Source organism: Ornithodoros turicata, chromosome 2, assembly GCF_037126465.1.
Source record: "Ornithodoros turicata isolate Travis chromosome 2, ASM3712646v1, whole genome shotgun sequence".
Lineage (NCBI taxonomy): Eukaryota > Metazoa > Arthropoda > Arachnida > Ixodida > Argasidae > Ornithodoros > Ornithodoros turicata.
The window spans coordinates 61,863,724-62,382,083 of NC_088202.1; the positions used below are offsets into that span (position 1 = coordinate 61,863,724).

The 518,360-nt window shown below is 46.1% G+C and overlaps 2 protein-coding genes and 2 long non-coding RNA genes across 7 annotated transcripts; 2 read left to right on the top strand and 2 right to left on the bottom strand.

The window, feature by feature from the left end:
• The first annotated feature begins 37,388 nt into the window (after positions 1-37,388).
• On the top strand, positions 37,389-120,879 carry LOC135383609 (glutamyl aminopeptidase-like). Of its 2 annotated transcripts, XM_064613001.1 has the most exons (22): positions 37,389-37,487; positions 39,296-39,617; positions 42,765-43,050; positions 63,772-63,927; positions 65,965-66,064; positions 68,665-68,785; positions 71,190-71,323; positions 71,404-71,517; positions 73,032-73,154; positions 73,451-73,516; positions 73,582-73,647; positions 76,819-76,958; positions 77,127-77,224; positions 79,881-80,011; positions 82,146-82,204; positions 82,714-82,867; positions 89,023-89,087; positions 89,882-90,013; positions 92,521-92,691; positions 112,043-112,180; positions 118,727-118,796; positions 120,650-120,879. In XM_064613001.1, exons 1-22 carry the CDS (start codon positions 37,452-37,454, stop codon positions 120,788-120,790), a joined length of 2,823 nt encoding a protein of 940 aa, XP_064469071.1. In that variant the 5' UTR covers positions 37,389-37,451; the 3' UTR covers positions 120,791-120,879. The 2 variants fall into 2 exon arrangements, with proteins under 2 accessions (XP_064469071.1, XP_064469072.1); XM_064613002.1 differs by lacking the exons at positions 112,043-112,180; positions 118,727-118,796; positions 120,650-120,879 and adding an exon at positions 93,027-93,110.
• Positions 120,880-127,747: 6,868 nt separating this feature from the next.
• Positions 127,748-129,000, bottom strand: LOC135383610 (uncharacterized). The gene is made up of 4 exons (XR_010419966.1): positions 128,730-129,000; positions 128,552-128,597; positions 128,093-128,249; positions 127,748-127,967 (listed from the first exon to the last, which is right to left on the bottom strand). It is a non-coding gene; the product is annotated as an uncharacterized LOC135383610 (long non-coding RNA).
• A 40,364-nt stretch (positions 129,001-169,364) lies between these two features.
• On the top strand, positions 169,365-460,168 carry LOC135385487 (complement C3-like). Of its 3 annotated transcripts, XM_064614823.1 has the most exons (39): positions 169,377-169,395; positions 169,457-169,520; positions 171,488-171,645; positions 173,031-173,234; positions 173,389-173,459; positions 203,807-203,932; positions 206,522-206,564; positions 214,178-214,265; positions 214,951-215,056; positions 215,321-215,563; positions 235,710-235,868; positions 235,927-236,055; positions 238,556-238,624; positions 241,134-241,322; positions 257,757-257,891; positions 259,911-260,031; positions 265,441-265,494; positions 268,809-268,887; positions 272,940-273,168; positions 279,087-279,293; positions 285,030-285,129; positions 302,703-302,801; positions 314,088-314,276; positions 315,792-315,867; positions 320,868-321,027; positions 322,188-322,265; positions 323,417-323,588; positions 334,754-334,923; positions 339,667-339,825; positions 344,841-344,945; positions 346,053-346,113; positions 346,893-346,944; positions 353,602-353,689; positions 356,484-356,658; positions 359,626-359,718; positions 377,886-377,969; positions 438,865-438,948; positions 449,438-449,573; positions 459,872-460,168. In XM_064614823.1, coding segments are annotated over exons 1-39 (4,719 nt in total). In that variant the 5' UTR covers positions 169,377-169,394; the 3' UTR covers positions 460,035-460,168. The 3 variants fall into 3 exon arrangements, with proteins under 3 accessions (XP_064470894.1, XP_064470893.1, XP_064470895.1); XM_064614824.1 differs by having other exon boundaries at positions 169,365-169,520; XM_064614825.1 differs by lacking the exon at positions 377,886-377,969.
• On the bottom strand, positions 329,586-330,250 carry LOC135383611 (uncharacterized). The gene is made up of 2 exons (XR_010419967.1): positions 329,999-330,250; positions 329,586-329,717 (listed from the first exon to the last, which is right to left on the bottom strand). It is a non-coding gene; the product is annotated as an uncharacterized LOC135383611 (long non-coding RNA).
• Positions 460,169-518,360: the final 58,192 nt, after the last annotated feature.

Sequence of the window (518,360 nt, forward strand, 5' to 3'; positions counted from 1 at the left end):
AGAAGAGACCTTCAGATATGGTTCATGTCCAACCGGAGCTTGCACAATCCTGCTTGTGCTCTGTCAATACCATTCAACGAGGGACTTGAGCTAGAGTAAGGGATTTAAATGAGAGTATGAGGTGTCTAGGTACTTATTTGACACGCGCTCAGTGCCTTATGACATCAAACGTGTAGCGTCGAAGGCACTGAACGCTGCAACGATTCCTGCGAACCATGTACTTTTATATGTTACCTATTTTCGTGTTTGGGCCGCGGAGCAAATATGGCTGTAAGCGCTGAACAGACGTCTAATTACAACGGAGACGACAAGAGGAAGGAGCGGGGGTAGGGGGATAGAACGCGTACTGGGCTGACTTCGGGGGGAACTCTGCCGAGATTCGTCTGAAAGTCTGCCGGAAAATCCATGGAAAACGTCAGACAGAGCCGCCGTCGATAAGATTCGAACCCACCACCTCAAAGTCTTCATCACGAGCATGGCTATCAACAACGAGCGGACGCCTTTACCCGACGTTTTGTTGTTGTTATTATTTAGGCGTACCTGCAACACACATATACTGGGCGACAAGACTGGCGTGGGCAGAAGTACAACTCGCAATCATATAGACATTGAACTTAAGTGCCTTTTAGCAATAACGGCATTTCATATCAACATCAATCCCTTTGCACAAGCCGTAAGACTATCAGCATTGACAACATGCGCTGGCAAGCGGGTCAGTAATAGTTCATAGAAGAACGTGCAAAGGCTGAATTTAATGCAATCACTTTGGGGGGAGGATTTTCTGCATTGTAACTTGTTCCTTTTTATACGTGGTCTTCAAAGTGTGCCCCCCACACCCTGTGGTCGGCCATCAAGAGATAGACGCACTCAACCGCCGTCACGTGCCCGGAGGAGGCCAATCAGAAATCTGCCCCTGTTGGAAATTCCTACTTGTCTCCATATGGTATTATGACACCAGATCCTACATGATGAAGGAACCTACATACAAATAGGATCCAGCTTAATTGTGGGACGTTCAGGCAAATGCGATCCTACATATGAACAGGATCCTATTTGATTGTTGATCTACATTGAGACCTACATGCAAGTGGGTTCCTACATACACACAGTGGGGATCCTGTATACTTTGCGCACCCTATTGTGCTGTGTATATTCGGAAATAACAAGTCATGCAGCATCTATCCTTTTTTTATTGATATCGTTCACAATCCCTCTGACATGTTTCTTGAACAATCACACTCCTGTCTGTATGATAACCCTAAGATATATTTCTTGGAGGCACCTGAAACAATAGAGCGAGTTAGGAAGGTAGTTTTAGCAAGGATAATACATTATGTGTCACATAAAATGTGCCAAAACTTGTGCACCACAGGTTAACCAGACTTCCCGCATGTGATTTTACTTGGGTCCAAAGACAATTGTCTTTCTTTGTTACCAGCCATATATAACTCAATAAGATCAATTAGGTATAACAACTGGGGCTACAGCAAAGGTGTCAGTAAGGCATTACCTGATACGCATACCTGATACGCATTAAATATGCTGCTTGCAGTTCTGCAGCATTGTTTCTCCTTCACGTTCAAGTGAAAAGGCAAAAAGAACGCTCCCAGTCTTACTCACACACAACCATTATTTCGGGGCCATGTCCTCACACTAAATGGTCACGAGCGTGCATGTGAAAACTATAGCGGCACATAGGGAAACCGACTTTGCATTTGCACCGACCTTCTATTTCCAATAATTAAACGAGACCTACACTCTTAACTCGGTACCCTTTATTGTAACTTATAGCAATGTGTAACCTTTATATAGACGTAGATTTCTAAATATCATAGAGGTTACACGTCCGATACCTCTATTTAGGGGTTAAACACGACTTGTAACGTGACACTGGAGGAGCAATAGAGGTTACTTAAGAGTTCAACGGAAATCCAATCGTAACTTATAAATGTACCCTTTATAGGAACGTTGTAACTTCTAAACGAATTCCGCGTTTGAATTTCCTTCGCTTGTTTTTATTGTTTCTTTGCAAGGTAACCTGTATAAAAGGTACTGCTCAAAAGTCACTGCGTTCTCGTTCAAGCCGCACATTCAATCATTCAGTACGAGAGTGTCGGATCAGTGTGCGTTACGTTATAGTGTCTCTGCGCCTGTACGAACTGCGGATCGTGTTCAGAATTGTGAAGAATGCACAAGGGTCAAATGACGGAACTTTATCAGGCTATTTCTTCGGTATGTTCACTACAAAGTTTACGTGGTTACGTTTTTGCTGGACAGTCTAGGAACACTAATCACAGCACAATCTGACTCTCTAACACGGTTCAACACAGTGTGTACGTGTGTGTCTTACGTCCGTTATTTGCTTAGTCCTGTCATCCTTGTGTTTTACTTGGTGTGCTTCTGATTAACCATAGCCGCGTCGCTGATGTGTCATTCTGACATATCAGGAAGGAATAGAAATGTTTTCGGCGTACTGGAGAGGAAGTTGCAACAACGTGGGACTGCAAAGAGTATACCTCGAAATTGAATGTCGTTCATCACAGCTGAAGTGTTGGTACTGTGACGTCCTCGTGCTCTTGCCTCAGCTGTAGTTCCAGGTTTGCCAATTAAATAATACATATGCTCAAGTTGCAATTATTTATTTATTTCATGTGCTGTGCATGTGAATCTGTACATGTAGTGATCACTCACTTTTCGCCAGTGGGTGCCCTTAGATGAATTACATATATTATTGCTATATGTTCCGAATGACAGTATGCGTTCTGCACTGATGAGAGCTCATTTTGAGCACCATTTGTTCTGTAGCGTCTGTGAAGAGGCGAGCGTCTTAGAGACAGCCATGCCTGGCGAAACTAACTTTTACGTCGGTGTGGCGGTTAGGAGACAGTAACCTCTATTTATAGGTGATCTGTGTAACGTTTATAGAGGGTATTGCCCATAGGTTACAAGGTAACTTCTGAAATAGAGGGTAAAAATTTTGAAATTTTTACCCTGTACTAGAAGGTACCAGGTGTAGAGTGTAGTTACTACATCAGCTTCGGATGTAGAACATGTTGCCATCCCTTATAACTGGACAAATATGATTTCTCCAAGAATAAAAGAATCAGCCGATGGACACCCTATATGCACCGCACCTACTAGAAATTAACCAGTGGATGCTGAAAATATACTGGTATTTGTGTTTTATGTAATGTATGGCCCACATTTTCTTTTTGACCAGCTATGCCAGTGTGAGAGCTCCTACGCCAGGCTAGCTAATTCCTCGTCTTTGTCCTCCGTACGGTCGCATACATGTTACATTACAAGGAAGCTAGCTGGTGACACATAACATGAACACAATCACATAGCAGAGTGAATAACAACCACCTTTATTGACTTAGTTTGCTTGGTCGATGGCGACCGAAGGCGGCATATTTCTTTCCTCACATTTTTTTCGTTATTTTGCTCCAGCTAAAAGAAGACATACACCGAGAAGCAGGGCATAATAAAAACCCCCATAAGCATCACTTTGCCTCTTTGGCTTTGGCAAGCATGGATTTGCCTTCACAAGCATGACTTCGACATAAATGCCTTGTGCCGTGATAAAGGGTACTATGACTGTGTTTGCAGAACTATTTAAAAAGTTGGCACCTATCGGGTTAGATTGCTCCCCTTATTGCGTGCAGATATTCTGATGCCTGCAAAGCTGTAAACTGTTCTTCCGGGTGAAAGAAAGCTTGAATACAGCATACGTTGTGGCTCACTGCCAAATACATACGGTTCCAGAAGAAACTGCTGGACATAAAGCACAGTGAGGCATGCTCCACCCAGCCCACAAGGAGGTACTATTACTTTGAGCCACCTTCTGTTAGTGCAGCAAACATACCTATTTCCACTGAAAGAAAGACTGTGGCCTTTTTTTTTTTTTTTTTGATGGGAGAAGGGCACGCGAGATCATAATAAATGGCTTCCAAAAGGTCGCATTCTGACATGATCTGAGCCAATATCGTGAGCTGATGCAATGAGATCTCCAGAAAACACATGCCAGCAGATTCTGAACATGCTATAGGAGAGGGTCTGTCCTTGAAATGATGAGATTTGTTCACTTTCCAGATGACTTCAGATGTTATGTGAAAACAATTATAAATGTTGACAAAGCTGTTATGAAGCAGCGACTGCAACTAATCTATAGAACTGGGCAGAACAGTAGAATGCAAAATTTGTTCAAAGTGTGCTACAGCGTCATACAGATGGGATATGAATGAGCTGACAAAACATTTTTCTTGCGTAAGGACAAATACACCTGTAGGTTCTCAAAATGGAAAAGCAGAGTGTCGATTTCCGCAGGAGACAGCCACAAAGGCATCTTTCTTCTTCTTTTTTTTTTTTGCTTCCTAGACGACCTCAACTGACGAACAAGCTGCAGCACATTATGGTGCAAATTTGTTTTTTAAAGAAAACTAAACCTGTAGATTTTCAATATGTTATGGGAGAGGACTGGTTATACAGATAAGGGAAGATTTCTATTAGACGACCTATATGTGAATATACTATCTGGAAAAAAAAAAGTAATTTTTTGCACGTGCTTGATATTCTCAAAAGCTTGGTTAAACAATGAATATATTGGTATTTTTATGTGACGCTAGCCCCCTTGCAGCAGTTTACCAGCACAAATAACCTGGGGCTCCTTCAAGAATGCTAATTTGCAGGAAATTTGTCCCAACCTTGACTCAAAATGTACTCCGTTCTTGAGTTCTCACCACGTCACCAGATTTATTTTCGTTCTACATGCCCTTTGGGATGGCAGACCCGTGCTTCCCCTCTAACACCAGACAAGGAAAGCGCACAAATGATGTATATGTAAATGTCAGAAGGAAGCTCGTAGGGGACAACTTTTTCATATTTCGGCACAGCTTAAGCTTAATGTTCAAGAACACAAAATGATGATTTACATTTACAACTGCACACAATTCTTTTTAGTGATATTTAAGAGAGTCAAGCTACCACCTCTGGCTGGTTTTGGCTGGACTAGCCCAGATTGGCAGTTACACAAGCACATGTATGTCAACATTGAAAAGATGAAGGAAAAAAGGTATTTTAAAATGCCTCACTCAATTTACTACTTTTCATAGCTTATAGCTTGACAGGTGGTCGTTATTCTAGAATGGTTTTATTGCCCAAATCCATGAGAATGACTGTCATCACATTAACAAGTTTCAATTGTGTACCAAGTAATGACGAACAGGTGCTTACTTTTTCTGCAATCGGGATGTGAATTACATCGTTGTGTTGCAGGCTTCAGTGAAAAATCACTTAGTGACGTCACTTCTGAGTGAGTACGTCACTGCTAGTGACGTAACATGTGATGCCAGTGTCTTTCACCCCATCCCATGTTATTCCATGAGGAGTTAGCATCAGAATCAATGAGCTTGCATGATGCACTTATGAAAGGTTATTTCATGTGTGCCGGCCGATAAACATACTGCAGTGCAAATTTAAAAGTTTGTGGCTGTGGACCACGGTCATATTCAGTATGCCACGTGAACTAGGGGAGCATTTTCTGGCATAAACATTAGATGAGTGAAGACCCCAAAAATTGTAAGCACGTTTACGTGCATTTGACAACCTGCATTTTTATTACTGAGAGGCTCTCTTCGTAGCAAGGGGGAAAGTGTGCTGGCAATGTGGCACATGTTCATAAAATGTAGAACCAGAGACACAGAAAAAAATTGACAGCATATCATGTTCTCAATCATGCCATTGTGTCCGTGTTTCTGTCTCCTGTTCTACATTTGTTAATCGTTTTGTGTAGTTGCTGGATTTTAGCCCAACAGCGGGGGTCAGCAATTAGATAACATCCAGAACATGCAAGGCATACATTTCCTCATTCTCCGCATTCCTCATTCAAATAACGTTGAAGAAATAACCATGCGAAGAAACAATACAACAGTGAAGCTAGCTTCAGTACACTACAATATGTCACACGTAACAATATATAGCAGCCGCCGGCTCTAAAGCGAAACGCACCGCCTCGAAAATATTGTCGCCACCGGCGTGCGAGCTCGGAAGATCTCTGATTGACTGCGCAATATATGTATAAATATTTGGATGTTCATTGGTCTAAAAAATGGCGTCAGTTTCCTTCGCGCTGATTGGGCGAGAGTAATTTGACTGAGGAGCGAGCATCCGAACGCGCGAACCGCTCAACGGAAGCAGTCGAACGGAGGAGCAGTGTTGCCAAGTTGGAGGATTTCCCTCCAAATCTGGAGGGTTTGTGCCGGAGCCTAGCGGGAAGAATTTTGATTTGGAGGGAGGAGGGAAATCTGGAGGTTTCGGTTGCACTTCGGAGGGATTTCAGAGGAATTTCAACTCTCGTCATGTACCCATAAAACTTTTGCTAATACGACCCAAAACAGGATCAACGAATGTCAGATGACAAACTGCAGAAGTTTCAGAACGCCTGATGTTTTAGAAAGTAGCGTGTTGCACACCTTATGCGGCTTACCCGGGGTTTCTTCGTGCTTCGTGTGCTGGCGTCTGCTCCGGCCAAGCGTCCGCTCCTCTCCGTGACGGCGGACGCGTGTTGGGTTTTGCATACTCTGTGAAGCTCTTTGGATTTTTCGCGAGTCTGTTTGCTTCTGGGGCACAATATCCCTCCTCACAATAATGGGGAAGCCTTCCAATCCAGAGAAGAAGTCACCATATACCGACAGAAGTTCTCGAAGGAGTACGCGTGACTTAAACTTGACGAATTCAAGGACTGGCTTGAAGAGGTATCCCAAAGCATAGCATTGCAAAGCAGTGCATTCTACCAGACTTCTAGACTCGATCGTCACTCTTTACTTTTATTTTCTCACTACTCTCACCTCAACTCGAGTCGTGGCGTTGCTCGGTAAAGGACATGCCTGCGTATACAAAACCTGTTATATATGTTCCTTGCAAGTTAATATATCAGTATATCATCAATATCTAATTGTTTCACTGAAAATACACGATATTTTTAGAAACGGAGGTTTTTGTCCAGATTCTAGAGGGTTTTGGGGTTGACTTGGAGGGAGCGCCGAAAAAATGTTGGCAACACTGCGGAGGAGAAAGAAAAACGACAGAGGAGACATCGCGTCTGTCCGGCCACGCGTGTTCTCTCGGACAGCAACCGTTGTGCACGCAGACGCTAGGGGGTAGTTTGAGGGTTTTGAATGCTTTAGATTTAGATTGTGACGAACTGATAATGTGAGAACGGAATGGCACATCCACCTCATCATCACAACAGCGGGAAGACGAGCATGACATGGAATCCCTGCACCTCCATAGGACGCAGAAATCGTCAGGCAGGAAGTCTGCACTCTTTCCGACGTTCTGCAGGTGAACGGTAAGACAAGTTTGATTACTTTTTTGTGGCTGAAGGAAGTAATGCAGGTTTATCACGTTAAGTGTATTACGTACAACATTTACGAGTCACTGTGTACGTTAGGGCCTTTCATTGTGCAGTGCATTGCAGTAACTTGTACGTTTCTGATATGCCGTTAATCAAATTATGTGTGGTTATGCAGCTGCCCCTCATGCGCGTCGCAGCCGTTCATTCACTGTGATCTACGAACATTCGTGACAAACGCCTTGGTGTTCAAATACGAAATCAAGATCGATTGCCTATCATAGCAGTGATTTTCGTGCAGAGTTACGGATCATCAATATATTTTTTGTTTTGTTTTAGTTCTCCCGCAGCCATCGGCAACAACGACGCACATAGCTCAGCATTGGCTTTTGAACTGCCCTTCGACGTCGAAGCACCGAAAGCTCCGGTGAAGCCTGTTACACGACGTAAAAAGATATGTACTGTAGCTTTTTCGAGGCAGTTCCCGAGGACAAATAAAGTTGATTTGTCATACACCACCGCTTTTTGATTGTCTGCTTTGGGACAGCATGATCGTTGCTCTACAGCAAGACAGCAAGCGCCGGAGACAAACGGACGAGGCCGGTGGGGTAGGGGGGACGAGAGGAGAGACGAAAAACCCGAGGAGAGAAGGGGAAGGAGGTTGGGAAGGGAGATCGGTCTGCGCATGCGCACTGGGCCCCAGCTTTTTTCCTGAGCTGCACCTCGGAGACGCTGTGAGTGGCTCCTGGGGATCACGTGGTTTGGGCGCCCGCTATTTTCACTGGACCATTGCGTAAACGGCAGCTTCCGGCGGATGTATATAGTATGCACCAAGGTAGAAATTTGGGGTAGTTGGTACATAGCCACGAGTAAAATCTTGCAGCCAAAGAGAGGACGAAGACACAACGGTAGAAACACACAACAGCGGAACTGCAGACTCTCAACTAAAGGATTTATTGACAATACGTCATTTAAAAGGCGCAAGAAAGTAGGACACAGATAGTGATAAAGGTGAGGATAAACATGTTCCAACAAAAGTTAGTCTCCTGCAAGATAATCAATCTCGACAGGTAAGAGGGACAAATAAGTTTGACTAACACACTTATCTCCCAGTGAGGAGATTAGGGAGGCCTCCACAATCTCTCGAACATTCTTTTCTTTGAAGCGAGCACAAATGGTTGTAGCTTCGAACAGTGGTTTACATTTGCAAGTGCGACAGTGCACCGCAAGGTGCCCAGAAGGGGTGGAGGCATCAACCTTGCATCTGTGTTCTAGAAGCCGATTTCTAGAAGCCGATTTCTAGAAGCAAGCGACGCAGATTGGGTTGGTCGTCCTCTCTGCACCTGTTAAGCTTAGGTCTTTGTGCAGAAAAATCAATAACCCCTCTAAGGCTGGCTGTAAAATCAAACATAGACAGAACTTGGTCCCATGTATGCAGCATGTTGTATACAAAATTCCCCTCACATGCGGGAGAGCATACGTTGGCCAAAGTGGCCGATGTGTTAATACTCGGCTTCTAGAACACAGATGCAAGGTTGATGCCTCCACCCCTTCTGGGCACCTTGTGGTGCACTGTCGCACTTGCAAATGTAAACCACTGTTCGAAGCTACAACCATTTGTGCTCGCTTCAAAGAAAAGAATGTTCGAGAGATTGTGGAGGCCTCCCTAATCTCCTCACTGGGAGATAAGTGTGTTAGTCAAACTTCTTTGTCCCTCTTACCAGTCGAGATTGATTATCTTGCAGGAGACTAACTTTTGTTGGAACATGTTTATCCTCACCTTTATCACTATCTGTGTCCTACTTTCTTGCGCCTTTTAAATGACGTATTGTCAATAAATCCTTTAGTTGAGAGTCTGCAGTTCCGCTGTTGTGTGTTTCTACCGTTGTGTCTTCGTCCTCTCTTTGGCTGCAAGATTTTACTCATGTATATAGTATGCCTCAGTGTTTCCCAAACCATGTGTCTGGACCCCCATTGAGGCCGCGACAGCCCAAGCGGGGCCCAAGAGAAAGCAGATGAAGTGAGCGCAATATGCCAGAAAACCAAGAAAACTATCTCGCTACAACTGCATTATTGAAGTTCTTTTACAAAAATGCAAGTTAAGTCGGGAAACAAGCTAACTCGCAGCAATGCTTTCAATCAAGTGCGTCGCAGTTGGTCGCAGTATTCCTCACTGTACGATGACGAGACCCCGGACCTGCATCAGACGTTACTTGCGCGCACTAGTATAACATTCATATTACTGTATATGTATCAGGGCATAGTACAAGCTTCCTAAACAATAACACGCACAAGCACAGACTGTGATCTCAGTTGTCTCGCGACGTAAACTCCCAATTATTAACACACATGCACAGACGAGGAAAGATATCGGCTGTCGCACACACAGCCATCCCGAAAGCTATGTCCATCTTCGTTGATGCACCCACGAATCCACAGGAAGACTGCCGAAGCTCTCCCACTCGTATTAAGTACATGTACCTTGAACTGCAAACAGTTTGGTGCACACTCCACAAAACGAGAGCACCTGATTGCTGATTTCATTTGCGCGGCCATGCAAGTCGAGAAGGACAGTTCAACGTTCAACAGAGGGACAATTTTAGCTGAGTTCGAAGGCGGCGCTAGTATTCGGTGCAACAATTTCCACAGTGAACCGACCTCGATCAGCTCAGATAGCTCAACACTTTTTTCATTTTTTCTTTTTATTATTATTTTTGCTTCATTTCCAATTCTAATTCCAATTCCGGCTCAACGGCTCAACCGCTCAGCGCACTGACACTAGTGCAACGTAGAGTCAATAAATAGCTGGTATAAAAACAGCGGTTCAGTTTCACAGCGTGTAGCAAAGGAACGGAGAACTCGCGCTTCGCTAAGGAGAAGAGTACTTGAAGTATAATCGTGTTTTATGATTCGTTTTTTCTCTCTCTACGTTCCAGAAACATACGGTTTCTGAGCCAAGACAATATAGTTGCGAGCGCAGTTGACATACAGAAGTATATACAGATCCCGTACCGTGAAAACCACCACCCCAAACGTGGTTGCCACGGTTTCGGTTTTGGCCCAGTTGCACGTCAAAATTAAGAGATGGATATTTTAATACACGTGTGTGTTTCAAAACTTTTAAACGTGGTGTGGATTTTAGCTAGGACAGTCTCCCATATCGGTATCTGGCTTTTATTCAAGACGTCCTAACTATATAGTTAATGAATTTCATTAATTAGTCATCCTTATTAGTCATTATAGTCTTTCTTGGAAAAGATATGCGCCTGACTCAACTGTGAACTCAACTGTGAAAATGACGTGCTCTTGTGGGTTTTTTATAAAAATTTGGCCAAGCTGAAACGCGCACACACACACAAAATAGACGGGAACGTGCCACAAAGGCATACTTCGTGGTCGTAGCCCTTTTTAATGCAGAATTTTTAAAATAAAACAACTAGGACTACCTGTACACTAGTTTCGCATTTACGGTATGCGAGTGGAGGAAAACCTTATCTGCAAGGTATTTTGACATTCTAATTTCCATAATTCACTAAGATGTAATTTTTTTTATGAAGCTGTTTTTCTTTCTTTCGAGAAACAAGAAGAGCAGAATTGCTGACAATCTTCCTTCATGTTCATTTTAGATATGAGATGAATCCTTCATATCTGCATGCTTCAAATTATTACCCGCACGGGCGACATTTGTTTGTATTGCACCGTTTCAGGTTTTCCATTACGGAGATACTTCGCTCGCACTATCGTACTTCCCTTATCCGTAAGGGAGTCGGAAGTCCTTCACGGCAAGGAGGAGCGAGCCCTAACCTAACCTAACCCAACCTAACCTAACCTAACCTGAAGGAGAGCACTGTGGGACATGGAGCTAGAGATTGAGAAGTGCGGCATATATAAAAATAGGATCCCCTAGCAATGACTCGTCCAAGTGATCTGATGATGGTGGACGTTATAATGCAGATGGGGAAGGCCATCTCGCGTTATGATTACCTTCAGGCGAAAAAACTCGCACTAGAGCAGCAGAAACTGAAATGCTTGCTGGTGGTTTCACTAAAGGCGGTAAGAGAAATTTATAGAAGTGAGCGTGCGATGGCGTGTTTCCTCATTTTTTTAAAATTCATATTATCATCAAAAGTACATTGATTTCTTCGGTAAATGGTGTTTATTGCTGCACTATACGCTCTGTCGATTTTTGTAGTCATGGTTGAGGCAAAAACAGCCAGATAGGCTTCACGAGTCATCAAACGTACCAGCAAACTCCTCGCTGCAGGATAAGAGGTTCCACTGAAGGCCTCCCTGCATTGACCAAAAACAAGGCAGTGTCCTTTGCTGGAGAGCAAATCTGCGTTTTCTAGTGCCATATACAAGGCAGTTCCACGGCATGTCACTGCTCTCCGTGTAGTAGGTAGCAGATACAGTATCACGTAAATAGTACCCATTCTGGTGAATTTCGTGGTTTACTCGTCATCTACGTACTACTTTTAAACTGGTGTTCATTTTCATTCTGCGGTAAGAGAGCTGAAATGAAATCTGTCTCGGATGAGACTTGCGGACGAAAGATGGGGTCGTGTGGTCCTCAGAGCGAAAGTTCGGGGGGGGGGGGGGGGGGGGCAGAGCCACCGTGAAAACTTGAGGAGCTGTGGACTGTCCCCCTGCCCCCACATTCCGATTGATGCCGAAACTAAACAGGAGCAGCTTTCCAAGCTAGGGCTCGAGGAACGAACCAACAACAGTAAAAAACGATAAAGAAAAAAAAGAAAGAAAAGAGAGCAAGGAAGCAGCAAAAAAGGTATATTCGCTGGAACCGCAACGGGACGAAAGCCATTGCAAACACGTTTTTCTTGTGCCGGCCATCGTCATTTAGCAGCCTTTCTGAACCCTGATGTGGACTACAGGCCCAAATAATGACAAATGAGCAAGCAAGCATCCTCGCAGCTCACTTTTTGGTGTTTTACGACGTTCGAAGTGCAAATTGTTGCGCCCACCACTAGCGCCACATTCGAGTTCACCTAAAATTGCTCCTCTGTTGAGCTGTCCTTGTCGGCTCGTATGGCTGCACCCATGAAATTGGCTGTTGTCGTTTTCTGGAGTGTACACCAAACTGTTTACAGTTCAAGGTACAGGTACTTAATCCCAGTGGGAAAGCCTCGGTGGTCTTCCTGTGGACTCGTGGGTGCATCAACGAAGATGGGCATAGCTTTCGGGATGGCTGTGTGTGCGACAGCTGATATCTTTCCTTGTCTGTGCATGTGTGCGCCCTGACACATACAATAATATAAGTCTTATACTACTGTGCGCAAGTGACGTATGCTGTAGGTTCGGGGGTCTCGTCAGGATACAGTGAGGAATAATGCGAGGGACCTGGGGGGAGGCGGGAAGCACGTTAGCTCGGTTCCCGAGTGTTTGTGCGCTGAACTGAACTTCTATCTTTTTGTAAAACAACTTCAATATATTGCAATTGTAGCGAGATAGTTTCCTTGGTTTTGTCGCATATTGTGTTCACTTCATATGCTTTCTTTTTTCACCAATTGGTGTAACCCCCGCTTTGACTATTGCGGCCTCCGTAAGGTTGATGTGTCCGTTTTAGAAACACTGAGGTATACTAATCAGGGTGTCGAACCGAACCCGAACCCGAACCGAAAACCGTACCCGAACCGTTATTTTTGCCGGAACCGAACCCGAACCCGAACCGAAATTTTCATGACACTGCTGAACCCGAACCGGAGCAGAACCGTAAAAAATAATAGCGGTAACCGGTTCGCAACAAAACGGTTCGGACATAAAAGAAGTCAGCATAAGAGTTCCTCTCTATCCCCGAACGAAGGCACATTGGTATCATCATCACGCGCCTATATCATGGATTTCAGAGATTTTCACCTAGCAGTCAGACGACGACGTATAGTAGGAATACTTTCAGTGTCTTCTTAACACGTTGAAGCGCAGTTGTCCTTGTGAGCGCCGCGGCTAGCGCCCCAGACAAGCGGTGATGCGGCGTCTACTCTTCAGAGACGAGGTGCCATCACTCTTAGAAATGAGCTTCACCGCATAGCACGCTCCTAGCCAACCACCATCTCGAATGATATCGTTATCTGCCCTGATTTGTTGAAAACGGGAGGCGTACGCCTTTTTTGTGACAATTATGAACAGCATAAGTGTCACAAAAAGGCGTACGCCTCCCGTTTTCAACAAATCAGGGCAGATAACGATATCATTCGAGATGGTGGTTGGCTAGGAGCGTGCTATGCGGTGAAGTTCATTTTTAAGAGTGCACGCGGACGAATGAAACAGGAATGGAGTAGGCCAGTTATGTAGCTCTACAGGACGAATATGTGATCAAATAAGCGCCCAAGATTTCCCTTTACACGTGAGCAGTACAAATTAAACAAGTCAGAAACATGAGAAGTGGAGAAGGAGCGTACGCAGAACGGTGCCTGTTTGATTGGTCGTGGTTTGAAAAGTAAATGTGGTTCTTCTTATTGGTAGTGCAGTTGTGTCGTGACACATTGCCTTTGTGTTGTGGATAAACTAGTACACTGCTGTGAGCTCGGACAGAGTAAGGCTGGCGGCTTATTTTCGACATGCTTCAGTACGGTTTCAGATCGATTCACGCTGCAAAGGCAGTGTGCCGGCAAGTACTGTCGTCTATATGTTACGCTGTCCATCTTATTAGGCTTCCTTTAAGTGTATCTTGCTGGCACTGTGCGTGTGAAAAAAGAGATTTTGGGAACAGAAAGTAGCAGGACTACACCGCTTCAACAGCGTGGACTCTATTTGGAATAAGTGTTCATCCATTTCTCATTGCTCTCGCTAAAGGGCTACCTCACCTGTAGAGAGTTATTAGCCACGCATTTCCTGATAAATGCAGTTTTATGGAACGTATAAAACGGAAGCGTTGAACCGGTTCGCGAACCGGTTCGGGGCTGCGAACCGGTTTGCGAACCGGTTCGGTTTTTGGCGTGGCCGAACCGGAACTGAACCGGAACGAAATCAAAACGATGCGAACCCGAACCCGAACCGAACCCGTATTTGTTGCGGTTCGACACCCTGATACTAATATTGTTACATGTGACACATTGTAGTGTTCTGCAGCCAAAGTAGTATACGGTGGTGTCCAGTACGTTCCTAGCAACGGCCCCCCAGGCCCCTAGCAACGGCCAACCGTATCTGGGCCGACTTTTTTCGCGACTTTTTCCCGTGCGCGACAGGCGGCGCCCGGGTGGAGGGCTGCTCGCGCGCTTACCGGTGGGCGGCGCATGGCCGGAGGGCTGCGTGTGCGCTTATCGTAGCGTATTTTTCAGCCTGGGCCGACTTCTTTAGCCATTTTTCCACACAGTCCCAATTGTCGAGTCCACTGTGTCATATGTTCTACGTTTGTTAATTTTTTTTCGTGTGTAGTTTATGGATTTTAACTCCAAGAGCAGTTGCTGTAGAGGATGCTGAGAACATTCGAATCATACATTTTCTCATTCTCACATTATGCTGTAAGCAGTGTGAAATACAACTCAAAAGGAATTTAATGAGAGACAACTTGTCACCAAGTTTAGACTGGGAACATCGCAAAGAAAAAATAATTCTAAACCATAATGGATTCCTATCCTATTCAATGGTACAGTATCAGATAAAGAAGTAACCGTGCAAGTTATCAGTTAAACAGTGAAGTTGGCTAGTAGTATACGGTGGTGTCCAGTACGTTCCTAGCAACAGGACCCTAGCAACGGCCAAGCGAGTCTCCGCCGACTTTTTTCGCGACTTTTTCCCGTGCGCGACAGGCGGCGCTCGGGTGGAGGGCTGCTCGCGCGCTTACCGGTGGGCGGTGCGCGTGCCCTTATCGTAGCGTATTTTTCAGCCTGGGCTGACTTTTCCGCCATTGTTTCACCTGGGCCGACTTCCCTCACAATTTTTTTCCCCGCTACAACAGATGTGCAGTAGGCGGTTTACATGCAAGTATAGACATGCAAAGGATAGCCAAAACTACCGCACCTATGCCCCTGGGCCCTGCGCGTATTTTTCCCCGCGCGTGGCAGGCGGCGCTCGGGTGGAGGGCTGCGTGCTCGCTTACCCGCTCACATTTTTCAGCCTGGGCCGACTTCTTTCATCATTTTTCAATCTGTCAACTTCACTAGCAATTTTTTCCCACTACAACAGGTGTGCAGTGGGCAGTTTACATGCGAAGGATAGTCATACACAAAAGTACAAGTGAAAATATATTTATTAACGTCATTAGTATCAGAAATTATGTTATGACTCTGTATGAAAAAGAAAAACACAGCCAAAAACCTGATGCAGAAGAAACACAATACACGTAACAACTATTATACTTATTACAGGCATTATGCAATAGCATTGAAGGGGTATCACACATCATACACAATATTTTTTATTAATGGTAATCACACGTTTTCAATTAAGCAGAAAGGATAGCACATTTAATCAAAGAAGATATTTTTAATCAATATGATTACAATCAAAATTACAAGTTTTATTTATAAAAGGTTTCACATTATTATATGTGAGCACCATAGTCGAGTTTTAATTACAAAGTTCTGATAGATGTATATAACTTCAAGAACAATAGCTGGGCCGACTTCTCTAGCAAATTTTTTATTATTTTTTTGCAGCGCGCGGTGGGTGGCGCACAGGTGAGGGGCTGTCCGTGTGCTTACCAGTGGGCTGAAGAGCTGAGCGTACACTTATGGTTGTGCACCATAGGCTGACTTCTTTGGCTATTTTTCAGCCTGGGCCGACTTCGTTCGCATTTTTTTTTTCATGCGGCGATCAAGTAGGGGCATGCACACTGACAACACCGGCACACATCTTTGGCGATTTTTCACCCTGGGCCGACTTTGTTCGCAATTTTTTTTTCAGGTGGTGTGTGTATCAAAATTAAAAGTTTTATTATAAAAAGTCTAACATTATTATACGTGAGTGGTGTTTTAATTACAAAGTTCTGACAGATGTACGTAACTTCATGCACAACAGCTAATATTCCATTATGGCACATTTAATCAAAGAAGATATTTTTAATCAATATGATTACAATCAAAATTAAAAATTTTATTATAAAAATTCTAACATTATTACAACAATTATTATCATTATTATGACAACCATAGTGGAGCTTTAATTACAAGTGCCAATAGATGTAGTTAATTGTGGACAGCAGAGAACCTGGAAGACCATGGGACACGAGTGACACGAACACAAGAGGAAATAAAATCTATAACACCAGATTTAACCAAAGAAGATATTCTTAATCAAAACAACAGAGGAGGAGAATAATATATCATTTTATCTATCATAAAATCATCCTCGTGACTTCCCCATACAATTTTCATTCTAAGAGACACTACAAACCTCAGACACTCAGACACTAGAAAATATCAATACACCCGATTAAATTCTTTGTCATCGTGAAAGAGCTCTTGAAATCATTGCGTATTAAAGTGAGCCAGCTAAAGCTGTGAAATTACACTTTCTACAACTCAGTTCGTAAATTGCGGCAGTAGTTCAAATTTTAATTAAACACTTACTGATGTGTGATAGTCACCACTGCTCCGGAATGTGATCTGATAAATTTGATCAATTAATGTAGAAACAAATATCTTGTATACAATATGTGACTATATAGACAGCTTTTTAATCTAGATATTAAAAAATTGTAAGAAAGAGCGTACAGTTTTGACTTTGAAAGTTTAAACAAGAACCTTTGGTGTTGGAGTTTGCGTTTTGTTACATTATGAGCTAAAATCTTCTAAAATTAAAATATGCCCTTCCCATTTGTAGTGCCTCATATGCCGTGACATAATAAATAGACTCATAGTTTTTTCAGTATGGCTAATGAAAAACTAGAGTACATTCCGTGAATTGAAGCTACGTTTATGTGTGGTGCTTTGGTTAAGTTTGCAAAAGGAATATTTACTTATTATAATTACATATCTTATGCATAGCGCTCATCTTCATTGGTCAAACATTTCTGATGACAGTTGTGTGATTCGATTCTCCCAAAATCTTATTTGAATTGTGTGTCGCATGTTATGATGATTAGAATTGTAGACTCCGCCTGTGCGTCATTTGATAATAGATTCCTTTCAATATAGTATTGTCAACTGTCCAATCGTCTGAGAAAATATCTACACTGTGCAATTTAATTCGTAAAATAAGCTTTCGCAAAATATTAGTGATCCTCTTTTGTAAACAAAGATTGATGTAACATGCCTCTAAATTTCTATTTGCGATTCTTCTACAGCATTTAATTTTTTAAATGTCCATGCATTTTTATTTATTAAAAGTTTATTACGTTATCGCATTTAGAATGTTCCACTTGTCGTGAGAATTATGAAAGCCAATTTACAAAAAAAGATGCGATGAGCGAGAAAAACTTAGAAGAACCCTCAGTTCCCAGCTTGGGTTGTTGAAGTTAGTTTATGACTTTGACCATGACCATTGTGGGATCCCCCTTCTCCCTGCGGGGCGTAACCTTGGCAAAAGTGCATGGGAGCTCAGCTTCCCTCTCTCACTTTTTTTTGTGGTCTCTGAATGAAAAAGATGTGTTCCTGTGATGTATCGCCCTGCTGGTCAGAAAGTGTTTCCATCAATTAATTACTGCTTTGAGTTTGCTTCAGATGATCGCTCGATTGATATTAATAAAAATATTCTACTAGTATTTTTAATTTCTACTAGTAAAGTATTTTTAAGTTGTGTGCGTTGATTTTCACTGTAGCACACTTTTACATTAATTTGCATTTCAGATGAGTTGTTTGCGGCTTCTGCGTGTAGAAATTACTATTGCAAAGTTATCATAAAAGGATGTAATTAAATTTTGATTCTCGTTTTCGAATTAGTATTGTTTCTATCATTGAATAAATTTGTCTTTCTCTTTTTGCTCCAGATATTCACTCGATTGATATTTTGTGAGTTGAGAATAATGTATGCATAATAGTTGTGTCAGATCTGAAATACATTAAAATGCATCGTTTCTCGTTTTGGTTGAGTATTGTTTGCGTCAATAATATGTCTCATTTGCTTAGATAATGTTTCTCTAAAACCAGTTTGCACTGACATAAAAGTCTATTCTTAGATTTTTGCATGCTATTGTTTGCTAATAGAGTTCTTATTGTGTTCTTGAGAATCGAATAATTCCAATGACTATTTGCGATCAATAAAACAAAAAATTCGTCTCTGTACACCGGTCCAAAGAATTGTTATTGAAGTTGACACAGATTGATAAATGATGAAAGAAGTTGGCCCAAGCTGAAAATCGTTAGCGGGTAAGCGTGCATGCAGCCGTCCGGCCACGCTCCGCCCACCGCAGCAGCCCTCCACCCGAGCGCTGCCTGCCGCGCGCGGGGAAAAATACGCGCAGGGCCCAGGGGCATAGGTGCCGTAGTTTTGGCTATCCTTTGCACGTCTATACTTGCATGTAAACCGCCTACTGCACATCTGTTGTAGCAGGGAAAAAAATGTGAGGGAAAAATTGGCCAGGTGGAAAAATGGCAAAAGAAGTCGGCCCAGGCTGAAAAATACGCTACCATAAGCGCACGCGCAGCCCTCCGGCCACGCGCCACCCACCGGTAAGCGCGCGAGCAGCCCTCCATCCGAGCGCCGCCTGTCGCGCACGGGAAAAAGTCGCGAAAAAAGTCGGCGCAGACGCGCTTGGCCGATCGTAGGGGCCTGGGGGGCCGTTGCTACGAACGTACTGGACACCACCGTATACTACTAGCCCACTTCACTGTTTGACTGATAATTTGCACGGTTACTTCTTTAATATTATTTGAATAACTTTTATCTGATACTGTACCATTGAATAGGATAGGAATCCTTTATGGTTTAGAATTATTTTTCCTTTGCGATGTTCCCACACTAAGCTTGGTGACAAGTTGTCTCTCATTAAATTCCTTTTGAGTTGTACTTCACACTGCTTACAGCATAATGTGAGAATGAGAAAATGTATGCTTCGCATGTTCTCAGCATCCTCTACAGCAACTGCTCTTGGACTTAAAATCCAGAAACTACACACGAAAAAAAATTAACAAACGTAGAACAGACGACACAATGGACTCGACAATTGGTACTGTGTTATGCTGTAAATTTGTGTGTGTGTGTGTGTCTCTGGTTCTGCATTTTTGTGAACATGTGCCATGTCGCCGGCACCCTTGCCCTCTTGTCACACAAACAGCCTCAGATATAAAAGTGCAGACAAAAAAGTAGAGAACTCCAACTTAACATAACAAGAGAGAACACAGAGGGGGACACAGGAAGCTTCTAGAGTCTTGGCACATACGCGGTGACCCCTCGGTTTGTAACAAAAACCGTGGCCCCTCCCCGAACCATACTCCCATCTCCTTAAAGGAGCTCGGAAAGCACTTTAATCACTACCATTTTTTTAAACCAAGCGGTTCGTATGCTTATTAAAACGCACCATGCGAAGTAATTCTATCAACAGGTGCAGAAATATTGCAGAATTTGATTTTGAAAATCGCGACCGTGCACAACGGTGGCAATGCCCGGAACGAGCCTTCGAGCCGCTCGCGTCATTTTAACGTCGAAAAGGTCGAGCCGCTGATTGGTTTCGAGGAACGTCGTCTGCTATTTTTCACTAGGAACCCCGCCGCAACGGTGGAAGCAGTTTCTTTACTTTTTCTTTGGTTTATCAGATACAGTAAATGAAAACTGGTCTACAGAAACTGTCCAAGGTTAGGCCGTGAGATTGTGGAGGTCATCCTCATCGAACTCCCCCAGGAAAGTCAACCAAAAATCGGTCAACCTCTCCCCGATCGACCTTGTTTTCCCTAAAGCGACCTTCCGGAGTAGGTGGAATGTGAAAATAAACTTCAGGTGCCAGTTGAACGCTCTTCTGTCCATGTCTGTGTTTTGTATGCTGTTCGTTATCGTGGTGACTGTTTGTTGTTGTGTTCTTGGCGGCAATGATCATAGTGCCCGTCACCTCGACTAGCAACTTTGCTAGCCATTCAGTTAATTCCTTATTCAGCTGGAGGAGTGTTCTTGCCGATACGTTGTCAGATACAATCGAGTGAAATTTATCGCAATATGCCGTCGCCCGCACGTCGTGGCATCAGGCGTTGAACATTCATTGCCTGAGTTACACACCAACATAATCAAGCAGTGTCATAAGACCACCACAACTTATGGTCAACGTACCAATCATTGAGCTAATCGAGAATTGGCCGATGCAGACTACAAATGTAGACGACGCAGACACACAAGTTTGAGTTCATCCGTGCTTGACGCCTTTTCTTTTGTCACCATATAGTACGCTTGGCCGTTGCTAGGGGCCTGTTACTAGGAACGTACTGGACACCACCGTGTACTACTAGCCAACTTCACTGTTTAACTGATAATTTGCACGGTTACTTCTTTAATATTATTTGAATAACTTTAATCTGATACTGTACCATTGAATAGGATAGGATAGAATAGTATGTTTTGTCACCGCCGACATATCAGCGTGCACTGAAACAACAAGTGACTTGCGTAAATTTTAGCTGACTATAAAATGCACGTGTCGCGCGCGGGAAACTGCCAACGGCAAACTGTGACTAACCCGGCCATAATATTGCATGCACCCAACTAACTAACCAATATGCCGCCCTGCCAAGCCAAATGGCTGCTAAAATGTGTCTTTGGTTCGCTAAGACGATTTGGACACATATCAAAAACCCCCGAGATGGGGTGGTTAAGTAGTGATGTTATGTCCTTAATCGCGGCATATCATCTTACAAAGCAGCATTTCCCTGGTTTTTCCTTGTTTCCAGAACATGAATTTTGAGAACCGGGATTTCACATCCAGGAATATCGAGGTCATCCCTTATTCATCGCTTGACAGGGAGAAAGCAGGGGGAAAGAAAACGGAAAGATAGAAAAGAAAACCAGTCAGCACTGGCACGGATAGAAGCGCGGTCGCCGCTTTATACTTTTATTACGTCACCAATGACGTTTTTTTCATTGTCCTCCTGGTTTGACCCGCAGGAGCGAGTCGAGTGGGAATGCACGCGTCGATGTTCAAGTGTCTTTTTTTCTCCGAAAAATATCGCGTACAGAAAAAAAATTTCGTGTTAACCATCAAGTTAAGTTACCTGCTTCGACAACGCATTCGGAACGGAAAATTTTTGAGATGGCTTTCAGAGCTCCTTAAAATGGCGACCGATTGTGCAATCTCTCATTCAGTTTGGCACTGATGATGTCCGTCGCATGACGGACGAAACGTCTGAGTAAACCTTGTTATTTTCTTACGTTAAGTAGGAGTTCTCTGCTTTTTTTGTCTAGTTATGTCGTCTCCCGGCTTTTGGAGTATTTTCGCATAAAGATGCAGGTTGTGAGAGGCACATAAACACTGCTTACATTGCTAACCTGTCTATCACAAGACATGTGAAAGGATTGCCAAATTAAAACTCAATAATACAAAAATGATTCTGAAATACATAATTCCAAAATAAGGGAGAGTAAACATTGGAACAACAGGTAAATGTAAAGCACTGAAGTGTTGGCATTCTTCTGATGTGCAGACGATACGTATTTGGAGTATTGTATTTAAAATACTGTATTTTAAATACAATTTGCGGTATTTTGGTACTCTACTCAATACTTTTTGTTTTTTGTATTTGTACTCTATCTAAAATACATTTTATGGTATTTTCTACTCAATACTCTAATTACATATTTTAGATCTCCCTCTCAAACTTACTGTGTCTCGTCTTTCCATTACCTTGCGTGTTCAGTGGAAATTTCCTGTGTCCCTCGGACTTGACCCGGACATTGGCCCTTCTTGGAAGTCTCCATTTAGCGATCTTGCCCCGTATGTACTAATCCTTTGCGGATGAAGGTTCTATTATGTGTGCCCTAATGTGGTAACGCCGAATTCTGACCTCGCCGAGCAGGGACCTGCTAGAAGTTCGATTTGTTCTGGGTCACATATACTTAGTGGAGTTATATGATATCTCTTTGTCACCTTTTTGGGACTTCTGTTTAGATGACTCCTATCATACAGGGACAGCTTGCATAGTACGCGGGTTTTAGGTTATTCATGTCACATAGCGGCGACTCGCCGCATTGACCAGTGACTGGTGACGTTTTGAGTTCAAGGATAAATAGTATCTTAATTGTATTTCAAATACTTTTTGAAGTATTTCGTACTCCATCTTAATTACTTAAATTTTCATGTATTTATACTCTATCTTAATTACATTCTAACGTCGGTATTTATTATCTTATCTTAAATACATTTTTGAGTATCTTGTACATGTCTGCTGATGTGTATGAAATACTGCTCTGTTTAACCCATGACATATATGTTGTCAGACATTAACTTCTTGCATTCAACATCAAGGTGCTATACCTATTCCATCTAAGCGACTCGTCTTTACACGAACACGTGGCACACCATTTTGGCACAAAGATTTGGTGGAGATTTGATATCTCTGCTTGTTAGATATATCAAGCAAATACTGTGCCAAAATTGTGTTACCTACATGACATGCTGCATTTGCTGAGGTATATTACGGGAGAAATACTCCTGAAGCGATTAATGAAAGTGCATACGAGCACATACGCTTTGCAAACAAGTTGTTCCAAAGTATAATTATGTTCGTGTTGAATTGGCAAAGCATTTGTCATCTCATAAAAAAGTGATGAAAGAAACTAGTGAGAAATGCAAAGCCGCAAGCACTGTTGCATGGCCGTGTTCACAACGGGCAACGACGCGTTTCACTTTCCGTACCGCGGACCGACTATGCTCAATGAGTGGTTTGCAGTGTTTATGATTGATGTAGGCCATGGCAACTACCGATGAACTTTGCAGATTCTGCAATGATATCTTTTGTGAACAAGACAATCCTCAATATATTCCCATGTAATTTTGATCCTACAATTAATTGAGTTGATGGTTTCAGGTATTTAGGTGTGCAGCTCTCTTCTGATATTTCGTGGAAATCACACATTAGTTACGCATACTCTAAGCGTCTTAAATATTGTCCTCTTGAAGTGGACACGAAAACTACCTTTCGCAGAGAGTACACTGCTGGCATACAAAACCCTTGTACAAAGTGCTTTAGAAACGGTTTGGAAACAGTACAAATTACATCATCCTGTTCATCATAAAAACAAATGACATCATACTGTTAACAGAGACACCAATTTGGTACAGTTGAGCTACGCTCAAAGCTAAGGGGGACGAGTTTCCGTCTAAAAGGCACGGTCTTGAGAGGATTGCGGTGGTCTCTGAAAGAGCACGCGACTTTCGGTCCTACTTTTCTTTCAAGAGGAGGCAGGAGGCACCATCTTGGCGAGAAGTGTTTTGTGGCATCCAGTAACCAATCTCTGGGTCAACATTGCTCAGTATAGACGGGAGGAAAATGTCAGTTGTTCATTGACAGAAAGACTATTTATACAATCCATTGATGTGTTGGTGAACGAGATCTGCTGTCTACATGACCAGTAACAGTCCTTTGCTATCTTTCACTGTGATTTAATTAAACACCTCCCTCATGCGACGGTGTTCCCGGCACAGTTTTACCTTGCTCAACCACTTTTCGCGGTTCTTATCAAACCTAACATTAGCGGTTCTTCGCAGGCTGTGGCCGAGGAAAGAAAGAGACGTTTACATGATGTTTACGCGATTACCGTCGTGACAAATGGTTGACACAGCAGTTTTGCGGTACGTTTTATATGTTGCTCATCCTGGACATTTTTCACTGCCCCATTTCCTGTCCAAAACAGCTGCGACTGCATCAATGTCACTTCACCCATGAATTGCTTCATGAGTTGCACGCGCGTGTTAGCACACGAAGTCGTTACACGTCTGAAAAATACTTGGCGAAATCGGCAGAAGAAACATGTGCTTTATTAGAGCTTGCAGTGATTATCCTTTTTATGCAGCACATTCCGCAACACCATACGGCTCCATCATTACTCCATTTTCTCAAATAGCCTCGTCCGCAATGGTAGCCGAACGGCCGAAACGCTGAAGCGTTGGTTTCCCAGTATTCATACGCGTAGTTATTTACACATATCACTTAATTAAATTAGTGAATAATTGAGAGATACATGATGAATACGACACAGAATTGCATAAAGACTCGTTCTTCTGGAGTGTGACCCTCTTAAACACAGATTTTCTCATGTGAAACCATGCTCAACACTGGACTGCATAGACCCAATGTGATTTATTTTGACAGCGTGAATTTCAAAGGGTTGGAATTTCTAGGGTGGATTTTTTAGCATGGATTTCAAAAGTTTTCTTATGAAGAGTGGGTAACAGGGTACACCCAGCGTCTCCGAGCGGCGTCACACAGACTCGCTGGCGCCAGCGCCAGAGCCCTCCAGCTCCAGAGCCCATATCTGGAGAACGGAAAGTCGCGCGCTTACGGAATTGAAGCGGTTGAAAAGAGCAAGTCGACAGCTTCAAAACTACGTCAAACACGACTCTGTAGCTGCAATGGAAACGGTTTGCTGAAAAAAACTGCCGTCAGTACCACGTATTGGGTGGAGTGTGAACACGGAAACCGCTAGCTCGAGAACCACAAGACTGTAGTAAATTTTGCCACGTTCACCGAGTTGTGGCGAGCACACTCCAGAAAGATGAACACTGTCCGACGCGGGCTTCCATAAAAAAAAAAAAAAAACGGCCCCAAAGATTAGAAGAACGCGTCTCTGCCCTCAACCCCCGAACCGCTAAAGACCGGCCCATGGTTTCATTTGACCGATCGTAGAGCGATTCAAGTCCTACTAGGACGGAAATTCTGGCGTCAACCTGACTAACGGGGCGGAAGTTCCGGAGCTCCGAATGAATCGGATGTGCAGACGGAGGCCTCGAATTCCCAAGTATCTCGACTACCTTTAGGATTTCTTACCAGCCGTGAGCGTGCACGTGAAGGGGAAGGAATGGGGAATCTGTCACAACAAACCGCATCCTGATAGGACCGTTTTAGTCCTAGATCTTAGACCGAGAACCCTGTCGACACCGCGATGTCGCTCCATGGGGTTCAACCGCCACCTCGATCGGTTGTGCACTGCTCAGTCGAAATCTGTGCTTAAATAGCATTCAAAGGAATGCTCGCATCATTGTATGCTTGATGTTTCGTCGACTAGTAATGGACATACTCTATGCATGTTCCATAAATGAATGCAACCAGTCCATTCAGTTGTTTTCAACCTAAAAATATATATTCATTTGCAGTGGTTCTAATAGAATTCGCACTTGATAACCTGCCGTATGAGTGCGCGTTGGCAAAAATGATTGAATATGACTAGTTCGTCCTGGGCCCCAGTTTTGAAGCAAATATATATGTAATAAAATAATGTTTGTTGCTGTGTTAATACATCACCTACATATCTCAAAATAATTCACCACCTCCTCCCCACATGAAACCAAACAGGACGTATATGATCTCCCATAGCTCCTTTTTGATGCCTTGTAGGATCCCACACGTCCCCTACGTAGCCGGATATAGGCAATGTAGTATCCTACAACTCTCCTACATTGCCGAATATGGGACAACTAGGACACCGCAACTCTCCTACATAGCCCAATATGAGACATGTAGGATCCTATCACTCACATATATATGAATGAATGTAGGACCATGTAGGATCATACAACATTCCCACATGAAACAAAATGGGACATAAAGGATCCTACATCAATTTGTATACGATAAATAGGATCCCATACAAGCCTATTTGGCTTTTTTCAACAGGAGCCAGGAGCTGCGTTTTGTTGGCGCGCTAGTTAGTTAATTAGAAGGGCCGTTCAGGGTTGATCGAGTCTCTGCTCGAGATAAACCAGTGCGTAAATGTAATTGAATAGAACTTTTCGGAGGACGAAGCGCACTTGCATCTCCTGCTGTAGTGCACGTGCAGCAGGGCATAGACGCGACGTAGACGAGCCATAAACTTCCACACTAGCCCTTTAAAGTGCACCCTGCCGGTAGTTGGGTCGCTGACATCATACCACCAAGTGATCAGTCAGCTCAGGACGCATCGCAGTGTTACCAGCGCGACATAGACGGAATTGCCAAAAATGTGCACCCCAGCCCTTTAAAGTGCACCATGCCGGCATTTGTGTCGCTGACACCATATCACTAAGTAATCAGTCAGCTCACGATGATTCGCTGTGTTCCCTGCGCGACAGAGACGAAATTGCCAAAAATGTGCACACCAGCCCTAAGTGCACCCTGCCGGTAGTTGGGTCGCTGACATCATACCACCAAGTGATCAGTCAGCTCAGGACGCATCGCAGTGTTACCAGCGCGACATAGACGGAATTGCCAAAAATGTGCACACTAGCCCTTTAAAGTGCACCATGCCGGCATTTGGGTCGCTGACACCATATCACCAAGTAATCAGTCAGCTCAGGACGCTTCGCTGTGTTCTCTGCACGGCATAGACGAAATTGCCAAAAATGTGCACACCAGCCCTTTAAAGTGCACCCTGCCGGTAGTTGGGTGTCTGGCACCATATCACCAAGTAATCAGTTAGCTCAGCACGCTTGGCAGTGTTCCCAGAGCGACATAGAGGAAACTGCTATAAACGTGCACACCAGCCCTTTAAAGTGACAGTCCGGTCGAAAACATAGACTGTCTGGGAAACACCGCCTTATGATTTCCAATACTCCTCACAACAACTGTGCAAAATATTTCAGAAGAAATCGTATCGCACGATTTATAATCGACATTTTTCTATGCCGCAGTTGGTCCCGAGTAAAGCCGCAGCGAGCTCTCGCGTGATGTGCATAACAGCAATGCCGCACGTGACTTGCGCATGCCTGTTTGCGCGATAGTTGATTGTTGCGTGCTAGCATTTGTCCATTATGATGTTTTTATTCTCACGCGTATTAGCCGCGACTTATGCGCGATTTTTTTTTCGCGGACGCTCTGCGGCTTATCCGCGGGTGTGGCCTATTGATGGCTATTTTTCCCTGGTATTTTACCCATACCCCGGATTAGACGAAAGGGCCGATAGTGCCTGATGTTTTTCGGAGCAGGACCGCCCTGCCAGTGCACGAACAATACCGAACAGGGGCGGGTCCACATTCGAGTGGACTGACCTTCCGAATACATTCTCCCACGCAGCTTTAACAAAAGGGGTGACAGTGATTAATGTCTCCTGGAACACCACTAACTCGTCAATCCACGAAAAACACGCAAAAACAAACAATCCGATCTTAGTAGAATACTAGAACTGACCTCCTTTGTTATACATTATGCCGACACCGGAATGTGGACCACAGGGTTTATGGCCTTCCCTACGGTCTCCTTTGTCGGCAGACCCACAGGAAGGGCTCAATACAACTGACATCTGGATAAAACGTGGTCAGCTAAGCGTCAGTTCTCATTTGACCAGAGCAGCAGCATTCATGGACACGGGCACGGCAGTTAGAGGTGAGGCATGGCTCCGACGCGGAGGCACAGCTACGACAGCGGCTTCAAACTAAAAGTCGTCGACGTCGCGGACCAGTACCAGAGCAGGGCAGCTGGCAGGGAGTACGGCGTCGACGAGTGTTGAGCGTCTATATTGATTTTGTTTGTGCATCACTGGTTTAGCGCACAAAGCAGTCGCGTCGTATTACCCACGGCTTATCTGCGAGTGCGGCTTATGTGCAAAAACATTTTCAAAATGTATCTAAAAACTAGTCCTGCGGCTTATCTGCGGTGCGGCTAATACGCGTGAAAATACGGTAATCAGTTAGCTCAGGACGCTTCGCAGTGTTCCCAGAGCGACATAGACGAAACTGCTGTAATCGTGCACACCAGCCCTTTAAGGTGCATCCTGCCGGTAGTTGGGTCGCTGGCACCATATCATCAAGTACTCAGTCAGCTCATGACGCTTCGCAGTGTTCCCACCGCGACATAAATGAAATTGCCAAAAATGTGCACGCCAGCCCTTTAAAGTGCACCCTGCCAGAAGAACAGTCTCTGTTCGAAATATCGGCGGCTTCTGTCCTGAGGCAACTCCCTTCCTACATCCTCTACCGGTTCGCTGGATTTCTACCCATCTACTGCCAGTAGTTAGGTTGCTGACACCATATTACGAAGTCAGTCAGCTCAGGACGCTTCGCTGTGTTCCCAGAGCGACATAGACGAAATTGCCAGGAACGTACACACCACCCATTTAAACTGCACCATGCCTATATGCCGATACACATAGCACATACCGCCGAATCCTCAATCAGCCCTGATGGATCCCTTAGATTCGGGGGACTCTTCCAGTAGCTTTCGCAATGCATTGGGCACGTGCTCGCTGCGTGTGCAGGAAGCGCTGCCAAAGCTACTGAAAAGGGCCCCTGGAAGCACAGGGATCCCTCAGGATTCGGCAGGATCAGGATTCCCTCAGGATACCTGATTGAGGATTCGGCGGATAGCCTCTGTTGCGAAAAGCGAACAAGTCAAAAAAGGAGGACGACGACGACGGTGTGGACAGTAGCTTCTTTCTCTTTTCTTTTTTTTAGTTCATGTGCTACGTGTTCTTTTCTATAACGTTTTGGTTATGTCGGCAGGCATGTAAGTTTGTTGCTATAAAGTGTTTGTAGTTTTTAACTAAATAAGGCGTCCCTTCTTTCTTCGGACACGTACCTCTGCAGTCACTAATCGGAAGTGGTTGATCCACTGATCACTACCACATCAGCCTCGTTCCAAGCGGTTTTCGGTTCTGTTCCGAATTCAGTCCACGAGGCAAACTGCTCGGAAATAGCCACCACCTTTTATGCTACGAGACGGTGTATATCTTCCTGTTCTGATCTGGTACTCCTGCAATCTGAAGATCACTTCTAGAAACGCATTGTCTCTCGCTGTTACCACGTATTCGAGGAAACGTGTCGGTGTCGAACCGGTCGTGGCGGCGCGCCAGATACATGGGTGAGTCTGAATTTGCGGGTCTGCCAGCCAGTTCTATCTGCACCGGCCGAGCCTGACGCCACGAACATCTGCCCGCTATGACATTCCATCACCGCAGGCCAGGCCTCCTGTGCAGGCAGACAATCTCCTGTACATTTGGTGACCAGATTAGAACGAGGAAGAACAGGCCACATGACGCCGTCGAGGCCGTTCCACAGCTCCGGCATTTTCTTTCCGTTTCATCCTGTGCGATCTCTTCCTCATTCCTTAAGACCACCGGCAAGATCAGAAAGCCCTGGAAACATTCCTCCACCGCGACGTCCATCGTTCTCTGACGTTCTTCATCTGCTGGTCGCAACAGAGCAACGAGCTCGCCCACCGGTAGTCGCGGCTGCCGACGCAACGGCACCACGAGCCAGCGTCTCGGCAGTTGCACCTGGCGAACACCTCCACCACACAAGCACAGCGAACACCGCAGCACTCATCACCAAGCATGGGCCACATCGCGATCTTTACTGCACCCCCTCCCTTGAGCCGGCAAACACCGCCAACCTCCTCAACACTCCTCACTGCACCCTAGCGCTCCCTGCCAACCTCATCCCTGTCCCCATGAACAACGTCATAGGCAACGTAACAAACGTCGTGAGAACGAACTTCCCTGTGTCACCAACACCCCTAAGCGCTTTTGCACAGATGACTGACTGTTCAGGCGTGTGGCAGCCTATCTGCTTCTGCCACAGACGACGAAGAAGCAGACGTGACGTGCCTCCGCTGCAGCGCGCACCGGCAGCGTCCTAGGTATCCGCCTTGTCTGAGCAGGCGGACTTCACTCCCTCTTCCTTAGAACATCATACCACCACCAGCATCACCACCAGCGTCCTAGGGTGAGGCCATGAAATCTGTCCGCTGGGACATGCCATCATCGCCAGTCAGAACTCATGTAGACGGACACCTCCTCATCTACATGCGCATGTGTTTCGGCCTTAGCGCTGTGTTTAAATGAGATGGCTCCGTTGCAATGTATTGCAACGATTACACTGCACAGCTTTTAATGCGTCAGCATTAGGTGTGTCAAAATAGAAAAAGCTGTATGTATATCTGTGTGGTGTGTATGAGATGGTGAAGCCTCACCTAAGCAGGGGTTTAAGTGGACAGGTAAAGAGGATATGAAAGTTGCTGAAGATAATCAAGAGTAAATGGTAAGGGCAAAGTTAATTCGAGGTAATTAGAGCAAGAAAGTTGAGTTTAAAGGCAATAAATGTAAGATATATGTCACTAAGAGAAAGATTAAATGATACTAAAACATTACCGATGGTAACCGCACGTACGTAAAGGTAGTTAACCTCAAAGCGAAATCGAGAGTAATTAATGCAAGTAAACGTAATTAAGGAGAATTAAACTAAATTCAAGACTAACTTAGGTAACGTACGGTTAGCTTTGACAATGAAAGGGTAATGGAAAGAGTTAATTAATGGACTTATATAACAATTGGAAGTGTGGAACCGGAATTCAAGTATAGATCACAGGTGGACAACCGACAATGAGATTCCAACCCATTGCATTCAGTTGAAGTATGCAAGTGGACGTTATGAGGCTTGTGTTGTGTTTGTCCTTCTGTACGTTTAATTACCTCATCCACTACATCGTGACGGCAATGTTTTGGGTTTCTGTTTCCTTCAGGTCTCAGTTGTCGCTGCGCCACAAAACTCCCAATCATCATCATCATCAACCTTCAGGTCTCAGAATTGTTTTTATATTCGTTGAGAATAATGGCTCCTTCACCAATGAAATGAGCGAATTCCTCTCCACAGGATATTTGCAGCAGGTTTAAAACGTCATGGTTTGAAGTCAACTGATTTCGACATGTGTAATCTGCCCTTCCTCGTTTGGTAAACCGCTTCCCTTTTATTCTAGTTCTTATTGAGGTGTCCGCTATTTTGAATCTATTGGAACGCGTTGGTGAACCTTAGGCTATGCTAGTACAGCTGGGACACACTGTGACCTTTCATTTCTCAGTGGCACCTGGCATTTGCAGCGACACCCCATAGCAGCAAACAGGAGCGGACGCATACTAGATAGGACAGCCGGGCACTCGTTTCCTATTCCATCTTTTTCTGATAGCTGGCAGGGGTCCCTCTGATGTCCAAATATGCGAAACCGTGTTCCGTGAACTTTTCTCCCAATCTGTACAGTAAATAGTATCCACAGAGGTAAGTGTTGAATCGCTCTCCTTCAGCCGTAGCTTGTTCACTATAACCTTTACCTAGGAAACAACGAATTAGATACATTCGATCATAGATTGAGAAGTCAGCCGTCAAAAAGAACTCGTTACAAGTTAAGTTACCGTGTGAAAAATGTAACTAAGCTAATAACGAAGTTCTTCACCCTGAAATGTAACTTGCAGTTACTGAGTTACTTAAAAAAGAACGAGTTACTTCCATGTTACTTCGGACACAAAACAGCATTACGCTGGTGCAGCGCGCGTGAGCAGTTGAGTTAAACCTAGAATTGCTTGCGGAGGAGTGCAACACGCTTAGATCGTTTTCGTTTATGTCCAACAATAGATCTCTCCCTGTTTGTAAACAAATGAAGTCATAGTGTTCGACAGCACCACAAATTTGGTAGAATTGGACTACGCTCGAAGCTGGAGATGAACAAGTCTGCGCCCGAAAGCCACGGTCTTGAGCGGATTACGATACGCTAACGGATTACGAAAAGACCGGTCGCGGATAAAGGGCGGACAAGAGGTGCATATTTTGCTGCTGTTGTTAATTGTCTGCCAACCTTATCCGCCACACCACCGAAACACCGAAAACAAACCACCGAAAAAAACCACCGAAAACAAGCTTCCCGCACGTACTCACTGAAAGAAAAGTGGACGCATTTCTTTGTTTTGTTTGTTGAGTGCCTCGCGAAACAGTGGGGCGGATAGAATCGTGGCGGTTACCAATGTTCCCAAGTTCGCAGCTGTCATTGCTGCAGGTTGCATCACCTCGTGCAACGGTCAGCGTCTTGGTAGTGGTTGGTTAGGCGGACACAGCTTATTTTCGAAGCAGTTTGTCGGTTTGTCTCCTTAGCTGTGATACATTGTGACATCGCTGGCGTTGTAGAAGGCCGCTGTCTAGACTGATGGGCAGTATCAACGCATCGTTGACATCGTAGAACTTCCGCAAGAAACAACAACTTTGTCAGTACAACTTTGTCAGCCGAGCCTCCGTGAACAGTTGCTATCCGACGATCAGCCACGAAAATGCCGGTAAGCAACAGGCTGCGCATTGTGTACATTTTTGAGCACGTTTACGAAATATTGTCCATACTTGCAGCACAACCACCTCTCGTAGTTGCCTCAGACGAAGAAAATGATGTTCAGCGCGTCTATACCGGTAATTCGCCTTTTCGTAATTGCGTTTCTACGTCATGTTGCACTTGCGTTTAATTTTCCTCCGTGTGAAACTCTTCTTTCTTTCAGACTGGTGACTGGTGACACTCCGTCCTCCGACTACACTGGGGGGAACACTGTGATCTCAATATTTCGAGTAAGGACATTTCGAATTATTCGTAGCAGCGGGTGTTCGTTTACTGAGATAGCTTAAAGGTAAGCACTTATCAACGCGTGTCTATGCCGCACTATTTAATTCTCAATAATAAATTGGAATGAGAGGCACATGAACACGATAAAAACACGACACTTGAATATAGAAGAGTATGAGCATGTGAATGTGTGTCACAAATTATTCTGTTAATTGTAGAAATGCTTAAATGTCTCCACTAATCTTTTTTCTTTTGTTTTACAAACCTGGGTGCAGCGAGACTCCTATGCAGAGTATACATGCGTCTTATTGGGACCGCGATTAATGTGGATTCACCTGCGAACTTGCATTGTAATGTAGGACAAACAGTTCTGTCTTGGCTTCATATTTTGGCGACTTCACGGGCGCCTACTTAATCCCTTACCATCCTAAGTGTGTATAGCAGCGTCAATAACTGCACTGCTATATTAGTCCTGTTGATTATAATCTACTGACAGATATCATATTCACTGCATCCTACCAAAGTGAGAATGGACAGACATCATACTCAGATTACTTTTATCATAGTGACCCTGGTCTCTCAAGCTCAATTGAAGAAGTCCTTACGTGTTGAGGTACCTCATCCAGTACAGTGCCCTTCAAGGTCATCAGACATTGGTGATCCTGGTACAGTACTGTTACCTGCTCTAAAACTGATTTGTTGTATTAGCAAGGGAAACAGCATGTTGAGGCACGAAATTTTTCAGCTTAACTTCTGTTGCTGTTGTATCTAATGTGCCATTTGGGCAATGCACTTTGATTGAAGCATAAAAAAAGAATAATGTTCTTCTGCATTGCACATGTTTTCAACAAGATCACCTGCAACAGCCACGCTCGAATTGCTCTAATATCGTTCTTTTTGTGAAAATCCAGTAGCGTCAGAAAACAACTGTCTTGTCAGAAATACACCCGCAGTCCTGATAGATGCCGAAGTAGTGGTGCTGTAGTAGTGGTGCTGTCTTTGTGTGTTGTGTACCAATAAAGATTGAATTCGCTTTCCACACAGGTGTGTGAAGTGTGGTAATTGGAAACATAGCATATAGTTGAAGTAGTGCATCCCGCTTGAAGAGAATAATACGCGCAACGCATAACAGTGCACGCGCATAGGAGCCACGGCGCATAGAGCACGCGACGTATAACATGGAGGCGCGTAGAAGCCGTGGCGATTAACCCCTGTGGCGGATATATCCGGCCTCAGAGTAAGCGCTATAAATTTGCAAAAACATAGCGCTTATCTATCCGCCACCGGGTTTAGAGTGTATGGTCCCTTAAAGGGACGCGTCCCTCGGTCCTGCTTTTCTTTCAATGGGAGGCAGCGAACAAGTGCCCGTTCGGTCTATCCGAACGCTTTGCATCTTGCTCCCTGTGGGCGCACAATGGTTCAGCTTCATTTCAATGGCAGCGGTTCTTATTTCCTGAATAAAATACTATCACTGAATGAATATCACGTTTTATAGCAAAAAATGCCATGAAGGAACCGGAGAGAAAGCAAGAAAATATGTGGACGTGACCGAAAAGCGAGTTAAAAAAGTAACTTGGAACTTAGCTTACTTTGGCAAGGTTACCTGAAAAAGGAACGAGTTCTCCGAAAGTTAATACGGAGCAAAAGTACCGAGTTAAGTTACAAGTTACCAAAAAAAGGAACTTAGTTACAGTAACGAGTTACCTCGAAATCTGCCTTCGATTGTTGGATTGTCCTCCCCAGTTATTCACCAATGACACGCGTGTGAAAGTTGCGAAGTTGTGAAGGCTGTGAAGGCTTGCAGTTTATTTATTTATTTATACACATACCCTCGAAGCCCAGAGGGCACCACAAAGCAGTTAGTGACCTATTTCGTGGTACAATTCTTATTTCACAGATGGCGCTGCATCACGACATTATGAGAAAATTTAAAAACACACCGTCTGTCTCTCTCACCGTATATATGACTTTTGAATATCAGCTTCTCGCAACATCGAATTGCTAGTTTTGGCAGCATCCCATGGGAAGTGTTCCTTTGACGGAGTAGATGGGGGAACGTTGGAGAGGGTCGTAGCAAAACCTAGCCTACAGCTGCCTTTTAACAACCAAATCTTGACGCCTCATGATCTGTACACGTGCGCAAAAGAATATTTGGGAAACGTGACAGCAGTATGAGTGGTCAAAAATGAAAATGAAAGGGAAGCTACTCACAGTGCCTGGCGCAGCAACATACCATTCTTTTCTGCGGTCTCCTGATGAAGATGACGTCATTCTCACAATAACAATGTTCCTTTCACGAAAGTTACTGTTCTTGCTGAAGCGAATGTAGCATAATGTACATAATTCGTTCTTGGCGATTGACATAACACATTAACATAAAAAAATAAGCCTTGCAGCGGCGATATTTCCTCTCACACAGAATGTAATACATAAAACGCATGTATTTAGCGCACCTAGTGCACGAAATAGCAGATAGCTCAATGACAAACAAAATAAAAAGGGAGCAGCTTAACAAACCAGGATGAGGAAATAACTCTCGTCCAAGTTTGTCGAGTTCAAACTATCGTGTCTTAAAACTGGGGTAAATATAGAATTTTCCTGTGCAGAACAATTCTCTCCTTTGCATTGGTCAAGCGCCATTATTGTCAATGACGGCAAAAGAAACTGGGACCTGAACAAAGTAGAAACCCATAATAGAATGCAAGCTCTGCAAGGTCGAGACCTACAGACAATATAACTTCAAAGTCATACGGAGGCAAAGGCCAAAGGGGGAATAAGGAAAGCAGCCGTCATGCGAACTTGGGGGCCCTTGCAGTTTCGACATGCATTAAGAGGTCAAAAAAGGTCAACAGAAATATGACCTTCTTAATGCTGACTTAGTTCGCTTAGAGAATAGTTTCAGCATTTATTTTGCGATAATCTCAGTTCTACCTTTGTTTTTCGACACGAGCAGGAGCAAGGTGCGGTCGCACTCGGTGACCGCGCTGCGAAGCCTGCCTCGCAAACACGCCGAAAAAAAAAAAGACACAAGATTGTTTAATTTAACCACAAGCACTTTCCTACTTTTTTCTCCACGCATAAATCAGGTGTTCTTCTGCAGTTCTGTGTGAAGCATATCTTTCTAGCTTGTTATACCCGTTGAAAATATTCTCACTCAAAATATGCAATTTTCAAGGATCTTCATGACTTTACGATTTTTACTACACCTAAATCGATGAGAAATTAGTTCAGAATTTTTTAGTAGAGGGTAGTCCTGGTGCACTTTACACCTGCAACGAGTTGTGTCGTTAGGGGTGTAGTTTCTATAATAAATGTCAAAATTTGACAAACCTTGAAGTGTATCCCAGGGTTCCCCAAATCCCAAATTTTGCGACAGACCATTGAAACTCGGCCAGTAGGTGGTGTTGTCGTACTAGAAAATACGTTTAAAACACGAGCTTCTTCGGTACAGTAGAACGCTTACGACACGCTTCCAAACGGGTTATGGCTTTTGCTCGCCGCGCAAACTTCGGAGCCCTCTATCGTCAGAATGTGGCGGTGTTTGAGGCTAATACTTCGGATTTGGTATATGTCTACCACCAGAATGAACTGTGCATTTTTTTTCGTGATAATGATCTCTTGACCACTTGGCGTGGAATGCACCACCTCTGAAATCGGCACGCGCGTGTTGGTGCTCTCGCCTCGTGTCACGTGGAACTTTTGGGGTTTCGTGGGGCCAGGGAAGAAAAAAGTCGTATGCTGTAGGAACCGTTTGCGATGAGCATTTCTCGACACGCTCTGCAACTTTCCAATTCACACCTCGGCCTTAAGACTAACCATTCAAAAGTTAGATAATAAATTGCACATAATTAATTAATTGTTCACAATGAAAACACGGGACTTCGTGGGATATTCTACAGTTTTGATTAGCCTGTGACGCAGCGTGTGTTTTTTAGACCTCGGTGCGCGTTAGCCTGGACACCCTATATATGTTATTGTGTAAAGGAAAGAAGTGCAAAGCTACGAATGTACGAAAAGAAAGGGAGTAGATTTACTCCCTTTACTATACGAATGAATGAAGGACAGGCAAGAAAGCTAGCCCAGAAGTATTTATGGTGTCTACATACGTCACGGTTCACTTGAAGGATAAGTCCTGTCTCCTCCTAGCGGTTTGGTCTAAAAATGTCTATAGGTCTCAGCTTACAGATACAAGAGGCATATTAGCGTTGTGTTAGTAAGGTTTCTGGACGCATACAGGACGGATACTTGACGTTTAGGTGCTTTAGACACATATTACACATCCCTCTCCTCCGAATTTAGAAGTCATGTCGACCTTGGATTACACAGCCCACCATGCGCTATATACGGGACCCAGAACACGAACAAGAACTTTAGTTTGATAATGATGATTGGGGAGGTCCATCAGTGAAGCGTGGAGCGAGAATACAATAGTTGATATGAAACCCAACACGCATTCCAGATGGAAGCTAATGATGGCAAGCGAATGTGTCACGTGTAGCTTTGAGAATTGCTTGAGTATAAAAACATACTGAATACCGAGTTCACTGCGTTTTAACGACGCCCTGCGAGGAGTAACTCGGGAGACTGAAGAGATTGAATCGAGTTACTTTAAGTATGTTTGGGGTAAACGACGACAACAGCGTTTCAGTGTTTCTCGTGAGCAGGCTATAGAGAAAGACGAAGAAACTTCTGTAAGTCTCTCAGGTGCCGGGCAGCGCTGGTGTCGTAACATGGGTGATAAGCGAACGACAAGCTCGAAAAGTACCGTAAGTATGCACCAATGGGCAGCTTTTCCTTGGATATAGCGGTGTAGTCCACACGAGAAACACGAAGAGTATTCCATGTTCCGCTTGTAAGTACAGGGTGTGTGCAGAAAAACATGACCCGCATTTTTACATGTAACTCGTCCTCTACTTAGCCGAGGAACTTCCGGTGGCTTACGACGGCGTATTTATGCGTGCGAAAGCTACAAAAAACCCTGGAACCCATACTCAGTGTAAAAAAATAAACAGAGCGCGAAAAACATGGGCTTCCATGCATTAGAATAGGGCGGTCATGACAGTGCATGGTAGTGCATTTCGGTCTCATGAGAGTTATGTGCAGGCACCGCTAGGGGTACTGCCGATGAGCATCCATGTGGGACATCGTTTCGATTTATGCACCGATAGCTCTCCTAGCGGTACTTGAACACAACTCTCTACGTGCACCGTGTTGCCCTTTCACATACACCCTGTTGTCCACCATGTTGCCCTATTCTGATGCACGGAAGCCGACGTTTTCGTTGTTCCGTTTATTTTTTAAGCTGGGTATGGCTTCCACAATTTTTCTACAGATTTCGCACGCATAAATGCGCCATCGTGCGCCATCGTGCGCCACCGGAAGTTCGTTAGTTAGGTAGGCAACAAGCTATGTGCCTAAATGCGGGTCACGTTTTTCTGCACACACCCTGTAGAAATTGTAAGTCAGTAGAAATCACAAAGGGCGGCCATATTCGCTTTGATCCATTTCGTCGAAGAGTGCCGCAGAACAGGTAGTTCAGCATAGTTCCATTCCGCAGACACTTTTGAGGGTCAATGTGCGTAGCGGTTCAAAGTATATTAATGCCAGAACGGTGAAGGTTCCATCAAAAACGGTCTTATGTCATCAGAGGAGTCTTTTGATGTAGTTCCGTATCGGGACCAGTGCCTTTTTTTTAAAGAAAAAAGAAAAACAACAATCAAACGCTTTTACGTAAAAGAGGAACTAATTAGTAATCAAATTAAACAGGAATGACCCTCGTATATTGCGTGAAACGTATAAAAATTAAATTTTATTTATTTTTTAAGGCGTTTTTTTGAAGGCGATCCGCCATCTTTACTGAGGATCTTCTGATCTAACCCGAGGCACAGTCTCGACGCCTGCACCGCCTAGTGCGTGCCTGAGGAGATGGGGGGACGGACTAACCTCACTAAAGTGAGGTGATTTAGCCCAATTCAACAACCCTACCTTTTGCAAGATGGCAAGTTTCGAATCCGTTACGCTCGGCATTCCCGTGTTTCTGCTGCGCTAGAAGTGCATCACATGGGGTTGTTGAAATACATAGAAAAAAACTTCTAGTCTACAGAATTTTATAATTCTTCCATTTTTAGATTCAGTATATGACCTTCTTCCACATATTTACCTTCCTAACGCTTTCACTGATCTTTAAAAGCGAGTGGTCCCGATATGGAACTACACCCGCGTCTTTTCTCAACCGTAGATTTTGGCTTTCGCGATCGCATCATAAAACTACAATGATTGCATGCAATCACCATGCATGAACAGCGCGTACAAAGGTGACATTCTGGTATGAATTTCCGAGCACCTCCATAACCTAGCATCTGGTGAACAGAAATCGCACAAGCGAGGAAACACGACGAGCCACGCTCAGTAGTTCCCATCTTATGCTTTTATTGATCCACTTGAACGGTGTGGTGTTCATTTTCGTATGCGCACGCACAAAAAGATCGTAAGCTGTATCGCAATCCAGTACTGATGATACGTCATTGTTAGTTATCACAAACAGAGCCTAATGAATCTATGTCCTATACTGCAGAAGCTTTCGAAAACATCAGCTGGTCCCACGACGACGAGGAGGAGCACAATACGGCGCCGCAGGTCACTTTCAATCGGGTACAAGATGCTCCTCATCCTGGGTACTGCATTAGCAGGCTGCACATTGGGCGTGTGGTCGGCCTTGGCATTCACGCCATCGCAGGAGCCCCCCAACCCGAATGTAGCCCCAATTCCGCTCTTGGAGGATCTGCCGGTAGACGAGGCGGTTATGCCACCCGTTGGGAATTCCACTTATGCGCCTCTGTACCTACCTTTCGACCTCACCCCTCTCTACTACAGTCTCGAAATTCGCGTCCCATTTGGTGAGTTGGTTGATTATATATTAGCTAACTATAGGGCTGAAAGTAATTTTTTTTCTCTCGCAACTATTTCCACGTCTCTTTTCGCGTGTCCAACCTCAAAAGCGAGTATCAGTTCACGCGAATATGTCTGGTCAATGACACGTACCTCATTTTATGATTAACACGAAGATGAGCACTGCTATTTGTATGTAGTGTGCTGGCTCCAATGCGGTATCCAAAATTGGTTGCACACCACATAAGCAGCAACGTGTAACTTAATTTAGCTTGAGAATCATGTTCGCGGACAATCCAATACACCAAAAATTATTCACACTTTCCATGGCTTCCAGTCCATTCCTTGTAGCATCAAGACTTCATGAGAGCTAGCAGCTGTAGAATGAATTAAATACTTTCGTGATCCACGTCAAATGTAGGGGCTATAGAGGGCCTAACACCGACGTGGGTCTCTTTTGTGAATTGGAGATCCGAAATGACATTTGAAGGAATTCTTTCCCAAAATATTTCCCGAGAGAAAACAAATACCGTAGGAATATCTGGAGAGGTGTTTGGAAGCATGCTCGAATAAGTGAAACAATGACAACGGATATGGAGAAGCCGTATAGGAGGATAATTACCACCTTAAGGGGACTATAAAGTGAAATGCAACCTCCATCTTTTTCTCTGCCATCAGGTAGAACTTGGCTTTGTGATAGCACACAGAAGCCGTCACGTTTCAATCCTCCACATTTTTCCTGCTAACGAATTTAAAGGACTGATAATTTCGCGATCGCAGCGTCTAGAGACGCAGCATTGTTTTGCACTTTCCTCGTGGAAACTGGACGCTGAAAAGCTAGAACACGTGCATTCTGCCAACTGGTCCACCGAGACGTCATGCTTTTAATGTGTTAGAACATGCAGCGTCGTTTGTGTAGGTACCGCGACTCTTCGGGGATTGCTGTGTGTGGTTGTTGGTACTGGACATTTCGACACTAATCAGCCGAGCCGTTTTCGACTCGAATTCAAACGTTTCTGCTACTTCACTATTTGTACGTGTTTTGTGTTTCTGACTAATAAGTGTGTGTTGCATATCACATTCATTTTCTGTGGAGCCAAACTGATGTGCTGCACTTCCCTCGTGTGGTATTTCGAATTTCATTCTTCATTTGGTATGTTACCTGTGCTACAGAACTCAATGGAAGGAGTATGTTTATTGCAGCAAAGGAGGAGTATTTGTTTCCTCCTTCTGAAAGTGGTAAAAAGCACTCCCTCTGAGGAGTCCGCTGCGGGACAAGCGATTTACTCCCTTCAGAATCCATATACGCTTTTTCGGCTAACAGCTAGGTTTGATATGTTAGCAAAGGCCGTAGCCTTCTGCAGATCTAAAAATGGTCTCAACCATAGTCTTGTGAATTTTCTATCACCAGGTATAGTAGTGACAAAACCAGTGGAGAAAGATGGAACAATACAGATGTGTAATGACATGGATCTGGTTTAAAAGCCCAAGTTACATTTGATATCAGTGCGTACCAGAGTTGAGTCATACAGGGGCAACGGTCAGTGTGAAGGCCAATAAGTATTCATGTCTTATGAGTAATACACATTTTTGAGTATTATAATACTAATAGTTTTTTCAAACTCTCATCATAATACGCAATGCTAACGCAAACAATATTACAGCAATACTATTATAATACTTTGTATTACAATAGTATTGCTGTATACAGGGTGCTTGCTGCGACGTGTCCCTGAATTATATGAAGAAATCTATACATTGTACAAGGATGCATCTTGCTGCATTGGTCTTTGCGGCACTTTTGCCACTGTTGAAGACTGATTTTGTCAAATTTCAACTGCAATAAATGGAATTTCTAAAATTGATCTCGCTAATTCGCCAAGTCATCCTCAGTTTTTTCCAATGGAAATGGAAAACGCATGTTCGATTTACCCTGAAGCATCACTGAAGGCGTCCAGCACCACAGCGCGAACACATGAAAAAAATATGCAAAAAGCGCCGTTTTGGGACTCGCAAGTCGCCGGGCGCGCGCTAACATGCACGTTCAAGGCAAGAAGAGATATGCGTCGAACGACAGGAAGCGTCAGGGGGAAATGAAGGGGTGACTTCATCAGAGGCAGCAAATTTTGTGCGGCGAGAGAATGTCAAGGGGGCGGACCAACGACGGCCCGCATAGCGCTGAAATACTCGCGCCCGTCGACTTGCGAGTCCCAAAACGGCGCTTTTTGCATGTGTTCCCGCTGTGGTGCTGGACGCCTTCAGTGATGTTTCGAGGTAAATCGAACATGCGCTTTCTATTTCCGTTGAAAAAACGTGAGGTTGACTTGGCAAATTAGCGAGATGAATTTTAAAAATTCAATTTAGCGCAGGTGAAATTTGACAAAATCAGCTATCCCTGGTGGCAAAAGTGCCGCAAAGACCAATGCGGCAAGCGGCACCCTTGTACAATGTCTAGATCATTTTATATAATTCAGGGACACGTTACAGCAAACACCCTGTATAATAACAATGCTGTACAATATAATATATAACGTACAATATAATACAATGCTGTATAATACTTTGTAATACAACACGTGCTCCCCCCTTGCTCCACCGATGATATCGAGGTGAAATCCCCTATACCGAATACGTAGCTGGCGCTTCAGTCATTTCATGTAACGTTCTGGCGTTCTGCAGTTTGGTGTAGGGATGAATTAATTATATTGTAGCCATTAGTTAAACCGACTAAGAAAACAACATTAAACAAGTGAATTACACTAAATTGATTGTACAATTAGACAAGATCGTCGCTGTCATCCCCATCGTCATAGTCTTTGGACGATTCGCTCTCCGCGTGGGTCACAATTAAATCAGTTACTGACTTGCTGAGACTGCCCTACCTACGTCTCACTTCATTTAAATTAAGTGTACTAGTGTATTTGACTGCAGTAAATTAAGCCACCAAAGTAAATTCTACAATCGAAACCTCCTAGATTTTCTTTATGATTCCGTTGTTCCTTTAGAGCAAACTCTTGCGTCATGCATTTATGAGCTGCAACTCTGCGTCTGTCAATCCATTTACTTCACGTACCGTGAGGCCCGCTTTGCGTTACTCAGGGTGTGGGTGATAAACGAAAAAGCTCCTCTAAAGTATATCTCATTTTTTATTACAGAAAAAGCAAGCCATGTAGGCTTCGTAAGCATCGAGGTTCGTTGCAACGTTAAGACACGCCGGATAATACTGAACTTACAAGGCTACTTCACGATCACAAACTTCAGCCTCGCGGACGGACCTAATGTGACGAGCGTCTCTAATGATGAGCCATACATCATAGCCACTTTGGACGCTCCACTAGAAGTCGCCGCAACGTATCAGATACTGGTCGAGTTTACTGTACGGTATCCCTCCAGCACTAAAGGCTTTTATATTGACAATTACAACGGGGCAACAAGCTTGTCGTAAGTTCCTTCACATATTTGAAGTATACTGCACAAGGAATTATGGCATATGATATTGGAATAATAATAATTGGAAGTCGATTTACAAGGAGGGTGTGTCGGCCAACACTTCTGTGCATATATATGCTGCACGTGTCGCGATCCCATGAAAAACGACGTCAGGAATTCCTGTTATTTCTGTCAGGCTGTTATGTAGGACGTTGATGTACTTATGTCATGTTAGACCTTGATGTCCTGATGAGACTAGGCGATGATGTTCGGATGTCACGCCAGATATCGCCAAATTTTCTTTTTTCTTCTAACAAATCCCCCTTCCCCCAAGTCAGACCGTGATGTCCTATATGTCGCGCTAGAACGTGCCCTGGCATGCTGACCTACATGCAAATGACGCAGCTGTTCGCGTGGGCATACCAAATCATCTAGGCAACAGAGGCGTGTTTTGTACAACATATTTAATGTTACAAACTCATGCTTTTACAATATAGTTCTTTCAATAAACCCCAATACTAGCTCCTTGCACCGCAATAATACGCACCTGCTAGGGACGTGTCTCGAAGACGTTGCTGTGACACGTGCTTTTTTGAGCAATTGTGTTGCTTAAGGAGACTAATATGCAAAAATGTGTCTAGCACCCGCAAGTGAATAAGAGAAGTAATTAAAGAGACTGAAACATTCAAATAATTTAATTTCCACACAAGCTTTCGGACGGAAGTGTAATACAGTCAGACAGCAAATTACATTATTAAATAATTATCCTAAAGCGAGCTGCATTTGGAATGCTCAAGGCCTTTTCTAACAATCATGCTAGTCGACAACGACTTTACACGAATGCAGCCTCCCGTCCACTCAGATCTCATCGGAATGCTAAGTAATACCGCACGCAATGAGCGCCGCTATAAGGGGCCGACATTGTGATGTCCGTAATACGGTAAGACTCACGATAAAAAAAAAACTTCGATCCAGTGATTTATCCAACCCCCCCCCCCCCCCCCCCCCCACCTACACCGATTTTTCTGATGTCACACCAGAGTGGTCCAAAGGCAACAGAGGGCACATTAGGCCACCAGTGTTTCGAACACATCAGAAGAAACACGATAAATTTTTATGTCGCGTCTCCGAACTTCATGCACATCATGCAATTCTTGTGTTACATCAGACTGTCAGGTTGTCTTTCTTTCACCGGGAGGGGGGGGACTTGAAGCAATGTTTACTTTGCCGACATTCGTACCGTCCTCAGGACGGGATAGAACACGCGATCTCGAGCTCATCAAAACGGCATAGTACCACTGTGCTGCATAGGCCGCCAGTTCAAGTGATGTTAAAATTATTTTCGGGGGTTCGATAAAAAGTAATGGACTTACATGTGAAAAAATCATGGTGGTATGGCAAATGTATTGCTACGGAAGGGCAACTGTTTTTAGTACTACCAGCCAAGTTTCATCCAAATGTGAGGTGCTGCCTAATGACGGCGGCCGTGAACGTCAGTCCAAACGCGCACACCACGGCGAAGCGAGTCGCCCCATGATCCATTACCTGTTTTTGAAGGAATTAAGAAACAGCGAGATCAGTGACGAGGTGTAGGGAACATTGCAGGATTCCGCTGCACATTATGCAACAGCGAAGAGGTGAGTGCCTCAGTTGAAACGGGGACGGCAGGTCACCACAGATGAACCACGTTCCGTTCGCCGGAGAAGCACGACGACGGAAGACAATGTGACACGCGCGCGGGGTCTCATCATGAATCATTGTTTCAGTAGATTACGGTGGTTAAGAAAAGAAGTGCACGGGCCCAAGTTTTGCGTTTTTGATGCGGGCCTGGGCCGTGCTCGGGTTTCAGCCACCGAGCCTGGCCCGGGCCGGGTATGGGCTTGACAACGCCGGCCATGGTCGAGCATGTACGCGAACATATTTCACGAGCCTGGACAGCTGAATTTTCATGACACCTTTTTTTCACTTGTTATGGGATATCATGGTATTCTTATCTGAGAACTATCACTTTTTTATATGTGATCATGCTTATTTTGTGTAATGGGTCTGGATTTCCGGGCACGGGCCAGAAAATTAGGCGCGTGCAGTGCTCTAATACGACATACCACGCGGAGTGCGAGCAAGGGCCGACCTGAGGCGAATGTTACATGCCAAGTTTGAGTGCCTCTCAGCCGTCGTAGCGTCAGCTTAGAGCGCTTCCAATCCCACGGCTTCACCAACGCAGTTGTCCGCACTACGATCCTGTTCGCCTAGCCGACGACGCCCAGTTTACTCTGACAGACGAAACAGCCTTGTGGTTCGTGCTTTAACTATGGGCGATTTGACTCCAGGACCCGGTGATGCAACCGTCCCTGCAGGTGGCCGGTCAACCACGCCGGGGAACGCTAACAGCTTCGGCAACCTCCCGGCCTACATCGGCGAGCCCTGTCACCACCACCACCACCAGCACATCAAGCTCGTACTTTCCTTGTCGGCGACATATAATCTTGGACACGTTTCCTTGTAGACACTGGCGTTGCAGTAGTTATCCTACCAGTCTGTTCCGTTGACCGATGCCGCTTCGCGTTAGGGCAACCTCCATGGAGCGAATGTGCGGCAGAAGAACGGCAAACTTCGCCCGCCGTTGGAGCCCTGCGCAAGGCGTCAAAAGTGCTAACGTTCCCTAGCGATATGGCGATCTGGCCATGCCAGATATTTTTGTCCAGCGTCTGCCGGTTTCGGAAGCGTCTACAGCGGATGAACGCGGGAGTAGTCAATCACAGTGCATTATCTGCTGCGATTTTGCGCCGCCTTCGTCTCGCTGCGTTGTCTGCTCCCATGAGCGGCGTGTCCGCTTGTAGCAGTATTGAACATGCCTTTCAGTACATTGCCGGACACCGTTTGTTAAGGACGACGAGGTATGGGTCTCGCGCCTTCTATTATCATGCACGGAATCCCGGTGCTCAAAGTCTTTTTCTTTCCCGAATCTTGATACAATATAGCTCTGGCTTCTTCATGTACTCAGACACTGTTTTTTACACAGTCGTTGGATGTAGGTGTAAAATTTCTGTCATGAAGTGCACTTTTTTTCCTCCGGCTGAATTCACTAAGCTCGCACTTTGTACTCTAGCAACAGTTACATCGGAATAAGACTCTTCACCAGCGTGCGCTGGCAGAACGTGCACTGCAGTCTACCGGGCAACAAAATTAGAAAAAATTCGCTGCAAGGAGGTCGGCCTTTATTCCATCTTACGGCCATGAATAACAGCGGCATAGCATTCATTCGGCAACAGTTTTCCACTCTCTACCTCGGGCTGCACCGAAGTCTTGAGTGGCTATCCATGGCAGCCGGTGTCGGGCACACTGTGGTAGGCGCAGATTTCCGACGCCTGAATGTATTTATTGCAGACGTAGCGCGCAAGCGCCTGGTTGACACGTCGACGCATCTCGTCCAGGCATTTTCCGTCGACTCCGCAAGTACACTTACAGGCACCACGATCAACGCCCTACTGTCACCGTACTCAGCTATCTCCCTACTCTTCCCCAGCCGCCAGATTCGACGCGACCGCGTGCTCAGGATGATGTGCATCACATCGAGACTAGCGACTTGATGAACAAATCAGGAGGGCGCAAGGCGGCTGGTAGAACGGTGAGAGCGGCAACATTTCCTCGAGTTTAAGGAAGGACAAAACACAGAAAGAGCACGGAACGGAGAGGACGACATGGGACTCAAACCAGCAATGAGAGTTTTATTCTGAAGGTACAAAAATGAAAAGTAAGAAGTAGGTCCTCTAGGAGGAGAGGGGGGTGACAGAGGCTAAGTCGGCTTAAAGGGACCATGAAATTCACGACCCCCCCCCCCCTATATATGTGTATGTTTCTTTTTTTTTTTTCTGGAAACTGTTCTTCCCGCCGAGAAACTAATATTCCAGAAATTTTGCCGGCCGAAATCGCTCCACTCTGAGAAGCGCGCGCTTCAAGTTCCTCTTTCGCATTCCTCCTCTCCCTCGCGCATTCACTTGTGGAGCGAGCAACTGTGCGGGCCGTGCTGCTGGCCCCCGTTGCTGCTCGCACCGGTGTGGCGCAATGCCAAGCAACGCCGTTGTGAGGCTGTGAGCGCAGTGGCTCCTGCCAGTCGCATATACGTATATTTACGTTTTAACATCTGACAACAAAGCAACTGCGTTGTGAACTGTGAGTGTGATAAAAGATGAAAGTCACTGAAAAGGTTAGCCACCTGTAGGAGTCGAACCCACATCTTCTGGATTGCCGGTCCAGGGCTCTACCAATTGAGCTAAACTAACACGCCTTCTCAGCGACTTCCAGTGTGCGTCATCTATGTATGTATTTCTCTCTTCTATGTTGCTCCAGCCTCAGAACATCAGGTCTCTCATGTGACTCTGATGTTTGGAAGCTGACCCGTTTGTTGCTCGATTTGTTTGTACGAATTATCAATCTAAAAGACTGAGTGGTATAATGCTTTGTTTTACCTTGTTTCAACTCGTGTACTTCGTAACCATTAATATTATTATTCAAAGCAGCTTCGCGCTTTCAAGCGATTTTATAGTAGTATGGTAGTTATTTTTGTTATTGGAAAACAAAGCACAGAGTAGTAGTAGGAACAAAATCTCCTGACGACATGGTGCGTCAAGCGTAGGTTTCTTTATTTTAGAGGTGAACTGCACAGCACTTGCTGGAGTTGTTCTGGCATGTTACCCCGGTGAAACACTTTAGCTGACATACACTTGGGCCGGCCTGGTTTGCGAGAAGAATAACACAGTATGCAACTAAACTTCCGGTGAATGCAAATGGATGTAATCCACCTGAGTAATGATTATAAGATAAGGAACAAAAGTCTGCACCTCTTAAAGCAACCTAGCTTATTCAGGTGTCAACAAGAAAATGTATTCCTCAATATCGTATTTGTGCACATAATCAAGTAAACTGAAATCAAACTAAAAAAAAAAGAAGAAAAAAGAAACCTGATAACCATATACAGAACCCGAATGGTATAGGCAAGACAATGCTGCAAAGAGGAATCTGGAAGGAGGCTGCACAACATTTGTCTGCTCTGAATAGTGGGTTGCAGTGGTCATGCTGTCTCACCTCTAGGGTTTCAGGCTCCGCTGAGGAAGTTACCTGTAAACATGAAAGCAAATGAGTGAAGAGAAACGAACGGATACATATGTTCAATATATTACATAAATGTTCTGTTCTGTCTATTTTCATAAACACTGCACCACCTGAGTTTAGTGACTAGATTCTATTCATCTATTCTGTCTTTTTTTTTTTTTACTCTCTCTCTCTCTCTCTCCCTCGTCTCCCTCGTCTCTGTAAGCGGCCGTAAGGTTCCAAGACACCCAGGTGAGAATTAACCCATTTTCGCATTTGGACCACACAGACTCAGACATCTCTGTTAGCTCCAATAACGAAAAGTACTCACACTTTCGCGCTGTTTAGGTGGATGTTCTTTCCCCGGTGTGGACAGGTATTGTGATGGCACTACACCTTGATTCAAACGACACTGAGCTCAGTATCCAATACGTTGAAGAGATTCAGCGTCCCCTTGGTAATCGCAGTCATGGAGATGTTCGCTACAAACACGAGCAGTCGATGGCACCGCACCGTCTTTCCATTCCGGCGGTCCGATTGCTTCTGTTCAAGAAAAGACTAAGAGACCAGTTCGACACTTACTCATAACTTTCATCTCGTCAGAATAGCAATGGAATCCCCAGAACCAACAACCAATCGTAGAGTTCCACGCGTTATAAAGCACACACAATTTCCTTTCATTGTTCTCGTCTTCTAGGAATGCGATTAAAACAACAGACGAAATGAATCCGCAACATCCTCCCCCGGGAAATTAGAATTCTCATTTATACACGCAACGTAAATGATGAAAAGTTGCATATACACTGACCAAGATAATGAGATACGCATGCGGAAAGATCAAAGACCTCATAGCGCACTCAACACAACTCTAGTGGGTACAATAGTTGTACGGGCCTGCATAACACTGTCCCATCAGGAAGTCCTACTGCACAGGCACGTACCTGATTGTCTCTTCCCACAAACACATCCGTTATTCGTCCAGTTTTCCACATATGGCGTGCAAATCTCTCATTGTGGAAGTCCCAAACTTGTAGCGGTGCTAGGAGTGCTTGCTGTAGCGGTGGCCTTGACCTGATGCGCTGATCTCAGCTGCAGAAGATACTCTGTTCTCCAGCGCCTCCAAAAGGCGGTTAGCATTTGTTGCTGAAGTTTCCACCTAATCTCTACACCAATCCTTGGTTCGTGGAAGTTGACGTCCAGAGACGGAAGAGACGTCATCCTCCTTGCCACTAAGAAGTGTGCTGGCGTAAGCGGTGCTGCCTCACTTGGTCGTGAGCTCCTCGGAGTTGAACCTACTCTTGCCCAGGGTTTTCTTCGGGACATTTTTTTTTCACGCTTCTGACCAATCGCTCCCAGAAACCACCCCACCAGGCAGCACGCTCAACGATGTATTTCCAGCTAATTCCTTGGCCGGAGAGGTGGTCCTGGAAGCTTGGCCTTTTTAATGCCTTTCATATTTCTTTTCCTGCTCGTTTGAAGGTTGGAGCGTCGTGTGCGTAGATCACTGACGGCAACCCTCGTCGAGCCGTAAAACGCTTGAAGGCCAAGAGGAAGCACGTCGTTGTCATTCTTCATACCGACTCTAGATGTATGGCTCGAGTGACGGCGCGAGTGAACAGTGCGATATAAGCCTTCTGGTCGTTTCCTTCTGAAGACTTCACGAACAGTGGCCCTGCAAAGTCTATGCCGACTACCTCGAAAGATCCGCTTTCGTTCACTCGTTCGGCAGGAAGAGGGGCCACAGGTGCAGCTGCTGGTTTCGCTCTGTAGCGAGCACACAAAGTGCAACGAAACAATCTTTTTTGACAGTTGTCGGCATCTTGGAACCCAATAGCTCTCTCGAACTTCCGTTATCGTGTCTTGTACGCCGCTATGTAGCAGCCGACGATGAGCGGCCTCCACAACGAGTTCGGCAAGCTTATGCCCATGAGGTAAAAGTACTGGCTGCTTCACCTGCGTGGGCATTGTTGAATACTGCAGACGACCAGAGACCCGTACTGTGGCATCTTCGTCGAGCACAGGTCGAAAGTTCGCGATCTGTGACTTCTGACTCAGTGTACCGTTATGTCTCAGTTCTTGTATCTCTCAGCGGTACTCAGAGTTATGAGCCTCTTGGATCCAATACATTTCTGCACGTTGAATTTCTTCGGCGCTCAGGAGTCCGCGGACTTTCTTCAGCCGACAGTTTGTCTACGAAGCGACAAACCCACGTCGCGATCCGCAGTACGAAATGTAATCTGCTGTAGTTTGCAAGGGTAAAGAGCGCGGTAGACGTAGCCCGAGCGTCCACGAGTAGTACGGTTTTCGCTCTCTCTGACTCCACTAGCTCGTCCTGAGCCTGCGTCGACGGAGTGTGGTTCGGCCACGATTATGCTGTCATTGGCAGTCATGTAGGACCTCTGAACCATTTTTCATCGTTCAGCAGCTTCTTCATTGTATCTCCTCTGGTCAGAAGGTCCGCGGGATTTTGCTCTTCCGGGCAATGTCGCCATGTTGACGGGTCTGTCGTCGCTTGGATTTCCATGACTCGATTTCGAGCGAACGGTTTCCATCGAAGTGCTGAGCCCCTAATCCAGTACAATACGATACTGGGGTCTGCCCAGAAGTACTACTTCCGTGGTCACGACGGGAGAGAGATAGATACGAACTTCGCCAATCGGCATCCAATGAGTGCTCCTATCAGCTCCAAGCGAGGCAGGGTGAGAGGCAGTGGTGCCACACAGGACTTCGCCATCATAAGTGTCACGGTAATTTCGCCATTTTCGTTTTCCGTGCGAGCGTAAACCGCGGCTCCGTACGCAGATGGACCTGCGTCACTGAAAACATGCACTTGGACATCATCCAAGCAATCCTTGATTCCTCTGGTTACGTAGCGAGGTACCTCCAGTCTCTGCATTTGCGGCAACTCCTCGCACCAGCTGATCCACTCCATCGTCATTGCCGGTGGCAAGTCGTCGTCCCATTCAATACCGAGTTGCCATATGTGTTCAAAGAGTATTTTTGCGCGTGTCGTGAATGGAGAGACAAGGCCCAATGGGTCGAAGACTGAGGCAGAGACTTGCAGTACGATTCGTTTCGTAGTCGTCTTCGAGGCTAGACCGTGAAATTGGCTCGTTTCCGCAAGCTTCAACCGGTCGGTCTGACGATCCCACAATAGTCCCAAAAGTCTCGTCTCTGTACTTGCAGAGTTCTGTCCTGTGCACTCTTGTTCTTGGAACAGCTGATCAGGAACTGGAAAATTCGACGCCCACTTCCTCAGATCCATTGCAGCCAACTTCATAATAGCCTTGGATCCTACGTGGATTCGCCTTGCTTCATCTACGTTTGGTGCCTCTGTTAGCAAGTCATCTACATAGAACGATTTTGCTATCTTCTTGGCCGTTTCTTCCAGATGTCCTTCCACGTGACTCAAATGATACAAAATTGTTGCTGACAGGAGGAAAGGATTTGAAGCCGTACCGAAAGTCGCGCGAGTCATTTTCCACACTTCTAACGCTGGCAAAGGCCCTTCTGCTTTAAACCAAAGAATACGTAGTGCATCACGGTCCTCTTCCTTCACGATGGTTCGTAGAAATGCTTTGTCTGCTACGAGAGCGATCATCTCCGTACGAAAGCGCAGTAGCAGTCTTAGCAATTCATTGTTAAGTTTCTGTCCTTTTTCTAGATAGCCGTTTAGCGAGTGACTCCCTGGAGCGTGGGATGAAGCGTCGGACACGATCCGTAGCTTGGTGGTCGCGGAACTCTCCCGGAACACTCCTTGATGAGGCATGTAATATACATGTTCCGAGAACGTAGGTTTGACTTCGTGGACAACTTCGGCATGTCCTTCATTTAGATACGATCCCATGGCTCCGTCGCAGTCCAACAGCCGGTTGTTGTTGGAGCGCAACTTCTTCACCAGGCTCTCAAGCCTGCGTTCGCCACCCTTCGATTATCCCCGAGATCAGTGCTACTCGTTTTCCACGGTAGACTGACTTTGTAGCGGTCGTCCTCCTTTTCTACCGTATTCTCGAAGTACCGCATGGCGGCATCGTCTTCCAGTCTGTAATCATTGGTGTCATCTGTGATCCCCAAGCCTTCTAGCTCCCAGAGCTTCCTTACGTCCGAGTGCGTTCCGTCCGTGACGACTTCGACGTGTAGTGCACAGGTCAAGGCTTTCGTGTCTTGGGCGAGTGAAGACTTAAAGAGGGCTGGTCCTTGGAACGTCCAGCCGAGCTGCGTGTTAATTGCAACGAAGCCGTTATCTGCCGCAGGACGTTTAACGTCGGTCTTCATTAGCTTCCACATTTGGTCTGCTGCAATCAGAAGCGCGGTACCGGGTTCCGACTTCACGCCTGGGAAGAAGAGTTCGTCAGCGATGTGTCCGCCTTCTGTCTTCACAGCTGCTACGAAAGCGTCGTCTGGAGGAGCCACCAAGATGTCGTTCCAGATGAAGGGGATCTCGACTGCTTCGATGCAGTGCTCCCTCTGGTCGTATTGACTTCGCAGTCGTACTGGAACCACTCTGCGGAGAGTAGCACGGGCTACTTCTGAGGCCTCACCGAACGTGTTAAGCCTCACTTCTAGCTCTTCGAGCACTTGTAGATTCATTCGCTTCGAGACATCTTGCCGGATGAACCTCTTCTGGCTCGCGCCGTCGAATAACCCACGTACGTAGGCGGACCAGTTGTCTGGGATAAGCCATGCTCTGAAGGTTTGCAGCAGGACGACGGCATTGCCGGTACTGGACGTATACATGCTGGTGGTGTCCACTGCCTTTGTTTTGGTTGCTGCAGCTGAACGCCACTCAGGGTCACGGAGAGAAATGGCGTGCAGCCTTTGCACAACCGAACAAGCAATCTTCCGCTTGCTGTCTTTAGCGCGATGGCCCTTGACAGTACAATTGAAGCAACGACCTTCAGAAGCGAGTATCTTCTTCTTTTGCTCCAGATCTACGAACACCATGCAGTTAACCAGTTTCATACCCTTCTGCATTAGAGAAGATGCAGCTTTTCTCCGTTTTCGCTGCCGTGTGCAGCACAGCAGCTGCTGGTTGAGTTCTTCTGGATTGATGGCTCTTGGGCTGCGTTGGACTGGGTTCATCTTTCCTTGGGCTGGCATTAAGACTTCTTTCCCTGCTTTGCTTTCCCTGCTAACTTGCTCTCCACTTCAAGACTGAGGAAATCCGGTATCTTCTCCAGGTCAGAAGATGGGTCTGGTGAAGTGGTGTCCGTGTTATCAGATCCTCTACTTCGTGGACCCTCGCGCGTGTGCCCGGATCCGTGGGTGGACCGACGATAGTAGTCCACTGTAATCTCGTTGGGCAGAGTCTTTAGTAGGATGTCTGCCAGCAAGGTGGAATACGTCGTCGGTGAAACTCCAAGCGCTTTAAGTCCTCGTATATGCGTTTGCATGTGGTCATACAAGCGTCTAAGTCCACGAACATCGTTCGACGAAGATACTCCAGGGAGCAACCGTAGCTTTCCTAGATGCTCTTGCTCGATTTTCTTGCGATCTTCGAAGCGACGGGTCAATATGTCTATCGCATCCTCATAACATCCCTCCGTTGATTGTAACCCAGCAATTGCTGCTGCAGACAGCAGAGTTCTCAAGTAGTGGAACTTTTCGCAGCGGAAGAGGTCACTGTTATCGTGGATAGCCACTCGAAACTGTTCCCAAAATGGTTGCCTTTGAGCAAGATCCCCGGAAAGTCTGCAGCTGCAGACCTTCGATAGTCGTATCTTGCTGGACCTCTCACCGTTCGTTCTTGTGCCCGCTGAAAGTGTGGACGTTACCATGGGGCTTCGAGTGGACGCTCTCATGTCCTCAGTCTTCGCCTTCAACGCCGCCGTTGTTCGAATAACATGGTCTTCGTATTCTAGTACGGTGGCATACTCTTGACCAGAGTTGCGGAGTTGCCACTCCAGAGTTGGAATGATTCCGGAATCATTCCAGATTTCTAAAAGCCTGGAATGGAGTTGGAATGGAACGGCGGAAACTGTCGTAGGGATGGAATGGGAATGGAATTAGGCATTTTTTGGCAGGAATGGAATTAGGATGGAGTAGTCTGGCTGCCCAGGTGGTAGTTTTGGTTTCAACCCGGTTGTTTCTGTCTCCTTGTGCCCTGAAATAACCTTGTCTTTGTGCTTTATCCGTGCTGGGTAATGTCAGTCTCCTCTAGCACTGCTAGCCTACCCAGCACGGTTACCGGTCCTTTTTCTTTTATTGATGGAATTAAAGGAATGGAATAGGGTTGCCAAGCCATTCCGCAACCCTGCTCTTGACCCACCTGCTCGTCCGAAACAAGGGGCTCGATCTCCTTGTCTACTAGGCTAAGCTCCCTACCGCTTGCAACCAGTCTATCCAGTAACGAGTTGTATGTGTGACGAGGCGTCCACATCCGGAAACGCCGCTGTCGCTTCATTGTAGTCTGAGTGCGGCGCGCGCTCCTCTTCGCTTTGAGACGTTCCATCGCTGCAGCCTGATGACGGTATCTTGACGTGGGAACTATACAGGTCAACTGGTATTTCTCTCGATCCTGTAAGCTGTCGTTGCAGAGCAGACGTCCCGGGTTTCCGCACCAGTAATATTGTTCAAGAAAAGACGAGAGACCAGTCCGACACTTACTCATAACTTTTATCTCGTCAGGGTAGCAATGGAATCCCCAGAACAAACAACCAGTCGTAGAGTTCCACGCGTTATAAAGCACACACACTTTCCCTTCATTGTTCTCGTCTTCTACGAATGCGATAAAAAAAAGACGAAGAAATCAATCCGCAACAGCTTCGTGCCATCAAAAGCTGTCCGTCTCGTTACTGGGAAGCATATGACATTGGATGCCCCGCGAATATGGATGTGAATTAGGGCAACCAACTATCCAACATTGTCTCTGCATGTCGGCGAAAACCACAGGATGCGACAGCGATAGACTGCGACCATCGCGCCGAAACTGCCGTCATGGAGATTTCCACTCCCAATAAACGCATACGCGGTACACTACGGCGCATGCTCCTGGCGGGACCACGACACGTCACGATGCCGTGGTTCCGTCAAGTTGCTCGCTGTGTCTCCGCACAGCAGCACGGCGCGCCGCCAGCTGTACTCTCTTTGCCACTCCGTTTAAATTCGCTCCCAAGAATACTCCTCGCATGACGAAGGTAAAATCCTGGTTGTAGACTAAAAAAAAAATGTTTTCTTTCTGACGAAAACGAGCCAAAAAATCGTTTCATAGTCCCTTTAAGGAGGTCACTGAGGCCCGCCATTAGGGCAATTGAGGGCTGACTTATCGCTGAGGGGTTTGCAGCTATGGCAAAAGATTCTAAAAGAATGCGAGGGAAAACTTGCCTGCAATGGAGTAAAGAGGTGGAAGAGGTGGTGGTTACAAAGGAGGGAGAACAGTCTGGACAGGAGGAAATGTGTTTTGCCATTTCGGTGGTTGGGGATGAATTGGTCACGTTCTTTTCACGTTCGCGGATGCACGTGTTCAAACAACAGCCCGTTTGTCCTATATATGTGGCACCGCACGGGATATCGTAAGCCACAGCTTTTAGAGTCAACGTATTTGTGTGTGTGTTTCACACTGCAATCGTTATTCGTCGAGGGTCTTACAAACCCCGTTAATTTTGGGAGTTTCTGGTTTACAGAATAGACGACCTTGAGGTTTTGGGCGAAGAGAAGCTGCCCTAAGTACTGGGAAAACCCCTGAAAAAGGCGTATAACCATGGGCGTTCCCAGGAATTTTTTCCAAGCGAGAGCAGGCGCTTATAGGGGGATGAGTGCAAACCCGCACCCACTACCGCATCTTTTTCTGGAAGTGGACGTTGTGCACTGTGTGGGTGTTCAGAGGTTCCTATTATGATATCTGATTGTAATCATTACGACCTATGACTAAAAAGTGCACTATTTTCACAACCGACATTGCAGTTCCAGGGGGGTCCACGCCCCCCCCCCCTGCCCCCCTGTCGGTACGCTGATGGGTATAACAACTGGGCGCCGGCGTATGTGTTGGGCATGGCTTATGGATTTTGCAAAGGCAATGTGATGGAAGCGATGTTGTATTGAGTGTTGGGAGTAGCCAGCTTCTAATAAACGTTGGACATGTCTTTTTACGGCTGACCTAACATTATGTGAACCAGCCTTTTCTAATACCGTTTTGCCATCGCTTGTTTGAGTCCCGTGTCGTCCACTCCGTTCCGTGTTCCTTCAGTGTTTTGTCCTTCCTCAGACTCAAGGAAATGCGCTGCTCTCACCCGGGGCTTCCTGGTTTCTCTCGGGCATGTCGCCTTACTCCAGAAAAACGTAAGATAGCGCGAGCCGAGTTCGACCACATTCTCTCCATTCGTGTTGCACAGCCAACTTCACCAATTGCTTCAAGTACAAAAACGCAGCTCAACTGCGTACTCACGTGTGAGCACCCCTTCCATAGAACTGGGGACGAAGAGACATTGCCTTTGAATGATGATATGCAAAGTTCGAGCAAAGATGTTCACCGAAAATTGATGTAGTCACTAGATAAAGTGTATTTACGTGTAACGACCAACCAGATGTGAGCACGAAGTTATGCTGCGTGTTGCTTGTTTCTTGTCCCTGTTCTTTTTTACTGCGTTCTTGCATTCGAACTGGTCCAGTTTATGGTACCCTAGCCAGCGTTATTGTCGGAAAGTGGTCGTGTGCGTGGACGACCACTTGCTGGACTCACTAGAGTACGTTGTCGAAGAACACCGGGGACTGGCGCTCTTGTGGCGACTATAACCTTAAACCGATGAACTTATACAGCCGCCTTAAAGCTTCTCATTGTACCTGATCCTTCCCCTTTACCACGGTTACAAGACGCGGCACCGCCCTCTACAGCAAGATAGACCTCATGAAAGTTTGTCGCCACATTTATCCAGACCCCAATCTACACCCCCAAACACCCCCTAAAAATGTTGCAACACGTTCCTATAACTTTTTACCTGTGCATTCCCTCGAAAAAAAAAAAAGGGGGGGGGGGGGGCTTGCGATTTCAGTTGTAATAACATGGCGGTACTGATACGTTAAGCTGTTGTGACCCCCCCCCCCCCCCAATAACTTTTGGAGACACCCCTCTGTGCTTCGGCAACTACAAGCAAAAAAAAAAAAAAAGGTAAATGCAACTGCAATTATGCTACATGCTATTACATGTAGCCGCGCTTGTTCCAACGTCGGTGTAGGGGTTAGTAACTCACTGGTGAGAGAAGATTTGCATGAATAGCTCATCAAACGAGTGAGGAGAAACCGGAATTCTTTTCACAATGGCCCATGTGTAGACCCTGTGGGTGGCGACTGAAATCGAAACGAATATCGGTTCGCTTACGGTTATGGTTCAGTGTCAGAACCCTGAAATCGATTTCGGTTACGGTTACAGGGTGGGCCGGTTTAACAGCCAGTTTCCGTGAATTGTTTTTGCTGAAACTGTTGCGGGGAATCAACGGGAAGGGGGACTGACTCACAATGGAATCCTGTGGTTGGGCAGCGACAAAACGGTTCGCGAACCGTTCGGGTAAAACGATTCACTGAAACGCAATAATACTTGCGGTTACCGGTAAACAAGCAGTTAAACCGGTATTTTTTAGGTTTTCTTGAGTATGTGTCTCCAAACTGCGTGGATGTCGCAAAATGACCTAAAAAGTGCAAACGGGTAAAAATGAACATATATATATATATTTTGCGAAAATATATATATATATATATATATTTTTTTTTTTTTTTTTAAAGATGGTGCAGTGCCAGGTATAAAAAAGAGAACTCTTTGTTCGACGCACTTTTGCCGTTTGTGACATTACCAATAAAATAATTTGTTGCAGTCTCCATTATCTTCTGCACATTCATTTCGCACATGTTTAACAAGCTCCAAGGCAAGAAAAACTGCGTGCGTTCAGCGGTAAAGCAAATAAGTGTGGAGAGAAACAACGTGCAACCCTTCGTATCTCAAATGATCACAATAATATAGTTCATAACTCATAAGGGACGTGCAAAATACATGTCATACGATTATGCGTCCAAGCCTGTTGATGGCATGTCCTCTACAGAAATTCTGAATGAAAAATACATGACGAAGAGATCTGCTTTAACAGAAGCACGTATCACACCACTAATCAGAATTGTAAAGTGATGCAAATATCGCATCCACAGCTTCGCGCTCACGCTTGAACCGATTCATATGAGCGGGTAACCGATATCACATTTTTAATTCGTTAGCATTAGGAGTGTCAAAATGGAAAGAGCTGTATGTATGTATACAGGATTTTCCATTTAAGATTGACCCCACCTTTAAAAAATAATGAATCATCGCAGAAGAATGAAACCAAGTGCATAGTGTTACCAGTGACCTGGAGCATTTAATAGTATTTTTTGTCGCGCAATTAACTGATTAATTAATTAATTTAATTTTCTAACTTTTTAATTAGGAGGATCACACCGGAGATGTCAACTGTGAAGTTGTGGGCGTTGACATGAGAAAGCGAATGCAGTATGTTGCAACTCTCTAGCTCATACGAGTCTTTTTTTCCCGGGCCAGCAGAAAGGGCCCGGAGTTCCGAAACAACGACGGAATCAGTTTCCGTCGCGCGAAAAGAGCGCTTGATTGCAGCGCTTTCTCACGGCCGCTTGACGAACAAGCATTGATGCCGTCCGTTCCGCTGATGCTGTTATCTGTCACGGGTGCGGGGACACCAGCAAGGTCACTGCGGCGCTTTACCTCTTGATTCTTTGTTTTTTAGGCGTGAAACGACACACTTGGGTGCTGCCGTGTATTAATACACGGGAAGCGGAAGATAACTGCTCACGGCTTACCTTGAACCACGAGCGCGAGATTATTAAATCAATGATAAAGGAAAGCTGTGGGCTATGAAATTTATGAAGCCGCTCTTTTACGCCTTTTCATTTGCACCCACTCTCTGAGTTGTAGCACAAGTTATGTCTTTTCCAACGAAGAGACAGTAGGTACGATGCTTGTCCTAGATGTTGCACAGGGCAAACAAGAAAGGAAGGAAGCAAGCGAGCATGTAAATAATAACAGTAATAATTGGGGGGTTTATGACTATAGGGGAGACAACGGTGATCATGACCGACGCCACGGTAGTCTGCCTGTGAATTAATTTTGCCCACTTGGAGTTCTCTAACGTGGGTGGAATCTTACACACGGAAGATCGTATGTAAGTCACACCAGGAGACGGCATGCCTAAACAATCCGTGCCTTCAAACAAATTGCTTGCGTCTCCGCCCGCGTTCAGAGCACGCGACCTTGGGAATGGAAGCAGGAAACGCTATTAACCAAGCCATCGTCTTTTTTTTTTTCAAACTGGCAACGAAGTTTGTTCAAGCAAACAAAGAATTAAACGAGTAGATAAAAATAGTGTGCCTTCTTTTTCATTCAACTTATTTTACAGAACATTGCACAGGTATTTTAACATGACCGAAACAATACTATGTACATTCAGAGCAGGTGTTCGAAAAGATGGCCTTCCTCAGCCACACAAAACATGCATCTCTTAATTGTCCGTTGCCCTCCGCAACGTGGCCGCGGGGATTCCACGGCACACTTCCGTGATCCTCGCCTTAAGGGCGTCAGGTGTTGTTGTCTCCTGGTCGTACACGTGATCTTTCAGATATCCCCACAGAAAGAAATCTAACGGTGTCAGGTCTGGAGACCTCGCAGGCCACGACACAGGCCCGTACCTTCCTATCCATCGGCTAGGAAATGCCCTGTCGAGATAGGCACGAGCTTGGCTAGAGTTGTGGGCGGGTGCGCCATCGTGCTGAAACCGCAGCTTGCCAAGCCGTGCCAGTGGAAGGTTGGCGCAGAACTCTTCCACGGTGCCTAATAGAATCTCATTGAGGTACGTCACCGCGGTCAGTGTCCCATCAAGGAAGACGGGGCCAATGAGAGCTCCGTCGCAGATACCGCACCACACGTTGGGCGACCACTTATACTGGTGGCGCGTCCTTCCAAGCCAGTGCGGATTAGTAGCGCTCCAGTAATGCGCGTTATGCAAGTTCACCTGTGCCTCACGAGAGAAATTTGCCTCGTCAGTCCATATGACATTTCTTAGAAATTGGGGGTTCTCATCGACGATCTGCAAAAGCCAGTTGACGTAGTTCAACCAGCTTTCAAAGTCCTTTTGTTCCAACCTTTGGTGAAGTTGTATGTGGTATGGATGGAGGCCTGCTTCTTTTACCACTCTAAACACCGCAGACAACGGGACGTCTGTCTGCCTGCTCGCCTCGCCGAGGCTAGCTTCAGGGTAGACCTCAAGAAATGCCAAGATGTTGATGCGAACATCGTCTGACAGTTCCGCTGGCCTACATCGCTCCTTGATGAACCTGCCATATTGCTTCAGCGCCTCGTATTGACGGACAATAGTCGATGGGTGTGGTCTTGTGCCAGGGTGCCACCTCTGAAATATCTTGACTGCCTTTTTCTTTTTGCCCCCTGCAGCACCTAGGGCAATGACCATGTCCGCTTTCTGTTCGTTGGAGTATGGCATTGTTTGTCCCTCAGAGCGTTCAACAAAGAATGTCGGCACAGTGATAGCCCACAGCTTTTCTTTCTTTCTTATTGATTTAATAATCACGCGCTCGTGGTTCAAGGTAAGCCGTGAGCAGATATCTTCCGCTTCCCGTGTTTTGTGTCGTTTCACGCCTAAAAACCAAAGAGTCAAGAGATAAAGCGCCGCAGTGACCTTGCTGGTGTCCCCGCACCCGTGACAGATAACAGCATCGGCGGAACGGACGGCATCAATGCTTGTTCGTCAAGCGGCAGTGAGAAAGCGCTGCAACGAAGCGCTCTTTTCGTGCGACGGAAACTGATTCCGTCGTAGTTTCGCAACTCCGGGCCCTTTCTGCTGGCCCGGAAAAAAAAGACTCGTATAAGCTAGAGAGTTCCAACACACTGCATTCGCTTTCTCATGTCAACGCCCACAACTTCACAGTTGACATCTCCGGTGTGATCCTCCTAATTAAAAAGTTAGAAAATTAAATTAATTAATTAATCAGTTAATTGCGCGACAAAAATACTATTAAATGCTCCAGGTCACTGGTAACACTATGCACTTGGTTTCATTCTTCTGCGATGATTATTATTATATCATTATTTTTTAAAGGTGGGGTCAATCTTAAATGGAACACCCTGTATATATATGCATGCATGCATTTGTGTGTTCGCGTGTGGGGGAGGCAAATCATTTGAAATTGAAGTAGTCGAAGGTAATTAAGAGTAAGAGGAAAGAGTAATTGAAGGTAATTAAAGGCAATTCAAGCAAGAAAGTTGAGTTTAAAGGTGGTGAATGTAAGATGTATGTAATTAAGAGAAACATTAGAAGAAATTAAAGAATACCGAAGCTAACCGCAGGTTATACAGGAGGCACTTAAATGTAATTAAAAGTAATTAACGTCAGCTAAAGGGGAATTGAGAATAATTCAAGCAAGTAACTGTCATTGAAGGTAATTAAGGGAATTCAAGATTACCCATGTACCCTGCGGTTACCTAAATTAATTAAAGGGTAATTAGAGTGTAACTGAAAGTAATTGAGGCTAATTTAAGGTTAATTAAATGGACATACATATAGTAATTGGAAGTGTCACACTGAACAACCAGAAGTCAGATTAGACCGGAAGCGGAGAACCGGAAGTCGAGTTGAGCCAGAAATGCATACCGAATGTCAAGTATGGACGGGGTGTGGACAACCGGAAGTCGGGTTTAGACTGGAAGTGAACAACCGAAAGTTGGGTTTAAACCGGAAGTGAATACCTGGAAGTCAAATACGGACTGGAAAAGACTGGTTACGGACTGGTTAATGCTAACGCATTTGTCTCACATTTACCGCTTGTAGAGGAGGTGGTCTTCCTCTACATGAGTCCTGACCGGCGATGATGGAATGTCCCAGCGGGCAGATGTGCGTGGCCTCACGCTAGGACGGTGCCGGTAGAACTGCCGTGCCAGAGCCGTAGCGCGTGGCAGCAGAGGCACGTCTTCGTCATCACACACGGGCCGCCACATCACTCCCCCCTCAGACGCGGAGCGATGTAGAGCTAGCGGTTGGGGTCCGCGTCGGTACATGAAGAGGAGGAAGACGGGCGACACGTGGAACAGGGACGGCTGGTCTTGCGTCTTGTGCTGAGTGGGCAGAAGTGGCGGGATGAACAGTGCGGACAAGAGCTGGCCGGGAGGGTTCCAGGGGCGGGCCGAAGTGGAGAGCAGAGTAGGCAGGTAGGCAGGACGTAACGCAGGATGGGGCGACAGAACCGCGACCGGTTCGTGAGCGGTGAGCTCGTACTGTCGCCAAGGAGAGTGCCGGGGAGGACCATCGCGAAGCACGGGAAGACCGGGAGTAGAACTCGGTGGCCTCCGTGCGAGTCCCCGGTGGAACGTTGGTCCCGGTGCCTCTTGAGCGCCATTGGATGGGCTGCCAGCACTCTGTATCGAAGCCTGGTGGGAAGGCAAGGCGGGCAGGGTTCTTGGGAATGGCATGACGATGGGGATGGGGTCATGCAGCCGCCAGCGGCGTACCGCGACCGGTATGGGAGCGTGATGCTCGTGAAGGTGCCGCTGGTGAAAGCCCGAGGAGTGCCATCGCGAAGCATATGGCGACGTGACGCATAGTGAGAGACCATGGCTATGTGAGCTGAGTAGATGAGCGAGCTGGGTAGAACCATGGTGTTGCGCGGCCGGGCGTTGCGGTGAGTGGAGCCGCGGTGAATTGACGTCGTCGCCTAGCTGTTCCTCGGTAGAACGATGCACCGTACCTTCGGAGGTGGCTTCTGGAGTGATTCGCTGGTCGTTGGAAAATTTGGGATGGGGAGGGGCCGAATTACGCCGAACAAGGTGTTCTTTGTTCGGGTCACCAAATGTAGAGGAGGTGGTCTTCCTATACATGAGTCCTGACCGGCGATGATGGAATGTCCCAGCGGGCAGATGTGCGTGGCCTCACGCTAGGACGGTGCCGGTAGAACTGCCGTGCCAGAGCCGTAGCGCGTGGCAGCAGAGGCACGTCTTCGTCGCCGTCACACGCTAAATCGCCAGTGAATTTTTCGGGTCAAGTTACGGTTTCGGTTAATTGCCGATGGTGAATTACGGTCACGTTTCGCTTACGGTTCTTGAGAAAAAAAAAGGAGTTCCAAGCTGTTTTCGACTTTCGGTTCCGTACCGGTTTCAGTCCCTGCCCGTGGCGCCGGCTCGCTGGCCACACGATTGGCGTCTAACGATCTGGTGACCTTTCAAGACTTGTAGGAGACAGAGGCGACAAAGGACAATGAAGAGCCACGAAATAAATGCCACGAGGGACGGTGTTGTAGTTAGGCCTGATTATGTGATTAAGTGTAGGCTCTAGCTGGTGGGCTCCCCTGAAAGGGAGTTATTTTCTGGTAAAATTTCTGCTATTTCCTCATCGTTTACAAAGTGGAATACCTGCCCACGGGTCCCCGTAAGCCACAGACGGCATGATTGAAGACCAGCTTTTAAAAGCGTGTACTTAACGGGAAGCGACGTGCGTAAGCAATTTCTACTCTACAGCACTGTTGTTGCGTTCTGGGCGAGCCTCGAACTGTCTGCCGTTGAATAAGAAAACATGTGTTGCTAACTACAGTGCTGGGTTGTTGATTGTGAAAACGAACAAAAAGAAAAAAGAATTTGCTTTTCTGTCGTAGTGGAGTCTACACCACGTCGTTGAAGCCAAATGGAGCTCGTATGGTATTCCCCTGCTTTGACGGGATCCGCTTCAAGACGCCGTTCAATATCTCCATTGTGCGACCGAACTCGGTCGCGTCTATATCAAACAGCCAGTTATTAAAAACAGTGAAAAGGTAAGTCGCTACCTACTTATGCAGTATAAAAATCGTAATAATGATTTTTTCAAAATGTTCAGTTATAAAGGGTCGTTCAAGGTTGACCGAGGCTTTTGCTCGGGAAAAACCATTGGGTAAATGCAACTGAAAAAACAAAGACAAAAAAAAAAAAACTTCCTGAACCTGCTGTCAATTCTTCTCGGGTCAGCGGCACGTGCAGCAGGGCAGCTATTATAGTGGCGAGCGGTGTGTCTCTAGCTGTGGAACAGTGAAGCATAATCAACTTCGTTGTGAAGCAGAACGTCAAACCAACTGATATTTTGCAAAGATTACAGGCGCAGGCAGTATGGGGAACAAACGAAGTAACGGGGAAGAGTGTACGAAGAGATTGGCGAAGGGCGGGATATACAGAGTAAATAATTTTTTAAACAACCTTTACTCGCCTTAGCCTTTATTCCCTCAAAACAGACTATCCCGCAGACTGAAGCAAAACGTGCAGGAAGAGGATTACTAAAGGTGTAATATCAACATACACCACATTTTATCCAATGTCAATCATTAACGGGGTAAAGTGAGGTGTCGAAAAAGGTGTTCACGTGCAATTCACCTTTTTACACCACATTCGAACTGGGAATGCGGTGTTAAAATTGATGTTTTAATTGATGGCAGAAAAATTAGGCTGGTTTCACAGCTCCGCTCAGCAAGTTTGCACATTACAGACGATACCCTGAGTTAAAAAAACACAGTATTTGACCAGGAAGGACGTTAGGAATCTAGCTGGTATCTGACTCGTTGCAGGCATACGTGTTAATTACAAAAACGCATTTCCGTCACCGTTACAAACGTGTTCCGCTCCACTCCACTTAACAAACGTGGGTAACAAATTGTATTTCAGTATATGATCCATCCGATACGCTAATATATAGGCTTCATCTGCACTGACGCTGGTCCCACAGTGTTACCAAGCTAACGAGGCGTGCCTGTGACGCATTCCGCTCCGGTTTAGGTTGTAGGACGGAACCACGGCTAGAACTGCCGTGTTGAGGGTAGTGCTTGCCATGGGAGCAAATGTGTCTCGGCATGCTGCCGCTGGAGCTTGTGTTACACTAGCTGTGAAAGGGAGTATTTGCCAGAGAACAACTCCATCCTAAAAGGTGTTTTCAATAGAATACTTCCCTTCTAAGGGTGTCTTTGTTTTTAAACGCCCATTATAAGAGTGTTGTATGACGAATACACCTAAAAAAGGGGTACTTTAGAAAACGCCATTCACTCGGGTGTAAGGGCAACACCAAAAAGGTGTGCGTAATGGGACAAGCAATTTGCACAAAAAAGTGTAAAAAGATTTACTGTGTGGTGGCGAATGAACCAGTGGAAATTCAGTGAAATTCTAGTCAGTGAAATAACGTACTGCCGTGTACTCCGCCACTTGGAGGAATATTTAACGACGAAGTTTCGTTTTGTCATTTTGGTTGAAGTCAGGTCTAACAGGCCGCGCAGTGAAATGTCACTGAGCCGTTCATTAACTCCAGAAGACTCCTTATGTGCTAGTCAGAATTCATCCATGTGCTAACCAGAAAGCCAAAACAACTACTCACTTGTAAAAACCCCGAATTGTTAAATAAAACATATACATGTTAAAAATAGTGCACGTGCCGAATAGATCGCCTCCCCAAGCACAGACATGTGCGAGAAGCTGGTTTCTGTTCAACCCTCGTTTGGACGACAGTTCTCCAAGGCATAAGTGCGCAGTAATGTGTGCTTCTAAGGGGAAGTGGAATACATGCGACGTGACTCGCGCTCAGCATCTTCGTAGTCACTTTTCGAAACAAACCCTCAAAACACAACCTTCGAACAACAACAACACTGTATATTTGCTGCGCATGTCATGCACTGTTGAATTTGGGGAAATATTACAGGGTAACCCGTCGTGTATCACTGAGTAACGTAGCAGGTTATTCGTCAGGCTGTGTCTTCGCGGCACGTTTAGTTTTCGCGCATATCTGTCGGAATAAAAGGCGTGGTTGCCCATTGACCACCTCTTTTCATTTTTTGCAGGGAAAATCTGATTGCTGATATGTATGCAGACACGCCTAGTATGCTGGTGTCCAATTTAGCCTGGTTTATATCACCGTATAAAAATAAAACAAAAGGAAAGGTAAGCATGCGCCGGACTGTCTGACTATGTCAGGAATGTGGTACATTGGTATACCTTCTGCATGCAAGGTTACGTAGCTCTTCAAACGTATTAACTGTAGAGAAAAAAATGGGTGCACAGCCGTTTATTATATGGTGAGTTTGGCCATAGATATTTTGCAGACAGCGTGTTTTGTGGTTTTTGGCGCTGCCCAAACAGCCTGAATACGAGCTAAATTCGTTCGGAATCCCGTTTTCGTCCATGTCATCGACATGAGCCTTATTTGTCGCGCCTAATGTAAGTGACATGAATCGCGGTTCACGTCCCATAGCCTCCTGTGATATAGTTGTCGCAAACTGAAATAATCGAAGGGCGAGGGGCTCTCGAAGAATGAAATGAGTACGTTTCTTCCTCCTTCCCTTCTTATGCACCGTAAACAAGGCTGCCAGTCATGTGGCGTTGGCAACACGCTGGGGACGGGACAACACTAGAGCACGGTGAGGAAGGTCGTTCAGCCGTGACGTCATGTGACACGCTACCGGTTATGCTCCTCCTAATTCTCCTAAGCCCTTTAAATGACCTTGGCGAAGTTCATCTTGGGAGAGGCACCCAGTGTTGGGAGGATATAGCGCGCACTGTACAGCGTGTGTGCACGATTACAGTTTTGCCTCCTAACGCGGACTCTTCTCTTCGAGCACAGCACATCACTCCCTGGAAGTTGCAGCAGGTGAGACGAAGACAACAGGGTGGTTAGGACGAGCAAAGTGGTCACACGGACGACTGCAAACTCTCAACTCGTGGTTTATTGATAGGAACAGTTTTTATAGACGCCAGGTTTTACACCGACTGGCAACCGGGAAGAACACATCATGCCACAACAGGAGAGATGATAGGTGCAAGATAGCCGCGTGCGTTATCTGGAGAGAGGAGGGCCTTCTGCCCTTGTCGGTTCCATTGTGTGTATGTTTTTTTTCCTCATACATCACGTGATAAGGAACCTATGGAAACATCAGTTTCTATGAATAATCCACCAGTTGAGAATTTGCAGCAGTCGTCCGTGTCACTACTTGGCCCGTCCTAGCCACCTTGTTATCTTCTCACCTTCTACCTCACTCTACCCAGCTTGTTTAATAATAATCAGTTAATCAGTTGTTAATAATCAGTTGAAGAAAGGGTTTCGATTCTGCTCTACCTACAACGCTCCACCGTCAACCGAGCCCCAGCCTACCTTTAGGAAGGGCCGGAAACTCCTGTTCTGTGCAAACTGCACCCCACTGGGCAGGTGCAGTGCAGGCGGGTATAGAAACAAGGACATTCGTCATGCATCAGTCGGTGCAAAAAAACTGGAATGCAATTTTAGTTCCACGAGAATCGTATTAAAGGGGCCATGAACTCTACAAAGCTAGCCCGCCGACTGTGTCGGCTCCAAACGGCGATTCGAACGGCGCGAACTCGAATTCGAAAGCCGCGAACTCATTCACCGTTTTTACGGCTTTTGCGACCCTCTCGTCCACACTATCCTCGGAATGTCGGGAATGCCGGCACAGCCGTCCTCCACTTCAAAAATTGATCCGTTTCATTCTTCTAAATGTACTCGAGTTCCTCACGTGTAATACGTATAATGTCGTTATGATGAATCGATAACTATTGCAGAACACTATTTATTGCGTTTTATACAGCAACCTGAATAGCGATGCCCGCTGCGAGCAACAGACGTCTCAACATAGTCGACACTTCCTCGTCTTCTCTCAGCAGCTGCTGTGATGCGGTCTTCATATTTACGTTTCCGCTCCTCTTGCGTTTGCTTTCGCACGACATAGCGCTACCTTAGACCCTTGATTATAATTTCGTAGACCAGGCAACGCGTCCGCCATGTTTGTTGTTCACTCCGCTGCCCTCCCCAGTGTTCTCGCTCGTGGAGCGCGCTCATTGGTCTTGACTCGTGACTTTCCCGGCGCTCCCGTCAAAAGTAGAAGCAATCTCTACTCTCGCGTCGCGTTGTTCGGCGCCATCTCGGCTTGCCCGGTTCTCGCGGATTGTTGTATGGACGTGACAAGTTGTCCGGCATTCTTGTCGTTCGTGGCTTTCGCGGCGATCTGATAGGGCTGTATCTTCACCACATATAGCATGCTGCTAGCCAACCATCATCCCCAATGACAACGTTGATGACATTTGTTGATAACGGGAGGCAGAGCCTATTATGTATCCATCCATTATGTACTGCATTATGACTACAAAATAGGCTCCACGTGATGACGTCATCGTGTAGGTATCTCCGAGACAAAGCAAATGTACTGTTTTTTTTTCTTTTTTTTTCTCAACGCTCGTTCTAGGCAGGTATGATTAATCGAAAACTTGTGTCAGTTGTGCAGTTGTGTTCAGGAAAATCTCGTTATGTTGGAAACGAACTATAGTCTTTCCGTGATCCAAAGCACATCAGCTACTGATTTGTTCTTAAGGAATCAGAGGTAGTTCGGAAACTCAGTAAGGGAATGCCAAAGTCAAGAGGGGGACAGTTAGCGCAGCCTGAGGAAGCAACGGCTACAAAGAACATCATGGCTGCAGGATAATTGCAACATTAGTTTGAGATAATTCTTTATTTTATTGTTCTTTCACCTTAGGTAACGATTTGGTTCCCGCCGCATCAAGAGAAAGCAACAGGTCGCCTATTGGACATAGCAGTTCATGGTGTACACTTCTTCAGCAACTTGTTCGGCACAACAGCTGGAGTGGCCAAACTTGGTATGAGCACGTTGCATGATATTCATTTTCATCACATTCTGTAAAGAGGACTTACCAAGCTGTGCGTATTTCACTGCGTGGAACTGCGCGTGCGATGGGGAAGCGTAAAAGTTCACGCACAGGATGGGTTTTCCGTACATGGAGCAGCGAGTCAAGAGTATCCTGAACAGCGCATGCAACGGGATGTCTTCGGTTTTCCTGGCTGTGGGGCATACGCAGCTCTAATGTGCTGGGGTAAGACCAAACGCATAAATGTAGCGTATGCGCCGCAGCCAAGTGAACCGGACACCTCCCGCATTTCCGTTCCTCAATGTCGCCGTTGCATCATGGAGAGCAAAACGTGCATGCCGCATTAGAAAATGATGTTAAACCTATGTGTGTGGCTCACTCGTACGTGTTGTTATCATAGTCGTCTTGCAACAAAAAATCATCTAATTACTACCAAATTAACTCGACTACTAATGCTTTCGCAACGCAACACCCTATACGTTCCGCTTTTAACGAGTACACAGTACTAAGATATACCGTCTTAGTTATAGCATCAGATTTAAGACATCCAAAATGTCGCTCGAACGGGACACATGGTTGTTGAAGAATATGAAAACTCCATTGTCACGGAAAGACGCTCTGGAAAGCAGTAGAGGAGCAAGCTCAGGAGGTCTCTTGCGTCGCGATTTTTGTCAAATTGCACACATCGTTTTCAGAACGCTAAAATTCAAAATAACTGGCAACACTGAGTCGACGTGGTCAACAACTGCTCTCTGCTCCTCAAGTACGTACTGCGGCAAAACTACATTGCATGGAGGCAACACTGTGTCTCAAAGGAAACACTTTGGCCACGTGTTGGCTACATAGCCGGTCAGCTAGGCACATAGATCACTGTTGCTTGACGAATTGAAGATTATTTGCCGCCAGATGTCGGCCCGGGTCGTTTTACCTCACTTTTGCTTATTAAAAATATTAAGGGTTCTCTTCCACATTTGTAACTAGTTGCGCTGGGTTTACAACCAATGAGCAACTAACCTACGCGCTCGACTGCTGCCTTTCTACTCATATTATCTGTATTTGCATGTTGTGTTATTGTATTTATGTGTATTCTGTCTCTTTACAGTGCATTGTATTGTATTTGTGTGCGCCAACATTAGGGTCGTCACGACCGTTCTTGGACACCAATAAAACATTATTATTGTTATTATTATATTTAACGACTGGCTACATCAACAATAACAAATGGGATGCGCACTGACTGGTGCACTCCTTCAAAACCGACTGGCGTCTTTTGCACAGCTTGATTAGAGAGTTTTAGTACATCGTACGCTATCGCCTTTGCGTGCGTAAGGGATAGGGTTGGTGGTTCTGCGCACGCCCATAACAGAAGGAGAGGTTCGCGCAGTGCGCAGAACCACTAACGCTATCCTTTACGCACGCAAAGGCGATAGCGTACGATGTACTAAAACTCTCTATTGTCTCCGATCTACGTCACCGTATGATGTTGACGACAGTGACGTATCCAGGGTGTGCGGGGCGATCGCCCTCCAAAAAAACAGCAGGTTATACATTAGTTTCCCCTCTCCCCTCCCGAGTTACGGGCTTCGACATAGGGTCCGCCACCACCCCCAAAGCGTGGTTCTGGATACGCCCCTGGTTCACGACGTGTGTGTACGCGTTCCCAGTGCATGTTCCTCATGCTTTTCCTTAGGAATGTGAGGCATTGTGCGGGTTTCTATAAACGTTCGCGGTTTTATCTAAATGGATCACCAAACAGCCCAATCGTTTTACGCTCTTTAACATTCTGTGAAACATATCGCCTGGCGGCATTTAGTTGACAACGTTGGGAACATTGGCGCTGGCAGTAGGGCTCTCTTGTTACTTTTCGGCAAGCTGATTCCAGAAACTGATTTTCATTGATATTGATAGATCGATTGACTGATTGCCTTGTCATGTATCTCAAATTGGCACCTGTGTGCCCAAAAAGGTATTCCGTGTTTCTGCACTGTATTCAAAATATGGATATTAGGACAAATCCGGGGTGTCGCAAGGGGTTACAGACTTCAGCTCGGAATGTGTGATGTCGCCCCCTCCGCTTCCACATATAGACATCGGACAACGTGTCCGGTGCATTCTCCGTTATAAGTGATAATGCGTTTTTCGCAATATTTATAGTGACTCGAACACATTTTTGAGAACCGCAGGTAACATTGTTTCCAAGTTATGAAAAGTTCTTACAAATTTCTTGGTTTACGTAAATGTACTCGTCCCGTTCACTGTCACTCTAAGAAGAAAGGCATTCCAAATCTAACTGTCATATATGTGTCATTGCCTAATTAGCCGAATGCCGCAAGGCGAAGCAGCTCAGCATATTTTCAGTGATTGATTACTTTATTGACGAACGCTCCTTTTGCAGACATAGCTTCGTCAGTTCGGCGGCCCTCAGCCGTGGAGAGCACGCGGGGACTCATTGTGTTTAGGGAGCATGCCCTTTACGGTGTCGATGACGAAATTACGGTGCCACTTTTACTGAGCGCCATTGCTCAACAGGTATACGAGTGTCACGTTGTCTAATAAAGGAAAGTCGGCGCGCTTATCTTTCTGTACAACTTACTCTTGTTCTGGAATAGTGGTTGGGAAGCCTGATCACTACAAAGACATGGACGGATTCCTGGGTTGTAGTGTCCTTGCCTCGCTACCTCGGTGTTCTTGCAGCTGAAGAGATTTTGCCTAATCAAAATTATGTGAGTACTGCCAGTCGTGAAACTAGAAATACACCACGTTTGTATGAGCTACTGTAGGATAAACCGGAAGTTTTGTTCTGTCGTCACTCAGTGTGACGTAAAGTTACTGCAGGTTGACCAATAAAGAAGGAAAGTTTATGAGAACGAAGTCTGTTCGATGTCGCAACCAGGGCTCGAAACCGTGATTTTTTGGGGTTCGGTTCAAGTTCCGGTTCAAGGTTATCGGTTCGGTTCGGGTTCAGCGCAACCAAAATAACCAATATTACTTGAACCAATATTAATCGATTCGAACCGGTTTACGTGTATTACGCTAATCAATGTACCACATGTGAGAGGTAACATCAGGTTCCTGCGATCGCTTGCTCCTCCTTCCTTCCTCTCACACACTCGCCTCTACACTTCATAGCTACAAAGAACCATGCATTTCACAGCAGATCATCCTTTATACTGTACCGAAAAGTGCTGGGAAATGGCGTACAGCATACCATGGAACTCCAGTTCAAAAAGCTATCACCAATTTCTAAAGAAAAAGAGAGGTCGCGTCTCTTGGTTAGGCGGTTAGCACATCTTATTTTTACACCTCGAGTCACAAAAATGTACAGGGATGTCGTGAACCTTTTCGAGGTGAGGCTGTAGTAGGTGCATGGACTCACCACTTCTTGGTTTATCAATTTGTTATATCCGCTCTATGAATTCGGCAAGATTCCGAACGATACAGGGAGGTGGTGGGCGGCAGTCGAGTGGGAAGGTATAGACATTTTTAGGGTCTGCCGAACCGGTTACCGCATCATATTTTTTTGGTTCAGTTCCGGTTCGTTCAAGGGGAGAGAAAAAAATGTTTACGCTTCGGTTCGGGTTTAGTTCATAAAAAAGTTTTTTTAAGTTTTCGGTTACGGTTCAGTTCCGGTTTCGACCCCTGCTCGCAACTGCCCGTAGACATAAAATCGTGTCAGTCACTCACTTCACCCGGAATTGTGACACCGTTTCTTTTCATCTTCTCACACCTTTTTCGTATGTAGATCGTCACCAGCATGATATTGATTGTACTTAATATCTAATTCACATACCTCGTGTCTACTGCTGGTTGCGACGCACTTGTTTTCACAAACATATTAATTGAAAGGTGCAGCATCCTATCTTCTGTGTTCTTGTGTGTTACTCAATTATCCTGTATCACATCACCGTTATCAGAAACACACCATACCCCGTTTCCGAAACTAGGTTGCTGTCATTTAAAAATTATCTGTACACAATGCATGTAAAATGCCTCTTGATATATCACGGTGAGTCAAACTGAAAACAGCAAAGGAATTTATACGAACCGTATATTACATGTGGTTGAAATGACTTACTTAAGAACTTACGAAAAAGGTAGCTCACGTGGACGGCGACAAGCATCGCAGAATTCAACGCCATCCATTTGGTGTGCTGTGTTTCAATCAAATCCCGCGTAGTGAGGGAGCGCAAATCTACTGTGACAGGCGATTAATCAACCTCTATTGATGCCTTCGTAGCTTTCAAGTTTCCTCGATGCGGCTGTAGTATCGAATAGCAAATACGACGGGCCTCGCGACCTGGATATGCCGATTAAATCGCCTACAACACTGTTTGAACGAGCGAATCAACCTACTGCCCAGGTAAGTAGTCCATAGTTCTGCCAATATATGGTGAATGTATTCGTATGTTCTGCCTTGATGAACCAATTACAGAATTGCATAACTATATTTGCACCAGCTCTAGTTCATGTTCATATGCTTGCACCAGCTCTAGTTCATGTTCATATGCTTGCACCAGTTCAGGTCTTGCCCAAATCAATGCAAATACTTCACAAAGCAAGACGTTTCGATTATCACACTCGGCTACGCAAAGAGGCGTTTAAAAAAAACGATACTCCTATTTCTTTTGTGAATCACGAGAATCGTATTTCTTTCAGAGTGTTTACCATGCTCGAACGTTACACATGCTACTAGGAGACAGCGATTTCAAGAATGGGATACGGGTAGGGGAAACTTTTTAAAGTGGGGCTTTCTGTATATTCATACTAATTCCCATTTCACACTCCAGATGTTCATTGGCAACTTCAGCGGCAGCAGTGCGAATGTTACTGATTTTCTGGGTGTCATGGATAAGGTACATGTGCAGAGAGCATATTACGTACATTTTGTTTCGCCACGTCTCGTATTTTGTGCACCTGGTACCTATACCTATACTAAGATCCGCGCGCGCGTGCGTGTGTGTGCGTGCGTGCGTGCGTGCGTGTCTGTGTGCGTATGTGCGCGTGCGCGCGCGGGCTAAAATCCTTATTAACGTATTAATTAGATGTTTTCTGCAAGATGTTTTCTGGTAGGTGAGAGATAGCAGAACTGGAGTTAGTCATTATTCAAATAAATTGTCCTTGTTGAAATTGCAAAATTCATGTATGCAAATGTGCCGAGACGAGAACTACGCACTAACCGAACGCAGAAAGAGCGACAGGCATTCCACGTAAGAGGGCCACGTGCTTTGGAGAGACGGAACTCATTGGAGTCGGCGCTAGACTGTGGGCGAGATAGAGAACTCTTCGGTCCAGATAAGGCGAAGGTTCGTCGATTCTGCGCTCGAGAAGCGCATAGTTCTGCTCCGGATCATCTCCATAGTAAAATTTGGCAATTTATGTCGCGAGGTATGTTCCATTCTCATGGACGATGGATTTGAATGACTGGCTCCAGTTCTGCTATGCCGCATTTACGAGCAAACATCTGCTCAATAGCTCAATCAATGCTGGCTGACTACTCCTAGACCCGCGTGAATACTGGTTTGAAAACCCAAGCGAATACGAAGCCGATAGCCGATTTGGATATTCGAATACGAAACGACTAACTGTAGAACCGAAGCGAATACAAAGCGAATAGCTGGAAAAGGAAACGGTATGTACGTATAAGCGCAGTGGAAATATGGTGCACAGGCACAGGGAACGTTAGCAGAAAACAGGTCTATTTTAATTTGCAGGGCCACATCTGTTTTAATTGCTATTAATAAGCGCCAAATCTCTGCCAGTACGCATCCAGAAGGTGATGTATTCGAGGACGAAACAGAGTGCTGCGCCACGCCCTTTTGACTTCTGATACTGATAGGACAAGTCTACTAGTGCACCTAAACAGTGTCTCTGGCGGTTTCGCTGTAGCTTAATTCATTGTTCTTACGTCGGATGTTCTTACGTTCTTACTCAACTATTTGAATATGGAAGAGGAATTCCACTCGATTCGCAATCCAAATTCCGAAATTCGTGTTCGGTTCGGAATTCGAATGGAACATATAAATATTCGCCTTGATGTTTGAAATATTCGAATATTCACTCGTCAGGTAGTCGCATACGCCGTGCTACAGGATATCCGTTTGGCCACATAACCCGCCTGCCACAATGGCATCAGTGCCGCAGTCGCAGCTTGTTTCATAAAAAATATGTAACGAATAGAAAATACCCTGTATATACACCTTTGTGTACTTATACTAATATACTTTTGGCGACACGGAGGTGAGCTAACATAAGATGGGGAATGCCATCACTTTCTTGCACGGGGGGATTAACTGTGTCCATATATGACATTGAAACAACACTAGCGGGTTGGCAGCGCGTACGTTACATCCAGGAACGTTGGCATTTCGTCTACGGGTCCACTACGTAAATATCACATATAAATTGGTGTTCACCTTAGTGCTTAGAAGATATACGACGGGCGTTCAAGTCAAACCGGGACTTTCTGTCTCCTGAGTGTACAAATGGTTTGCGCTACTTCTTTTTTGTCATTTTCACACGCAACAAGCCTCCGCATTCATCACGTGGTGGTCCAAAGTTTGTGCAAAACAGAAGGCACGTGCTGGACAAGATGGCCGACAACGAGGTGAGCGCGCACATCGAACAGCGAATTGTCACGAAGTTTCTCGCACATCGAACAGCGAATTGTCACGAAGTTTCTCGTAAATGAAGGCGTAAAGTCATCTGAAATTCACGGAAGACTTGAGGCTCAGTATGGCCACGATACACTTAGCCGCAGCAAAAGCGTTTGCGTGGTGCAAACGGTTCCGAGACGGCCGTACATCATTGCAGGACGACCCCGCCCGGGGCGGCTCAGAGCCCATGCAGTGTCAGAGTTCCTGAGAACGTCCAACTTGTGGAGCGCCTGATCCTCAAGGACCGACGGATATCATGTCTCGATATCAATAGTGCATATAGTGCGATCAATAGTGCATATTACTGCCAGGTTCTCAGGGATGTGCATAAGGCGCTCCTCCTCCTACAGGACAATGCACGCCCGCATACAGCGCATACCGCAGACACGCAGCTTACAGGAACTTGGCAGGGAGTTGCTGCCACATTCCCCTTACAGTCCAGACCTCGCCCCCAGCGATTTCCATCTCTTCGGGCCACTGAAGGCGTTCCTTGGGGGCCGCCACTTCAGCTGCGACGATGAGGTCAAGAATGCAATCCGATCATGGCTGCTACGCGCTAGTAAGGATTTCTACGCTACTGGCATCCAAGCCTTCGTGAAACGCAGGGACAAGAGGATTAGTGCAGCTGGAGATTACGTTGAAAAATAAAACAAATTTCTCGCCTGTAAGTTCATTTTACGTTTGCGAAAAATGAAAAGTCCCGGTTTGACTTGAACGCCCCTCGTATTATAGCATCCATGACTAGTCGCCTCGGATTGCTCTATAGAGCTGTCTTACGAGACACTCCGTGTTGGGCTAGTGGGAAGGGAAGGCTCAGATTACACTAATCTCGTTCTTTTTGAGCGCTTGCCTATCACTCGGTGTGCGCCGTTCCGCTCTGACCCGCACTGTCGGAGCGGTTGCAAGATTCCGCCGGGTCATGTGTTCGTAGCGTTCGCGCTTAGAGAAGCTCTATAACACTAATGTCAGTCATTCAGCGCGTTAGTAGAGCTCTGCGTGGCCCGCGTGGCAGCCCACACTTTTCTCGGGTCTCGATATACAGCTTTTGTGGGTATTGAGGGGGCCGTGCGTAAATGCCCTGTTTGGGTTGCGGGTTTGACGCGGTTTGGGCATTATCCAATATGTTGAATTGGAAATATCTAATGAGTCGCCTAACATAAGTAGTGAACAGTAGATTCCGTGTTCTAAATGATAACCGAAATCTGAAACTTGCAGTAGCCGTCCCCATTTGTGAGCTGGGGCAGCACACGTCTCCCGATCCCTGTAATATCATGTTACCCTAGGCATGAGAAAATTGCCGCGACGCGGTTTAATAGATTTGTTCCGCTGTAGTTTATGCGTCAGTGTAATCCCCATTTTATTTGAACGCAGGCACAGACGATACCAATAGTGCAAATCAAATTGCAGTTCGAGGTGCTGGTGAAATCACATGACATTCCGAACATTTCCGTTCGACGCTTTTATAACGGAACTGTCCTGGTCACTAAAACAACATACCTCTCCAGCAAACCGTGAGTAACGAGCCACAGGCAGATGCGAATTTCACGTCATGCACAGATGCGCGTTTTTAGTGAAGTAATTCGAAAAATATAGACTAATTCCGTGACCGAGTTGATGCTAATCAATGCAGCACGTAGATATATGTGTTTCGGGCCTAACGAACCAGATGTTTCTTCCAGATACACAGCACCATTCCCTATAGTGATCCGTGGCAATCCCGTGGACCTGCTACGGCCTGAAAAGCCGATGTCTGTCGTCTGGGTCTATGACAGAGCAGGTTTGTGCTGGTGGAACGGGGTCTACATCCTGTTGTATTGTTCTAGAGCGCTGAACTAGTTTTTAATGGAAATCGCGAGCGGTGTGTTTTCTTCTCGATGCGACACCCTAGCGGGTTGCTCAAGACACCTCGTTCACGGTTGTGTGTGTGTGTGTGTGTGGGGGGGGGGAGACCACTTCGCGAGCACATTCAAACGATACTAAAACCACCGCAGTATGTCGCAACCAGCGCACTCGTCAACCCTGGATGAGTGAACTCGCCAGACTCCGCCCTCGCTGCTTCAATCTGGCAGATTCTGATTTATCCTCCACTCCCCAGCCTTCTGTGTCAGCCTCTTATGTGCCCCGCAAACGCATTGTAATCAGGAACGTAGACCGTCATGGACATTGAAACGTTGTAAGGAGGCCTATCCGTTAGCACTAATCTTCTGAGTAAAGTCCAGCACGAGACAGAGTTGTCCAGCGTGGCATCCTAGAACGCATAATGTAAAACCCCGGAATAGGGAACACGAAAGGACAGACACAAACACTCGGGGTCTCGGGGTTTTACACAAGTCTCGGGGTTTTACATAATGCATCATCTTCACCAGCTCGCTTGCTTCCTAGCCATTTTTTCATTATCCTAGAACGCTTTGGCGCCTTGGAAGAGTGACGTGTTCTATCCGAAGGCGCACTGAGTAAACACTGACAGAAGAGAGAACAGGCTTATGGCGCTTGTGTACGTCTTGGTGCTCGTCTTTCCTGTGGAAACGTTCAATCTTTCGGATTCAATATGACGTACGAAGAAGCCAAAACTTCTACGCTGTTGAAGTTCAACACATTTTTGCACGCAAACACGGCTTCACCTAGCACGGGATAATAGACGTCACAGACGACATACGTAACTGCAAGATGACTATTTCGACATACTGTTGGTCGCTAAGGGTTTATTACAGGTGTAAAGTGTTTATGTAACGCACACAGATTCAGATAGGTAACGTTAAACTTACAACATCTACTAAAGCGGTCAATGTACTACACAACATATAACAAGCGTCTCATATAACAGCGTAATTATTCGTGAGTATCTGTAAATATATCGACATTTTCAGCATTAGTAATATGGGGGCTGAGGCTCCACCACTCAACCCCATTCTAGGGAAAGAGGAGTATTTGAAGGTTGGCTCATTCCATGCCAAACGTCCCAGAGGTGACGCTCGATCCTTGTCCTCCGCTAGAGTGCACGATGAAATTGCAAACATATGCTCAACGTGCAGCTGCGGAGCTTCGACTGTTTTTCATTTGTATACAGGCTGGTCCACCAACCATGATAGAAATTCGTAGCAAAAAACGTAGGTTCCGGAGAGACAGGCGGTCAAGGGATTTTTTTCTGGCAATAACTTTTGCCACATATTTCTAAAATTTTTATCTTATGTTACATTGGTAAGATTTTTAAGAAAGGAGTTTACACCGACAGTCAACACGAGGGGAGAAAGGGTTACAAGCCGTCGGGTGCCCTCATTTTTGATAAGATAGCTCTGATTCCCGCACTCACCGCGCGTGTTTGTTCCATGGGTAAGGCTTGTAGCCCCTTCCCCGCTCGTGTGGTGTGTCAGTGTAACCTCCTTTCTTCGCAGCTTTGCACTCAAACTACGAGCCGTTAAAAAAGAGGCGGAGCCAAGGGCTCATTTCCACGGATTTTCGGCGAATTTATTTCGGCAATTGCCATTGCATTTCGAGTGGGATTATGTGCCATACTGAGTAAAATGACCACGACGAATCCATTTCCGCAAAGAAAACGTTAGGTTGCCTTGGGAAATTTCGGAGTTCAATTCAAGAAATTAACTCTCCATCAATTGAAATGAAATAAAAAGTTACCAATATGTGGCAAAAGATATTGACAGAAAAAATCCCTCGACTGCATGTCTCTCCGCACTCTACAAACAGAGCTTCACCGCATAGCACGCTGTGCGTCAACCATTGCCACGAATGATAGCGTTATCGCTTCTGATTCAAAGAAAGAGAGGGGTATACGCCTTTTTGTGGCAATTTCATATATCTAAATTGCCACAAAAAGGCGTACGCCCCCCTCCATTCGATTCATTCGTGGCAATGGTTGGCGCACAGCCTGCTATGCGATGAAGTTCTGTTTTTAGAGTGCAGGGCCTACGGTTTTTACTATTAATTTCTATCGTGGTTGGTGGACACCCTCTATGTGTTTATATGTCCCAAACGTCGCCGCACCAGCACTGGACAGCTGCTTCGGCTTTATTGGGCCATCATCAGCAATGCGTAGGTGGGAGGCGTTTGAGCGAGTGGCGTCGGAAGGTCACGTGGAGCGTGATGTCCTCCCGTCAGCGTGAGAGAGTCCCCTCTGAAAACCCAGTGCAAAGCCAGTGAAGTATTAAGGGAAGAAAAGTAGCAGAAGCTCTTTGGCTGCACGTTGAAGATGTGCTTATATGTCCCAAACGTCGCCGCACCAGCACTGGACAGCTGTTTCGACCTTATTGGGATATCATCAGCAATGCCTAGGTGGGCGATGGTAGCGCGTAGGTAGGTGGTCATATATATGTGTGTTTATAAACGAAATGAATATAAAATGCCTGTATAGCAGGCTCTTCTAGATCTTTCTTAGATCCGTGTGCATTTATATCAATAAACGGCTGCACCTTTTACAGCTACATTCCCGGACACTGCTGATAGTCAGACACGGGTGATCGTGAACCAAGGCGTCATGGGTATGGACGTCCTCAACTACGACGCGATGAACTGGCATTTGATCGCAAGTGCACTCTCTACTGACGGAACCGTGAGCCAGAGATTATTGTTTATTTTGTGTCCATATACGTATGTACGTGTCATCATGCCCATTACGCGATACAATCCGCAATGCTATCGGGAACAGCTCGGTCGTGTGTATGAATATGTGTCAAAAATAACGTTCAAAAGAAACTATTGCAAAGAAACATGCGAGGACTGATCACATAATGAACGTTAGGAACATGTAACAATGACATAACACATGACACAACAGTATCGACATCGCAACGGGAAGAACATCTCACACACGAATAAGTGATGTCTTCCATTACAAAACGTTTTTTGTAGCGTAGTTTAAGAGAGCAGGAGGTGGCGATTTTTTTCTGTTTGATGCGGCGTGTTCTGTTACAAATAAAATGAGATCCTGCGAAAGAACAACGAGCAGAGGTGACTTGTAGCGTGCACCCCTTGACTGATCGTGTAAGAGCGCAGGGGAAGCAACAGGTTCTTCGTGTCGTGAGTAATCCCCTTGGGAGAGCCGTTCACGTGACTCGTGATCTTGACCATCGCGGCGAAAGCGGGTGTACGCGTATGAGCTGAGAAGAAAGAAATGCACGGGCGAGCTGATGACGTCATGCAAGGAGATTCGGCTCTCCGTCCGAGGCTGCCTTCTTCGATCGTTTTCGGAAACTTCATTTCGTACACAGTACGCGTTTTACACTTTTTTTAGTAGACGGCTTGTTCCATGGCTCACACCTTTTTGGTGTTGCCTTTATACTCGAATGCAGGGTGTTTTCTGAAACACCTTTTAGCTAGGCGTATTCCTAATAAAACACTCCGGCAATGGGCGTTTAAAAACCAAAACACCCTTAAAAGGAGAGTATTCTATTGAAAACACCCTTTTATGATGGTGTTGTTTTCTGGCCAATATTCCCTCTCAAATATCTAGTGTAATGCAAGCTTCAGCAGCAGAATGCAGAAACATACAGTTAGACGTTCTTGCTTCTATGGCAAGCGCACCACCCTGAACACGGGAGACTTACCAGCCGTGGTTCCATTGTACAACTTAAACCGGAACACAGTGCATCACAGGCACGCCTGAATAGCTTGGTGACACTGTGGGACCACTGTGAGTGCCCCAGTTTGAAGAGACGCGCAACCTCGGTAGCCTATATTGGCATATCGGATGGATCATATACAGAAATTCAATTCATTGGGGTATGTTCTTGAAGTGTAGTAGGGCGGAAAATGTTTGCAACGGTGACGGGAATGTGTTTTTGCATTGTGCTTTGTGTGTTTGTTTGTGTTTTGCGTACGCTTGGAAAGGGTCAAAGATTCCACTAATTAATAATAAGTCTAAGATAAGACTAATTCCTAACATCCTTCCTTGTCAAATACGGTATACATAACTCAGGTTATCGTCTATAATGTGATTACTTGCTGGGCGGAACGGTGAAACCAGCATAACTTATCTCTCACGAATTAAAACACAATTTTTAACACCATATTCCCAGTTCAAATGGGATGCAAAAAAGTTGTATTGGACGTAAACGCCTGTTTCAACACCCGACTTTACACCCTTAATGATGGACATTGGATAAAATGTGGTGTATATCGATATCACACCTTTCGTAATGCTCTTCTTGCACCCTTTGCTTCAGTCTGTTTTTCAGTTTCAGTTTCAGTCTGAAAAGGGTGTTTTTATAAGAATACACCTATTTTGAACGAATAAAGGCCTAAAATGATTTACTGTGAACAGTACACCTAGTGGTAGTGATGACGAACTTAATTGATGAAACAGGGTTCGCAGCCATATTAGATATCATGCCACTCCTCCCAACAAGGCTACAAAATATTAATATATGCCAAAGTATGCTGAGAAGAGAGAGAATAAGTTACTCCTGAGACTGTAGTTGCTTGTTGTTAACCGGTTTAATGGCGTGGAAATGAAAGCACGTGGGATCTCCCGTCGGCTTCTGTCTGTCGCTATAAACGACGGTCGTGCTTCTATTAATGAGGCTCCAAACTGTGTGCGCGAGTGGGAAAGTTTTAAGGGAAGTTATTACGAATGTTGGAATTATGGAAAGACGTAACGGTTTTCGAAGATTTCTAAGTGACCCTCACAAATGACTTCTATTGATTCAGAAGCGTATATTCGTAAAGAAAATCACTTGGTTTTACAGAAAGTAACAGACGTGCATACCTGGGGAAAGCTTATTCGAGATGTGTTTCTTGCGTACAGGTGAGTGCGTATGCATATTACGTGTATATGGAGATACATAAAGTGTCGGAAGGTTTAACTTACTAAGCTTACAAACTCAAACTAAACTTGAACTTACCCGAACTAAACTTACTGAAACACGGTGTTGTCTGCTTCAATAAATAATTGTGACAATGCATGAGGACTGTACGACCGAGTTTCTTTTTCTTATTCGATTATTTGTTATGTCTCTTAAAGCATAGGAGATACCCAGAGCTTCTGGTACGCACCCAGGTTAAGCGTCTTTCCTTCATGTCCCAGTCCCTCCCCATTGAAATATGACGATGATTGCGTGGCCTTTCATTTTCCCTCTTGTTCCTACTGTAGTTCTCCTACAGATAGCGATTAAAGTTGCGCAGTGCAAGCCACAAGATGCACCGTTTTACGAATCGGGATATCAAGCATCGGGATTACTTGTGTTATTTGGAATATTATTTCGAGTCATCCGCTATCACTTCATATAACTTAAAAAATCTAAATTTGAATTTCAGAAATAAGGCAGTGTCTATTGATCGCGTGATTGCAATGATCGCATCGCTTCATGCGGCAACGGATCTAAGCATGTGGAAGTTTGCCCTGGACGTATTTGTTTCCATAGATGAACTTGTACAGCGCATGGATGACCCCACGATTAGTGCGTATAAGGTACGTACCAACAACGCTTGAGATGACGTTGAAGATGATTCGCATTATCGCCGTGTTTACATATAGAGGGTGTTTCACACAAAATTAGCCAAGGTTCTTAAAAAATTGTTCAAGAAAGGAGGCAATGTAAAGCCAAAATGTGAAATTGTCAATCAGAACTTTATTTTCGTGCGATTGGACGACGCTCGAGAGCGCGGTCCTGTGTCGTTTTTTGCAAACCCGAGTTAATCTTTGGAGCAAGGAAGGAAAAGGATCCGTTAGAGGTACAACGTTGCAGTCAATTGGTGTCGTGTCGTCGCATCGCCCGCTACAACTTTCTCATTGCCATTTTCACTCTAACCCTTAGAGTAAAAAAAAAAAAAACTGACTGATTAATTTCACTTAAGTACATGTAGTTAATTACAAAACAAAATGTTTGAATATCCTCACACCACCTGTAACAGTATGCAGTGCGTTTTTTACGTGAGCGACGAACCATTGTTCTCATGGCTCATTGGCTCATTTGTGTGAAACACCCAGTATACACATACATACATACACACACACACACACACACACACATATATATATATATATATATATATATATATACAGAGGCAGGCAAAGGCATATACTAAGGCAGGGTGTTTCATTTTATCTGCAACAAATTTTCACAAAAAGGGGAGTTGCCTTAGGGCGGTTTTACTTTGGGCATTGGATTACTCGACGGGGCTGCTACTAGGAAACCCAATTTTTTGCTCAATTAAGGAACTAATTAACAGATATATTTTCACCTACTTTTTAATTATTGACTTGAGGGAGCACATTGCGATTGCAATATTAAAGCCTGGTCACCACATGATCCGCTCGAATCACTAACGAAGCACTAAAGTAATCTGAGCGCGTGCTATAGACCTGTGTATTTCACCTCGGTCGTCCGCTGGAAACAGAAAGTCATCGCCGAAAGAGCGGCGGTGACGTCGATATCTCCGCCCTTACTTACCGTCACAGAAAAACGGAATGCTTCAGGACCTTTGTTGTTGTTTTTTTCTTCTTTTTTGCTTGGAAAGTACTTTGCGTATCACCACTACATATCAGCGCTTATCGTACCGGGGAAGGGCAAGAGCTCTGTCCGGCAGAATGAAATGAGTGATATTGCAAGCGACCGCGAACACAAGAAAGAACGAAAGTCCTGAAGGAAAAAGAAACAACAACAAATATCATGAAACATACCGCGATAAGGGTTTGCCAACACCGCCTATGACGTTTTGCTGTGCCGTTAAGTGAGGGCGGAGCTATCGACATCGACGTCGCTGTTTTTGTGGTCACTTTGTTTCCAGCGGATGGCCCAGGTGAAATACTTGGGTCTATAGCACGCGCTGAGATTACTTTAGTGCTTCATCAGTGGTTCGAGAGGATCATGTGGTGATCAGGCTTTAATATTGCAATTGCAAAATGCTCCCTAAAGTCAATAATCAAAAAGTTGATTGAAATATTTCTGTTAATTAGTCCCTCAACTGAGGAAAAAATTGGATTCCTAGTAGCAGCCCCGTCCAGTAATCGAATGCCAAAAGTAAAACCGCCCTAAGGAAACTCCCCTTTTAATGAAAATTTGTTGCAGATAAAAGGAAACACCCCGTATATATATCCCAGAAAACGTGTCATTGAATTTTAGTAAAAAAACAACGCCACATAGATCATGCGGTCAAGGGGATTTGTTCTTACTAGGATTTTGCCACCTCCTCATGTGCATGTCCTATAACCTAAGTTTAATTATGTAAATGTTTGCGAACTGAACTCGGAAATTTGCCAAGTAGATGTCACTTTTTTACCCCGCCAATGTGAAGAGCGTGCCGAATTAATGACAATGACAGGAATATTGAGGAGCTATCGTATTGGGAAAAAATAGCCGAAAATCATGCTCTACGGAGCTCGCAAAGGATAGCGCGCGAGCATTTTTCAGCGCAATCACTGTCAGTCCGACGAAAGGGGGTTGAAACCCAGCCCACACCAGCATGGTAGAAAGAGATAACACAGACATAGCTTATCACGTCCGGCTCCGGCTGGGACCATACCTTCCCTCTCCCAATTTCAGGAACTGTCACTTTTTCAACTATCACTCAGTGGGATCGGTTTCCAACCTCCTTTCGTAGGACTCACAGCGATTGCGCTCAAAAAGTCCTCCCGCTTTATACTCAAGTGCCTCGAGAAGCATGATGTTCGGCTATTTTTCCCGACAGGATAGATCCTGAATATCACTGCAAATTATAATGAATTTGAGTAAATTCGTCACGCTCTTCATGTTGGTGGGGTAAAAAAGTGATATTTACTCGGCAAATGTCCGAGTTCACTTCGCAAAAATTTACATAATTAAACGTAGGTTACATGACATCCACATCAGGAGGTGGCAAACACCTACACTCTTAAAAATGAACTTTAGCACATAGCGCGCTCCTAGCCAACCATCATCTCGAATGACAACGTTCTCGCCCCCGATTTGTTGAAAACGAGTGGCGGAGCCTATTTTGTGTCCATTATGCATAGATTGGGAAGTTAGACGTCAAAAAGAACTCGTTACAAGTTAAGTTACCGTGTGCAAGATGTAACTAAGTTAATAACGAAGTTCTTCAGCCCGAAATATAACTCGCAGTTACTGAGTTACTTAAAAAAAACGAGTTACTTCCAAGTTACTTCGGACACAAAATAGCATTACGCAGGTGCACCGCGAGTGAACAGTTGAGTTAGACCTTGAGTTGCCTGCAGAGGAGTGCAACACGCTTAGATCGTTTTCGTTTATGTCCAACAATAGACGTCTCCCTGTTCGTAAACAAATGATGTCATAGTGTTCGACAGCGCCAAAATTTGGTAGAATTGAACTACGCTCGAAGCTAGAGGTGAATAAGCTCGCGCCCGAAAGCCGCGGTCTTGAGGGGTTTACCATATGGTCCTTTAAAGGGATGCGACCCTCGGTCCTACTTTTCTTTCAATGGGTGGCAGCGACCAAGTGCCCGTTCGTGGAACTCAGCCCTCTCCCTCCGATTTGTTTCATTTCAGCTTCATTTCAAAGGCAGCGGTTCTTACTTCCTGAATAAAATACTGTAATTGATTGAATATCACGTTTTATGGTAAAAAATGCCATGGAGGAACCGGAGAGAAAGCAAGAAAACATGTGCATGTGAGTGAAAAGCGAGTTAAAAGTAACTTGGAAGTTACTTTGGCAAAGTTACCTCAAAAAGGAACGAGTTCCTCTGAAAGTTACCACGGCGCAAAAGTACTGAGTTAAGTTACAAGTTACCAAAAAAAGGACCTTAGTTACAGTAATGAGTTACTTGTAACGGGTTACCTCGAACTGTGCCATTATGTACGGCACAAAATAGGCTCCGCCTCTCGTTTTCAACAAATCTGGGGCGAGAACGTTGTCATTCGGGTTGATGGTTGGCTAGGAGTGTGCTATGTGGTGAAGTTCATTTTAAGAGTGTAGTAAGAACAAATGCCGTTGACTACATGATTCTTCAATGCGGCGTAGTTTTTTTTAATTAGAATTCAATGACACGTTTTCTGGGACACCCTGTATATACAGGGTGTTTCACCTAAAGCGACAAGAAAATTCTAGGTGTCGACATAGTCGCCGGAGGATTGTGGGGCGCTCGACACCTTTCTTGAAACGTTTGCCGCTATTTAGGAAGGCTTTATTTAGGGAACTTTATTTTCCAATCGAACTTTGAAAATTTCTAAGCCAACTTCACTTTTTTACAGAAATCTGAAGTTATCCACGAACTGCAGACCCAACAAAAACTATGTACGGATAGCAAGAAATATAGTAAAAAAAAGTAGCAAAAGTGCTGCTTTAGCCCCACCTGCTTGATTGTCACAAAAACCCGCGCGCGAAAGGTGCGGTGATAGGAGGAAGTGTCGCCGCCCTTGTTTTGCCGATTTTAGCGCTTTACCTTGGTTCCGGGGAAAGCACTTTTATCGGAAGTAGCTTCGCGGAACCCTTTTCTTTTTGGTTTCGTTTTCTCTTTTGTGATTGGCAAATGTGAATGACAGAGGGACCTATCTCGTGAGTTATTTGTGATAAGGCAGTCGTCGCCTGCATCAAGGTTAAAGTAAGGGAATGAAAGGTAAAACAAGAGACGGGAATGCTTCCTCCTATCGCCGCACCTTTTGCGCGCGCTTTTTTGCGGCAGTCAAACATGTGGGGCTAAAGCAGCACTTTTACTAATTTTTTTTCCCGGCTATTTCTCTTGCTGTGCTTAGTGACGTACTGTGCATAGCACGTAAAACGTTATTTTGACGTTGGGTCTGCGGTTAGCCGTGGAGGACTTCATATTTCTGTAAAAAAAGAGAGGTTGGCTTGGCAATTTTCAAAGTTCGATTGATTAAAAAAATCCCGCAATTTCCCGCAATTAAAAATTGTTCAAAGCCTTCCTAAATGCAGGCAAAACTATCCAGAAGGTGCCACAATCCTCCTACGAGTACGTCGCCAGTTAGAATTTTTTCACAGTTTTCACAGTGTATATATATATATATATATATATATAATAGGAAAAAAATAGCTCCGGCTATTTTTTTCCTATCATACTTCACTGGCTTTGCACTGGGCTTTCAGTGAGTGAGTTATCTCACCCTGACGGGAGGAATCACGTGTTACGTGACCTTCTGACGCCATTCACTCAAACGTTGCCTGCCTGCGTACTGCTGATGAGGCCCAAGAAGGCCGAAACAGCTGTCCAGTACTGGCATGGCGATGTTTGAGTTACAGACACATATATATATAATTCAAAAGGCTTAGAGGGGCGGTTGCCTACGAGAATGAAAGAAGCAGGAAAAATCAGAAGACCACAAAGAGCTTACAGGAAAACACAAAGGGGAGTTTATTAACACATATAGGGATAGGGGTCGACGTTTCGGCAGTCAGCGCTGCCTTCGACGGGACTGGGGTGTGGTGACGAGAACATGCTTTATATATGGGAGAGGGTTATGTACAAGGGAAAGGGTGCAGGGCATGCGCTTTTGTCATGAGTAACATAGGCTTGGAAATGACATGTGAAAGGTGAATGACAGGAACGGTGCAGCAGGATCTTGACCCGTGAGCCTGGAAAGAGACAAAAGAGCGTATGTATTGTGGAAGGACTGAGGATGTAGGTGACGAATAGCTGAAAGGATGCCTGGGTCTTCGGTATCCTTCCTGGGCGTCCTTTCAACTATTCGCACCTACATTCTTAGCCCTTCCACAATACATACGCTGTTTTGTCTCTTTTCAGGCTCAGGGGTCAAGATCCTGCTGCACAGTTCCTGTCATTCACCTTTCACATGTCATTTCCCAACCTATGTTACTCATGACAAAAGTGCATGCGCTGCACTCTTTCCCTTGCACATAACTATATGTGTCACGTAACACTGACCAGAATATTCCTAAAGAAGCTATGAGAGCAGCATAGACGTTTTTGCAGTTCAGTTCTACGGCCAGGCGGACATCCTCTCGAAGAAAGCGTGCAGCTACAAGATGACTAATTACCTAAAATGCATTAGTTAGCTTGTTAATTACGGGATTTCGGGTAAAAGCCAGATGGCAGGTTGAGAAAATATCCTAGTTGTAAGCCATTTCAGGTTTAACAAATCCTGAAACCCGCACGTGCGTCCATTACCGAATTTTGCAATGCAAATGAGCGGAAACCGAAACCGCGGCGACCAAGAACGCGGGGACTCCAGCGCTCATTTCACGTCAGAGGGCCACGTGGTTTGGAGCGGTGGAGATAATTGGAGCAGGTGCGGCTCAAGCGGCCAAATAAATCGCTTTCCGGCCCATGTAAGCTTCCGTCGGCGAGGGTGATGCGCTCCTCAGGCGAACTTTTTCGGTTTCGGGTCATTTCCGTATATAAAATTCGTGGATAGATATTTGAACGCACGTGCATGTTTCCGGATTTTTAAACGTAGAATGGCATTTAACGAGTATATTCTCTCAATCTGCTATCTCGCTTTAGCCCGAAATTCCATATTGAAAAATATAATTAATAAATATCAGGTAATTAATCATCTGGTAGTTACATACTCTCTTCCAGGGGATGTGCACCTGGCCGTAGAACTCAACTGCAATTACATCATCTACGCTACTCTCATAGCTGCAGGATGCACCCTGTATAGATACATATATACTCCCCCTTTTTTTTTTTCAGAGCAAGCTTATGTTCCGCGTGGACGAACCATCGTTGCAAGGTTTACCTTTTGACAAGGAACAAAAGTAAGCGTCCTGAGATTAGTATGAAAGAACACTATTGCATTTGGCTCAGTCAGGATCAGTCGAAGTGGCACTATGTACGCTACGTATTCGAAATAAGTCCCGTCATTGCCGCGAGTGAACGTTACGTGCTTCCACGAATTCTCGAAAGAATGCGCAGAACTTCATTGTTTCGCATACTCCGAGTGAAACCACGACAAGCTCTCGCGTCTGTCTCTGATCAACAGGGCATGCACCCAACATGAGACACAAATCGCGATGACATAAATTATATAGGATTCTGAAGAGACGAGGTTTATTCTGTTGTGGCACTAGCTTTCGACGTACATTCTGTGACGCCCTATTTGGCTGAGGGCTGCATTAGACCTTAGCCTCTGTTTCTATTGCTGTGTCCTTCAATGTTCTGCCAGACGTGTACAACTCCTGAAAGCACATAGCGAGTTCTGAGGTTTGTCCGACACAGTGGCATCACCAGAGGGGGAGTGGTTCCCACCGGGTGACGCGACGGAAGGGGATGACGCGACGTACAAACAGCACCGCTTCCTCTCTTTCAGTGCAGCGCCATGGTGGAAAAAGCGAAGTGATGGGCCCTTTGCGAGCATGGTTTTTTTTTTTTTTTTTTCTGCGTGGTATAATATTGTTATTTATCGTGTACCGTGGGGTTGGGGGTCAAACCAAGAAGGTCTCATGAAGCGCGTGCTGCATACCCTGGTGAAGCCATTGACCCGACTGCGTGCTGCGAAAATGCTGCTACGCGACGGTCGCAATTAAGGCCATCTTATACCCATCTTACACAGAGGGGTCTCAGTGTTGGCAAGGAACCTTATGGATTTTCTGTGTGTATTCGGAACTGAAAAATGCCGTGACCTGGCTACACAGAAGTGGACAACCATGCCAGACAAGGTCAAAAACTTCACCACCTTCCAGGAGTAAGTTTATAAGCAAAATGTTTTAATCACTCTTCTATTGTCGGTTGCTGTCCTGCTCCATGTGTTCCTCTGTTTCTCTACGTATGGGTGTTTATAGGGCCAGTTCTACGTCTCCAGGTCTCACACTCTCACAGAGAAGCTTATCAGCGTCTCTCAAACGGGCTCCGATGCCAATTTTCGGGACGTGCTTGTTTCGAGTAGTGTATGGAAATCTCAACAGGCCAAATCCCAACTCATTAACAAAATTTTAGGAACGGAGACGGTCAACAACGGTTTTCGCATTTCTGGAACAATATGCGCCAAACTTTGTCGTATTGCTAGCCATGCCATGGACGCTGCAAGGTTCTACGTTGTTTCCGCTGACGCGCTACTCGTTCCGTGACTCCCTGCTTCCGAACCTCACTGAAGCTGTGTAGCGCAGCGGAAGTGTGGGGGGAATCATATACATAGTGTATGGGGCCGGTTGGTACATACCCCTTGGCCTCGTTCCTTTCTTTTGTCGCCTGGTCAAAGGATCGCATATCACGCACATGCGAAAGCATTGGTCCTCTTGGCCGACATATTCCCCCTGTTCGTTTTTCTACTCTTTTAGCTGTAGAATTTTAGGTCAGCCGTAGCTTACCTCAACCTAGCGTACTTAGCTTAGGTCAACCACAAGGCTTCGGGCATACACTCTTAAAAATGAACTTCTCCGCATAGCATGCTCCTAGCCAACTATCATCTCGAATGATATCGTTACCTGCCCTGATTTGTTGAAAACAGGAGGTGTACGCCTTTTTTGTGACACTTATGCTGTTCATAATTGTCACAAAAATGGCGTACGCCTCCCGTTTTCAACAAATCAGGGTAGATAACGATATCATTAGAGATGATGGTTGGCTAGGAGCGTGCCATGCGGTGAAGTTCATTTTTAAGAGTGTTAGCCATTCTTTCGCAGGGCATTCTTTACTACCGGGATAGGAGGCACACGGACAGCACAAGTAAAAACACCTTTGAAAAAGTTCAAAGCGGTTTCGGGACCCATATGGAACCCGTCATCAGAAAGCCTGACAATCAGCTCGTTCGTTAGTTGCTTCGCGGCGCTAACACGGAATCAAACAATCAACCGTTTGTTAGTTATGAAAGAGAGGTTCATAGCAGTCCGTAGGTAGCCCAGAGCAATTGTTGATACGTTATTTTGTCGTCTTGAAGACCAACGGTTCGAGGTGCTTCGAAACCCCTCCAACGCCCCTCTTGGTCAACATTATGTCCCGTTCTTCACACGTGTTCACATAGTTTGGTTTGTTGTTCCCTATCTTTTACCCCATGTCCCGTTTGTACTACGTTCGTTCTGATGGAAGCCAAGCCTGACACGCGACCAGATAGATCACACCTGGCTGATCATTTAAAACTTTTTTTTTCGTTCTGTTGACCTGGTACTCGTGTCAACCTTGCACTAAGTTTAAACGCTGTTTTTATGTTTCGTTTCGCTACAACTAGTCAGGTGGCTTCAGAAAACACTTTTACATGCGGTAGGCTAGCATATATGTGTCTACCTTTATTGGTGTCCACATTTTGCTAGAGACCTTTGCCTCCCTGTTGACTTGGTGTAATATCTAGGTAATGTAATCTCTGCAATATATATCTCTTTCCTTTATCACGTTTAGCACTCTTCACTTTGCTTGGAGGCTAGAAGGTATGTTTTCGCTGGGCAAAAATCTCCATCCCATACAACGTCGGTGGATAGACGTAAAAATTAGATGTTCTAATGCTCTCTGATAAGTGCTATTAGGGAAGGGAAATGATTTAAAGAGCACGAAGGAAGAAAGGGAGGTTATACGAAGACAGAACATAAAAATTCAGAAGTGAAAGAACATGGGAATCAAATAGCCTGTTGAGGTTAATGTTGTATGCTTGCGAATGCCCTCCTAGTGCTATCGTACATAACTACTTCGTTTCAGAAGACAACTAAAGAAACCCACAAAACTAAAAAAAAAAAAAAAAAACCTAATTCATCGCTAGCTATTTTGGTTACCACGAGGTCCATATGTATTTGCTACCTCTTCGTGCAGCCCTTTTGCTGGGTTACCAGGCTGTTTACGGCAGCGTATAAAGTGTGATTATAGCATAGCGTGTATACATCTTTATATTGATTTAAACGAGTTCTCTCAATGATTTCGGTGTGGTTATTTTAATTTTTTGTAACTTTTCGTAGGATTTTAAGTAACCAATTCTTCAGTTATGAGTATGACGGATAATTGGCTTGGTTGCCTTTGCGCTACAAAAACTCGAATCATTTTCAGGTATGCAGTTCGTCCATGAATCCACACTGTTCATGAAAACCGATATTTTCTCGTTTCATACATAAATATGCACAGTGTGGTGCCGCTTCCGTGCCCAATTGACTCGTGGTTAAAATACCAGTTCTATGTTTGAACTTGCACGAATAAAAAAATTGTTGCATTTAGCAGTACTATTTGCATGTTTTGCTAACTGAAATCACTACTTCATTCCTTGAACTCCCTCAGATGGATGGCGGACCAAAGTTCCGTGACTCCAGTCGTGATGTTGTGCATGGCAGTGCGACACGGCAACGCCTTCCAAACAGTAATGTCCTGGTTACCTGATGCTGAGGAGTATGATGCGGGCAATATCGAAAAAACGCTCGTTTGCTCCAACGACCAAACGAAATTGAAGGCGTAAGTACCATTTTGCACTAGTCAGGTGCACAGGTGCAGCAAACAGGTACACAACTAGGTGCACTTTTATTTTTCGTTTACAGTAGTTTCACCACACGTATAAGCCGCACCGCAGATAAGCCGCAGGACCCGTTTTTAGGAGTGTTTTGAAAATTTTCTGGGAAGGGGGATCTATTTATTTCCACAGGAAAGGTCAGCCAGAAAGGACGGCTTGGTATTCCTTAATAAATGATTCGTTAGAGCGTGGTCCTGCGGTAGTTAAAAGTAAGGCGATGAGGGGTCAGATGTCCCACAGGCTGCTGTCACAGGCTGCTGAAGAGACCGGTATCACGTAGGTAGTACAGAAGCGCCGCGGTTACACCACTGCTGCGTGTGCCAAGAAGTGTTGCGAGGGAGATGGAGTACCCGAGGCTGGCCAGGCGAAACTTGAGGTTGTCGCGGAAGGACGTGGAACGGCGGCATTCGAGCAGAAGGTGACTAATATCTGCCTCAACGTTGCAGGTAGAACATAAGGGTGTTGCTTGCTGGCCGAATTTGAACAGCAGTGAGGGAGTGCGGGCGACGTTGTGGCGGAGCCGATGCATGACAGATTCTTCCCTCCTTAAGACGCGGCCGCAGATAGTGTAGTCCATCGTTGGGTCAATGGACCTCAAGAATGGGATCCATGTAGGCAGCATCGGCTCCATGGCAATCTTGTTGCTTGGGAAACGGTTTTTGGCTGGACGCTACAAGGACCGTCCGGAGTGCACGCCGGAGACCACACCGCCATCTTCCACGTCATGGTCTCCAACCGTTCTAACGATATGTCTACGGTGCTGCAGTCCTTCTGGAATTTAGAGCACCTTGGAATAACGACAGACAACGAACAGCCACCCGACAATGACCCTGTATTACAGAAATTTGACGACTCTGTTAAGCTCGTCGATGGGCGATATCAAGTTGGGCTGCCGTGGAAGGATGACCTTATTCCCCAACTTGGAACCAATCAAACGAGTGCTGCGCTAGGCTTACGAAATGCAACTCGTACTCTATTAAGAGACCAGGAAGTTATGAACCAGTATGACCAAGTCATCCGTCAGTATTTTGACAACAATCATGCAGAACGTGTCAACCCGGACAAAGCTGTGAAGGGACCAGTTTACCATTTGCCGCATCATGCCATGATAAGGCCTGAGAGAGAGACCACAGAGGTCCGTATTGTGTTCGATGCCTCTTCAAGTTCGCCAGGATTTCTGTCATTGAATGATGTGCTCCACTCCGGACCCAAACTGAACTCCGACATTCTGTCGTTGTTGCTGAGGTTCCGCATACGGCGCGTTGCCCTGGTTGTGGACATCGAGAAGGCCTTTCTCAAAATATCTCTTTACGGCCCCGACACAGATGCACTACGTTTTCTATGGTACAGCTCAACACCTCCTGCAGGAAAACCCTTGCCCCGAGTTGAGACCTCGCGGATGACCAGGGTGCCTTTCGGAGCGAGATCAAGTCCCTTTCTTCTCTCGGCGACTGTTCATCATCATTTACACAAGTCTGAGGAAGATTACCCGCAAACAGCCGCTCTCCTCTTGCGTAGTTTCTACGTGAACGACATAGTTATTAGCGTCGACATAGCGGCAGATGCAGAAATGCTATACGAGGAGACTTGCCAGATTTTCTGTAATGCGGGAATGAAGGTAAAGAAATGGGTCACGAATGATGACACCTTACTCCGACGGATGTTCCAAGCATAGAAATCATAAGGAGAGGCTAGAAGCAAAGGTGGCGCTGGCTCTGCGTCAAGACGAGGGATGCGCCATATTGTGGCGGCCAGTGTTGCCATGTTCCAGTGCTGTCTGCGCGCTGTCCTTGGCAGCTCGGTTTCAATAGTGAATATTGTTACTGTAATCAATTTACGAAGAAACACATGTACAGTAAGCATAAAATAAACATAAAGTAAGTAATACTGCCCCCTTCCCGTGCTGTAATCACATGTTCTAGAAAAAAAGGCGGCCTTGAGTGCAAGGGGAAGCTAGGACAGTTTCAGTTCCGGAGTTGTCGACAGCCGGCCGCGGTTATCGGCTAAAGCTAATTACGCGGAGTGCGACTTTGACGCTCGCTGCATCACAAGAAACAATGCGGCTGAAACAACTGACCAGAAATCGTTGACTAGAACGTTAGAATATGTGGAATTAGGGGAAACTCCGACGGGGTAATGAAACGATTGGAAGACTGGTTTGACCCTGGTGATGGTAATTCTGGCGGACCCTCCTTTGTGGGACTGCCGCCCCAGCCGAAAAATATTCGTCTCTCCCGGAAGAGTCTCGTAAGCACACAAACAAACATACCGCCTCAGGTGCATTCTGTCGTCGCTAAAGACATGGGGCCCTGACACCATAGAAATCATAAGGATAATTTCTCATGATTTCTATGCCTGATGCTCTTACGTTCAACTTTCGGGTGCGACGACTTGTTTCTTTTCTTTTGACACAATGGTACACAGTTAATACACATAAAGCAAATCAGTAAATTAAGGATATAGGGAGTGGTAGGCTAAGATAAGGAAGGTGGGCTCACTAATTTTGTGACTCATCTAATCAGTCAACAATACAATTGCACATTGAAAGAACAACATATGAAAAGGGTCGTGTCATTGGAATAGCGAACACAGCAGAAATATTACATAATGGGAATTGGAATGGTTTACGGGCTCGGCGTCCCCGGGGAAGAGGTGGCACCTCACAGCACAAGCTCGCCGAGAATTCTTTGGGGCTCTGACTTTCTTTCTTTTTAATGTATTAGCCTGCTTCCTGGAAATGTGGATTACAGTTTTGAAGCCAGTGCAAGGAAGCTTCCCAGGCCGCAGGTTCGTGGTGAATATTTGTCTTTAGTGTACACCGGCAATACCCACTATCCCCACTGTTGTTGTCATGTCAGCATTTCTTCATTTGTAAAAGGTGTTTGGTGTTGGCTGGTGAACTTGCGAATCTTGCTACACTGTATCTGGAGTTTTGTTTCCCGAACTGTGTTTGTGCTTCGGGTACAAGTCATGCCCATGTCATGTGCGCTCCCACAAGTCATTCTGCCATATCTGAAGTATCTTTCCACAAGTGGGTGTCATTATTCACTGACATTCCCTAACACCTTTATTGGAGACATAGAAATAATCAAATCATTATTTCTATTCATAGGCGATGGGAATTGTTGAGGTGCCATAGGTCGTACTTCTGTCAATATTACAGGTTTCCCCACCATGACCCCATACTTTTGAGACAGTGGTTTCAAAGTGTACCTGAGCAGTCTTTTCACCCTTCTCAGACCCAAAGGATATGTTCCAAACACTTCGACCCCTCATGCTTTTACTTTAGCCACAACAAGAAATGGCTGAAGCCAGGTGCGATCCCCACTATTTTCTCCTGGAAACAGGACAGCAGCACGGTAGTATATTAATTTCATTTTGTGATGCAGAGAGTTGAATACACACTTTCGGGGTATTGGCAGCGTTTGCAACTGGTCGGAGGTCCATGATGTTCATTCTACACTTGTCCATGAAATATGCAGGAATGACACTCGAACAAGATGTGGCACATTAAAATTTATTTCATATGCAAAAAGTGGGATGGTCTTTGAATAACAGGACAGATGAAAGCAATCTTGGAGCAAGAATGAGGTCGTGTACACACACGATGCCTGTCAAGAAAATAATTACTTAAATTTGTTTCCTTACTTACTCACATAATTACATCTTGTCACCTCTGGCAGGACTAGGCAGTAATAATCAAGATTTTTATTATAGTACAAGTAAGTAACAGTTCTACAGCTTTTTCCGGCGTTATTAATCCTCTTGTCGTACATTTTAATCCTTATGCCATGGCATTTAATCCTTTTGCCATCGAAATTAATCCTCCTTTCATTATTTTTAATCCTCATTTCACATAATTTAATCCAAGTGACTATGTGTAGGCTACATGACCTTTTTTGTGTCTATTTTGGGACAATTCCTATGTGTACGCATATTGCACATGGTTTTCACTAATATTGTGGGTTTCTGCACCATAATGGGATACTGCGGGACTGTCAATCTGGATTACGGTGTTGTGGGACTATAACCATGTCTACGAGAATTACCCATCGTTTTCATTAAAAACGTGGATTTGTGCATTGTACTGGGATACTCTGGGACTGTGTATATGGATTACGATATTGTGGGACTATTTCCATGAGTACGGATATTACCCATGCTTTTCATTAGATATTCGGGTTTCTGCACTGTAATGGGAAAATGTGAGACTGTCGATCGTCATTACAACCCCAAGAACACTCGCGATCCTCAGGACTTCCTCAAAGTGTCATCACGTCCTCGTCCGTGATGGGATGTCCGGAGGAGATCCGGAGAGTGTCATCATGGGATCTTCCAGTGATAGTCATTTGCGTACATCCTGCGGCCGCCAGCCGTAGGACATATGTAGGAGAAGTAAATTAGTTTAATAATGCGATGTGCATTTCTATGCCTGCGCCCATTAATTAGTGTTTCGGTTTGTTTGTCATAACCAAATTGAACCAAATCAGCAGTGATCATGTATAAACTACAAAATATTATAAAGAGAGAATAGTCGAATAGAAAGAGAAAATACAAAAATACAGGGATACAAATACAAATTGAATGATTTCAACGGTTCCTCCATGCACTGGGTTCAATGCGCGATAAAATATAGCTTGCTAGACCTTTCATTGTGACCTCGTTGCCATGAACATCCGTGCAAGGTCCCTGACGGGATGCTGCACGGAGCATTTCTGTGGAAGATACAGAAAAGTGATGGCATATTACAGCGCGTGCTTGACTTTCGGTGGATGTTTTAAATCCACTTAGTAGGAAACACGGACGCTACCTTGGTTGTATCCTTATACTCCAAGGAATTCGTCACTGGTCTGTTAGTTATACATGAAATTGAATTAAACTTAAGTTCCTCACCCTTGGTTTTCACTGCGATGCTAGGAGGACTCTTGCATATGCGGAAGTTCGCAAGATAAGCAATATAAAGTATATGATTAATCTGCGAAAGGAAATGCCGCTGTTGGATATTCCTTTCAAAGTCGGCTGCCTTAGTCTTACACTTAGTGGCCTTTTGACTTAGTGGCCACTTAATGACATTTTATATTTTTTGCTTTTATATAAAAAGCAAAAAATATAAAGGTCATGCCACTCACTGTTCGTCATCAAAAAACAATCAAAAATGAGAGACGGAAAACTACAGGCTGGTGGCCGAGGTTGAAAACCGCAAAAGAGAGAGTCCGTTTCCACTGTAAACGTCTGCACACTTCTAAAAGTGAGAAATGAAAGCAGATTTACTGGAGAATTTTACATGATCCTATAGTGCTCCTGAGAGTATCCCAGTCTTGTCCCCAGATGTTGTCCTTAGGACCATCTCTGGAGTCTCATTCTAACACTTTTCTAACAAATTGAGGATCATGTGGGGATATTCCCAGGATGTCACTGCTGTCCCGCAATGACATCCTCAGGATAAGTGAGGGATGTCAGCGTGTTCTTGGGGAATATCCTGGGACTATAAGCAAGTCTACGGTTATTCCCAGTGCTTTCCATTAGAAACGCGTTTTTGCACTGTAATGGGATATTCTTTGACTGTCAATCTTAATTACGATATTGTGGGACAATTTCCATGTCTATGGGTATTACCCATGCTTTTCATTCAAATGCAGGTTCCTGGAGTATAACGGGACACTGTGGGAATGTCTCTCTGGTTTAGGATATTGTGGAACTATTCGCATATGTGTGGTTATTACCCACGCTTTTCGGTAAATATGTGGGTTTCTGCACTGTCGTGGGATACTGTGGGACTATTCCATTGTGTGCGGGTAATACCCATGCTTTTTGTTAAATATGTGGCATTTTGCACTGTGATGGGATACTATGGGACTATTCCCATGTGTGCGGGTATTACCCATGCTTTTTGTTAAATATGTGGGATTCTGCACTGTATTGGGATACTGTGGGACCATTCCCATGTGTGCGGGTATTACCCATGATTTCTGTTAAATATGTGGGATTCTGCTCTGTGATGGGATACTGTGGGACTATTCCCATGTGTGCTTGTATTACCCATGCTTTTTGTTAAATATGTGGGATTCTGCACTGTAATGGGATACTGTGGGACTATTCCCATGTGTGCGGGTATTGCCCATGCTTTTTGTTAAATATGTGGGATTCTGCACTGTAATGGGATACTGTGGGACAATTTTCATGTGTGCGGGTATTACCCATGCTTTCTGTTAAATATGTGGGATTCTGCACTGTAATGGGACACTGGGACTATTCTCATGTGTGTGGGTATTACCCATGCTTTTTATTAAATATGTGGGATTCTGCACTGTGATTGGATACTGTGGGACTATTTCCATGTGTGTGGGTATTACCCATGCTATTTGTTAAATATGTGGGATTCTGCACTGCAATGGGGCACTGTGGGACTATTCCGATGTGTGCGGGTATTACCCATGCTTTTTGTTAAATATGTGGGATTCTGCACTGTAATGGGATACTGTGGGACTATTCCCATGTGTGCGGGTGTTACCCATGCTTTTTGTTAAATACGTGGGATTCTGCACTGTAATGGTATACTGTGGGACTATTCCCATGTATGCGTGTATTACCCATGCTTTTTGTTAAATATGTCGGATTCTGCATTCTAATGGGATATTGTGGGACTATTCCCATGTGCGTGGGTGTTACCCATGCTTTTCATCAAATATGTGCGTTTCTACACCGTAATGGGATACTGTGGGACTGGCAATATTGATTACGATATCCTGGGACTATAAGCATGTCTATGGGTATTCCCCTTGCTTTTAATTAAAAACGCAGGTTTTTCACTTACGGGATACTGTGGGACTGTCAATCTAGGTAGCGGTATTGTGGGACTATTCCCATGTCTACGAATTAAAAATGTGGGTTTCTGCACTGTAATGTGATAATCTGGGACTGTCAATCCTGATTACGATACTGTGGGGCTATTCCCACGTCTACGGGTGTTCCCCGTGCTTTTAATTACAAACGCGGGTTTTGGCGCTGTGATAGGACTCTGTGGGTTTGTCAATTTGGATCACAATATTGTGGGACTATTTCCATGTCTACGGGTATCACTCACGCTTTTAACTCAAAATGAGGGTTTCTGCACTGTAATGGGATACTATGGGACTGTCTATCTGGATCACAGTATCCCATTACAGTGCAGAAATTCGCATAATTAATGAAAAGCATGGGTAATACCCTCACACATGGGAGTAATCTCACAATATCCTAAACCAGACAGACAGTCCCACAGTATCTCTTTATACTGCAGAAACCCGCATTTTGAATGAAAAGCATGGGTAATACCCATAGACGCTGAAACAGTCCAACGAAATCATATTCCAGATTGACAGACCCACAGTAAACAGTGCATTACAGTGCCAATAACCACGTTTTTAATTGAAAGCAGGTAGAATACCCATAGAGATGCATATAGTCCCAGCATATCGTAATGAAGATCGACAGCCCCACAGTATCCCATTAAGGTGCAGAAACCCGCATATCTAATAAAAAGCATGGGTAATACCCGCACACATGTGAATAGTCCCACAATATCGTAAGCAAGGTTGACGGTCCCACTAACCTATTACGGTACAGAAACCCGTATTTTTAATCAAACCCATGGGTAAAATACATAGACATGGGAATAGTCCCACGATACCGCAATCTAGGTTGACCGTCCCACAGTATCTCATTATGGTGAGGAAACCCACATTATTAATGAAAAGCATGTGCAATACCCGTAGAGACGGGAGTTGTTTCAAAATACGGTGATCAATATTGACAGCCCCGCAGTATCCCATTAGTGCAAAAACTCGCGTTCTTAATGAAAAGCAGGGGAATACCCATAGACACACTTACAGTCCCAGGATATCGTAATCAAGATTGCCAGTCCCACAGTATCCCATTACTGTGCAGAATCCCACATATTTAACGAAAAGCATGGGTAATACCCGCACACATGGAAACAGTCTCAGTGTCCCATTGCAGTGCAGAATCCCACATATTTAACAAAAAGCATTGGTAATACCCGCACACATGGGAATAGTTCCACAGTATCCAATTACAGTGCAGAATCCCACATATTTGACAAAAAGCATGGGTAATACCCGCACACATGGGAAGAGTCCCACAGTATCCCATCACAGTGCAGAATCCCACATATTTAACAAAAAGCATGGGTAACCCGCACACATGGGAATAGTCCCACAGTATCCCTTCACAGTGCAGAATCCCACATATTTAACAAAAAGCATGGGTAAAACCCGCACACATGGGAATAGTCCCACAGTATCCCATTGCAGTGCAGAATCCCACATATTTAACAAAAAGCATGTGTAATACCCAGACACATGGGAATAGTCCCACATTATCCCATTACAGTGCAGAATCCCACATATTTCACAAAAAGCATGGGTAATACCCGCACACATGGGAATAGTCCCACAGTATCCCATCACAGTGCAGAATCCCACATATTTCACAAAAAGCATGGGTAATACCCGCACACATGGGAATAGTCCCACAGTATCCCATCACAGGGCAGAATCCCACATAATTAACAAAAAGCATGGGTAATACCCGGTACTTGGGAATAGTCCCACAGTATCCCATGACAGTGCAGAAACCCACATATTTAACAAAAAGCATGGGTAATACCCGGTACTTGGGAATAGTCCCACAGTATCCCGTGACAGTGCAGAGTCTCACATATTTAACGAAAAGCTTGGGTAATACCCACACACATGGGAATAGTCCCACAGTATCCAATGACAGTGCAGAAACCCACATATTTAACGAAAAGCCTGGGTAATACCCGCACACATGGGAATAGTTCCACAATATCCTAAACCAGAGAGACATTCCCACACTGTCCCGTTATACTCTAGGAACCTGCATTTGAATGAAAAGCATGGGTAATACCCATAGTCATGGAAATTGTCCCACAATATCGTAATTAATATTGACGGTCAAACAGTATCCCATTACAGTGCAAAAAACGCGTTTCGAATGGAAAGCACTGGGAATAACCGTAGACTTGCTTATAGTCCCAGGATATTGTAATGACGATCGACAGTCTCACATTTTCCCATTACAGTGCAGAAACCCGCATATCTAATGAAAAGCATGCGTAATATCCGTACACATGGAAATAGTCCCACAATATCGTAATCCATATACACAGTCCCAGAGTATCCCATTACAATGCACAAATCCACGTTTTTAATGAAAACGATGGGTAATACTCGTAGACATGGTTGTAGTCCCACAACACCGTAATCCAGATTGACAGTCCCGCAGTATCCCATTATGGTGCAGAAACCCACAATATTAGTGAAAAGCATGTGCAACATGCGTACACATGGGAATTGTCCCAAAATACACAAAAAAAGTCATATAGCCCGCACATAGTCACTTGGACAAAATTGCATGAGAAACGGATTAAATTATGTAAAATGAGGATTAAAAATAATGAAAGGAGGATTAATTCCGATGGCAAAAGGATTAAATGTCATGGCATAAGGATTAAAATGTACGATAAGAGGATTAATAACGCCGGAAAAAGCTGTAGAAAAGTACTAATGTGACATGGTAGAAGTGCAAGGGTGCACTCCGGTTTTTATCGTCGTTTTACTAATGTCAGAGATATGCAATAGCTATGACTGAGGTGTAACTAACGTGCAAGTTCAAAATCAATGCCTCAATTTCGAACATTATACAGTGAATGCTCTTTCAGTCAAACGTCACATTAGCTGAAACTTATGGTCAACTCAAACACACCATGGTGTACAGGGGTATTCACTCTGTTGTAGAGTGCAGTCCACTAGTCGAATTACTGCTTTGCTCAAACAAGAAGTGCTGGGGACTGGCTGTTGCAGTTACTAAATGTTTACTGTAGCGCACAGTAAAGTGCACCTAAGAAACAGGTATTACAATGAATAAGCAAATACTGAAAACTGTTTAGTTTTACTGTGGTACAAAGTTTTACTATTAATGCTTGGCTCCACACTCTGGCGATACCTTCTTCTGAAGGTAATGAAGCGCTTTCACCTGTTTGCGAGGCACGGTGCCACATTCATGTCATTCCAGAGCAGATGACTGCAGTGTTTATGGTCAACTCAAACACACCATGGTGCACAGGGGTATTCACTATGTTGTAGAGTGCAGTCCACTAGTCGAATTACTGCTTTGCTCAAACAAGAAGTGCTGGGGACTGGCTGTTGCAGTTACTAAATGTTTACTGTAGCGCACAGTAAAGTGCACCTAAGAAACAGGTATTACAATGAATAAGCAAATACTGAAAACTGTTTAGTTTTACTGTGGTACAAAGTTTTACTATTAATGCTTGGCTCCACACTCTGGCGATACCTTCTTCTGAAGGTAATGAAGCGCTTTCACCTGTTTGCGAGGCACGGTGCCACATTCATGTCATTCCAGAGCAGATGACTGCAGTGTCCACAGCCTGTGAAATTAGGATTTAAAAAATGAGAGAGCGCAAGCAACAGATTTAAAAACACAGTCTCTACATGCATATACGTGCGGTGAAATTCCTTCAAGTCAATATGAATTGAGCAGAAGTCTGTTTTGGTTAATCACATTGTCATGAACAATGTAGCATAACTCTACCATAAAGTCCACTACATAGATCAAGAACATCTATTGGACCACTACAGCTCTGAGCCCGAACATGCCATCTCACTGGTAAAAGTGATCATGAAGAGGTTCCTGCTGTTGAGGCTGCACGAATTGTCCCGCAAGATAACAGAAATCCCAGAAGGCCTACATCATGAGCAAGCTGACAAAACAAGTGCTCTTCATGAACCAGTAAGGCGGAGGTCACGACAAGACCAATAAACGAGTTCAACCAGTCATGTTCGTTACATGTGCAAATTCTCCTTTAATATTTAGGCGCCAAGCGTCCTACGTTTACTCAAAATTTATGCTACAACTATGGCAGCGCCTATCACCTTTAAGGCCTCCCATTTTCCTGTGTCTGTGTGTCTGCTTAGAGAAGAACGCCGAGCTCAATGGAGGTCACATATCAATCCAGATCACCGTTCATGCATTTTTCAATATGACAGAGTAGCTTACAATATCTAAACTTCTTGCACAGACCAAGTTATATCGGTAACACGCACTGAAAATTTGAGTATTGACGTTCCATCCCCGTAAGAAATTACGCAGCGTACACGCTTACAGACATTATTTGTCATGCTAGCACAACCTGCGGTTGAAACAGGTATACGAGACCTGGCATGAAAGGCTAGAATGACGTTGCAGCGTACAATATTTGGAGAGGCACATTCGAGAGGCAGAAAAACGAATACGTACCTGCACCAGCTGCCATTTTTGTTTTTGTTTTTTGTGGATTGGCTTGGTTATCTGGCGCTCATGCACTTCCGGTCGGCTTCGGCTACTACAATATGGCGAAGCCCGCGCTTTGCAGTTGAGGAGGAAAGTCCCTCCGTTCAACTCCTTTGCTCTCTCCCATTTTCCTCCTCAAGCCTTTGCTTCTAGTCTCTCCTTATGATTTCTATGGTTCCAAGACTCCAGTGCCTCAATCGAGTCAGTTACGGGTCAGACAAAGAAGGTGTTAGGGATAATATGGCACCTGCAACAGGACCAACTGCGGTGTTCTCTTGCATCAGCAGTGAGCTCCTCCTTGGAAAACGAAGGCACTAAGAGACACGTCCTACAGTCCGTTTCGAAGATATACGACCCACTCGGCTTGATATCACGGCCCTTTACGATTACGTGGAAAATCCTCTTTCAAAGGATTTGGTTGGCGGGCTTGGAGTGGAATGATCCTTTGCCGGAAGACTTGAAAGTCACTTGGGACCATTGGAGTACGGAGGTACAGGAGTTGACAGAGCTGGCCGTTCCTCAGTTCATAAAGGGTCTGTCGTCTAGTGCAGCTACTATGGTTCATCTCTTGGCCGATGCCAGTCCGGTCGCATACGGCGCGCTAGCCTATATCGAGAAACTTTCTGGCAGATAAGCCGCACTAGCATATAAGCCGCGGGCAATACGACGCGACTGTGCGACAAGGGAGACCATACAGAGGGCCATAAACCCTGTGGTCCATACTCCGGAGTCGGCATGGTGCACAAGAAGGAGTTCAGTTCTAGTGTTCTACCAAGTTGAGATTGTGCGCTTGTTGCGTGTTTTTCATGGATAGCTGGGTCAGTGGTCTTTCAGAAGACACCAGGAAGGTCAATCTAATGGCATGTGGACGCGCTCCTGTTACGTACTGTTCGTGCATCGGCAGGGCGGTGCTGTCCTTGAGACAGTGTTCGTTCTTTCAATAAAACCGGTGTATGCGGAAAATACCAAGGAAAAATAGTGATCAGATAAGCCGCAGAACGCGCGTTAAAAAATCGCGCATAAGCCGCGGCTAATACGCGTGAAATTACGGTATATTTTACTGTGGTGGGCAAGGGGGAAGAACGCTTCGGCTGATAGGTTGATAGGTGCCCACCAGCATGCTTTGCGCGGCGGCATTACGTAGTCGGCCACGTAGGGGCGCAGGTCGTCTATAATGCAGCCGAAAAAAACATACAAACAGAACCCCAGCAGCACAATATACTACGAGTTTCGGTGCAGATGGTTGCATGGCAGCTACCAACTGGAGCGGTTCCTTTAAAGGGGCTTCCACTACCCATCCACCCGCATGCACTCGCATTTGCAATATATGGTGCCGTTTATGAGAGTTCAGCGCACAATGATTTTACCATGATTATCCGTAGGTGTATTAACGCAACGATAGCGATTTCCATATAATTCTGCTTGGCTCCACCCCGCGATAGCTTGCCAGCGGCAAGACGCTAATACATCATCTTTTTGAGGGATCAGGAAGTTGGATATATTCTAAACACCGTCACAGTTGAAAACCGCAAGGTAGCAACCGTGCCAAAAGCGTACAATGTTTCGTTTCAGCGCTGTATTCTGGGCTTGGACTTCCGACTGTGCCGCTTCCATAGTAACTCGTGCCTTCGGTCCAAGTCCCCGTTCACCCCGGGTAACACAACTTCTCATAAATGGGCTCCCTCATTGGCGAGGAGCGCGAAACGTCTCTGAGCTACAGTGCCTAATGCGGCGTTGCAATACGTGGGAATTTCCTTAGCATAGCCGAGCGACACCGGGAAGGCAGTGCAGATTCACGCGGATTTGCCTGTTTCAATAGCACTGTATCAAGGTAAACATGCACGTTATGGCTTATGATTTGTTACGTATCCGGCAGAGATTGGGCGAAACCCTTAAGGCACACGCGGCATCTAAACCTCACCGACGCCTAGCAATGATCTGAAATACGGCAGTTGACAAAAAGTCAGGGACTGCACGTGGTAAGAGTCGAACCCACAGACATAACATGGACACAAAGCCACAGGGCACCCGTCCGTCACTGTGTCCGTGTTGTACGAGGGGTGTTCAAGTCAAACCGGGACTTTCTGTCTCCTGAGTGCACAAATGGCTCGCGCTACTCCTTTTTCGTCATTCTCACACGCGACAGGCCTCCGCGTTCACCACGTGGTGGTCCAAAGTTTGTGCAAAACAGGAGACACGTGCTGGACAAGATGGCCGACAAAGAGGAGAGCGCGCACATCGAACAGCGAATTGTCATGAAGTTTATCGTGAATAAAGGCGTAAAGTCATCTGAAATTCACAGAAAACTTCAGGCTCATTATGTCCACGATACACGTAGCCACAGCAAAGCGTTTGAGTGGTGCAAACGGTTCCGAGACGACCGTACATCAGTGCAGGACGATCCCGACTGGGGCAGCTCAGAGCCCAGTGTCAGAGTTCCCGAGAACATCCAGCTTGTGGAGCGCCTGATCCTCAAGGACCGACTCGATAAGATGTCTCGAACTAGCTCGAAAGACGGACCTTTCTGTGGGAACATTGAACACTATTATTCATGAACACCTCCAGTTTCGGAAAGTTAGTGCCCGTTGGGTCCCAAAGCAGCTCTCCGTGTTCGACCGGCAAAGAAGACTGGAAATCTCCCAAGAGCTAAGGTACCGTTTCGACACTGAAGGACAGCCGTTCCTTGATCGAATCATCACGTGCGATGAAAAGTGGGTGAACCATTTCACTCCTGAGTCGAAACGCGCACCAAACAGTGGAAGCATCCGGGCTTGCCAGCTCCCAAGATGTTCCGAAGCACCCCGTCTGCGGATAAGGCCATGGCCACGGTTTTCTAGGACAAGGCTTGGGTTGTTAATGTTGATTTTCTGCCCATTGGTACCACCATCAATAATGCATATTACTGCAAGGTTCACAGGGATATGCATAAGGCGGTGAATCAAAAGCGGCCGGGCGTAATCACCAAAGGCAATCTCCTCCTACAGGACAATGCTCGACCGCATACCGCGCATCTCACGACACGCACCTCACAGGAACTTGGTTGGGTGTTGCTGCCACATCCCCCTTACAGTCCAGACCTCGCCCCCAGCGATTTCCATCTCTTCAGGCCACTGAAGGCGTTCCTTGGGGGCCGCCACTAGCTGCGACGACGAGGTCAAGTATGTTGTCCGATCATGGCTGCTACGCGCCGGTAAAGATTTCTACGCTGCTGGCACCCAAGCCCTCGTGAAACGCTGGGACAAGTGCATTAGTGCATCTGGAGATTACGTTGGAAAATAAAACTAATTTCTCGCCTGTAAGTTCATTTTACGTTTGCGAAACATGAAAAGTCCCGGTTTGACTTGACTACCCCTCGTATATCACTCTCTACTCCTTTTGATAGTGTCTCAACTACCACAAGTTGCTACTATCCTTTCCCATTCTCTCTCACATTTTCTTCCTTGCGCACTCGCATTCGCACACAGACGCACAGACCGATGCAGGCGGCTTTTGTTTATAGTTCGCTGTTCCAGAGCTGAAGGGCTGAGGTACAGGGTGTTCAAAATTAAGCTTTCACGAGCGCTACGCAAACGCAGCGATGACAGGAAGCCGGATGATACCTTTACGCTACTTGTATAATAAACAGGTGCTGCTAATTATGTACCACCTGTTTCTTACTCAAGGAACAGAAAAAATAGCATCAGTTTTCTTTTGTTCGCCTATTTATAAAGTGCTAGTGAAAGCTTAATTTTGAACACCCTGTATATGTGGAGATTGGGAGCTTCGTACTTTTGTTAGGCATTACAACTGAAAAAATGTTAAACCTATAGCACACCGCCTTTACACAACGGAACAGGTTTACTTAGACGATTCGTCCTCCGTGCAGAAGACACCGTCAGTGAGGAACAGAAGCAGGAAGGAGGAACAACCAGGAGCTATTTAAGTGAGTCCGTGTATACGAGGGTCGTTCAAGTCAAACCGGCACTTTTCATTTTTCGCAAAAGTAAAATGAACTTACAGGCGAGAAATTAGTTTTATTTTTCAACGTAATCTCCGTGCACTTGTCCCAGAGTTTCACAAGGGCTTGGATGCCAGCAGCGTTGAAATCCTTACCGGTGCGTAGCAGCCATGACCGGACCGCATTCTTGACCCCGTCGTCGCAGCTGAAGTGGCGGGCCCCAAGGAACTCCTTCAGTGGCCCAAAGAGATGGAAATCGCTGGGGGCTAGGTCTGGACTGTAAGGGGGATGTGGCAGCAACTGCCAGCCAAGTTCCCGTAAGGGGCGTGTCGTGAGATACGCGGTATACTGCGCGCATTGTCCATTGTCCTGTAGGAGGAGGATTCCTTTGGTGATGAGGCCCTTTTGCTTCAGCGCCTTATGCACACCCCTGAGGACCTTGCAGTAATATGCACTATTGGTGGTGGTACCACTGGGCAGAAAATTAAGATGAACAACGCCAGCCTTGTCCCAGAAAACCGTGGAAAAACGTTGGATGTTCTCAGGAACTCTGACACTGGGCTCTGAGCCTCCGTCTCTGAGCCGGGATCGTCCTGCACTGATGTACGGCCGTCTCGGAACCGTTTGCACCACTGAAACGCTTTGCTGCGGCTAAGTGTATCGTGGCCATACTGAGCCTGAACTCTTCTGTGAATTTCAGATGACTTTACGGCTTCATTCACGAGAAACGTCATGACAATTCTCTGTTCGATGTGCGCGCTCACCTCGTTGTCGGCCATCTTGTCCAGCAGGTGTCTTCCGTTTTGCACAAACTTTGGAGCACCACGTGGTGAACGCGGAGGCCTGTCGCGTGTGAAAATGACGAAAAAGAAGTAGCGCGAGCCATTTGTACACTCAGGAGACAGAAAGTCCCGGTTTGACTTGAACATCCCTCGTAGTTCTTGAAGGGAGCCGCAGTTGGTGTTGTAGACCGCCGAGAGACTGCGTATGTACCAGGATTTCTGGTACTTACGTGGGCTCCACCGTTGACACCTTGCCTATTTAACGTTGTGACAGACATCTAACCGCTTGTTCGCGTAAGCAGCGTTCAAACGCACACGCACTTTCTTGCAGGCATGGTTTACATGCGAGAATACTTAGTCACGCCTATCCTGACGTGGACAACGGGGCCGAGCGGGTATGTCTACCCCCCCCCCCCCCGCAGAGAGCTGCGGCCTCTAAAAGAGGAAACGGGGAACAGCGATGCGACGTCGGAATAAATCAGGCTGATGAGTATCAACGTGTACGCTCTCTTGAGCGCTTCAACTAGTCATGTCTCTGTGTCGACCCTGAAAAACTTTGCGCCAAATTCGTGCAAGGGCGACAACATTTCGGGAGGACGAAGACCCTATCAAGCACCTCTGGCTACGTCCCTGGTGTACACTCGCTAGGCACACTTTTGCTGCAAGACACGAGGTGTCTAAGTGTACAGCTATGTCTTGAACTATGCCAACTATAATGCATTCATAGATGGGTAGAAATCCAGCGAACCGGTAGAGATGTGGGAAGGGAGTTGCCTCAGGACAGAAGCCGCCGATATTTCGAACAGAGACTGTTCTTGTTCTGGGCACCGTCCTCATCATTGGCATGGTATTTAAAGGGTTAGGTGTGACGTGTTTAAAGGTTCATGCGAATTGTGGGTCAATAGCCCGGAGGGAAGAAAGGGTCCGTACGGGCTTCTACGGCCGGAGTGAATGGCCGCTTTGTTAGAGCGTAGAGGGCATTATGTGAACGTAGTGATCTAGGCTCCAGGCCGGTTACCAGAGGTGGGCAAAACACCTCACGGTCTTTGCCCTCACCTCGATTTTCCTGGACGGAGCTTTGTCCTCACCTCACCTCACCTCAACTACTTTTCGGAGAGGTTCCCTCACCTCATTTCACCTAAAAAAAAAAAAAAATTCGGAGAATTTTTCTCGCCTGCCCTCACCTCAAATAATTTTTCAGAAAATTTTTCTCGCCTCACCTCACCTCAAAACATTATCAGAAAATTTTCCTCACCTCACCTCAGCCTTTCCTGAAAAAATATTTCCTCACCTCACTTCACCTCAAAACCTTTTCAGAGAATTTCCCTCACCTCACCTCAGCATTGCATAAAAAAATTTTCCCTCACCTCACCTCAAATTCCGTGAGGTGAGGGGTTCAAGGCGCCCTCACCTCACTTGCAGTTAGGAGGGTGCCCCTCCCTGCTCAAGGTCGACGCTTCTCACTTTTTTAAATGACGAAAGTACGCAGCGTAAAGCAAGTATCGACTATCGAGGCTAAAGCATCAGGTCCCGACTCTCTGCTTCAGCGGTAGATTGTGACTGTAGGTGTTTGTGGCGCAAGCGCAACAGAGGCCAGAAAGCGCCACGACTGCGGTGAGTACCGATGATAGCTAAAATTATTTACGGATCATGTCCTACGCATTATATCATGGCCGCTCGCCATCAGCTAGTGGGATGGCAGGTGCATTGCTAATTGTCTCGTTCGCCGCCTTCGCATGGCATCCGATAGGTTGAGCGCTACAGTGGTGGTCGAATCGAAGCGCAGCTTTGTGAATCATAATCGTATGAGTGTCACACGTCATCAGTGGACCCAATGTCGTGTCCATATTGCCCCCTACTTTTGATAGTGAAGTGCAACGACTCGCGTCGTTCGGTTTACAACAGTCACTGAAAAAACAAATAAAGTAAAGAAGACAGCCCTAACAACTACCTTTTGCCAACTTGCCTCATATCACCTAAAAACTTTCGTGACAAATTTTCCCTTTTCTTCTCTCGACACACGAAAAAAAGTCCACCTCACATGAAAAAGGAATCCTCACCTCATAAAATTTTAACAATTTCTCTCACCTCACCTCACCTCAAAAATTTTTTCAGAAAATGTATCTCATCCCACCTCACCTCAACCTTTCTGGAGAAAAAATTTCCTCACCTCACCTCACCTCAAAATTATTTCAGAAAATTTTCCTCGCCTCACCTCACCTCAGTCTTTCCCAAAGAAAATTTCCCTCACCTCACCTCACATCAGCGTCTTCTCGGAAGATTTTTCCTCATCTCACCTCAGCCATTGCTCCAAAAGTTGCTCCTCACCTCACCTCACCTCAAATTCCGTGAGGTGAGGGTGAGGGAGCCCTCACCCTCACAAGCCCTCGCGAGGGTGCCCACCTCTGCCGGTTACAGAAAAATTGGAGGTTCACGAACACGTGGACGGAACGGGAAAAGAGGCAAGAATTGGCAACCATAGCAAAAGATAAGGAGGTTAGTGGTTGCATGGGGAAAACTCCAGAACGAGCAAAGTTTTTTTTATATATATATTTGTAATACAAAGTTGTGGCATGCAATAAAGACAGCAGAAAGCAGTGGCCATGCAGAACATAACAGATGATAATGGAGGTGGAAGGGAAAAGCATATTTTATTTGTGAAGTGTTTCTAGGGTGCCTTGTGATTACTGCCCGTTACTGTTACTCCTGTTGAAAGACTTACTCTGTGCGGAAGAAGGATGTCTGTTCTCGTCCAACTAAGCCACCACATTGGACCTGCGGTGTTAGGCTGCAGGGTTCAATGAGTCTTTGCCGTTGAAGTGACGGTTATAGCCCTGCAATTCATGTAGTACCACGCGAAGTTCATACCTTTTTTAGAGGGATTCATATCCTTGGGAGTACCGTGCGTTGTGATACCCTTGTGTCGCTTACTCTTGTGCTGATCGACTAGCTTCCGGTCTGTATACAGATGTCTGAGTCCGGTACTCTGTAGTCTGAGTCCGAGTCCGGTACTTGCATACGTGGCAGTGTAGTGCTGCTGCATTGGAGGACACTGGCAACTGACATAGAAGATACGCTAGGTACCTTTGGACGAACACAGAGCATAACATTTACCTGTCCCTCACTAATCGCCCTTCTTTTCAACCTATGAAAGAAAATGTACACAACTGCACCGTTTGGTGATGAAACCTTCTAATTTTTCAGCTTCATCCATAAACACCACATTGTTAATCTAAATTGGAGGCTTTTCGACGTCCCACTAGTGTCATCAGCGCGAGCTTTTGGCAGAGCTATCTTGGAACTATTCGGAGAACGGCGAGACGATCCCAACGACAAATCCAGGTAAAGTGCTGTCGATTACTTACTAGCCGAGCACAGTTTGCATCTAGGTCTTCGACTGATCACGAATATCAAACAAAGAAGTTTACGCATCTTCACAAGGACGAGAGCGGAACAGAAAGCCAGATCTATGTATACGCACAATGCTGCAATGTATATAAAGGAATCGCATCATATTGTTTTATATTATATCATATCATATCAAATGTCGACAGTTCTTTTAAACGTTTCATAGTACATTACAATCTTTGTGTTAGATTACCCACTATATAAACTAGTTTTTGTTATCTTTTCTGTAATCTGTCAACCACGTCTTAAACAACAACAACTTTATAACAAGGTGATGACTGGGAAGCGTCATCGCCAGGGGTGATGCTCTACCCCATTGCTGGTGGTGATGCAGGGGATGAAATAATGAGCCCCTTCACAATAAGAATCGCAGTCCTATGGTACCCAGAAAAGTGAAAACAGCTTTGTGTGCAGAGCGTTGATGGACTGGATGTGGCCAGGGACCAAGCAATTTTGTGAGAGAGAGGGGCCGAGAATCTAGCTCTTTAAGGGATCCGGAGAGTATGGTTCGGGAAGGTTGGTAGTGTGTGCAATGGAGAAGAATGTGCTCTAGATCTTCTACAGCACCACAGTGACTGTAGTGGGGAGAGTCAACTTCAACTTGCCTCAAGCGGTAACTCCACTATGCTGTAAAAGCCACATCGAGGCGCATTCCATGACCTAATGCGGCATCTTGACTAGATGCCGCATCAAGGCATGCGGAAAGCGAGCGCTGGATCAACTCTGCTCAGCATGGCTTGGGGAGAATGACAGCGGTCTGCCAAAATTGCGGGTAGCCAAAAGAGTCTCGAGGCGTCGAAGTACGGACCGACGATCTCCTCTTAGCAGCGCAATACGCGTCCGTCTCCGCGACGAGAGAGCTGCGTCTGCGGCGCTATGGGCCTGTTCATTCCCTTTGACACCACAATGAACTGGACCGCATTGGAGAACCAGCCTGTTCCCTGCTTCGTAGACGACCACGACTTATATATAATCGAGGGGTGTTCAAGTCAAGGACTTTTTATTTTTCGCAAAAGCTGCCTCGGGACCGAATGGGCACTAACTTTCCGAAACTGGAGGTGTTCATGAATGATAGTGTTCAACGTTCCCACAGAAAAGTCCGTCTTTCGAGCCAGTTCAAGACATGTTATTCGTTAGTCGGTCGTTAAGGATCAGGCGCTCCACAAGTTGGATGTTTTCAGGAATTTTGACACTGGGCTCTGAGCCGCCACGGCCGGGATGGCCGCCTCGGAACCGTTTGCACCACTCAAACGCTTTGCTGCGGCTAAGTGTATCGTGACCATACTGAGCCTGAAGTCTTAATTCTGTGAATTTCGGATGAGTTTACGCCGTCATTCGCGAGAAACTGCGTGACAATTGGCTGTTCGATGTGCGCGCTCACCTCGTTGTCGGCCATCTTGCGCGAGTCTTACCTCATTTACAAATTCCAATCAATCATTAACGAAGATCCCGGTGTACTTCCAACAGTAAGGAATCCGGTCGCCTAGATGGGATATACTTTCCTTTTTATCTCCCCTTTTTTTCTTTAAGCTATAGGGCCTCAGTACAGCTCACCATTAGCTGGCTCCCCAAGAAAAATGACATACCACCCGGACTTGACTTTGCGGAATGTTCCAGAGTGTGACTCACGGAAAACGGCCACGTTGCGTACTTGCACCGATTGTGACGTCACTTACCGAACCTATTTAAGCAATGTGCCACCCCTGTACCTCTTTTGTCCTGACGAAGATAGTGCTAGTGTCGAAACGTCGACCGTTTTTTAAACGTTTCACAGCATAGTATAATCCTTGTGTTAGATTACCCATGAAGTAAACTACTTTCTGTTAACTTTCCCGTAATCTGTCGTCCACGTCTTATTATTTTACTTTTATTCAACTTCGCAGCCCTCTGATATATCAACCTCTTTAACTTGGAAATAGGTGACAAGGGCCTATATACAAGGGAAAGGGGCAAATGAGAGGGGAACAGTGCACGGGGAGCGGCGTTGGTGATGTTGCAGGAGCATTGTTGCTAATGGTCCATTGAGCATTTGCAGGGGCGTTGGCTGTCTTCCAGGAGAGTTCTCCTTAGTCGTCTTATAAACCTGAAATGATAAAAAAAGAGACGACAGAAAGAACGAAAGAGGGTCGGGCTAACCCTTACAAAAATGGCTGTTGCTTTTTTGTTTCCATTCTACAGAACTTAGTCAACAGAGAGCACAGACATTCAGTAGAGTTTCTATTAGCCTTGTGTTTACCTCACATATTGATTTTATGTTGACTTATGGAACTTGGAAGTCTTGTTGACAATTATTCACAGGAAAGTAACAGGTATTTCAGTAGACTCCCCATATACTTTACACAAATTTCGTGTTACCTTCATGTGTAAGTCTTGTTATATATGTGATCTCAATTTCTCTGTTGTCTAATTGTTGTGACTCAGCTGCCAATGAGTCGGCGTTACCCACGAAGCTACTTTCGTTCTTTTTTAAAAAAGGCTTAGCGACCGTTAAGTGAGGCGCTCGAAGATACATGATTTACTGAAGCCCGATTAACACCATCCCGCGATGTGAAGAGTTTTTGTGGACTTTCTGTGACTCGAGCGAAGTTGAATTTACCCGTTGTATTGTTCACTGAATCGCAACATGCATAAAATACCCGAAATGAAGAACCGCAAAACTATATATAGGCATCTATTTTATTCCGAAAATGCATACCTTGAAAGTGGTATCCAGTGTCGACACAATCATACAAAACATCCCGCGCACACAGTAGTGAAGTATTCCACGCGTACACATGCTTTATGCCACACTGTCGCGTCGCACAATACAGTCAATGACTGGTTGCGGTCTAAGTTCTTCTGGCGACCCACGATAACGGTGGACTTCAAAATTCACTGAATTTCGGCGAAAGCGACGTCTCTCAAGCGCTGGAGAGAAATGTGTCTGAATAAGGCGTTCAATCGCAAATTAGTAATGTTCAAACGCAAGTGAGTAAAACCGAGTAAAATAGTCATACCAACAACAAATTTGGTTCACCCAGCTTACAGTTCAACAAAGTAAAACCTACAAAAGCGAGAGCAAAATTAGCACAATCAACACCGGCCACGAACTGATACTTGTACACTTACCTGACGGGACGCAAGACTGCAGCCGCTGCTCGAAACGAACAAAAACCTACAGCACAACAGTCATCGTAGAAATATAAGTGAAGCTTGATGACACACTTCTATCACACAGCTTACCCTTTACGATGCAAAATCATATCCTCCTGTGTTCTGTAATTGACGAGCGAACGCTGAGAGCCTGACACAGTTGAAATATGTTCAACCGTTCCAACGACATTCCGATGATGCTAATGGCGATGACTCCTTCGTGATGATGCGAGGGCGAGGCACGGAAGCGCAGAATCAAAATTTGCAGCAAACCTGTCGCATGCGCATGATCCTCATGTGGTCGCACGTGGTCGTCTTCTCAAAGCCATGGAAAATGTATTTAGTGTTTTAATATGTAGATAAAAGGTGGCAAAGTGGCGTTCAAGCTACTACATTTAATTATAAGTTGAGATCCAAATACCGCTTTGTTTAGAGAGCCAATAGCACGGACGTCTCCACCTCCCAGGAGTGCTGTACACCCCACATCCTTTTTTGCAACACACCCAGAAATTGCTGATATTACCCATACAGCTTGTCTCTCAATGAATAGAGCCACAAGTATGCCTCTATATACTTTTACCCCCCCCCCCCCCCAATGGGACGCCCGGTACCCTATTGAGGTCGACCTCTCAGGACATTACTGTCCGATAATGCAGTAATTAATAATACGGAATTCATCTATGTTTAAAAAAAAACGTCTGAAATAAGTACTTGCTACATAGGAGCATAGAAAGTCCACAAACTGTCAACTATATACCTTGTCCACAGAAGGTACACATAAGGTAGTTCAATATATTGTCAAAATGATGTCAATAGCAATTCCTATTGACTTGATCAACAAGAAGTCAAAGTCAACACACTGTCAAGGCAGGAAACAAGAAGTCCACAAGAAGTTTGCAGAAAGGAAAAATCGATTTCCAAGGCTGCGAACTGTAGACAATACGCCGGGGTTTTGGTTTATCGTGGACTGGAATTCGTGGATTAGGAATGATTCATGCTGTTGCCTGCTACGGTCTGAGGGGAAACCAGATTGTAAGATGTACATGCAGATGTCCTTGAATGAGTGGCCGGTTTGACTGAAATGACGCGACACAGGGAGATTTTTTTTTTTTTTTGTAAAATCGGATCTGTGATTATTAAAATGAATTCGGAATGATGATGTAGTTTGGCCAACATATTGTGCTTTGCATGCGTTGCATTCCAATAGATATACTACGTTGGATGAGTTGCTGTCAGAAGTAATTTTGATTTTTACTTGGAAGTTGCTGTTTGTGCTTCGTACCCTGTCTGCAGTCTGCATTACAATACAAATTTGGCATATTCGTCCGTTGCATGGGTGGCAGCCTTCGGTTGTAGGCTTCGGCTTATTGACTTTTGCGTTGACGAAGTGGTCTTGAAGATTCTTTGCACGACGATATGCTATGCGAGGCGGTTCTGGGAATATTTCTCCAAAGCGCTCCGACTGTGTTAAAATTGGGTGATGACGTATGTTTTTTAAGGTTAGGGATCGCGCCATTGAAGGTGACTAAGATTAATCCGCTTGGGGCGTTCGGGGCGTGTTGAGGTTTTTAGAAGTTCACTGCGATTAGTACGGCGGGCTCTACATATCGCGTCCTTCACGAGATCCTGGGGGAAGTTTCGGCTGACCAGCGTGTTTTGAAGATCGTTAAGGTTTGCGTCCAGCTCGTCATCTTAGGAACAAATGCGCCGGTAGCGGAGGGCCTGACTGTACGGGATGGCCAATTTAGTATGTCGGGGATGGCAGCTGTGAAATGATAGGTACTGTTGGGAGTCAGCCGGTTTTCGGTACAGATTTGTTACGAGGGTGCCATTGGATATGTTCATATGGACATCTATAAAATCTATGCTCTCTCTAGAATAAGCGTGAGTGAATTTTATAGTGGGGTGCACGTTACCGAAGTTTTCAATAAACTACAAAAGCGAGTCTTCAGAATGTGGCCACAGCATGAATATGTCGGCCAAAAAACGCTTAAAAATTAGGGGTTTAAGTTGACAGGTGCCAAGGAACCATCCTTCTAGATCACCCATCAAGATATTTGCGTAATTTGGGGCCATCTTCGTGCCCATAGCTGTGCCGTTAATTTGAATGTAATGCCTGTTGTCTAATTCAAAATTATTACATGTGAATGTTAGAGAAATTAGTGTTTCTACGACAGCAGAGTCGTACTGTTTTTCGGATAATTTTTCATATGCTACGACAGTGGCATGGATGCCGTCATCGTGAGGAGTATTGGTGTACAATGAGGTAAGATCGAGTGTTATAAGTAGGGAACCGGTTGGGACTTCGATATCCGAAATTATTTGCAGGAAATTGTTCGTATCCTTTATGTATGACGGGAATTTTGGGGGGATGTCTTTGAGGACTTATGAATTTTAGGGAGCATGTAAAATCGGCCTGGTTTGAGGTCGTGTGGCAGGAGGTGCACATTCATCATTTCAGGTTTATCAGACGACCAAGGAGAACTCTCCTGGAAGACAGCCAACGTCCCTGCAACTGCTCAATGGACCATTAGCAACAATGCTCCTGCAACATCACCAACGACGCTCCACGTGCACTGTTCCCCTCTCATTTTCCCCCTTTCCCTTGTATATAAGCCCTTGTCACCTATTTCCAAGTTTAGTCCTGTTGAAGGCAGCGCTGACTGCCGAAACGTCGACCCCTAACTGTAAATCTATTTCTAGTAACCCCTTAATTATTAATGTAATAAAAGTAGCAAGTGTTTTTAACCCTTATATATATGTTTATGTCAAACGTCGCCATGCCAGTACTGGACAGCTCTTTCGGCCTGATTGGGTCATGGTCAGCAGTACGCAGGCAGGCAACGTTTGAGCGGATGGCGTCAGAAGGTCACGTAGCACGTGATTCCTCCCGTCAGGGTGTGCTAACACACCACCAAAAGCCCAGTGCAAAGCCAGTCAAGTGTATAAGGGAAAAATAGAGAGAATAGAGAGAAGAGAAAAATAAAGCTCCGGCTAATTTTTCCCTACGAAGGTACGGGATGTAAGGAAAAAGGAGGATAATTTGTTTACATTTAAGACACTTGGAACGCTAAAAGGGTTGTCTACGTTACGGCGGAAGCTCCGCCTTCGTCAGGACAAAAATATATACGTGATACAGAACTTGTAAAGGCTTGCGTATTGACATCATCGGGAAAGGGAAAAATCCCGCCCGCGTTGTCAATGGGTCACGTTCGACAATATAGACCGTATGCAAAACCTAGCGCCATCTCGTAGCACTCCCGGGAACCTACCGACATTCCGCCATGTATGAGGCGTCCCGAAACTCCGCCTTCGTATTCATAACATATATTTAATCTTGTTTTCCAGTCACATGTACACGAGGCGGCTCATGGCCCTGGCGTCCACCTACGTGAACAACGAGAATGATGCCAAAGAGGTAGTTGTAAATTTTATCCTACGTCACATTGACATAACTTATCCTGTGAGCTGTATGGACGTGCCAGGCGCCCATATTGTTTACACAAAGTAAAATATGATACTAAATAAAATGTCTAGTAAACTGGCACCATGCTAGGTAGTGCAAGAAAACCGTATGATTAATACACTCCTGCATATAGTACATTAAGCTTTGATGACAGGGTATCCGTACAGTTAAACCCCGTACAAGATTTGAGTTCGTCTCAAAGTATTTATTAGTACACTCCAACACACTGTCCACCTTGTCCACCATGTTGTACATATAGCCGGAAACAGATGCAGTCCATATACGCACAAAACGATTTCATGTAATGTGCAAAGTAGTAGGTGGAAAGGCACGCTCAACATATAACAAAGGGTAATGTAACATAGGTTCCGTTTTTACCGCGTTATCGCAAATGTTTGGTGGTGGACCTGTTCAGTCGTTGTACAATGGTGATAACAATGTGTTCCAAGCGTTAATTGCACTTTTTTTCCGCAAAATATCATCGTCACGTACTCTATGCTGGAATAATTTCAATAAATATATAATTATCTCACAATTCGTATTTATCATCCATCAAAAACTAATCAGTAACTAATTCGCGTACCTCAGACGTACTTGAAGACGCAGGAAACGTCACGGTGGCCTGTCCGTCGTTCAAATTATTAAATAAGTGACTTTCGCGTGGAGCGATAACCCCTCTGACTTATTTATAACTGAAAAACGTTCTCCTGATTTTGGCGTACGATATATCTACGCTGTGAAAGCCACTTTTGTAGAAAAGTCGTTTTGCTTCGCCAGAATGGTTCGTCCCAAGCAGCAAAGTTTGTTGAAAAGGGGTCTTTTAGCGGCACAGGATGAACGCAAGTGCCAACTAGAAGTGAGGGAGTAGGAAGTCACTGAAAAGGTTAGTCAGCTGCAGGATTCGAACCCACAGTGACCTCGAACCTTTGCAGTGATTTCCAACTCTGTCTTTATTCAGTAATGTTAGACACTTGAGGCTTTGTGACTTCGGTGTTCAGACACCAACGGGGACCGAGAAGTATACCGCCTGTTGCAAAGCCCACTTTGAATGCCTACCACAGTATTGCCTGAAAAACAACAGCGTTTTGGGCTTTGTGAGCAAAATCGAGGAAATCAATCGCCCAGCAAGTTGAGCTCCAAGAAACGACTCAGTTAACGTATCGAGGGGATAACGCAAGGCGTCAGGAACCTGGGATCCGCGGGCCATTCGTGGCCCAGTTGCACTGCAGTTGCGACCTAGCGCAGACCAAACGTGCGAGAAAATCCCGGTGCTTAGCTGACTTGCAGAAGGTGCAGTACGCTGGTAGAATTTCTCAAGAAGTAGCTATCTCCATCTGGTGTCTTTCCCGCTCTAAATAAAATTAACCAAATATGTTTGTCGTATTCTCTTACCATAACTTTATGGACGCAAGAGGCCACCGAAAATGCAAGCTTTCAGTACAGTTACACTTTATAAACAGTAGTAGTTAGAAATGTATGTTCGGGTGTTATTCAGCAGCGATTAATAATTTCGGTAGGTTAGTGTAGACTTATTTCAGAATTGGTTCAGATATCTTCTGCAGCCCTTGGAAAAAGGCGACAAAATGGGGAAGGGTGAATTGTGGCCTTTGGGACTGTACAGTTTCCCGACCCTTGGGATAGCGAAATAAGCAAAGTTAGTCAGGGTATATAAAAGGTTGGATCTCTGATCAGGTCCTCTAACGTCACCTATCACTTCCTGTAGGAACACAAATGAGACCCACGCTATTGCTATCGCCAGTACGGACTCCGTAGTCTAACCTGTGTCTACCGCTTTGTCTTCGCAGTTCGCTGCCCATGCCGCTACAAAGGATATGAGCGGTCGTATTGCGATTTTGCTAACCGGCATCGAGGACCGTTTGCGGGAAATAGCGAGAGACCAAACAGATGTACTGGGCTGGGTGAACAATATTCTTCCTAATCCCTGACGTCATTGGCAACTTGTTCAGCGGCTCCGTCCTGCTACTGTGCAAAGAGGGGAAATAAACTGTGCAGGGTCTGACGCTCCTGCTCAATCATATAATGTTTTCTATTTCGTAGGAATCTTCTAGATAATGTGCAAATTATGAAGTTGTTTGCCACCACTGTCTCGCCGACCTATGGTGTGAATGAGTATAGTGTGGAGTGGATGTTGTTGGAAGTATAGCAGAGGCCGTTACGAAAAAATCAGTATCGACACACATTCCAAAACGTAAAGCACGCTTCACCTTTTCATGGTCCCTTAGAAGCCATGTATTGAAAGCAGAGTTGTACACGTTACTCGAAAAAGGTAATTGATTACAATTACTGTTCCTACTGCGCGAAAAGTAATTCTTTACTGTTACGAATTGCTTCATCAAAAATGTAATACGTTACCGATTAAAAAATGTAACGCGTTACTTTTAAATTGTGGGCCATACCAAAGCCAACAGGCCTGCAGTGAATGCAACCATGCAGCTCTTGTTCCAAATTCTAATATGAGACACCAACCTACTTGATAAGTGAAAATCACAAATACATTTGAAAGCAACATACAAAACGCAAACACGGGCTTATTACAGATTTATGTACCCATTTAAAACAACATTGAAACATCTGCGTCGAAACATCCGCTTCGTTTTATTACTATTTTTATGTTCAGCCCACACAATTTATCAATACGGTCACCTATTATACTGTTGCTCCAGTAGGTCGCAGTATAAGGGATTATCATATCACTGTGGTGTGCATAGAACACGTGTGTACTAGAGACGGGCGTCATAGTGAGCTCTGCGTCATTGCTTCAGTCGAACTCGTGGTGGAACAGAAGAACAGATTGGCTTGCTGAAAAGGGTTGACAGAGGGTTAAAAAAGTAATCGATTACTCAGTAATTGATTACCGAAAATTGTAATCAGATTACTTGGAAAATTACTTGCTCACAAAATTAATCGATTACGTTAAAAAAATTACTAAAAAAGTAATTGATTACTAGTAACACAATTACTAGTAACGCGTTACGTACAACTCTGATTGAAAGAGCACAGAAAGCCATCCAAAGTATTTTCTTTTTCTGACGCATTATGAAAGGATGAGACTTGTCTTGACAAGCAACACAAAAAAGGTGTCTGCAACACTTCTCTTAGGAAAAAAAAAAATAGAAGAAGAAAGCAAACGTCGGCCAACATCAAACATCTCGGCAGGGGCGAGTTGTTCACATCTCTCCCGTGTTGTATTTCGTCTTGGTCGTCATGACAACGGAGCGGTCACGTGGCATTCATCGTCTCACGCGCCCAAAGTTGGGTTCACAACTTTACGACAGTCTCGTCGCAACCATATGGTCGTGGCGAAAGAGAGCCGAAACAATTTTCGTCTTTCGGCTCCCGTATGGTCACTACGAGCAAACATGGCAGATCTCCGTGCTCTCTTTGCTGCCGTAGGAATAAGCGAGCACGTAGTATCCAGCAGTGAATCGCGTGGACTTCGCGAAGCGTTCAGCGGTGCAGTGGAGTCTGTTTTTTGGGAAAACGTGTCACAAGGTTCCGAACTTCATGAAAGTGATGTGTTCGTTCGGTTCGTGTAAGAGCTCTATGAGCCAGCTCTGTGAGGCACCCTGTAGAAAGAAAGGTGTGATAATGAAATAATTATTTTCAGTATACCTTATGTGTATGACAAACTTGATTTCCCATACTAAGAATGAGAACACATGCGACTACAAGACGCATTCTAAACACGTCATTAAATCTTAGTTGATGCCCCGATGTTGTAGCCCCCAGTCTTTGGCTCGGCATAGCGCTATATGGCTGTCAGTGGTTCATTCCTGCATTGTGTTAAATGAAGTGAACAGGTGCATAATAATGTTTTCGCGTTGTATTCTAATAATTGTATTCCATATATGTGCATGCTTCGTTCACTTCTGCAAGCATGAAGAAGCAAATGCAGAAATAAGAACACGTGTGTGCGTCAAGTTCGAACATCCGAGCATACGGGGCGCTCTGGAATAAAAGGTTAACATGGAGTTTCAGAGACATGTGTTATCAACTAACTGGCTTGTGTAGTGAACGGTGAGAAAACACGCGGGTCTCAGTTACAAGGGAGCCGCTGTCCTCTGAGGCTCTGAAAAGCGCCCGAACTTCCACAGACGAGCAGACGACAAGAGGGGAGACGATGTGAACAGTAATTATGAAACTCGCAACAGTCTCTGTAGCTGATAATATCCACTATTGTGTATTTAACTGTAAACACAAACTAATACACCCGATAAAAAATGTTTTCCTACATTTCTGAAAAAAATATGCGCGTGCTCCATGCGTCTGGAGTATGACCTCAAGGTGCGGGGAGAAGAAAAACCACCACGCGTTAAAAACTCGTTGTTCACCCCATCCGCCTTCGTCTCACGGTAGAGGCGGAGACCACGACGACTGAAGTTGACACGAAAGACGACACGGCAATTATGTGAACAAGCAACACCATCTCGATAGCTAAAGGCATCTCCATGCACGCCGTGACGTCACGCAAGTTGTGCCACTGCCGCTTCCCTCTGGTATTTGGACGGTGGCCAGAACGTGCCTAGAGGGGTGCGGCGATGCCGTTTTTGTCGGCGGCGGCAGCGTGAATCGGCGGGCCTGGTGCATCATCCGTGGCGGCAGCGTTCAGTCCAGATCGCCGCCGTGCTCACTACCGCCGCACTTTTCGAATGACACTGCGAAATGCCTATGCGCGTCACGATGGTATAGTTACTTTCCTCGGTAGTTGTGAAACTACCCATTAGTGGTAGAGTGCTTAGAAAGCAGCGAGCTAGTCGGTGTCATCATACACCCAGAAAAAAGAAAACTAAAATTCTGGAAACGGGAAAGAAGCGCTCGAACAAGATCTCTTGCTTGTGATTTCAACGTGAACAATACAGTGAACTACCACTTTTTGCTTCAGCTATGCAAATTACGGATACGCTATGCAAGCACGACAGTTTGAAGTTGAATGTAGAGGAAGACGAGGAGGACGGAAGCGGCACGAGCCCATAAATGAGTGGTCACGTCATATGTGTCGCCGTATTTCTGTCTCGACCGACTAAAGCCATAGCAGCATTTCAGCCTCCGATATCTGATTGCCGAGAAAGCAGCCCCAACGGAGCTGGATGCCTAGGTCATGGGTTTGATAAGTGATGGGGGCTTCGACGACGAATGGAGCAAGAATGGCAGGTGGAAGCGGCAATTTCGAAAGCGAGAAGCGCACTCCGTCTGGTCTACTTGCCTACCTTGCCCACAGGGACATTCGCTGGAGTTTCGACTGTGTCGGCCAGCAGAACAGTTCATCTCGCTACACCCGGTCAGCGCGAAAGTCAAGTCTCGATCAGCCAGCCTCCTGCTGTGCCACAACTCAGAAAGGCGCGATGTCACGCCATCCGCACCCGTCGGACCTCAGGGCCAAAGTCGAGGCATCCCTCGAGGAACTGTGGCGACAGCTGCGTACGAACAGTACGAATAATAAAGCCCAGCTTTAAGATGGGGAGAATGTCGTCGAATGTCAGCAACAGAATAAACGCTCAACAGCAATCTGCGGAGGATCTTTGCAGCGCTTTCGAAGCCACGCCTTTGACCACACTCGTGCACACGAGTCAGCAGACAGCTGCATCTGTCTCGTTTATCACACTCAGCGACCCAGTTCGTGGCAGCAGCCACAGATGGTTCGCCGACGACAACTGTAGAGCACACCAGACAGTGTGCCGTCCCGCGAGGATGTTTTGGATGTGTTAGGATCTTCACGTCAGACGACGACGCGGACGATTGAAAAATTGCAGATCTTTGAGAACCCAATCCGAGAGGACACCTGCCTTGATCTGCCACGTCCCCGCCTGACGTCAGCAGGACACTGTACGGATATGATCGCGGCCAACGTAGTTTCGGCCCGGAAATACGTTGAATATACAGGAAGGCGAGGAGAACGGAAGGGGCACGAGCCCATGTAAATAGCACGTGATTAAACGCTAGCTATCAAAACGGCAGCGGACTCAGCGTTCATGTCATATCTTTCGTAGTTCAACCCTTCTCGAACATTTGATGTAGCTGCTGAACATAATTTAATAATTGGGGGTTTACGTCGCGAGACAACTGAGATCATGAGCGACGCCACAGTGGTCGGTCTGTGGATTGCTTTTGGTCACTTGAGGGTGCGATGAAAGCTCATCACACGGCACCCCGTATTTAACGTCCCTCGCGGAAGACTGCGTGTCTAAGCAACTTGTAGCCTGCCACCAAGTTGCTGGCGTCCTCGGCCGGGTTCGAACCCGCGATCTCGGGATCAGAAGAGCTGCTGAACATTTCGCAGCAAACGAGCGTAGCATAAAAGGCAATTATACAGGATGTCTTAGAAATCATGCAAAATATTCAATAGAAAAACACTGGGGGAAAATATGCGATCAATGATACAATAGACCTCTGTTTACAAACAAATGACGTCAGATGACACAACAGCGCCGGCAACTTGGTAGACTGGAACTACTATACGTGAGGATAGAGAGGTAGCAAGCGAGCTGGTGGTATAGATCCATAATTTGAAGACCCGAGACCAGGGGACAAAAAAACGACAACACAGACAAGGAGGAGACCTCCTTGTCTGTGTTGTCGTTTTTTTGTCCCTAGTCTCGGGTTTTTAAGTTATGGTACTATACGTATCAGCATATACGCAACCTATTCACTTGGGACTTTCGCTGCCATTGCCAGAGATCACAGAGGAATATCATGGTACTGAACTTTCGGAGTCGATCGAAATGAATGCAACAGTGCCTTTAACGAACCTAAGAGAGTTTAGCATGGACTCAGGAATCAGGAACAAGGTCTATAAACTGGTGAATGAAGCATATGTAAGTTAAGATATTCTTCTCGGCTAAGACTGACAAGCCCGGGGTACCATTTAGGACCATCGTCTCCAAACGCGGCTCCTGGCAAAGGGCCCTCGTTGATTTTTGAAAAATGGGCCTGGACTCTTTCTCAGCAGGACTGTCCCTCAGGGTAAAAAGTTCGAGCAACCTCGCGCCCATATACTTGAAGCGGTGCACGAGAGATGTGTAAGGGTCTTCTCACTAGATGTCGAAGAAATATACTATGGTCTCGAACCGAACGTACTCCTAAGGTCGGTAGGGGATGCCGTGTGGGAGCGTGGTTGCACCTGTTACCGGATTCATGCGTGTCTCTCGCTCAACAACTTCGTGAGGCAACAAGTTTTTATTTTACAGGGTGTCCTTTTTTAGGCGAGACAGATTTTTCATTAAAAAAAAACTGCAAGGGCTATAGACATGCTGTTTTCGCTTCTATCATCTCCGGGCCGGGGGACGTTCTTGGCCATATGTTGCTCGACCGTCAAATGACTAATTACCTAAAAATCGTTAATCAAATTTTTAATTATAAAAGCTACGAAGCAGTCCCAATGAGAACATCTGTTCCTTTCAGTGACCTGATATCGTAGCCGTTTTCAGAAAAAAATCCGTTCGGTAGATCGTCCGCAAAAAATTCGTGAAGGAACACCATTTTATCTTTATTTTGTTCATTGTGCATCTTCGGACACCCGTCCTTCCTTTGCCCCCAATGTGAGAGGATGAAAGAGCATACCGTCGCCTCGTGCGTCCTGGAAAAAGATTAACAGGAAATGCAACACAAGATAAGGGCAGTTCTGATAGCGCCGCCCGATACATGTGCGCTTGTTTTGTTTCCGCAAGTTAAAGCTAATCTTCGACGCATGAGGCTCCTTCACCATCTCACATTGGGGGTGAAGGAAAGACGCGTCTTCGAATATGCGCTATGAAAATAAAGAAAAAACCGGTGTTCCTTCACGAATTTGTTGCGGACGATCTACAGAACAAATTTTTGTTCTGAGAACGGCTACGATATCAGGTCACCGAAAGGAACAGATGTTCTCATTGGGACTACTTCGTAGCTTTTATAATTAAAAATTTGATTAACGATTTTTAGGTAATTAGTCATTTGACGGTCGAGCAACATATGGCCAAGAACGTCCGCCGGCCCGGAGATGATAGAAGTGAAAACAGCATGTCTATAGCCCTTATAGTTTTTTTATTAAAAATCTTATCGCCCAAAAAAAAGACACCCTGTATATTCTGGGATTCTTAATTCTAATGGGATGGAAAGTAATTGTTCCGAGGCTGGAACGTACTAAGTGACAAAGACAACAGAATCCTCAAGTTCCCTCAAGGATTGTGTTGTGTTTGTTCCTCTGTTTGTTCCAGCCTCAGAACAGTTACTTTCCATTCCAATCCTTTCTCCCGGCTGGTACGGCGGACGGGCTGACGCCCCAAGGTTGTGGAAACACAGGTTTCCATAACTTACCAGCCGGGAGAACACAGCAACCACAATGTGAGAAAACAAGAAACAAGTTTATTTACCCAGGTCGGTAGACAAGCCTCCCGCAATCCACAGCAACAGCATTCCCGCTACAACAATACAATGCGTACAGCTCCCGCCAATGACCAAGACCACACACCCACTACCCGCAGCTTTCGTCCTTTTCTATCTTTCTGTATCAGATACGCCCCTATTTTCCATAACGTAACTTCCATCGGTAAGCGATATTACTACAATGCCCCCCCCCCCCCCCCAGTCTTCATGTCCCACTTAGAAGTTGTAGGACTACAACCCAGTAAACAATATATGTCTCAGAAACGTCCACACGATATCCCACTTGGGATTTTGGGATATCCCAGGGACTAGGCTGAATAGCCCGTTGACGTCTCTGGGACAGACAGAGGACCCGTATTTCTTCCACATTTGCTGATCCAGGGAAGGTTCCAGGAATGTCTGTCAGGGATATTTGAACATATAGAGGACATATACAGGACGTATTATTATTGTTGTATTTTGTAGCTTTTTTTGCAATTTTTAGTTATTCTACGGAAAATACTACTCTGCAACAGAGAACATCGTACCAACGAACTCTTGTTTATTGAACACAAACCAAGTACAGTGATGTTACATGCACTGTAAGAAACGCTCTTTCTAATAGTACAAAATATGATATTACAACATAAATAGGCTAATTATTAACAATATAGGGTGACACGGATAAGATGCCTAATAAGACAATAATGGTCATAATAATAATAATCACGTGATTGCTACGCCACTTCGCAAACGTCATCCCTGAAAGATAATCAATAACATAGTTAATTCCATCTATTGGCATAGCAGCTCAAACACTGCCATAAATAGGCGTAAAGAACAGACACTCTGCAAAAAGTGGGAACAAATGCAAGACAGTGACTTACCGCAGTTTCTCTTGCAGTATAGATGGTTACATGCGGAAGCAGCCTAATCACTGGCAGACCCAAGCGACGTCTTCCGGTTTATGCCTGGCTCTTCAGTGTTGTAGAGACACCAGTAACTTTACACATGTGTGAGACTATCCATGGTTGTGTGTGGATACTGTAAAACAGTCATGTTTTATTAATCTAGAGTCACATCGCGTCCATGTGACATTTAAGAAAGATAAGCGGTCATGCAAAAAACAAGGAACTTTGAAAAACAGTGCAGTCGAACGTGAAAACGTAACAGCTATCCTTTATATGAAAGACAACTGTAGCTGAGCCAAGCTTATCTACTAGCAGGCTGCGCATAGTTAATAGAATTTGCTTCACCACTGCTTTCATCATTCCCAATCAAATCCTGAATCAAAGAGATGTGAAGAATTGGACTTGCACTTTGTAGCTGTACACACACAATCTCACACAGTTCCGCCGTTCGCATGAGTTCGTCAGTGATACGCACCAGACTCTGCAGGTAAAGCAAATTACAGCCTGTTTACTCAGATACAAAGCTGTCATTGCTCCACACATCTACAACATGTGATTGTTGAAAAAGAAAACGCACAAATGTTAAGTGAGGCAAAAGGAAGAACGAACTCACCTTAACTGCAAAGCCGGAGAACAAAGGAACGCTAGCTCTCGCACACCACGGCAATCGTTGTTATGCACGACGTAGTTGTTCGACGTACTGGCCAGTACTGCCTCGATGCTCCCGAGATTCCAGTACAAAATACGCATGATGCTGAGGTTCCAAAGACCCTTCCGTGTAACATGTCATATCCTACCGAACCGCTACGACGACGCGCCTCGCCTGTTTGAAACGGCGGTTGGGGAATGTCGATGGCGATGAGGCAGACGTCGTTACGCTTCGGCTCGCGCTTGTTGGGAACATCATTCTTGTCATATCCCTCAACATACGTGACCGATCATTATAATTCCCGTGGAAAAGGTAAAATATGTTCTTTTTTCTCTCTCTCTCTTTTGTTTATTGACTATGGTGCGATACGTGATGAGTCGTTACAAATATGATTAGAAAAGGTATGGATATGAGGGTATAAAATCAATATTATTATTATGAGGAAAGAGTGAGAAATTGCCAGGTCTGAGCATGCTGGAAATGGCTGTTATCGACACAATAAATCCTTGTAAGGTAAAGAAATGTCATTGTTGTGATATTCGTAGTATATCCACAGAATATTCACTGGGGGATATTTGTGACGTCTCATGGTGGATATACAGCGGACGTTGTGAGGATACGCGTGACATCTGTGACGTGTGAGACCAATTTGGGAGGTCTGTGGGATATTGATGGTTTGCTGGGAAGGTTCTTCTTTGTGTACAAAAATGTGTATGCCTTCAACTATTGTCAGATCGGAGGCAATTCTAAAGAAAAATTCGGCATTGCTTATCGATATTGATATTTTGTTACACCGCGAGAATTCCGACGTACTGTACAAGGTTCAGTACCAGGGTGTCGAACCGAAACGTTTTTCGTTCCGGTTCTATCATAAACGATCCGGTACCGGTTCTGCTCCGGAGCAAAAAAATAACGGTTCATACCAGTTTTAACCGGTTCCGCTGGTGGACATATTCATTCCCAGAAAAAAAAAAAGTCAATGCTGCAAAATGTAAACCCGTTTATATGCATACATGGTATTTAATATTAATAGGCAGCTGCGAAATTGGTAGCTCCTGGCTCCTGTAGGTGACTGTCTGTTCAAATAGGCATTCTCCTTTCTTGAAGCGCATGGTACAGACGGACTTGTTTGTTGTGATGTCATACGTAAAGTACTTTCTTGCTGGATTGGTGCGACCGCGTCCCATCCGAATGCCTGTTGCCGCTTCCTCGCCAGCAAGCCCTTGCGCACGAGTACGACGAAAATCGAGGAACACCTTCACTCACAAACGCGCTCGACGGCTCCAGTTTCGTTTCTTCGTGTCCTGTCCACAAAAGAGGCGCCACTTCGCACGCGCTTGCCTCGCGGATACGTGCATGTATTCACCTTCGCTGCTCTGAAACAAGAGACACGTTGCGAGAGATTACCGATAGAGAAGCCGTTCCGCAGCCCCCTTGGGTCGCACATTGGTAGAGAGTCACAACCGGTCACATGTACGAGGGGCATTCAAGTCAAACCGGGACTGAGTGTACAAATGGCTCGCGCTACTTCTTTTTCATCATTTTCGCACGCGACAGGCCTCCGCGTTCACCGCGTAGTGGTCCAAAGTTTGTGCAAAACAGAAGACACGTGCTAGACAAGATAGCCGACAACGAGGTGAGCGCGCACATCGAACAGCGAATTGTCATTATGTTTCTCGTGAATGAAGGCGTAAAGTCATCTGAAATTCACAGAAGACTTCAGGCTCAGTATGGCCACGATACACTTAGCCGCAGCAAAGCGTTTGAGTGGTGCAAACGGTTCCGAGACGGCCGTACATCAGTGCAGGACGATCCCGGCCGGGGCGGCTCAGAGTCCAGTGTCAGAGTTCCTGAGAACATTCAAGTTGTGGAGCGCCTGATCCTCAAAGACCGACGGATAACATGTCTCGAACTGGCACGAAAGACGGACCTTTCTGTGGGAACGTTGAACACTATCATTCATGAACACCTCCAGTTTCGGAAAGCCGGGCCTCATCACCAAAGGAGTCCTCCTCCTACAGGACAATGCACGCCTCATACCGCGCATCTCACGACACGCACCTTACAGGAACTTGGCTGGGAGTTGCTGCTACGTCCTCCTTACAATCCAGGCCTCGGCCCCAGCGATTTCCATCCCTTCGGGCCACTGAAGGCGTTCCTTGGGGGCCGCCACTTCAGCTGCGACGAGGTCAAGAACGCGGTCCGATCATGGCTGCTACGCGTCGTTAAGGATTTCTACGCTGCTGGCATGCAAGCTCTCGTGAAACGCTGGGACAAGTGCATTAGTGCAGCTGGAGATTACGTTGAAAAATAAAACACATTTCTCACCTGTAAGTTCATTTTACTTTTGCGAAAAATGAAAAGTCCCGGTTTGACTTGAACGCCCCTCGTACATCTAAGTCTATGTGAGCGAACGATAAAACGTTACAAAGGGAGCCTAAGGGTCATAGCCTACCGACATACATTGCACCGTAACCGTAACCCTCGTAAGGCATCCATGACATGACGTCAGAACACACGACGACAGTTTCATTCGCCTACTCGTAGTCCAAACCGGCGAAGTTTTTGCTTGGACCGAAAACCGTTAAACAAATTTTGGGTTTCCCTCCTGAGCGAAAAAAACGTATACGGTTTCGATTCCGTTCCGGTTCGCACCAAAATAGCGTTTTTTTTTTTCGGTTTTCGGTTCCGGTTTTCGATTCGCTCCGACACCCTGTTCAGTACCATGGTTTTGTGACTTTTACGTTCAATCGCCGTGTCCATATTTTTTGTATTGTGTAGAGTACTCCACTCACTTTGGGCATTGAGCTGTTAGTGGGCACTCTGTAATAAATAAATAACCAAATAACCGAAAAGCCTCATCAGAACTGCTCCTAATGCTGAAAACACCAGGTTGGTAAAATTACATTGCCAGTATAGGATCAATGGCAGTACAGGATTGGCATCCTAACCTCCGTCATCAGAACCGCAGTTCTTAAATCCTGCCGCCACTCTTCCTTCCAGTCCCTTAAGTTTCAGTAGGACAGGCTGCACCATGCCTCCTTCCCTGCACACACAATAAACGGAGGCATAAAAAGGATTTACGTGACATTCAGCAGGAGAGATGAGAGCAGGAGAGAATGAGCCTTCTAGAAAGCTAACTGTAATTCCCTATCAGCTCTGTTTCTCACATAAGATTAGAAAAAGTGGCGCCCAACACAGCGTTGAGGTCGTGTTCAAGAGGGTGAACTGTTCCTCAGGTGGATGCAAGAAGCAGCACCTGAAAAAGATTGCAGAGCTTGCGCAGTATACGAGCACAGTATACTGGCTATGAAACCGCAGAAGTTCTTGATCAATACACAGGGGACATTGCGTCGGGGTGCTGAGCCTGTCCTCATTCTCTTGTGTCTTTTAGACTGTGATGTATTGTACGCGCCTTCCAAGAGCTTTCATGAAATTTTCCATGTCAACAAGGAGTGATAAGATGTCTTGCTCAAAATCTGAAATTCTGTGAAACAAGACATGCCAAAAACGCTGCTTGATGCCTGTGTAATAGGGCACTTACTCTTCCCTATAAAATGTCGGTGTCGCGCAGGAAGGTTGTTTCTGAAGAAGCTACAGGCGCTGATGAACACTGGCAGTGATCACAAACGTACGGGAATGCACTTGTTCGAGACAGTGATCCTGTGTTCTAGACAGGTCATGGCGAACAGTCAGGTCTACAAAAGAAAAGTTGTCTTTCACTACATTAAGGACCTAGAATGTAAGACATATGAACCTAACATTACATCAAAGTAACGAGTACGATTTCGAGATACGATTCCGAGCTTATGATTTCCAGTGCGGTGCTCAGGTGCTGCAACACAGCTGTTAGACAAGGGAGTGTAGCAGAATGTCAGCGCTGTGCTGCCCAAAGAACAACGTTGTGCAAGGTTAAGTGCTATGAACTAGGACGGGATAGCAACACGAACTAACAATTCAGTGGAAAGTCCCATGGTAGTGAATTCAGTATGGAGTATTCGTGGTTCTGCTTTCGTATATTACTTTCGTGTTAGCGCAGCGAAGCAACTGGTTCTGCTTTCGTGCAGCTCGAAGAACGAAGTCCTAAAAAAAAGTTTTAGCGCAAAGCGAAATCTATTCATGACTGACGATCACTCTACAGACCAGGTGCACCAAGAGGGTTCTAAGTAAGGCCTAAATCTTGTTTCCATTCACTGCGCTGGGCCAGGGAGGACGACCCCGAACGGGTGCCCATGGCCTGCGATGAAATTCAACTGACAGTTAAATGGCGGAACTTGAATGTATGCCAAACGCAACGAAGTTATATACGGACACAAGGAACACGATACATACCAAGCGAGCAAGCAACCTTATCAGTTAGGTACGCTCGAACACAAGTGGTCCGGGCATCTGCATCCCTTCCACGAAGAGAATTCTGCTTTTCACGAGTACCTATAAACTCGAAATCTCGAAATCGAACACCACTTTATAATGGCAAAATAGAGATACCTACATCGTCGGTCCTTCGCGTGCTTGTCTCCGAGAACACGGAAACTCCATTCTTCACCCCCGCTTACAACAGAACAACAGACAGTGGCGCCCAGCGCGCGCGCTACCTCTAACCCAACTGCACCTGCGCGATGTTGGTATCACGTCCAAGTTGCATCCCTTCGGCGGCACGGGGTCACTCATACTCATCCTATACCAGAACTTTACACCCTGCGCACGGAACCGCCACCTAATGGCAAATCGCCTAGTTACCGGCAGTGATGGGCAGTATTTAAATACATTATATTTAAAATAGTATTTAAAATATAAATACATGTATTTAAAATACGTATTTAAATACAGGTAAGAAAAATGTATTTATATTTATATTTAAATACCGTTTTAGGCGTATTTATATTTAAAATACACTTAAATACACATATCTCACCCTCCCGTGTTTGTTGGCTTCTCTAGAGATCCACATTGTTAGCCTACAGCGATGAAGGGTATCTTTGTGAGAGGCCACAGGTCACTCATCCCGTGTGTTCGGGGATTTCCGTCCTTCCAGAAAACAGTACAATGTGCGAATGAGGGTATCGCCACCCCGGCTGCTTCAGTCTTGGAAGCGGGGAGAGAAATGAGAACACCAATTTGGGAAAAATGTGATTCGTGACCCCCTTGCGACACTTGACAAAGCCTGGTAGCTAAAGGGAAGCCTGGTGTCTTTAGCTGGTTTTGAGTCGTCGTCGGTTTTTGTCCCGTGTCCGTCCTGTCTAGTCTCCCCCCTCGCTACTCCTGAGACTCAAGGAGACGTTTCCGTTCAATGGAAAGTCGGTCCACGCAAGATGCTGAAATCATCACTCTGCATGACGGAAAAATAAAGAAATATGTGGGCATTGTGTGCAGCGGACATGCATCCACGGGTAGCTCTATTTATACACTATTTAAAAGAATAATCTGCATGAACGGCTCAAAGTATTTACGGAAGTAGATACAGTATTTAAATAGCGTCTAAATGCATTTATATTTTGTATTTAACTACTTTCATCATAAAGTATTTATAGGCAGTATTTAAATACATGAAAACATGTAGTATTCTGTATTTATATTTAAATACCCGAAAAGTGTATTTATGCCCGTCCCTGGTTACCGGGAACGGAACGCGCGGAACCGTGTATTGATGTGCGTTTCTGTGTACTGGCCAGTGTTGCCGAAGCAGATAGCAGAAAACTCTTTAGAGAGGCCTCAAAAAGTCGCCAGATGTCGCTAGGTGAATTTGTAGTGTCGCTAGAAAAAGTCGCGAGACATAAAATTGCCGTGAACCTACTTTTAACAGCAAGCTTTTCTCTTACAATCCGTCAACATCGGTTTCTTGACATCATTTCCGAAGTTTCTGCTTGGAAGAATAGCATATACGCAGGCGAGCAGAAATTCATCGTAAGAAAGCTTGAATATGAGCGGAAAAATCAGAACGAAACTCAAAATTTCAGTTCTGTGTGTCGTCTCTGTTTCTTCCGCTCAAACTCAAGCTTTCTTACGACGGATTCTCAGCTTCCGACATGAAGTGCGGCTTCTGCGTGCGCTAGAGCACTGCACGGGCATAATTTTCAGGCCCGTGCCCGGCCCGGCCGCTACGGCCCACACCCAGCCCGGGCCCGACGTCCTCCATAAATTTACAACACGGCCCGAGCCCGACTCCGCCGGCCCGCGCCCAGCACGAACCCGACTGTTTCCATGCTCAGGCCCGGTCCTAGCCCGCCTCCGCTCTATTGCACATGAACCGGTGTTAGTTCCCCCTTTTCGAACTTTTCACACAAACGAAATATGTCAGAACACCTAACTTAACTGACCCTCGTGCCGAACTCTCAGCGCGCACGCAACGCCAATCGTTCCCAAATGTGTGTGAGTGCACGTGTGAAATCCAGACCCATTACACGAAATAAGCATGATCACATATAAAAAAGTGATAGTTCACAAATGAGTATACCATGATATCCCATACCCAATGGGTAAAAAAAGCGACATGAAAATTTAGCTGTCCAGTCTCGTGAAATATGTGCGCCTCCATGCCCGACTATGGCAGGCGTTGTCAAGCCCGTACCCGACACGGGCACGGTGGCGGGTACCCAAGACCGGCACAGGCCCGCATAGAATACGCAAAGCCCGGCCCGGCCCGCGGGCCGGGCTGGGTTCGGGCTTTCGGGTAAGCCGGTGCCCGTGCAGTGCGCTAGCGTGCGTTCCTTTTTGTTTACACGTGGCATCTATGCCTTTATAAGCGACAGGCGCCACGCATGACTTGGGGGGGCATCTGATGGGGCACCTGCACGGAACAACTGAGACCTAGGAGATGCGCACAGCCAGAAGTCCGGAAAATATAGTATTTTAAAATACTATCACGATAAATGGCAGTTTTCCAGCGATTTTGAAAGCTACCAGATGCCGCGTGTTGTTTGAGCCCAAGTCGCTAGACTAGTCGCTAGGCGCTAGACACGTATATTTGGTCGCTGACCTGCTCTGAAAGTCGCTAAATCTGGCGACAAAGTCGATAAAACGGCGATACTGGTACTGGCCTGCGGACGGGAGTAGGTCGGGAGAGAATTCTGTTTCTCCTCACTCTCTCGTTTCTCCTCTCTCAAGCTATTGGGGAGCAGTCCGGAAAATGTTGTCAAGATCCGCCACTTCTGAGCCAGTCCCATTTCCCAGACAAAAATGTTCTTCCTTTTGAGTACTCCGTCAATGGACGACCACTTAAGCAAGTCCGTAAACAATAAATACCTATGTCTTACATTTAGCAAACACTTGACGTTGGACCAACATATAAACGATGTTACCAGCAGGACCAGTAGAAAGCTTTGTATGTTGAGGGGAAATCTTTGCGGTGCCGATCAGCACGTGAAGCTAATTGCCTATGAAACCTTAGTACGTTCGGTAATTGGCTATGGGTCTCTCGTTTGGTTTCCGGAAGTTAGAACGAGAATAAAAGCTTGAAATGATTCAAAGACGAGCTATTCGCTTCGTGTACGACACATTTGCCCGTTTTGACTCACCAACTCAAATGCTCCAGTCGGCAGGGCTTCTGAATCTTCAATCCATTGATGAACCGAATAAGTTGCACCAGACGAATATTGCTGGCGACACCCTCCCTTCTTTTGTCTCATGTATTACTGAGCTTTATCGTGACTGATGATCGTGTTTCCTTTTTCATATATACGAGTACAGGTTCATGTTTGTTAGCACAGCGTTTTCCTTCTTACAATTTTTTGTTGTTGTACTCTGCTATGTTTATAGTGCGCACTGTTCTTATTCTTGCATTTGTATGTCCTTCATCCCACGGCGAGGCAATCGCCAGAAGCATTACAAATAAATAAATAAATAAAATAAACTTTGGACCCCCAGATTCCCCCGGTCCGCTGTGTGTCCGGTTTGCATCAGGGAAGCAAGGTCACTGTGCGTAAGCTCACCGTCGGCCAAGCTGTGCAAGAGGGAAGTTGAGTTCTGGGGTCAAGGTCTAAGTCAAAACGCCTCGTCTCCTCCCCCACCTCTATGAGTCATCACGCATAAAATACACCTCCGTTACTAGAGAGCGCTTGTCTGTGTCGTTCGTTCCCGTCTTCTTTCCGCATCTTGTATACGTTTGATCTAAGCCAACTTTCTCGCATCAGTGCTCACTGCTCAGTGGTTAGTGTGCTGGCCATGTCCCGTCGAGACTGGGAGGTACCCGGGTTCGAATCCCGGTGCCGGTTGTGCTGTATGAGGTTTTTCCTGGGTTTCCCTCAGACGCTTTCAGGTGTATGTCGGTACAGTTCCCTTAGAAGTCTGCCCAGGACGCACACTCCCCAAGGGCGTCAGTCGATGTTGCCCACCTATGTGAGGCCGACAACGGTGAGCCTTTTCACCAGCGCCACCGCCACCATCAGTGCTCTCTCGGTAGAAACCCCTAACTCCAGTGAGACTGTGTACTTTGGTGCAGTATGCCAGCAGCACTAAGAAGGACGTCTATTCTTCTTGAAGGCGTTGGCTCTGGCGAAAGTGTGCGCAAACATGTATTTCATTCTCTTTGCTCGATATTCGAGGGTGGATACACATTCTTTTCTTCCTTCAGCAGCTTGCTCCGTCCGGAAGCAACTATTGCTCAAAACCTCTAAGGCACAAAATTGCAATATTTAACACAAAAATGTGGTATTGATTGAAAGAGATGCTGACTGAAAGAGAGAGTTGTCCGTGACATACCTTTGCCCCGTAACCTCGCAAGGGAAACAACAACGTCGGTAAAATGCCTGGCCTGCGTGTGCGTCCGACCTGAAAGTCATTGGGGAGTGCGTGCAAAAAAAAAGTTGGGCCAAGCTTAGGGACTGACATTTGTTTGGTGTCTTATAACTGCCAACCTTAGGTCAATGTAGCAGACCGACCTAAAAGACATGGGGTCAACACAGGGCCAGTTTAAAAACAAAGTCTGGGCAGTAGCCGGCCCTTCTATAGTCGGTCAGACGGCGGCCCGCCATTTAACAGCAACGATGGACTAACTTGGACCAGTTGTAACAAGGAGCACGGCCCATGGTTATGTGGTACTCTGATCCTATAGTATTGCGGTACCTTGCAGCTTTTGATGGCATGCTATCGCATTCCTTCAATGTCAACAGAGGCATACAATCGCTAAGAAGAAGAAGGAAAACAACAACAAAAAATTTATTGTGAGATGATGAATGGGGAGTTTCATCGCCAGGGGCGATACTCTATCCCATTGCTGCTGGTGGTGATGCGGGGAATGAAATAATGAGTCCCTTCACAATAAGGAGCGAAGTCCTACGGCATCCAGAAAGGTGAAGAGAGCTCGGAGGGCAGAGCGTTGGCGGGAAAAACAAGAAGGAAACGCTTTGGCTGTCATAAAACTGAGTCACAATTGCTAATCAGCTTAACTAGATTCACAAGTAAGGCAGGTTAGACGACATTTGTGTAGGTAGATGGGGCACGCACCAGAGTGTAGGACTGCAGGCAATTTCTAACACCTGGGGTTCTTTACCGTGTAACCGAAGCCACACACACAGGGTGCTACTGTCCCCAACCTGGGCCGAACCGGCGATCGTGAGCTTTGCAAACCAGCACACTACCGACTGAGCTACCGAGAGCAATCGGAAGGTAACCTTCATCTCGTCTAGACATAATTTGGCAAGCGGAATTCGGAGAGCTACAAAGACCTTTCCTTTATTTCATTTTTGTTTCCAGTAGCGGCTGCATTGTTTTCGAGTTTGTCCGCAGTGCAGGGCCGACATTGGTCCGCCTCTATTATGTCAATCTCTCAAGAGCACGCCCCCAACACGTCGTACAACGTTCTCGACCAACATCGTTTGCCAACCATCACTGTGAGCGATATGAGACCAACTTTTGTCCAAGGTGCAGTGGCCCACTAGTCTTTTGCCGACCAAAAACCGACTGTATGGTGCTCGGCTGTCGGCAATTTCCCCTTGGGTTTCCATATCGTCGCCTCCAGCATATACAGGGTGTTTCATTTAACTCGAACCCCACCTTAAAAAAAATAACGGCTCATTGCATCACAACGAAACCAACTGCATAGTATTACTAGTAGCCTAAAGTGTTTCAGAGTATTTTTGTACCGCAATTAATTAATTAATCAGTGGAAATTAATTTTATAACTTTCTAGTTACGAGGATTACAACGAATATGTCAATTGTGAAGTTGTACCCGCTGCCATGAGAAAACGAATCCAGTGTCTTGCAACACTCTAGCTCTAACGACTCGTTTTTTCTGGGGTCTGCAGAAATGTGCCCGGAGTTCCGAAACTTGGATGGAGCATGTTTCCGTCACGCCAAAAGAGCGCTCGATTCCAGCGCCCTCCCACGTCCACTTGACAAAAAAGGAGATATGCCATCCATTCCACCTACTACGCTCTTACTTATCATCCTAGTATGGCGCCGTATCTGCTGGACAATCAGAGGGCGCAGTGACGATGACAACGCGGCGCTTTCTCTTTTTATTGTTTGTTTGATTCCCTCCTGTTTTTTCTTCTTTCGCCGTGATGCAACTGAATGTACGGGACAAGGAAGGTTATCTTTGAACCGAAGCACCTTGATTCTTTGTTCACTTTCGTCTCCGTACACGCACTCCTTGTTGGGTGCTCTGCGGGTCAAATAATGCCCTATTCCAACGAAGAAACAGCTTACATGGTGCTTGCCCTAGGTGCTGTACAGAGCAATAAGAAAAAGGCAGTGAAGATTTTTCAGATGTGGCATCCCGGGAGGAGACCAAGTCCTACGACGATTGTTCGTCAGTACGAGACGCTAAAAGAATTTGGCAAGTTTTCCCGAAAGCGTCGTAGGTCATCGACACCTTCAGACGACGCTCGAACCAACATCCTGGCGTTCTTTGAGGCACACCCTCTAGCCAGCATCCGTGAGGCCAGCAGTCAGAGTGGCGTTCCGTTGTCGACGGTGTGGAGGGTAGCAAAAGAGGCCTGCCTCCATCCTTACCACGTTCAACTGCATCAACAGTTGCAGCAAGGAGTCTTCGAAAACCGCAGATAGTCCCTCAACGTCTGGTGCGGCATTTGCGACGGGACCGTCATTGGACCCGTCTTCCTTGATGGGACATTGACCGCGGACAGATACCTAAACGAGATTCTTCAGGATCCCCTAGAAGAGTTTTACGCCAACCTCCCACTCGCGCGATATGGCCAGCTGTGGTTTCAGCACGATGGCGCTCCCGCACACAGCTCCAGCCCAGCTCGTGCCTATCTCGACCACGCATTTCCTAACCAGTGGGTGGGAAGGTTCGGATCAGTGCCATGGCCTGCCAGGTCCCCGGACCTTACGCCTCTGGATTTCTTCTTATGGGGATATGTGAAGGACCGCGTGTACGTCGAGAACACGACAACACCTGATGCCCTCAAGGCGAAGATCACTCAAGTTTGCCGTGAAATCCCCGATGACATGTTGCGGAGGGAGACCGAGGACACAATCAGGAGATGCCGATTTTATGTGATGACGCACGGCGACCTCTTCGAGCACCTGCTCTGAATATCCATAATATTGTTTCTGTTATGTTGGAATACATGTGCGAAATTCAGACTCACGTTTTTCTATCTTAAAGGGGCCGTAAACAGGTAAAAAAGGTGCACATTTTTTTGTGTTATATTATTGGAACTTAGTCAGTGAAAACTCCTTGCAATTACTAACGCTCAAAAACAAAAGGCGCTTGCATAGGGATGAAATATTCACTGCACTCTTTCGCATTTTAGCTCCGCCCTGCGCTCTAACTTTACGTCATTTTGACGTAGCGCTTTCCCCACCAATTACGATTGAGTGTTCCACGTATGATTTTATTTCAAATGCGGAATGGGACTAGATGAACGTGAGTCCTCTTCTATTCAAAATCTAAACAGTTACAGCCTCAAACTGGGAAAGAAATGCGTTTAATTTAGGTATCATACGCGCACTACGTTTTCTGGGCAGTAGCACGCAGCCCACCACGAGCTACGGCACTACTACAGTTCCGGAATCTTAGGTAGGTGCGCGATGGAACATCTTCGTCATCTTCGAATGGTTCCGACAACTGAGCTGTCGTACTTTGGTTTGATCCACGCGGCATCGCGTCACCAGCTCGCGTGGTACAGTGGATAGCGTGCTGGCCGTGTCACGTCGTGACTGGGGGGAACCCGGGTTCGAATCGCGTCATGTGATAATAGCCCAGCTGTTGACGTTTGCGCCAGCCGGAGATGTTGAAGATGTCATGACGTTGAATTTCGGAACCACGGAGCGCAAAACGTCGTTTCACACAAACAAACTGAGCGCTCCGACTCACAGCTGATAACGAAGTATGTTTATTGGCTGGTAATTTGAAACGTCATGTGCGCAGCTGGGCCGCCCGATTGGACGGCAAAACGCTACGTAGCCATGTGACGTATGCGATGTGGAGAGAGGCTCGCTGGTTACTCATCTTTGAAAGCAGTTATACTGGTCAATGAGCCGGCACGAGCCGAACGAAGTGTATATTTGGGTATTATGAGCTGCGTTCTTTCATGGGGTATCATTATTTCAGAAATGTTTGGTGGCCTGTTTACGACCCCTTTAAAATAAGTGACACCAAAAAGAGGCAGTTACTTTTATCTTGCTCTTTTCTGTTTTCCCTGTGCGGCACTTAGGGGAAGCATCATACCCGCTGGCTCTTCGCTGGAATAAAGCATTGCTTGTGCCACAAACCATTTTACAGAGAGTGGCTGTAAATGAGTAAATACGTTAAAAAAGCGGCTGAACAAATTTAACCCGCGACATCTCTTCCTTGTGTTTTCTGGTGTGCTTGTTTTTTTTTGTTTGTTTTTTGTAACACACGCTACTGGATCAAGGTGCTTCCGTTGAAAGATAACCTTCCCTGTCGCATACTTTGAGTTGCTTCACGGCGAAAGAATGTAAAATGAGGAGGAAATCAAAGGAACAATAAAAAGACAAAGCGCCGCTTGTCATGGTCAACGTGCCTCCTGAGAGTCGAGCAGATACGGCACCATGCATGGGTGATAAGTGTGTAGGTGGAATGGATCGCATATCTCCTTGTTCGTGAAGTGGACATGAGAGGGCTCTGCGATGGAGCGCTCCTTTGACGCGATGGAAAGATGCTCCGTCCAAGTTTCGGTAGTTCGGGCCCATTTCTGCAGATTCGGGGAAAAAACGAGTTGTTAGATCTAGAATGTTGCAAGGCACTGGATTCGTTTTCTCATGGCAGCACCGACAACTTCACAATTGACACCTTCGTTGTAATCGTCGTAACTAGAAAGTTATAAAATTAATTTCCACTAATTAATTAATTGCGGTACAAAAATACTCTGAAACACTTTAGGCTACTAGGTAATACTATGCAGTTGGTTCCGTTGTGATGCAATGAGCCGTTATTTTTTTAAGGTTCGGTTCGGTTTAAATGAAACACCCTATATAAGAGCATGTCCACATTGGGAACGAAAGTTTCTGCCACAATCTCTACGCGTGTTAGCACCAGTTTGACCATTTGACACCGGCCATGGTGGTTCAGTCAGGAGCGTGCTCGCCTTCTGATCCTGAGATCGCGGGTTCGAACTAGGCCGAGGAGGGACGCAATCAACTTGGTGGCTGGGGACAAGTTGCTTAGACACGCCGTCTTCCGCGAGGGATGTTAAATATGGGGTGCCGTGTGGTGAGCTTTCATCGCACGTTAAAGAACCATCAGGTGGACAAAAGCAATCCACAGACCAACCGCTGTGGCGTCGCTCATGATCTCAGTTGTCTCGCGATGTAAGCCCTCAATTATTATTATTATTCTTAGACCATTTCACGTGAGGTTGATTGGATTGTGCCCCGATCATTGTTAAGAGGAGATGGATCTTCTGTCTCTTCTGTTGGATCACTTGCGTCGTCAGCTGCCGTTCTAATGCTGTTTACAACTTTTACGAGATCGTATTCGCTCTGCATGCGTTGCAAAATGCCTTGAGGCATGAAGAAGTCGAAAGACACACCTTTACTTTAGAACCAAAGAGAGCTTCATATGTTATCCACTTCATCCCAGAATGGAAAGCGCTGTTCTTCATAAGTTGGATAAAGCGTAACCCTCCTGTGGGTAGTCTATTTATATTGCACACAGGTTGGTAACACATTTTCAATGTCCTCATTGGCTCTCCCGACTCGGCCCTAGCTTTGCTAAGGCAGTGCCTTACTGCGTACGATCATCAGTAAGGGCCAGTGTCTAATAAGTAATAACCACGTTAATGTCAAATTATATATCATTATCTGATTGCAAAATGAATGAAGCACCGACCAACGCGAATATGTCACCGCTTCTGCAGACTCGATAGGGCTGAGAACTACAAACTTAGTGAAATTATCTTGATAGACCGCGATCAATCTGTATTCTCCATGAGGCTGCTATTCGAAGTCAATCAAATCCATCCGACAACGTGAATGGAATTAAGAAGAAGCGTTAGCTTCACCGCTACACCTTTTCTGGAACTGATGCGTTTTGTTTCGTTTCTTCTTTTGTTGCAGCCCACATGACTGGACGTAAATTTCGACATGACGGGTAACATTCTTGTACTTTGCTGGACGTCCGCGACGTAAAGCTTCGTAGCACGGATCCCTTCTTGTGTCACTGGACAAATTAAGTTGTTGGTATTCCCAACAAGCATAACATCATCCTCGCTCAACAGCCAATAATCCCGATATTAATCCTTTGTAGTCATCTTGGCCTTTGTTACATGTTCCACCAGCGTTTTGTACCTGTCTTGGATTATAAAATCACAGTTTCTAGCATCCTTCTTCCGAAGTCGGCATTGTTCATCATAAAATAGACTTTCTGTCGTTATAGTGCGGTCCTGTCCTAGTTCCGATGCGTGAGCAGCACCCATTTGCGACATTTTGAAAGATAATAAGGTAGAGAGTAAAAACACGGGTGAACTGATTGAGAGGAGGTCAGTGTTGTACATAACGCCGTTACAAGGACCGCCGTTACATGCAATCGATACTTTTTGCGATGTCGGAGTAATGATAGCGATACTTTTTTTTAAATCGGTATCGGAAAACTATTTCCGTTACAAAGTTATGGTAACGGGATATCGGTATCGTTACCGACACCGATACATTTTTAGTGCCCCATCCTTTCTTCACCGACCACATTTCTTACTATTATTCATTGTCACTGGTCCACCTGGCGCTCGACCTGTAGACACGCCTACAGAATGCGAATTATACCAAACACATGTTCACTTTTAACCACGCTGCGCTCAACAGAACAGTTGAGGTCAACGAACAAAGGCATGGGCGTGCCGAGAGGAGAGCAAGGAGCGGGGGGGGGGGGGGGGGGGGAGGGTGGTGCATGCAACTCCAAGGTGGCTTGTCAAAATAGTGCACCCTTTAGTCATATGTCGTAATGATTATTCTCAGATGTCATAATAGGAACCTCTGGACACCCACATGGTGTACAATGTGTGCCTCTGGAAATAAATTGGTAGGGGGTGGAGGGTTTCAGGCTTGCCCCGCTTGCAAGCGAAAATGAAGCCTGCATGGGCTTGGAAACGTTACAACTTCTACTTTCTAAGTTGCTGTTTTTTATTGTGTTGTGCTACCGGTTCGGGAAGTTCAAATAAAATGACAAACCACGGTACTTGGAATATCTTCTGTTCATAAAGGTCAAGCAAAGTGTCCTAGCTACATAATGCTGCAAAACTACTTTACTGCAAATTTTACTGAAAAACTGTCTTCTCCCAACTTGCTATTATACAAATGGAGTGTTCACATAAGCGAGATTTCTGTGTTGCATCATCTTCGTACTCCTACGAAAGGGCCAGGCAAAATATTGCGTTACTTTTTTTTTTAGTAACGGTGGCGGTACGCCGTTACTTCAATACTTTTTACTCCAGCAACGAGTATCGATATCGCGATACAATATTTCGGTAACGGGTACAACACTGGAGGAGGTAGGCAAGTTGGGTCTGCAAACATGCGAGAAAATAATTACTTTTACTTTCCCTGCCTCAACTAATCCAGCCACAGTCCAGGTCCAGTCACACAAGGATTCCACGGCTGGATCGGGGAGGTGGTCTCTTCTGGCACAACCATGAAAAGATATATCTAGAAAACAATTGTGGTGCCGTCAGGGCTTCATGTTTCGGCAGCATAGCATGAAACGAGCGAATGCTTTGGCCAACAGGAATATACTTGTATTTTCTCAACCTCGCCAAGTATAACAGGAATGTGCCTACGATAGATGTACGTGCAGCTGGCAGTGGTGTACATAGCAGCGCTACTGCTACAGCGCTATTTGCTACTGTTTTCAGTAGCGGAGTAGCGATCGCGCAACATTTTACGTTGCTAACGGAAAAGGTATTTTCGCTACAAATACGAGTCGCAACGGACTCCTCCTCTGCTACCAGTCATATTGTGACTTTTCATAATATGGGAGCCGTGGAGCACAGAGCAGAAAATTGAGGTAACGATGAAGCAGAATTTCTTCTTGCCATTCCTTTTAGTTACTTGTTAGTCAGGAAGACGGACGTGACCATCTTCCTCAATTTCAATAACTTTTGTAAATGATAAAAATATAAAAACACTGAAACTACTTTTATTAATGTACAAGGATTGTTGCAGTAGTCTGCGTTTCGTCAGGTAGACAAGTGATAAAGAGCTGACACCTCTATATAACATACGAAGTGGCCACGTGAAAACAGATAGGCGGGGAGAACAAAACAGAAAAAAGAAAAGTTTCTACATTCTTGGATTGCTAGCTTCTATAAGCAAAGCACAACTGAATAGTTACGAATATAATTCTGTGCATTTTCTAACTTTTTAAATCACGTTTGCGAAACACACACAGGTATGCATAACATACTGCATAATATTGGCTACGCAGCTAGTTTCCGTCATCCAATGAGTTGCAAGACCAGTGTGAGCGTCTCGATAGCACATTTAAAACTGTGTTTTGTAGCTTTATTGTTCGGAGCAGATAAACAAAGCGTGCTGTCTTTTGGAACAGGAATACGAAAATATATCGGAAACACAATTAAATATCACTTTTGTCATTAATTGCACTCCCAACATACCGCCGACTTTGCTTTAAAGGTGCAGTCTAGAGGCACACAACTCTGTTTTTGGTCGGTGTGGAATGTTAGGCGCCCGAAAACAGTTTTCCCACAATTAGTGCAACCGTAGCGCATTTGGGACGCCTGCAATAGCCCCCGAATCTCCCGTGCGCGAAACACCCTCCTTCGCCTTCACGATAGACACGTGATGAGCGCCGCAACGCGCGTCACTATGTGACGTGAGTGGTAGGGACGCTCCTCATTGGACCTTGGATCACATGATCGAGGTGAGCAAAACCGCGCAGGCCGGGGCGCATCTGCTACCTCTTCGGATACGCCAGGCCTTCTCCGGCTGCCTAATGTCCGAAACGGAGGATTTGAAGCACAGGGGTGACACAAACCCGCCATTGTTGTAACTACCCTCAAGCGGGTGCTTTTGGCAAAACTGCCATCTTGTCCTGGTCGCACATCATAGAAAACGTCATTTTGAGGTCATGTGACTTTGTTTACATGCCGTTTTGCCGCTTACCGACGTACTTCCGTCGTCATAACGCCATGAGATGGACGTATTTTGCCACCGTAAACTATGCGGTGCTTCTTTCGCAACATGGTAGCATGGTAGCGCAGATATGCCGATTTTGAAGTGCCGCAGAACTGAGCGATTCTCGCGCTGTGTGTTCATTAGCGAACACTTAATATGTGTGCGAAATATCTTGGTCCAACTGTTCGTAGTTTTTTAGAAAACATTTTTTAGTCCCCACGCCCGCGCGTCAGACCGTCGGCAAACCCTGCGCACGGGCGCACCGACGTCACTGCTCTCGGTTTACCTGTCTTTGGCTTGGCATGGAATCTCGGCTTGGCCGCTCGGCTTCGTTCGTTGTCCTCTGTGCATCGTACCGTGATCGTACATAAGCGAACAGCTGTTATGTTATTGCTAGCCAGAAAGAAAGCGCGTGGATTTTTTTTTTTTTTTTGCACAGCGTCGTTTGGAAAGTGCACTTCCTTGTTCTGACCTTGCCTTTTATGGGCTGGGGTGGCGTGACACGGTGAAGTTGTCGAGAGTGCTACGCTGTCAGAACAATTCATCGGAGCATTCAAGTGTTGCCTATTATAAGCTGCCAAAAGACCAAGCAGTGCGAAGCTCTTGGCTGACAGCGATGCCTGCTAAGTTCCACTCCAAGGATTTCGTCCACGAATGTTATCATAGGTTACGCGCGACTCCAGAGGCAATTTGGAATCTCGGCACGAAATCGTCTGATGAAAATCTGAGGTGCCCGACACACAAATTTTGAACGTGCCACGGAGGATCAAGGCAAAAAACGAGAGCAAAAAGGGAAGTCGAGGTACAGATATAAAAATAGCAAGCTTCATGAATCGATTGTACAGCTGTCCTACTGCGCTTACTCTGGTATAACCACGATTAACAACACAATAGTATTGATAATCTAACTTGTGAATTACCACAGGTGGACGCTGAAGGCGGAAATGAAGCAGGATTTGGCTTGTATCAGGTGCATGAAGAAATTGCTGACACGTTAGTTGCAGTCTAGCTGCCACCGACAGGTATGACAATGTGATGTTATAATTTGAGTATTCACCTATGTTCCGCTTTTCATAGGCGCTCTCATGCAGATATCTTGACACCACTCTTAAATCTGCCCTCAACGTTACAACCCGTGCTTTCAGGGTGGAAAACAAGGGTCACCATTCCGATTAGCTGCTATCTCCTAGTTCAAGCACCTTTGTTGTCTGGACACTGGTTCCTGTGGATGGGGTGATACAAGCTTCAATGTCTGATATAGAAGGTATGTTACATTAGTTCAGTTAATTTGTCTTTTGTACATTTTTGTTACTGTCAGCTGGATTACAGCTGACACGCAGAAGCTGATGTCGTCTCTGATAATGTTTTAGAATTTTCACTGTCATCAACGTCCATTGAGGAAGGTGCTTTTACTGTCTGTGAATGTTTGATTGAAGAATAGCCAAGAATTCATGTTAAAATTGTCTACTGTTATTAATTCACTGTCTCTGTTCTGAAAGCTAGGAAAAATGGGAACTATTTATCTGTCACAACTTCACAATGAATGGCGGTTCTGGACTGGCATGTAAGCTAAAATACCTGGATTCGACAATACTCGTGTTGCACTTGGTGCATTACTGTGGGCAATGCCACATTTTTTTACATTTTTAGTGGGTCCACTGCACAAATACTGTGTGCATACTGCATGCATGGTGTTCGATAGGCAAAAATACCTGAGCAGTGCTGTGTAGTCTTTTTATCCAAAGTCCATAATCTTACTGCAAAGTCACAGTACATAGAACAGCAATGTGCAGGTATCCTGCGATATAAATTCACAACAGAAAGAAGACTGTTGAGAGCATCTAAATTTTAATGAGACGAGACTTTCGTGCACAAGGCTGCTCTTGTTTATGTCTAACGTGAAGTTACAAAATCCCAGAATATATAAAACATGTTGTAAGGTAGAGAGCGACGGTTGGTACAGAAATAAAAATAAATATACAAACATATATTATAAAATAAAAATGGGGTACAACTCCATCAGTTTCAAGCCGGCAAGGGATGAGTTGACGGGACACTGTAGCACTGTTTCCCTGAATGTCTCGCCCGTAAACGCCTTTTGTGCCAAATACTTATCTGGCCGCCGTGGTCATATGCGTGTATTGTGCTACACAACTCATCCCTTGTCTGTTTGAAACTGATGGCGTCATACCCTATTTTATTTTATTATACTATGTTTGTATTTTTATTCGTATACTGTAAACGTATTTTTATTCGCGATGTATTTTTGTCGCGGTGTATTTGGCGAATCGCGCGTTCAGTCATTTGAGAGGTTATTCGCGAGTATTTAATTTCGCGATTCCAGGGCCTGTTTCCTTTCGTGGGATAAACGTCAAGCAGTGTTCACGAGTACAATTTTTCGCGACTTTTCAGCGGTCGCGAAATTCGCGAAAATTAATACATCGCGAATAAAAATACGTTTACAGTATTTGTGCCAAACCTCGCTCTACTTGCTCTCCACCTTACAACATGTCTTATATATTCTGGAATTTTGTAACTTGATGTTAGACCTGAAGAAGTACAGCCTTCTGTGCGAAAGTCTTCTTTCTGTTGTGCACAATCATTATAAAGTAAACATGAGTGTCCATTTCTTCTCATTAAATCCTTTTTCTTTTTTTTTTCTGCAGTGGTGAGCAACCGTCAGGACACATGCAAGGAAGGGATATCTTTGGGATGACAAACCCTCATCACCTTAAGAGGATACAGTGGTTGTTGAATGTTTCATGTTCTCAAGCACATGGAAACTTCAACAAATATCTCATAAAAAATCCAGTCAGTGCTAGCACCAGGAATTGATTGTGGACCGTCCTGCTACCAGTCAGGAATGTTTTGTTGACTTTGTCCCAAGGCGGAGCTCGCCACAGCTCATTTGCCTATCTGTTAATGTTGCGATGTGTGTTCTGTTTTTCTCTTTCTGTGTTCCAGACTCAGAACAGTTACTTTGGATCAGGTCAGGTACGTTTCATATAGACATGGCAAACAGAAAGTGGTGTTTCTCAACACAACTTAGCAGTGGCCGTCATGCATTACTGCTGCAGCCATTATGCGTGAATGGAAAGCTGCACATTATGTTCACTCTAGGTTTACCTTGTACTATGTAATCTTGTTCAAGTTCTGTCACACGAGCGTGTAATGCTATCATATAGTTCAGTACTTCCTTTAAGTGGGAGGAATGGCAGCACATGAATGCAGGAAGGAAACTGTCATGTTGTGGCAAGTGTTTATGTATTGTACATTTTACTACTAATTTTATTTCTTAGCTTTCGCAGGCGTATTGTGTCAAGCCACGTTATATTAATTTGGAACATGCTCGTTTTAGTAGCTAGAGCAGCTCTTACACAGTGTGAACATAGCTCGTGTGTGTTTGTCCTTTCCACCGCTGCCCTTGGTTTTCCTCCCTGAGTCTACACATGTCCGGTATAGGTTTCAGGACCGGTAGTTCCAGCCAAGTGAGAATTGCTTTTCAGGGGATCATCATGCTGGCAGATGAAATATATGGTTTAAATTATTTGCAGATCAGGAATTGCGTAGCTTCACACAAATACTACTACTACGACATAAGAGTGGTTTCAAATCTTGCTTTCTTGTGTTCCTGACATTATTGCACTAGATGTAGTATCCACTATTATCCTTTATATGGGTGTATGTACAGTGCAATCGACAGATGCTATTTACAAATCCGTGTTTCCTACTATGTTGAAATGGGGTAGTTTGTATCTGAGAGCCATAGTGAAACACAGTCAGCCAAGGACAGACTTTTGATGCCCTCGAGAAACTTGGCAACACATTGCAGGGACTCTGGATGCTACCTAAATTTCCAGAACACAGAGATCAAGGCTGCGTTTAAACAACAAGTGGTTAGAGAAATCCAAGACAGTTGCATGTGTAAGCAGTCCGCGGTTGGATTTGCCTCTGTCCGAGATAACGTTATCTCAAAGGGGACGCACGGGCACACTCAGAATCATACTAGGGCTGCCTGTGTAGAATGAGGAGAGGGGGAATTAAGATATATAACCCCTTTTTCAAGTCTGTTATTCTGCTGGTTAAATTGTCATTTGTTTAGCAACATATATGTGTATATTCCAGAGTCTGCTAACAAATATATCAGCTGAGAGCTAGCAGTCGCATTGTAGCTGTCTCATCCGATCCTTGTTTGCTTGTGTTTCACTATGGCCGTGTTTGCTATTGCAAAAAAAGAAAAGAGCATAGAAAAACACGAAAACAGCAACCTGGAAAGCTCCCTGTCCTAGTGCTCACATGGAGGCAATGCAATGAGGTAACATGTTCCATTCACATGTTCATTCAACATGTTCCACTGTCCATAGTAGTACACATCACAATGCGAACCGATTATTCAGATTTTTGTTGAACTCCTTTGTCTTTTGGCACTTTGATTGCAGAGCCTATTATTGGAGCCTTATGTGATTCCCTCCTGAGATATTGCCACGAATCATCATCGCGAAACTTCCAGGGCAGGCACGAAACGGTACATCTCATCCCGGCGCATGCTGAAGAAGAAGCAAGAAGCTTCCAGACACATCGCCTGCTCTCTGGCAAACGCACGTGCTGTTTCTAGACTCTCCGGCGCGACGCTTAAATGCTTGTGCGCTCCAAGCTGGAGCATTCATTCTTTGGACTCACTTGTGTTCAGAGAGCTATCACTCTTGTGTTTTGCTACCAAGTAGTCTAATAAACCGTTCGCTGTTTATTCGACGACTCGCCGACCCATTTCGCTTCGTGACATTTCTGGTGGAGGTGCGGGGCATTCCTTGTCCAACGGCCTGGAAGACCAACTGCGACAAAGCAGAAGACAGCTTGGTCTGCCTGCAGAATTGCGTCCATTAGAACCCCCTAAACGCAAGAAGAAGATGACTGCGGAGACCAGTACCCAAGTGGCGCAAACTGTTGCCACGCCCATAGCCCCTGCACGGTCGCCGAAGACATTCAGCGGGGAGTATTACGACGACGTGGACGATTGGGTCGACCACTATGAGCGGATCGCCAAGTTCAACAACTGGAGTGACGACCAGAAGCTCGTCAACGTCTATTTCTCCCTGGAAGGCACCGCGAAGACATGGTTCGAGAACCGGGAGACTTCGCTCACGTCCTGGGACGTCTTCAAAAGCAAACTCCGCGAGGCGTTCGCTTTTCAACAACGAGCTGAACGCGCTGAACATCTGCTCCAGAGAAGGATCCAGCTGCCAAACGAAAGCGTTACGGGCTTCGTCGAAGATGTGTTGCGGCTCTTCCGGCGAGCTGACCCCAAAGCATCCGAGGAGAAGAAGATTCAGCGACTCGCGAGGGGCGAGGGGCGTAAAAGAAGAAATTTTTCGCGCCCTGTCCCGGGATCCACCCGCCACGACCGACGCTTTTCTGGACGAAGCCGTCCGCATTGAGAGGACCCTGCTCTCTCGCGCTACCGTCAACGAACGACACCAGGGCTACGAGGCTTTCTCCACGACCGCTGGCCTCGACGTCGGATCGCTCAGACAGCTGATTCGGGAGGTGGTACGCGAAGAATTACGAGCTCTCCTCTGTCCTGAGAAGGCTCAAGACCCTTTGTCTTCGATCGGCGCGGTCATCAAGGACGAGGTTCAGCAGGCAATCCAGACATCGTCAACCGCCAACCCCGACGCCGAAGTACCGAGACCAACCTACGCCGCCGCTGTGAGACAGGTGCCACCTACTCGTCCGTCGTACTACGGAAACCGTTGGACGCCTCCTCGGCCTGTCCAACCTACTCCGAGCGTCCCGCCACACTCTCAGCCGTTTCGCAAAACGGACGTTTGGCGGACACCCGACTTCAGACCGCTCTGCTACCACTGCGGAGAGGCCAACCACGTCTATCGCCGATGTCCCTACCGACGACTTGGCCTTCCCGGTTTTTCACCCGACGCCCCCCGCCCCCAGCGCGGTAGTCGCCCTGCCGCAATTGAAGACTATCTACGGCAGCAGAATGCTTCTGCTGGCTCGCGACGCGACCTGTCCCCGAGCGTCCCCCACCGCAGCAGGTCGCCAGGAAGAGCACGTTCACCATCACCGGCAAGACGACCTGTGTGGCGCAGCCCTAACTGGGAAAACTGAAGACTGCAGCTCCGGGAGGTGAAGCTGTGGACCGACGACAAGTTACAATTCCTCCAACTCGACGAACAGCAACGCAGCACCAACACGACGCTCGAAAAATTACCAATAACCTGAAAATACTCATCGACGGCCATGAGATGATTGCGTTAATCGATACCGGAGCCGACGACTCTGTTATAAGTGGTAGGTTGGCTAAGAAGCTTCGCAAGGTGCAAACGAAGTGGGATGAGCCTAACATCGGCACTGCTGGTGGACACGTCGTAAAACCGACTGGCCGATGCACGGCAGTCGTACAAGTGCGTGACATCCAGTACGTCGTCAGCTTTGCCGTCTTGTCGAACTGCCCACGGGATGTAATATTCGGAATGGACTTTCTAGTCGAAAACGAAGCAATCATCGACATCACAAATGGAGTTATCTCTTTTAAAACGCCGGAAACAGCAGACGACAAGTGGTGGTCACGAATAACCCCGGAGAAACGCGCAAACACGGACGTAACCGCCGTGACGACTGAGCACGTGAACCTGCCTCCCTTGTCGTCAGTCCTTGTGAGCGCTACGTGCGAGAGAGCACCGACTGGCTGTTTGTTGGCTGAAGGCAGCACACAACTTCTCCTCTAACGAGGAATTGGGATAGCAAGAGGAATTGTGCCCGTAAGAAACGGAATATTCGAACTCCTGGTCACAAATTTTCGCCCGGAGCCACAACACCTGGCGAACGTTACGAAGATAGCCGTCATTGTAGACCAATACTCCACCACGGATGTTTGCCTGATGGACACTGCTCGCATCGCGGTCACCACGGAACACGAGGCCGAACATTTCGACGTAAACCCTCAACTCAATACAACTCAAAAGCAAACCCTTCTCCAGATGCTCAACGATTTCAGTGACTGCTTCGCTGCATCGTCGAAAGTAAGACAAACGCCCATTGCGAAGCACCGCATCATCGTCGACGAAAGGGCCCGTCCAATTCACCGCATGCCGTACCGGGTCTCCTGCAAAGAGCGAGAAACGATCCGAACGCAAGTAGAAGAGATGCTAAGAGATGACATTATCCAGCCGTCGACCAGTCCATGGGCATCGCCGGTGGTACTAATGAAGAAGAAGGACGGAACATTCAGGTTCTGCGTCGACTACCGGAAACTCAATGAGATAACGAAGAAGGACGTCTACCCGTTACCGCGCATCGACGACACGCTCGATCGCCTTCAAAACGCAAAATTTTTCTCTTCCATGGACCTCAAGACGGGGTACTGGCAAATTGAAGTCGACGAACGGGACCGTGAGAAGACTGCCTTCGTCACTCCGGATGGACTTTACGAATTCAAGGTTATGACTTTCGGCCTTTGGACAGCACCAGCGACGTTCCAGCGTGTTATGGATACAGTTCTCGCCGGGTTGAAGTGGCAAACCTGCCTGGTGTACCTCGACGATGTTGTCGTCTTCGCAAGAACATTCGAAGAACATGTTGAACGGCTAAAGCAAGTCCTCGGGGCTATCAGAACTGCAGGGCTGACGTTGAAGCCTCAGAAGTGTCGATTCGGCTACGAGGAACTCAAATTTCTCGGTCATTTCGTGAGCAGCGACGGCGTACGCCCCGACCCCGAGAAGACGGCGGCCATCGCAAATTACCGTGTTCCTTCTAACGTGAAAGACGTTCGAAGCTTTCTTGGCCTTTGCGCCTACTACCGACGGTTCATTCCGAACTTTTCAAGAATTGCGTCACCCCTGAATGCCCTCACGAAGGACGGATCCACGTTTATCTGGAGTGAAGCTTAGCAACAGGCGTTTGATGAATTGAAGACGCGTCTACATACCGCACCCGTGCTTGCCCACTTCGATCCAAACGCCGAAACAGAAATACACACCGACGCAAGCAACGATGGTTTAGGAGCCGTGCTCGTTCAACTTCACGACGGCGTCGAACGTGTCATCGCTTACGCAAGCAGAACGCTAACCAAGGCAGAGAAGAACTATTCGACGACCGAAACAGAGTGCCTTGCACTCATATGAGCCATCACAAAGTTGCGCCCCTACCTGTACGGACGGCCGTTCAAGGTGGTAACAGACCACCATTCTCTGTGCTGGCTGGCTGGTTTAAGGGACCCCTCAGGACGCCTAGCGAGATGGAGTCTCCGATTACAGGAGTATGACCTAACCGTCACTTACAAGTCAGGAAGAAAACACAACGACGCCGACTGCCTGTCCCGAGCACCACTCGAGCGACAGGACAACAGCCTCGAGGACGACGACGCCTTCCTCGGTCTAATGAGCGCAACTACCATGTCTACCAAGCAGTATAACGACCCCGAATTGAAGACACTCGTCGACTATCTGCAGGGCCGCGCCGACAATGTTCCTCCCATCTTCAAAAGATCACTCCCAAGTTTTTCCCTACGTAATGGTGTCCTCTACAAAGAAAACCACGCACCACAAGGCGCTACGTGGCTTCTCGTTGTGCCTGGGGACATGCGCATCGAGATTCTTGAATCCTGCCACGACGAACCGTCATCAGGTCATTTGGGATACAGCCGGACACTGGCCCGTATAAGGGAAAAGTACTACTGGCCAAAACTGGCCAAGACCGTGCACCACTACGTAAGGACGTGCCGGGAATGCCAACGACGAAAAACGCCGCCGGTACGACCTTCTGGGTACCTTCAGCCAATCGCACCGCCGTCGGCGCCGTTGGAGCAGATTGGGATGGATCTACTCGGACCCTTCCCACGTTCGTCTTCCGGAAATCGTCGGATAATCGTCGCCACCGACTACCTGACACGCTATGCTGAGACTAAGGCACTTCCACAGGGCACAGCAACAGAAGTGGCGAAGTTCTTCATCGAGAACATCGTACTACGGCACGGAGCTCCGACCGCCTTAATCACCGATAAGGGAACAGCATTTACAAGCAGGCTAACACAAGAAATTATTCGACTTAGCCACACCGCTCACCGGAGGACAACGGCGTACCATCCGCAGACGAACGGGCTCACCGAACGCCTAAACAAAACCCTTGCCGACATGATTTCGATGTACGTCGACGTCGAGCACAAGACATGGGACGAAATACTGCCTTACGTCACGTTCGCCTATAACAGGGCTGTCCAGGAAACAACGGGATTCACACCGTTCCGCCTTGCACACGGCCATGACGCATCGACTATGCTGGACGCGATGGTGCCCCACGAACCCAGTGATGTGGAAAACGACGCTCTGGACTTCACACAGCGAGCAGAAGAAGCCCGCCAGCTGGCCAGACTACGGATTGGTCAACAACAACGCGTCGATGAAAGAAGATACAATTTGCGCCGACGAGACGTACGCTTCAGTCCAGGCGACTTGGTATGGGTTTGGACTCCGATTCGACGACGAGGCCTGAGCGAGAAGCTACTGAAGCGGTACTTCGGTCCCTACAAAGTACTTCGACGCATTGGAGACCTGGATTACGAAGTGGTACCTGAGGGCAGCGTTCCCTCTAGACGACCCCCGAGGACTGAAATAGTTCACGTCGTTCGACTCAAGCCGTACTACAGCAGGTAGCGCTGAAGACTGGCTGGAAGGAAACAACATGGAAAAAAAAAAAAGAGAAGAAACGGCATCGAGACGATGCCCCGTCTACGGAGGGGGCAATGCCACGAATCATCATCGCGAAACTTCCAGGGCAGGCACGAAACGGTACATATAATCCCGGCGCATGCTGAAGAAGAAGCAAGAAGCTTCCAGACACATCGCCTGCTCTCTGGCAAACGCACGTGCTGTTTCTAGACTTTTCGGCGCGACGCTTAAATGCTTGTGCGCTCCAAGCTGGAGCATTCATTCTTTGGACTCACTTGTGTTCAGAGAGCTATCACTCTTGTGTTTTGCTACCAAGTAGTCTAATAAACCGTTCGCTGTTTATTCGACGACTCGACGACCCATTTCGCTTCGTGACAATATTTTAAGAATGCTGATGCTGTGCAGTGTGTTAATTTGTACTGTGTTGAGGTACAAAAAGAGAATTCATACCTGCATTTGAATACATAGGAATAATTTGTAAGTACTTTCATTGTTGACATTTATATTTGCACCAGGGCCCAACATTGTTGATTGTTGGAAAATGTAAATAAAAAGATTTATTTGCTTGCCAAACAATGCACAAATGTCGTCTTTTCTAGTGAGATATTTACTGTTCACCAGACATAAATGTGGAAAAGTTAAAGGGGCTCAATGATGGTAGAGTTTAGCATTGTTTTTTGCCACTTCACATGTATTCACTGTTATTCATGTCCACATGTAGGACTAGGAAGGTACAGCATGCGCATAAAAAATAATTTCGTATGCATCCACACATATGGTTTAGAAGATTAGATAGATGATAGATGTCCACGCATATATAATTGTGATTCATGTGCAGTGGGTATGCTAACTCATAACTTCCATAAACGCAAGTTACATGGGCCCTGTAAGACTGCCCTTTGAGAATGGTTTAGTAACGTGTCTGTAACTGTAACGGTAACAGCCAGTCGAGAATGCTGCACACAGGGTTGCAGCTTACATATTGCTTATGATTCCCTACGTGATAAATATTAAATACAACTGACTTGTGCAATAATTCCCGAGTACGGAATTAATTCCGAGGCTGGCCAGTGATGTCACGCAGGACGGCAAGTCACATAAATTACCCCTAACACTTTCACACCCCAGTTACTGAGTTGTGAGTTGAAACAGCGCTCTACAGAGGGATAAGGTGCACCCACTCATTTGACCCACTGATTTGATGCCCTAACTCTTCAGACCCAATTTCTAAAAACACCATTTCTCAGTGGCAATATGGGCTCTGGTATTTCTTTTGCGACGCCATAGTGTGCAACCACATGGCTTCATGAGCTTTCGTGTGAATGTTTTTGTGCTACGGTGCTCATTACAAACAATATCCAGATGTTTGACATGAAATGCAGTAGTTTGTAGCGTGCTACACGACGCAGCATGACATGGGAGTGTGTGATTCAAAGAAAGCTTCTGGAAAGTGCACAGAATCCCACAAAAACTTTAACATGTGATTTGTATTTCGTTTTACGTCGCTCGTCGTTCCATAACATAGTCGACAGTGTTGCACATTGGTAAATCGTACGTAACACTTGTCCCATAGCAGTGTGCGGTTTCTCAAATACACAGCACGATTTTTTCCTGCAAAACTAAAACTCTGTCGGCATTTTCTTGCTAAAACGGCCGTTGAAACGTCAGTCAATTTCCTAAGATAATTGATCCTACAATGGGTAAGTGATGTAAAGGGCCGGGCTAACGCAGGCGCGACTTGATACAAATTGTACGTGCTCACAAAACACAAACGACGAATTCCAGTCACAACATCGCACAGAGCTTGGTTCACGAATGAGCTCGCAGCTGCTGCACTGTTTACTTATCGCGGAACCCGGCTGTCCGCCATCTTCAAGCACAGATATGTGAAGCCACGAAAAGCCGCAGCTGGAATCCACTGACAAGTACGAAGGCGCGTAAACGTCACAATGGCCGTTCGGGTGCATCTACGTCATAAAAATGGCTGCGCCCATGTGTGTTTCGGAATGAATTATCTATTTTTTTGACATGGTACTGTGCCGAACTCGGAGAATGAAGGTGCATTTTGGGGAGAGCTGGATGTGGGCTTTCAGAATATCACAATCGTTTCGACTATTTGGGATATCGGCATAGCTGACCTTTAAGTACATCGCATCGGCTCACTCAGTCTTAACGCGCGGTCGACATCACATCTTTGGAAGTCGTCAACGGTACGATGCTTTATGTGCAAAATTGCGCGTTTTATCACAAGATTATCGGATAAGAATAATTACCGTGATCGAAAGACATCCAAAACGTTGCACAGCAACAACACCGCATTGTTTACAAACGGTTTGGCCGCCGATCATGGTTGCCGCCATCTTTAAGGTCACGTGTGCCTTGACGTTTGCTGTGACGTGCGAACAGGACCTGTCCAGGATGCATTGCGTTCGCCCAGCACGCTTTTGTCTACGGAGCAATACACTGGATGCCACCCCTGTGATTTGAGGGCTGTCAACGACTCGACCTCGATTTTTTGGAACCGCTGACACTACGGGAAGAACGAGTTGGTGCATCACGAATCTAACCGTGTGTTGTACAGCGATACTCCAGTGCTTCCCGACAGTGTGCTGCGTGTCTGACCGTTTTCACTGCACAGTTGGTACAGTGGCTAACGGACGGAGCCACAATAGCGCGCGCCGTCATTGCTTGCTTTCTGCTACTGTGAGTTTTGACATAGCACAGAAGCCACGAATATTGCTCTTGTGACCGCAATGTTATTTTGTTTTTCAGAAAACGTAATATAAATCATATAGCGAATAGAAGTAAACAAGAAACAGCTCGCAATATTCGTAGCAGACGGTTTTCCCTACCAACGAATGAGGGGGCTCTCTACCAGAAACGTCACACTAGAGTGGGTGTGGTCTGCAGTCGGAGCGCTCCGACCTGTCACTGCAGCAGCGATTCTGCAAATTACTTGCGCCGCGGTGAAACAGCTTTGGACAGAAATATTTTGCGGGAATGCTTTTCACACACGGCTTTGCAAGATGACAGCAGTTTTTGGCCATGTTAGATACCACTTTAATGCTCCTTTAAGGTGTTGTGCCCAGGTGAAGCCTCTCTGGCGAGATAGAATTACCCAGATTACATAGGTTGACGAACGCGGTCTAGTTATTTTCTCACGTTACATACGTTACACTGTAGGTAGATGAGCTACACAAAATGAATAAAAAATATTATCCGGGAGGCGTATTTCCAAACCCGCTCCTGTACAACAGATCGGCCGCCGCCGCCTCCAGTTAGCGCGCCGGCGGCGGCAGAAAACCCTGAACATGGCGGCTGCTGTGCTATGTTGCTATGTTTGTGGTCGGAGCGTGTAGACGGCTGGACGGTGTCTTTGGATGACGATAAGGAACGTACAAGTTTTCCGAACATTGATGTGCCTTGCTTTTGAGAACGTGAGACCATGGATAGTCAACGTTTTCAGTGAAAGTGACGATGTGCTGCTGCTTCGTGTCTCTAGTTTGCGATGGCATGAATGCCCATTGTCGTTCAAATTATTGTGAGAAACAAAGCGCGAAGACTGAAAAACCAAATATCGGCTAAAGCTTTGTTGTGTGTCACCTTCGATGGAGTGTATCAATATGAAAAATAACACTTTCCAATCCCGCCGTAACGTTATTTACTGCGATTCTTTATAGCAACCACTCTCTCTGAAGCTGTTTACGAGGAACATTGGAATTAAGCCATTAAAGAAATAAACCGTCGTCGAATTATGACATGGTCATGGCGCATCTTCAAAAATGGCAAGACTGTATGTACTGAAGTCTGTACATAGTACATGCACAAAAGATAACACTTCTGTGTGTATGGACACCTGTGCGTCCTAACTTTTCGGGTTCGGGGGGATGTGTGATTCGGGTTGTATTTTCCAACTTCTAATTCGCTGTGAGATGGAGTCCTGTTAATACATTCAGATGATGTCCTTTTCTTTCTGCTTAGACTTCTTTGCTGATACTTCATGGTCTCTTTCATGTTGACATAAAAATCATGTCCACTAGTTATAAGTAGAGACACTGCACTATCTTTACGTAACTAATAGTTTTGACAACCGTACAGTGTACTATAACAAAGAATCTAATGAGCTTTTCTCCTGATCAGTGTTTTTATTCAGTACTTCTGACTACAAGCAGGTAATTGTGGCAACGAACAGGAGAAATAGCATGCATAATATATACGAACATTGGTATGTTCAAATACAGCAAGTGTACCAAATAGCAACAAAATAAAACAGAATGAAAGTATACAGCAAAGACAAAAACCATTGAAAGAGGTAACATTTCCTCAAGTTTGAGGAACACACCATACGAAGAGGACAACACATACTATAGGTACATATCATGATGACATTATGAAGCATGCTGCATTACTCACCTCACAGTGAGGAATGCCATTCACACTTTTTGTTGTTTCAAGAGATATGTTCATTGTTGTTGTTTTTTTATCAATTCATTATTGTGTAGTTAGGTAAGACATTACTTGATTTTCTGTCTTAGCACAAGCCCCCACTGCACATTCTACAAGGAATATTCAAAGCTAAATTTAATGGCCATCTGTGATGTTAACTACAGTCTGTCAATTAGATTTTCGCCTTGTATCTCATGTGTCAGATCAATTGTCATGATCATGTGTCAATTTCAGATCTGCCTGTATACCTTCGCAGCGTGATTTCCACTGCACACTCCACAGTCAGCCCTTTGTCACTCGCCATGTGAACCTGCATGCTCCTTTGCATGCATTTCACGTAAATTAATTCTGCTGAGCTTCCCTCTTGATTTTCCTTCTGATATCCCACTCTCAATAGCAATGAATTCATCAAACACTGAGGAGTGCCTGCGTTTAGTGCATTACGTCAGGTTGTACTTTGTCTCGCTGGTTGTTTTGGTCAAATTATCAGCATCCCTTCTGCTGTCAGTTCTGAATCATGTAGGAAATACAATACAAGACTGGGATTTGCTGGGATTTTCTTCTTGTGGGAATGTTGGGGCTCAAAAGGAGCTTGGAACTTACCCCAAGTTACTTTGACAAAATAGCCTAAAAAGGAACAAGTTCTTCAAGAAGTTACCGGAACTCAAAATCAACGAATTAGGTTTAGAAGTATACAGGGGGACCCGCAATGTAGTCAGCTTCTGGTCAGCTCTCTGAATAAAGAAAGGTAGCTTTACAGTAATGAGTTACACCCAACACTGATCCTTGTTATTATTATTAGAGCATGACTCAATGTGCACTAAACACTGCCAAAATAAGCATGCAACTATGCAATGCAAATCTTCGAAATATGCAGTAAAAATCCTTAATATGTGCACTGTTTTGCATTGTTTGTGGTACAAAAGTAATGCACCAAAATCATATTTTTTTGTAAAGAAAAGTGGGTAAAATACCCACTTTTCTTTACAAAAAATAGTTAGGGATAATAAGGTAAAATAAAGCCGCATTCATTCTGCAGAACACAGCAACGGATACTTGCACCACAGGTATAAATCATGGAGCTAAGACGTTTGTGATTGATAAACTAGCATAAAGCAGTTACGCAAAAGTCCAGTACATAAACGCAGTCTAGGTACTGGACGAAACCCCTGACGAAACAAGCTTGAGTATGAGCAAAACGAACATACGTGTATATTCGTGTAAATCCCTGCTCAGGTTATTATCCAGGAAAGAAGTGATACAGTGGGCAAACAAACCTCTAGGTCTACATGTTTACTGGTCAAGGCCGTAGGGGGAGGGGGCGTATCTTTATTAAGAAAATAGATACGAAAAGTTAGCCAGGCAAAGAGCCGGCTTGATATTCCAAAAAAGAAAAAAACTGAAAAGAAAAAGAAGGAAAAGGTAAAAAAGAATAAAGGAAAGAGACACGAGAACAACGGCACATGCAGTTCACGAGTCCTGAGATTCTGAGAAAAACCGAGGAGAGCGGCAGTGACAGTCCACTTGTTGGGGTGCAAGACATGGCCAAGGAGAGCAGCCAACGAAAAGTTGTTACAGCCAATCTGGAGTGATGGCAACGAAGGGTGTTCCTATGGTGAAAGCGTTGCAGACAATGTAGTCATAGCCAATGTGTATGTGGTAGTTTAGGACCGGAACTGCGGAGCACATATGGCGCACCGACAGCGAATATGTAGACGGCGTAGGGGTTAAATAAAAAAAAAAATGAAAAATCCAGTACCGGTGTTCACACTCACTTGACCTCATCTTGGTCATACTCAAACCATCATGTCGCTACTTCCTTACATCACGTACATGTATGCATGTAAATTGAGGTTTAAGTGCCACAGGATGCTGTGTTTGCAATTCCAAGAGCACTGCAGTCCTGTAAAAAAACAGCATGCGCTACCGTGCTATGAAAAAAATGCATAACTTATTCATGTCAGATAAGTAATGTGTCATCTTTGTCTTCGTCACTTCACCATGTTTCCTAACGTTTGCCAGCTTCCACAATCTAAAGTGCTGACAGACTGATATTGCAATGTTGCACAGCTGTGTCTTTTCCATAAAATCACTATATGTTGCAGAGTGAATTACTTGCTTGGTCTACATGCATATCATAGTAACTGAAATAAAGTCGTTGTGTTAGTAACTGAACATTTGTTTTGGTACTGAAACCTTATTGCACACACCCTCCAACGCTTGAACAGCCTTCTCCCTATCTTGCCACTACAGTATCGTTTTATTATCTCAGTCTGATGGGCAGAACACGGCACATTAATGATGGTAGTATCGCATGACTAGGGATACGGCTTTGGTTTTATCCGATAATCTCTGAAAACACCACCAGTAATTTTTAAAATGAAATTTTGTACAAAATATTGAGACTATTCTGATCCACAATGCCAAACTTCCCATGCCAAAAGTCATGTATTGGCTTGTTGTAAAGGGCTACAAAGGGACCGTGATGAGCATTATGGCTTTCAGCCCTTTCAATTGTCCTGCCAGGGAGAGTAGGCCATTGTTGCACGAGCAAGCGTGAATATGAAAGGATGTCCAGTGTCCGATGCTAATATTAGGCATTTACCAAGTTGAGATAATCAAACAGAAGTACAGGTCCCAGATTACCAACACTGACTTCTAACTTGTATATTACATACCTCACTCCAGTACAACTGGGTATTTTACATATTGTGCTGCCAACGCGCAATGTCAATGTACAAACAAAAAAGTTGCACGCTGCATTATAAGTGTGGTGCACACGCTCATTTTGTTTTTTGATACTTGCTTCTGATTTATATGAACTTCAACAATTGTGACCATTTGCCCCGCTTCCTGGAACCTCTGAACAAGTGGATTTTCTAATGTCAGCCACTGCCATGTAACCAAACCATTGTGTTTTGTGTATCAGGGCACTAAAGGTAATCTGCAGGCTGTACGAAACGTATCCGTACACACTTAACTGTTGTGTTTGCGTCACCACGGTACACGACTTGCAGAATGGCAACGCCTACCAAAGGAATGCCATTATTTCTCTTACTGCTACACAGTCCATCGAAGGTGTCTAAACACAACAAAGCTTTAACCTAAATTCGGTTTTTCACTGTTCGCGCTATGTTTCTCAAAATAATTTGAACGACAATGGGCATTCATGCCATCGCAAACCGGAGGCACGAAGCAGCAGCACGTCGTTACTTTCACTGAAAACTTTGACTATCCGTGGTCCCACGTTCTCAAAAGCAAGGCACATAAATGTCCGAAGGACTTGTACATTGATTAATGCCATCCAAAGACACCTAAACACGTCTATCATTTACTTCTCACTCATTAGCTGTCCAGTAACACGCTCCTAACCACCGAACACAAATATAGCGGCCGCCATGACATTTTCTGCCGCCGCCGGAATACGCAGTGTACCGCCGCCGGCGCGCTAACTGGAGGCGGCGGCGGCAGCGATCCGTTGTACAGGAGCGGGTTTGGAAATACGCATCCGGGAGCTGGTATACGCCAACATGCTTATTAATGCTCTTTACACATTTGCTTGGTGGTGCTACACAAGCGATTAGCCTTAAAGCAAGTGACTGCGGACAGCGTCTGACGTGCTCAGGGAACAGCTACATGATATTTTTTTCTCTCTCTAAAGGTTTTATTACGGAGGTGATCTCACACAGGTATGCTCTTACTGAGGAACTCCCGGAAAAAGCGTAGATTTTCTCATAGGCAAACGCATTGTAAGGGAAGCCGTCGTGTAGCTAGATGAAGGAAGCAGGGGTTAGGCAACAACATTAAATCCCAATTCCTGTGAGACCTAAGCATTAGTGCAGTGTTCCAACAGCCGCAGCCGGGCGGGAGCAAAGATTAGAGAGTTCTAGTACAGCCGATAGCGTACGATGTACTAAAACTTACTGATATGCCATTCATTTGATGTGCTTCCCCCAAGGTAGCCGCTTATTGATGACTCGATGTGTGGTCGCTTATCATGGCAGTTGCGGCACTTGATCACACTGATCAATCCGTCGACAGGAAGAGATTGAGGTTGGGATCTGCGGATGTCTCGGACAAAATACTATCGCTGCATAAGAATCGTCTTGTGCTTTAAAACTTCTAACGGGTAAATTATTAAATGCACACATGCGCTATGTGCATTAAATTATATCTTAAATGCTCATCATCTCAAGGTCAAGATCAATGTGAAATGATATATATTGGTTGTATGTAACGATATACTTTATACGGCATGTCATCTATGTGAGGGAACTTAAATACTGCGCCGTCTTCACCAGAGCCGTAGAGAGTGGCGGGGAGGGGGGGGGGGGGGCGAGAGGGGCAGCCGCCCTGGGCGCCTTCACCAGAGAGGTCGCCGAACGGCGGGCCCAGGCATGTTGGTTGGACAGGATAAAGTGGGAACGAAGAAAACTTGAATTTACGATCTCGGCAGTGCAAATAAGCGTTTTAATTTCTTTATTTACAGCACTTGACGGCAGTGGGTGAGGGGGGTGAGCTTCAGATTTACTGTGCCCTGGGCGCAAACTTGCTTCGCTTCGGCTCTGGTCTTTCGACACATTCGACAACGAGATGCCTACACTCTAAATATTTTCACACCTTTAAAGGTGTAAAATTGGTGTATTCTCATGTATTACACCTATTTTACACCCTAGAACCTTGGCTTGAAAATTTTCGAGGGTGTAACTGTGGTGAATTACACCCTTTTATGAGACATTGTCAGGAGGGTGTGATGAGGGTGCAACAGAGGGTGTATTTGGAGGTGGGACTGGCTCCATTACACAGGCTAAATGTATTCCTGTTCCTGTGCAGTGTTGTGCTTGTGGTACTCAGAACTTAAGCTTGTGATACAAGTTGTGATATAAAGACCAAATGCACAGTTACTCAACATTTGGTACACTGTCATCTAACCCCTCAAGGTTAGATGACTGGAAAATATAAAATTACTACTATGTGATAAAGCTGTGTTAAGTGATACGTTTGAATACCTTCATGTCTACGTAATGTAGGATATGTATGCTGCATGGCATAATGTCAACCTAATAAAAGCATAACTATTCAGTTCCTATGATTGTGTCTGATATGTATGATGCCCGCATATACCCACATCAATCACCTATAACATGTGTGTGCTGTGCAACATGTGTCTGCGATGTCCTATTTTTGCTTCACACAGGGTACAGCTGAGTAGTATACCTGGAAAGTATTACAAGTTCAGTGTGAGAAAAGTATATTCTTGACTTTTTGAAGAATATTTTGCATGGCTGTGATCGAAGAGTGATGCCAAGATAGCCACAATGACACTCCAACGTACCAAGCATGTGCCTTCTGTAAAAACTAGAAACACTATATTTTTGCAGTGAAGCTGTAATAATTTCCAGCTGCCTCTTCTATGGTTTGCAGGTTACATTACACCCTTCCATACAATTACACCCTTGATTTCTTGATGGTGTTCCGTTACACCTTAAAAGGTGTGCGCCATGCACATGTTCTTTTACACCCTTTAAGGTGTAAAATTATTTAGAGTGTACGGTAACGGACAAGTAGCGCCATAGTCTTTACGTTAGTTTTATCTGGTAGCAGAAGGGTATCTCGTTACTTTTTCAAATTTGGAGGACACTAGTATTGCGTTACTTTCCTGTGGAGTAGCGGGGAGCAGTATTTCGTTACTTAATATTAGTAGCTGGTACAACACTGGTAGTTGGTGCAGCATGTCGGATACAGGATATCATTCCCCTGCAATTAAAAAAATAGAACACTCAGACACATCTCCGATCTGAGAGTACAGCCGCTTTAGCATACCGTAGGACTGTGCGAATAGTAAGCTTAGAACCGAAGCGAATACGAAGCGCATTATCTAACTGAACCGACCGCATTTGCACCATATATGCGGATGCATAGCGTGCTCACGTCACAGTTGCATACGGTTCTTCACATAGAGCATCTTACATAATGGTATGCAGCTACACCAAAAGTTTAGAATTCAAATCGGGTGTGTTGGTATAGGTCTATATTCCAAAATGGCGAAGAGCAGGAACTTCTTTTTCTCGGAGGTGTACGACCCGGTTCTTTACGCTACGCCTTTCTCCCTCAGCCCTCCTTGTGTTTTTGTTCCTCCTCTTCTGTACCTCATGCAATAAACGCCAGTTGCTAGTTTGAGCTTGTTCATGTCGTTTGCTGTTTTTCGTGCTCTCCTCTTATTTGGAATATGAACACTCACTCTGTTTTAGATCATCTGTTGTGGCCTTTTTAAGATTACGAATGCAGTTTCGCACCTATTCGAACATATTTAGTTTGGAAGAGACAACGCTTGAATGTGAAATACGAGTATAGTATTCAATATTCGAATCAAAATTCGGAAATATGAAATTTCTCGCTTCGGTACACGAAAAATCCGGATTTTCGCGGAGCCCATATTTGCTTGCTCCATAAGTGATGAGGCAATACAGATTATAACCGGAAACTACTTTGCGGGTTCCACATCCTGAGCCTGCAATGACAGAGACTGAGAACAAGTTCAACCTCGGCTAATCGTGCCTATATGACCTATATAGGACGAGAACTTGTCCGCACAGCACACTTCTGGCTGACGATCAACCCGAATAACATAACTTTTGGAACACTGGAGGCGTATAGTCCTTTCCATTTACAGTCACCTCGTGCTTTTCCATACCACCTCTAAAAAAAGAAGCAGCAATATCCACTATAGTTGTGCATGCAGAAGTAGTGTCCCATACAGATCCCTTCGAGGCACGGGAAGGATCATACCATAAACACGCAATATCCTGTATTGGTCCTACTAACATCAATATCAGTAATAGGATGGACAAAACGCAGCAACCTGGATATCCGCTGGACCTCCGTGGGACAACTGTCTTACTCCCACGGGCATTCCGTTTTCCGTAGGGATCTCGTGCTGATGTTCGTAGGGGTTTTGTTCCATATGGGTTGCGGCCACTGCACGTTGAAGAGCTGTGACATTCCAGCCCAAATCACCCAAAGGTCGTGCTCGACCTCCCTCAATTTTGGTCCCAAAAATTATCATGGACTCCTTACTACAAATAAAGACAGTTTCCCTAGTTTTACTGGACTATGTTGAACCGCTGTCAATTTAGGCGTGGACAAAGTTCGTCAGAATTGCGAAAACCATGCTGCGAAAAAAGTGACCTAGTGCAGGGTTTTGCATCTAGGTTGACGTTAGTGACATAGAATGAAAGAGCGTGGCTCTAACATTCTGACAATATCAAGTTCTTCCGCCGTGGTCAATTTTCGGCCTCTGAGACGGAGTTGCTTTTTGGCGGTATTTCTTACAAGTTTGCGCCTAATTGCTAAGGGTGTGTTGTGTTTTGCACAAGCTGGTTGTGTTTTGCACAAGCTGGAAGGGCCAAAAAAGTTCAGCATATTCTGGACCTTCCATACTTCAAAATCACATGTTTTGACGACCGAGCACGGAATACTTTTTGGCACATTTAATCCGAAATGTCCTACTTTTGGCGAAGTTGGCCGTTTTGAACGCGATTTTCGAAAATGAAGCGGTCGGCCGAGGAAAATTCAAATGGGTGGAAATGACAGATCAACATCTATACTAACACATATAAAAAGATTAAGAATGTACTTTTCGATAAGCTCGAGAAAAAATTTGTCCCATGTCCCACATGGTTACGCGAGTGCCGCACGAGACCGCGCCCAGTAAGGCGCGCGAACTGATCGCGTGCCCAGGTTTCACAAGCAGCATTCTACGGCAGGATATGAGCATGCACTCTTTTTCCCCAGCCCTTTTGCTAGTAAACTGTGTAGGTTTTGTTGTTATTAGTGCATTAGTAAGTATTGTTAGTAGGTGTTTGTCAGAGCCGCGGCGTTTTAAAGTGGTAGTCATGAGAAACGACAACGGTGCTTTCACATTCACAAGGAATAATATGAGCAAAGCATGCTATCCTTTCGAATGTGCGTTGCTCATGATTAATAGCAACACAGGTAACGTTGTGAGCGGATGGCTTTTGCTGCATTGTACCAAAGCTTAAAGCATGGTATACTATCGTGGCAGCACTTACTCTGAGTTGGCAAACCGCACTTTCGTCGTAATTTCCGACTCTTTATGCCAAGACAACGCTTCAGTTAACTGGTTCCAGTCCGAACTGATGCATAGGATACGAGCTGATCATCTTGCCGTCAAAAAGGTTCACTACTTTGCAGACGGCGCAGCGTCTCACTATAAAAACAAAGGCTTCGTAAACTTTTGCTGTCATTAATCCGACTTCGGCATACAGGCATCTTGGCACTTCTACGCCGCATTCCACGGTAAAGGCCCTTGTGACAGAGTCGGAGGAACTGTGAAGAGGCTCGCCGCTAGAGCAAGTATGCAGACGCCACTTCACGGTCAGATTTTAAATCCGATCTCTACAAGTGGGCTGATGAAAGTCTCGAGAACATTACGGTGATTTGGGTGCCTAAAGCAGACGTAACAGAAAAGCACGCCACGCTGAGAGACCGCTATGAAGCTGACAAACCTGCGCCCAGTACGAGAAAGTATCATTGCTTCGAATCTGTAGGACGATCAGAAATTGCAGTGAAAACTACATCATTTTCCGTTGTGGAAAAAGTGTTCAAGGTGTTCAGAGGATAGGGCTTGACGCACAAATAATGTACGTCCTTGACTTCAAACTGTTACAATCGCGAAAATAAAATATGCTGACTGCCTGAATTGCAAAATAAACTGTTTTTATTATTCCAGCCTGCTTGGGCGAGCATCAGCAGCCATGCTGTTCGCCGTTGTTTTACCCTATTGCACGAAAGCGAGAACCGCATGATACGCGTGAAGCGAAAATGAATCTAGAGAGTGATCGTGTTGCAGAGATTAGACGGCCTATCTGGCTGGCTGTTTCGTTTCATAACGACAAAGCTTCATGAGAAGTTCCGTCTCGCTCTGAAGTATGATGTTACGTGACGGGTGTGTAATACATTAGTTGTGAACTGTTCCCTACACTTCCAGTGCACACCATGACGTTCCTCTCGGTTGTTGGAGCTCTGCTGTACGTCGCCGTAACCTTGACCAAGTAAGCTGCTTTTTCCGATGCAAGTTTCTGAGGTTATCCATTCAATAAATCCGACGTGTTGATTACTTATTGGTAGAATTATCAGCTGGTAAAATGGGAAAAAGTCATCGTGAGTCTTCGTCTTTCAAGAGGGTGCGGTATGTCTTTAATGTATCGTTCTACTTTTAGGAATACTAATTTCCATTGTCCTGCGCCTCTGCCTTTCGTGCATTCCGAGGTGCAGGAACTCATAGACAAAAGTCCAGGCGACAAAAAAAAAAAAAAAAGAGGAAAAAGAACTAAACTGAAAACGGTTACATGTCCCATTAGTATTAATATTCTATTATGCTGCTGGTTACACAATGCATTTTTGTGATGACTGGAAATATACGTCATGAGTCACTGTTGTTGCTACATAGTTTCGTCCTATGCTCTTCGATGTTCTTCGCATGACTAATTTTCTAATTATTTTCTTAACAATTCGCACCAATACCGTGTGAACTAACTTGCTTTGATAGTTTTCCACGCACCGTCAGGTGCACCAAGATCTCATCCTGTTTTTTATCCTGGTTCAACTAGCAAAGCGTCTCATCAGTCGTGCGATCGTTGTGTTTAAACGGCACTATTTGAACCCCAATGTGGACATCTTCGAGTCCTTCATTAATTCTCTGCAATTGTTTTACTTCATTTCATTTTGTCTAGTTGTGTGTTACCGTAAAATGTACATCCATGTTCTTTTTGTATACTTCAATGGCGCACCAATACTAAACCCACTATGGTTGTTTCCGGGCACCCAAGAAAGAAATACACTGTTGTTATTACTATTATTTCTTAAAGAGTCATTTCCACACCTGAAGAATATACCGAGAAAATAAGTTTCAAGGGTTACAGCTTAAAAACTGCAGTACGTGTCGCGCTTATGTGAACATCATTGTAATGTTATGACGTTGTGCAGGCTGAAAGTAGTGCACGTCACACTTCCCTATTTGGTACATTCGCGTTCCTGACACACTCGAAACTATATTTAAAGTACAAGCGCATAAATGAACACCGCAACTCTTTTCTCCTTCCCCCCTGCATTGGACATTATAATACACGCGTAGGTGAAACTACTGGGATTAAAATGCAAACAGAACTTGTTCTCTGGTGGAACTCCGTGTTTGAATTGGCGTAATGCAAACAAAATTAGTTCACACAGCGATACGGTTTAGAAGAAATATGCAAAGCAAACAGAGCCAACTTTTGCGGCAACCAATGGAATCCTCAGAAAGCTGAGATTGGCGGCATCCAATCAGACAGCAGGAGAAGCGCTTGCTTTCATATCGTGTACATGTGGATTTCGAACGGGACCGGTCGTAGTGCGGCATGACGCGCATTGCTGCATTTTTCAATACTAATTTATTGAATTCGCACATCGGTAATCACATTTGACAGTGACAACAATATTATATTCGCGTCCTTCCGACTGCGACACCAGTCCGCTTCGTGGTCGCACTATGTCCTTCACCGGAACTGCTCTATGGCGTGGCTTGCGCAGCATGAACTGAAAACGCCGGTGCACATGCTAAAGCGACGTCCTCTGGCTAGTGCCGAGGCAAGAAAGAGTATGGTATAATTCTGACTGTAGCTTCATACAGGAATCAAAGTCTTCAATTACAAGAAGTGTGAAATTAACATAGCATGTAACGTAATTTGAAGTGCACCTGTGCGGGTATTTTAGTGCCCCTCTAACAGTTTTCTCTGAGCTCCTACCTCAGAACTTCTAATAGTCGTTTGTGGCAGAGTGACAGGACAAGTATTCATTTCGAAGCGCGGTACGGCGCGGTATGCTCCGTGGTACAAATAAGTTTCTCGATAATTTAGTCATCACATATTATGTCGGGCACACCACATATTCCACCACAGCAGTGAACCATATCCACGTACAACATGTGTGCTGAGGAAAAAAATAAACGAAGCGTTGCTAAACGTTTTCATTTTACGTGCAGCGGTTGCTTCGTGTTGGCCCCAAACAGAATCCGTCTGGACTCGAACGAGACCTTGGCGATTTTCGTGGAGGGACAAGAGCAGAATGTCGTCGTCACAGTGATGGTTTATCCTCTGCAGAAGAATAATTTTTTTACCTGGAGAGGAAACGTCACAAGCGGTACGTTCACGAGAGATGCGTGAAAGCAACTCATTGTCTCATCCTGGACAGGTGTGATCAGAGAATGTCTTTGAAACGAGACTTCATTCCAAAATACGTGTTGGGATGATTATTCTTCTACATTAATAGGGTAAGGTGGGGCAAAATGAGAAAGAAATTTGCAATTGAATATGAAATTTTTATTTTCAGTGTTAAAAAAAAAAACTAGCCATAGGAACATTCTCAGGAGTCTAGAGCTTCGGACCCGTAAATGCAGAACGGATTTAGCTGGTCTAAAATAAGCACAGAACAATAAATTCAAAAACGCAGATTGTCTCATCTTGCCCCAACCCTCGCGACAAGACGAGGCATCGCGTGGGGCAAGATAAGACACGCCGTGGTAATGAACTATACAAATTAGTTTTTGCAATCCAAGCAGAAAAGTAAAGCCCGTGAGCCTCTACACAACCCCCTTGAGCCCACCGTCCAAATGATGTGCAATAAAACCACACAGAACCCTGTACTATTCTGCTTTGCCGTTCTTTGCAAACACGGCTTCGCCAGTTTGATGTGTCGCTGTCGCTGGCTTTTGAGTGCGCTTCTACTTTGCTGGAAATATCCTAGGAAACAGGAAAATTTGCTGGAAAATCCTAGGCGATATGCAAACAAGAAATATCTGAGGAACAAGTATAAAGCCACGTAATAGTTGACATATCAGTTTCTAAATTACATTAAATTTAAACTTGATTAAAATGTCGCGTCTCGCCCCGTGCATATCATCTAATGAATTATCGGACTGCAGAAAATCGCGCCTTTTTTGCGTGTCTTTACATTCCAGGCAGAAGTAACCGATTTTTTTCCCTTCAACGCAAACACCAAATCGGACAATTCTCACGCGCAATAAAGCAGACGTGCAGAGCCACATTTGGGTAAAGTTCCAAGCACATAGAGCAGCGCGTGTCTGAGAGAGGCGGCGTCGCGTCTTGCCCCGAGTCTCATCTTGCCCCACCTTACCCTGCGTAGTCCATCATGAATTGTATATCCTTTTTTTCTTCGGACTTGAATTGGAGGTGTCGCATTAATCGATTATTACTTTTTTTTTATTGTAGCGAGGGGCTGGTGCTCATGGGGGGTTGGCACCGGTTGTTAGGGTGATGTTTAATGGCGGTCGTACGTCACATCGATGTAGCACATCCTAGCACTACGTGAAACAGCAATGGACGCCAAGGAGTTATTCCCGCTGTAAGGTGACAGAGAGAAAATTCGGTTATCGGCTATTAAATTATCCGTTTCGCTACATTCTGGAATATTTTGCTATCCGTAATGTCCATCGTTCAGGACAGCCTTATGTTATCATCTGTACAGTAGGATTTGAAAGAAAACAATTATCCCTTTTTTCAACGCAGGCACGCCACAGGTGATCGATTTCGTTGTGAAAGAAGAATACTTTCCTGATTTAGAGCAGGGCTCCGACTCACCCGCGGAAGTTCTTGTGAAAGCGCAATGTGGCACCCTACCAACGGTCGGAGCACATCTGGTGGTCACGCAAGAATCAGCCAACAACATTTTTATACAAACCGACAAGCCCGTCTACCGTCCTGGGGAGCAGGGTAAGCACCAAGGCTCAGCGAGTACGTTGACGCCCATGTACCGTTTGCCATGGTTTTATGATAGCGAACAGCGTATAAATATAATGTCCGGGTACAGTAATGCATTCGCGGTGTGCCCAAAAGTGAGAGAATTAATGTGCCATATTGCTCGCAGTAAACGTGCTGATAATATCCTTGGATGGACGACTGAGGCCGCTTCACAAGCCCTTTCTAGTGGCGATAACGGTATGTGCGTTAAGTTGTGATTGTTTATTTGCGTGGTGCTGCTAACCTGTACACGTTGCCCGCCCTGTTTTTTGTTAAAGAACCCTCAGATGGGCAAAATTAATCGACAGAGCGCCCACTGTGGTATCGCTACTGGCCACAGTTGTCTCTCGATTTAAAGCCACGAATTACCTATGTATTAGTGAAGGTGATTGATTAAACGGCATACATGCAGGCAAGCTAGTGGACAAACTCCATGATAAATAAGCCTGACCACTGGATGCTTCAGCGCGCTTCTTTACCGAACTTCAGTGTTCGCCCAGTCCTCAGGCTTGTTTACTACGGTATTGTTTACTATGAATATTATGCAAATATGTGCATGTTTTTTTTTTCTGAGGGCAGTATATGCATGCAGGCCTAGCCTGGAGTACAGAACAAATATTTATGAAGTGGAGAACATAGTCTAACTTTTACTGGATAAGAGTGCACAATCCTGGATTTTTTTAATGCATCATATTTCTCAGTACAAAGCATATCTTCCCAATTTTCAACTGTACAATTCCTAAATGCCCCTTTTTCATTGATATTTGATGCATAAACACCTAAACAAACACAGAAGGCAACACAGGGAGCAACGCTGTACTTTTGGTCACTGTAAGTCATGGCGAACGTAACCACTCTGACCTTGTACAAAATGGTGCCGTCCTTCGTGGGAGCTCAACGGTTTTGTAAACAAAGGCATTTTGAGTATTTATCACTGTTTCTGATAAACGCTCGTCGTCTGAAAGATATGTATTTTGAGTGTTGCGAAACCGAATTACTTAAGAAGGTTAGCGTGAATTCATGCAGTGAGCTCCGTAATGGGCAAATGGAGCGGTAGGCCTTGCGCGTGCCGATGACTGCGATGACCACAACCGTTACGTTGTTTCAGTGACGTTTGCGTGCAGTACATTCGTTGTTCTGCTTTGTGATGCCAACAGCAACGAAAAAAAAACAAAAAACAAAAACGTCAATGTATTGGTGGATCCCATGGAAGGGCATTGGCATTAAAACTTCAAAGCCCCTTTGGAACTCCCGTTCACAACGCTGCACATCCCGTCAACGGTACTTCACAAACGTAACACAACCCTTCACACGACCATACACAACGCTAATGCAAGACAGCATCCGCAGCCAAACGAGCCTTTCGGGCTTCCTCCGACTCAGATTGGCGGCACGACCTACTCTATATTAGATACCTGGACAAATGGCAACCGTCTATGGGAGAGCCGGGTCATGGGTTAGTTACGCTACTGGCCGCTGCAAGCGCCACATAGCATTATTTGGGAGAGGAAATGATATGTGCACTACTATCACCATTGCCACCGTCGTTCATCTGCTACACACAGGGCTAGGCCGTTGCTAAGCATGCGCTACCCTCTTCCGTACTTCTTCGTCGTTGCCAAAACAGCGGCGGTGGTGGGGCTGGTGAAAAGCTCGCCGTTGTCGGCCTCACAGAGGTTGACAACGTCACGACTGACGCCCTGGGGAAATGCGCGTCCTCTGCCGACTTCTACGGGAACTGTGCCGACATATGTCTGAAAGTGTCTGAGGAAAACACAGGACAAACCCCAGACAGCGCAGCCGGCACCGGGATTGGAACACGGGTACCTCCCAGTAAAAACAGCTAATCGTACATTGCCATGGTTTCGACAAATCACGTGGTAGCGAACATTGCTAACTAACACCAACTCCCATAGCGAAGCGGCGATTGCCATAACTACTACCCCGGTGCTGGGACCATGGAGGAAGGAAACACAGGAGCGGCCCTTCCAACTTTTTGCAATTGGAACGGGCGTGCCAGCCTTCGCATTGCATTCTGGTATGCTCCTGTCTACCATGTGACCGCTCACGTAACCCCAAGAGCATGCGCATGCCGGCTCCCAAAGCAGACGACGGGTTGTCGTGATTGTCTTGCAGTTCAGATATCTGCATTGTGATGAACGCCGCGCGTGCAGTTTTATTTGCGTTTGTTCCGAGGTTTGCTCTTGCTTTACTATTCTATTACAAGACCAGTCACGGTCTGCAGGACTAGAAACATCATTCGTGGCAGCGACGTTTGTGTGACGACGTGGTCAAGTTTTGTGTGTTTGTTGCTGAAGTGGTAAAGCGTGCCAGTAATCAAACTTGTCCAACAATGGAGGAAATCAAATGAACCTGCACCTGTAACACCGCCTCAGCTTGCAAACGAACGATTCAAGAGGACTTTCTCCCAGACAGGGGTACGAAACAACCGATCAAGCACGTACTTACGAATGAAACGTATTCCAGTGACAGAGCTGCTTTCTGTTGAACGAGAGCCACAACCGTGGTAAGAACACGTTAACAATACGTTGTTTTCGCAATGGTGCTCACACTTTAAGAGTAAATGATTTTGGAAGAGCATAGCAGGACGGAAAGCAACGCGAGCAACAAAGTGTTGCTAAACCGAAACTTTACAGAGGATCACGTGGTGGACAGGAAGTAATGACGGTTTTGACACCAGCGACCGCCAGAGGGGTCCCACGGAAATTTGTTCGAAATGGCCGCTCCTGTGTTTCCTTCCTCCATCACTGGGAGCTCTGCAGGATGTACAGGTCTCTAGTATAGTAGTAGGTCGTGCCGTCACGCAGCCAGGCCTCCTGAGCTATAGCCTTGGCGAGCCAAACGCGCGCAGTTGCGAGGAGGGTTGTAAGAGGAGAAGAGCAGATGGGGTAGTCTCAGCGCCCGCCGCTCTCAACAGATATCGATGACATTTCATTTCATTTCATTTTATTTATTTCTTCACAGAAGTGAAGGCGAGGCTGAGGCAAAAAAAGTCTCTAAGGGACTTGACAGAGGCCTCAGTCACCCGCCATCAGCAAAGACAATGCATATATACAGCTGAAAGCACAATATGTGGCACTGATAATACTTGATAATACAAACATGATAAGTATAATGATTTGTAACATACACTCTCGTTACTTAATCAACTACAACTAAAAAGTTTAATGAGTAAAGCAAGAAAACATAAAACGCACATACATAACAAACGAACGCACCCATAAAAAGCGCACGTGATTTGCTCCCTCCTCCTCTCTCCACACGCTTTCTCTTTCCCCGCTGTTGTAAGTTCCGCGAGTTCCGCGACTTCGCAGGTCGTGAACTTTAACCGCATTTCGACGCGTAAACAGAAATGTGGGAAACACCGCACGCCTCAGAAGCAATCTTGACTGCTCGTAATCATAATGTCGTGTCTTGCTCGGACCACAGCCAGTTCCAGAACACTTTATTGATCACGATGGCACTCGTGCCTCTACACATGCGCCATAGTGGCGACACCACACATGACACCAGTTAGGACATTGGGATGTGCACAAATTGAAAAAAAAAAAAAATAATAATAATAAATGCTTACTAGGAAAAACTTAAAACACCTCCAAAAATAGGGCGAGCCGAATTTACTGACATTGATATATATCGAAGAAAAAAAATATCGAAGAAACAGTATACCAAATTACTGTCAGCGCCCTGTGTTTGCTCTCCTCCCAACCATATTGCACGGCGACGGCGTTTAGTTTATTGCGGCCTTGCGAGGTTTGTGTACGCAAAAAAGTTCATTTCCTGCCGAAATTGAACAAAGCTTCACCTGACAGCTATGCCAGGTATCTACTGTAATGTTCGGGGATACACCAAGTGTGCTCTTTCGACAAGGGACGTTGTGTACCACAAGATTCCAACGGAAAACGCACGGAAACGAAAGTTGTTGCAAGCGCATGGTCAAGACATTCGTGAGCCACGCCGTATTTTCTCAACCCATTTCTCTGACGGGTTGTACGGAATGGTAGCAGCGGACGGTCGAAAAGTTCTCAAACGGACGACAGTCCCGGCACCAGTGTTTCAACATGTGACGTCTGACGATGCGAACACCAGTGCAGACAAGGTATGTATTTACCGATACACAGGAATGATACATATATACAGGGTGTCCCAGCTAAGTGTATACAGATTTTTTAAAAATATATATAACACATTTTCCAAGACGAAATCAATTGCAATATAGCATATGCTAAAGGGCACTCCCTAGGAGGGAATTAGCAGAATCCAAAGGCAATGTCTTAATTAACTTTCATTAATTAACTTGTTAATTATAAAAACTACAAAGTTGTCCCAATGAGAACATCTGTTCCTTTCGGTCACCTGATATCGTAGCCGTTTTCAGAACAAAAATCTGTTCCATAGATCGCCCGCAAAAAATTGGTGAAGGAACGCCATTTTTTCTTTATTTTGTTCATTGCGCATTTTCACAGTCGCGTATTTCCTTCATCCCCAACGTGAGAGGGGAAAGGAGCACAGTGCCGCCTCATGCGTCGATGATGTGCTTTAACTTGCGGAAACAAAACAAAAACAAATGTACCGGGTGACTCTATCGGAACTGGCCTTATCCTGGGTTGCATGTTCTGTTTCCTTTTAATCTTTTTCCAGGACGCGAGAGGCAATAGTGTGCTCTTTCTTCCTCTCACATTGGGGAGGAAGGAAAGACGCGTCTTCTAAGAAGCGCAATGAACAAAATAAAGAAAAAAATGTCGCTCCTTCACGAATTTTTTGTGGGCGATCTATCGAACTTGATTTTTGTTCTGGAAACGGCTACGATATCAGGTGACCGAAAGGAACAGATGTTCTCATTGGGACAACTTTGTAGCGTTTATAATTAACAAGTTAATTAATGAAAGTTAATTAAGACATTGCCTTTGGACTTTGCTAATGCCCACCTAGAGAGTGCCCTTCAGCATATGCTATATTGCAATTGATTTCATCTTGGAAAAAGTGTTATATATATATTTTTTAAATCTGTATACACTTAGCTGGGACACCCTGTATGTGGTTCACTTGAAATTCAACTCGATTTTTGTGATGCCTACGCTGCGTAATGTACCAAACGCAATATCCCCATTCCCCTGGGAAGCCCTGAGCTCTCGCAGGAGAATATAAGTGTCAAATAAATTATGCGCTATAGATACTGACCGCATTCTTCATTCATATCAGCGACACAGGCTTCCGTCTTGACTGACAAGAATGTGAAACTCAGAAGTAAAAGCGTGTCAACGCATGATTTACCGTCAACATCTCTCAACCTTTACCCAGTGATGAATTCAACACCTATTGTCCATACACACTCATGCTCACAGGTGGGTCAAGCTCTTGTTTTGTTTAACTTCTGCATGCCTTGCAGGTGCATGATATATGCAGCACTGGTGAAACCAGCTGTTGAGTCATTCCGGAAATCTGAAGACAACAGTTTTGAATGGCCTGCTGATACATGTTTGCAGATACCAAAACTCTTCTACTTTGCAGTGTTGTGCCCTCTGCTTCACCAGACCAGAAGAAGTACATCAAATGTGCATCATATTCAGAACTTCCGGTGCATCTCACAAAGCGGCCGCAGATGTTCGCATCACGCGTCCCACCACAAAAGCCGAGTACCCAAGTGAACACAGTTTATCTTGGAAACTTCGACCGCAAGTGAACAAGATAGGTGCAGGGAACATCCTGCTGCCCTGCACAATCTTTTTCAATGGGACCAGTGCAGCCAAGGTGTGAATTCATAGCGCGTTATGTTTTCACAGATTCAAATGACACCTTGTAGTATTTGCTGTTGACCAGGTTCCGTGATTACTCGAGCTGATTAATATTAAAGTCACCTCAACAAACCTCACCTACAACACCTACCACACAGGTCGCAGGCTCCCTTTACCGACACAGGTAGGATTATCAGAACCCACGATCATGAGAGACTGAAACATCCAAATAATCTTAGTGAAACACAAGCTTTCCAATAGAGTCTGTCCTTCATCAGGTATTTATACTGATGTACATTAGGGAAAGGAACAAAGAAGGTAGTGAGGAGGAAATCCAACTTCTTGTTAGAAAGTATTGAGGAAAAATAATACAAAACAAGGCACACAGGCTTTGTGTAGTTGAATTTTCTGTTATAATAATTCTATCTGCAACAATGACATAAAAGGTACACGTGGTAAAAGGTAAAAAGAACAAGCTTGTACAATTGCAATATGCAAGTGCCATGCTCGGGAACGCTTAGTGGCAATGTAGCCCACAAGAGGATCTTGTAAGAGAGGGTTAAGAAAAAGCTTGAACCTGCGGTCAAGTTCTGTGCACGTGCTGAGCTAAACCCGTGGATGCAGCGTACTTGTAACCACCTTTACAGGTGTAGTTCCAATTCTGAGGGAAATGCAGAGCTTCTTCGTAGCAAGTGGAGAAGTTTGAGTTTACGTATACAAATAAACTGTCATTCAGGAAACAATGTTTACAAGCTTCGAGATAATGTGTCTAGGTTTGACCTGGCACGCTTTCAACAGCCATGACAGCCATGAGGGACCATGTTTCGATATAAAGAGCAGAGGGAAGACACTTAGCCATGACCATATCTTATCTTTGCAGAGTATGTAGATCACCTCCTGAGTGAAACACCAACAACTTGCAAAGGTATGAGCTACAGTGTAATAGTAGAGGTCTGCAAAAGGCCTGAGCCCGCACCAATGACTGCAATTGGACTGGTAAGAGGGAAAACATGGGAAATTTATAATAAGAAATTGAGAAAGTGTTGCAAAGACGGATGTGCACAGACACAGAAAAGGTCTAAAATTTTTGTCAACGATAGGGATGCCTCTGAAGAGAAGCCTCTGTTGATGCCATTGGCATGACCCAAAAGGCCTTCTTATTCTGATAAAGTCATGAACGCGATATGTTTTATTTATGTATGTATTTATTTATTTCTATTTTTCTGGTGCCCATGAACGGCCGAGGGCCTCCCTAATGGTGCACTATAAAAACAGTCAATACAAAGAAATGAGTTAAAACACAATAATTACATAGAATAAAACAAAAGAAATACAAAGACAAAGACAAAATCATGTAGATGGCGAGGCGACAACTGGCCTAGCTTTGGCCCCATCATGAAGGAGGGATCGAAGTTGGCGTACGACGCCAAATAGGTCACCACTGATCAAATCAAAAACCCCGGAATGGGTGTTATATACAACCTGAAGTCTCAAAGAAGGCGATTTCTCGTAACTATTACCACATACATAAAACGTTTTGTGGGTTGTAGTGTTGCAATGTGGAACATAGAAATCGAGCCTTGATACGATTGCAGCTGAATCGATATGTATCTATATCGATATATAAATCGATTATAGGCAGGGTGATAGCCTATGTTCTCTTAGAGCTTATGGACTGGAACGTGTTTGTAGCAAACACCTGTGCACTGAACAGAATATAAAAAAAGAGCATAGATACACTGCGTTACTGGTTTGTGCGAAGTAGCACATGCAAATTGATAAGAACACAGTATGGGGTATGGGGTCCTTCATTCACAGTATGGGGTCCTTCATTGTTGCTTGTTTACTGCTATCACTTGTATGCTCATTCATAAACACAGTGATCAATAAAGCAACATCACAAGCTTTGATGTCTGCAGAATGTATTTTACTGTGTAATGGCTGTCTGGTTATTCCGGAAGGGTATATGGCATACCTCTATTGTTCAAGAAAGCGATACCGTTGTGATCAAGCAGTGTTCACGACCAAACCGTCCAGTGTACTGCTGTCAAGATGGGAGGCATTCAATGCTGCCTACAAGAACCTGAAAGAAAAGTGAGAGCTTCATCTCAGTGAAAGCGAATAAACATGCTTATGGTCAGACAGCCTGCATCACACGTCAAAAAGGCGAAAACCTTTGTGTGCTTCAGAAGGAAAATTTTCCCTTATGGCATGTACAGCACATGCTTCGAGGACTTTTCTGCAGTGCTTTCAGCTTTCCTAATGGTCCCCAGAGCCACCTGGTAAACTGTTTGTTGGTAACGTACCGAAACTTCCTGCATATACAATGGACAGCGTAAAATTATGATATGTAGCTTTACTAATAACAAACCGAAGGCACACATGGATGAACTCACTTGTTCACTTTGCTGTTCCTCTTAACGGCGTACTCGTCGCTTTCTCTCACGTAGCAGTAGGATACATGGAGCAACTCAGTCTTCAGCCACAGTACTTTAAAGTACAGATTTCTTGAAATGCAACTGCTGCGCTGCTTCAGTAACGTCTCATTTCGCGGCAACAAAGGCATTCTTCTGCCCTCGGCATCGGCACGCATCTGCCACAATGACACCTGAACCGAAAGAGCAATACCATATTTCCGCTGCGAGGTTCTCAACATTTGTTTCCCACGGCGGCTAGGTGACTGCAATGACGGTAATTCATCCTCCGTCAACGATTCTACGGATGATGTCGTTTCATACTTGCATCTACCGCGTGCACTCGTACGAACAAACATTTTGCGGGCGTGACTGCTGGACTATAGCAAGCTCGAGGGCATTCAAGTTTGGAAAAATCAACATCACACGACGTGGACCTCAAAACAACATTACGCCTTCGCCACAGACCGGGAGGCGGATTAGAAAGGCGAGACTAGCCGTAGCCGACACGAGCCAACCCAGTGTTGTGTCTGAGGGAGTACTGAGCTTTGCGCTCGAATGCAATCTTTGAAATTCGATTACTCAAAAAAAAAAAAGGATTCAAAAATAAATATTCCGTAAATGAGATGTACTCTTCCTAGGCTTTCATAAAATCATAAGAAACCCTGGGTTGAAATTCACTTTACAGTTCCTTTAATGCACTAAAATGAATGACATTTACTTCACCTTGAAACCAACCATCATCTCGAATGACATCGTTCTCTCCCCTGATTTGTTGAAAACAGGTGGCGTACGCCTTTTCTCTTACAACTGTGCTCTGTATTATTGTCACTAAAAAGGCGTACGCCTCCTGTTTTCAAAGAACACTGCCGAAAGCAATGATCCAATGGATGAACGCCAGAGTGGCCGCCGTTGTATTTATCTTGCGGGTAAGATGCCTACCTTGAGGTACCAGAGAACGTACGCGCGGGTCCTTGACTCGTACAGAGTGACGAGCATTTCAGACGGTTTCACTTTGGGGCAACCCCGATGAATATCGGTGAAGAGCACTGCATATAACTACCGCTTCTTTTTGATGGCGGTGACAGCCTCAGAAGGTAGGTTGGCATATGTTGCCCATTGAAGGAACATTTAATGTGCACAGGGGCAGCTTAAAAGCACAATTCACAGGGTGAAGCAAAATGAGAGCACGCCAAGAAACACACTCACCTGTCGGAACCAATCATAAAAAAAAGAGAAGAGGCGATAGTCCTGAAGTTTTGGTGCCGTTACAGCACCATTTAGCTCCCAAATAACGGCCAGGCATGGTTTGAGACACCGCTTCGAGTTCGAGAAATGACAAACTTCGCAAAACGAAAACCGCGAGAGACGCGCGGACGAGACGCTCGGAGCAACCGCTTCAAATTTCCGTTACAATGCATTCTCAAAGGTAGCGTAATTCTAATAAACCGCTGTTGTGGGTCGCAATTCTTACAAACCGCTGTTCTGTGTTGACTGGAGCGCAATTGCCCCCATTCATTAATTGCGTCGGCCAGTGTCGGAACCCTCCGCAGAGGGTAAGCTCGATCAGTACGTGTCGCTGCCGTCAGAAAACGACGCTATCGCCCTCTATGGAGGTTAGAGCCCATAGAGTCTATAGTTTGAGATCACACAACACTGGGAACACTGGGCACACGACCAATGAGAGTGCAACGTGGTAGAAATTATACACAGCGGTCGGCCAATCAGGAGCCTTAACCTTTGGCTGAGCTTTCGGCCGCGGTTCTGGCTACCATGGACTTCTACTGGATTTCACGCCTGCTGTTGTAACTAAGCTTCTGTGTGCTTCACTGTGAATACAACGTCCACTGCGTTATTGACACACTGTAACCAGGTTGGAACTTGAAGCAAAACGAACACACCGTTCATTTCTTAATACCGAGGCAGTCTCATTGGTGCGTACCATTTTATGATGAGCATCTTCTTTCGCTGCTTGCAGAGCGGAAAGCGCTCGTGTGGCATGTAATCCTGTCCTTGTTGTCAGCCCTCGAAACCGACGGCGCCCGAACGTGTTCTTCACTCTCCAATTGCTCCAACTCACGAAGCATTCCAGTTTCGCAGTTGATAGACTGTTCGTGGGATAATAGTCGTGTCCAGAAACAGTACAACACGCGTAGAATCACACTGAAGCAAGAATAAACCCGCGAACAGATTTCTACAAACTGTTCTACAATCTGAACTTCTGCAAACAATACGGAAACACGGAACACAAGAGGACGCCGTGCCGGCCGAGGCGTGCTATATCGAAACTATGCTGAAACGGCCGCCGGGACGCTGCACGCACATGCGCGCGTACAAAATGCGATTTCATTTTATGCATTGTCGACCAATCAGAGCGCGCACACAGTCTCGGCCAATGAGCTTGCAGCGTTGTAGATGGGCCCGGTGGTACATATCCTACAACCGTATCCTCGGGTACCTGAGGAGGACTGGTAGCGCGTTCTCCATGCGCCCTCCTTCCCTCTCCACGTCCCTCTGATGCGCGCCGCGCCGTGGCTACGAACAGACCACACTGCAATTCCTGCGTGCCGAGGACTCTAGTGCTAGCGCATCAATAACATGTGGTTCGGGTGATCCTACGCAAAAAGTACAAAGTCAAAATATATTTATTAATGCCAATCAAGTTGAGATATATTTATTAAAGTCAATAGTGCTGGGAATTGTGATGCCAATCAGGTGAAGGAGAAAAACCCAACCGAAAAGCCTTCACCAACTGTAACAGGGCGGTGCTCGGGTGGAGGGCTGATGTGGTGGGCGGAGCGTGACCGGAGGGCTGCGTGTGCTCTTACCACTCACCCTGGGCTGACTTCTTTCACCATTTTCCTAGTTGGGCCGACTTCCTTCCCATGACAGGTGGGCGGAGCGTGACCGGAGGGCTGCGTGCGTGCTTACCATTCACCCTGGGCTGACTTCTTTCACAATTTTCCTACTTAGGCGTCGCGTGGCCGGAGGGCTGCGTGTGCATTCACCATTCAGCCTGGGCCGCCGACTTTCGTCATTTTTTCAGCCTGAGTCGACTTGAATCGTAATTTTTCCAGCTACAACAGGTGTGCAGTTTACATGCAAAGGATAGCCATACACAAAAGTACAAGTGAAAATATATTTATTAAAGTCATTAGGAATTATGTTATGACTCCGCGTGAATGGGAAAAACTTAGCCAAAAATCTGAAATAGAAGGAACACAATACACGTAACAATACTTATTACAGATATGATACATTAGCATTGAATAGGTATCACATATCAAACACAATATTTTTATTAGTGGAAGTTTTCAATGAATCAGAATTGATAGCGCATTTAATCAAAGAAGATATTCTTAATCAATACGATTACAATCAAAATTACAAATTGTATTATAAAACTTCTAATATTCCGATACGTGAGAACCATCAGTGCAATAGCGGGAAGTTCTGATAGTTGTATGCAGTTAAATGTGAGCAGCAGAGACTCTGGAGGACTATGGGACACGAACACAAGAGGAAATAAAATCTATACCACTACATTGGTTAATCAAAACAACACAGTAATCTATCATTCAGAAAATGAAAAAATCAAACTCATCAGGAAATAGACACGTTAAAAATGAACTTCACCACATAGCACGCTCCTAGCCAACAATCAGAACAAAGAACGACACGAACACAAGAGGAAATAAAATCTATACCAATACAAAGAAGATATTCCACTTCACCACATAGCACACTCCTAGCCAACAAACAGAACAAAGAACGACACGAACACAAGAGGAAATAAAATCTATACCAATACAAAGAAGATATTCCACTTCACCACATATCACGCTCCAAGCCAACAAACAGAACAAAGAACGACACGAACACAAGAGGAAATAAAATCTATACCAATACAAAGAAGATATTCCACTTCACCACATAGCACGCTTCTAGCCAACAACCAGATCTAATGATATCTACCCTGATTTGTAGAAGACGGGTGCCGATAGATGTATGGAAGACCATGGAATACGAACGACAAGAACACAAGAGGAAATAAAATCTACACCACTACAAAGAAGTTATTCTTAATCAAAACAACATAGTAATCTATCATTCAGAAAATCAAACCCATCAGAAAATTAATATTCCTATACGTGAGAACCATCAATGCAATAGCGTGAATATCTGTCATAACATTTCAAGCGCAATAGGGAATCTCAGTTTCATATTACTCAACTTTTAATTTCTTATTAAGTGAATAGCATAGATGTAAGGTAATAACGTGAAACAACACAATCAACAGCAACAATTAATAGAGAGCCAAAACCTGCGCACCATCCAACACATAGAGAAATAATAGCTAATCAATCTATCAAAGGCGAAATAGCACAGGCTTAACAATATAGCATAGACTTAACGCTGAAGAACAGAGGAACACGCGGCGACACGTAAACATCAACAGAGGAAAATAATCTATCATTGAACCATCATAAAATCGATCAATATACAATTTTCATTCTAACAAACACTACGAACCTTGATGGAGGTATCCAAGACATAGGAAATATGCACGGTTTTCCCTCTTTTCCTCAAAGCCGGGGGACTTTATGTCTCTATCTATGTGGCCATAGCACAGCGCATACTTTATCACTCAAAGGGTTAGGGGCTATATTGTTAGGGGCTATATAAAGGGTTAGGGGTCAGATAAGAGAGTTCAAAGGCGATATATTTTATTGTGCAGCACAAATAGATGTCGATATCACTCGCTGGGGTCACTATCTTTTCGCATCCTTTCTCTGAAATGGAAATCTTTCGTGGTTGACAAGTCGGCTAAGTTTGTAGAGATGCGATATTGTTATTGAAGATGTAGAGAAAGTCCAAATTATTAATTGGTAGCAACGATACTCAATCAAAAACGAGAAACAAATTTAATTATGTCAATTTTTGTAATATCTTGCAACAGAAATTTCTAATGAACCACACAGAAATATCAAATGTGAAATGCAACTCAGAGTTATGAGGCATACCCATCTTAGAGGTACTTAATTATGTCAATCGAGTGAACAATTGAAACAAATACAAGACAATAATTATCTCGAGCGGTAAGTTCACAACTCATAGAATATCAGTCGAGTGAATACTTGAAACAAAATCAAAACAATAATTCTCACGACAGGTGGAGATTATAGCATTCTAAATCAGATAATAAAATTTTAATCAATAAAATAAACATAGATATGCTTTTAATTAAGTGTAGACGTGCACTTGAAAACAGAAGAGACAATTGCTATACTTTGAAAAGATGGACAGATTTTGTACTCGATACCATAAGTCCTGGGAAGATGTGATAAAAAACTTCTTCGAAAAGGAGGAGCCGCGAAACGATTTCATTATCGCTGCATTTCAATACGTCCTAGACATGGTCGTATTCGGAGATATGGTACAAACTACAGAACTGAAGGTGCAAGAATTTATATGCCGAATCTACAATACTTATAAAAATATCTGCACATCAACGTCGGAAGGGCCATTGGGATTGATGGCGGAGTTTTTGAGATTTGCTAACGAAGAATTGAAATACACTAGACCAGATGTAATTGTAATCATTGCAATGGGCATTGCGTACATCAAGAAAGCAGTCGGATCAAATTATCATATACAAGCGGTCTATATCGCACGATTCATTACGGATTTATTGAAATTACACATATCTGAGATGGAAAGTACATAAAATCTTATCACGTGATATATTCCACTACCACGGCAACGCAATTATTTTCTTCTACCAGTCTCTGCAACGATGTCGAATCACCTGTTGAAACTCAACAAACATATCAATTGCGGTGGACCACCGGACGATTTTCATCTAATACTCTCTTGTACGCCATTCAAGAACCTTCATACAAAGAAAGGAAGCATCAATAAGAGACTGTGCAAGTTCATGGCGACAAAGTGCAAGTTGTTGAAGCAATACAAACACGGCGACAACATAGCGCCTGCATTAATCAACGCTGGATTCAAGCGCCCAATAATCAGAATAAACTATTTAATGTCTTCGGAATTCATCAATGAAGACAACAAACGAAAACTTCAGAGTTTGAAATAGAATTGTAATTTATCGAAATAAACAAGTGTATAAGTGAAACAATAAATGTAATCTTTGTCATCATTAAAATGAATTCTTCGCATCACAATGAAAAACACTTTACATTTAGCATGGCTAGACTGAGAACAATGATCGCTAAGGAAACGAATATTCCACAATTTGTGTAAGAATTCTCATATGGAATGAGACCTGACCACCAAATAGGTTTTACTCGACTACACTCTGTACAAATTCAACACCCGATGGATAGAATTGCTGGAGAAGGATCGGTCATTGAAATTTAGAGACATGATACATCGGTCTATGATTACAAAAAGGATCACTAATCTCATGTGAAAACTTATCGTATTTCATGAATTAAATTCCACAGTGCATGTATATTTTTCAATCAGTTGCACTATCCCAGACTTCGTAAAAGAAGAAAAGGCCTCTTTGACAAGCAACCTGATTGGAGTGCGGAACAAATAAATAAATATTTTTGTCAACACAGTTGTCCATTGTTTAAGTAGGAAAAAGGAGCCGTCCAAGGCTTGCAGTGGGGGCCAAGATATGGCAAAACGGGAAATAAGGCAAGATAACTGATTGCGGCGGGTCGTTCGCGACAACTTTTACAACCGCATTGGGGTTCACTGCCTGGGAGATAATACGAAGCCTCCGCGAAAAGCGAATCTATTATCAGATGCCACAATGCAAACGAAAGATTTTACGAGCATGACGTACAGGCCAAGTCTACGTTTCTAATCACGTAGTCTTCGTAACACACGGCACACAAACGTATATGAAATAATTTCCAAATGGCAATCAGATTTTGGGAGAAGCGGATCACACAACAGCCATCAGAAGTGTTTAACCAATGTACAATAAAGATGAGCGTTATGCATAAACACAATGGAAGATATGTTATATTAATTATAATAACCAGATCAGCGCAGGTCACACATAAAATTAGATCCAATTCACAAAATATACTCGAGATTTCCCGTAACCATAGAGAAAACCTATCACATTATTTTAGTGTCATGGCATCTGGGCACTACAAATGGAAAGGCCATACTTTAATTTTATAAGTCTTTAGCTCATAACGTTGTAACACGCAAATTCCACACTAAAGATAATTTTCTTCTTTAAATTTTCAAAATCAAAACTGCACGCTATTTCTTGCATTTTTCTAAAGATATAGATTAAAAAGTTGTGCATATACTCACACATACTATACAAGATATTTGATTGTGGTTTAATTGCTAAAATTTATCGGTTCACATTCAGGAGAAGTGGTGACTACCACACATCAGTAAGAGTTTAATTATAATTTGATCAGGTATTGCGATTTATGATCAGTGTTTTAGAATGTGTAATTTCACAATACGCAAGCTTTAGGTCGCTCACTTTGACGAGCACTCTTTCATAATGTCAGAGAAGTTATTCGAATGGTTTGATATTTTCTGTACACACTATAACATAATGCGAATTCTTTATGTCGTGGATATTAAAAGTTACGAATATTTTTCGAACGAAAATTTACTTAAGACTCGAAGAAAGGGTCACCCGCGTCGTCGTATTTCAATTCTTCGTTAGCAAATCTCAAAAACTCCGCCATCAATCCCAATGGCCCTTCCGACGTTGATGTGCAGATATTTTTATAAGTATTGTAGATTCGGCATATAAATTCTTGCACCTTCAGTTCTGTAGTTTGTACCATATCTCCGAATACGACCATGTCTAGGACGTATTGAAATGCAGCGATAATGAAATCGTTTCGCGGCCCCTCCTTTTCGAAGCAGTTTTTTATCACATCTTCCCATGACTTATGGTATCGAGTACAAAATATGTCCATCTTTTCAAAGTAGAGCAATTGTCTCTTCTGTTTTCAAGTGCACGTCTACACTTAATTAAAAGCATATCTATGTTTATTTTATTGATTAAAATTTTATTATCTGATTTAGAATGCTATAATCCTTACCTGTCGTGAGAATTATTGTTTTGATTTTGTTTCAAGTATTCATTCGACTGACATTCTATGAGTTGTGAACTTACCGCTCGAGATAATTATTGTCTTGTATTTGTTTCAATTGTTCACTCGATTGACATAAGTAAGTACCTCTAAGATGGGAATGCCTCATAACTCTGAGTTGCATTTCACATTTGATATTTCTGTGTGGTTCATTAGAAATTTCTGTTGCAAGATATTACAAAAATTGACATAATTAAATTTGTTTCTCGTTTTTGATTGAGTATCGTTGCTACCAATTAATAATTTGGACTTTCTCTACATCTTCAATAACAATATCGCATCTCTACAAACTTAGCCGACTTGTCAACCACGAAAGATTTCCATTTCAGAGAAAGGATGCGAAAAGATAGTGACCCCAGCGAGTGATATCGACATCTATTTGCGCTGCACAATAAAATACATCGCCTTTGAACTCTCTTATCTGACCTCTAGACCTAGAGCGCCCCGTTTGCTGGACGAAGCAATATAGCCTCTAACCCTTTGAGTGATAAAGTATGCGCTGTGCTATGGTCACATAGATAGAGACATAAAGTCCCCCGGCTTTGAGGAAAAGAGTGAAAACCGTGCATATTTCCTATGTCTTAGATACCTCCATCAATGTTCGTAGTGTTTGTTAGAATGAAAATTGTATATTGATCGATTTTATGATGGTTCAATGATAGATTATTTTCCTCTGTTGATGTTTACGTGTCGCCGCGTGTTCCTCTGTTCTTCAGCGTTAAGTCTATGCTATATTGTTAAGCCTGTGCTATTTCGCCTTTGATAGATTGATTAGCTATTATTTCTCTATGTGTTGGATGGTGCGCAGGTTTTGGCTCTCTATTAATTGTAGCTGTTGATTGTGTTGTTTCTCGTTATTTCCTTACGTCTATGCTATTCACTTAATAAGAAATTAAAAGTTGAGTAATATGAAACTGAGATTCCCTATTGCGCTTGAAATGTTATGACAGATATTCACGCTATTGCATTGATGGTTCTCACGTATAGGAATATTAATTTTCTGATGGGTTTGATTTTCTGAATGATAGATTACTATGTTGTTTTGATTAAGAATAACTTCTTTGTAGTGGTGTAGATTTTATTTCCTCTTGTGTTCTTGTCGTTCGTATTCCATGGTCTTCCATACATCTATCGGCACCCGTCTTCTACAAATCAGGGTAGATATAATTAGATCTGGTTGTTGGCTAGAAGCGTGCTATGTGGTGAAGTGGAATATCTTCTTTGTATTGGTATAGATTTTATTTCCTCTTGTGTTCGTGTCGTTCTTTGTTCTGTTTGTTGGCTTGGAGCGTGATATGTGGTGAAGTGGAATATCTTCTTTGTATTGGTATAGATTTTATTTCCTCTTGTGTTCGTGTCGTTCTTTGTTCTGTTTGTTGGCTAGGAGTGTGCTATGTGGTGAAGTGGATTATCTTCTTTCTAGTGGTATAGATTTTATTTCCTCTTGTGTTCGTGTCCCATAGTCCTCCAGAGTCTCTGCTGTTCACATTTAACTGCATACAACTATCAGAACTTCCCGCTATTGCACTGATTGTTCTCACGTATAGGAATATTAGACGTTTTATAATACAATTTGTAATTTTGATTGTAATCGTATTGATTAAGAATATCTTCTTTGATTAAATGCGCTATCAATTCTGATTCATTGAAAACTTCCACTAATAAAAATATTGTGTTTGATATGTGATACCTATTCAATGCTAATGTATCATATCTGTAATAAGTATTGTTACGTGTATTGTGTTCCTTCTATTTCAGATTTTTGGCTAAGTTTTTCCCATTCACGCGGAGTCATAACATAATTCCTAATGACTTTAATAAATATATTTTCACTTGTACTTTTGTGTATGGCTATCCTTTGCATGTAAACTGCACACCTGTTGTAGCTGGAAAAATTACGATTCAAGTCGACTCAGGCTGAAAAAATGACGAAAGTCGGCGGCCCAGGCTGAATGGTGAATGCACACGCAGCCCTCCGGCCACGCGACGCCTAAGTAGGAAAATTGTGAAAGAAGTCAGCCCAGGGTGAATGGTAAGCACGCACGCAGCCCTCCGGTCACGCTCCGCCCACCTGTCATGGGAAGGAAGTCGGCCCAACTAGGAAAATGGTGAAAGAAGTCAGCCCAGGGTGAGTGGTAAGAGCACACGCAGCCCTCCGGTCACGCTCCGCCCACCACATCAGCCCTCCACCCGAGCACCGCCCTGTTACAGTTGGTGAAGGCTTTTCGGTTGGGTTTTTCTCCTTCACCTGACTGGCATCACAATTCCCAGCACTATTGACTTTAATAAATATATCTCAACTTGATTGGCATTAATAAATATATTTTGACTTTGTACTTTTTGTGTATGACCCTTCTTTGCATGTCTCTGCATGTAAACCGTTCACCTGTTGTATCGGAAAAATATGTGAAGTCGGCCAAAGAAGTCTGCCCAGGCTGAAAAATATGCTACGATGAGCGCACGCGCAGCCCTCCCCCACCGATAATCACGTGGACAACCCTCCGCACACGCGCCGCGCAGGGAAAAATACGCGCAGGGCTCTGGGCAGGGGGTGCCGTAGTTTGGACACCGGCTTGTTTCTGACAAGTCGTATACTACTCTACTTCTCTGAGTTGAACTGTACAGTATGAGATGACCAGCAAACAAAATGGATTATGTTTTCATGAAACAAGTCAGTATGTGGGCATTAAAAACTGAAATAGATATACATAACTCGGAAGACACCGCATTCCCTACGCTCACTTTGCTCGGGAGACCTCCATTCGTCCGCCATCTTGGAAGTTGGGGGCGCCACCTGTAGTTAATTGGAATCGAGAATAGCGTCTTGGTTGCTCTGTAACGGGTCACCATGACAACCTTGCCTTGACAGCAATGCCGTAACTGGCCATTTCAGGCCAGTGCAAAAAGTTGGAACTACATAAAACAGCCCTGTGAACCTGTAAACCATGTACCTAGCCCACTTATCATTATTATTATTAGTGCGGGTGCGCGCTCGTGCGTTCATGTGCACTTGAAGAGGCACTTACCTGTACATACATGCATGAACAGCAAAGCCTACAGTGCGAAATGGAAAGCGAAGTGGACGTTTCTCTTGAACTTGCAAGTAAATTATATGTCAGAGGTGTGGTTCATTATCGCGTATTGCATTAGGGGCATATTTTCATTGCTTATTGAGCATAAGTGCATGCATATTTCGGCGGCTTTTACAGCACGTTTTCCTAGCCCTAGATATCAGTGAAGGCCATGATTATGTACCCAAAAGAGTCCCTTGTGCCAGTGTTTATTTTATATTTTTGACAAAATATGCTGGCTAGTGACACAACCTTTGTACGAATGAAGAGCAATAGAAGAATCGCATTGCTTGAGGCGCGAGATATGAAGTCTCCTTTGCAAAATATCTGCGGCAGCGAGGAAGATGGAGAATTTGAAGGGGTACGTGACGTCACGTATGCCTCATGTCGTGATTTCGTGCACAGTTTAGTTTATAAGTTCCCACTGAGGTGGTTCCATAACATGTGTTCATGGAAGAAGACATGGAGTGTTTCAACTGCTCAGATTAGCCAATTTCACCGTTATTTTACCACAGGACGTTTTGTGTATTGTATTGTACGTATTGTTTGTATTATTTGAACAAAGCAGGACTAGGCAAGCTAACTGGTCTGCTCGTGAAAAAAGCACCACTTGAGTTCACGGAAGCATACTAAGACCGGCAAACTGTCTAACCTGTCAAGTTTGTTTGTGTTTCCCCCCGTGTTTTGCTAATCTCATTCTTGGACTCATCAAGGTCTCAAGATTCGTTCCTGTACATAACGTCGACGACTGTATACCGGGTATAAAAGTGTGATGTGTCTATAAATTGCCAATGCAGTAGATATTGTACACACAATAGGGTTCCAGATATGAGACGCAACATGAATTGATTAGCTCTAATTATGTTTGTGCCCTGGTGCGACTACACTTAACATGACAGGGATTTTAAAACTCTTTCCCTCGCACACCCACCCAGGGTTTCATTTTAAAGGAGCTTGGAAGGCACTTTGAACATGTATTCTTTTGCCTCGTAATTTCAACATACTACCTTTAGGAATTGTCGTCCAGAATATTTCGTGCAGCAGTGCAAATTTCCTGAAAAAAATAATAATAAAAAGGGGGGTTATCAGAATTCGCGCCCATGGCAATCTTTGGTTACCATGGTGCTGATGTAGAAACACAGCTTCCGCCTGCAAAAGCGTTCAGTTTGTATTCTAGCCACTGCACTCTTTTTTTTTTTTTTTTTGTGCGTGTTTCTGAACCTTTGGCCCAGCGCAATTGCGGCACGTTTCGTCGCACGCCCCTTCCTGGCATTATCGACCTCACGCCGTTTACGTTCCTCATCTTCCGCCATCGTGTCTGCATCTCCCACAGCAATAGCAGCACACCTGTGACGCACCGCCTACGCTGACACTGTGGCATCCATGTTGCATGATAAGGTATACAGTATCACGTGATACGCGCTGTGCAGACATTCAGCGATCAGTAGCATGGCTGATTATGTGAAAATGTCCGCTCGTTATTGGTAGCCAAGGTCGTGCGAAAGATTAGGAGGTGGTGTGTTTGAATCCTACCACGGGCTGTGCTATCTAAGATTTTCTCTGGGTTGTCCGGCAGACCTTCCAGACGATGTCGGCACAGTTCCCCCTCTAGTCAACCCAGAACGCACAACAACCCACTGCTCCCCGCTCCTCCCTCCTGCCCTCTCTCCCTCTGTCTACTTCCATACGCCGCGCATAGCCGCAGTTGTTTTGTGGCGCCAAAACGTAATCAAGGCAGTGTTTCAAAGCCTCTCGATTCCTTCTTGGGATAATCGAGAGATAATTTTCTTCGGGGGATAAGGAATACCTCTCTTTTCGCTACATCGCTTCTGCGCGAAATCCCCTAATTAAAGAGGATAATTAATGAATTTTAGGTAATTAATGACCTTGTAGTTACATACTTTCTTCGAGGGAATGTTCACCTAGCCATATATAACTCAAAGAAAAAAATGCAAGAAATAAATAAAAGGGAGGAATGGAGTGGACTTTCATTGCTGCAATATATCATGGAGCCAAGCTTGTACAAGATATTAAAAATGTATTCACGTCAAGGTACTAAATACTGCCTTTTAAAAGTATTTGTAAGATACCAAGTTACTCCCAAAAGCACTTAAGGTAAAGTAACTTGAGTAGAGTATTTTTGTTATCTACAATTCTGTCTGAAGCTCTGACATGTTTTGTGAGATAGCACAAAGGCATTCCATTCCAGTCTCCTTGGGTACATCATACAGATACGTTATGTATAGATGAATGTACTTGGAAGTGTCATTGATAGTCATAAAACTATACTTGAGGTAGTTTGCATTCACAGCAGAGTACATACTCGTTTGCTGCTTGCTGCTTGTCTGTATATGCCCTGACCCACTTGAAACATCCAAAGAAAAGTCACTCAGCTTATCTTCCGTTTTGAGACATGGTGGAAGGCTGCTAAAATTTTGGCTGCAGGATTTTTTTACACGCCATTGTTGTACAACCCAACATGATGCGCTTGTCGTATAATGCAATGATACACTGGTGCACAATGTATAAAGTTTTTGGGCGCGACAGACTGACCATCGTGATACACGCCCTGAAAGTCACACAAATCTTTCCATACTCACGCTGAAATTTTGTTGAAGACCCCATTTCCGAAAACAGCGTCATGTACTAATAGATGCAGAGTATTGGGGAAAATCAGTCAAATACCTAAGCCAATTCTTGACATGAAATTATGCATGCTGAAGGACATCTCCTTATTTACCTCATAACATGTAATCGCGTCGTTTGACAAGCAAAAGTCGGGGTGTACTATGTATTTGTCGCGAACATCGTACTAGACGTAGTGTAATGTGAGATCCTGTTTAGACAGAAAGTCACATCCTGTAGGAACACTCTGTCTCTTTTATACCTTCGTCGTAGAGGCAATGGTACGATTTCAGAACAGGGTTTATACACTATGTCACTGCTCTCCCCCTTTCCCGGCTTTTCGCGATGCAACAAGCTTTCTATTTCACAGTTGATATATAATATATAATATATAGGCCAGCAGAATGAATCAGCTGGCCTAGAGCGACGCTCGTCCATTGCTTGCTATTGAATGCTGGCATTCAACAAACCAGTTATATAAAGAACTTTTATTGACAATAAAAAAAGCCCGAGATGTACACATACAGGCTGTACCGGCCAAAACAATGAGTGGGTTCCCCAAACACACTTCCTTCGGTTCTTATATAGAGTCTCATTTCTTGAAAATAGCGAGCAACAAGCAGTAGTTATGATGTGACTGTGAACAGCAGGCACATTATTGCCGAAGTTCTTTCCACTTGTACGTACACCAGTTAAGGGGTTCAGAAGAGGATGAATAGAAAAGCAAACGAAACGACGGGTGGCGACGAAACGACGGGGGTAACAAGTGAAGATAATGTCGCATGCTTAGATGTAATTTATATCGCATCAAATACAATGCGGTTTAGTACATATGATCGCGATATTTGATTAGGGAATCGTCTGTAAAGCACTGCGCGGTCCTACGTTTGTCACGCGGTCAGTGTCCGAAGCGACGAGGGTTTACCTGACCCCAGATTAAACTGTCGAAAACTGTTTATCCGCATACTTGGTGCGCTTCCCTATTTATCCCGGTCACTTACCGGCCTATTAAAACGCGAAAGAATACGCACTGCACTTGCACTTGCACTGCGCACGAGTCCTACGCTGTGCTCTAACCTGTGAATCACTTAGAGGAACTGTTTCTTAGAGAACATAGAGAAAACGTTTCTGAAAACTGTGTGAAGTTAGAAAATATAACACCCAGCAATTTGTTGCTGCTGATTTCTCTATTGAAACCGTGCTGTCTCGGGTCATACTGTGAGGTCCTGTAGTGGCCCTTCTCTTGCCTTCGATACACAATCCTGGCATACTTGTGTCTGGACGCGGTCCTTATGCGATAGCCGATTTCGAAGGCGAGAAAACAAGCACAGTTAAATTGCAAGGAATAGCCATTGCACATCGTCTAACCAAGTCTACGCGTACTTTACAATCAGTGATTTATGGAGGCCCCCTTACTAAAACCCTCAATTGTTTGGCGTCAGGTTGTGGATTCGATTCCGGCTGAGGAGGCTATCAGCTTTTCAGCGGGGTACAAGTTGTACAAGTTGCTTATAGATTGTGCACGCGCAGCGAGCGAACGCCCAACGCATTGCCAATGCTACTGGAAGGGTTCCCCAAAGCGCAAAGATCCCTCAAGTCTGAGTTGTGTTTCAAGTCGACCACTGTTGCATCGCTTATGATCATTGTTGTAAGCAACAAATTATCAATTACGAGAGATGAGAAGAATGAGAGATAACCTTAGCAAGCAACGACCTTGCACTGAGCTCGTGATGCCCTTGATAAACCATCCATCGACACTGTTCCGTTTCTCGGCCGGCGCGGTGCGAACCTCTGCATTTCACGGAAAGGGCATGTTATACGAAACAGAAGAGTACCTCGGATCCCCACAAAAATCATTCCGCAAGGCGCGCAGCGAGCTTCAGCGCATCCATGTAAACAATCGCACGTGGTCGGGTGCCACGGCCGCAACCAAGCGTTCCCATGCTTTGGATAGGCCGGTAAGCACACCAGTCATTCAAGCTCACCATATGGGTGGCTTTCAAGTAGAGAAGTGGCGCTACGCATGTTGGGTCTTGGAACTTCCGGTCAGAAATTTTAGTTTCGCGCAATTGGAGCAGTGTAAAAGTTTATACACTCTGGCTTAAATGATAACCAAGATGAGTTCGCCTAGGAAGGCCCACCCCACCTCACCCCACCTCAAAACAAGTAAGTTAATTTAACAGATACTTTGCACGCGCTTTTGTTATGGCACAGTTTAGATTTCGTGACACTTGGTGCGTGTAAGAGTCTACCAAAGTCCGGGTAGGAACATGTTTATTCTGTCATGGCTAGGCCACGACTGCACGGTCAGCTGTTCTATCAGCTGGGGCACAGCTGCTGCTCATGGCGCGTGCTCTTTGTCGATGCGTCATCCACTACATTCCTCCCTTCAAGACGGAACGTAGCGGGACGGCTGTCTCCGGTCTCTTTTGGGATAGCGTGCCGGTGGTGGTCTGGGAGGATCGCCGTGCTCTTGTGTAGGTGGGGCGGGTGCCAATGACGTCTCTGACTCCGGCCAGGGAAGGGTCTGTGACGGTTCGGAGCTATCGGCTGTCAGGCGAGTCTTCAAGTGGTCGGCATGAACTCTGCGTTGCCGGCCACCAGCGAATTGGATCTCGTAGATGACCGTGCCCACTTTACCGGTTATGGATCCCTTAACCCAGTGTCGCCTGTCCATCGGATCAGCAGCCCAAACTGGTTGACCAACCTCAAAAAGTCTGTCCTTCGCACTCCGGTCGTAATTCCGTTTCTGCCTGGTCGCAGCATGTAGGCGGTGCGTGTCTAAGGCGGGTCGCAAGAGGTCAATAGCCGTTCTGATTTGTCTTCCCATGAGGAGCATAGATGGAGATTTGCCTGTCGTTGCATGTGGTGTGACGCGGTACTGCGTCAGGAACTTTTGAATTCCGTCCTTGGTTGTTCCTCCCCTCCGCAAGGCGGACTTAAATGTACGGACGAAGTTTTCTGCTTGTCCGTTTGACTTTGGGTGGTAAGGCGGTGTGAGAACGTGTTGAATGCCATGCTGTGTTACAAAATCCTTGAAGGTCTGGCTGGTGAATTGGGGTCCATTGTCTGTAACCAGCTGCTCAGGAAACCCTTGGCGGACGAAAATGTCTTGTAGCGATGTCGCGGTGGCGGAGGCAGAAGTTGTCGGCATGTACGCCACCTCAGGCCATTTGCTGTAGGCGTCGATAGTAATGAGGAAATGCTGATGTTTGAATTCAGCGAAGTCACAATGAACGCGAACCCATGGTCTAGCTGGAGGCTCCCATTGGTGGAGGGGAACAGGCCGCTTTTGTTCACTGAACTCTGCACCTTCTTCACAACTACGGCATAAGGTCTCAATGTCCTTGTCTATCTTCGGCCACCACACGTAAGACCGGGCAAGCATCTTCATCTTCGTCTGGCCGGTGTGACCGGAATGCAAGACATCTAGGACCTTAGACCTGAACTTCTTCGGAACCACCGTTCGCATCCCCCAGACGATACAGTCGCTAAGCCCTGGGCCCGATAAAATCACCTATGCCGCCCTACGAAACCTTGACGGGCGGTCACTCCAAGCTCTCCTTCATGTCTATAATACGTCTTGGCAACAAGGATCTTTACCACATACATGGAAGGAGGCCTTGGTTGTTCCCATCCTGAAACCAGGCAAGCCCCCAAATGCCCTATCCTCCTTTCGCCCGGTGAGCCTGACAAGCTGTGTGGGGAAACTGATGGAGAGAATGGTTTTGCATCGCCTCAACTGGTGGCTCGAAAAACGACGTGCGTTCCCTCACGAAATGGCTGGATTTCGTCGCCACCGAAGCTCCATGGATCCAGTTCTCGACCTAGTCTCTACAGTTCAACATGCTCAAGCCCATCGACGGATCGTCCGATCGGTCTTCCTCGACATCAAGCGCGCCTATGATACCGTCTCGCACATTTGTGTGCTGCATGCCTTGCGCTCGTTCGGAGTATCCGGTCGGCTCTTCATCTGGCTCCAAGACTTCCTTACGGACCGAACTGTCACTGTCCGTACGTCCCAAGGCCAAAGCCCTCAGCATCCTGTTCCCCAAGGAGTCCCCCAAGGAAGCATTCTCAGCCCGACACTCTTTAACGTGGTGATGGCCGGCGTACAATCAGTAATTCCTCGCAAAGTGTCGTTCTCCGTGTATGCAGATGACGTCGCCCTTTGGACAGTAGGAAAATCACGCCCGGCTCTCCAGCGCCGCCTGCAGCTCGCTTTAAACAATATCCATACGTACCTGACGCACCTCGGGATGGACCTTTCACCCGAAAAGTGTGTCGAGCTCCCTTTCACGCGTAAAGCTATGGCCAATTTCCCACTTTGGCTTGGTTTAAAGAAGCTAGAACCAGTACGCTTTCACCGCTTCCTTGGCGTGGTAATCGACTCGGACTTGCGCTGGGCTCGGCACATTAAACACCTTGAAACTAAAGTGCAGCGATGGCTCCCCGCAATCCAACATCTTTCTGGCCCAGGATGGGGCTGTGATCAGCGTTCCCTGCTCGCGGTTCACGCGGCATTGGTGAGGGCAACTGTGCTTTACAGCCTTCCTATTCTGCACAGGATATCAACAACTTCATTAAATACGCTTCGGTCCCTGTTTGCTCGAAGCCTTCGTCGATGCCTCGGAGTTCCAAGAATGGCTGAAACACGACAAGTACTGGCTGAAGCTGGTGAGCTCCCGATTGAAGTTCTCCGTGAACGGGAAACGGCTCGGCACTACCTCCGTTTGCGTGCTCACATTCCCCGCCACCCGCTACTCAGGAAAATTCGATACCGCCCTGGAAGCGACTTCTATCGAGTAGCGCAGAGGACACGCCAGACTCTCACTGGCTTCATAACTAAGGACACTATACCGCCGGAAGCCCCCTGGTCGCTACCGGTACCGCCCACTTTTGTACGCCTCCCAAACCTTCTGGAAAGAAGAGATCAGGTCCCCCCTCAAGTACTCCGAGCCCATTTTCATGCTCTGGTAGACGAGAAGTTTTCTACCTTTACGGCAGCATATACTGATGGCGCATCCCGAAACAACAAGTCCGCCTCAGCCTTCGTCATTCCATCCGAAGGCGTCGTGCACGGAAGACGCCTTTCACATCCAACCTCCTCCACAGCTGCGGAACTCTATGCCATCCTTTTCTTTCTACAACACATCGCTGATTTTCCACCCCGGGAATGGGCAGTCTTTACAGACTCCAAATCTGCACTTCAAGCAATTGAAACTTCCGGCATACGAGGCCCATCCGCACCCCTAGTCACAGACGTGTTAATGGCTTACCACACTATCTACGCCGCAGGCCACAGGCTAGTTCTCCAGTGGGTTCCAGCCCATTGTGGTGTCGTGGGGAACGAGCAGGCCGACAGCGCCGCAGAAGCAGCACTCTCGTCTCGGAACCGGACCCGTATTGTTCTGCTCAGAGGAGACCGCCGTTCAATTCTGCGACGTCCAGTGACACCCCTGGCTTCCCGCCAACGGACAACCCACATTCTTCCCCCCTCTATGTTGAACAGAGTTGATCCCACGCTCGCTTTCCGCATGCCACGAAGCACATCTCGTCAGGATGCTGCATTAATCCACCGCATGCGCCTCGATGTGGCCTTTACAGCTCAGTGGCGTTACCGCTTGAGACAAATTGATTCTCCCACCTGCTGCCACTGTGGTGCTCTTGAGGATCTGGAGCACATTCTTCTTCATTGCCCTCACTACCAACCTTCCCGAACCACACTCTCCGAGTCTCTTCGTCAGCTGGACTCTCGCCCTTTCTCCCTACCGAAATTGCTTGGTCCCTGGCCCAATCCAGCCCAGCAACGCTCTGCGCTCAAAGCTCTTCTGCCATTTCTGGACACCATCGGACTTCGATCGTTCTTGTAAAGGGGCTCGTTATTTTATTCCCCCCATTCCACCAAGCACTGGGGTAGAGTATCGCCTGTTGCGATGAAACTCCCCACTCTCCAAGGCCGAAAATAAAGTTGTTGTTGTTGTTGTCGCTAAGCACTGCGAGCTCAGTTTGTCGGGCAGCAAACGGTTCAGCATCCGGAGGTACATGAGAAGGCCATCCTTCCAGAATGTACCGGTATAGGCGTGAAAAGAGAGGATCCCTAGCTGTTTCCTTGGCAATGTCATCAGCAGAGATAGGGAAACTGATATCGGCAAGATGAGACGGCGGAACATCAACGTGGTTGACTTCCTCCTGGATCAACTTGTCGAATTGCGGATCCGGCCCTACTGCTAGGCGTGAGAAGCCGTCAGCATTTCCAATGTCTGTCGTTGGCTTGTAGATAATGTCGTATGAATAACTCATTAGGATGAGGGCCCACCTCTGTAAACGATTGGCGGCCGTTACCGGTATACCCTTGTACGGACCAAAGATGGTTGTCAAAGGCTTGTGGTCCGTGTACAGAGTGAACCTTCGTCCCCACAAGTACTCATGGAACTTCTTGACGCCGAAGATGATGGCAAGCGCTTCTCGCTCAATTTGAGCGTACTTTTTCTCGGCAGAGGTGAGCGTTTTGGAAGCGCGGGCGATGGGACGCTCCTTGCCATCAATCCTATGAAAGATGACTGCCCCCAGTCCTTCGGATGATGCGTCAGTAGCAAGAAACAGTGGTTTTGCTGGATCGTAGTGCGCTAAGGACTCGGGCGCTGATAATTTGAGCTTCACCGTCTCAAAAGCTTCGACGCATTCGGAAGACCAGTACTAGCGAGACTCTTTACGGAGCAACTCGTGAAATGGTGAGCAGGTGTCTGCCAATCCAGGTATGTACCGGTTATAGTGCTGAATCATGCCCAATAGCGCTCGTAGTTCCGAAACATTACGTGGTTCGGGCATATTCAGTATAGCTGAAATCTTCTTGGGCGATGGTCGGAAGCCTTCCTTTGAAACGATTTGGCCCAGGTACTCGACTTCTTGCTTGAAGAAGGCGCATTTTTCTTTCTTTAAAGTGAAACCAAAATCACTGAGACGCTGGAAAACCTTCGCTAGGTTGGAAAAGATGGTGCTCTAACGTAGTTCCAGTGACGATGATGTCATCCAAGTAACATGCTACATAGTCCAGTCCAGCAGTAACTTGCTCCATCGTTCTCTGGAATATGGCAGGTGCGGAAGCTATGCCAAAAGGCATTCGATGAAATTGAAAAAGTCCTTTGTGAGTGTTGACGAGTAATACCTTCTTTGCATCGTCGTCTAGCTCCATCTGAAGGTATGCTTCTGATAGGTCGAGCTCCGAGAAGATGACCCCTCCATTCAGCTTAGCAAACAACTCTTCTGGACGCGGAAAAGGGTACTGTGCAATGTCTAGCTGCGGATTTACCGTCACGCTGAAATCACCGCATACGCGAACTGCGCCGTTTGGCTTGGGGACAACGACGATGGGCGTAGCCCAAGCGGACGTTTCAATCGGGGATAGCACTCCATTAGCCAGGGCTGCTCTGAATCGGATGCAGTAAAATTTCCACTCATCCTTCTCGGAATCGAAGACTCCCGGCCTCTCAAAACGAAGAGCAGCAGCACCAGTGAAATGGCCCTCCACCTGGTCTCCTGTAGCTCCACCGGTAGCCATGCTCCAAGGTCGTCGACTGAAGATTGTTGCTCGCTCGTCGCCAAATTGTAAGAGTCTACCAAAGTCCGGGTAGGAACATGTTTATTCTGTCATGGCTAGGCCACGACTGCACGGTCAGCTGTTCTATCAGCTGGGGCACAGCTGATGCTCATGGCGCGTGCTCTTTGTCGATGCGTCATCCACTACAGTGCGTGTTCCTGTTCCATTTGGTGCGTGCATTGAAATTGCGATCTCTTCCTGTGCGAAATGTTCCGTTACAACGCGGTCAATTTCACGTGACAGGTCACAGAGGTAACAAGCAACATTTCAGATATGGTACAGCAAAATGTATATGAAGTACTTTACATATCAGTCTTCTACGCTCTGAGGGTCATATGAATGCCTCGTCGTATCCTTTTAGTTCGTGATCCAGTTGAGACTTTGTTTGTGATGAGCTTAATTTAATTCTTTTCACATTAAGATTTCGTAATGTTATCACAGCCACGCAAAATTCAACAGGATAAGTATACAGCACGGAATTTGGTGACAAGTGATGCACCTTTTAGTTAAATTAAACTTTCTTTTACGCTGATGACAGTTTTCCAAAGCTGCAGGATCCCAGGGAGCGCGATAGATTTTATGTCCATTTTCCGGCAGCATTAGTGCAGTCAAGCGCAGAACATCCGCCCATTTTTATATCAAACCACACTGACGCTATGTGACGGGAAGCGTAAATCCACATGACATTGCATCTTCCCTTATGTCATTTGGACATGAAGTTGCAAACCGCCCATTGGGTGACTTAACTGAAGCGCCGACTGCATGGCAGTCGATGTTAGGATCATTTCGGAACTGCGAGATTTCAGACTCCTGCTCACCAGGATTTTCGCTGCTGTCATACATTTTGTGCTAATAATATATCACTGGGCTTCTAATCCCAATTTCTACTCCTCCTGACACATTCTTGTTCGAACCCTTCCACTCTCCTTTAATTTATACCTCAGGTAAGCTGTTTGTACTTGCAGAATCCTCACGGGCACACGGTTGAAGAGAAGGAACTGCGTGCGGAGGAGTTAAACCGCCCGGTCATCGATCTTCCACGGACTGCTATCCTTGGGACTTGGTCTGTTGTTGTAAGAAGCCGACGTCTGGTGAGTGCTCCAGCGAACCTTGATACGAGTCCACAGGGAAAAAGAGGGACGATGCTCAACACGGTAGCCAGCATGGATGAGGGACATTGACACTTGTCCAAATGATTGTACTTGACAGTGGGAAAGATAAAGCTTGGTTTAACTCAGACATCCTAATGTACAATACCTACTTTCTGTGGATTCTTTCTATATAGAGATGTAAGTGATGCTATATACTTTGTGGTGTTGACGTAATGGACAGTGAGCGATTGAACGGTAATCGGGATTTGCCAGTAGGTCGTAGTTGGATGAGTAGCATTTCTCAAAGATAAGTCAACAGTGGTGTCTGTGTGTGAAAACTCCGGACTCCCAACAACAAATATAAACCATAATCTATTCTGACTGTTGCATAGAGGGAAATACCGCGAAATCCTGATAATGAACGCAGAAACAAATAACCTATCTTTTCGGTTCGTGCACGTTGTCCTGAACATCCGGACACCAATAATCTTCTGAATGCGGCTTAAAGCAATATGGCGTTGGGAGCATCGTACGAATATCAGCCGGATATGTGGTAGCCCCCCTTGATAGTCTCCAATCAATGTTCCAAGCGTCATTGGCCTATTGTCGATGGACATGAAAGAAAAAGCAGTCTACAGCATTTCGCGTTTCCCGTTACTGTGTTGTGTATGCCCGTATGAAAAAGAGTGTTACTTACATACCCTCAAAGCTGGTGTACCGAAAACTTGTTGCGGGGCTACTTCATCTTGCAGTTTAACCTTTACTGTCAAAACCGTACGTCTAAAGTGCGTTTCTGTCTTGTTGAAATTAAATGCCGGAGTAGTTGTAATGAGTAGTTTGATGAGCATTATTCTTACCTTTGTTGAAACTTCACTTGAGAAAGGGATAATAATTAGTGGGTATACCACAAATTACTTCTTTTATTTTTGCAAGTTTATCACAGCATGACAGCGCGGTTGCTTCAGCCGGTACGCAAGAGATAGCTGAGTTGTCCAATCGCCCGCACGACGTCTGCAAGGCGGCATCGACAAAGGGACGCTGAGAGATGACAGTTAGCACAATCAACACACTTAGACTAAACAAGGCGTGATCGGTAAACGCGGTGACATAACCATTATGAGGTCTCCCAATCACAGTCATTTTTCAGCAGCTGTATAACTACCGCACTCAATGCTCTCTCGGCAGCAGAGCCAGCCGGTAATGCCACAGGACCTTAGAGTTCAAAATCGTCTGCGCGACTGGTAAGACTTGACGACATCGCGACTCTGCATGTCTATATTGCAAGTAAGGATTAGAGGCGTGAACCCACGGTTTGCAGCCCCCGATAGAGGAGCAGACGACATATCGCATTCTTATTTCTCTCTCCATTCTTATTCGTAGCCGTAAGCACGTGACTTCTCGTGCGCTGCCTCACTGGCAGCGACGTCGCAGTGATCTCAGAGCCGCATGAGTTTCGGTATTCGCGGGGCCCGTTTTCTCCGCTTCTATTACTCTTTTCGCTGTAAAACTTTCAATTCAGGTTCACATTGGTGCAAAGAACCGTCTTTTCCGTTTACCTGGGATCACGTGAGATGACCTGTCTCAACCCCTTTAACTGAGGGAGGTGTTCGCATCTCGCGCTTCAGTAGCGCTTTTCCGTAGCGCAGTTTCGTAAAACTGCTAAGTTATTCCATATCAAAGACAAATATTGTGCGAGTTATTTCATCTGTTGACAACGCAAGCTTATTAAGAACTTGTGCTTCCTAACAATATTGTCACAATCATAGACAAATGTTGCTGTAATTCAACGGCAATCGCGTCGGGGTGCAATTTTTTGCTAGGCATGAACGACTTGTGGGTACAACGACAACAACATTATGATGACGGCATGGGATCTCATGTATGGGTATGTTTCACCGCACGGGCTGCTGTATCCCACCCCATTACATGTGTGGATCATTACGCTCGAGTTAGATGGCAATGAAATGAACTAGACCACGCACGCGTACACGAGGCAGGTGAGACATGCACATAAAGCACGCCTTTGCCATCGAGACACTTTCCGGTTAAATATGAAATTGATGCAAACGCGCCCGAACCAATTTAGAATGCGCTATTCTAGCTCAGTTGCTAGCAACAAATAGACACTACATATTATTATAAATACAGATAGTGGTAGTTGTCGGCTAGAGTGAGTGAACATCATAATTACAGAAGTGTAAACGTAGCAGAACAGGTACACCACTACGTGTGACTGCACGAGAATGCGTCAAGCCGGTGGTCCTCAGGAACTCAAAAGCAAGATCGTAATAATGCCACCAATCTACGAAAGTTACGAGAGAGGTGTAGTGTCGCAGCCATAGGCTGAATAGGGTCGTAGTGATGCCGGTCGACTGAGCCCGACGCATATGACTCTTTGATTTGTGTAGGTCGCAGTCTATACACGAATGTGCCTAAGTGCATGCCTCACAGCCATGTGTCGAGCGTCGGCTTGTGTCTGTGTATTATCTGAATATATTACATAGACCCTCTCAGCACTGTTATTATAGACAATGTCTTAGCAACTCACCCTAATCTTCTCAAACCATGGATGCGTTCATTCAATTGCAGACCCGCGTACTGGCCACAAAATCCTTCAAGGTTGACAAATACGGTAAGTAACAGCGATTTTTGCTCTTCTTGGTAGCAATCTCGAGCAGTTAGCGCTCATAAATACTCATCGTAGTTGTGGTACTGCAGCGTGACATGTGACCAAATTATGATAATAACGACTACAGCCAAAGGGATTGGAAACCATTACCAAACTTTTGAAGAAATAACGATATAAATATTGATTTTTTCCTACCAAACACCCACCCAGATACACTGGATGACGATGAGGTGGTTTGTGTACTAAACATGCACATCAAATCGTCATGTTTTCGCGATCCCGGGAAGCTATACGCCTCTCCAGCTTGCTGTTCGCCACCTAGCGGACCCCAGCAGAAGCACTCAATGAATGATAGTAACAGCAGATGACAGGTATATTTCACGCTGACCCGAAACTGCCGCAACTTCCCTTCGTGCACGATGGAGTTTCCGGGCTTACAGAACTCAAACAGCACAGAACTCAACAGCACTGCTCAATTCTGCAGTGCAAAACTACTGTGGAGAAGAATATGCAATGTTGAGAGGGGGAAGAGGAAAGATATACAATCGGCAGCAGCGGCGTGAAAGAAAACAACGAAGACAGCAGGGAACCACGTGCAAGTTATGTTATTTCTACAAGTTTTGAAGCGTGTCTCGTGAAAGAAGGCATGTAGCAGGGTGATTTATTAATCGGCATTCATTATTTTCTCCGCCATCTTGAGGACGATGTGAGCGCCTCTATAGGTAGTTGGAGAGGCGAACTGCACTGCGAAGGTCGCGCTCGGGGCGATAAACTCTGTCGCCCTCAATTGTTCACCTACACGCTCGTTTTTGGAGTGACGTTTTCCCAACAATAACAAGTTTATTTCAAGATGATCAATGGATAATTTTATCGCCAGGGACGACAGTCTACTCCATTGCTGGTGGTGATGTGGGGGAAGAAATTTATGAGTCCCTTCACAAAAAGGAGCGATGTCCAGCGTTGTCCAAAAAGGTCAAAAGAGCTCTGAGGGCAGAGTGTTGGCGGGCTGGATTTCGCCATGGGCCACACAGATAGAGAGGGGACGAGATTCCAGCTGGTTAACCGAACGGAGAGTGCGGTTGGGGAAGGTTGGTGGTGTGGGCAATGAAGAAGAATGTGCCCTTCGACGGCACCGCAGTGAGAGCATCTGGGAGAGTCAACTTACCCTAAGCAGTAACACCACTGAGCTGTAAAAGCCACATAGATTCGCACTGGGTGGATCAGTGTAGCGTCTGGACGAGAGGTGTTTCCTGGCATGCGGAAAGCGAGCGTTGGATCGACTCTTCTCAGCATAGATAGGGGAGAAAATACTCCAAAAGCCGGGTGATGAAGACATACTGTAAAACCTTTACTGCTCCGACTTGCACAACAATTAAAACAACACAACAGTAGACGTTTCGCCGCCTATCCTACTGTCCTATTGTACTGAGGATGCTGCCTGGATAGGCGGCGAAACGTCTACTGTTGTGTTGTTTTAATTGTTGTGCAAGTCGGAGCAGTAAAGGTTTTACAGTATATAGATAGGGGAGAATCGCAGTTGTCCAATGGCGGGAAGCCAGGGGTGTCACAAGACGTCGAAGAATGGAACAGCGGTCTCCTCTCAGCAGCGCAATACTGGTCCGTCTCCGAGACCGGAGAGCGGCCTTTGCGCCGCTGTCGTCCTGTTCATTCCCCATGACACCACAATGGGCTGGAGCCCACTGCAGAACTAGCCTGTGCCCTGCTTGTATAACGTTTTACCGTTGAGAAAGGAAGTGCATATTTTTCCGTTTCCATGACACATGACACGAAAGAGCACACTGTCCCTCTTACGTCCTGGAAAAAGATTAAAAGAAAACAGAAAATGCAACCCAAGATAAGGGCAGTTCCAATAGAGTCACCCGATACATTTGTTTTTGTTTTGTTTCCGCAAATTAAAGCTCATCTTCGACGCATGAGGCGGCACTGTGATCCTTCATCCTCTCACATTGAGGGTGAAGGAAAGACGCGTCTCCAAAGATGCGCAATGAACACAATAAAGAAAAGAATAGTGTTCCTTCACGAATTTTTTTTGCGGACGATCTACTGAACGAATTTTTGTTCTGAAAACGGCTCCGGTATCAGGTGACCGAAGGGACCAGAAGTTCTCATTGGGACAACTTCGTAGCTTTTATAATTAAACAGTTACTTATTGAAAGTTAATTAAGACATTGCCTTAGGAATTTGCTAACGACCTCCTAATGAGTGCCCTTCAGCATATGCTATATTGCAATTGATTTCATCCCGGAAAAAGTGATATCTATATTTTTAAGAAATATGTTCGCATTTAGCTGGGATACCCTGTATATGTATGTACTAACACTTAAACATATTGAACTCTTGTAATATCTCCCAGAGTAAGCTCAAAATGTGGCATATGGTCTTCAGTCGAAAAGTCATAACGCAGGAGACCATGCATTGCTCTAAAGTGTTTCACCTGAACCATTACCCAAAATGTATGACGTGGCAGTACAGAGCTATCACATAGAATGACCCACCGTGGTGCCATGTACGGAATCTATGCACACTTTTGTAGGTGCCCAAATGCCTTACCAGCTGTTCTTGCACATCTGTCATGAGAGTTAGGAAGAAATCCTCATCTTGCAACATGTCAGTATTTCCTCATTGAAAAACAGTAGGATCATCCTTCTTGCCTTTGTGTGTGAGGGAAAGCACTGAACTGCTTGTTTGGGCTCTGACAGAACTGACCAGCAGGGCAACATTGCTTTGATTGTCGTTGTGTTTCCTCTCACCGTAACACATAATATTATATCCCTCATGGTGGTGTACAGGTACTGCCTTGTAGTGAGGTGAACTGGTTTCCCTAACATAAACAAATAGTTTCTTGAAGGTAAAAAGAAAAAAAGACATTCCAGTACAACAGAGTGTTTTAGAAGGCCCTGAACGGGCCGCCTCTATTGCATCGTCCTCTGTTTTTGTATAAGTAGAGTGTCGCACATCCCAAACTCATATGCATAATAGGTAGCTTGGAAGACAAATGAGTCCTTGCCTGTTTGGGACGTTGCATGGCAGGTATCCCCACGCCTGAGGAACTTTGTGATTTTATGGACATTTTGCTTCGATGTGTCCTGTCTGTAAAAGCACCTGATCAGTTACAAATAAAACAACGCTTTAAACCTGACATCTTTCAATCTTTTTGCCCCTCTGCCTTTAGTAAAATGACTCTTGGCTGCCTTCTGCATTTCGTCTCTCGATGCCTGAAAATCAGAAATCAGTAAAAATAAGCAATGTCCCCAGTTTTAATGAAATTCTCAAGCGTTTCGTAATTTTGTTGCTGCAGTTAAGAATACAACATGATAATTCCGAGTAAAAACACATGTGCAAAATAACAGGAATCATTAAGCATAACTTAAGCACAACTAAAACAACATAATTGTCGGAACCACCATGTTTCTTACTCATTGACCGACTTTGGTGTTAAGATAGAACAGGTGATAATTAGACAGTCCGATTACACAGATAGTCCGAACACGCCAACCGAATTAGTCGAACTCGGCACTATGGGTGTACATTACGCACCAGTGTGCCGGTTTATGCCCCTGAATCATTTGCCACAACAGCTGCAAAATAAGTGCGTTGAAAGCGGAATGTGTACGTGTGTATTAGTGTACAGAGCATGAGACGTAGTTACCAGCTTCAGAATTGCACTCGTGTGTCTTAATTCACTTAGAAGTTATGTACATTCACCTTGCTGGTGCCTGGGTGCAGCTGAGAAAAAGTGGACTGGCACTTGTTGAATCTATAGTAGCAGAACGGCACATGGATCATTTTTGTACAGACGCCCTCAACTTTTGTACCGAGCATGAAACTCGCAGGGGGAGGAACTTGAGCGGAATATTTGGCAAACCTGCTTCTCCACTACCACAAATCTCATCGTCAAGCCACTCACGCCATGCTCAAGCAAAGAAACCGCTGTCTGCTAGCGCATGCGCACGCGAAGCGAGCAGACGGCAAGGCGGCGGCAAAGAAGGACATGTGACGTCACAGCTGGCACATGCGCAGCGCAACTGATTTTTCTCTCCGGAAGAACATGTGTAATGATCTATCCCCGCCGTCGCCGTCGCCGTCGCCGACACCGGCGCCATGCCGATGCACGTTGATTCATGTCGCCGCCGGCGGCCAAGAATGTGCCCAACCTCCTGCCGAAAAAAAAAACAAAACCGCATTAGTACAGCTTTCAGACCTAGACTGACGCTTCGTAACATACTTTCACGTCCCAAGACTCTGTGCCCCCAATGCAACAATCAGGCGTTGTCTACAAGATACAATGCAAAGAATGTGACGTCACTTAGGTTGCAGAAACAGGAAGAAAGAAAGCAACCAGACTACAAGCACATCACGCAGATCTCTAAGCCACCGTATCCAAACCGATGCACAGAACTCGTGGAACACGTGTTGAAACCTGGCCATTCTTTGGACTTCTATAACGCGAAGACCTTAGCCCATGAACACAGATGGGGAGGGGGGAGAGGAGGTTCCTAGAATCTGGGCATATCCATGGCGATCAGAACGCTTGTAACAACCACAAATGACCTTTGCCCGGTTGCTACAGAGGCTTAAAGGGGCACTAAAATGCAAAAAACAAGTTCACTTCAAATTACGCTAAACGCTATGTTAATTTCGTACTTGTTATCATAATTTTAAACTTTTATTACGTTACGAAGCTACAATCGAAATTATACAGGACTCTATTTTGCTTCGGCGCTAAGCAGTGAACGTCGTTTCAGCTCGTGCATCGGCGTTTTTAGTCCATGATGCGCGTGCACGCGCGTGCCACACCATGGAGCAGTCCCGGTGAAAAACATAGTGCGCGTTGCGAAGCGAACTGGCGTCGTTGTCCGAAGGATATGAAGAGAAATGTTGCCAGTGGAACATTCGCGAGAACAGTTGTGGGCTACAACTAGTGAATCGATATTGAAAAATGCAGCAGTGCGCATCATGCCTGCATACACGGAACACAACGATCGGACCCACTCCAAATCCACGCGCCCACGGTAGCTATGCGCGCGCTCCTCCTGCTGTCTCATTGGGTGCCGCCAATCTTTGCCTCCTGGGGATACCATTCGTTGCCGTCACGGAGGAGAAGTAAGGAGACCAAACTCTGCCGAGCCGCCGTTGAAAAGTGTGGCCCGATTTCTCGAGTCTATAATTGTGGCCGCGGCGCGGCGCTCGCGCTCCGTCAGGTACTTGCTCCTCTGAAATGACGTGCTTGTAATGCGCTGTGCCAGACTTACTAGTGTGTCCAGTGCAAGCAGGAAAAAATATTTTGATAGAGAAACACGATTGTCGTGTATCAAGCAACGATCTCTCTTTGCATTTTTCGCCTGGAGTCGTTGTTGGTGCAAAGCGGGAGGCTTTCATTTTACAATGTGGGGAAGCCGCCGTCAAGGGGGATCCGCGTATGCTCGAAGTCTTGAATGTGTAAATAAGCGTAGTGCTCTCGCAGTTAAGAAGATGTTAAGAATCGCGGAGGTACGTTTTGTTTTATTTGAGATGAAAAGACACCCGGAGGAGCACAAAGCTTGTTGTTTGACATCGTACAGGATGGTAGTATAAGTTGCATGACTGGCAAGGCACGACTGCGAGATCTACATTGTTGATGGTGTGCACTGATTATTACTACTTCCCACGAACATCTCGCAGCGTGAGGAAATGATGTAATTGAGCACATTTGGATTCCAGCTGTTGCACGACAGCGTCGTCGCGCGTTTCTACCACCCGCTTCGCGTGCACAACGTTTTGGGAAACGGGAACTTTTTGTCGTAATTGTGAAGCATCCGCTAGGGTACAGAGGATAGAGTTACATTTCACATGACACCACACATGAATGTAATGCCAAGGTGCCAGAACGCACTTTCTGTCACAGGTTTGCAAACGCGCGGTAGAGGACTCAGTACACTCAGTACTTCAGTTTAAGGAAGAGATCCCGAAGACGATTTTCATCTTGGTGTTCGGTTGGGGTGTGAAGCCCATATCTACTGGATTTGGGTCTTTTTCAGCTTGGGTAAAATACTTGGTGTAGCGTTTTGAGCAGCATGCTTGTGTTGAAGTAAATTGGAACTCCTAGGCATGGAACCTAACATCAAAAGTCAGTGTTATTCAAGATGTCAGTGTTGGATAACACACATTACAGACTACATACCGAGTTTCTTTTCTCTTCCCAAAACCGTAGCGTAGCGTGTCACTAAAACGTCGCCATACACGAAGTTCTCTTAATTGCTTCACACGTACGCAGATAAAACTTTCCCAGTCCCAGCTTATGTGGCGACACCACATAGAAATTCTACATATTCCGAAAAGATCGCGTCCGGAAACTTTACAGATCTTCAAACACATCATTCCCTCCACGCCCTTTAAATGTGGCTTTTCAGCACAACCTTTGCTTCCTTTGGAGTAGGTCCCACCTATGACACGAAAACGAAGCAACAGAAATCGCAAAACAAGATTGGAGCTCACCAGAAAACATTAACTCATTATTGGAGAAATCGTTGTTAATTTTTATTACACAAACACTCGTTTTTAACGCTTCTTAGTAGAGTATTCGAGGACAAACAGCGCATTGCCTTGCAGGAGATTTCGCGGAGGGAACGCGAGCGCCGTGCCGCGGTCAACAATAGACTCGAGGAATTGGGACGTCACTCTCCAGCCGAGTTCGGTCTCCTTACTTCTCCTACGTGGTTGCCGCCAAAGGTGGCTCCCTTTTCATTTCATTTTTGTTCTAAAAGGTAGCGTTGTGTGAACTGATTTTGCTTGCATTATGCTAATTGAAGCACGGGCTTTCATTTGAGAGCAAGTTGTTTTTGCATTTTAGTGCCCCTTTAAAAGGGTTTCCACTTTAGAGTATCTGTTCCTTTCTCGTGTGTATCCGAGCTGATGAGGACGCCCGTATAGGCGTCGAAACGTCCTTGTATTTTGGTTGTATTTTGTTATGTAAGCAAGTGTAATATATTTGTTGTGAAAAAAGAAAAAGAAAAAAAAACAGCATCGACGCACACCTCTAGTCCTCGACCATCTTGTTGCTCCTAACGGCTACCTAGTCGTAACGTAAGAGTAACAACAGGGACTGGTCTACCCAAAAGGGGAAAAAAGTGGAGGGTGACACTAGGATGCTTGACGTTTCGAGCGGACGCTGTTCATCGGCTGTACGTCAGCCTTCACGTAGCCGACTTCTTTTGTTTTAGACACAGTGTTATGCGCATGCAAGGAGTTTTACCGCCATACTTGACGTGCATCGTGCAGTTGGAGGGAAATTCGACACAGTGTTGCCCGTAATTACCAATCTTGATTTTCTAAAAAAAAAAAAAACTATGAGCGCAATTGTGACGAAAATTGTGACGTAAGAGAACTGAAGACTCAGGCTCTCGAATAGCTAAATTTTCTGAGATTCCCGCTCTACTGCTTTACAGCACCTATTAGGTATGGTGGCGGTATACTGTGAGAAAAATATTACACTTCAGCATATCAGTGCGCGTTATGGAAACGCGATATAATATTATGAACAGCAAAAGCGTATACCAGCGAAAACATATCCATTTGCTTCTACATCGACATTCGTGATACTCTTGTGCATTTTTCAGTACTTCCTCTGTTTACCGTGAAGACAGAAGGAAAGTGTTCTTACATATTGGACAACACGGCTTCCTTACAATACACTGTCAGCGCTAAGTAAGTACTACCGGCATACATAGATGCACATAATGAATACCAATGTGGCATTGAAGTGAAAAAATTGTTGTCCCAGAGATAAAAGGGAGAGGAGATAAAGAAATGTTGTCATTAAAACGAGCACAACTCAGCATTCGTTGAGGTTTAGAGGTCTTTACTCTACAGGCTTCGTATGTTAGTGGGGTTGAGGTTGAAGTTCCAATGTTAAACGGACTGAAACTGACTGAAGTGAAAACTAATTGTAATGTCAGACAATGCGTGACAACAACAGCAACAATTTTACTCGGGTGCAAAGACGTGACGTAATGGGTGAACTGTTGACCTCCACGCCTCCGTCTCGTCTTGGATTGTTCGAGAGTCTAGACAACACAACATCATTTCATGATGGCAGGACTGAAATGCCTCTAGGAAAAGGTCGGGGTATACCCGGAACGGAATATGTTAATGCAGCAACATTGTAGATTTCCCAACATCTTAATTGTTTAGCTGTTCTCCCCTTTTTACCTCTGCCACATGTCTACAAATCAAGTCGTTCGTACTTGTGTTTCTTCTGTTAGTAGAACAGCTCACAGGCTTGTTTTTTGTTGTAGTTGTTGCTGTTCTTGTTTTGCCGTTATTCACGTGAGGCTTAACATGGGTGTACCGATATTTCGCATAGTTTAACTTAGTGGGACTGATCTTCTAGATTTGCTGACGGAAGAAATGTTGATGGAAAATTCTCCTTTCGGTTTGGCACTAAGGGCGACGGAGACAAGACTCGATGGATTACGGCAGATTCTTCCCCAACAGCGGTAAGGTTACAATGCGTTACCGAAATCAAATCGTGCAATAACAACGCAATCAATGAGCCTTCTTTGCATGGTGTGGTAGTTTCCTACAGTTGTAGTGCGCCTAGGGTTCGGTGGGACAGTGTAAAAAGCGGGACACTTCTAAACATATCAGTCCTTCCAGGGCGCAAGAGGATCTATTGCGGCACAGTGATTGCTTGTTTGACTATGGTTGCAGTGTTTATTACGCATTTTTATCTCCTTTTCCCGCCTATTTTGTCTTTGCAGCTGAATGAATCAGGGATTATAATTACTCAAGAACAGCTAAAGAATAACCACACAGCTGATGAATGGCAAGCACTATTTAGGGACCGAAAGAAGTTGGTCTTTGAAGCCACGGTCACTGACGGAGCCACTGGAGTCAACGGCAAACACTCCCACGACGGATGCATCTTTACGAAGAGTCCATTCGTTATATCGTTTGGAAAGAGCGTACGGACGTACAAGCCCAGGATGAAAGTCTACGTTTTGGTATGATGCTTTCTTAAGCAATGTCCTAATGCCATTCTGACTAGTAGAAATGATATCTTTGTGGGCGCTCTCCGTTTTAGAGAGGGTTCGTTAGGTCGTTAATCCACTGAGTTAAATGGGGCACAGCACATGAGATGCACTAAAACGAAATTGCTTGTCAAATGAAATAAAAAGATTACAATTAATCATGCTATGTTCCCACTGTGAGATAATTGTTGAAGGAAAATAGCTCACTAATATTTCCTCCTTTGCTACTTTTCACCCCTTTATTTCTTCAGTTGTCTTCCCTTTCCTTATAGTCAATATCTCAATGTTTGTACTAATTGCGAATTAAACTAGTGCATCAGGAGCGAGCTCCCGAATCCGATACAGAGTAACAGAATACGGCTTGGAGGAACTGAATTCGAATCCATCAGCGGAAACGCTACCACGTTCCGGCATAGATCCTCGCGGAATTCGAGGCTCGCTGCTGCTCGACCTCGCAATATCCGGGGGTGACACCACTGGTTCATTGCAGTTCCAGCAGGGTTCGAGTTTTCTGGGCACAGCAAGAAAGAGTGCTCCTTTGTGGAGCACTTTGATGTAGAACGACCACGAAAACATGCCATCTCCCACTTGGTGCAGAGGTCGCGCTTCAGGTCGCCATGTCGAGTTCAACATAAGCTTGCACAATACAAAACTTATTATAAAAATATCACTGATGTAGCATGTTTCAAATGTACATAATTTTGGAAGTGCTACTGGAACGTGCCATGGTGGCGTGGTGCCATGGAACGTGGAACGTGTGATATACCGTAGCGCAAACAAGGCATAGTAATAATGAGAGAATGATTTCTGCCGTGCCTTGAGGTATTTCGATCAGGCTTGATGCGCTAGATGTTCTGGAATAACTATATCAGAAGTTGAATGGAGCTAGAACCTCCATTTCAATGCAATTTGCCCGCAAAGCACGTAGGAACCTCAGACAGATCAATTCCTCTTGTATTTCGGGGAAAATTTATGCGACGTAAAGGATTTCGGTCGAAGCACTAACCGGTTTCGAGCTATGTCGCCCAAGTGTATGTCACACAAAGTCGCCCAAGTGGGAGAAGCTAGCCCACCTCAGTTGAAGCCTTCATCGCGTTATGACGTTTTCAATTTCTTTTTTCAATTTTTTTTCAGTTTCTTTTGTGAATTTCCATAAGAAAATTTGCGGTCTCGTTGCTGTTGCAACGAGGAGTAAAGCAGTAGCAATAGTTGAACTGCTAACAAAATGCGGGAATAATTTTAAAATGCGGTTTGCAGACATGGGTCAAATGTAGAAGCAGAAGTGCAATGAGTTATGATATGCCACTAGAGAGGATAACGCGCTGTGGGGTTTGGCGGAGAGAATTATGATCCACTGACCCGAATTACAGGAAAACTTTTTATTCAAGCTTATCTTGTTTGTTTCGTGGTTGTGTACACGGATTTAGCATATCCAGTAATGGCTTATGAGCGTTGAAATACGTCATAAGATGCGTGCACATCAGCGCGTTCAGTCCTCTTGTAAAAACAATCGGTACGTTTCAGAGCCAAAGTCAAAGTCGATGGCCTTGCCGCTGCCGCTGGCAGGCACCTCAACTGAATGGTGCATAGATCATAGTTTTGTTTTACCGTGTATTTCAAGAGCCATTGATTTTAATTATCTGGAGCATTCACATGAGACCTGTCGGGACGACGACAGGCCAAGTGGATTTACTGCAACGCGTAAACAATGGCCGCCAACATGGGAAGTCTGAGAACGACAGTTTGTTCATGTCGACAGGCCCATCCCACAACGAAGTAAGATGCGGCTCTCCCGCATTGACAGTCTCGCTTGCAAGATGTAATCTAACGCAGTATTCCATTGCCGGCAACAGCCTCGTGATAACCTCACCTAGCAAACACGCCCGCTTTACTAGGCACTCCCCGTCACGCAGTAGCGCAGTCGCATGGTCTGAAACCTCTGCACGCAGAGATGTATACGGCAGAGGGGGAAGCAACATTGAATACCCTGCCATAAAAGATCCTGCGTCCACTATTCCCGTGGCGCCATCCGTGCCGCCATCATTTTCAGGAAGGATTTTGAGGTGTAGCCGTCACTGCACCAATATCAACGTGTTATCGTGATCGAAATATTTACAATGTTTCTTTACCGTTTGGTTTCAGAGGTGGGTAAACTGTACACGTATTTGCCAAAACTTGTTCGAAATTATTCCCGTTTGTTATAGGGAAATTTATTAACGACGACATGCGCGAAAAACTTGATGACAGGCACAGTAGCTGCAATAGGTACAAGCTCGATCTATCTACAGTCAGTACTAGCATTAGTCGCAATATGTAGAGTCATTCCAGCAAGTACGAGTATTTACATATGAAAGGTAGAATGGGAACGGATGATACGAATTAAATTCATGGGGCCAAACCAGCGATGCTCACAGTCCCACGTGTCACGGTAAAGGAAGGATGATCTCGCCACCTGCGTGAGAACTCATCCTCTCCAATAGCGAAAAGCTCTCGTTGGAGTTCGTTCGTCAGAAGAACACGCACATTCATCGCCAATAGAAAAAGGAAGGTGCTGCGTTGGCGCCGAGCTATAGCTCTGCAAGGAGCCGTCCATAGCACTACCGCCCCGCATGGTGCTAGCAGAACACTCAGACAGTGTGCGCGCCTTGATGAAACTCCCCGGGGCAACAGATAATTGTTGAATATCTGACCCAATGCCACAACGTACGTGCAACGTGGTTGTCAAAGGGAACATGCCGATTAGACTCGAGCTTGTGCAGGGTGGCCCAGCTACCTGTGCATGTAAGCACACTTATCGGTTGAAGGGATGCCCCACGAACCAAGGCGATCACGTGTAGGCTAGCCCAAGAAAACGACCATAGAACTTCACGGAGTGTTCCTGGTAGCCAGACAGTTGTCGTCCAAAAGAAGGCCGACGTTTGGTCAATCCGCCTTCGGTAGCTGTCGCTCGTTGCGCTCTGCAGCAGGGTGTCGGAGCGAATGGAAAACCGGAACCGAAAACCGAAAAAAAAACCCCGCTATTTTGGTGCGAACCGGAACGAAATCGAAACCGTATACGTTTTTTTCGCTCAGGAGGGAAACCGAAAAATGTGTTTAACGGTTTTCGGTCCAAGCAAAAACTTCGCCGGTTTGGACTACGAATATAGGCGAATGAAACTGTCGTCGTGTGTTCTGAAGTCATGTCATGGATACCTTACGAGGGTTACGGTTACGGTGCAATGTATGTCGGTAGACTATGACCCTTAGGCTCCCTTTGTAACGTTTTATCGTTCGCGCACATAGACTTAGATGTACGAGGGGCGTTCAAGTCAAACCGGGACTTTTGATTTTTCGCAAAAGTAAAATTAACTTACAGGCGAGAAATTACTTTTATTTTCCAACGTAATCTCCAGCTGCACTAATGCACTTGTCCCAGCGTTTAACGAGGACTTGCATGCCAGCAGCGTAGAAATCCTTGCCGACGCGTAGCAGCCATGATCGGACCGCGTTCTCGACCTCGTCGCAGCTGAAGTGGCGGCCCCCAAGGAACGCCTTCAGTGGCCCGAAGGGATGGAAATCGCTGGGGCCGAGGTCTGGATTGTAAGGGGAACGTGGCAGCAACTCCCAGCCAAGTTCCTGTAAGGTGCGTGTCGTAAGATGCGCGGTATGCGGCCGTGCATTGTCCTGTAGGAGGAGGACTCCTTTGGTGATGAGGCCCGGCTTTCCGAAACTGGAGGTGTTCATGAATGATGGTGTTCAACGTTCCCACAGAAAGGTCCGTCTTTCGAGCCAGTTCGAGACATGTTATCCGTCGGTCCTTGAGGATCAGGCGCTCCACAAGTTGGATGTTCTCAGGAACTCTGACACTGGGCTCTGAGCCGCCCCGGCCGGGATCGTCCTGCACTGATGTACGGCCGTCTCGGAACCGTTTGCACCACTCAAACGCTTTGCTGCGGCTAAGTGTATCGTGGCCATACTGAGCCTGAAGTCTTCTGTGAATTTCAGATGGCTTTACGCCTTCATTCACGAGAAACATCATGACAATTCGCTGTTCGATGTGCGCGCTCACCTCGTTGTCGGCCATCTTGTCTAGCACGTGTCTTCTGTTTTGCACAAACTTTGGACCACTACGCGGTGAATGCGGAGGCCTGTCGCGTGTGAAAATGATGAAAAAGAAGTAGCGCGAGCTATTTGTACACTCAGGAGACAGAAAGTCCCGGTTTGACTTGAATGCCCCTCGTACGTGTGACCGGCTGTGACTCTCTACCAATGTGCAACGCAAGGGGGCTGCGAAACGGCTTCTCTATCGGTAATCTCTCGCAACGTGTCCCTTGTTTCAGAGCAGCGAAGTTGGATACATGCACGTATCCGCGAGGCAAGCGCGTGCGAAGTGGCGCCTCTTTTGTGGACAGGACACGAAGAAAAGAAACTGGAGCCGTCGAGCGCGTTTGTGAGTGAAGGTGTTCCTCGATTTGTGTCGTACTCGTGCGGAAGGGCTTGCTGGCGAGGAAGCCGCAACAGGCATTCGGATGGGACGCGATCGCACCAATCCAGCAAGAAAGTACTTTACGTATGACATCACAACAAACAAGTCCGTCTGTATCATGCGCTTCAAGAAAGGAGAATGCCTATTTGAACAGACAGTCACCTACAGGAGCCAGGAGCAACTAATTTCGCAGCTGCCAATTAATATTAAATACCATGTATGCATATAAACGGGTTTACATTTTGCAGCATTGATTTTTTTTTCTGGGAATGAATATGTCCACCAGCGGAACCGGTTAAAACCAGTATGAACCGTTATTTTTTTTACTCCGGAGCAGAACCGGTACGGGATCGTTTATGATAGAACCGGAAAGAAAAACGTTTCGGTTCGACACCCTGCTTTGCAGTATGACTTTTACCATCAGAGAACACGAATACGATGCGAGGGTGGAAGGTGGAACAAGAGCTGTCAATCACCGATGATACGCGTGAACAGCCGCATGGAAGCACCGGGGCGTTGCTGGCGACTGAAGTATGGAAGCTGTAGCAGAACGGCACGCATGGGGATCTATCAAATATTGTGATAGAACTTTCGCTGGTGTGTCTGCCTCGGAAAGGAGGGTATGCAACATGGCGCTGAGGGCTGTCAGAACTCCCTTTTGTTGTGTGCAAAGACATTTTCAGGAGACAGCTTAGTATACTAGAAAAAATCAGGAGATTGTGCCACTGTAAGGTCTTTCTTCTCGCAGTAGTTGAATTGAAATAATATATGTAGGCGTAACAAGCACCCGGATTTTAAATCTCATCTACAACTGTACAAATTCCCCTTGATAGCTGTATGCGAACATGGCATGGATGCTGCACACCACGTTAATGGATATAAAATCTATCGATCTTATCAATTCTCTGAGAGCCGAACATTGCTATACGTTAGTAATGACCTCGTTGCTGCACCAATAGGGTCAGTTTGTGATCGTTCTTATGATTGTCACCTGCAAGATCCGCCTTGGGCACATGCTGTTATGTTAACAGTCGTCAGTCTCTATCAACGTCCCGCGGTACAGGTACCGTGCACTGACCTCGAACGCTTATGATGTCGACACCCGAGGTAGTGACCACTTTTCATTATATATTTCGCACGACAGACTGCCTCTCGGGGCCACTACTGGGCTGATTTCTTTAACGAACTGGGGACTCCTTCGTGCCGGGCTCCGAACATCTGTGCACATCGGTATGACCCCAGAGGCTTTGGTGCAAACCATTCGTTGCGCCATTCAGGACGTGGTGGTCATGTCTAAAGGTGTCACACCTTTTCACGCCTTTTGGGTAACAGGTCACGTCAGTCATTCTCCAACAATTAACTACTCTGGGGCATCACGTCGTCGAGCAGAAAGAACGGCTCGTCGAACAGGGCAACTTCCTGACAGTGTAGCATACCGCCGGATGAAACCTAAAGTAACACGAGAACATAAGAAAGAAGATCGGAAGCGTTGGCGTAAGTTTTGTCAACACCTTTCACCGTTTCACCCGGCCACAAATATCTAGAGGACAATTCGATCTCTGAAAGATGCGCCCCCACAAAAGAATGTTCTCGCGGAATTGGCTATCGTTAAGGATGTAGACGAAAACACGCTAGCGACAGACTTCTCCGTCGTACTAACGACAACTGCGGCTGCCTCGACGACTGCGGTACACAGCAGTTTTGTCCAGAGCTTGACGGCCGAAATTCGCCAATACCGACCCGTCAACCAGAGGTTATGGACCACGACTTCACTCTGATCGAGCTAAAGACAGCGTTGAAACTCATGAATGTGGGCTCGTCCCCGGGATGAGAACTTTGCCGCACTGCCAAACCTTGACGGGAGGTTACTCAAAGCACTCCTTCATGTTTATAATACATCCCTACCATCTACCTGGAAGGAGGCATTGCTTGTTCCCATCCCGAAACCAGGCGAACCCCCAAATGCCCTGTCCTCTTTGCCCTGTGAGCCTGAAAAGCTGTGTGGGAAAACTGACGAAGTTTTGGATCGTCTCAACTGGTGGCCCGAAAAGCAAGTTGCGTTCCGTCACGAAATGGCAGGCTTTCGTCGCCACGGAAGCTCCATCGATTCAGTTCACAACCTTGTTACTACAGTTCAACATGCTCGTGCACATCGGGGCATCGCTGCACCAGGTTTCCTAGACATCAAGCGCGCCTATGGTACCGTCTCGCACATTTGTGTGCTGCACGCCTTGCGCTTTTTTTGCGTATTGGTCGGCTCTTCAACTTGCTCCAAAATTTCCTTACGGACCGAACTGTCACTGTCCGCACATTCCATGGCCAAGGCCCTAAGCATCCTGTTTACCAAGGCGTCCCGGAATGATGCGCTTCCTTTACTGTGGTAACGGCGGACCTCAAAACGATAATTCCTCGCAAAGTAGCATTCTCTGTGTATGCCGATAGCGTTGCAACTAACGCCCGGCCATTGAAACAACAACAACAACTTTATTACAAGATGATGAATCAGGAGTTTCATCGCCGGGGGCGATACTTTACCGCAATACTGGTGATGATGCGGGGAATGAAATAATGAGCCCCTTCACAATAAGGATCGAAATCCTATGGTATCCAGAAAGGTTAAGAGAGCTTTGAGGGCAGAGCGTCGGCGGGCTGGATGTGGCCAAGCAATTTTGTTAGAGAGAGGGGCCGGGAGCCTAACTCGTTAAAGGATCCGGATGGTACGGTTCATGGAGGTTGGTAGTGTGGGCAATGGAGAAGAATGTGCTCTAGATCGTCCACAGCAGCGCAGTGACTGCAGTGGGGAGAGTCAACTTGCCTCAAGCCGTAACGCCACTGCGCTGTGAAAGCCATATCGAGGCGCATTCGATGAACTAATGTGGCATCTTGACGAGAGGTATGTCGAGGCATGCGTGAAGCGAGCGCTGGATCAACTCTGCTCAGCATGGCTGGGGGGAGAATGTCGGCAGTCCAAAGGGTTGCCAGAGGAGTCATGAGGCGCCGAAGTACGGACCAACAATCTCCTCTCAGCAGCGCAATACGCGTCCTTCTCCGAGACGAGAGAGCTGCTTCTGCGGCGCTGTCGGCCTGTTCATTCCTTCCACACCGCAATGGGCTTGACCCCACTGGAGACCTAGCCTGTGCGCTACTTCGTAGACAAGGTTGTAAGGCGTTAACACATCCATAACCAACGGCGCGGATGATCCTGGTAATCCAGAATTTTTAATTGCTTGCAGCGCACATGTTGAGTCAGTGAATACGACCCATTCCTGTGGGGCAAAGTGAACGATGTGCTGCAGAAAGAAAAGTATGGCATAGAGTTCCGCATATGTGGATGAGACTTGATGCGAAAGGCGACGTCCTTCCACTACGCCTTCGGATAGGATGACGAATGCAGAGGCGGACTTGCCCCTTCGAGATGCGACATCGGTGTATGCTGTGGTAGAGGTAGAAAACTTAAAAGCATAAACCTGGGGTGGGAGGACATGAGGGGGAACCTGATCTCTTCGGTCCTGAAGGTCCGGAAGACGTACGAAGGTGGGTGGCACAGGCAGAGACCAGGGGGCGTCCGGCGGTGTGACGTCCTTAGTTGTGAAGCCAGTGAGAGCCTCGCGTGTCCTCTGCGCTACGCGATGGAAATCACTTTCAGGACGGTATCAAATTTTCGTGAGGAGTGCGTGACGGGGAATATGCGCACGCAAACGTAGGAAATGTCGTGGCGTTTCATGCTCACGGAGAACCTCCACCGTAAGTTCAGCAGCTTCAGGTGGGACTTGCCGTGCTTCAGCAGTTCTTGGAACTCCAAAGCAGCGACGAAAGCGTCGGGCAAACACGGTCCGAAGGGTATTTAACGACGCTGTAGAGATCCTGTGCAAGATTGGAACGCTGTAAAGCACAGTCGCCCTCACCAAAGCCGCGTGAACGGTTAGAAGGGAGCGCCGATCACAGCCCCATCCTAAGGCAGAAAGATGTTGAATTGCAGGAAGCCATCGCTGCACTTTGGTTTCAAGGTGTTTAACGTGGCGAGCCCAGCGCAGGTTCGAGCTCAGGACCACACCAAGGAAGCGAAGGGAACGTACAGGCTGGAGCTTCTTTGCACCAACCCAAAGAGGGGAATTTCTCATAGCCTTGTGAGTGAAAGGGAGCTCGACGCATTTTTCGGGCGAAAGGTCTATTCCAAGTCACATGCATTACCCGTCTCCCACTCCTCAGGAAAATTCGATACCACCCTGAAAATGATTTCTATCGAGTAGCGCAGAGGACACGACAGGCTCTCACTGGCTTCATTGCTAACGACGTCACACCGCCGGACGCCCTCTGGTCTCTGCCTGTGCCACACACGTTCGTACCTTTCCGGACCTCCTGGAACGAAGAAATCAGGTTCCCCCTGCTGTCCTTCGAGCCCATTTTTATGCTCTGGTAGACGCGAAGTTTTCTACATCTGCCGCAGTATACACCGATGGGGCATCTCGAAAGGTCAAGTCCGCCTCGGCATTCGTCATCCCATCCGAAGGCGTAGTGGAAGAACGTCGCCTCTCGCATCAAACCTCATCCACAGCTACGGAACTCTATGCCATACTTTTCTTTATGCAAGACATCGTTGATTTTACTCCGCGGGGATGGGTCGTGTTCGGCCCTGCAAGCAATTGAAAATTCGGGCATCCGAGGCTCATCCGCACCTTTGGTGATGGGTGTGTTAATGACTTACAACCTTGTCTGAAGCACGGCGCAGGCTGGGTCTCCAGTGGGATCCAGCCTATTGCGGTGTCGAAGGGAATGAACAGGAGACAGCGCTGCACAAGCAGATCTCTCGTCTCTGAGACGGACGCGTATTGCGCTGATGAGAGAAGATCGTCGTTCCGTACTTTGACGGCTCGTGAATCCCCTGGCTTTGCGCCAATGAACCGCTGACATTATTCCCCCACCTATGCTGAGCAGAGTTGATCCAGGGTTCACTTTCCGCATGCCTCGACAAGATGCCGCAGTAGTTCATCGAATACGCCTCGATGTGGCTTTTACACCGCAGTGGCGTTACCGCTTGAGACAAGTTCCCTCTCCCCCATGCTTAGTTTCCTTACCTTTCCTTTCTTTTTTCTCAATAAACATATTCCCCCCTCCCCCATGCTGTCACTGCGGTGCTGTAGAAGATCTAGAGCACATTCTTCTCCATTGCCCACACTATACGAACCTTCCCGAACCGTATTCTCCGAATCCCTTAACGATCTGGGCTCTTATTGTGAGGTGATGAACGGGGAGTTTCATCGCTAGGGGCGATACTCTACCCCATTGCTGGGGATGACGTGGGGAACGAAATAATGAGCAGAACAACAACAACTTTATTTTCGACCTTGGAGAGTGGGGAGTTTCATCGCCACAGGCGATACTCTACCCCATTGCTGGATGGAATGGGGGGAATAAAATAACGAGCCCCTTCACAATAACGATCGAAGTCCGATGGTATCCAGAAATGTCAGAAGAGCTTTGAGCGCAGAGCGTTGCTGGGCTGGATTGGGCCAGGGACCAAGCAATTTCGATAGGGACAAAGGGCGAGAGTCCAGCTGACGAAGAGACTCGGAGAGTGTGGTTCGGGAAGGTTCGTAGTGAGGGCAATGAAGAAGAATGTGCTCCAGATCCTCAAGAGCACCACAGTGGCAGCAGGTGGGAGAGCCAACTTGTCTCAAGCGGTAACGCCACTGAGCTGTAAAGGCCACATCGAGGCGCATTCGGTGGATTAATGCAGCATCTTGACGAGAGGTGTTTCGTGGCATGCGGAAAGCGAGCGTGGGATCAACTCTGTTCAACATAGAGGGGGGAAGAATGTCGGTTGTCCGTTGGCGGGAAGCCAGGGGTGTCACTAGGCGTCGCAGAATGGAACGGTGGTCTCCTCTCAGCAGAACAATACGGGTCCGTTTCCGATACGAGAGTGCTGCTTCTGCGGCGCTGTCGGCCTGCTCGTTCCCCATGACACCACAATGGGCTGGAACCCACTGGAGAACTAGCCTGTGGCCTGTGGCGTAGATAGTGTGGTAAGCCATTAGCACGTCTGTGACTAGGGGTGCGGATGGGCCTCGTATGCCGGAATTTTCAATTGCTTGAAGGGCAGATTTGGAGTCTGTAAAGACTGCCCATTCCCGGGGTATAATGAGCAGAATCACAATAAGGATCGAAGTCCTATGGTATCCAGAAAGGTCAAGAGAGCTTTGAGGGCAGAGCGTGGGTGGGCTGGATGCGGCCAAGCAATTTTGTGAGACCCCTCTCTCTCACAAAATTGCTTGGCCGCAAAGGCCCTCATTATTATTGATTAAATTCAGACCTTATTGATTAAATTCATTACGCCTCTCAATAACTCCATGTGACGGCCTCAACCGAGAGCCTCTGAGCTGTTTGTCCTCTTCCTGTAGGTCGAGGCGAATATCTTCGGCGCATATGAGAAACTAGAAGATGACAAAAATAGCATAGTATTTATAAAAGACATATCCACTCCAGGCGCCCACAAAATTCCCCGGACGAATTGTGGTTGGTTCGTTTGGGAGTCAGTCGCATCTTCCCTCGCTAAAAAGTCTATGTTTACCAGCACACTGCGCAAATAACGCAAGGAATTATATCACATTGCGATTGTGTATTTCATATTATTAACCGCAATAAGCTACAGGCTTGCCCAATAGAAAGTTCGAGGTTCTCGATGACGATAAAACAATGAATACGACTTTCGGAAGCTTAACTACCCAATCAGAACACAATATTGGACCCATATTGCCTGGGCATTGGCGATATGGGTCCAGTCTGGGGCAGGTTTCGCCAGTATATACCCCATATTGGCTCAAACTTGGCAATATGGGCCCCATACTGCCAAGTTTCAACCAATATGGGGAAAATGTCCGCAATATGGGCCACATATTGCCCGCGTACACCCCATATTGACTGATAATGCAGAAAATGGGACGTACCTGTGTTGGTACGCCCAAGCAGCACGGCAAGTTTGAACGTTGAAGCGTGTGAAATGCCGAACTCAATACGTCGTTTCATGCAACAACTTCCCGCATATGATACACATTGTTCGAAACAGTCAACGTATCTGGCAATCCCACTGTAATATGCACTCCAACTCAACAACTCAACTTTCCACTTGATGCAAACAGCCGCCATCTTGCTTCGCGATGCCAATCGACGACTGAGAGCGTGGTGGTTTGAGCGAAATCACGCGTACAACAACTTCGGGCGAATTTGGGCGTCCGGAATTCGGACGACGTCTTATTCGGGCTAAAGTGTCGCTGCTTTCTCTAATGAGAACGATAGTGGCAGGTCGAGTAAAAAACACTATATTTGATAGGAAGGGATATCTATTCCGTATTGCTAGGTGCCTTGAAGCTACTCCAGAGAGTGTGAGCTGCTCAGGCGTATCTCCGTGACGTGTCAGTTTCGATTCGGAAAGTTACCACGAAAATGATCACGTTCGCCGCAAAAGTAACAACGGGGTTGAGTTCCAAACATTCCGAAAGTATCCGGTCGACAGTCGTGCCGGTGCTGCCGCGGTGCATGACGTGCATCACTGACTTGACACTGAGGTGGCTCTGCTAGGGCAGACCTCACTCGGTTTGTTTGCATATATGTAGAGGGGTCCAAAGTATGACTTACCGGTCCGGCGGACGAACCGCTGTGTGTGCCGACAATGCTGCTTGGGTTTAGTTCCGCGTCTAGTGACTGTCTCGGCCCATTTAATGCGCAGCTAGGCTCCTGTGTTTGCTAGAGCTCCGGCCTAGGCAGTTAACGGTACTGTAATTCCATAAACAAATGTGCATGAATAACACGGAGTTCCTTAGCAAGATCATCGAGGCAAGAAAAACTTCGAACTCGCAAATAATGCTTAAAACGAGGGCGGCACTAGCGAATAGGGAGCGCCACGTTCTCGCTCTCTTTCGCGAGCGGTCCAGCTCTGCGGTCCAGCTCTTGAATTGTCCGGATAGGCTCTAAAAGGCTCTCCTCCGCGTGTTGCGTTAGGGACACAAGTTCTTCACTCACACGCATTACGTAAATTCCTCCTGAGGCAGCCGGCGCGGGAGGATGTCGTTAGCAGCTCAAACGGCTGTTTGTTAAGCATCTAGGTCCGCAAGAAAGTCTTCGACGGACATGCATCGCTGCAGCACGAAAATGTCGGTACCACAATGAAAAAAATGGCTAGGAAGCAAGCGAGCTGGTTAAGATGGTGCACAATGTAAAAACCCCGAGACTAGGGAACACGAAGGGACAGACACAACACGAAGTTGCAAACGCACACGGTGTTGAGACTTCGGGTTTTGTCTCTCCCTTCGTGTTCCCTAGTCTTGGGGTTTTTACATTATGTCGGTACCGTCAGGTTCAGGCGTGGCGGGGTTTCCGAGGAGGGCTGGGAGGCGGACGTGCTACTAGCAAGCTGCTGCGACAATAAAACGCAGAGAGCAGCCATCTCTCGAAGCAGGCCTCCACTACTGGCTGGTCGTCCTCCTCGTAGACAAGCTCGAGGTGCTTTTTGGGCGGCACGGTCACCGAGCGCACGCACCAGAACTACGAACAAATCCAGAAAACGACAGCGAGCAAGCGACAGCGAGCGGGGGCACAAGTGACAACTGCAGCCAACGAGACAGCGCTGCACTTGCTGTCCGTGCCCTAGGGCGTGCGGCAAGACGCGTCGGGCCCACGCCTGGACGCCAAAGTGTGGGAATCTGCACCCTAACCCCAATGGGGTTTCCTTCCAACCCGTCCTGCAGCACCCCCCCCCCCCCGAGAACATTGACGCAACACAGATGTAGTAATATAACGCTTTATTGCTTACATTGAGAAAGACCAATGAATCCGGAGTAGAGCACTGCAAGGGCCCGGGCTTTGCGTTTATTATGCGGGCCCGGGCCGGGTACGGGCTTGACAACGCCGGCCATGGTCATTTTTCCCCAATTGGGTATGGAATATTATGATATTCTCATCTGAGAACTATCCCTTTTTTCTAGATTATCATGCTTATTTCGTGTAATGGGTATGGATGTATGGATTTCACACGTGTACTCACACACATTTGGGGACGACTGGTCTGGCGGGCTTGCTGAGAGTCCGGCACGAGAGTCAGTTAGGTCAGGTGTTGGGACATATTTTGTTCTCGTGAGAGTCCCATAAGAGGGTCAGTTAGGATAGGTGTTCTGACGTATTTCGCCGGCGTGAGAGTTCGAGAACACTGGTGCATGCGCAATAGAGCGGAGATGAGCTCCTCCTGAACCGCAAGGTACTAATTCGTGGCTTTACGTCGCGAGACAACCATGATCACGATTGACGCCACGTTGCTCGGTCTGTGGATTAATTTTGCTGAGTTGGGGTTCTTTACTGTGTGCTGGAATTTAGCTGATGTGTGTACATGGCATGTTTCGCATATATGTTTGGCTAATGTTTAGATAGGTTTAGCTGTTATAATTCGTGGCTTTACGTCGCGAGACAACCACGATCACGATTGACGCGACATTGCTCGGTCTGTGGATTAATTTTGCTCAGCTGGGGTTCTTTACCTTGTGCTGAAATTTAGCTGATCTGTTTAGCTGATAGCTTTAGCTATGTTTAGCTGATATGTTTACATAGCATGTTTAGCTCATACGTTTGGCTAATGTTGAGGTAGGTTTAGCTGATATAATTCGTGGCTTTCCGTCGCGAAACAGCCATGATCACGATTGACGCCACATTGCAAGGTGTGTGCATTAATGTTGCTCAGCTGGGGTTCATTCCTGTGTGCTGAAATTTAGCTGAGATGTTTAGCTGATATCTTTAGCTATGTTTAACTGATGTGTCTACATGGCATGTTTAGCATATATGTTTGGCTAATGTTTAGATAGGTTTAGCTGATATAATTCGTGGCTTTACGTCGCGAGACAACCATGATCACGATTGATGCGACATTGCTCGGTCTGTGGATTAATTTTGCTCAGCTGGGGTTCTTTGCCTTGTGCTGAAATTTAGCTGATCTGTTTAGCTGATACCTTTAGCTATGTTTAGCTGATGGTTTACATAGCATGTTTAGCTCATACGTTTGGCTAATGTTGAGGTAGGTTTAGCTGATATAATTCGTGGCTTTCCGTCGCGAAACAGCCATGATCACGATTGACGCCACATTGCAAGGTGTGTGCATTAATGTTGCTCAGCTGGGGTTCATTCCTGTGTGCTGAAATTTAGCTGAGATGTTTAGCTGATATCTTTAGCTATGTTTAACTGATGTGTCTACATGGCATGTTTAGCATATATATTTGGCTAATGTTTAGATAGGTTTAGCTGATATAATTCGTGGCTTTACGTCGCGAGACAACCATGATCACGATTGACGCGACATTGCTCGGTCTGTGGATTAATTTTGCTCAGCTGGGGTTCTTTACCTTGTGCTGAAATTTAGCTGATCTGTTTAGCTGATACCTTTAGCTATGTTTAGCTGATATGTTTACATAGCATGTTTAGCTCATACGTTTGGCTAATGTTGAGGTAGGTTTAGCTGATATAATTCGTGGCTTTCCGTCGCGAAACAGCCATGATCACGATTGACGCCACATGGCGAGGTGTGTGCATTAATGTTGCTCAGCTGGGGTTCATTCCTGTGTGCTGAAATTTAGCTGAGATGTTTAGCTGATACTTTAGCTATGTTTAACTGATGTGTCTACATGGCATGTTTAGCATATATGTTTGGCTAATGTTTAGATAGGTTTAGCTGATATAATTCGTGGCTTTACGTCGCGAGACAACCATGATCACGATTGACGCGACATTGCTCGGTCTGTGGATTAATTTTGCTCAGCTGGGGTTCTTTACCGTGTGCTGAAATTTAGCTGATATCTTAGCATTCACGCTTAGCTTATATGTTTGGCTAATATTTAAGCAGGTTTAGCTGGTATATTTCGTGGCTTTACGTCGGGAGACAACCATCGTCACGATTGACGCCACAGTGTTCGGTCTGTGGACTAATTTTGCTTAGCTGGGGTTCTTTAATGTGTGCTAAACTTTAGCTGATATCTGTAGCTATGTTTATCTGATATGGTTACATGGCATATTTAGATTATATGTTTGGCTAATGTTTAGATAGGTTTAGCTGTTATTATTCGTGGCTTTACGTCGCGAGACAACCATGATCACGATTGACTCCACATTGCTCGGTCTGTGAATTAATTTTTCCCAGCTGAGGTTCTTTACCGTGTGCTAAACTTTAGCTGGTATCTGTAGCTATGTTTATCTGATATGGTTACATGGCATATTTAGATTATATGTTTGGCTAATGTTTAGATAGGTTTAGCTGTTATAATTCGTGGCTTTACGTCGCGAGACAACCATGATCACGATTGACTCCACATTGCTCGGTCTGTGAATTAATTTTGCCCAGCTGAGGTTCTTTACCGTGTGCTAAACTTTAGCTGATATCTGTAGCTATGTTTATCTGATATGGTTACATGGCATATTTAGATTATATGTTTGGCTAATGTTTAGATAGGTCTAGCTGTTATAATTCGTGGCTTTACGTCGCGAGACAACCATGATCACGATTGACGCGACATTGCTCGGTCTGTAGATTAATTTTGCTCAGCTGGGGTTCTTTACCTTGTGCTGAAATTAGCTGACATGCTAACATTCATGCTTAGCTTATATGTTTGGCTAATGTTTAGGCAGGTTTAGCTGATATATTTCGTGGCTTTACGTCGGGAGACAACCATGATCACGATTGACGCCACAGTTCTCGGTCTGTGGATTAATTTTACTCATCTGGGGTGTTTTATTGTGTGCTGAAATTTAACTGATTTGTTTACATGGCATATTTAGCTGATATGTTTGGCTAATGTTTAGGTGGGTTTAGCTGATATAATTCGTGGCTTTGCTGCGAGCGACAACCATGATCATGATTGACGCCACATTGCTCGGTCTGTGGATTAGTTCTGCCCAGCTGAGGTTCTTTACCGTGTGCTAAAATTTAGCTGATATTCTAGCTATGATTAGCTGATTTGTTTACATGGCATGCTTAGCTTATATGTTTGGCTAATGTTTAGGTGGGTTTAGCTGATATAATTCGTGAATTTACGTCGCGAGACAACCATGATCACGATTGACACCACAGTGCTCGGTCTGTGGATTAATTTTGCTCAGCTGCAGTTCTTTATGTGTGCTGAAATTTAGCTGATATGTTAACATTCATGCTTAGCTTATATGTTTGGCTAATGTTTAGTTGGGTTTAGCTGATCTAATTCGTGCCTTTACGTCGCTAGACAACCATGATCACGATTGACGCCACATTGCTCGGTCTGTGGATTAATTTTGCTCAGCTGGGGTTCTTTGTGTGTGCTGAAATTTAGCTGATCTGTTTAGCTGATACCTTTGGTTATGTTTAGCTGATATGTTTACATAGCATGTTTAGCTTATATGTTTGACTAATGTTTAGGTAGGTTTAGCTGATATAATTCGTGGCTTTACGTCGCGAAACAGCCATGATCACGATTGATGCCACATTGCAAGGTATTTGGATTAATTTTGCTCAGCTGGGGTTCATTCCTGTGTGCTGAAATTTAGCTGATATGTTTAGCTATGTTTAGCTGACGTGTCTACATGACATGTTTAGCATATATGTTTGGCTAATGTTTAGATAGGTTTAGCTGTTATAATTCGTGGCTTTACGTCGCGAGACAACCATGATCACGATTGACGCGACATTGCTCGGTCTGTGGATTAATTTTGCTCAGCTGGGGTTCTTTACCGTGTGCTGAAATTTAGCTGATATCTTAACATTCAAGCTTAGCTTATATGTTTGGCTAATGTTTACGTGTGTTTAGCTGATATAATTCGTGGCTTTACTTCAAGAGACAACCATGATCAAGATTGACGTCACATTGCTCGGTCTGTGAATTAATTTTGCCCAGCTGAGGTTCTTTATCGTGTGCTCAAAATTTAGCTGATATCTTTAGCTATGATTAGCTGATATGTTAACGTGGCGTGCTTAGCTTATATGTTTGGATAATGTTTAGGTACGTTTAGCTGATATAATTTGTGGCTTTACGCAGCGAGACAACCATGATCACGATTGACGCCACAGTGCTCGGTCTGTGGATTAATTTGACGCACCTGGGTTCTTTAATGTGTGCTGAAATTTAGCTGATATGTTTACATGACATGTTTAGCTTATATGTTTGGCTAATGTTTAGGTAAGTTTAGCTGATATAATTTGTGGCTTTACGTCGCGAGACAACTATGATCACGATTGACGCCACAGTGCTCGGTCTGTGGATAAATTTGCTCAGCTGGTGTTCTTTACTGTGTGCTGAAATTTAACTGATATGCTTAGCTGATACCATTAGCTATGGTTAGCTGATATGTTCATATAGCATGTTTGTTTGGCTAATGTTTAGGTAGGTTGAGCTGATATAAATCGTGGCTTTACATCGGGAGACAACCATGATCACGATTGACGCCACAGTGCTCGGTCTGTGGATTAATTTTACTCAGCTGGGGTTCTTTAATGTGTGCTGGAATTTAGCTGATATGTTTACGTGGCATGTTTAGCTTATATGTTTGGCTAATGTTTAGGAAGGTTTAGCTGATATAATTCGTGGCTTTATATCGAGAGACAACCATGATCACTATTGACGCCACATTGCTCATTCTGTGGATTAATTTTGCCCAGCTGAGGTTCTTTACCCTGTGCTAAACTTTAGCTGATATCTGTAGCTATGTTTAGGTTATATGTTTACATGGCATGTTTAGCCTATATGTTTGGCTAATGTTTAGGTAGGTTTAGGTGATATAATTCGTGGCGTGACGTCGCGAGACAACCATAATCATGATTGACGCCGCATTGCTCGGTCTCTGCATTAATTTTGCTCAGCTGGGGTTCTTTACTGTGTGCTCAAATTTAGCTGATATGTTTTTCCGATATCTTTAGATATTGTTATCTTATATGTTTACATGGCATGTTTAGCCTATATGTTTGGCTAATGTTTAGGTAGGTTTAGGTGATATGATTCGTGGCCTTACGTCGCGAGACAACCATGATGACGATTGACGCCACATTGCAAGGTCTGTGGATTAATTTCGCTCAGCTGGGGTTCTTTACTGTGTGCTGAAATTTAGCTGATATATTTAGCTGATACCTTTAGCTGTGTTCAGCTGATATGTTCACACACCATGTTTAGCTTATATGTTTGGCTAATGTTTAGGGAGGTTCTGCTGATATAATTCGTCGCTTTACATCGGGAGACAACCATGATAACGATTGACGCCACAGTGCTCAGTCTGTGGATTAATTTTGCTCAGCTGCGGTTCTTTACTGTGTGCTGAAATTTAGCTGATATGTTTAGCTGATGTGTTAACATTCATGCTTAGCTTATATGTTTGGCTAATGTTTAGGGAGGTTCAGCTGATATAATTCGTCGCTTTACATCGGGAGACAACCATGATCACGATTGACGTCACAGTGCTCGGTCTGTGGATTAATTTTGCTCAGCTGGGGTTCTTTACTGTGTGCTGGAATTTAGCTGATCTGTTTAGCTGATACCTTTAGCTATGTTTAGCTGTTATGTTTACATAGCATGTTTAGCTTATACGTTTGGCTAATGTTTAGGGAGGTTTAGCTGATATAATTGGTGGCTTTACGTCGTGAGGCAACCATGATCGCGATGACGCCGCATTACTCGGTCTGTGGATTAAATTTGCTCAGGTGGGGTTCTTGACTGTGTGCTGAAATTTAGCTTATATGTTTAGCTGATAACTTTAGCTATGTTTACCTGATATATTTACATGGCATGTTTAGCTTACATGTTTGGGTAATGTTTAGGTGGGTTTAGTATTATGATTTGCCTTTACTCAGAAGAGATTTGGTTGTAATTTACTAAAAACTTATTTTGTTAGAATTTCTTTTGCACGAGGTACGTAACATGTCGATTCGCAATCTTCAAGAGGCAGCCACGGCGCGAAAAAAAATGCGTCAAAGATAAACCGGGAGAACATTGGCCGCATGAGAATAATCAACCACGATTTATTTCAAAGAAATCAGGGATGCTCGAGCGCAATTTCCGAGACGTTTGGCATAGAATGGCCCTTATCCTAATAATTAGACTCCCTTTACATGCAGCTCTGTCGCACACGTACGTGATATGCCAGTGCTGATCTTCGTATAAAGCTACACTAACTTTGTTTCAGCACCTTCTCTACTGGCGTTTTTGGGCTTGGGGGTGCACCTTCCAAACCATTCGGAGATAGTCAGTTTGAAATAGACATAGCTTCCATTCGAATATAGAATTCAATATTCGATTCGGAATTTGAATTGAATATAAAATTATTCGCTTTGATGTTCGAAAAATTCGAATATTCGCACTGCCCTATACATAATCGGATTCACCCCATTCTGATACGCATGGCGGCAAAACAAGCGCAACGGACCAGAAAGAGGAGGTGCAAGCGTGAGGACGGTGAAGTTTACCAGAATGGCAGGAATTCCGGCGTGGCTATGCCAGTGTACAGACTTCGTGGTCAATTCATTCCGTAGAAAAGACACGTTGATTGCAGCGCCGCGCACTGTGCTGCGGCACACGGCAGATGTCATTTCATTGATGAGACAAACCTGTACGATCTGTATGGGGTCAGCGCGTCATCATCGCACAGCGACATTTCTCACTGTATTTTCAGGTCGAGGTATCGTTCCCAGACGGCAAACCAGCTCCGAACATCAGGCTACAGGCCACGGCTAAGAATGCAGCACTTGATAACAACACAGCTCACACGGATAAAGGAGGACAGGCAACATTTCAGCTACACAGTGACTCGAGGAGCACCATCACCGTCACGGTATTTATAAACTCTCTAGAAAGAAGGTTTCATAAAGAGATATGTTGCCTTCCTATAGGTATCAACGGCAGCGGAACATTTATCGGAAGAACAACAAGCCAAGGAAAGTATCGAGATAAAACCATACCAGGTGTCATCGATCGGTTACTTAGCCATCGAACGACGGGATCCAAGAAATATCCCCAAAGTAAGGCAGAGTCAGATGTGTACAAGTACGTATTTAAAATAGAAGTACGTAGGAGCTTTTCTCTTTGAGCCATATCAGAATCTCTCTTACATCTTCAGAGTCTTCTCCGGCACGCACTAGATCGATAATAGTAAAGTATCAGGGCGGTAACTGGTCTCGCGAACAAACAAACTTCTTCAGCGCGCCGCCTCACCGCCGGTATTGTATTAGTCAATGAAGAAATGGCTAAGAAGCAAGCGAGCTGGTGAAGATGATGCATAATGTAAAAACCCCGAGACTATAGGGAACACGAAGGGACAGACACAAACACGAAGTCTCAAAGACTTCGTGTTTGTGTCTGTTCCTTCGTGTTCCCTAGTCTCGGGTTTTTTTGCATTATGCATTGTATTAGTGTTATACAGGGTGTTTCACCTAAGGTGATAAAAAATTCTAACTGGTCACGTACTCGCCGGAGGATTGTCGGACTTTCGGCAATTACCTTCTGGAAACGTTTGCCACAATTGAGGAAGGCTTTGCAAAATTTTTAATTGCGGGGAATTTATTTTTTCAATTGAACTTTGAAAATTGCCAAGCAGACCTCACTTTTTTTACAGAAATATGAAGTCCTCCACGTATAACCGCAGACCCAACCAAAAGTATGCACAGTATCGCAACAGACATAGTCTAAAAATTAGTAAAAACTCGGATTTAGCCCCGCCTGCTCAGTTGTCGCACAGAAAAGCGCAAGGTATTTGCGGGGAGAGGAGGAAGTGTTCCCGCCTCTTGTTTTAGCTTTCTTTTCCCGGGCTTGACCTTGATGCTGGCGGCAACCGACTTACCAGAAAGAAAACAAAAGCAGTCTTATCACAAAGAAGCAAGGACAAATGAAGACGGGGACACGCTCTTGTCTAGATGCAGATTTCGCGCGCGCTTCTCTGCGAAAAGCAAGCAGGCGGGGCTAAAGCGTAATTTTTACTAATTTTTTAGACTCTTTCCGTTGCGATACTGTGGATAGTTTTGGTTGGGTCTGTGGTTATCCGTGGGGGACTTCATATTTCTGTTAATAAAAAGTGAGTTTCCCTTGGCAATTTTCAAAGTTCAATTGAAAGAAATAAATTTGCCACAATTAAAAATTGTCTAAAGCCATCCTCAATTGTAGCACAGTTTCCAGAAGGTAATTGCCGAAAGTTCGACAATCCTCCGGCGAGTACGTAGCCAGTTAGAATTTTTTACCACCCTAGGTGAAACACCCTGTATAAAAGGTTTGTAGTGTATATAACCTCGTATTTGCTCTATTTGTTAAGGCGGAAGGGGCGGATAGTATTGCACATGCAGGATCTCTCACTTTTTCACCGCTTTTAATATCTCTCATTATCGTAGTAGAGAATTTACTTGTCCGAAAATTATCGAGTCAACGGTATTTACCTTCCGTGTTGAACTCTTACATTTGAATGTAACGTTACCTCTTCTTCTCTTTTCTTATTTTTCTGAGAACAGAAATCACATGTCCCCATATACCCCGTTTCGGACTACAATGGCGATACGTAGAAAAAAACACCCACACACACACACACAAACAAAAAACTGCAAAACCTTCGTTTCGAGATGCGTAAATTCACAGCAGCTGTGTGTTCTTTGTTCTGCAAGAAGTGACAAATGAAAGTGACGGATCTGCCCACAAGTTTGCTTTTCCGCATTTCTGTTGGCAACGGCAGCAAGGTTACCCGCCAGTTATCTGAAAAAACTGCGAGAAGGAAAGAAATAGGCTGGCCACCGTCTTTGTCTTTTCTTCTCTTGGCTTCTTCTATTGGCTTCACGGAGAACTGACGGCGGCCGACAAGCGCCGGCTTTAGCTTCTTTTTTTTTCTGGAATTACCATTGTAGCATAAAATGGAACTTATAATGGAAAAAAGGTAAGTGAGACATGCGCTTTCTATTTCTGGCATGAAACAAAAAGAAAACAGTACGTTAATTTGTCAAATTTCGGTGTTTAACCCGGAAAATTCACTTTGTTGCGACAAAACCTACTCACAGTGGTCGCAAGCCGTAGGCAAAGTTCGCTGAAGACAAATACGGCTGACGTCATAATTCTCGGGGAAGTACATTTTTAATACAGTTATTTAGATCTTCTGACATTTGGATGAAACACCCTGCATGTATGAGAAATTATTAGCTGTTCAATATTACGAAACACTTCGGATCAACAAACTAATAATTGGTGGCTTTATGTCGCGAGACAACTATGACCATGAGCGAGACCACAGGGTGGGTCTGTGGATTAATTTTGCCCTCCTGAGGGTTGTTTTAACGTGCGCTGAAATCTCAACACAGGGCGCTCTCTTATCAACAGATCACAGGGGGCACTAGGAACATTATCATCTTCCTCCACCAGTAGTGTAGTTTCCGGATTTTATCCGATCCGATTCTAATGCCCTCCGCACTCTGCCACAATTAGAACAAAGGAAAGAAGTCGTCCATCAAGTTCTTCTTGCTTACGATTGTTTGCCTCTATTTCATGCAGGTTACCGAGACATATAAGGCTGTTCTCGCCTTGCAGCCTACGAACTGGAATCCGCCGATATATTATGTGGTAAGCAACATTGACGGCGTTTCTACGTGAATCAGTCGCGCATATGCGGTCTTAAAAATGTGGGATCCACAATCAGGGGAAGAGCTCATGAGACACTATCATTATGTACGGCACGTTGGCCGATTGTACTAAATACAAGGTGCCTCTTCATGCGCCACATGTTACAAAAATTGTAAGAGTAGCACAGATGGCGTTTTGCAGTTGAGTTAGACCAGGCGGACATCCTTCCCAGGAGAGTATATAACTAGTAAATGCATAATTGTCCAAAATAATTAAATCTAATTAGGGGCCTTCCGGCAAAAGTGTGATAGCAAAATTGAAAACTGTCCTCATTGAAAGCTCCATCGTCGAATTTTGCAATGCAAATTGGCCGAAACCGGAAAACCGCGCCTGAGGACAGCATAACCTTCGCTGTCGAAGGCTCATCTGGGCCGCAAAGGGGTTGACCTGATTAGGAGATCAGCACCTACCCCAATCATCCCCATCGCTCCAAAGCCGACGTGGCCCTCTGACGTGGAATGAGCGCTGTCTCCCCGCACTCCTGATTCATGCGGTATTCCACTTCAAGTAGTATAACTTACCTGAAACAAACAAACCGGAAACAAACCTGTGTACCTTCAGTCCTTGTCTTCGCGTCTCAAAATATTGTAGTATGCTATCCCACCAACTAGGCCAACTTTCTCCGCTTGTTCGTTCGAAGACATATGCTGTGGGGCTAGTCGGGGGGCTGAACACTATCGTAATAGCCAGTCAGAGAGGTTCTATGATGTTGGCCCAGCACGATGTCCATTGCATAACAGGCGGAACGATATCGCCAAGAAAAACGGTATGCCAACACGAACAGTGAACAATAGATTCAATTGGATTAAAAAACAATATGGAGATTGTGGCTCTACAAATGTGATGCCGGCTCCTAGCCCAAGCTCACTTGTTCCGCAGAAGAGTTGAAGGGGATATGAAAGTTTATTAATCGAATATGTTATATTATTATTATATATGAATATTATATTGATATACAGTGTGTCCCAGCTAACTGCGAGCTGATTTTGTAAATATATATATAAATAAATAAATTGCAATATAGCATATGCTGAAGGGCACTCCGTAGGAGGGCACAAGCGAACTCCTAAGGCAATGTTATAATTAGCTTTCAATAATTACTTTTCAATTACAAAAGCTACAAGGTTTTCCCAATGAGAACATCTGGTCCCTTCGGTCACCTGACACCATTGCCGTTTTCAGAACAAAAATCCGTTCGATAGATCGTCCGCAAAAAATAGTGAAGGAACGCCATTTTTTTCTTTTATTTTGTTCATTACGCATCTTCAGAGACGCGTCTTTCCTTCACCCCCAATGTGAGAGGGCATACTATAGCATACTATCGCCTCTGGCGTCCTAGAAAAAGTTTAAAAGGAAACGGAAAATGCAACCCAAGATAAGGGCAGTTCCGATAGCGTTTTGTTTCCGCAAGTTAAAGCTCATCTTCGACGCTTGAGGCGGCACTGTGGTCTTTCGCCCTCTCACATTGGGGGTGAAAGGTAGACGCGTCTCTGAAGATGTGGAATGAACAAAATAAAGAAGAAAATGGTGTTCCTTCACGATTTTTTTGCAGGCGGTCAGTCGAACGGATATTCGTTCTGACAACGGCAACGGTATCAGTTGACCGAAGTGACCAGATGTTCTCATTGGGACGACCCTGTAGCTTTTATAATTAAAAAGTTAATGATTGAAAGTTTATTTGGCCATTGCCATTTGCTGGTGCCTTCTTAAGGGGTACCCGTCAGCATATGCTATATTGCAATTGATTTGATATCGAAAAAAAGTTATATATATATTTAAAAAAATCTGTTCGCAATAGCTGGGACACACTGTATATATCTATAATTAATATATTATTAATATTATTATTATTAATAAGTGAAAAAGGAAACGTCAGCCAGACAAAGGTCGCCTTGCTATTAAAAAATAAAAAATAACGAAAAGAAGCGGAGTGGTCAATGACGAATACCAGCGGTTGTTGGGAATGATGATGTCATAGCAGCATGAAGCCTGTACAAGTCAAAAACGACTATGAGATACGTAAGGTAATTCATGTGTGCGCAAAAGCATCAAAAACGCCCCAGGGGGGAACGTTCTTGTTTACATAGAGCGGTAACTCGTACCAATTTATTCGTCGTTTTGCGTAAAAAAAAGTTCCGTTTAGCCACATACTGACATTAGTCTGGCCCCATTTGTCCCGTGGGTATTCCGCGGCTAATCGGGACAACTCATTTTGTGTTATTTGGCCTTCCACAAGCTGTTTTGTGTTCCTTTTACACGGCGTTCTCCAGGTAATATAATAGGAGGTTACGACGGTTCACACAGCATGTCTCTCATAGAGCTGCACCCACCACGGGTGAGAGCAAGCAGTAAAGCGCTTAAAACGATCCATTTAGCTCTGCTTTCCCTAAATCGCAAACATTTAGACTATTTAGACTTTTCCCTTCAATTGTGTTTCTTTGGCTCCTAGGCGACTGCTAAAGGACGCGTCGTTAATGCTGGGATGGTGACCCACTCATCAAACACAACTGAGCACAGCTTTCAAATCGTGATAAAGGAAGAAATGGTGCCAAGCTTCCGTGTCGTTGTTTTCTCAAAACTGGCAGATGACACGATTGTCACAGATAGCGTCTACATGAAAGCGGAGTCCCACTGTGGGGTAAGTAATGCATGTACACATGCGTCAAATTGACGTTCCTGTACTTTTTGTATAACAGAAAGAGTCAACCGGCTGATGCACTTGCACAAAGGTGGCACTCTGTTGTAGTATCACCATCGACTAAAATCTAAATGTTATCATATATTTTATTTCATGTAAATAATTAACCTCGCTTAGAGGGACGGTCTTGTACAGGCGAGGCGATTCCGAAACTTAGCCAAAACTATGTTCACGAGTACTGTACATATACAGCCGTTAAAGGTTCATTCAGAATAACAAAGTCGTTTTCGATAAATTCGTCGAAACGTGCCGTAATAGCAGACGACGAAATCTGCTCTCCACTCTCATGCAACGTTACGCATAACGTCGGCCTGCGGGTAAGTCGCTGCTGTCGTGATGGTTGCAACCTGGGGAAGGACCTTGGGTTAAGTCATCCCCATAAGCTCCCTTTGCTTTCGAAATGGGGACGCTTAGACGTATACCTCCCCGATCGGAGAGTGTAGCCCGTGCATTGACTGTGGGGTTTCCGAGAACGTGGCGCGTAATTGGATACGTGGAAGCTAAGTCACGTGTTTTCTTTCTGCGAGTATTTAATGCGGTTTCTAAATAAATACGCACTCCTTCTCCATGTATGTCGTCAGCTACACTTCATTTAGGAACACGATCATTGTGCAACGGGGAGTGTAATGGAAGCCCGTGTAATATATTTTTGATGCGAGCTGTAAAGAGACCGCGCACGACTTCAGATTTGTGATTGCGGGTGAGGTTGTTTTGCGACTTTTAAATTGTCTCTGAGGATTGACATCGTTATTCTAAACCAGCATGTGGGCCACTTCTGAGAATCTGAGATCTTCTTTTAGCCTGAGAACTGAAAAAAAAATGCACGAGAGTTGCCGCGGTCTCCAGACACTTCTGAAAGTCGTCTGCTCACGCCGGTGCGCTAGCAGGAGCAAAAGCAGACGATTTCTGCATCCTATCGCGGACTTTCCCGCAGGACGACGTAGCCATTCTTATCGTTGCCAACACAGATCGCGGCAAGCTCTGCAATCTTTATCTATTTAATTCGATTATTTAACAACCGCGATGTGCTTTGTCGGGTAAATTCGCAGTATTCCATTTTCAACAAAGGGCACTCGAATGCTACACTTTATGAGGCGTACGAGACAACCCCTTTAAAGACGAAGTACGCAAAACATAAATGCCGTTACTGTCGCGCCCACGAATTAACGAGAGAAGCTACAAAACTCCATAGTTTCGGATTTGTCCCAGCGTAGGTGACGTCATGGAGAGTTGTCGTATTCGAATGTTGCAAGACGCATTGCAGAGTGCGACATCATAGTTGTCAAGGCCAGTAATTAAGTTGTGATAGCTCTGCTTCGCATAGAGACGGAATATATAGTGTGAGACACGATAATTACAATGGCATACGTTTGGTAAGATTCTGAAAACACGAGGTTTAGTCAGCAGTGGTACTTAAAAGATGGGTTTACTCCGCCCATCACGAAACTGAGATATTCTGTTTGAATGGCAAAGCTATTTCCATTTTCCAGCCTTCCTTTAAGATTGAGACTGCTAGAGGATGGTCGTTTCAAGGGGGTGATCATGTCAAAATACAATTCCTCAATATTAGACGTAATTGGGCCAATGGTTGCACAAATAAAGTTGTCCTCAGTGGTGCGTGCATTTTATACATTTGTACTTTTCTTATCTTGATATTCCGTGTCGTGGAGTTAATAATAATACTCGTCATTCAACAACATTTGTGGTACAACTTATTTATCTAGTAAATATATATATAATTATTGTGAATAATTATAATACTTCAACTAAGAATAACAACAATAAATTATCGTGTAATGATAATGAAAAATGATAACATAATGTATAATGATGACATGAATACGCATTGGTTCCAATTCGAAGGGGTTATGTGAAGATCACTAATCCCGAGTGTATTGAGCCGTTTTAGAAAGTTAGAACATTTCGTGGACCCGCCTTTGAGTGAGACCGAGAGTAAGTGACAACGCAATTTGTAAACTGTTCATTTACAATGCTAGTCGCCCTAACCAGCTCTGACTCAGAGCGCGCTCTGGAGTCACCAGGAGAACTTGGTTCCGGTGATTGTTCCGTGGTCCCCGGGTACCTGGGAAGGTGATTCTGAAGCTGGTTCTCTTTGATGTCACATTGCAGTCGCCGCGAGCGTCTTCGGATTTAGAAGGGGGAAGGCTGGTGTCCGGGTACACGGGGATGCATCTCACAAGTTTAGGTGCGGTTGCTCGTGTACAGGTTCTTACGATGCGAGCCGTACAAACCAAGGTTTCATCCTCAACCGCGTCGCGAAATTATGACGCTGACTCTGTCGCTGCTTCCTTTCTCCCTATGGCTCTCGGCCCCATACCTTTTTGTAGGTTCTGCTAACAGCAGTCGACCTTGGTGCCAACGGGTTCTCCCTTCCTTCATAATTGTCGACACTGACTCATGTCCTCGTTGAGCGACCTGTCACAACGCCGGCTGGACGGCTGCCGTTCAAATCTTGTATTACTGTCTGATGCCGGTGGCTCTGGCTAACCACGTTTGTTATAAGTAGGAAAGTCGCGTCTCCGCGTCTCCATTCATTCCCTGAAGACAGACAACCTTGCTCGTCGACCGTCGTTGATCTTACCCGTGGACGAAACAATACCGGATCCGTGCCCCTCAAGTGAGCCAGAGCACACACATAAGCCATAATCTGGCAGTTGACGACAAGACGATCATAACCCTTAACCACTATGCACAATGTGCCTGGAACATCACCGTTAGGAGAAAATGGAACAGTTTAAAGAAGTTCGTCGGATAACCCTCGAAGGAGCTTCGGCGCGTTTGTGCATGCGCAACGCCCAAATACGCACTTTTCGGTTTCGTAACATTTTTTCGTAAAATTTTAAGGCCGACCCGCATGATGCGTATTTTAGCGAAGAATGCGCAAAATGCTACCCGGCCACACAGCGTGCCCCAGTACGCGTGTCAAACCGCATATCAGACGCATATCCTGGAGCTGCGTTCACAACGGGTTTTGCGTATGTGCTCCCACTACCTACCGTGTACTCACACGAGTGACATCCTGACGGAAGATTCTAGTGGAAGTAAAAGCGAAAACACTGCTCACAGAGTAGCAGTTCCATCCCATGTTGTGTTGAGCACTCGCACGATGCAAAATACCGGGAGTGGCGTACTGCCACACGCAGCAGACGACACCGTCAGCGTCTTTTCCTGTCGTCTGCTACAGAATATCTTGTGGCTGTCTAGCAGGATATTCCCCAGGGTCAACCCTATTGAAAAAACAATATCAGGTCTGATGTGATTTGGACACTGTCTTGATGCTTATGTTATCATCAACGCTCCTGTGATGCTAATGTTAATATCAGAGCTGTCCTGGCTGATGTTAACATCAGACCTTCCTTGATGCTGATGTTGACATGAGGGCTGCATTGATGCTGCTTATGGCAGTCTTGAAAATGCTGCTGACTATATCTTTTCTAAATGATCTGCAAAGTAAGCCCCTTATGTCTGCGGGCGATGAGTACCCGCAAGAACCCCCCCCCCCCCCAAAAAAAAAAAGATACCAGCAACAAATGACTTCATTCACCACTTACACGTACATACCCTTGAAAGCATATTGATTAAGCATCAACACACCTGCTGTTATGAACAAAATGTTGAACTCATGGGGGGCACAAAATTCGCAATGATCGAACGATGAACAACAACGACAAAAAGCAGAAAAAAAAAGCACGCCAACGCACGCCTACGCACGGTCCAACTTGTCAGCCTTCCGCAAAGAAACGTTGATGTGACATCAAGAAGCATCAGAATTCTTTTATGTCCATTTTCAATAGGGAATTTGCATTGTCAACACCACGTGCATATAGGGAAAGCCTGCTTACTCCTGAACGTGACGTAACACGTATGAGGCAACCAATTAGGATCGTGTTCTCATGGGCCGCAGCTGATCACGTACGTCCTTTGAGCGATCGCAGCTATGGAGACGAGCCACCGTCAGCCGCATGCGCAGCCACTGCCGTCTGCGAATAATGAACTTCCCTGCGTACTAAATGGGAAAACAAAATAAAGCACAAAATGGTCCCACATTTTTCTCAAGACTGATTTATGAAAATCTGGAAGACGCATTGCACTTTTAGTCTACATGTTCGAATTTGCGAAGTTAGCTTTAATCTTTTGCGAGTTCTTGAATTCTCAGAACAGGCGCATCGCGGTAACAGACTTAGATGTACGAGGGGCGTTCAAGTCAAACCGGGACTTTTCATTTTTCGCAAAAGTAAAATGAACTTACAGGCGAGAAATTAGTTTTATTTTTCAACGTAATCTACAGCTGCACTAATGCACTTGTCCCAGTGTTTCAAGAGGGCTTGGATGCCAGCAGCGTAGAAATCCTTACCGGCGCGTAGCAGCCGTGATCGGACCGCATTCTTGACCTCGTCGTCACAGCTGATGTAGCGGCCCTCAAGGAACGCCTTCAGTGTCGAAGCGATGGAAATCGCTGGGGGCGAGGTCTGGACTGTAAGGGGGATGTGGCAGCAACTCCCAGCCAAGTTCCTGTAAGGTGCGTGTCGTGAGATGCGCGGTATGCGGGCGTGCATTGTCCTGTAGAAGGACGACTCCTTTGGTGATGCGGCCCGGCCGTGTTTGCTTCAGCGTCTTATGCACATCCCTGAGAACCTGGCAGTAATATGCACTAGAGTACTGGCAGTAATATGCATTGATGGTGGTACCACTGGACAGAAAATCGACATGAACAACGCCAGCCTTGTCCCAGAAAACCGTGGCCATCATCTTACCCGCAGACGGGGTGCTTCGAAACTTCTTAGGAGCGGGCGAGCCCGGATGCTTCCACTGTTTTGATGCGCGTTTAAACTCGGGGGTGAAATTGTGCACCCACGTTTCATCGCACGTGATGATCCGATCAAAGAACGGCTGTCCTTCAGTGTCGAAACGGTACCTTAGCTCTTTGGAGATTTCCAGCCTTCTGTGCCAGTCAAACACGCGGGAGAGCTGCCTCGGGACCCAACGGGCACTTACTTTCCGAAACTGGAGGTGTTCATGAATGATAGCATTCAATGTTCCCACAGAAAGGTCCGTCTTTCGAGCCAGTTAGAGACAGGTTATCCGTCGGCCCTTGACGATCAGGCGCTCCACAGGTTGGATGTTGTCAGGAACTCTGACACCGGGCTCTGAGCCGCCCCGGCCGGGATCGTCCTGCACTGATGAACGGCCGTCTCGGAACAGTTTGCACCACTCAAACGCTTTGCTACGGCTAAGTGTATCGTGGCCATAGTGAGCCTGAAGTCTTCTGTTAATTTCAGATCACTTTACGCCTTCATTCACGAGAAACTTCATGACAATTCGCTGTTCGATGTGCGCGCTCACCTCGTTGTCGGCCATCTTGTCCAGCACGTGTCTTCTGTTTTGCACAAACTTTGGACCACCACGTGGTGAACGTGGAGGCCTGTCGTGTGTGAAAATAACGAAAAAAAAGTAAGGCGAGCCATTTGTACACTCAGAAGACAGAAAGTCCCGGTTTGACTTGAACACCCCTAGTATGTCCACGTAGCGGAGGAAGGAGAGGCATTATGCAGATCTTCCGTATCTAGGTTGCGTTGGCTGTGTACTTGAAGACCACGACCTTCTAGATTATAACGACCATGTCACAATCGGCAACCCCTATGAGGAGCCAGTCCCTAGGATTCGCTAGCGGCGCTACTCATTGGCCCGCGAGATCTACAATGGAAATTTGACTTCTGAACGCGCAGAAGCGGGCGTACGATTACCGTAGCTGAAGACAGCAACCGCTCCTATGAAAACTCCTAGAATGATGATGACAATCAACTTTAGAAAGAAGCATCTCCCGTGGGACATTCACATCTTGTACAAAAATACTAAGGTAAGCAGAAGTACAAAGTATAGCAGAAATTGAGGAAGCTATAACCGGGCCGATGAGTAGCGCCACCGCTAGTTTCCAAATGTGGCGCTGGGAAGGGATGCTTATGACATGGTCGTTATAATCTAGTAGGTCGTGGTGAAGACACGACGACGTTGAGCGCTTGCGTTCACGTGGCAGCAGAAAGCTATGACGCCTTTCGCATCTTGCGCTGTAGTATTCTAAGGGATGTGGCTCGTGTGAACACATGGTAACCAAAACAATCCACCGCTGCCGCTACGTCTTCCCACAGGAAAGCATTGAAATGTACATTTTTGTCATGCTTTTGTTGTCATTTTGTTGTTTTGTTGAAATTATTTTCTCGTTTTCCTGCGTCCTCTGGAGCCTTTTCGTGAAGGTGGGACGAAGTCGCCATCTTGCCATGTACTTCAGCCTATTCGCAGCGTAAAACACTGTAGGCGGCAATTAGGTGACCCATTGTTATCTGACGTTGGCTCGTAGTGAATTATAGTTAGAGATGTCGGGAACCGGCTGCGGTTCGAGTTCGAACTGGAGTTTTTGAAGAAGTTCGTCGAACAGTTCGAAACGGTTCGACACATCTGCGCATGTGCGGCGAGCGTGACCTCTAGTATCGCATGCACGTATTCCACCCTGTAGACACTAGGAGGCAGAACGATAAAGGAAAAAAAGTGCGATTAAAGTAGGGTAGTTGTCTGTCACTTTGTCATCTGCCATTTCATCTTTCATCTGTGTGCGCGTTTAGTGCGCGGTTACGATTGAAGAGCCTACCCACCGACAACTTTTCTCAGTTATCTTACCTCATGTCTTTATAATTTATGCAGTGAGAATGTCGACTACAAAAGAAAAATTTGGCATCAGCGCACAATTCGCGATAGGCTGTCCGCAGAGACGTACATGCGTAAACATAACCCGAATTGTGATGGGATGAGCTAAGATGGACAGAAGGGCACGGCAAGTTCGCGTGAAGTTCTGGCACTCCTCCCGTTCCAACTCTCAAATGTCGTAGTCGGTGCTCCGCTGGGTATTTTCTAGACAATAAAAGCGGCACTCACGTTTTATGCGAGCAGGCTGGGCAAAATTAGCTTCGTGCTTGCACTTCCCGCGTGAGTCAGTCGAGTTTTGACTTTGTGAATGGAACGTTTACCCAAACAAAACATACACCAGAGACTGTAGACCAACTACGTTCTAGCAGTGTGTGAGGTTGATTGCAGTGAACTGGTCCGAGTACACTTTCATATTCACCCATGTTTGCCACTGATGGCATGAACCATCTTACTGGTTCCCCGAGGTACAGACTCATTTCTGTCGGGTTTAAATTTATTTACCACGAAACTCAGGCATGGTAGTAATACAGGTAAAGTAAAGGGAGCCTAGGATTAGTGCTATCATATGGTATATGCGTTACTTGACTAGAAAATACAGCTGGAAACGCAGCAACTGCGACATAATGTTGCGGCAGAATTAGTTCCGCAGGAACAACGGGCTACACAAATTCACACACTATGCACAAACTTTGCAGGCTATCCCTGTAAACAAGTTGCTCCATGTTAGTCTCTCCACTGATACAATTTTGACGAAACACGAACAGTCTTTTTGGACAAATTAAAAAACATATACAAAAATATCACGGTGAAGTTGTGTAACTGGAAATTGGACAAGCCTGTTAAACTGTGGGGGATTCTAGTTCTTTAACTGGATGCCTTTAACACATCGTTCTCGCAGAAGTGACTGTCTTTTTAGCTACCACACAGATATTACAAATATATCGTACGAAACATGTGACAGCAATGTTTGCTTTAACAAATACTGCACTTTTTTTTTTCACCAACAGCAACACTTTTTTTTTCCTTTACCACCCAAACAAATGTTCTTTCATTTGCATTCAGTCATCACTAGGGCCCGGATTTTTAGGCACGAAAAAACCTTGTTTTAGGCGCCTATAAAAGGCGGATTGAGGCACTAAAAATTGCATTATAGGCACTATAAATTGTCGATTACTTTGTCCGTCTGTGGCACTGAAAGTGCAAAAATAAAACGAATAAATCGGTTCTGCCTGAAAGAACAATACTCTAAACAGGAGTTGACTCTTTCTCTAATCTTGTTGCTGCACGATACACAAAACGTATTCATCCTACAATGGTCACAAGGCTTCTAGCCATTGCCACCGTATCACGACATGTTTCAGACGGAATTGTCGCGGCCAGCATACAGGCGACATATGAGATGGGGTTTGAGCATCGAAAGTTTTAGTCTAACGCGCAAGTTTGTTAGTCCTCGAATTGTTTAAGCCCCGCCTTCTAGATTTCGTTTTCTGCATTGCCACAAGGGTCGCAACAGCTAGCAAATATGGGGGATCAAGTCTCCTCACACTGGATCAGGCGTCATTTTCGCTCGCGCGACTTGCTGCCACTCATTGCACAAAAGGAGGGCAGCATTTCCAGGTTGCCAAACTGTAGGGACTGTACCTACCTTTGCACGTCACATCCCCTCCCCGGCATTTTACAGTGTGTCAAATTTGTTGTAAAAAAAGGAAACACAAGGAAAATAAAAAGCCGAAAACGCGCGAAACGCGCCTATATTTTATAATAGCGACCCATGCAACAATACCATTCCAGAAGGAAGAGAAAGAAGGAGTAACAACAAGAACGGATATATTCTGATGATGAAGTGGGGAGGTTTTCCATTCTAGGAATGGAACGCTACCCCATAGCTAGGGGGTCTAATATGAGTGGTGACAATGATGAGTGATGACGATGATGAGCGATGACGATGAGAAATGACGGGAGAGGCGTAAGCGACTGTACTGAGTAACCGATTTTCAATTCCCAGCTTGCATTCCAGTACCCTTAAGATACTGGCTTCTTTGAAGCGATATTGATGGTTTGAAAATGGCGTGCGAGGTGACCTATGCTAATTTTGCCTGCGCAACGGAGTATCGCCACTTCTCAAGGGCCGTTTTAGGCATTTTTGATGATTAATCGGATTTTTAGGCACCTACACCAAAGTAGGCACTGACGCCGGAATAGGCATTTATAGGCACTATCAGAACGATGGAGGAAGTTTTCCAGTACCCAATTCGTGCACCTGCATTGATAAGGCACTATTAGAACCACACGATAAAAATAGGCATTTGCCTAGGAATCCGGGCTCTCAACACGTTCCAAAAAGGGTACTCCATCAAGAGTGGTACCGTCTTTGTCCATGATACCATCTTCTGGTGGCACATTAAAGTCCTTGGGGATGAGGCTTCTGTTCATCCTTATAAATGAGAGCATGTTGACATTCCTGGGTGTGAGCCTACTTCTCCTTCCAGTAACGATTGCTCCAGCTGCACTGAATGCCCGTTCAGAATAGACACTGGCAGGAGGGCAAGCCAGGTATAATCACTGCAACTACTGAAAATGATGGCCAACACTGCCGTCTCTTTGCCCAGTATTTCAGAGGATCCCCTTGAAGATCAAAGTTGATGTCAGTGTCCCAAGCGTAGGAATCCAGCTCTGCTTTTACAACTGCTCCACCTTTCTTTTGTACGTGAACACGAGGCTGACCTCCACTTCCTGGTGTTAGACCCATATTGGCGGAGTGTGCAAGCCACAAGCTGGATGACTCCGAGGCAGGTTTCTCAGACGCTCCTGGACGGACACATGTAGAAGCTGGACTCCCAGAAGCAGTGCTCCTCTGATTCTTTCGGTTATATTCCTGGACCAGCCGATGGTAAACTTCATTTAGCACTTTGTCTTGCGTTGTATTTGTTTCAGGAAAGTAGTTCTCAAATGTATACCTGAAACGGGGATCCAAAAAACACCGTACACCAGTGGCGTACGCCAATTCTCCTCTCACTGTGACGAGATGCCGGTTTGTGCGAAGTTCGCTTAGAAGCCCTACCGCCGAACTGTGCGTGGCTGTACCCTCCTCTGCAGTGCCTAGAATGCTGACAATCATCTTGTCGATGAAAGCGAGTTGCGGGAGAACTTGGCTCAATGTAGGAGCGTCTGCAGACAGCAGTTTTGTTCCTTCTTCAAATGGTTGCAGAACCTTAACCGTTGAGTTCAGGAATGCCCACTGTTGTGGAGTGAGGTAGTACTTCATTGAGTCCTCAAAATACTCTGTTACAGCTCGTCTCTGCTCGCACATGCGCGCTGCCATGTAGTAGGTACTATTCCAACGGGTTGGAACATCCTGTGTCAGTTGATGAAGTGGCAGTTTCTGTTGGCGCTGAATTTCCTTCAGTTTCGCCTGGGCAGAAACAGAGTGTCGAAAGTGGCCACACATGGCTGGAGCAGTTTTCAGAGTTTTTTCAGCGTGTTCACCTAACTTGGAGAATGCTCCCTTCAGAACCAGGTTGAGGCAATGTGCAATGCACATGAAATGGTACATATACACATGGTACACGCTTTATGCTTTGCTCCCTGAGGGCTCTGACCACATTTTGCGCATTGTCTGTTGCCACCCTGCCTACGTGCAAACCAAGTGGAGGAAGCCAGTTTTCAATGACGTTTTGCAACTGTGTTCCTATATTGTCTGCTGTGTGAACCTGGCCAAACCCAGACATAGCTAGGACTGCTTCACACCTCTCAAGTCCAGTGCGGTCTTTGTGTACCACCCAATGTTCTGAAATACACATGTAATCGTTCACCTGGCAGCTGGACCAGATGTCAGTGGTGAGATGAACCTCTACACCTACACACTTCTTGAGAAGTCCTCTCAGCACTTCTTTGATGGTGTGCTCAGGTGCAGGGATGGCACATGACGCAAAATAGTTCCTTCCAGGTACTCCACTTGGGCACACAGAATGCCATGAGGTTCACGAATGCGGGTTCCTCTACTACTGAAAATGGTTTCACGCCCATTGCAATGAACTCAGCAAGCCGCTTGTTGTGAGCAAGCGTCATGGGGTGGTCTGACTGCCACATTTTCTTCCTTTCGAGGGACTCTGGAAGTGTCAACTGTTGTGAACTTGAAGATGCCTCTTTGACCTGTGCCTTTCCTGGACTCGAATGTGGTGTTGATGTGGCAGGTGCCTTTCTTGAGAGGAGGTTAGGATGATGTCGTCTTACATGACTGTGCAAAGCTGTTGTTCCTGGCCTTGTTCACCCTCCTTTTTTTTGCGACGCGCAGTGTCTTTCCGCAATGCACACAGATTCCTACAAGTGGGTCGTTTGCACTTTTTTGAAGTGATCCCGTGCAGTAGACCCCCTGGTCCATTCTTTCCTTGGTGGGGCCTGACTCTCACCATCATCGATAAGTTCCTCAACCAAGCTTACATATGTTTCTCCTATCGAAGAATCCTCATGGTAAGCCTCATCTGGTAAGCAAAACAAGAACCATATTCGTGACTAAGTGAGTAACACAATCAAACACACGAGACGCGCTAATAACGGTACTCAAGAGAAAGCCAGCATACAAATTATGCAGCTGATGTAGGTTTCTTTAACAGTTATGCACCAAAAACATGTGAATGCCCCTATCCACTTTCAAATTTGCATGGAATGCAGTATGGCAGGTAAAGACCATGCTGGAAGGTTGTTCTGATGCAGACAATCGACTACACAGGGATCCTCGTGTCAATGATCTGAGAAGATACGGCAGTAGTTAAGAAAGGCGGACAGGGACAAGGAATGACCTGATAACCCCAGTAATAGGGATGCCGCTGAATTGTTCCCCATTAATGTCTCGCCTTTTTTTACCACTGCCGTATTGCAGTTCAGGTAAAGAAGACCCAGAAGCAGGTGTCTGATAAAGGCTAAGCGGGAAGACATGATGATGGCGCGATCAGATAATTTCACAGAGCTGTAGCACAAACAAGAATGCATTGTGCTTACCTGGAATTAGTGAAACTCACTGCTCTGTACCGGACATAAAATAGATATGGTCAGCCACAGCATCTGGACTGGTGACGAAAGAGTCTCTAGAACAACTTTCCACACTTCCTATGGTGACACTTGAGTCCTCCCTGTAAAGTGATGTACAGAGATATCAGACTGTGGCTGTATGCTCAAAAGACCCTGGTGTAGGACAGCAAGTCCAACCACGTCATCTCGCTATTTTATTTGATTTCGACAGGGAGTGACTACGCGAAGGGACAGATGTCAAACCCATGAGGCCCGAACCCGAGCATTGTCGCGCAAGCTGGCCACGGTCGAGGATCATACAATAGCTTGATTTGCACCACCTTATGGTGGTGGGCAGCGTGACACAAGTAATGAGACTATTTCACGAGTGATTTATCTGCCTCGGTAAAAAGGAACAAGATGGTGTGGTGAGTTTCGTTTCCCTGCGCAGGAGGGCTGCGTGTGCATTAAAATGGTTGTACAAGACAGTGTCAAATAGATGTGCAGTTCCTAATTTACACTATCTCATTGGACAACGCGAATGATTAGCTTTTGTTCCTGACAACCTGTATCTCGAGTCTTACCAGTAAAAGTACGCAAGGCGTCCGCACGCGTTTTCCCCTTGCCTTCATGGGCCTCTCTATTATCACTTGTTGCGGATCAAAGGTGATACGCACAAGAATATGATGTCGTCAATGTCATCAGAAGAATTCATGTCGAAGTCGTGGACCATGCTTGTTGTGGACCATGGATGCTTGTTGTTGTCTGTTTGTATTGTATGCTCCAGTCTCAGAACAGTTACTTGCAAGGTTGTTTACAGGTATCGAAGTTCATTCATGTCAGAAGTCTCCGGTTCTGTGCAGTTGCTGCTACCGTAATCCGGGGACGAGGCTCCCCTCAAGCTTCCCTAAGCTTTTTGCCTCGCCTCCGTCCATCTTGTGTATGGAAAAATAAAATGAAATGAAATGAAAGGTGCTTTGTGCTACACATGAAAAGGATGAAATGTAAAAATATACAACGAAAACATATGCGCCTTCTGGTCTTCTCTTTTTCGTTCTTCATATAACAAGTAAAAACCAAGCACCCATTTTGAACGAATATGTTAATTTCCCTTCACCGTTGATTGCTTCTCTTTTTGTTCCCGTTAATTGTCATTTTGATTACTTCACTAGGTATTTAATTAACTGGAGCACCTTGCTATCGTCATGAGTGCCACATTCCATTCCATTTTATGTGTCCAAACACCAAGCCAGACAGTATGCTGTACTGATAACCGGAAGGCACAGTGTAAACAATCAAATCACGGACGATGAACATAGAAATTATTCAAAAATAAGCCACTGCACTTCTTATAGCACAACATGTCTCCAAATTTTATGGTGCTGATTTGGACAGCTGAAGGACATAAAAATAGTACAGTAGTTATGTCTTCTCAACGTGCAAAGCCTGGCGACGAGTCCCTCCCTCAAATGCCGTATATCCGACAAGAGATTGACTATTGACAAGGGCGATATTATTTGTTGTTTTTGCGTTACGAGTTGAGTACTTGATGGGAAATGACTGGATAAAAGCACTTGGAGCACAGTACCAGGTACATACTTTGAAAAGTGTTTAAAGTAATGTACAACTAAATAGAACTGTATTTAAAGCATCATTTCAGTGTTTGGTGTTTTAAGTACAGCCCAACATGAAACATTTGTGACACCAAAAGAGCATTCACATATTTCCGCTCCATCTGAAATACTGATGCGTACACAGCATATGCAAGCTGGAATGCTGTCAGCACAAGTGTCTGAATGGCTGCTCTCGTGGAATTCTGGAGACCTGCAATATATAAATAACGGAAGTCATGGACAAGTATATCAATAATTCAGCGATATAACCGATATGGCTGATATAGGTTGGACTACTATACACATAGAATTGTGAAGCAGAACATTAATGTAGAAGTTTGGAGAGCCGTAGTACCAGTTTGATGTTTGCGCTTGTTCCACTTCCAAGCGTTTTCGTGCTGTATAGTTTGGACAACACGTAAAACGAAAGCCAGATTACTTTATCGGAACCTGGCCATACAGCAGATATCTGATACAATACCAAATTTCGGTTTCTGTGTTGTAGCTGTCATACCGGACAGACGATAAGCTACGCCACGGTAACTTTCATTGGCGGTTCAGGGCGCTGTTTGTTAAAACCGCTATAAAAGGCCCCGTAGGCAAACGTCTGCGTTTGCTTTCCGGTTTCCGGTGAAAATAAACTGGACATGCCATGCGAACGCGTCGTAGTAGTCAAGTGTGGAAACTGGACGCCCGTGAACTAGCTCACTGCTGCGTGAAATATAAAATCTGCTCTGACACACTGAATCATGCGCTACGAGCAGCTGCGACGTTCGTTTGCGCTATGCGTAACGACTCAACTTTCACGCAAGGAATACGCATCATGCGACCCAGCCTTTTGAGAAGTTGAAATGACCTAGGGCAACAGTTCAGCGCTCCCATATCGTCACTTCGTTCACGTTTCACTTCCAACAAAGTACCCAGCTCGAGACAAACTTCAAGCTTTGACCTGCAGAAAAAACAAGCTCTGCAGAAAAAAAAGAGTACACATTTCTAAGCTTATGCTATAATACCACGAAAAAAAAGGACGTATCAGCATTATTAAAACGATTTTTCCGAGCATTATGAGAACGAATAATAGTGTACAGTTTGCAGGGTGTTCACTTTTGTCCGTTACAAATTTTGTATTACAGAAAAACTCTGAAAGCAAGCTACGCAGAGGCCATTTTTGCAGGTGGGTTCTACGGCCAGGCAGACAACTGATCGGAGAGGTGTCTAATTACTGGGCGAATAATTAACTAAAATTCATTAATTAAGTTTTTAGTCTGATGTTTTCGGGAAAATGTGAGATATCAGAATTGGAGCCAGTGATTATATAAATACAGTCTTTTTTTTAAATATGCTGAAACGAGCACGTGCCTTGAAGTATAAATCGCTAAATTTTGCTATGCAAATGAGCCGAAACCACGCTCTTCTTGAGCCCAGAAGGAGCGACGGGCGTTCGCGTCGGTGCACCACGTGTTTTGTAGCGCCCGGAGCTGATGTGGCGCTCATTGGAGTAAGCGCTGATCTGAGGGCCAGACAGACCGTTTTCCGGCGTACTCAGATAAGACGGAGGTAATGTCGTTTTATGTGCTGCAAAAGTGCGTACACAGGTTTAGTTTAGTTTAGTTTAGTTTAGTGCGTACATAGTTATATTTCAAGGTAGTGCTCGTTTCAGTGTATTAATACGTTAGCATTAGGAGTGTCAAAATGGAAAAAGCTATACTGTTGGGGACACGGTTATCTAAAATCGCGTGTCTTCGCCGACCCATATTACCTCTGTTGTGCTTGAAAGTGTTGTGCTAATATTGTATTTGAAGGTAGACCATGTGCTGTATGTGTTTAATACGCGAAATAAATAGCCTTGCAGCACTTGGAGATTTGAGATGAGATTAACCACGGAATGCTGATTTTAGACAACCGTGTCCCTTACAGTACGTGTGTGTGCGTGTCTGTCCGTGTATGATATGGTGAAGCCTCACCGAGGCAGTGGTATAAGTGGGCATGTAAAGGTGATACAAGAGGGTAAATGTAAATGGAGGTAAATGATTTGAACTTGAAGTAGCCGAAGGTAATTACGAGTAAGTGATAAGAGTAACTGAAGGTAATTAGAGGTAATTAAAGGTAATTAAAGGCAATTAAAGCAAGAAAGTTGAGTTTAAAGATAATGAATGTAAGATATATGTAATTAAGAGAAATATTAAATGTAATTAAAGATTACGAAGGTAACCGCAGGTGACTAAATGTAGTTAAAGGTAATTAATGTCAATTAACGGGGAATTGGGAGTAATTTAATAGTAAAATATTTTTTAATAATAATGAAATGCTAGATTACCTCATGTAGTCTGCGATTACCTTCGGTACTTAAAGGGAAATAACAGGGTAATTGAAAGTAATTCAGGCTAATTAAAGGGTAATAAAATGGACTTACCTATAGTAATTGAAAGTGTCGAACCGGAAGTCAGGTTAAACCGGAAGAGGAGAACCCGAAGTCGAGTTGGACCGGAAGTGGATACTGGAAGTCAAGTATACACGGGAACTGGACAACCCGAAGTCACAACCGGAAGTTGGGTTCAGACCGAAAGTGGATACCCGGAAGTCAAGTATGGACCGGAGGCGCTTAATGCTAACACATTTCCCTCGCATTTACCACTAGATCGGCGCTGGTATTTTTTTTAAATGCGTTGGATTCAAATAATGACCGGCTCCAATTCTGCTGTCTCGCACTTTCCTGAAAACATGTAATTAAAAAGTTAAATAACGAATTTTCGGTAATTAGCCGTCCAGTAGTTGCATGCGCTTTCCCATAGGATGTTCGCCTGGACACATAGCCCACCCGCAAAAACGGCATGTGTGTAACTTTCGTAGCTTTTCGTAAACAATCGGCAACGAATAAAAATGGACATCCTGTACACTGCAGTGCGTAGAATACTACTAGAGTATTAACAGTATTGTGTAGCATTGAGAGGTATCATGATAAGGAGCGCCCCCACGAGTACATGTTTTCATAACTTCTACCATTTTTTAAATAGCTGTCTCGCGTTTTCTTCAGGACTGGTTAAAGTACTCTCTCGATAGCAACGCAGTGGGGTTTACATTTGGAGGACCTGAAGGAGCGGTCGTCACACTGGTAGGCGTCGACAGCATGCTATTACATCACGGTAACCACCTTATGACAAATGAAATGGTAAGTGTCCGTTACCTACACGGAACAGTTAAAGGAATAATTCGCTCCCTAGGCATAAATTCGATGGCTTTTGTTTCTACGAGTAGTGTGGTCCCAAATTTAACGAATATGCCTGCTTTGCTTTCCTCCTAATTGAGCGGCATAATTTATAACAGGCGTTATAAAACATTGGAATATATACAGAGTTTTAAATTTGCAATTCCCGCGCGAAGAGATATATACGCGACGTCAGTGTGATACCATTGTTACGACGCCGGGCGTTTCATTTCAGTTGACCTCAAGTGTGGGAATGATTTCCTTCGGTCGTTTCCGCTGTAAGGCGCGCATGTGGCAAGGGAACTGTCACATGTGACCATACTGGCGGAGCGTCACGGAAACGTCTGGCTTTCAGGAGACATGCGTGGAGGCAGACGCTCCCGCTCGACAATATTTATTTCTTTTTGAAGTTACCAATCACGATACGAAAAGTGAATGCTGCCGGTTCTATGGGACTGTCACGCCGTTTCTGAGAGTCTGCTATGAGAGAGACAGTCCTGCTACTACACTTCGTCAAATGTTGAATTCCAATGGCAAATTTGAAGAGTCAGCCGACTCCACGGTTGAGCACCCCGCTCCGGCCAAAGGCACACGATCTGTATCTGCGATTGGCGCGCCCGTTAGAGGGAGCGAGAGTGGTGGGGACGCTCGCGCACGACCGGACACAGCTATGACCGGATAATAAAGCTACAGAAAGCCAAAAAGCTACAGAAAGCAGTAACGGGGGTTGTGTTCTTTATTCAACTCGCGCGACCCGTGAGTCGGAGTCGTGACGTATGAGAGTCATTGTACGTCATCGACCTGCATCGAGACGAACTCTAAATCGAAACTCTACATCGAAACTCTCGGGAGTCGCTGGGAGGCGACTCCCGAGAGTTTTAGAATGGGAGTCACTGTGATGACGTCACAAGAGCAGCGCCGTTGAATTTTCGACCACCAAGGGCCGACTCTGTCAACTCTCGAGTTGCTGGAGTGCAATAAACGAACACAACCCAAGTCTATGCGCTAGCATGCGAGGCAAACTAAGAGCAGGCACGGGAGCAATACCTGCAGCGAGAGCTTCCGCCATGTCAGCAAAAACGAAGGGAGGGAAGCGACAGGAACCGGAACCACAAATCACGTGCCACGTTACGCGGGAGTTCTGGTCAAATCTGACGATTTCGGTGGATGAGGCTGCGTTGCTATATGCAGCGTCCTTGGCTCAAGGCTGTCCGAGAACTGCCGTTGGAAGACACGGGCTCTGCTCCCCCCCCCCCAACCTGCCAACAGAATAGAATTGCTCCTCACAGAGCAGACAAACTTGCTCCGGAAGTGCCCCCAATCCGCCACTAGAATTCAACCTGATTCCTGATCCTCTATTGCCGAGCGGACTGTCTGCCGGTAGGAATTCAACAAACGTGTACATGGCGTATTTTACCATTACCAGGCTCGGAACACAAGGGAATGGATAGCGAGTTGTTGTTCATGGGCTCGAACCAGATTTCGCAAAAAGGCCCCTCCCTCTTTCTTTTATATAAAAAAAACGTAAGCAGAAATTGGTCGACGCGTATGGAATTTTCGTTATATTGAGCCTCTCTTTCTCTACTTCATCAGACGACTGCGCCGGCGAGTTAAGGTTACCACAGCTTTATCTTCAGCGTCGTGAAATAATGAGTTCGAGCCCGCACAGCAATGTAGTTGGCAGTTTAACCGTTCACGGTTAAACTACCAAAGGTACGACACGGTACGACAGTTACCATACGTGGTCTCCTGTAGCTTTCAGGAACAACTCTCTTAAACACAAGTATGCGGCTTACTTTCAAACTACCAACCAACTGACTGACCTACGCAGGCAGGTGTCTCACAGCCAGCGTAAGACATGCGGAACATTTCCCTGGAAAAAGTGAACAATTCGAATTTCGTGATCCAACACATTCCACTGGGGCTTCACGTGAATTTTCCGAGGTGCACTGCTAACAGTGTCCTGTTCTTTCATGCTTGTAGCTTTCCACTGCTTTGGACACAAAAGACCTGGGTTGTGGCGTAGGAGGAGGAACTGATGCGGACGAAGATTTTCTCAAATCAGGGGTCTTTCTGCTCAGCGAAAAGACTACAGTCAGACATGGTAAGTGTCTGATGTTTACGCGCTGTATCTCTAAATGAAAAGGTCGCTGCTTTCCATTTCTCAACTTCATTGTGGTGAGATGAAATTTTTCATCTTTTAGGCATATTTGATCGCACTCAAGATCTTGACATCGATATGTCAAGATAAAGGATAACGCAGACAAAATAGTACAGAGGTTGGCAATACTGCCGATACACGTTTACTACGTTACTTCCGCTTCTATATCCTCGACTTCCGTGGAAACTGTGCGGACGTTCCTCTGGAAAGTCTGCCGGTAAACCCAGGGAAAACCTGAGACAGCGCAGCCGGTGCAGGAATTCGAATCCACCTGAACTCCCGCCCTCGGCGTGGAAAGCGATCGTCCTGAGCACTATGACATAGATGATGCTGCTTCAGTTAGTCGGTACCGAGATGATCGGACTGAACACTCACACCGACGCCAGCAACTGAATCACGATGCACGTTGCGGAAAAAATCCCGGCTGGCTTGATACTTTCGCTCGGTGTCGCCGCATTTGTTCGACTCTGATATGCATGAGCGTTATCTGTAAGAGAGCTGCATACAACACTTACTATTACACACAATAAGGACACAGAACGCCTCATAGGGCTGCTTCATGTGTGACGATGTGGAGGGGGGATGATGAAGGATGAAGAGGCCGGACTAATAATATCATACTATAGTTATTAACTGCTACGGCAGTCCGTCCGAATGCAGAGCCGAATCGCGAAGTCTTTCTTGCGCGGCCGAGGAGGTTACAACAGAGGCGCCGCCGTATAGGAGCGGTGGGTGGCGGGACTACATAAGTTCACACGTGTGGCCGATCAGAAACACCGTGGTCCACACTTGGACCTGGCAGTCGCTCACTTTCTATTGTGCAAAAGTCAGCAACAACAATGTCAACGGCGTAGCCAGAAAAAATGTATTTCGGTACAGGTTCTATGAGTACTAGAGAGGAGGATAGGAGACTAGGCTCCCATCATTTCCCTCACCCAAAATGCACTACCAGAGGTACCATTGCGGCGGAAGTTGAGCACCCAGAACCAGCCCCCTCTGGCTACGCCAGGGTACAGTTATGCGGCACAAGCCTTTCCCACCTTCGACCAACCCCTTCAGTGACGTTCACGTCAATATCGTGGGGCTCTTCCCTGAATCACGGCGACTCCGCATGTGTAGTACACCTCCTAACATGTGTCGATCCCTACACACGGAAGTCCTAGCAGATTTCACTGCAGATTCCATCACAAGAGCTTTCTTTGCTACTTGGGCTCACTTCAGCATATTGTCGATCGTCGTCACAGGCCAGGGCTGCCGGTAACAACCAAATCCGTCTAATTAGTAGGGATGTGCCAACTGAATCCGCGAATCCACGAATCCTCCAGTCCTAGGCAGGGATCCGAGTTGCGCGAATCCGAATCCCAGTGCCCAAAACGGCGAACCGAATCTTTCGAATCCACCAACCACTTTTGTTTGTTTCTTTTCCAAATTTGCGCCTCCGAAGTCCGCCGAAAGCCTCATTGGCCGACGAATGGTTCCATGTTTGTTTGTTCACATTGCTCTGGACTGAAAGAGTTCAGGCAGGAACTGTTACATTACAGGTTCGAAAGTAACCTGGTTTCGCTTTTGATTGTTGCTCAGTTTTATGGAAATAATTCAGATTTGAGAATCTATGCATTTATTGTAGTCGATGAACAACAAGCTAAATAAGATACGTTGAAGAAGAACTAGAGGGTGTTTTTTTTTATACAGATTTTCATATAAAACTATGAAGACTATACTGCTCCGTGGAGTCCGTGGCCAGATGTCTTGTAATGAACATGAGCCAGTTTAATGGAAGGCATGGCTGAGGGGTGGTGTGTGCATGGGGAAAGCAGGTGGGGGTGGGAATAGGCACTGCTCGTGTCTATCCATTAGAAAAGCCCCCTCTCAAAGGTCAGGACAGAAGAAAGTTTAAAACGCAATGCAACTAAAGCAGAGGAGAAAGCGAAACCTGTGCGTGGCCATAAAGGGGACTAACTTTCTGTTCCTTCTGACATACTTTTCTTTCCCTGTCGGCTTTCTTGTGGACTACATGCAGGCTGTGTGGTCTGGCTTTGTTCGGTGAACAGCATGCATGTGGTTCACTCACAAGGGCCCCGAAATGTTTTACTTGGGTAACTACATTTCTGAGGTAGGCTGTATGCTTCAAGCTCTACAGCCTACCTGGGAAATATCACGCTTGACGCGGTCAGTTCAAGCATGGAGGTACTGGAAGGCTTCAGAATGGCGAAATTTGCTGTTATTTTACTCTGCTGTTGTTCCCAGGGGCATATTGCCAACCAAGCACTTCCGGAACTGGCTGCGGTTTGTGCGCATCATACACATTCTTCTTGGTAAATCTGTGCCGCTAGGTATGTTAGCCGAAGTAAAGGAGGAGCTTGTACGGTTCCTCAAAGAGTATCAGGCGCTGTATGGGAAACGACACATTACCTACAATGCACACCTGTTGATTCATCTTGTAAGCCAAAGTTAAGGAGGAGCTTGTACGGTTCCTCAAAGAGTATCAGACGCTGTATGGGAAACGACAGATTACCTACAATGCACACCTGTTGATTCACCTTGTAGACAGTGTGCGTGAGTGGGGTCCTCTGTGGAGTTACTCTTCATTTCCTTTTGAGAACATGAACGGTGTACTTCTAAAACTCCTGAATGGCGCGCGATATGTGGATAACCGGATAGTTCAGAAGTAAGAGTTCGAAGAGCTTATGAAATACTACCTTGTTGCAAACTTCCACGATCTGCGTATTGAACATTCATGCATATCCCTTCAAGAGGAATTTTATTTTTCTTACTTCTTTAGGCAGTGTTGCTATATGCTGGCTTTTGTTTTTGCACTATGTGTGTTTGTATGATAAGGTTGTGCTTCAGAAAACTTTGCAAAATAATACCGTGTATCTTTTATAATTATTGCTTGTGTATGCATTATCCCTCTTTTTGGTGTTGCTTCTTCATGAATACACGATTTCTGGAAATTCCAGTGCTCCTTGCGCACGTGTTGCATGCTGGAAACTTACTGTCATTGGCGAAGGGAGAATGGTAATTTGATCATACTTGGAGCTCTAGGCACTGCGTAGAAGTACAAAAGGACAGGACCGAGGCAGCAGACTACACACGTACACTGTAGTCTGTTCTCCTCGTCCTGTCCTTTTGTACTTTTACACAGTGCCTAGACCTCTATGTATGAACCTAACTCATAACCACCACCAAGCGCTATTCGGTCATTTGGGTTCTGGTTTCGCTGACCTTGACATGTCGTGGACACTGGGCCGAGAGAGGAGAAATCGAAGCAGCTTGGATAGCTCCCCCTCATTCCCGATAACACAAGTTCCCACTGTTCAAGGTGACGCTAAGCATTCTGGGATTTTTTTCAGTCGTCTATTGCTCGTTTACCAGCTTCGAATGTATCCTCTATGAGAAATTTGTACTTTTATATGACAACTTCACTTACTGAACTTCATTCTTGTTCTGTTAATACCCCACATTGAGTCACTGAAATGTACAGCAAGGTACTCACAGTACAAGGCCTAGTTTATCTCTGTCCTGTTATCACCGACAATATTAGCAAGTACAAATATTCCTTTGCATGCACACGTACGTCATATCTTCAAGCGTCAAGTACTAGTTGTCTAACTGCTTACAGAGTATGTATGCGTATTATGTACAGCAAAGAGCGTATGAAATGAGCAATGTTTGGCATTCATTTTAGGATGTTTCTTGTGGGCTTTTTGCAGTGATGCTATATCTGAAAACAATTCAATTTAGAGTTCTGGTGTGGAAAAACTCAATTTGAAAGTTATAAATATAAGACTTCGTTCTTTTGTATTGAATGACTTTCTACTGAATACATGCCACTAACACATCTTGAGAACAAGCGCGCACACATAGCTGCACATATGGTTGCTGACCATTATAAATTATGAACAGTGTTGCACCCGATTTGAATATTTGAAACGAACAGCATTTTAATTATTCTCCTAATTCATCATTATAATTTAGCAAATGGGTACTAAAGATAAAAACCACAATATTAGAGTGCAAACAATGTTACGTGAAGTGAGTGCGTGTTTGCGTAAGTGAGTGTTTCAGCCATTGGGGAGGGGGGCGCACTAAAATTTTGCGATATGATCAATGTTAGGAAAAAGTCGACATATTCTTAGACAGCCTATGCGCTGCACACAATACATGGTACGTAAATAAAAAGTCAGTAAGTTGCCTATAGACAGTCTATATGCCACACACAATACAGAGTAGATAAATAGAAAGTCAATAGGCTGCCTATAGACAGTCTATGAGCAGTACTCAATAGCCAGTATGTAAATAAGAAGTCCATGTGATGTCTTTAGAATTTCTATCGGTAATTTTCCATAGGCAGTAAATATCAATAAGAAAGCAATAGAGTACATAGAAAGTGCATAGAATGTTAAAAGAAAGTCAGTATTTAGTTTCATAAGGGTTTGGAACAAACGTAGGTACGATGCGGAAAGACGACAGAACGCTACACACTCAACCGCTTTGTATGCTTTGTGAGCTGCACGTTGTGAGCTAACGCACACATATCCGTCTTCCGTCTATACCCGGTGTGTGCCCCATATGATCGCAGCCACGTTCTTCACCGTGCAAATGCAACCTGCCAGCTTTTAATAGTTTTGGGATTTTCTAAGACGCGGGGAGACATTGCATCCCGAGCTGTGTTGTCCAACCACTTGTAACTCTCGTTCCTTTACACACAATTCGCATGGTGACAAAAAATGTGACCTAAACTGAACAAATTTCGGTATTGGATTCCGCAAAGCAATCATCATAAAGAGGGGAAAAAAAGAAAGCCGCATCCCATGGCGCTTCTCTATCTCTAGCGCTATCCATGGTGCTGCAATCCAGAAGAGCTACATTTCATCCACCCATCCACAGTGCATGCGCAGACGCGCGGATCCTTTTCTCTCTGCAGGCCCAGCCGACATTACAACGTGAGACTGTGGCGCACTCTGTAGGGTGCGGGCGGAAGCACTTTACTGGGTGCCTCAGACACTCTTCCGCAGACTCCAGAGTCTCTGGACCTACCATTTTAGACATTCACTTTAGAGCTAGCGCTGTAATGGATAATGTACGTAGCGCATCCCTGTGGACTCCGTCCTGCACAGACGGAGCGATAATCAAGGCACCGTTGCGGGCAAAAGCAGAGCGTGTGTGGAAGGTACGTGAGGACAAAAGATCAGTGTACAGGGAATGGTGCGTACAGGGAACCTAGAACAGCCTGGAGGGGAGTAAGTAGGCAAATGGAACATTCACTCTTTTGCGTATCATTATTGACCCAATAGTACGAATAATACATGTAAGAAAACCTTTCTCTATTCCGCCTCCTTTTCCTTTCAGATATATTGTGCCAACACAGGCAGAGAACGAAGCGGGAAGCTACTTGGTATGATGGTAAGTATGTGAAAGCAAAACATCATTCTTAAAAAAAAAAAAAAAACACCCTTCCTCAGCACTTTCGCGAGTAGGGCAATCTTTATTCTCACCTGTGAAAAAAGAAGATCACATATTGCAGGAGCACAGGCACTAGGTGAATACAGTGGAGCATAAATTGTGCCACGACAAGTTGGAACTAGCCTTCAGAGCAGAGGTAATGTCACTTTGAGAAGGCATTGTCTCAGAAGCTGGTCTCTGGTCCAAAACTCGTCGGGAACGTCTCCGATGCGACGCAACGCGAAACATCCTGGGACGGATTCTTGCGAAATGGGTCGTTGCAGCATCTCCCTAAGACAGGTTGAAGAAAGACAAAACCGCTTGGATATATCTGCTCCAATCGGCGGGGTGTGGTGCGGAGGTGGAGACGAACGAACAAAAGATGACGTGCCTCTCTCGTAGATGTGTTGTGTACGAAGAGAAGAATGGCGGGCAGTGTGCGTTCAGAATACAAAGAGTGGCTGGTTCACTCATGTTGCGTGGTGAAAAACAAATGAAACGATCGGTAACTAAAGTGTAATTGAATGTAGCTCTGACACCGCTGTACTAGGAACACTGAGTTCCAGAGTGACATCTCGTAGGGATGTCGACATCCATGCGTATGCGAATGCTGTATGCGACAAGTCGTTACGCGAAAGCGCGCGGTAAGTCGTACAACGTGCTATGCATTTTGTCGTACAACCTAACGAGCCGCTGGCCTCTGTAGCTCAATTGGCAACGCGTTGGCTTCCTGCCTGAGCTGGAGATCACAAGTTCTATTCTGATGACGGTAGCAATGTGGGGGAGGTAAACGATCCTTCCAGAACCGTGTCTTGGGGAGTTCCGGCGCAAGTTGAAAAGCTTGACGGGGCACGTCAAAGAAACCCCATGTGATAGAAATGTAGGTTTGTTCGCAGTCCATTATTGTGGCGCGAGCAGCATATCGTTACAGAAGTATGCTGGCACACCTTACGCGTAAATCCACTCCAATTGCATATGCCACACCCACAAATGGATTCACTTTCTCCGTTTAACGCGCACATCGTGTGGCGTCAACGCATTTCAAGAAGGCATTATAGACCACTTCGTGCTGCTCTTAAAGAGATTGAAATATTTTACCTCAAGTTACGCCAGGTAAATATAAGGATAAAAGCAAAAAAAAAAAAAACTGCGTCGTTGTGAACTGCTAGCAATCCAAGTTTTACACCTACGGATTTATAGGTGCGTAGAAAATCGGCATCGCCAACAACAAAACCCATCAAGCTCTTGCATCACTGCGTGCGTGGTCTCCAGCAGGGCGCAGCACAGGGGAGGTCACACACTCACGGGAACCAATAGAAATTATCGGAACTCTCGCTGCTGTGACGTCAGAGCTTAACTTGGACAGGTGTCCAAAGATATGTGTCTTGCCGAATCAGACACATAGAAAAAATCCACGACGACATTGCACCGTGCAGTACCACGGTGCATAATGTAATCAACGACACACACTAAAGTGCCACAAACGCTGTCACAAGAGGATTGGATGCTAGGGCACCAGCATGGGTGGGAGTTGCGCAATGACATGATCAACGTCCCACAAGCAGGAGTAACGTGTACAGGCTCAGTAAATTTACTGTCTCCTATAATAACTCAACAGCTTGGGGACTTGCGAAGAACATGGTTTCCCCAAAAACAAAGAGGGAAACACACACGTCTTTTGATACATAAAATGCTCTGTGCTTCTTTCAAAACGAAGTTAGATAAAAGCGCCAGTCATTGCCATTCTACCGATGAATAAGACAATGCAGGTATGCATTTAACGGTCTTTCTTTTCCTCAAGTGCAGTCTGCTTGATCGCTGCCCTCTACTGCGCTTCTATCTTTACCGCCTCTCTCTAGCACCCTGTGCATATCTTCTTCCCTGAGGACACGCGCCTTCTGTCTCTTTGCTTGATTGCGCATACGATCTCCAGTTTACGCTCCAAATGCTGTGCCTCGGTCTTCTTCACTCGTTTGGCACCAGGTACACCGGCCCAACCTGCTTCTTACGGGGAGGTGACATATTGGGTACTGAACGCGAGGCGGTGGCGTGGCTGGTGTTGTTCGGGCGATACGTGAGCACGAAGCGATAAACCTCGATAGTGCTGGCGCCATTCGCCGCGCCCATAGGAATGTACCTGTAGCACTGAACACTGAGGTGACCCTTAATTCTCTTTTTTCTTTTTGGTTTTTCGGTGCAGAGCGTTCTCCAACGAATAAACTGAGGTCCTGCGAAAGAACGATGAGCCTAGGTGACCTACACAGCGAGAGCGAGGGCTCTGTTCCGCACACCATCGAAAATTCTTGTCCTCGTAAAATGAGGGCATCACACAACTAGAGGACATCTGACGTATGCTACTTCCCTCGCGTCACCAGTGACATACAGCGGCACAGCTCGAGCATGTATAAGCGGGGAGTGAGAATTTATGTTAGAAGTAGCAGAACAAGTCAGGTGACGACGAGTTCAATTTCTCACCTTTTGTTTCGTTACAAACAAACAAACCAACGTCACGTGTGAATAGGTTCACCGTCTGCGCCTACTTTCTCCGACTGTATTTTTTTTTTTTTTTTTTGTAAATATCGAGATTCTGTCGAGATACTGTCGATTTTAGATATGGAACTTAATGCGGTATTGCAGTACACGTGTATTTCGTAAGGAACTATTGCTTTATACTTCAACTGTCGATATTATTTCGAAGCAATACTCAGTATTGTGTATATTGTATGGCACGTTTTGAGCCGTATCATTTTTTTTTTACATGGCACAAATAAATAAATAAATTCGATGGCAGAGCTATAACGTACCACGGGGCGAAAATATTTTGCATGGTGACTCCTGGTAGACAGCTTGAATGATGAGGCAGGATTTCGAGCGACGTTAAATGTCACCTAATTCGTCCTTTAAGCTCACAACACAGAGTGTGCCACACGCCAGCGTAAGCATGCGTGAGTTGTGTTGTGCCATAGCTTGCGTAATTTTGCGCATGCACCCACGAATCTCTGTATTGTTATTATTATAACTACTTTGCACATAATTTTATGCTACGCGTTTTCGCTATGACCTTGCGTGCGAATGGTACGCCGTTGAGAGTGGATGCGAGACGTAGAATGCATACCTGCATTGCAAATCTTAACCGCCGTGCGCTGACTGGGTCACAGCTGGCACACACGTCTATTGCATCCACCAGACAGCAATATTTTAATTCGTGTTTAAAAATGAAATCGCCTACACGCCTGAGCTGTGAATATGTTCACAATATGTATGTTTTTACGCAGAAGAGGACGACGACATGAGCTATATTGGCCTGAGGAGAGATATCAGAGAGATGTTTATATTCGGTACCACTACAATTCGGTAAGTATTCAGGATTTAAAAAAAATATATAGTCCATTTATTATGCCATTACTAGTAGTCCATCTTTGTAGTGAATATTATAAAAGGATGCTACACAAAAATGGTGTCATAGACAGGACATATAATGTAGTTACCAGAAAACGGAACCGTTGAAGAACTTAAAAGTAACTCCTGAGAAGATAATTTCGTACAAAGTACAGCTTCTTGAAGAAGGAGTGAAATGACAGTTTATATTCCACGAAACTCTGCAAGGCAGTCTATAGGAAGCGATCGTGAGGAATATTTTCGCTTAGCGTTGCCTTATTACTGCTCAATCACAAGAAAGCCCTGAAGAACTTGTGACAAGAGCTGTGACCTCGTGGGCGTCCGCCGATTTGCTTCCGTGGCGTAAACAGCACAGTACGACGTCGGAGCAGCGTAGAGAGCAGCCATGAGAGATCCACGTGATTGTCGCTCCAATGGTGTCCTCGCGTCAACCTCATGAAGTCGTGACGTCAGTTTCACCTATTCTTTCGCCGTCTGCTGGCGTCGGTGGTTACTAGCACGTCTGCATGTCCAAGATCGTGCGCGATATCCCTCAGCACTGATTATTGTTCTTGTGCAAGAACGCTTGTTGTTGCTCGTACAACCCGCCGCGACCAAGAAAGGACAAACAAAACTTTCACTGCTGTTATACAACTTCATTGCTAATTACGGCGCACTTTTACTAAGGGTAATGACCAGGCATTTTTCGCATAGGTCCCAACGCTACATTTTTGCATACATTGGAATAACCTCTCTACTTAAAACAATGCTTTGGAAAATTGCCGCGGAATCTAACGTGTACGCTCTGGAGAGTACAATATTGATTTACACTTTCAAGTCACCTTGCGCCTGCGGTCGGCAGTTCGATCGAGGATTACGGTCACCTTCAGCCAATACAGTAGGTATCACGCCGGTCACCGCATGGGTCACAAACGGGTTCAGTACAGGACGTGGAACGGTTTCTCCAAAGACGCTATGACTGCACACCTGGACAAGACAGAGAGCGATTGGCAATGGGCAATGCTGGATGCTTATGTGGACGCTTCTCAGCTCTGGATGCTTCTCAGCGCTTGATGCCTGGCTTCTTTCGAAAGAAGATGCAACAACGACAGAGATTTGTAACGGGTTGGTTGTAGAAAGAGGAGAGCATGGAGCGTGACTGAACGCAATCAGCGAATTTGTAGGGCACCGAAAAAGCAGTCGATTCGTAAATAGGGAAGTCGATCAGTTTCGTGAAGAACGTAACTGTGGCAGCGACAACGAACTTCGCCCGGGTGGAGCAGGGCATCCTGGAGGACCAATGAGTCACGTTTCCATCAACGGCGATGGGTAGGGAACTCGACGAACGCCTAACGTCCAATTGCTCATGGAGACCTGAGGTGTCCAGCGATGTCTTGTGGTGCCATGGCGATGCCACTGCTTCCAGGCATTTTTGAATCGTGATAAGTAACGCAAAACGTGATACAATTTCGCGATTTCAATTAAGAAGGAGTGCATCGCGAGGGACACATCTATCGTTCGCCTAGTGACCCGTACTGGTAGAAACAAAGAAAGAGAGAGTAGTAAGAAAACTGTACATCAATATGGTGCGCACTCGGAAAAGATGCAGACAAAATAAAGCCCGCAGGCCCCTACACGACCCCCTTGAGCCCACCGCCCAGGTGCTGTGGAATAAAACCACACAGAACCCAGTACTGTTTTGCTCCACCGTCCTTTGCAAACAAGTCACCGCCAGTCTGATGTATCGGTGTATCTGATGTATCTGATGTATCGGTGTGTGGCGGCCCGCGGACGACAATGAAGGCGTGCCTCTGCTGCCGCGCGCCACTGTGTCTGCCAGCCGGTACTCTGCCGCCGTCCTAGCGCGCGTGGCCATGAGCATCTGCCCGCTGGGACATTCCATCATCGCTTGCCAGGACACGTGTAGGGGGACACCACCTCCTCTACCTTCGGTGGCCCGAACGTCACTCGAACCCCCCACACCTCGGCAAAAACAAAAACCAACTCCAACTCAAAACAGAAACCAACTGAAATATGTCCAGAGAGTGCACTTCATGCTTTACCGGTGATCGAACACTCACTTCGAACCGCTGGCAAATCACAAGCGTGTCCGTGCCATCTTATGTACATACCAGAAACTCCTGATTTACTCGCGAGACCGGCTCTCACGGGTGCAGAGCAGCGGGGCCCCACAGCAACCAAAAATTCGTATCCCCCACCAGAGGAGGATCTCTGGTGCTCGGCAGCGCCGCTGCTCTTGCGCAATGCTATGGGACCGCTCGTGTGGCGCTGCCCGACTGCTCCGCTGCTTTTGCTCTGCGGCTGCTGCTGCCCAAATTGAGGTTATGTGACCCCGGCATAACGTCAAGCATAGATGGTCTGGAAAGCAAAGATTTCAAAGTTACCCGTCAAAAAGAACTCGTTACAAGTCAAATTACCGTGTGCAAAATGTAACTAAGTTAATAACGCAGTTCTTCAGCCTGAAATGTAACTCGCAGTTACTGATTTACTTAAGAAAAAGAACGCGTTACTTCCAAGTTACTTCGGACACAAGATAGCATTACGCAGGTACAGCGCGCGTGAGCAGTTGAGTTAGACCTTGAGTTGCCTGCGGAGGAGTGCAACACGCTTAGATCGTTTTCGTTTGTGTCCAACAATAGACCTCTCCCTGTTTGTAAACAAATGACGTCATAGTGTTCGACAGCGCCAAAATTTGGTAGAATTGAACTACGCTCGAAGCTAGAGGTGAACAAGGTCGCGCCCGAAAGCCACGGTCTTGAGGGGATTACGATATGGTCCCCTAAAAGGGACGTAACCCTCGGTCCACACGTTTCTTTCAATTGGAGGCAGCGAACAAGTGCCCGTTCGTGGAACCCAGCCGTCTCCTTCCGATTGGTTTCGGTTTCAGTCTGTCTACTAATGTCATGATGACGTTTCTTTGGTAGAGGTCTATTCGAACGCTTTGCATCTTACTCCCTGTGGGCGCACAATGGTCGAGCTTCATTTCAATGGCAGCGGTTCTTACTTCCTGAATAAAATACTGTCATTGATTGAATATCACGTTTTATGTCAAAAAATGTCATGAAGGAACCGGAGAGAAACCAAGAAAATGTGGGGACGTGAGTGAAAAGCGAGTTAAAGGTAACTTGGAACTTAACTTAAGTTACTTTGGCAAAGTTACCTGAAAAAGGAACGAGTTCCTCTGAAAGTTACCACAGCGCAAAAGTACCGAGTTAAGTTACAAGTTACCAAAAAAAGGAACTTAGTTACAGTAACGAGTTACTTGTAACGAGTTACCTCGAACTCTGCTGGAAAGAACGCTTTCTTCTTGTGACATAGAAAGTTGCCGAAGTTATGCAATGCGAGGCAATGAAGCAAGTCTTGTAAGGCTTAAAGTGTTTGTTGACAGTTCAGAAGGGCTGTGTGGGAGTTCATAGAATAACAGCATAGAGCGTGCGAAGAAATGGCAACGTAGCGTATACATAGAACTGCGCATACCTCCTCGTAATACCGTGATATCGAAACACATGAAACGATATTAAAGATACAGAAACTGGAACCGGTATCGAAAATAGCAAGTAAATGAAAACGAAATTCTACTACAGAAACGGAAATCACTACCGAAAGATCCGAAAGATACCGAAAAATCACTACCACTGGGGGTGTGCCCTCGTCAAGCAGCAGTCTTGTTGCTTTTAGGCCATCCCTTGTACATAGCCAGTGCAAGTTACATTCCCATCTCTTGAATAAATTCAATTCAATAAATTCAAATTCAAATCGTCTTGAAGCGGAAACGAAAACAGAAAGAAAAAGTCGAGTTTTTACGTACCCGAAACAGAATAGAAAAGGATAGTGTACCTGGTAACTTACGTTGCACTTATATAATATCGAAAGTGATCCTGCAAGTAGCTACTTTCGGAGAATACACCAATTACGAGTTTCGTGTAATTTATTACTTTACAGGTCAGATCATTAATGAGCAATGAGGAATGGCTGTACATCTGTAACATGCTATATGTCTTCTGCAGGGGAGGACAAGGTACATATACAGCATCTTTCCCGGATGCTGTAACCACGTGGACGGTCGGCGCGATCAGGGTTTCTCCAGAGGGTGGTATTTGCGTTGCTGGACCGCTACAGGTTAAAACTGCGATGGGCAACATACTACTTGACATCAGAGTGCCTTACTCAGTGATGAAGAACGAGCACATTCAGCTCCCCGTTACAGTGTACAACAAAGGCAAAACAGAAGCTAATGTAAGTAATACGGTTTCGGGAACAAGGGACAAGGCAGGGAGAGGCAAATGTGACGTGAATGGAAGACGAAACGTTTTGATATGTCAGTACACTCTTCTGTGAACTGCTTCTCTTCGGGAACTGCCATGGCCGTATGCGAGGAGGGATGGGTTCTGAGCTGAACAACAGTATACGTGCAGACCTGAGCCCGTTTGCACTAAGCTATTGAGGCCGTGTTACACCCGTGTTCGACCTCAAGCTTGTGCTCATGCTCTGAGCCGGTTGCATAATGTAAATTTGAAAGCAAATTTCAGATCGCTTCTGAGCACGTTCGCGAGTACAGTTTTCCGATTATGAGTCAGGTATCTATTACACGCAAATGCGTTCTTTACTTCAGTACTGCACTGAGTAAGAGGCACACGATGTGATCTATCGTTCTGAAATCAGATCATCGTTCTGAAAATCAGCTGTACGTGCGTTCCGCAGATGAAACCATGCTGGAAGATATTGTACTGTATACATTTACGACACATTGATATTTGGCCTCACCCCGTGTAGCTTAACGCGACTGACATTGAAAGGCGAAACAGAACGACGTTTCCGGCTTATAATGATGATGATGAATCGTTTTTTTTTTTGCGCACTAACAACTAAGGTCATAGTGCGCCAGGACACCGACGGAGTTCTGACTAATGAAACGTATGTGTGAACACTGGTCAAACTGGGTCAAACAGGGTCAAACACGGTGTCTAATATAAGCAAGGAATGAACGTACCAAATAGTGTAAAACAACAAAAGGTTTACGATTCCAATGTGTCTTAAGAAGACGCAAAATGTAGCCATGAGGATGCCAAAAAGTAGCCAAAAGTAGCCATGCGTAATAGATAGTAGCTACCGCAGTAGCCGTCATGCCACAAACGTAAGCATTTTATTTTAGAAGGACTTCATAATACAGGAACCAGCAGAAGTGAAACGTATAAAAAATAATACTGCAGAATGCGCACGCATTCATGAATTCTACCTGACTAGCTCTTGAACCATCTACTTGACGTGCACGGATTAGTGTCGTTGACAGACAAGGGAGAGAATATGTAAAAGCCCTCAGTGTTTATTTCTGAATCCTTTATCACCAAGCTAGCAGATCAACTTTCCATGTCATGCATGTCTCAGGTGTAATGGAGGGACGAAGGTGTAAAGGGGGGTGGGTGATGCCAGAGAATCGAACTTGGTTCACAAAATTGAGCAAGAGCATCAGTATTCATTCCATTTCTCAGGTTCGTTCTTGTGATAGTTTTATTTTAGGGCTCGAACTCCATTTCACCGGCTCTATAAAAATACTCCTGTTCGGCTACCAAGAATTTGGTTTCTCACGATTTTTTTGCCGCCTTTATACAGGGCGGTCCACCAACCATGATGGAAATTGATAGTCAATAACGTAGGCCACGGAGAGACATGCGGTCAAGGGATTTTCTTCTGCCAATAACTTTTGCCACATAACATAACATTTTTATTTCATTTCAATTGACGGAAAGTTAATTTTTTTAATTGAACTCCGAAATTTGACAAGGCAACCTAACATTTTCTTTGCGGATATGGGTTCCCCGTGGTCATTTTACTCAGTAAAGCACATAATCCCACTCGTTATGCAATGGCAATTGCCGAAATAAACTCGTCGAAAATCCGTGGAAATGAGCCCTTGGCTCCGCCTCTTTTTTGACGGCTCGTAGTTTGAGCGCAAAGCTGCGAAGAAAGGAGGTTACACTGACACGCCACACAAGGGGGGAAAGGGTTACACGCTTTACCCACGGAACAAACACGCACGGTGAGTGCGGGAATCAGAGCTGTCTTATCGAAAATGAGGTCACCCGACGGCTTGTAACCCTTTCCCCCCTCGTGTGGCGTCAATGTAACCTCCTTTGTTCGCAGCTTTGCGCTCAAACTACGAGCCGTCAAAAAAGAGGCGGAGCCCAGGGCTCATTTCCACGGATTTTCGGCGAATTTACTTTGGCAATTGCCATTGCATTACGAGTGGGTTTATGTGCTATACTGAAAAAAATGACCACGGGGAAGCCATTTCCGCAAAGAAAACGTTAGGTTGCCTTGGGAAATTTCGGAGTTCAGTTCAAGAAATTAACTTTCCGTCAATTGAAATGAAATAAAAATGTTACCAATATGTGGAAAAAGTTATTGGCAGAAAAAAATCCCTTGACCGCATGTCTTCTTGGGCCTACATTTTTTACTATGAATTTCTATGATGGTTGCTGGACCACCCTGTATGTAGCCAAAAAGTAACCAAGTAGCCAGCCAGAATATTTAGTAGCTGCAAGGACAAGAAAGTAGGCATTTTGCCGGAAAGTAGCCAGAGTTGGCAACCCTGCATTGGTTGTAAGAGCAGCTCGCATTGACATCTGAGCTGGACGGAGCACCTAGAATATGGTGTACTCGTACAGTATTGAGCAGTGTACGTGCCGTGCCACTGCCTAGAGTGGAGCACTTTGGTGATGACTGCGACGGAGGGCGCTGCACGCCGCAGGGGTGCTGTGCAGACAGGTCCGCGACTTGCCCGCCATTTGCGACGCTTCAGTTGTTTGGCAAAATGTTGGCGAGTGCTTCCTATAGTCGTGTTCAACTTAAGAAGGAAAAGAAATTACATTAAGAAATTAAGTTACACACGATTATACGTGGGGTGTTCAAGTCAAACCGGAACTTTCTGTCTCCTGAGTGAACAAATGGCTCGCGCTACTTCTTTTTCGTCGTTTTCACACGCGACAGGCCTTCGCGTTCACCACATGGTGGTCCAAACTTTGTGCAAAGCAGAAGACACGTGCTGGACAAGATGGCCGACAACGAGGTGAGCGCGCACATCGAACAGCGAATTGTCATGAAGTTTCTCGTGAATGAAGGCGTAAAGTCATCTTAAATTCATAGAAGACTTCAGGCTCAGTATGGCCACGGTACACTTAGCCGCAGCAAAGCGTTTGAGTGGTGCAAACGGTTCCTAGACGGCCGTACATCAGTGCAGGACGATCCCGGCCGGGGCGGCTCAGAGCCCAGTGTCAGAGTTCCTGAGAACATCCAAGTTTTCCACGGTTTTCTGGGACAAGGCTGGCGTTGTTCATGTTGATTTTCTGCCCAGTGGTACCACCATCAATAGTGCATATTACTGCCAGATTCTCAGGGATGTGCATAAGGCGCTGAAGCAAAAGCGGCCGGGCCTTATCACCCAAGGAGTCCTCCTCCTACAGGACAATGCACGCCCGCATACTGCGCATCTCACGCGACGCACCTTACAGGAACTTGGCTGGGAGTTGCTGCCACATCCCCCTTACAGTCCAGACCTCGCCTCCAGCGATTTCCATCTCTTCGGGCCACTGAAGGCGTTCCTTGGGGGCCTCCACTTCAGCTGCGACTACGAGGTCAAGAATAAGGTCCGATCATGGCTGCTACGCGCCGTTATGGATTTCTACGCTGCTGCCATCCAAGCCCTCGTGAAACGCTGGGAGAAGTGCATTAGTGGAGATTACGTTGGAAAATAAAAGTAATTTCTCGCCTGTAAGTTCATTTTACTTTTGCAAAAAATGAAAAGTCCCGGTTTGACTTGAACGCCCCTCGTAGTTCGGTCCCACGAGCTTGCTTGCCGTGCCTTCCAACGAATGTTTTGCACGATGGATACAGAGCCTTTGACACAGCACGCGATACAGCATAAGACGCGTGGCGAAGATGATTCCAGGGGCTATGTAAACAGACCTGGAACGCCATTGTAGCTGTAATCTCTTCCAATAAATTAATTTTCAGTATTTTCGAAGACTTTTGCGAATGTCACCATATCCCGCTAACATTGATTAATCTCAGCACACGAATCCGTAGGTAATCACTATGCCTTTATACACTATGCCCATGCACTTGCTACACACGTAGTTTCGCACACTCTCATGTTCTATATATTGTATCTCATGTCTATATATATATATATATATATATATATATATATATATATCATGTGTATACACAACTTCTCAAAGTTGTGTATATAAATCTGTCTGTAGAAAGTGTATAGAAATACACAATGTCTATACATGGATCATTTATTGCGAGTGAGAAAGGGAGACGCGCGATTGGGGGGGGGGGCACTGCGTAGGCTCGATTTTCTATGGACCTAGTGAATATCTGAAACCAAAACAAGTAAGCAACACAGACGTTATGTTGATAGTGAATTTATACTAAAAGCTACTCCTCACTTCACCGTTGTTTGTATGTGTAGCTGAATTAATCTTAAACACGTCGCCCTTCGATTTGACTCAGAGGCGAGCAGGACTGTCGGATTCGCGGGAGCTCTCAAAACAAACACTATATAGCATCTGTTCTTACTTAGGGAGAAAGCGTCACTTCCTTTCTAGGTGCGCTTTTTCAACTTCGGAGCCCTGGTATCCTTTTTTGTTTGTTTGTTTATTTGTTTTTCTATTTTAAACCCATTGTCCGTTAGGCGAAGTCCGGGAAACCAACAAAGAAACGGGGCGGGAGAAAATGAAATGTGTGGTGGAAGAGGATGATAAAAAAAAAGAAAAGAAAAAATGTATGTCAGAAGGAAAAATTCTGATTTGTACTGAAAACCTGTGGTTTAAGCGAAAATCTGTGGGACGCATGCAGTCCGACGCTAAGCAGTGGCCTACGACGAGCACCAACGGGAAGCAGACGACACAGCAATATACATACTGCGCAAGCACAAAGTCATTCTCGCTCGGTCGAGTATGGAATATTATTTTCTCCTCGCTTTACCCCCGACTGATCGATTTCCGGTTCGGTGACGCACTTCCGCATAGCTCGGGGTCTGCTCCGAGCGAATAAACATAAACGCCCTCAGTCGCTCGGCAGTCAGGCTGATAATGCCGATCAATTTGATCTTAACAGCTGGATATTTTTAAGTTCTCATTACAATCCCTCTGTAACATTTAAGCCCATGTCCTAACACTCGCATGGAAATTCGACTGAAGACCCAACCTTCTTGAGAGCACAAGTTTATCAAAAACGTTATTAAATTATAGTCACAGATACACGTTTTATAAAGTAGTTGGTTGCAGTAACTAGTTACGCAAAAAGTAATTACTTATAGTACCTCAGTTACTAATTAGTTACTTTACAGATCTGGTGGTGACTCTCCTTCTGTTCCCCATGATCAAGTGCTCGTGTTCATACAGGCACGCGTCATCAAATCGGTTGTCGTCGTGACGTCATTCCTGACGTGTAGGACAATTCGTAGTGACAGGCGAGAGGATTTCACGTCTGAACAGATTGAAATGGTGCCTGTTTTCTACTGTTTTTATGCTTTCAATGTGAAGACGTGTGCACGGTCCTTGTAGTTCAATTCCAAAATAAAATTCCCATGTGATCAGAGTGGTTTTGTGAACGCCAAAATCACCATACTATTTTTCTTCCTATTTCTCTCTCTGACGGGCCATGTGGAATATTTGCAGTGCAACTAACGAATGACTTCGGAAGTTATAATACCAGGTGTACTCCGTCCGAGGAGCAATTGTCACAGAAGTGAACGCGATGTTGATGTTGACCTTGGCGGAAAAAAAAATAATAATAATACGGAGAGATTCAATTCGTCACGCACCGAATTCGGCTACTCCCATGTCACCGTATATGTATGTATACATATGTAAACCAACCAATGATGACAGCATCGCTCGCAGTGCAATATTGATTGTGCCTATTCAGAGAAAATTCGTGCCTTATTGGGCATCTTTTAGTGCCTTGTTAGGCGCCTAAAACGCGTTTTTAGTGCCTTAAAATCCACACTCTACTAATAAGACAAGCCCTTCGCCTCCGGCAGGCGATTTTGCTTTTCACTTGTGAAAATAATAGCGGTTGTTATATTCAAAAATATGAGGTGGCGTAATGCAAAGTGCAATGCTTTTTGTTTTTGTTTGTTTTAGGTGACAGTTTTTCTGCACAAAACTCCTGGAATCTGCACTAGAACAAGTGGAGGAAGTCGCTCGGACAAGATGAACCTGACAGTCCCTTCTGGCAGAGGAATAACAGTTATTTTTCCAATGGCAGCCATCGAGACCGGTCAGGCAACGATCCATGCCACAGCCACATCGCAAGGAATGGACTCATTGATGCTCCCCTTACGTGTAGAGGTAATCGCAAAGAAGTAGAGCTGCTTCTTGCCGACGTTGACTGTAAAATAAAAACGGTAAAGTCGACGATGTAAAGCTAACGACGATAACGTCATCTCCCATACGCGATGTGATCGAGTGCGCATCCTCTGACGTGCTTATCCGCAGGAGCGACTCTAACGGGCGGACTTTGTCGGCGGAGACACGAACGCGGACAGGGCAACGTCAGCGCAAGTTGAGTTCAATATGACCGTTCGAGCCTTACCTCAAGACTTCTGGCGTGTGCGCTGCGTTTAGGGAATACTATGTTTGGTCGCCACAGAATATTCCTCATTAACGCGTTAGCATTATAGTCCTCGCTACGCAAGAATCGCGGCGTGATCTATCTGTCGCCACAGCGCGGCGTGCATGCGCGGAGAGTGGAGGGGGAGGAGAGGGCGCGTGGACTGCGACGCGCGACGCCGCCAAGCCCCGCACAGCTCCCAATAGAACTCATAGTTGAGATAATTCAAGCAACACTGGGCATGCAACCAATGAAAATGAACGACGATGCCTACCATTCGGACAATCAGGAGTCTCAGCGTTTGGCTCGCTTTTAGGCCGATCCTAGCTACAATCAGCGTTTACTGGTTTCCATATCTGACGCTCGTTATGGGGTGCGTAGGTATAGTTCATTCTAAAGTCAATGCATCGAAGAAGGTACCGCTATCGATTTTCTGTCTTTTAGTTTTATTTCTGTAGATAAACGAGACCCCCCCCCCCCCCCCCGCCAGTCAACCACGTTTTGGCCGTCGCAGCATCAGTATCCTTGCGTCGGTCCGGCGATGGCAGCACTTTCCGAGTTTCAGTGAGTTTAGTGCTTATCCTAGACGGTTTAGAGTACCCTGACCTTGCAAAATACCAGAATCACAAGACGCACGAAGCGGCCATGCTGCGGCCATGGTTCGTCCGCGGTCGCGGCGACAAAAAGAAAGAGATTGCAATACATTATTCGTTGCAGTGACTTTAGCGCACACAATTGATGTTATATCTGTTGCACTCGCGTCTCCGCCGATAAAGTCGCTCGAGTGGACACCCGGTCGGAGTGCTACCCAACCATGAGGCTGTCGGTTGCCAACTATTCATACAATTTGACATTGGGAAGTTGCTAATTTTACGTCGTTTTTGCACACAGACACTTGAAATTACATGTTTACATCCAACAAATTTTATGGGTAAAATGAGTAGATGGTTGAGTTTCCCATGATCGTGCCGAGCACTCACCAAATACTTGTAGTTGCTGCAGAGATTTGCTCCACGTAGCTACCAACCTCACTTATGTGGTCGAGACCTATAGTGAAACCTCACTTCGGTGGACTCACTTTCGACAGACAACGCAATAGTCGTGCTACCGTCGTTTAGATACCATGTTGTGCTATATAATGCATTACATTCCTCGTAGAGATAGTGAAAGAAACGTTCCATTGTTTTCTTTTTTTTCCACAGTCAGCTAAGATGCTGCCCGGTATCCTTACACTTCTCCTGATCACCATTTTGAATTTGTTACCTCCAGTAATTTATGTTTGGATTCGATAGACGACAGTTACACGGCTCCGTATAACTGCAGATATATACCTTTTTAGACAAAGCATCTGAAAAGGGACAGTATTTATCTATCGACTGGGAGTCGTCATATGAAATGCGTTAGCTGTGATGCCTGAAATAATACATAATCTCTCCTTAAATTTTTGCACCAGTAGCCCATGTAGCCATGTGACATTCATGCAGGTGTATACAGGGTGTCCTAGCTAAATGCGAACATATTTTTTAAAAATACATATTTCACTTTTTTCGAGATGAAATCAATTGCAATATAGCCTATGCTGAACGGCACTCCTTAGGATGGGACTAGCAAACTCTTAAGGCAATGTTTCAATTAACTTTTTAATTACGTAGCAGCGTTAGAATAACGTTAGCTATGCTAGGGGAAGTCTAGGGGACGAGTACGGAACAATAGAGCTACCTTGTTAGACGTGTAACAGACATTCCCAAACTTTACAACTTCAAGTCTTTCAGACGTATACTAGCGCACCTTGTGCTGCCTGGGACAAGTCGTTACGCGAAACTGTGCGACCCGTCGCGTGACGTGTCTTGCATTTTGTTGTACTGAGGTGTGCTTCTTCCTGTGATATATGCCTTATCAAGAGACATTCCAGGATTGCTTTGAGTATTTCTATAACGTAAGAAACAACGTAGGGTTGCAACCTGCGGCAATGGTCATTCACAGCGCAAAAACTGAAAATTACCGATTGTGATGAATGAGTATGGTAGGGACGATTGTCTTCCGTTAATATGATGACGTCTTGATCATTATGAAATTATTTCTATCATGATTAGTCAAGAACATTTCGTTTTCGTTGAACAGCAGGACTTTTCTCATTGGTCTAGCAAGGGGCGAATGAATAATGACCTAATAAAGTACAGCCTCAATCTCTTATATTTTAAGTTCAGTGTTCTTGATTCGCTACCCTGTCCAGGAGTTTGGTCACTGCGAGGAGCCTAACATGCGTGACGTAGTATGCATCACCCCACCCTCGCTTTCTCCGGCCACTTTTAGGCAGTGGCTGGCGGCAGGAAATGGTAACCGAATCTTTTTCCGCCTCCGTTACTGGCCCACATTTTTTTTAGTTTCAATTTCTGTTACCGCCGTTCTTGTTTTCGTTTCGATTTCAGTTTCGGCACCGACACACTCGCTTGTTGTTTTGTTGTTTTCAATCTCTTTTTTTTTTCTCTCTCTTTTTGTAGTAAGCTAGGAGACCGTGAGTTAATACATCGCGTTTTCTTTCTGAAATCTATTTTGAGGACTTCAGGGATGCTTGCACACAACAGACATTTTTCTTCCCACAAAAAATACATACTCGTATATGTGCTCTCTCTGAACAGCTTATATAAACTGGTTTTCACGAATGTTACTCACGCTTGCAACATGGAAGTCATTAGAAGAACTACGATTCTTCTATTTACAATACACTATTTACTTATGTGCTCCGGCTTGATCATTTATTTTAGTTTTAGTTCCACAGTTACTTTCAGGTCGCTTCATTCAGCTTGATGTCATACATTTATCTAAATAATACGACAAATGATTCAAAAAACGCGGCCCTCCAGCACCTGAGTTATTACCGTAAATTATTGTCGTTTCCTTGTCTGTTTCAGGTATTCTGAGTCTGCGATATCCGTTTGTTTCTTTTACTATTAGCTGCAATATTTCCGGTATAATACAGTTTACGTTTCTGTTGCCGTTTCCGTTACCTTTTCCTGACTGGCGAAGCCTTGGACCGCCGCTCGTGTTTGTGCCTTTACTCACACGTTCAACTTAACGGCACGAGACAGCTGAACGAGTCGTTCAGGCTAACAAAACGAGCAACTTTATCGATGCTTTGCTGTGGTCACAATCTGTGCTCCTCGTGAAGCTTCTTCTTCGTGGTTATTTTGCACGTTGCGAGCGCTCACGTGTTGTGATGTCACCGCCCTGAGCGAAGAACAGGCTGGTAGCGAGGCTGCATCTTCTCCGACCAATAGGACTGTTTCATTTGTTCCGATAGCCCGCATTCTCGTGCTCTCATACATGCTCATTGCGTTCCAATATTCGTTCCCAGGCTCGTTCATCATCTTCTTTTTCTTCCCGTCTCAATATATGGCTTACTAGTCGTGTGAAAATAATGGACAAATATGTACATCACAGTAAGGATAATCGTCGAGCAATACGCAAAACATTGTAAATCATTTTCCTACCCTGACGATGGTGTCGGGTGAGAATGGTCCTATGTATGATACGAGAACTAGTGTGTGCTGAGTTCTAGGGCACGTGGGAGTCGGAGACCAGAAAGGAAAGACGTAGTGGTATCAGAAGTATATCAAAAGAAGAAAGAGGAGGAGTCTGCCCGTTCTCCTCAACGTGTACACTTACTTCATTAGCGTTATGTATTTTTTCCCCTTCAAGCATGGAAGTACAACGCGCAGCCTTACTGTCAGGTTTCATAAACAGTGCGAACAGCATTTCTTCCCGGACGGAACAACTTTACAAAATCTATCTGGTCCAGTTGAAAGGCATCCTGACGCCTAAAATAAAGTAAATACGCAGTGCCAAGTTTTTTCTAGTGAGCTTGAACAGAACGTTAGTGAACTGTTTTAATTCCATGTTAGCACCGCGAAGCAAGAGAATGTTATGGAACTATTCAAGATAATCGACCTCAGAAAGTCCACAGAATCCTCTGCTCTTCACGTTCATTACTACATCAACACTATGTCCGCAATGTACTATTAAAGAGAACAATTCGAACACTACTATATGCATCCATTTCGCCTTTGTTGTTCATCACAACACCCGTAGCTATCAAGACGATGTGAAGTACACGGTCGCAAGTCCTCACAAACGGTGCGAAGAGCCTTTCTGGGCGGACGGAAGAACTTTACAAAATCTGTCCCGTCCAGTTGAAAGGCATCCTGACGCCATCACGTCCATGGGGCACAGTTAGCCGCTTGTGTAATCGCCCAAGCGAAGAATCACTCCGTCATCTTTCTTGGGCAGCTTCAACGTCAGCGAGCCGTTACGAATAACGAAACGAAGAAACTTATCGACGCCCTGCTGTGGCACAATCTCTGCTCCTCGTTTAGCTTCTTCGTTGAGGCTATCGTACTCGTAATAAGCCGTTACGTGTTATGATGTCACCGCCCTGAACGAACTACAGCTGCCAACGAGGCTGCAATCTTGTTGAGCAATGAGGTTGTTTAATTTTGTTTGGATAGCTCGCATGGTTTGTCTATGGTTTGTCCATGGCTTGTCGTTGTCACTTCTGCGTCTTCTTTCTCGTCTTTATCTACAGCTTCTCGAGAATATCTCACAGCCCTCATGTAACCACTGTCGTAAATACGATGAAAGGGGAGCATGTCATTTTGTACACAGTCGTGGAGCAATACATGTTCGTTTCTGCAGAAATTCCGTTTCTGCAAATCTCCAAATGAAGATGTTTCACATTCTAACGAGTGGGTAGACCCACTCGTTAGGCAAACGATCTCATTCGATCGTAACTCGACCAAGAGATTACGCCCCTGTCACTTTAACGAACAGAGCGCGTCATACACCACGTGCTCGAGCTCCCGAGTGCCTCGCGCCTCGTTAGATCATGAGCCATGTAGGCGATGAAGCCGGTGAGCACGTGAACACATTCGTTAGGCAGACGACACCATCGGTCGTTACGCGAGCAAGAGATTGCGCCTTTGTCCCGTTAACGAAAAACGCGCGTCACGTGAAACCTGTCATGTGTTCGTGTTAACGAGAGCTCCGCCCCTCGTTGGCTCGCGAACGATGGAAGTGATTAAGCTCCCAGGTTGTTATCTGGTGGGGGCGCTAACATCCAGCATGATCGAGCTCATCGATACGCCATGTGGACCTTCACGAGTTCGTAGCTGGGCCAGATCAGATTATTGTGATCGTGAGTTTCGGAGGCCCGAAACTTACCCGGTCTGTCACGTGCTGTTCAAATTAGACATCTGCAGAAGTGATCTGTCTGAAGTCAGTAGTTAGGGGCTTTTGTAGGCTCCATGGAAACATGAGATTAGCCTACATATGCCGTATTATTGACGCCGTACCCCTGAACTATGGTATTTCTTTGTCCCGCGATTGGGCGGCGTCCCCGCGGGAAAGCGAATAACTGACGTAACTTAACTCAACGCAAACCTGCAAGCTAATGAAAGCAAAATTTTCGCTTATTTCAGCTCCCAGGGTTGCCGCAAACAAAAAGCAAAAGAGTGGTTATTGACCCGAGAAACCAAAGACGAAGGAAACACTTGGCTATTTCCACCCAACTGTACACTGGTATGTATAGGCCACATGGTCTTAATAACTTGGATAGCTTTGTAGCGGGTTCATGTTCCAGATCACTGTCATCGTCAGTATATGCACCCATCCAGACGAAGCTTTCTGCAAGTTCAACTCATTTGTCTTGTGCGTAGCAATGTGACTTTAGTAACCTATTCAAGTTATTCCATCTTAAATGCTCTTGGGAGTAACGTGTATCTTACAGTTGCTTTTAAAGGCCAGTATTTGGTATTTTAATGTAAATACTGCCACGTATCGTCTTTGGGGCGACCACACCCAACAACAACAACAGGCAACGAGGTGTCGAACGACGGGCTGGGGCCCGCGACACGTCGCGCAATATGGCAGGCGATCCTCCTAGAAGCATCTGCCCCTTCGCTCACATCAATCTCAAGGACGAGCCGACGACCTTGGAGAGGCTTCTGTATTTCCTCCTCTCCACCGACGCGCGCTTTTTACAATGTTCGCCGCTGTGCATAAAAGCTTGTGAGCTCCCAGTCGAAGCATTATTCTTTATCTTAGTTCTGTTTAAGAGCTATTCCTCTGGTATTAATCAGCTAAGCCGCTTAATAAAGCGTTCGCCGATTATTCGCCATGTCGCTCATCTGTTGTCATCCGTGACATATCTGGTTGAGGTGCGGGGCAATCCCTGCTCAACGGCCTGGAAGAACAACAACAACAACTTTATTTTCGGCCTTGGAGAGTGGGGAGTTTCATCGCAACAGGCGATACTCTACCCCAGTGCTTGGTGGAATGGGGGGAATAAAATAACGTGCCCCTTTACAATAACGATCGAAGTCCGATGGTGTCCAGAAATGTCAGAAGACCTTTGAGCGCAGAGCGTTGCTGGGCTGGATTGGGCCAGGGACCAAGCAATTTCGGTAGGGAGAAAGGGCGAGAGTCCAGCTGACGAAGAGACTCAGAGAGTGTGGTTCGGAAAGGTTCGTAGTGAGGGCAATGAAGAAGAATGTGCTCCAGATCCTCAAGAGCATCACAGTGGCAGCAGGTGGGAGAATCAATTTGTCTCAAGCGGTAACGCCACTGAGCTGTAAAGGCCACATCGAGGCGCATGCGGTGGATTAATGCAGCATCCTGACGAGATGTGTTTCGTGGCATGCGGAAAGCGAGCGTGGGATCAACTCTGTTCAACATAGAGGGGGGAAGAATGTCGGTTGTCCGTTGGCGGGAAGCCAGGGGTGTCACTAGACTTCGCAGAATTGAACGGCGGTCTCCTCTGAGCAGAACAATACGGGTCCGGTTCCGAGACGAGAGTGCTGCTTCTGCGGCGCTGTCGGCCTGCTCGTTCCCCACGACACCACAATGGGCTGGAACCCACTGGAGAACTAGCCTGTGGCCTGCGGCGTAGATAGTGTGGTAAGCCATTAACACGTCTGTGACTAGGGGTGCGGATGGGCCTGGTATGCCGGAAGTTTCAATTGCTTGAAGTGCAGATTTGGAGTCTGTAAAGACTGCCCATTCCCGGGGTGGAAAATCAGCGATGTGTTGCAGAAAGAAAAGGATGGCATAGAGTTCCGCAGCTGTGGAGGAGGTTGGATGTGAAAGGCGTCTTCCGTGCACGACGCCTTCGGATGGAATGACGAAGGCTGAGGCGGACTTGTTGTTTCGGGATGCGCCATCAGTATATGCAGCCGTAAACGTAGAAAACTTCTCGTCTACCAGAGCATGAAAATGGGCTCGGAGGACTTGAGGGGGGACCTGATCTCTTCTTTGCAGAAGGTTTGGGAGGCGTACAAAGGTGGGCGGTACCGGTAGAGACCAGGGGGCTTCCGGAGGTATAGTGTCCTTAGTTATGAAGCCAGTGAGAGTCTGGCGTGTCCTCTGCGCTACTCGATAGAAGTCGCTTCCAGGGCGGTATCGAATTTTCCTGAGTAGCGGGTGGCGGGGAATGTGAGCACGCAAACGGAGGTAGTGCCGAGCCGTTTCCCGTTCACGGAGAACTTCAATCGGGAGCTCACCGGCTTCAGCCAGTACTTGTCGTGTTTCGGCCATTCTTGGAACTCCGAGGCATCGACGAAGGCTTCGAGCAAACAGGGACCGAAGCGTATTTAATGAAGTTGTTGATATCCTGTGCAGAATAGGAAGGCTGTAAAGCACAGTTGCCCTCACCAGTGCCGCGTGAACCGCGAGCAGGGAACGCTGATCACAGCCCCATCCTGGGCCAGAAAGATGTTGGATTGCGGGGAGCCATCGCTGCACTTTAGTTTCAAGGTGTTTAATGTGCCGAGCCCAGCGCAAGTCCGAGTCGATTACCACGCCAAGGAAGCGGTGAAAGCGTACTGGTTCTAGCTTCTTTAAACCAAGCCAAAGTGGGAAATTGGCCATAGCTTTACGCGTGAAAGGGAGCTCGACACACTTTTCGGGTGAAAGGTCCATCCCGAGGTGCGTCAGGTACGTATGGATATTGTTTAAAGCGAGCTGCAGGCGGCGCTGGAGAGCCGGGCGTGATTTTCCTACTGTCCAAAGGGCGACGTCATCTGCATACACGGAGAACGACACTTTGCGAGGAATTACTGATTGTAGGCCGGCCATCACCACGTTAAAGAGTGTCGGGCTGAGAATGCTTCCTTGGGGGACTCCTTGGGGTACAGGATGCTGAGGGCTTTGGCCTTGGGACGTACGGACAGCGACAGTTCGGTCCGTAAGGAAGTCTTGGAGCCAGATGAAGAGCCGACCGGATACTCCAAACGAGCGCAAGGCATGCAGCACACAAATGTGCGAGACGGTATCATAGGCGCGCTTGATGTCGAGGAAGACCGATCGGACGATCCGTCGATGGGCTCGAGCATGTTGAACTGTAGAGACTAGGTCGAGAACTGGATCCATGGAGCTTCGGTGGCGACGAAATCCAGCCATTTCGTGAGGGAACGCACGTCGTTTTTCGAGCCACCAGTCGAGGCGATGCAAAACCATTCTCTCCATCAGTTTCCCCACACAGCTTGTCAGGCTCACCGGGCGAAAGGAGGATAGGGCATTTGGGGGCTTGCCTGGTTTCAGGATGGGAACAACCAAGGCCTCCTTCCATGTATGTGGTAAAGATCCTTGTTGCCAAGACGTATTATAGATATGAAGGAGAGCTTGGAGTGACCGCCCGTCAAGGTTTCGTAGGGCGGCATAGGTGATTTTATCGGGCCCAGGGGACGAGCTGGCGTTCACAAGCTTCAGCGCTGCCTTTAGCTCGATTAGTGAGAAGTCGCGGTCCATAACTTCCGGGGGACGGGGCCAGTCGTGGTGAAGTTCAGCCGTCAAACTGTGGACAAAACTGTGGTGTAGGGGACTATTAAAGAGAACAATTCCACCAGATAGGGGGCCTGGAAGAACAGCAACGACTGAGTCGAAGAAAGCGTGGTCTACCTGCGGAATTCGGCCCATTGGGACCCCCAACCCGCAAGATGACGACTGCGGATAGCACCACCCAAACGGCGCAGCCAGTCACCGCGCCTGTCGCCCCTGCACGATCGCCGAAAACATTTACCGGAGAACTTTACGACGACGTTGACGACTGGCTCGACCATTTCGAGCGGATCGCTGGGTTTAACAGGTGGAACGACGACCAGAAGCTCGTCAACACCTACTTCTTCTTGACGGGACGGCGCGGACCTGGTTTGAGAACAGGGGGGACTCTTTTACGTCCTGGAAGGTATTCAAAGACAAGTTCCGCGAGGCGTTCACTTTTGAGCAACCAACGGAACTCGCCGAACAACTACTCCAGATTCGGGTACAGCTACCAAACGAAAGCGTCACCGGCTTCGTTGAAGATGTCCTGCGGCTTTTCAAGCGAGCTGACCCGAAAGCCTCCGAAGAAAAGAAAGTTCACCAGCTCATGAGAGGCGTGAAAGAGTAGATTTTTCAAGGCCTATTCCGTAACCCACCCACGACGACAGAAGCTTTCCTGACCGAAGCCGTCAGGATTGAGAGGGCTTTACTCTCTCGGTCCACCGTCGGACAGCGACCTCAGGACTGCCAAGCCTTCGCCGCGCCTGCAGGCTACGACGTACACTCCCTCAGGCAATTGATCCGAGAGGTGGTTCGGCAAGAAGTACGAGCTCTCCTCCGCCCAGAAGAAACAGGAGCTCCTTTGACCTCCATCGGGGCGATAATCAAGGAGGAGGTGCAGCAGGCGCTCCAAGCGCCGCCACCCCTCGCTGAGGTACCAAAGCCAGCCTACGCCGCCGCACTACGACAGCCACCACAGGCAGCGCGGTACGGGTACAGCAACAGCTAGGCGCATTTGGGACCCGCCCAACCTGCACCAATCAGCTACCCGCCACGCGCACAAGGCACTCGCAAGACAGATGTATAGCGAACGTAAGGCTTGAGGCCGCTTTGTTACCACTGTGGCGAAGCCAATCACGTCTACCGCTGTTTCCCGTACCGACGACTGGGTCTACCCGGATTTTCACCCGACGCCCCCCGCCTTCAGCGCGGTAGTCGCCCCGCCGCAATTGAAGACTATCTACGGCAGCAGAATGCTTCTGCTGGCTCACGACGTGACCTGTCCCCGAGCGTCCACCACCGCAGCAGGTCCCCAGGAACAGCACGTTCACCGTCACCGGCAAGACGACCTGTGTGGCGCAGCCCTAACGGGGAAAACTGAAGACTGCAGCTCCAGGAGGTGAAGCTGCGGACCGACGAAAAGTTACAATTCCTCCAACTCGACGAACAGCAACGCAGCACCGCCGGGCCGCGCGAAAAATTACCAATAACGTGCAAATACTCATCGACGGCCATGAGACGACCGCGTTAATCGATACCGGTGCCGATGACTCTGTCATATGTGCTACGTTGGCTAAGAAGCTTCGCAAGGTGCAAACGAAGTGGGATGAGCCTGACATCAGGTCTGTTGGTGGACACGTCGTAACACCGACTGGCCGATGCACGGCAGTCATACAAGTGCGCGACATCCAGTACGTCGTCAGCTTCGTGGTCCTGCCGAACTGCCCACGTGACGTCATCCTCGGAATGGACTTTCTACAAGAAAATAAAGCGGTCATCGACTTCACCAACGGAGTAATCTCCTTAGAGACGCCAGAAGGGGAAGACGACGGTAATGCGTTACTGACGCGTATAAGCCCGGAGAAGCGCACAAATACGCATGTGGCAACTATAGCAAGTCAGTGGGTCAACCTTCCTCCCTCGTCATCACGTATTAATACTGCTGTGAGTGACACAGCCCCGAATGGCTCTCTGTTGGCCGAAGGAAACATTCATCTCCTCCTACATCGCATCGGGATAGCAAGAGGAATTGTGCCTGTCAGAGACGGGAAAATGCAGCTACTGATTACGAACTTTAGCCAGGAACCGCAGCATCTCACAAGTGGCACAAAAATAGCTGTCCTTGCGGACGATTATATCACCACAAGTATTTGTCTCCTCGACAGTGCACGCACCGACTGCGCCACAGAACTGTGTGTTCAGTGACTGTTTCGCCACTTCGTCCAAAGTGCGACAGACGATGGTAGGAAAGCATCGCATCATAGTCGACGAAGACGACCGGCCGATTCATCGTATGCCGTATCGGGTGTCACCTAAAGAGCGAGAAGCCATCCGAGCACAAGTAGAAGAAATGCTGGACGACAACATTATCCAGCCGTCGACCAGTCCGTGGGCGTCGCCGGTAGTACTCGTGTAGAAAAAAGACGGAACACCCAGGTTCTGCGTCGACTACCGAAAACTCAACGAGGTCACGAAGAAGGACGTTTACCCGTTATCCCGCATCGACGACACACTCGATCGTCTCCAAAATGCGAAGTTCTTCTCCTCCATGGACCTCAAGACGGGGTATTGGCAAGTGGAAGTCGACGAACGCGATCGTGAGAAAACAGCCTTCGTTACTCCGGATGGGCTTTACGAATTCAAGGTTATGCCGTTCGGCCTCTGCACAGCTCCAGCTACGTATCAACGTGTCATGGACACCGTACTGGCTGGGTTAAAATGGCAAACCTGCCTTGTGTACCTCGACGACGTCGTCGTCTTCGCAAGAACCTTCGAGGAACACATAGAACGACTGAAACAAGTTCTCGAGGCCATCAGAGCTGCGGGACTATCGCTAAAACCTGAAAAATGTCGGTTCGCCTACCAAGAACTCATGTTTCTCGGCCATCTCGTAAGCGGCTACAGCATACGCCCGGATCCCGAAAAGACAGCGGCTATCGCCAATTACCCTGTTCCTTCTAACGTTAAAGACGTACGAAGCTTCCTTGGTCTCTGCGCCTACTATCGCCGCCTCATCCCAAATTTCTCGAAAACCGCGTCACCGCTTAACGCACTGACGAAGCATGGAGCTTCCTTTGAGTGGCGCGAAGCGCAACAGCGGCCTTCGACGAATTAAAGACACGCCTCCAGACTGCACCTGTGCTGGCACACTTCAACCCCAACGCCGAAACCGAAATACACACCGACGCAAGCAATGAAGGTCTCGGGGCAGTGCTGGTTCAACTACAAGACGGCCTCGAACGTGTCATCGCTTACGCAAGCAGAACGCTATCCAGGGCCGAGAAAAACTACTCGACAACAGAGAAGGAGTGCCTTGCACTCATATGGGCCATCACGAAGCTGCGTCCCTACTTATACGGACGCCCGTTCAAAGTAGTGACAGACCATCATGCTCTATGCTGGCTCGCCGGCCTGAGAGATCCGTCGGGTCGATTAGCACGGTGGAGTCTTCGGCTACAGGAGTACGACGTCCCCATTACCTACAAGTCGGGAAGAAAGCACAACGACGCAGGCTGCTTGTCGCGGGCACCACTCCAGAGAACAGACAGCGGCGACGAGATCGACGACAGTTTCCTGGGCCTCGTCAATGCGACCATTATGGCTTTAGAACAGCACAGCGAAGCACAGAACTGCAACAGAACTGCAGAACTGCAGCACAGAACTGAGGCCTCTCATCGACTACTTGCAAACTCGCGCTGGCAACGTCCCAGACGTCTTCAGACGATCGCTCCCCAGCTTCTTCATTAACGGTAGCTTCATTCGGTATTCATCAGCTTCTTAACGGTATCCTCTACAAACAGAATCACGAGCCACAAGGCGCTACATGGCTTCTAGTTGTACCTTCAGGGATGCGCCCTGAAATCCTCGCATGCTGTCATGACGAGCCATCTTCGGGTCACCTGGGGTACAGCAGAACGCTGGCCCGGATAAGAGAAAAATACTACTGGCCAAAGCTAGCCAAAGCTGTCCACCAGTACGTAAGAACGTGTAGGGAATGTCAACGCCGAAAAACGCCACCAGTGCGTCCGTCTGGATACCTTCAGCCGATTCCGCCGCCGTCGGCACCGTTTGAGCAGATGGGGATGGACCTACTCGGACCCTTCCCGTGATCGTCTTTTGGAAATCGTTGTAGAATTGTGGCGACGGACCACCTAACACGCTACGCCGAGACAAAAGCCCTCCCTCAAGGAACTGCCGCTGAAGTGGCGAAGTTCTTCGTTGAATGCACTGTACTCCGGCACAGAGCTCCCACGACCATATTCACCGACAGAGGAACATCATTCACGAGCAGATTCACCCAAGGAATTTTCCGCCTCAGCCATACCGTCCACCGCAGAACGACGGCGTATCATCCACAAACAAACGGCCTCACCGAGCGGCTAAACAAGACTCTTGCCGACATGATTTCGATGTACGTCGACGTAGAGCACAAGACGTGGGACGAAATACTGCCGTACGTCACGTTTGCTTACAACACGGCAGTCCAAGAAACAACCGGGTTCACGCCGTTTCACCATGTGCACGGACGTGATGCAGCAACGATGCTGCCTCACGAGCCCAGTGAATAAGAAAGCGATGCCCTGGACTTCACCCAACGAGCCGAGGAAGCTTGTCAGCTAGCCAGGCTACGGATCGGACAGCAACAACACGGAGATACGAGAAGGTACAATCTACGTCGACGAAAGACACAGTTTAGCCCAGGAGACCTGGTATGGGCGTGGACTCCGGTCCGACGACGAGGGTTAAGCGAGAAACTTCTCAAACGCTATTTCGGCCCATACAAAATACTCCGACGCATAGGAGAGGTGGACTACGAAGTAGTACCTCAAGACAGCACATCTTCGCGCGAACCCCGACCCCTGAAATAGTTCATGTCGTTCGCCTCAAGCCGTACTACTCCAGGTACTTTGGACGATCCCCGGAACCAGAAGAAAATTGGCTACTTCTTTACCTCGAGTACTTCGAGAGCCCGGAACGCCCGCCGAAACTGCTCTAGCGCCCTCGATACAAGTTCCGGCATCGGGACGATGCCACGTCTACGGAGGGGGCAATGCCACGTGTCGTCTTTGGGGTGCCCACACGCAACAACAACAACAGGCAACGAGGTGTCGAACGACGGGCTGGGGCCCGCGACACGTCCCGCTACATGGCAGGCGATCCTTCTGGAAGCATCTGCTCCATCGCTCACATCAATCTCAAGGACGGGCCGACGACCTTGGAGAGGCTTCTGTATTTCCTCCTCTCCACCGACGCGCGCTTTTTACAATGTTCGCCGCTGTGCATAAAAGCTTGTGAGCTCCCAGTCGGAGCATTATTCTTTACCTTAGTTCTGTTTAAGAGCTATTCCTCTGGTATTAATTAGCTAAGCCGCTTAATAAAGCGTTCGCCGACTATTCGCCGTCTCGCTCATCTGTTTTCATCCGTGACAATACCTTTTGGAAGTAGCTGGTACTCATTTCGTAAGTTGCTCCTAAGATACGCCCTTTCATTGTTTTTGTTTATTGTTGGGTAGACAGAGAAGTCGAGAAAGAGTGAATTTTGTGCCTTTTTGTTGGGCGCTATATAGCGCTTCATGTGCACACATTTGATTTCAGATATTCGTTGCCAGCCCCGTCCTCCCGTGGAATTCATCGTTCGCTGAAGCATGCGACGCTTCAGGTTTAGTTACGCTAAGACAGTGTGCTAATGCGAAAGGCATGTTGCTGAATGATAGGAGGAGGTGAGCACCACGGGGGAGCATCGGTATACACGCAATCATAGCGGGCGAGGACTACTAGTGATGTTAATCACAGAAAGGTCTAGTTGACTGTAACAGTAGGTGTACTTCAAAAGGTGGCATGCTCGCACACGTTTGTACAATTTCGGGATATGAATGGCCCAGTAGTCGTCGTTCGGGTTGCAAACGTACAGAAGGTGACTAAAGTATAGATCAGGGCCATGCTAACTGTGTGAGGAAGCTTTCGTCCGTCTTATGTTCACAAGACTGAGATACTGCGCTTCCCATCAGAGACGCGACATCATCGGCTGGCTGGGTTTCCCCGTGATTTTATTAGGGGGTTGTTAGAAGGATGGTGAAGGGCAGCCCTTCACAGAAGAGAGAAAATGCCCAGGAAGCAAGGCACGTGGTCGTTTGCATGCCGTACATCCGCGCCGCCACGCATTGGCTAAAGAAAATTGGTGCTGTAAATGGAGTGAAGGTCGTCATGATCGTTACATAGAAGTTATGTTCCCTACTGGCGTTACTTAAGGTCAGCTATGCCGATATCCCAAATAGTCGAAACGGTAGTGATATTCTGAAAGCCCACATCCAGCTCTCCCCAAAATGCACCTTCATTCGCCCAGTTCGGTACAGTACCATGTAAAAACAAACAAAAAGAAACAGATAATTCATTCCGTAGCACACATGGGCGCAGACATTTTTATGACGTAGATGCACCCGAACGGGCATTGTGACGTGTACGCGCCTTCGTACTTGTCAGTGGATTCCAGCTACGGCTTTTCGTGGCTTCACGTATCAGTGCTTGAAGATGGCGGACAGCCGGGTTCCACTGGTTCCGCGATAAGTAAACAGTGCAGCAGCCGCGAACTCATTCGTGAACCAAGCTCTGTGCGATGTTGTGACTGGAATTCGTCGTTTGTGTTTTGTGAGCACGTACAATTTGTATCAAGTCGCGTCTGCGTTATCCCCTTTACATCACTTGCCTATTGTAGGGTCAGTTATCTTAGGAAATTGACTGACGTTTCGACAGCCGTTTTAGCAAGGAAATGCCGACAGCGTTTTATTTTAGCAGGAAAAAAATCGTGCTATGTATTTGAGAAACCCCATACTGCTATGGGACAAGTTTTACGTACGATTTACCAATGTGCAACACCGTCGACGTGTTATGGAACGACGAGCGGCGTAAAACGAAGTACAAATCACATTTTAAACTTTTTGTGGGATTCTGTGCATTTTCCAGAAGCTTTCTTTGAATCACACACTCCCATGTCATGCTGCGTTGTGTGGCACGCCACAAACTACTGGATTTCATGTCTAACATCTGGATATTGTTTGTAATCAGCACCGTAGCACAAAAACATGCGCATGAAAGCTCCAGAAGCCATGTGGTCGCACACTATGCAGACGCTAAAGAAATACCAGAGCACATATTGCCACTTAGAAATCGTGTTTTTAGAAATGTGGGGTCTGAAGAGATAGGGCATAGCATAGATCCCAGAAATCAAATCAGTGGGTGCACCTTATCCTTCTGTAGAGTGCTGTTTCAACTCAGAACTCAGCCCATGGGGTGTAAAAGTGTTAGAGGCAATTTATGTGACTTGTCGTCCTGGGTGACATCACTGGCCAGCCTTGGAAATAATTCCGTACTCAGGAATTCTTGCACAACTCACTTTGTATGTAATATTTATCATGTAGGACATGATAAGCAATATGTAAGTTGCAACCCTGTCTGCAGCATTCTCGACTGCCTCTTACCTTTACAGTTAGAGACACGTTACCAAACCATTCGCAAAGGGCAGTCTTACAGGGACCATGTAACTTGAGTCTTCATGGAAGTTATGCGTTAGCATACCCATTGCACATGAGGCACAATTATATATGCTTGGACATCTATTATCTATCTAATCTTCTGAACCATATGTGTGGCTGCATACGAAATTATTTTTATGCACATGCAGTACCTTCCTAGTCCTACATGTGCACACGAATAACAGTGAATATATGTGAAGTGGCAAAAACCAATGCTAAACTCTACCATCATTGTGCCCCTTTAACTTTTCCACATTATGTCTGGTGAAGGGAATATCTCACTAGAAAAGACGACATTTGTGTATTGTTTGGCAAGCAAATAAATATCTTCAACAAATATCAATCAACAATTTCCATCAATCAACAATGTTGGGATCTGGTGCAAATATAAATGTCAACAAGGAAAGTACTTAATTATTCCTATGTATTCAAATGCAGGTATGACATTCTCTTTTTTTAACTTAGCACAGTACAGTTTCAAAATTAACAAACTGCACAGCATCAGCAGTCTTCAAGTATCTCTAGAGGGGAATCACATAAAGCTCCAGTAATAGGCTGGGCAATCAAAGCTCAAAAAGACAAAGTAGTTCAAGAAAAATCTGAATAATCGGTTGCCATTGTGATGTGTATTACTGTGTACACTTCATGAATGGAACATGTTACCTCATTGCATTGCCTGCATGTGAGTACTAGAACAGGTAGCTTTCCAGGTCGCTCTTTTCGTGTTTTTCTATGGTCTTTTTTTTTTTTTTGCAATAGCAAATATGGCCATAGTGAAACACAAGAAGCCAAGGAAAGGATGGGACAGCTACAATGGAACTGCTAGCTCTTAACTGATATATTTATTAGCAGTCTCTGGAATATACACATACACGCTGCTAAACAAATGACAATTTAACCAACAGAATAACAGACAAGAAAAAAGGGTTATATATAAAAGGGTTAGCAGTCTCTGGAATATACACATACACGCTGCTAAACAAATGACAATTTAACCAACAGAATAACAGACAAGAAAAAAGGGTTATATATATCTTCCCCCTCTCCTCATTCTATTTCACAGGCAGCCCAAGTATGATTCTGAGTGTGCCCGTGCGTCCCCTTTGAGATAAAGTATCTCGGACAGAAACAAACGCAACAGCGGACTGCTTACACATGCAACTGTCTTGGATTTCTCTAACCACTTGTTGTTTAAACGCTGCCTTGATCTCGGTGTTCTGGAAATTTAGGCAGCATCCAGAGTCCCTGCAATGTGTTGCTAAGTTTCTCGAGGGCATCAAAAGTCTGTCCTTGGCTGCCTGTGTTTCACTATGGCTCTCAGATACAAACTACCCCATTTCACCATAGTAGGAAACACAGATTTGTAAACAGCATATGTTGATTGCACTGTACATACCCCCCATATAAAGGATCATAGTGGATACTACATCTCGTGCGATAATGTCAGGAACACATGAAAGCTAGGTTTGAAACCACTCTTACGTCGTAGTATAGTAGTGTGAAGCTACGCAATTCCTGTCCTGCAAATAATTTAAACCATATGTTTCATCTGCCAGCGTGATGATCCCCTGAAAAGCAATTCTCACTTGGCTGGAACTACCGGTTTTGAAACCTATCCCTGACATGTGTAGCATCAGGGAGGAAAACCAGGGGCCGCGGTGGAAAAGACAAACACACACGGGCAGTGTTGTACCCGTTACCGAAATATGGTATCGCGATACCGATACTCGTTACTTGCGTAAAACGTATCGAAATACCGATATCGATACTTCTTTTGTAAAGTAACGAAGTACCGCTACCGTTACTAAAAAAAGTAACGCGATACTTTGGGCGATACTTTTGTTTGAAATACGGAGATGGTGCAACATTGAAATATCGCTTACGTGAACAGTTCTGCAGTGAAAAGACAGCATATTTCATATGTAGCTCGGAAACGTTATGCTTGACTTTTAGCAATAGCTGGTTCTTGAAATCGTCTTCTGTCATCCTTGCAAGCTGTGGTGTCTCCGGCAGCTGACAGAGGCCAGTGTGATAATTACGTTAGTGTCAGTCCCACACATACAGCACTGTGCACACTTAACAGTAACACGACCTCCGTACAATCGATGGCCCCAGTAGAAAGTGCGCAATAGTTCCCGACAATGCGAGTTGCAAACATGAAGGTCAGGTTTCGACTTACATGTTTACTACTCACATAGTGGCGAACCCTTGCGTACTTTCTACTGGGGCCACCGATTGTACGGAGGTCGTGTTACTGTTAAGTATGCACAGTGCTGTACCATGAAGTCCAATGACCAAGGAATCCTATGTGAAGTTTACAATGCTACAGTATATGTGAGTGTGACTCAGTGCGACACGGCAGCTTAGCAGTGGAATTTAGAGCGCACTGTTGTTAAGGAACTTGACCTCTGTTTGTTGATCTCAACTCTTTCGTTGAACACAGCGTGGTTATTTCCTTCAGTTTCAAACAAAAACGGTGAACACGTGTTTGGTATGATTTCATAATTCCGGTTACGGAGCACGTAGGCGTGTCCACAAGCTTTTTGTCGAGGGCTAGGCGGACCATTGACAATGAATAAGAGTAAGAAATATGGTCGGTGAGCAAAGGGTGGGACACTAAAAAGTATCGGTATCGGTAACGATGCGTTACCATAAATGCGTAACGGAAATACTTTTCCGATACTGATTTTAAAAAGTATCGCCGATATGCCCTCCGATACCGAAAAAGTATACATTACTGTAACGGCGATACGTACAACACTGCGCACGGGCTATGTTCTCACTGTGTAACAGCTGCTCTGGCTACTAAAATGAACGTGTTCCAAATTAATATAACATGGCTTGACACGATACGCCGGCGAAAGTTAAGAAATAAAATTGGTAGTTAAATGTACAATACATAAACACTTCCCATAACATGACAGTTTCTTTCCTGCAGTATTGCGCTGCCATTCATCCCACTTAAATGAAGTACTGAACTATACGATAGCATTACACGCTCGTTTGACAGAACTTGAACAAGATTACATAGCACACAATAAAAGTAGAGTGAACATAGTGTGCAGCTTTCCATTCACGCTTAATGGCCGCAGCAGTAATGCATGAAGGACACTGCTAAGTTGTGTTGAGAAATACCACTTTCTGTTTGCCATGTCGAAATGAAACGTACCTGACCTGATCCAAAATAACCGTTCTGAGTCTGGAACACACAAAGAGAAAAACACAACACACGTCGCAACACTAACAGATAGGCAAATGAGCTGTGGCGAGCTCCACCTTGGGACAAAGTCAACAAGTAATTCAGCAAAAGTCAATGAGTGTCTGAAATGTAACATTCCTGACCGGTAGCAGGACGGTCCACAATCAAATCCTGGTGATAGCACTGACTGGCTTTTTTATGAATTATTTGTTGAAGTTTCCATGTGCTTGAGAACATGAAACGTTCATCAACTGTATCCTTATGAGGTGATGAGGGTTTGTCATCCCAAAGGGACTCCCTTTCTTGCATGTGTCCTTACGGTTGCTCACCAATGCAGAAAAAAAAGCAAAATGATTTAATCACAAGAAATGGATAGTCATGTTTACTTTATAATGATTCTGCACAACAGAAATAACATTTTCGCACAGAAGGCTGTACTTCTTCAGGTCTAACATCAAGTTACAAAATTCCAGAATATATAAGACATGTTGTAAGGTAGAGAGCAGACAAAGGATGAGTTGTGTAGCATAACACATGAATGACCACGGCGGCCAGATAAGTATTTGGCACAAAATGCATTCACGGGCAACACATTCAGGGAAACAGTGCTACAGTGTCTTGTCAACTCATCCCTTGCCGGCTTGAAACTGATGGAGTTGTACCCCCTTTTTATTTTATTATATATGTTTGTATATTTATTTTTATGTCCGTACCAACCCTCGCTCTCTACCTTACAACATGTTTTATATATTCTGGGATTTTGTAGATTCACGTTAGACATTAACAAGTACAGCCTTCTGCACGAAAGTCTCGTCTCATTTAAATTTAGATGCTCTCAACAGTCTTTTTTCTGTTGTGAATCTCTATCGCAGGATACTTGCACATTGCTCTTCTATGACTACTTGGACTAACTATGACTTTGCAGTAAGATTATGGACTATGGATAAAAAGACTACACAGCACTGCTCAGGTATTTTTGCCAAGAGAACAGCATGTATGCAGTATGCACACAGTATTTGTGCAGTGGACCCACTAAAAATGTAATGAATGTGGTATTGCCCACAGTAATGGACTAAGTTCAACACCAGTATTGTAGAATCCAGATATCTTAGCATACATGCCAATCCATTACCACTATCCAGTGCGAAGTTGTGACAAATAAATTGTTCCCATTTTTCTTAGCTCTCAGAACACAGACAGTGAATTAATAAGAGTAGACAATGTTAACATGAATTCTGGGCTATTCTGCAATCAAACATCATATAGTAAAGGCACCTTCCTCAATGGACGTTGATGACAGTGAAAATTATAAAACGTTATCAGAGACGACATCAGCTTCCAACAGTAATCCAACAGTAATCGGACAGTAATCCAGCTAACAGTAACAAAAATGTGCAAATTAACTGTACTAATGTAACGTACCTTCTATATCAGACAGTGAACTTTGTACTATCCCATCCACAGGAACCGTCCGGACAGCAGAAGTGCTTGAACTGGGATAGCAGCTAATCAGAATGGCGACCTTTGTTTCCCCCCCTGAAAGCACAGGTTGTAACGTTGAGGGGAGATTTAAGAGTGGTGCCAAGATGTCTGCATGATAGCGCCCATGAAAAATGGAACATAGGTGAATACTCAAATTATGACATCACATTGTCATACCCTTTGGTGGCAGCTAGACTGCAACTAACGTGTCAGCAATTTCGTCATGCACCAGATGCAAGCCAGATCCTGTCGCATTTCCGCCTTCAGCGTGCACCTGTGGTAATTCACAAGTTAGATTATAAATACTGTTGTATTGTTAATCGTGGCTATATCAGTGGAAGCGCAGTAGGACAGCTGCACAATCGATTCATGAAGCTTCCTATTTTTATATCTGGACCTCGACTTAACTTTTTGCTCTCTATTTTGCCTTGATCCTCAGTGGCACATTCAAAATTTGTGTGTCGGGCATCTCAGATTATCATCAGACGATTTCGCGCCGAGATTCCAAATTGCCTCTCGAGTCGCGCGTAACCTAGGATAACATTTGTGGACGAAATCCTTGGAGTGGAACTTAGCAGGCACCGCTGTCGCCGTCAGCCAAGAGCTTCGCACTGCTTGGTCTTTTGGAAACTTATAATAGGTAACACTTAAATGCTCTGATGAAATGCTCGAACAGCGTTGCACCGTCGCATTCTGGGCAACTTCGCCGTGGCATATCACGTATCATAGCGCTCCAGCCCATTAAAGGCAAGGTCAGCACTTTCCAAACGACGCCGTGCTAAAGAAATATTCACATGCTTTGTTTCCGGCTTAGCAATAACATAACAGCTGTTCGCTTATGTACGATGCACAGAGGACGAAACGAAAGACGCCAAGAGTCCATGCCAAGCCAAAGACAGATAAACCGAGAGCGCCACGTCGGTGCGCCCGTGCGCAGGGTTTGCTGACGGTCTGAAGGGCGGGCGTGGGAACTAAAAAAAAAATGTTTTCTAAAAACAGTTGGACCATGATATTTCGCACACATATTCAATGTTCGTTAATGAACACAGCGCGAGTATTGCTCAGTTCTGCGGCACTTCAAAATCGGCATATCTGACATTTAAGAGAGACTCCGACGTTGAAGGGTGTGGTATTAGGCATAGGTATAGGCACGTACACTGTGTAATGGGGGTAGTATACTCGGTCACTGTCTCTTGTGGTAAAGAATACATAGGGGACACGGGCCGTTGCCTCAATTAGCGACTTAGGGAACATGGTAATTAAGTAAAAGCGGGGGAGTTAAATAGTTCGCATTTGGCTGCACATGTCGCGTCTTGTGGGTGCACCACGGACTTTAAGACCACGCAGATTCTGTACAGGTCTACAGATTTCCAGATCAAGCAGGTTGTCGAGACTCGGCGCATATCAACAAGCAAAACGAAAAATGTTAGTTCACCTACAGCGATGTCACCAGAGAAACAACGATCGCTTATCGATAAGGGTGTGTGGATGATTTCACCTTTGGCCGTAAGCGGGGGAGAAGGATTTTCAATATTTGTACTGGCGTGTGCGCACCTGTGTTCGATTGTATGCTTTACATAACTTGTCTAGTAAAGGATGAAACTGCGACGCCTTCCCGTTTCTCGTCCGTGTGTTCGTAGTCGCCTTTGTAGAGCTATGCACCAACCGGCTCCATTTATTTCGTACGCGAGAACTTCCTGTCCTATATATCCTGCTCATGTGTTCTCCTCATCGGTAGATTTCCTCAGCAGGAGCAACACAACGCCGCCTCAAAATGTCGCAATATCAAAAGAGCCCTGCAATGGCGTCACACTGACATCGATCGTACGTCTCACTGCGTGGGAATTTCAAAAGTAGCGGCGTTAATTGATATATAACCCTGATTATACGTTATACCGGGCAAGTTGGTAAAATGTGACGCAATGATTTCGTAAGTAAGGATATGCACTTCCCATGGCAGCAAAGATCTACGAATTGATGGTTCAAGAGCAAATAACGACATTAGAGACACGAGCGTAAGCAAATGTTGTAAGGTGTGCACTCGTTTTCGGTTGAGCAGTCGACGCTGAAGAGTTCTCTGACGTTTACCTGAACTGTCTTCTTCCCTTTCTTTCTGTATTTTTTCAGATGAGATCTACGAGAATAAGACACAACGTGTTACTATTACGTCTTCGTTCGCTGACCAGGCAGTGCCAGGAACGCAGAAGTATGAAATATCTGTAATTGGTGCGTATAAATCTCCTGCGCTTACAAACAATGTCTTATGCCAACACTGTCATGTAGTTAGGTTGTAGCTGTCGTACATTGTTGTTCGATTATTACACTGACGAGTTTGCCTTCGAGATATAGGCAGACAATGAGATTCCCACTTCGGTTGGAGTGATTTTGGGCGGGGAAGAAACTCAGGAAGCCCTAAACCCTGTCTGGTGCCGCGAACGAAGATTAGTCTTGGATGTAGCGCCCTCGGTGGCAAGGATACAAAAGAAGGACGAAGAATAAACGAGCGCGCCCCACCGTGTAGTTTGATTCCTCGCAGCCGCTCAGCACGGACCCTGGTTTTGTCTCGCTTGATCTACAAATTTGGTGACCCGAACTCAGCGCACCTCATGAGTGAGCCTCAGAACCCCCAGACCGCTCATGGAGACGAAGTTAGCTCTCCCGATGGAGGTTCCGGCACGACATCGTCCACTCCGACTCCGACAATTTCCACGACTACGACCCTCCAACTCCCGTCGTTTTGGATTAAGAAACCGAAGATCTGGTTTCGAGAAGTCGAAGCGCTCTTCCAGGCGCGTCGCGTCCAGAGAAAGATGACTAAGTACTGTGAGGTGCTACCGCTTATCCCCCCGGAGCTGATCGATGACATTGATGACGTCCTTTCGTCCATACGGCCTGACATCGCTTATGAAACGTTGAAGTCTGCCATTGTTTCGCGCATGACGATTTCGGAGCGAGCGAGGAAACAGCAACTCCTTACGCCTGAGGAGCTTGTTGGCCGCCGTCCGTCGCATCTCCTGCATCCGATGACACAGCTCCTGGGACGACGATCAGACGACCACTCCGCGACCCTCCGCGAGCTCTTCCTCAAACACCTGCCGCAAGATGTGCGACTCATCTTGGCTGGGAACGACGATGTTGCCTTAGACCGTTTGGTCGACCTCGCTGACCGCATCACAGATTATGCTTCAGCCGGCGTGGCAACACTGCGTTCCCCTGCAGCCGCGTCGCCTCCGGCAACTAGCGAACTGGAAGGTGCCATCGCACGTTTGGCGGGAGATATGGAAATAATGTCGATGCAACTGGCTAATCTGCAAGCTAATCTTCACGGCCAAACTCGCAGGCCCCGATCGAGCAGTCGCCAACGCCCCCGCGCATCGTCGCAGCAGCGCACCCAGAGCCCCCAGTATTGGTAGTATCACCGACGCTTCCGACACCGTTCGACGCGTTGCCGAGCCCCCTGCAGCTGGCAGGAAAACTCCACGGTGGGTCAGTAATGGCGGTAACCGACAAGGCCCCCGACCTGCCCGCCTTCTGTATGTCGGGGATCGAATAGGGAACCACCATTTCCTTGTGGACTCTGGAGCACAAGTCAGCGTTATACCCGCAAAACCTTCTGACAAGAATGTTCGTCAGGGTCTCACGCACGCACTGCAAGCTGCGAACAGGTCCACCATCAACACATACGGTCTACGTTCCCTCATTCTTGATCTTGGCTTATGCAGGACGTTCAGGTGTCTCTTCGTGGTTGCCAACGTGGAGCACCCGATTCTTGGGGCGGGTTTCTTACATTTCCACAATCTCGAGGTCAGCATAAGGCAGCGCCGCCTGCGGGACAATATAACGAACCTCGTTACCGTCGCTTCCGTCTCTGAAGCACAGTCTGCTGGTAGTTGAACATTTATACCAACTTCACGCTACGAGAAGATCTTGGTGTCATTTACAGCATTTACACAATTTTCCACCATTTACGCCAACTCTTCAGTCGACTCCAAGAAAACGGCCTTGTTGTCAATGCAAAAAAGTACACATTCGGAGTGTCTGAGCTCGAATTCCTCGGCCACCACATCTCCGCCGCAGGTATCCGCCTCTGGGCCACAAGGTCAAAGCCGTCACAGACTTTCCCAGGCAAACTACTGTTCCCCAGCTCCGCGGCGAGCTGCCCATTACCCCGCGGGAATGGGCAGTCTTCACAGACTCCAAATCTGCACTTCAAGCTATTGCAATTTCCGGCATACGAGGCCCATCCGCACCCCTAGTCACAGATGTGTTAATGGCTTACCACACTGTCTACGCAGCAGTCCACAGGCTAGTTCTCCAGTGGGTTGCAGCCCATTGTGGTGTCGTGGGAACAAGCAGGCCGACAGCGCCGCAGAAGCAGCACTCTCCTATCGGATACGGACCAGTATTGCTCTGCTGAGAGGAGACCGCCGTTCCATTCTGCGACGCCTCGTGACACCCCTGGCTTCCCGCCAATGAACAACCGACATTCTCCCCCCATCTATGTTGAGCAGAGTTGATCCATCGCTCGCTTTCCGCATGCCACGAAACACCTCTCGTCAAGATGCTGCATAATCCACCGAATGCGCCTCGATGTGGCCTTTACAGCTCAGTGGCGTTACCGCTTGAGACAAGTTGACTCCCCCACCTGCTGCCACTGTGGTGTTCTTCAGGATCTGGAGCACATTCTTCTTCATTGCCCCCACTACCAACCTTCCCGAACCGCACTCTCCGAGTCTCTTAGTCGCCCCTTCTCCCTATCGAAATTGCTTGGTCCCTGGCCAAATCCAGCCAGCAACGATCTGCGCTCAAAGCTCTTTTGACATTTCTGGACACCATCGGACTTCGGTCGTTATTGTGAAGGGGCTCATTATTTTATTCCCCACATCCCCACCAGCAATGGGGTAGAGTATCGCCTCAGGCGATGAACCTCCCCACTCTACTTCTCAAAATAAAGTTGTTGTTGTTTGCCAGCTCCGCCGTTTCCTTGGCCTTATCAACTTCCACCGCCGTTTTATCGCCAATTGCGCAGACATCCTTAGGCCTCGTACGGACTTGCTCAGAAGAAAAGTAAAGTCGTCGGCAGCCATTCCATGATCGGAGACCGCGGACGGTGCTTTTGCAACTATCAAACAGGCGCTCGCAGGTGCCGCTCTGCTCATTCATCCGCAACACGATGCGCCCACCCGGCTCATGGTCGACGCTTCAGGATCCGCTGTCGGCGCTGTGCTGCAGCAGTGTACCTCCAACATATGGCACCCAGTGGCATACTTCTCCCAACGTCTTAACGACGCCCAGATCAGATACAGCATTTTCGGCCGGGAGCTTCTCGCAATATGTGCAGCAGTCCACAACTTCCGTCACTTTCTCGAGTGCCGGACCTTTCACATCTTAACGGACCATAAGCCCCTTGCATATGTGTAACTATCTACCACGGGAAACTCGGCACCTCGCCTACATTTCGGAGTTCACAACCGATATCCGGCATGTGCATGGTGTCGATAACAGCGCCGCGGATGTCTTCAAGCGATCAAGCGGCATGCTTTATCTCGGATCGATAACATCACCGCGCCTTGCCCGATAAGTCTCGAGGACATCGTCGAAGCTCAATTTGATGATTCCGAGACACGCGAGCTCCAAGCTGCTCCTCAGACCCCGCTTGCGCTTCGTCTTGTGCCCATACCGTCGACGACGATGTCTGTACTTTGTGACACAACCACTGGCACAAGCCGTCCACTTATTCCTGTCGCACTCCGCGAAGATCTTCGAGGCTGCCCATAATCTGGCCCACCCTGGTGTGCGCACTTCTCAGAAGCTTCTCACGGCACGATACGTTTGGCCAGGCATCCATAAGGACATACAGCAATGGGTGAAAACCTGCGTCTCCTGCCAGCGCTCGAAAGTTGGGCGGCACACTAAGACCCAGCTCCACGCATTCCTCCCGCCACGAGCCCGATACGACCACGTTCATCTCGATATAGTCTGCCCACTACCCACATCCCCGGTTACAAGTACATCCTGACTTGTGTGGACCGGTTTACAAGGTGGCCTGAGGTTGTTCCCTTAGCAGATATCTCCGCCCAAACCGTCGCCGAAGCCTTTGGGAAAAAGGGCACGGTTCGGCTGTGCATCCACTGTCACAACGGACTGGGGTCCACAGTTCCGTTGTGCCCTCTTCTCAGCACTCACCAGCCTCCTCGGAGCGCACCATATACAGACAACCGCCTACCATCCAGCGGCGAATGGTTTGGTCGAGCGCATCCACCACCAGTTGAAGGTAGCCCTCACTGCGCAACCCTCCCGATCACGCTGGGCCCAACATCTTCCCTTTGCATTGCTCGGCATACGCGTTGTCGTCAAGCAGGATCTCCGGTGTGCACCAGTAGAGCTAGCTTATGGTTCCCCTCTGCGTCTTCCTGGGGACTTCCTCAACTCCAGCTCCGATCAACCGTATCCATCCCACAGTGACTACGTTCGGGACCTAAAGAAGTTATTCCGACACGTCACTCCCGTTCCACCTCGCATGCCAACCAGTCGCACAGTCTTCGTTAGCCAGGACCTAAGCACGGCGACGCATGTTTTGGAACAGAAACGATCGTGCGAAACCTTGCTGGCGCCGCCTTACTCCGGTTCCTATCCCGTCCTATCCCGGACACCCAAGACTGTGCGTATAGAGATCAACGGGAAGCCGGACACCGTCGCCCTCGATCGAGTCAAGCCTGCCTACATCGCATCCTGCCTTCCCTTGTCCGCTCCCCTTACTCTCGACGGCGCCGCTCCACGTCAGGTTACGCCAACCAAACATATGTCACTTGGGCCTTAGCTACGTCGACCGTTCCTTTTTAGTACGGTCTGGGGGGGGGGGGGGGGGAGCCCTGTAGCACCGTCGGTGGCAAGGATGCAAAAGAAGGACGAAGAATAAACGAGCGCGCCCCAGTTTGATTCCTGGCAGCCGCTCAGCACGGACCCCTGTTCTGTCCCGCCTGATCTGTCCCGCGCGAAAGTTAAGCGTACTGTACCTCTTGTGCTAGCAGTAACTGCAGCATTTGGAGGGATAAAGTAGTGTAGCATAACAGCGCAAAAATATACGTGTCTGTTTTTTGTTTGTTTGTTTTGTTTTGTTTTGTAAAGGAGCTCAGAAAGCACTTCAACCAAGTTTTCGAGGCAATCCGTTAACCTGCCTATTAAAATGCACTTTCTGATTGTGTGATTCATTCAACAGATGGATAAACATCACAGAATTTGAGTTCAAAAATCGCGACCCTGCACAACGGTGACAAAGCAGGGAACGAGCCGAACAGGCGCTCGCATCATTTTGACGTCACTACGGTACAGCCCACTGGTTGGTTTGGAGAAACATCGTCTATTATCTTTTACTCGGAACAACGCAGTAAGCCGCAGCACTGGAAGAACTGTTTCTTTCCGCTTTTTCTTTGATTTATCGAATACAGTAAGCGTAATACAGTAAGCCGTGAGGCGGTGTAGCGTATACGCATCAATAAATAAATAAAAACATTGGTTCACAGACACCGTTCAAGGTTAGGCCACCCTGATTGGGAAGTTCTCCAACAACGTTGGCCCAAAATTGGTCAACCTGCCCCGCTCGAGCTCGCTTCATTTTTTGGCAATAGTCGTGAGTGACGATACCCACTCCTGTGCGGCCAACAACGGCCGCACGGTCAGTAGGTGGACTGTGAATATAAACTTCAGTTGCTAGTTGGACGCTGTTTTCCCAGTGTCCGTGTTTCCAGTCGTCTTTCTTATCGTGATGATTGTTAATGTTGTTCTGTTGTGTGCTGTCAATGAGTGTAAATACAGCGCAACACTGAGCGTTGCATCAATTCGCGCTTCAACATGATCGCCCCATCGCTTTAATCACAGACTCGCCCGTTGCTTCGATTGGCAACTTGGTTGGTTATTTATTTCATGTCTCGTTCAGCAGGAGTTGTGTTCTTGAGGATACGTTGTAGAGCACAATCCAGTGTAACGTATCGCATTGCCGTCGCCAGCACGTCGCCGCACAAGATGTCCTGGCGACGTGTGTCCATTGACCGTTGTAAAGACCAACTGTTGACCATCTGTTGCTCATTGGGAAGACCAACAGAATCAAACAATGTCATAAACCACCAGCATCTCATGGTCAGCCTACCAATCACCGAGCTAAACAACGAGAATTAGCCGAGGTAGACTAAAAACATGGACGATACAAACACGCGAGTTGTTTTATTTCTTCCGAGCTGTATTGCCAAGCCTTTTGTTTGATTACCACATGGTGACCGACAACGCCGATTAAGCTTGCGCCCACCGACATGTAACAAGGCGCATCACCGCACGATGCACACCTCATCACTCTGCATCTCTGGAGAGTACAAACTTCCCACTCTGGAAGTGGCAACACGTGTCGAAATTCTGCAGGAACTTCGAAGTCGTAAATTATTCACAACTTGATAGGGAAAAAGCAAAAAAAAAAAAAAAAAAAGACGGACGGCGCTAACCTCGATAAAAGCGCGGTCGCCCCCGTTTGAACCGTAATGACATCACTAGTTCACCGTAACATCACCGATGACGTTTTCTTCTCTTCCTTCTCGTTTGACCCTGTGAAGCGAGTCGAGCGGGAACGCGAGCGGCGATGTTCGAGCCTGTTTTTCTCTTTGAAAAATATTGCGTACAGTGGAAATCTGCGTGTTAATCATGAACTTAATAGCGAAGTCGGCTGGTCCTTTCATGGCAACACGGCCTAGGGCTCGGAAATTGGTAGGTCGGTACCCGAGCTGGATCACGTGACCGTTGCCACCCGAACATGTGTGCGATGAATCTAGCGGTGGTCACGCTAGGGGCATCGCGGTCGCTCGTCTTCGGGCTCCAGCGTCTGCTAAACCACGTGAACTTTGACGTGCGGGCCAATAAGGTCCCTCGCCACCCTCGCGATGAGGATGTGACGCACCGGATATAGATGGGCAATCCTCTGCTCGGTCGCTTTGAGGCCGGGCGGAAAAAGTGCTAGCTGGCAAATTGCTGGCGCTCGGAAGGTGCCACGTGAACATGCGAGATCTGACGAAACTGGCGAGAACTGGCTGCATCTGGCACCAAAAGTTACCACGAAATGACTGTAGCGGTATCGTCATCACCATGACGGTACAGCCCAGCGCGAGCTGAATAAACACTTTGTCTTCGTCTGGTACACGATACATGGTGACAGAAGTGTCCTTCGTCCCACGTTTCGAACGCCGATATCATGGAAGGCCTGCGAGCTCCAGCAGGACTGAGCTTCACAGGCAACGTCGCAGAGAACTGGCGTCGCTTCAAGCAAAGGCTCCAAGTGTTTTTGACCGCCACCGAGCTTCCACAACAGCCGGGGGCAGCAAAATCATCGGGACGCTCTGATGCGCAAAAGGTAGCGTTGCTTCTTCACGTAGCGGGAGAAGAGGCACAAGAAGTGTATCAAACTTTTGACCTTCCGGAAGGCACATCATTTAACGAGGCGCTCCAGAAGTTCGAGGATTATTGCATACCGAAGAAGAATGAGACCTACGAAAGGTATAAGTTCAGGATACGAATGCAGGAGGAGGGGGAGACTTTCGAAGTTTTCTATCGCGAATTACGCATTCTAGTAAAGTCATGTGAATTTACTACGTTGGAAGATTCAATGGTCCGAGATCAAATTGTTTATGGAATTACAAACAAGAAACTTCGGCAACGGCTCCTCAGAGAGGCTAACTTAACCATGGATAAGGCAGTTACTATGTGCCGAGCGAGTGGAATAGACACTTCGCAGCCTCACGTTCGAAGAAAAAGAGAAGGGGGTTGACAAGGTAAATGCAGCGCGGAACTGGACCCGAGACCAACACAGTGACCGGGGTGCGGATCGTCGGTGCGGGAACTGCAACTTCGTTCATCGTCATGGCACCTGCCCTGCTTTTGGAAAGATTTGTCCACGTTGCCAGAAGTGCAACCACTTTGCTTCCTGCTGCCGAACAGCAGTGAATGACATAAGTGCCGCACCTGTTGAGGACAGCATAGAGGAGTTTTCCGTCCTCGAGATCGGCAGCTGCGCATCGCAAGGGCCAGACTGATCATCTCAGCACATGTATCCGGACATCCTATTTCCTTTAAGGTTGACACCGGAGCACAGGCTGATTTGCTGCCGAGATCCTGGTTGCAGCGAAATGTGCCCAGCGACGAAGTTCGGCATACCAGCGCGAGACTACGAAGTGACAGCGGAGGACTAATCGCACACTGTAGGGTCACTACGCTGCAGATGGCATACAATGGGAATACGGATCTCGTGCAGATCTTTGTTGTAAAAAAAGCGCGGACACCAATCCTCGGCCTCTCAGCATGTGAACAATTCGAACTCATCAGCCGAGTTGGCACTGTGCTTCAAATGACTGACGAAGGAAGAAAGATGTTGAACGACTTCCCCCGCGTTTTCCGGGGCCTAGGGTGCGTCAACCGAACGTACAAAATGGAGCTTAAAGAAGGGACGGTTCCTGTGGTATAGCCAGCTCGTCGAATATCGCATGCTCTTCGACGCCCGGTAGTACAGGAGCTTCACCGCCTGGTTGACGCAGGAATCCTAAGGAAGGCCGACAGCCCAACTGACTGGGTTAGTCCAATGCTCATAGCACGAAAGAAGAATGAGCTGCGACTTTGCCTCGACCCGAGGAGCATAAATGAGCACTTAAAACGGGAACACTATCAGTTACCAAAACGAGAGGGCATCCAAGCGGAACTTGCCGATGCGCGGGTTTTTTCCACCTTAGACGCCAAATCGGGGTATCACCAGATTCCCCTCGACGAAGAAACCGCCAAGATTTGTACTATGGGCACGCCGTTTCGACGATATCACTACATCAGGCTCCCGTTTGGTATATCATCAGCCCCCGAAGTTTTTCAGCAGACTATGGCGAACATATTTGAAGGACTACATCGACGACATTCTAGTCTGGGGTAAGACACAGCAGGAACATGACGAACGCTTACGCACGGTACTGATTCGGGTACAGGAGCAGCACCTGACACTTAATCTGGAAAAATGCAAATTTTCCAGAACTGGAGTGTCTGGGTGACGTCATCTCCAGCGAGGGGATAAGACCCAGTCCGCAGCTCATCAGCAGTGTACAAGAGTTTCCGCACCCCAACTGACAGGAAACAACTACATCGATTTCTAGGACTGATAAACTACTTTGGAAAGTACATACCAGACCTAGCTACAAAAACAGAACAACTGAGGGCCCTGCTCCGGAAAGACAGCATTTTCGAATGGAGCCGTGCGACGGAGAAAGAATGGTCGCATCTTGAGCAAGCGCTCACTACGGCCTTTCTCCTAGCTCTGTTTGACCTGCACAAGCCCACTAAGGTAGCCACCGATGCATCGAGGGTAGGCCTCTGAGCAGCACTCTTTCAGAAACATCAACAGGGATGGCGTCCAGTGGCTTATGCTTCTCGGGTACTGTCTGAATCAGAAACCCGCTATTCCCAGATAGAATAGGAAGCACTTGGAATTGTATTCGGCATGGAAAAGTTCCACGACTTGGTCTACGGCAGACAGATACTGGTGGAGACGGACCATAGAACACTGTTAGCAATTTCGAAGAAGGCCATTGGCGACATGCCACCGAGACTCCAGCGTTTTTTCTTGCGCTTGATGAGGTACGATTTCTAGTTGCTTTACGTCCCGGGAAAAACTTGATCGTCCCCGACGTGCTATCACAGGCCCATGGAAATAACTCAGAGTCCGCCCATGTAGCCTGCAATGACGTCGAAGTCCATGCTATCGAGACTCGCAAGAGCCTTTTTAGTGAAGCAACAGCAGCACGAATAGCCCTTGAAACTGCGAAGGACTCCACACTGCGTAACATTATGGAGCAACTGGAAAACCACCAACCCATCATGGGAGAGTTCAAGACAGTGCAGTCTGAACTGACCGTGGTTGATGGGCTTCTGTTCTTAAGGCACGAAGGCAGTAATACCAACAAGCATGAGATCAGAGATGCTTCAGCGAATTCATGATGGACACCTCGGTATTAATAAATGTTTGACAAGGACTCGCCAGCTGGTATTTTCGCCCGGTTTCAGCGGAGACATAAAGTCACTGATCAAACGATGTGCCACCTGCCAGGAGTTCTCTTACCAGCAGGCCCAGGAGCCATTAGTAATGAGACAAGTACCCTCCCGTCCATGGCAACGAATTGGAGTCGACTTGTGCCAGTACGCCAGAAAGTCTTTTCTAGTTGCCTACGATGCGTACTCGAACTTCCCGGAAGTTGAACAGCTAGACAACACGAGTGCACACACGGTGGTGGAAACACTAGGAAGTATATTCGCACGGCACGGGATTCCGTTGGATGTGTGCACTGATAATGGCCCATAATGCACATCCCAAGACTTCCGTCAGCTGGCGAAGCTATACGACTTCACGCACACAACGTCGAGCCCGTATTTTCCAACTTCAAACGGCTTGGCAGAAAAAGGAGTTGAAGTGGTTAAACGCACTCTACAGAAATCCATGAGAAATGGGGACGACTTTTGGCTCGGCCTACTAGTTTATCGCGTGACGCCACTTGATGACGGAAGATGCCCCAGCGAATTGTTAATGGGACGTCGGTTGCGGTCCCGCGTACCGCACTTTTCGCAGGACGTACCACCACCAGTGTGGAAAAGGAAGCAGCCACACAAGCAATCTCCGGCATTAATGGCTCTACAGGAAGGGGACACAGTCCGCGTACGCGAAGGTAATCGCTGGGCCCTCAAGGCGAAGCTGCAGAGCCAAGTTGCCCCGCGGTCTTACAACGTGGTGACACAGGATTACCGAGTTCTTCGCCGTAACCGCAGGCACCTACTCAAAACGAACGAGCCATATCTGCCGGACCCAGAGGGACCGGAATGGGACGACGACTTTGGCGAAGGTCCGGCAGGCGCGGCTACTGCGCCATCCGACAGCACCTGCTCTCGTCACCTGCTCTACACCACACACCTTCAGCGCCAGCCTCGACCTCCACAGGACAGCGTCCCACTCGGCAGAGACGACAACCCAACAAGCTGTGTTATGATGAAAACTTTAAGCCGCACAGTTGAACAGTTGAATGCGAAAAAAAAGGGGGAAAAATAAGCAGTATTTTTTTTTTACTTGTGAGCGTTTGAGGGGAAGATGTATCGGTATCGTCATTACCATGACGGTACAGCCCAGCGCGAGCTGAATAAACACTTGATCTTCGGCTGGCACACGATACAATGACAACACGAATTCGCCATAAGTTACCCGTTTTCACAATGCGTTCGGGACTGAATTTTTTGTAGATGACTTTCTGTGCTCCTTTAAAGGAGTGTGATGCCCTTCCTTGTGTCATGAAAAAAACGTTTTTGCATTGGTTCATTCCATGATTATTGTCAAAACACGTTCCTATGTGATCAACAAGCTTGTCATGCTGTGTAAAAGCTGCATTATTTGTCGCGAGCTATTCGCATTGTGGTTTTCGACGAAATATAACTAAAGCTTGTGCATCTCATCGCAAGGAGTCAAACCGGTGCCAGTCGTGAAGGCGGCCGTAGTCTTGCCTGCACGTCTGCTTTCTTCGCCCGTGGGGGATGCAGCGAGGATCATGACACGCTTGGCCACAGCAGTATACGCTTATAGCTATGGAAAGGCGACCGACACAAGTGCTGGCGGCTTCTCACGGAACGCGCATGGTTTTATCTCAAGAGGTAAGCATATGTTGGGGTCGCCACTGGGCACGTGCACGCACGCGCACACGCGAGTTCATGCCATAATTAAGGATCCCGGATATGGGGTTTATTTTTTGGTATACTCACTACACTTTGGTGTACTGGTGTCCATTGAAGATCATTATTTTCAGAGAATTCCGAGTTTGTCGTCGTCCTCTCGGTAAGCTGAGATAATACATGAAAACACGAGAGAAAAAAGCTATGGCTGTGTAATGATGTACTCAGGGAAAGACGTTGAAACACACACACACACACACACACAAAGAAAAAAACCTTTACATACAGTTGCCAGACAGCTTGTTCGCATCACATCCTACTTGCTAGCTATAGCTACTTGTTCTTTAAGAAGACAATTTGTATGTTATGTGAGCTCACCGATTCACAGAAAAAGGGAAAGGAAGACCGCAGGTGCTGAACGTTTTACAAGTACATCATGGAAATGGCCGGCATTGCCTAAAATATTAATAATAATTGGGAGTAGAGTTACAGGAAAGGTAAGTCAGCCCACAGTTGTGTGGCTACATGCTGCACGTGTCACAGGATGGGACTGAGGATAACTTCGACCACCTGGGTTTCTTTAATGCGCGCCGGAAATATCCCACAGACGGTGCTGGAAGCAATGTGTACCTCATGTCGGATATAGTCACTAAATGGGGTATCGTACTCACTGAGTGATGACAGGATGGGGTTCACTCGCATCACACCGACGGTTCGCTTGTATCGATCGGGTTCCACGTTCGGGTCACCAAGTTTGTGGATACCTAGCAGATAATAAGGAACATAGGTCCGTGCTGTGCACCTGCCAGGTAACAACTGGCCGGCGCGTTTATTGCGTCGTCGTCATCATGATTGCGTCCACAGAGGGCGCTACACGCTCATTGTTAAGTAGCGATTTCCACACCGCTGGATTTGAGTCCTGAGAGCCAGAGCTACTTGTCACCGTGGATGACAACCTGACATGTGAGGCAATTTTGACACAGGATGCGAACCTCGTCAACCAGTCATCACCAGTCATGCTGAGTTCTCACGTATTGTCAAGCTTACCCCAAGTATTCCTTTTCGGGCAAAAAAATAAAAATAAAATGCAGGACATAGCGCACCTTTTCGGGAACACGTCGGTGGGGCGCAATATACGCACGCTTTGCAATACATCATCTGCGGGTAGAATACACGTTTGGGAAATATGAATGAGGGAAACCGGGTTAAGCTATTTAACGATAAATCTCTAAGCAAAATGGAAACGCTGGCAGTGATGCACGCCTTCGTGCGTCCAAAATTTAACCACAGGCTTTCATCCTCATAAATCAATTGTACTGGCTCGCAGTGCAACCAGGAGAACAGTGCAGTTGTACAAGTACTGCATCAAACATAAAATATAGCATTTGTGTGTGAAAAAAGAAAAGAAACACAAAATCATAGCAATGGAACATGTACGAGCTGCCCCATTGGTATGTATATGAGCCAGGAATTACTAAATATTATTACTCCTAACAGGGCTCGCCGTTGTGAAGCAATACCGTAAGGCGAACGGAGCGTTCGGGTTCGATGGGTCGGGACCACCCAGCGTTTGGTAGGTACCTCCAGAACATAATCTTGAGCCATTAAATGTGCTGAAGTGGCGGCCCGCGTGGCCCCCGAGCACCAAATAGAAAACTATTCCCCAAGCTTCATGAACGGTCGTGGCGTTATCATTGTGCCTCTGTACTAGTGCAGTTTATCTGGCGTTCAGTAGCAATAGAAAACGGTGGCACATGACAAGAGCGAAGACGACAAAAGGAACGTAAGCACGGCCAGGGAACATCGTCTGTCTCCGCGTCGCTTTCTTCGTCTTCGCTGACGACTCTCTGAAACTGTTCCTATCTCTGATTTTTACTGCATTTTAGTGCATTCCTGCCACGGTTTCTCAGCAAGTCTTACATTGCCGAATTGCAATACTCCCTTACGAAAATTGCTTTTACCTTTCTGTTTATAGTCAACAGGCAAGAGTCAACATAATCTACAGACTTTCTACAGGCTAGCTGTTGATCTTGTGTTGACACTGCTAGTTTACTTCCTGTTGACTTATGGCCCATTACTTTCTGCAGACATTTGTCCGTAGAAAGTCTGTGCATTTCTCTGTTGACTTTCTACAGAACTGTTGTGTCACCATCGTAGTTTACCTCCTGTTGACTTATGGCCCATTACTTTCTGTAAACATTTGTCTACAGAAAGTATGTATATTCTTCTGTTGACTTTCCCCACAACTGTTGTGTGCACCATCCTACGTATGCTGTGAAGAGTTTTTTGTGGACTTTCTGTGACTTGAGCGAAGTTGAATTCCTCCGTTCTCTATGTTCGCTCACTCGCAACACGCATAAAATACACGAAATGAAGTACTGCAAAACTATATATGTATCTGTTTTATTCCAGAAACGCATACCTTGAAGGTGGTATCCAATGTCGACACAATCATACAAAACATAGTAGTGAAGTTAGATGGGTAGAAATCCAGCGAACCGGTAGAATGTAGGAAGGGAGTTGCCTCAGGACAGAAGCCGCCGATATTTCGAACAGAGACTGTTCTTCTTCTGGGCACCGTCCTCATCATTGGCATGGTATTTAAAGGGTTAGGTGTGACGTGTTTAAAGGTTCATGCGAATTGTGGGTCAACAGCCCGGAGGGAAGAAAGGTTCCGTACGGGCTTTTACGGCCGGAGTGAATGGCTGCTTTGTTAGAGTGTGGAGGGGATTATGTGAACGTAGTGATCTAGGCTACAGACCGGTTACAGAAAAATGGAAGGTTCACGAACACGTGGACGAAACGGGACAAAAGGCAAGAATTGGCAAGCATAGCGAAAGATAACGAGGTTAGTGGTTACGTGGGGAAAATTCCAGAACCAAAAACAAAACAAAAAAAAGCCTTTGCTGGTTCTGGAATTTTTCCCACGTAACCACTAACCTCCTTATCTTTCGCTATGCTTGCCAATGCTTGCCTTTTGTCCCGTTTCGTCCACGTGTTCGTGAACCTTCCATTTTTCTGTAACCCGTCTGTAGCCTAGATCACTACGTTCACATAATCCCCTCCACATTCTAACAAAGCAGCCATTCACTCCGGCCGTAAAAGCCCGTAGGGAACCTTTCTTCCCTCCGGGCTGTTGACCCACAATTCGCATGAACATTTAAACACGTCACACCTAACCCTTTAAATACCATGCCAATGATGAGGACGGTGCCCAGAAGAAGAACAGTCTCTGTTCGAAATATCGGCGGCTTCTATTCTGAGGCAACTCCCTTCCCCCATAGTAGTGAAGTGTTTCACACGTACACATGCTTGATTGCACACAGTGTCGCGTCGCACAATTGACAGTCAACGACCGGCTGCAGTTTGAGTTCTTCTGGCGACTCACGATGAAACGCTTGACTTCAAAATTCATTGAATTTCGGCGAAAGCGACGCTGAAGCGCTCTGAAGCTCTGGAGAGAAATGTGTCTGAAATAGAGCGTTTAATCGCAAATTAGTAATGTTCAAACGCAGGTGAGCAAAGCTGAGTAAAATGGTTATAGCAACAACAAATTGGTTCACCCAGCTTACTGATCAACAAAGTAAGGTCTGCAAAATGGAGAATGAAATTAGCAGAATCAACACCGGCCACGAACTGATGCTTTTACACTTACCTGACGTGAGGCAAGACTGCAGCCGCTGCTAAAAAAAAATAAAAAAAATACTACAGCACAACAGTCATGGTACGAATACAAGTGAAGCTTGATCACACACCTCTATCACACAGCTTACCCCATACGACGCAAAATCGTATCTATGGACGAGCGAACGCTGAGGTAGTTGAAACACGTTGCAACCGTTCCAACTGATGATGATGATGATGATGATGATACTGATGGCCGGCCCTTTGTAACGGGTGGACGTCGCAGTTCTTTCTGCGCGTCCCGGCCGGGAACCCTAATAATCCATCCGTATCACATTTGTTTCCTTCCACCAAAACATTAGTCTCTTTTTTGTGGTCTCTTTTTTGTGCTCGTCGCTAGTAAATCCAAGTGCGTCCGCCAATGAGTTCGTTTCACACCTCGGAGAAATTCCTTCGCAAAAAAGCATTCCGATGATGCTAATGGCGATGACTCCGTGACGAGGCGAGGGCGAGGCACGGAGGCGCAGAGTCAAAATGTGGAGCAAACCTGTCGCATGCGCATGATCCTCATGTGGTTGTGTAAGTTGAAAATATATTGTATACGAACTGAAGTATAATAATACGAGCAACCGCCTTCTCAAAGCCATCGAAAATGTATTTAGAGTTTTAATATGTAGCTAAAAGGTGACAAAGTGGCATTCAAGCTACTACATTGAATCATAAGTTCAGATTCAAATACCGCTTTGTTTAGAGAGACGACAACACGGATCTCTCTACCTCCCAGGGGGGGGGGGAGGGGGGTGTACACCCCACATGTTTTTTTGCAACACACACCCTGAAATTGCTGATATTACCCATACGGCTCCTCTATAAACATATACCCCCCCCCCCCCCCAATGGGATGCTCGGTACCCCCTAGAGGTCGACCTCTGGGGCTATTACTGGCCGATAATCAGTAATTAATAATACAGAATTCATCTATGAAAACAAAACAAAAAAAACGGTTGAAAAAAGTACTTGCTACATAGATGCACAGAAAGTCCACAAACTGTCAACAACGACATCTAAATACCTTGTCCACAGAAGGTACACATAAGGTAGTTCGAGAGGTTGTCAACATGATGTCAACAGCTATTCCTGTTGACTTGGTCAACAAGAAGTCAAAGTCAACACACTGTCAATACAGGAAACAAGAAGTCCACAAGAAGTCTGCAGAAAGGACAAAACCATTTTCATAAGGGATTGCTTCCCTCAATGCCGTCACAAGCGGGACGTTTTACTCACAGGCTTGGTGAACTCCTGAAATACTGGAGTGCATTTGAGCAAAGATTCTTCAAGCGGAGGAGACTTGAAACTGAGCTTTTTGGTTTGCCATTTTTCGCAGTTGTTGACAATGTTCCAGATGACTAACAAATGGAAATGATTGACCTGCACTGCGACGCGCCGATGGAACGAGTTTGTTGAAGTTGGCGCTGCGTTTTAGGCCAGTTTCACACTAACGTGACTTCCGTAATATGCGTTCGTGTTGGGACCCCTTTTTTTCTCGGTGATCATCCGTGTGCTCAGCGTGTTCGAGACGTGTGCCTGTTTTTTCACTTTTCACAGGCTCCCTTCGGGTTCATGTATGCCATACACACTACCGTACTTCTCCGCGAGTGGCGAGCGACGGTAAATTTTCCCCACACCACATTCTAAGCGATTTCCACTGTCTTTAACTCCGTGTCTTCTCAGACTACAGAGTTTCTCGTGTTACATCGAAATTTGTAGAGTGTAGAGAACGGATCAGCATTGCTGAAGGCTGATATTCACACTGTCTGAGCCCGTGTGCCCGCTCCGTCAAAATTACTGCATGTCCGTTTCTTGCCCCTGTTCCTCGGGCGCCACACCCCCTTTGGATGCATGTTTTGTCGCTCTCGCTAGTCAACGATATCAGAACGTTGGAACTTTGTTACGTCTCTGTTCCAAGCACATGTTGCTGTTGCTGCATTAGCGGTCATATCCTTACAATATTTTTAATATTTTTACATATATTTTTATATGTACAAGTTATATTTTTGCCTATGTGTTGACAAAAGACTGCAAATATAAACGTTCCCTCCTTGCAACATTTCTAGTCATAAATCATTTGTCACGGCCAGGGCACGCAAAAATGACGCGGTATGAAGGCCTGAGAGACATAGATTGAATTCACGGAATGGTGAAACGGCAGGCCAAAAAGACGGACCGGACCTTCAGGGGCGTCCTCCAGATGCCGATGGACAAGGTGGATCGGCTCTCCCCGCTGTGCTTTGTCTATGGCTCACTATTCCGATCGGCACTGTATATCGGCTTTCTCGGTGTGCTTTGCCTATAGCTCAGCGCCGGATCGGCATAGTGAGGACGCACTTACAAAAACAGCAGAAACTGGTCTCTCACCTATCTTGTAATGCCGCTGTCCTTGAGGCTTGCCTACGTCCAAGAACGCTCTCCTCCTCATCGTCATTTATCTCTTATTGTTATCAGTATCAGGGTGCACACGGGCAAGGAATTCGGTTGTGTGAAAGGGCGCACCTACACGCACCCTGCTCGTCGTGTGTGTGAATAAACGGGCCAGAATAGGACACGCACAGAGTTTCTCCGCACGGACACACGGTCCGTGAACAAACTTGCTTGTGCGATAGCCCCACAGGCTTTAGTGGGTCCGTGTCTCGCCCGTGAACGAGAAAAACATTACTGTGAAACCGGTGTAATAATAATAATTCGTAGCTTTACGTCGCGATACAACTGTGTCAACATTGGTCTGCGAGCAGGCGCTCTACAGCATAATGCAGCTCACACAGTTTTGTTCCCCTTGTGCAGGCTTCCTTGTATTTGGGCATGCAAAGTTGGGGAAAACAATAATGCATATGATTTTTAGATTAAGTTGGAGATGATGGCAAGTAAATAGCAATGTTCCAATATTTATTTCAGGGCCACGTCATTTGTCTTGAGAAGCCTATGCGAAGCAAAGAAGTGGATTGACGTTGATGACGTCGTCTTAAAAACAGGGCTGTCATACTTAATTGGAAACCAAATGCGAAATGGCGGTTTTCAGGATGTCACAGGCGTAGGCAGTCAGTGGTCAATGGTGGTGAGCCAGTCGGAGTATTGCTTTTTTTTTCAACTGCTCATGGATATGCGTTCAGTATAGGCCTCGACGAAACTGGAGACAGGGACAATCGTCTAATCTCGTTCTCTTGTCCAAGAAACCCAAATGAACGCATGCTACATGTTCGGGAATGCAGGAACAAGAAGAACCAGAGGAAAAACAGAGACGCGGGACCAGAACTCAATGCTAACGTTATAATGAAGGCTAAATTGGTTGTTAGAAAGCAATCCCTCAGCGTCAGCCCTCCCCTCGGTTCATGCTGAAATCAGGTGACATGGGATGCACCCAGCAATCGTACGGCGATGACCTCTTTTTACTCAGTTGAACTGTTCATCATGCACAGCTCTTAGCTGTAGCACGCGCTTTCTGCCAAGCGGACGTAGACAGCTTCTACAACTCCCTGTCGGATCTGTCTTCCAATCGAAGTAGCTCTTCAATGTCTTCAAGTACACCCACCTGATGTTGCGTGTTCATGCAAGGGAATACGTACTCCTGTGTGTTCCTCTGGTGTTCATTTAGTCTCTGCTCTATGTTCCGCACTCCCGAACGTGCATTCTATGTCACCAACAAGCGAACAGTCGGCCTTGCACAAATGAACAGCTAGAGAGTTCGGGTAATAAATGTGAAGTATGGCAGGCATCGAAAAAAGAGATACAGCGTCACGAATCGAACCCATATCTCTTGGTTGCTGGTCAAATGCACTAACCGTTGTTGTTTTGCATCTGCAGAAGAGAGTTGAGCATATTCCGAGAATATGCTGTTGTCGGCTAGTGATATTACGATTCCCTGCTACGATTCCCCAGAAACTGCAGGGAAGGAATTGCCTAATATTACCGGCAACGTGTGTGCCACTAGTTTCATCTGCAAGGAAAAACAAAGTCCGTGTCCTCGAGCACTCAAAAAGATCGAGTTTTGTGAATTGGTTTGCGTACTTGATTGACAATCAAGATATGTTGGTTGGGTGCCTGACGCTGTCTGGCTTGCTGGACAGCTGATATATTTCGATATTTTCATGTTCATAGGCACCTTGACGTTTGTGTTGAGTTCGTCCGTTTCTATGTTCCAGCCTCAGAACTTTTACTTCCTTTGATAATACGTATGTGTCGTTCATTAGCTTGTCACTCTTTGTATTCCGGCTTTAGGGTGGAGTAACTGGACCAGCTGAACTTTCTGCATACACTGTGTTAACAATAGCTGAATGCTTCAAGGGTGGCGTTCAGGTACGTCTTGAGCATGCATCGTGAAGCATGTTTTCCTACATAGAAAATAGAGGCGTTGCTCAGGTTGCTTCCAGGTGGGTTACCTTCCTAGGTATAAGCTCATACTATGTTATGGTACTTGCGTGCTTGCAGGCTCCACAATGTCGAACAACTACAGTTGTTGCGATTTGGTTGTTGCCAAAGTCCACGGAGTAATGACACACGAATTGTAACATTCCCCAAGAACACCAGCGTGCTCAGGACGTCCTCAAAGTGTCATCGTGCTCTCGTATTTCAGAGCTTGTCCCTAGCACGTCCCCACTGTGACATATTTGGACTGTCCGTGAGGAGTCCGGTGGTGACATCCTGCGCCAGTCATACTTCAACAGACGAACAACAACTTTATTGTGAGATGATCAGCAACAGACGTTTGCGTACCAGACACACGTAATCCTGGGATGTAGTTCGTAGAAACATGCAGTGTAGCATGGTGGAAAAAATCAAATAAACACACACAAAAAACCGACTGAATTGATCTTGATCGTCCTGCAAGTAACCACACACGTCCTAACTTGGTCCCCGACAATGTCCTTGGAAGACAATCTTAAGACTACCGTAAGGACCTTGACGAGTTCCATTAGAACACCTGGAGGGTTCCCTAAAGATTGATTTCGCGGTCCTGGAGACGTCATCTCCGTCTCTGTATAACAACCCTCGGATATTCCAGGGAAGTCAGTGTGTTGCTCTCGGGGTTACTGCGACAAAACAGACATGGTCAGATAGTATTTATGCTAAGTTATAGAACACATTTTCATATCCTCGACCTTGCTTGAAGTTGGGTCCCGCTACAAGACACGCCGTTGTTCAGCTGTTCCTTACACCACAGATGTCTGAGCGAATTTTCAAAGTACAGTCAAGACCCAAGGTGACAATAGAGTATGTACTACCCGACAGATAGTACATAAGCGAACATTGCGTGCAGGTCCTAGCCCGCCTCAGTGCAGCCTGCGTTTGTTCCTATTTTTTTGGGTAGCAATGTGACGTTGTATGTTTACATGTTCCTTCTTGTTATGTTTCATAGCGATGCACATTTAAGAGTAACACATCTCTTCATCCTAGGCTGTTCCACTTTTTCTCTTACTCTGTGTTGTAATTATATGTTCATATTGTAGGTTCCCATACCAAACACATTCTGGCCACGGTCGTCAGCTTACCTTGAACGGTACTTGCTGCCGTCATCACACTATGGTCTTGCCATTGGTGCCTACGCACTTTCAATAAGCAACAGCAGTTCGAAGTCTCGACATCTTAACCGCATGAAGAGCGTTGTGGTACATCGTACAGGTACAAGTTATTCCACTCTTTTTCATCGGGTGATATTTCCCGATACTCTACATCGATACTTTTCTATTTTCTCATGTTATATGAAAAGCTCACGAAGGACAGTAGTGAGAAAACACGCAATAGACCTCTACCAGAGAAACGTCGACGTGACGTTGGTAGACAGACTGAAACCGAAACAAATCGGAAGGGGAGGGCTGGGTTACACGAATGGGCAATTGTTCGCTGCCTACCAATGAAAGCAAAGTAGGACCAAAATCGCGTCGCTTTCAGGGACCATTATAGTCCCCACAAGGCCGTGGCATTCGTTCGCGACCTTGTTCGCCCCTACCTTCCAGGGTAGTCCAACTCTACCAAATTGTTGGCGTTGTGGAACACTATGACGTCATTTGTTTACAAACAGGGAGAGGCTCATAGGCTTAATGGCTGTTCGGGGTAACAACAGGACAGAAACCAGCCATTGTTGTAACTACCCTCAAGCGGATGCGTTTCGCAAAACCGCCATCTTGTCGTGGTCACACGTCATAGGCAACGTCATTTTGAGGTCATGTGACTTTGTTTACATGTCGTTTTAGCGCTTGCCGACGTATTCCCGTTTCCATGAAGTCGAGAGATGAACGTATTTTGCCAGCGTAAATTATACGGTGTTTTTCCGAGACAATTATATCTCATTTCTCCTTAGTTTAAGTACATCACATCCGCTCAGTGTGTCTTAACTCGGGGTCGTCATCACATCTTTCGAAGTGGTCAACTGTACGAGCCCTCATGTCCAAAACTGCACGTTTTACTGCGAGATTATCGGAGAAAACTAATTACCTAGGCCAAAAAATGTCCAAAATGGCGCACAGAAATAGCAAACGCGCTGTTTACAAAGGCTTTGGCCGCCGATCACGGGCGCGGCCATCTTCCAGGTTACGTATGCGGTGACGTTTGCTGTGATGTGTGACCATAACCTGTCCAGAATGCATTGCGTTTGGCCTGCACGCTTTCACCTGTGGAGGCACTGGATGGCATCCCTATGGGGGTAACGGTATTGCATGTACCCCTCCGCAGGGTCAATTGATGGCGATTTCGGGTGATGCATTTCGGACATTTTTTTTCTGCCGCGAACCCGAGCGGCAATTTCGGGTGCTGCTGTCAGAGCAAGAGCCGCGTTTTTGGGTGATGCACAACGGAGCAATTTTTTGGCTCTTGTTGTGCGAGGTCGAGCAAGAACTGCTGTCAACTCTTTTCTTCCGCTCTCGACGGTGGGCATGCGCATACAGGGTGTCCCAGAAAACGTGTCATTGAATTATAATAAAAAAACTACGCCATCTAGAATCATGCGGTCAACGGCATTTGTTCTTATTAGGTTTTTGCCACCTTGTAAAGTTAATGTCACGTACCCCAAGCTTAATTATGCAAATATTTGCGAACTGAACTCAGAAATTTGCCAAGGGAAGGTCACTTTTTTACCCCACCAATATGAAGAGCGTGCCGAATTCACTCAAATTCATCATAATTCACAGTGATATTCACGAGCTATCCCATCGGAAAAAATAGCCGAATATCATGCTTTTCGGAGCACCGGACCATTGCGCGCGATGACTTTTTAAGCGCAATCGCTCTCAGTGCGACGAAAGGAGGTTCCCCACAGAGTGATAGTAGGAAAAGTAACAGTTCCTAAAATTGGGAGAGGGAAAGCATTATCCCAGCGAAAGTCGGACGTGATAAGCCATGCCTGCGTTATCTCTTTCTGCGATGCCGGGGTGGGCTGGGTTTCCAACCTCCTTTCGTCGGACTGACACAGACTGCGCTGAAAAATTCATCGTGAGCTATTCTGTGCGACCTCCGTAGAGCATGATGTCCGGCTATTTTTTCTGATGGGACAGCTCCTGAATATCCCTGTCAATTATCATTAATTTGAGTAAATTAGACACGCTCTTCACATTGGTGGGGTAAAAAAGTGAGCTTTACTAGGCAAATTTCCGACTTACGCTCTCAAAAATTTACATAATTAAACTTACGTTACACGACATTCACATGAGGAGGTGGCAAAAGCCCAGTAAGAACAAATACCGTTAACCGCATGACTCTAGGTGGTGTAGTTTTTTTTATTATAATTCAATGACACGTTTTCTGGGACACCCTGTATATGCGCCTCGCGAATGTCGTCGGCTAGGTATTGCTCCTGCAGCTGTGTGCCTGTCACTTGTCCAGCCTCGGCTCTCAAATTCGACGCCTTTCCGCTGCTGGCTCCCCCCCCCCCCCTCTCCGCCCCGCCCTGCTCGGCAGCAGGTGAAAAAGCACCTGTCCTGTCGTCTCCTCTCTCTGTCCCGTTCCCAGTGCTAGTTCGTCATGCCTGCTCAGCAGTTTTGCCGAGTCCCTTCTTCGATCTAAGGTCTGCGCCAAGCCCAAGGATGAATCCACTCGGCCACAAAGAGTCGCCACCAGCCCCTACGTACACAAGGTATCCCATCGGATCAAAAAGGCAGTTTGTGTTGTTATCTCCGTGCCGAACAAGTTGGTACGTGCCGGAAGGTTAATTCTGAAGATTCCCCAGCCACCGTGTGTTAAAAGACACACTCCAAGTGCTTCCTTCTGTGTCAACAGTGCGTTGTGTACGGCATCCCACTGACTTGTGGAGAAACTTACGTAGGGCAGACGGGCCGCTGCCTGAACGACAGGCTCAGAGAGCATGCTCACGCTGTTCAGTCAGGCACCCAGAGCAATCTCGCGCTGCATTGCCGTGATTGCGGTTGTTCTCCAAAACTTGAACAGACAACCACACTTACAAAATACAAAGACCAGCAGTCTAGAGAACTTTTTGAAGCCTACACCATCCACAACCGTGGAGGGCAATGTGTTAGCATCGCCTCGGTTGGTCTCCTCAACAAAGAGATGAGTTATCTTCACGACCGGACCTCCGTTTCCCAGCGACTTCCTTGACCGGGTTTCACCTCTGTCCGCTTCCCCTTTCTTTCCTCACTATTTCCGTCTGTGCCTTCCGAGATAAATAAAACCCTTAGTTGCTAGTCAGCGCTCCCCGTGTGTACGTGTCTGCTCTGTCTATCCAGTTTTTCGCGCAGTTTCTTTCTTTTTTTTTTTGCATTCGTGATGTCCACATGTCCACACTATTGCCTTAGCCTCAGAACCATTACCTTTCATCTTGTCGAAGCAAAAAAGTTCATGTGTTGTCTCGTTTTCGTCTTTTTTTTTTTGTCCCCTTGAACTGTTTTTTTTTTCTTTTTTCGTTTTGAGAACGGACTTTGTTTCTCGTTCAAGTAATTCACGTTCGTTGCCTTAAAACGGTATTCGACTGCATTGGTCAAGACCTTACACGAAACACGAAGAAGTGCAAACATTGCTTTGGGTGATTTCATCTCAATTCAGTCAAGCCCGTCCGTCGAGGTCCTTCAATTTTGCTGTATATTTTTTGTGTGAAAGCCACATCTTTGTGATGAACGTTGGCACAAATCTCGAACTTCAAATCGGAACGGATGCCGAGAAAAAAATTGAAGCGCGCACGACGGTGCCTCATCGGAGCGCACGACGGAGCACTCCGGCCGAAGTTTCAGACAACCCTATGCGCCCTACGTACAAGTGACGGGGCGACATTTTTTCTACCCGTTCTCTATATACTGGACTGTAACTGTGTGGCGTACGCTGATACCTACTACCGCCCTTTCGCGTGAGAAAAAATCGCAAAAAACGCCGTAGAGCGCGTTTTTGCGTGAACTTTGTCGCCTTCCTGTCGAGGAAGTGGACATTAGACCAAAGTGATTTTCACACTGAAAGATAGCCCATTAAGTGCTCTTTCTAACGGATGCTGTTAAAGATTATGAATGATAAAGCTAAGGCGGTATGAGGGAGCAAACCGGGATCACCATCGAAAAATACGCCGACTTCACGGATCCATTTCTCGAAAACCGCACCTTTAATTTTATCGAAAAAAATATCATGTATTCACCATTCTATTCCCTCTCAAGCGGTATAAATTTTGTAGGGAATAAAAACATCTAAGAACCATAGCGGAGCGAAAAGGCGACACATGGTACGCAGTGACATCTCACAGGCGTACGGCTGGATTAATACACCGCAGGTGTGCGCTAACGTCTGTATATCCACGTCACCATTTATTTCCCGCGTTCCCATATGCAGGAGAATGATCCCTAGTAGTTTATTGCGCCGTCACCGTGTAGGCGTGTTTAAATTTTTTAAACTATATGAGATCTAACGCCAAAAGGCCAAGATGCTGCTGCCAGCCTTCCGGCTCTTTCCTTGCATTTCGCTTCGCTTTGAATTCATCCGCCACCTATCACGCGTCAACGCATCTTTGACGAACATACGTCCGGCTTCCAAAGCCACGTCTTGGGAGGTCGTTTTCATTAGGTCTGTCGCCGGAGCGCTGTACTTTACAACCTAACACTTCCTTTCCTGTGTGCTTCGTAGACGTGCTAACGAATATGACCTTGCCAGGTTACCTTGTGGCTACTAATCACCAGGGGAGAGGGTCGAGCTTGAACAAACGCGTGTTCTTGGTTGTGTCCAAAGTGAAGGCTCCAAACCATTCCGTGTCCCTGTTCGATATAGTATCATGTTTCGACTTGTCCACAGTACGGAACGTGCCTATTGTGCGGATTACGCACGACGACATCTTAGGAGGATCTACAAGCAGCGCGGCTTCGTGTCTGTTTCATGCCTCGACATCGATGCACTGAAGCAACTCCTCGGCTCGGATCGCAGTGCTGCAGTCAATGATGAAGACTAGTTGTGCAAGAACTACGCAAGGTATTTCCGTTCAGCTATAGCTGAACTTTCTCAGTGGTCTCCTCCCACATCTCCACCAGACGCAGTGTACGTTCAGAGCGCAGAAATTGTTGCTGAAAATTAATTAGAGTATTTCCACTGCGAATATTGATGTCACTCCACTGCGGAATCCAACGGCAGTAAAACGGGAACGAGTAGCGCCGTACGTTTCGCGTAAAAAGAAAGAAGTTGGCAACGCACTAAGCAAGGCAATAAGCCGCAAAATCAGTGAGGCATTTAATGTGGATGAGCTTGCGACGTCCGATGCAAGTTGTTCGAGCTGCTCTTACATATGTACAAAATATTAGGAGCGCGTACCAGAAGTGCACTTCGCATCAACAGCGGTGTCAACTCCTAACACTTCTTCATGAAAGCATGACAAAGAAAGAAGCGTTGAGACTAAACCCAGAAGCCACAAAATACGTCATAGAGAAATCAAGAGCTCTAAGGGCGAAGCACGTAGTGTGGGCAATGCCCGAGAAGTACACGGGACACCCTGTCAGCGAGGCTGACGTAGTTACTGCGCTGAAATACTATCTCCAAGACGAGATGGACTGTACTGTCCAAAGCCCTAACAAGAAGGATGTTATCCACGTACTGGAAGACGGCGAGAGAGTGGCTGTGAGGAAAAGTTTTATGACACGCATCATACGTGAAACCTTTAACCTGTTTAAAAGCGCTCATCCGTGTATGAAGATGGGAATAACGAAGTTTTATACACTCCGGCCCAAGTTGGTGCAGACAGTCCCACGTCAACAGCAGTGTGTGTGCTCGTATTGTGCGAATTTCGACTTGGTCATCGCAGGTATCAACAGTGCTTCATCCGCGCAGCTAAAGGGAGAGGACCTAAAGACGATGTCTTTGTGTGATGAGCCACAAGATGTCTGCTTTTCCCAAGACTGCACAGGTTGCGCAGGGGCCAAAAAGATTTCTCTGCGGAAATTGAAGATACAGCGGGACGACGACGTTAATCTAGCAGTCTGGGAAAATGGAGACCTCGCAACGAAGACGCTAAAAGCACCACAATTTCTTAAGGAAGTCAGGAAATGCACCGCTGTTTACATCAAGCACGAACACATACGCAACGTCCAGAGGAATGCCATCTGGAACGAAAAACATCTTGTCGAACGACGTCATGTCGTGTTGCACTTTGATTTTGCCGAAAACTGGTCAGTGAATCTATCAAGCGAGGTCCAAGGACGGTACTGGAAAACAGATCAAATTTCTTTATTCACTTGCATGGCAACAACACCTGTGTCGACAACGAGCTTCGCAACGGTGAGCGACGACATGTCCCATGACACGGCGCACGCACTTCTAGCTCTGGACAGGATAGTTGAGGCCCTGGAAGAAATTCTACCTGTGTTCACGCATCTCATCTATATCTCAGACGGTGCAGCTGCTCACTTCAAGAATAGGTATCAGCTGTACGAGATGACGAAGAACAGGCTGCTAGTGAGGTGGTTGTATTCTGCTAGTGGTGACGCCAAAAAAATTGCGATGGTGTTGGCGGTTCTTTGAAACATATGGCAAGCTTACACAACCTGCGGTGTACAGCTGCTGCAGCTATTCGAACACCTGCTGATTTCGTCCGTGCTCTCAAAGAGAAAAATCACTCAACGCACCTGCTGGAAATTCCGTCGAGCGACATCACGGTGTTCCGAGAAGCAAGAAAGGGGAGGAGTGGGGGACGGTCCGTCCCGTCGCAGGCATTCGTTCCTCCCACGTGTGGTATAAGAAATGGAATAGTGGGTTCGACAATGAAGACGTCCTGCCAGCAAGACCCGTCATCGACAATGTATCCGCCTGAGTGATTGGGCCTGGCTTCAGGATCCGAACATTCCGTAGTCCAGACCCGCTGGTTCGTGATGCATGCAGTTCATCTACTTCAATTTTGTGATCTTCTGCCAGTGAAATCATAGACTCACGAGCCATGAGCCTCGTGATGTCCAGTGCCACCTTGTACGTGTCATGTGAAATACATTTTGTACGAGTAAAATACATGTAAAGAATAAATACTAAATAGCTGTCTGTCAACCTGTGTCCTCTTAACGTGATATCTCGTGACTGCGGAAATGGAAATACGCCCGACGGTACAACAAACAGTTTGGGATTATTCGCTTGCATGTAGGAACGCAGGAAATAAATGGTAACGTGGATATACAGACGTTAGCGCACGCCTGCGGTGTATTAATCCAGCCGTACGCCTGTGAGATGTCACTGCGTACCATGTGTCGCCTTTTCGCTCCGCTATGTTTGTCAAATGTTTTTAGTCCCTACAAAATTTATACCGCTTGAAAGGCAATAGAATGATTAATACATGATATTTTTTTAGAAAATTAAAGGTGGGGTTTTCGAGAAATCGATCCGTGAAGTCGGCGTATTTTTCGATGGTGATCCCAGTTTGCTCCCTCATACCGCCTTAGCTTTATCATTCACAATCTTTAACAGCATACCGTTAGAAAGAGCACTTAATGGGATATCTTTCAGTGTAAAAATCACTTTTATCTAATGTCCACTTCCCCGACAGGAAGGCGACAAAATTCACGCAAAAACGCGCTCTACGGCGTTTTTTGTGATTTTTTTTCTCACGCGAAAGGGCGGTAGTAGGTATCAGCGTATGCCACACAGTTACAGTCCAGTATGTAGAGAACGGGTAGAAAAAACGTCGTCCCCGTCACTTGAACGGAGGGCGCATAGGGTTGTCTCAAACTTCGGCCCGAATGCTCCGTCGTGCGCTCCGATGAGGCACCGTCGTGCGCGCTTCAATTTTTTTCTCGGCATCCGCTCCAATTTGAAGTTCGAGATTTGTGCCAATGTTCATCACAAAGGTGTGGCTTTCACACAAAAAATATGTAGCAAAATCGAAGGACCTCGACGGACGGGCTTGCCTGAATTGAGATGAAATCACCCTTTTGACAAAATTCTAGACCATGTTTTTCCTCAGGCTGGTGTATCCCCAGATCGGGAAAGGTGCAAGTAGTTTCAGTGTTCCCTGTTCCCATCCTATAATGAATTGCGAAGCTTCATCGGACATTGCTCATATTTCCAGAGTTCCCATATATACGAGGGTTCGCCGACATCAATATCCCTCATAGTTCACTAAATTACGTGAAGATGCGATATTCCTCTGGTCGCCTCAGCGTGCAACAGCCTTTTTCTCTCTTGAATAATGCTCTCACGTCTGCATTCGCCTTATTCCATTTCGACCCAACCACTCCGACGGAGCCCCACACGGTTGCTAGCGGAAAGGGTATAGTTGCAGCCCTGCTGGAAAGCCACTGGCATTCTCCTACGGTAGTTGAACAGTCTGCGCGAAACAATTCAACAAGCGAAAAGGAATTCCTCGCTGTCGAGAGTCAAGAAATTTCGCCCGTATCTGGGCGTACGCCCCTTCGCTCTCGTCATCGATCACAACGCCCTCTGCTAGTTCACCTTCATGATGGGACCCTCTCGGCGCTTAGATCTTTTATCAAGCGTACGACATCACCACCAAATATAAATCCGGGAAGACTCATGTGATGCGGACGCGCTGTTCCGTTGTCCCATCCAGGGCACCAACGTCAAATCTGTCGCTGTCGCCGAATACGGGAGCATGTGTCTCCTTTTACGCTTCTCGAACTCGTGTTCTTGCGCATCGAACAACTCAACGATCCGGATTTCAACTGCATCATAATACATAACCTGGAACAGACTCCTACTTCATCCGACAAAAAGCTCATCAGAGAGTGCAAAAAATACACACTAGTAGACGGAGTTTTCTACAAGAGAGATAATGGAGATTACAATCCTGATGACGATCATGTTATCCTTGTAGTCCGAAAGACGCTCCGCTTTCATGTTTAAAGGCCCTCCACGACAACGTTACCGCCATAGCTCTCCATTTCGGACCTCGAAACTAAAGATCACAGTCATCTGATGAGGCATGAGTTCAGCCGCGGCAACGAACTCACGTGAAGGTCGTTATGGCGTACGGTAAGCTCGATCATGCCTCATCAGATAACATCGTACCTGCTCTGTTTACAAGTGTGATTGTGATGAGATCATCACAACCATGTGATGATTCCCAAGCAGCACAATGTACTGAAAGTCGAGTGCAGTGGAGGTGGACGGGTAGGTGGACGGCCGTGAACAGACCCGTGAAGCTAAAGAACATTGATAACACACATACCGTCCACCTTCATTGCACTCAACTTTCAGTACATTGTGCTGCTTGGGTTGTGATTGCGAGTTTCGAGGCCCGAAATGCCGAGGTATGCTGCAGGATACCTGGGTTTTTACAAAACCAATGCCCGAGAACTCAGACGTTTCCCCGTAATCCGCAGCTGGCTTGCCCTCGTTGTCGTCCTGTAAGCATGCTACTGAACGACGATAAGGTGACAGGAGAGCTAACGACCGCTATAAGTTTTGTGTTCGGTTTTGGGTAGCAGAGGCCTGCTGCACCCTCATAGAGGGGAGACGTTCCCTCGCTGCTCAGGCGTACGTTCTCCAGCCGTATGTTGGCCTTGTCCTTAGGCCGGACGTCCGGCATTGCAACAATTTTCGCTGTTCTCTCCAGGCAGGAGCTACCTAGGGTTTTTGTGCTATGATTATGCTTTGAATCCTGACGAAAATTTATAACTGTCCTTCGTGTTGCGTTCTCGCTGTCGCGTGGGTCGGAATTCGGGTTGTGTCTAGTGGTGGGGGACCACTGCGTTAGAGGGTCACGCGCATAGTTCCCAACAAAGACCTAGCAAGACGGCAGGGTTATTGATTCCCTAGCGGCATCAGTACAAACTCATGCCCACATGTGGCATGACAGCTGTATTAAGTATCGCGGGGGCACCTTTTAGAGCGGTAGCTGTTAACGGGAAGGTCTCGGGAAGTCGCCGTGGCTGTATCACAAAAGACCCGGTTCCAGGTTCGGTTTCGGTTATGCAAAATAAAGTTAAAATAATTTAAACCCAATAAAAGCAGTTTTAACATACTCAGAGATGGGTACGTTGTCCCGGAAAGTATCCCGATTTTTCAGCGTTTCCTGTATCGTTTTTGTCCCGATTTTGATAATATTTTGGTGCCGCTAATCCCAGCTCTGCACATGACCACTCACTTCACAGATCGCAAGGCTGTACTCAACACTCTAAAGTAGTTGTGCATATATCGGCAATAATAAAAGTGGTGACATCCACACACAACAGCTACCGCCGAAATTTGCTTAACGCAATCCTTACCGTCCTGTACTTTTTTTTTCTTCTTTCGAACTGTTGCAAGGTCTTCTTTTAAGCGACGAGTTGACACGTATGTTAGAAGTATAGACAGCATTTTGTTAGAAACTTCCTAATATCGTTAGTATCAACTGCACGAAGGTCGCCTGCGAAATGGACTGCGCACGAGTCGTAAGTAGAGTGAACCAACTTTGCAGGTTACTACGGCGATGCAGTAGATACAGTTCATCGTCCTTTAGGTATGGGATTATGAATGTAGCAGTGGCTGATCCGAGGGAAGGAGGGGGGAGGTTGAAGCGATGGTCCCGCGACAACGATAGATTACACATTAGTTTCCCTCCCCTTCCTTCCCCAATTACGCGCTTCGATTATGAAATGCCACCCTCCTCCAAAAAAGGAAAGGAAAAAGCGCACGGGTCTACCGCCCGTGCTATGAAGTAACGAATAGGTGAGTCTCGGGCAGAGGGCACAGGAAGGTGACGAAAATATCTGCAGTGTTCTATGTGGCAAAAGAGAATGATTAATTACTGAATCCATAATCCAATTGGTAAAATTACGGACTAGAATCGTCGTTTCGGAGGTCGCTTCTTCTTTTTCATTGATGTGGAAGTTCTGACTTACATAGGTTTCGTATATGACGTGATGGTCGGGTGAGGGCTCGCCGCCTCATGATTGTCTCTTAAATGTTGTTCAAGATTCATGAGAGATTAAGCCTGGAGACTCTTGCATTTGGTTGTCACAATTTCGAACACGGTCCACATGTGTTTACGTATGTATACGAGTATACGCGAATAGATGGTGTGGCTATCGCGATTTCACACAAAATAATTCATAATAATAATAGCATTATAAATAGAACATATTTACAAATGTATGATGTATGATGTAAAACCCCGAGACTAAGGAACACGAAGGGACATATACAAACACGAAGTCTCCAACAGAGCTCACAGAGTTTTACATCATGCATCATCTTCACCAGCTCGCTTGCTTCCTAGCCATTTTTTCATTGTCATATTTCCAATTGTTTACAACATGTACAACATGTTTACAACATATACAAATAAAACATTACTAATGGCTCTCGCGGAGACCACAGCAAGGTGACTAAAATGTTAGCAATTTATTAAGCACATATACTTAAATGTTATTACTGAACTGCCTCTTTTTCTATAGATGAAAATATAAGACACATACGTGCTGCCACTAACGGGTTGATAAATGAAGCTACGGCGTATGCTATGCTGGCGTTTATCAACGAACAAGAGGACCCAAGCTACATCAGTGGGTTTACAAGGCGTCTGAATAAGCACCTCAAACTAGGAGTAGCCTTCTCGACAACGCAGGTGAGTCGTTCGAGAGAATTATCCACTTCAACTACCATTATTCTAGGGGATACTGAACGAACACGATTTAACTATGAAAACTATTACACCAAGGACCACACCTCATCAGGGATCTCTTTGGGGACACCTGTTATTTTTTCTTATAGCAATGATTTGCAAGGGTTTCTGGGCTCTGATGTTTCTGAGCAGCTGTTGTGTGCGTCTGTGCGCAGGTGATGATATTCCGTTTAGTCCATGGATGATATTAAAATTATTTCAACAGTTCAGGAAGGGAACTCTTCCTTCTCTGCACTAACTAATCGCTTACAACTGTAGTGTTTCAAACCGGACATCGTACTTTACGTTAAGAAATAACAACAACTTTATTGCGAGATGATGGATGGTGTGTTTCATTGCCAGGAGCGGTACTCTACCCCATTGCTGGTGGTGATGCGGGGGAATGAAATAATGAGCCCCTTCACATGGTTAAGAAACAAAAACTCTGTTTACATGTGTAAATCACGTTCAGAAGCGTTAACTGAAGCGAACTTAGAACAGCTGGCCTACGTAAGGAAACGCGCGAGGCTTCAAGGAGCGCTGAGGCTGGTGGTGGTGATGGTGTGGTGGTGCTGGTGAAAGGCCTCGCCGTTGTCAGCCCCACACAGTGGGCAACGTCACGACGGACGCCCTGGGGGAATGTGCATCCTGGGCCGACTTCTAAAGGAACTTTGCCGACATATGTCTGAAAGCGTCTGAGGAAAACCCAGGGAAAACGCCAGACAGCACAGCCGGCACCGGGATTCGAACCCGGGTACCTCGCACTCTCGACGTGAGGCACGTTACTCACCATTACTCGGCATAACTTACTAATGAGCATGCCCATTCAAGCTCAATATGGGCTCGAGTGAGCTGAGCATGAGTGAGCAACGGGAGAGATGAGAAGGATACGAGTGAGCATGATTGAGTGAACAAAAATATCACAACGAGCGAAATTCACGCATGAGCGTGAGTGAGCAAACAAAGAGATGAACATGAGGAAAACGCGCTCATGCAAACTCATTTATGCTCAGTGTGGTGAATGAGCTGAGCACGATGAGCTCAAATAGGGTGAACTGAGGATGAGCGAACTTGAGTAATGCTGTCGCACAGTAAAGTGAGCAGTCTGATACCACCTCCAGTACGTCTGCCCCCTCCCCTCCCCCCTACTTGCGATCTCAGCTAAACCACTGCCTTACACCTCCCATCATAACATTGCATGGTACCATTTTTACTTCACTTTACCTTACTCCTCCATTTCACTCTCACATAACCTCCCCCTCCCCCGTCACATCAGCTCAACTCTCCTCATATCAAGTTATTGTCAAACTGGAGGTCTGTGAGATAAGATGAGATAAGACGGCAAATGAGGATCGGAGGCGGCTCCGTGCGCGAGAGCGTGAGCACCCAGACAGCTCTACCAGGGACGGGAAGCTGAGCCCTAGATGAGTGAGCATGAGTGAGCAATCTGAGAGCTGATCGCAGACTGAGCGAGCGAACAATCGGAGAGCTGAGCACGAAGTGAGTGAGCACGAGGGCGGGTGAGTCACGAGTTTCGACACCTGCTACTTGCATTCAAACACCTCACAAACGCCAAATCTATTCGAACGTTTCCAAGCATTAGCCGGCAGGGTCTGTATCTCAAACCGAGCTCTCTGTTCATGTACTCCAACAGGGATGCACTCTTGAATACACCCTGCACTTTACTAGAGATAATCTCAAATTGTAGCCTATAGTGCTGTGTGCAGGAATCAACTCTAATACCGCTGTCACACGGACTAATTTAGTGTCACTTTGAACGAGTGGCACTCACACCTAGTGTCATTCGTGTGGTGTCACACGGAATCTTTTAGTGACACTCGGCGGAAAGCGCACTAGCGATTTAGTGAGTTCCACAAACTCACTTCACTTCTCGGCGGCCCGAGTGCGTAGCCTCGACAGCAGGCTTTGACGTTCGAGTTAAGATATTAAAGCAACGCGAAAGGCCCAGCCAGCCATAATATTTTTAAACTAGCATTTTCAATACCACATTTATTTACTTTTAGTACAGGGTAACATTCTGCCGAACGAAGATGTAATTACTATCGTTAACAGCGTGTTAAGAGCTACTCAGTGAGGTAATCTGTCCGGGGCCAGATTTATTGTTGTTATACGGAGTACCAGAAACGGAGCAACGTTGATACTCAGTACGCATTTGTGTCATGTCGGAATATAAAGGAGCGGAATCAAATTTCTAAATCAAAGAAAAACATGCTTACGACGGGACTGTAGTGCACGTCTAAAAATTTTGCCGCCGTTCATTCTCATTTATCATCATCGGTATCATAGTTTAGTGACACATACTTGAGCCGTGTAACAACAATGTGGTGAAAGTGACATTCGCTTGCGAATAGTGCACTTCACGAAAACCGCACTAAATTGGCAAAATGGCAATAAATCATAAATGTATATTTTACTTAGCACACATGTTTTGGTCAGCATAACCATCAGCGGAAGACGACTAAAAAACCCTAACGCATAAAGTAATTGCTCCGTACAGATGCAAAATTTTCGGTAGTTTTGGGCTGCGGAAATATAAGAAACGGCTGCTTCGAATTTGCTTTCGAAGAATAATGGAAATGAACCGGAAAACAAGTTTGAAGTATAAATAAATAAGCTATACAATTAAAAAGGAGAATAGCCTTTACGCGGTCTAAGTAAAAAGTATCCATAAATAATCCAATAATCCAATAAATGATCCATGTATAGACATTGTGTATTTCTATACACTTTCTACAGACAGATTTATATACACAACTTATCGAGAAGTTGTGTATACACATGTGTGTGTAGAACATGAGAGTGTGCGAAACTACGTGTGTAGCAAGTGCATGGGCATAGTGTATAAAGACATAGTGATTATCTACGGATTCGTGTGCTGAGATTAATCAATGTTCGTGGGATATGGTGACATTCGCAAAAGTCTTCGAAAATACTGAAAATTAATTTATTGGAAGAGATTACAGCTACAATGGCGTCCCAGGTCTGTTTACATGGCCCCTGGAATCATCTTAGCCACGCGTCTTATGCTGTATCGCGTGCTGGTGTCAAAGGCTCTCTATCCATCGTGCAAAACATTCGTTGGAAGGCACGGCAAGCAAGCTCGTGGGACCGAACTGCGAGGGGTGTTCAAGTCAAACCGGGACTTTTCATTTTTCGCAAAAGTAAAATGAACTTACAGGCGAGAAATTAGTTTTATTTTTCAACGTAATATCCAGCTGCGCTAATGCACTTGTCCCAGCGTTTCACCAGGGCTTGGATGCCAGCAGCGTAGAAATCATTACCGGCGCGTAGCAGCCATGATCGGACCGCATTCTTGACCTCGTCGTCGCAGCTGAAGTGGCGGCCCCCAAGGAACACCTTCAGTGGCCCGAAGAGATGGAAATCGCTGGGGTCGAGGTCTGGACTGTAAGGGGGATGTGGCAGCAACTCCCAACCAAGTTTCTGTAAGGTGCGTGTCGTGAGATGCGCAGTATGCGGGCGTGCATTGTCCTGTAGGAGGAGGACTCCTTTGGTGATGAGGCCAGGCCGATTTTGCTTCAGCGCGTTATGCATATCCATGAGAACCTGGAAGTAATATGCACTATTGATGGGGCTACCACTGTGCAGAAAATCAACATGAACAACGCCAGCCTTGTACCAGAAAACCGTGGCCATGATCTTACCCGCAGACGGGGTGCTTCGGAACTTCTTGGGAGCTGGCGAGCTCGGATGCTTCCACTGTTTGTATGCGCGTTTAGACTCAGGAGTGAAATGGTGCACCCACGTTTCATCGCACGTGATGAGCCGATCAATGAACGGCTGTCCTTCAGCGTCGAAACGTTACCTTGGCTCTTGGGAGATTTCCAGTCTTCTCTGCCGGTCAAACACGGAGAGCTGCCTCGGGACCCAACGGGCACTCACTTTCCGAAACTGGAGGTGTTCATGAATGATAGTGTTCAGCGTTCCCAAAGAAATGTCTGTCTTTCGAGCCAGTTCGAGACATGTTATCCGTCCGTACTTGAGGATCAGGCGCTCCACAAGTTGGATGTTCTCAGGAACTCTGACACTGGGCTCTGAGCCGCCCCGGCCGGCATCGTCCTGCTCTGATGTACGGCCGTCTCGGAACCGTTTGTACCACTCAAACGCTTTGCTGCTGCTAAGTGTATCGTGGCCATACTGAGCCTGAAGTCGTCTGTGAATTTCAGATCACTTTACGCCTTCATTCAGGAGAAACTTCATGACAATTCGCTGTTCGATGTGCGCGCTCACCTCGTTGTCGGCCATCTTGTCCAGCACGTGTCTTCTGTTTTGCACAAACTTTGGACCACCACGTGGTGAACGCGGAGGCCTGTCGGGTGTGAAAATGACGAAACAGAAGTAGCGCGAGCCATTTGTACACTCAGGGGACAGAAAGTCCCGGTTTGACTTGAACACCCCTCGTACACATGATATATGATAGATATGTTGTCCTCGTTTCTTAATATATTTTGCCTGAACTTCGAAAGAGTTTGAGGATTTTTTTTCAACACCGAGGGAAAGGGAAGAAACTGGTTGTTCCCCAATTTTTCCGTTCTCTTTTTCCGATGCCTCGCAGCTGTACTCCTGGGACTACCTAAGCGAGAAATATGCAGGCATTTTTCAGAACGCAAAAGAAAGTCATTTCGTTTACCACATTCCAGATGTATTGCAAAATTGTTATTTTTACAGGAAACAGTTGTGGGCATGCAAGCACTCGCATACTATGCCGCTTACACCAAGTGGAATAAGGTGGACCTTACAATTGACGTCACTTTGCTGGGCAACCCAGATTTCAAAGAGACGATATCGGTGCAGCAAGACACTAGCCACATCCTCAAAAATCTTGAAGTGAGTACAACAGCACAGGGCACTTTATTTAGGTGAAAATGGCGACAATTTAGCGGGGCTTCATGGCGACAGGCGTTGCCCTACTCACATCTTACACACATTATACGGTAGTTTAGGGAACGGAAGAATAACAAAGCTAACAGTGGTGAATAAAGTATCACATTGTGTATAACGGTAAGGATTCCTTCAGGGAAGGTTCCTTTTGTCTATGGGCTGTGACACTAGCTTTGTGAGGCTGGGGTATCGGAAGTGTGAGGACCTGGAAGGTTAGAAAGAGTGAGGCGGCCCCTCTCCGTCTCCAACATGCGTAACGCGACGCGGCACCACCGACGCCTCAAAAGTGTGTTAGAGAAATGCTGTCGCGTTTAATAGTTGGGAGCAGATTTATACTTAAGATGAGACAGACTATGTGTGCGGCGACATGCTGCACGTACCGAAGGCTATGACTGCGGATTATTTGGACCAGCTCAGATCCTTTACCGTGCGCCGCAGCTCTTCGACACATGATGCTGGAAGCTTCCCCGGCAAGTTCACTTCCCCGGTATTGCCACGATCCTCGGCTGGCATCGAGTCTGAGGTGTGCTTCCGTGGTATGTGTCCGAGTAGTTCTTTGTTATATGTTTGATATTTGTTACGTGGCATAATAATGAACCAGCGGGTGTGAAGGAGCTAGACTCTAAACCCAATGGCGGGTACGTGCAATCTGATCAACTGGCACATTTTTAACAAAATGTGCCGGATTATTACAAGAGGCCCGCGGTGCCTGTAAAAGCTGTAGGTACTCCGTACCCCCTGAAGCAACTGGTACGGCATCCCTGCTGACGTCAGGAGCCACACTGCACCGGACGTTTTCAGGGTTACTCGTACCCCTAATACCCAACACGCATTGTGCCTTTCGAGTTTCCCCGCAGAAAGATGGCCTCCACCCTTCGCAAAAAAAGAAAAGAAGAAAGAAAACGCACCAAGGACATCGAACATGCTACACTAAATTTTATTAGTGTGTGCATACCTTTAAATTGACATCCAGTACATCATCGTTTGCCGAATGAAAAGCATACACGGTTCACTTAGCTCCGAAGATCAAAGAGTGGTATTAAACGGTAGGAGCAACTTATTTATTTACACATGGTGACAAGTCTTTCGTGCACAAGACTGCAGTTCTTCAGGTTACAAAAATATGAAAATGGTACAGGAACATATATATAGTTGACGGGGGAGTTTTGGTATGAGAGGGTAACAGGGTTATGAAAAGGATGCAAATACAGGTAAAAATGAAAAGAACATAAATACAAACGAAGAGGTATCAGAAGCTGTTATCAGAGGTATCAGAAGAAGGTGTCAGAAGGGATACCACTGTTATAACCCGATTCAAGGAAAACGATTTTGAGGTCTGTATCCAAAGCGTGTCCAGGGAGGTTAAAATGTGTAGAAGCTGGTGTAGTATGGTTGTTAACAATATCGGACTTATGGCCGTAAAACCTTTCCCTCGTGGTGTTCGAAGTTTGTCCGATATACTGAATACAGCATTTAGTGCACATAATAAGGTAACATATGTTAAAAGAGTTGCAGTGCAACCCCTGTCGATTTCGAAAGTAAAATAATTTTAGGTGCTCGAGATAAATGTACATGGGCTAATGAAATGACATGTTTGGCAGCGTTTGTTACCACAAGGGGAACAACCAGGATTTGGTCGGGATAGACGGGATGAAACTAGTAGGTTACGAATGTTACGTGATCGGCGGAATGTGATATTGGGGGGAGCAGGAAAGATTAATTTAAGTCTTTCGTCGCTGTGAAGTGTGTTGAGGTGGCGGGTGAAGATGGATCCTGCGCCACTCAGTGCTTTGTTATAGGCGGTAACGAAGGATAAGAGATTTTGTTGCTGCCGCGGTTCATGTAAAAGTAATTGATCCCGATCTAGAGATTTGCACTTGGAGAGAGCATTGTTTAAAAGGTTGGGAGGGTAATTTCGTTTTCTAAAATCGTTCGACATTTCTTCAGCGCATGCCTCAAAATCTTCTGGGTTACAGCATATCCGTTTTAGACGTGTGAATTGACCAAATGGGATGTTCCTTTTCTGAGTATTAGGATGGCAGCTGTCAAAATGAAGGTACTGGCGTTTGTCAGTGGGTTTCTTGTATAGGGACCAGCTTACCAGACTGTATAGAGACAGTCACGTTTAGAAAATTCACTGATGCTTGAGAAAAGTCACAAGTGAACTTGATGGAATCTTTTCATGGGGCAATTTGAAGAAAAAAACATTAGCATCCTCCCCGATCAAACCTTTAGTCTTCTTGAGGTACATTGACGACATTTTTATCGTATGGTCGGGTGACGAACCATCCTTAATTGCGTTTTTCGAGCATTTGAACTCCGTACATCAGGCCATCAAGTTCACTTATGACTTTTCTCAAGCATCAGTGAATTTTCTAGACGTGACTGTCTCTATACAGTGTGGTAAGCTGGTCACGAGCCTGTACAAGAAACCCACTGACAAACGCCAGTACCTTCATTTTGACAGCTACCATCCTAATACTGAACCGCGGCAGCAACAAAATCCCTTATCCTTCGTTACCGCCTATAACACAGCGCTGAGTGGCACAGGATCCATCTTCACCGGCCACCTCAACATACTTCACAGCGACGAAAAACGCTGCCAAACATGTCATTTCATTAGCCCATGTGCATTTATCTCGAGCACCTCAAATTATTTTACTTTCGAAATCCGACAGGGGTTGCACTGCAACTCTTTTAACATATGTTACCTTATTATGTGCACTAAATGCTGTATTCAGTATATTGGAGAAACCTCGAACACCATGAGGGAAAGGTTTCACGGCCATAAGTCCGATATTGTTAATAACCATACTACACCCGTTTCTACACATTTTAACCTCCCTGGACACGCTTTGGATACAGACCTCAAAATCGTTATCCTTGAATCGGGTTATAACACTGACATGAAGCGCAAAAATCGCGAATCCTTTTTAATCGCAAAATTTCAGTCTCTGAAGCCGCACGGGTTGAACATCCACGCAGGCCCACTACAAATATTTAACCCGGAAATATCATTTCTCGCGTAAAATAGAATAAAATAATGATAAACGCGCACACACGCAAACTGTAAAACAAATCTCCATTTTTCTTTCCATATTCTTTTCGTTTGACTCACTCCTGAGACAACTTCTGTCTTCACGTTCTCAGGGTCCACTGGTCACCTTTGTCCTCATTAGGTCGCCGTAACCCCCTTTTTATCCCTAATTCCTGGAACGTCACCTATACATGCGTTCTCGTTTCCTGTATAAGCCTTTGGACTCGCGTTATGTTGCGCTTCTGATACCCCTTCGTTTGTATTTATGTTCTTTTCATTTTTACCTGTATTTGCATCCTTTCCATAACCCTGTTACCCTCTCATACCAACACTCTCCCGTCAATTGTATATATGTTCCTGTACCATTTTCATATTTTTGTAACCTGAAGAAGTGCAGTCTCGTGCACGAAAGACTTGTTACCATGTGTAAATAAATAAGTTGCTCCTACCGTTTAATATCACTCTTTGTTCTACACAACACCGGCAACTTGACATCGCCTATTTTTCTGCCTTCGGCTGGCTCCGAAGCACACATATGGAGCACACCTTGCATGGACACACAACTCATCCGATGCATCAGGCAGTCCTCGAAACTTCGAACAGGCAGTCACCGTAAAGGTCAATCAAGACCACCATTAGTGACGAATGCGACAGTTCCTCAAACGAAATGGCCGATGAACGATTGTCCAAGGAAGTGGCACGAGACACGTTTCGATGTGAGAAGCAGTTGCAATTTTGCACACATACGTGTGACCGTTGAGACAGGGAACTATCTGCAAAGAAACCGAAGTTAATATCAGGCTCGCAGTCTTCAAACGTGAAAGCTGGTACAGTAGACCATTTTGTAACTCATGCATCGCAATCAATACAGTCCCAAGGCGATATGGAATGAAATTTAAAAAAATTAGCCTCACTTGTAGTGTACACCGTCTCTTCACCCGTGTAGCCGATCCTCTCCTGCCGCCATTTGCAATAAGTTCATCAACATCTGCAAGAGAACATACTTCGATGGTTAAATACAAGTAAAACGTCGGCGTTGTACGATGATGCATCGCAGATGGGTCTCTACGTTTCTTGTACTTAAGGAAGCATTAAACCTAGTCAAAAGCCCGGTTGTCATCTTGTCAACAGCGAAGTTGCAATGCAGATAGCGGGTGGGAAGGCATAAAAGCGGGGAAAGCACTGCGGAAGAATACGCGATGCCTTGTCACTCCTCACCGGCGGAGCAATGTAGTACGCTCCCACATGCGCACATATTCAGCGGGCTCACGCATTATTCAACAAGCACACGAGCACACAGCTCATGAAACACACATGTTATTCAGAGGGCTCACAAACAATCTAAGAGGAAGAAAGCTGTTGGATGTCGATCTGACGGCCTTGGACCGGCTGAAATCTGTCGATGGGGACCCCTGTGCGTGCTATTTGAAAACTGTTTCGGCTGTTTCCCCACGGTTATGGCTGTATAACGGCTAAACTTTGTGAGTGAACTTTTTGAACCGGCACGTGTCCGTCGCAAGATTTAGAGTGTAGGAATGAAACGAGCAAAACAAAAATGAGGTATCGGGCCCAGCTATAGTTTAAGTCATGCTCAGCCTCCGTCAGGAAGACAACAAAACAGAAGGAGCCATTACGGCACTAGTACGACTACATTCATTTTGTCTGCTTCTGATTTGCTTAGTAAAGCACCATTTTACCGGAACGGTCTGGCAACACAGAAGCTGTCCCCACAAGTTGTAAAAAGCGGAGCATTCGAGGGTGCGCTCGTGTACATCGGCGCAATCAGTAATTTCTTCTCAGTACGTGCCACCGATATCCAGAATTGCCGCTACGCATGCCCTAATGTGACCAAATGCTGTGGGGCATATCCTTCTGCCGAGAAAAATACATAACTGTGTGAAGAGTATTGACCTGTGGATTTCAGATTCCGAACCCAGGGAGCGCTGTTTATATGAACATACGAGGCGTCGGAATTGCGATGGCCAACATTACGTACACTTTCAACAAAGACGAGGACAAGGAATGTCTGGTGAGTTTTTCTTTCGTGTGTTCCTCGACATAAAGGCGAGTAGATAGCCTTAGTCCAAAATTGTACACGAAGACACATATTTCGTCTTGTTTTGATAAATTTATGTGTCTTTCATCGGCTTATCAGTAATAGGAGGAGTACAGTGAGCAAATATAGCGGGCGCAGCAAATGACGTTCTGTTCCGCGTCACTGTCATGATAACGGTCTTTGTTCGTGCGACAATAATGTTTCGTTGAAGAACCGACCAAGCTACGGTAAGATGGGGAAATGTGAGTCGTTGCCTGATTGGTGCGACATGTCATTCCGTCGCGCGTGAAGCCAAAATGTCGAGTGCAGTATCAAGCACCGAACGAGTGCAGTACTGAAGCACGGAACCGGCCGCGAAACATCCCAACTTGTGACGATGTCCTCAGGCTCCTCGGCTTGCATCGTGGTAGAAGAGATGCGTTCCGCGTTAGTAGGCAGCATAGCGTACGATCTGCTGAATGCACACATAATGTTCCGCAAGGACTCCAAGATCATAGGCGCTGTGCACATGCGCATAAGCAATTAGGACAGAGGCCTGTGAAAATAAATCAGTTTCATGGTGCACGCGCAAATGCCCTTGATTACGCGTCTCTTTGTCATGTGTCATTTTGTTAGATAGATCGCAAGCGAAGGAGCGGACACCCGAGTCAACAACCTAACGAACTGCCTTCCTCAAAAGCGGACATCAGTTTCGGGAAGCTTGCTGGCCTTCCATAGGAGTGGAGAGGCGACCTTGCGGGATAAAGGACTCTCTGGCGCACGAAACGAACACAAAACTAAGATGGATGAGGTTAGATGAAAAGAGGGAGGGATATTTGAGCGCTAGGTGGTTTTGTTTTTCCATCTTTTTCTGTGCATCTCACGTAATCATCATCATCATCACCACGGTATGCGTAACCTCGCCGCGTGCCTGTCTTTCTGTACGAGGACCCGAGTTTGGAGATAAGCTACAAGATAATTCCCGACTTTCCGAACCATATAAGACCATGATTTCTGATACACGCACACGCCCATTACGTTTTATATCCGGCACTGCGTATTGCCTCGTTACACTCTGCCATTTTATTTTGTGAATTACAGGTTCAAATAAAGACACATGTTCGAGAATGGCAAGAAGGAAAGCGTCGAACTCCTAAGAAACGTGAGTACAACTTGCATTTTCTCAAAAGCGCGGCGCAACTTCACTTGAGACGGTTCGGTTGGTGTTCAAGCATACGTGCCTACATAAGCAAATAAAGCTTCACATACCACATGCGTGCCGCTGATGGTATGAGCCTAGCGCTAACCTTGCAGTAGCCACCATCACCCCTTTCTCAGCTCCTAATATGAGGTATGCGGTGCTGTGCTTTACCCAGTGGTGTACACAACCGGCTTCCGATGTCTTCTGCTCGCTCTCTTCCAGTGCGGCGACTACTGGAAGCACAATGAACGCGTAAACTGTAGAGTAAAGTCAGTGTATGTAGCGAAAGTAACACCATCGCGAGGGCCATATGCTATCCTGAGGTTGCTGAGCTTAACCACGCTTGGCAGAAAGACAGAAAAACCGCCTCGAATGAACCGGAATATCATATTAGTGTCAGTAGCCGACATACGCTCTGAACTTTACCAGGCCAGCCACTTTTCCTTTTATTTTCTTTTTTTTTCTTTTGTGTAGAAACGCAGTAGAACGTTCAGACTCGGTATCGGCACCTTGCACTGATATTTCGTCTCCATCCACGTGGCCTCTGTTGCTTATAACTTTGTTACGTGTGCCTCGATCGGCGGCCTCCGATGACGTAATGAGCATATCTGACATTGCTGGTAACAGTTAGGCAGTGAACCTTGTAGAAACGGTATACTGGTATTGTCCAATCTTCAGTTATCTGTATCATATCTTGTGTGGCCACCTACGTAATGCACATTTTTCCGACTCCAATGCAGGTCCCACAGGGACAGGTAGGTCTCAACCCTACATGACGGAAGTGTGTCTCAGGTATGTTTTTCCTTCATCTCTGACGTCGAACAGATATTGTGTTACCGATTTTTTCACTTTTAAAACAGAAACATAAATTTCACGTTGCTGTTAATTGCTTCATCGCAATTGCCGCCTGTAAGATATGTACGCCGATATATTGTACCATGTCACCTATGTTATGCTCTGTGCATAACGTGTGTCATAACCTACGTCGTGCACGGCGTGCTATGATGTTGGCACCATTCTTTTTGTACAAGCGGACGAGTGCCATCGAGTATGAGCATGAGTCACTAATTACGGTTCCTAATACAAAGTATTTGCTAAAGAGCGGTCAGATACACTGAACATGTTGAACAGATGGACCACTTGGAAACGATAAGATGATGAGAGCCTTAGAATCTGAAAAATTCGCCTGGTGGCTATGGGCTTGAGGGGAAGCCATCTGAGTTTATTTTCGAGACTGCAGCCGGAGAATGATGCTGTTCACCGGAGCCGGACAGGAATCGAAGTGGTGCACGCACCGGAAAAGGCGCGAGAAGAAGCGCGGGTGGTACGGATGGTGCGATCGTCTTCGGCGCCGCCACAGGAGCCCCCCACCTGGAGAAGCGGTAGCACCCAGTGAACCCTGCGGGGGCGTTTCGGCGGTAACAGGGGGGGCCCAGATGGAGGCATAGGAAGGGTGGTTTCAGTTTGGTCTAGAAAGGCGGGCTTGAGTCTTGCCTTCGCGACGACGTCCTGTCGTCGAGGGAGTTGGACGGTGAAATGGTGTTCCGAGCGAGCAAGCACGGGGTGTCCAGTGTGTGTGCGGGGTGTCCAGTACAATGTCCAGGTGGACGTGCCTGAAACGGGCGTCAGGTGGAATGAACTGCCCGGTGGGCGGATGAGTGTGCCGATGAACTTTGGCACGCTGGCACGGGATGCATGCGCGGGTCCAGTATCTGATGTCGCGATTGATGCCAGGCCAGATGTATCTGCTGGTGATGAGCTGTTGTGTCGCTCGGATGCTGGGATGGGATAGGTTGTGGAGAACGTCGAATATAAGCTTGCGGTACCGAAGAGGGATATAAGGACGTGGCGTGCCGGTGGAGGTGTCACAAGCCACAGGTCTAGAGGAGTGCGGTAGGGTGATGTCGTCGAAGCGGAGCGGAGTGGAGGTTGACGATCCAAGGGTGAGTAATTCAGGGTCGGTATCTTGAGAGGCAGCGATGTCATCCATGGAGGGAGTAGCAGCGCAGGGAAAGGTAAGGGCACCCACGGAGATTCGTGAAAGCGCGTCAGCGACGGGGTTATCCTTGGCGCTGACGTGCCTGATGTCCGAAGTGAACTCGGCGATGAAGGATAAGTGGCGAGCTACGCGCGGTGAGCGGTTGGTAGAGTTCGACGTAATGGCGGAGGTGAGCGGCTTGTGGTCAGTGCACACGAAGAAGTTACGACCTTCCAAGAAATGTTGAAAATGACGGACAGCACTATAGATGGCGAGCAGCTCCCTGCCGAAAGTGCTGTACCGTGTCTCCGGTGGGTCGAGCTTACGTGAAAAATATAAAATGGGTTGCCAGACGCCACGCAACTTCTGTTGAAGGACAGCTCCTAAAGCAATATTGGAAGCATCCACCATCAGGCATGTTGGGGAGCCTGGAATTGGATATACAAGGAGCGAGGCATTCGCCAATGCGGCTTTGATGGCGCTGAAAGCTTCGAAGGCCGAAGGTGTCCAGTCGAGGGTGGTACGCGGCGCAGCAGAAGAAAGTATCGCTTCCAGATGGTGTATGATGGCCGAGCAGCCGGGAATGAAGCGCCGGTAGAAATTGACAAGTCCAAGGAACTCACGCAGTTTGCGTTTGGTGGTGGGCTGGGGGAAGTTCCGGACTGCCTCAACCTTGCCGTCGAGGGGACGAATTCCTGCGGTGGTGACTCGGTGTCCGAGGACGTCCAGCTCGGACACGCCAAACTGGCACTTGGTAGGATTTATGACGATGCCGTACTCGTCGAGACGACGGAAAAGTTGACGGAGGTGCATCATGTGCTGTTCCTCGTCGGCGCTGGCGATGAGCAAGTCGTCGAGATACGCAAAGCAGAAGGTAAGGCCTCGCAATGCTTCGTCAATGAATCTCTGAAATGTCTGTGCAGCGTTTCGCAGACCAAATGGCATCCTCAGGTACTCAAATAAACCAAATGGTGTGGTGATTGCGGTTTTTGGGATGTCGGAGGGCTCAACCGGAATCTGATGATATGCTTTGATGAAATCAACCTTGCTGAAGGTAGTGCGTCCGTTCAGATGGGCCGTGCAATCTTGTATGTTCGGCAAGGGATATCGATCAGGAACTGTCACGCTGTTGAGCGCGCGGTAGTCGCCACATGGTCTCCAGTCGCCGGTCTTTTTAGGGACCATGCGTAATGCGGATGACCATGGACTTGACGAAGGTGGGACAAAGCCCAGTTGTAGGAGATGCTCGAACTCCGCGCGGGCGATGTTAAGGCCTTCGGGAGCGAGTCGCCGTGGGCGGCAGTCTACTGGCGGGCCCGTTGTCGTGATGAAATGTCTGACATGGTGCTTGACAGGGCTGTCGACGTTAGGTGGACGAGTGATATCGGGAAACTCTTGAAGTATCGCCTCAAAAACAGACGTGGCGGGAGCCGGAACGAAAGTGGGGTGCAGCGGCTGCAATGCGGTGGCAACGCCGTGAACAGTAAGGCGTGTATTGGCGTCAACAAGTCGGCGGCGGGCGACGTCGACAAGGAGTCCAAAGTGACGGAGGAAATCGGCTCCAAGGATAGCATGACGGATAGTGGCAATCCAAAATAACCACTGAAAGCGGCGGCGAAGGCCAACGTCGATGGTGAGCGAACGTTGACCGTACGTGGCAATGGAGGATGAGTTGACGACCCGGAGTGGAGAGATTTGCTGCCGAGTTCTTTTGTAGAACGGCGTCGCCGGAATAATACTGACTTCGGCACTAGTATCCACGAGAAAACGGGTGCCGGATATCTTGTCCGTGACGAAAAAGAGGCACCCAGGGGGGTGGGAATCACTAGCCGCCGTTAATGATGGCCCAGGCCGTTTCCCGACGGCCAAGTACAGGGCTGCTGGCAGCGACGAGCGCGGTTGCAGAATGTGTGACGGTACCAACAGTAGGTGCAGGCCGGTGGTGAAGTGCGGCGGGATCGCGTGGGGGACTGCAAGCGACGCGCCGGCGAAGGTGTGCGCCGTGAGGGGCTTGCCCCGCGGTTCGGGAAGCGCTGCTGCGACAGGTGTGAGACAAGTTCGGTGAGGCGCGCAACTTCCTGGCGCAGCTGGCCGAGCTCGGAATCATCAGATTGCGTATTGCAGGGCATCGCGGCGACGGTGGGAGGGGCAATGTCCAGGACGCGGTCGGCGAGTTCTGCTAGCTCTGAGAGGGGCAGGGCGCCCGATGCTGCTAGTGACACGCGTACATGGGGAGGGAGTCTCTGGAGGAAAAGTTCCTTGAGGATAGCAGGGTCAATAGATGATGCCTTGTTGCCAAGAAGGAACTGCAGATGGCGGAGAAATTGAGTGGGGCGACGATCACCGAGCTCTTCAGATGAAAGCACTTGCTGCAAACGGTGCTCCTGGGATGACATGAGCCGTTTAACGAGAGCGTCCCGGAGGACTGAATAGGGTTTGTCTGCCGCCGACGCGAGGAGAATGTCCCGAACTTCAGCGGCGGCGGACGGGGGAAGACTTTCTACCAGGTGCTGGTACTTGGTTGCTGTACTGATGTAATATATCGCATGTGGAAGAAATTGTCCACCTGGACAAACCAGAGGAGGGGATCATGGGCCCAGAATGGGGGGGGGAGACGGACTTGCGTGGAAGCCGAGATGCTTAATACCGGGCTGACTGAAGAGGCAGGTACCGCTGACGGCGAAGCAGAAGGGGCAAAGTTCGCGGGTCACGAGCTTGAGGGGAAGCCATCTGAGTTTATTTTCGAGACTGCAGCCGGAGAACGGTGCTGTTCACCGGAGCCGGACAGGAATCGAAGTGGTGCACGCACCGGAAAAGGCGCGAGAAGAAGCGCGGGTGGTACGGATGGTGCGATCGGTTTCGGCGCCGCCACAGGATTGTAAACAGAGACGTAGACGTTAATCGACAACGGAAAGGCAAGAAAGGAAGATACCGTGTAAAAATGTAGCTAAGTTACCAGCGAAGTTACGGTTACTGAAAATGAACTTGAAGTTCCTGAGTTGCTTTGGAAGAGTGTCGAGTTATCTCAAATTTACTCGCTACCTAATATACTATGATACATAGGATCCTAATATACTGGACTTTTACAGGTTCTTTATAAGGACGCTATAAGAGCAGTATTGATGTTTTTCTTGCAGTTGAATTATGTGACCAGTCGGAAATCCTCATGAAGACAGTATGTAACTACAAGATGGCTAATTACTTGAACGTCGATATTTAAATCTTCCATTGGGGGATTTCGGGCGAAAGTGAGATAGCAAAATGGGAGACAACACTCATTGAAAGGCATTCCACTTTTTTTTTAATCCTGAAACGCGCACATGCGCCCTAATTATCTATCACCAAACTTTAGCTACGCAAATGAGCTGAAACCGCTGCTATCGGGAGCGTAGGGTGGACAGCGCTCATTCCGCGTCAGTGGGTGGTTAGAGGGCACGTCAGAGTGCTTTGGAGCGATGGAGATGATTGGAGTAGGTGCCGGTCAGCTGGCCAGATCAACCGCTTTGCGGTCCAGCTAGGCTTCCGTCGGCGAAGGGCATGCACTCGCTCCAGAGGCGCACGGTTTTGGTTTCAGCTCAGTTTCGCAGCGAACTTCGGCGATGGATATTTCACGGCACGAGCTGACTTCAGGATTCTTAAAAGGTATTACAATGCTTTTCAACGAGGATTGTAATTCTGACACATCGGCTTTGCCGGAAATATACTAATTGAAGGGTTATTTAAAGAATTTTAGGTAATTAGTCATCTTGCAGTTCTGTACTCTCTTCGAGAGAACGTCCGCATGATCGCGTGCAACAACACTGTCTATGCTGGTCTCATAGAAATCTGTAAATGAAGTCCGCCGGTCTGCTTACGGCATGTATAGTAAAATATGGATTGCAATAAGAATGCAATAACCGCACCGATGACTAAATGCAGCATTGGATTGTGGCTTTGTCTTCTGGGGATGTCGTTACAGACTGGCAGTGTTTTTAAAACTGATCTGGTAGTGGGTCAACGCACTAAACCAGTTGGGTACATATCGGCAATATTATGTGTGTAAGTGTACTGGGATCGCATCCCCATTTTTTTTTCTTTATGACGTCACATCGCATCACAACATTATTTGAGCGCATCCTCGTATAGTTCACCATTGTATGTGTAACATCTATCGATATGCTGCTGTATTGTGTCAGTATTGGGTGATTTCACGCCGAATCAGGCAGGGTGGTTCGGTCGACCTCCCCAATTTTTTTCTTTTTAATGAATCATCATTCAGATGTGGGCATTTCAACCATTGCGCTTCCTACGCAGTTTGACGCCACGTATCTTCATAACTATTTGACATATTCCGCTGAATTTTGTTTCCACGTATTATCTGGGGTGGGTATCATTGCATCCTAAGTACTGCAAATCCTAAGGTTTGCCTTTGAGGAGATAAAAAATCGCAAAGTTGCCTCATTTGTAAAATATGGTACGTTTTGGGAACCTCACAACTCGGCCCCCAGTTGCGATACCCGAAAGTAATCTACATCGTTGTGTTCGTCTCGAAATGCCCTTTCTTCGCATAGCCAGTACATTATATTGTGACTTAGGGCAACGCCCCCAATAGTCTTTTTGTGAAGGGTGTCCACGGAAAATGCGCAAATTCGACAGCGCGCACCTCCTATACTCCCAATCGTTCATTTTACTCACAAACGTTCTTCATGATGACTCAAAACAGCACACACACACACACACACACACAAATTCCTTCAGAGATGGTCGAAGTTACGTTGCGAACGACGTTGAGTTACGAACGTAACTTCGACCATCTCTGAAGCAATTTTTTTTATGTGCTGTTTTGAGTCGTCATGAAGAACGTGTCAATGATAATGAGAAAATACAGGTCCCTGAGCACGTACGCAAGTAAATCCGCGCAACGTCTGGGCATCTCCGTGTAACTTCCTGTGAGGACAAACGACGGATATTCATGGGAAGTCCAAACCGTGGCCACTAGGGGATGTGGGGGACGTCTGTCTGTAAAATGGCTGTCTCCCAGGGAGATCCGAATTTCTGGGAAAGGATATCCCCAGGAACACCACGGGAAGTTTTGTTCCGTTTGGGTTACGAGGGACTGTCGGGACTTTGGAAGCTGCCAGCGAAGGTAGATTGTCCTTCAGGACTCTTTCAGCACTAGACTACAAACACAGTTACTGTGCGACCTGAATATTGCTTTATTTCTACTGTTAGGACTGCTGGGCACTTGGGTAGTGAGTCATGTTTCTTCTGCGAACAAGCAGCGTACAGTACATTACAACGTACAGTTTGCTCCACATAGCTTTCCAGTAGCCACGCACAACGCACTTTCGATGCGGATACGCCCGCTTTCCCACTACTTTGTCGACTGTAATGATGCAACGCTGCACCAAGGCCCTTGTTGGTCTTCTTGTCACTTTTCAAATACGTCTGTCGACGAGGCACTTATAACAAGTTAGATCGCTTTCTTGCAGAGCTTTGGGTACCCGAGAAATTGAGCAACTAGCTGTCGAAGTTGGGCTTTTTACAGGATTCGAGCCAGACATCGAACACCTGGAAGAGGTTTGTCCTATTCTACATCACTGTGAAATATTTCCACGATAAGATGGTATCCTTCTAGGCTGCTTTAGGTCCAATATATAAGTGCACGTAAGTCAGACATCGCTTGTCCGAACGTCTTTGTTTCGACCTTCTGTCGTCCGGACAGAAAAATTTAGGATGTGCGCACGAGGACCAGCAAAGTATGCGACTGAATGCAGACCAGAAACACGTTCCATCAATCTTCAATACACAGTCGACCTCCTTGTATCTGGCAGTGGCCGTCTCCAGTAAAAATTTCTCGACAGCGAGAATTCCGCATTAACGGAAATGCCAGAATAGAGAAGTCAGCAGTTGCCAACCAAGCCTTTGTGTGCGCGGAAACTGTTCCTTGTCATCTGCGCAAGGTAATCGCACAGGCATCCAGCACCATTGTAGACACTTGATCACGTTAACCCGATCGTTATTATTCGTTCGCTCAAAAACATACCAGAGCAAGTGTCAGTGCAGTTATCGCCTCCTCAACTCAAGAATATTGATGACATTTTCATCTGAAATCGATTATTGGGTGACACCATCTCAATAAACATCGACACACGTCAGGCCAGTTGATCCTTCCACGGCAGTCAAATTCAATTTTGGCATTACACAACGTGGTACTGCTAGCGAACGGCCGTTATCGTACATCGGAGCAGATGTGAATAACCAACTCAAGTGTTGCCTTCTGGTTCCCTTTTGTTTTCAACATGAATCCTGTGGTAGTGTGCAACATTATAGGCCATACATTTTCTGTTCCAGCTCCACGCGGTATAAGTTACTTCTAAGCGATGTACTTTTGTAAGTAGTTAGCTGCTTTCAGCGGCACTTTGCGGAAATCTCCGTTCAGGTCCCGAACTGAAGCGCGGACGAACGAAGGCAATTTGCATGGATGGAAATCCGTCCCTTGGTTTCTCATTCCAATTGCACGGGATCTGGATGAATGAAGTGCGGAAAATCAGGGTCGACTGTAGTAGCCATAAAAAAATTCCAACAAAATGGCGCCCAATTATTTAGACACCCAATTATCAGGGCCCCGTGCACGAGATTCGTGAATTACGTCCGAGCAACGCTCAATCACGACGCTTGCAGAGCTTAACACAGCACAATGCACAAACAGCACCATTGCTCATGTTCACCGAAACTGAATGCGAGCACGTGGTTCTTTTGCATGTTTCTGTAGAAAAACATTGGGGTTTGATAAATGCAATTCACCCGGCATCTGGAGTGGCCTCACATTGAGATAGAGTGAAAAACATTAGAGCATTTGTTTATGCAAAAAGTGGATCGCTTTCGAACCGGTCCAGGATACAAGCGGAAGCAGCCTTCTTGCCAGCTTGTTGGTCAATATATGACAAAACTGTAAGTAAATGCAATTCTACAGGTCTGCTGAGGCTGGCGCGAAAGGCTGTCGAAGGGAGAACAGCACGTTTTCCTGTACGATGATGAACTTCTAGGACAATTCGAGCTGTACCAGTGCTAAGGACGGGAGAAAGTCGCATCTTTACGATTTAGCTTATTACAACGTGTAAATTTGTGCAATTAACGATTAATTTTTGTTCATACAATGAACATTTTGCCCAAGCCATCAACACCGATATCCCTCTTTGCGTCAAGTACTATGAACTTCATAGTATTCGACGTTAAAAGACGGATAGCGAATTTCCAGAAATTGGATAAGAAACGAACCGTGGTTACCAATTTCCTGTAAGACAGAGCGGATGTCAAGTGTCTGTATGCTCTGAAAGAGAGAGAGAGAGTGGTACGGTAAGAGAGAGAGAAAGTCAATTCCCAGTAAATAAGTCAACAAGAAATTCACGACAAAGCCAATGAGTGCCAGACAGGGGCTTTTTTATGAATTACTTGTTGGCTTTGTCCCTTGGGCACTGGGGGCTCTAATCTGTTCTGGTTGTTCCTAGATGGTGCTTGTCTCGGCTGATTTGCCTACCTGTTATCCAAGTAAATGTTGCATACATGGAGGGGATGTCGCATGATTGTCCTGTCCTTCGCCCCGGACCACGAGCTTTGTATGATGTGACGCTTCACACCACAAGGGTTCATGAACTAGATGCAAATTGGTTTGTGCCATTCTATCATGGGCACTTTCAGCGACTATACATTTGGAGCATACAAAATATCCTGATAACGCGATCGCCGTCACTCACCGGGTTACGCTTTAGTACGTGGCCTGGAAGTTTACCTACTGGCTCCAGACGGCCACTTGCCTTTTCTTTGTCTGTCTTTTGTCTTTGACCCGACAGCTTTATTTTGTGTGACTTACTGACACCAGTAATAAAGGGGAGCGGGTGTAACACGCAAAAGAAAAGAGAAACCTCGGCCCAGAGACGTAACTGTGAGTGAAATTAGATATCTTGGTCGATGAGGGTCACCTAGGGATGTTGGATCCGACAGAACGATACAGGGAGCAGAACCAATAGCGGTTACTAACTTCGACATTTCTCCAGTCAACGAATGCCCCTATTTCACAAACAGGCCTTCGATGTACAACACATGAGCGTCGCAACGAAATCTCGCATGGTAAGCATTGTTGAGTCAACGCAATTTTCATAGTCTACGGTCAATATTCTTGTTAACGTCATTGTCCTAATAATATCGAAGAAACGACAAGATAATGACACGACGCATCTTTTTCAAACAACAGCGACTTAAGCCAACCGCGCACAGTACATCTGTAATGAGCAAGAATGACAATCTCTCCGGGGTCGGCTTGTATACTACGTACAGGTTCGGGGTTGACTAAATCGACCGACTTGCTTTTCAGGCGAAGAAGAATGGCAGCTTTGTGGACTTCGAAAAAAGGCCGCGCAGCATTCATTTCAAGTTATCTTCGATTACCCACAACAAGGACGTTTGCCTTTACTTGATCGTGAGAGATGTTATGAAAGCTGGAAATATTCAAGCTAGTTACATCCATGTACACTCAAAGAACAATCCAGGTGAGAGAAATCGCTTGATTTGCGTAACATTTCAGTGATGAGCCCGTCAAAATTTCATTTCCATTCCACATTTCGTTGCACGTTCTCATAGGAACGTATTTCACTTAGTTTGTGCTGCCACAGGACGATATTTCATGTATGACACAAGACACCGCGCGAGCTACTTCATCCCATGTTATTTTTCCAGCAGCATCTGTTCAGGAGCCCACGGAGCCAGACATACGCTACCACGACCTACTTAATAAGAGAGCGACCAGTTCACTTGACCCCCGTCCCAGCGCCGGCTTTTTTGTTTCACATGTTTGTCGCACGAGCATTGGTGGCGCTAGCGACATTCCCTACTTGAGTGGGGTTGTAGTGCTTATGCGGTAGCTTTCCTACCGCATCCGCGTTTTCTTTCTTCGCATCCGCGTCAGCTATTTGTGCCCTTTTTTCGACAAACATGTCGTAATCTTTACGCACCAAGCCGTCACGAAGACCGTCAGTTCACATGGGCATGGTTTATTCCGTAGTGCCCTTTTTGAAAGGCAAGATGCCTCCTCGCGCGAAAAGCGAAAAAGTGTGCTGTCATCTGAGATATTTCTCTAAAAGCTTACAGTCCAACTGCGGCGACTTTTATGTTACCCCTTAAATTATTGTTAACATTATTTCCTTTTCGTTTTCAGCAAGTAGAAAAGACTTGCAGCAAAAATTCACTTTGGAGACGACGAGTCAGACCCACTTGTACAGTGATGGCACCAACTTTGAATTCATTTTAAATTTAAATAACGGCTTATAGAAGCGTATCGCCACAGGAAGAGCAACAGGAACTGCTGTTAGCCTATGGCACGCTTTCACCAACGGTGCTTAGCTTTCGACTAATATCCAGGGTTGCCTGATCTAATGAATATTCCAGTGACAATAACTTCCTGTCTCGGTTCAAATGTTAATTGGTGTTGGTGAAACCGGACCTTAGTCCATCACTCAAGGAGTGAAACCGAAGCGAATATCGGTTCGGTTATAGTCAAGGGTCCGTGGTTACGGTTTAGTGTCAGAACATTGAAAGCGGTTTCGGTTACGAGGTTCGCCGTTTTAATGCTTGCGGTTACCGGTAACCAAAGTGTGAACCGGCACTTTGACGGTTTTCTCTAGGATATATCTGCAGGCCGCGTGGATGTCGCCAAATGAGCTACAAGCGCAAACGGGTAAAAATGAACATATAAGTCACAGGAAATTTTATTCGAAAAGCTTAGCCGGCTCTTTGCATGGCTAACCTTGCCTTTTTTATATATATAAACAACCCCCCTCCCCCATGAGCAGCACTACACTGCAAGTATATTAGCGAAACCGTCTTGAACTCTTTCCCCTTTTAATGGAGGAGAAGTGTATATGACGAAGAGACCTAGTTAAACATAAGCACGTTCAACACCACTAATAAGAGTTGTAAAGCAATACAAATATTGCATCCAAAGTTGTTCGCGTTCACGCTTGAACGGATTCTTATGATCCGGTAACTGATGTCACATGATTCGGTTCAGTATACGATTTCAGTTAATTGCGAATGGTGAATTGCAGATATGGATCTGGAAGAAATTTGGGTTCCAAGCGGTCTTCCGTTCCGTCCCGGTTTCAGTCCATGCTCGCACTTCCACGTGACAGAGCATGATTGGCTCCGCTGCTGGATCGCCAATGAACTGATTGGGTCTTTACAGCGATAAATGTATGGGGGTGGTGGTGACAGGGGGGGGGGGGAAGGGCCAACTTCTAAAGGAACTCTGCGGACATATGTCTGAAAGCGCCTGACGAAAACCCAGGAAAAAAATCCAGATAGCACATCCGGCGGGACTCGAACCCGGTACCTCCCAGGTTCGACCAGGTATGGGGGAATTTGTTTTGCAAGGATGGCGTGCTATCAAATCAAGTACCTTGTGCTGTGTACCAATACGAGATGCGCTCGTGTCACGCACTGTATATGCGTATGGCTGTACCATAGCACGAGAAAACAAAATAAACAGCATCCCTGTGAAGTATGCCCCGACAAAACGAGTACAGCAGTCGATAGTGTACATTAGAAATCAATATAGACGTCGAAGAGATGTACACGAGTTCGTACGAACACCCTGTCGTCACATGTCCCAATGAGGCGTCCCGCTGTTTTAGGGAACGTGGGCAGCGCGCCAAGCGGACGCTTCACAGTAGAGAGGAGGAAAGGGCGAGGAGGCTCAGCGGACAGCCGCTCCATAGGGATTTGGGAAAGTGGCCTGGTCGCTCTCTTATTAAGTATGTCGTGTACGCTACTAAGTATAGCTCCAACGTAGAACAAGTGTAACAACGGTTCAGGATGAGAGTGAAAGTGCAGGCTAACCTGTGAAATGTTATGAAAATATAAAAAAACCCGAGACATCGTGTGTTTTGTGGTCGTCAATATCACCTAAAGCAGTTCATTTATTCGGTCTTCTGAACCAATGCTACAGGGAGATACTGAGAGCATTTCTGAATCCCTTTGTGAATTAACAAAGTGTTCGGTTGTGACACCTATTAAAACCGCGATCTTTATGTGGAAGGCCTGCTGTTGATCTAACATGACTGTACGGACATACAATAAAAACGCCGTGAAGCTCACGAAGGAGGTAGTCAGAATATACCTTGATAGGAACATATAGTTACTGAAGTAGCGAATGAAAAAAAAAAGATGCTCCTAAGACAGCACTACAAATAAACTAGACAAGACAGGACATGTGGACTTTTCTGTAAGTAACAAGCGCAGGCCACTGTACCAGGCCACTTCAAAGACCTGCGGGGTCGCCCCCCCATATTGTAGTCGGTTTGAGTCTGACATGTATTTGATTATTTTTATTTTTGTATACTTGTAGTGCCATTGCGCCATACAAGGCGTGCACAGTTAAAGAGACACATAATATACATACAGCGCAGCTGCTACCAACACCCGGAGGTTATTACTGAATGTGTCTAATCTTTATCTTTTAGACGTGGACTGCACGAAGTTCTATGGCAAAGAAAAGGGAGCTCCATTTGTAAAGATGCTCTGTGACGAAGATCAAGTTTGCAAATGCGCAGAAGGTGAGCAGCATTCATTTTCCCCACGCAGTGATAGTTCCTGCAATAGGCACTCTTAAATATGAGTCGAAAGAGGCTATCGTTTTAAAGCATTGGTCACGGGATGTCATCTTATGGGTAAAGAAACGATTCATAAGTAATTGCCATACCACTGCATTTGGCAAAAGTGGATGATCCATGGGGGCAGGATATCAGTTTCGGACCTAATTCCGCGGTGTTGTTTGATCTAGACCTTTGTCCCTAGATGTTTTTTGGAGACCCGAACTCGGCATCTCAAGCAGTATTTTGGAGCGCAGCTCTTAGGCGCCCGTTCCTAAGTTGAGCGGGGTCGGCGTTGTAACCGGCAGGGCGAGCAAGCCATACCGTCTGGCTGACCACTCTAAACCCATAATAAGGAAGGAAGGAGGGCGAGGGGGGAGGAGCGAAACGAAGGATGAAAGTACGGGAGAACGTGAGAAGGAAAGCAGCGGGGGAGCGTGCGGCGAGAGTGAAGAAGCACAGCGAAAGCGACGAGGGACGTGGAGGAAAGTGAAGGTGGAGGGTTCTACGAGAGCAGTCGAACGGGTCACGCTCGGTGTGCGGCCTCTATAAGCGCAATAAAACAGTATCAGGCAGTTCTTTCGGTCACTACTATACTTTGGCGCGTTGGTAAACATCCACAGTCATGGATGCTCTGAACAACGAAATGCAAGGACGAAGACGAGACAAACAAACGCTACTTTCAACAATGAACTTTAATGACAACATACACCCTCCTTTATATTGAAATAAACATGATTTCCTTGTTTGTCAAGGTCAATGATGGCATGCTGGTGGTGGTGATGTGAGGAATTAAATACTCATAATTATTATTGTGATTACCCGTTGGCCGTCTTCAGTCCAGTCATCGCTTGCTCCTTCCAAAACGCCTTCAGCAACTCGTCTTCCACTTCCGATTCAATGAATACCTGAAAACGTTTACTGCGGCGTGCGTGGTACATTGTAATTTTAAGGTGACTGGGCCCTGCAATGTCCAACCGAGCGCTGTTTCCACAGCTGCCAGTGAATGACTCATACGGTATGTTCTTCAGTTTACGAGCTCCAATAGATCCGGATCCCACCAACACCCCGATTCGATCGTCGTCCAGCGTTGCCTTATCTGTAAGACCTCGTCTAACGTCACTTGGCAGCCCTTGCATATGTGAATCCGCTCGAGGCAAGATTTCGCCCATACAATTTCCAACGCGATTGATTTAATGTTGTGCGGGGGCCCATCCTGAAAGTTCTTGAGAATGACTTCTACGACCCCTATCTCTTTCTCTGCAATCGGTCCTCCAAAGGATCCGATGCACAGCTTTTCTGACTACCGGTGTCCAATAGAATTCGGGTATGTTACATTCCTGGTCTCCATTCAACATACGCTGTAACAGCAAGAAGTGGTACAGTACTGGACAAAAGTTTACGGAACACGCTCCGGCGCATTCCAGCATTGGAGTGACACGCTAGCACCGAATGGGACAATACGGACTTTCAGATATGTGCCTGGGTAACCTGGTCACCTGTTTGTAAGTCCGTAAAGTACCATTCGCTGCTAACGTGGTACTCTGAGGAAGTAATGCGCCGGAGTGTGTTCCGTAAACTTTTGACCAGCAGTGTACGCTCCTTGGGAACTTTGGATTTCTCTTTTCTCCCGCGCGGCTCTCCGATGCGAGATAAGTGCCCTCCGTTGAACACTGCTCCATTCGTTGGTTTCTACATACATTTTCTTGACTTGATGTTTCGGTCATGATAACTGTGGAGACGCCTTCTTGTTCAGACACATGCTTGTGATTGTATTAGTGCAATAATAATTTGACAGAACGAAAATATGAATTTGACTCATGAATTTGCAAGCATTATGCACTGAGAAGCAGAAAACCAATCTCTGAATGTTTGTGCTGTAGCACTAATGGCGTATTCCTTCTGAGGATCTTTGGCGTTTTGGCTCAGTATTGGGTTTCCTTCCGTTTGAGGGCTACCCTGAGCTGTTACATTTCTCGTGCACGCATAAATGTATCTCCATTTCTCTTGTTAGTTGTGTTTCCTTGTCTCCTCAGCGTCTGTATTTTTTGCAAGCGTCGTGACACAGCAGCACACAATATGGGTCCCTTATTGGGCGAACACTGGTAACACGTGTCTAACACAGGACCCGTTTTATACCATGATTTTCCCAAAGTGGGTTGTATCTCCGAGATATGGGGCCCGTATTTCAATGTTTCAGCCAATATGTGGAAAATCTTGGCAATGTGGGGCTCATTATGCATTATGCCTATGTGCAGCCAATTATGGCTAAAAATGGGGAGGATGAGAACCCGTATTGTGCACATGCAGCAAATGCCCTTGCAGTACGCCAATATTGGACGTTCAAGCGTGTGAGATGCCCTACTCATTAACGTCGTTACATCCAACAACTTCCCGCAGATGATACTCATCGTTCGAAACAGCAAGCATCTGGCAATTCCACTGTAACATGCACTGTAACTCAACTGGTACAAACATCCGCCATCTTGCTTCGCGATGCCTATCGGTTGTAGCTGCGGAATAAAACGAAATGACTCATAGCGAGTGGTCGTTCCAGCGAAATCGCGCGTCCTACGACTCGTAATGCGCATGCGCAACACACGACTTGGTCGTTTCATTTGTGCGAAAACGTCTGTGCTAATATCCTCTAATGTCAGTGAAAGCGGCAGGTCATGTAAAAACGCAATGTGTGATAGGAAGAAATATCTGTTCCATTACGTTCCATCTGTCCCTTGAAATTGCTGCAGATGCATTGCGAGTTGCTCAGACGTTTTCTCCTCGCCGTTACGAAAGTGTTTCGCTTCCTTGTATTCTAGGAGCGGGTTGGAAATTTTTGTCGTATATAAGAAATGTAGGCAGGTGCTACGGTCCCAGATATATGTTTTGTGGTGGGTAGTTCTGTGGGACTACATGGATCCCAGAGCAAGACGGATCAAAGAAACCCTGCACCTGCTCTTCGTTTTTAGTGTGAGGGCAGTGTCATTTTGTTATTTTTGTAAAGCGATGCAAGGTGGATCAGTTGGAGTATCTGCACAAAAAACGGATGAAAGAACAACTCTTTGAGTGGAGGATATTATACGGTAGCTACAGCTATACGGGCTCATCATCGGCAATATCACAGAAGATTTGGCACAAGAAGGGAGAAATGGGCTTGCCAATATTGGTCCAATATGGAGCCTGGTTGCACTTGCCAGGGGGGTCACATTGGCAGCCCATACTTGGCCAATATTGGCGTGGGGCTTGGGCAGTAGTAACGGGAGAGAAAGAAAAGGATATGTAATGCGAGAAGCCAAGGGAGAGGGAGTCAGAGGAGGGGGTTCTTAAAATTCCAACAACAAGCAAATCTCAAAAACAAATCTCAAAAACAAATCTCTAGCTATGCTACGGGGCCCCCACTGTGTACTATGTATTGCACATACTACTAATAAAATTGAAAATTGAAAAAAAAAAAACATAAAATCAAATCTACGCCTTTTTGCCATTTTCACCTGTTTTAAGACATGCCTGCTGAATAGCGATGCATTTTCAAATAATTCCAGCCTATTAGCTCATGATACACATCAGTAGGACTCATTCGGCCTCTCATCCCATGTAGCCAAAGGTGGACAGTAAATGTCTAATGGACGTCTAAACTTAAACAAGTGACATGTATGCTAGACGTCTCCCAATAGGCTTAATGTCTAGGGGACTACCTCTAGCATTTCTCTAGCATAGTTAACGTTACGCCACTCAGATGTGTAATCCTAGACGTCCAACGTCTTGCTCTAGCCCTACTTCAGACATTTTATAGACCAGACCGAGGTGGCTTCTAGCCCTGTGTTAATCATAATGTCTAAATCTAGACAAAAGCTACACTTCAGTTTTCCTGGTAACCTCTAGGCTTACACCTTTATTGAGAGGCATTATTGAGACAACACTTAGCAGCTTTGTGCATTTGTGTGCCCTTTCAGATATGCCTGCTGTATGTGTGAAAGTAACACGGCACTAACTCACACAAGAAATATGTTTTGTCAAAACTTTATTTAAAGTAAAGCTACTCGAACACTGCAAAAGTGACCAGCCTATGCACTTTACGTTTGCGCAGCATTGTAACTAGTCAGTTATGGAACAGACACTTATTTAGGGATAGACAATGGCTAGAGAGTAATGTGCATAATATCACAATGCACATTGTTGAACTTCTGGTCTTGAAATAGTATTGAAATATGAAACTCCTGTTACTTATGTTCCGTGATGATACATCTTCAACTCCACTAGGCTGAGTCTGGAAGTATTCATAAGCAAAATGGTCAGCTAAAACAAGCTACAGATTTCACTAAATACTGAGGTCAGCGCCCGAAAAAAGCAGTAAAATGGTTCTGGTCGAATTATAATATAATATCGAATTATATACATATATATATGTCACCAAACCCCAGTCCCGTCGAAGGCAGCGCTGACTGCCGAAACGTCCACCCCTATCCCTATATGTGTTGATAAACCCCCCTTTGTGTTTCCCTGTAAGCTCTTTGTCGTCCTCTGATTTTTCCTGCTTATTTCATTCTCGTGGTCAACCGCCCTCCTAAGCTTCTCATCTCTCTCTCTCTCTCTCTCTCTCTATATATATATATATATATATAGATAGATAGATAGATAGATAGATAGATAGATACTCACGGAACGATGCGACAGCACCAGAGAACACGTGTTTCGCCGTGTGTGCGGCTCGTCAGCTCTGGGTAGCTGCGCACCGTTCGGGACTGGCAAACCAGGGGTCACTCAGCGAGCGATATACACCTGGAAGGGTGACTGAGCACTCCTCAATGCCACATGCAAGCCAGTGAATTATAATGAGGGGAAAAGCCATTAACGAAACAAGTAAATGACACTAGACATGTTTGAAATTCAAAACTAGCGATTAAAATGGCTTCTATATTCTATGGCTTTTTCCCCTCATTATAATTCACTGGCTTGCACTGTGGCATTGAGGAGCGCTCAGTCACCCTCCCAGGTGTATATCGCTAGCTGAGTCACCCCTGGTCTGCCAATCCCGAACGATGCGCAGCTACCCAGAGCTGACGAACCACAAACACGGCGAAACACGTGTCCTCTGGTGCTGTCGCATCGTTCCATGAGTATCTGTTTCTCTGCGTGCAGCCATAGAAGCCATTTTAATCTCTAGTTTTGAATTTCAAACATGTCTAGTGTCATTTACTTGTTTCTTTAATGGCTTTTTCCCCTCATTATATATATATATATATATATATACATATATATATATATCAATATGCAGGGTGTTACCCTATAAAAGTCTACCAGCGCCGGCATGCCGTGCTTTGCAAATACTCAATGCGCGCGCAACATTATGTTGTCTACGTGTAAAGCTCTTACGGACAATCAACCATGCTAAATTTAAGCGCGATTGAACTGCGCTGTGTGAAGCTATAACGCGAAATGTGCGATTGCCGTACTCAAAACAACCAAGATGGCGGTGTTGCGAAGAGCACTTCTGATGTTGCCAACGCTGCTCCCCAGACGGCGACGAGTCGCACAACATCACGCAGCTAGCCATGTGGAACTGCGGTTCCTCATAACCTGCTTGTCGTTTCAATTTCGCTTCCGTGTTTGGAAAGCATTATGTGCAAATTAACCTTTTTGAGGTATACGACAACTATCAGAGCCCACTGACTCGGACTGACACAGCCCAGTGCGGTGGCGTGCATATTTATGCATTCGTGCATAAATGTGCACACCTCTCTCTGCATGTGCAGTTCGGGGAGAAATAGTTCATTGAGCATTTCAAGGTAGTTGACGGCGCGAGCGGTACTGGGGAAGAACAACTGGCCAATCACACTTTGGTTCCAAATTCCACCCCATACAACAGGAAGGGAGTTGCCTCAGGACAGAAGCCGCCGATATTTCGAACAGAGACTGTTCTTCTTCTGGGCACCGTCCTCATCATTGGCATGGTATTTAAAGGGTTAGGTGTGACGTGTTTAAAGGTTCATGCGAATTGTGGGTCAACAGCCCGGAGGGAAGAAAGGTTCCGTACGGGTTTTTACGGCCGGAGTGAATGGCTGTTTTGTTAGAGTGTGGAGGGGATTATGTGAACGTAGTGGTCTAGGCTACAGACCGGTTACAGAAAAATGGAAAGTTAACGAACACGTGGACGAAACGGGACAACAGGCAAGAATTGGCAAGCATAGCGAAAGATAAGGAGGTTAGTGGTTACGTGGGGAAAAATTCCAGAACCAGCAAAGGTTGCTTTTTTTTTTTTTTTTTTAATATTTGTAATGCAAAGTTGTGGCATGCAATAAAGAAAGTAGAAAGCAGTGGCCATGCATAACATAACAGATGATAATGGAGGTAGAAGGGAAAAGCATATTTTATTTGTGAAGTGTTTCTAGGGTGCCTTGTGATTTGTTGATACCGGACGGGTGAAGAGCGTTGAACTTGTATATGAGATAAGACTCCCTATCACGTCCGTCACGTGTGGATCTAAACCCGGTTTCTAGAATATATAGTTTAATGTTGTCAAAATTGTGACCAGGAACGTTAAAGTGTTCGGCGACTGCTTTGGGGAGTTTGTTGGACGTGTCGGTTCTGTGTCCGGTAAGGCGGTTGTTCATTTGTTGGCCGGTTTCACCAATGTATTGCATAGACCAGTCGCCGCATTCAATGCAGTATATGACATTGGAGCTTGTGCATGTGAATGCGTGGTTAACGGGGTGGGTGTAATTGCTCGCAGTGCTTTTGATGGAGTTAGCGTGTTGAACGTGCTTGCATGTTTTGCAGCGCGGGAGGTTGCAGGGTCGTGTTCCCGTGTACGGGGTGCTTGTTTTGCTAATTTTGGCATTGACCAAGGAGTCTGCCAGGTTTTTTGCACGTCGGTATGTCACCTGTATAGGATTTGTGAATATATTGCTAAGTCGGTCACTGCTTTGGAGGAGGGGCTCGTGCTTCTGTAGAATGGCTTTGATGTTTGGAAGTGCGTTGGAATATCTTGTGATGAAGCTTATTTGGCACGCGTCAGGATTTTTTCGGTTTTCCAGAACCTCGTCTCGATTGAGTGTAAGTGCCTTGCGACGGAATTCGGTTAGGAGGGAGTCTGGATAGTCCCTTTGGGCAAGTGTACTGCAGAGTTCGTCAAGCTTCTCAGCGTAATCTGTGTCGTTTGAACAAATTCTGCGTAGTCTTACACTCTACCCATTAGGAATTCCAACCTTACAGTGGCTCGGGTGGTGACTCTTGAAGTGAAGGTATTGTTGTTTGTCAGTTGGCTTTTTGTACAGGGTTGTGATGAGGTTGCCGTTGTCTAGTGATATTGTGGTGTCGAGGAAGTTAATTAAGTGAGTTGACTGTTGTGATGTGAACTTTATGTTGCTATGCGCGGTGTTCAGTAGATCTATGAACTTTTGAAATTCATGTTCCCCGTGTTCCCATATTATAAGTATATCATCGATGTATCGAAGGTACACCGTGGGTTTCAATGAGAGGGCGCTGAGAACTTTGTTTTCTAAGAACCCCATGAAGATATTTGCGTATGTGGGTGCAACAGGTGTGCCCATACTTGTACCGTGTACTTGTAGGTAGTGTTCGCCATTGAACTCGAAGTAGTTCAGTTTAAGGACCAAGTCCATTAGAGCGAGTATGGTTTCCGTGTCTTTTCTGGTGTTTGTTGTAGAAAGGCTATTGCAGAGGGCTGTGATTCCGTCGTTGTGTGGGATGTTAGTATACAGTGATGTCACATCCAGCGTGGCTAGTATTGTGTCCCTACCAAATGTACGAGTGTTGTTTATATCCCTGATTATTCTGTACGGTCGACAGCACAACATGTCATCCAGGAATTCGAAGCACTAGTTTCCTTCATCACAAACAACAGACCAGGCGCTGAAATAGTACTGACAACGATACTTCCCCGAAGACAGAACAAACACCGAGCACACATATACCAGGACACATGGCTACACGAGTTCGACAGGAAGGCGCACGCTGTCAACAACCACCTCATCCACATGCGTCAGGTACACACCAACGTTATGGTTATCACACACGCAGCTTTCGAATACCACGCTGAAGCACACCTCGCTCGGGACGGCATCCACCCAAACCACGCAGGCGTACAAGCTATGGCACACAACATCAAACACCTAATGGTCCATAGATGCCGTCCTACACTGACAAACGCTCAAACACAACATCATCAACCAGCTTACACTTTAAGTGCCAGCACCGCAAACACGCCAGAACACACGATGGCATCAAAGGGGACCACAACGACCACTGCACCCACGCATACACACGCGGCAAACGACAACACTCCGAACACAACCCGCACACACACAAAGTTCACGCAAACTGTGACACGGAAAACCACAAGCACGCAAACACAGACAGATGACATCGAGGAACACAGCGAGTCTCCACAGCAACTGACCCCACAGCCACCGACCCCACAGACACGACGCACGCGCACATCACGCAGAAAACACCGTTGACTATCTAATCACCAGCCTACCATGCAGTCAACGAACTTTCTACGAATGCGAAAACTCATGGAGAAACGTAGCCGATACCTACATCATCTACGGATCTACACCCACCACCTGGCTCACAACACAGTACCTAAAGGCCTCACCCCTAAAACAGTTCCTGCATTAGGAAAACTGACACCTGAACTAGAGCTAGAGTGGGCATCAACCCTTAACAACACAGCCCGTACGTTTCTAGAAATATTAAAGAAACAGTGCCACGCGCAACTCGCTACGATCCAGGCCCATATGAACAATATCAGTCTCACCGACGCGGATGCAAACACTCTCGAACTACACATTCAACAACTCAACCGCGAGCTAGCTAACAAGGAACACTCAAAACTCGGAAAACCTAATTCCAACAACGACACGGATACCGGACCCACTAACACGACACACGCAGCAGCCGAACAAATAATTTCCAGAACCACAACCACAACTCTCCGCAACATCGCTGAGTCACCCCGAGAAAACGCTGACGCAAGCACCGTAATAGATATATCACGCTCACTAACCAGCGACGAACTACAAGTCCTCTCTAGGGGGTTAACATTCTGCCCTACACTCAATTCTGTTAACGAATACGAAATCCACAAAGACATATCAGACTTTGCGAGACGGCTACGCCTTAGAGAATTCTTCGCTCATACAACACAAGAAAACAACAGCGACCCCCGACTACCATCAACCTGGACACCAAATCACGGCCGAGAACCCGCATTAGACCTGTACATTAAACAAGTAAGCAACGACATCCTTCGCGGTATTTCCCAAAGCTCGCGTGGTCACAACCTCACTAAAACACAGCGTGACATCATCAAAGCGCTAGCTGACAGAGATGATATCATTATCAAGCCCGCAGATAAGGGTGGGAGTATCGTCATCTGGCCCACAGATAAATATGTTTCTGAAGCTCAGAGGCAACTCAACAATACGCAACACTACCTCAAACTGGACCATGACCCAACAAAGGAGTACACGGCGCTAATAACCCATACCATACAGGACCTCCACGAACGAAAGCTCATCACACGTGATGACCTCAGATATCTCACCCCATCAAACACAGGCGCAGGTCGTTTCTATTTACTGCCCAAAATCCACAAGGTACACGCCAACGAGCTCTATACGGCTGACATCCCCGGCAGGCCAATTGTATCTAATAACAACACACCAACAGAAAGACTCTCGAAATTCCTGGACCACTATTTAAACCATATTCCGACAACACTGCCATCGCATGTACAAGACACACCCCACCTCCTCAGAATAATCAGGATATAAACAACACTCGTACATTTGGTAGGGACACAATACTAGCCACGCTGGATGTGACATCACTGTATACTAACATCCCACACAACGACGGAATCACAGCCCTCTGCAATAGCCTTTCTACAACAAACACCAGAAAAGACACGGAAACCATACTCGCTCTAATGGACTTGGTCCTTAAACTGAACTACTTCGAGTTCAATGGCGAACACTACCTACAAGTACACGGTACAAGTATGGGCACACCTGTTGCACCCACATACGCAAATATCTTCATGGGGTTCTTAGAAAACAAAGTTCTCAGCGCCCTCTCATTGAAACCCACGGTGTACCTTCGATACATCGATGATATACTGATAATATGGGAACACGGGGAACATGAATTTCAAAAGTTCATAGATCTACTGAACACCGCGCATAGCAACATAAAGTTCACATCACAACAGTCAACTCACTTAATTAACTTCCTCGACACCACAATATCACTAGACAACGGCAACCTCATCACAACCCTGTACAAAAAGCCAACTGACAAACAACAATACCTTCACTTCAAGAGTCACCACCCGCGTCACTGTAAGGTTGGAATTCCTAATGGGCAGAGTGTAAGACTACGCAGAATTTGTTCAAACGACACAGATTACGCTGAGAAGCTTGACGAACTCTGCAGTACACTTGCCCAAAGGGACTATCCAGACTCCCTCCTAACCGAATTCCGTCGCAAGGCACTTACACTCGATCGAGACGAGGTTCTGGAAAACCGAAAAAATCCTGACGCGTGCCAAATAAGCTTCATCACAAGATATTCCAACGCACTTCCAAACATCAAAGCCATTCTACAGAAGCACGAGCCCCTCCTCCAAAGCAGTGACCGACTTAGCAATATATTCACAAATCCTATACAGGTGACATACCGACGTGCAAAAAACCTGGCAGACTCCTTGGTCAATGCCAAAATCAGCAAAACAAGCACCCCGTACACGGGAACACGACCCTGCAACCTCCCGCGCTGCAAAACATGCAAGCACGTTCAACACGCTAACTCCATCAAAAGCACTGCGAGCAATTACACCCACCCCGTTAACCACGCATTCACATGCACAAGCTCCAATGTCATATACTGCATTGAATGCGGCGACTGCTCTATGCAATACATTGGTGAAACCGGCCAACAAATGAACAACCGCCTTACCGGACACAGAACCGACACGTCCAACAAACTCCCCAAAGCAGTCGCCGAACACTTTAACGTTCCTGGTCACAATTTTGACAACATTAAACTATATATTCTAGAAACCGGGTTTAGATCCACACGTGACAGACGTGATAGGGAGTCTTATCTCATATACAAGTTCAACGCTCTTCACCCGTCCGGTATCAACAAATCACAAGGCACCCTAGAAACACTTCACAAATAAAATATGCTTTTCCCTTCTACCTCCATTATCATCTGTTATGTTATGCATGGCCACTGCTTTCTACTTTCTTTATTGCATGCCACAACTTTGCATTACAAATATTTAAAAAAAAAAAAAGCAACCTTTGCTGGTTCTGGAATTTTTCCCCACGTAACCACTAACCTCCTTATCTTTCGCTATGCTTGCCAATTCTTGCCTGTTGTCCCGTTTCGTCCACGTGTTCGTGAACCTTCCATTTTTCTGTAACCGGTCTGTAGCCTAGATCACTACGTTCACATAATCCCCTCCACACTCTAACAAAGCAGCCATTCACTCCGGCCGTAAAAACCCGTACGGAACCTTTCTTCCCTCCGGGCTGTTGACCCACAATTCGCATGAACCTTTAAACACGTCACACCTAACCCTTTAAATACCATGCCAATGATGAGGACGGTGCCCAGAAGAAGAACAGTCTCTGTTCGAAATATCGGCGGCTTCTGTCCTGAGGCAACTCCCTTCCTACATTCTACCGGTTCGCTGGATTTCTACCCATCTACGTTCGCTACTGACGATCCGATGGCCTCAGGAGGTAAGCAACCCGTCCTCTCTTTCTCACATGTCGCACTCCTCGGGGATAGCTGTTACAAGTACATACACGAACACATCCCACACGGAGAACACGGACCTCACATACACTTTTCAAGCGGCGCAAAAATACGAGACATCATGACACATGTAACCGCCGCCCCACCGAACATCACGCACTTCATACTCCACGTAGGGACCAACGACATCGCACGGTCGACAGCACAACATGTCATCCAGGAATTCGAAGCACTAGTTTCCTTCATCACAAACAACAGACCAGGCGCTGAAATAGTACTGACAACGATACTTCCCCGAAGACAGAACAAACACCGAGCACACATATACCAGGACACATGGCTACACGAGTTCGACAGGAAGGCGCACGCTGTCAACAACCACCTCATCCACATGCGTCAGGTACACACCAACGTTATGGTTATCACACACGCAGCTTTCGAATACCACGCTGAAGCACACCTCGCTCGGGACGGCATCCACCCAAACCACGCAGGCGTACGAGCTATGGCACACAACATCAAACACCTAATGGTCCATAGATGCCGTCCTACACTGACAAACGCTCAAACACAACATCATCAACCAGCTTACACTTTAAGTGCCAGCACCGCAAACACGCCAGAACACACGATGGCATCAAAGGGGACCACAACGACCACTGCACCCACGCATACACACGCGGCAAACGACAACACTCCGAACACAACCCGCACACACACAAAGTTCACGCAAACTGTGACACGGAAAACCACAAGCACGCAAACACAGACAGATGACATCGAGGAACACAGCGAGTCTCCACAGCAACTGACCCCACAGCCACCGACCCCACAGACACGACGCACGCGCACATCACGCAGAAAACACCGTTGACTATCTAATCACCAGCCTACCATGCAGTCAACGAACTTTCTACGAATGCGAAAACTCATGGAGAAACGTAGCCGATACCTACATCATCTACGGATCTACACCCACCACCTGGCTCACAACACAGTACCTAAAGGCCTCACCCCTAAAACAGTTCCTGCATTAGGAAAACTGACACCTGAACTAGAGCTAGAGTGGGCATCAGCCCTTAACAACACAGCCCGTACGTTTCTAGAAATATTAAAGAAACAGTGCCACGCGCAACTCGCTACGATCCAGGCCCATATGAACAATATCAGTCTCACCGACGCGGATGCAAACACTCTCGAACTACACATTCAACCACTCAACCGCGAGCTAGCTAACAAGGAACACTCAAAACTCGGAAAACCTAATTCCAACAACGACACGGATACCGGACCCACTAACACGACACACGCAGCAGCCGAACAAATAATTTCCAGAACCACAACCACAACTCTCCGCAACATCGCTGAGTCACCCCGAGAAAACGCTGACGCAAGCACCGTAATAGATATATCACGCTCACTAACCAGCGACGAACTACAAGTCCTCTCTAGGGGGTTAACATTCTGCCCTACACTCAATTCTGTTAACGAATACGAAATCCACAAAGACATATAAGACTTTGCGAGACGGCTACGCCTTAGAGAATTCTTCGCTCATACAACACAAGAAAACAACAGCGACCCCCGACTACCATCAACCTGGACACCAAATTACGGCCGAGAACCCGCATTAGACCTGTACATTAAACAAGTAAGCAACGACATCCTTCGCGGTATTTCCCAAAGCTCGCGTGGTCACAACCTCACTAAAACACAGCGTGACATCATCAAAGCGCTAGCTGACAGAGATGATATCATTATCAAGCCCGCAGATAAGGGTGGGAGTATCGTCGTCTGGCCCACAGATAAATATGTTTCTGAAGCTCAGAGGCAACTCAACAATACGCAACACTACCTCAAACTGGACCATGACCCAACAAAGGAGTACACGGCGCTAATAACCCATACCATACAGGACCTCCACGAACGAAAGCTCATCACACGTGATGACCTCAGATATCTCACCCCATCAAACACAGGCGCAGGTCGTTTCTATTTACTGCCCAAAATCCACAAGGTACACGCCAACGAGCTCTATACGGCTGACATCCCCGGCAGGCCAATTGTATCTAATAACAACACACCAGCAGAAAGACTCTCGAAATTCCTGGACCATTATTTAAACCATATTCCGACAACACTGCCATCGCATGTACAAGACACACCCCACCTCCTCAGAATAATCAGGGATATAAACAACACTCGTACATTTGGTAGGGACACAATACTAGCCACGCTGGATGTGACATCACTGTATACTAACATCCCACACAACGACGGAATCACAGCCCTCTGCAATAGCCTTTCTACAACAAACACCAGAAAAGACACGGAAACCATACTCGCTCTAATGGACTTGGTCCTTAAACTGAACTACTTCGAGTTCAATGGTGAACACTACCTACAGGTACACGGTACAAGTATGGGCACACCTGTTGCACCCACATACGCAAATATCTTCATGGGGTTCTTAGAAAACAAAGTTCTCAGCGCCCTCTCATTGAAACCCACGGTGTACCTTCGATACATCGATGATATACTTATAATATGGGAACACGGGGAACATGAATTTCAAAAGTTCATAGATCTACTGAACACCGCGCATAGCAACATAAAGTTCACATCACAACAGTCAACTCACTTAATTAACTTCCTCGACACCACAATATCACTAGACAACGGCAACCTCATCACAACCCTGTACAAAAAGCCAACTGACAAACAACAATACCTTCACTTCAAGAGTCACCACCCGCGCCACTGTAAGGTTGGAATTCCTAATGGGCAGAGTGTAAGACTACGCAGAATTTGTTCAAACGACACAGATTACGCTGAGAAGCTTGACGAACTCTGCAGTACACTTGCCCAAAGGGACTATCCAGACTCCCTCCTAACCGAATTCCGTCGCAAGGCACTTACACTCGATCGAGACGAGGTTCTGGAAAACCGAAAAAATCCTGACGCGTGCCAAATAAGCTTCATCACAAGATATTCCAACGCACTTCCAAACATCAAAGCCATTCTACAGAAGCACGAGCCCCTCCTCCAAAGCAGTGACCGACTTAGCAATATATTCACAAATCCTATACAGGTGACATACCGACGTGCAAAAAACCTGGCAGACTCCTTGGTCAATGCCAAAATTAGCAAAACAAGCACCCCGTACACGGGAACACGACCCTGCAACCTCCCGCGCTGCAAAACATGCAAGCACGTTCAACACGCTAACTCCATCAAAAGCACTGCGAGCAATTACACCCACCCCGTTAACCACGCATTCACATGCACAAGCTCCAATGTCATATACTGCATTGAATGCGGCGACTGCTCTATGCAATACATTGGTGAAACCGGCCAACAAATGAACAACCGCCTTACCGGACACAGAACCGACACGTCCAACAAACTCCCCAAAGCAGTCGCCGAACACTTTAACGTTCCTGGTCACAATTTTGACAACATTAAACTATATATTCTAGAAACCGGGTTTAGATCCACACGTGACAGACGTGATAGGGAGTCTTATCTCATATACAAGTCCAACGCTCTTCACCCGTCCGGTATCAACAAATCACAAGGCACCCTAGAAACACTTCACAAATAAAATATGCTTTTCCCTTCTACCTCCATTATCATCTGTTATGTTATGCATGGCCACTGCTTTCTACTTTCTTTATTGCATGCCACAACTTTGCATTACAAATATTTAAAAAAAAAAGCAACCTTTGCTGGTTCTGGAATTTTTCCCCACGTAACCACTAACCTCCTTATCTTTCGCTATGCTTGCCAATTCTTGCCTGTTGTCCCGTTTCGTCCACGTGTTCGTGAACCTTCCATTTTTCTGTAACCGGTCTGTAGCCTAGATCACTACGTTCACATAATCCCCTCCACACTCTAACAAAACAGCCATTCACTCCGACCGTAAAAACCCGTACGGAACCTTTCTTCCCTCCGGGCTGTTGACCCACAATTCGCATGAACCTTTAAACACGTCACACCTAACCCTTTAAATACCATGCCAATGATGAGGACGGTGCCCAGAAGAAGAACAGTCTCTGTTCGAAATATCGGCGGCTTCTGTCCTGAGGCAACTCCCTTCCTACATTCTACCGGTTCGCTGGATTTCTACCCATCTACCCCATACAACAGTTTTTTTGTGTGTGTTTTCTGGGTTCACGTAAGCGGTCATGCGGTAGCGGCAGACAGGAGCATCGCAGAATGAAATGCAAAGGCGGCTACACCCGTCCCATTGCAAAACGGTCCGAAGGACGGCTCCTGTGTTTCCTTCCTCCATGGGCCTAGCGCTTCTTTGTTCTTTTTTTTTTTCGCATGAAGTATAGGCCGCACATTGACGTAAGCAGCGTGCAAAACCGTTGTTGCAGTGTTCGGGGAGAACCACCGAAGAACAACCTATTATACCATGAAGAATCGCCGACGTTTTTCGTTGTGGCCTATTTGCAAAAATACTGAGGCATATTGGATGTGCTGTTAACATTACATTACACAGTATAGCAGAGGCAGACAGAGCTGGAGCACGCGTTGCGCCACAGTCGTGCAAACACGCACATCGCTCATATATATAGGCTGCCCTACCTGGGGTAGGCACTCATCTTTGACGTGATAATAGTTGGTCACCAGACGACCGACAACCTTAATCTACTTCAGAAACTTCAAGATTCTTAAACTACGTTAGTCAATTAAAATTCACTAGTCAATTTTTAACTTGGGGGAGGCCAGTAGCATTTTGAAATAGACCTAAGAACCAATAGGCTCTCCGTGCAAAACTGCATGAGGCAACAGAATTGGGCGCAGACCTCGAAGAAGGATTTGTCCCCCAATTCTGCTACCAGTAGGGCTGGCTCCAAATGAGGTCTGTTTATTGCTAGTGCAATAATAATACCAGGTGTTGATAATACCAGGTGTTCTAAAGGACGGGATGTTCCGGTCGAGAAAATAACTGTGGCATGGAAATCATCGAAAACTTAGCCGGCAGTGTAACGCCGCTAGAAAATCGTGTCGAGGACACTCACCGTACGTTTATTTTTCAGACTCGTATGAAGAATTAGAAGCCACCTTGTGCCTTACGGGAACAACATCAACCTGTAGACATCAAGGAAATGTTGTTAATGCTGTTCTTGAATCCCCCAGCACGTACGCGGGCAATCCAAATCAAAATATCTCAGCAAGGACGCAACTTGATTTATATCCAAATTTTTTAGCAAAACGTGATTGAATCCAAACCCAAATATTTCAGAAAAACGTGATTGAACCCAACTTCAAATATTTGAGCAAAAACGTCATTCAATCCAAATCCCTAAGCAAAAATATGATTCAGTCCGAATCAAAATCCCTGAGCAAAAGTGTGATTCAATCCAAATCCAAATGCGGCTCATAATGAAGACGCCAATCAATCCAAATCCATTCTGCCAGCCTCTCTTGGATATAAATGAAATCCGAGGTTTCAAATCCCCGACACTGCCTGCAACCAGCACCTTCTGGTCTTCTTCTCGTTTCGCCGCTGTAAATTGAGCTTCGGCTTCTTCGCTCATCTGGGCAAGGCATCTCTTTTGCTTTCTGCATTCCGCGCCTTCCTTGCAACAATGTGTTCGGGATTAGGAACTCTCTTCGGAGGAGTCATCCTAGAGAAAGGCCTGGCGGCTTGTGCTGTCCACTCCCGCCACCTGAATCACCACGCTTCACGTGTTACCCAAGGTCGCAGCGCACTGCTTGCGTTACTCATCACGCATTGTGTAGTTGTGACCGTTATGTACACACGTCTAGCTAATGCCTAGTAACGGCTTATGAGTGTTGAAATACGTCATATAATACGTGCACTTCAGCGTGTTCAGTCCACTTGCGAACAGAATCGGTACGTTTCAGCATATCAAGTTCACAATCAAACAAAAGTCGATTGTCGTGCAGGTGCCTGTGGCAGGCGCGTTGAGTGGAGCACAACTATTTTTTTTTTGCCGCGTATTTCAAGAACCGTTGATTTTAATAGTCTGTGGCACTCACATAAAACTGTGGGGATGATGACAAGCCTGAGTGGATTTATCGCAACCCGTAGACGACGGCCACCAATATGGGATGTCCAAGAACGACCGTTTGTTCACGTCGGCAGGCCCATGCCACGACGAAGCAAGACGTTGCTCTCCCGTCTTGGCAGTCTTGTTTACTGAATAGTTTACACGTTGAATGGAATTCGTGTATTTGCCCCTTGCGATGTCTGTAACACACCATCAGCTTAATTAGGTCAATTAAACTCTGACAGTTCTCTGCGCGGTTCGTAATTTTCAAAATAGCTCTAACTGAAACTCTAATCACCTTATTCTCTATTTCAGGTGGGTGCCCGCCGACAAAGTATCTCAAACTGCTCTCTAATGACACAGAGTTGAATGAGTTTATGTGCGAGAAGGTGGATTTCGGTAAGTCAAATCGAAAGACCAGTGTAGGTAAAAACAACCAAACAACTCAAGGAAAGGGTGCTGACGCGAGGACTCGAACATTAACCCTTCTGATTTCCGATCAGGTGTGATAGCACCACGCCAGTCGCTTGATTTCATTGATTCTTGGCGTTCGAGGCTTACGTGTTGCGTCGTCCATGTTGGGGCCTGCTTCGCTAATGAAAATGAAAAACAGCCGAAGCTCTGTAGCTGCACGTTGAGCATATGTTTGTAATTTGATTGTGCACTCCCAGCCGAGGACAGCTGTTTCGCTCTACTTGGAGCTTCGTACAAATGAAAAATAGCCGAAGCTCTGTAGCTGCACGTTGAGAGGCGTTATTGTGCGCGCACGTTGAGAGCCGATAGTGTGCTCTTTCCCACTTTCACATTGGGGGTGAAGGAAAGCCCCGCCAAAATAGGCGGGAATGACAATCACGATTTATTCAGGAATGGGGCATCAGGAATCAAACCGGTTCTGCAATCACTGACTGAACCAAACCTGAACACAACCGGAATGACCGCGTAGAGTGTCTGAATATTTCCAGACATGCGCCGGATAGGATCCTGAATGATTACTGAATGGCCTGAATAAAAACTGATTGTAGCCAGATATGATCCTGAACGATCACTGAACCTATACGCGACGAAAATCTGACGGGAATGCGCTTTACGCGCGCGCATTATACTTTATACAGTAAGTGCACCATAAAGGTAATGCATGCAGAGTACAGAGAAACGAAACATGTACTGGCGTTACTCTACGACTTTATTATCGTCCTGCTTTCGTTCGCGCAATTCACTCAGTTTTGTTCCAAGCGACTTCACAAGAGCAGGGGTTGCCGCCATGTGCCTGGGTGAACTCTGCAAATATCAAATGCGTTGAGACACGTGAACTAACGGCGTACGAGGCGGTCGCTTACCTATCATAGCGTCGATCGCCCTCGGATACAGCGGCTGCCGTGCATCGTCAACACGGCCGCGGGTTCCGTTATACCGCTGGCCCTTCACCAAGCATGACCAGAGTGCGTCCTCCGTAAAGATGCTGACGAGCAGTGACCTGGCCATTGCAGTCGCTGACTTGGCTAGCTTTGCACCAGCTAACGTCCTCGCTGCTATGTACACGCCGGACCGCGGCAGCAGTTCAACCACCTGCGTACAGGATGTCCATCTCAATGTAAGCCTAATGTAGCCTAGCAGCAGCATATGGCTCAGCTTGTATTTCATTAGCTTGTATTTCATTTGAAGAAGGTAAGGGGTACTGTCGTCAACCTCAAGCTTCAAGTCATGCCTATCCATTGCTCCATGGATAGGCATGCGGTTGAATTCGCGGACTCGATAATTCGTGGATTTGTGAGCCAGGATCATGACATGATTTGCGGAACCTTAAATTCGGGCTACTATAGTATGTGCACGGTATGACCCACCGTAGTGGACGCACCGTACACGGTACACCGTACACGGTGCGTCCACCATTAATTAAGCGTCTCATGCAGAACTTTACCGAAGGCAGATGAGGCGTCCTTACTTGGTTAATATCTGAATCCTTGCCGAATTGCCCTGTCCCCCGGTCAGATATTTCGCGGAACTTTAATTTCCCGAAGAGCGGCGCCCTCACGAGTTTCGCGAAAATTACTTGTTCAGTATCTTACAAAAAAGTGTAGGGGGTTGTACCGGCTATGTACGGCGCGCATGCCTATATAGCGCACACAGCAAAAGCGTCAGAAAAGGTGACGCTTGGTTTCCTATATACGCCAGAATGGTTAGGCCAGATCATATCTGATGTAATGCCGCTTTTTTTATTCTCTGTTGAAACCTGATTTATACAGCCTTGCAATAAATCTGTGCGCAATAATTTGTGACTAATTTGCATATATAACTTTCTACACATGAGGATTTCTGAAAAAATAAAAGAAAGGAAGAACGGAAATGATGGGATTCTTATATATATTCTTATATTCCTCATACCCTTTCATTCTTTACCCTTATACCCCTTTACGTTCGTCACGTGTATCACGTGTTCGTCACGTAATCCTGCGCATCTGTCGCTCGCCTTGGTGGTTGTTGTACACCCATCTGGCACACCGCTGTGAGACGCGCACAACCACTACGACATCGCATTTGCCAGCTGCTCGCCGAAATTGCCGATCTGTGTGTACATTACCTCGCTATTGTCCCGCGATCAGACTGCTCGCAAAACAACGTACAAAAGCATTGCAGCCACAATCAGCACCGGACACAGGCTGATAACATTACAACAAATGCTTTTGTGGATGTCGGTATCTCTAAGCCTTTTCGAATGGAGAGACCGATGCGCTGTCAATTTGGTTGACACACAACATAAGCAAACGCAGCTATTCGTTGCAAATATTTTCGAGCTGCAAACATATGTTTCGATGGAAGTTTGATGATGTTTGCTGAAAAGTTTGAAAGTGATGATGTTTCGTTTGAGGCTTTGTATGTGTTTGTCCTTTCTATGTTGTTCCAGCCTCAGAACATCAGTTCTCTCATATATTTCGATGTTACGCAGCCAATCAGACACGTTTGTCCGGTTTTCTTCAGGTGACATTCAGGTATAACCAGAATATTCCGCTATATATCCGACCTGATTCCGGGAAGTGTTACCGGGAATCCGGTCGGACGGGTACCGGAATCCTCTGATTACGCCTGAACGTCGCCGGAATCAGCCGGAATCCGCCTGAATGCTCGCGGATTCAGGTCATTGAGGGATTTTCGTACGGGCAGTCTCACTGTATAACACCTCTCTTGCGATTTTGCAACATCGAAGAAAGTTTTCAGCTCCAGCCATTGGGTTAATAATGTGCACAGGGCTCTCGCGATGCTTAGTCATCGTGTTGCGCTCACCTCAATGAGCTTAAGCAGCATAGAACCATAATTGATGGTAGAGTAGATCTCCTGGTAAGTCGGCTGTCTCTTCAGAGTGCGTGCAAACTAATTGAAAGTCTCTTTGATGAGGAAGTCTAGCTGAGATGGCAGGATGGCTAGAGCCTCGCTGCATGCCAACTGCAGGGAGTGGCATATGCATTTCACCAATACTAAGTCCTGGTTGAAATTCTTCATGTGGCTGTAGAGACTGTTGTTCGGGCCGCACGTGACACTGGCTCCATCGGTGCCAATACCGACACAGTTCTCCAGGGGAATGCTGCAGGATCCGAGAAATTATTTTAAGCTCAAAAATATTCCCTTTGCCGACGCATCATATATTGGGACAAGTCCCAACAAGGCACAGAGAAATTCACTATGTTTGTCGGAATAGTAGCGCGAGACCACAGCAAGTTCTTTCGAGGAGGACACATCCGTACTCTCATCAAGCATTAGTGAGTACTTGACATTTCCATGTCCTTCAGAAGTACTTGCTTAAATGTCGGTCCAAGTACTTTAGTGATAAATGCTGAACATTTTGTCCGGCACAGTGACATTACCAGCTCCGGTGGCGCAGCGGTAACGCGTGCGCTTGGAGACTGGGAGGTCCGCGGTTCGAATCCGCGGGCCGGCTGTGCCGTCTGGGGTTTTTCCTGGGTTTCCCTCAGATGTGTAATAGGCGTATGCCGGCACAGTTCCCCTGAAGTCGGCCCATGGACGCAGCTATCCTCCCCCCGAGCGGATTCCGCTCGGTCTTCCACTTCACCCTTTCCTCCTCTCCACCGTCTTTCCCTTCCCGAGAAACATGCCGCCTAATCAGGCAGGCAGACCTCTCGGGTTCCTCCCAACGACACTCCTCCTCCTCCTCCTCCACAGTGACATTCCTGAAGCCATAGGTGAGTCACTGAAACAGTCCTTCAGGAGTGGTGTCAGATGATCAGCAGACATAACCGAGCTGTGGACTGCAATATGGGCAGCTATTCGTAGTTCGGTTACTTTGATTGCCCGGAAGCTGCTTGTCGAACGTGCCCTGACTTCCACAAACTCGTCCAATCGACCCGTGCTTGCTGGACATGCTAGTGCTCCCACATTTCTTTGATGCTTTGCTGTTTCCTTGTGAACCTTGAGGTCCCGGACATGTGGTCGCAGCTCAGTCTTGCATACCTTGCAAAAGGCAGACGACGACGTCGACGGTGCAGCAAGCCAACCTATTAGTCAGGGAGAAAGCCATTCACACCTGCGTCGCGTATTGCGGTGCTGCGGCACCAAGAATGACGACCTACCTTTGAACTCCTCGTCATCCTTCACTTCCTTTCTGTAATGGCGTGAATACTCCGTCCATTTGCCCATGTCTGCGCGAACGCCCTGGGGCTCTATTCCGAGCCGCTGTCGAGCGACTGTGTCGATAGAGGAGTATCGGTAGAAGGCGATTACGAGCACCGGGAGCAACACTTGCCCGTTTTGGTATTCCCATGTCGCTTTTAACGATAGTGCGCTTGGTTTGTTGACTGTCGTTAGAGGTTAAGACGTCTGGGAACGAGACGCCGCGCTGTCAGCCAATAGTGCAGCGGGAGAAGAATCACGTGGAATGCCATTTGTTTTGGAAGCAGACGACGACGCGTTGACGACGGGGAAGTCTGGCGCTTTTCGATCAACACACGAATAAGATTAAACGGTGTTGCAGTTCATGATCGAGCACCGCAATTTATTCACGGGCATTTTGCTGGCGGCCTACACGCAATTAGACAGGCAAAAGAAGTGGACAGAATTATTCGCGATAATAAATTCCCGGCGAAGGAGCTGTCAGAACACTTGAGAAGTGGAGAAATGTAAGCTTTAACCAGACCTTTGTGTATTGTGCTGATAATTGGACGTGGACGATAGTGAGGGATAGCCTCCGCGGTGAAGCAGTTTCACGAGAGACGTCTTACAAACACATTGTCGTCCGATCTATTCTAAACACCGGTGCAAGCAGTGACGGTGTTCATAAGAGCCACGCGAAGTAACTTGCAACCATCTTGACAGCTCTCGCTCTGCTTAACGACAGTATAGCCCACAGGGTCTGCCGGTCCAGGCTCTCGTTCCCGTGAGCGACAGCATCGTCTATAGGCGACGCGTTTGGAGCGCAGGGAACACCAAATTCTCATCGCTAGCGTTACGTTGCGTCACATACCACATGCTCTCGCTCCCGAACGACACGTTTGCGTTACCGACATAGCTCGGAATAGGGCCCCAGGTTGTCAAACCTACACCTAACCAGTACACGCGTTCGAGTAAGCGGGCTTGTGGAGACGCGACTCAGGAGAGGGAGGCAACAATGCGGCGCCGTCGATGTGTCAGAATGTCCAACAGTATTAGTTTTAGGGGCTTTAATAATGGAAAACCAGCGAGCCCAAGGCACTACGTATTCTCTCCAGTTCGCGCAACTTATTCAAACTCAGCACTTTCAGAAGAACAATAAAGTCGCACGGGAATTGGGTACTTTGAGCTTCGAAGTTCTAATTGTACACGAACAAAAGCTGCATTCCAGTATCATCACCTGTGTCCGCCACAGGATCACCAAATTCCGAAAAAGGGTTCCGACATGTGTCTTCGTACCTGTTCATATCTATTATGCTGACCATTAACACGAACGACCTGGGAGCGCAAATGACCATTACTTTTTTCAGTCTCGACAGACGGCAGTACATTATAATGTGCCGGGACACAAATGCATGCCTGCCACGTGCTTATAAAACGCAACAGTTTTAATAGAGTGTAGGGACGTGGGATGACCGGGGTGACGATCGTCGTGTGGTCGTGTGCTGTCGTCCGAGCGCACGTGGCGTGAAACGCTGGAATAGCCCAAAAATAGCCAAATAGCCAAGACGAAAAACCCCCGCCAACCGTAACAAATAGTAGCCCAATATTGCAACCCTGGCAAGTTTGAACACTGACCCTTGCGCTGGCTGCGCCCTCCGCTGCAATTTTAGACATATGCGCCGCAGGCGGTGATTTTCACATCGCCGACGCCGTTTCCAAAGTGGCGCGCCGAGGTGTTCTTCGCTCCTATTTTCGTATTTTCTATTTGTCGTATTTTTCTTTTGCCTGCTTGTAACGATCTTTAACTTTATGCAGACTAGGCTGTTCATGGGCTCAGTGCAAATGAAAATTAATCACGTTGAAACTCACGGTTTCAAGAAACACGGTTTGTAGTGACAGCATTCTTCTTGACACGTCCTTATTAAACACCGTAGGAAGCGAACGTACTTCGAGATATAAATTGCCAAATTTCGCTATGCAAATTAGCCGAATCCAGAAATGCGCAACACTCGAGTGCAGGAAGAGCAATAGGCAACCTATGTGGGATGGCCACGTGCCTGAACGGTGCAGCTGATTGGAGCAGGCGCTACGCCACACAGACCGCAGTCTGACTTAGGAAGGCGAAGGTAGTAGTAGGGAGTGACCTCAACTATCCAGGAACACAGAGTGGTCTGGAAGCCATTAATTAGCAATAGATCTCTCCCTGCTTACAAACGAATAACGTCATATACATCATATGGTACAACAGCGCCGCCAACTTGGTAGACTGAAACTACTATAGCCAAAAATCACAAGAAAGCCGCGTTTAAATATAGTTTTTCGTATTGTAAGGTTCTTATGCAATTTCTTGCATATTAATAATTGTATAGCCTTGTTCTGCTCCATTCTGCCGGTAACCCTATCTTTTCGGTACCCCTTTCTAAAGATGGCTACCGGGCTTTTCCATTTTCAGGAGTCTGAAGGCCACGAGTTTCCCTCAGAGTCCACTGTCGCGAACTACGTCGTAATAACAAATGAACCACATTCCGCACAGGATTACACCGGTGACTTTTGAGACGATGCAACCAACCCTTGGGTGGAGCCTTCTTTTCTTTCCACAGTGGACCGAGAACGCGAATGAAAACACCAAAGCGCCTAAAAATGTGACCTCCTTTGTGTGTACACTAACCACACCACTACTAACTAACACTACACCACAAAGAAGCAACCCAAGACCTTCGTGAAGGTGTAGAGCGAGGAAAGAGGCGACCAGGCTCTACTGAGGTTGATGGGTTTAATGACGGTTAATGGCGATGAACCGAAAACGAAAGCTCGGGTCGCGTGCAGTACTGCGCGCAACCGATGGCGGTGCTGGTGATGAAGATGACGTTGCTGCTACATGGCTCCCCCTGTGGCGGATGACAAAGTCGGCAAAGAGGGCAGAGGGCAGCGGGAAGGTCGGGTGCCGGAGTCAAGGAAGACAGGAGACGGACCCGGGGCGGCGGACGGCCCGCAGTGTGACAGCTGCGGGGCCCAATGTACCTGACGTGAAGGGGTAGAAAGGCCGGAGACAGGAGTTGAGCGCGGAGGGAGGGAGGGCGATACAGGCGGTTCCGACTCCAGGAATGCAGGCTTGAGCCTGTTGATGGCCACAGTGTCGGGTCTCCGCGGGAGGTCCAGGTGAAAGAACTTCCCGGCTCGTGAGATGACCCTGTAGGGGCCATCGTAGGGTGGGTGCAGGCTGCTGCGCACCGAGTCCTGGACGACGAAGACGTGGGTGGCTTGAGGAAGGGCGGGGCTCACAAACATGCCTGTTGCGGGACCGGAGTGGGTAGGTGTGGGCTTGAGGTCCTGAAAGAGCTGGTGGAGACGCTAGATGTACGAGGAGGTGTCGGGCAAGAGCGGAGCCGAGGGGGTGAAGAAAGTTTCCGGAAAGGAGGAGCGGGCAGCTGTAGACCATGTGGGCTGCGCTGCAGCCATCCTGGCAGATTGCGGCGTGAACGCCAAGCAGGACGAAGGGAAGACGCTCGCGCCATGTTGTGTCGCCGTGGTCAGTGGCGCGGAGGGAAGCCTTGAGCTGCCGATGAAGGCACTCCACCAGGCCGTTGGCAGCCGGAAGGTAGGCCGTGGTTCGGTTGTGATGGGTTCCGAGGGCGCTGCACAGATGACGGAAGAGGGCCGATTGAAACTGGCATCCTCTGTCCGTGGTGACAGTGGTCGGGACGCCGAATCGGAGAAACCCAGGAGAAGAGGAATGCGTGGGCCACTGTTTGAGCTGTGATGTCAGGAATCAGCGTTACCCCCGGCCAGCGGGTAAACCGGTCGAGGCAAGAGAGCTGGTAGCAGTAGCCCTTGGCCGGAGGAAGCGGGCCGACCAGGTCGATGTGTACGTGGTCGAAACGAGCATCTGGCGGAAGGAACCGCGATGGAGGCGAGATGGTGTGGCAGTGGATTTTGGACTGTTGGCAGGCAAGGCAGGCGCGCGCCCAGGCGCGGAGGTCGGCATTCATGCGAGGCCATATATAGCGCTCAGCGACGATCTTCTGCGTGCCGCGCACGCCAGGGTGGGACAGCGAGTAGAGGGCGTTGAAAACAGGCCGGCGAAAGTCCAGGGGAACGAAAGGGCGCGGGGTGCCAGTAGATGTGTCGCACCATAGTCTTGTAGCGGCATCGCCATCATCATCCCCGCGCACCAATGATCAAGGCGCGCGGTTAATAAAACACCACTGCACGGCCAGCTCGGGCTGTTGTTCGGCTGGCCAGTCTTCCCTCACTTCTGTGTACTGTCTTGTGCGTCTAGCACTACATTGGTGACCCGAACAATTTCCCGAACAATCCCAACCCTCTCCGACGATGCCTCAAGGCGATAACGCGGCGCCATCATCACCGCACGTAGCCGCTGTTGCCGTCAAGCTACCTCCATTCTGGGACCGTAATCCAGCCATTTGATTTACACAAGCCGAAGCGCAGTTCCATCTGTACGGCATCACTTCCCAGACCACCCGGTTCTACGTCATGTCGGCTCTGTCTCCAACCGCCGCTGAAGAGGTGCACGATCTCATCACCTCCCCACCACCCGAGAACCCGTATGACCGACTTAAGGCTGCCTTGCTCAAACGCACTTCCACATCGGACCGCGAGCGCCTCAGGCAGTTGTTATCCGCAGAAGAGCTCGGCGATAGGCGTCCAACGCAGTTTTTACGTCGGATGAAGCAGCTTTTGGGAGACGACGTTTCCGCAGCCGGTGACCGATTCCTGCACCAATTTTTCATGCAACGCCTGCCAACTAACGCCGAAATGGTTCTGGCCACCGCGTCGAACCCCCTGGACGAGCTTGCTTCCCTGGCTGACGCGGTCATGGAGGTCGCCTCACCCCACCAAGTCAGCGTTCTTGAGCAACCTACAGCTTTAGAGAACGCCATTCCTCCGCCACAGGCCGACCACCGTCCCCCCCTTTTCTCCACCCGACATTCAGGTCATGGCGCATCAGATCAGCCACCTCACGCAGCTTGTCGCGTCACTTGTCACCCGCCCACGATCCCCAAGTCCGCGCCGCCCTCGACACCGCAGAGGCCCCCCGTCGGAACGCCGATCGCGTTCTCGGTCAGACAGTTCAGGTGGCCTCTGCTGGTACCACCGTCGCTTTGGTGCGAACACCCATCATTGCCTGCTTCCTTGTACCTGAATGGGAAACCCGCAGGCCTCCCAATAATGGCAGCAAGTGGACACGGCCTTGATGACAGCCGCCTCTTTCACATCGTCGACCGTGCCAATGGCACTCGGTTCCTAGTCGACACAGGTGCGGAGGTCAGCATCATTCCTGCCACCAGCCGCTTTTCCCGATCTCGACATCCCTGCTTTTCTCTCAAGGCCGCCAACGCTTCTACTATCCCCGTCTACGGCCAGAAATTTCTCACCCTGAACATCGGGCTGCGAAGAGATTTCCGGTGGCTTTTCCTTGTAGCAGACGTCACTCAAGCCATTCTTGGAGCTGACTTCTTGAATCACTTTAAGCTGCTCGTCGATGTCAATGGGAAGCGCCTGATAGACCGTACTACTTGCTTATCTGTTCACGGCCTCAAACTGCCGATTTCTCCATTGGTCCTTGTCCTGCTCTGCTCCACACTTGCCCTTCGCCTCCATATTGAAGGAGTACCCGGCTCTTACCCAACCGCCGGACTGGACCAAGCCTGTGCAGCATGATGTTCTTCACTAGGTTACCACCCGTGGCCCACCAGTCCATTTCCGCTCGCGTCGCCTAGCACCCGAAAAGTTTCAAGTAGCGAAGGCCGAGTTTGATCATATGCTGGAGCTCGGCATAATTCGACCATAAAACCAGCACTTGGGCCTCGCCATTACATATGGTGCCGAAAAAGACCGGCGACTGGCGCCCGTGCGGCGACTACCGTGCACTGAACCGAGAGACGCTTCCAGACCGATACCCCATCCCCCATATTCTAGATTTTGCTGCACAGCTGGAAGGCGCCAATACATTTTGCAAGATCGACCTCGTTCGTGCCTATCACCAGGTTCCCACGGCCAAAGAGGACATCCCTAAAACAGCCATTACCACCCCTTTTGGCCTGTTTGAAGTTCTCAGGATGCCCTTCGGATTGAGGAATGCCGCCCAGACCTTTCAGAGGCCCGTCGACAACATCATCTGCAGGCTTCCTTTTGTTTATGCCTACATTGACGACATCCTCGTCGCAAGCCGCTCTCCTGCAGAACATGAGCAACATCTACGCGCGCTTTTCTCCCGCCTTCAATACAGCGGTGTTATCATTAACGCAGCCAAGAGCGAATTCGGCGTTTCGGAGCTCGACTCCCAAGGAATCAGGCCACTACCAACTAGAGTCGTCGCCATTAGAGATTTTCCTTTGCCCACTTCAGTGACCGAGCTACGCCAGTTCTTGGGCTTCATAAATTTCTATCGGCGCTTTATCCCATCCTGTGCCTCCAAGCTCCGCCCTCTCGAAGCCCTGCTCACTACCAAGCGCAGCTGATCTCCTTCTCATTTACTGGGGACACAAGAAGCTACCGCTGCATTTGAGACCATCAAGCAGAAAATTACATCCATGTCGCTTCTGTTCCACCCACGCCACGACGCCCAAACCTCGCTCATGGTGGAGGCGTCCAGTGCAGCCGTTCTTCAACAACACGTGTCCGGGGCCTGGCGACCGCTGGCCTTCTTCTCCCGTAAACTTAAGCCCCAGGAGACGCGTTACAGCACGTTTGGCAGAGAGCTTCTCGCCGTGTACCTGTCAATCAAGCACTTTCGTCACTTCTTCGAAGGTCGCACATTTACGGTATTCGCTGACCACAAACCCCTCCTCTCCGTGTTCTCCTCCGCCAGCACCACATATAGTCCCCGGGAAATTCGACATCTTGCATTCGTGGCAGTGTTCAGCACATCAGTGGTGCCGACAATTTGGTAGCTGACGCCCTGAGTCGGGTCAACACGATCGGCATTCCGACCTCCCCACCGTCTCTCGACGATTTGGCGCAAGCCCAACTCACCGACGATGAGCTGGCACAGTACCGCGCCAACCCCACATCCGGCTTAACAATTGGCGACGTCGCCTTGCCTGGCTCGGTCCGGCCTGTCGCCTGCGATACGTCTCAAGGTCGGCCACTGCCTTTCGTTCCCGCATCACTCCGACGTCAACTCTTCCAAGCCTACCACGATCTTTCCCATCCCGGCATACGCGTCTCGCAAAGCCTGCTTACCCAACGATACGTCTGGCCCAACATGCGCAAGCAAATCAAGCACTGGGTGCAGACCTGCCTTTCTTGTCAGCGTTGCAAGATACAGAGACACACCCACCGGCCCCCATCCCAGTTCCTTCCCCCAGACGACCGCTTCGCGCGCATTTATGTGGACCTCGTGAGACCACTCCCAATCTGCGACGGTCACTGCTACATGCTCACTATCGTTGACTGCTTCACCCGTTGACCAGAAGCCCCCCCGATACCACCGCCCCCCCACCGGTCCCCGATACCACCGGGCCAGCGTCGATTCGGCCCTCCTAACAACATGGGTGTCGCGGTACGGCGTTCCTTCCATCATCACGACGGACCGGGGCGCCCAATTTGAGTCCGCTCTCTTCACCAGCCTCACCAACATACTCAGACGGATTCGTACTACTGCGTACCACCCGGCCTCCAATGGCATGGTGGAGCGGCTACACCGTCAGCTAAAAGCCGCCCTCAGGGCGTCGCCTCAAATCCTGTGGACTGAAGTCCTCCCCATTGTCCTTCTAGGGATCTGATCGGCTTTCAAACCCGACTTGGGTTGCTCAACAGCCGGGTTGGTCTATGGCACCTCATTGCGACTCCCCGGCGACATCATCTCTGCCATAGCGGACCCTGCAGCCGTACCACTAGCCGGCTATGTGTCCTGCTACGAGACACGATGAATGCTCTTCGCCCCAGTCCCACCCGCACACCACGCCCTGCCACCGGTTTCCAGCACCCCGCCCTCGAAACATGCTCGCATGTTTTCCTTCGGTGCGACGCCATGAGGAAACCCTTGCAACAACGCTACTGGACCCCAATGGACGGAGCCCTTTGCGAGAAGTCGGGGTAGGGAAGTCTCGGATGGCCTGGACCTTAGATGTGAGTGGCCCGTTGCCTTCAGGGGTGATGGTGTGTCCCCGGAAGGTAAGGGTGGTCACGCCAAACTCGCACTTCGCGGCATTGATGGAGACTCCGTAGTTCTCAAGGCGCGAGAACAGGTCTCGCAGATGGGCGCGATGAGCCTCCGGAGATGAACTTGCGAAGAGGATGTCATCCATGTATGTGAATGCGAAGTCCAGGCCGCGGAGCACTTCGTTGATAAATCGTTGGAATGTCTGCGCGGCATTACGGAGGCCAAAGGGCATCCGCACGTATTAGAAGTGGCCGAAAGGAGTGGTTACAGCCGTCTTCGGGATATCAGGGGGATGCACGGGAATCTGGTGATAGGCTTTGATAAGGTCTATATTGGAGAAGATGGTCGCTCCGTCAAGATTCGCCGTGAAGTCCTGGATATGGGGAAGCGGGTATCTGTCCGGTACTGTGACGACGTTGAGTGCACGGTAGTCCTCACATGGGCGCCAATCACCAGGTGTTGTTTTGGGCACCATGTGGAGAGCGGAAGACCACGAGCTGCATGAAGGTCGAATGATCCCCAGTTCGAGCAGGTGCTCAAATTCCCTCTTCGCAATGAGAAGGCGTTCAGGGGCAAGACGTCTGGGGCGAGCGAAGACAGACGGGACCCGTGTCACGATGTGGTGTGTGACGCTGTGGCGAGGCGAGCAATAGGCGTGCGATTGGCGCAGGACAGCGGGGAACTCCTTGACAATGTCGGCGAAAGCAGTGGGCAGCGGTAGCCGTATGGTGGGACTAATGGCGGCTATATGCGTTGGGGCTCCATGAACGTGCAAAGAAGTAGTGTTGTCGACGAGGCGCTGGCGCCGAATATCCACAAGAAGGTCGAAATGGTGGAGGAAGTCGGCGCCAAGAATTGCGAAAGGGAGGTCGGCGATGGCAAAAACCCAACGAAATACTCTTCGCAGGCCGAGGTCAAGGGTGACGGAGCGTTGGCCGTAAGTTGACATGCTCGACTTGTTGACGGCCTGCAAAGCCGAGTCTGGACGTCGGTGGCGTTTTTCTGCGGGGGTTGGTGGAACGACGCTGACGTCAGCCCCGGTATCCACTAGGAAGTGACAGCTGGACACGCGGTCCATGATCCGGAAGAGCCGGCTGTTGTCGCCCCCAGCCATGCCAGCCGTTAATGGTTGGGGGGAGCATTTCCTGGCCACGAGCAAGGAGCCTGGCAGTTTCTTGCGTCGTCGCCGAATTTACGATGGTACCAGCAGAACTGGTGCTGAGAGGGCGAAGGAGACCGGTAACGGGATGGTGAGCAGCGACGGCAAAAGGAGCGCCGCGGGGAACGTGGTCGCTGGGCGGGAATGGCGTCCACCCGGTTCGCCAGGGCCGCCACCGCAGTCTGCAGTTGTTGGAGCGACGTGCTGATGGCATTGATGGCAAAGTCCACAGGTGAAGGGGAGCTGCGGGGAACAAGAGCGGCGACGGCGCCTGGCGGTGGGAGGCCACCGAAATCCAGAATTCGGTCCGCCATCTTCGCCAAGTCATCCAGGCGGGAATTTTCGCTGGCTGCCAAGATCATGCGTACATTGTGGGGTAAACGTTGTAAGAAACGTTCGCGTAGTATTTAATCGTCCGTGATAGGGTTGCCAGCGAGGGCGCGCATGCGGCGTAGTAGCTGTGTGGGCCGCCGATCGCCAAGCTCTTCACTGTTGAGAAGCTGCTGCAAACGCCGCTCCTCAGAAGCAGACGTACGGCGAATCAACTCGTCCCTTAAAGGGTCTCTGACCAGAACCTGATCAATGTCTTCGTTTGTATGGATAACGAACCTACATGGTGCCTCCAAGTTACAACTGAAACGTTTCGTCTCTGCGGAGCCGCCAACTATTTCAAAGAAGGAACCGAAAAGCGGTTTCGATTTCTGCCCTCAACTTGTGCGATCAGCGCAAAACTCTAGCTATTATGCAGTGGTTTTCCCATGTGTATGACGTCAAACGCCCGCGACGTTTATTGGTGGGATGTCCACACCGGAAGTTCAGGTGGTTTCCGTAACTTCCGTATTGCTGGGGGCTTTTGCAATATGGACGCGGAAGCACAGCGGAGTCGACAAGTCAGCTTTTCAGCTCCCTTTCAGCAGCTGAGAGGCACCTGCTACGTGCAGCAGAGTTTGGAGGCCTTGCTTTTGAAATGTTGAGCCGCGAATCGACTTCAGCATGAAGAGGAAGTTCCAACGACAGACTGTTAGATGAGCTTTCAGCATCCATCGCGATGAAGCACATGAACAGTTTGTGTAACTTTCATGTTTGACGGCGCCGTGTAAAGGGGCCGGAGTGGTTCATTGCATAATATTGCCGAAAGAAGTCGAGTGCTTATGTTGCAAGGAGCTGCTCTTAAAGTAGCATATTTAGAACTTCGAGGGCGGTACGAACCTAGCGCTCATATTCACAAGTAAGAAGCGTACGTGTCTCATGTACAATCATGCTGGTTGGTTTCAATACAAAATAGTTTTTCTGAACTTTTCGTTATTGTTCGTCACTTATTCAGAAAGAGTGCAGCTGAATTAATACTCGGCGTCCTACTAGCTTTAGCTTTGTTCAAAGCTTGTGTGTCTCATACAGGAAATAGATACGTACACTACATACCAACAGTTCGTGAGATGGATGTTGCACAAACTTGAAAAAAACAAGAGAATTGTTATACCAGTCTGCGCGGTGAACAGGATACGCAAAGCCTTTCCCATAGTAACTACTACATGCTTTAAATACCCAAGATACTAGGTGGAAGTACCCCCTACAGGGGGTGCCCTTGCAATTTCCTATATTTTTCCCAAAAGGCTGAAAATAAATCGATAGAATTACTGCAGTGAACTGCTCAATTTTTCACCTCAGATATATTTTTAGCACTCTGTCTTTCATGTTTCAAAATATACATGCATCGAACCCGCAGAAGCTTGTGTGTGTAGGTAGAGTCACACATCTCATGTGCAACAGGCAGGTCTAAGTTGTATTGAGATATGTCAATTCCTTACGCGTGCTCACCACCTGTAGATTCCTTTAAAGGGAACAAAAAAATTTTTGTTAGTAACAACTTCACCCTATATGCCACATTTATAAAAGAAATTGGTCTCGTACCTGACGGACAACTGTCATGACCATTGCCAGATGTGTTCCTCTCCTGTTCCTCCACTTCCATGAAGTCATCACCCTAACGTTGTTAAAAAAAAGCCATATAAATGCGATAACTGAGATATTACCACTACGAGCATACAGCAAATCACAACCACATAAATAAAATACACAACTGCACCGAGCTGTCCACATTTTCACACACACACACACAAAAAAATCGTTTTAATTTTGGATGTGTTGAAGGAGTTGAGGGGCTGGATGGATGGATTGTAGTGGCACCCTTGGTGGACCTCTTTGCAACGAGTGTCCAGCACATTGCACCTGTAGACAACCTGTAGACATGGTTGTCGTATACTAGGCTTTCTTTCTTTCTTTTTTTTTTTTTGTGCACTGCAATTTTATCGTAGTTGCCCTCTGTGGTGTTTCCCCAGATTAGACAACAATAGTACAGCTTGGGGTAAACTAAGGATTTCAACTGCGTTGGTTTAAAATCCAGAACCCTTCTTTACTATGTGCAGTATGCTGCATATTATAAGGAAAACAAACAGAAGAAAACTTGTACCTGATCCCTGCCTTGTATTTCCAACATTTGGTTCCACATCTTACATCTAGATGGAACATGTTACATGTTCCATCTAGATGCGGAATACACAGCTTCATTTTACGTACTGTGAATGTTGCTTACTGCATGGCTGCATACTGCTATACTGCATGAATGTTGCAATTGGCATGGCTGCATTCAACAACACTCGGAATTGTACAGTAATATTTTGATTTAGTGCGTAAACTTCAATTTTCCGTTCTTTAATTCTTTAATCCGTATTTTGCTTTGTTGCGTAAATGGTCTCCTAACATCTGCATGCCACAACGTAATTCTCACAAGGAGAGTAATCACTGTATAAATTATACAGAAGACACTAACCTCGTCACGTCCAGATGCAACAGTATTGGAAGATAGATTCAAGGAAAGCACTGCGGACTGACTGTAGGCGGAGGTTATTTGTACTCAAACTGAGGGGTCCGTCTCATGGTCTGCATTCTTCAAATACGATTGGCAAAATCCGCTGCCAACCATACCTACCGCTGCGGTTGAACGCGCAGTATCGTACGGAACTGAATGCCCGCCGAATAATCTCGCTTTGACGACACAACCGAGACACGTCAAATGAAGTAAGGGCTGTACCTCGATAAATTGGTCGTTGTTCCAAAAGATATAACTAAAGAAAACTTGGAAATACACACACTATGCTACCGCAGTGAAATTGCGCGCTGGATCCCGAAAGTCGTCGTAGCTCGTAGCCTCGTAGCTCCTCTTTCCACGGAAGTCGCTAATTGGATTATCGCAGTTATAAAACAGGTCGTAGATTTCGAAGTATATACATACTTTTTATTTCTAGACATTGTGACGACAGTATATCGGCGTAAAAATGTTGGTTCTTGCTGAAAGTTGTTGTTGTAGTGCTCGATCACGTGACGGCATTCTGCGCGCTGATTGCATGGGCGATTGACGTCATCCCGGTGGGATGACCAGATGAGTTTTCTATATATGCGTACGTTTTCTTGGTTTGACGCTAGGTGTGCCAGCGACGGCGTGAACCGCGATGTTCAAAATTCGAGTTTACGAAAACTACGAGGTGTTGAGGCATGAATTTTCGTATATGAAGTTGCTTTTGTGTATTCTATCGGTAGCCACTGCGGAAAAGGCTCTCCAGCTTCTGGTCAGAGACCCTTTAAGGTGTCATAGGGCAACTCGGCATGAGGATGGATGATTAGATCGCGGACTTCCACCGCAGCCTCGGGAGGAAGGTTTGCGATGGCATAGCCAAACCTTGATGCCTGAGATGTGATGTGACGTCCGTCGAAGAGAACCTCCGCCTGCGCGAACCACAGCTGAGGGTCTGAGATGGAGAAAGGCGGCAGGCGGAGCGGTGCCACAGAAGCTTCAAGCGGTGGAAGTGGCGGTGGCCGGGTGGGAGGCGAAGGGCTGGTGGAGTGGTTGTCACCGTTCATGATGGTGGAACGTTGGAACGCTCGTCCGGGCCACCAGTCAGTGACGGTGCACGTCATCTTCATCACAAGCACCGCCATCGACCGATGGCAGTGCTGCTGATGAAGATGACGCTGCTGCTACAGGAATACAGTTTTGTGAAACGGTGGTGTTCTAGGTCCGAGCTGTTTCGGCTTCACTACGTCTGCCAATGTCATGATTACATCACCGTGACGTATCTTTGGTAGAGATCTATCAGAACAAATCAGGGCCCCCCACAGTAATTGGAACCATCCAATGAGTCATTACACTAATTGGGAAGCATCTAACACGTGTCCATACCGTACTGCATGTCGCCGGCTAGTTGAGGTAATAAAAAATACATAGAAATAGATTGGAGAAAAAAAATTTATCTGAAAATCAACGACGCCATCTTGAAGAAAGCAGTGCGGAGCCACCGCTGATCACTGCCCACCACGATGCTTGCAGAGATTGATTACAGGTGGCTACCTAGTTGCACAGCATCATACCAGGTGGCGCCACCATCCTCCTTGTGACCACCATATCTGCACATCCTGGGACGCCAGGTGTGACGTGATCATGGCAGGTTTTGGCAGGTTAGGACAGCTCTGGACAAGCAAGGAGAAAAACACTTGTAATTGAGACACAGGAATGCAAACTTTTGTGGAAGAAAGAATAAAATATGCTAACACAAGACACCATCAATAACCAACAATAAGGACATGATACACAACAAATCAGCCCACTTTCTACCAGAGCAACAGTCACGAGGAGAGCATTACGACACGTCCATTGCACCTGAGAGCTGTGCAGAGAAATGAATTATGTTTTTTTCTCCTGTAAAAAGTGACATATCTTCCCCCTAGCAGTTACTCTGTGAACTAATTTCAATGCAAAATTATTAAGAATGATGACAGTGCTACCCTCGTTCCCAAGGCCAAGGGTGTGGCACCTTTCACGGAAGACAGAAAATGACGGGCATGAACTGACAAGAATTTCACCCACTGCTAATCGCAAACCAAGCGGGGACAAAGGTATCACGAGGAGCGCAGCACGTCATCACCATTCAAGAGCCAGTCAGAGACATGAATCATAGCATTTTTTTCTTTCTAAAAAGTCATGCACCAGCACCTCTGGCTGTTACTTTGTGAACCAATTTAATCGTAATATTATTAAGGACCCGTTTGACATGCTAGTGCTACTCCCGTACAGAACAAGGGTGTGGCAGCACTATCATTATCGCAGTGGCATGTCAAGACAAGAATGATACAAGAATTTTTCTTCTCAAAAAAGAAAAAAATACATAGCGACCACTCATAAGCTGCTAGACGTGTCAACAAAGGAAAGCATGCATCATAAGACAGGATTTGGCCTATGGGATGGGACAGGCCTGGGCACGTCAGGACATTCCTCAACAAGTACTGTGACGCGATGAAGAATACAGGCTCGCATGACTGCTGGAAACGTCAACAAAGAAAAGAATACACAAAGAAAGCACTGATCAGCAGAGTAGGTCCAGCGAAAATACACTTGAATAAAGTGGAAAAGACACTCATCAGCATCAAATTATTTCCACATATCCACCACTCAGTGAAAAACAGTCCTCATCAGAAATCTGATCGACAGAAAATCCACCAAAATCAACAAACACTGTCCACCATTGAGTAGCAACAGGTCTGCATCTGTGAAAGACAAACAGAGTCCTCTCGCCCTCTTGCTGGTCTCACTGATTGTTCATGACGTCATCCCACTAAGGCTACACTTTTTCTACTAACAGTCAATGGTCCAGTACAGACAGATGCACCCTAAACAATAGAGCAGTATGCTGCCACTGCATGACATCATCACTTCCTGTCTGAGACTGCACCTTTACGGTTCAAGGTCGTGTCGGGCCGCACTCTAGAGAGAAGGCCTTACAAACCCTCCTATTATTTATTGAATCACTATCACAAGATTATTTCTTTATCCTACTATTAATGATTTTCACTCTTGCATTAAAGTTCAGAGTAACTATTACAGTAAAGCACCTTCACCACTTTTATTGAATACCATATTACAAGCAAGTATAATTTTAGGAGCTATAAGTTATATTCACTCATTATGCATGAAAGCCGAGAAAAACTGAACCTAGCAATTAAGCATTTTTACCCCAAAGATTTACAAAATGTCTACATAGACGTACTAAAAAAACACCATTGCTACTTTCAATAATTAAAATCCTCACTAAATATGAAAACTGCTGCCACTGCTCTCTATAGAAGAAGAAAAATATATATAGAAGAAAAATAATAAGTGAGGCCCTGGCACACTCAATGTCATCACTAGCTTTATGTCATGCGCGAGAAACAATCTTTTTTATGTTCAGATTCTCATTCTGTTCACATTCTCATTCTGTGAATCTGTGCTTCCAGCCACCGTCCTAATGGTTGTCTTTCCAAAGTTCGTCAAGTAAACAAGGCAGGGTATTTTTAAAATTATGATGTCCAGCGGCCAATCGTTGCCACACGTCTGTAGCCATCAAATTAGTGTGGTGAAATTTAACTTTGCTTAATTTCTGATTTTATTGGTTCCTGTGAAACTGTGTGAACCTAATTAGTGTCACAGATAGTGAGGTACATGAGGCTGAATGAAACCTATGTGGACTCGCCATTTCATCTTCTGCTGGTGCCTCTCTTCCAGTATTAGCAATCTTCTTGTCTTTTTTGCAACTTCTTAAGTCCTACCAATACGGCTTGCATTTCTGTTGCCACACCTATCACATGAAACAAATGTTGTTGTGAATGTTATCATATGTTGTTAGTTTGAAGCAAAAAAGAAACATCACAAAAATGTCTCTAGTCAATGTTGGCTAAAATTCTTGATGTAGTCATACAGCTTTACAGGGCTCTACAAACAACATATAGCGTGTGCGTGTCCCAGCTAACTGTGAGCAGAATTTTTAAAGATATACATCACTTTTTTCGTGATGAAATCGATTGCAATATAGCATATGCTAAAGACACTCCTTAGGAGGGCACCAGCAAACCCTTAAGGTATTGTCCTAATTAACTTTCAATAATTATAACGTATTATAACTTGAACTTAACTTTATACTTATAACTTTTGTCTAACTTTTATTATAACTTTTTAATTATAAAAGCTACGAAGTTCGATAGATCGTCCGCAAAAAAATTCGTGAAGGAGCATCAATATTTTTCTTTATTTTTTCATTGCGCATGAGAGTGAAGGAGCACAGTGCCACCCCATGCGTCGAAGACAGAGACAAAACAGAAAGCAATGCATCGGGTGACTCTATCGGAACTGCCCTTATATTGGGTTGCATTTTCTGTTTTCTTTTAATCTTTTTCCAAGATGCAAGAAACGAGAGTGTGCTCTTTCACCTTCTCACATTGGGGGTGAAGGAAAGACGCGTCTCCGAAGATGTGCAATGAACAATATAAAGAAAAAAATTGCGTTCCTTCACGAATTTTTGTGTGGACGATCTATCGAACGGATCCTTGTTCTGATAACAGCAACGGTATCAGGGGACCGAAGGGACCAGATGTTCTCGTTGGAACAACCTCGTAGCTTTCATAACTAAAAATTTAATTGTTGAAAGTTAATTGTGAAATTGCCTTAGGAGTTTGCTGGTGCCCTCCTAAGGAGTGCCCTTCAGCATATGCTATTTCACCTCCGAAAACTGATATATATATATATATATATAATTTTACAGGGCGTTTCATTTAACTCGAACCCCACCTTTAAAAAATAACGGCTCATTGCATCATAACGTAATCAACTGCATAGTATTAATAGTAGCCTAAAGTGTTTCAGAGTATTTTTGTACCACAATTAGCTAATTAATGAGTGGAAATTAATTTTCTAACTTTCTAATTACAAGGATTACAACGAAGATGTCAATTGTGAAGTTGTAGGCGCTGCCACGAGAAAACGAATCCAGTTGATTGCAACACTCTAGCTCTAACGACTCGTTTTTTCCCGGGTCTGCAGAAATGTGCCCGGACTTCCGAAACTTGGATGGAGCATGTTTCCGTCACGCCAAAAGAGCGCTCGATTGCAGCGCCCTCCCACGTCCACTTGACGGAAAAGGATATATGTGATCCATTCCACCTACTCTTATCTATCATCCTTGCATGGTGCCGTACCTGCTAGACAATCAGAGGGCGCAGTGACGATGACAACGCGGCGCTTTGTCTTTTTATTGTTTGTTTGATTCCCTCCTGTTTTTTTCTTCTTTCGCCGTGATGCAACTGAAAGTACGGGACAAGGAAGGTTATCTTTCAACCGAAGCACCTTGATTCTTTGTTCACTTTCGTCTCCGTACACGCACTCCTTGTTGAGTGCTCTGCGGGTCAAATAATGCCCTGTTCCAACGAAGAAAGAGATGACATGGTGCTTGACATAGGTGCTGCACATAGCAATAAGAAAAAGGCAGTGAAGAGTTTTCAGATGTGGCATCCCGGCAGGAGACCAAGCCCCGCGACGATTCTTCGTCAGTACGAGATGCTAAAAGAATTTGGGAAGTTTTCCTGAAAGCGTCGTAGGTCATCGACACCTTCAGACGACGTTCGAACCAACATCCTGGCGTTCTTTGAGGCACACCCTCTAGCCAGCATCCGCGAGGCCAGCAGTCAGAGTGGCGTACCGTTGACGACGGTGTGGAGGGTAGCAAAAGAGGCCTGCCTCCATCCTTACCACGTTCAACTGCATCAACACTTGCAGCAAGGAGACTTCGAAAACCGGTTGCACTATGCCAACTGGCTTTTGCGCACTGTCCGTCAGAACCCGCAATTTTTGAGGAACGTCATCTGGACGGACGAGGCAAACTTCTCCCGGGACGCGCACGTGAACCTGCGCAACGCTCATTATTGGAGTACCACCAATCCCCATTGGCTTCGCAAGTCCCATCATCAATACAAATGGTCCCTCAACGTCTGGTGCGGCATTTGCGACGGGACCCTCATTGGAACCGTCTTCCTTGATGGGACATTGACCGCGGACAGATATCTAAACGAGGTTCTTTAGGGCCCCGTGGAGGAGTTCTACGCCAACCTCCCACTCGCGCGGTATGGCCAGCTGTGGTTTCAGCACGATGGCGCTCCGGCAGACAGCTCCAGCCTAGCACGCACCTATCTGGACCACGCATTTCCTCACCCGGGTGGGAAGGTTCGGACCAGTTCGACCACCGCGTTGTCATGGACAGCGTGCCTTCTGATCGTCTAGGAGATACGGCACCATGCAAGGGTGGTAGATAAGAGTGTAGGTGGAATGAATCGCATATCTCCTTGTTCGTGAAGTGGACATGAGAGGGCTCTGCGATGGAGCGCTCTTTTGACTCGACGAAAACATGCTCCGTCCAAGTTTCGGAAGTCCGGGCCCATTTCTGCAGACCCGGGAAAAAACGAGTTGTTAGAGCTAGAGAGTTGCAACCAACTTGATTCGTTTTCTCATGGCAGCGCCTACAACTTCACAATTGCCATCTTCGTAGTAATCCTCGTAATTAGAAAGTTAGAAAATTAATTTCCACGTATTAGTTAGTCAATTGCGGTACAAAAATACTCTGAAACTCTTTAGGCTACTAGTAATACTATGCAGTTGGTTTCGTTGTGATGCAATGAGCCGTAATTTTTTTAAGGTGGGGTTTGAGTTAAATGAAACACCCTCTGTGAAATAATAAGACTTGGACTACAGATTACAGGAACGTTAACAAAAACTAATTTATTTAATGGGCAATTTAACACATAGATTAAAAAAAGAATGGCCGACGTTTCGACAGTGGCACTGTCTTCCTCAGGACAAACGAGGTACAAGGGTTGCATATTGCTTAAATAGGTTTCCTGGGTGACGTCACAATCGGTGCAAGTATGCCACGTGGCAGTTGTCTGAGTCATATTCTGGAACATTCCGCAAGGTCAAGTCCGGGTGGTGATGTCATCTTTCTTGGGGAGCCAGCTCAGGGTGAGCTGTACTGAGGCCATAGCTGAAAAGAAAACAAAGGAAAATAAAAGAAAAAAATGGGAAAGTATATCCCATCTAGACGACCAGATTCCTTACTGTTGAAAGTACACCGGGATCTTCGTTAATGATTGATTGGAATTTGTAAATGAGGTAAGACTCGCGTTGTTCCCTGCCTCTATCGGAGCTAAAGTTTGATTGAAGAATAAATAGGGCATCGTCATCTATTGAATGACCCGACTGGTTGAAATGACGAGAAACAGGAAGATTTGGCTTTTTATTAACGTCCGACCGGTGGTTGTTGAACCTTATCCGAAAAGATGTTTTGGTTTGACCTACGTATTGTGCTTGACACGCGTTGCACTGAATGGCATAAATGACGTTGGATGAATTGCAGTCAAAGTCACCATGAATTTTGACGAAGAAATTAGAATTTGTGCTGTTAAGCACGTGGGCACTTCGCATTAATTTGCATATTTGACATCTGCGGCCATTGCACGGGTGGCAGCCTGCCGTCGGAATTGTTGGTCGGTTGACTTTGGAGCTGACTAGATTATCGTGGAGGTTTTGCGAGCGCCTGTAGGTCACACGTGGCGGTTCCGGGAAGATTTGTCGCATGCGCTCTGACTGACAAAGAATACTGTGGTGGCGATTAAGTATACTGTTTGATGTTGGAAACATTATTGTTCAATGTTACAACGAGGTTGACGGAACCATTGTCTGATTTGCGGTTGCGGTTTTGGAACAGAGCTTTGCGATCTGCCCTCCGGGCCTTCCTTATTGCGTCCTCAACTAAACTGGGTGGGAATTGGCGACTGATGAATGTTTGCTTCAGTTGGTTCAAATTTCTATCCAGATCACTGTCGCTGGAACAGATGCGTCTATAACGAAGTGCCTGGCTGTAGGGGATAGCAAGTTTAGTGTGCCGCGGGTGGCAACTCTTGAAAGCTAGGTACTGCTGGGAGTCCGTAGGTTTACGGAACAGGTCCGTAGTTAGGACCCCGTCCGTTAACTTAAGCCATAGAAGCCATGTTAATCTGTAAGTTTGAATTACAAACGCATCTAGTATCGTTTATTTGTTCCTTTAATGGCTTTTTTCCCTGCATTATATTTCACTTGCTTGCACTGTGGCATTGAGGAGTGCTCAGTCACCCTCCCAGGTGTATATCGCTCGCTGAGTGACCCCTGGTTTGCCAATTCGGAACGATGCGCAGCTACCCAGGGCCGACGAGCCGCAAACACGGCAAAACACGTGTCCTCTGGTGCTGCCGCATCGTTCCATGAGTATCTGTTTTTCTGCGTGCAGCCATAGAAGCCATGTTAATCTGTAAGTTTGAATTACAAACACATCTAGTATCGTTTATTTGTTCCTTTAATGGCTTTTTTCCCTGCATTATATTTCACTGGCTTGCACTGTGGCATTGAGGAGTGCTCAGTCACCCTCCCAGGTGTATATCGCTCGCTGAGTGACCCCTGGTTTGCCAATTCGGAACGATGCGCAGCTACCCAGGGCCGACGAGCCGCAAACACGGCGAAACACGTGTCCTCTGGTGCTGCCGCATCGTTCCATGAGTATCTGTTTTTCCTGTGCAGCCATAGAAGCCATGTTAATCTGTAAGTTTGAATTACAAACACATCTAGTATCGTTTATTTGTTCCTTTAATGGCTTTTTTTCCCTGCATTATATTTCACTGGCTTGCACTGTGGCATTGAGGAGTGCTCAGTCACCCTCCCAGGTGTATATCGCTCGCTGAGTGACCCCTGGTTTGCCAATTCGGAACGATGCGCAGCTACCCAGGGCCGACGAGCCGCAAACACGGCGAAACACGTGTCCTCTGGTGCTGCCGCATCGTTCCATGAGTATCTGTTTTTCCTGTGCAGCCATAGAAGCCATGTTAATCTGTAAGTTTGAATTACAAACACATCTAGTATCGTTTATTTGTTCCTTTAATGGCTTTTTTCCCTGCATTATATTTCACTGGCTTGCACTGTGGCATTGAGGAGTGCTCAGTCACCCTCCCAGGTGTATATCGCTCGCTGAGTGACCCCTGGTTTGCCAATTCGGAACGATGCGCAGCTACCCAGGGCCGACGAGCCGCAAACACGGCGAAACACGTGTCCTCTGGTGCTGCCGCATCGTTCCATGAGTATCTGTTTTTCTGCGTGCAGCCATAGAAGCCATGTTAATCTGTAAGTTTGAATTACAAACACATCTAGTGTCGTTTATTTGTTCCTTTAATGGCTTTTTTCCCTGCATTATATTTCACTGGCTTGCACTGTGGCATTGAGGAGTGCTCAGTCACCCTCCCAGGTGTATATCGCTCGCTGAGTGACCCCTGGTTTGCCAATTCGGAACGATGCGCAGCTACCCAGGGCCGACGAGCCGCAAACACGGCGAAACACGTGCCCTCTGGTGCTGCCGCATCGTTCCATGAGTATCTATATATATATATATATATACTTGAAGGTCTTGAAGATTCAGACGGCGCCGTATTAATACACAGAAGAAATAAGTTCGCACAGAGCACCAGCAAAGGAATATTTTCAGATGACTTCATTTAATTCATTTTGAAATTACACAGACACGACGTTTCGAACGGTAGACCGTTCTTTTTCAAGTGAAAAGATATATATCTTTTCATCTGAAAATATTCCTTTGGTGGTGCTCTGTGCGAACTTATTTCTTCTGTATATATATATATATATATATATATAGGGTGAGGTAAAAGGATTATCAAACGGCCACGAAGTTTTACAGAAGTTCAAAAAAAGACGCGGAAACAGATTTTAGGGAAGTTAAAAACACTAGTTTATTACATGGGGAGACGTTAAAAAGAAAAATGGGCAAGGGGTCGACGTTTCGACAGTGGCACTGTCTTCGTCAGGACAAAAGGTGCGTAGCTGATTACACATTTCTTAAATAGGTTTGCTACATGACGTCATAATCGGTACGGGCACGCCACAGGCGTTTGTCAGTGAGTCAGATTCGGGAATATTCCAGAAGGTCAAGTCCGGGTGGTGATGTCATTCGCCGTAGGTCACTGTCCGCTTTGGGCAAAATTCCGGGCAGGGTGAGCGCTGCTTCAAACTTTGCTGAAAAAAAAGAAAAAAAGAAAGAAAGGAAAACAGAAGGGAAACGAAAAGGGGAGGAATGTGTAGCTCATCTAGGCGGCCAAATTTCTTACCGTTGAAAGTGCTCCCAGATCTTCGTTAATGGTTGATTGGAATTTGTAAATGAGATAAGATTCGCGTTGTTCCCTGCACCGATCTGAGCTAAAATTTGACTGGAGAATAAAAAGTGACACGTTATTTAGTGAATGACCTGGTTGTTTGAAATGGCGAGAGACCGGGAGGTTTGGCTTTTTGGTAACGTCAGATCGGTGGTTGTTGAACCTGATCCGAAATGATGTTTTAGTCTGACCTACGTATTGTGCTTGGCACATGCCGCACTGAATGGCATAAATGACGTTAGATGAATTACAGTCGAAGTCACCATTAATTTTGACGGAAAAATTGGAATTAGTACTTTTAAGTACTTGGGTGCTTTGCATTAATTTGCATATTTGACACCTTCGACCATCGCACGGGTGACAGCCGTTTCCTGGATGCGCTGCTTTGCTAACTTTAGAGCTAACTAGATTATCGTGCAGGTTGCGCGCGCGCCTGTAGGTTACCCGCGGTGGCTGAGGGAAAATTTGTCCCATGCGCTCTGATTGGAGAAGGATACTATGATGACGGTTTAGTATATTGTTAACGCTTGGAATATTGCTGCTAAATGTTAAGATGAGGTTTACGGAACCATTATCTAACACGCGTTTGTGGTTTTCGAACAGGGATTTGCGATCTGCTTTGCGGGCTTTGTTTAGAGCGTCGTCAACTAAGCTAGGTGGAAATTGACGACCGATGAATGTTTCCCTAAGTTGAGCTAGATTTCTGTCCAAGTCATCGTCACTGGAACAGATTCGCCTGTATCGAAGTGCTTGGCTGTAAGGGATGGCAAGTTTAGTATGACGCGGGTGACAACTGTTAAATGCTAGATACTGTTGAGAGTCCGTAGGTTTACGGAACAGGTTTGTGGACAAGGCCCCGTTGGTTAACTTTACTTGGACATCGAGAAAGTTAACAGTTAAAGGGGAATAAGAATGGGTGAACTTGATGGCCGGATGTGCTTTGTTAAAGTCGCTGATAAATGTGATTAGGTCATCTTCTGAGTGTGGCCACACCATGAAGATGTCGTCGAGGAACCGTTTGTAAAGCGTGGGCTTCTTCAGGCGCTGAGACAGAAATTCTTCCTCTAGAGCTCCCATAAATATATTTGCATAGTTAGGTGCCATTTTTGTACCCATAGCCGTGCCATGAACTTGCAAGTAGTGCTTACCGTCAAATTCGAAGTTGTTATTTTTCAGAATAAGATTGAGAAATGTGCATAGGACACAAGGATCGTATGAGGTATCAGAATATTTTGAAAATGCCCTTTCAGCTGCAGCAATGCCATCCTCGTGGGGGATGTTAGTATATAGAGAGGAAACGTCTAGCGTGACTAGCAAACTGGAAGAAGGAGGCTGACATTCACTTAGAACTTGAAGAAAGTGATTAGTGTCCTTAATGTAGGATGGTAGTTTAGGAGGTATATCTTTAAGAAGGTCGTCAACAAAGCTTGAAATGTTCTCGGTAGCTGTACCGTTGCATGAAACTATTGGGCGCCCTGGATTTCCAGGTTTATGGATTTTAGGGAGCATATAAAACCTGCCCGCTGCGGGGTCTTTGGGGAGTAGATAATCGTATAGGGTGGAATCTATCTTTTTACTTGCTTTTAGATCTTTTAGACTGCGGATAATATAAGCCGTAATTTCCTCTGTAGGGTCAGCCTCGAGGAGTTTGTAGAACGATGCGCACGATAATTGCCGGATACCTTCGTTAATGTAGTTTTCTTTGTCCATTACTACGATTGCACCACCTTTATCAGCTTTTTTAATGACTATGTCACTGCGGTCCCGAAGTTCAGAAAGGCTGCGCTGCTCAGCCGGCGTTAGATTTGGCTTCGATTTGCTGTTGTATGATTTATTGCAAGCGTTAATGATATCTTTTTGAACTGCACGGATGTACATGTCCAGAGCCTTTTCACGGTTAGCCTCCGGCGTAAAGTTGGATAGCGGTTTAAATGGGTTGGAATCTGACTTAGGTTTGTCATGAAAGTATTCCTTCAGGCGTAGACGGCGGGCGAAATTATCTAAGTCCAGATAAAGTTGGTATTCATCTAGCTTGTTGTTACTGGGGCAGAATGAGAGGCCACGGCTGAGTAGTGATATTTCCGAATCGGTAAGTTCGTGGGACGATAAATTAACGACGTTATGGGACTTCTGAGGTAGCATCTCTGCAGATGAGGCTGCTGGGGTGGGACCTGTTTTTCTAGCAAGCGGTTGACGATTTTGCGACGGCGTATTGGTTGTACCTGCATTACTTATAAGATCACAGTCCTGAGCTGACACACTGGGTTCAAGCGTAGCTGGAGTATTAACGTTGTCCCTGACTAGCTTCCTCCGCTTAGCATTGCGAATTGCCTCCTCCCTTTCTTTTGCGTATTGTGCTAATTCTAACTGGTGGTTGTTTGTTAAAACAGATTTACAGTCGATAGTCTTCGCCTGCTGGGATGATTGGGCTATGGCGTCCTCACAATGGGATATAAGGACTTCGATTAACGCGGCCGAAGCATTGTTGAGGATCTCATTCCACTTATTCTGATGTGCAGATTTTAGGGGAAAGGTGGGTTTAAGGTTAATAGCGAGACCCTTGGGAATTTTGTCCTGATCGGAGCGGAGGAAGCTAGTCAGGGACAACGTTAATACTCCAGCTACGCTTGAACCCAGTGTGTCAGCTCAGGACTGTGATCTTATAAGTAATGCAGGTACAACCAATACGCCGTCGCAAAATCGTCAACCGCTTGCTAGAAAAACAGGTCCCACCCCAGCAGCCTCATCTGCAGAGATGCTACCTCAGAAGTCCCATAACGTCGTTAATTTATCGTCCCACGAACTTACCGATTCGGAAATATCACTACTCAGCCGTGGCCTCTCATTCTGCCCCAGTAACAACAAGCTAGATGAATACCAACTTTATCTGGACTTAGATAATTTCGCCCGCCGTCTACGCCTGAAGGAATACTTTCATGACAAACCTAAGTCAGATTCCAACCCATTTAAACCGCTATCCAACTTTACGCCGGAGGCTAACCGTGAAAAGGCTCTGGACATGTACATCCGTGCAGTTCAAAAAGATATCATTAACGCTTGCAATAAATCATACAACAGCAAATCGAAGCCAAATCTAACGCCGGCTGAGCAGCGCAGCCTTTCTGAACTTCGGGACCGCAGTGACATAGTCATTAAAAAAGCTGATAAAGGTGGTGCAATCGTAGTAATGGACAAAGAAAACTACATTAACGAAGGTATCCGGCAATTATCGTGCGCATCGTTCTACAAACTCCTCGAGGCTGACCCTACAGAGGAAATTACGGCTTATATTATCCGCAGTCTAAAAGATCTAAAAGCAAGTAAAAAGATAGATTCCACCCTATACGATTATCTACTCCCCAAAGACCCCGCAGCGGGCAGGTTTTATATGCTCCCTAAAATCCATAAACCTGGAAATCCAGGGCGCCCAATAGTTTCATGCAACGGTACAGCTACCGAGAACATTTCAAGCTTTGTTGACGACCTTCTTAAAGATATACCTCCTAAACTACCATCCTACATTAAGGACACTAATCACTTTCTTCAAGTTCTAAGTGAATGTCAGCCTCCTTCTTCCAGTTTGCTAGTCACGCTAGACGTTTCCTCTCTATATACTAACATCCCCCACGAGGATGGCATTGCTGCAGCTGAAAGGGCATTTTCAAAATATTCTGATACCTCATACGATCCTTGTGTCCTATGCACATTTCTCAATCTTATTCTGAAAAATAACAACTTCGAATTTGACGGTAAGCACTACTTGCAAGTTCATGGCACGGCTATGGGTACAAAAATGGCACCTAACTATGCAAATATATTTATGGGAGCTCTAGAGGAAGAATTTCTGTCTCAGCGCCTGAAGAAGCCCACGCTTTACAAACGGTTCCTCGACGACATCTTCATGGTGTGGCCACACTCAGAAGATGACCTAATCACATTTATCAGCGACTTTAACAAAGCACATCCGGCCATCAAGTTCACCCATTCTTATTCCCCTTTAACTGTTAACTTTCTCGATGTCCAAGTAAAGTTAACCAACGGGGCCTTGTCCACAAACCTGTTCCGTAAACCTACGGACTCTCAACAGTATCTAGCATTTAACAGTTGTCACCCGCGTCATACTAAACTTGCCATCCCTTACAGCCAAGCACTTCGATACAGGCGAATCTGTTCCAGTGACGATGACTTGGACAGAAATCTAGCTCAACTTAGGGAAACATTCATCGGTCGTCAATTTCCACCTAGCTTAGTTGACGACGCTCTAAACAAAGCCCGCAAAGCAGATCGCAAATCCCTGTTCGAAAACCACAAACGCGTGTTAGATAATGGTTCCGTAAACCTCATCTTAACATTTAGCAGCAATATTCCAAGCGTTAACAATATACTAAACCGTCATCATAGTATCCTTCTCCAATCAGAGCGCATGGGACAAATTTTCCCTCAGCCACCGCGGGTAACCTACAGGCGCGCGCGCAACCTGCACGATAATCTAGTTAGCTCTAAAGTTAGCAAAGCAGCGCATCCAGGAAACGGCTGTCACCCGTGCGATGGTCGAAGGTGTCAAATATGCAAATTAATGCAAAGCACCCAAGTACTTAAAAGTACTAATTCCAATTTTTCCGTCAAAATTAATGGTGACTTCGACTGTAATTCATCTAACGTCATTTATGCCATTCAGTGCGGCATGTGCCAAGCACAATACGTAGGTCAGACTAAAACATCATTTCGGATCAGGTTCAACAACCACCGATCTGACGTTACCAAAAAGCCAAACCTCCCGGTCTCTCGCCATTTCAAACAACCAGGTCATTCACTAAATAACGTGTCACTTTTTATTCTCCAGTCAAATTTTAGCTCAGATCGGTGCAGGGAACAACGCGAATCTTATCTCATTTACAAATTCCAATCAACCATTAACGAAGATCTGGGAGCACTTTCAACGGTAAGAAATTTGGCCGCCTAGATGAGCTACACATTCCTCCCCTTTTCGTTTCCCTTCTGTTTTCCTTTCTTTTTTTCTTTTTTTTTCAGCAAAGTTTGAAGCAGCGCTCACCCTGCCCGGAATTTTGCCCAAAGCGGACAGTGACCTACGGCGAATGACATCACCACCCGGACTTGACCTTCTGGAATATTCCCGAATCTGACTCACTGACAAACGCCTGTGGCGTGCCCGTACCGATTATGACGTCATGTAGCAAACCTATTTAAGAAATGTGTAATCAGCTACGCACCTTTTGTCCTGACGAAGACAGTGCCACTGTCGAAACGTCGACCCCTTGCCCATTTTTCTTTTTAACGTCTCCCCATGTAATAAACTAGTGTTTTTAACTTCCCTAAAATCTGTTTCCGCGTCTTTTTTTGAACTTCTATATATATATATATATATATATATATATGTTTAGAAAATATGTTCGCAGTTAGCAGGGACACACTGTATATCGTAACTCCAGCACAGAGACGGGACTAGAGGGAACTGAACAAACAGACACACGCTCTTGCAGACTCTCAACTGGCAGAATTTTTATTCACAGGGGCCATTATGGCGCTTTGGAGGTAGTGTCATCATCACGAACGTCATCCCTTGAAACACCGATTTTGCCAGGTTGGCACCCCAGTCGAAAATGCTGGAACCATTTGGAAACTTAAGTGGTTATATCTAAGCTGGCTTATGGAACAAATTCCAGCATACACTAGCTCAGATGGATCCACCTGAAGCCAGGTTTGATGGATCCAGCTGAACCAAGTCTTCATGGATGCAGCTGGAACCCTTTCAACTGGGGTCCATGTACAATTGGCTTAAGCTGGAGAATATATTATCCTGCTTAAACCAATTGTACATAGACGCCAGTTCTGCTGGGGAACCCTATCAACTGGATATTATGCAGCTTAAACCAATTGTAGATGGACTCCAGTTCCGCTGCAACATTTTCAACTGGATATTACCTAGCTTAAAACCAATTGTTCGTGGACTCTAGCTCTGCTGGAACCTTTTCAACTGGATATTATCCAGCTTAAACCAATTGGACCAATTGGTACATGGACTACAGTTGTGCTGGAACCTTGGAACACTTGGAACGGGATATTATCTAGCTTAAACCAATAGAGCCTTTTCATAAGTCGGCGCCATCTAGTTTAAGGCGAGCTAACTACGCTCAGGCAGCGGGCGTCCGCCATATTTTTGGCAAGGATGGAAGCGTTGCCCGCGCGCAGACAGCACGGCTATGTTTGAACCGCGCGTCTGGGGTGATCTTTTGTCGTCCACCGCCTGGGACTTGGTCTGCTTTCTCCATCGAAGCATCGCTCTTTATGATGAGTGGATCATTCATCTGCATTTGTAATGTGAGTCTGTTGTTGGGTGCCCTTTTGCAGCCAGCATGGCGTGAGAGACGACGAAGGAAACAAGGTGTGTGTACAAGCTGTTTGGCGGCAAAAGTTCACATGATACATGGCTTTCCAAATAACTATCGTCAGAAGGGTTCTGATGTCATTCTTAGTGGACGAGCATAGAACATAGTATGACAGTAGGAGACATCCGCGAAAGCATGCGACACAGTAGGATCCCAAGTTCAAAATACACGACAGGTCCTGAAATGTGCAAAACAAGCAGAAAGATGGTGTACCTTACCTGGATGTCGACAAGGCGACGCGGATGGAAGTTTAATCCGGATATGACTCGCATAATAACTTGTGGCTTCTCTCGCTAGTGCGGCCAGTCGTGCCAGATGCACTCATATGTTCACAAAAGGCGTCACACGTCTTTGGGAAAACCCATCTGGTGTCTTCGTCAAGTCTCTCGACCACTGAATATTCTCGTTTGCCATCGCGCGTTCGCTTACCATACACGGAACAACATGTACGACGTGCCAAAGCCGACTGTCGTCTGCTAGAAGGTTGCCAGACTAACTTTAGAAAAGGGTCTATTGTACATGGACCATTGTTCAGTTCTGCTGGAACTAGCTCAGCTGGTCAGACTTCCTGCTTAGACCACCTCAGCTGGTCTCCCGTGGTAGGCTGCAACCAGTTCAAACCCACCAGACCCGCTCAGAACCAGCATGATCTCTAACTGGTTCCAGCTTGTGATTTACGACTTGGACGTGTACTGAGTTATTGTTAAAGGGACACTAAAATGCAAAAACGAGTTTGCTTCAAATTACGTTACACGCTATGTTGATTTCGTACTTGTTTTCATAATTCAAAACATTGATTCCGAAGCGACAACCAAAATTATACCGGACTCTTTCTTGCTTTGGCGCTAAGCAGTGAACGACGCTTTCGCTCGCGCATCGGTCGTTTTAGTCCATGCAGCGTGCGCCCGCGCGTACAACGCCATCGAGTCATGATGGAACAGTCCTGGTGAAAAACATAGTGCGCGTTGCGAAACGGACTGGCGTCGCTGTCCGAAGGACATAGAGATTGTTGTCAGTGGAACATTCGCGAGAACTGTTGTGGGCTACAATTCAGTGGATCGGTATTCAAAATTGCAGCAGTGTGCATCATACGGCTCATATGCGGAATACTACGGTCGGACCCGTTCTAAATCCACACGCCCACGATAGGTATGCGAGCGCTTCTCCCGCTGTCTCATTGGATGCCGCCAATCTTTGCCGCCTGGGGATCCCATTCGATACCGCCAAAGATGGTTCCGTTTTCATTGCGTTCTTGTTCTAAACGGTAGCGTAGTGTGAACTAATTTTGTTTGAATTGTACGAACTGAAAAACAGACTTTCATTTGAGAGCAAGTTCATTTTGCATTTTAGTGCCCCTTTAACACCACGTTGTTGTTGACAGTCCTGACTCAGATACTCTTTTTCTTGTTCCGTCAATGCCAATGAATGAGCAGTGATACATTGCCCTCACCTTTTATCAATATAGACCGCTTCAATAATCTCCCGAACAGTCATATACACATTCCTGCCCAGCACAGTTGTGTTTCCAAAACAAGGCGTGCAGGTAAAATCCCTGCAACGCAGCGCTAATGTCCAGAAGGTATGTGGTTAATCGGCTAATCATGCTTCAACAGACGTACATTTAAGCAACGAACAGTGGCTTATACCGGGCGTTTCATTTAGATCCCCGGGCTAAATAATTCGCGAACGGGTGCACCAATCGACGAACTTTCTTTTTTACATGTATCTGTCCAATACCACCTACAAGCTGCGAACCGATTGAATGAGTGGGAGGCGCTCATTATTTGAACAGAAATTCAAATGAGCTTCATAGAAAAAACATAACTTCTAAAGCAGGGCGCTGTCGGCATTAAAATGCGTACTACCCCTTTTGGGACCTTTAGTGGACACCTTTTAGAGAAAAATCTGCCACCGAAACGGGTCATTTGTTGCAGTAATTAATTGGCTTCGGTTTACATATTTTTGTCGCGGCTGGTCGCAGTGAAGCGCAAAAGGACGCTCTTCCACTCCCTTGTCCACCAATGAATTATGTCCTTACACCAATGAATTACACCAACGAATTACGTCCTTTTGCGCTTCACCGCGACCAACCGCGACAAAATATGTCAAAAGAAACCAATTAATTACTGCAACAAATTACCCGCTTCGGTGGCAGGTTTTTCTCTAAAAGGTGTCCACTGAAGGTCCCAAAATGGGTAGTACACCACTTTAATGCGAACAGCGCCCTGCCTTAGAAGTTACGTTTTTTACGAAACTCATTAGAATTTTTATTTAAATAATGAGCAGTCATTCTCTCTCAGCTCTTTCTCATTCTCATTCTCAGAGCTCTCAGTCATTCACGCGGTGCGCAGCTTGTAGGTGGTATCGGGGAGATACTTGTAAACAAGAAGGTTCGTCGATTGGTGCTCCCATTCGCGAATTATTTAGCCCGGGGATTTAACTGAAGCACCCGGTATAGTGGCTGCCACGGTCCAAGGGAATATACTATACAGGGTGTTTCCTTTTATCTGCAACAAATTTTAGGAAAAAAGGGAGTTGCCTTAGGACGGTTTTACTTTTGTCATTGGATTACTCGACGGGGCTGCTACTATGAAACCATTTTTTAAATTAGGGAACTAATTAACAGATATATTTTAATCAACTTTTTCATTATTGACTTTAGGGAGCAAATCGCAATTGCAATATTAAAGCCTGAGCTTCACAAGATGCGCTCGAACCACTGATGAAGCACTAAAGTAATCTCAGCGCGTGCTATCCCAAGTATTTCACCTCTGCCGTCCGCTGGAAACAGAAAGTGATCGCCAAAAGAGCGACGGTGACGTCGATATCTCCGCCCTATCGTCGACGTATATCGACGTCACCGTCGCTATTTTGGCGATCACTTAAAGGAGCATGGAAATGATCGGAATAAAATCTGACGGGATAAGTAGAAATTACGATTCTGAGTCCTGTGATACATATTCGCACAAAAAGTTTGAGCGTAGCGCGCAATCCTGGAGCGCGAGGGAGCTTTGAATCTCGCGGCAGAAATATCCCTCACTCGGCTGCTAGCCGCCGACGTCATATGGCCGCGCCGTCTTTTTATTTCTTTTTTGGGATTTCTCCGGCGTCGCGGCGCCGGCAAGCCGACCGAGCAGGAAGCGTTGTTGTTCATCGGACGTCGTGGAAAGGACAGGTGATGAACTGAACACTCTTTAGCCGACACGTCTGCTCTTCTTGACGAAACGTTTTATGGAGTTCGATGGAGAGCCAGCTTCGATTTCGCCACACGAATGTACCGGAGGCTGGTAAGTGATGCTGCTAAGTGTGAACGAACATTCGGATTGAAATATAATGCTTCTTCTTGGTTACAAATGCATAGTCATGAAGACGCGGCGCAGTGACCAGTGTTTTCACTTGAAGAGGTCGTCGACCATCATGACTTCTCTGTGTTGTGGTCAACACTATGGGCTCTGAACCGCATGGACACTGGCATCTCTGAGGCGAGAGAGCGGACCGATGAATGCATAGCTGTGTAACATTGCGCTTACCATATCTTACTGACACCAGGAGCGCAACGTCTCCACAAGCACAACAACATGGATACCAAAATAAAGTCAGTAGAGTTCATCTGCTAGCGATCTGTGTGAAACCCCAAGACACATGGCCAAATAAGCATTTTCTTTTATGAATGGTCATACGCAGCATACAACAATGGCACATGGAATAAATCTTCAACTGACAGGAATGTATTTAGTCGTATCAATGCTGCACACACAGGCACAATACTGTTCACTAATTAAGGGCACCTCAGCACAATCGGAGCAGAAACCACAACCGCGTACGATCCACCTCAACCCGGGCCGTCACGGCAACACAGAGGCCTAGCCACACCTTTTACACTGCCCGCAGTCTTGTTTTATGCAAAACGTACGAGACAAATCATGTAAGAACCCAAGTGAATGTCAAACGCAAATAAATAGCAACAGCGTCTCAGTCGGTAAGTCGACACGATTCCGGAGCTAGCAGACGAATCTGGCGGGGAGCGGACGCTTCCGGCAGCCAATGAAGTGATCGGCCGCCTGACGTCACCACACGCCATACTCGGCTTGGGGGAGACTGTCGCCGCGGGGCGCATTCTTGCAAACTAATTTTCTCAGGAAATTCGCGCTTTTAGAAGGAAATATTTTGCGTGACAGTTTATGAAGGTAGTATGTTCATATCAAGTGGTGAAAAAATATATGTTCCAAATGATTTCCATGCTCCTTTAAGGTGCGCAACAGACGGCAGAGCTCAAATAATTAGGTCTGTGGCGCGCGCTGCGATTACTTTCGTGCTTCGTCAGTGGTTCGAGCGCATTCTGTAAGCTCAGGCTTTAATATTACAATTGTAACTAATATTACAATTGCAATGTGCTCCCTAAAGTGAATAATTAAAAAGTTGATTAAAATATCTCTGTTAATTAGTCCCCTAATTGAGACTATACGGCTTCCTAGTAGCAGCCCCATCGAGTAATCCAATGGCGAAAGTAAAAGCGTCCTAAGGCAATTCCCTTTTTTATGAAAATTTGTTGCAGATAAAAGGAAACACCCCGTATAGTTCCCAACGTACATTGTACAGAGGGTTCCTATGGCGAATGTTACAGGTTGGGGGAAGAAACTGATCGTTGATTCTGTATAGTAGAGGTTCAGTACCTTATGCGAAGCAGGAATACAACTCTAACACCATATCTATCCCCGACTTTCTTATATTATAGGAAACCCTATGGAAATAGGGTAAAGCCACTGGTCTATCTGGTGGACTGTTGCTCAGGCTCCTGGGTGCATATTGTTTCACCTGCCTCAATAGCGACTCGCAAACTGCCAGGCCAGAATCAGGAAAACCATCATTCCTGAGTCTTGTTATTTGACACCAAAATGCTACCAAAGGTGTGAGGGCACGATTTCATTAATGCTGAACGCGTGGCTGATTTTGCAACTCCCTTCTTTGCCAGCTTCGAGTGTGCTGAGGAGTAGGGCGGGAGCCCTTGGACCTGGGGTTATATTTGTAACATGTTCGCTAATCAGTTTTTCTGGATCGGAAGATGCAGGTACTGTAGCTTGTCGTCATTTGATCGTTCTAGAGTAAGTTTCAGACCACCCGTACACCTCTTAAACGCTTCCACATAGTCCGTGACATAGAACAACAAAAAATCATCCACACACTGTGCGACATGATGTTGGGGCATACCCTTTAACGCTTCTTCAAACTTTGTCATATGTGTCGAGAAAAAAATCTCACAAAATAGCAGAGAAACACAGGATCCCATATGTGTCCCTGCTTCCTGAATGTAGTGTGTTTGTCCGTGTTCAACTACACATGGCGGGCTAGAAGAACTGGTGTGCCGAGCGCCTAATCAAATGCATGGGGAGCGCGGGGTCACGGCCGTGGACAAGCTGGCGGCGAAATGCACGTGCTTTTGGTCAGTCGCAGCGCGACAAGCGTCGTCGTCCATTTTTGTGTGGGTCACAAACGCTCTTTTGTTTCGAGCCGACCATGTGCTCTTTCCGCAGCACAGATTCGTAATGCGCCGACTGGAAAACTCAACATTGTAGTTGTACAGCCCATCTGCGTCAAAAGTCGCTAGCGCTCGAGCGTAATCTTCTTTGTGGTTGTTTATTTAGTTTTCAGGCCCAACTATAGCTCGTGTGGGGCATTCAAGGATTGCGCCGAAACCCACCCACCCACGGTTACTTCGGTAAAAACATTGTGAAACGTCAAATTTCTGATAATGCCCAATACAGGTCGGCTACCAATGCATATACCCTTTGACATGTACCCATAATCACACACCCCTGGAAGCAATGCCGAGAGTCACTCATGCCCGTATACATCCGAGCCCGTTCGTTAAAATGTGTATGAACCTGGCCTTTGAAATCTTCAGCCTCAGGCTGTACAGCTAGTCCTTGCATCAAGCTGCAACACGGCGATGTGGTCCCAACGCAAGAGTTCATCCAGCTCATGCTCAGGCTCACTACCGCTACAGGTCTTGATATCCCTACGGCCGCTCCAGGTCAGGATACATTATATCAGTTTTGCGTAAATTGTTTACATGCATTGGATCACTAGTACACTGCGCCCAGCTTACTTAAGCCACAGGTCTCGGTAGCTGGAACACTTCGCACCAATAGAGCTATCCGAATCCCATAAATACAGCACCGTCAGACCATTGTAGGTGGCTGGACCTTCATTTCTTTGAATATTTTAATCTCGAATCTTTATATCTTTATATATTGCTCGAAAGGCTAATAAGAATAGCTGAACGTGTCTACCATAGGAAGACAGTGACTGCGTTAGTTATCGAAATTTACACCTCCATGGCTGCTTTATTTGTTGTTTGATCTGTTCCATATGTGCCTTTTATAATATTTCATTACCCTGCACGCCAAACTCGTGACAAGCGCGTCCTCCAAACGCGTACGTCGACGAGTGTGAGGCACATTCTGGACAGCACGGCTTTTTGAGCATTAGTACTGCTAAAGGGTGTGGGCTTCCCTGACGAAGCAGCTCCTCACTTACGTGGCTCGTAATGTAGCCCAGGCAGCACACAATATCGGGCCCATATTGGCTGGGTGTTTGCGATACGGGTTCAATAGGGGACCCGTTTTCCCAAGATTTTCCCCATATTGGTTCAAATTTGGCAACACGCCCAAGCAGCACGGCAACATTGGACGTTGAAGCGTGTGAAATGCCCAACTCAATACGAAAGGAAAGTTAGGTGGCAAGCGAGCAATACGTCGTTACATCCAACAACTTCCCGCAGATGATACACATTGTTCCAGTCAAGATATCTGGCATGCCAACTGTGACATGCACTGCAACTCAACTGGCACACCTGCTGCAAACAGCCGCCATCTTACTTCGCGATGCCAGTCGCCCAAACTGACTCGCAGCGTGGAAGTTTGAATGAAATCACGCGTCCTACAACTAATGCGCATGCGCGACAGTCGGACCGGACGTTTCATTCGGCCGAAAATGTCATCGGTTCCTCTAATGACAACGGAAGCGGCAGGTCAAGTAAAAAACGCAGTGTTTGATAGGAAGGGATGTGTGTTCTGTAACACTAGGTGCTTTCAAATTACTAGAGAGACAGTGCGAGCCATTGAGGAATACGTCGGTCACCGTCACCAAAGTGTTTCGCTCCGTTGTACTGTAGGAGCGGGATGGAAGTTTATCGGTCATGTAAGGTAATGAAGGTTTGAGAGATGTTTGCCATTGGTAGTTCTTGGGACTGCCAGGATTCTTGTGCAAGACGGGCACGGCACTTGTTCTTTGTTTTTAGGACGAGGCAATGTTATTTTTGTAACGCTATGCAACATGGATCAATTAAAAGATCGGCAGAAAAAGAAAAGAAAAAGACGACAGAAATATTATTACTCTTAGTGGTGGATATTATACCGGATAGTGCTTTATTATTACAATGACTCATTGTTGGCGTTATAAGGGAAAAATGGCGCAATGTGGGCAATATGGGCTTGCCAATATAGGCAGCCAATATTGGACCAATATCGGGCCAATATTGGTGTGCCTTCCTGAGAGGCCATGCTTACCTAATGACGTCACGGCTGAGCCAAGACTGCTGTATAGAGCGTCTCTTTGGCACAATATGCCAGTCTCCCGGCCGTAATGATCACCCCTCAGCTGCACAGTTTCTCACGGTTCTTAATTGCCCGAGCTTCTATAACCTTGCAAAACCCTCAGAGCGTGGCACCGTCGACGGAGAGCTAACTATTTGTGCGAGAGAGTAGACCCGAACCTGAACCGAAACCCCTTATATTTACCTTCATTTTAGTCGAACCGGAACTGAACCGAACCGAAACTATTGGCGCCATCTTGGAGCTGAACCGGAACAGAACCGTTTAAAGCAATCGCTAACTGGTTCAAATCACGGTAAACAGGTAACCAAATTACCGACTTGAGAGAAATTTTAATTATGCTACGAAGAATGTGACTGATATATGGCAACGACTTTTATGTGTCACATTTTAAGGAGAAAGAGATACCATCACAAAGGAGCGTGGCAAAGGAAGATGCACAAAGAACTAAGTTTGCGCAGTGTGCGCTAATTTAGTCGTTTTGGGGTCTAAATGAATTGCAGTGGTACAGCTTGGAACAAAAGTGCACGGAACACGGCACTGGCGCATTTATTTATCCGAGCGGTCCTCTGCCAGCTACCAGGAAGAAATCGAATAAGAAACGGATGACTGGCTATTCTACCCATCTCTCAGTGTGTGTGTCCGCTCTTGTTTGATGCTAGGATCTCACTCCAATGGAGAAATGTGACACCGTGGTGTTCCGTAAACTTTTGTTCCAAGCTGTTCAACTGGCAGCAGCCAACATGTAGCGCCTTTTGTGGCAGGAAAAAAGAACTCTTATAGCAGACTTTGGTGCATTTGGAGCAGCACTCGTTAAATGTTTTGTCTAGGGAAACCCTTCACATGCTGGAAATATGCACTTAAATGGCTCAAAAATATTTTATCAGAGAAAAACACATACATAACGTGGTAACATATAATGTGGTCTTTTGGTCTGCATAGAGTATTCACTGTAGAGCATGTGGTGGAGTGCTCACTTCGTTGAAAGAGTCTAAGGAAGCCCGTGAAGAGGTCAACTGTGCTCTGCAAGAAAAGTGCCTTACCCAGAAATGCTTTGTCAGTGATGAACTTTATCAGCCGTTTATAAAGTGTACCCGAGCGTGCTCTCTGGTCACACATCAGCACTGTCTTCACTGCTGGCAACTGCTGAATAAACCGTTCAAGTGCAGGGTCAAGTGTTAGCCAACATGAATTAACATGGCGAAGAAAGGCATTCTCAGTTACGCTAAGGGCACTTTGACTTTAGACAAGAACTCTGTGCAGGAGAGTTCTTGAAGAAGTGGTAGCAGTCAAGACGCGCGTCTGTCAGGTCACTTCCAAATACAGCAATTGCATGACCAAAAGCATTGTGCGCCTTGTGTAAGGGACACTGTCCAACGTCAAGAAAGGTACTCTTCACATGTCCTTTCAGTTTCTTTTTGAAGCTCGTTATGAGTTTTGGTCCATCACTATAGAAGCACAGCAGATTGTCCTGGGGCAGGTCTATTACTTTATTACTTTTTTACTTTATTACTTTGTACTCTATTACGTTTATTACTTCCTGGACAGATGCCATCACAACTTGCTTCTCTTCAGCAGAGAAGTACCTCGCTAACAGATCAAGTTGCTGACAGCGCTGCTCACGCAGCGGTGTCTCATCGATCTGAATTGTATAGAAAGCGCCTGCCTTGTTTAGCTCTCTCACAACAATGTCCTTGAAGTATTCGTTTGACACGAAAAGGCCTCCGCAATGGAAGAATCCGGAAACAGCACGCGAAAAATGTCACGTGTCACCCGAGGAGTGCGGTACTCCAGACAGTGTTGTGTAGAGGAGGTAGTAAGCGTCAGCCACTGCTTCGCGATACAGTTCCGAAATGCTTGTCGTTGATGCAGAACAGGCGTCAAGTCGGACATGCAAATAAGTAGGTCGAGTCAATTTCCTGTCGACTCTGTTCCTCATGAGCAGAACTACGGGACACCCCCCTGAAACCCGGCTTGGTCTGACAGCAGAGGACTACGCAAGGAAGATAAGTTCACAGGGTGGTGCGTGAGTCACATGACGAGGAAAATATTGGGGCAGGGAGAGGGGGACTAATGTAAGGCGATGCGCGACCTGATAACGACCCCGATAACACGCCCGGGAACTTGGGCGTAAGTGAAAGAAGAAGAAGAAGTGATGTATAACTATGGGTATAACTGTGGAAACGAGTGTGAGACTTTCGAGCTATCGGCAGATTGCCGAATGACAAATTGACCAAATGCGACTTCTAAGGGTGCAGCAAGGGGAATAGCTATGGTCCGCAGACGACGAGCTAATATAGAGGAAATTGACAATCTGGCGCCGGTGAGCGTCACTTGGGCGACGGTTTGACCAAATGTCTGAAGTAGATTGAGCTGGTTGGTGTAAACACATTTCCAAGCGACCCAAGAAAAAACACGAGACAAGGACACAGCGACATGTGTGGTATTGTCTCCTGTTTGTTCGTTGGTCTCTTGAGCCATACAATAATTAAATGATGACATCTTTGATGTCACGTTTTTATGAAGAGTTATCACGAGATAAAATGAACGATATGGACAATTTGGCGCCTGTGAGTGCTATCTGGGCGATGATTTCATCAAACGCTACTTGGTTGGTGCAGAAACATTGGTGCAGAACTAAATACATTCAGAATCGATGGCGTATAGAATCTCAAATCGATTGAGATATAGTCATGGGTGGATAGGTCACAGCGCAATTTACAATAACACAAGGACAGACAATTACAGCAGGTGTTGCAGTTTCTAACTTAAATGCAAAACCAAAGGCAGTTTGTTGACTTGCAATGCTCTCCGGAAGATTGTTCCAGTCGTGGACAGTGCAAGAAAAGAAAGAAAACTTGGAGACGTCTGTGCACCGAATTTCCTTGTAAAGCAAGAAAATGCTTATTCCCTGTGCCGCGTGCGTCTCCTATCAGGTGTGGCAAATTAAATCCAGTTTTGACTGGAACATATACTTCAGCCGCTGTGCCTTGAAGTATAGCTCTATTGCTATTTAACTAGCCCAGCGACATAATGCAGATACGAATGTGGTCGTACGGTACAGTCTGTCGGGGTGGTTCGTTCAACTCGAAATCACGCAGACTTATCACGCCATGTCCCGTATCTTCACTTTAAGCGCGTTGATGTTATAGTGCAGTCCCAGCCGCAACAACAATGACAAAGTAGGGAATTGCCGTTCCTCTTCGGTGCAGATACAAGTTGCGCAACGAGCTAAAAAGCTGATATCTGGCACTTTAATTCAGCATGAAGGTGCGACGATATGGGAAGGAAAAAATTGCCAAGATACGAGGCAGAAAAGTGAGCTTGCACGACAAACCTCCGGCAGTGCGAAGACTTACACGCCACCGGACACCTACCAGCACTGGTGCTAAAGTCTGAGAAAAATATTTCATAGATGAAAATTCGCATCCTTTCCGAAGCCCTTTGCATTTCACTGTTCATTTTAATTAACTAATTTTTCTCGAAGCGAACTGCGGCACGTATGGAGAAGTCCATCCTTCTTTTACACGTCTACGTGAAAGAAATGACCTTGACGGCAAAGATGACCCACAGTCTGCGTCTGAAACATTGCATCACTTGCCAACGTCTCTGCAAAAACTAAAAAAATAACATTTCTACAACCCCGATGAAGGCAGGGACGTCTAAGGAATATGATGACAAGGCAGTACCCATCACTCACCACAAAGGGTTACTTGTGTATTCTGCATAGCGAAGCTATTATCAACGACCTATACTAGGCCCTTGTACTGGGGTCGCAACAGTGGCGACCGCAAAATTTGGAAACGGTGGCAGCAGAACCCTTGAAAACTTGCAGAGCATCTTTAATCATGGTGCCAATGAGATATTATCAACGTCTTATGCTATGCCTTTCTACTGTGATTGTAACAGAAGCGACCACAAAATTTGGAAAAGGCGGCAGCGGAGTCCTTTCAAACCGGCGAAACCCCTTGTATTCTGGTGCCAGAGGCATATTCGCGACGGCCTATGCTGTGCATTTCTACTGGGATTGGAAGATAGACAACCGCAAAATTCGGAAAAGGCGCAGCACGGCCCTTTGAAACGGGCGACACCCACTGTATCATTGAGGTAAAGACGTATTATCAATCGCAATGCCATTCTAGTGGGATTATAATACAGGCGATCGCCAAATTCGGAAAAGGTGGCAACAGGGCCCTCCTAAAAGAGCGAAACCCCCTGTATCATGCTGCCAAACACATACATTAGGGGTCCCCGGGGGAAAACTTGGTAATCCTGGTAAGAATCGGCGAAGCTATTCGCCTCGAGATCGAACAGCATCGCCACCATGCGGCTGCTCCGTGAACTGCCTTTAGTGGGGATGCGCGGCTTGAGCCGGTGCTTCCGCTGTGGTCATCGCGCTCGAAACGTGCTTGAAAGGCTCAATTTCTGGACATTTGTGCTTTTAAAATCGCTTCAAAATGAGTGAAAATGACTTGGTGGAAAACTTTTTCGAACTTTTCTAGTTCTCTGCACCAGCGTGCTTAGCAGGGAAGAACACTACAGAACGTGCATATGTTCCAGTATGCGGATTCCACTCGGCCTTTGCTATATTATATTTGTCACTGCGGTTCTGTGTGTCAAACAAAATGTGCCAAGAGCTAAGGTCAATGTTTTAACAGTTTTTTTTTTATATTATAAGTATAAAACTATGTCATAGTTATTTATAGAATGGTTTCTGTGCTAGCTGTTCTAAAATTCACAATGCTCAGTTAGGTTATTCTGCACGCGCTAGACACAAGTTGTATCGAATGTAATAATATCTGGAATATATGAATGCATGAATACATATATTTATGACACGGGTGTTTTTAAATGTGTGAATTTCAAGCTTTCATCTCATTTCATCTAACCGTATGACTAGACTAGACTTTTATCTTTCACATACGTAATCATTGGAACGCACGCATTCAAGGTAAAATGCTATCACCACCCCTGAACGTAATATGTAAAACACGCGTGTTTTGGGGGGTATAAAGCACATGTGCAACAGCGTGTTTCAGAACGTATACCTGCCGCTGGAACAGATGCGTATACGAAGAGGGGAGTCAAGTCCTGTAGATTTTGTATAGATGTAGTCCTTGTAGATTTGTTTATCTGCCGCTGGAACCAAAAAACTTAGTTGATATGTAGTTATTACCTGACCAGTAGCACCCCAAAGTCAAGTCCACCACAAAGGTGTGGTCATCTCGTAACATATTTTAGCACCATTTAGTGAATGCCCGCCCAGGAGACGAATCAAACTTCGAACCTCTCCCTTGCACATTTGTACATTTAGATTCATTGTTATTGTTGATTAGTACATTGTACACTTAGATCAGTGGAGACAGGAATTTTGAGTGAGTCTTTTTTTAAATCCTTGTTGTCTCGACGTAACATAAAAAGTTACAGGGAAAGACAGCAATACACAAGCGACGAATAAATATTCGAGCGAGAGCAGCAAAAGACTAGAACAAAATCACGCTTGGAACAAAGGAGGCAGTGTTTCCTTTGAAAAGCACACAGGGTATTTTCTTTTCACAATTTCGCGACTTGAGCGTTTCGCAGTGCAGCAATATTTGTCAACTTTCACACCTTATCAGCGTTCTAAGTATCGAAATTCAACACATCCGCAATGTGTGAGGCACTGACAGCAGCATTTCATCCAGAAACACTGCGATATCTGCGTAGAAAAGCCAGAGCCTGCTGCGTCCGATCATGCCGTATCCCCACTAGGGCATCCGTCGCAGCGCCACCTACAGTTCGATCTCGAGGCGAATAGTTACACATGAGAGAACTGATGTTCTGAGGCCGGGACACATAGAAAGGACCAATACATACAAAGCCTCAAGGCCTAAGAAATTAACGATGAAAGAATATGTTCAACAGTTGTCGCTTGCGTCGATCCCGTCGTATGATTGTGTGTATGAGTGAGAAAAATGTAAGAGTGAAAGGAGGTTGAGTGAGAGAGAGTGGTTGATTTGTCCCTTCAGATGGGGGGGACGCGCCCTTGGAAGACGCTGGGGAGGTGTGTTAGCTTAGCGCAATCGGTAGAGCCCTGGACCGGTAATCTAGAAGATGTGGGTTCGAGTCCTACAGCTGGCTAACCTTTTCAGTGACTTCCATCCTTCATCTATAGTTACGCCCCAGGGAAACTTCGTTGTATGTGTTGGAAAATATGTTGAAGGAGCCGCGTTTTTTTTTTTTTTTTCGTTATTAAGGTATATTCGTTGTAAAGAAATTCGTACTAGATGTTTGGAAACGCATTAGTCCTATGAAAGAAATTCCAAAGTCCTAACAAGAAAAGACCGTGAAAGAAATTCGTACTAGATGTTTACAAACGCATTAGTCCTATGAAAGAAATGCCAAAGTCCTAACAAGAAAAGACCGTGAAAGAAATTCGTTCTAGTGGTATTTTCGTTAAAACGGCGTTCGCTCTAAAGGACGACTCATTACCATGTTATCAACGGCATATACAATGCCATTCAACTGGGATCACAACACAGGCGACCGCAAAAATCGCAAAAGTAGGCAGCATACCCCTTCAAAACGAACGAAACCCCCTGTATCATGCTGCCAAAGACATGTTATCAATGCCCTGTGCAATGCCCTTCTATACTGGGATAGTGACAGGCTGCGGCAAAATCCGGAAAAGGCGGCAGCAGAGCCCTTTAAATTAGTCAAACGACTCGTATCATGGTGCCAAAGAGGTAGTATCAACGGCTTATGTTACGCCCCAAAGCTGGGATTGTAACAGAGATGACCGTAATGACAGAGATGTAACGTTCTGAAAAGGCGGCAGCAGGTCGAGCCCTTCAAAAATCGTGGCAAACCCCTTTAATCATGATGCGAAGGCGTACCTGTTTACCCTGTACCTGGAGAGGTCGAGATTGACAAAACCGCTTCCAAAACGACACTCGCGTAGGCCAAATGACCATCTTGATCAAATTGTGGGCTTAATATAATCTCATATAAAAATTATATCAGCGATGTCCTAAGCTGATTTTGTGAACCGTATATGTGAAATTAATATCACGGAATTTGAGCCCCACAGCATTTCCCCCTATTTTACCCTGGAAGTCGCGTTTGACAAAATGGTTTCCAAAACGGCACTCGTCAGAGCCAAATGGCCAGTTTCATCAACTTGAACGCTTAATATTATTTGATATAACAATGATATAAAAAATGTCGTAAGCTGATTTTGTAAAATGTATACGTGAAATTAATATCACGGTGTGAGAGCCCCGTACCTCTTTCCCCTGTTGCACCCTGAGAGGTCGCGTTTGGCAAAATCGTTTCCAAAACTGCACTCATCTGGGCAAAATGGCAATCAATTTTTTTCAACTTTTGGGCTTAATACCATGTGAAGTAAACAGAAAATCAAGGATGTCCTAAGCGATCAAAACGGCATGTACCATGGTGCAAAAGAGATATTATCAACGGCTATGCCCTTCTACTGGGATTGTAACAGAGGCGACAGCAAAGTTCGCTGACGGTGACAGCAAAGCACATTTGAAAGGTGCGAAACTCCATTAATCGTGGTGTCAAGGCGTACCCTGATGCACCCTCAGAGGTGGCGGGTGACAAAATCGCCACTGCCACCCCACCCACCCCCCAAAGCGCGGGTCTGGGTTCGCTCCCGACCCTGATGGGTGAAATGGACAATTTCATCAACGAATCAACGATTTCAAACAACTCTGGGAGAAGAGGTGCTGACGCCAGAATCGCCAGATTTCTGGCGTCAGCACATCTTTTCCCGGAGTTGTTTGAATTGGTTAATTTCTGGTCGTTTGAGGCTTACTTATCTGGGTCGTCCATAATTGTGGTCAACCACGGCGAATTCTCATTGTTTATGTAATTTCATCAAGTTTTATAGTTTGGTATAAAAACTATATAAAATGTAAAATGGTAGCATTTTTATAGTAAGCACTCAATGTGGCAAAGTTGTCAGTTGTGTGAGCATTTTGGAGACCAACAAAGAATGCCCCTTCGCCGTTCAAACTTCTTCGGACCGGCCGTACACTCTTAAAAATGAACTTCACCGCATAGCACGCTCCTAGCCAACCATAATCTCGAATGATATCGTTATCTGCTCTGATTTGTCGAAAACGGGAGGCGTACGCCTTTTTTGTGCCACTTATGCTGTCTATGCGGTGAAGTTCATTTTTAAGAGTGTTGAGTCCCAGCGCATACCATGGAGCGCTAGGAGGGGAGTCGTGTCTGGTCGCGTCTTTGAAGGCCTTGGGTGCATCAAGGTAAACACCCACAAGTCGTGCTGCTATTGGCATGTGACCTGGAGGACGTACTCAATCAAAATAGGAGAGGACATTTCAAATATTTGACTGTATAATAGTCTTAACAAGCATGGCCCTGTGCAAAAATTGACGAAATCCAATTAGGCGCAACCCATTAAAATTCATTAGGCCAGGGCACACTAGCTTTATATCCAGTTAGCACCTTTCATGTTTCCAGGGGTTCTTTACATGGTGTTCTTCCGCGTGAGATGACGACATCTTAATTTTTTTTATCGGTTTCGCTGTTATTCGGCATAAACACAATTTCCCACTGCAATGCCGCCTTCCCGCATAACACATGAGCATAACAGAGGAGCACGCCAACGGGACTGGTGACCGTGAATTCAGCGAACGCTCAGACTCCTCCGTGTGACGCTTCCGAATCGCGTGCCTTTGAATGCGTTGCAATAGGACTGTCAAAATTGAAAAATCTGTATGTATATATATATATATGTGTGTGTGTGTGTCCCTGTATGAGATGGTGAGTCTTCACCGAGGCGGAGGTATAAGTGGACACGTAAAGGGCATATAAGAGGGTAAATGTAAATGGAGGTAAATCATTTGAAATTGAAGTAGTGAAGTTGAAGACAGCAGTATTGAAGTAGGTGTCCATATTTAGTTCTGAACGTTCAAAGAAGTTGGTCATGGATTGGATTGGATTGGAAAAAGAAAGAAAATTATGGAGAGGTTAGCCCCGACCCAGTCAGAACTGGCTACTCCAAAACGTGTTTGAGGGTGAAAAAAAAAGAAAGAAAAAGGTTAGCTACGAAAAATAGAAGAACAAACAACCAAAAACAGGAAACAAGAAAGGGGTAGAGTGGGTGTAACAGGATAAAGCATAAAGGAAAACGGGGGAAAGGAAAGGGGGAGACGTTCGACGCCGAGAAACACTCACTGCACAATGTTAGATATAGTGCGTACACAATGTCACCGAAGTTTTCACAGAGTGTCAAGCAAGTCGGAAGCGGTAAGGAAGTCCACAAGAGCGCGCAATGCCGGCACCTGGTGTTGGGCAGGCCAGCAGCCTGGAACCTTCCCAACGGAGAAAGGGCGATTGTCGAGGCGGGCTAGTGCCGCCTCAAGGGAAAGACGTGGCTCTCTGTATCGAGGGCAGGCTTCTATAACATGCTCTGTGTCCTCCAATACCCCGCACTCAGAACAATTCGGTGTGGAAACCTTCCAGAGGATGCAGCCGGTATATGGCACATTGAGACGTAGCCGGTGAATGATGGAGGTAATGGCGCGGGGGAGCGCTGGGGGCATTAAAAACGTGCTAGACGCAGAACTTTGGCCCAAGTTCCAATGTATGCATTCTGAACCTGTACAGTCCCCATAATGGCAACGTTTTGCCGTTTGCTGGGTGTTCTTTTCTTCTTGTGGTAACGTAACAGTTGTATGAGACTGCTTCGTAAACACATCTGGTCTATCTCGTTCACTATCTTACGGTACCACCTGGATCTGGCTCCGTATGCCTGTACTGTTTCTCCTTGAATGTAGCACAGAGTTTGGAGGCAATCTCGCTGGAATCTGCACTTTCGTTTAGTACTCCGCTCTCAGAATTTTGGCTCTGCTCCGGACACAATGTCCCGTAGGTGTGATAAAGCTGAATGTTGTCAGCAATTCCTGTGGGATAATATTGTGGTCAAGTGCAAAGGCCAACGTTTTCGCTCAAGTGAAGTTTAACGCATCGAAAAAGATGCACCGTGATAGGCTTTCGTGCAATGAAGAGTTGTGATTAGGGAATAATAGGGAGGACCCCCAGTACAGGAAATGTAGTTTGTCAATGAGATACAGCGCGAAAGTTCGTAATAGTTCATATCGTAGCTGCAGCGCAAAGACGGGACTAGAGGGAATTAGAACAGAGGCATACGCACTGGCAGACTCTCAACTGGCGGCATATTTAGTGACACTCACACCTCTCCTTCAGAATCAACAGCCAGTCTCTTCCTCCAAGATGTAACATTTGTATTAGGCACCCCTTTGTACTATGTGTATTGGTAACTGCTAGAACTAGGTAATATTCTCACGGCCGTTCCCGCAAATTTTGGTCACAAAGCGAATTGTCATATTAACGAACACCGCGTGTTACGAGTCGTACCATACCGTTTACGTAAGCTTTGAAAAGTAAAAAAATACGAAAGCTGAATTGTGGATACCGTAGATCGTACTATACTCGGGGATAATTATCTCTCTCCCAGTTGACAACATCCTCGTGGGTACAACATGGTCGCTCTGTGAATCTGACGCATATCTGCTTCTTTAGTCCGGCAGTCAGCTCCGTCCGTTCACACTTCTTCTCACACATGGTCTGTTGCGTATTTGTTTGGGATTCGATATAACTTCGTGATCGGTACGTACGCAACATGAAATACGAAACGGATGATAGTACGAACGAGAAATAAGGCATAACAATGTGATTGGTTGATCCATGGTAATGAAGTAGATGTCGATATAGTGTCATTACTGTAACGGTTCTTGGAGACAAAGGTACGCTGTTCCACCTCAGTATGATACATTGGTCTAGCGTTCTGCTATAATACTTCATGGTCCATGAATGCCGTCTGAATGCAGCACTATGACCATATGACCAAGGACACTGTTCTCTTAAGCACGTCAGACAGGGGGCATGATGAGTCACCTTGAAAGCGAGCCCGCGTTTCGACCGTTATACGTCATGAGAACCGCTGGTTCAGTGACCACCGGTCATAGTACCGAGAGGAATGCACACGTGTTCGCCCCTTGTTGGGTGGAAAATACCGGTCATTGTCATATCCAGAGTTAAGTGCGAAGGCCAGTGGGATCTCACGGTTCTCGAGGAAAAGATCCATAAAGGGGGAATGCCGTACTAACGATTGTCATTATGTATTAGCGAGGTTTGACTGTATACACTTTATTGCCTTGGAATGTGGCAGCCACTATACAGGGTCCACCAGAAAACGTGTCATTGAATTAAAAAAAAAAACTACGCCACCTAGAATCATGCGGTTAACGACATTTGTTCTTACTAGGTTTTTGCCACCTCTCGGTGTGAATGTCATGTAACGTAAGTGTAATTATGTAAACTTTTGCTTTTGAACTCTGAAATTTGCCAAGTAAAGGTTACTTTATTAACCCACCATTGTGAAGAGCGTGCCCAATTTGCTCAAATTCATGGTAAGAGACCTCTCCATGTTTGTAAACAAATGACGTCATACTATTCGATAGCGCCACCAGCTTGGTAGAGCTGAACTACGTTGGAAGCTAGAGTGTGAGAAGTGTTCTTTTATTATAATTCAATGACAAGTTCGCTGAGACACCCTGAATGGCCAGTCTAGGCGATGCATAAATGTACGTCTGTTGGTGCATGCCTCGTCTGTTAACAGCACACCTTCTGGACACTTAGTGCTGCATTGCAGGGATCGTTCCTCAGGCGCCACGTTTCGGAAAGACAACTGTGTTGTTGAAGCGTTCTATATTGATAAAGGGGGAGGGCAATGGATCAGTGCTCCTTCCTTGGCATTGGCGAAACAAGAAAGAATATATGTGTCAGAACGGTCAACAACATATGGTGTTATCACTAACTCAGTATAGGTGCCAACCTTGTAACTCGCTGTTTCAGGGGATGACGTTTGTGGTGATGACGCTATCTTCAAAGTCCATAAAAGGTTCCTGTTAATGAAAATTCCGCCAGTTAAGAGTCTGCAAGTGCGTGTGTCTCTATTTGTTCTAGTTCCCTCCCGTTATGTATCTGTGCTGCAGTAACGATATGAACTATTACCAACTTCCCCGCTTTATCCCATCGGCGATCTGCAGAAACATGTCTTGTAGGCACGTTGCCTACAGGCACTAGACAGCCCCTACACACGCAGTCTACAGGCACTACACACTTGCGTACAGAGTCACTCTAGGCACATTGCCTAGCCTACAAAGATTGTGTGGTGATCTGCTGTATCGTTGATTTCCTTATTATACCTTCCACTCAAGCATGGAAGACAAAAGCTATTTGCTGTAGTTACCATGCAAATGGTATGGAACAAGTTCGCCCAGCAACCTATAAGGCATGTTTCCGCCTGTATGACTAGCCATATTACTAACACTAATGATTCTGTCATAGTTTTAATGATTGAGCATTTGAACCCACAAGTTGGAAAATCGCGACCCTCTGTCTGTCGCATGGATATGTGAAGCCTTGAGTTGAGATATAGGGTGTTCGTGCCGTCCCTCTCTGTGCCCAGACTCATGCTTTTACATTATGCTGTACTCCACCTACGACGACCCCTGCAGACCCCTAAGAGACCCCTGCAGCGTCGCAGATGCAAAACGATTCGTACGTTAACTGTCGCCGAGGGGAATTAACCTTACCAACGAACACTATGGGTCTGTGGCTATACTTGCCTACGTCAACCAGCAAAGCTGGGGCAGGCTTCTCTTCCTCCAACCAAGACATCATGATGACTCTCCCTTTGCTTTCACGGACGCCCTCCAAAACAAGTATTTGTTGCAAGCGTCCGTCTTATAGTTCATGAATCGGATACACGTCTCACATCTGAACCTCACACCACTTGACACGGACGACAGTTGAGACTGGACCAGTGCCTGCGGCATCCTTACACACAACGCCAGAACAGAATCTAGCTCAGTTCGAAACTTCTCGGCTCGCTGCCTCCAGGGCCCGCTTCCACGAATTTCTTCTTTTCTTTCTTTTTTGAGTGTGACTAATGCACTCAATGGAGTGCTCGAGCCTTTAGTGGCTTTAACCAATCTTTTGAGGGCACTTGCTATTGGGAGTAACATGTCAGCCGGCACGGACTTATGGCATCTGAGAACTACAAAAAGAAAACGCATTTTCCTCGCAGTATTTATAAGTATTTGCTACTTGCTGTCCGCTCTAAATGTTTTCTGTTTTTCGTTACCAACATCTAAGTGATCAACACACGATGTGCCTGTCCCCGCCGGAAGCAGCCGGGAAATCCTCCATTACAAAAGACACGGGACACACGTTGGACCACACGCTGTAATTTATTTCACGAAAGTACACACAAAGCGACCTAACGTGTCTGCTGCAGCTATCACGACACGTAATTTCCTCGTTTGGTTCTGTAAACTGTTTACGTGCATCGGGAGGAGCAGACGACTTCCTAATTCAGCGCCATTGATAATTGGTCCAAATGGGTCGTGCCGCATGACTTCCTAAGAGGAACTCCGGAAGTTTTCTTTCTGCCACTAAGAGCGCCCCGGAAACTGGTGGCGGCTAGTAGCCACGATACCCTGCATAAGGGCGTACATCGAGGTGTTCGTGCAAGCCACTTCCTTTCAGTTTGAGTGAGTTCCTAAACCGAGTGTACTAATGCTTGAGTGCAACACTCGCTGAGTGTTGCACTCAGGGTGTCGTGTAAGCGGGCCCAGCTCACAAGTGTGCCTCACACTCAACCACCGCGGCAACAGTGAAAACGTGAAAGAGACGCCTTAGATTCCAGCTTGCAGGTTGTACAATTAGAAATAGCCTGACCAAACATGAAATATGGGCATATAATACGACTTAAGTTACTCGTATTTTCAAAATTTTAAAACACTGTTAATAACTCGTCTTTTGCTTTCTCTCGTTGCCCGTTGTTACGGGAACAACAGTAATAGCGTGGCGGCGCAAGCAACATGTGGTACGGAGGCACGGAAGCACTGCACGCGATAAGGCAATACTTACTGAAACTTTCAGTAAAAAGAAAGAGTTAAAGGATAAGTAAAAGTTATCGATAGAAGTCTTCTTTTGGTGAGGGTTTGGCGACGTAGGACATGATCCGATTACAGAAAGAATTTTCGCACCTATTTTTTTTTCTTTTTCTCTTTTTTCTTGTATGGATCTTTGTTGATGACACAGGGGTGACATCAGCCCGCCATTTTTGTAACTACGCTCAAGCGGGTGCTCTTCGCAATACCGTCATCTTGTCTTGGTCACATGTCATAAAAATGCCTGTTTGAGGACATGTGAATTTGTTTATGATGTAAGTGCTAGCAGATAGACCAGTGACAGGGAACCAGAGAACGAGGTTGATTCTACTGTCCCTTGAAGAATGATAGTGGGACCGTGCTAGGTGCACATAAGTTGTCGTTTTCTTCATTTGCCAACAGTTTATATGTCGTCTTAGCGCTTGCCGACATTTTTCCGTCGGCATAAAAGCAAGAGATTAACGTATTTTGCCAGCGTAAACTATACGGCGATATGGTAACAGTTTAAGTGCGTCGCATCCGGTCAGTGCGATAGATTATCGGATAAAAATAATTACCGCAGTGAAAAGACGTCCAAAAACGGGCACGTAAACAGCAAACGCGTTCGTTTACAAACGATTTGACTGCCGATAATGGGCGCGGCCATCTTTAATATCACGTGTGCGCTGACGTTTGTTGAAACGTGTGACCTGGACCTGTCTAGAATACATTGCGTTCGCCCAGCACGCTTTTGTGTATATGAAGCAATGCATTGGAGGGCAACATTGTGGTTGATTACTCCTTGCTCGTCAAGGGCGATGGAACGGTGATGTTATTGATGTTACCGGCTATGCTGCTATGCAATGTCACATGCGAGAGTAGAGTACTTCTGCGCCACACTGCGATTCTTCGTTGTCCTTGGTGTGGTTGTAACGGGAACCTACAAGTGACCCGTCTTAAGAAGAAAGAAAAATCCAGGCTGGATCCAACTGGAATTTCTAGGCAGGATTATCGGGCTAGATCCAGACCGGATTCAGACTGGATCAAGTCTTGACTTCAAGTGGATCCAGCCTGGAAACAGGCTCGTCCATGGGTGGAAACACGATGGTTCCAGCACAAAAAAGCATGGTCCGGAACCAGGAGTAGGATTCACAAGCATGATCGTAAGTAACGATAAAATGCGCCTAAGACGTCGCAGCCTGCGGCGCGCGTACGATGGCGTCGTAGGTGGGATTCACAGAGCTATCGTAGTGGAGAGAGTGCCCCTAGGCAAAGGAAGAAAGAGTAGCTCATTTCCTGTCACGTGCAACTCGGAGAAAAACAGCCAACGGGTGCGAGACTACGTTCTCGCTATGGTAACGATGACGAAAATCTGCAATCGTAACAATAATAGTCGTTCCGTTAGGAGAAGAAGAAGTCGTCCGTCCCCAATTGCGTTGTTACTACACGTGCTCTCGGTTTTTCGGTAACCATTATGGATGCCATGCAGCCACAGGCGAAACGAGTTCGACGATCCATCAGGGTTATTCCGAGTACGTTCATCTCGGTGGGGAGGGGAGTTGTATACGGGGTGTGTGGCACCCATATTTGAAGTTTTTCTTGCTTTTTCGCCTTTCTGGCAGACAATTTTGGGGGTGGGGGTGTTACAAGATTTTCGGGGGTGTCTTTGGGGGGGGGGGGATTGTACTGGATGCTTGGAAAATCCCTGCGACCCGATTTTACGGAACGTAAGATTGAAGCGCTTGTTGAAGGTTTTCAAGCAAAAAAGTGCACCATTGACACTACTGGGGATGGTCCCCAAGGGTCTGTGACAAACTGCAATGCGTGGACGCGTATTACGGAGTCTTCGTTTGCGGTCTCCAAATCCACCGATATCAAGTAAGCCGCCATCTTTCCTCGTAAGACCGCTCTGGAGCTCTCGCAGGATTTCGCCGTAACCCAAGCAGTACACTATATTGGGCCCATATTGGCTGGTCATTGGCGATACGGGTCCAATATGGGGCCCGTTTCGCCGAGATTCCCCCCATATTGGCTGAAACTGGGTAATATGGGACCCAAATTGCCCTGTTTGAGCCAATATTGGAAAAATCCTAGCAATATGGGCCCCATATTGCGCGTGTACACCCCATATTGACTGAAAATACAGAAAATGGTACGTAACCGTGTCGCACAAATGCCCGAGCAGCACGGCAAGATTGGACGTTGAAGCGTGTGAAATGCCCAATTCAGTACGTCATTACATCCAACAACTTACCGCAGATGATACACATTGTTATACACATTGTTCGAACCAACTTCCCAGGCGAATGTCGGCACAGTTCCCCCTGAAGTCGGCCCAGGACGCATACTAACCCCCCTGTCCCCCACTCCTTCCCTTCTGTCCTCTCTCCATCTGTCCACACCTGTACGCCGCTCATAGGCACAGTTGCTTCGCGGCGCTAACACGGAATTTAAAAAAAAAAAAACATTGTTCGAAACAGTCAACATACGTGGCAATCCGATTGTAACGTTCACTAGAACTCTTACAACTCAACTTTCCACGTTCTGGAAGCAGCCGCCACCTTGCTTCGCGATGCGAATACCAATCGGTCGAGCCGACTGAGAGCGAGCGGGTCGTTTGAGCGAAGTCACGCGTTCTACAACTAATGCGCATGCGCGACAGTCGGATCGGACGTTTCATACGGGCTAAAATGTCGCTGGTTCCTATAATGATAACGGAATTGCGGCAGGTCAAGTAAAAAACACAATGTTTCATATAGGAAGCGATTGCTCTTCTGTAAAGCTAGGTGCTTTCGAGTTGCTGGATGCAGTGTGAGTTCCTCTCGCATATGTCCGTCACCGTCACGAAAGTGTTTCGCTCCTTTGTACTCTCGGAGCCGGTTGGAAATTTTTGGTTCATAAAATATTGCGATTCTAATGAAGGCTTCTGAGGCATCTTTGGGATTGGCAGTTCCGTGGGGCTGCTTGTGTCCTTCAGCAAGACGGGTGTATAGCACCCGTTCTTCGTTTTTGGGGCGATGCGTTTTTTTTTTTTGTAATTGTATGCAACGTGGATCAATAAGATCTACAGAAATGAAAAAGCAAAAAGAAGAGAGAAGGAATATCAGTGGTGGATATTACACCGGATAATGCTTTATTATTACACGGACTCCTCGTTGGCGTTATCACAGAAATATTCGCAATATTGGCGCAAAATGGGCTTGCCAATATTGGACCAATGTTGGCAATCTTGGCAGCCCATATGGGTCCAATATTGGACCAATATTGGCGTGCTGCTTGGAAAGTTGCGAGGATTTTGCGGCGCGCGCCCTTCGTGATCTGGACTTCGTTGTAACTTAGTTAACCGAGTTACGACAGATTCCGTCGTACGTGCTTTTTGTGAATCTGACCCCAGTTCCACAATGGACACAGACTGTAAGAAGGCCTGCTGTAGGGCCTGTTTCCAGCTGAAATTTCGTGTCCCGATGTTTTGTTGTGGCTTCGGCAGGAGCCAGTGTTGCCTTCTGCTAGAACCTACGTTTCAAGACCGAAGGCTACATCAGATCACATTGAAGCAACCGATTCAAGATAAATTTCTGCACAGGGAAGCAAAAAAGTTGAAATATGCTAGCGAGTTAAGAATTGACAAGGCGCAATAAATTGAAGCATTTATGGTAAGAATGTGAGACAGTCTGGCTGCTAACGAAGGCACTGTCTTTGCAAACTCGTCTAACAGCAAGAAAGGAAGATGTGTAAAGCAGCTAGCAAATGCAATGAAAGCACCCCTGCGCTTCATTAATTTCTGATCCACGATAACACCCCATAACAGGTATGATAACAGATATACTACAAATATTCAGTGCACATGCAGCAACCATGACAACACTGTGAGAAAATAATGTGATATCACACAATTTAATGCGACCTGACCAGAGGTGGGCATCCTCACGAGGGCAAATGAGGATGAGGGTGCCCGTAAAGTCATAACAGACAAAAATGCAAAATGTACAAGTAATTCGAAGTATAGCTGCATACCATCCCGAAAACGACTTCCGCAGCTCCATTATCATTCTCGCTTGAGAGATACTCGATAAAAGCCATCCCTGGCCTTGCCAGTATGAAAAGCAACTCAAAATTGCTCGGTTTGTGCAACTTCTCTACCCATGTACCCTACGTCCAATTTTACTGATCGTACATGTAGTGGATACTTGTTGCAAGAAGGACGAACCAAGCAAGGCAATGAATCTTAGTTGTGGGTACTTGTAACTTGTTGTCAGGAGTCAACAAACGAAGCAGTAAAAAGATAACTACAACGTATACACCTACCCGCTCCTAGTACTTTTTTGATTCCGTGTTAGTGCCGCGAAGCAACTGTGGCTATGAGCAACGCCACTCCTAATTGAAAGAGCAATTGTGAAGTGAAAACGTTTTACAGAAACAGGTTAAAGTGAGCTCGACGAGGCAAACATTATAACAAGTAGATGAATATATTTTAGAAAGAAGGTTGAGGTGAGGTGAGGAAATACTTCAGAAAGAAGGTTGAGGTGAGGTGAGGTGAGGAAAAAGTGTTCTGGAAAATGTTGAGATGAGGTGAGTTCAACATTTTTCAGAAACAAATTGAGGTGAGGTGAGGAAAATAATTTTAAAAAGATGTTGGAGGTGAGGTGAGGTGAAGAACGAAGTCCCCCCAAAAAATGAGGTGAGGTGAGGAAAAACATATGTGACGAAGATTGAGGTGAGGGCAAAGATCGTGAGGACATTTGCCCACCTCTGCCTGACACATGTATGTTCGATATTACAAAGGTAACTTACCAGTTGCTCTTTCTCATCTATTTGTGCGGCAGAGTAAGTCCGTCCTGTGCAAGCGGGACGATAACACATCATGAAGACAGTTCAGATAATTATATATATATAAATATTGGGTAACAACTACAGTTCTTGGCTCAGACTTGGGACTTGGATCAGCCGTCCTACACACGCCAGTTACCGTTTCTCGTAATAGAGCTCTGCACGGGCTCAGGAACAACGCATAACGGAACACCTCACTACAGAAATGCAAAGACGTTCACTTTTTTTCACGGTCGGAGGAGTTGAAAGATAGGGGGAAACGCCTAAACAACGAGATTTGGCCGAGGCAGACCAACAATTAGGGACGACACAGACAAGTAAGCCTCAAACGCCCAGAAATTAACGAATGGAAACGCCTAATTTACGAGGCTGCGTCTTAGACGCCAACAGACGTGTTCAAATTCAAAACTAAGTCAGACGTTGAAGTTTAGTAGCTAAAACGCGGTGAATCACCTCATCCCATTGTCATTCATGTAGTTGTAGTTGTAGCTACTAATACAGCTAGCACCATATTGTCTTAGAAACTGATGCGTTACCAGAAAGGATAATAACGGTTTCCGACTGTGCACAGCACCGCCTACGACGTCACTAATGACGCTGTCACCTCCTTACATGAAGAGCCGCAATCGGACGGAAAACAAGAGAGTTTTCGTGGGACCATACAATAGCCGATAACAAAAAAAATAATAAAAAAATAAAGGTGCGCATTCATAGGATGTCGGTGCAATTGGAAGCAGGGAGTCGGCGGCTGTTCGGCGCGATGAACAAAAATTGCAACGATAGCGCACCAAGCTCATCTTGCCCGCAAACCTCACTACTCGCATTCTTCAGACACACTTGAATGGGAAGAAAATGAAATAAATAGAAAGAAAAACTATTCTGCAGGTGTCGCGCCTGTTCCTTCGCGACATGTTGCACGTGCCGCAGGGTAAGATGGCGGATAATTTGCTCCAGCAAGTTAAAATGCAGCGGTCGTTACTCTGCTACTGAAAAAAAGCAGTGAATACGGTAGTGCCGGTATTACTAGCGGCATTGCCAACAGCACAGTACTCCTACGTCACGTTGCTTTCGGTTTTGACATGAATAGACGATTTCACAAATTGCATGGATGGCCCGCCAGAGAGCGCCGTGTTGCGAATGCCCCACTGCACCTTGGGATTTAGTTTTCATGAGTCAGACAGAAGAAGAGCGCAAACGGTTTCGGTTTTCTCTCTTTCCTTCGAGCAACAGGCAGGCAAGCACGAATGCAAACCATTTCCCACGACGCATTGCGCGATGCGCGTGACTTGGGCGACGGAGGGCCCCCGTGCGGAGCACAAGAGCAATATCTGAAATCGCCTATTGTTTAGTGGTCAACTGCCAACTGTTCGTTGTTTAGATATTATACATTAACCGTGCATATTGGACGAAATCCATATTCCAGAAGACGATTCCTCAATCACAGCTGATGCTTTCTGTTTCTTTTCTAGCATGGAGAGGAATTCTACGAGAAAAATGGGACTTCGATGGGTTTATTTATGCCAAATTCGACGTGAATAAAACCATAAAGCAAGGTAAGTGCATACTCCAGTATGGAGCTAAACACGAAGAGAGTTCGGTAAGTTTTGCGCGCACATACACGAAACTTGATCATAAGACATAGGCACTCTCCAAAATTGACATAACCAAAAATGACACATCCGCGCTACACGATTTTCCTGCGGCGGGCGCCGGCAAGTGCCGATCCGTCAGCTTGAGCTAAAATTGAGGAAGTGAAGGTATGCGCGGCAATATAATATGTATATACAGGGTGTTTGCTCTAACGTGTCCAGAAATTATATTTAACGCGAGCTGTAAAAGAAAAGCAATTTTTATTTTTCTTCTATTTGAGTAAGAAACCGGTACTGCTTCATAATTGCACCTGCTTCTTAGTCAAGTAGCTGAAAAGCAGCGCTCGTTTCTCTTTTATCGCTCGCTTTAGATAAAATTTCTGGACACGTTAGAGCAAACACCCTGTATACTGCATCTCTAGGAAGGGCCTAACTCCGTCAAACATTCAGCAGTATCGGAGCTGTGAAGTTATTACCAGGAACCACGTTGCAGTAATCCTACAGTTGGCAATACGACTAATTACTTTTCGCGTAACTAATGACCTAAACAAAATATTTTCAGAGATCAGTAACTCATGCTGTAATTTAATTATATTTTGCATGAAAATTTGTGCTCACGACATAGTCCGTTCTGATCTGTTCCTGGAGATTTAGTCTGCAGTCTGCTTCAGTCTCCAGTACTTTCTCTTTACAAAAGCTGACGCTTTTCTATTGCATTGATGTTACCACTTTACCTGTAGCTTTTAAAACGTGATTGAACAAGGTGTGAACTGCGCAGGTGGATGCTCATCTCACCTAATACATGACGCAAAGTTTTTAGTCCTGCTTTCGGACCCTGGATTTTTAAAGTCTCTATCTGACACCTTCAGGATGTCTAAGACGTGTAGTGGTACATAATTGCAAATTTAACACAATTTTTAGACGTGCTTCCTGTACTGCGTTGCGTTCAGATATTATTTATCTCGGAAACGAGCTGCGTTGTTCACATAAACATATTTAAGTCATAAGTGCGCTCTTTAGTCATATAGGTCGTCATGATTATTCTTAGATGACATAATAGGAACCTCTAAACACCTGCACAGTCCGCAACGTCTGCCTCCAGAAAAAAGAGGTGGTAGAGGGGGGGGGGGGCACACGCTTGTCGCCCCTGGAAGCACATTGCCCCCTTTGAAAATAATCCTGGGAACGCCCATGCTCTGGCCGCCAGAAGCGTTTGCTCAACGGTACTCCTCCCCTCCAGCTACGGACATTGGAATGCTACATCCCAAGCAGCACAATGTACTGAAAGTCGAGTGCAATAGGGGTGGACGGCATGTGCATTATCAATGTTCTTTAGTTTCACGAGTCTCTTCAAGGCTTTCCCCCTACCCGTCCACCCCTATTGCACTCGACTTTCAGTACATTTTGCTGCTTGGGATGGCATAACGTGAACATAAAGGTAGAGCTACATATACATCAACACAGAGGACCTGACGGGACAGGCACTCACTTGCTTACTTTGGTGTCTATGTTGCGCTACCTTTATGTTCAGTTATGCAACGACTAGCACAATAAAGTCTGTTACGTAGCGTCTTGCAAACGAGACTGCAAAGACGGGAGAGCAACGTCTTACTTTGTCGTGTGTTTGTCGAGTTGCCAATGTCGGCAGGGACTGCGGCATTGAACACAGGGATATTCCGACGATTTTCATGCCGGGAGGAGGGGGAGGGGGTGTTGGTGTCCCGAAAGGGGGTGGGCGAGCGACATCCATATCTGCTGCCTTTGAGGCGTTTTTGACATTTCTGTCACTTTAAAGCACTTCTGGCACACTTTGAAGCACATCCCTCGGAGTTCCGTGCCCGGTTTTTCACTGTGTACGAGATCTGCAGCCCGATCATCAACTTGTCGTCATCACATAACGCGCGTTAAGGGAGGATGGTAGGGTTTATACCACATATCGCTAAAAGTGTAAAAACCCAGAAAGAAATGAAGTCTAGTCATTTTAGCATGTTAATTAAGGGTGTCCTTGGCCTTTTTCTGACACATTTTGTGGCCATCAGCTTGCTTACACTGCAATCTGCCAGCGCTCAAATTTTGAGGCGTGTTTCAAAATATGGTGTGCCATTTCTTAACAACCAAAAGTAATGTTTGGTGATACTTGGCAGTTTTCTTCGGTGGAATAGTGGCTTATACCTGGACCTCGCAAATAACAAATCCCCTGAAAAGTTTAGTCAGGAAAAATTAAAATTTGAAGTCGTGCTCCTCCGAACTGTGAGGCCTCGTGCCCCGGCCCCGTGATTGACTACGAGCTCTTGTGCGAAGACACGAAACATATCTCCTCCCGACGGCGGAAGAAGGCTCGGCCTGTTATATCAGGTGGCAACGTGACATGTATGGTTTTCGAGATGTAGGCGTACATGTGCATGTAGGCGTACATTGTCCTGTTCACATGCGCCGTCACCCGAGCCATCAATTTGGAGCTAGTATCCGCTATGACCGCTTCTGACTTCCTAGTCGCTTTCCGACGTTTTACGTTGAGTTGGGAAGGAGGGGGGGGGGGGCGTATCGTCCATGGTTTATTGGAACAACGTTCGGTCTTTCCCAAACTGCTCCCGTATTCTGTGACTACTCAGCAGGATGTGCAAGATTTCGCCACCCAGCATCTCATCGAGTGGCGAGCGTGCACGCCCTTGTGAAAAATTGTTTGGTCAACCAATAGACAAGCCGTGGACAGAACGTCAATTGAAGCTTGTGGGAACCTTCGTTCACCACGACCGGAACCCCAGACTCGCTCGCATCAACCGCGCATGGGAAGAACCACAAAAAGGAGGTTTACTCACAACAGACCTGATTTATTCCCTGCCATGTTGCAGGCCACGCTCCCAAAGAACACACACCTCTCCAGCATCAAGCCCACCCCCTTAAATACCGGCGTACCAGTACAGCCAGCGCCCCTACTGGGGCTACAATGTCGGTTAACCACTAGCGCCCCCACATCTCCCCCTCCTCAAGTTCGTTACACAAAAGTTCAGAGGTCCTCGTCGGAGGGAAATTCCATGAGCAATTCTTCCTCGAAAATCGGAGGCGGGGCACCGGGTGGTTCAGGTGGCTGGCGAAGCGTCTCACGCAGGAGCTCGCGGAGCGCCTCGGGCCGCATGCGACGAAGAACGCTTATAGCAGCCTCTGGGTTGATAGCGCTAGAGGAGGACTCCGCCGCCCGTGTTCGATGCAGATGTCCCCGCTGGTGAGTGGCCCGGTGAATTTCAGGAACACGGCAAAGCGGGCACAGCACTCGTTGTTCTTCGGCCGAGAGGGGCAGAAGTGGGTCCGAGGGATGCCTCTCAGCCATGGTCAGTCCACGGAACGGCGGCAGAGCAGTGGCCGGGTCTGATGTCCGAAGGGGGCGATGCTGAGAAGACCACCTGGAGTGGCTAGCCCACGAGACGGGATAACCATTATGGACGACAGTCCATGTCGAAGCCGATCTCATCCGGGGTCGAGGAACCGCAGCGGGAGGAACCGGGGACCGGGAGCGGGAATATCCAGGCGGCCTTGATGGACGAACCGTCCTCCCTGGTCCTCGTCGACTAGAGACTGGAAGAAACGAAAATAGGCAGTAGTGAAAGGGAAGGCCCCCACCACGAGCGCTGGGTCAGCACTCTCTCCTACGTACGAGCGAAGGACCGCGTAACGGAAGTTCGGAAAAAATCGCACTGGACCGTGAGCACCTGGATGTGGTGACCGAAACCCAGTACTGACAGATACATACCGGTTGAAACCCGGATGGTCCACATCAGCAGGTTGGGGCCTGCAGTACCCTCCCTACAATGACTAACCTTTGCGCAAAACAATGGTGTCGGATGCTCGGGGAAACGGCGACATCCAGGAACCGAGACATTGCCTTAAACCAGTTGAAAGCCGGCTCCTTCCCAAGCGTACCAGGGCGTCACATGAAACCGTAACACGTCTGGGCTATCTCTTGTAAATCCTAAGAGATAAGCGTACTCCAGGTTGCGGGCGGTGTCAAATTCGTCCGAGATACCGTTGCGCCGGGTAGAGCGCAACGTCACCTTATCAGCCTGATATCCGCGTAATCCAAGAATGCGGTATATCAGGAAACAACAGCGTGCAAGATCATGTCTAGAGCGGCGAACCGCCTAACATCAAGACGCGCTGTCCCTAGCGTGCCATGCATGGTTACACCGCTATCAGGTTAGAATTGTCAGGCTACGGCCTGCAGGTTCCAGAGTGTGACAATTATGCGGATGAGGGCACTGCCAAAGTACCTCAAACCTCGTCAACGGCCCTGCAAGGTCCGGATGGCTGTCCGCTGGTGTCCGCGGACGGGGAGCGAGCAGAGTGCGTCGGGTACCGAACACATCAAGGATTGCAACAGTAGGTCTAGAAACAATTCAAACCTAACAATTTCCAAAAACAAGCCAAATCCTAATTAGGTAAAAAGCCGGAAGAAACCCAACATACCGTGGCTCCCATGCTGGTGACCGAACGAGAGGGCTCCGGAATACTGGGCGTAACCCGTACATTCTGCCAACACGAGTAACGAGGCTAGTGAAAACACTAGAATTTGGATAAGATAACGGGGCGACTCCGCTGCACCAAGCAGGATGAGCCAACTGCCCCCCGAGACAACAGCACAAGGCTGCTTCCGTCTCGAAAAGACTGAAAATACAAAAAAGCAACGGAAAATACGACCAGCGGTGACTCTAGTGCACCGTGCAAAATTAGCACACCGCTACGGAAGCAAGAGCGCGAAGCTCCTTCCCGCTTCCAAAAAAAAAAGAGCTAAATCACAAAATTACAAACAAGCACTCATACTCGTATTAGCAGAAAACGGGGAAGGCCCCACGTTGGGCGCCAAATTGTGGGAACCTTCGTTCACCACGACCGGAACCCCAGACTCGCTCGCATCAACCGCGCATGGGAAGAACCACAAAAAGGAGGTTTACTCACAACAGACCTGATTTATTCCCTGCCATGTTGCAGGCCACGCTCCCAAAGAACACACACCTCTCCAGCATCAAGCCCACCCCCTTAAATACCGGCGTACCAGTACAGCCAGCGCCCCTACTGGGGCTACAATGTCGGTTAACCACTAGCGCCCCCACAAGCTATAGACGGTCCATTGCCTTCCCATAGACCACCTTTGGACACCCCCTTTTTCCTTTCCATAGACAGTCAGTGGGAGACCGGCAGCAACGGTCTATAGACAACCTGCTATATAGAAAGGAAATGATCAACTACCATTGCGCCTGTCCATTGACTTTCCATAGACTGACAATAGACTGGCCACTAATCCACGATTGCCTTTCTATCATCATTATATTCACCCAATTCGGATTCATGAACTGTAATATGTTGAATCCGAATCTGGAATTCTGTTGAGTTCCTGTTGTGTGAATGTGTATTGATGTTTTTTAACCTATGCTGACAAGCAGTACGTGGTCATCATTGGCACAAATCTAGGGTTATCGTGGTTATTAGTGCCATTCGCAATTGCTTAATTTTAGTACTCTCAGGACGTCCACCTCTCAGCACGTAGCATTGGCATCTCCTTCCTAAGAGAAAACAGATACCATATATTGCTGTTCTTGCGAGCTTCCGCAAATTTGAATGTCATGCTTGCCTCTGAATCAGAATGAAGGGTGAAGTATCTGAATTTAAAACCGGGAGCACGAAACACGGACAAGAGCACACAGACGACACTTGGTCCACTATCAACAAGTCAGTTTTCATGTCCTACATCTGCCTTCTAGATACTTAAATACTTCACGTGTCAGTGCCACAGACGGCTCGCTGACACAATCACCTTTGCACAATCTCTCAATTAAAAAGGCTTCAAACAATTCCCTTTCAGTTTTTGTTTTGAATCTACCCTTTATCTGTGTTTTTGTAAAATCGGGTGTGCAACCACACTTCATTACATGCACCCCAAGTGTACAACTAGCTGTGCTTTTGGTGTTGTAGTCATGCTCTTTAAGACGTTGATTGATACATCTTCCCGATTGTCCTATATACACTTTTTTACACGATAAGGGAATTTCATACACCACCGAAGAGTCGCATTTTACATACTGGTTCTTGTGATTCACATCACACAGCTGCAATGGTTTTGCATTGATCATTGAAATCAATGATGACAACTTGGGCAATGAACTGAAAACTACTGGTACGCCGAACCTGCTTGCCATTTTTTTCATATGGTGAGATGTTTTGTGTATATATGGCACAACTACGGGTCGTTCTGAGGGCCTATTCCGGTCTTTTTTAGCACCTTTCACCTCTTTTTGTAGCCTAAGCAATGTTGAAGCTATCACATGATGAGGAAACCCAGCCTCAGTCAAGCGGGACACCTGGATTAAAACACTTTCCTGGATCTGGTGAAGGCATGATTTCATTAAAGCTTTTCTGATGCAGGATATGCCTATTCCATTCTTTACGGTTTTCGAATGGTTCGAACAAAATGGCATTTAGGGTTTTTGGGACCTCTGTTTATATTGCCAACATAAGTGGCTAGTTCCCTGAATCAAATGTAAATCAAGGAACTGCAGCTTCCCATTTTCCGATAATTCGTGGGTGAACTCTGACCCTTTAGCATGAGTCGAAAACACATTTAAAATCGTCTGTTCATCAACTTGACCCTCAATAAATAAAAGATAATCGTCGACAAACCTAAACACCTTTCTGACTCCCGACGTTTGTAAAAGATCAAACATTTCATTGTCTACACATCCCAAGAAAATATCCGACAATAACGGGGCTAAGTAGGACCCTATGCATATACCTGACTTTTGAGTACACACTTTGTCGTCCAACCTTCACTTTTAGTTAGTGTAGGTATAAATCCAGCAAATACAACAAGTCCTGGATGCTAAAACCGCATTCATTCTGGAACTGGATAATGCCATTGTCTTGAATACAGTCCTCAACACATTCCATTAAGGGACTTGTAGGAATAGAATAATAGAGGTCCTTTACATCGATTGACATAACACTTCGATTAGTGTTCAAGTTTTCCTTCAAAAAAATTGTTTCCATTTGAATTCCATATGAAAAAAATGGCAAGCAGGTTCGGCGTACCAGTAGTTTTCAGTTCATTGCACAAGTTGTCATCATTGATTTCACTGACCAATGCAAAACCATTGCAGCCGTGTGATGTGAATTGCAAGAACCAGTATGTAAAATGTGACTCTTCGGTGGTGTATGAAATTCCCTTATCGTGTAAAAATGTGTATATAGGACAATCGGGAAGATGTATCAATCAACGTCTTAAAGAGCAAGACTACAACACCAAAGGCACAGCTAGTGGTACACTTGGGGTGCATGTAATGAAGTGTGGTTGCATACCCGATTTTACAAAAACACAGATAAAGGGTAGGTTCAAAACAAAAACTGAAAGGGAATTGTTTGAAGCCTTTTTAATCGAGAGATTGGGCAAAGGTGATTGTGTCAGCGAGCCGTCTGTGGCACTGACACGTGAAGAATTTGTAGGACAAGGAAAATTACTTGTTTGGTTTCCTCCTTTCTCCTCGGCAACTCCTATTTAAGGATTGCTGCCATGAAAAAATATGTTGGTAGTGAAGCAAGTGTCGTCTGTTTGTTCTTGTCCGTGTTTCGTGCTCCGGTTTTAATTCAGTCATGTACCAACAGGCCCACTCTGCCATTTCGGGTGAAGTATCCCTGCTTAATTCGATTACGCACGCATCCATCCAAGACCGAAGTAAGGAATAGCTTGGAGTATTAACTCACCACCAAGATAACGCCTGTGTTTGTAACTGCCTCCGGTTTGAGACATTCAGTAGGTCCATTGAAAGTCAAACTTGTGCAGTGAGATGGCTACCTGCATCAATGTGAACCTGCATGGCAAATTACGCACTGCACACGTTTGACTTTCAATAGACCTACTGAACGTCTCAGACCGAAAGCAGTTACAAACGCAAGCCTTATCTTGGTGTTGAGTTACTACTCCAAGCAATTCCTCACTTCGGTGTTAGCTGAATGCATAATCGAGTTAAGCTGGAACACCTCACCTTTCATTCTGACTCGTCAGAGGCAAGCAGGGCACTCGAATTTGCAGAAGCTCGAAAGTCAAGCAATATCTGATATCTCTTTTAAAGATGGACCAAAGGCCGGGAACATACATCTTTAATTACCGAAATTCACACCGGCTCACAACAATTAAAAACAGTGAATTAAAATTGACGTTTCGGAATCCATCCGGATTCTATCATCAGAATGCGGTCTAGGTGGTCTTCCCCGCTCTTTTATACATCAAGGGGGTGTAGCATTCGGGTAACGGGCCGGGATGCCTGTTCATGGTGTTATCTATCTTCTTGATAAACCAGGATTCCAATTGTTTACGTACCCCCCAACGTTTTTCATGTGCCAAGATTGCCGGTTTTTCTAAGTTCACCTGGTGCCCTGTTTTCAAAACATGATCACAGAGCTCTGTCTGCTTACTAGTATTGTATTTCATATCCCTTTTGTGCTCTTTCATTCTCGTTTTTGTTTTCCTACCTGTCTCCCCAACGTAAACCTCTGGACAATCGTTGCAGCTTATTTTATATATAACCCCACGTTCGTCCCCTTGTATCGTCTTATCCTTAGGGCGAGATATTAAGTTCTTTATAGTCACCTGTGGTCAATTTTAATTCACTGTTTTTAATTGTTGTGAGCCGGTGTGAATTTCGGTAATTAAAGATATCTCTTTTCTGCTACGAAGGAGTGGCGGTGTTGCATATGCCCTTCTAACTGCACGTGCTACGTTGTTGTTGTTGTTGTTGGTTGGTTAAATAACAAAGGGAGGTTGAATTCGCGCAAGTGAATTCTGCTACCTTCCCCCCCCCCCCAAAAAAAAGGAAACGGAACGATTGCACCACAGAAGGTGCGAGCACACCGCACACCGCGTTCTTGCTACGTCCTTGCACTTGTTAAGCTATTGCAGATGGCACTAAGGGTTATCCTCAATGATCCTAGACGTGTACCAGTGATGGCCACGTATTGATTCTCAAGACAGGTAATAAACATAGAACAGGATCTCAGCAGAATTCCAGGTTCGGATTCAACTTATTACAGTTCATGAATCCGAATAGGGGGCATATGATGATGGTAGAAGGGGAATGTCGACCAGTGGCCCGTCTATCGTCAGTCTATAGAAAGTCAATAGACAGGCAATGGCAGATATATGTTTCCTTTCCATTGCAGGTTGTCTATAGACTGTTGGTGCCAATCTCACATTGACAGGCCAAAGAAAGGGTACACGATAGTCCAAAAGATGTCTATAGACTTGAAATAGACAGGTTGTATATTCAATAGTCCAAAGGAAGTCTATTCAGGAAATAGGACGTCCAAAGGATGTCAATAGACTGGCTAAACTTATTTTTGTAAGGGATGCTCCCTGGTGGAGAAGTTGGTGGGAGCGACTCATACGGACGGTGAAAGGGCCACTGAGGCGCAAAGGATGAAAACGCACCTCTACGAAACTGTTAGGCAGAAACGGGATGGGTTGACAGTGGAGTTTAATGGCTTCAGGAAGAAGCTCGGGGAGCATGAGCTCGCGAGCGAAGGTGATCCAGCAGCTCAACCTGATGACGATGATGCGCAGGACCAATGAGCTCGTTTATGTTGCACAATATACTTTTCCAACAAACTACCGAGAGTCATTTCTGTTATCAAATGCTGTCACCCGGCGCCGCTGGTGCGGGTGTCGTGAATCTATGGCACGTCCCATAGTTTCCGAGCCACATGTAATGTAGCCGGGGAAGTCGGGGTGGTTCGAAAAACAGGCCCTGCAAACGGCAAAAGGCATGATTATTTTGTTTGTTTCGTTTTTGTTTGGTCATGTTTGACTAACTTTGATGAACGCCACAAAAATAGGCTGTATTATATTACCTACGAAGTTTACGGTACGTAAAGTATCTGTTCTTATGTATAGGTGTATACAAAATTTTACAGAACACAGAAGCAGCATACCTCATCTTCAGCGCGATACCCTAGCGGCGGGCTGAAGCGCGTCCTGTCTGTCACTCGGTCAGAGGGGTGGACTGAAGGAAGAGTACTCCGCTACGCGTATTTCGAGAACATTTGTCTGGACCTGTAGACCTTAGGGAAGAGAACAGCTACATAGTTGTAAGCTCTGTAATTGTTAATCGCCTCCGATGTATACCAGCACGCACTTCGAAGCCAGCAATTGACAATCATCAGCTCTGCACGAGAGGTACCATAGGTGCACCGTTGCGGGATAACTACAAGGACAGCGACCAATACTGACAGTTACCGTGACCAACGCAAAGGCGAGCGTATCCTGCAGTTAATAGCAAATGTTCAAGGGGATGCGACGACGTTATTGAGAAAATATCTGTCGCGCTTCTGCACACGTGTTTAGTGCTCTGCCGGAAGTAATCAAGCACAATTTGTTCTGTGGTGAAGACAATGCTTACAATGAAAATGCTTGCAGGTTCAGAAACCAAGGAAGGCACAGGAGGTAACGTTCGTACCGTCAGGATGCTGGACCGATGCACGGATACAAGTATCTCTGTGAACGACGAATATATATTCCTGGGGAAAGAATCTCACATACAGGAAAATGACAGGTACGCATGCTACCCTTAGGTGTTTATGTACCCATTACCTTAACACACGAAAAACAAGCACGGGGAGCTTGTCGTTAGTCAGACATCCACTGCGGTTCAAGGAGGAAGGAAATATTTTTCTGTTGATTTGATACTGCAACGAAGTTACTGCCTCTCAATGTCAAAATTCAGTAACGCGCTGACAACGTTCAAGGTCTTCCCCACCTGAACCATTAAGTAGAGGCCACTGACTGTTTGTGTATTTCACCCGCTTATCTGCAATGAATGATGATGGTTACAATGATGATGATCATAGCAAAAGAAGACATCTTTGAACATCATTTTTTGGATGGTCTTGAGATAAGCAACTTCCGCATCGCATGAAAAGTGCATATCCACGTATTTTAAATTTCTTAGACACTTGATACCAGAAATAATCTGGTGAATTCTGGCCAGAGCTTCAGCTGGTGGTCGAGCTCTGCACTGTCGGAGAGCAGAGCAGAGTGCAGAGCGTCTTCCTCGACGGTTCTGCAGCCCGATCTTCAACTTGTTGTTATCCCATAATGTGCATTAAATGGTGGTGGTGATGGCGATAGGGCTCGCCGTTTTCAGCCTCAGAGGTGGGAACGTCACGACTGACGACCTGGGGGAACGTGCCTCCTGGGCCGACTTCTATGGAAACCGTGCCGACATATATCTGAAAGCGTCTGAGGAAAACCCAGTAAAAACTCCAGACAGCACAGCCGGCACCGGGATTCAAACCCGGGTACCTCCCAGTATCGACGTGTCATGGCCAGCACGTTAAATGCATCACTTCGACCCGTGGTGGTGGTGGTGGTGGTGAAAGGGTTTGCCGTTGTCGGCCCGTGATTCGCCACAAGCTCTCGCGCGAGCCTATCGAAGCGCCTTTGGAGCGCGCGAACTTAAAGGTCAACTCCGGAGATACCTTAACTTCTTGAAACTGTAACAATATTCTGGAAGCCCGTATCGAACGGTATCTGAAACCACCCTTCATTTCCACAAAAGAGCCCCATATTTTAAATAATCGTAAATTAACCATTTCGAAACAGACATGGGGGCCGCCATTTTCATGACGGCAGCTGTTCACGCGGTCTATATCGCCGACCTAAGTGATATCAGTGTTCTTCAAGACTTCCCTCCCTCTCTACGGAGCATACGGGAATGTAAACAAGCGATGATGGCAGGGAGCGTCTGCTCGATCGACGTAGGCTTCTTGATCGCATCGATTTTTTATATTTCGGATGATCTGCCAATCCCAAAACACGCTGTTGATACCATTTGTGCAGTTAGAATTCGTATAATTATGCTGTCGCGTTCCGGCCAGCGGCAAACTGGCTAAGAACGCAATGAACGTCACGTATGTCGTCAACGGAACTGTGCTACGATTAATACGAAAGATATTTTTATTCGCATTGTAGGTGTCTTTGATAAAGTAAGTCAATTCATTGCTTAATTAAAGACTTCACTCTCTCATAGTTACGGCTCACCACTGCTGCATCACTTGCGCATATCTTTCTCACTCTCGAATACCTGGCGTTTGACGTTACAGGAGCAGTAATCACATTTCTTGGCATTATACCGGGTGAACGAGTTGTGTTTGGCAACGCCATGTTATCGTATACACACTGCAGGTACGTACGTAAGAACTGGGCTTGAATGACAACCTTAGTGTAGATTCGCGATGAACGTATTTGCCGAAATTTTACGCTGTCGAGAGAGCAAGCACCAGATACGAGAACAAGATACTTACATGAGGGCATACGTGGCTTATGAGAGCTGAACAGAAAAAGAAAGGAAGGAAAAAATAAACGAAAACAAAAAATACATTGCACAGTACAAGGACACCGTGCAAGTGTAATTATCAGGGATAGCTTGCATCTTATTTCGGCTGGTCTACTAGTGCAGTGCAGCCATGAGCCATCACATTAATCAACCACTAAAAAAAAAGATATGAAGATGATGAGTTGCTTCCATATGTCATCTACACCAATATTACATCTGGATCTGCATGCTGGTTTCAGGAGCCGAGTTACTTCTTGAATCAATGCAGATCTCCACACATTCCACAGATACTGTCATTTTACACGTAACATTGAATAGACCATAATTTTATTGAATACGCAGAGATCTTAAAACCCCATAATCCCTCGCAACAGGTAAACAAGTACACTGCAAGATGGACAGAATACAGGTGCAGTTGAGGGGAGTTGCCACAGGACAGAAGCCGCCGATATTTCGAACAGAGACTGTTCTTAGAGACTAGGTACGAGACTGTTTGTAGACGTTCACTGAAGCCCTTCTGCTGTCGACTTGCATATAATGCCTTGCAGAGCTGTTAGCGTTGTATTGACTCATTCACTGTAACGCTTGCGGTGAGCCCCCCTTGTGTAGTCTCTTCCTTCTGTTCGGGGGCTCATGAACAGCCATCGTCCACAGAGATCGAGCAGAGCACCAGAAAGTCCCTGGACGTACCCTGACATGAAAATTAGCATTATTAGCAGTAAAGAAGCAACGCAATTATCTGTTTCAGTAGTTTTCTCACACACATTCCTTATGCGTACATACAATATGTGGCACACAAATAAGGTGGAAGCGGTGGTGTGATACATGACCTATTTACCATGACATACTTAGATACGTGACCGAGTAACAGCACTGAGACGAGGCAACTTTTAGTGCACACAATGGCGGGATGTCTTTCAGAATGGGAAGTACACCCACTATCCCCTACAACGCTTCGAATGTTCCAGTTCCTGTAAGTGAGGAATGCAGGACAATTGCTTGTTGTTTGTTTGTTTGTTTGTTTGTAAGAAAAAAAAGGAAAAAAAAAACAATTGCTTAGTAATCACTGCTAGCTTGAAATACTGTAAATCACCTTCGTGGGGCCAAAGCAGCTTCCCAATGTCTTGATGTGCACATCTTGCATGGTGACTTTGATGCTCATGAATATGTGAAGCAACGTTATGATCCTAATATTCATGACATGCCAGAGTATCATGAGCCATTTTACCGGAACCAGGTTTCCATTATCATTGCTTGTCCATGTGCGCACACATGTGCATGTTCACGATACTGTGGCACCATTATTGTAGCACCAGACGTCGCTTCACCAGTGCTGCTGTATGTACCTGTTTCCTGAGCAAGGAGAAGCAGAAATTATAATTATACCTGTTAAGGCTAATATTGTTAGGAAAAGCAAAAAAGCATCTACATATTTAAGAGCTACAAAATGTGATCAACAATGTTGACAGCATAGCTTGCCCCCAGCTATACCCCTGCTAATAGGAAATATGTTGTTCAACCAATGGACAGCCTACATATGTGTTATGACGGTGTGCTACAAAGCAAATGTGGCCCTCTTGCAATGTGCCATGTGTCAAAACGATGATTCACAGATAGAAGAGTCTTTCTCATGACTTCACCTATTTCTGCTAATCTGTGACGAGCATGCTGATCGTCATCCCTTGCTGGTCAAGGTACTCAGTTGCTGGAGTCAACTTCATTAGTATGGACTTTATTAGTAGGACAGAATGGAATTTTTGGCACGTAATAACTTTACATTACAACTTGAATACACAGCACTCACAGACACAGCCCGGCTTTTAAAGAGGAACAACAATATGCTACCATGTATGCAGGATATGGGGTAGTTCCATGGTTGGGAAAAGGCTGAGTGTGGTATACAGATGTCCAGACAGACACAGAGCGTCTCAAAACAGGAACTCCTAAGTTGTTGCTGATTTCAGCTGCTGTGACTGTTTTGGCTTCCCTGTGCCCAAGCTCAGACTTCTCCAAACTGATGTAATTTCTCAACCAGCTTCTCTGAGAAACTGCGTAGTTTTACATACAACCGCGGATTATGGGACTTAGCAGTCTAATATTTGTCGTTCACATGTTTACATTGTGTACAAGCCATAGTGCAAGTTTGTGCGGACACTTACCCGCAACTTTCGTCCTTTGGTGCAATCCTCTCCTCTTCGTTGTTGTCGAACGAGGCAGGTGCCGCATCACTTTCCAGCGGCTTTTGCAGTCCAAATCGGCCGTCAGGGGAACGACATCGTAACATTCTGATGCAAAATGCTTCGAGCACACACGGCAGTTGCCTTGATAAGTTCAGAGCACTCAACCACTGGTTTCGTACCACTCAATCACGCACAATATCAACTGGGAACCTGGCACGAAACATCTTTCTTAGTAGCGTACCTGCTCGTACTGCGAGAAGCACGGCATTGTCACAATTCACTCACGCTGCATCTCTCACAAAGTGACAACGTAGATGAGGTTGTGTGTACTGACTAGCCGGAGTAAAAAGATGATCAAATTAAGGCGCGGAGAAAGGTGCCCGTACTACTCTCGATTTCGCTTTTAGCCTGACGAATGACGAGTGGTGATTGCTGGCGATTGCGAAACTGCGAGCCAGCAAACAAGCCAAGAGGAGCCAAAGCGAAAGCTGAGCGTGACGTCAGCTGTTCAAGCGGACGATCGGACGGCAAACCAAAAAACAGATTTCGCAGTAAATACAGGGTATTCGCCCAAACTATTTTGGAAGTACATTCAGTAGGCATCAACCTTTGTGCCTGCGAGTTTTTGTTGTAATCTGTGGCAGTGAGTTTCCTCCGGAGCTGACCTTTAAATATAACGATAACGATCGCTGTGTGAAAGTTCAAGATTGGGGCCCCGGTTCATTTCACCCAGAAATTCACATTTAATCGAAGTAGGTTTCATAAAAAATTGATGTTTCAGCGGAAGCCGTTTCATCGAATTGTTTGTTATTTTGTCGCGAGTTTTTAAGTCGTTGCGAATGAGTCGGAATACCTGACAAGAACTTTAACCCAAGGGATAGTTTAGATAGAGCCGTAAAATAACTATACAAAAGGGATAATTGAAACACTGGCATATGAGATTAATCCATCAGTGCGTCTATTGAATGCATCTTTGCTGCGATTACTAGCAATACCGACACTAGTAATACCGAATAGAGGTCGATAGCTTCTCTTGTGGATGCAGAACTGAAACTGCAGAACTGCAATTTACGCCAATCTTATTCTAAAATGATAGTCACAATGTAAGTAGCCCTGCTTCTGTACAAACTTCTTGTACGGCTCTTTCATCAATGTTTTCCTCTTCTTTTTTTTCTTTTTTTTTGTGTGTGTTTGTTTTTAATCGTTTTCCATCAATGTGAAGCGATCAAAATACAATAACCGAACAATGTTAGATAAAAAATCAAATAATGCAAGGACATCAGGCGCTCAGAAAAAAGCACGCATCGCCTCCAGGATGAACCAACTGGCGATATTGCATAGCGTGCGAGCTTGTTGCTAGAATTCATGACGAAACCTCGTTACTAGGGACGGTAACAACACATACAGATTAAGTCCCAAATTCGGCTGAACGTTTAATGCAGACACGAACGCGCTTAAACGAATTCTCCGAGACAATCCGAAACTATTATAACGGCCTTATAAATAACTTCGACACATTCTTCCAAAATGAGAAATAAAGTTGGTTTGGCAGTCGGGCACTCGTTTGTTGCCAAAAGAGCTGGGAAGCTCAAAAGGAAACCAAAACTTCTGATGGTTCCCTCTCCTACCCTTCTGTACCATATGCGTGACGTCACCGGCAGTCTCGTGTGTGTGTTCCTCAGTACCTCGAGGCGTGGAACACCCCACTTTGTCCCCAGGAGTGAGTGTGAGGGGGAATAGTGATGCCATTGATCAGCCTACGTTATCTACCCCTTTGATTTTGTTCCCCTTATTATCTGGTTTGATATGTTCAAACCCCCCCCCCCAAAAAAAAAGAAAGAAAGGAGAGACACAGTTCCCAATTTCATTTGAGAAATGTCACGCAATAAGACTACCAATCCATAACTTCTAAAATCACGCAGATAGCGAAGATAAAATCACTGATTGGGCCCTCGATAAGTACGATAACGCTAGAAAGCGGGGGTGCACCAGACTGAGGAACAGCCTGCTGCCCGTGGAGAAAGGGCGACTGCGAGACAGCGATAGGAAAGGCGGCAGCAGCCGGGACCGCGCACCGCCCGGAAATTGTGGATTTTCTAGTAATATTATTTTACAGGGGCACAGAAAAGCTCTGCGGATTCGATTCTAGCGGACTAGACTCCCCAATGTTGTACTCCACAGCTTTGCAATTGCTCGGTCAAACTATTTACACTAGTCATGAGGACTAATTATGAAAGACAGTTGGCAGCTGTACTGATACCCCACCATTTTTCAGTAGGCCCCACTGGTAATAGATATATTCAAGGACTTTTCCGAAAGAAAACAAATCTCGAATTTGATAATTTAATAAAATTCTGGTCAGTCTTACGTGACGTACCCTATATAGTTAGTATGAAGAAACATAGAAAATCTAGCAAGTCGGTCAGGAAATGCTAGTGGAAGACCATGGAGACTAGAGCCGCAGATATTCCGAACACAGGCCGTTCTTCTGTGAACAATCATAAATACCATGTCATTTAAAGGGTTCGATGTGGAGCGATGAAGGATTCATGCATGTTATACCATTTTGATACCATTGCAAACTAGTGAGCACCTTAACTAGCGAGTTTTATTAGTTTGGAAGCGTTCACAATAACGGTTCCGAAGCGATGACAAGCCAATTGTCATGTTTCTTTCAAACGGGTGACATCACATTGCTGAGCTTGGATTTGATAACTTCCTGTGTCGTATCATTTCGTTCTTCTGACGTACTATCGTACTGACGTATTACCGTTCCCGCTAGCATTACTGTTGGTTAACCGTATTAAGTGTTGAACCGCGTACTTGAGCACTTTTGGGTATCACCCGTTAAAGGATTACAGAGGGCCATCCAAAGAAAATTCAGATTAAGACGTCTGATGAAAGTGTGTGTGTCATTTTACCAAATAGGGCGAAAGGTTTTGATGTGTGCAATTCGTCTCCCAGAAAAAAACTCACATAAACATGGCTCCGCGCGTTCACCCTTAACTCGCCACTCCAATTATAACGAGGATGAGAAGGTATGATGCCACGTCACCGATGACGGTAAGGAGAACGCGTTCTGGTTCGGCGGTCAGTGGGGGTCAGCGCCTTGTCCCTTTGCCGCCGTAAACCAGTTTTGTCAGTTCTCCCGGAGAATTGGGGATAGAAGGAGCGGCCGAATCATTACCGAGCCAGGACAAAGGCTTTTTCAGAACCCCGAACAGCCGAGTAGCAGACGACAGCGGAGTAGCAGACAACATATCTCTAGACCAATCAACGAGCGTTCTCCTTATAGCGTCAGTGCGAGGTTCCAGGCAGATCACAGGCTGGTACTGCTCTTCACCACCGTCGCGCACGGTCGTGTTTTGCGGTGTTCTTTCAATTCAATTTCTGCGATAATTATGACTGCGTTGTGTGAATTACTTTGCATGGTGCATCTCACTGGCCTACTTAACAGTTTTATAGGAAGAAAACAGTGTGTTAAAAATGACTTCTGTGCTACTTCAAACTCCCGGCGCAGGCTACCCGTAAAGAAACTTTTCAGCTTGTCTATACTTTTCTATTACGAAATGCTGGTTTTGACGCAGAGTGTGTTAGGCTCGATGCGTTCTTAATCAGTATTCTTTTGAGTTTTCTCTGGTTCGCTCAAAGCTAAAATATAAGCGCTGATTGCGTCAGCCGTGTTATTGGTACTAATGTATAACACTGAATTAATGACTACGAAATGTGCTCGATACGTTATTGTATCATAAAGTGAATCCTACAAATATATCACATATCTCGAAAGCCGTTGACTGCCACAGGCCCAGTTTCGCAAGCGTTTCGGCTTGGGTGGTCCTGCTGTATTTTGGATAAATACCAAAGTAAAGGCGAATAAACAATGAGTATTATTATTATTATTACTTACTTATAACTTATTAAGATTGCGAAATAAAGAGCGATTACCTGCTAAAAATGTGCGGTCCTGTGGGTCAACTTGTGTGTGTATTGAAAATTCTAATAAGTCGCTTGTGAAACTAATGCGAGCAAGGTTTTTCCTTGGTTAGGATGTCGAAGTGCGCTATTCCCGGATGCATGTTTCCACTAAAACTAGTTTCAATCGAACAAAAGATGGAAACTTGTTCACATTACCCACAGGGGCCAGGGTTTGATTATTTTCCCGAACAAAGAAGAGTTGGGTTACAATCGTCCATAGTTCATTAACAAGTTATCCCCCTGACCCTGTAAATGCACACAAATGATGAGAACGGTTCTGGCGATCCCAACGGCAGGCCAAAATACAGCAAGCTTGGAAACTGCACGTGACACACGGGTAGGTCCCTCGATAATATAGCGCACAGATAAGGTTCAGGACATGGTATAATTTGGCTAGGGTTGTAATATTGGACATATAATATGTGACTAGGGTTATCAATCCCGAGACATTTTTGCAGTCCTGGGCTTTCGGGATTTTTTGCTGCCAATCCCGGGATCCCGGGACGGGATTTCGGGATTGTGACGAGTTCAAACGGTGCTTCCAAGTATAGTCCTGCGCGGGTCAGAATTATCTAACCCGCATCCGACCCGTACACGCAGGTTCAAATCCGCGTACGACACGCAACCCGCGTCCCGTCACAAATTGAGACCCGCATCCTCCCGCTGCTCGCATATTTTATTCCAAAAGCTCACCCGCACCCCGACCTATACCCGCAGCGCGATGAACGTTGACGAGTAAAACTCCTTGGTCTGTGCCTGATGATTAGATGTGTCTGTGTGCATGGTTTCTTGTACGACATCAGCGCAGGGGACAGAAAGGTGCGAATGCGTGTTGGTTTGTGACTTGAGGCATAATGATTCGAAACGCGACATGGACAAAGAAGGACACACAGGCGCTGTTGCACCCTAACGATATGAATGCTTGTTCCCTTATCAGCGATGTTTTACGTCACATTTTGAGCGATTGCAGTACAGACGTGCAAGAAATTGAGCAATTCGATGTACTTTCTAATAGTGCTTCGGTAAAATGCATCGAAACCTAGACACACTGAAAACCTAGACCCGCCACCTGCAACAACGGGTGGGTCACCCGCGGGCCGTGCAGGGCTCTCCTTCCAAGTCCATTTACCTCAAGTGACTTTATTGGCGTGTTTTGCGCAGTTCATGTGCACTTTGTCAATTCTACCTTTTCCTGAAGGAAAGCGTTGGAAAATTCGCAATGTAACCACATTGGTAAAATAGTGGCGGCGAAATGGTTACATTTTATTTTATTTTTTATTATTATTATTTTTTTCTGCTATGATAATGCCGCTCCTCTTTTATTCATCTGCATTTCACTGTTGCATGTGAAAAGATGGCGAATCCCGCTACACTTCAAGTAATTCCTCAAACGGTGTAACATTGCACTTCAATGGAGAACAGCAGCAACAACAAAAAGGGGGGGGGGAGAATGGAAAGAAACGAAAGATTAACGATCTACAACAAAGTCGCTGCGTGCTTATCACATTGTACAATGATTAACACGCGACCTGAGAAAGCACAGAGCGCGGAGGGTGGTGTCCCCCAGAGTCCGGAACGATTTTTTGCGCCAATACTGGCTGCCGAACTGAAGGTCCGTTCAGGTTCTGCGCTAGATGAAACGACAGTCAGCAAATATCTGCATGCACGTGTAGGCAGCGGTCCTGTACTACCTGCAGTCATAAAAAGTGCCATTGCCTTGCGCAGAGCCGTAGAGACGGCTTGCGAGAGGGGCAGCCACCCCGGGCGCCCTCGCTAGAGAGGGCGCCCAACGGCAGGCCCTGGCAGGTCGGTTGGGCAGGATAAAGCGGGAACGAAGAAAATTTGAATTTACGATCTGGGCAGTGCAAATATGCGTCTTCATTTCGTTTTTTACGGGGCTTCTGACGGTTGTGGGAGAGGGGGGCGCTTCAGATTTACCCTGTCCTGGGCGCAAACTTACCTCGCTACGGCTCAGTCCTTACGAAGGAGATAGTCTGTGTCTGATGGCCTACAGGTGTTTGATTTTCCTGTCATAATTGCTCTCACGAAATCCCGAGATTTTCCGGAAGAAATTCCGGGACTTCGGGACGTCAAAATTTGGCTGGGATTCCGGGATTTCGGGATTCCGGATATCCCGGTTGACAACCCTATATGTGACGTACAGGGAGCAAGTGCCTCCCTATAGAGCCCGAACTCCTGCTTTTCCATATTTACTCCGCGGACTCAACGACGCACAAATCCACTTTTCTTTGTGTTAGAACTATGTGTCAGGCACTGCACACCGTGCGATATTTCTATAGGATCTCCAGGATTCAATCGATCTCTTCCATCAAGAAGTTCATACTTCCTATTTGCTTGCAGCTACGCTTATGTCATTGATGCCACCTCAATATGGATTTCTGTGTCTGAGATAATGAAGAAGGTCGTGGAGAGGAAGAGGAAGAGAGCAAGACAGCCAAGCCCAGAGGAGGCAATGATGAAGCGGATAACAGAGTTTGCTGCAGCAAATAAGTGCACGTCGTAAACGTGTGAGCATTTCCTTTCCTAACCTGTTTTAACCGGTTGGAGATAATGGTCCCAACAGTAATCAGTTTGCATTGCATCATGTGAAAGATGTATCAAATAAAGTGGTCCATGGCGTTGTGGGCCGTGATGTGCCGTTGGCTTTGCAATAAACACAACAGCACTTAAGGGTTGAAACAGGTGTGAAATCAGTTGACGCTCCTTTGTTCGCGAAACTTCATTTCAACAATGATAAGGCATTTACATGGCAAAACCAGGAAGCATTTCTTGGCATGGGCCGTCTTCGCGACCGATTATCATTTCTCTGTGCATCTACTTCGACATAGTTTACTCCTTCCCATCACGTATACGTCAGTCCTAGTATTGATTTTTATAACTATATTTGAACCAGTTTGGAAAGTCCAGGCCTTGCATTTACAACATTGCTACAGATAAAATGGTTAAAGAGCAAGCGAGCTGGTGGCTAAGATCCATGATGAAGACTTGAGATCAATTGAGACTTTGTGTTGTGTCGTCTGTTTTTCGTCTTTTTCCCAGTCTTTTCACGGTTCCCAGTCAGGGTTTTCGTCATACAACATTGCTTTCGATCACCAAGACCTCCTCTTCCCACTTTCGAGAACTGTGTGAGGTTACAGCACAGTAGTCCCATAGATTAATCCCGACATACTAGTGCCACACTATACCGCAGTGTGGGGAAGCGTGAGGGCTTCCACTGAAATGCGTGAAAGTGCGTCTGCGGCAGCGTTTTCCACTGGCACGCTGAATGTTCGAGGTAAACTCTGCTATGAAGGACAGATGTCTTATTTCCCGTTGTGAATGATGGTAGGAGTGCGAAGTAATGGCAAAAGGCTTGGGTAAACGAGGTGAAATAGCTTGTGATATGTGCAAAAGAAAAACTTTCGGCCCTCCGAAAAGTGTTAAGAATATCGCGCAGCGCTGTAGATGGCCGAAATCTCTCTCGAACGTGCTGTACCGTGTTTCAGGATGTTCTAAATTTCGGGGAAAGACACTAATGGAATACCGAATCCCGTTCAGCGTTTGTTGTACACACTAAATCCGGCAAGCGATATGTACCGCATGAAAGAGGACCCGCACCTGGGCCAAGCGGTATACAGTCCTCAAGCAGCAGGTACAGCTCTCGACCACCGCGAAATTCAAGCGGCATAAGGGCTCCGACACCCATCCGTACCGGCTAGGTACCTTTTAAGCGCGGTATACGGGCTGTACCTCATGTGTACAGCGTGTTTCGGGCGCATGAGTACGAACGCGTTCTCACGATCTCCATGCGCTGCAAAAATATTTCGCGTGATTCCGAGTCAATATCAGTCAATAAATTCCCCAGCAGTGCCGTAATGGCTCTACAATGTCATTCTATCAAAAGTGTGCAATAACTGGAACCCGTGATCGTGAGGGATCGCACGTTTGGGAAGAACGCGTTTCTTCCAACCGCTGGCAGTTTGTTTTCAAACGTCGGGGAGCGAAGGCGAGCCTGCTCGGTCTTCGAAGAAACTCGCTCGTCGTTTTCATGATTGGAGTCGTTTCAGGTGCGTATTATATCTATAAAGTAATTATTCGTCAGCACGACCGACACGGCGAATGCATCTTCGTTCATCTTCGCTCTGATTCCAAGTTGTCCTGATCACCGGCAGGTTGGACACAATGACTAAGGGATGGAGACAACGAACTCTGCGCTTCATGCACGAACGTTGATGCGTGAATTAGAGAAGCCTAGATTGCACTTTAGACTTGGATTACACAAGCAAGTAAGCATGTTTCTCAGGCAAGCGCTTTTTCGGGATTCCCAGAATTGCGGGACACATACTCTTAAAGTTGGCTTCACCTGCGTACTCTGTGCCCTCCATTGAAGCTATGCATTCCAGCCGCTATTGATAGAATATACGTTAACCGTGAGGGTTAGAAAAAAGTGTCCACATCTGGGAGTGACGACGACGGTTTCTGGGTTGTCCACTAGTGGAATGGAGGCGCAAGACCGTCTCGAATTTTTTCCTGGGAGGCTTATTTTCGCCGTGTTGGCTTCATGGCAGAATACATTGGCATGTCTTTGTCCTGAAATTACGTCAAAACTACGGCTTCCCCAAAAAGTGTCCACATCGGACATGAAAGGCGGACCTGTATTCTGCGCACTGCAGCTTTGTGCGCAGTTGCAGGAGGCCCCAATTTTTTCCCACGACGAAAAAATGTACATGCTAGACCTACGCTGACTTTCATTGCATTTCTAACCAAATTCCTCGTGCTTGATATGTCGCTTTGATGGCCTTCTGGTATGGTGTTGAGTCCCTGTGATTGCGTTCCCGGGTTCGATCCCAGGAGTGTTCGTTTTGTTTTTATACACATTTCATCTCTCTTTTTTTTTTCATTTCATTTATTAAACCTTGGATGTAATTGCTGTAGCAGTTGGATGTAGTTAGATGCGTAGTTGAAGCTCCTGTGCGTCGGCGATAGCCCAGCATCTGGCGCATGTTTGACGAGCGGTTGTGTAGATTGCTCCGTTGCTGTACTCTGGTAGACGGGGCTGAGCCAAGCACGTTATGAGGAGGCGTGTTTGATGGTATCAGATGTCGAAAAAAGGCTTCAAGATACGAACGTGGGGTACTGGCTCCGCAGGTGCGGCATATGTGATGTAACGGAACCTCCTCCGAAACGCAGCTCGGTGTCGATTGAAGTCGTGAAGGGCAAGTGATAGACACGATGAGATGTGCGATCCAGCCCGGGGTTCCACTGTTGAGGATTACCTGTAGATCCTTCTACCGTCGTGTCCTGTGTTGGCGCTCGAAAACGTCTTTCATTTGCTTGAGGGCAGGCTTTGTCAAGAAGGCTCTAAGCGAGTGATGTCAACAAAGCTGTACTAGCAGCGATACCACGACGCAGCCATAGAACAAATGCATGTGCCCATGCACTCATGCGCTATTCGAGTGCGTGTTTTGCGGAAAACAAAACTACCGTTATCTTTTATTTCGTTGTGGCTACTGGAGTCATACGGATGTATAGGGGTCTTCGAGAATAAAGTAAGGTCCATACAGCCAAGAATTTGAGATTGAAATGTACTGTCGGTTATCGTCAGTGACAAAGAAGTTGAGAAAAAGTCAAGAGAATACGCAAATGACTAACAGAGCATACCGAAGCGGCACGGGGACTTTTTCTTTTCTGTTCGGTTGGCGAGACCATTGAATGTCACATCGTCATTGCAGGGAGAGCCACGGTGCAAGGTGCGCACGTGACACCCAAATAGAATTGTTCCTTTGCTGTTGCCCATTTGGGTTAAGACACGGCAGGTCTCGTTGCTTATAACCTCGACAGGCTGTAGGATTTAGAGCACAGTTGCCTTCGACGACGGCATACCTGCGAGCCTTTTTCCACTTCACCGAAGCAAGGCTCCGGCCCTGGCCCCCCGTTAATGCTAGAGGCCCTTCTTTTCGTGCATGGAGTCACATCCTGTTCAGAGAATAATAGCGGAAACGGTAAGCTTCCACGTCACAGATTCCATGTGCGATAGCGGGCTGCTTTTCATTACTAACATCCTTTCTGTATTACGGCACTGTTCTCTGCAGAGGCGGGGCATTCTCATCGAATGGCGTGGGTACCCGAGGTGGTCCTGTACCTTTGAGCCTCGACCTAACCTAAACCCTGCATGTCTCCGTGCACTAACAGATCCCCCAAAGCCCGACGACATCCGTCCGAAAAAGGCCTCGAACAGGTTCCTTTGTGGAGTTCAGCAGAAGTTGGCAAACTTCAAGAAATCAAATGGCTTTGTAAAAGTGCTATTTGACCAGGACGTTTTTCGCTGGACCTTCCACGGGAGAGGAAGACATCTTGAAAAAGGCTGGATATTCTGCGAGGAGGCAGACCTCGAAAGGCTTGAACTGCCTCCGAACTGGCACAGAAGGGAAGGAAAGCTCGGAAGTGCCATCAGAATTCAATTTCGGGTGCGTGTCAAAGCACTGCTACGAATTAAGCAAGCACCGCACTTATCCACTGTTGGAATTCCCATGGAATCGATAAGTGTATTCTTTGTGATGGTTGGAGATGGCTCAGCGCAATAAAAGGTCCACCCCGGTAAACTGGAAAAGCCACGTGGATGTGCATCTCACTACAGACACCGCACATATCTCGCTCCCTGTGAAATACGCTGATACGCTGAGGGCTGATAAAGATGAAAAGGGTTGTTCGTATGTAGATCTGTTACGAAGCGTTTTGCCTAATGGCACGCATTTGGAAGAATCTCCTGGCACAGTCAATGAAAGAACGAGACTTTCAATATCAAAAGCATTGAGTCGTAAGCGAAAGCTGGCAGGGCGGGCAGTTCTGAAGTTTTATCGAAACACATCTGAAGATCTGCCTCAAGCTTCGCACAATAGATAACGAAAATCCAGAGTACGTGTGCGCTCCCAATACTGGAGCCTCAAGCCCGACCACTCACTGGGAGAACGACACATGCGGCGCTACCGCAGACTTCACTTCTGAAGAAGATCGATGTGACCAGGCACTCAAAAGTGCTGCACTAAGGTCACACGAAGATGGACAAGATGATGATTCACACCTGATGCCACATCTGTTGCGAAATCCTGGAACGCCGGGAACAGACAATCATGGTCTGAAGGTTGGCGAAGGCTCTGCGAAAACAGTAGATTTTGAACTTTTCGCTATCCCGTAACGCTTGCTAAACGCTCGTGCTCCCCGGTTGATGGCCAACGCGCGTGACGGAATGAACGCGCAAATTTTGAAAAATAGCTATAACTATCGCTAAGTGCCGATCAAGATTGAGCCCCTGGGAGCGCTCAGACGCTTCTCGGAAAAGGTGGAGGATGCGCTACAAATCCTCCTCTTGCAGTATGGGCTACTTCTCAGCGACGTCTTCGTTAGCGATTTAAGTGATATTTTACACCAAATTACTTATGCTGAAGGTGTTAGGAACGTAAAGCGAAATGTACGACCTTTGTATGGGGACACTGGTGCAGCGTCACTTTCAAGTTTAAGCCAAGGAGATAGGCTCTTGGTTGAACAAATTGCTGTTCTGCTTGATGAGCATTGCGTCAGCAACGGATTCTGGTCTGAGCTGTCGGCTATACTGCAGCGCGTCCCATCTATACGGCTGATTAATGAATTTTTCGACAGACCGTGGACCTCCATACTGTACTCGAAAGAACACCAGGATCTGCTGTCGGTGCCCAAGTGAACGCAACGCAGGAATTCGAAACTGTCATTCACCGTACGTGAAGAGAGCAGGGGATCTCCCTTGGAGACCTCAGACAGAACGAGCCCCTACTGATTAAAATTGAGGGAGATGGCTGTGCCATCGGGAACAAAGTTTACTGGACCACCATCTCGTACTTCTTAATAGAAAAAGGAGAGACACAACAGCATCACAAGTTACACAGACTCCTTGGGTTAGCTGAAATTCCGGAGACATACTTCAACATCAGAGAATCTTTCAAGACTTTAATTTCGGACATAAATAAAATAGCCAGATCGAAAGAGGTAATGGTCGGTGACAGCAGCATTCCGGTTAACGTGTGTCTTGGGGCGGACCTGAAATTTCTTCTACGGTCCTTGGCCTCCAGTCCGCTTCTTCAAGCTTTCCTTGTCCGTTCTGCGTCGCCACCCAAGAGCAGCGGTCGAACCCAGAACTGGCTCCAGATTTCTTCAACACAGAACCGATAGCGAGGAGTTCACAGTCCATCCGGAATGACTGCGATGAGCTGAGGACCGGTGCACAGTATATGCCACTCTTTGACATCGAGCCTAGTATGGTTATTCCCGAAACGTTGCACATGACGATTCGTATATTCGGCAGACTTTTTGAGAACGTCATTCGGGAATTTCATGGCTTTCGGGGGTTGTATGGCAAGTGTACGGTCTGCAGGCTCCTCAACCAAGAACGTGCAGGAACTTTCTGAATTGGTCTCCAAGTGTTCCTGAAAGTAACATTGAATATAGAAAATCAAGGTCCCCGGGGCAAGCTGTTCTCTACGTTGTCTGGGACAGATTGTAAAACGTTATTATATAGGCTGCCTGATAAGCTACTTAGTAAATTACACCCGGACACAGAGAGCGCCGTATTGAATTTGTGGAAGACGTTCCAAGAAATTGTAAGAGCTCTTCAGTGGGAATGCCCTCCTGATCACATGCAGGAAATGGCATCGGATTTTTTGCGAATGTTTGTGCAACTCGGCCAGACATGAGTGCCGGTGCCCTCCGTACAGAGCTTGCTGCGCTTGGAAGGAACACATCCGTGAAGTGCCCACGCAAGCTTCGAAAAATGCTGTTGGAGCACGTTAGCTCAGCCCCCCCCCAGTACGCAAATTTTTCCTTTCTCTTTTCATTTTTACTACTGGACTGGGGTTCATTTACACCTTTGTTTTACTGAGTGGCGGGTTTCGTATGCCAATTTGATCGGCATCACAAATGTGTACTGAATTATCTGCACTGTGGCATAACATGCAATCTCTAAAACTGTCTATAAATAAACCCCGCTTGCGGCGCAGCAAGTCTCCGTAAGCGGCTGTTTGCGGCGGGAAACAGTTCTTGGTCAGCTACGTGTTTTCAGCTGCTTTGCCTAGTAATCTTGTCCCCGTTATCAGTCTCGGAGAACAAGGATCAGTCATAACAGGGACAAAAACACAAGAAGACACACAAACAGAGGCTCCTTGTTGTTCTCTTGTTCTTGTACTTGTTCTCCGAGTCATGTACCAACAAGCCCATCAAGCTACTCTAGCCCGTTATCAGCGTCTGGCCGTTGACGACACACACGCCCACGGGATGGCTTGATTCCTTTTTCTTCGCCGAGAGACGTATCTTCGGGACAAAGTATTCCAAAACCCTTTAATTTTACACATATTTGGCTCTACGGTAGCGTGTGATGTGTCAGCCAAACGGTTCTTAATTAAGCGGTTCCGTAGAATGGCATATGACTTTTCAAAACTGGCGAGTGAGGTGAAATAATACTTGGAAGTGAACGTGGGTAACATAGCTGAATCGCAAAAAAAGAAAAAAAGAAAGAAAGAAAGAAAGTGAAGGAAAGAAAGAAATCTAAAATTATGCAGTCTTGAACACTTTTCATTGGTTGGCATCTATATAGCGCCAATGAAACACTTCTGCACCAACGGCCTTGCTAAGCCTAACGGACCCCAAGGTCGCCATCTTGTGAAAGGTAGAGAAGTGTTTAGCATGCCTCAGTGAGATAGGGTTATGTTAGGATGGCTCAGATTTTTGGGGTTTCCCGGTGGTTTCTTCACCACCAGAAAACGTTCCAAGCTGTGCCGGCATTACTTTGTGCCGTCGGAGTGTCGTCGCCTCCTGAGTACACATGGCGGGTCATCTTGGAGACACCGGCGCTATTTTTTTTTATATATACTCCACACGACATTCGGCGTTCATTGTTGTTCATTTTGTTCATGTTTTGCGAGAAGGAAGGCACTTGATAGCTTAACCTGGTTATTGTGCTTATCGACGAACTTACACCGTAACACTCCTTGTATGCCGTTGTCCCGTGTTCGTTGATCGCAAAATATAACCTTAACGACTGCCACGCCTTGCTTATTTTTCTTGTTGTTTTTGCTCTAAAAGTTAGTTTATCAAGGCCGTGACTGCTTCTGCAGCATGAAAACATGAATGTTATTCTCGTCACTCTTCGCATGTCCATGGGAGGTCCATATTGGATGCCCACCATACCTCTCTCCATGCCGACCAATCATATCACCTCACGAACTTCAGCCGCGAATTTCAATTTCAATTGTTCCACGACATTCAACCAGAGCAGAAGCCTGCTGGAGCCCATGCATCACGGCTTTGGTTTTAGATCTATAAGCACGAGGCCTCGCGTGTACGCTTCATTGTTGTAACGTCCTAAAGGCCGGCGCTCGTGACTATGTGACGCAAAAGTTCCCTTTCTTATCTCCCTTCCACACCCCTTCGCATTTTATTCCACCTCGCATATCCTCGTGCCGGCCTGTCAAGCTGGCTGCCCTGCACGGTACTCTAGTATACGGCGAAGCAGCTTTGCAGTCGGTGTCCCTGAATTCTGGCCCATATTCCAACAAGTGGTTGGATTTTTTTTACGTTGTATTTCCTCCTAGGTTACGTCCAGGCGATGTCGTAAATGGGTGAGTCAATCATATTCCGTATAGTTGGTACTACGTTCTGCAGAAGAAAAGGAAGTTGGGGAAGAACCGGAATCGAAAGGTGTGGAAAAGGTAAAGAAGCGTGACCACCGAGCAGCCGCAATGGTGAAGGAGGGATGTTCATCCATACGTTGTGCACCGTGTGTTCGACATTTGTGCATCATGACAAGGCACGCTCGCGATGGACAAGCATCACTCCTGAAAGGGATGTAATTTTCGAATAAAGGTATTTGTTTGTGATATTTATCGTGCAGCGTGGCTTCCTGGGGCTGTTCCCTTATGAAAATGGCCTATAGACTGAGTACATAGCACCTATATATTCCTATATCATTCTATATGCTTGCTATGCCTATGGCCAAAAATTAAAAAAAACTGTATACAGAAGTCTATACACATGTTGAATACAAAGTTGTATAGAAAAGCACGGCTAAAAATGTATAAAAATTGTATACAGAAGTCTATGCACATGTTGAATACAAAGTTGCATATAGAAAAGCACGGCTAAAAATGTATAAGAATTGTGTACAGAAATCGATATATATGTTGAATACAAAGTTGTACAATAATGCATAAGATAAGATAAGATATGGGCATAAGATTGCACGGAGACAAGTCTTTTTCACACTCTCCATGTGTTCTCGTCTGAACAACACATTTTTAATATTGGTAGAATGCGCTACTCAGTCACAAGCACAACATTCTCGCATAGGCAAGGAACGCTAGGGCAACTAAAACAATACACAAAAACTGCCTGTAGTTTGACAATGTCGTCCTCACGTGCCTTCTGAATAATTTGTGTGTTTCATAACATGTGTACTCGTGTGCTTGTTCAGCAGTTTGTGCGCCCGCTGAATATGTGTGCCTTTGTTGGAGCGCACTACATTGCACGGCCGGTTTGGAGTGACATGGCACCGCGCATTCTTCCGCAGAGCTCTCCTTGCTTTCACGCCCGTTGTCTGCGTTGCACCTCGCCGCTGACAAGGATGACAACCGTGCTTTTCACTGGGTTTAATGTTTGATTAAATCCTAGAAAGGTAGGTCAACCTAGCTGTGATGCATCGTACGACGCCGACGTTTTACTTGTATTTGGGCATGAAGTACGTTCATTTGCAGACATCCGTGGACGCATTGCAAATGGCGGCAGACGAGGATCGTATACATGGTTGGAGGGACGGCGTACATAACAAGTGAGTCTAATTGTATCCTTTCATTCCAGATGACTGTGGGACTGTATCAGTTGCAAGGACGTAAGCTACAAAATGGTATACCGTACAAGCTTTGTGTGATACAAGCTTTGTACAATGTGAGGCGACTGCGAGCATGTATTAACTTCAGTTTCTTTGCAGATAGTTCTACGTCTCAATGGTCACTCATGTGTGCAAAATTGCAACTGCTTCTCACATCGAAGCGAGACTGGTATCACTTCCTTGGACAATCGTTCGACGGCCATTTCGTCTGAGGAACTATCGTGTTCGTCACTAGGGATGGTCTTGATCGAGCTTTGCGGTGACTGCCCGGTTCATTGGATGAGTTGTGTTCCGTGCAACGTGTTCCATATGTTCCATATGTGTGCGTCGGCGTTAAGTGAACCGTGTATGATTTTATTCAGCAAATAATGATGTACTGGGTGCCAGTTGAAAGGTATCTGCACGCCAATAAAATTTAGTGTTACGTGTTCGATGGCCGCGGTGCATTTTCTTTTTTTATTTTATTATCATTATTATTACTATTATTTTGTTTTTGTGTAAGGCGACTGCTTGTGGAGGAACTCGACGGGCACAGCTCATCTGAATCAGAAATTGGATACACATACGCACGAAGACAGAAAAAGAGACATGTACTATCAATAGATAATCTTAACGTCAGAGTTCAATACACTTTGTATAGAGAACTGTGTGTACATTTGTATAAGGGTGAGTGTATACAAAGTGTATACAATTAGTCCAAAATAGCTATCAGAAATGCATAAGTCTATACACCAAGGTGTATAAAAATACTATAGCTGATTTGAATAGAATTCTATAAAATTTCCATAAGTCATTTTCATAACGGTTAATATATCGTAGAGGAGGGGAACAACCTCGGCGGGTACGAGTATGCCTAAATCGCTGCAGCTATGCGTTGCATGTACCGCATGTGAGGGCGTGTGTACCTCTCAAATTTAAGAGGTACATTTTTTTAAAAAGTGTACCTCTTGGCCAAGCGGTACTTAACTGTTACATATGCGTTACCTTGTTTAGAGTGTAAGACTGCGCCTATGGCCAAGTTGGATGCATCCACCATTAATGATGTCAGGGAGTCAGGCACAGGGTGCACTAGGAGCCAGGCGTGAGTTAACGCATGCTTAATATTTTCAAAGGCGGCTGAAGCCGAAGGCGATCAGTCAATGGGGGCACACGGGGCTGCAGGGGAAACCATACACTCAAGGCTGTGAATTCTGGATGAGCAGTGCGAAATGGATCGAAGGTAGAAGTTCATCAACCCGAGGAACTTCCGAAGCTTTCGCTTTGTTGCGAGTTGGGGAAACTTGCGAATGCAGGATTATTAGTTCATATCATCACATGCTCGTGTCATTCCTGTGTCATTCCATTTTCAAAAACAATCAAATGACACTGCATTATGCATATGGTTCGACCCTCTAGGACCTTCTCAGAGTCACTTCATATTTCTCCTGACTCCTTGCATCACACAACTTTCGCAAAGTTTTGAGAGAGGGGAAAGGATTGGGAATAGCGGTGTGTCGACAACATCCTCTACCTCCACAAAAGCGTTGTACTGTAACGATAACTTGCTTGATCGCGTACGTTCTGCATTCAACTTGGTCTCGTGTTGTTGAGGTGTTAAACCGCCAGTTCTTTTATGTTTGGGTCCTCTTCTCTTGTTATACATTTACTTATAAATGTGTTTGCTAAACGCCAGAAACGTGTAAGTCACGGCTGGAAATGCTTATTGGGCCGGGCTCTACTCGCTGAATCCCCTTCCCGAGCCCCATAAAAACAGGAAGACCCGGACTCGGTCGGACCATTTCTCGATGCGCTCAGACCTGGTCGGGCCTAGAAAGCTGGGCCCGTGCAGACGTCTATTTTCAGGTACTCGAACAAACCGAACGGAGTTGTAATCACTATTTTCGGAATGTCTTCCGGCCCACCAGAATCTGGTGGTAGGCGCGAATCAAATCGATTTTGCTGAAGACGGAAGAGGCATGCAGGTGAGTTGTGCTGTGCTCTAAATTTGATAGGGAATAACGGTCTGCGACTCGTGACGTTGTTGAGAGACCGATAATCGCCGCATCGTCGCCAGTCACCGGTCCTTTTTGGGACCATGTGCAGGGCCGGCGACCAAGTGCTGGAAGGTGGCCGGATTAACTCTGCAAAAGGTGCTCGAACTCTGCACGGGCTACTTTTAAGCGCTCTGGTGCAAAGCGGCGTGGGCGACAGTGAGCAGAAGGTCCAGCTAGTCGCCTGAATGAAGTGCGTAACATGATGATGTATTGGGCAGTCAGAACTGAGCGGACGAATAACATCGGGGAATTTATGTACAGTCTCCTCGAATACAGACTGCGGCGGTGCTGGAGAGGAACTCTGGTGAAGCGATCATATTGACAATGCCACTCGGTGAACGGAAAGTAGCGTGGTGGCGTCAAAGAGGCGTTTGCGGCTGACGTCCACCAGAAGCCCGAAACGGCGAAGTAAATCGACGCCAAGGATGGCATGCTGGACGGCTGTGACGGTGACCCAAAACAACCACCGAAATCGCCTGCGCAGAACGAAGTCCAGGGTGGTGGAGCGCTGGCCGTGTCCGTTGCCATTGAAGAAGATGTGTTTTAATTTCGTGTTAGCACCGCGAAGCAACTGCGGCTATGACCGGCGTCCAGACATGGACAAATGGAGAGAAGACAGCAGGAGGGGGTTAGTATGTGTCCTGGGCCGATTTCAGGGGGAACTGTGCCGACAACAAACAACAACTTTATTGTGAGATAATGACTCGTGAGTTTCATCGCCAGGTGGCATACTCTATCTCGTTGCTGGAGATGATGCGGTGAATGAAATAATGAGCCCCTTCACAATAAAGGGCTTGTGCCGACATTCGTCTGGAAAGTCTTCGGAAAACTCAGGGAAAACCTCAGACAACAAAGTCGATGCAAGGATTCTGTGGAGAATAAAAATGTCTGCATTTGTGTACTTGTGTTCACTGTGACCTCGTATCATACATAAGCCTGGGTCATTTTGGAAAGCACTCCACACAGTTTGGGGCGATGCTACGAGACACCACATAGTAGGGGACTCATAACGATCAGCGATCAAACGTATTGCAGCCCATCACATGAGCCTATATGCTGTGGATAACAGAGTTCCATCACACGAGTCTGGGTCTCGACAACAGTGAACACAGTCAGGGGCAACCGAAGCGCATGTGTCGTGAGGATGAGAGGCTGCGGATAACTGAGTTCGGTCACATAAGTGTGCGTCATTCTCGACAACGGTGGACACGACACAGTCAGGGGCTGCAAAAGCATATGTGTCATGAGGATGAGATGCTGCGGATAATTGAATTCGGTCACATATTCTCGATAACGGTGGACATAGTTAGTGGTAACAGACGCATATGGGTCATGAGGATGATGTCACGGGGTGGTCGGAATTAGTGGAAAAAACCTGAACCCGTGGTCAACATAGATTCGGACCCGGCTGGTGGAGGGACTGTGGCCAGTGCGGTGATTAATGACCCATGACTAATTTTTGACAAACAATGAAAATTGCACTTTTACTGCTCGGTTCACGACAAATAGAAAAAGGAAGGTATATCAAACGCAAAAACATTTCACACATGCGATCCAAAAAATTGTCTAAAGGTACTCTCTGCTCAATAAACTTCAAATCAAACTCTCCACACAGGCTACCCGACAAAATGCACAGAAGCTATCTTGGCTCCTTAGAAACCACAATTAAAATCGCCACACAGGCTACCCGACAAAGTGCACAAAGTCAGTCTCGTTAAAATCACTTAGCTGCATATGGGTGGAAAAGTCCGAAGAAACTTGGAAGACGCCTGAGACGCGTTCTTGTTGGCGGCGTGTCTTCTACGTTTTCATCGACGTCACACCATGGCACACAACACTTGCACACTTCACCAAAAGTCAACTACTTCCTTTGCAGCAACCTGCACTCGATACTTCAAACCGATTGCCGAACCATACCGCTACTTGAAACAGAAGGCATTGCCGCCGCTACTCTTCCCAAACTTCCCCGGCGGGAAAACAGCTGCTACCCCGTTTGCGTTTACTTTCTCCTCTCTTCTAAATCGACCACGGGGCTCCCTCAATTTCTTCCAACCATTCCTTATGGAACGTCGTTAAACTGGGCTCCCAAAACTCATTCCACATGGTATCCCTCTTCTCTTGGGCGAAAAAAAAGGGGTCACCACGCCCCTGCCACAAAACACGACTGGCTGCTTTACATAAAAAAACAAAAAAAAACAATAATTTACTGTTCACTTTCCAAATGTCAGGGTGCCAGAGAATTCACAGGTCTCGGGGACAAAAACACGTGACATCGGGTTACGTTAAACGGTCCGAACGACCCGAAAGGGGGGGGCATGCCTTGCCTCGCCGCAGGGGTTCGAGAACCACGCGGTGGACGTACACCCGGACTGTCCCTCCAACGCGTTTGACACAACATCCGGAATCCAGAAATTCTCGACAATTGTGAGCACGGTCAGGGGCAACAGAAGCGCATGTGTCGTGAGTATGAGAGAATGCGGATAATTGAGTTCGGCCGCATATACTCGACAATGATAAACACAGTCAGGCGCAACAGAAGCACATGTGTCGTAAGGATGAGAGGCCGTGGACAACTGAGCTCGGCCACATCAGCCTGCATCATTCTCGCAAACGGTGAACACAGTCAGCGGCAACCGGGGAACATGTATCGTGATTGTCAAGATGAAAGGCTGCAGGTAATGCAGTGTGGCCACAGAAGTGTATAGAAGTACGTACAAGTACAAGCACGTACTGCACATACAGGTGCTTGTGTCGGAGGTGAGTTATGGATTATGGTGCAAATAACTCAAAATGTGGCACTATTTCATGATGGTTCTTGTACGGGTAGAGGTAGGATGAGGGCTGTCTTCATCTCCTGGATAAATCTGCACACACGGGTCCGTGAACACAATTTGATATCCCTGCCTCTGACGCGAGAAACCACATCTATGCAGACCATGAAGAAAAAAGAGAAACGAGCCACTGAAGATGACCGACTTAATTATTTGACCAGAACTTGACAGAATCTAGAGATTCATCTTCCCAACAAATGCACGAAACATCCCCTTCGCTGTAAGTGCATGAATCAATAATGGCCGTTCTTGTTTCAAAAATCCTCTCGTCCTGCAGCGGTCGCAAAATGAAGCTGTCCCTGACTAGAAGTCGCAAGCCCTGCGGCTCTACATCTTTCATGACAGGGGCCTCGAGGTGGTTAGTTATAGTCGAGCACATAGCATCATAGCATAGGCCTAGCTGGATCCTCATGGCCGCAGTCTTCACGGTGTTCAGGAAGCTTCTTGCTCGCACTGCAATTGTCTTGCGCGCGCTTACTTGCCCGCTTCCTCGTGCTAACTTAGGCTCAATTCGGTTAATGAACTGAGCGTGAGTGAGAGATCCGAGAGCTGAGTAGGCGGTGAGTGAGCTTGAGTGAGCGAGCCGAGAGCTGAGCGGGCTCTGAGTGAACTCGAGTGAGTGTAAGCCAGCAAGTAACTATACAAAGGAAATATAGCCGAAGCTCTGTGACTGCACGTTGAGCACATGTTTATAATTTGATCGCGCACTCCCAGCCGAGGACAGCAGTTTCGCTCTACTCGGAGCTCGTCAGCAAGGCGCAGGGAAGTGACAGGATCTTGGGTCGGCGCTAACAGTGCGTCTCGGCGACACATCAGTGTTCCACGGTGGCGGCGCCACCTGTGGAGGCCGCAGTGCAAGCCAGCAAGTACATATAGAAAGGAAATATAGCCGAAGCTCTGTGGCTGCACATTGAGCACATGTTTATAATTTGATCGCGCACTCCCAGCCGAAGGGAGCTGTTTCGCTCTACTTGGAGCCAGTCACCCCGGCGCAGGGGAGTGACACGACCGTGGGTCGACGCAAACACTGTGTCTGGGCGAGACATCAGTGTTCTACGGTGACGGCGCCACCTGTGGAGGCCGCAGTGCAAGCCAGCAAGTACATATACAAAGGAAAAATAGCCGAAGCTCTGTGGCTGCACGGTGAGCATATGTTTATAATTTCATCGTGCACTCCCAGCAGAGGACAGCTGGCTCGCTCTACTCGGAGCTCGTCAGCCAGGCGCAGGGAAGTGACCCGATCTCGCTTCGGCGCTAACATTTCGGCGAGACATCAGTGTTCCACGGTGACGCCGCCACCTGTGGAGACCGCAGTGCAAGCTAGCAAGTACATATACAAAGGCAAAATAGCCGAAGCTCTGTGGTTGCACGATGAGCATATGCTTATAATTTCATCGTGCACTCCCAGCAGAAGACAGCTGTTTCGCTCTACTCGGAGCTCGTCAGCCAGGCGCAGAGAAGTGACCCGATCTCGCTTCGGCGCTAACATTTCGGCGAGACATCAGTGTTCCACGGTGACGCCGCCACCTGTGGAGACCGCAGTGCAAGCTAGCAAGTACATATACAAAGGCAAAATAGCCGAAGCTCTGTGGTTGCACGATGAGCATATGCTTATAATTTCATCGTGCACTCCCAGCAGAAGACAGCTGTTTCGCTCTACTCGGAGCTCGTCAGCCAGGCGCAGAGAAGTGACCCGATCTCGCTTCGGCGCTAACATTTCGGCGAGACATCAGTGTTCCACGGTGACGGCGCCACCTGTGGAGACCGCAGTGCAAGCTAGCAACTACATATACAAAGGAAAAAAATAGCCGAAGCTCTCTGGCACGTCGAGCATATGTTTATAATTTGATCGTGCACTCCCAGCCGAGGACAGCTGTTCCGCTCTACTTGGAGCCAGTCAGCCCGCCGCAGGGAAGTGACACGATCTTGGGCCGGCGGTAACAGTGTGTCTCGGGGAGACATCAGTGTTCCACGATGACGGCGCCACCTGTGAAGTCCGCAGTGCAAGCCAGCAAGTACATATACAAACCTGATTGAAACTTATTCTGATGGACCACCAGGAAATTTGATGGACCATCGAAATATTCTGATGGACTCTAATGGACTATCAAATCCACCTTGATGCCTCCTGGTGGACGACCATAACGCCCTTGGTGGCGCCTGAGAGACCAGCAGACTGTCCCTATTGGTGCCTAATGCACCAGCCCAAATGCCCATGCACGCGGTCAGTGCTCATGTAGAAGAACACCACCTCCTCTACACAGGAAAGAAGTAGAACATCTCTCAGGTATAATCCCTGCTACGGAGCACAAGGGCGTATCTACAACCCTACTTTTGCGTGTGACAGATCCTTTGAAGACAGATATCGTTGCACTATTTCCTGGAATAAAATTAAGTTTTCGCTGAAGCAGTTTCACCATATACTGATCAGCGGCACGGTGACATGGTTACAGAGTCCATAATTTGTTAACAGAATTGGAAGCAGAACCATAACTAACGCCTCCTTCCACGTAGATGGTACGGATCCCTGTCGCCAAGACGTATTATAAACATGAAGGAGAGCTTGCAGTGACCGCTCGTCAAGGTTTCGCAGTGCGGCATAGGTGATTTTATCTGGTCCAGGGGACGATCGCACATTCACAAGTTTCAACGGGTAAACCAGGGCGCACAGTTCACCCAGCAGGGCCGGCGAGAGAAATTACGGTCCTCGGCGATGCATGACTACGGCGGTGTACTGCCAGGGCCCCGACCGCACGTATCTTGGTGTTGGCAACCGTCGGGCATTGGGTCGGATGGGCCCCTGCGGAGGCCGGGGTCCCGGGGCTTCATCCCCAGCTGCCCCAACCCCCTTGCCGGTCCTGCCTCCCAGTGCAACTTGTCTTCCGCCGCACCGGTTTGTAGAACCCTCAGTAACTAACATGGCGTCAACCAACCAATTCGATTGTTCGTGGAACGTTCTGTTCTTCCTTCAACTCTCAAGATCAGCGCCACTTTCTGAAACAGGTCCTCTGCTATTGGCGCGGGGGTCATCCTCGTCGCTCCTATGGGCGTCCGGAACCGCTTCGTCCACAAGCTTCTTCTAGGATGGCATGAGACCAAGAAGAAGGGAAGACGCCGCTACAGCAACAGCAAAAAAGGACACACTGACAGAGAAAGGCGAGGAACAGGAACAGCAAACAAGGGCAAAAAACGACAAACGAGGAAACGAACGTAACATGCTTGTGATAACCGCACCGCTACAAACAACCAACGGTTCGATGCTCCCCCTGCGAGCGGCTTAACAGGTTCGGCTGGACGTCTGGGCCCCTTTTAAGGGTGTAATTGTTTTTAAACACCAACTTTCAGAGTGTTTTATGAGGAAAACACCTAAATAAAAAGTATTTCAGAAAACACCCACATTTCCTGGTTTAAAAGGGTTGCGCCCTGGGACACGCATGTGCTTAAAAAAGGTGCAAGATGATTTACTGTGTGTTTACGGCAGAGTGTCATTGGTGGTACCTAACGGACCGCCAAATTTCTGTTGGTGATGTCTGGTGGACAACTAGATTGTATCTGATGGTGCTGGTGAGCTCCTTCTTCCACTTTGCGCCGCCGCCTTGCACGTTCATCCGCGTGTATAGGACTAAGTAGTTCCTAGGATTTTTAAATATTTATACATGTTAAAAGCTCAAATATACACCTCCATGATATAAAATATGTGCACTTTGTAACTCATTCGTCCTCAACCAACACACGCATTTTATCTGTGAACGTATTTGATTCTGCCGGACCCTTGTACCCTTACGCTATTTCCTCTTTCACGTCGGAGTTCGCCTGTTCGCAACATATGTGGCTGTAAGTTGTCATTGTTGCTGAGATGTTGCCGATAGAATATGTGATACTCGGTGTGCAAAGGCATTGATACTTTTCGGAAGGTTCTTCGGACTGAACGCATTTGGTAGAAAACCAATCCACACGGACGCGAGAGATGTTTCTGAATACGGTAAGGCTTAACACGACCACTTCGGAGTCACTCATAACCTTCTTTCGAGGGAGTCGGTTGATTGAATAGACGATTTCAGAAATTGCACGGATGGCCCGCCAGAGAGCGCCGTGTTGCGAATGCCCCACTGCATCTTGGGATTTAGTTTTCATGAGTCAGACAGAAGAAGAAGAGCGCAAACGGTTTCGGTTTTCCCTCCTTCCTTCGAGCAACAGGCAGGCAAGCACGAATGCAAACCATTTGCCACGACGCATTGCGCGATGCGCGTGACTTGGGCGACGGAGGGCCCCCGTGCGGAGCACAAGAGCAATATCTGAAATCGCCTATTGTGTATACACAATTCAATCATCCGACAGTCTGCATTCCATCTTGACTAGTAATGAGAAGTGTAACAAGTAGGATCGACCAATTATTCCGTCCGAAACACAGGTGAGCTCATGTTACTGTGTCTGCAATGAGTCGTTGACGACGTGCGTCTATCTGTCTTGCAGTTCCGCGCCGTAGGGATTGGCCGTTGATGTGTGACGCATTAGGAAAGAGTATTACGTAGCTCAATCTTGACACCTGGACTTTCGTTACTCTATCATTAAAACTACGTTCTCTCCACATGTGACTGAAGCTGTATGGCTTTGCTTTGGAGATACACAATTGTTCGTCCACCTCAGGCCTGGTGCACCATCAACTATGAGGCCTGATGGATGAGCCATCAAGCCATCAGGGTCGAAAACCCTACCAGATTTGAAGGTCTATCAGAAAAATTTTCAATAGGGTATTATTTTCAGTCTGCATTCCATCTTGACTAGTAATGAGAACTGTAACATGTAGGATTGACCAATTATTCCGTCCGAAACACAGGTGACCTCATGTTATTGTGTCTGCAATGAGTCGTTGACGACGTGCGTCTATCTGTCTTGCAGTTCCGCGCCGTGGAGATTGGCCGTTGAGCTGTGATGAATTAGGAAAGAGCATTACCTAGCTCCCTCCTGACACCAGGACTTTCATTACTCTATCATTAAAACTATGTCATTTCCACATGTGACTGAATCGGTATGGTCTTGCTTTGGAGATACACAACTGTTCGGCCACCTCAGGCCTGGTGGACCTTCAACTATGAGGCCTGTTGGATGAGCCATCAACCATCAGAATTGATGGGCCATCAAATATGTTGGGTGTTTTAACCTTGATGGCTTGATGGACCATTAGGTTGATGGACCATCAACCTATTGGTCCATCAAGCCATCAGGGTCAGAAAACCTACCAGATTTAATGGTCCATCAGAAAAATTTTCAATAGGGAAGGAAAAATAGCCGAAGCTTTGTGGCTGCACGTTGAGCATATGACTGTAATTTGATCGTGCACGTCCAGCAGAGGACAGCTGTTCCGCTCTACTTGGAGCCAGTCAGCCCGGCGCAGGGAAGTGACACGATCTTGGGTCAATGCTAATAGTGCTAACAGCGAGACATCAGTGTTCTACGGTGACGGCGCCACCTGTGGAGGCCGCAGTGCAAGTGCAAGCCAGCAAGTACATATACAAAGGAAAAATAGTCGAAGCTCTGTGGCTGCACGTCGAGCATATATGTTTATAATTTCATCATGCACTCCCAGCAGAGGACAGCTGTTTCGCTCTACTCGGAGCTACGTCAACCCGGCGCAGGTAAGTGACACGATCTCGCGTCCGCGCTAACATTTCGGCGAGACATCAGTGTTCCATGGCGACGGCGCCACCTGTGGAGACCGCAGTGCAAGCCAGCAAGTACACATACAAAGGAAAAATAGCCGAAGCTCTCTGGCTGCACGTTGAGCATATGTTTTCAATTTGACAATGCACTCCCAGCAGAGGGCAGCTGTCCCGCTCTACTTGGAGCCAGTCAGCCCGGCGCAACGAAGTGACACGATCTCGCGTCGGCGCTAACAGTCTGATTCGGCGAGACATCAGTGTTCCACGGTGACGGCGCCACCTGTGGAGGCCGCAGTGCAAGCCAGCAAGAACATATACAAAGGGAAAATAGCCGAAGCTCTGTGGCTGCACGTTGAGGATATGTTATAATTTGATAGTGCACTCCCAGGAGAGGACAGCTGTTTCGCTCTACCCGGAGCTCGTCAGCCCGGCGCAGGGAAGTGACAGAATCTTGGGTCGGTGCTAACAGTGTGTCCCGGCGACACACCAGTGTTCCACGGTGACGGTGCCATCTGTGGAGGCCGCAGTGCAAGCCAGCAAATACATATACAAAGGAAAAATAGCCGAAGCTCTGTGGCTGCGCGTTGAGCATATGCTTCTAACTTGATCGTGCACTCCCACCCGAAGACAGCTGTTTTGCTCTACTCGGAGACCGTCAGCCCGGCGCAAAGAAAAGACACGATCTTGGGTCCGCGCTAACAGTGGGTCTCGGCGACACATCAGTGTTCCACGGTGACGGCGCCACCTGTGGAGGCCGCAGTGCAAGCCAGCAAGTACATATACAAAGGAAAAATAGCCGAAGCTCTCTGGCACGTCAAGCATATGTTTATAATTTGATCGTGCTCTCCCAGCCGAAGACAGCTGTTTCGCTCTACTTGGAGCCAGTCAGCCCGGCGCAGGGAAGTGACACGATCTTGGGTCGGCGCTAACAATGTGTCGCGGCGAGACATCAGTGTTCCAAAGTCCCTGGATTGCGGAACCCGAACCCCTTTCTTCCAGCATGTATATATAGAATAGAATATAGAATATTTATTCTGCATTTACATCTACATTTCAAGGAAAGCGAGGGAAGGGACCTATGCCAGTTGGCATGTGGGCTCCTTTTACAGTGGCAGACAGTGTCTTAACTGTCGCTATGTATACCCTGTAATTCACATTCAAAGAAAAAAAGAAAGAAAGAAAGAAACAAAGAAAGAAGAGGAGTATCAGCGACATTTAGTAACCGTACGTTCAACATATATAAATCATCAGCATCATTTCATCAGCGAATCCCCATCAATCTGCACCAGCAACATTTTAAGATCTATACATTTAACATATGTAAATGAACAATAGCTTCAAAGGTGCGAAATACGACTTCTCTACAAGCAAAAATTCAAATATACACTATGTACACATATATATGTATTGACACTACATCAAGATAAGGCAATAAGGTACTAAGAATATACAGGGTGAGACTGCCTGTTTCTTCATGTAACATTAAAATCAGAGTTGCTTGCCAACTAACCAATTGTTAATAACCTTCTTGGCCTTTCTTTTTGATTTTTCATTTTGTAGGGACCTCGGCATCTCATTGAACATTGTCGGCACATAGTATGATCTGATGTATTTACCATACATTGTTCTTATCCTGGGTACTTGGTAAAGTGGGAGGTGGGGACGTGCCGACCTTAGCCTATCTTGGGGTGTGTTAAACCGTTGGGTTAAATAATGTTTCATTAACACAGTACGCTAGTACAGATTTCTAAAAGACAGTATCTTGTATCTGCCTCTCTCAGCAATCTGCTTCTGTATGGCCTTAATTACATTTTCTATTCTTCTACATTGGTAATCTGAGCAGTTGCCAAACAGAGCAATTCCATACCTTAGGACGCTTTCTCCCAGTGTCTCATATACAACATGCTTTATGTTATCATTCGTATAAAATTTCAAGTTGTGAACATACGCGCTTACCGTACGTAACGTCTTTACAAGGTAATTAATGTGCGTGGTCCACCCCACGTTGCTATCAAAGTTAATCCCCAAGTATTTGACAGTGTGGGCGTACCCGAGTGGCTCGCAGTTACAGTTAACACATTGGTGTAGGTGTAGATAGATATTGGGGAAACAGATTTTGCTTATGAGGACTACTAAACCATACTAACTTGGTTTTCTTCGTATTCACAAATATTCTGTTGTCTGTAAACCATTTCATTAGTTGACATATGTCATGCTGCATTTTATCAGATCCTGCAATCTCATTTTTACAAGAAACCACCAACGCCGTGTCGTCAGCGTACTGATATACGCATCCTTTTAATCCCAAATGGGAGATGTCACCCGTATACACATTAAAAAGTAGAGGACCTAGTACAGATCCTTGCGGTACTCCACAGACAATGGGAAGTATCCTACTTTTTTGGTTACAAGCGAGTACAAGTCTTTTGCTGTTGGTCAAATAACTTTCTAGGAATCTCAAAAATGGACCCCTAAAGCCTTGTCTTTCTAGTTTGTAAAGCAGAATACTGTGACTAATAGTGTCAAACGCTTTACTTAGATCTAAAAATAGACCAAGTGAAACCATGTACTTATCAGCCGCTTCAGATATTATGTCAACAAAGTCCTCTAGCAACATAGTAGTGCTGCTACCTTCTTTATACCCGTACTCTACGGAAGCCTGTAGGTTATGTTTTCTTAAAAAGCTTGTCATTATTTTGAAGATAAACATCTCCATTATTATGCTGATAATGGGGAGTATAGATATTGGTCTGTAATTTGGAAAATCGTTTTTTTTTTCACCCTTATATAATCGTCGGATTAGAGCCACACTCATTTTTTCTGGAAGAATCGCCGTCTCGAATACGCCATTTAAAATACACAACAGTGGCTTCTTAAATTTTGCAATATGTCTAATTATATCCCTCGGGCGTACCTTGTCGCATCCAGGTGACTTTCTGCTATCAAGTGTTTTTATTATAGATAGCAAGTCGTCTTCTCCCATTAGCGGTAAATACGCTGAATCCACGTTGCATGGTCCGTGGTATTGGAAGGAACCTTGTGGAGCACTACTTTGTAGTGTATCTACATCTCCTTTAAAGCGGTCAAGAAATACATCAGGAAGGCCTTTTTCCTGAAATTGCGCTCCGAAGTTTGTTCTTATGATGCTATCAATGTTCTTTTTTGGCTTCCTAGTAAGTAGTTCATTTATAACAACCCATGCTTTTCTTATATTAAATCAAGCTTTGCTAAATTGTTCTGAAAAGTATTGCCGCTTAGCTTTCCGAATTTCGGAGGTTACTAGTTTTCTGATGATCCTATAATCGTTTTTTAATTTATCACAATTAGGATTTCTTCGACACATTTTCCATACGCGATCTTTATTTTTAATTAGCTGAAGTATGCCTTTATTAAGCCAAACGTTCTCTTGTTTTCGTCGTGGTAGTTTATCCTCGTAGCTAGCCAATTCATCTATGGCATTCAACTTCTGTACAAACGATTCGTATGCCACTAGAGGAGTATCTACCACACAGTCGCCCCAGTCGAAGTCTGAGATAAGCTTGTCAACAGTTTCGTTGTTTATAAACAACGAAACTTGTTGACAACTGTTGACAAACAAGTGGGTATACCCACTTAACGCATTGGGCAGGTGACTGTGTGTTGATCGTCTTCTTTTTGCTTTGTTTGCACTTGTCTAGACCTAGCCTTAGCTGTTTTACACGTGTTACATTTCCAAACATCCGCGACACTTCTAGTTTTTATAGCTCATGAACTTATACCTGAACAGAATTCAGCATGGTATTTATATTGGCAATCTGTACATTTGATAACCAAGTCATCCTTTGCAAGGTTCTTATTACAGGCAATACATACTTCCATATTGACAGCCTCAAGTGGAGTCAGTGGCACAAAATCCTAATACGCTTACAGATACTTATTCCTGCTCACCTGTCAAAGATAAGCACAAAGCGTTAGGTCGATGCACTAAAAGTTCGCCACTGACTGCAGATCGTCCGCCAGACCCGTCTTCTTATGTAGCCACCGGCTTCATACGTCATGCGCAGGGAAGTGCCCTATTGTTGCAAACAGTCTTGTTGTTGAAAACTGGAAGCGAGGGCCATCCGTATCAGGTGTTTCGGTTATCCTTCCAGCACTGTGAAAGATAAGCACAAAGCGTTAGGTCGATTCACTAATAGTTCGCCACTGACCGCCGTCATATATATACAGGGTGTTCCAGAAAACGTGTCATTGAATTGTAATAAAAAAACTACGCCACCTAGAATCATGCGGCCAACGGCATTTGTTCTTATTAGGTTTTTGCGACCTTGTAAAGTTAATGTCATGTACCCCAAGTTTAATTATGCAAATATTTGCGAACTGAACTCAGAAATTTGCCAAGGGAAGGTCACTTTTGTACCCCACCAATATGAAGAGCGTGCTGAATTCACTCAAATTCATGATAATTGACAGTGATATTCACGAGCTATCCCATCGGAAAAAATTGCCGAATATCATGCTTTTCGGAGCACCGGACCATAACGCGTGATGTCTTTCTGAGCGCAATCGCTCGCAGTCCGACGAAAGGAGGTTCCGAAGCCAGCCCACAGAGTGATAGTAGAAAAAGTAACAGTTCCTAAAATTGGGAGAGGGAAAGCATTATCCCAGCGAAAGTCGGACGTGATAAGCCGTGCCTGCGTTATCTCTTTCTGCGATGCCGGGGTGGGCTGGGTTTCCAACCTCCTTTCGTCGGACTGACAAAGATTGCGCTGAAAAATTCATCATGCGCTTTTCTGTGCGACCTCCGTAGAGCATGATGTTCGGCTATTTTTTCTGATGGGATAGCTCCTGAATATCCCTGTCAATGACCATTAATTTGACTAAATTAGACACGCTCTTCACATTGGTGGGGTAAAAAAGTGACCTTTACTAGGCAAATTTCCGACTTAAGCTCGCAAAAATTTACATAATTAAACTTACGTTGCACGACATTAACATGAGGAGCACACAGTAAGAACAAATGCCGTTGACCGCATGACTCTAGGTGGTGTAGTTTTTTTAATATAATTCAATGACACGTTTTCTGGGACACCCTGTATATGACGGGAAAAAAGCCATTAAAGAAACAAGTAAGTGACACTAGACGTGTTTGAAATTCAAAATTACAGATTAAGATGGCGTCTATGGCTGCACGCAGATACTCAGAAACAGATACTCATGGAACGATGCGACAGCACCAGAGGACACGTGTTTCATCGTGTTTTGGGCTCGTCAGCTCTGGGCAGCTGCGCATCGTTCAGAATTGCCAAACCAGGGGTCGCTCAGCGAGCGATATACACCTGGGAAGGTGACTGAGCACTCCTCAATGCCACAGTGCGAGCCAGTGAATTATAATCAGGGGGAAAAGCCGTTAAAGAAACAAGTAAATGACACAAGACTTGTTTGAAATTCACAATTACAGATTAAGATGGCTTCTATGGCTGCACGCAGAGAAACACATACTCATGGGACGATGCGACAGCACCAGAGGACACGTGTTTCGCCGTGTTGTCTACGTTCTGTTGTCTACGTTTCGGCGGAGCCTCCACCTTCCTCGGGACTAGACGAAAATCTATGGACAAGGTCTTTTAAAACGTTACAAAAGTGTCGTCACAGACGGTACAATTCCACTGCGAGGAGGCCGCAGGCGGTCGTCAGTGAGTCAGGTTCTGGAAGGTTCCTGGATCATCTGCCGGGGAGATTATGTGTCAAAGTCTTGGAGTTCCAGAAAGGTCTGGGGTCGCGCTCGTTGAAAGCCTGTTGTCCGGGGTGTTCTGGCGTCCTTTGGTGCATTGTTCCGTACAGCTACAGCGTGCTGCAATGGGCACGGATTAAGTGTGTCGAGCTGTAAAGAAAAGAAGAAAAGAGGCAGCGGCCACTCCGAGAACACACAGACAAAAAAGAAAAAAATCATCCGGATATGCTTCTTACAGTTGATAGCACACATTTATCCTCATTTATTAGAGATGGAAATTTGAACAGGCGCGCGCGCAATCTTCAAGACAGACTAGTCAACTCCAAAGTTCCCAAACCATTAACACCCGTTAATGGGATGCCATCCGTGCAATGGCACAAGATGCCAAATATGCAAATCAATCCAAAGCACGGCATCGGTCAAGAGTACAAACTCCGACTTCTCCCTTAAAATTAATGGCAAATTTGACTGTAACTCAAGTAACATTATTTACATCATTCAATGTATAACTTGCTTAGCGCAATATGTAGGTCAAAGTAAAAATTCATTTAGGATTAGATTCAATAACCACCGATTGGGTGTTTCGAAAAAAGGTAGCCCCCCGATTTCCCGCCATTTTAGTCAACCCGGTCATTCCATTAGTGACGTCGCACTTTTTATTTTAGAGTCTATTTTCACATCCGATCGCTGTAGAGAGCAACGCGAATCGTGCTTCATCTACAAATTCCAATCTCTAATAAATGAGGATAAAGGAGTGCTATCAACTGTAAGAAGCATATTCGGATGTTTTTTTCTTTTTTTTTTCTGTGTGTTTTCGGAGTGGCCGCTGCCTCTTTTCTTTACAGCTCGACATACTTAATCCGTGCCTATTGCAGCACGCTGTAGCTGAACGGAACAATGCACCAAAGGACGCTAAGAACACCCCGGACAACAAGCTTTCAGCGAGCACAGCCCCAGAACTTTCTGGAACTACAAGACTTTGACACGTAATCTCCCCGGCCGATGACCCAGGAACGTTCCAGAACCTGACTCACTGACGACACTTTTGTAACCTTCTAAAATACCTTGTCCATAAATTTTCGTCTTAGTCCCGAGGAAGGCGGAGCCTGCGCCGAAACGTAGACTTCCCCAGATCCTTAGTTTATAAATAACTTTCCCCCACTTCCCACTTCAGTCTCTGGTGTCTTTTTCCCTATATATATATATATATATATATATATATATATATATATATATATGTATATCTATATATACAAATATAAAAATGAGCAAATGCTCCATGGCTGCACGTGAGGCATATGTTTACAATTCAAGCGTGCCACAATCCCAGCTGTGGACGGCCGTTTCGAGCTTCTTGGCTCTGATCGGCACAGCGTAGAGATGTGACACGCTCTTGGGTTGGCACAAACACTGTGTCTCTGCAAGACATCAATGTTCCAGGGTGTTTGCAACACCTCTGGAGGCCGCAGTGCAAAGCCAGTAAGTACAGATACAAATATAAAAATGAGCAAATGCTCCATGGCTGCACGTGAGGCATATGTTTACAATTCAAGCGTGTCACAATCCCACCTGTGGACGGCCGTTTCGAGCTTCTTGGCTCTCATCGGCACAGCGTAGGGATGTGGCACGCTTTTGGGTCGGCACAAACACTCTGTCTCTGCAAGACATCAATGTTCCAGAATGTTACCAACACCTCTGGAGGCCGCAGTGCAAAGCCAGTAAGTACAGATACAAATATAGAAATGAGCAAATGCTCCATGGCTGCACGTGAGGCATATGTTTACAATTCAAGCGTGCCACAATCCCAGCTGTGGACGGCCGTTTCGAGCTTCTTGGCTCTCATCGGCACAGCGTAGGCATGTGACACGCTCTTGGGTCGGCACAAACACTCTGTCTCTGCAAGACATCAATGTTCCAGGGTGTTAGCAACAGCTCTGGAGGCCGCAGTGCAAAGCCAGTAAGTACAGATACAAATATAAAAATGAGCAAATGTTCCATGGCTCCAAGTGAGGCATATGTTTACAATTCAAGCGTGCCACAATCCCAGCAGTGGACGGCCGTTTCGAGCTTCTTACCTCTCATCGGCACTGCGTAGGGATGTGACACGCTCTTGGGTCGGCACAAACACTGTGTCTCTGCAAGACATCAATGTTCCAGGGTGTTAGCAACACCTCTGGAGGCTGCAGTGCAAAGCCAGTAAGTACAGATACAAATATAAAAATGAGCAAATGCTCCATGGCTGCACGTGAGGCATATGTTTACAATTCAAGCGTGCCACAATCCCAGCTGTGGACGGCCGTTTCGAGCTTCTTGGCTCTCATCGGCACAGCGTAGGGATGTGGCACGCTTTTGGGTCGGCACAAACACTCTGTCTCTGCAAGACATCAATGTTCCAGGGTGTTAGCAACACCTCTGGAGGGTGCAGTGCAAAGCCAGTAAGTACAGATACAAATATAAAAATGAGCAAATGCTCCATGGCTGCACGTGAGGCATATGTTTACAATTCAAGCGTGCCACAATCCCAGCTGTGGACGGCCTTTTCAAGCTTCTTGGCTCTCATCGGCACAGCGTAGAGATGTGACACGCTCTTGGGTTGGCACAAACGCTGTGTCCCTGCAAGACATCAATGTTCCAGGGTGTTTGCAACACCTCTGGAGGCCGCAGTGCAAAGCCAGTAGGTACAGATACAAATATAAAAATGAGCAAATGCTCCATGGCTGCACGTGAGGCATATGTTTACAATTCAAGCGTGCCACAATCCCAGCTGTGGACGGCCGTTTCGTGCTGCTTGGCTCTCATCGGCACAGCGTAGGGATGTGGCACGCTTTTGGGTCGGCACAAACACTGTCTCTGCAAGACAGCAATGTTCCAGAATGTTAGCAACACCTCTGGAGGCCGCAGTGCAAAGCCAGTAAGTACAGATACAAATATAGAAATGAGCAAATGCTCCATGGCTGCACGTGGGGCATATGTTTACAATTGAAGCGTGCCACACTCCCAGCTGTGGACGGTCGTTTCGAGCTTCTTGGCTATCATCGGCACAGCGTAGGCATGTGACATGCTCTTGGGTCGGCACAAACACTGTGTCTTTGCAAGACATCAATGTTCCAGGGTGTTTGCAACACCTCTGGAGGCCGCAGTGCAAAGCCAGTAAGTACGGATACAAATATAAAAATGAGCAAATGCTCCATGGCTGCACGTGAGGCATATGTTTACAATTCAAGCGTGCCACAATCCCAGCTGTGGACGGCCGTTTCGAGCTTCTTGGCTCTCATCGGCACAGCGTAGAGATGTGGCACGCTTTTGGGTCGGCACAAACACTCTGTCTCTGCAAGACAGCAATGTTCCAGAATGTTAGCAACACCTCTGGAGGCCGCAGTGCAGAGCCAGTAAGTACAGATACAAATATAGAAATGAGCAAATGCTCCATGGCTGCACGTGGGGCATATGTTTACAATTGAAGCGTGCCACACTCCCAGCTGTGGACGGTCGTTTCGAGCTTCTTGGCTATCATCGGCACAGCGTAGGCATGTGACATGCTCTTGGGTCGGCACAAACACTGTGTCTTTGCAAGACATCAATGTTCCAGGGTGTTTGCAACACCTCTGGAGGCCGCAGTGCAAAGCCAGTAAGTACAGATACAAATATAAAAATGAGCAAATGCTCCATGGCTGCACGTGGGGCATATGTTTACAATTGAAGCGTGCCACACTCCCAGCTGTGGACGGTCGTTTCGAGCTTCTTGGCTATCATCGGCACAGCGTAGGCATGTGACATGCTCTTGGGTCGGCACAAACACTGTGTCTTTGCAAGACATCAATGTTCCAGGGTGTTTGCAACACCTCTGGAGGCCGCAGTGCAAAGCCAGTAAGTACAGATACAAATATAAAAATGAGCAAATGCTCCATGGCTGCACGTGAGGCATATGTTTACAATTCAAGCGTGCCACAATCCCAGCTGTGGACGGCCGTTTCGAGCTTCTTGCCTCTCATCAGCACTGCGTAGGGATGTGACACGCTCTTGGGTCGGCACAAACACTGTGTCTCTGCAAGATATCAATATTCCAGGGTGTTAGCAACACCCCTGGAGGCCGCAGTGTAAAGCCAGTAAGTACAGATACAAATATAAAAATGAGCAAATGCTCCATGGCTGCACGTGAGGCATATGTTTACAATTCAAGAGTGCCACAATCCCAGCTGCGGCCGGCCGTTTCGAGCTTCTTGGCTCTCATCGGCACAGCGTAGGGATGTGGCACGCTTTTGGGTCGGCACAAACACTCTGTCTCTGCAAGACATCAATGTTCCAGGGTGTTAGCAACACCTCTGGAGGCTGCAGTGCAAAGCCAGTAAATACAGATACAAATATAAAAATGAGCAAATGCTCCATGGCTGCACGTGAGGCATATGTTTACAATTCAAGAGTGCCACAATCCCAGCTGCGGCCGGCCGTTTCGAGCTTCTTGGCTCTCATCGGCACAGCGTAGGGATGTGGCACGCTTTTGGGTCGGCACAAACACTCTGTCTCTGCAAGACATCAATGTTCCAGGGTGTTAGCAACACCTCTGGAGGCCGCAGTGCAAAGCCAGTAAGTACAGATACAAATATAGAAATGAGCAAATGCTCCATGGCTGCACGTGGGGCATATGTTTACAATTGAAGCGTGCCACACTCCCAGCTGTGGACGGTCGTTTCGAGCTTCTTGGCTATCATCGGCACAGCGTAGGCATGTGACATGCTCTTGGGTCGGCACAAACACTGTGTCTTTGCAAGACATCAATGTTCCAGGGTGTTTGCAACACCTCTGGAGGCCGCAGTGCAAAGCCAGTAAGTACAGATACAAATATAAAAATGAGCAAATGCTCCATGGCTGCACGTGAGGCATATGTTTACAATTCAAGCGTGCCACAATCCCAGCTGTGGACGGCCGTTTCGAGCTTCTTGCCTCTCATCAGCACTGCGTAGGGATGTGACACGCTCTTGGGTCGGCACAAACACTGTGTCTCTGCAAGATATCAATATTCCAGGGTGTTAGCAACACCTCTGGAGGCCGCAGTGTAAAGCCAGTAAGTACAGATACAAATATAAAAATGAGCAAATGCTCCATGGCTGCACGTGAGGCATATGTTTACAATTCAAGAGTGCCACAATCCCAGCTGCGGCCGGCCGTTTCGAGCTTCTTGGCTCTCATCGGCACAGCGTAGGGATGTGGCACGCTTTTGGGTCGGCACAAACACTCTGTCTCTGCAAGACATCAATGTTCCAGGGTGTTAGCAACACCTCTGGAGGCTGCAGTGCAAAGCCAGTAAATACAGATACAAATATAAAAATGAGCAAATGCTCCATGGCTGCACGTGAGGCATATGTTTACAATTCAAGCGTGCCACAATCCCAGCTGTGGACGGCCGTTTCGAGCTTCTTGGCTCTCATCGGCACAGCGTAGGGATGTGGCACGCTTTTGGGTCGGCACAAACACTCTGTCTCTGCAAGACAGCAATGTTCCAGAATGTTAGCAACACCTCTGGAGGCCGCAGTGCAAAGCCAGTAAGTACAGATACAAATATAGAAATGAGCAAATGCTCCATGGCTGCACGTGGGGCATATGTTTACAATTGAAGCGTGCCACACTCCCAGCTGTGGACGGTCGTTTCGAGCTTCTTGGCTATCATCGGCACAGCGTAGGCATGTGACATGCTCTTGGGTCGGCACAAACACTGTGTCTTTGCAAGACATCAATGTTCCAGGGTGTTTGCAACACCTCTGGAGGCCGCAGTGCAAAGCCAGTAAGTACAGATACAAATATAAAAATGAGCAAATGCTCCATGGCTGCACGTGAGGCATATGTTTACAATTCAAGCGTGCCACAATCCCAGCTGTGGACGGCCGTTTCGAGCTTCTTGGCTCTCATCGGCACAGCGTAGGGATGTGGCACGCTCTTGGGTCGGCACAAACACTGTGTCTCTGCAAGACATCAATGCTCCAGGGTGTTAGCAACACCTCTGGAGACCGCAGTGCAAAGCCAGTAAATAGAGATACAAATATAAAAATGAGCAAATGCTCCATGGCTGCATGTGAGGCATATGTTTACAATTCAAGCGTGCCACAATCCCAGCTGTGGACGGCCGTTTCGAGCTTCTTGCCTCTCATCAGCACTGCGTAGGGATGTGACACGCTCTTGGGTCGGCACAAACACTGTGTCTCTGCAAGATATCAATATTCCAGGGTGTTAGCAACACCTCTGGAGGCCGCAGTGTAAAGCCAGTAAGTACAGATACAAATATAAAAATGAGCAAATGCTCCATGGCTGCACGTGAGGCATATGTTTACAATTCAAGAGTGCCACAATCCCAGCTGCGGCCGGCCGTTTCGAGCTTCTTGGCTCTCATCGGCACAGCGTAGGGATGTGGCACGCTTTTGGGTCGGCACAAACACTCTGTCTCTGCAAGACATCAATGTTCCAGGGTGTTAGCAACACCTCTGGAGGCTGCAGTGCAAAGCCAGTAAATACAGATACAAATATAAAAATGAGCAAATGCTCCATGGCTGCACGTGAGGCATATGTTTACAATTCAAGCGTGCCACAATCCCAGCGTAGGGATGTGATGTAAAAATTACAGATTAAGATGGCTTCTATGGCTGCACGCAGAGAAACATATACTCATGGAACGATGCGACAGCACCAGAGGACACGTGTTTCGCTGTGTTTGCGGCTCGTCAGCTCTGGTAGCTGCACATCGTTCGGTTTGCCGATTCCGAACGATGCACGCTACAAAATGGAGGTTCGAACGACCAGGGCGTTGCATATAGATAGGGAAAAAGACACCAGAGGCTGAACTAGGGAGTGGGGGAAAGTTATTTATTAAACTAAGGGTCTGGGGAAGTCTATGTTTCGGCGGAGGCTCCGCCTTCTTCGGGACTAAGACGAAAATCTATGGACAAGGTCTTTTAAAAGGTTACAAAAGTGTCGTCACAGCCGGTACAATTCCACTGCGAGGCGGTCGTCAGTGAGTCAGCTTCTGGAAGGTTCCTGGGTCATCGGCCGGGGAGATTATATGTGAAAGTCTTGGAGTTCCAGAAAGGTCTGGGGTCGCGCTCGTAGAAAGCCTGTTGTCCGAGGTGTTCTTAGCGTCCTTTGGTGCGTTGTTCCGTACAGCTACAGCGTGCTGCAAATGGCACGGATTAAGTGTGTCGAGCTGTAAAGAAAAGAAAAGAGGCAGCGGCCACTCCGAGAACACACAGAAAAAAAAAAGAAAAAAATCATCCGAATATGCTTCTTACAGTTGATAGCACTCATTTATCCTCATTTATTAGACTCCCAACAGTACCTATCATTTCACAGCTGCCATCCCCGACATACTAAATTAGCCATCCCGTACAGTCAGGCCCTCCGCTACCGGCGCATTTGTTCCCAAGATGACGAGCTGGACGCAAACCTTAACGATCTTCAAAACACGCTGGTCAGCCGAAACTTCCCCCAGGATCTCGTGAAGGTCGCGTTATGTAGAGCCCGCCGTACTAATCGCAGTGAACTTCTAAAAAACTCAACACGCCCCGAACGCCCCAAGCGGGTTAATCTTACAGTCACCTTCAATGGCGCGATCCCTAACCTTAAAAACATACTGAAACGTCATCACCCAATTTTAAGACTGTCGGAGCGCCTTGGAGAAATATTCCCAGAGCCGCCTCGCATAGCATATCGTCGTGCAAGGAATCTTCAAGATCACTTAGTCAACGCAAAAGTCAATAAGCCACCTCCTACAACCGAAGGCTGCCACCCATGCAACGGACGAAGATGCCAAAGTTGTATTGTGATGTAGACTGCAGACAGGGTACGAAGCACAAACAGCAACTTCCAAGTAAAAATCAAAACTACTTCTGACTACAACTCATCCAACGTAGTATATCTATTGGAATGCAACGCATGCAAAGCACAATATGTTGGCCAAACTACAACATCATTCCGAATTCGTTTTAGTAATCCCAGATCCGATATTACAAAGAAACCAAATCTCCCTGTGTCGCGTCATTTCAATCAAACTGGCCACTCATTCAAGGACATCCGCGTGTACATCTTACAATCTGCTTTCCCCTCAGACCGTAGCAGGCAACAGCGTGAATCATTCCTAATCCACAAATTCCAGTCCACGATAAACGAACACCCCGGCGTATTGTCTACAGTTCGCAGCCTTAGCTCATAGACGAAGTCCCCCGACCCTCTTTCGTTCTTTCTGCCGTCTCTTTTTTTTCATCATTTCAGGTTTATCGGACGACCAAGGAGAACTCTCCTGGAAGACAGCCAACGCCCCTGCAAGTGCTCAATGGACCATTAGCAACAATGCTCCTGCAACATCACCAACGCCGCTCCACGTGCACTGTTCCCCTCTCATTTCCCCCTTTCCCTTGTATATAAGTCCTTGTCACCTATTTTCAAGTTTAGTCCTGTTGAAGGCAGCGCTGACTGCCGAAACGTCGACCCCTAACTGTAAATCTATTTCTAGTACCCCCTTAATTATTAATGTCATAAAAGCAGCAAGTGTTTTTAGTCCTTATACGGATTAAAAACGCTTATTATAGGGATTCTTATTATGGATTCTTACACTTGTGTCTTACACTTACACTGTTTTTAATCCTTATACGGATTAAAAACACTTATTATATGGATTCTTATTAGGGATTATAGGGATCCTTATACCTAGAAACATAATAGGAGAATTTGAGCAAACCGTTCATAACGCGGCTTGTTTCGGATGTATCAACTCGAACCAATCAGTGGATAAGAATCTGAGTCACAGACAACTGCTATTGGATCCGATAGGCACGATAACTTTACCAACGATCTGCTCAAGCTGCTTGCATGCGCTTGCTATTGATAGCACGAAATACTTCAACTAGGCCCCAACAACAGTGATCGCAGTCTCATATAAAGACACTTCGTAATATGCGAGATACGGTAACAAATACGGACGCAAATACAAGTTTTCGCACCCGTCCAAAACACTGTAATGCTTAATCCGCAGTCTCCTCGGGACGTGCATTACCTTTCATGAAATTTGGATTAAATTGCATAGGGAGCCTCCTGAGTGCGAAAAAGAGCACATTGTTAAAGGGACTCTGACCAGAAGTTGTGGGAGCTCTTTCGTACTTGCAGTCGATAAAGCACCCAACAAGGACTCTCCATGCGAAAATCCATTCATTAAAACCCTACGGCTTTTCTAAACTCGAATTTTAAACATTGGACTTCATCCGAGTGTAGCACGCCTAGCACCAAACCTAGAAAACATAGAATATCCACCCGGCCCACCATCAAAATGACGTCGACATGAGGGCCACTGGCAACACCCACAATTGGCTCAAACGCGTCACGTGGTCACTTAATACCCTGTCAATTCCCTTCGTGAAATGGCGTTTATATGTTAATATGTTTTTGTTAAATAGTCTCAAAAAGAAAAATTTACTCTGCATTTAACACCTGCAGTAGGTTCTACGATTGCCTTTTCAATCTGTCCACGGTGTTCCATATGGTTCCGTATCGGTTAGCTGTAATGGTTGCCATATGACGAGGTTGCGAACTTGTGTGATTCGATCCCGGCTCATCCTGCCTTTTTCGGGTCATTGGGTTGGTGTTGGAGTTGTTCGCCATATTCTGAACGTTTCACCTATCATTGCGGCGTACTGTTCTTGATCTACTGCGAAGCAAGGAACCGCGACGGTAGTCACTCGCCTCAGCGAAATTCTCTCGGCTGCATCTCAAACAGCATCGGGACCTGATGATGTACTGCAAATGCTCAAGTTGAATTCTTTAAACCTTGATCTTTAACCAAGTGTGCTCTCGTGTTCTGACGGAAAAGTAGTTGCAACAAGGTTAGCACATTTATTTTTCAGTTCCAAGTCTACGCACTCAAAACCATGCAAGTGCATCCGATCATTCTTGTAGCTGTTGTGTAACACGTATGCTTTCTTACGCATCCCACAGAACCCTCCGCTTCATGAACCCAGTTATACTTTATGTGACCCTTCTGACGGCTTCTTACTCGGCTATGCCGCTCTGAAGCATTGAGTTGACGAACTGTCGTGGCGGCTACACCTCTGCTTTCGGAAGATGAAACAGTCACTCCACACTGTGCTTCCTGCACTCTAAGAAAAAAGGTAGAATTTTCTACCCATTTCGGTAGAGATGTATTGCAACCACATTTCTACTCAAACCAATTTTACCTTTCGTTTATTACTGCAGAGTAGAAACAAACTACAGAGTAGAAACTGTCGTTCTACCAGCATGGGTAGGAAATTCTACCCTTTTTTTTTTCTTAGATCAAACGTGAGAGAGAGGAACAAGGGAAATGGACGCCGCCGCTTATACCCACGGAGGAGAAGGCGCGCGTGGATTGCCCCGAAATGGTAGAAGTACTGTCGTTCTACCAGGTTGGGTAGGAAATTCTACCTTTTTTTCTTAGAGTGTGGCTTGGTATCGAGTCTGACAAATCCGAAGTCCTAGACAGCCCTTTTCAAGAAGGTTTGAGATGTAAGTATGTGTTATATTGGTTTCACATATCCCCACCACATATTGAGTGTGTAATCACTGTACTTTTGATGCTATAGCATATCTAGCGTACATTATTATTCAACACCTTGTGTGGAAAACTTGACACCAGCCACACAATGCCAACAATTGTTTCTGCCTTTTCTTCAACTGCTTATTTTTATCATAATATTATTTTATTATAATCGTCTGATTTTTCTATAGTCACGACTTTACCATGGTTTTGGCGCACTATACCCTGAGGTGCTTATGCGCCATTAAAATTGAATCATCATCACCATCATCATCATCTTCAACTGCCATTATTCAATTGAAGTGCCAGGTTTCAATTGGATACAATGATATGGCCAGATATATTTTTTGCTTTCGTTCTGGAGTTGCTCATTTCAGAAGAAAAGTCACTGTGAAGTTTGTTTTCGTTTTCGGAAACATTAAGAGGACTAGAACCAAACACTTTTCTTTCAGAGCATCCTTTATGCACCTGCATTTCAATTAAGATCTGTGTTACAAGAATGACAGGCCACCACTCAACAGTGATGAACATTTGAAGGTGCTGGAACGAAGATGCGTTAATCAGTGTGAATGGTGCTTTGTATGTGTCTGAGTCGAGGACAAAGGTCACAAGCTAATTCATATCTTCAGAAGAGGTGTCAACTCTGCTCCTTCTATCTACTAACCAGCTCCACCTTTTAGGGTTCCCTGTAAACTAATGGAGCACATCATATACCAGCACGTTGTTAACCATGTTAAATCTATCAATTTCTTTTTTTTTTAAATTCCAGCATGGCTTTAGAAAAGGGTATTCAGGCAAAACTAACATAGTGGAATTGGTTCACAGCATTTTAAACTGTCTTGATTTCTGGGTCCACATAGATGCAGTATTTTTTTTTTTTGTAAGGGCATTTGACACTGTGCTTTATGCTCGCTTGTTGGCCAAACTAGCCTCATTAAAATTTGTTCCTGCTACCATTAACTGGATATGCAATTTCTTAACTAACGGAAACCGTGGCAACAATCCGTGAGGAGAACGTATCATATCGCCACCATGAAGCGTTTGTCATGTTACAATAGCATCACATTTTAATCTAGTGTCAAGCAAGGCCTTTTGGTGATCGATCTTGTATAATTACACGCCCCTCCGTTATGCAACACCACACGGTTCTTCAACCTATGACAGATAAATAAATATATATAAATAATACATATAAATATAAATAAATATAAAAATAATAAACAGATATAAATATATAATAAATATATAAATATATTGAAAAGTACAAGGTTCATTACCCCATTTCACCATATTACCGCAAGCAATTGTTAGAGTAGTGCCCAGGGTATGAAGCTCGCCATAATCATCATTCATACAAGGTTCATAATGTAAAATCTTTTACTGATAACACCGGCTTAACACAACGATTAAGAACAAAGAGAGTAAACGTTTCGTCGCCTATGGGTGTGGCATCATCGCTACAACAGAGAACAGTTAAAAACAACATCGAAGGAGTCAAATCAGTGGTGTTCATTCCTGTCACCCAAGGTGTTTCATACGCCATTTGGAGGGCACTGTGCCCATCAGGCATTAAGGCTGTGCATATAAAGTTGAATGCATAGACTGTGATGCAACCTACATTGGCGAGATAGACAAAAGACGTGGGACAAGACTAAAAGCGCACACAAGGGACGTTGCCAGAGCTATTAATGCTATTCGAAGCAGGACCGATCTACCATTGTTGGCCTAAGGGGCATGTATTTAATTTTGATGGTGCGGTAGCCTTTGCACATGACTAGCGATGGGGCCCTAGAAAGTTCTTAGAGTCCTGGTTTATCAGGCGTGATGCATCAGCCTGTAATACAAACCGTGGCCCCCTATCAGATGTGTATGACGCCGTCTTAGATAAGTAGGCTGATGTGCTCGTCTTTGGCCTCTGTTGTACTGATGATGCCACCCGGATAGGCGGCAAAACATTTACGCTCTGTTTTTCATCGTTGTGTTAAGCCGGTGTTTGCAGTAAAGGATGTTACATTATGAGGTCGTCACCCTGCTTTTGGAATATATTTTCAAATAATGTTTTTGTTTTACAAAGCTCATTACATTGTACAAATCATTCTGATTGCCTATTGTTTAGGGGATACCATTCTTGCAGTCACATGAAGCACTGAAGGGCCAATTTCAAAAGTAAAGGCAATCTGATTTATGTTCTTGCCGACATGGCACAGCGTAAGCAGGAGGTAGCTCCATTTCAGAAGCCTGAGAACACTCAAAGCAATTAGTGTGCTAGCATTAGATATTGTGTGCAGCATTACATATTTGCTTTTGATAGGGCATCTAAGAAGGGTGGATAGAAACGCAGTTACAACCTGTTTCCACAAAACACACTCAGATTCATTCGCAATTTCCTGCAAGAGAGCTAAGGCTTTTCCAGATTACTAGAACATGGATACCTGGTTATAAATAGCAAGAATTCATACATCAGTGGTCAGTGTTTCACACACACTGCTTTCCATCAAAACTGTTAAGAGGCGTGACCCCCCAAACCTGCACAAAGTTCCTGGAGTGTCTTCACTGGGCACTGTCGCTGTCGCTCTCATAATGTGCTCTCTATGAACCTGAATCCCAGTTCTGGATGCACTGCCTAAGGTAACCTCAGCAGGCTTTACCAACACGAATGGTCGCAACTTCTATGAGCAGTGTTGGACTTACTGAAAGCAATATGAAATGCTGTGCCTCGACAGGTTATACTGATACCCTTCTTAAGACCGTAGAGAGATGTTCCTTGCTCCCTTTATTCCAAACCGCACCATCAGACGCAAGCCCACTTGCCACCAAGCCGATGAGTATTGCCTCACAGACAGGGCAATCAGGGCTGAGGCTCAGAAAAGCTGTTTTCTATGGGGATCTGACCCAGAACTGAGCCATGAGTAGCCCCGTGAAAGCACAAGGGTATCTTTAAATTTTAGATGTGTCAGCTTTCAATTTCCACCTCCCCCCTTTTTATGGGGTACCTGGTTACTTTAGCCTTGTACAGCTTTGGAGATTGAGGATGTGGAGATGATGTAACAGGCGGAGCTAGGCTTTAGGCACAATGACGCAAAGTGTGACAACATATACATTCTGGGAATGTTTATGTATCATTCACACAAAGAGGGGTTAGGTATTACAATACATGTTGCATCTTTTTCTGGTTTTGATATTTATTTATTTATGAATAAACCTCAAAGGCCCTTGCGGGCATTACATGAGGCGGGACATCTACATGGGTCACTTAACAAATACAGAAGTTACAAGGAACATGCATATGTGAAAGACAGACTCTGCTTTTCATTAGTTTATCAGTCTTGCTCAAGAAATTGTTCATTGTAGCAACGGTACACAATGTTGGGAAAGGTGTGCTCATCTATCGTTCCGCAAGACTCATTGAAAGCGACTAGTGTTATGTTTCAACACAACATATTGAACACATGAACAATGCATCATCCTGAGAGCTATAAATCATCCTAAATACGGATGCTGAATTATTTTAAATTCGATAGACGAGCTGTGCGAAGAGGTACCTCCAGTTAGGATGTTGGGTGCTTAAAGTCCGTGGCAGTTCCTGTGGGGAATGCTTGCCAGATCCTGTTCACTGCACAGGCTGGGATGACTATTTTTCCCAAGCTTGTGCCAAACTCACCTTGCAAACTGGCGATACGCAGTGTATCTGTATCGTCTACACAGATGTACAGATGTAGTTTAGGCAAATAGGTAACCGGTCACAGTACAGGGTGTATGTCGTTGCATTTCCACATGTTCCTGAGAGCCACTGCAGTTTATCTACACACGCCCTGTATATTACTACACATGCTGTATTATTTTAGAAACCAACATTTTTTTTTACTTTTCACCTAATCGAAAGCAAGAACAATCAATATCGCTAAAAGCCTACGCTAAAAAGATAAGCACAGGGCAATACATAAAAAAGGTGACTCAAGACACAGCCAGACTTGTGCGTAACGCGTTACTAGTAATTGCGTTACTTGTAATCAATTACTTTTCGAGTAATCAGTTACTTTACTGCCAAAGTAATGTTTCGTGTAATCAATTACTTTTCTGAGTAATCGATTACTCAGTAATTGATTATTTTCCGGCAGCGATTAACTTATCTTTCAGATGTTCTGCCCCAAGTCAAGCCCCCTCGTGCCGTCATCCTTTGTTGTGTCGTTCTACTATAGCAAGCGGAGGTGATTGCAAAAGGGTCGGGTACCGCACCACCGCGGTGAAACACCCCATCTCAACGTCATCATTTATTGTTGTTGTTGTTGTAATAACGTTCTGGAATGTCAGGGTCTCTCTCCCTATTCTCTCCCTACACCAGTGTGGTGGTACCTGAAGCTTTGGAGGTTTAGTGAGTCTTGGGGAAGTTCCTCGCAATGCTCTTCCACAATCGGGTCAATGTCTTCCCGGGCGATAAATACAGTAGACGTACAGATCTCCTTGTCCTACGCGTTTTTTGTTTTTCGTGTTATTTCAGCTGTTCCGCTGTTGAGCTTCTTTCTTTTCACTTTTCCTTTTCTGAGGCACACAAAGACGGGTATAATTTATGTAAATGCAGAGTAACGACCGGAGTAACGCGTTACTTTTCTACTCGTTACTCAATTACATTTGGAGTCGAGTTAAGAAACGTGGACTGCAGCTAGTCATATTGTCTGTCCATTGTGCGATACACTGTGACATTGAAACATGCTTACGTGTGAAACACTTCCCAACAGTGTGCGCGAGATGTTTGCCATTATTGCGTCAACCTGGATGCTACTTTCAAAGTATGAATTTTCGTAATAAAATAGTGTGTTGCTCTGTGCCTCATTGCGTGTGCGTTTCATGCGCGTCGCGAATGTGTGAAACACTTTCAATTTGGACTTCGCTGGCGGCACGATTCCCTTGTCCACGTCAGGTTGGAAGCTTGAAATGGCACGGGCGAATGAGAACTGACAATGTTTGACGTTTGTCTGATATCGTTCGTACATGGCGAACGCGCGTCCTATCGCATGTGTACCTCATGCACGAAACGGTGCGCGGTACCTCAAATTTTATCACATTCGCCGTACCTCCTGAATCATGGAGTACCTCGTACCTCACTTGCAAGTGGTTTCCAAAGTGGGACAACTTGCAAGTGGCTTTTAAAGTGGACAATTTCCAAGTGGTTCCTCAAAGGGGTATTTGTTTTACAAACAACTTGCAAGTTGTTCCACTTACAGATATTTTCCACCTTGGACAGTTGCCTATATTGCTTTTCTCCAGTTCAGAGTTGCGTATTGTGTCGTCTTTTTATGTGATGCGCCCTGTATTGGAGTTTTTAGTGACTTTAATGCAGGGCCAAACCATTTGCAAACCAAATAATTGAGCGGCCAAATTTTAACATCGTTCGACAACGACACATCTGACTTACTTGTGAATATGGTCGCTCATACGTTCGCGCTGCCCACGGAGTTCAAAGTATGCCACCTTCAGGACAGTCTTATTGAAGCACAGAAGTTGCAAATCTTCGTGGGTTGTAGTGGCACTCATATTGAAGTCATTAGGCAGTGCTTTCGAGTTCCTTGCAGCACAAACATTCAATCTCCTTCGGAAGTATGACACACCAGGCGCACCGGCACCTTAAACAGGAAGTGCGCATTAAATATAAGGACACGCAATTTCAGAGAACCTTTACATGTTCGATCACAGTGTGCGTTAAAAAGCTCATCGCTTACCTGTCTGTCGAAGGCAGGCGACTGATGCTGTTTGCTTCATCTGTGACCGATGTTCGTAGGGCTTTGACTTCGGCTCGCATTCTCGGCATCGGCGACGTTTCGAAAGCAAGGCTCCCGAACTGTTCAGCACACAGAATTTCGTTCTCGAGCGCAGAAAGGTCAGAAAAAAGTTCTGGGCTCGAAGTCTCCGCATTTCTTGCTTCGACGTCCACATTGAAGATCGTCTTCCGGATGCAGCCGCTCTCACAAACTCACTAACAACAGAACTTCCGGTCCGTGCGCCCAATGAAACATGAACCTGATGCTTTCGTCATGCACACGGAAATTGGCTGATATCCACTACAAAGAGGCTAGATTTCGGCGCCGATTGCGCGAGTTAAGGAGGAAAAGCCAAGCCGGTTCTCAGCTCCCCGTTTGGCAAACTTTGCAGCCGCGCACAGCCAAAATATTTCGCATGTGGCTTGGAGGCATATTATACCTTCATAATAGATGCAAACGAAAGATTTGTCGAACTTCTGGTCAGAGTCCCTTTAAGTGGGAAGAAATAAAATTTAAAAACAGAATTTTGACCCCACTCCTTCCTCTTGTAAAGACCATTCCACGCCAGATGATCCAAAGTGAGCGCACGACCGCCACCGATTTTTTTTTTTTAATAGGTGCAGGTAGAAGACCCACGTGGAACAGTAGTTTTGAAAGACGTAGATCAAAATACGTTACCTTTAATTTTTCAGAGGCCTTAGTAAGCATGGTAAAGTCAGAAAAGTATACGTCGCCTTTTTCAGATTTATTCACCGGCGCGTGATGTGGCAAGATAACGCATGTGGTTTTTATGTACTGGAAAGGTGTGCTATCACACACTATGTGCGTTATGCAAAGCAGGTTTCTCCCTCACCTTCTAACGTTGCGCCTAAAGGGCGTCATTTCCCCTCTCTTTGTGAGTTTTTAATTGCTTTGCGTGGCAAGTCAGGAGCGATGTGTTCACTGCCCCTTATTGAGTGAGGTTCCAGGTATGTTCTCAAAAAGTTTCGTGTGCGTTAGCGCGGGAGCGGAGCTCGAAAATGCAAAATTTGCAACTTTCCCAATTTTCAACCGCCATTTTCGGGATGTGGCGGTCCATGTCCAAACAGTTGCAAGGGGCTTTTCGATCAAGAAGGCACTCCACAACATAATAGTAAAACATTGGAAAAGTACTTTTTGAAACGCGCGTATTTTTTTTTTTTTTTCTTGACCACTCTTGGCGTTCCGCAGATACGTTGAAGTCCGCTTTCTAACCACGTTCTGCAGTGACAATGAAGCAATAGGTGTCTATGTCTTCCAATATCATCTTGTTTTGTGTTTCTTTGGTATCTTCCTTTCGCTTCCTTGTCGTTTGTCCACATTACCAGTGTTTTGTGTGTCTTTTTTTTTCATTCCAAGTATGAGAAATTATCGAACATTTATCCTTTTACTGACAGAAAACACGAAAACAACACGAACACAAACTCTAGCTTTAGAGTTCTTTTTATATGATCTTATGTACGCCAAACCTCTTGCGTCTCCAATGAGAATGATGTTATCACATCTATTGCTGTGGTAGATATGGATTGAAAATGGTGTAGTCCTCTTGTTCCTGGCACCGCTATAGAGTGCTGGTGTCTATCAGCGAGAAGGTTCTTTTCGTGCGCACCATCTTCCTTTGACACCCATAGCGCTTGAAGTTGAGATTCTTTCTGGCCTACTTGTAGAGATCTTTTGGCGTCAGGATTTGGCGGTGAGGAGAGTGCTCTCCTCAATCCTACTACTGGAATGAATCCCAGGCTACCGTTCACCAATTGTTTTTATATCCGCCTACCTCACGAACACCACCCCAGCCTAGAGGTCAGATCCTATGTGGTGATCTCGTACGGTATGCAGGATACCAATACCGCGGTACACGCTTTCCAAAGAGCATTCTTGGGAGACTTTTTGTATCCACAATTATGGAAGGTGCAGTAATTCACTGACGGCTGTGTTGCTCAATACAAGAACAGGAAGAGCTTCTGTGACTTGTGCCACCACAAGCAAGTTTTCGGCGTCAACGCCAGCTGGAACTTCTACGCTACATCGCATGGGAAAGGACCATACGACGGTGTAGGCGGGACGGTTAAAAGGCTTGCTGCAAAAACAAGGCTGCAGAGAGTTGTTGACGGCCAAATAAAGACACCAAAAGATCTCTACGAGTGAGTCAGAGACAGTCTAAAAGTTCAAGCTACATACCATTTCCAACAGATATCTACTACAGCAGTAGAGATGAAGCAAACATCATTCTCTTCGAAGACGCAAGTGTATGGCGCACATATAAGATCATTTAAACCGAGTCTGCTCTAAAGCTAGGTTTTGTGTTAGTGTTGTTGTCGTGTTTTCTGTCAGTAAAAGGATAAATGCACGATAATTTATGTTACTTGAAATGAAAAAATACAAAAAAGGGCCGCAAAATCCGCGCAGTGTTGGATTATTTTGCATTCTCGCACAATTTTTCACTAGAGAACAGAAAGGCGCTGTGGTTTCGATTATTGCGGGGTAGACTTCTCATGGTTGTGCTCTATACAACTTTGGAATTACGCAGTCAATCTATTTTCACTTATTATAAATATTAATTATGAAAGTTCCTTAACAACTGCGCTAATTACTGATACACCACCGTGGCCCCATCGGGAATAGATATCTTGAAGACTTTTGCGAAGGAAAAATCAATCGCGAATTTAATAAAATTCTGGTCAGTCCTGCGTGACGCAACCTGTATATTGACAATTAGCACGTCTGATACCTTTAATATATGCATTATTTTGATGACTAAAACGCGTTAAAGTAGACCCGTAAGGCGACTACGGCCGTGCACAAGCTGAAAATGGAAAATTTGATGAGTTAGGAACTAAAAGACGTTTAAGCCACAGATCCGAGATGACACATATCTACACTACAACAAACACACTTGGCACTTTGAACATCTTAATTATTTCGCCATTAAAGCGCGTCAAAGGTGGCCTGCACGACGTTTCCGTCGTTACATCGATCTCGAAGAGTGAAGAGTTACGCCTTGACAGGGAATGATGAATTTGGTATTAAATAACGCCCCAAGCAGCACAAGGACCGGGGCGAAGCCGGTCCAGCATCGGGAAACAATCCTACAAAGTCGGGGGCACGCCACCAGCCGATACCGGTCCTTCCTCCAGTTTGCAACACCGGGATGATTAAGGACCGACATCGGCAGCAAGTATTCGGTCCCAGCAGGTCCCCGACGGATCCCCGATAATGCTGGCAGTGGCTCCCCTCATGCATATTTACCCCCCCATGCATATTTTAGCATTAATATGCTTATTTTTATGAATTACAATAATTTCGAGTGTAAACAGTGTGTGTGTAGAGCCCAACACTTTATTTTCGGAAAGGAAATAGACTGACACAACACTTGTAGCACCTCAATAGACTAAACGACGAGTGGTGCATACCAAATTAGCAGCTTGCCTGCATCACCCAATGCATGCCAATTGTGTCTGAAATGAAAAACAAAAAAGAAGGGTATACAGAAATATGCAGCCTGTCCGCATAACTACTGTCATTGGCAATGTAGCATGAACAGAAAAGGGTGGAAATGGTTTACAGTAATATCGAGCCTGCCTGCGTAACCACTGGCCCTTCAATGGTGTCTCAAAAGGGGACAAACGTACAGAGTAAGAGGTGGTCTCTCAAAGGAAACAAAAAAGATATGCAGTAGTAGGCAGTTGCCTAACCACTTGCACTTCGGTAGTGGCCCAGGAAGAATCGAATGGCTTGTAGCATTAACATTAGACGTAACGGTAAAATTGCTGCATGGGGGGAAATGGTATACAGTAATATGCAGCCTGCCTGCGTAACCACTGGCACGTCAACGGTGTCTCAAAAGACAGACAAAAGTATACAGCAAGAGGCGGTCTGCCTGCACAAGTGGTGGTGTCTCAAAGAAAAAGTTATGCAGTAATAGGCAGTCTGCCTATCTGCTCTCGCTTCAACTGCCCAGACACAAAAATGAATGGCATGTAATACTAGACGTAACACAACAATTGCTGCATGTCAGCACAAAATAGTCTGTGCACGGTATGTGGAATGAGCTTTATCAAAAATGGTAAAATGCACAGCGTAGCGATTATGAAACTCAAGAGTTACCAACAGAAAATTTAAGTTATGAAAAAATGTCAAAGCCAACGACTAGGGAGAAATGCAAGTCCAGGAAAGAGAAAATAGTTCACATCCAGCGCCTTTGGTGCAAATGACTAGCAATTACTACAACGAAAACTGTCAAAAACGACAGCTGACCGGGACTAGAGCTGACAGTCAATGGTGTGCACATATCCAGCGTTCCTTCACAAAAACGTCAATAAGCACAAAAAAAAACATGGTCAAGGAGAAGCATCCCTATTGAAAACAAGCGACATCAGGTCTGATGTGATTTGGGACACTGTCTTGATGCTAACACCAGCTGATGTTAGCATCAAGACAGTGTCCCAAATCACATCAGAGCTGCCCTGGCTGATGCTAACATCAGAGCTGTCTTGATGCTGATGTTGACATGAGAGCTGCAATGATGCTGGTTATGGCAATCTTGAAAATGCTGCAGTCTTGGTTTCCTGAAATGTTCTGCAAAGAAAGCCCCTCATGCCTGCGGTATACGAGTACCGACAAGAACCCTCACGAAACAGGAGATAGCAGCAACAAATCACCTTATTCACCACTCCGGAGTACGTACCTTTTAACGCATACTCATTTATCATCAACATACCTGAGCGTTGAACTCACGGGGGCACAAAATATTGGTAATGATCGAACGGTGAACAACAACGCAAAAGAGCACGCCTAGGTCCTCATTTCCGGTCCAACGTGTCCTTTCGAAAAAGCACTTCTAAGCGTTGTCATGTCGAGCAAGAGTCCCCACCACATTTGAACACGGTGCTTGAGTTTCTCTTGCTGGAGGCCGCTGCGTCATACACGCTGAACATGCAAGAAATGTCGTTCCAGAAAATACGATGACAGGACACCTATATGTGGAGCAGTGTAGAGACATATGACATACCGTCTGCACAAAGCATACAGTCGACTTCACTTGGCGTTCTATCTCCCTGTCGTTGTGCAAATCCCTGCAAATAGAGTAAAACGGACAATGAGAATGCATGGCGCAGTCGAACATATTACTTCACAGTTATATTAATTACACACCTGAAACGGCAAGAATCCTGAGGGCGAAGAACGATTTGGCCTTCACATGCAAGGCAGCGTGGCAGCGTCTTCACTCTTTGACATGTCAAACGAGACCGACTGGTCTGCTCGCGGTTAGAAGAAACGCTTCCACTTACGGACAGTTGCAATATCAGACGGGTTGCAAGAACGACAGCATCAGGTGAGAACAACAATATAAAGGCTCTAAAACGCTTTAGACTTGCTGGAACGCTCGCAATTACGCGAACTACACGCGGGACGCGGCGACGAGAAACGACCGTTACAGCTGTTGTAGCAAACCCAACAAAAACAGCGCAAGCGCGACAGGCAGCGCTGGCTGGTGGCATGGAAGACAAGCGACGACGGGCGAGTGCGGGTGAGCCAGTGGTGAAATGGGCATGGAGCCAACATCTCCGCGCAATGGCTTGGCGGACGAAATATGACGAGTAGAATCGTACTACCTCTTGAGATAGTGGCCGTTCCAGGATCTTTCGAGAAATGCTGCTGTTTTCATAAGAATCACTGAATGTTGTGTTTGAAGCAAACTTGCAACATGAGATTGGCCAAAGCTAAGCTATTAGTTCGTTATGATTGTCAACAGATCGGCAGTGCAATCTGACAGCGAGAGATCGATAGAATCAAAAAACAACAACAAAACACTCACTGTTTTGCCGACCCTTTCTCTAGCGTTCTTTCTTTCTTTCTTTTTTTTTTTTGTTATAATCAAAGAAAGCAAGGTTAAATGCTACAATTTTCTTGACTGTGTGCGATCGTGTACATCACAGGTTCCTTATGTGCCATGAATCTACTTAAAAGCTGCTGGTGGTGTCAGGGACACACACTTATAACAGTGACCAGAATGCGGCAGGAGTATTTTTGAGGCACTCTGGCCACGTTGACCACAAAACGGCGTTACATACTCCCTCCGAACCAAACTTTGCAAAACGGGTTTTCGTCCGATCAGTTCGACTTGCTAAAGCTCTCTTCGTTTCGTTTCACGTGAGTTTTTCGTTTCGGGGGATTCGGTCATTTCGTTCGGGCGTGGCCGACTCTTCCCGGGTATCTTGTACTTGCCTGCTTTGCAGTGAGGCTCTATTAATACTTCTGTTCAGGCTGCTGGGTGTGCATGTTTTCAGTCATTGAAACTGAGCGAACTATACAACACATGAAGTGAACTGCAGCCCAATGTTTGAAAGAGTCACCTCATACCGGGCAGCCAAATTCCTTCCCGTGAAGGGATGCTTGACTGTCTCGTACAGCTTGGGACAAAAGTTTCTGAAACACGGGTGTTTTGTACTTCACTTCTCCACGCCTCCCCTGCGGCCTAAGGGGAACACTTGTTGAACAGAATCCTTGAGCAGATTTTTCCCAAGGATTCTGTTCAACAAGCATTCCCCAAAGGTGGCTGGGAGAAGTCCAATACAGAATACCTGTGTTTCAGAAACTTTGTCTCAAGCTGTACTATCCGAACACGTGTTACCGAATCTGCATAATCATCGGGAGAGGAGCGGGAAGAAATACTTAGCCAGTACACCACAGCAGATCGGGACGTTAACGAGGATTCATCAGGAAAGAATCCTGGCCGGGACGCAAACGGGAATCTATCTGGAAAGAATTCTGACCGGGACACGAACGGAGATCTATCGGGAAATAATTTTATGTATTCTCCCTCTCCCTCAATTCTTCCCCCTCACATAGTCGGGAAGCAGTCGGGCTCGTGACGGCGATATCGGCCACCTCGAACCCATCACTCCCGTTACGTTCCCAGCCGAATCCCAGTCCTTTGTGCTGCTTGGGGCAGACCTTTGGGCTAGTTTGTATTCCATAGCTGATAATGCCAAAAGCGCTGCCAAATGTTACAGGACGGACGGTGAATGGACAACAGCCGGACAGGACAACAGGCGGACACATGACACTAGGCGCTTGTTCTGTTTGTTGTACCTTCACCGTCCGTCCTGCAAAACTTGGCAGCGGTTTATGCATTATCACTTATGTTCAATGATTGAAAGGTTTCTACACTGCAACTAACACGCGTGGCACTGTGCAAAACGGGGCTTCCCATAACGGTGAAGTAAGTCGGAGCGAACGGGAAGTCGTCTGCCCTTCACATATTAAGCGCACAGGCGATCGCACAGCGTTACCGCAACTAAATCAAACCGAACAGTCGTGCAGTATGCCATAGCGGCATTACGGCATTATTAAACCTTAAAAGTTTGACAATCCCCTCCTGCCGTTACTCTCAAAACTCTTTTGGAGTAATAAAAAAAAACACCTAAAGAGTCCGCGGACCGGACCAGGGTACTCTAAAGCCAGGATCGAGATCTACACCACTGAACCAAGAATCTCGATCGAGATCTACACCACTGAAGCATTCCGTCCTTTCGTCTTGAGGGATGAGGATACAAACCCTTCGCAAAGCCACACTTGACCCGTCATCTCTTCTTTTTGTCGTGGGAACAAAACTGGAGCATCCCACAGTTGCGCACAAAGTTGCAAAACGTAACAGACAGCTTCACCTTTCATCCCTCACATGGACATTTTCTCGAGAACCCATTGTCTTGGCCAAGTACAAGAAACAAGCATGTCGATGCATTCTATGTGATGCACACAGCGAAAATACGTCCTCCAGGAACAAAACTGTGGCACTCTTGCGCACCCATTCCACTTGTTCACCATCGAGGGACTTCTCGTAGCAAAACCTACGTGTGGGCATTTCTTTCTTAAGCTCAGGATAAGCAGATATTGTAACGAAACCAGGTGGAATGCATTGCTTCAATGGAGGGCAGCGAGTACGCCGGTCAAGCCAACTTTAAGAAGGCGTGTCCCGAAATTATGGGAATGCTTAGTCAGCTGGACTCTTGCCCCTTCTCCCTATCAAAATTGCTTGGTCCCTGGCCGGAACCAGTCCACCAACGCTCTACGCTCGAAGCTCCTTTGACCTTTCTGGACACAATCAGACTTCGGACTTTATTGGGAAGGGGCTCCTTATTTCACTCCCCACATCACCACCAGCAATAGGGTAGAGTATCGGATGAAACTCCTCATTCATCATGTTAAAATAAAGTTGTTGTTGTTTTACATCGTCGGTTGTTACATCCACGAGTATCTTCTTTTGCGCAGAGGTAGGTGCACATACACTTCTGTGTTGCTAAATTGAGCGTGCGTACTTGCAGAACCCGGTTTTTGACACCATCCTTTATTATTCAGAAATTTAGTGTGTTTTTATGTAGCGTGTGTAGGCCGCGGTGACTTTGTTCAGAGTTCCACTTTGTTCTTGTATGTAACAGAAAATAATATCAGCGATCTTTTTTTTTTGTGTGTGTGTTCTCTCAATTGTCCTCCTCCCCTCTCCTATATCCTGTTTGCTACCTTCAGAGATATGGTCACCCATTATATGATGAGCTATACCAGTAGCATTATGCAACTGTGTTCCGAAATGGCTGCTATTGACTAATGAAAACATCGATGGCCTACCGCGAATCCTGTCCAATGTATCTTTGATGGCAATGACATTGTGTGATAGCATGATTGGGGGACGACAAAATGTGCACGCGTTTTCGCAGCGACGTGCGAAGAAGTGACAGCCATAGTCGTACCTAGCGTTCACGCGCAATAAGGACTACATTTGGCTCACGGTGACGTGAGGACGATCCCGGGATCGGAAGGCGAACACGCTACTTACTGAGCCACGGACTCCGCGTGCAATTAGCGTGATGAAAGAAAAATAGCTGTCTTGTATAGATTTCTTTTCCTATAGGAAGTGAATTAAGCGTCGAAATTACAATTGAAATGTAGATTATGAAACTTTAGATTTTTTTTTCGCCGATAGAAGCCTGCTCGAACCGCGATCAGGAATATTCATCTTTGCCTAATTGGTATACTTGTGTCAGGGCAGGGCAGCGAGTGGGTAGCGTTCGGTCCCATACCAAGTGTCACGCGACATTGCCATGATTCGTCGGTACCTCAGTCGGTAACGTGTTGGCTTGCTCAGGTCATCAGCGCGGGTTCGATCCCGGCAGAGGGCGTAGTAATGTGGGAGAGGTAAACATTGCTTCCAGTACCGTGTGTCGGGGATTTCCGGAATGTATCCGCAGTCCTACCCTGCGGCACGTGCAACATGTCGCCACTCTGGGCAGACAAACCTTATCTTCATTAAGTTGCCCGGAATGCTGATATTAAACGTGATTTCACTTAGAGACCGGTCAGAGAGAGGGAGTCAAATAGGGAGCAGAGTAGCGACACTGAGGCACGCCGGCGATCGAGCCGGCCTTCTTGGGTCACAGTAAGCGGGTTTCACTGTGTCTCTGGGCCTCCGGACCACTCGCGACAACCTTAGGAAAAGGCTCTTCCATGCTAAAAAGAGAGCTATGAGACAGATAAGTACCTTGTCAAGAGCGCAGCTTGTCCAAAGTGCATCACAGTATCTGTCGAAGGAAGCACTTGAAATGTTTAGAGTGCAATAGTATCTGCGGCCTCTGCGCAAATATGGCAGGCGTTGGCCTCCGTACTTTCGGGGATTTGCACTAAAGTTGTATTCCATGGGTCCTAGAGCTTACAGACACTTGAGTAGCTTCCTGACTTTGCCAACTGTACGGTCACTGCGAGCATGGCTGAAAGATATTATTCTTGATCCTGGAGTTCAACCTGAAGTTCTTGACAAACTTGAGCGGAAACTCTGTGACTTGCCTCTGAAGGATCGTACTTGTGTTTTAATGTTTGACGAAATGTCAATCAAGGAACACCTCCAGTACGATCGCGGTTCAGATGTTGTTTTCGGCTTTGCGGACAATGGCCTTGAGAGATCTCCACAGTTAGCAAATTCTGCCCTTCTAGTGATGCTGTCGGGTATTGCTAATTCCTGGGTACAACCACTTTCGTACGTGTTTTCGAGGGCCACCGCTTCAGCAGATACATTGCAGGCCCTTCTGGTAGATCTCATCCAGAGGTTGCACTCTGCGAATATTTTTGTAAAGGTGGTAGTTTGTGATCAGGGTGCCAGCAACCAAGCGTTGGCCAGGAATTTGCAAGTATCCCCTTCGCAGCCGTACTTTTGTGTAGGTGACTCGAAGGTCTACTTTATGTTTGACCCTCCCCATCTGATGAAGACTACAAGGAACCTCCTTCTCAAGTATGACCTTCTCAATGGGAGTGCTGAGAATAAGGTTCAATGGTCTTTCATCAAGCAATTCTATCACAGTAACAACCCATTCAAAGTACGCTTGGCACCAAAGCTCACAGACAGCCACATCAACTCAACTGTTTTCAGCCGTATGCGGGTCGAACTTGCTACGCAAGTGCTTAGTGACAGTGTGTCAGCTGGCATTGCAATGCTCATTGCATTGGGGGAGATGTCGCCAGCTGCTGCTGCGACATCTCATTTCCTAGAGCAAATGGATGTTTTGTTCGACACACTGAACAGCTCTACAACTGTGCAGGGTGACGACAAAAAAATAAGATACGCAATGTCAGCATCCACTAGCCACAGGGAAATCCTACAATCGGCTGCTGAGCGCAACTGGAAATTTGTAGATTGTCCTAGGCCACCCCCAACGATTTTTGGGTGGCAGGTAACAATTAATGCAGTACTTGCGTTGTGGGAGGACCTTCACCAGAATTTTGAATTTGCCTACCTCCTTACGAGACGACTCAACCAGGACCCCCTGGAAAACATGTTTGGCCAGTTTCGGCAGATGCATGGGGCCAATGAAACACCAAATGCGTTTCAGTTCCTTGCTGGGCTAAAACGTACCTTGGCAAGCAAGCTCGTACAAGTGTCAGGTAAAGGCAGTTGTGAACCTGCTGAGCTGGGTCTACTCCTCAGTGAACTGAAACGCATGCCTCTTTCCTCTGGCACATCCATTCCACATGAGGAAACGGTTCAAGTGTGTAATTTGGCTCCTGAGGATGGGTCCGACACTTCCCCTCTGGGTCTTGTAGAACTAAATGCACAATTTGCATATGCAGGAAGGCTTGTTGAGTCGTTTCTGAAGGCTTCAAAATGTGCGAATTGCGCAGACCACTTGAAAGCTACACAAGATGACCTTCAGGAGCCATCTGGTCTATTTTTGTACTTGCGTGGCCAGGAGCAGGCTCTCTCAAGTGCTTTCTTTGACAGTTATCAGAGCCTTGAGCGCATATTTCAGTTAAATGTTGGCAAGTTTCTTCATAAGAAAGATGTTAAGTCTCAACTACTACAAGCCTTCCAATCACCTGAATGTGAACCATTTTGTAGTTCAGCGTGCAAGACAAAATTTCTCTCACTATTTGCCATACTGCGTATTGAGTCCCACTTAAGAGTAAAAAAAGCAGAAAACCAGCAAATTTCAGCAGAGAAGCGTTCTCACCAAAGAAAGCGTAAGAAACTGGGATAGAAAAATCGGAAGCATATCTAGGTTCTGACTTTTTGGGTTAAATGGCTTCCCCAGATTTGAGAGAGAAAGAGTTGGTGCCACTTCAAAATCTGTAATTGTGGGTGAAATCAGGTTCTGTCGGGTTAGTTCAGCACTTTCTGTCCAGCAGTTGGCCCGTTCCGGTGCAAGTATGGGTTGGTTTTACTTTTTCTTTTTGTCAAACATGTATTGCATGCAAAAGATAATCACAAGCACCACATGTTATACATTCACCTTCTACTAAATAGTAATATGTGGTTGGGATTTGGGGAGAAATTGAGCAGTTTAGCTTGAACAGGTCCAAAATTGATTGAGGGAAAGATTGGGTTTCACCTGAAAATATCAGACCCTAGGCATGTGATTCAGTTCCCCAAGGATACTAATGGTGTCTCTCATATCTTTAGTATCATCTAACATCATGTACGAAAAGAATGTGGTATACAGGGGTAGTCCTATGGACAGAGGAGGATTGATGACTCCCTCGCCCAGGATCATCTCGGAATCCAGTTTGGTAAGGAGCAAGGTGTGCCCCCCACCTGAGGCTTCCTCGAAGTCTCGCTTGAGACAGAGGAGGATTGGCGACTTTCTCGCCTGAGGTTGGCTCGAAGTACTGCCATGTTCACAGATATACTTGCAAATTCATAATTATGCCAACATTTCTGACATGTGCTCCTCTGTTATACTGTGATATGCTGCTTATACAGTTGAAAGGTTGTCCACAACAAATAGGCAAGACATGGACACAATCAACAAGATCGAATTGCATAGGCCACTCACATTGGCAGGAGGTATCCTAATGTTTGCCCTTCAGGCAAATTGTGCCTGCTCATTAGTGAGTTGATATTAAATGTAGCATATACACAAGGTTCTAATTGGGCATTGGTATTCTGGTAACTGGAACCTTGGAATTTTTTACAGTCATTGATAACCCTTGATCTTGCAACTTTTTTTTTTTTTTCTTGTGAAGCAGCAATGCAAATTCTGCTTCTTCGTATAGTTAGAACTGCAGATTCAAAACCACAGCAGTTAGCTCTCATTAAAGCTAATTCTCAATAACGGAAGGTGATGGCAAGTACAGAGCAGTATTTTCTTTTAGGGGACTTGTCAGAGATAAGCAAAGCAAAATTGCCATTCCTAACTGTGTTCAGCAAGTGCTTGTCTGGATGCTGCAAATACAAACTTGACAAAATGGCCTTGTGGTATGGGAGTTTGAAATTTATAACATTTATTAGTGGGTATCTTATGACAACCATGACGAAAACGATGTCTTGATAAGTCTTCTTCATGTAAACGCAAACAAATGAATAGAGGACAATACAAAACTGTAAGCTTTGGTAGAGGAGTGTGTGGGCTACGGACCCCATGATTGCCTTTTCGAAAATGTCTATGTTCCTGTTTTCTTGCGGACGGCCTTTCATTTTGCCTTTTGATTTTGTTATGGATGTATGTTAATTACTTTTGTTAAGGGTTGTTAAAGTTCCTTTTAAGAAACATCCAAGTTACAGATACAGGTATAAACATGTCTATAAGGTTAAATTATGGATCACCTTTGCAAAATACATATACTGACACTACTGCAAGTACTCTTGCATACCTGTCTCCTGCACAAAATCATTAAGCAGATTTTCTTGGTTTACCACTGTGTAATGCGCTCCTTAGTTGTATACGCATAATTGGTTTGACTTCTACCACATAGTTCTGTTTTATCATTATACTCTTGTGCACCTCACATTTTGGAAGCTGAGTGCTGCCTACCTGACATGGCAGACACTGGCTCCTACGAAGCGTGCACATGAAAATGTATCTGATATATTCTGAAGATATGTAAATGTATCTAGTTCAGACTCGGTTACTATAGTATGCTTTTTGTGTATTAGCCAGGAAAATGTATCTCTTACTCAGTGAAGTTACTTGACAACTTTTGCTTCAGTGATTGCACCAAAAATACCATCTCTAGAGTGACTACACAGTTGTATGGTTATTGTATATTAGCCAGGAAATTTTATATATCCTACCCAATAACACAATGTTATCCAAGGTAAAATATGGGACTTGTAACACTGTTATTATACTATAACACTGTTAGTTATACAGTACGAGAAGGGAAGTTGTTATGCTAAAATATTTTTGTCTTTTCATTATTCCTTCACTTGTTTGCTGGTAAGTTGCAAAAGCGAAAAATGAAAGGAACAAGAATGTTTCCCTCTCAATGCTTCCTATTGGAGCATCTGCAGTGCCTCATATGCCTCCAGTCTTTACATCTGCACTGTTTGGATTATCAATTTCCTTCATTTTAACCATTTCAAAGCACTTTACTCACTGTTGCTCCACTTCCAGCGAAATATGACTTTTACATTCTATTTCGAAGCCCGTGTAGCAAATTGGTAAATTTCAGTTAAGTTTTGAAAGCTTTGGCATCTGCCATGCTAGCGTTATTTTAAGCATCGGAAAACTGCAGCATTGTCTCGGGTAACAGTGTATACAGCTATGTATGCAGAAAAAAAAAAAAAAAAAGGTAACACGTACTCCTGTGCACCAGGTACTACGGAAGACTCATCTCTGGAAACTTCGCCATTTCTTAACATTGTTAACAGACTTAACCGTCTTATCTTTCTTGCTGACTTTTGTTTTAAAAGGTGTCCATTCACCTAACCCAAACAAAGCATGCATGTCAGTGACATTGGCTGTTTACCTCAGTTGTAAAAGCCTTCTTGTATCCTTCCCATCCAAGCATGCTGTTTATCTAGAATATCCATGTAACACTTAACACTCCACCCTTAATCCTTTAACTGCCCTACCAATGATGAGAACTGTACCAAAGGTTCTCCACATGAGGCTCTTCTTTTAGCACATGATTATCTGTTTGTAGTTACTTGAACTCAGAAAGTGCTGCTCCACTGACCTCACGAAACCTCATTCTAGAGCGCCAAAATCAATCGAGCACTGAGAGCCAGTGAGCTTGTCAGAAAGCGGATGTCCAGCACCCTGTGATGCCCAGAGGCTGATGTAGGCCAAATATGAGTTATACATGCATTAGAGACATTTAGAATGTTAGTTTTTCAGACTGAGTGCGTCTGTATTCAGTGGTCCTATAGCGTGTCTCATCTAGCATTTAGTGTGTTGTTTTTCAAATGTGCTTGGTAGCAGACATTTCTTGAGGTATAGGAGCTTTCCAGCCATGCCTCTATGTGGCACTAAACAGATTTTTTTTTTGCTGTTTGTGCAGGTGCTGTATGGCATCAGTGACAATCCTCGCAATGCATCACTCCACACTGGATCCTGTAGACTGTTATCCGGAAGCCCTATACGGTTCTGCTTCAGGATTAATAGAATAGCTCACTACGCTCATTAAGTACTATGTGCATAATAATGCCATGATTGTTCCAGTGAATAGATATATCGTTTATTTAAATATTGTGTGCCTTAAGATAGTCATGTTGTTGAAACAGAACTGCTCAGTCTTCATTTATTTATGCCAAGAGCCATTTTACCTTGATTTCGACCACACAATGTTAACTGGTGTATCCGACGTGCACATATCAATGCACCGGGTATGTAATGACACCTACTAGTCCGCATATGTCAAGTTTTGCTTACATTTATAGTGCTCGGAAATATTTATGTTCGATGATCATTGTGTGGATATGCTGTCTGTAATTCTTAGCCAAGTTGTTTTCCGTGTATTGTGTCTATACGCATATTTACGACAAAATAAATATGTACATGTGTTTTCACTTCTACTTTGGAGTTTCATTTTCTCCATGACGACACTTTATGGGCGTCGGAACGGGAAGCCGGCGCAGCCAAGCGCCGAGAATAGAGAGAGGGCACGGAAGAGGGAAAGAGGGAGAGGAGAGAGGGAGCACAGAGCACATGCGCAGTTCGATCAAGCCGGCGCGCGCCTTTTGGCGCCAATTTCCGGCTATTTGTGCACCATTCGCTACTCCCGATCACGTGGGCGGAGGGGGCGGTGGTTTTCGTGGCGAAACTGCGGAAGCTACAGCTGCACTCCACTGGCTGCGTCACCTGGCAATGGGAAGCCAATCTCCCCCTTCTCCACCGGAGATCAGCGCTCAGTCAAGCCATCTCGCAACTAAGGAAACCGGTTTTGGATGGAGGGAACTGAACATGAACAGCGCGTTCTTCGAAGGAGAAACTACGTGACACGATTGGCCCAATCGCGGACACCGAACGGCGGCTCCGGCGCGGAAAACGAATGCGCTACGCTGTATAGCCCTATTTAGTGACTCTAATTTCAATGAGGTATGCGAGGAACAAACAAAGAGGCACAACGAGAGTAGTCTCGTAATCTGTCAAAAGCCTACTAGGGCTGTAGTCCATACCCGTTAGAGCGAAACACGCATCTCTCCGGGATTCCTACCTGAGAATCATGGGGACGGTCGTTGTTAATGGGCACACTATAATAAATAAATACTTGAACTGATGGATCACCTCAACCGTAGTTATCTGGTAAAGCAATGGGCGACCGGTTTTATAGGCCTCCCCAGGGTGCATGACAGTTTTTCAGTGGCTTGTATTTTCTGAGCAAGCGGAGAGCCAAGAGGAAGAGCGAAGTCCAACACGATGTTAGGAAAATTTCCAACGCTACAAATGTAATGGATAATTCATTGTTAATTCAATACATAAATATACTGAATATCTACAGCACTAGCTGCGGGCTCCATACAGTTTGATGGCATATTTTGTTTAGACACTGTTGGAAAACACAAAGACGCGTTATAAATACGTTTTAAGTCGCCCTTACTTCTTTAACCAGCGTAATCAAGCCTTGACACGGTTCCTTTCGTCTTCGCCATGTGCGTGCCATGCTTTTCTTAAATAATTGCT

What these genes read in the sequence shown, in the direction of transcription:
- LOC135383609 (XM_064613001.1), top strand. Translation starts at nt 37,452, where the DNA reads ATGGGTGATAAGCGAACGACAAGCTCGAAAAGTACC. An exon ending in AACGGGGCAACAAGCTTGTC is followed by an intron (nt 43,051 to 63,771) that starts GTAAGTTCCTTC and finishes TTTCTGTCGTAG; the next exon opens with TGGAGTCTACACCACGTCGT. An exon ending in TGAGCGCCATTGCTCAACAG is followed by an intron (nt 71,324 to 71,403) that starts GTATACGAGTGT and finishes GTTCTGGAATAG; the next exon opens with TGGTTGGGAAGCCTGATCAC.
- LOC135385487 (XM_064614823.1), top strand. An exon ending in GAGAGGAAACGTCACAAGCG is followed by an intron (nt 171,646 to 173,030) that starts GTACGTTCACGA and finishes TTTTCAACGCAG; the next exon opens with GCACGCCACAGGTGATCGAT. An exon ending in ATCCGCCGATATATTATGTG is followed by an intron (nt 238,625 to 241,133) that starts GTAAGCAACATT and finishes TTTGGCTCCTAG; the next exon opens with GCGACTGCTAAAGGACGCGT.